This window comes from Amia ocellicauda, chromosome 4 (assembly GCF_036373705.1).
Source record: "Amia ocellicauda isolate fAmiCal2 chromosome 4, fAmiCal2.hap1, whole genome shotgun sequence".
NCBI classification, from domain to species: domain Eukaryota; kingdom Metazoa; phylum Chordata; class Actinopteri; order Amiiformes; family Amiidae; genus Amia; species Amia ocellicauda.
In genome coordinates this window covers 32567458-33144173 of record NC_089853.1, presented here as the reverse complement: position 1 = coordinate 33144173, position 576716 = coordinate 32567458, and the positions used below count along the sequence as shown (strand labels likewise).

Sequence of the window (576716 nt, the reverse complement as noted above, 5' to 3'; positions counted from 1 at the left end):
TTCTCATTATCTATCTCTATTTGCATCTTAGTGACTTTCTCTTTTAATTATTTTATTGTTGCTGTATTTTCCTCATCCATTGCGATTAGTTTCTTCTCTAATTTCGCACTATATTGACAAAGAATTACGGAAGCTTTATTGGTTTTCTCTCTTTTTCCTTATTCCACCATTCTCTATGCTGTTTGGGAACCCAGATAGGATCCCATCCTGCCTTTTCCATCTTAAGTTGAAGTTTCTTAAACTTCTCTTGTAGGTATTCACATATAGACACGTCTTGTAATGCCATAATGCCAACCCTATCTTTGCCAACGATGGGGCTATATCGTTGGACTTTACAGTACCTCCGGTTCCGTCTGGTTATTGACTGCCACTAACTCTGGCCCTGGCGTACAAGGATTTCCTTGCTTAACCTGGGGCTCAGCAGGCCTTGTCGTACCTTTCGGTTCCTTTGGTATCTCTCCCCGCAGATCTGTCTTACTTGGAGTTCACCCTACTGTGAACCTCCGCTGTACAGTCAACCTTTCTATTTGTTTTACCTCTGCCTCTCCACAGGTTCTCTATAAATTACAATCTGATAGCCAAACACAATCCCGAGATCAAATTTAAATATACAGGGTGGTAATTTTTAAAGGTACTCACCCTTGCTTTGGTCCCGGGAGTGGAGGCAAGTTCAGATCCTCGTTTGTGACGCCAAGTTGTAGTACCGTGTGGGAAATAAGTGGAGAAGTCGCGGAGATAAAGCAAATAGAACTTTAATCGAGCCGGCTCAGAAGCTCCACGTCAGAAATAATTCCTTCAGTGAGACTTAATGTTTACAAACATGAGTACAACTTTATAGGAAAAATGACGTAACATCTTATGGCCGTTCATCCAATCAGAAGATACAGGTCCGGGTCCGTTTTACGATCTGTCCTCCCGTGAAGAGGTGATGGATCCAAAGCAGATGTCCGTCTTTGATGTGCACTAGGAAGATGTGATCCCACGGTGGTCATTTACCTAGTGTCAATCGTTCTTTAACAGAAACAATTCCTGCCTATCTGGAGAAACGATTAAGTCATAAACAAATTCTCAGCAGACATCTGTAGGCTATTTCAGCACTGTGTAATCTTTCATTACTGACAGGAGTTTCTAACAAATCGACCTTGTTGACCCTTTACTTGTCCTGCTAAATCGAATCTGCTCAGTCTGTATACAAAACTACTTCTAATTCTAGTATTAATATAAAACATTATATAATAATCACAAAAACACTTTCTTCAACTTCCTATACAGAGTCTTCAGGCTGTTTTTCATGGCTCGGGCTAGGCCACTGAGGGGAACAGCTACAGCCACAGCATACAATGACATTCTAGATGATCCTGCGCTTCAAACATGTGACAACAGTTTGGGAATTGTCCTTTCCCTGGTTCAGCATGACAATGCCCCCATACACAAAGCAAGGTACATACAGAAATGTTTTTTTTGAGATCAGTGTAGAAGAACTGGACTGGCCTGCACAGAGCCCTGACATCAACCCCATCAAACACCTTTGGGATGAATTGGAATGCTGACTGTGAGACAGACCTGATCACCCAACATCAGTGCCCAACATCACTAATGCTCTTGTGGTTGAATGGAAGCAAATCTAGTGGAAAGCCTTCCCAGAAGAGTGTAGTCTGTTATAGCAGTAAAGGGGGAATCAAGTCCATATTAATGCCCATGATTTTGGAATGAGATGTTCACTGAGCTGGTGTCCACATATTTTTAACCATATATGTACTTTGCTATATTCATATCTCAAAAGTGGCGACCCTAGTGGCAATCAAGGTGCAGGTGGCATGACTCCAGCATGTGGCCTTAACCCCCTTTCAACCAACTTTTGGTCAATCTAAAGTCAGGACATTTCAGATAACAGATCGCTGTAAAATTAGATTAATTTAGGCAGATGAAGAATTTGGTTGAAATGAAATAATTTGGAGATACTTAAAAGTATAGAGTTAATCTGGACTTTACGTCTTTTGCAAGTGGTTTATGAGAGTTGTGCACTAAGATTAAAGAATCACTTCTTGAGCTGAATCAGAAAATGAAGGTGGCAAAAAATTACAATTAGTAAAAAAGAATGTAATAAGTGCAAATAGCAGAAGTGAGAACTGATCTTATTTTATGACCCCCAACACACAACTATACCTATGAAGTTATGTATTTCTTTAATTCAAGACAACTGGACTTAATATCTGGGAGAGTTTAATGGAGGGGGGAAAGAGTAGAGCAGCTCCATGATCTCAGCTTTGGCTGCAGGCTCCGGAGCGCTCCGATGAGTCTAGCTCTGTGCTTTACCCTTTAGGTGGCTTTTGACAGCAACTATTTCCATATTTACCATATAAAATGTTTTATTGCACAAATTGCAATATGCCTTGTGAACATTATCCTTCACTTCTTCCAGCCATGAGGCATTTCCTGGGTCATCCTTCCAAAACATTCAAAACTGTCTTTTTGTGGATGCGATGCCTGCTTATCTAAAAGTTTCAGCTAGTCTATGGAAACATATACCTATATACCATATTAGCTTTCACATGCTCTTACATTCAGTTATCCCATTGCATGTCCCCTAGAAACACATTGACCTTTGAGTCCACCTCTTTTTTGCAGTCAAACATTTTCATCAACATTACGATAACACTCTTACATTCTCATAAAAACACTGAATTATTTCTGTACTCCACTGCTCCACTGAACATTTAATCTAATACAGAAGACACACCTCTGTGCTGTGTGTTTCAGAAGTAATCTCATGAAAGGCAAATGAAGAGCTGCTTCCGTTTTCATGGTGTTTCTTGAAGAACAGTCTAATTTACTGCTACCTGTAAAATAAATGTTCAGGTTAAGAGCTAGTTGATGCACTGCAAGACCAAATCTCTAAACCATCATGCCACAATTACCTTTTATATATGGTTGAAAGCAACTTTTAATAGAAATAGTGATTAAAAATTTAACAGACATGGCTACATTATTTATATATGCGACTATAAATTGGAAAGGATAGTAAAAAAAATAAAAAATAAAGCATATATTTCAAGCTGTGCAACTGGCAATCGAGCAATGTAAATAAAATAGAAAATATGTTTTATTTATTTTACATGGGCACAGAAGTCAGGCTAATGTTTAACTGGGACCTGGCGCACGCTGTCACAATCGCTTGCTTGACTTTCTATCAGGGAGGACAAGGAAATTAAAATATGCCTAATGATTTATTTTTCTGGTAATTACTATCATCAGTATAGCAACAACAACAGTTGCCAGTGCAAATGAGAGTGTATAACATTTCCTTACCAACTTTAACTGAAACAAACTATATTCTGTATACAAAAATACATACAAACATCCATTTAAAATAAGCACAGTGAAAGCTTTATTTATTGTTAGATCTTTCTTTCTTGTACATATGCAGATATTGTCTGTTGTCTGTTGCTTATTATGGGGTTGTGTAACGTACCGCAGGGAACGGGAACAGGGGACACAGTAGCAGTGCGTGGTAGAGGTGGTCAGACAGGTGTGGGTCAGATACTGGCAGAACAGGGCAAACAAGAGCAAGGCAAAGACGTGGTCGTGGTCACAGGCAAGGGTCGGGCGATCAGGCAAACAGAGTAAAGAGGAAAGTCCAAAGTCGTGGTCGGGAGGTCAGGCAAGGAATGCAGGGAACAAGGCAATAATCAAGGCACGTGTAGACTGCTCGGAGATGTTGTAAACACTGACAAAACTTTTCAGTGACTGGGAGTGAGTGTAAGTGCTAGATGGTGGATGTGACAGGCTGGTAAATGTTGGTAAATGTCTGTGTAGAGCCCTTGTGGTTTCCACCCTCCATTTGAATAACTAATGTGATAGACTTAGCAGTGGCTTTCTCGCTGCCTGCCTATTTCAGAAGCCACACAGGCAAAGCGTGTCTCCTCCTTGTTCGCAGTTCAAACTATTTTTGATTTTATACAGCCAGAAGTGGCAAAGTGATTCTCATAGCTGCGAATCTCCCACAACATTTGTGTTAGAATGCAAACATTTGATTATTATAATTTTTGCATTTTGCATTTAGAGAGTGGCAAGTTCAAGCTGCATGCTGATACCCATATACTGGGGGTTTCCCAACATTAGTCAAAAGACATACAAAACCAAACTAAAACTCTTCTTTGAGCCTAATTAAAACATTAAAACAGATCTGAATAACTACACTGAAAAAAAAATTGGAGTAGGGTTTACATAAAAATCCTAGGCAACAATTTCCACGTAAAAACTGCTAGTAAATTTAACAGACCATATCTGGCTTTAATTAGAAATCCTTCAGTAAAGGTTACTTTGCTACGCCCTGATTCAAGTATATTTTAATCACTCTGTCTTCGTAGATTTAACTCAAACAGTGTAGCACATTAAGCCATGGCTTTTAAAATGTACAAGCATTTAAATGTTTTTCACATACTAGTCCTAGTTATCTTGTAGCAATGCATTAGTAATGTTTAATTGTAAACAATTTTTTTATTTGAATGTTTTCTCCTATTGATGGAAAAACAGTTTGCTTTGGATAAAAGGATATAATTAAAAGAGTACGGACAAAACAAATGATATACATCTTTCAACTAACTGTCAAACTGTGTTTCTGAATGCTCACTGCACAAAAGAGCAAATATGAAGAGAAAATGTGTAAGTATTAAGTGTCGGACTAGGCGCACAAGTTGCAGACTTTCATAACCAGTATTCTTGGCAAAGATTAACAGCTGGAGAGCATTTTAGAATATATGTCAGAAGAAAATCTTTAATAACATATATCATCTATAGCACTTAAATGTGTTTCTCAATTTTGGAGGATATCTGAGGATATCTGACCTTCAGGAATAAACAAGTCCAATCAACATAAGGTGCACATTAGTGGGATACAAATGAATACAAATTTTAAGTCCAAGTATTCAGTTTCAAACACAGTGCACAACTTTCAGTCTTATGTAAGTACTTTTCTCTGCAAAGAATGAACTTTTGGAGAAAATCTTTAGAGCATCCAGCTCAAGAAAGATCTTCTGAAACACTTCAAATGTGTGTCTCAGCTTTGGGGGATAGCTGAGGTTCAGGGAATAAATTAACCCCATGAGCAGAAGGCACGCATTTGTGAGATTTTTACATCCATCAAGCACCTCAGTTCCATCAATGACAATGATCACGTCGGCTGGGGTGGCACCTTCTTCTGCTGCAGCGCTGCCCAGTACAATGATCTCCATCACAAGCTCAGTGAAGCTATCTTTGATCATGTATTTGCTGACATCCTGCCAAATACACATATCAGTGCAAAGTGGTCAAAATACTGTACAGTATTAAACAGTCCCTACAGACATCGCAACAAAATGCACAACTACTATCTGAAATCACAGAAGAAATGGGAAAAATGCTAAAATGAACCTGGTAGTCTTTAATGAGCTCCTCACATGACTCTCCCAGGAACTGAATGAGGCAGCAGTTCACAGCATCTCACCTACCTTCCTGTCGCTGTGAAAAACGTAAGTGAATTACTCCAGTGAACACTACCTGTGTGCTCCAACATGTATCAACAGAGACAGGAGGCAGCATGATGTCAGACAAGTCTAATGACCTATAACTTAAGTCTACCTTGTGTCACAAATCCACAGTTTTATGTGAAAGTACAGAAACACTTTACCTGACTGAGTGAATACATCACACGTCTTATTTTTTTGTGCCTGCGACTCCACCCTTCATCTTAAAAATGGTCAGGAGTTTTGGAGTGTAGAAATCCAGCTTTGTCAGAAAGATTCACTCTGGTGGATTGTGGTTATCCTCCTGAACTCATCCATCACCTAAGACAAAGACTGAAAAAGAATGTCATGTATTAGAGTAATGATTAAATGTTTTTAGACCTTTGAATGTTGAATGTTGTGTTACAGGCTCAATTTTTATTATGATTACATTTAATTTCTTGCCAATGTAAGCTACACTGATGAAATAAAAATATACTTACAGAAATTACTTTTCAAAAGTCTTGCAGCCACTTACATAATGATCTACACTTTACTATCAAGGCACAACACATAAGGAGAACTGAGGTTTACCTGAGATTCATAGAACAGAGCAGGCCATCTCTCCATGACATCTGGGACAGCAGGGCAGTGGTTAACAACCTCCAACCTTCATTATGAGAATATCTTCTCCATTTCTTCAACAACGGCCTTGTCATTGTCCTTCTTCTTAATTTCACTGAGTAGATCAACTCAACTCTCTCCTCTTCTAATGTTTCTTCAGTTTCTCCAAATGGAAATGGTGGGAAATAATTTACTTCAGCCTTCTTGGGCCTTTTGATGCCTTTGAGTTGAAGCTTGTCATTCATCTTCTTTCTTTTTAAAGAGTTCACCTCTAGCATTTGGACAAACAAGTTGGCAGCCTCTTCATTTTGCCTGAAAATTGCCCATTTTATACTTTATTCTCTGTTGCCATCTGTACATGCCATTAAATGACCCAGGTTCTTTGAGGCATGGGAATTTGTCTACCAAGGCTTCGACTACATTCATAACTTGGATTCCAATTGGGTATGCTGTGTAACGAAATATTGTGTCTGAAAGTTTCTCGAGGATGCTGATTATCACTTTGGGATTGTTCAAGAGGGTTCCATCCTTTTGGTAGGCTTTGTTTCTTGCCTCAAGCACAAGCTCCACATCAAAAGAGAAGGTGGGTATTTCAGACTTTGTTGGCCATGGTTGAGAATGGCATGATGTGGGACTTTTATCGGAGGAAGACAGCAGAACTGTGTCCTGAGATCATAAGGAAGTGCACGACCTGCAATCAGATTCTACTAGTAGAGGTGAATCAATGTAGAACCGTCTCAGAAATAAGTGGAGAAGTCGCGGAGATAAAGCAAATAGAACTTTAATCGAGCCGGCTCGGAAGCCCCACGTCAGAAATAATTCCTTCAGTGAGACTTAATGTTTACAAACATGAGTACAACTTTATAGGAAAAATGATGTAACATCTTATGGCCGTTCATCCAATCGGAAGATACAGGTCCGGGTCCGTTTACGATCTGTCCTCCCGTGAAGAGGTGATGGATACAAAAAGCAGATGTCCGTCTTTGATGTGCACTAGGAAGATGCGATCCCACGGTGGTCATTTACCTAGTGTCAATCGCTCATTAACAGAAACATTCCTGCCTATCTTGAGAAACGATTAAGTCATAAACAAATTCACAGCAGACATCTGTAGGCTATTTCAGCACTGTGTAATCTTTCATTACTGACAGGAGATTCTAACAAACCAACCTTGTTGACCCTTTACTTGTCCTGCTAAATCTAATCTGCTCAGTCTGTATACAAACTACTTCTAATGCTAGTATTAATATAAAACATTATATAATTATCACAAAACACTTTCTTCAACATCCTATACAGAGTCTTCAATCAACATCTGATTCTTCCACTGCAATGAGATTTTGAATGACCGGTTCAGTTTGTACAACTTTCAGAGTACCCTTGTCTTGTACATCTTCTATTGAGCTCAAAGTGAAAAACTCCCCCAATCTCCATGTCTTCGTACATCAGGGTAAAGTCACCTGGAATGTTGAATGTCTCCTGGATAATGACTGTAAGGTCCTGTAAAATACTGGGGATACCTGAAGGCAGAACCAATTTGTGGACTTTATGCTCACCAAAATTGATCCGGAGCTTTGCTGGGGTACACATCTCAACAGGCAGGAAGAAACTGCTTCAAAATGAAAAAAATAATTCAATTAATTTATTTGATATAAATCAAATGTTCCTACTGATACAGTTTTGCATTCACTTCTTTAATTGTATATCTAAAAGGAGAGGCAAATGTGGTGTTTCAAGGTAGCAACTCATCTTCCTGCAATAGTGTAGACAGCCAAGGGATAGAAATCAACCATTTCTCTCTGCTCAAGTAATTGCATGTTGCCCTCTCATAATTCATAGCTCCTGAGGTGCTCATTGTACCATGCGTTTTTGTATTTTGACAAGACAGGCTAGTTCATCAGAGACCAAGATAATCTGTAACACTTCAGCAAAGTCTGGCAAACCTGTATTGCAACCATAACATAGCAACCTTCCTGCTGCATAGCTGGTGCCTAAAAAGCACACATTGTTTGTGACATGTACCACCATGATGTTTGGACACCTCTATTGCACTAAATCTTTTATGCCATCATTAAGTACATCTAACGAGACCTGTGACGTTTTTGTGACAGAGAGTGATTACATTTGATTCATGCAGATGCAATGCAACCATAAGCTGGTGTTTGTTTGTTTTTTACATGGGACAGCAGTATGTTCCTGAAAGAGCCCGTCTGTCTGACTATTTTCTTGTAGAAGCTGTGTTTAGCTTCAAATCTCATGGTCCACAAGTCAGCCAAAGGACCAAATTCCTGAATGAGCTCTGGGTATTGCTCAAGAAAGTGGTGTTTGTGAAGGAGCTTCTCTTGAGGGAAAACATCAAGAAATCTGTGTTGGTGCTCAGAAATCTTACTGCCCAGGTAGCAAATGCTCTTCTCTGTATGAACTGGGGACATCACTAGTTCCACAATGTCTTTTAAGGTCATTAGCATCTGCCATACTGGGTCATCCTCAGGTACTTTTAAACCTATTATGAGAGGCAACAGATGCAACAAGCACCAGTTTCCATGTGCATTCCCTCCCACAGATCTTCTTGTGGCAATATTGGCAGGAATCTGAATCTAAATCACAGTTGTGACTTTTGAAAGTGGACTCAACAACATCTCTCAAAACTGGACCAGATGCAGAGCAGGATATGAACTGAAGCTCATCTACAATTTCATCTATGCACTTGTTTGGCACATTGAAACAACTCTCCAACTTCAGAAAAAGGTGGCCAAGCTTATCCTTCATAAATTCAGACAAATCCTCAGGTGGTTCAACCAAAAGTTCAGTGTCGTCATCAGAGACCACTGGATCATGCTGAAAGACAGTGGGATTTGGATATGTTTTCAAGGCTTTAAAATCTTCAAGTGAGTGTTGACTGTGTTTCCTGTGCCTATGAGTAGCAAAGGTTGAATAAATGTTTGTACTGAAATTGCAGTTTTTGAATACACATGAAACTAACTCAAACCTCCTCAGGCTGTTAATGTGTTCGAAATATATTCTCTGAGGAGAAGGAAACTCAACTGCAGAGCAGTGCAGGATTTCAGTCCTTCACGGCGTAGTGTGTTACCAATTGTTTTCTTGGTGACTATGGTCCCAGCTGCCTTGAGATCATTAACAAGATCCTCCCATGTAGTTCTGGGCTGATTCCTCACCGTTCTCATGATCATTGAAACTCCACGAGGTGAGATCTTGCATGGAGCCCCAGACCGAGGGAGACTGACAGTTATTTTGTGTTTCTTCCATTTGCGAATAATCGCACCAACTGTTGTCACCTTCTCACCAAGCTGCTTGGCGATGGTCTTGTAGCCCATTCCAGCCTTGTGTAGGTCTACAATCTTGTCCCTGACATCCTTGGACAGCTCTTTGGTCTTGGCCATGGTGGAGAGTTTGGAATCTGATTGATTGATTGCTTCTGTGGACAGGTGTCTTTTATACAGGTAACGAGCTGAGATTAGGAGCACTCCCTTTAAGAGAGTGCTCCTAATCTCAGCTCGTTACCTGTATAAAAGACACCTGGGAGCCAGAAATCTTGCAGGCTGATAGGGGATCAAATACTTATTTCCTTCATTAACATGTAAAATCAATTTATAACTTTTTTGAAATGCGTTTTTCTGGATTTTTTTGTTGTTATTCTGTCTCTCACTGTTAAAATACACCTACCATTAAAATTATAGACAGATCATTTCTTTGTCAGTGGGCAAACATACAAAATCAGCAGGGGATCAAATACTTTTTTCCCCCACTGTATGTATAATTTACTTATCAGACGTCCTTAACCAGGACAAGTTACAGTTTCACGATGAATCATCCAGCTACAATATAGCAGGTTTAATTTAACTAAAGTGTGCGCGTCTCAGTCATGGCGTTTATGGATGCATTTATTAAACCAGTCCTTAATGTTTTAGAGGGAAACCCAGATCTGCTGTATTTATTTATTCATTAATTTATCTTGCAAATGGGCACACGTTAACTGAATTGTGTTCACCTTCATACTGACTGTCTCTGCGGATTGTCCTGCACACCATTCACACAACACAGCCTGAAACACCGACCAGCTGTTCATACAATATTAATAACATCGGCTGCTATGATCCGATTATTATCCTTCAGTTTATTTTTAACTAGTCACGGCACTGCACCGGTCCTGTGAAATCCAAGTTTTTAATGCACTTGGATATTAACTGTAAGCAGTCATTGTTTCTGTACGTGGATTTCACTCCATGCTGCTAATAAAACTGTAATTTCTTCATGATCGCACATAGCACTTGAGATTATATCTTCCGACACAATGTCTCTGATCTCCTCCCTGTGTCTCAAGTCAAGCACACACCTCCAATTCTGAAAGTGAATCATGTCCTCAGTGGGGACAGACACATCCAGCACCAGATTGTTAACCGTCCACAAAACACGGACGCGTCCAGATGCTTAGCCAGTGGAAACGGGGCATTAGTCAAATGGTGAATCAATTGTGGAATGTATAATTTGTTGTCCAGCTATTCCTGCTAAAACACAGTATGCACACACAGTATGAATTAATAATGAGCACATCTAGAATAACAAGTTCCATTTAGGACATTTCATGAGTTACAACAGAACTACAAAGCCAATTCATAGACTAGTGTTAGTTGGTTAACACTGCATGCACATCTTTTGCCTCCATTGTGTTGCAATTGGCCTAACCATTCAAGATAACCCAGTTGTACTCACTCACTGTAAAGTACTCATATCTACATTAAACATTTGTCAATATTATGTTGGTATGTGAAAAGAAATATTTACAAGCTAATTGTTTTCAATTTAGCAACCCATTAGAGAGTTGTAGGTGTAGCTAATGAAATGTGTTTTAGCCAGCTCAGTATCTAGACCTACCTATTGAATCATCATCTAATGTTACACATCAGCATTCATAATTTCTCTCTCTTTCACACAGGTGCCCAGGTATGCATATAATGTTACAGAAGGAGAGGGCTAGAGTTGGAGTCTGGCAGCAAGTTAATGTAATGTTAAGCTTGCCATTAACCACGAGGCCAAAGAACTATCTGAGAGTGAACTTAGTTTATTAGTCAATTAGTAACATTACCTACACCAAATTAACGGTCCTACATGCGATGTCTATCAAAACATGTTAACACAGCAAAGGTTTTCAAAGACATGAGGGAATCCTGAGTTCAGATAATTTTATTAAATCCTTCAATTCTCACTTCATGCTATTGCTTGAATGATCATATAATAAAACCAACATTATTTTGTATATTAAATATATCTAACATAGCCTTGCTAGAATATAGTCATTTCATAAATCGCTAATCCAATTAGCTTGCCAACAACTCTGCCACCCAATAACTGTGCTTCAGTTAAGATAATCAGTTGACTCAATAGCATGTTAGCAAAGTTCTATTATGTCTCTGATGTAAGCTCGGCTCAGTTACCTATATTAATAGCCTAATTTAAACTTAACGTTAATGGCAAGGTTAGCCATGTGCATGAAACGGAACCACGTTTGCTACCATTGACATAGCTGGATAACATTAATTCCACAATGCTAGCGACAGCTAACTTAGCACCAAGAGTGCAGAAAGTTAAATAACGCTGCAAAGGTTACTAATTGGCATGATAATCAAATTTTATTTCTGAAATGGTGACCACTTACCGTAGTAATGTTACAATCCCCTTAGGCCAGTGCAAAATCCCTGTCAATTGCTGAATTGGTGAGAAGAGACGTTGCACTCCCTGTTGAACAAGCTTGAGCTTGACTTCCCTCAGTTGCCTCAGTTCTGATGTCATAGCCCATGCACAGGTTGTGTAGGCAACATTTTACTGTCATTTCTCAGTTTTTTATTTAAATTTACATATGTATTTGATAACAAATAATTAAAAAGAAACACCAAGTAGCACACTGAATTACATGTGAGATTCTGTAGTAGTAAGACTGCAATAATATTTTCTTGTAGAAAATACTTTAATAATCTTCACTCTGTTTACAAGTTCAAAAAAACATGTTTTCCAGTGTAATAAAAGACAAATACAATACAAACCGCAATCAAGTCCAGTCCACAATCCATTGTCCAAAACCAAGTTAATGTACAAAGTCCATTACTGTACTCAATCAATACTTCTTCTGGGATCCGTGGGGGTGCAGGGCAGATCGGAGCAGTGCAGATCACCCAACACTTGTTCCAAGTAAATGAATGCCCATGTGGTGGAATAATTTGCATTATTTATACTTTATTTTTTCATGAAATAAATACTTAAAATTGTATGTTGACATGTCAAAGTACCTAAAAGTTTAAAAATGTAGAAAACATATTTCCCTGAGGACCATTTTATTGCAGATTATAATAATGTGACTTACGACTAATTTTGCTTTCCCAGGTCACATAATTGTTTGACATTGACATTTTAGAAATCACTTCAAAACAAAACACTGATGTCAGCCCTGATGCTTTGACAAATATTATTTAATTATTTTGTACTCACATCACCCGAAAACAGGTAATCCATACCTTTAATATGTAATTACCTTAAAAATGTATATGTATTGCTAATTATTGCTGAGACTTAGTAATGGATCTCTTGAACTCAATAGTCTCCTGGAGTAAATAGTATCCAATAGTATTCGAACCTCTTCAAATAAAGCATAATGATTTGCATTGTTTCTTCTTAACAATAAGGTTTGGGGGGTACAAATCCCTATTTCACAATTTCGGTGACTAGCCCATGATACTCTACTTTTTTACAAATAAAATATAAATACGCTTTAAGTAATAACTACACTACTCAGTGAAAAGTAAGCTTGTTTCAGATAAGAGGCCCTTGCATCTTGCATCAAATGTTATCATTAAATGTGATCAATAATTAAAGGATTAATTTCATCCACACAACTCATTTTGCCATACTGGGTTCTTATTTGAGATTGAGCTGCACATATAGCATGAAGTCACATCATGACAAAAGCTGTCAGACAGATGGATATCTAAGTGGAATTCATAAAACTTTCAGAAACTGTGTATTACTGGCTCAAAATTCCTGACGATGATGTAGTGATTTGGGAGATTCAAATGCATTTTTGAATAAACCCTTTTACATCAGTAGGTATGCAGTGATTTTAAAAGCATGTATTGAAATGGCAAAATAATAAAAAAAAGGGAGCAGTAATCTACAGTACCCTTTTGTCATGTTTTATGGATGGTGTTTAAAATGCCTTATCTGTAGTGTACTCCCCAATGAGCAGACTTCACTGATAAGAGTGACAGTCTTAATGCACCCAGCAGCCACTGAACAGCTGCAGAGTCCTGGGTGAAGCGGATCAAATGTTTGTCATTCTGCTCTTATTACCGTCTAGGTACAATTTAGATTGTGGACTCTTTTTACAGGGGTGCTATTGTCAGGGAATTGCTTATTCAAAAATGCAGTTGGCTGAAGTCAATATATATTAATTATTTTGGCTGACTTCCAACAGACCTTGTCTGTCAGCAAGGCAGATTGATAGAATGTTTGAGACTTTCTTTTAAAGACAGGAAGAAATGCTTATTCTTTCTAAAGATGTGATTAAAGCTAGACGTCAGGGCTACTGTATGCAAAGCTATGTAAGTCATAGGACCTTATTTTAGCAAATGTATATGTAGTACCCGGGACCTCAGCTGTCGTAGGATGAGAATGAAGGCAGTGGCGATAGGGAGAAGGCAGATGGTTACATTGAAAATCTGTTTATTATGGTTACAATTAAAATGCACAAAATTCAAATATTTTAAACTTCATACAATCACACAGACACAAATAAACAACTAGTGGACATTGCAGGTGAGATGAGGCAGTTAGGATTTAAAACATTAATTAAAATGTTCAGTACTCGCTGCCTCAGCTCTGTACATTCTCTCACCTGCACTGTTCTAGGAGTGGCCACCCCATCACTGGCGACACAGTCATACTCTATATTGAAATTATCCAATTAAACTGTTTTGCACTGCACAGGGACTGGAGAGGGAGAACACAAATTAAACTAAAATGTGAAAAATGTGCAGTGGTCTGAGACCATTATATACACATACATTTATAGTCCTTTCTAAATGAGAAGTGTAGGTTTGTGGAAAACAAGTTATCTTCACGAAACACAGCTTTTAATCTCTGTGTTTTATGACAGAGGCTTGTGCTCACCAAAGAACGAATCAGACAGCTGTTGTGCGCAGTCTCTAAACAGACTCCATCACTAAACTCCAATTTAAATCAGCAGAGTAAGATTTAGATGAAAGAGCATTGGATAATTCAACCATTGGGCAAGTTGCATTGTACATGCAATAAAAACAAGTTTTTCATTCTAAATTATCCTCCACTAACATGGTCATCAGACCAGGTCCAGCCATTGTCAGAATGAAGCTGCTAGCAGGTGTTCCTAAATTCAGAAAGTCAAATGATTGCCTCTCAACCCATATCTTAAAAACAGGTCAGATAAGTCATACCACCATTTATATTTTAATTTCATAAATTAATATTTTTCCAACACATAAACAAAATAAACAACATAATTTTTGTCTGTCAAAATGGAAAACCTTAGGGTGCAAAAGTAGAAGTAGAAGTATCCAAGGAAATAAGTCTGTAGCATCACAGGAAGAATCATTAAATAACTTCTGAGATCTCCATCAAGAGCATCCTGAAAATGTGGCGACCAGTTGACAAAGCCTGCCAATCCTCCCCACTGTCAAATATCTGCTCCAGTAAACTCCAGTAAACTACACAGGTAGTAAATTCCACATCCTTTTCAATGAATTAGGTAAATCACATTTACACAAATCTAGTGTATATGGGCTCTGAGCTGTAGGAATGGATAATGTTATATTTCTATTTTATTTACATGCTGTGCCTTGAGCCAAAACTCAATTTTTAGATATCTATTTGATATAATCACAAACTTGTGTTAATCCAACCATTTTCTATTTTGTCCTTCTTCAATTGCATATTCTCCATTTAACCTTTTTAATAAATATATTTATTCTATGAAACGAAACAGTCTCAAAGTGAATTCATGCAGATCAACCTCACTGCACGTATTAGTAGGTTACCATGGTAACCTACATATCAACCTGGTTGTGTTTTCAAAGGAAATCACTGCTATGGGTTATATGTATGGGTGTCAGATTGCGGGACATTATTCAGCAATTATTATCTCCACAGATATTAATAACATTAAAAACCTCCAGTTTGAAGTTCTAAGTAATCGAAAATAACTAATTAATAAAAATATTTTTTGTTGTTTGATAGGAAAACTTAACATAATTTGCAGCTATTATTCTTTTTTTGAAATATTGTATGTGATGACGGTTTGTAAAACAGTAAAAATGTTTTAGTTTTTTTTAAATAATGCAATAATATATTTATTATATAAACACAGAATCGATGCTTTCGTTCGTTTATTTAGGATTTTCAAGAAAGAACGTATTGGTGAGCTCAGGAACACCAAAAGGCCTGGAAGACCACGGAAAACAACTGTGGTGGATGACAGAAGAATACTGTCCCTGGTGAAAAAAAAAAACTTCACAACAGTTGGCCAGATCAAGAACACACTCAGGAGGGAGGTGTATCTGTGTCAAAGTCAGCAATCAAGAGAAGACTTCACCAGAGTAAATACAGAGGGTTTACCACAAGATGTAAACCATTGGTAAGCTCCCAAAACAGGAAGATCAGATTAGAGTTTACCAAAAAACATCTAAAGAACCCTGGAACACATCCTATGGACAAATGAGACAAAGATCAACTTGTACCAGAATGAGGGGAAGAGAAGAGTATGGAGAAGGGATGGAACTGCTCATGATCCAAATCATACCACCTCATCTGTGAAGTATGTTATGACATGGGCATGTATGGCTGCCAAGGGAACTGGTTCCCTAGTATTTATGGATGATGTGACTGCTGACAAAAGCAGCAGGATGAATTCTGAAGTGTTTATATAACTGTTGTTGAACGGTTATTCTTCTGTGTTTATGGATGTGCCCACTCGCACCCACCTAATAGAGCACAATATTGAGGTTGGGGATGCGGAGCCCATTCGGCAGCATTTTTATCGGGTGTCTGCGGATAAATGCCATTGTCTGAAGGCAGAGACACAGTATATGTTGAAGAATTATATTGCTGAGCCGTCTTTTTTTAGTTGAGCGTCGCCTTGCTTATTGGTTAGTAAGCCAGATAATAAATCTATATTCTGTACCGATTACCGGAAGGTTAACGCGGTTACTAAACCGGATTCTTTTCCCCTTCCGAGAATGGTAGACTGTGACGATCAGGTTGGTGATGCACAATTTATAAGTAAATTTGATCTGCATACTGGCAAGTCCCTCTGTCTGCGAGAGCAAGAGAAATATCCTCTTTTATTACTCCAGCAGGCCTTTATTCTTATAAGGTCATGATTTTTGGGTTGTGTAACATACCCGCAGCTTTTCAGCATCTCATGAACCATGTTGCTGCTGGTTTGGACAGTTGTGCAGTATACTTGGATGACTTGGTTTATTTATAGTGATACGTGGGAGATACACTTGACTCATATGCGTGCGCTGTTGGATCGTTTAGCTGAAGCATGCCTGACTGTAAATCTGTCAAAGTGTGAGTTTGCCAAAGTGACTGTGACCTATTTGGGAAAAGTGGTTAGGCAGGGAGAGGTGCGTCCTGTATGCGCTAAAGTATTTGCCATTGTTCATTTTCTGCATCCTACCACTAAATAGGAACTCATGTGTTTTCTTGGGATGGTTGGTAACTATAGAAGCTTTTGTAAAAACTTTTCTACTGTAGCTGCACCACTTACAGATCTTCTCAGGCTGGAAGTTGGAAGTTTTATCAGGTCTTCCAATTGTCAGAATGCCTTTGCAAACGTCAAAGCTCTTCTTACCTGTGCTCCTGTGTTGGCTGCTCCTAAATGATTTTAAGTTACAGGTGGATGCCAGTCATGTGGGGGCAGGTGCTGTGCTGCTGCAGGAGGGTGATATGGCTGTGGATATACACAAGATTAATAACCTCCAGTTAAATTATTTGATAATTGAGAAAGAGGCGTTGGCGTTAATATGGGTGCTTCAACATTATGAGGTGTATGTGGTGGCTAGTTTGACTCCTTTGGTAGTCTACACAGACCACTACCCATTGACCTTCTAATGCACTAAACTGTCGCCTAACCAGTGCATTATGCAATGGTGTCTCTTCTTGCAGGCGTTCCGTTTAGATCTCAGGCATATTCGAGGTCCTGATATTATCATTGCAGATGCCCTGTCTCGTGTGCCTTGCTAATATGCCTGCTGACAGTTTCCCTGTGTCAGGTATCATGTCTGTCCCTGTCTTGCTCAGTTCGGTCTAGGGTTTCCAAAACTGGGAGAAAATTCCAAGCCCGGGTTTGGACAGTGGCAGGTTGAAGGGGGTGGCAGTGACAGTCTTTGATGCCTGACAAGTTTTGTTCTGTTTATTGTAATTATGTGTATTTGTTGTTTTTCCCAGGGCCTTTTGGGTCCCTATTTTTATGGGGGGGGGGGGGGGGGCAGGGGGGGTGACGCCTCTCTTGCTCAGTCTGCTGTGTTTGGGGTTTTCACAGATAAGTATTTTAACTAAATCTACATGTCAACTACATGTCAACTTTTTTTGAATGAGTACATGACCTAAATAATTCTGGCAAAATATTCTCTACCCAGCTGTAACAATCCCCACAGCACACCAGGACACAAAGCTGCAAGTATAGGTGAAATCAAGGTAAGTATTTATTTTTATAATCCTTCTTTTCCTTATTGATTATACAGAAACCCAGACAGGGACCAACTGGAGAGGGAAGAACAATATATATATATAAAATAAGATTTTAAAAAAGTCAAAATATTTGAAAACAACTATTAAAAGGATCTGATTGGCAAGCAGCAACAAGGAAGAAAGACAAAACAATACCACAAAATAATTAATAGTGACACAGCACATTACAGACTTGCAACTGCATCAGACCTCTCAGCTCCTTTTCCCCCCTTGCTCAATGCAACAGATTTGAGTTCTCCACACGAACTCGCCCCCCCACCCCATTGTCTCAACTGTTCACCCCTCTCTCACAGCATGCCCCATGGGTATATTAAAGCAACCTTGTACATGAGCATTCATAGTAGATATGAGTGTCAGGTTACTTCAACATATGGAAATGTTCAGCTATCTTCTCCTTCATGACATGCTACGATCCAAGAAGAAAAAAAAATTAAATAGAGATAGAGAGTGCAGACTGGCCAGCTGGTGAGCCATCTAATTTGTCAGTAAAGCAGCAACCTTTTTTTTAAATACTCCTGGGATTAATTGCTCCTTACATGAACTCACAGTAACCTGGATCGATCTAATCAACTCAATGACCCAAGACAATCCCAATTGTCAGACAGCCACCTCTTATATAAAAGATTCCTAGTCCAAATTTTTTAATATTACTATTATTATAAGTCCTTATGCATTTTACAGACAAAACAAGCACACATGGGACTTAAAAAGATCTTAAAAAAACAATAAATGCAAGGTCCGTGTCTCACTCTGCCAAGAACAATTGAAAAAATACAAAAACTAAAATGGTAGAAAACTGTGTGTATGATAATTTTTTTAAAAGCAAGTACCACTGTTCTTTCACAAGACATAGTAGCACATCGGTCTATGCAAAATAAACAGTATAATAACAGGTGAAATGTGTTTCAGTGGGTAGATGGAATGAAGAAGAAGCAGGTGAGCAGTCCAGTGATAGTATGTAACCAAAACACTTGGGTATAATAATATAGTGATTAGTCAACAGTAAAAAATAAATAAACAATTAAAATTTAAATAAAAATTAGTGCAATAAAAAAATGAGACAAGTGACAATTAATTAAGAAATAACAATAGTTGGTGACACTAAAGGTAATTGAGTGCAGTCATGTGTGACATTACCAGTGCTAACTTACGGCTCTGAAACCTGGTCAGTAACAGCAAAAATGTTACAGAAACTGTGGACGTCACCAAAAAACATGGAAAGATGTATGCTTGGAATGAAAATAAGGTATAGTAAAAACATAAATAAGAACAAACATAAATAGGTGAAAGTAAAAATGTTAAAATGGCAATGACCCAGACACATTGCAAGAATACATCAAAGACGGGCAAAGGAAGCTATCAAATGGATCCCAAGAGATATAAAAAGACCTAGAACAAGACCACATAAAAGATGAGAATATTAAATAAGGTTTGCAGATTGGCAGCAAGGTAGAGTAGTGGTTAGTTTGTAGGTTTGTGTGTTCAATCCCAGTTGGGGGACACTGCTGTTGTACCCTTGAGTAAAGAAAAAACAGCTGTATTAATGGATAATTGTATGTTAAATTAGATATATTGTAACAACTTTAAGTCAACGTGGATATGGGTATCTGCTAGGAAATACATAATAATAATGGAAAAGGGAAGCTAGTGGAAATATTTTGGGGAAGCATTCATCCAGCTGTGGATTGATATAGGTTGATGATATAAATATACACTGTATATATAATCTCAGCTTTATTGTATAAGAGCAGAGTTAATGGATACCTACAAAACATACATTTTATAGTTTGTAACCTAACATGAATTCCTTTCATTTTATGAGGAAAAAGGCCACTAATGCTTAATAGGAGATCCTGCGTGATGAAAATTATCAACTGAAAATGTTGAATTCTGCATTCTGACCATACCTCTAATATCGCTGATATCTCTTTAGATCTGAATCCCTCACTGAATTGGAGATAATTACCTTTCCCTTGATTTTAATCCTGCCCTGTGTTTAACTGACTAGATTACTAATAATGTTACAAAGCACCAGTCATAACCGAAAACCAGAAGAACTTAGGAAACTGTCAATACATTTTCTTTGAGTCATTTATTGTCAAAGGTTTACAGTTTGAAAGTAAATGATTTATGCCTTCCCATGACACATTCAAGTTCTATTGAAATCTGGACCACTCTGAGTAGTTTTATTTGTATAACAATGTGAAAGGCAACACTAAATTACAGACTATAATAACAGCCACAAGGGTTTCCATAATAAATACTGATCTGACATGGCTTGTATCTGTGTTCTATGCAGGTTATTGCAGTACAATATATGGTTTATCACTCACTCACATTTATCACCATCCATACTGTCCTGATTACAAAAATGCAAAAATGTGATGTTTTGGTTCTGCAGTGAAGGGAAGCTGTTTTTCTGAACACAAAGTCAGACATCCTATACAACAAGCAACAGGTCAGCTCAGACATCTGTGTTTTAAAACCTTGGTAACAATTGAATTAATCATGTCATCAACCCACCATACATTCACCAAATATGAAATAAAAGTCAATGTGTTGTTAGTTTTAATAAAAGGTAGACTAGTCAAACCCAAATGGCAAAATTTCAGTTTAACAATGTAGTCTGTAGTAGATGTTTAAAAACCATGGTTTCCTATCAATTCCTATACAATATATGTCTCACAGTTGAAATCTAGTTTCCAGTCAATAATAGGTGCCATTCCAATTATATAAACATCCTATTAGTAATTTGAACGTCAAACCAATTAAACAGGTGAACATGGATTCAATTGCTCCTTTGAAAAAGTATTAAGTGGCTCATTAAAATATAAAATCTATTACTCCATGCAATTAATTGTAGGTGAATAACACAAATCCTTTATAATAGATTCAACCAACTACCATTTATCTAATCAGTTTAAATGACAGGTTTAGCTTACCTGCTTGATGCTTGATGTATGCATGGACAGCCCATTTTTATATGGGCTTTTAGGTTTTCAGATACACTAAATGTAGAATATCCAGGTGTATATGAACTTTGCATAGAACTATCTATATGATATCCAATGACGTAACAATGGAAACATGTTTTTGCAATGTTAGCAGTTCACTCTACCACAGTTTTGGTTTATTAATGCATCTGTTTGTGGTAGCCTACATAAAAAAAGAACTGAGTGATAACAACTCTTAATTATACTGCATATTATTTCAATACAATAAGCAATGAAATATGCATTGATTCATACCTGTTAGATTTATGACTCATGCTGCATTGTATATGCAGATTGGATGCGTCAGCAATGTAAACTAACTGCATAACATGGAAGTGTTCCTTTTGATTCCACACTTTTTGTAATACTATAGCAAGATAAGTTGGCAAACCAAAGTAACCTTAATTTGAGTGTGGGGAATTGGAGAACAGTTGGGGATGAAGCTGGGGGTGTCAGCTTATGTGCAGTTTACTACTAAATCATCTTCTGAGGGAGTTTGAATTTGGAATTTGAACTAGAATTGTAAGAAATATATTAGTATATGTTTTATTTCCAGTCCCCTTGCCATGAAACTATATCTTATGTATTGTTTATATATATATATATATATACACACACACACACACACACACACATATATAATACATATATACTGTGGCAATAGGAAGTATTCATCTCCCTTGGAATTAAGTGACTCATACATATATACTGTGACTATAGGAAGTATTCACCTCCCTTGGAATTTTTGCACAACCTGAGATTTTGATGCATGGGATTTTTCCCCCTTTGATTTACACAACCTACTCAAAACTTTGAAGAGGCAAGTTCTTTTTTTTATGGTGATACATGCTAATAAAAAATATAAAAACTGAAATGTCAATACTGTTATATCCACATTTGGCAGCAATTACAGCAGTGAGTCTTTTGGGGTAAGGTTACCAGGTTTACACACCTCGATTGTGCAATATTCGCCCATTCTTTTTTGTAAAATAGTTTTTAGGCCTATGTCATTTTGGCTGTGTGCTTGGGGTCCTGCTGAAAGGTGAATCTCTGTCCAAGTCTTAGGTCTTTTGCAGACTGAAGCAGGTTTTCCTCAAGGATCTGCCTGTATTTAGTTCAATCAATTTTGCCCTTTGCCCTGACAAGCTTTCCAGTCCCTTCAAAGCATCCCCATAGCATGATGGTGCCATCACCATGCTTCACAGTAGGGATGGTGTTCTCAGGGTGATGTGCTGTGTTGGGTTTTCGCTAGACATAATGCTTTGTATTTTGTATTTTTTGGCACATCTTTTTGCAAATTCCAAATGGGATTTTACATATGCTTTTTTACAATACAATTTTACTCTTCCATACAGGCCAGAATTGTGGAGTACCTGAGCTATCGTTGACACATGGACAGTTTCTCCCATCTCATCCATGGAAGGCTGAATGTCTTTCTGAGTTGTCATTGGCCTTTGTGGCTTCTCTGACCAATGCTCTTCTTATCTCCTCAGTTTGTGGGGACAGCCTACTCTGAGCAGATTCTGGGTGGTGCCACATAGCTTCCACTTCTTAAAGATCAACTTGACTGTTCACGGGATATTCAATGCCTTTAATAATTAAGAAAAAGAAAGCCACATAGTGGTGTACAGGTATACTGGATACATACATAAAGTCAGCAGGAGGAGGTGCATCTGCAGTGATTATTTTGTAGCTGATTGTGTTAATCGGTTTGGGGACCATGTACTGTAATACTTTAATTGGCAAAAAATATTGGTGGTTGTAGCATTGCTGTGCATGGTCTCTGAACTGACTGCAGGGTTTTGCCACATGATGAAAATTAGCAATTAGCAATTGTCCAATTTCTTCAACTACATTTGACATTCCTTGTTTTTCTTAATGATCAATTACATTGAGTTCATTAATGTTTAAGAACTTGAATATTTTCTTAAATTTTGGCTGAATTAATTACTATGTACTGCTTTATATACAGTCATCTTCACTTGACAGTTTCCTTTAAATTGATTCCACACATGAATTATTGTAAGCTTATTTAATAAAATTGTGACTAACTGAATTCACCTCCCATGAGGTACATCTGTTGCATGGTCTCAGATTAATTACACCCTGATGTTGGAATGTTGGTTTTTGCTTAATACAATTAATTGTTTTTAAGTTTGGAGTGCTTTAAGAGTGTGAAGCTTTCCTTTTTCTTAATTATTTGAGACTTAGTTCCATTAGCACCTCTACCACTTTTGGGTGTGTATCCTCTTCCAGTTTTTCATATGAAATGCCTTTGAAATCTTTTCATACTCCTCCCCTAATCTGTGCCTCTCCAAAACTCTGAGTTGTTTTAAAACCTCATTGGTCTTCATGATTGTATATATGCTTTGAATGCACAACCCAACTAAGGGACCTTAGAGAGACAGGCAGTAGTTGCTGGTGAATTTAAAAATTGGTGGGGCGATGATCTTAAAAATATACATTTTTTAATAAGGACTGGTTTTGACAGAGTATGTTTTCAATGTTATGCACAGCATACAGTGACTACTGATTATTTTACAGTCACATGAAACAAAAACATATATTTCTTTATTGTTTATATTAACATGCACATTGCATATCCAAATTAACAGTGTACAATCATGGGCTTTAAAAGAGCAAAATATGTAACTGGCAAATATGTGTACCTTTATTATCTTACTGTAGCCTAATTCTTACATGAAACTGTACTCATCTACTTACACAGAAACCTTGCTCAGGGATCCTTGAGGGCAGCACATTTTTCAATGGTTTGAATGTTGAATTCTTGATTCTCGATTGTCCTCGATTCACAGTTTTTCTATTGACAGCATAGCAATGCAATCCTGCAACATTATGTTCTTTAAGACTGTTGTAATTATCTTCAGTGTGGAGAAACATCTTTTGGATTCTGCAGTTGCCACTGGTGTTGTAATGAATATACACAGAACATTTTCTCAGAAAATGTATCCTGCAGGTTGTTTTCCATAAATAAGCGGAGGGCCAAATTCTGATTTCTCATTAATTACTGAAAGTTCTGTTTGCAGCTTTGCTATGTCCAGCATTGTCCAGTGTCTCTGCCAAGTCTTCCACTAGAAAACATTTACTATGCCAAATCAAATAATTCACTTTGCAGCAACTTGGCACTCTTAAGCTGCTTTGTGAAAGAAAACCATTCTGTGGCATTGATGATTATGTCACACACTGCTCAGGCTATTTTTCGTTTCCAGCATCATCAGCACTTCACCGGGACAACTCGGGACAGTGGTACCAGTTTGATTGCTTACCGAGTCTTGCACCTTGGGGACACTGCTGACAAATGTAGTGGTAATATTTTTCACAAAAAGTCAATATTTTTGACTTTATACTGGCTGTACATCAGGTAAATATGTGGCATTATGAAAAAGAAGAAATGTGAAAAATAAAAATAAAACTGTGTCTTCCAGCATTCTTGTAAATCCTCTGGCTTTCTGAAAAGCAATGGACTGAAAATCACCAGAAGTCTTGATCCTTTTAAAACACTCAGCAATGTCTTCTCTGTGCTCATAAATAACATTCACAGTGTGTGTATTGAAATTCCACTGGGTTCTTGTGCCTTTTGGGAGCCTCCTTCCCACTATGGCATCCAGACTTTGAGTTAAAGCCCTGCACGGGCCTCAAATCTAGGCCCTAGCCCGGCCCTGGCCCGAGATGCTCAGGCCACAGCCCAGCCCTTGTCCGACAGCTTATCCCAAATCTCGGCCCGAGTCCCACTGGAGCCTGTTTTTGTTTTTGTTTTTTTTCTCCATTGCACAGCCTATACTACTGTTGCAGCCATTAAAATAGTTCAGTTTTGTTTTTAATGACAAAGTAGTTATATTTATTTTCGTTTCTTTATTAAGTTAATTTAGAAAAATGTTTGGAGCATTTTTTGTTTGTTAAAGTTTTTGTTTTTTAAAGTGACGACCTAGCGGACAGCGGCCGACAGTGAGTTGATCACGTTTGATCAATTTAGCCTCTCAAATCAACACTTGACTTGCCTACAATAAAATCCATAAACACTTCAAGCATATAACACAATATTAGTTTAAATGTTTATTATCACCACCACAGTAAAAAGGCATTTTTGACAAGCTGACCAGGCTGCTCGCAACGGCGTGCAAAAAAACTAGCGAACAGGCTGTACGATCTAAACACATAAATAAACACGCAGGTTATCTTAGCTCAAAAATCAAGGCGTCACCACAGAACATGGCCATTCTTATTTCCAATAGTTTCCAACAATCAAATGAAAAAAAGACAGCCTCCTAGTCTTAACATGGCTACAGCCAGAAGAACAGCATTGTGGAGAAAAAGCACAGCATCCACAGTGGAGGTTTCAGTCAGTCCTGTTTCTTCTGTATCTTCCAGCTGTGCTGAAGACGCTGCTGCTGCTGCCACTGGCGAGGACACTAACACCGTGCGAGCCGGTCTGCGCAGGTGCGGTAGCATGCTCTCGTGTTGTGCATGGGAAACCTGTGTGTGTGTGTGTGTGTGTGTGTGTGTGTGTGTGTGTGTGTGTGCGTGCGTGCGTGAGCAGACTGTGTCATGCGTGTCAGTGTGATAGGTTATGAAACGACTTATGTCAAGTTATCCTGAATCATGTAGCTGCCTGAAACCATAAAACCTTTCTACAACTTTACCTCTTCCATCAAGATCAGTGGTGTCATCAGTCTATCGCAAGAAATTCAGTGCTTCTTACCTGATGTACAATAAACTTCTTGGTTGCGTAAAACATACAGTCCAATGGTTTGTTTTGCACTGTTTTAGAAGTGTCTTTAAACATGGCTCCTCCATTGCATTATCTATATTCAATGCAAAATCTAGCAGGCCACTAAACACTCCAGGGTTCAAAGATGATTTGGTTTAATTATGTGATCACATAGTGCCAGTTCAAAAGCATGAAAACAACATACAATCAATCAGTTTTGACAGGATATATCTGTTTTTATGAACTTTGTGTTGTGTTTTTTATTCCTACATGGTAGCTGTTGTCTAATTCTGTAGCAAATTTACACTCCCTAACATGGCAAGTTTAATTGCACTGTACAGCTGAGATTGATACATTTTGCATTTTTCAGATACATTTTTCAAGTTACTCACTCCTGTTTTAGTACAAGAAATATTCCCTCCAAACAGCAAATGGGAAGCAAAACATCACATTTCTGATAGTGCTGCCACACAGACAGTTATTTTTCTCATACTATGACTTTGAAAATGTCCTAATATACTTCTTACCCCTGTGTTTTGGAGACTGCTGAAGTCTCAGATCAGGCTGAACGGGTCCTAACCTTTTCAGTATGATTTGTTATTTGAAATACTTTTCAAGGAATGGATTCATAAGTAATTTATCAACTGAATTCATTTTAGACATTTTGTTTTTGTTCGCTAACATCTACCATCAACCACAGCTTTCAAAGACTAGATACTAAGTTTCCTGTGTAACGGCTCATACACCTGCAAATTCTAGCACTGGAGCGAGAGATGAATCTCCCCATAAGGCCCAGTACACTTGAGCACTGAAGTTTAATGCAGAGCTCAGAAAGCATTTGCTGCGCATGCACAAGAGGGGTGGCAGTGGTGGCACTCCACAGAGCTCTTAACATTCAGGTACCTTAGGCCGCCCCAATTCTTATACGCAGCAGCAGCAATCCTGTTTTGAAACAGCTTATAAAGGTTGTAACTCTACTGTGTCATCTGCTGCTGGCAGTATGATACATTACTTAAATATTTATTTATTTAATTAAAATTGGTGGAGCTGCACCCCAATGCCCTCAAGGCAACTGGCTGCACATGAGCTGATTTAGGAGTGTCATAGCAAAGGGGGTGAATACTTATTTAATGTAGCCTTTTAAGGTTTTTATTTTTAATTAATTTGCTTTTTCATCCACAGATTATGCCCCACATTAAAAGTGTGGAGAATGTTGTGTAAATCAAGGAGGGTAACATAACAAAATCTTACAAAATGTTTTGAATGTTTAAATATACAGTATTGTGCAAAAGTTTTAGGCAGGTGTGATAAAATGCTGTAAAGTAAGAATGCTTTCAAAAATAGACATGTTAATAGATCAATTAACTAAATGCAAAGTGAGTGAACAGAAGAAAAATCTAAATCAAATCCATATTTGGTGTGACCACCCTTTGCCTTCAAAACAGCATCAATTCTTCTAGGTACACTTGCACAAAGTCAGGGATTTTGTAGGCATATAGTCAGGTGTTTGATTAAACAATTATACCAAACAGGTGCTAATGATCATCAATTCAATATGTAGGTTGAAACACAATCATTAAACAGAAACATAAACAGCTGTGTAAGAGGAATAAAACTGGGTGAGGAACAGCCAAACTCAGCTAACAAGGTGAGGTTGCTGAAGACAGTTTAATGTCAAAAGTCATACACCATGGCAAGACTGAGTACAGCAACAAGACACAAGGTAGTTATACTGCATCAGCAAGGTCTCTCCCAGGCAGACATTTCAAGGCAGACAGGGGTTTCCAGATGTGCTGTCCAAGCTCTTTTGAAGAAGCACAAAGAAACGGGCAACGTTGTGGACCATAGACGCAGTGGTTGGCCTAGGAAACTTACTGCAGCAGATGAAAGACACATCATGCTTACTTCCCTTCTCAATCGGAAGATGTCCAGCAGTGCCATCAGCTCAGAATTGGCAGAAAACAGTGGGACCCTGGTACACCCATCTACTGTCCGGAGAAATCTGGTCAGAAGTGGCCTTCATGGAAGACTTGCGGCCAAAAAGCCATACCTCCGATGTGGAAACAAGGCCAAGCTACTCAACTATGCATGAAAACACAGGAGGTTCCTTTTAAGTTTGGGGCTGCATTTCTGAAAATGGTGTTTGGGATTTGGTCAGAATTAATGGTCTCCTCAATGCTGAGAAGTACAGCCAGATACTTATCCATCATGCAATACCATCAGGGAGGCATCTGATTGGCCCCAAATTTATTGTGCAGCATGACAACGACCCCACACATACAGCAACAGTCATTAAGAACTATCTTCAGTGTAAAGAAGAACACAGAGTCCTGGAAGTGATGGTATGGCCCCCACAGAGCCCTGATCTCAACATCATCAAGTCTGTCTGGGATTACATGAAGAGAGAGAAGCAACTGAGGCTGCCTAAATCCACAGAAGAACTGTGGTTAGTTCTCCAAGATGTCTGGGCCAACCTACCTGCCGAGTTCCTTCAAAAACTGTGTGCAAGTGTACCTAGAAGAATTGATGCTGTATTGAAGGCAAAGTGTGGTCACACCAAATATGGATTTGATGTAGATATTTCTTCTGTTCACTCACTTTGCATTTAGTTAATTGATAAATATAATCTATTAACGTCTATTTTTGAAAGCATTCTTACTTTACAACATTTTTTTACACCTGCCTAAAACTTTTGCACAGAACTGTATATAATTAAAGGGCTGGCATTTCAAAATAGTTTGGGGTGCCTTGCCCTGGGAAAAAGTTACTCTAGCTCCTCTGGTGAAGGTGAAAACAACTCAAACAAAAGACATTCATACAATAATTAGAAGGGAAGAAACACCTTAAAATCAATCAGTAAAAATAATCAAACCAATCACACAAAAAGAAGAAAAATAAATTTAATTAAAGTGAATCAAACAAAATCAGTGAAACAACAACAATAATAAATGATTACTGGGGAAGTCTGTACTGGGGAACTTCATGTGACATTTATGTATTCCTTCACATTTAAAACAAAACAAAAATACATTTATTAGATAGATCCCCATTTCTACCTCTTTTTGAACATGTTAGTTAATTTAAAGTGAAACTATGGTAAATAAAGATAATCTGATCTTGATTTTCATCTAATCTTGGTCATAATTAGTATTTCAAATAAGACCATTCATTATTATTTTTAACTTTCCTCTTGCCATAGATCATTATCAATATTAATTGAGAGAATTAAGTTATGGATGAATACTGCACTGACTTGATAGATTTATCACAGGGTCATAACTGTAACTGCATATGATGACTTTGACACACTGCCTACTTTAATCTGTGCAAGTTGATTCCTTATTATAAAACACTTCTAAATTCTACTTTCTTCAAAATGCTACTAAGAAAAGAAGCTGGCTGATTTAATTCTATAACATTTTGAAGTTGGGGAATCCATGTCTTCAGCACTTTTTCAAGGCTCTTTTTGACTGTGGTAATGGAGCAGTTGTTCTCATATAGCACTTTATGTTTGAACTTCTAAAGCAAAAAGGGTAAAGGACCAAATGAAATAAATATTATAGCTGCCAAAAACGCTGATCAGTTCACTTCATCTCCCTGATGCTCAGAAGCTGGGTGTGTAAATAAAACGGTCAGTCCCTCAGTGCTACATGGCTAGTTTTAAGCATCATGGAAGAGAAACAGACAAGTGCAGGAATGAAACGTAAAGGCCAAAATAAAATAGAAAATAACATTGTATTTTTAAGCTTTTTACTCTAATCAAAAAATTGTACCATTTCTGAGAGTAAATGCAAAAGTTTAACTGAAAATTGTGAAACTTGCTTTTTATACTCTATTAGTTATAGTTAATATAATATTAATAATAATAATAATATTTACTATACAACCCTGTATCCCTTAACATCATATCATTATATTACTATAACAACAGCCTTGTTTATATTTATGAACTCCAGAGCTCTGTAATAAATGATAACTTTTCATTGAAATTCTGATTCTTTAAATCACTGTATCATCATAATCCTTTATCAATTCACTATTGGAGGAAGGCCTCCTGAACATGTTTCCACTTGTGTTGATCAACAGAGTCTCTTTTACAAGTTACGTTAGCAACGTATCTGATCTCATCTTCTATGTGGTCTTTGTCTTGGTCATTTTGCATCTCTTGGGATCCATTATGTAGCTTCTGTAATCCATATTTTATTAGTACTCCTTGCAATGTGTCAATCACATTGCCATTTTCATATATTCACTTTTCCAATGATGTCACACACCTTTGTTTGTTCTCGGTTGTACACAATTATTATTATTATTATTATTATTATTTTTTTATTATTATTTTTTTTTTTTCACACAGGTACATTCTTAACGCTGAAAGCCTATCCTTGAAAAAGAAAGCATTGAGATTTGCCTAATGTGTTGTAATTTAACTTGTTTTAGTAAAATGTCAACATTTTTATCTCTTGCAAATGTAGAAGCGTGACACAGATTTCCTTATTCCAGTATTGGTTTGTCGAGACTCAAGCAGACTACCTTCCATTTAATTTTGGGTAGCTGGTCACAGGGGGCAAGGAGATATATGGGGGTGCCCCAATTCCCGGCAAGAAGGAGTAGTTCAGAGAGAGAATTAATAGTGTTGCTCCTCAACCCTTTTGCACGTGAGTTCTAAATCCCATACCCTGCGACCGTGAGTATTTTTCAGGTGCGTTATTTTTCTCTGCGTATTATTATTAATATTATTATTATTATTATTATTTTTATTTCTTGGCAGATGCCCTTATCCAGGGTGACTTACAACATAAGCGCAATACAAGGTGGAAGAATACAGTTTAGTACAAGGCATCAAACATTATAAATTCAAATTTACATAATACAAAGCATTTCAAAATATAATACATCCAATGTACACAGGTAAGTACAATAAGTGAGGTCATACATCCTGGAAAGTAAAAGCTAAGAGCTGTCAAGATGTAGGGTCACAGTCAAGAGCAACAGGAAAGGAAGCAAGGGGGAAATCAATAATACAAGTATTAGTAACGCAAGAAGCATGGTAAAATGTTGTGAAGTGCTATCTTACAGGAGAGTAAAAGTACTGTCTGAAAAGATGTGTCTTGAGTAAGAGCCGGAAGGAGGTCAAGGACTCTGCTGTTTTGACTTCAGTGGGAAGGTCGTTCCACCATTTAGGGACCAGGGATGAGAAGGAGCGGCTCTGGAGGAAGGAGAGTGGAGAGGAGGCGGAGTTAGTCTTCTGGCACCGGAAGACCGCAGTGGTCTGGAGGGGATGTATGGGGAGATGAGGGTCAGAAGGATGAGTGATCGATAGTGTCAAATGCTGCAGAGAGATCAAGGAAGATGAGGACTGAGGAGAGGGAGGCCGTTCGAGCACAGCTGAGGGAGTCACTGACTGCCAGGAGAGCCGTCTCAGTGGAGTGAGCTGTGCGGAAGCCGGATTGCAGAGGATCAAGGAGTGAGTGATGGGACAGAAAGTCAGAGAGCTGATGGTGGACCGCCCGCTCGAGAGTCTTTGAGAGGAAGAGGAGTAGGGAGACGGGGCGGTAGTTCTGAGGAGAGGTGGGGTCAAGGGTTGGTTTCTTGAGGAGTGGGATGACAGCAGCTTGTTTAAATGCAGAGGGGAAACAGCCAGAGAGGAGGGAGGAGATGAAGGGGAGTAGATCAGGAGTGGTTGCTTGGAGGAGGTGAGAAGGGAGAGGGTCCAGGGCGCACTTTGTAGGTTTGTGACATAGGAGGAGAACGGAAACTTCAGAGTCCGAGAGAGGTGAGAATGAAGAAAAGGAAGCCTGGTCGGTGGGAGGTTTGGGTGTGATGGGAGAGGAGGAGGGACTGTTGAAGAGCTTGCGGATGTCTGCAATCTTGGAGGAGAAGAAGGAGGCAAAATAATCAGCAGTGAGAGATGAGGGAGGAGGAGGGGGGGCAAAGAGGAAGGAGAAGGTGGAGTTAGAGTTTGCGGAGGTTGTTGACAGTGGATTCAAAGAGTGATTGGAAGTAAGATTTCTCGGGTGAGGTGAGTGAGGAGAAGAATGTAGACAGTAGAGAGCGGTAGAGTCCAAGGGCAGCTGGGAGTTTGGTCCTTTTCCACTTCTGTTCGGCAGCACGCAGACTAGTTTGGGTTTAGCGGAGAACGGAAGAGATCCAAGGCTGAGGAGGGGAGGGACGGATAGGACGAGACATGAGAGGACAGAGAGAGTCAAGGGAGGAGTTGAGGGAGGAGAACAAAGAGGAGGTAGCACAGTTGTAAGAGAGTGACGGCAGTGGAAGCAAGGTTGGAGGGGGAGATGGAGCGGAGATTACGGCGGAAGGTGACAGAGGGAGTGGGTGGGGTGGGGAGGGAGGGGAGAGAAAGGGAGAAGGAGATTAAGTGGTGGTCTGAAATGTCCATGGCTGTCACAGAGAGTGTTGAAGGGGAGCAGCCTCTAGAGAAGATGAGGTCTAGCTGGTGGCCTGCCCTGTGAGTGAGGGGGGGGGACGGGGAGAGAGAGTAGTTAAAGGAGTGAAGGAGAGGAAGAAATACGGCACAATGGGAGGGGTTGGAGAGGTGGATGTTGAAGGCTCCCAGGAGGATGGTAGTAGACAGCAAGGGGAGGGAGGAGAGAAGAAAGTCGACTAGGTGGACGGTAGAGAACTAGAAGGAAGAGGTGAGAGGGAGAGGTGATTTCCACTGCATGGAATTCAAAGCTGTGGGTCGTCATAGAGGAGAGAGAGGGGGGGACAGAGAAGAGGAGAGAAGGGGAGAGCAGGAGCCCAGTTCCTCCTCCCCGCACGGACGAGGGGAGTGGGACAGGACAAATAGAGAGGATAGGGCAGTAGGGGTGGTTGAGTTGTCCGGGGAGATCCATGTCTCGGTGAGAGCAAGGAAATCCAGAGAGTGGTAGGAGGCGAAGGCGGAGATGAAGTCTGCCTTGTTGGAAGCTAATTGGCAGTTCCACAAACCTCCAGAGAGTAGAGTAGAGGGGAGGGAGGAGGAGGGGTGAGGCAGAGAGATGAGGTTAGAGGGATTATGGAAGCAATGGCACGCAAGTGCACGCCGAGAAGACGGAGAGAGCAGGACTGGAATTGAAGAGATCATCATGGCTTCTTGCCTTTTGCTGTGTGGCTTCTCCTCGCAGTCTTCTCTTCGCTGGAGTCCTGCAGATAGAGTCCCTGCCCTTTGGAGATGGGGCCCTTGTGAGTCCCGCAGTTAGAGTCCGTGCTTTTTGGAGATGGGGCCCTTGTGAGTCCCACAGGTGAAGTCCCTGCCCTTTGGAGATGGGGCCCTTCGGAAGGGGGGCACTGAAGGTTGCTGGCGCTGACTGCTGGTGAAGAGGTCCAGGGGGCTGTTAAATACTTCACCTGTAACTAATTAGGACAGTGCACACCTGCGTTGCGTTGAATGACACAAGGCTGTCGGGATGGCAATCCCTCCATCGCAGGACTGCTAATAGCACAATTAATGTCCGCTTTATATCTGAATAAAGACAAAAGACCGTGCCGGACACACGCAGTTACACTGAACAACAGCTTGCAGCAATGCTAAATAAAAACAGCTTACAATGTAACCACTTCTGATTTACTAATAACTAGTAAACTAGTTGGTAACTAACTAACAAACAGTCGCTGCCCTTACTACAATACAGGTGTAAGATATATAATTCTTAGCCAAACAAGTAACCACATAAACAAATCAATGTATCTCTTAACCAAAATATCAAACACGAGAGAAAAAAGCGATGCTTAACCGCGGTGAGTTAGGCGACTCTTCAGCTGGCTTGCCTGAGTGTCCAGTGGCAAATGATATTGCAGAAATATTCAGTGCATAGTGTATCTACAAGCATACAGCTCTAAAAAATTAAGACAGCGCTTAACAATGATTTCTTGGAGTGGTCTCTTATTTTTTCCAGAGCTGTATATAAGTGTAGAATCGAATAAGGTACTTGTTGAACATTTTGCATTAGTATCTGCTGCCATCAGATTTTTTTTTAATGCATTTACATATTCAAAGTTCAAGACATACCAGTATGTCAATACCCACTTGGACCCAGGGAGCATTCAATGTACTCCCAAAGGGTTAAAAACTGCCTGAGAAATAAATCTGTTGCAGGAACCCCCAACTCTCTTATTATTATTATTATTATTATTTGTTGTTTTTGCGGTGAATCCAGTAGCAAAAAGCCTGAAACTCTTCAGTATCATTACTTTCATTTAGAAATCCGTATAGCAATATTTTACCATGTGTCATCATGCAGTATTGGATTACTAACATTACTAGTGCAGGATTAAGGGAAAAAATATATGCCCTTCTTCTTAAAGTGACATATACTGTAGAATCAATAAGGTACTGTATCAAACTCTAGTACACAACACACAGGTGTTCTAGAGATCAATCAATACAGATTACTAGAGGTAGATGAAGTTCCCTCTGAAGATAAAATATTGTTGCATTCCATTTGACACTGGTTATATTAACAAGCAGAAGTAAACCTTCAATTTAACTGTCAATAAAGCATGCAACCTCCTCTAACACCATCCCTGTCAGTGTCTGTAACCTTGCTTGTCACAGACCTTGATGTCTTACAATTCTAATAAAGACACTTGTCCTGATTCTAGATTTTGGATTTCTGATTAATTTATAGTACTTCACCCAGTGAACTTCAAGACCGTGCCTATTCATTTTAGGTATAAATCCTAATCCTAATTCTAATTGTATGTGTATGTCACCCAAATGTTGACTTGCAACATTTGTTATTATTTGACATATTTTGATCAATCCAGTAATATTGTGCACTACTAGGTGTGTACTCAGTACTGAATAGTGAAAGCATGCAAAACACTAAAGCTTAATTTACCCCATACCAGCCAATGAATACCATCTGTTGGGACAGGATAGCCAGTACATGTGTGTTTTAGTCATTCATAAGCCTTCATAAGAGTGATCCTTGTACTTTTTGTAATCACTTAAGATTTTAAGCAAAACGAGTGTAAAACGATTACTCAGAGGTGTGTTAAATGGAGCTTCAAAGAATGCAAAACAGGACATTAGCAACAGAGTCTATGCTTAGTCAAAGTTTATGCAATAAGTGTCTGAAATAACTTCTGGTAAGAAGTCACTGTAGTCTATGAAAAGACTACATCCATTATTTTTTTATCTCAAAGACTCAAACCTTTACTTTAGGTTATTACTCATGTATATGTTCCAATATACTGGTAACAGCAGCTTGCTGTTTTCTTATGATAATGTGGCCTATTTGGTTTTTATCTTTTTCTATCTATATTACATCAAATCCCCTTCTTGCCCTTTCATACTGAAATAAAGTACAACTCTCATATTTCATAATGAATCTTATTGCTGAACCTGTTATTAAATGTATTCTGTCTAAAGTGGCTTCTGGGAATATAAATTAAAAAGCATACATTTTTTAAATATTTTTATTTTTTATCTGTTTATTTAATTCCAGTCTCCATACATTTCAAAGCTCCTGCGTATTTGTTTGTTTGAGTGTCATGTGCCCCCACTGTGAACCTTCCCAGAAAAACATCTTCATAATACAAATACACAAGCAATTTGAAAAGATGTGCTATCTATACATACCTATTATTCTCGTTACTAATCCATCCATACAGTTGTTGGGAAATTAATAAATCCAGCATGACAATTTCAAAGAGTTTTATCAGTATTATCAATATAATATTACACACCAGAAAAGTAAGAACTATTGCTTGCAGTTAAACATTAAATATGTAGAAAACATATCTCCATACATACAAATAACACGTGATGTGTTGAAATGCATAGTTCAATTCCACTGTAAATAATTCTGACTTTCTCGTAAACTAATGCAACAGAAAATAAATACAAACATACTAACCCAACCTTCACCAAGAGATCAAGAAAGTCCATGACACCCATGTTAAAGGTAAATAATGAGATTGTGTAGTTAATAAACAGTATTGTTTTTCTAATATAAACACAGGGTACTCAAAAGTTGACCCCTCATTGATGTCAGTATTGAATCCATCTAGACTATCTCATATTTCTTTCCCTTTCACTCTACATTTTATTCAGACACCCCTGATTAAAGAATGTATATACACCGATCAGCCATAACATTATGACCACCTGCCTAATATTGTGTAGGTCCCCCTTTTGCCGCCAAAACAGCCCTGACCCGTTGTGGCATGGACTCTACTAGACCTCTGAAGGTGTGCTGTGGTATCTGGCACCAAGACGTTAGCAGCAGATCCTTTAAGTCCTGTAAGTTGTGAGGTGGGACCTCCATGGATCGGACTTGTTTGTCCAGCACATCCCACAGATGCTCGATTGGATTGAGATCTGGGGAATTTGGAGGCCAAGTCAACACCTTGAACTCGTGATTCATCAGACCAGGCCACCTTCCTCCATTGCCCCGTGATGCAGTTCTGATGCTCATGTGCCCATTGTAGGCGCTTTTGGCAGTGGACAGGGGTCAGCATGGGCACCTTGACTGGTCTGCTGCTATGCAGCCCCATACACAACAAACTGCCATTCACTGTGTGTTCTGACACCTTTCTATCAGAACCAGCATTAACTTTTTTTTAGCAATTTGAGCTACAGTAGCTCGTCTGTTGGATTGGACCAGCCTTCGCTTCCCATGTGCATCAATGAGCCTTGGCTGCCCATGACCCTGTCACCAGTTCACCGCTTTTCCTTCCTTGTACCACTTTTAATAGGTACTGACCACTGCAGACCGTGAACACCCCACAAGAGCTGCAGTTTTGGAGATGCTCTGACCCAGTCGTCTAGCCATCACAATTTGGCCCTTGTCAAAGTCGCTCAGATCCTTACGCTTGCCCATTTTTCCTGATTCTAACACATCAACTTTGAGGACAAAATGTTCACTTGCTGCCTAATATATCCCACCCATTGACAGGTACCATGATAACAAGATTATCAGTGTTATTCACTTCACCTGTCAATGGCCTGATCGGTGTATATATATATATATATATATATATATATATATATATAGATATAGATATAGATATAGATATAGATATACAGTGAGGGAAAAAAGTATTTGATCCCCTGCTGATTTTGTACATTTGCCCACTGACAAAGAAATGATCAGTCTATAATTTTAATGGTAGGTGTATTTTAACAGTGAGAGACAGAATAACAACAAAAAAATCCAGAAAAACGCATTTCAAAAAAGTTATAAATTGATTTGCATGTTAATGAGGGAAATAAGTATTTGATCCCCTATCAATCAGCAAGATTTCTTGCTCCCAGGTGTCTTTTATACAGGTAACGAGCTGAGATTAGGAGCACCTAATCTCAGCTTGTTACCTGTATAAAAGACACCTGTCCACAGAATCAATCAATCAATCAGATTCCAAACTCTCCACCATGGCCAAGACCAAAGAGCTGTCCAAGGATGTCAGGGACAAGATTGTAGACCTACACAAGGCTGGAATGGGCTACAAGACCATCGCCAAGCAGCTTGGTGAGAAGGTGACAACAGTTGGTGCGATTATTCGCAAATGGAAGAAACACAAAATAACTGTCAGTCTCCCTCGGTCTGGGGCTCCATGCAAGATCTCACCTCGTGGAGTTTCAATGATCACGAGAACGGTGAGGAATCAGCCCAGAACTACACGGGAGGATCTTGTTAATGATCTCAAGGCAGCTGGGACCATAGTCACCAAGAAAACAATTGGTAATACACTATGCCGTGAAGGACTGAAATCCTGCAGCGCCCGCAAGGTCCCCCTGCTCAAGAAAGCACATGTACAGGCCCGTCTGAAGTTTGCCAACATCTGAATGATTCAGAGGAGAACTGGGTGAAAGTGTTGTGGTCAGATGAGACCAAAATCGAGCTCTTTGGCATCAACTCAACTCGCCGTGTTTGGAGGAGGAGGAATGACCCCAAGAACACCATCCCCACCGTCAAACATGGAGGTGGAAACATTATGCTTTGGGGGTGTTTTTCTGCTAAGGGGACAGGACAACTGCACCGCATCAAAGGGACGACGGACGGGGCCATGTACCGTCAAATCTTGGGTGAGAATCTCCTTCCCTCAGCCAGGGCATTGACAATGGGTCGTGGATGGGTATTCCAGCATGACATTGACCCAAAACACACAGCCAAGGCAACAAAGGAGTGGCTCAAGAAGAAGCACATTAAGGTCCTGGAGTGGCCTAGCCAGTCTCCAGACCTTAATCCCATAGAAAATCTGTGGAGGGAGCTGAAGGTTCAAGTTGCCAAACGTCAGCCTCGAAACCTTAATGACTTGGAGAGGATCTGCAAAGAGGAGTGGGACAAAATCCCTCCTGAGATGTGTGCAAACCTGGTGGCCAACTAAAAGAAACGTCTGACCTCTGTGATTGCCAACAAGGGTTTTGCCACCAAGTACTAAGTCGAAGGGGTCAAATACTTATTTCCCTCAGTAACATGCAAATCAATTTATAACTTTTTTGAAATGAGTTTTTCTGGATTTTTTTGTTGTTATTCTGTCTCTCACTGTTAAAATACACCTACCATTAAAATTATAGACGGATCATTTCTTTGTCAGTGGGCAAACGTACAAAATTAGCAGGGGATCAAATACTTTTTTCCCTCACTGTAGATACACACACACACACACACACACACACAGGCGTAGGTTTGGTTTCAGGATTTGGGGGGGCATGGATTTCAAGTCCAAGAGCAGGGGAGGGGGCATGGTTTGCCAAGCCCTTGGTGCATTGGTAAGATAGAAACAATAACTAAAGTGAATATAGAAAACAGTGTTTTCAAACTATAAACCCAGATGGCCAATGTTAACACAGAAAGATGTTTAATCATATTGAACTTGATAATTATTTCAGACGAGGTCAATTTGATTTTCAATCAGACTAGCATTGTTTCCAGCTAACTTCATCATCGTAATTCCATGGACCCACCTGATTGTAAAAATAACATATAAGTTATGAACCCTGTTTGATTGAAAATATAACATTCTACATTATGAGCAGTTGCATTTCCTGATTAACAACCTCAAAACTACTTGCTATCCATTTACTAACAGCAACGCCAGCTTATATATCTCTCTCTCTCTGTTCAGGAGTTGATGTGTCTCCAGATGACTGGAAGCACCCCATGTCAGCTGCAGGCTACTGGCTGACACACACTGCTTCTCCAAGGAAACCGGAAACTGTAGTTAACTGCAATATTTAATCATTAATATATGTCCTATTTTAACTGTCTTAAATATTCTGTCTTTTACAGATTACAGTGAAGCACTGCAGCCATTAATGCTTCGACAGAGGAGTTACCACAGTTATGGCAGAATCAAATAAAGTTAAACTCTTCTTACAGTTTGAGCTACCTTTTCTCTCGGCTGTGCTAATATGTAGTCACTATGTATACTTAGATTCTTGTACACTGTGATTCTATATGCATCCTCTGCATCTGTTCGCTCCTAGTCTCAATCTGTGTCTTCCAGTTGCCAGCCTCACACTCACACAGTCATCTACTATAGGCAATATCAGGTTCAATATCTTTGCATCTGTGCAGGAATATGGCCCCCAGTCTCTGAGGCAATTCCCCTCATGCTTTGTTCCCTGTGCACTGGCTTTTTCTTGCTCTTGTGTATTATCTCTTGTAGTCTATAGCTGGTGTTAAAGCCATAAAGCCCCACCTAGTTATGTCCCTGTGCAGGGGTTTAGGGTATTGGGAGCTCCCCTTCTCAGAAAACCAGGGGTGGCATAGTCAGTGTTCCATGCTAGGGCACCTGGGCACTGTACACAGTCACACCCCTTGCTTACTACATGTGTTACTAGCCATTCTAAAGAAATGGGCATGTGAATTTTAACTGAATTCCAGCAAATGGGAAACACAAGCACAATGTGTCTTTCCCTATATTCCACAATATAAATGCACCTGTCTATCTGTCTGCACATCAATGGATCTTACCACTGTTACTGAGGGAGTTATAGAGTGTACCAAGTCACAGAGTTGTACAATCCCATATACTACATATGGTAAACAAAATCTTCCCCCACTAATATCCACAAAAATACAATGCAAAGACAGGAAAACCACGTCATGTTTGTGTAGTCAGTCCCTTTCAGTTTCCACCCTCCATTTTAACTTGTATAATAACTGCTGTGATTGTCTCACAGTGGCTTTCTTGCTGCCTGCCCATTCAATATAAGATAGTAGAAATTTAAGAAATTATTGTATTAATAATTATTTTTAATGATCTAATATATTTCAACATTTTTCATACTTGTGTTATTAGGTTGTATTGAAAAAAAAAAAAATAAAAAAAAAATAATAATAATAAAAAAAAAAAAAAAAAAATATATATATATATATATATATATATATATATATATATATATATATATATATATACATACAGTATCTCTCTCTCTCTCTCTCATATATATATATATATATATATATATATATATATATATATATATATATATATATATATTTATGAGGCAAGTACCAATTATAATGCTAATATTTTTGCAGCAGAATTGCAGACTTATAATAAGCATGAAACTGTTTTATTCCAACAACAGGAAGAAACTTTAGATTCAAGATTAAAGAGTATCTTGCTTTAGTCTGCATTTAGCCTGTTTATCCACTGTACATGGCAGTTGTATATTTAATTCTTAAACTGCTGCCTGAACACTGAACCCATTAGAAGTACTGTGCCTCAACAACACAGGTAAAGACAGTGGTGCATAATCACAGTCCTAGAGAACAATAATCCAACAAGTTATGTAGGTCACTGACAGCTGAAAATGCTTGGACTGGTTAAGTTTAAATGCAATTAAAAGGTCTAGAATAAAAAACATGCTATTGAGGAGCAGAGTATGGTCTATTGAGTGAAGATCTCTAGAGCATCAACAGGGTTAACACATAGAAAGAGGTGTGCAGGGCATGAAGTCTGTACTCTATTGAAATTGCAGAACAAAGGGCGATGCTAACTAATTTAAAAGCCTTCAAAGCAGATAAGAAGCTCCTCTGTGCAGCACTCTCTGGGTTTCTCCTCTCCATCACAGGGCTTCTCCCAACAAATCAACATGCTGTGCCATTTTGTACATGCTTTTTCACCTAAGAGAACATGTTTTTGTTTTGAGTCTTTTTCATGTGTCTGATGATATGGAATATGGCAATGTACATTCCAGCCTCAACACTCTGCTATGCCTTTCCCCTTTCAGGTATCTAGGACAGGACAGGAGCTGACACATTATCTGTAAAGTGCTATTTATAATTAGTCAAAGCAAAAACAAATGTGCATTAACCTTTTTTTCTTATTCTATTTCAGGGCTTTTCCATTGCAGAATAAAACTAAAAGCAGAAAGCAGAAAAATAGTACATTGGCCGCAGTCAAGGTCAACGACAAAATAATGTTCCTTTTAAAATCCTTGTCTCTATCTTCCTTTCTCCATGGCTTCCTATAGGCATCTTTATCAGTGCCACAGACAACTTGGTTACTTTGAACAGTGTATTTATTCAATATTTAGCTTCTATAGCTCCTCTTCATTGCCTGTTATTCAGTCCAGCATGAAACCTCCTCCAGGTTGCAATACTCTTTATTTTCACTTCTACCATATGCGGGGCCGGTCACTTCAAAAATAACAAATGAAATGTATTATGTACCAAAGTGGATATATCAGAATAGCAGAAAATATAAACCATATACAAAAGTGGATATATCATATAGCAGAAAATATAAATTTTACCAAATTATATTTCACAAAAATATAAATCATATATCAAAGTGGATACATCATATAAGCAGGAAATATGTATTAGATACTAAAGTGGATATAACATACTACTAGGTACTACAGTGGATATAACATATACTCCAAATATATCAATAGGAGAAACAAACAATCTGTAGATGCTTCCTGTAATATTTTTTAAACACAACAAATTAACTACAAACAACCTAAAACATCTATCTCGTTTAAGTTTATCTCTGAGGCACTGATCAGAATTAACGAGACATACTGGGATTGAAAAACAGGTTTTGTTCTTCCTGGTCTATAATAATGGTTTGCTGTATTGATGTGTCATGTTTTTCTCGGTTTACATTATAATATTAATAAGAAAAATACTTATCTTTTAGTGTCTGTATAAACACTTTGTGGGGTCTCTCAAGTGCGCATGTACCCGTATCTGTCACAGTAGCTGCATGACATCATCATTTAGGGGAGGCTGCAGCGCACCAAGTGCTTTTTAAGAGTTAAGATTATTCTCAGCATAGAGGCCTTTCTGGACAGAATTATATATATTGTTTTTATATACTCTACACTCATTGTCAATGGTGTTTACTTTGTATGATCTACATAAGCTATGGCTGTACTAGGTGGAGGTCAGTTGCAATTAATCAGTGCTTGAGAGTTATTGCATAGCTAAACCTATCTATTCCTTTGAATAGCTGAGGTCTTCTATTCGTTTGAAGCAATTTTTCAGTTACACTTTAGGTCTCCCAAATTACAGTTTATTAACATAGTAGGTATTCATTAACTACATGCTGGTTACTAATAAGAGCAGTGTAATTAAGCATTTGTTGACATGTTAATGTGTAAAAAGAGGGCCATGCCCATCCGGTATAGCTCCAAATGCATCATTACCAGACAAATGTGTACTTACATATACAGTTGTGATTAAAATTATTCAATCCCCATTGCAAATCAGGTTTATTGTCAAAATGTACAGACTGTCAGCTGTTTGCAATGAACAAGTCAAACAAAAGCAATTGAAATAGCTCAACAGAACGAATGCTTCAAGTGGTTTCCCCAAATTCAACTGAAAATGCAACTTATAATGACTTCTCCAGTCTCAAAATTATTCAACCCCCTGAACAGAATCCCTCACAACAGCACAAATTTGCAAAACATGGTGCTCTCTGCATGTTAGAAATATGGCTAAGTCAAAAGAATGGTCCAAAAAGTTAAGAGAAGAGATCATTGCCCTTCACAAACAAGGAACAGGATACAAAAAGATAGCGACACCATTGAAAGCATAGTTCACAAGTTCAAAGTGAAAGGAACAGTGGTTACACTACCTGGATGGGGCAGAAAAAGGAAGCTGTCAACGGCTGCAACCAGATGGCTGAGGAGGCAGGTTGTGAAAAACCCTCGAGTGACTGCAAAAGACCTGCAGCAAGACTTGGTGGCAACAGGCACTGAGGTTTCAGTGAGCACAGTAAGGCGCGTACTAAACGCAGAAGGTTTCCATGCCAGAACTCCAAGACATACACCACTACTGACCCAAAAGCACAAGAAAAGTCCAATATGCCGGCTCCAATATGCTCAAAATCATATAAATAAGCCACAGAAGTTTGGGGACTCTGTTCTGTGGAGCGATGAAACAAAACTGGAACTTTTCGGCACAATGGATCAGCGGTATGTCTGGAGGAAGAAGAATGAAGCATATGCTGAAATGAACACTCTGCCCACAGTTAAGCATGGTGGTGGCTCGGTGATGCTCTGGGGCTGCTTTGCTTCCTCTGGCACTGGAAACCTGTAGCGTGTGGAAGGCAAGATCGATTCATTGAAGAATCAGGAAATCCTAGGAGAAAATGTCATACCGTCTGTGAGGAAGCTGACGCTTGGGCGCCATTGGACCTTCCAACAGGACAATGATCCCAAGCATACCTCAAATTCCACCAAGGCTTGGTTGCAGAAGAAGTCCTGGAAGATTCTACAGTGGCCATCACAGTCACCTGACTTGAACCCCATAGAAAATCTCTGATGGGATTTGGAGAAGGCGGTTGCAGCACGCAAACCCAAGAATATTACTGAACTGGAGGCCATTGCTCATGAGGAATGCGCTAAGATTCCTCAGGAACGCTGCAAGAAGCTGGTGTCTGGCTATGCATCTCGTTTGCAGCAGGTCATAACAGCAAAAGGGTGCTTTACTAAGTACTAAACATGCTTGCCATGAATAATTTTGAGACTGGAGAAGTCATGATAAGTTGCATTTTCAGCTGAATTTGGGGAAATCACTTGAAGCATTCATTGTGTTGAGCTATTTCAATTGCTTTTGTTTGATTTGTTCATTGCAAACAGGTGACAGTCTGTACATTTTGACAATAAACCTGATTTGCAATAGGGGTTGAATAATTTTGCTCACAATTGTACAGTTTATAATGTTTACACATTAAGTAAACACTATAAACTGTTTACTTTATAAACATGCAGCAGAGGTGTTGCTAGGATTACAATACATTTGGGACTTAGCCCAGAGTCCAAACCCAAAGTAGGAGGGTTGGGGGGCATTCTCCCCTGTAAGACAATAATTGATTTTGAACAGCTAAATGTATTAATCTGGTGCACTTTTTAATTAGTATTAATAAAAAAGATTAACTAAGATTTTGGAAGAAAAAGGAAAGAAAAACTGATCTGAAAAAATCTCCAGCCAGCAGTAACGTTAGCTAGCTAGCTAGCTAGACTTATACATTGTCAATCAGACATCAACTCTTTAGCTGTACTTTTGATATTGTTCTTCAAATATTTTCATTAAATCATAAATATCTAGCTTAGCAATAAGCACTTACATTGTGTTGAAAAAACACCCTAATGTCTACCTTATGTCTCTTTGCTGGTTTCATCTTGATGCTTAGGAACAAATTGGCTATCTATCTGGCTACCTCGCCACATTCAACGTCATTAGCTGGCATAGGCAGTCTCACTACCGCCCGCAGTCAGATGCATAGGCTGGTTTTCACAACAAGAAATTAAAATAAACAAAATGAGTGTTTCAATCGACAAATCAGTTGCAGAGATGCATATGAGTCATACATATGCTTCAGGGGAAACAAATTATGGCTTGAAGACTTATCAGTTGGATTCTACAAAGGCAAAGTAAGGTCATCCCACTTTCTTTCTGTGCTTACATGTTCCACAATATCACAGTGAGTGCAGGCTAGTTAGACCAATAGTTCTGAATCTGTGTGGTGTGCCTCAGGAGCTGGCCAGGTGTGCCTTGAAATTAGTCTTATTTATGATGATTTACATAGCTATAATCATATGCCTTGGAAATACTTGTTTTCACAAATGGTGTGCCTTATGACAAAAACGTTTGAGAACTACTGAGCTAAACTAGCTAGCTAGCTAAAGAGCCCTCTTCACCAACCTGAGCTTGTAACGTTAAATGAGGCAGTGACACGTCCTGACTCATCTGCTGCTACAGCTACAGGAGATAACTCGTCCTCCACCTCCTCTTGCCTTGCCTGCGCCTCTTTGCCTTCGTGATCCTTTTTCTTTATGAAAAAGCTTCTTATATCGATAGCCGCCCTTCAACTCAAGTCTTGCCTTAGTGAATTATCTACCACCAGATGCCAACAATGTCAAACCCTATAATTGGTGCTCTCTCTCTTTCGGCTCACACAAAATGTGCGCGTGCGTGATCTTCTGCTTGAATGACACACAGAGGACCCAAAACATGCTTGCATTTTTGATCAACGATATCATATTATTTTCGAGGGCTTTAATGCATGATCGGAATGACAGATGAATATATATATATATATACATAGCGAAGCACGTGTGCCCTCGCTAACAACAGGAGCAGTTGTCCACGCTCAACTTAATAAGGAGCGGACAAGCTCAACTGTCTATTCTAAAGAACTATATACACTGCGGGGCGCAGGAACCAGTTCATGCACCATACGCAGGACACAGGAGCAAGTTACACCCTGCCGACCAGCAGCTAGCGGCAACAGATGCTCTACTGATGTCAATAAATGAACTATATACACAGTGGGGCACAAGAGTAAACTCGAAGCCTCCCGCTGAATACAGCAGGAGCGGCCCTCAGCTAGTTTAGCTAGGGCGGGGCCACAGGCCTGCTGACAAAGGAACTATGTACAATGGTGGGGTACAGGTGTAAAAACACATGCACTCCCGCCTACAGTATGATCTATATATAAGTCACAGTCCGGTATGAAGGGAAAACGATTCTGCGTTGCTTTTCCAAGGCACGCTCAACAGGAGCAGATAGGGATAGAAAAGCCAGGAGCCAGTGCCTGATAGACTACTGAGGCTCAACTGAATCCAACACCGGATTCCCAATAGAAGGAACCGGACCCATCATGTCCAGCCTGTAGAATTGAACAAAGGTGTGCGGCAAGGCCCAACTCACAGCCGCACAGATGTCCGCCAGTGGGGCGCCTTGAAAAAGGTCTCACGATATGGCTACACCTCGAGTTGAGTGGGCCACCAGGTGTTCAGGCACCATGGTAATGATGTCCAGAATCCAGTGCGAGAGGCGCTGCTTTGAAAGCGCCTGGCCCTGCATCCGTGCTCCGTAGGACACAAATTGGTCTGAGTGCCGAATGTTCTGAGAGACCGCACCGGGCACAACAGGTGTAGCCTACTCTCCTCCACTGAAAAGAAGGGAGGAGGATGGAAAGCCATCAGATCAATAGGCCTGTTTATATGGAAAGGAGACAGCACTTTCGGGAGGAATGCAGGAATATGCCAAAGCGTAACCCTGACACCATCTCCCGTAAAACGGACACATGCAGGGTGAACAGACAGGGCGTGTAACTTGCTCACGCATTTTGCCAAGTGATTGCCAACAAAAACGCAGTGACGCTAATCTGAGGTCAACTGACTGCAAGGGCTCAAACGGGGCCTTGGAAAGCATGTTTAGCACTACATCAAGGCACCACATGGGCAGGGAAGGAGTGCAGGTAGACCTCAGCCTTTCAGAAACTGCACTGCCAAAAAATTTGAGCCCGGAGGCTCGCCATCAATCCTGACATGACATGAGGAGATGGCGGTCAAATAAACCTTGAGCGTGGATGGGGACTTGCCCTATATGGCAATTAACTAGGTCATGAGACTTCTCCTGACAGCAAGTTTGAAAAGTCCGCCAGCAGTAGGAGTACTGTGACCTTGTAGAGGGAGCTACTGCCGACTGAATAGTAGCCAGTCCACTACTGCGTCTGACAGACTCCAAGCCATCAGGCGATCCCACTCAGGGGCCAGGCCCAGAGCTGGAGCAGGCCCGGGATGGGATGCCACAGTGTGCCCTGCACCTGAGACAGCAAGTCCGCCCGCAGGGGAAGCTGCCATGGCTCTCTGACCAAGAAGGAACCAGGTCCGCAAACCACAGTCTGCGGGGCCAGCGTGGTGCTACCAGCAGAACTGTCGCTTGTTCCTGCCTGATCTTCTCCAGAACCACTGGGAGAAGAGGGAATGGTTGGAATGCCTTGAGGAGACAGCGCAGCTACGTGTGGGCTAGTACGTCAATCCTCAGGGTTCCTGACTGATTCCGAACAGAGAACCATTAGGGGACAATGTGTGTACTCCGCCGAAGCGATTAGATCTACCTCTGCCCTGCCATAGCAGCTCTAAAGCTGCTGAATCACCAGAGGGTGGAGGCACCATTCCGACACAGGGGGGCCTCCCTGAGAGAGGAGGTCCACTGCCATGTTGGGGATGCCCGGGAGGTGGGTTGCTCTGATGGCGCGAAGCTGAGGCTGCGTCCACAGAAGCAGACGACGCTCTAGCCAATATGGTGTGTGCGACCAGAGACCTCCCTGCCTGTTGATGTAGGCAACCACCCGAAGGGCCAGCATGAAGTGACGGAGACCGAGATGCACAGCTCGTAATTCCAGGGTGTTGATATGGAGGGCCCTGACGGGTGCCGTCCAACTGCCACAGACTCCCTGACGATTGCAGATAGCTCCCCAACTCTGCTTGGAGGCGTCTGTTGTCAAAACCACTCGGTGGCAGATTGGCCCCAAGGCCCACCGAGGGTTAAATTTGAAGGGCTCTAATCACCAACAGAGCACCTTTCAGCACGCTTGAGTGACTGTCACTCAACATGCTCTGTGGCGGTGAGGATGCCCAGCTGGCTCTGGCAAAGTCTCAGGCAACTCTCTCTGGCACCAGCGTGGACAACATGGCTATGGAATCGAGGTTGGCACAAGACAGCTTTTCTCTCTGTTGACCCGAAGGCCCAACTCGGAGAGGCGGTAAAGGATCAGGCTCGTGTGGCTCTGAACCTGCTCCCTGGAGTTCGAACAGATCAGCCAGTCGTCTAGATAATTGAGGATGCAATGCAAGTGGGCCAACACTCCCACTGCACTTGGAGAAAGTGCGAGGGGCTAGAGACAGGTCAAATGGGAGAACAGTGAACTCAAACGCTCGGCCTTCGAAGGTGAAGTGAAAGTAGGCATCTTTCAAATCCACCAAGGTGAACAAGTCTCCAGGCTTGATAGCCTGAAACATGGCGCGCAGGGTGAGCATTTTGAAACGCAACACCTTGAGGCAGCAATTCAGGTACCTCAGATCCAAGATAGGGCAGAAACCGCCATCTTTCTTGGGCAAAAGGAAATATGGCAAATAGAATCCTTCATGCTGCCCCAGAGGGGGTACTTCGCGGATCACGTGTTTCTCCAAGAGAGCGGTGATTTCGATGCGAAGCGCCACACACTGCAACGAGTCACTCACTCGCGTCCACACCATGCCTCTGAAGGGGGGTGGACGGGTCTGGAACTGTAGGGAGCAGCCAACTGTTATAATTTGGAGCACCCAGGAGTGGGTGCGGAGGTGCCAATTGGAGAGTTGCTGTAGGGTGTATGGGTGGACCAGAGGCTGCTGGAACGCTTCAGGGCCACGTCGCGGAAGATGGGAGATCGGGATCCGCTGCCCATCCTCTTGCCGTGGTTCCTGGCATTAGGTCTGGCTCTACTGCGGCGGTCCTGCAGGTTGTCTGCGGTCCTGGCCCAGAGGTGCTTCTTGGGGGTACACTCGGGCGAGCTGTAGCAACTGCTCTCTGTCCTGGAAGGAGCTTGCCACAATACCCGCCACAGATGGTCCAAACGTGAACCCAGGCGAGATTGGGGCATCCAACAGCCGGGTCCTGTCTGTGTCCAGGACTCGCCTCACCTGGGACAGCCAGAGTTGATGGCGTGCCGCCACAATGGCTGCCAGGGAATGGCCATTCGCACATGAACCATGGCGCATGACCGTCACTAGGAGGTATGCCGTCGCAGACAACTCCTCGCATCCAGGGCCTCCACCAGCTGGGCGATGTAGAAGGCCAGCAGGGACTCCGTATTGCGGTGGTGGGCCGCCTAGGCTCCAGCCTCATATGCTTGGCGGAGCATCGTCACCCTGCACTACCTGTTAGGACAGGACAGGTCCCTTGGCGTTGCAGAGATGGGGGGCAAGGACACCAATGCCGAGATGTGGAGTGCAGCTACGCCAGGAGGTCAGGCAGTAGCGGCAGTAGCCACTGTGACCGCTCCCCTCTCTCAAACCTGAAGGGACTTCAAAGCCCACTGGGCAACTGCCCAGAACTCAGCCTGATGGCCCGCCGAAGCAGGGACAAGATCCTCACCTGTGGGGGGAGGAGGGGGGGAAGCCACATTCTCTCGCAGATCCGCTTCCAGATCAGACCCCCCATGAGGGCTGAGGGAGATGAGCTCGGGCCCCTGCGCCGATGTCTCGGTGGAGATGAAACCGACAGTGAGGAAGAGGAGGAGGAGGGGGCCTGGGGACGCCTCTCCGTGGGCCTCCTTCTCTGTCCCCTAATTGTCACATCCAGCGGTGGGACAGAAGCCCCAGCAGTTACTGGCCTGACAGAGGAGGATAAGGGCTAGGTGGAAAGCAGAATTCCCCGAAGCCCTGCCCTCGCTTGGAGAGGAGGACAGCCTGACGATGCGGTGGCGATGCTGGCCACCAGGATGTGTCTGGGATCCCACCCACACACGCGGGCACACCAGTAGCCGAGGTGCTCTCGCGATAGTGGAGCACCTAGTGGGACTTGCCGCTGTAAGCACGTCTCCACTGGCAACACCACACAACACAGTGGGGGAGTGGCACTACACGCCGACCACATGTTACTGCACTGGGGCATTGGGTTAAAAAAACAGGTAACACTTATACCAAGTTGTGCCTTTTCTTTTGTGGCAACAACACGGGAGGTCCGAGGAGTAACACCAAGCACCGCCGAAGTGTGCCAAACAAAGCAGTGCTTAACACACCAGAACCATTACACGGATGAGTGAGCGCAGCAGAGCTCAATCCAGTAAACTGGAAGAGCAAGACCTCCTACAGCCTCAGGCGCGGGCTGTAGTGTGGGCGCAAGCCGTCGGAGGAGCCCCTCTCACAGGCGAGGTCTCTTACAACAGACCGAGGCTGGCCGCCTATTACTGCCACTGCGTGCGCTCTCGCTATGGACAAAAACCAACACAGTGAACTAACCTGAATAATAATAATAATAATAATAATAATAATAATAATAATAATAATAATAATAAACGACTAATAGTCTTGTGAAAGCCGAGATGAACCAAGGTGATGGACTTCCGCGGTGCGGATGGAACAAAACAGCGTGGCTAATTTAAATAAAATTAAAATAGCACATCAACTAACAACTGTAGCGAATTGGTATAAGGAAAGCACAGTATGTACTGCCAGCCAACTGAAAAACACAGATTTCTGGTTTGGACAAACACTCTTAAATGTTTTGATGAACAAAGGCGAAAGGCAAAAAGAGGAAGTCTTTGTGCAGACGTCACCTTTTATACCAACAGGAAGTGGAAGGGTCCTGTTTGAGTGACGGGCACAAGGGCCAATATGGCAGCTTTGATAGACAAATGTCTTCGATACATTCCAGCGATGCATGCTGAAAACCCCTCCCCCTTGGGCAGTGCTTCTAACTCGAAAGATAACAACATATGCACCAACAGATACCAATGAATCCCTTCAAATGTGAAACTTTACAATGTGGCCTGTAAAACTGATGATATTAGGGAAACAGAGCTAGAGAATGACAAGTAGAGAGTCACCACATGCAAAGCAATGCAATGGCCCATTGTGAGGCACTTCGTTTTCTGCAAAGGTTAACACAAAGAAGACATATCTTTAATCTACTCTTTGACTTGCAATGTATTTCTTATGCACTGCCATCCATTTGCAGAGAGGTTTTTTTTTTTATTTAAATGGGATTCATAATTACCACATTTATCATTTTAGTGTGAAAGGCAATGTTCAATATTCTTTGTGGAAAGAAAACACTCACTATTCCTGGTTATTCATTTGATATTGTATGCTGATCATGAGTTATGTATTATTACAGATTAAATGATCTGTTACTTTCCATCAGTGATCTATGACAGCAAGAGATATAGCAGCTAATGCAACATGGCGATTGAAAGAGATACTACAGAAACCTAGTTATTAAAATGTATCTGCGAACCAGACATGACTATCATTGACGTAAGCTGTATTTCAGTTTTCTAAAAATACCATCTTGGTCCAGATTCCTGTAAAACTTCATTTTTATATATATATTTCCAAGAATAAGATTCTGTTTTCGATTTCCTGTGATCAGTTAGTGTACACTTATCTTTATTTCTGAAACAAGGCTGGTTAATGCTGTCTGCAATTTGTTTTCTGTCAATCTAAACTATTTTCTCCAGAACCAATCATTGTCTCATTCCACCAATGCATTGCCATGTAGTCTATTACTTACCTGAAATAAAAAGCATTTCCCTCCTAAATCACTCAGTTGCACTACCTAAAATGCAATTCTTAGAGGCAGCTTGCAATCTATTGAAAGCTGAGATGTCAACATAATATTTCGTTTTGTACTCAGTGACTGACTAGAGCTCAATAAAAAAAGCATGCAGGTGATTCTACAATGAAGTGCAAAAACACCAAAACACATGTGAAAGAAAATATATCAAAAGATAAAATATAAAAGTAATAAAGAAAATGCTCAATTGGGTTGAGTTTCTGGTGACTGTGGGGGCCAGTTTAGTACAGTGAACTCATTGTCATGTTCAAGAAACCAATTTGAAATGATTCGACCTTTGTGACATGGTGCATTATCCTGCTGGAAGTAGCCATCAGAGGATGGGTACATGGTGGTCATAAAGGGATGGACATGGTCAGAAACAATGCTCAGGTAGGCCGTGGCATTTAAATGATGCCCAATTGGCACTAAGGGGCCTAAAGTGTGCCAAGAAAACATCCCCCACACCATTACACCACCACCACCAGCCTGCACAGTGGTAACAAGGCATGATGGATCCATGTTCTCATTCTGTTTACGCCAAATTCTGACTCTATCATCTGAATGTCTCAACAGAAATCGAGACTCATCAGACCAGGCAACATTTTTCCAGTCTTCAACTGTCCAATTTTGGTGAGCTTGTGCAAATTGTAGCCTCTTTTTCCTATTTGTAGTGGAGATGAGTGGTACCCGGTGGGGTCTTCTGCTGTTGTAGCCCATCCGCCTCAAGGTTGTACGTGTTGTGGCTTCACAAATGCTTTGCTGCATACCTCGGTTGTAACGAGTGGTTATTTCAGTCAAAGTTGCTCTTCTATCAGCTTGAATCAGTCGGCCCATTCTCCTCTGACCTCTAACATCAACAAGGCATTTTCGCCCACAGGACTGCCGCATACTGGATGTTTTTCCCTTTTCACACCATTCTTTGTAAACCCTAGAAATGGTTGTGCGTGAAAATCCCAGTAACTGAGCAGATTGTGAAATACTCAGACCGGCCCGTCTGGCACCAACAACCATGCCACGCTCAAAATTGCTTAAATCACCTTTCTTTCCCATTCAGACATTCAGTTTGGAGTTCAGGAGATTGTCTTGACCAGGACCACACCCCTAAATGCATTGAAGCAACTGCCATGTGATTGGTTGGTTAGATAATTGCATTAATGAGAAATTGAACAGGTGTTCCTAATAATCCTTTAGGTGAGTGTATAAATAAACAGTGCCTTGCAAAAGTATTCAGACCCCTGACCAATACTCTCATATTACTGAATTACAAATCGTACATTTGCATTTTGTTTGATATTTTATTTTAAAACATTGAAAGTCAAAATCAAGCTTTGTATTGTATTTGGAAATATTTGTAAGAAAAATATGTTGTTTGTATTCAAGTACTCAACGCCCACACATTAATATTTGGTAGAGCATCTTTTGTTGCAATAACGTTTTTTTAACAGTTTAACAGTTTGGAGTCCCCCCCAAAAAGAAAGAAAATAGTAAACAATAAAATAAAAATGTAAAAACTGAATGTCATCATTTAACCCATTCTCAACCTTTCGTATTCGAGATTGACCTACAAAATAACAATTCTGATGTGTTTGAGAACCCACTTCTGATTACCGAACCTGGACTGGATAATGACCCAATATCGGACAACAACCCCCTATTTTGAACAATTACTGAGAAACTCAGACTGGTTTTCTTCAAGAAACCGGGTATTGGTCAGGGATAAAGAATTAGTATTAGAAAGCACCTTCACCCTATAAGTAAATTTGTATACTAAAACAAACTACACAGAAAGAATATGCTCTTATACACCCATATGAAGAATGTAGTCAGTCTCATTCCCTTAGGCCTTTCTTAAAATAGTATCTCTCTCTCTCTCACACACACATACACACGCACACACACACTACATACACACACATATATATATATATATATATATATATATGCATGTGCTTGTGTGTGTGTGTGTGTGTGTGTGTGTACACTTCCTAAGAAAATTAATACTGAATAGTAATATATAAAATTGATTTAAACTCACATTCTCTTGAATAAAATAAAGCAATACGGTCTTCTTCTGTGACATTGACAGCTTAATTTTTCTTTTCATAGCAAAAGCAAAGACCTTAATAAATCAATCTCGGCAAATCCAAGACAGTGTAATTACCAGTAGTTGTTTATTTTTTTATTCCAAGACAATGCCTGGTATTTAAGGTACTCTTTAAGCTGTCCCTACGGCTGTTGTAAGAACATTTCAGAGTTAATACAATTTAAAAAGGGATATTGGAAAAGTGATGGGCTATTTGCTGTAACTACTTTTGCTTTACAGCTTCTGGTCCTAAGATATATGCATTTAAAGATGTAAGATAGTCTAAGATGGGTCAGAAAATGGATGGTTCATATGGTAAAAGACACACCACAGTAATTTAATTTCTTGTAGCATGACTGGTTGTGATCTCAAAGCCAAGGGAAAAAGCCTTTTGGGCATAAAATGGGTAGAATTTGTCATTAGATTTCCTTATAGAATTAAAAGATGTCAAATTTTGTATTCACAGCAAAACACCTACATTTCATTATTACTCTCCCTGGTGAAGTAGAACAGCACAACTGGAATATTAAATAGTAACAACCTCTTCAAAAGCACTTGTTGAACTCCCCAGTCCGGACACTGATTGTTTGAATGTGGTCATTATAGCCTACCCAAGATTTCTCAGCGTGTGGTGGTTTCTAGGTTTAGGTGAGCTTGAGTTGGGTTATCATCGAGCAACTCCTGGAGTTTACAGGCATCTGTTAGCCCTAACTGTTATCAGTGAAAACTGGATTATTCCTAATCATGATGATATATTCCTGCTGTAAAGCAGGTTGCTGGGCAGTGACTTTTGTTCTCTTGCACTGGATGGGGAATTGTGACTAAACTGACAATTGGTAACAGGCAATGATCTTAAGCTATTTATTGTTAATTTGTATTCTCAGATCCATGGGTTAAAACATTAAAAGATTAAAATCTCTATTGAATCTGATAGGGGTTTATCATGTTGTAGCTAAAATTGATTGGTCATCAGTGAAGCAGTACTTTACTTTACTTTACTCCACTCACTGGGAAATGTATAGAAACTAATCATGTACATGGCTCAGTTTAAACTGTGGTACAACATTGCAAGTTCTAATATAGAGATCACTGACATTTCCTATAATGCAAGATACCGTCCTATCTGCTATAGTGGAAGAAACAGAATACAATGCATTGGCAATTTCTTGGGCAAACAAAAAGGAGAATAATAAGGAGAGTGTCTGTCACATAATTATCCAGGTATATAATTTTTTGACACACAATTTTTTTTTTTAACTCAGCCCCTCATTTTAACTTGTTCTTCTAATTTGTCTCTTGATGAGCAGTTAGTAGGAATGTTATTTTCGTAATTATTATTATTATTATTATTTTTATTTATTTTTTTAACATAAAACCACTTGTGAAAAAAGTGGAAAGTGAACATCCCCCTACTTTTGAAACAAAGGTTTGGACCCTATATTTTGGGATAATGATAGGGGGCAGGGTTCCCTTTCTGTTTTCATATCCTTGTATGAAGATATTTACACATTGTTTTGTTTTATGTAACACTGGTTTTGTGAACTATTTTCTGTATTAGTATCTTGGGGAATTAAGGGACTCAACTGCTCTACTGTATGTGGTTGCATTCTTAAATTAAACTGGTTTAATAGCTGAAGGATATTATTTGTTTCCTCCTTCCACTTTAACCATATCCTAGTAATGAATTACAACTTCAATTTGTATTATTATCAAGGACTGCTACCTGGCACCCCATAAAAGTACCCATTACAATTATTAATAATATTTCATTTTTTATAAGCACAAATATGTTATTAGTAATATAAGTAGTAGCAGATATCTTTATCAAAAGCAACTAAATGTGTGTGTATATAATTGAAGAACAGCATGTCTTTCCCTGTGCGTCTGTGTAAACAAGGTCACTGTCTCACGATCTTGCTGTGCTATGGTATTGTGTCATAATTCAACCCTAGTACCTAGAAGAATGGGGTCTGATAAGAACCAGTTTTCACCAGCAATTTGGGCTTGATTATATTAAACATTACGTGTGCCTTAATTTTACCTGTTTGACCATATATAGGTCTTCCTGAGCAGTTATCAGGCAGAAACCGATTTTCCATTCATCAGGGGACAGACATGTGGGCCTGTTATCTTTCTTTCCTGTCTGAAATGCATAAAAGTGCCTGTACTTTGTAATTTCTCTAAGACTCTAAGATTCCCTCTCAAACACCTCTTCCGTGTGGCCGCTCATAATACATTTTGATTGACCATGCATCTCTCTCTTCATTATTTGGACTGTTCAATAATCAATGTGTAATTTTGTAATTTATCACAACTGTGGTTATGGGTGTAGATAAGCAGTAGATTTACCAAAAAAAATAAGAATAAAATATTAAAATCTTGTTAAATACTTATATATAAATACTATGATTTTTATGTGGTCACATGTTAAAAAAGGTTTGTATCACCTGCATAGTTATAAGTTTAACTGAGGATTGGCTAACATTTGCATTTTACTCTGCTAAGAGATTAAATAAGCAATGAACAATAATTAAATGGAAAAGATGCTTTTCCAGATGAGGAGAAAATTACAGCCTAAGGGTTATGTAATGTATGCAAACACTCACATACTGCTCTTGTAGCTATGCAGTACAAAGGCAGGTCAAAAGAAACTGCTGTTAAAAAACCAAGCTGCGTTTAACTTGACACCAACACAACAAGAATATATTATTATTATTAGCCAATAATAAAAAGTAAATACAGTTATTGGATCTCCCGCTGCCCACTGTCATTTAGCCTCCGGCTAAAGATGTGACTAAGGGACTGGAGTGTGACTAAGCACATCTTTATTGGGTGCCCCACCCAGTGGTCTGACTGTTCCCTTTTAAAACAAAGGCATCTTAATTAACAGGGAGAGGGCCCAGGTGTGAAAAGGCCAAGTGTTGGTGGCCAGGAATAGATAATAAAAATGTGCAGGTGTTTAATTAGTAATATATTAGTAACTAATACATTCATAATATGCTATTGTATATCTCAGCAACACTTAATCATTTAAATTGCAATATTTCTTGAGTTCATAAATAACAAATATTGAATGTTCAGATACTTAGATAAAAAAATCCCAAATAGATTGGCCACTCTAGGCAGGCTTGATAAGAATGCAGGCAGAAACTTGACCAAGAAGTGTGTCTTTGATTAAATTTTACTAGTAAAAAGTAAAAGTACTGGTTTAAAAAATTACTCAAGTAAAAGTAAAAAGTAGTTCATTTAAAAAGTACTCTTTTAACAAAACATTGTCACATGATCTCTAAGAAAACTTTAACACACATATATATACATACACACACAGGTGGGTGACAAATTAAAGGAGAAGCCTGAATAAATGAGTGGAGGAACATAACGAATGCAGATGCTTCCAAACAGGTGTTCAGCATGATACAATTAAGCAATTAACATCCTATCATGCTCTGTGGCATGTATACAAATGCTGAGCAGGCCCAGCTGACCTTGATTTTGGATCACGATGGCAAGAGGAAAGGATCTAAGTGACTGTGAAAGAGGGGGCATTATTGGGGCATGAATGGAGAGCTTCAGTCACACAGACGCTCAACTCGCTGGTGTTCTCGACAAGTGGGCAAGTGCATGTGTGGCAACACCAAGAGAATGGTACAGGCCTGACTGCTGGACCCCTACAGTGAGGGAGTCCGGAGGCTCTGTTATGTTGTGGGGGGCATTTTCCTGGCATGGTCTTGGTCCACTTGTACCCTTAGAGCAGTGGTTCCCAACCCTGGTCCTGGAGGAGCCCATACCCTGCTGGATTTTGTTCCAACTGAGCTCTCAATTATTTTATTTAACCTTAATTTAAGTAAAAATCTGCGTAGATATGACTTTTAAATTGGGTAACAAAAGGGTTTTTTAAAATAATGAAAAGGCTCTGATTTAGGAAATTATTAGTTCAGTTAAGTAATTGAGAGCTCAGAGATATGCAGAGATATGTATCAATAAAGTAAAGGTTTTATTGATTTAAAAGTTTGTTATTATTATTATTATTATTATTATTATTATTATTATTCTAAATGGCTATAGCTGATATTTAAATAAATAAATACAAATACCTAGAACACAAATCGATGTTGTACTCTGTAACAAATGCCTTTTTAAAAGTAGCAAAGTACAATACTTCACTCAAAACATACTTAAGTAAAAGTAAAATTACCACATTGAAAAAATATTCAAAAAAGTACAAGTACACGAAAAAGTTACTCAATTACAAGAACGAGAGTAGTTGTAATTCGTTACTTTCCACCCCTGTCTGGGACCTCATGGTATGTTCCACATGGTGGATCTCACATGGGATAGTTAGATCACATGCTGATTGGCTGCTCATCAGGTAGCTTTTTTAGGATGTATGTCCTCATGTCCTCTTTGATGGTGAGATGCGGAGGGAGGGAAACAGTCAATGATTTCACATTGCGTGAGAACGTGTCAAGCTGGTGCCAAGCTGGCTGAGGCCCCATCTCTGGAATGATGGGGATATCAAAATGTAGTACCCCCCTTGAACTGTCAACTTAGAGACAAAACAGCACATCTTTGATGCATTTCTGCTAGAACTGACCAGACTCTAGGGTTCAGAGATCTGGAGAGGGAGAAGAATGAAAGAATCATTTTTTTTTGTCATTAAACCAACACAATACGCTGGTCACTACACAAGCTATAGAGAGTTGGTGTCTTTTCTAACAGCTGTGTAGACCTGGTAGATTTTTTATTTTAACATATAATAGCTGGACCTTTACAGATTTTGCAAGTTTCATGAATCAAATGCTTTCTCATAGTTGATAAATCCCAGGCACAGGGGCAATTTGTATTCTTTGAATGACTTCAACAACTCAAATATGATCCATCATACTGTAACACTGTAATCTTGTTTGTTCTCTTGCTTTGGTGAAGTATAGGGTGTCTTGAATTAAAATACTTCTCTAAATACTTTGTAGGTCATGTTAAGTAGATTAAATATCTATGTCTATATTGCCTCTTCACTTGTGAAGGAGGAATAAAGTTGCATTGTTCAATTATTGAGACACTTCGTGAAAAAACATTTTGCAAGAATGTCCCCCATTCTCCTTCAGTTTCTTTAAGGATTCCTACTGTGATTTGATCATCTCCCCCCCCCTCATTTCATCTTTATGTTTTAAGCTACTTCTTCAAATATGGCACTTCACATGTATTAATTGTAAACTTTTCTTCATTTTCATTGCTGTTACTACTATACAGGTTTGTGTAGAATACGGGTAATCACATTGTAGTGTTTTTCTCATGAATTGATTGATTATTGAAAAAATATTACAATTTGAGTTAATCATTATATTTAGTGGGATTGTTCCTTTAAGGCTGCATTGCTTACTTTTTCCCAATGTGGGAACTGATTAGAAGTATACTTCAATCGGGACAGTGCATGCAATTAATTTATGTTTTAGTAATAATAATTTACTTCTTGTGGCCTTGGACACCACTGGTATTTACCACCAAGAATTACATAACGACTGTCTGACCAGCGGCAAGCCACTGGCAGAGCGCAGAATAGCTGCTACTCCCCAACAGGAGACAGAGATTTTATAGAACCAGATTACAGTTGGAATATGCTAGATAACTAGATGTTACGAGTGTCAGCAACTATCTCACTCTGAACACAATAGCCACCAAAGCAGTGAATGTGCTCCTGGGTCAGGTGAATGCAACAATGCCACTTATTGACCCAGAGAGAGCCATAGAACGATCCCTGTTGGTTTCTACAGCACGTTAGCAAGCTCAGTAGCCTAAGAAGTAAGCCTGAGAGGGTTAGTGGCATGCTAGAACAAGCAGGGACTCCCAAAGCTCACAGTATGGGAACCTTGAGGTTCCTGCAAAGCTGTAGAGCACAGCTGTAACCTGCAGCAGAAGAAGTCAAGCATCCTAGAAACTTGATTGCATTGCTTGGAGTGCAATGTTAAGCTGTGGTTGTAGCCATGCTAATTTGTGATCAATGGGCAGAATAGTGTAGAGGTAAAAGATTCCTTCTTTGTAAAAGGTGGATGAGATGAGCAGACAACCAAGTCCTGGTCATGGTCTACAGAGACACTCAGAGTTGTTTTTGATTGGATGTTGATGTACCGAGACATTAATGAATATTGATAAAAAGGAGCATTAGTACAATAATGACACTGAGGGGCCTGTAAGAAAATACAATTATATTTTTTTCATACTCAACTATTTGTCTGTATGTTAATTATTAAGTCCAACAACCCAGAATGCAACTCAGTTAGTTTTCATGGAAGAGCATGTATTAATGCATTAATTAAAAATCTTAAGTTCAAACACAATCAAAACCTCAGTGCAATCATGGTAATGTTACATTTTGTTTCCTTTTTTAGGCATTAAACATTGGCAATATCTCCATCTGAATATTAAGATATATTAACTTAAATACACATCCCTACAATGATTTTATTTCATTTTCCTGTTTGAGTGAGTGAAACACTGGTGAGTTGGGGTACAAATACAAAATAGGAAAGACATTATTTCACAATTATTATTATCATCATCATCATCATCATCATCATCGACACTAAAATAAATTGTTGCCCGAGTTTCCAAGTGGAAGGCAAACTTTATATTAGATTTGTCACTATCCAGGAGATATCAAAAATCCCAAATCATGACTTTTGTAGCCTTTTGGCGGTATTGGGTTAGTTGGTAATATAATGGAATTGAACTGAAACATCACTTTACTTATACATATCAACAAAACATTTTAGAAACTGTGATTGTTTCAATTAAATGGGTGCAATTATCTCCTGCAACAAACATGTAAAATCAACAAATAAAGAAGCTACCACCAGTGAGTGGGGGGATTTCTGCTTCCATGTAATTATTTTCTTCTCCAGTAAGATGAATTGCTGGAAATAAAATACATTGTAGCATTACTCTAAACAAACGCATCTGTGAAAACACATACAACCTCTCTTTTTGTTGGCAGTAAGATAAGAATGAGAAAAACAAACAGTGCTGCTAGCAGCAAAATAAAAGTTATGCATTCTTAATGCACCTTAGATAACAATAATGCGTCTTTAAAAAAAATGAAATTTCCTTTCTAAATTGCATTTTAATAAGCTCTTATCATACCCTCTGCTGACTGTTTGAATTTACTGGCAGGTATTTTGTGTATGAAAAACTGCTGCAGTTTAACCGTATACAAAACAAATAACATAAAATTAACACTAATTAAAGATTTGTTTGCTTTGTTTTGTTTTTTCAACTATAGTTAAAGTGTTCTGCCAAAGATATAGATTACAAAAGGAAATTATGTGAATGATAAAATGGCAAATAATTACAGATTTTAAGAAAAGTAAAAGGGGTTGTGCACTATTAGTATAATTATAACTTAAAGCATATGTAGTGTAATTCCTAAAATCATGACTTTGCATATTTTTGTTGTTTTAATCTATATGTAGATACATACTACTCTTCCAGATCTATTGTATCATATATGCAAATGTTCAGACTTAAAAATGTTAAACTTACCAAATGCTCCATAGTTTTAAGGATGTGTTGAATCATAACTTTCTGGATAGTGGGGAAAACTATACAAGCAGTGGATTTGTCTTTGCTTTATGTTACACTTAGTTTCCACATTATAATAATAATAATAATAATAATAATAATAATACAAAAAAGCAAAAGCATGGCTAATGTGAAAACACTGATGTAAAATATAAACCTGAAAAGAAGCGAAGCAGGAATGCAATACCCATTTGCAATACATTTTTTGGAGACCCCAATCAGCACCAAGCTCTCTGAAATACTCGTGTGACACACATTACTTTTTATGAGAAAAAAAAGAACTGTACAGCTTTAAGCTTTTGTCTGAATGCATATTAGAGAGAGTCTCAAAAAATGTATTTAAGTATACTAACATTACTGGGTTGAGAATAAAATATACTGTTTTTTTCATTGAACACAGAAAAGAACCCCAAGTTTACAACTAATTAAAATATATTTAGAAACTGATCACAAAATAAGTGTTGCGTACAATGCAGAATCTATAGTCAGTGATAAGCTAAACATTCTAAATACATGTATCAGAGTAGTTTATAGAGTAACACTTTACATTAAGTAACTACTATGTATTTACACTGTAATGACTTTGTAACTACCAGTTTAATTATGTCTATTTACACTGTATGTACACTGAAATAGTGCATGGTTATGTTTTTACTGTGCTATGGTAACACTTTACATTTGGTGTCCCAAATTACTGTGTATTTACTTGTTAACTACCACTGTAATTATGCCTATTTACACTGTAACAAGTAATTGCAGTGTAAATACACAGTAATTATAGACACAATGTAGAGTGTTTGCCATACATAGATTTAAAATAAAGAAAGAAAACAATAATTATATGAAACTGATAATTCTGTGGTTTTCCACAGCAGATATCTAGGATATCTTCATTATGACACAACTCCAGAAAAACTGAAAGAGCGTATATGTTTTGACATCAGCCATAATTGTGTATGTTTAAAATTGTTAGGTTTTAAATATGCTTATATGATAGAATCTTATGTATAGCTTACTTATAAAGTATAAAAATACATACAAATGCATAAAATCATGATTTTAGGAATATTGCTACTTATACTTTAGCTTGTGGAAATGCTGTGTTTGTTTTTGCTAAATATTTTGATCTAAAATAAAATAATAATAAAAGCTAAGCAAACCATTTAGAAATGCACATTCACATGGTCTCCAATGCAATGTGTAAGTATTCAGTTATGCTGTGCTACCTGAATCTTTTCATTATTATCTGGCCAAAAATATTTATATTCTATCCATCCATCTGTTGTCTGGTTATCATAATTTACATGCTAATGGCATTAACCTTTTCTTCAAAATGTGTTATTAAAGAGATATTAATATACATCTTGAACTAATTTACATGTTGTACATCAATAAGAAATTAAATACTTCATAATAATACAAATGTTAAATATGTTATAGGTTATATCATAACCAGCACATATCTGCATGATTGCAGGTATGCTTAGTCACTGAAAGATACAAACTAGAAGTAATACAAGTTATCTTGTGCCTTGTACCTAAAGGCTTTAATGCAGTTCATATCAGTCTTTTATGTCTCCTTTTGCCACCTGGACCCATATTCTTAGCACATTTTGTAGGACTTAGCACAAGTTTCTGTCCTTGAACTGAAAATAAATTCAAACATTGCTAAATTGCTACTTTGGAAATTACTATAACACAGTATAAGAATAAATTGTCCTATACAACACACCTTCAGGACTGGTGTCCCATCCTGGGTGTGTTCCTGCCTTGTGCCCTATGCTTACCGGGATCGGCTCCGGCATCCCCCGCGACCCAAATGGATAAGCGGTTTCGAAAATGGATGGATGAATGGCACACACCTTCAGATTTTCAACTGATGGGGAAAAAGGGAAGTTAGGGTATCTGGTCCAGGTTTTTTTTCCAGCCCAGCAGTGACTTGTTATATTAAACCTGTGAAATCTACATTCCACCCATTAAGCTGTTAATTGGGCTGTACATTACCCTTTGATGTGAAATAGCATCTGTTCTCAATAACAGTGGATACACTACCCTGTTTTCATTGTGAAGTAAACCACAATGAAAACAAGCTAAAAGCAGATGACTACAATTCAATTAATTTGTAATTGTCCATTTAAGACTAATACTAAATAAAAATGGAATTGCAACGTGTAAAATACAGGGTAAGATCACCCATTTTCAATGTAAAATAAAAAAATTGTGCACATATTAATATAGATTCCTATTCACCGAGGAGACTTGCATGTTGAATTTCACATGAAGGATATGCAAGATAATGTAGTGTATCACCAATGCAGCTGAGGTATCTTGATCTGTCTCACCTGCTTTTATCAATCTGTAAGCCCTTCTGTTTCACCTGTTCTGTTAAATTATTCTGCATTTATCTAGTGAACCATTTGATGTATCATTTGAAAGTGGGAAGGGGAGGAGAATGTGTGTGTGTGTGTGTGTGTATATATATATATATATATATATATATATATATATATATATATATATATATATATATATATATATACAGTGAGGGAAAAAAGTATTTGATCCCCTGCTGATTTTGTACATTTGCCCACTGACAAAGAAATTATCAGTCTATAATTTTAGTGGTAGGTGTATTTTAACAGTGAGAGACAGAATAACAACAAAGAAATCCAGAAAAACGCATTTCAAAAAAGTTATAAATTGATTTGCATGTTAATGAGTGAAATAAGTATTTGATCCCCTATAAATCAGCAAGATTTCTGGCTCCCAGGTGTCTTTTATACAGGTAACGAGCTGAGATTAGGAGCACTCTCTTAAAGGGAGTGCTCCTAATCTCAGCTCATTACCTGTATAAAAGACACCTGTCCTCAGAAGCAATCAATCAATCAGATTCCAAACTCTCCACCATGGCCAAGACCAAAGAGCTGTCCAAGGATGTCAGAGACAAGATTGTAGACCTACACAAGGTTGGAATGGGCTACAAGACCATTGCCAAGCAGCTTGGTGAGAAGGTGACAACAGCTGGTGCGATTATTCGCAAATGGAAGAAACACAAAATAACTCTGAGTCTCCCTCGGTCTGGGGCTCCATGCAAGATCTCACCTCGTGGAGTTTCAATGATCATGAGAATGGTGAGGAATCAGCTCAGAACTACACGGGAGGATCTTGTTAATGATCTCAAGGCAGCTGGGACCATAGTCACCAAGAAAACAATTGGTAACACACTACGCTGTGAAGGACTGAAATCCTGCAGCGCCCGCAAGGTCCCCCTGCTCAAGAAAGCAAATGTACAGGCCCGTCTGAAGTTTGCCAATGAACATCTGAATGATTCAGAGGAGAACTGGGTGAAAGTGTTGTGGTCAGATGAGACCAAAATCGAGTTCTTTGGCATCAACTCAACTCGCCGTGTTTGGAGGAGGAGGAATGACCCCAAGAACACCATCCCCACCGTCAAACATGGAGGTGGAAACATTATGCTTTGGGGGTGTTTTTCTGCTAAGGGGACAGGACAACTGCACCGCATCAAAGGGACGATGGACGAGGCCATGTACCGTCAAATCTTGGGTGAGAACCTCCTTCCCTCAGCCAGGGCATTGAAAATGGGTCGTGGATGGGTATTCCAGCATGACAATGACCCAAAACACACAGCCAAGGCACCAAAGGAGTGGCTCAAGAAGAAGCACATTAAGGTCCTGGAGTGGCCTAGCCAGTCTCCAGACCTTAATCCCATAGAAAATCTGTGGAGGGAGCTGAAGGTTCGAGTTGCCAAACGTCAGCCTCGAAACCTTAATGAATTGGAGAGGATCTGCAAAGAGGAGTGGGACAAAATCCCTCCTGAGATGTGTGCAAACCTGGTGGCCAACTACAAGAAACGTCTGACCTCTGTGATTGCCAACAAGGGTTTTGCCACCAAGTACTAAGTCGAAGGGGTCAAATACTTATTTCCCTCATTAACATGCAAATCAATTTATAACTTTTTTGAAATGCGTTTTTCTGGATTTTTTTGTTGCTATTCTGTCTCTCACTGTTAAAATACACCTACCATTAAAATTATAGACTGATAATTTCTTTGTCAGTGGGCAAACGTACAAAATCAGCAGGGGATCAAATACTTTTTTCCCTCACTGTATATATATACACAATTACTTCAAATGCATTAATATTGTCTCAATGTTGCATACTATACTTTGAAAACATCACACAATAGAGAACTTAGAAGAGATTAATACTATTTCAGAAGGTAAGTACATATCTTCAAATATTTGTACCTATGCTGTGCATTCATAAAGAACTGAAGGTTAACATATAAAACATTTAAGGTGGGGTGTTTTGAGCAAAATTACATGAAGGCCAAATTCTTTGGTGTCATATGGTAGAGTGCTATACAAATTAAAATATAACTAGTAACGTTTACCAGTTCCCTCACCCCTCTCTACTCCCTTCCACCTTCTCTCATAATTTAGATTACATTCAGGGGGACCTGCCAACTCACAGTTTTTCATATCCAACTTTCAAAGCCCAGTCAATCCATTTGTACTGCATTATTAATCAAAGAATTATCAAACTTGGCTGTTGACTAGCTTGTCCCATCTCATCCTACAGATGCTCAATTGGTGACTGGGCAGGCTACTGCAGTCAGCTGAATTCACTGTCATGTTCGTGGAACTATTCCTGGACAATCCTAACCTTTTGGCATGGGGCATTATCCTGCTGAAAACATTCATTATCAGATGGATAGCAGGAACTGGGATTCATCAGACCAGGCAATGTTTTTCCAATCCTCCAGTGTCCAGTGTTTTCATTGCTTAGCCCACTGCAACATCAGTTTCTTGCGTTTTGCTGAAAGAAGTGTAAGAAGTGAAAAAAGTTGTGCATTCTTTTAGAACTCTTTTTTTTTAGAACCTCCTTTGGCCTCTTTCATCAGTGAGCCATTTTTGACTACTGGCATGCCTTTGCTGGATGTCCCTTGGGTGGTGGACCATCCTTAATACACACAGGAAACTGTTGAGTGTTAGAAACCCAGCAGTGTTGCATACAAAAATATGATGATCAAATACAGATGTGATTATCAAGAGAGTAGAATAATTCTACAGAAATCTATATATAAATAGTACTGACGACAGCAGTAAAGAAGACAAGGATTTCTATGAACACAAGTTTTGATTTAACATGCCTGGCCTGGAAGGCCCCAACATGGGAGCTCTCCACCTGAGCAGAGTCTCTCTGAACAACAAAATTTGACAGCTTTTATAGGAAGCATGACATGGGTTTTTCTGTGGGCAGGGTCAGTCACATGCTTCCAAGAAGTGTTGCCTCGAGGTCAGGTCTCTGGCCTTTGGAATGTTCATGGTTGTCTTCCTGGGCGAAGGTGTAGGATGCAGAAACCAGATGGCTTCCTAATACTGGAAGAGGTCTGACCCACGGTCATCATTAGCAACTGTCAATCAATCATTATTAAAGACAGCTCCTGCCTGTCTGGAGAAACAACAAATCTACAAACAGATACTAAACAAACTGGCAACTGTGGGCTATTTATCTGTTTGGGTGATCCTCTTATCATAATAAACAGAAGTCAAAGTGGAGGGAGGAATGTCTAGAGGGTATGCCCTGAACAACTGCCTTAGTGGCTGTCGCTAGCTCAATAAATCTAATTTGCTCGGTCTGCATGCTATTATTAATATAAAACATTTTACAGTTTATATAAAACATTATACTGGCTCTTCAACCAGCATATTGTGTTGATTACTTAATTAACAAGTATTGATACTGTAGCGTAAGGTACACTTATACATTTCAATTAAAGAAGTGAATTTATAGTATCACCTTATCACGAATCCTGGAATCTTGTAGAACTCAATTTCTGTAATAATTGGACGCAGACACCAATTCCAAAGATATAAATTGTCAAATTTATTCAAAACAAAGACTAAATGTAGCACTACACTAATTATACAAAAGGGAAAAACTAACTCTAGATCAACAAATCAAAGACAAATCACTTCCGTGACCATGGGATCGCATATGATAACACAAATCGTTAAACAAAAAAGGTTATAAACACATTGACTACAATACCGGTTAGTAAGACAAAGGTGAGTCTCTCATTAGTATTGTTAGTCGGACATTAAATAACTACGCAGGTTAGTATTTATGTCAGGTAACTTCTCGTTATATATATATCAGTCTCATTTACGTTTAGGTGCCGAGAGATCCTACCATTACTTGTTACCACAATTTTCCTTAACTGATTATTATTCAATGATTAAGGATAGGCAGGGCCACCAATAATCTAATGTCTATTAACTTGTGTCAATTTCAGACTAAACAGTTAAACAGGAATGAGAAGATATTTCTCGGCGTTGACAGATTTTATTTCTAAAATTATCAACAAAACAGTTTAATGCAACACACATTTATATTTAAGAAAACTAAATGATATTACACATTCTAGAGTTATGAATCACAGATTAACATTTCTAATTGATTTCTCAAATGTCATGAATCATGAACTCCAAACTGTTAAACTTATCTGAACTTCGTCACAGAGAGGCCTCTCTGTCTTCGGGCTCAGATAACAGCACACGGCACGAGGTCCGTGTGGTTTGGAACAAAGGCAGTCCGGTTCGGCTTTGTCCAAGAACTTCCACTCAGTCGATGCACCTGGAAGTTGGGGTTTCGCGAAAGTAGAGTCGTTTCCAAACAGATTTTCCACTGGTTTGAAGGCTCCAAGGTTGTGCACAAAATCTTCTTTGTAAGCAGGGGTTCCACTGTAGTTACTTGAAGATGAAGTCTTTGAGGAAAGCAGGGCCCTGTTTGTTCCAAGGGTCAAGTTTCTTAAGACTCAAATAGCTATTTAAATGACTGAACACTTTCGTATACAGTCAACTTAGTCAATTCTCCAGCTGTAAAACTCCACTGATCAGGTGGGCACAGGCGGGCATTTAATAAAGTCCTTTAAAAGAATTCTTCGTACGGCTCAATCTCCTTCTCCCAGTTTAACTCTTCTGTTGCCGGCAAAGACTTGGTTGGTTTCTGGTTCCGGTTCTGACAACAGAGCTACAGGTTGAGCTGTGGCAGCGAGTTTCTGGTTCAGGTGAGAGAGAGAGAGAGATAGAAAGACCGTCCGCTGTTCCTTATAGTCTGTCAGATCAATAGGTGATTGGTTCCTGAGTTCTTGAGATTGGATTTCGGTTTCAGCCCCCAGTGTCCTATTGGAGGGGGGCTTGATTTATGACTGATGTCAATCCATGCCATCTTTTGGAAATGCCGGTTGGCCTGGGTTCGTAGCTCTATGTCGGGATTTCGGCTCTCATCCACTTCAAATAGTTTTAATCACCTACAGGCCCCTTTCTCCAGACATCTCATAGCAGAATTCCAAACTATTTGGCCTCTTCTCAGTGCCATCCTCCCCAAAACTGTCACTTTGATGCAAACCAGTTCCAAGCTGATGAGCTAAGGAAATCTGATAACTTTGTGGGGGGAGAGGTCTTCTTTAGATCAGTGCTTCAGCTCAGAACCCAACATGCTCTTCTCAAAATACACCCAACATAACGCTACAATACAAAGTGGTAATTCTGTAATTATTCTTCCTCTGCAGTTTTCTGACCCTCCAGAGGCTGACCATGGCTAGCAGGCAATAAAATACATTAAGATATTCTTGTGACAGCCACCTGCTTAAAAGGGTGCTGGAGCAAACCCTCTTTAAAAACAGCTTCAAATTCAAAAACTGTTAGAGGCAAGTAAGAAAACTTAACATAAATCAACCTGCATAAGACCAGTCATGTTCAACAGCTTTGTTAAAACTTAAAAAAGTGAAGTAGATCAAACGATACTTGGAGTAATGTCTAACTTGGACAACAAATCAATGCAGATGGAAATGTCACCCTTGGGACATTTATGAACGAAGAAAATGCGACTATATGGGTATTTGTGTGTTTGTATGTGTTCATTGGGTTTCTTATTTTAATGTCCCAGTGTCCAGTGAACTAACACGGAAAAAAGACCATGCAGGATCATTTCAAGGAACTCAGTCCACCACACATCAGGTAGGTTTATTATCAATGTTCACAAGTTGCGTATGGCAAGAAGTCAGCACAAAATCACCAATCTCTTCAAGATTTGGTGATAAAAAAACGTTAAATTAAACATAGCTACAGATCCCCTATCAATTTATTTTCAATTTTTTTTTAGAGAGTATTGTGATGTCCATTTTAACTTTTTAAATTAAACCCATTTTATTTTGTAAAAATTTGCATAGCAATGTACGTCTTTCTATATGTGCTTATATTAATATAACTGTTTTCCCTTGCCTGCCCCTTGTCTGTACAGTACTATTAGCATAGTCTATAGAGAGAGGAGCTGGAGGTAACATGGCGGAGAGTGGTGTCTTTAAGAAGTATAGAGTTTTCTCACTTCTGTTCTAATATGTCTTTCCGTTTATCTATTACAGTATGTAAGTCTGTTGTAGCGTGTGTGAAAGAAACTAAGTGACAAAGCTCTGTGCTTAAACTTGGATTCCTGCAGAATAATAAACCGCAAACTCCATAGTGGCTAGGGTCAGGTATTGGTGTGTAACCTTTCACCCACAGATCTTATAGAAGAAATCAAAAGTGTAAACATGGGATGTACATCTGAGAAAAATGTATTCTGTTGAATGGAAATAATCAATTTGAAGAGAAAAAGTTCAATGCTTACCACTAGTGCACACTTATGGCTCTAAAACCTGGTAACTGTATGCAACAATAATACAAAATCTGGAAACAACACAAAGAAGCATGTACAAATTTATGCTTGGTAAAACACATACATTGATCAGAGAAAAACAAAAGTATGTGACATTGAAAGAGTGAAAATGTAAAAAAAAGCAATGGGTCGGACACATTGCAAGAAGAACAGACCAAGGATGCAGAAAAAAAGATATGGATTGAATCCAAGGAAATATAAAAAGACCTAGAAGAAGACCACATAAAATATAAGAAGATTAAATAAGAAACTTTGTTGGCATGGCCTGGAAAAGAGATGCTGTACTTTGAAACAAGTCGAAACATCTTGGGGAGGTCTTCATCCAGCAGGGGATCAATAAAGGCTGTTCCTGCTGCTGATATATATATATATATATATATATATATATATATATATATATATATAAAGCTTCATTGTGTGTTATACAAAGTCATTACCAAGGGATTGAAACAGATGAGAATCAAGAGTAAAGCAATAGATACAAAGACATTAGACCTTGTTTACACTTGAGACTGCTAGCCTGCATAGAGTAAATGTCACTAAAACCAAGATATTTATGATAAATATGTTTTAAAATGTAATCATTTTGACGTGTGGCCTACTTTTCTACCATGTGTTTAATATTAGATGTACCCTGGTCCATTACAATTATATTAAAAAGGAGAAAAGAAAGTGCAATTTACCCATGCCTCATATTAAACCCCAGGGCAATAACAGGGACCTACACACCTTAAATGATTAATTTAACTCTTTAGTCGCTCTGATGGGTATTGCAGATTTACAAAGGAAAAGACATTGGGACACAATAGTGGTACTGTGCACATCTTGAACCTGACGTCAGCTCTGTCCTCGGGATCATTTTCAAATCTTTTACTAAGACACAAGAGTATTGCAATTGATAATAAACATTCACTCATGGTCAACACTGTGAAGGAGGATTATGGTAAAGCAGGTCATTTTCAATCATATTTTAACACCATTTAACAATGTTTTAATAGTGTTATATTGTACTTTCAAAGTGCCTCCAGAAGACACTGAACAACACACAAGCAAGGAGGGGATGCTTTTCAGGTACATACAGTATTTCACAGCCCTGTTACACAAACATAATCAACTTAGACATAAGGGATCATGGTCTCTTTTATCACCTTTTGTTTTTTCTTTTTACTTTGTGGATATGAATGTCTTTTTCAGTCACATATAATAGTAAAAGGCTCTTCAATTACTTTGTATGGGGGGCTTTTTAAGCATGGTATCAGACTACCTATTTTTGAATCAATGTGAATTATTAAATTTCTACAAATGTACCTAACAAAACAAATTACATAAGCTGTAGCAAATGCATATTATTTTATATTATTCACTGTGGAGGAAAATAGAAATCATTTTGTGCTTCTGTGCTTTGTGTGCTGTGACCCTGGAGGTTTCTAGCAAGTAACTATTCATTTGCCTGCATTCTTTCCAATGAATTATGAGAACGTTTTCTAACTTCTCAGTTACTCCTTTTTAGTTTATCAGCAACTTACATTCTCTACTTGTTTCTTATTAAAGTTTAATTGTATTCAAACCTATCTTCGTTATCGGCAAATGACCTTCTAAATGTAGCTGGCAATTTAGAGGATAATAATTATTATTCATGAGTAATAATTGTAATAATATTGATGAGATGGGTAGGCTTATTTTAGAATGCCAATTAAATTACTATCATAGTTATTTAGATGACCAATCAGACACTGTTTATAAAATGTCAAACCCCTTGAGGCTATGTCCCAAAATGGGAATAAAAGCTATGTACTTCCTTGAACTCTTTGGGAAAACAGCATTATACTTGTTTAATACTTTCTGTTGCTGTGTTCTGCTGTTTTTTTCCCGTGCACATAATAAATTCTGATTAGAACTGCCGACTCCAAATCTTTCTTCCAGCACACCAGCATGTTAAAATAACGTAGATCAATTATTTTAATAACAGTGAAATACACTATTGCTTTACAGCAAGTGCTTTTGTATTGTTAGGTCAATATTCAGCAAATATATTCAATAGAATTTAAAACTATTTTAAAAGCAATCCTGTCAATAATCAATTACAAATAGAATTGGAACAAGATCTAATCTGGACAGATTCATAGTGCATTAAAAATGAAGCAGGTGAAGGTAACGCACTGTGCTAGTGTCCTTGATATGCATGTTATTGTTATTCAGGTATTTCAAAGTCCTTCACTTGAGCTATTTAGAGTTCTCTCCTGTTACAGCCTTTCTCATCAATTTTGTTTTCCTTTTTGCAATCAGACATAGTTTTTTTCATATTTATTGTGTTCATTTTTCAGTGCAGTCTTGTACTTTTCTTTTATTGTTTTTCTTATCGTTATCTCTCTTTTTTCCAGACTCATCCACTATTAAACTTTGAAATGAGATAAACCTTGAAAAGAAAGACAAAAGTTGATCCAGATGAAAATGTATCACTTTGTGGCTATTCAAAAAATGAAAAATAATTAAAATGTGTCATAATGGAAAAGTTGCATTTCTTTGTTTGGGCAATATCTATGTAGTTCAGCTCATAAGAAATCAGGGAGACATGCAGTGCTGGAGAATGTTTGTAGTCAGACCACAACATGATTGTGTTAATGTGGAAAGGCTTAAGTTATCAATTGTTACAATAAGAAACATAAGAACATTTACAATCGAGAGGAGGCCATTCGACCCATTGTGCTTGTTTGGTGTCCATTAATAACTAAGTGATCTAAGGATCCTATTCAGTCAATTTTTAAATGTTCCCAATTTGTTGGCTTCAACCACATCGCTGGGGAGTTTGTTCCAGATTGTGACAACTCTCTGTGTGAAGAAGTGTCTCCTGTTTTCTGTCTTGAATGCCTTGAAGCCCAATTTCCATTTGTGTTCTCGGGTCCATGTGTCGCTGCAAATCTGGAAAAGCTTCTCTGGTTTGATGTGGTTGATACCTTTCAAGATTTTGAAGACTTGAATCAAATAAATCAGATTGGGAAGTAAAGACAATTTTAAAGGTAAAGATCCAGCTGAGAGGAATCAGAGCTTATTTCAGGGGGAGGCATTTCATTTTTCCAGTAGGTCAATGATAGTTTTGTCTGTTCTCTTGTAGTTCAAGTTTGAATGTATTTAAGCATCTAGATACATCACTCAAAAAACATTTTTTAAGCATCTCAGCTTCATTGTAAGAGCAAGTGTGAAGAAATGTGATGCTCTCCTTTTGAACTCACAGCAGTGCACTACCTCTGCTTAGCAATTGAAAGTTGTTACGCAAAAGCAAATCAGCCAGTTCAGTAGACAGATCAACAAACAGTTGCTGAAACAAGCATTGCTGTACACTGGTTGTAGATCAGATTAAATAGATTACAGCCATCACTGTGTCCTTGGTATCTTTCAGTTCACAGGAAAATTGACCACACAGCACAGTTTGATGCACAGTGCAGTTCAATGACAGCACCTGTGGTACTAAAGCAGACCTTTGGGAGTTAGATCTTCCTGTCTCCCTGTCATGGAGGGGGCATCATGTGTCATCAAAAGGTGTACTACAGGTCAAGTCCATGCTCATTTAAAAAAAACTTGTGAAAAAATTAAAGGTATCACAACTTGACCTCCCAATGCAAGTAAATCTGACATATAGACACAATTCTGCTATGTCACTTTTATACAAACGTTTTTAGTGGACTCATCTAGTGCAACTAACATAAGTTCAGATTTTGTAACTTTGTGCCAGGGCGTTTCATTAATATCCAGTTCCAAAATGTCCACTCTCCTAATGACCCAGGAAAGGAGGTAATAGTGATCACTAGAATAAACACCTAGTTCAATTTAGAGTCAATTTAGTTAGGAAGTCCATACACATACAGTGTAGCATTATGTTGGGTGTATTTTGATACGAGCATTTTAGCTCTGAGCTGAAGCACTGATCTAAAGAAGACCTCTCCCCCCAAAGTTATCAGATTTCCTTAAAGTGTGGAACTGGTTTACATCAAAGTGACAGTTTTGGGATGATGGCACCGAGAATAGGCCAAATAGTTTGGAATCCTGCTGTGAGATGTCTGGGGAAGGGGGCCTGTAGGTAATGAAAACTCTTTGAAATGGACGAGAGCCGAAATCCCGACACAGCTACGAACCTGGGCCAACCGGCATTTCCAAAAGATGGCATAGATTGACATCAGTCATAAATTAAGCCCCCCTCCAATAGGACACTGGGGGCTGAAACCGAAATCCAATCTCAAAAACTCAAGAACCAATCACCTATTGATCTGACAGGCGTATAAAGAACAGTGCACGCTCTCTCTCTCTCTCTCTCACCTGAACCAGAAACTCGCTGCCACAGCTCAACCTGTAGCTCTGTTGCCCGAACCGGAACCAGAAACCAACCAAGTCTTTGCCGGCAACAGAAGAGTTAAACTGGGAGAAGGAGATTGAGCCGTACGAAAGAATTCTTTTAAAGGACTTTATTAAATAAAGAACTTTACAGACTGCGCATGCCCGCCTGTGCCCACCTGATCAGTGGAGTTTCACAGCTGGATAATTGACTAAGTCGACTGTATACGAAAGTGTCAGTCATTTAAATAGCTATTTGAGTCTTAAGAAACCGGCCGAACCGGACTGCCTTTGTTCCAAACCTGAAGCCAGAGAGGCCTCTCTGCGACGAAGTTCAGATAAGTTTAACAGTTTGGAGTTTGTGATTCATAACATTTGAGAAATCAATTAGAAAATGTTAATCTGTGATTCATAACTCTAGAATGTGTAATATCATTTAGTTTTCTTAAATATAAATGTGTGTTGCATTAAACTGTTTTGTTGATAATTTTAGAAATAAAATCTGTCAACGCCGAGAAATATCTTCTCATTCCTGTTTAACTGTTTAGTCTGAAATTGACACAAGTTAATAGACACCAGATTATAGGTGGTCCTGCCTATCCTTAATCATTGAATAATAATCAGTTAAGGGAAATTGTGGTAACAAGTAATGATAGGATCTTTCTCGGCACCTAAACGTAAATGAGACTGATATATATATAACGAGAAGTTACCAGACATAAATACTAACCTGCGTAGTTATTTAATGTCCAACTAACAATACTAATGAGAGACTCACCTTCGTCTTACTAACCGGTATTGTAGTCAATGTGTTTATAACCTTTTTTGTTTAATGATTTGTGTGATATCATACGCAATTCCATGGTCTTTGATTTGGTCACGGAAGTGATTTGTCATTTATTTGTCGATCTAGAGTTGAATTTTAATTTGTTTTTCCCTTTTAATTAGTGTAGTGCTACATTTAGTCTTTGTTTTTGAATAAATTTGACAATTTATATCTTTGGAATTGGTGTCTGCGTCCAATTATTACAGAAATTGAGTTCTACAAGATTCCAGGATTCGTGATAAGGTGATACTATAAATTCATTTCTTACGGTACAACAGCTTTAGAAAAAATATATAATTTTTTTCTTAAATTAGCATCTCAACATGTATGGCAGCCATTCCATTCCATTCATATTTTTATTTGGAATTTGGGAGAAATGTTGTTAGTAGTTTAGAGAATAAAACAGAAATGCTAATTTTACCAGAGTAAAACCAGAGAAACTGATTGTTTTGCAGTGGTCTCTTAATTTTTTCCAGAGCTGTAGATGGATAGCAGTTGTCCAGGATTTTAGGCAGTCCTGGGGCTAGACCAAATAATAATAATAGTGGCAATATTTTGTCAACATGTTAATTATTCATGTTTTGCGTACACCTCATTGATACATGATGTGAAGTAAACTCCTTGAGACATGTATGTCTTGTTTCCACTGGCAGCCAACCGGCAGGCCTGTAAATTAAGTTTCCACTGACAGTTACTTTGGCTGCAGCCAGCCACTGCTATCTGCTATACTAGACGCAGTCAACCAGCTCACAAAGGAATTTTCAGCAGTTGAGCCGTGTGTTTGAAATTGAACACCAGCTGGAAATAAAGACACACATAAGTTAAATCTAAAGATAGAATGTCAGGTTTGTGGCATCATTAACAAATTAAGGTTTTATCAGCACTGTGGAGAGATGTCAAAATACAACAACATCCATAAGTACAATAATAAGAACAACAAATATAATAATAAGTGCACTAAGAATGCACTCATTGTTTTGGAGGCACTGCATTTAAAAATATGCTATGGAATTATTATTATTATTATATGTTTTATCAATTTGTAATTTGTTTGAAGAAGAGAATAGAAACAAGAAAACAGTCAGGAAGACATACTACACAATCCCCCAACAACCCACCCTACCCCACCCAGAAAAGGACTATGGATGCTGCAATCAGTCAATAATAGGTTTAGGTCTGCCAGCAGGGTCTGCCAAGCAGTGGAAAGCTCCATAAGAACAATAACCAGGAAAGAGATGATCCACTGATGCCAGGGAGGGGAGTGGGGGGCCTGCCAATGCAGGGCTATAATCTTTTTTGCAGCTGTGAGGCCGGCCAACCAGATCCACTTTTGTTTCACAGAAAGCCATGTGCAACCACTTCCCTTCCCCAGTGAAAGGGATCATGTGAAACTGCCATGAGATACCAGGATATTTAACATCTTTCTTATTATTATTTGGTACTTGAAAATGTTTTTTTGGAAAATTCAGCAACATGCTAACTTGCTTTCTATTTAAATTGCTGATCTTGCAGAAGAGAAAAAAACATATGGGTTAATAGGATGATAACAGACAAAAGCAAAGTAAAAATACAATAAAAAAATAAGTTGGTTGTGAAAATAACAAAAACTAAAACATTTCAATTGGTCTGAAAATGTAAAGGCAATTGAGGCACAAATACACTGCTCAAAAAAATTAAGGGAACACTCCAAGTTCAGAAATCAGTATTAAGTGTTCCCTTAATTTTTTTTACCAGTATATATAGTACATTGTTGTACACAAAATAAATGTCACATTTGTTCTAAGAAATGATTTATGCTTCACTTCAACACAATTTGGTTTTATATATCCATGCAAGAGAGAAATTAGCAGTAACCGTAAATCAGCAAAGCACTTCCTTCAGCCACATATATCTATGTCTATTTATTATGTATAAAGCAGCCTAATGACAGAGGGGATATACATAGGGTTGCCATGGTTATATAATAACTGGACAATTTGAAACATGACAGGTTATTAAAGTTATCACTATAAATAAATGAATGCATACATGGAGTATCATGTAATCCCATATGTTTTTTTTCAGATACATGTGTTAATGCCCCTTGCCAAATAACCTTACTACGCCACCCCCTTGATTTATGGGGAAGGGACCCTCAACCCTCGCTAGGTACACACAGGTTAGTGAATTTATACTACTATTGGATTACTACTAAAATTTAAATTGCCTTTATTAGATACTGGGCAATTAAAACTCATAAACCTATACTAGACAATAAGGAGACAGACAAAATGACAAAGAAAGTTAACAACAGAATCAATATACACTCACCTAAAGGATTATTAGGAACACCATACTAATACTGTGTTTGACCCCCTTTCGCCTTCAGAACTGCCTTAATTCTACGTGGCATTGATTCAACAAGGTGCTGAAAGCATTCTTTAGAAATGTTGGCCCATATTGATAGGATAGCATCTTGCAGTTGATGGAGATTTGTGGGATGCACATCCAGGGCACGAAGCTCCCGTTCCACCACATCCCAAAGATGCTCTATTGGGTTGAGTGACTGGTGACTGTGGGGGCCAGTTTAGTACAGTGAACTCATTGTCATGTTCAAGAAACCAATTTGAAATGATTCGACCTTTGTGACATGGTGCATTATCCTGCTGGAAGTAGCCATCAGAGGATTGGTACATGGTGGTCATAAAGGGATGGATATGGTCAGAAACAATGCTCAGGTAGGCCGTGGCATTTAAACGATGCCCAATTGGCACTAAGGGGCCTAAAGTGTGCCAAGAAAACATCCCCCACACCATTACACCACCACCACCAGCCTGCACAGTGGTAACAAGGCATGATGGATCCATGTTCTCATTCTGTTTACGCCAAATTCTGACTCTACCATCTGAATGTCTCAACAGAAATCGAGACTCATCAGACCAGGCAACATTTTTCCAGTCTTCAACTGTCCAATTTTGGTGAGCTTGTGCAAATTGTAGCCTCTTTTTCCTATTTGTAGTGGAGATGAGTGGTACCCGGTGGGGTCTTCTGCTGTTGTAGCCCATCTGCCTCAAGGTTGTACGTGTTGTGGCTTCACAAATGCTTTGCTGCATACCTCGGTTGTAACGAGCAGATATTTCAGTCAAAGTTGCTCTTCTATCAGCTTGAATCAGTCGGCCCATTCTCCTCTGACCTCTAGCATCAACAAGGCATTTTCGCCCACAGGACTGCCGCATACTGGATGTTTTTCCCTTTTCACACCATTCTTTGTAAACCCTAGAAATGGTTGTGCGTGAAAATCCCAGTAACTGAGCAGATTGTGAAATACTCAGACCGGCCGTCTGGCACCAACAACCATGCCACGCTCAAAATTGCTTAAATCACCTTTCTTTCCCATTCAGACATTCAGTTTGGAGTTCAGGAGATTGTCTTGACCAGGACCACACCCCTAAATGCATTGAAGCAACTGCCATGTGATTGGTTGGTTAGATAATTGCATTAATGAGAAATTGAACAGGTGTTCCTAATAATCCTTTAGCTGAGTGTACAATAGGTAGTGCAATGAGAAAAAACATTAAATGTAATAGAAATACACTGAAAAATGTGAAATGTTTATACCACCCATTAACCAATAATCACCCCTTGACACATGCATTGACTGTAAGACTCTTTAATCTACTTCTTAAATCTACAGAACACATAGTTAAATTAAATACAATATAAAACAGTTCAAATAATATGTAGACTGGACATATCTTCACAAATCAAAATGTAATTGAAGGTAATGCAAAACTGTAAATGTAAGCAAGTAACATTACTTTACAGAGAGACTGAAAACCAAACCCATTTTTGAGCAAAATCTACATTGATGATTTATCCTTAGCTGTCTTAGAGATGGTAAAATAGAATATAATGTAAAAAATACTGATACTGTTTGCGCCTTTCTGTGAAGTAAGACTAGGATCATATTGTATTATGGGGTTGTACATGAATAGCAAGCAAAATTCAGGAGGGCTCCTAGCCAAGCATTGATTTTTAAAACCAAAATCAGCATCATAGACCACTTGGAGCTTTTACATAGGGCAGTAAGGTCAAATAAATTGTATGAGATCCTCCTCAAAGTAGAAAACCAAGCCAACCAAACCCATGCCAGTAGATGTCTAGGGAATTGCTGATGTAAAAGTGCTTTTAGAAGATCTGACTTCCTCTTTTCTAATCTCTCATACTCCTTCCCCCACCTCTGACCTTTCTGTGTCTATTTCCTTTGACTTAAATCTTTACTCCTCCTCCATCTATGCCAAAAAGCCTGCCAGCACCCTTGACACCTCCCTGTAATATTCAAAGCATAGCTCTTCTTCTATTATTTTGCCTTTTTTAACATCTACACTAATCTGTTCTTTCATCATAGCCTTCTTTAATCAGTTTCTAATCCGTACCTTAGTTCTCTCTACACTGGACTGTTACAGTTCGCTCCTGGCAGGCCTACCTGTGTCTGCAATCAACACACTTCATTCAAACCCACTGCTATTTGTCTTATATTTTCTGTTTGAATCAATGGCTTTATACCTTTCTCTGACTAACCATAGCTGCTTGTATCTAGCTGACTCTACTTTTCCTGGTTTTTGCTTCCCTCACTGAGCTCCCTCCTACCTCCAATCTCTGACCTATCCTTGTATTCCCTCCAACCCTATTTACACCTCCTTGCTGGCTAGTAATTTCCCTTGCTCTCTGATTTCCCACTCTTTTTCTTCTCTTGCTGGCCAGCCTTGGTGGAATCAGCTACCCAAGAATATCAGGGCAGCTTCCTGCTTGTAGTGCACCTATATTTTATTTTAACCAGGATTATTTAACATGAATAATAATATTATTGTCATGAACTAAAGGCAGTCAATAGCAACGTTACACATGACTAAGCCACCCCTGTTCACCTTCTCCAGGTGACCGACCCCATGAGGACTTCAACCTGGGCTGTAAGTAAATACAACTTTATCAATTCAATTATTCAGGACCCTATTTACTTTTATTTTTTCTTCTGTCTTTGTTACAGGTAACCAGAACAGCAATCACTATTACTGGAGTGATAAGAACAGTCCGAACAATAAAGAAATTCAACAGTTACAAAGAGTCTTTGTCACTTTGTCTATACTGCAGTCCTGTCTGCTCCATCTGCCAATCACCAAGTTTCCTTATATTCCAATCACACATCACAGTTCTCCAATGCCAGTGCTGTATAATCCAAAACCTCTGCAATCTCCCCCTCCGGCACTGGTCGCTGGTTGCTGAATAGGAATAGCTGATTTTATGTCCTGTTTCTCAGGGCAGGGATACAGGAGAAGGCAATCAGTTTAGGAATGTGATTAAGTCCAAGTGGGAATGTGCACTAGGGGTGTTCACTGAGCAAAATAAATAAACAAGACACATGTGCAGTCAGTAATCAAATAATTAGTCAATTCCACACAATAAACAGTGCAATATAAAGGAAAAATATGAATAATAATCAAAGTGCAAAAAGGAATTCAGTAAATAATAAATAAAGTGCTGTGAACAATAAGAAAAGAAACCCAAATGTGATTTACATGCTGATCTATAGGCACCATCCGGGATGTTATTAGTAGAAGGGAATTGCTTAATCAAGCATTTGTCAAGTTCTTAAATTAAAACATGTTTCATCTGGATATAATTTTACAAAAAAAGTAAAGGGGAATGGAATCGCTTTTTAAAATACATGCTTTTGATGCCTTTAATCCACCATTGTCTTAATCTAATCCTTTGACGTCACGTGTTGGAAGCTTTCCTAATGCTGCTAATGTCAGCATTGTCAGTAATGGCGAGCAACCTTCAACAAACAAGCATAAAAGCCTGTCTGGCATGCCCGTCTCAACAAATTATTATAAACAGTCCACAGCACATTATCATTGACTACCGACCTCTGATAAAGCCCACATAAAGCAGTGGCAGCATGTATTGATGCAAAAAAAAGTGTCCAATTCAAAGTTTGCGCAGGTGTGCTGAGCCCATTTCACTGATGAAAATTATGAACAGTTCCCCATGTAGGTTCCTAGACACAAGGCATTCTCAGGGCAGTCGTGATGGACATGGGTAAGTTTACATTTTTGTACCTTTATTTAATTTTCTCCACAGCACAGTACTTTGCTCACAGGATAGCCATGGCACGAACTATAGATAAAATAGATAAAATAGACATAAAATAGAATACAGGTATATACACTGATCAGCCATAACATTATGACCACCTGCCTAATATTGTGTAGGTCCCCCATTTGCCGCCAAAACAACCCTGACCCGTTGTGGCATGGACTCTACTAGACCTCTGAAGGTGTGCTGTGGTATCTGGCACCGAGACGTTAGCAGCAGATCCTTTAAGTCCTGTAAGTTGCGAAGTGGGGTCTCCATGGATCGGACTTGTTTGTCCAGCACATCCAACAGATGCTCGATTGGATTGAATTTGGAGGCCAAGTCAACACCTTGAATTCGTGATTCATCAGACCAGGCCACCTTCCTCCATTGCTCTGTGGTCCAGTTCTGATGCTCACGTGCCCATTGTAGGCGCTTTCAGCAGTGGACAGGGGTCAGCATGGGCATCCTGACTGGTCTGCGGCTGACCCAGTCGTCTAGTCATCACAATTTGGCCCTCAGATCAGATCCTTACGCTTGCCCTTCTTTCCTGCTTCTAACACATCAACTTTGAGGACAAAATGTTCACTTGCTGCCTAATATATTCCACCCACTGACAGGTGCCATGATAATGAGATTATCAGTGTTATTCACTTCACCTGCCAGTGGTCATAATGTTATGGCTGATCGGTGTATCTCTCACTACAGACCGGGGCGCCCCCTTACACACAGTATCCTCACTTGACTTCTCGCTTTCAGGTAGATAGGCATACCTGGGAGGCCTGTATCCAATGTAGACCAAGTGCAGGCTAAACAGACAACCTCAGGGGAGAGAAGACAGCATGTCTGCGGATGAGTACAATATGACAAACAGACCCGGTTTATTATGCACTCACCTCTGGCTAATGACAAATGGCTGCTTTTAAACATTAGGAGCTCCAGAAGTGTAGGGAAGCACATGTTTGGGGATCAACACCCCTCCTAGCATCAAGTGGACATTTTCAGTGACTACTCAGGCAATAAACAATAATACTGTAGGGCTATTATGTATTATGTATTTGAAGTCTTATATGTGAGAAATACCTAGGTCAACAAGGTATACTTTCTAGACTTACATTAATCAGCTGTGAAGTAACCTTTTTGACCTAGTGTTGTCACAATACTAGAATTTTGACTTCAATACCAATACCAGTTTAAGTATCATGCTACTCGATACTGAAACAATACTCGATACCAAAATGGTACCATGACAAAAAACTAACATAAAAATATATACATTATACATTATTACATATAATATTTGAATATGAAGTACAACCTTCAACTTGTCCGCATATTTATACATGCTTAGGAATTCCACAGGCTGAAGCATTACTGAAAACTGTCACTCCTTAAGCCCTGTGCCCAATCCAAATTATATTTTGTAGTGGACAGATTGTTTTGTTTGGGTTAAACAAATACCTAATTTAAGCTCAGCTTGTGTGTGTGTGTGTGTGTGTGTGTGTGTGTGTGTGTGTGTGTGTGTGTGTGTGTATGTGTGTGTGTTTTGTTTGTGCTTTTGTTTTGTAAAGCGAGTGCTTAATTACACTCCGCCCCTATGTAGGAATCTGTATATCTTTCTCTCTTGCTTGCGGTTGTTTTACCAGTGTGTTTATTGTGAGTCTGAAAAATACGGTGGCCCTCAGGGGCACAAAACAACAACATTAACAGAAATTAAACATTTATGAAAACGCTGCATTTGAGAAAACAATCAAATACTTACAAAACCGCAACATAAAGTGACAACACCACAGCATGGGCCAACAGTAGCATTGGCCCATAACACAACAGAATTAATAGAAACGAAACATTTGCAAAACCGCTGCATTTCAAAATGCTCACAACGGAAATGCTCTAGACCCTAGGGGGAGTGCAAAGTGGAATTGACTGACTGATTGACAAAGCATAGATCAGGCATCCTAGATAATCATCAGCACTATCGATCTCCATTCTCATCAAACATGGCTGATGACATGGCAGTAGAGGGAGAGTCTAAAATGCTTATTGTTCTTTAAAAATAACCATTACTTTTCAAAGTTTATACATTTACAGTTAGACACATCCTAATACTATGAATAATGATATGTTTATACCGACATAAAAAATATGATTACGACCTTAAACCCTGCATATAATCCACTTAATGTGAATAGCGTTTAATGTAGAAAACACTCAACATGGCTTACTGTACTTAAAACACAGCCATTTACATCCAAACTATAAAATACAAGATGATTAAAACTGTTACACAAGATTGGACATTTAAAGTGATATTACAAGCATAAGTGGCTGGTCTTTTCTAAGCCCAATTGTAGCCATGCATGAATTGTGCTTAGCGTTGAATACACTTAGCGTGGTTTACTGTACTTAAAAACGTAACCATTTATATTCAGACTTTATAATTACAAGACTGGCACCATCCAGGTTGATACACAAAATATGGAATGTTCAAAGATATATTAAAAGCAAATGTATATTGTTAAGCCTTATTGTAGCCCAGCGTGAATTGTGCTTCATGTTGAAAGTACTTAACGTGGCTTATTGTACTTATTAGTTAATCAATTAGATCTTTACTAATGACAAGACCCAACGCTACCACTCCTATATACAAAAGAGCAGGCATTTAACGAACACAATCAATAGCAACTTCACATCAGTCTTGTCATTTATACATTTTGGATATAAATCGTTAAGTTTTAAGTACAGTAAACCACATTAAGCGAAACTCACGCTTTATGACTGCCAGTCAATGAATTATTGACTGCCCTCATGCATGAGAAGGCTCTGAGAAGAAAGCTATGCGAGGCTGGGAAGGTAGAATATTTATTGTCCCATTATTAAAAATAAAAAAGCATTAGTGTGAATTTGATAAGATATTTTATTTGCTTCCTTTGTTTAAAATCTCTTTTTGTTCTGAACAGTTTTACGTTTTAACATTTTACAATACATTGTTATTTGTTTACCACATTCTCCCGAGGCAAGAGCAAGTAATAAGCATTAACTCAGAGGTACTCAAGGACACTGACCTACACAAGGGTGAGATTACAGGCTGTACTATTTTCAATAGTATGTGCGTGGATTATCTGTTAAGCTGACCTACAACATCAGGTAGATCAGCGCACACAGAAACACTTAGTAATCATTGGCACTTAATAATTTATCAATTTAATAATTGATAAACTACACAGTAAATAATAAAACAGGAAAAACTGTGAAAGAGTTAAATTAATTGCATCAGCTGTACCATCTCCACTCTATCACAATTTAAAATCTGTTCACAAATTCAGCCTTTAAACTGCAAAGCATAGAAGAGCTAATCTGTAATTGTTTAAAGAAAGCAATTTGGCTGTGGATTTCAATCCATGACTTTTGCCGCAAAGGACAGACTTATTTCTTCATGTTTTATTTTATTGTATTTATTAGATTTGTTCTTATTGCACTTAGTATAAAGTATAAAACACCACAGTAATCTGGGATCTAACACCCACATATTCAGTACAGATTACAAACATGTATGAGGTGCCAACTTTAAAACAATGCATTTTTTTCCCACAAACTTAAAGCTTATGTTTTTCCAGATTGAGAAATTGATGAAGCCTTTTTCCAATGTATATATATATATATATATATATATATATATATATATATATATATATATATATATATTAATAAATGCTAAATCTCTGTTTTGAAAAATACATATTGATACTTTAAATACATATTTAACTACATGCTAAATCTGGGTTTAAATAAATATTTGCCTTAAATCCTAAACTTGGAAAACATAAAATACATATTTTAAAAATACATATATTAGGTTTAGAATAAATATGTATCTTATATCTTACATCTCTGACTCACAAATTAAACATATCATTTCAAATAATTATGTATCTTAAATCAGTAACTCACAAACTAAGCATTTATCTTAAATCTAAATCTAAATTGTAAATCTTGGTTTTGCAAAATAAAAGTGTATTTTTTTGTTTGATTTATTATTGTTTACATCTCTTCAGTGGCTTGCCCTTTTTAGTATGCATCTCTTCTTCTCTTTGCTGCCTTCACTATACTCAGCAGTCAAATTCTCTGCCCTCTGGCTAAAGACTGCCTTACTGGATTTGCCTGTTTTTGGTATTGTTTGAAAGACCAATGCTAGGGCAAGCCAAATTGAGATATCTCTGAATGACAATTTGGCTTGCCATACAATTCCTGCTCTTTGCAAAGGTACCTATGTAGCTGTCTATTACAATGAAATAATCAACTCTTGGTCTTCTGACAGGACCATTGGGGAGATTGGATTGTGAAAGAATACACTTGCACTAAACTAAGCTAGATACACACAGCACTGTGGCAGGTAGGACCATGTGCGGATTAGCGATAATCCACAGGTGCATTTCAGAAATTAAAATTTAATTTTAAGCATATGAACAGCCTGGCCCATTAGGGAAATAAAAGGTCAAGCAGAAATGTGAAACAAGAAGCAAGATGGTTTATGATTTACTACATGATGCATTGAAACGCAAAAGCAATAATCCAAACAACTGAACTCACATACAGGGTTACAAAATAGGTAATTATCACATTAATATAACATGGTTTAATTGAAAGGGTAGTTAAAGTGAATAAAGGGCTAAAATTGTAATTCATACAATTCCAGTCATCTGTGGTTTTCATTCTCAGTGATTTTAAGGCTCTCTGGATTTAAAAAATAACTCAGGGCAGGGTAGCACAGTCCAGAAAGTTTGGCTTTCCTGTGGGTAGACTTAACATACCTCTGGAAAACTAAATTCATGAAACTCGGATGGGTCAAAATCTAGTTCTGTGTCTTGCTGAGGTGAATAATACCCAGAAGTGAATGGCATTCTATTCAGAGAATCTACTATCTATTCATGTTGCCAATTAATAAGTTATGATACACCTACTTCCAGACCCCAGATTGCTTTACATGCCGCAGTCATTAGTAATTCAAAAAAGGTGAACTAGGGCAGAAATATACTTGATGCCAGCTTATAATGTATAACCTATATCACATCAATTATTTAAAATATACATACCACATGTAATTAACCAATTTACTCCACAGCCACCAAATTGTGCAATGGCAAGAAGATGTTACAGTTCATGTATTTAATAGGCAGACAATTGAGATCCTTGCCTGTAAACAATGTATAGTAAAAGATAAGTAACGAATAAGCTAAGCAAGGAACGCTTTTTAGACATTAATAGACTTTTATGCATGCTTTATTACTTTATTACTATCAAATATTCTCCTAGTTACATTTAGTTAGAACAATACACAATGATAACATGTTATCTTTCGAGTTAGAAGCACTCCCCAAGGGGGAGGAGTTTTCAGCACGCAACACTGGAACACATCGAAGACTTTTATTTATCAAAGCTGCCATTGGCCCTTGTGCCTGTCACTCAAACAGGACCCTTCTGCTTCCTGTTTGTATTAAAGGTGATGTCTCCACAAAGGCTTCCTCTTTTTGCCCTTCGCCTTGGTTCGTCAAGACGTGTAAGAGAGCCTTCTGTGTTTGTACAAACCAGAAATCTGCGTTTTTCGGTTGGCTGGTAGTACATACTGTGCTTTCCTTCTACCGATTCGCTGCAGTTGTATGTTGTCATGCTATTTTAATTTTATTAAATTAGCCACGCTGTTTTGTTCTGCCTGCGCCGCGGAAGTCCATCGGTGCCTCGGTTCATCTCGGCTTTCACACGACTACTAGTCGTTTAATATTAATGTTATTATTATTATAATTCAGGCTAGTTCGCTGTGTTGGTTTTTGTCCACAGGACTTTTCCTCCACAGCGAGAGCATACACAGTGGCAGTAATAGCTGAGGCTGGCTGCCCAGCATAAGCCTCGGTCTGTCGTAAGAGATCTCGCCCGCGAGAGGGGCTCCTCCGCTGGTAGCGCCTCACTGGCCTCGCAGACTGGTTTGCAGACCTGGTCTCCCTCTTGGTCGGAAAGCCTTGGCAGCTTCCCCTGCGGGCGGACTTGTTGTCTCAGGTGCAGGGCACACTGTGGCATCCCAACCTGGGCCTGCTCCAGCTCTGGGCCTGGCCCCTGAGCGGGATCGCCTGATGGCTTGGTGTTTGTCAGACGAGGTAGTGGCTACTATTCAGTCGGCGAGAGCTCCCTCTACGAGGTCACAGTACTTTTCAAACTTGGTGTCAGGAGAAGTCTCATGACCCAGTTAATTGCCATATAGGTGTCATTCTGCAATTCCTGCAGGAGCTGTTGGACCAGGGCAAGTCCCCGTCCACACTCAAGGTTTATTTGGCCGCCATCTCCTCATATCATGTCAGGATTGATGGCGAGCCTCCGGGCTCTCATTTTTTAGCGGCGCAGTTTCTGAAAGGTGCGCGCAGGCTGAGGCCTACCTGCGCTCCTTCTCTGCCTGTGTGGCGCCTTGATGTAGTGCTGGATGCACTTTCCAAGTCCCCATTTGAGCCCTTGCAGTCAGTTGAGTTAAGATTAGTGTCACTGAAGACTGCGTTTTTTGTTGGCAATCACGTTAGCAAAACGCGTGAGCAAGTTACACGCCCTGTCCGGTAACCCTGCATGTGTCCGTTTTGCGGGAGATGGTTCCAGGGTTACGCTTCGGCCTAATCCTGCGTTCCTCCCGAAAGTGCTGTCTCCTTTCCATATTAACAGGCCTATTGAGTTGATGGCTTTCCATCCTCCTCTTCTCTTCTCTCTTCGGAGGAGGAGAGTAGGCTACACCTGTTGTGCCCGGTGTGGGCTCTCAGATGCTATTTGGAGTGCACCAAAGACATTCGGCGCTCAGACCAATTGTTTGTGTCCTACAGAGCATGGACACAGGGCCAGGTGCTTTCAAAGCAGTGCCTCTCGCACTGGATTGTGGACACCATTACCACGGGAACTGGAGCCCCGGTGCCTGAACACCTGATGGCTCACTCAACTCAAGGTGTAGCCACGTCTTGGGCCCTTTTTCAAGGCACCCCACTGGCAGACATCTGTGCGGCTGTGAGTTGGGTCTCACTGCATACCTTTATTCGGTTCTACAGGCTGGATGTGACGGGCATGGTTCCTTCTATTGGGAATCCGGTGTTGGCTTCAGTTGAGCCCTGGCTAGCCCAGTCAGGGACTGGCTCCTGGCTTTTCTATCCCTGTCTGCCCCTCTTGTGCATGCTTGGGAAAAGCAACGCAGAACCGTTATCCCTTCCTACCGAACTGTGACTTGTATATAGTTAATTCTGTAGCCGGGGGTGCATGTGTTTTTTACACCTGTACCCCACCGTTGTACATAGTTCCTTTGTCAGCAGGCCTGTGGCCCCACCCTAGCTATACTAGCTGTGCTGAGGGCCACTGCTGCTGTATTCTGCGGTAGGCTTTGAGTTTACTCTTGTGCCTCACTGTGTATATAGTTCATTTAGCCCGCTGTATGTTGAGCATGGGGTGCGAGACTGCGCCCTGTGCTTATATGGTGTGGTCTTGGTATTGGCCCCGCTCCTAGCCCTGCTAGTAGAGCAGGAGGCCGCTATTACTAGGCTTCACGGTAGCCACAAGGTTCTTGTTGTCGGTGGATACACCATTGCTTATTTCTTCCCAGGTCAGCTTGACTGCGGTCTTCAAGAGTTGGTATGGCTCCTAGGTACGCCTTGGGGCAGGCTCTCTTACCAGCTTGCTGCCTCCTCCCTTGCAACGGTTTGGTTATACAGTAACCCCTACCCCTTGGGCAGTGCTTCTAACTTGAAAGATAATGGTAGGTTGCGTATGCAACCATGGTTATCTGAGAAAAGAAGTGGGAGTTGTAGCTCCCGGGCAAAAAGAGGAAGTCTTTGTGCAGATGTCACCTTTTATACAAACAGGAAGCGGAAGGGTCCTGTTTGAGTGACGGGCACAGGGGCCAATGGCAGCTTTGATAGACAAAAGTCTTCGATGTGTTCCAGCGATGCGCGCTGAAAACCCCTCCCCCTTGGGTAGTGCTTATTTTCTCAGATAACCACAGTTGCATTCACAACCTACCGTTTTATAAACAGGACAAGATCTGACAGGATTATGCAGAATTTTACTTTCAGCACAACAGGGTTGTCTGGTTTCATTATAAATTAGATTGGATATCATATCAAGACATCTTATCTTCTAAATACTCAGTTACAGCTTTCTGCCACACACAAGAATTACCAGACATGACTTTTATATCAAGTTATCAAGCACCGCAAGTGACACAGGAAATAAATGTGCTTATGAGGTAATCCTGTAGGTCTTCCGGGGAATCTGGGGGTCAGTTCTCAGAGCTGCCTTGATCACCCCTCTAAATATTTGACAGGCATAAGTCACTCCTGTGGGTTTCGAAAACCCTCCCTCTAGCAATCCACCAAGTCTGAGATGCTGTGGTATCCATGCAAGGCAAGGCAACAGAAAGCAATTGCACTGGACTTGTCTCATCCATTCTATCAGGCTGTGTTTGAGGTTATCATTTCACTGCAGGTACAAAAGAGGGTAATTTTGTGCAGTTTCTAGCCTGCAGGCCAACCCATTGCTGTAAGGTGATTTCCAGCCCTTTAATATATGGCCACAGTGACAGCAGCACCTATATCATGCCTTAGCCTTTGGTGCGTGCTGGGAGTGAATGATTTTGCTCAAGGTCATGTTGTATGGCAGGCAGTGGGAGATACGATGTTCCTGGGTGTTCCTGGGGCTGCTGCCCCTGCTCTTTGAGAGCAGTATATAGGCTTTATATCACTATTCTAGCTGTCTAATTTAAGAGTGGGTGATTATGTGCAATATTTTTATTCCAGTGTTTTGGAACATCAGGCTACAAAAAAACGAATTAATTCTTTAACTTGAATTGTAAAACCCTAAGAAACGAAAATGCCATAGAAGTCTGGATTGCTGCACAATTAAGTTTTAGATAGAGTGCATAAAATCATATATATATATATACACTCACCTAAAGGATTATTAGGAACACCTGTTCAATTTCTCATTAATGCAATTATCTAACCAACCAATCACATGGCAGTTGCTTCAATGCATTTAGGGGTGTGGTCCTGGTCAAGACAATCTCCTGAACTCCAAACTGAATGTCTGAATGGGAAAGAAAGGTGATTTAAGCAATTTTGAGCGTGGCATGGTTGTTGGTGCCAGACGGGCCGGTCTGAGTATTTCACAATCTGCTCAGTTACTGGGATTTTCACGCACAACCATTTCTAGGGTTTACAAAGAATGGTGTGAAAAGGGAAAAACACCCAGTATGCGGCAGTCCTGTGGGCGAAAATGCCTTGTTGATGCTAGAGGTCAGAGGAGAATGGGCCGACTGATTCAAGCTGATAGAAGAGCAACTTTGACTGAAATAACCACTCATTACAACCGAGGTATGCAGCAAAGCATTTGTGAAGCCACAACACGTACAACCTTGAGGCGAATGGGCTACAACAGCAGAAGGCCCCACCGGGTACCACTCATCTCCACTACAAATAGGAAAAAGAAGCTACAATTTGCACAAGCTCACCAAAATTGGACAGTTGAAGACTGGAAAAATGTTGCCTGGTCTGATGAGTCTCGATTTCTGTTGAGACATTCAGATGGTAGAGTCAGAATTTGGCGTAAACAGAATGAGAACATGGATCCATCATGCCTTGTTACCACTGTGCAGGCTGGTGGTGGTGGTGTAATGGTGTGGGGGATGTTTTCTTGGCACACTTTAGGCCCCTTAGTGCCAATTGGGCATCGTTTAAATGCCACGGCCTACCTGAACATTGTTTCTGACCATGTTCATCCCTTTATGACCACCATGTACCCATCCTCTGATGGCTACTTCCAGCAGGATAATGCACCATGTCACAAAGGGCGAATCATTTCAAATTGGTTTCTTGAACATGACAATGAGTTCACTGTACTAAACTGGCCCCGACAGTCACCAGATCTCAACCCAATAGAGCATCTTTGGGATGTGGTGGAACGGGAGCTTCGTGCCCTGGATGTGCATCCCACAAATCTCCATCAACTACAAGATGCTATCCTATCAATATGGGCCAACATTTCTAAAGAATGCTTTCAGCACCTTGTTGAATCAATGCCACGTAGAATTAAGGCAGTTCTGAAGGCGAAAGGGGGTCAATCACAGTATTAGTATGGTGTTCCTAATAATCCTTTAGGTGAGTGTATATATAGTTTAGTAGTGTAATGTCTGATTTATATATTAAAGGCAACTATGATACATATGGTAGCCTTGAATGAGCCATCTGCATTACACTGGCCCTTGTGAATATAATTGATGTCACCAACATGCTCATTGGACACACTGTACACACATACTTTAGCTTGGGTGTGTTTCTTACCATATAATGTGTAAATATTTCCATATCCTGGTATTATCTTTAGGCAAACTATGATAATGTACACCTTTATTCTTATAACAGTGGTGCACCATGATAGATTAGAAGGCATTCATTCAGGGGATCATTTCATCTCATTCCTTCAACAACAAAAAAAAAGATATCACTTAACAGGAGGTAAGACTTGTCAATGATGTATTAATTGTCAAATAATAAAACATCCCCATTTATTTAAATGCTTGCATTGATTTCAGTAATAGGCTAATTAAATATATTTAATTTGCATTTTAGTTTAATTTACCTTCTCTGTAAATTTGTTACATATTAATACTACATTTTACATGGCAGATATTTGAGGTTATATGGATTTTGCAACATGCTTATGGTAATATGGAAATCCACAGCTTTTTTCTTTCAACTCACATTTTTCTAATCATGGCAAATGCAGTCACTTGATTCAATTCACCAAGGGGGAGACAATGCAAGATAAATACGCCAAGACAAATCAATTAAATGTATCACTTTTGTTTCTGTGAGACATTGCCTCCAACAAGTGATATCTCTTGGTTTATAAAAGTTATGAACAACAATCCCCTGAAGCATGCCCTGTTAATGGTCATGACACTGTCTTAAATTATGATTTGTACAGCCAGGTGCAATACAGTGCACACCTGAAGGGATTTCCCCAATAGCTTCCAACCAGTTACACAATTCAGGGGGAAGTTACAATCAGGAAACGGATGGCGGCTTATACAGTTACGAAGCACAAATTTCAATTTCTGTTTTTTGCTTATAAAAGGAAAATGTGTAAGTTCTCCCATTTGATGTTTTATTCAAATTAAGCAATTTCCACCAGAAATGTTTAATCTAAAACCCACTGGGAGTCTAAGATAAGGATATACTTTGTGCATTTGTATGAATACCTGCACAGCATCCTACACACAACATACAGAAAAAACATGAAAGCTGGAAAGACAATGCACACTATACTAAAGCAGCAGGTCTCCTGGAAAACTCTCTTCATGCAGCTCTTCAGTGAGATTCCTGAATTGTCTGTGATTTTGAGCATTTATGTATGAATTAAGTTGACAGTTTCCACAACAGGTTTCATAACATGATCTAAATTGAATGTTTTTATTTTTAACTTTAAAAGATTTGTAGCAAAAAGGCACTGTCAATTTGAAGATTTTAATTGTGACCGAGATGTCAGGTAAATGAGGCACACTGTTTTTCAATTGTGTTCAACATCAACAACAACAACAACAAAACAAAACATACTATCTCATTTGGGTAAGAAAGTTCTGTTTTCTTCCTCATGTTTTTTGGTTTCACTTACTCTTCCTTTCCATCTTTAAATAAAATCCCTGGGTTTTCAAACTTACAACAAAACATCTGATTTCTCCATGGAATTCCATTATCAGCATAAGGTACATGACAGGTTCTGTGTAAAACTACTCTACCCAACCAATTGCCTACCAGCAGGAGCATAGAAGTAAATATACAAGTATAAATGTAGAAGGTATATGTTCTGCAAATGAAACAAAAAATTGTCATGCAATATTAGTGTCACAGGAGGTGACAAGGGTGTGATTGTTTAATTGGGTTATTAGTGATTATTTATTATTGTGTGTATTATTATTATTATTATTATTATTATTATTATTATTATTATTATTATTATTATTGGTATCATTATATTGGGTTCTTAGTTTAGATATCCAGTATTTTTGTTGTATTGGATATCCTTCTCAAAGCTTTTTTGGTATAATTGTATTATGCTTTGTTGTTTTGTGTAATTGAGCCCTGACTTCCCCCATTGAGTACATCTGGACTTGGAATGAGACTGGTGATGGCATCCATAGCCTCTCCACACCTGTATCCTCTCCATATTAACAAGGTCGAGGGCAAGGGTGGCCAACCCTTTCCTAGAGTGCCACATTCCTGCAGGTTTTCCAGGTCTCTTTAAATTACCAATCAATGGATACCTTGAACACAGGGACATTTTGCCTAATTACGATCCACAATTGGTTCAATTAAGCAGTTAACCTGTAGATCCTAAGGCTGTCCTGGACCAGGGTTAGCCACCCCTGTTGTAGGGCTTGTGGTGCTGCAGTGGGTGGTTGCCCCTAGATCCCTACACTCCCCTGTCACAGCCATGCCACCCTGTGTATCTTGACTAGAGCCACTGCAGGACCCTGGATAGCGACACTGAAGCCAGTGCAGTTCAACACCATTGTGGTGGAATTATTCAGCCTCACCTGAGAAGGATAAGGAGGACCAGCTGCAGCTGCTTACTGCCAATCAGCATCAGTATAAAAAGAGGAGCTTCCAACAGGGTAGGGAGTCATTTCACGCTTAACAAGCCTATTATATAGACTTGGTCCCTGCTTGCACTGCCCTTATTTATCAGGAACCAAGGGGGAAATATGAAGGTTGTAAAACCACTGACTGTCTCACAACCCTGGACCCATACACACACTCCAGGTCTGCCACACCTATCCTAGGCATGATATCTCATCATCCCCTGCCTACTGCACACCAACCTCCACATCACCAAGGTTGTCAGATTGGTACAACCCCCGCCAACCTTCATCTCACAAAATAAACACACCCTGCTGGGTTACACATATCTCTGCCTCTGTGACTCCTTGTACTGCCTTGGTGTCGGGCACATTCACATGGTGCCACAGGCTTTAAAACCAAACCAGGAAGTGTGGAGAACAAAGGGAGACGCACTAGGAGAGAAGGCAGGCACTGCATGGAGGGGAAGCAGAAGATATACAGGTGGCGATTAGGAGTGGCAGCCTTTCACTGTAATAAGCCAAGGGAGACAGTAAAGGCACCTTTAGAGCAGTGGCTGGTATTACTGTAGGGGGATGTAGAACTACACAAATACAAATTAAAAGTAATATTAACAAATATGCACAAACAGAATAAAATAAAGATTTATAAGAACAATGTGCAAGTGACTCAATTTTTAAAAGTATGTAAATGAGTTTAAGTTTGATCTATGTGTGCTTTCAGTCATGTTGTGGTTGAAGGTTCTGTGCCAAACATACCTACATTGTCCGGCTTTAACGGTGATTGCATATCAGAGTTACAATGTTTCGCTATTAATTATAAAAATGATTCTTAAATGGCAGCTTAATACCTGATCACATTATCAAAGTGTTGGATCCCAAAAAAGCATCCCATCTAAAACTAAATATTAAAACAAAACAAAAATAGCACACAATGATAACAATAAGTTGAGTATAATAGGGACAAAATGCCCAAATTTATATTCCTGTTCAATAGGCTAAGAGGAGTTACACTTACTGTTGTTACTCGGCTGTAATTACAGATCTCAATCAGTGTATTTGACAAAGAAAGTTCTAAAGAAAGTTCTACCCATGTAAGTTTTATATATTTTTCAATAGGTTGAATAATAAGATGTAGCCCCACATAGTTTTTTAACTGTCCGCATTCATCAATTGAATCCAGAAGCTTCTTTGCTTCAGAAGAGCAAGGTCAACAAATGGATCATGAACAAATAAAAGCTTTTTGAATTTTGTTCAGAGGAGGAGTAAGTTCTCAAATCTCATTTGAAAGTTTTTGATGAGATTGTTCATGAATTCTTGCATCATTCTGATTGAGGTGTCATCTGCAGCAGTGTAGGAACATTGTTCTTGTTAATTCAGTATTAAAGATTTCAAGGTTCCTCTGAAATGCACACTTTTTCAAACAGAACCCAGACATTGCTTGCACAGGTTTAGGGAATTCAAGTGACCATTGATATCACACAAAAGCTAAATGGGACATTGTATGAGCATCCTTCATACATTCCATTAATTCACCAACCATGTTGCTTTTCTGAGTTGAAAGAAAATCTCTCTAACACACTTAACCAGCAAACATCATTATGCAGCAACAGATTGTTGACTTCAACTGAAACTTCCTTTAAAAGTGCTCTAAAAAGCCAATGTTGCAAGCTAGAAGTTGAGCATATGTAGTTTACTAATCACATCACAAAATGCATAGTTCATTTCAATTCACCTGACAACTTACCACACAGGATAGTTTGGAGAATGATGCAGTGAAGATGTTTAAGGGTGTATCACTCCCAAACGGGAAGCAAAGCCTCTCTCTTTCCCTGTCATAGAGGGGGCTCTGTCTGTAACAAGCAGGTTTACTTTGTTCAGGTCTAATCCATGCTGATCAAGAAAGCCTTTTACTTTTTCAAAAATGATCTCTCCTGTAGTGTAGGTTTCTATTGGAATTAAGCACAACAGTCCTTCCTAGAAATTTTCACCATCATAAAATCGAACAAACAATGATAGCTGGGCAGTATCGGTACAATCACACCATTCATCAACTGTTCCACTCGTCATGTCGCTGTAGAATCAGACAGTGAAACTTGCTTGACGCAGCTGAGAATGTCTTGTTTTTGTCTCCTGCCAACAGCTTGTCCAGCAATTCTAACGTGCACTCCTTTATGCAGAATAACCAAGCGCCAAATCCAGGAATGGCTTTTGTTTTTAGCCGGTGCACCATGTTACCCGTAGAGAAGCAGCCGTTGTTTTTTCCTGCACAGTTGTTGTGACAATCACATTTTATGTTTGTTAGGAAGACTTCAGCCTTGTCATGTCTTAAGACACTGTCAGCAGGATAGGCCCCACTGAAATTACTGTGTTTTGATTCAAAGTGGCGCCTCAAGTTGTTGACCTTGCAGACTGCTACAGTGGTTTGGCAAATTAAACAAAGGTTTTGCATTTGAAAGAGATGACAAAATAAAAAAAGAAAATCTGCCATCCGATTTGGATTACATGCACAGTTTTCACTATCGCTTTCCACTTTTCGACGTTTACTCCTACTTGCACCCATTTTTGACCCATTTTTGATTTCCATCACACTATGAAAAGTGGTGGTGTCCTAGCTGCTGCAACTGATGTAATTGTGCACAACTAATAAGAGCAATTTTTGCACCATCTTACCTTACATCTACAGTGTGGCAGGTTCCTTTTGGGCAAAGCAGTCGGTGGGTCCAGGTTTGGTGCTGCAGTTGCAGAGAGAGAAAAGCTGAGTTGTGTGTTGAGAAAGGAGTGTGGATTGGTCAATGCAATTGAAAGAATGAAAGTGTGGAATGCCAGCCATTTAACCGAGTGGCTTCCTGAGACTGTGCTGTGCTGTACTCTTTCTTTCTTTTTCTCTCAGTTGTTTGAGGCAGTGAGTCTGGGGGTCTGGAGGACGACAATTGACGACAAGGCAGTGAGCAGCACTGCTACCCAGATGGACCCAGGGCAGCTTGGGACAGTGGAATCCCATGTTTGCACCTGTGGAGAGACAACAGATAGACTGATAAGCGAAGACTGATTTTCCCCTTTCACTTCTGTCCTACATTGCTGCTTTTTGGGTTTAACTGTTTTTGTACAGGGGGTTGAATTTACAAATTTGTTTAGGGATTTAGTTATTAGTTGTTGTTTTTTGTGTTATATTTCTTTAGCATTAGGTTAGGGTTTTATAGATTTATCGCCCATCTTTTAAATATGGGCAATATTAACACTTAGTATTTTAGATTAGTTTCCCTCATTATTGTAGTAAGTGTATTTGGTGTGCAGATTTTAAGTGTACTTTGTTTCCTGAATAAGAGTGTGCACCTATAACCCCATGAAGGAAAATTAAATAAAAATGAATCACTTACCTGCATTGTAGGAGCTCCAGTATTTTTCTGATAACTTTGAAGGCGGAAACCAAGAATAGATTTGAGTATTTGGTGTAGCATCACCAATGCCATGAATTCTTGTAACTTTTATCCCTCACACGTATTTCAGTGTTTCCTGTCATTATCAAGTAGGTATGCTTTATGATATTAACAACAAATACATATCAATATGTTTGCTATTACTCTCATTGTGACACAGAAATAAAACTAAATCTATGAAAACATTTAAATATACAGAAAGCAATCACAAAGGCACACAGGCTACAAGTTAATCCAAAACCACTAGATGTGGATGAAACAAACAGCTACAGCTCTGGTGAATTATTGACAGGTTGATGATTGGGTGTACTATTTGCATAATTAAAACATATATTTGACAACAGATTATTAAACACCATAATGCAAATAATAATACATTTTAATTATAATTAGGGTACACAAAAACCATTATTCCTTAACCGTAGGAAAAATAACACTATTGATATTATTATTATTATTATGAATAAGTGATCTGAGATCGCACCAATTGTTTACTAGAAGTTACATTTAAAAAGATGCTCTGGAAACAATGGTCATTTAATTTTATATGTATTGTCTCTCACATGGGAGGATTTCAGGTAATTTAGCTTGATGTCTATACACATTTAGCTAATAAGCAGATACATGATTATTATATTTACCGCTTAGAACGTAATTGCTTGTGTAAAACGTATCACACATACCTTAACACAAATGTAATGGTTCACACAGAAATACGTAAACTGCTAATACCACTAGAAAGAGTGAGGTGGAAGACATTGATATAGTTATCTCCTATGTTGTGATTCACATAGGGCTGGACTAAATTAAAACTTTGACGTACTCACGAATCACAAATATGTGCCCTGTTGTGGTTTAATGAGGCATTTCAGAAAGCATGGCTGGGCCTTTGGGTTGATGAGCAGCAAACTGAAACTCCTGTGATGGTTGCAATAGCACTTCCTCTTTGAATGACATAAAAGCAGCTCAGTTTTGTGGTATTCAGGCTTGTATATTTCTGCATGTACATTTTAGTCAGTAAAAAATTAAAATAAATAAGAAAGCAAAGATGATTGCTAGGTATATGAAACCTGGCTTTCAAACAAAACAAAAAGACAAAAACATTTTTACATAGTTTATAAATTACATTTCTCATAACTCATAGGTTAAATTAAGTGATGTCTAAGAATGGTCGGATTTCATGGCTTTGCATTAAAATATATATCCCTAAAACAATCCTATACATAGTTAGTCTTCACATCAGATTGTAATGAAGACAACACATTGTTTGAAGTTTTCAGTTTATTTATAGAATAAGTCTACATAAATCATCATAGGATACATACATAATTACAGCTGTATTTAGATTATAGATGGATAAGTTAACGTAACACTGTGATGAAAGATGAAGAGTCACAAATAGAGGAACTGTAAGTATTTTTTACACCTTGTTCCTTCAGCACTCTAAAGAGGTTTGCACACACCAATAGGAATACTAGAGAAAATTGCGGAATCAGCAGTTAGCTAGCACTTTTCCGGTGAAAATACACTTCCGTTGATGCCAGAGGGCGCCACAGTTATTTATAACCATACATTGCATAATGGAAATGAAAACACAAAATACCTTCACTTGTCACATACACAGATTTTAAGACATGTTTTAAAGGAAATAAGCCTAAAAGACATTTTCCCAAGGATGGTGCTGTAAAGTCTATACCAAAAGAATAAAAGGCGTTAAACAAATTAACAAAAAAAAATACAAATTAAAATACAACATACACACTAGAATGCATTATACAATGTTCTACATATTGAAATATTGAGACATATTTTGTCTTTAAGAGATACTTAATGGAAGAGAAATATATTAGGATTAAGATTTAGAAGTGTTGTTCTGCACATCATGTGCTTTATATTATATTATTTCAATTTGGTATTATTATTTTTTTAAATGTGACATTGAACAATGTCAAAGTACATTCTTTTTTGGCTTATAAGAAAGCTTTAATTATTTGAAACAAATGTAACAATTATATTTGGCTAATATATTTCTCCCCCACTAACATTTCTCTGATGCCTGTTTATATTCTTGGTTCTCACAAAACTGCCTGGACTGGGTTCCACCAACTGAAATCTCAAGGAAGATGAAAAGCAGTGGCTATGTGATGGTTCTCCATGAGATGTTGTCTGTACATGTACTGCTGTCGCACTCCAACCTATTTATATGTTCTGTCATCAAACCCAGTCAAACCTTTAAGGGCTGCAGTAGAACTGCATTGTGTGTATGAACGCCTATAGAGCTTTAATTGTTTTCAACAAGGGTTGGTGTAAATGCTAGGTGCAGAATATATAAACTGGATTCAGATCCTTCCTGTACTTCACATACAGTGTTAACAAGTAGCTCCTACTGTCTTAGCCTTGGTATCCATTATAGCCTACAAATACACAAAACGTTTAGATTATGAATTGCAATATTTCTTTGCTGAAACATCTAATGAATATGTGTAATATTGCGCAATGTAATACTTATTTAAAGTTTTAAAAAATACTTTCCCTTTAATATTCTTGCATAAAAGAGATCATTCTTGCATTGCTTGGCCTCTATAACCTAATGGCTTTTACTCACATGTATAACATAAAACACATCAATTGTCTTTTTTTCAGATGATGTTTAAAATTGTTAACATTGGCATTGATGTTATGCAGTATTTTTTACGTTACTCCCCTCCACACTCTCTCTCCTCCATTCCTGTTCTGCACATTACTACACGACTGATTAGGGCTATTACAGACGAACTATGTAGTTTTGTGTCTTTGCCAAAAGTATGTCCATGAATAACAACAATTAAGTCATAAATAAAGCTAAAATTTAGGGCAACAAGATGCAGCAGTAAACTACAGAATCTAAAGAAAACTAAGGCCAATACCCACCAATATACCAAAAAATACACACTTAAAAAATACCTTTAAGAATAGTTAGCTGTTTTAATACTAGAGTATGTTCTGGTAAGAGCTCATAATAATAATAATAATAATAATAATAATAATAATAATAATAATAACGACATACAATAGTACTACCATGTAAAAAAATACATAAATCTAAAACAGTTTACCAAAATAGCTTACCACATGTGCACTGTTAATCATAGTTATGTGTTTAACAAGCCTTTAAAATGTGCCCATTAAAGAAACATTATATTAATAATAATAAAAAATAATGAATTTATAAGAATTTTACAGACAACAAAGATCAGTTGTTCAAGCAAATTGTCTGGTTTATAATTATTTCTGAAATATTAGATTCAATTTGAATTATAGCCGTTTATTTTAACAAGGGGGAGCTGGCAGCATGAGTGAGAATTAGCTACCCATATTGAACGTGGTCAAATGACATCTCTTTTTAGGGGACGATTTTTAGGCATTACATATTAGCTTCAACATTTTAAGTGTAATCCTGTTATTCAAGAGTGTTCACCAGCAAAACACCAGTGCTAAAGTAGTGCACTAATAAACTTGGGGCAATTAGAAATTTAACTCATAAAACTGCAAATCTGTATTTGATTCAGTGGAGGGTAAACAGACTGGCACGTTTGGATTCAACAAACAAACATACAGTAATGAATTGTTACAAAAAAACACAAACTATAAATCATGAGCAAATTAATAAAGGTTTATAAATAAACACAAACATAAATAAACAATGCCATCATCTCATCCTGAGTTTGAACTGTATAGACACGTATTAATTTCATGATGTACCTTATCTGTCCACAAGCTGTACTTATGTACTTATGTCTTCTAGTCTTTATCACTGTACTCAGTGCTGCAAAAGGGAGTTGTGATTTGGGAATTAAAATATTAACACCAGGGGAAACCATAAAGAACTTTTAGTAAATCTAAGACCTCTATGCATGCCTTGTCAGCTCTATTTTTAATCAAGGCTTATGTATGTTCAGGTGCCCGACATCACGGTCTTTCTCTCAAGAGGATTAACTCACTGCACAGCTGCTAATGCTAATTAAGAAAATGAGACCATATTATTCACCGATAGTTAAGGTATTAAAGTCTGCTGGAACACTTATTGTCTCCTCTCTGGTTTCTTCTAGTGCGTTAGAGGTGTTAGAGTAACAAAAAACAAGCATACCATAAAACAAAATTTGTTTAAAGGCCAAACCGCACATTGAGCAAGAATATTTGAAAGCTGGGAAAGGAATAACTCCTGTAAGGAATTTACTGCGCCATCACAAGCAATTTCTGGTCATTGAAGTGACACTAGTCTCAAACCTTCAGAATAAGTCCCTGTCTACACTACATAACCAATCTTGAGAACCGTACTTGAATATGATCTAATTAATCCAGCTAATAGCACCCACAGTGAAGAACGATTGTATGTACGATTGCATCCACATGAAGTTCGACTACAGTTTCTCAAAGCACAATGCTTCATGTTACAGTATCCCCTGTGCACTTATGTTAAAGAACACAAAATCATGGAGTCCATAGCTACAAATCACATGCTTCTAATGTATTGTGTCTTCAAAACTGCAAGAAAGCAGACACCAACGGTATATGTGGGTTTTGCATAGGCTCCATGAGTTCACAATGATTCTCAATTGGATGCTACAATTGCGGATTTATTTATTTATTTATTTATTTATTTATTAGCAGGCACCCTTATCCAGGGCGACTTTAAAAATGTAAAGCTTTACTAAAGCAGTCCTAAACATAGCTCATTGCTCCCCTGTCCACCATATTAAAAATACTGTTAAGTACATCTTTTGTTTTTATTTTAATGTATGCATAATTTGCATCCCTGTTTTACAATATTTGTAGTACCTATGACCTAAACATAACTAAGCATTGTGGGATTGTAGAGGACCTTGAGTCTGGTTCTCCAGCATAGTATGTTAAATAATAATAGTGTAGACAGGGCCTAAAAGCATTTAAAATAAACATAGGTAGGTTAAGAGGGGAAAACTATTATAATTTCCAGTGAAGATCCAAATACTTTTTTCCCTTTTACAAACAAGATTTGATTAAGACTGCTATTTCCTGTCAGAAACTAACTAGTTTCCAGTGTGAATAGAATTTGCAAAGTGTGTTAATTTTCAGCCCAATGCTATGATTAAAAACAGAATTAGAAAATTGATGAAAATTGTACAATGTTCCATAATTTTCTTTCGGGGCACTATGTTACTGAAAAAGTGGCATCTTCTGCATATGATAATATACTATTGTTTAATAATATCCCATATCCCTCTAAAATACATTAGCTTTCTCTAGAACCAGGAATGGTAAACCAATTGTAAATGTAATAATAAAAAAAAGGTTTTAACAAAATCCTCTCTATGCAGGCTTAGTCACACCATTCAAGTTTCCCATTCCCTTTGATTTTTCGCCCCAAGGTCACTACTGTGATTTACTGCATATTTAGGTTAATTTCAATCTGGACTAAGTGATGCACCAAACAGAAGCTGTACATCAATAATTCATCTGTTTTGAATAATAAATATATATATATATATATATAGAGAGAGAGAGAGAGAGAGAGAGAGAGAGACAGAGAGACAGACAGACAGACAGACAGACAGACAGACAGACAGCCATGTCTAAAAATATGTAATTTACGAATATTATAATCATAATATCGTCAACACTCTGGGAATGGTCATTACATTACTTTGACACATGCATGGGCTGCTGATTTTTAAATTGAACTAACTACTTCGTACAAGACAACATATTTAGTTATTACAATGGTTTTAGGAATTTAGGTTGTTATGTCTCAGTTTAATTTTTTGTATGTTTGTAAGAAGGCACTGTATCAGATTTCTCAAGAGCAAATCCTGGAAGACTTCAGTTCAGCTTTCGCTTCTTTAATTAACTGGGCAAACCATTTTAGGCCTCACCAATATATGTGTTTGTGTGTGTGTGTATGTGTATGTGTATATATATATATATATATATATATATATATATATATATATATATATATATAGAATGGCATACTTCACATCTCTAGGATGATCCCGTCTCCTTTCAAAATTACTGAAAAAGGTGAAACTTTCAATTTAATAAAGTATTTTGTGTTCTCTGTATTTGTAAAGGGTGGTGATATTAACATTTACATAAAAATGAATTGTACATATTTTCCTTAAAAATAACACCAGTGACTTTTCTTTTCATTACTTCAAATAGCATTAAATCCCTTAGATGATTTTAATTGAATATGTTACACCAATGGTTGAAAACCACACAGGGTTATATATTTTGTAGTATGTCAAATGAAAATTGAATGAAATTGAAGGCAAGGAAATTGATCTCTTTCAGGCAGGGACATATTAAACTTTACCTTTCTTGATATTGTAATGGGAAAATAACTAAATATGTATCTAACTGAGTGTAGATTTGTCAGTCACAGAAGTATGCAGCCTTTTGAATATGAAGCAGACTCCATGTTAAGTGAAGTAAAGAAAATGTATACTATAGTAGCAAACATGCTATATTCTCTGGCGTGATACATCACATGAAAAACCAATACCACAGAATATGTTGCAATTTCTGTATCTTAAAAGGGTGAAAGAATACATAATTTACAAATACAATTTCAGTTAAATAACACAGCTATATTACAAGTTGATCTTTTAAGGTGCCCGAAAATGTAAGTGTATACTGTATTTACTATAGTACATATCAATAGCATATTGATAAAAAATAATTACAAATACAGAGCAGTCAATGTTTGGAATGCATGAAGATTCTAAATCTTGAGGTTTCAAAATGCCTGATACAAACCAATAGCCAACATTTGACCTATAAAAATTGCCTATTTCCAACTGTTCAGTAAGACTCCGCTGCCTGTAGGAGTGCATGAAACACAGCCTGTGATATGTGACTCACACTTCACTTCAGTAAGACCAGCTGTTTCCATTCTGTACAGACCTTCACAGTGTGTGGTGTGTTACATTTGATCGCTATGGAATATTTCATAATTTTGCTTTGATTCTCTTCACAGTGGTAATTCCTTCTATAATAACTTTGGCAAAGGAGAAGCGCCAAGGCTCCCATGATGGTTACCAATGAATATATCTTATATTATATAGCTGTGTATTATGCTGGATTAATTATTTAGGTGTTATTTTAGTCTTTTAAGAGTGTCTGATGAACTTGTTTATGACCGTCCGTACATATTATGGTGAGAAGACGAATGTTTTACTCAAATGTGCAACCAAATTCAAATCCAGGGGAAACAATTGGAGATTTTCAATTACATTTACCATAAACATTGTCTCTATGAATCTGGTTTCCATGGCCTCTCTTCAAGTGACAAAATAAACATAAGAGATATGAATTCAGCACATGAATGGCTTACATGTCAACTGAGGCCCTATTTTGTGGTTGGATTGAAAAAAGTGAACTTTTTGGCGACATACAGAAAGATATTAATTACCTGGAAGAACTGTAAAGACTGTGAAAAGGAGTGAGACAAATCTTTCCTTAGAGCTGCCTAACCTATGACAAGGCTACATCTTCTCAAGATGGTGAAAGACATTATTTTATGAATGAGTCTGAGTGTGCACAAATGAGAAAAAGCAAGCAGTTTTGATGTTCAGCCTACCATCACAAAAGCAATAAGCAACAGTAAATGCCTGTATATGAATAGCAAAAAAGCACAATGTGACTGTAAGTCTTTACCACCATGGGAATATACATTTTATGTATAATCCCCTGTGTATTTTAGAAATATAGTTTACTATTTTATAATATAAGTTTCATTATATCATTGTGATGTGATTCAATAAAATGAAACTTTTATTATACAAAAGTCTGGTCTAAACACAGAATAAGTGAGAGTGCAGCTATAAAATTATTTTTTCTTTATATATTTTTGCCTTATTTGGGCCAGCACCTCATCGGGGTGAAGATGCTGTAGTGCATGGATGCTTTCAACTTACATATATATATAAGAGCACAGGATCTGTGAACAGAAGCCCCTATGATGTATTTACCGTCACTAAGAGAGCAGGGTGGGGATAGGGTGCACACTGTGACAGGAAATTATATCCATCCAAGACTATATGTTTTTATTAAAGAAAAGAAATTGCCTGCAGAATCTTTCATGGCTCAAAAAAGTCACGGAAACAGGGGCTGTATTATGTTACATTCCCTGTTACATAAAATGAGCATCATATTAATTTTCCATCTGCCTAACTGGAATACTATCCTTGCCTTGAACATCAAAAACAAGAAAACAATCTTTAGATCTTCATGACATCATCTGCATACTACGAAACTGGGAATTTTGAGCAGCATAATAAAAACAAAACAAAACAAAAAAAACAATAGGAAATACAGAAGACAAAAGACTCCTTATATTTTATCTGGATCGATTATTAAAATCAAATTTTAAAACACTGACATACAAAAAGTCAGTATATATAGTATATATATATATATATATATATATATATATATATATAAATAATAGATCAATCTGAGAGGCTACATTGTGCAGAAGGGCAGTTGTGGCAACCTGTGAATATCTTCGGTTCAGAAGAGCTGGCTCAAGTGTTGCCTGAGATGAGAAACTGCTTCCTAATTTGGGTTTGTAGAGAGCACCGGGTTCAATTGAGAGGTGTAAGGGTGGGCATATGTACCCCAATATCAAGGGTTTAAGTAAAAAGGAGTGAAAAGCTTCTATCTAACCAATAATTTATCCAACACTGTTACAATTACAGTTGGAAAAACCTAACCTGCCAGAAAGCATAACAGATCTATGCTGCCAAGTTCAGGATTGTGGTTCACTGAAGATGTATAGGAGCAAACCCACTAAACACCATAATGAAGTGCAGTCATTTCAATACATCTGGTGATGAACAAATATACATTGCTATGCTCTGCAATGTTGCATGTGGGTTTAGAGTTACCACCTGACCCCATCATTTCAGAGAACTTGGAGACAATTGGGTAAAATTATATTGCTGCTATTACAAGAGAGTAACAGTACACAATAGTTACAGTATAAAACATTCCATCTAACACTCCAAACAAATAAAACATATCAATAACTTCAATAATAATAAAAAAAAGAAAACATATAAAAAGTAATTTTCTTTAATTAAATTAAAGACTATTGTAATTGTTTCTGGCTTGTTCTACCAAGGTTTCAATACCGATTCTACTTTTAAAACCTGTTCTTAATTTTTAGTTAACTTCTATCGATTGTAGGGCCAGGTGGCAACTCAGTGTGAGCGTAACTTCTTGAATGTCACTGAATGTGTGCATTTCAAATTAAACTGATGAAGCAGGTAAGATAATGAGGACTGAAAAAATGCTACAGGCAACAAATAGCAGCTGAATTGTTGCATTGCTTCGGGGTTCAAAACAAACTATATCACACACACACAGAAAAAAAAAAATCAATAACCAATGGGAGACTGAAATTTATAATAATAAAATAGATTTATAGATGCGTTTAGAATGCAGTTTTTAACTGTGGCAGTTGTATTTCTAAGGTTTGGAACAAGTGTCCTTTGAAGATAAAAAAAGAGAGAGGACTAAATCTTAACTTTTTATTTTACTACAACTACATTTCAAGTAATAGAGATGTAAGCTGAATAATACCAAAAGATCCATACTTACCAAGACAGTATAATGTTTTATGCAGATTACAAGCCTTATACATCATTTCTAGCCTGGGTAAGGGTAAGAAAGAGAGATTAAAACATTAGTATTAGTTTTCCCTTGTATTAGCTGACATGCATTCTTTCTTCTGTTTATTACAAGCAGTCCCTCTTAGTATTCTGCAGAAAACAGTTAGAACCCCTACCAAGAATATCAGCACTACATAACTCTCCTGGTCCCCTCTATTTCAGGCTGTTCCTCAGAGGAAGGGAGGCAGGGAAGTGGGGATCTGGATCACAATTTGCTAGGACTCGCATTCCCAGCTGTCTACCCTCGCACAATCAACATCTTTCAGATCTATTCGAAGCTGACAGGCTGAGAAAGAGGGTCAGAACATAGGAGGGTTAGAGCCCTGCATTGGAGGAAAGATCCCTCTCGCATTCCAATGAGGCTCTCTCCGAAACTTCCAGCACTGAGGTTAATCTAGATGTCAACGTCTGCTGACAGCGCAAGAGATTGCTCCAGGGTGACATTCCATCTGAAGTCTTAATACTGCAGTCGATTTCATCCTGCCTGCAGGAAATGAACCAGATTTTACCTTTTTTGGTGGGTATAGGTATGGATGCACATGGCAGCACTTTTCTCACCCTCCTATATTTTTCCGTACCATTGCTTCCATCCTAAAAAAAACACTACAAACCACACCTATGTTTGCTAAGGCTGGCTTTTATTAGGTAAAAGACGTAGGTTGTTAGTATGATCTTTTGTCTTGCTCACCCACTCCTGTTCACAATTTTTACTTCTCCTCCTCCTCCACAACGAGAAAGTGAATTTGCTAAAATGGCCTGGGGATATCCTCACCAAGTGCAACGGAGTTTTCCTCCGAGATTGCGTTAAGCACAGAGTGAATTTCATTGCAATCTGAACAGTTCTTAAAATAACAGGAACCAACAAATGGGAGAAAAAGCACATCTTAACGCTTAATATTACACTGAAACTGACTACATTTTTATTTCTTGGCATTGTTTCACCCTCACAACCTATAGTTCTTATACAAAAGGGTTGAGCATCAGGCAAAAACTAAAACTTGCTCAGCATTCATTGCTTTGCATCCCTCTTCCAACCCAAACACCACCTTTGCAGCAGCTCATTTAACCTGCTAGGAGGGCAGGTTCCATTGGCCCGATCCTCATAGCCAGGTCGTTATCCCCTTTGTCAAGTGAGTCTAGGCCAAAGTAAACTATTTTTACCTTCTACTAAATGCGTCTATGGGCATTGTCTGAACTCCTGAAATGCTTTAGAAGTCAGTTTCCAAAGTTTAATGCATTATGCAATCCTATTAAGACAATCCTAGTATTTAACTTCTCAGCTGCTTAACAGTATTTAGTTACCTGATTTCCACCACCAAGGCATTACATAAACTGTAACATATATAAGATAAGCTATAATATTTTTACAACACATTACAGTGAAACAAAAAAATACTATCCTGTTAGCATTCTAGGCTGTTTTCATCAAGACTGGAATTCTCAACAACAAATCTGAAAGGTTCAGATACAGCAGAGCTGGTCTTTGGCTTAGTGAGCAGCATGGCCATGGACTATGAAGAGCTCAGAGAGAATTCTTTTCAACTGCAATGTTCCGGTTCCTTGCTTAGCTCTTTGCTACACTTGTGATGATTAAGGTCTTAAACCCTTCATCAATAACTAAGGCAGTGTTGCCTCAACTGAAGAGAAAGACTCCACCGCTCCAACTGGTCATGGTCTCACTTCTTTATATGCCTGCTGACAACCTAAACATTGCCCCATTCCTCTGGGCCATCGGGTAACCTTTGTATAAAGACAAAGACCACTTTGACCTTGAGTCAATTATAGAGGCAGGCCATCGTATTTAAAAGTTATCTGAAGATTGGAAAACTCATTTCATTGGTAATTTCCAGCCATTTCTGCCAGGTGAAATCATTAGACTCGCTATGACCTTTTTCAAGGCACGTTGCCACACTCTTGTCACACTTGATCTCCCTTGATTATGTTACCTGCATCCTGACTGACAAATCTTTTATTTCTTTTCTTTGCCAGTGACCTTAAAGGGCAAGTGGAGTATGCATGAAGATACACTTTTTTTCCTTTCTATTTTTTTAAATCTTTCTTTATTACTTTTGCCGCCAATATTATACTCTTTATGGGTCATTGAACACTGATTAGCTCTAGGGTAAATGGAGTGGAAATGCTGTATTCAGCTGGCCCCTTCAGTTTCAAGCTTTTGAAAACACACACACACACACACACAGTGACATTTCAGATTTCTCAGAACAAGGTAAAAAAAACAACACCACCTTGCTTCATTCGCAAGTGAGCCTGTTAGAGCAAAGCAATGCAACTTCATAAACACACAAATGGCCGTTCAGAGTAATTCTAATTGGAATTACTCCAAGAGTTATTATACGCCTGGGAAGCATGTAGACCACAATCAAATATCAAACTAAACATAAAATCTGAGCTGGGCAAGCATAATTACACATCCAATCTGGGTCACTGCATGAACCCAAGCTCACAACTTTGCCTTTACTGACAATTAATCTCTCTACTCACTCGCATATACAAATGAAACAATGTTGCCAGTAAGTCCTGTTCATCCCTGCCAGTCACTAGGCGGCTTTCCATACGGGTTTTTGAATAGTAAATCGTAATTGACTGCAAAACTGGTCATCCTCCCCAGTTCTGCCTCTTTAAAGGTGGGTTACACAACTTTGCATTTCTGCTGCCAAAAATAGACACAGACAGATCTCTCTGCCCAAGTGATTCCTGTGTTCAAAACTAATTAAGTTAATGCACTCTGTAAAATTAATGTTTCATAGAGAGACACATTTTAAATTGATTCTCTTTAAGTAGATTAATATATTTTTCTTTATTTAATTAGGCATTAGCATTTTTAGTCAACAAAAGCTAGTTGAAAAGATTAATTTGGTTTATCTGGGCTGTTTATATCTGGGCTGAGAATTGGATTTGTGTGTGGTAAGATGAGCTGTTGACTAACGTGCTATTTCAGTGTTGTGCTCTGCAATGAGATAGTGTGACAACTTTCAAATGCAAGAATTTCTAATGAAACATCATTAAATGCTGCTTAACAAACAAATTGAATTGTATTAAATCCTTCGGGACAAAATGCAGAGAGGAACCTCTGCCTCTATTGAGTATTTTTAATTGCACATTAGATAGCCAAAGGTCATTTAAGATAACCCCTGAAACTCTCCTGCTTATTCTACCATATTTAAGAGAGTTTCAGTTGCAAATACATGGCAAAGGCACTGCTCCAACTTAAAACCTGGAATGTAATTAATTTATATTGTTTCATGAAACATATTAAAATGTCCCTTTTCTTACATTCCCCCTTGAGTTATATTCCTGAGAATCCTGGAATCAAAATATCAAATTATGGAAATTAAGGACCAAGTCAAAACATTGACCTATCTGAGACTCACGAATTTCAGAGTTATTATTGTTAAGTAGTAGAAATGCTCTATATTCACCTGAAACTATATCTTATACTTATGAGGAGAAACAGGCTTTTGCTATTGGTTATTTCAATAGGTATGCCATCATGTTCACATTGGTATTCTCTCTCTCCATATATATATATATATATATATATATATATATATATATATATATATATATATATATATATATATATATATATATATATATATACTCACCTAAAGGATTATTAGGAACACCTGTTCAATTTCTCATTAATGCAATTATCTAACCAACCAATCACATGGCAGTTGCTTCAATGCATTTAGGGGTGTGGTCCTGGTCAAGACAATCTCCTGAACTCCAAACTGAATGTTTGAATTGGAAAGAAAGGTGATTTAAGCAATTTTGAGCGTGGCATGGTTGTTGGTGCCAGACGGGCCGGTCTGAGTATTTCACAATCTGCTCAGTTACTGGGATTTTCACGCACAACCATTTCTAGGGTTTACAAAGAATGGTGTGAAAAGGGAAAAACATCTAGTATGCGGCAGTCCTGTGGGCGAAAATGCCTTGTTGATGCTAGAGGTCAGAGGAGAATGGGCCGACTGATTCAAGCTGATAGAAGAGCAACTTTGACTGAAATAACCACTCGTTACAACCGAGGTATGCAGCAAAGCATTTGTGAAGCCACAGCACGTACAACCTTGAGGCGGATGGGCTACAACAGCAGAAGACCCCACCGGGTACCACTCATCTCCACTACAAATGGGAAAAAGAGGCTACAATTTGCACAAGCTCACCAAAATTGGACAGTTGAAGACTGGAAAAATGTTGCCTGGTCTGATGAGTCTCAATTTCTGTTGAGACATTCAGATGGTAGAGTCAGAATTTGGCGTAAACAGAATGAGAACATGGATCCATCATGCCTTGTTACCACTGTGCAGGCTGGTGGTGGTGGTGTAATGGTGTGGGGGATGTTTTCTTGGCACACTTTAGGCCCCTTAGTGCCAATTGGGCATCGTTTAAATGCCACGGCCTACCTGAGCATTGTTTCTGACCATGTCCATCCCTTTATGACCACCATGTACCCATCCTCTGATGGCTACTTCCAGCAGGATAATGCACTGTGTCACAAAGGTCGAATCATTTCAAATTGGTTTCTTGAACATGACAATGAGTTCACTGTACTAAACCGGCCCCTGGAACGGGAGCTTCGTGCCCTGGATGTGCATCCCACAAATCTCCATCAACTGCAAGATGCTATCCTATCAATATGGGCCAACATTTCTAAAGAATGCTTTCAGCACCTTGTTGAATCAATGCCACGTAGAATTAAGGCAGTTCTGAAGGCGAAAGGGGGTCAAACACAGTATTAGTATGGTGTTCCTAATAATCCTTTAGGTGAGTGTATATTTATATATACAGTGAGGGAAAAAAGTATTTGATCCCCTGCTGATTTTGTACGTTTGCCCACTGACAAAGAAATGATCAGTCTATAATTTTAATGGTAGGTGTATTTTAACAGTGAGAGATTAAGGGATTAAGGTCTGGAGACTGGCTAGGCCACTCCAGGACCTTAATGTGCTTCTTCTTGAGCAACTCCTTTGTTGCCTTGGCTGTGTGTTTTGGGTCATTGTCATGCTGGAATACCCATCCACGACCCATTTTCAATGCCCTGGCTGAGGGAAGGAGGTTCTCACCCAAGATTTGACGGTACATGGCCCCATCCATCGTCCCTTTGATGCGGAGCAGTTGTCCTGTCCCCTTAACAGAAAAACACCCCCAAAGCATAATGTTTCCACCTCCATGTTTGACGGTGGGGATGGTGTTCTTGGGGTCATTCCTCCTCCTCCAAACACGGCGAGTTGAGTTGATGCCAAAGAGCTCGATTTTGGTCTCATCTGACCACAACACTTTCACCCAGTTCTCCTCTGAATCATTCAGATGTTCATTGGCAAACTTCAGACGGGCCTGTACATGTGCTTTCTTGAGCAGGGGGACCTTGCGGGCGCTGCAGGATTTCAGTCCTTCTTGGTGTAGTGTGTTATCAATTGTTTTCTTGGTGACTATGGTCCCAGCTGCCTTGAGATTATTAACAAGATCCTCCCGTGTAGTTCTGGGCTGATTCTTCACCATTCTCATGATCATTGAAACTCCACAAGGTGAGATCTTGCATGGAGCCCCAGACCGAGGGAGACTGACAGTTATTTTGTGTTTCTTCATTTTGCGAATAATCGCACCAACTGTTGTCACCTTCTCACCAAGCTGCTTGGCGATGGTCTTGTAGCCCATTCCAGCCTTGTGTAGGTCTACAATCTTGTCCCTGACATCCTTGGACAGCTCTTTGGTCTTGGCCATGGTGGAGAGTTTGGAATCTGATGGATTGATTGCTTCTGTGGACAGGTGTCCCTTTAAGAGAGTGCTCCTAATCTCAGCTCATTACCTGTATAAAAGACTCCTGGGAGCCAGAAATCTTGCTGATTGATAGGGGATCAAATACTTTTCTGGAATTTTTTGTTGTTATTCTGTCTCTCACTGTTAAAATACACCTACCATTACAATTATAGACTGATCATTTCTTTGTCAGTGGGCAAATGTACAAAATCAGCAGGGGATCAAATACTTTTTTCCCTCACTGTATATATATATATATATATATATATATATATTATATATATACACACACACAATTGAGACCACTTAACATTGATTTCTGAACTTGGAGTGGTCTCTTAATTTTGTACAGAGCTATATATATGTTTTAAAACTTTTTATTTTTTTAGGCAAGAATGGTTTGACAGACTTATCACTGTGTGCACATTACCAAAGTGAGATGAAAAAATATTAGAATTTTGAATGGCATGAAAAGCAATGATATCACATCAGCATCACACTGTAAGGCAACATATTTCACCAAGAAATGTAATACGTATGGAATGTAGGCTTGACCTGGGTTTGTTCTGCTTGCTTTGTTTTTGGCTAAACACAAACCTTATTGTGTAGTGGTTCACTGATTAGGGGAATGTGTTACATGAGCAATTGTTTTTAATGCTGGGGCTCAGTCTATAACCCTTGAAACTGGAAGCATGGTTTATAAGATTATAATAAAACTTCAGCTTTTACTCCAATTAGTATGCAATTCAGCATAAAGACTTCCCTGCACTGCTTCGAGTCTGTACAGTTGTCCCAATAAATTACTCAAAGATGGATTGTTTTTAAAATTATTACAAGTTATGGAATTGTGTTTGGTTTAAAAAAGGTTCAGACAAACATAGCCAAGTATACTAGATGTTAGGTTATTGATGGCAGGCTTTGTTCGCTTTGTTTGGTTTGAGTTTGATGGGAAAAGACTACCTAGTACATGATCGCTTGTACTGATGCATTCACTATAAACAATACATAGGTAAATAAATAACTACATGACATCGACTGCGGCCAGGAATATTAAAAGAACACAGCATCTTATCGCATAAGTATTTATGTTCATACCGCCTTGAAAAGGCTTTTTGCAATTTCCCCTTCTATACAGTGAGCATAATCTATAAATGTATATATAAACATAACATGATATGGAGGTATGCTAGTTAATTTTGTTGGCTGGCTTGATGTACCTATAATCCTTCAAAGATGGGAACCTTGAAATTAGTTCTGGTTTAATTTTATTTAAAATTAGATGACTAAGTGGCAGCACAAAATAGCTAAAGAACAAAGTAATTACCTTTTGAGGCACAGGAACAAAAAAGAAAAAAATGCGCACATTTATATATATATATATTCATTCCCTGAAACTCACCAGATTTCTAACAGTTACTATTATTATGAAATAAATTAGTCAATATTAACAAACTGGACATTGATGTGAATCAGTGTGCTCTCACTTCAGCTCTCAGTGAAGAATGGAACAAGAAATGGGTGCTTTAGGGATCTCTGGGAAGATTTATAACAAAGTTAGAAGGGGCAGAGTCTTTAAGAAGATGATTCTCTAGGGTTTTTCTTGAAGTGTTTGAATTACACACATTCCAAAAGCTAGGAATACTGAAAATGAGAAGAGATTCAGAATATATTAATGATTGCAACATCTTTCCCAGATGCTGAAGCCTGGTGAATCTTGCATTTGGGATCTACCACAAATCAAAACCCATGAAGGTCAGCAAGGTTGTAATTACATGACAGAGCTGTTTGAAGGTATAAAATAAAAACACAGAAACCAATTAATCTACCACTTCTGCAAAGTAATGTATATGTAAACTCCTACTGACGGTTTACATTATATGAAAAACTCCATGTATATTTATGATATAAAACATATAAAATGAAAACATTATTTGGGAAATTAATTAGAGTGGCTTTCTGAACTATTAAGAATGCCCTAGGCTAGCCCACCAATATAAAGCCAGTATGGGATAGATTTAGATTTCCAATCTAGTGCATGGGGGATTAGGCATGCAGGGTGACATGTAGATACTTGAGACTTGAGTGCTTTGACCACTTTTAAAAGCAGGCAACATGTATGCTATGCAATAAACTGAAATACTAAAATAAATACTATTTTAGGTGATCTGCATAATAGCATATAAACATACCCTGAAATAGAAGGATCCATAGCATTTACTTGAATAGTGTAAATAATGTGATGAGTCTTTCCTCCTCAATAAAACAGAAACAAAACATGTTGGGAAGCCATTCTTCACATGCTGCTGGGTTCCTCAATGGAAACTTTCAGAGTCTCAATTTGAAAAAGCCCATAAACAATAAAAACACTGCTTTATGTCAAATAAAAGTAACTGCAACTGGTATGTTTTGTCACTGTGACATCGACATTTGTCCTTAAAAAGCCACACGATAAGCCACACATTTTACAGACATTTTGGAGGAAAAATATAGAATTGGTTAATACAGTTTAATCTAGAAATGTGCCAAGTAAACAACTTTTTGTTGTCATCACTATAGAGTAATGCTTAATTCTGTGAAGTGCCATTTACCTCTATGTACAGTATTTTTCAATCCCTATCAGGCTACTTTTCTATCAAATGTGCCAACCCTAAATTGGTTACCAAGGCTTAGAAATGTAGATAACAGCTGGGTGGAGGAGGAATCTCTTTAAGATCACCTAGTTTACATAAGAAGAAATATTTTTAGTTCTCAGTTCTATCAATGCATTATTAATCTGTGTAATAAGCATGGAGTATATAAATGATGCTTTTAATTGATGCTAGAGCCATGCTTTACAAGATGGAAAACAGATAAGTTGTTATAAGAAGAATTATACTGATTATGTGCCACACAATATACCATTGTAAAATTAGGCATTGGTCTCCACTGAGTAATATTTACACTGGTCAACCCATATTTTCACTTCAAGAATTAGTATATTACTACTACATAACAGGATTGTGTTCTAGACTTAGGGCTTAAAAGGTAATAATGTAATATAAATAATGATGTTTTGTCCATTAAGTGATGATACTCCCAATAGAATACTGGATCTAAGTGTACTGTCAGGTTTCTTCAACAAAAATATTTTTTAGGTTTTAAATATCTTGAAAACATATAAAGTGACTCTCTAAATGGATGAGCCAGAGTATGGGAAGGAGCTTATATCATTCACTATGGTACTCTTTCCAGGAAAGTGCAGTGCTATTAACCTGCCAGTGTGACTCAACATCATGAAAAAAAGACATGTTTTCTATGGGCTCTTTCGTCATGTCATCTTGGTTTTGTTATCTCAGTATCTGTCTCTCCATGTATCTTCACCTCTTTCACTTGCTATTTGAGCTTCTCACTTTCTCCTCAGGAATATTAAGGTTTGATTACACATTTTAAATGTAGTTGTGTGACAGAAATGAGGTGCCTAACTGAAAAAACATATTCTGATCATGAAAGGAAGAAAATAAAAGTTGAGAAAAAGTTCTCAAAAATTTATAGAAATAACTCACCATAACGGCACTCCAAGGAACTAAAATAATCTAAGTAGGAAAAGAAATAAGTTAACATAATTTTGTGACACTTATAGAAATTTACATTATGTACATTCAATTATTAAATTAAGTTGCTTGTATTGACCGGTGGATCCCTCTTTGCTAAGGGGTTCTTACTTTCACCAATTTGCTTTTTATATTTTTCTTAGAAACAGAAAGCCATTTTGATGCCTTCTTCAGCATCAAAGATACGATCCAACAAGCCAGAGGGCAGATTGTATTCTTCAGGAAGTCTCTGCCAATTATCTGACTTGGAAACATGAAGTAGTCATCTCCAGTTGATGAAACACCCTTAGCAACAAACATGGCCAACATCCACACCTTGGAAAAATAAAACAAAAGAGAAGAAAACTAAACCAAAATAAATAAAAATATATTATATATAAAATAAAAACCACACGGGAGTTGATTTTTCCATTGAGTTGTCTGGATACCAAAAGGGAACATATTTGTTGTTTTCTGTTTTTTTTTTTTTTTTTTCTTGTTTTTTTTTTTTTAAGGAGGCCATTTTCAAGGAAAAGAAATATCCTCTTCGCGCAGTATAATTCTGTACATTTTATGTGCAGGTAAACAAACTCTAAAAGTGTTTTTTTTTTCTTTTTTCCTTGTAAATACTGTTATCCATTGTATCGAAAGGTGTAGCAGGCACTTAAGTCCATCCCCATCACAAAGGTGTTTGACTGTGGAGTAGTAAGGTACACGTTGTTTGGTTATTCCTGGATTGTGTGTGACTGTCTCGCAGAGACAGGCAGACAGACCCAAGCATAGCTAGCCCAGGATGTCCAGATAGACAGGTGTGGCTTTGCCCAAGGCATAAAGGATCTTCTGGATGTCCTTGATGTTTAGCCGTTGCTGGGGTTCTCTCTGCCAGCAACCCAACATGATGTCATATACTTCCTTAGGACAAACACGGGGCCGCTCCAATACTCGACCTTGCGTGATGCACTCAATGACCTGGGAAGAGGAGAAGTCAAAGGTCAGGATGCCAGGCAGGGGCAGGGGAGTTAAACCAGAGAAAATATGAAGTGAACTATGTTACAGGAAAAAACTATGCAGATATCAGGCAAAACAACATTATATATGGCTCTTCATGATCTAGCTTCTATACATGAATATACCTGAATAAATGGCAGGTTTTGTAATCCCAAAGGTTAATGTTCATGACGTGTGCCCGGATAAGTATTTGGTCATAGAAAGCAATGAACCTGAAAGATAAGCCCTGAAGAGGTGATCAAGGTTTCAACAGTATATTTATTGGATGTACATATACTGTTGGGACCTTTCTACGTAAGAAATCAGTATTCTACCACTCATACTTGGTTAGAATGTCAGTAGCCAGTCTTGTTGACAGACATTCTGAAGTTTAGAGCTCTTATATATTAATAAATGAGAACTTATTTTCCATATGTTCATAAATGTGAGGATGTTTTACTTTACCTACATAAATAGCCCAGGTCAAACAGCATATATGTTTTCAAATGTCCCATATTGCCTGGATTATAAATGCAATACAAGCTCTTCAATGTCAGAAATCTGTTTTCAAATACAGACTAATTTAGATCTTACTGAATACCTACAAGTGGAGATTAGCTGGGAAGGCATTCACCCAAAAAACTATGGAAAGTTCAAAATGTCCCCTCTTATATTATTTTATATTTTTAAATGGGTGCTGACAGTCTTTTCTGCTCATGTTATTGACTTCTTCTCAGATAAGCAAAACTAAAGAAAGCCATTGTTACATCAAAGCCTGGCAGCAGCCTTCAGCTGCTATGAGGGTCTTTTGATATGACCTGTCAAAATACCACATTGATAAGCGTAGGGACATGAAAACCTAATTTCACCATGCCCAGTTTTCCTGTGGGCTAAAGGAGAGGTCTTTCACCCGTCTATAGATTGCCTGGTTTCTGTTCAATAGATAAAAGCACAGCATCTGACCCACAGTGGATAAAAAGACTATCCAAGTTTATGGCCTGCAAGACAAATGTAACCAGGCAAGAATGGTGGAGGGATATCGTTTTGTAACACTGAATTCTTAAATGTTCTTCCTTAGATAATAATAATAATCTGCCTCATGTCTTGTTTTGTTTTGTTTTGTTTTAAAAATGGCTTTTGTATATTGGCTTCTGGTAGAAATATGAAATACTATGATTATTAGGATCCCTGCTTGTTTTCAAAATATACAACTAATAATAAAAACAACATCTGGAGCTAAATTTGAAAAAGATGTTTAAGTGTTGTAAAGGAGTACAAAATATGTGATTTCCTGTTAAGTACTGAAAGCATTTAGAATTTGGAATTAAGCATTTAGAAGACCTTAAATAGAGTAGATTCCAAATGTATGGTTTTGTAAGAGGATGTCCTCTCCTGGAAAGTCTCTTACATATTATTAAATCCAGGGTCTGATTATGTGAATATTGTGTATTTAGAAACACATGTATATATTTTAGACAGATGTGTTGTTGATGCAAACAATAGTGATACTTGTACAATTCTTTAATGTTTACATCATTACCAGTGATTTGTTTGTATCATCAACATTTCTATACTAAATAATTCGATTTACTTAGTTGCATCAAGGTTCTGAATACATTTAGAGGCCCTTTTTATTGTCTTATTCATGTATGCTCTTTCAGTGTTTAAGAATGGGTTGAAAATACATTTTTGGGGCCAATGATAAGCATCTAAGGAGATCTCTCTAATACGCATTCAGATAAAATCTTTCCTGCAAATACAAAGCAATGTGTGTGTCACAACAGCATTAGAAAGAGCTCCTTGGTGTTGATCAGGATCTCCAAAAATGTATTTATAGTATACTATATAATGAATATAGATGTACTCCACTTATATCAGATCCTGTTAGAATTTACCTCTGTTTACAATATACTGAAAATGCAGCTCCAAACTAAACAACATGGGTTTCAATGGGGAATTACTCTGGTTAAAATGGACTCGTTTATAGCGTATGCCAGGGTTATAGGTTTTGTTTAACTGATTATTTAATCTAAGATATACATTTTTTTTGTTTGTTAGAAGGGCTTTACAATGTTTCTAAACTCCTTGTGCATTTTTAAATCTTAATTTCTTTAAATTATTATTATTATTTTTATTTCTTGGCAGACGCCCTTATCCAGGGCGACTTACAAATTGGCTACACAACTAATTGGCATTGAAGTATTATGGTAAAAAGATTATAAATGATGCTTCCATATGCAGTTTTAGATTTATAGATGTAAGCGGAAGACAGTAATGGCTACTGTAATTAAATGTATTTGCCCTTAATCCCCTTGGCTGAGGGAACATCAGAACCCCCCCAAAAGGTGGATGAAGCCAAGGAGGTGGCTATAAACTAGTGTCTGGTGGCTGTAAAGATAGCCCACATGGTGACAGGGGGATGAGGTTATGGTTACCATGGTGATAGTGTTGCTCTGTATTGGGTCACGTGATGATGCTGATTTCATTATAACTGTATTCAATATGGCATCTTTACCAAGACAATTAATAGGACAGACTCAGGAGAGTGTATGTCTGTGGCAACACCTTGGAAAACATTTCTTCTTCAGATCACTAGATTGTGCTTTTCACGTTAATGAGAAGTACAAAGCAATCTAATTGTTATAAATCATTATTGCACTAATCAAGTGCTGCCAAAAAGCATCCTCTGAATGCTTCTTGCAAAACCTTGCTTTCCTCTGATTACATCCATTTCACATATGTATTCACAGGATTGGCTCTGCTACAATTTTTTATTTATAAAATGCTTTGGCTCTGCTTGATCCTCTGGGATAGGCTTCAGTATGTGTGACTGATTTGACTTTGATTTATAATGTTGATTTTGTCCAGCATGTCTGAGTCGGCGCATACATAATAGGTAGAGTTGCCAGAAAGCTGGTCAAATAGAGTTTGGTGGTGACAAAATATACTATTTCCAACACTACACATTTTAATTTAGATGAGTCTGTTACCAGTTTTGCATGGCTACAAAAATAATAATGATAGCAAATGTGAACTTCGATAAGAGCTTATTTTGAAAGCCATATAGAAAAGAATATACAGTGTTTGGAGAAAGCAATCTGAAACAGTAAATTTAACACTCAACTGACTTGACACTCGACTGCTGGGTATCTTGTTGCTGAGTCATAAAGGCAATTGTGTTCATGAATACTTCATTTCCTAATGCCCTTTAAAGGTTCAAGCTACTTTCTTCTGAACTGTTCAAACATTGATTTTCTAATGCCCTAACCAACAAAATCCAGTATATGCTATTTATGAGGTTGAGTTCTCATGCAAATGATTTGTGTAAATATGCTACCATTAATGACAGAGCAACATTAATCAAATACAATTGATCACTTGCACAGAAATGTAGCCAATCGAAAGCATTAAGTTGTGCTGCATCTTCCTTAATGCCACTGTATCAATATTTCATTACAAAAGGTTATGCCTAACACCACTAGAAAGTGAAATGCAGGTAAATCCATCAAGCATTAGCTTGCTGGTCAGTTAAGAACCAAAAAGGTGAAAATAACAATGGCTATGCAGGATAACCTTTCATACAAGGCTAATTTATTATTAACAATCATTCGCTTAAGCCTTGAGCTATTTGATTTAGTCATCTAACTCTTGAGCAAATACATATAAAGCCCCTCACTTTCAAACACAACTTGCATCCCAGCAATTCATTTCAGTGGAAACATGCAATGTGTTGCTTTTTACAGCATTTTTATCACAAGTTTCTCCAGTGATCCATGATATTTTAGAATGGTCAGAAGTTTCCTGCAACAAATTACTTTTTTTTTCCAGTCTTCCATACCACTGCACCACACTTCTCAGTAACAGTTATTACAACTCAGTGCCTTTTGAACTCCAGTGGTATATCAACTATTGTCCATTCAGTACCATAGTCTAAGATGTGCTGCGTGGACAATATAATGTTTCTTATTGACAAACCTCATAATGCCTCTGTGGCAATTCACACACAGCAGCAATTCACACACAGTAGAGACACTACACAGAATACCATCTGCTCCCAGTCTTCAAGAAAAAGCAGAGATTCTCATACAGTTACTCTTCTTTTCTTACCTTACTGTGTTTCTGTGCAGCTGTTTGTACATTTTGACCCATAATCAAAAAGCATTTTCTGCTATACTACTTTGATAGAACTTACAGAAAAAGCAATCAGACTCTTAATTTAACAAAAAAAAAACTAAAACTAAAGAAACTGCTTAAATCAATGCAACACATCAGTGTTTAACTGTTTAATGTAGCATTTATAAAACAAACATTGCACTGTAGTATTCTAATACTATTTACAAATTATAATTATATTTTATTTATAGCTTGTTTTGTATGACTTCAAAAAGAATTGAGAGAATTCCCTGAACTTTGTTGCAGACATTAGGTGAATACAAGTTCTTTGAAATCAATGTGGAGAGATGAAAATGTATATAAGCATGGGAACTGTGAAAAGGGATTAGTATTTCCATCTACCTTCAGTGGCACACTCACTGACTCATTTCCATTGCCCAATCAAGAATCCTGTGAGGGAGTCTCCAATAATTGCCCATCACGTATGGTATTTTCCTTATTGTAACTGATGGCCATAAGGCCAACTCTCCACATAAATTACTATTATCATGATTGTGGAGACTCTGCACTGAGGCCATTTATGATACTACTATCCAAGATGAAGGCAGTGTTAGTGTCTTTAAATTGCCTTTCCCTTTTAGAATAGTCTTTCATCTTAATTGTGTCTGCTCCATGTTAAATATAGCATATAATGGGTGTACTAAAAATAGACTGTTCATCATAGCTTTTCAAAAGTGTGATGCCATTGTGAAATACAGCTTTCAGACAGGGAAACATTTTGCAACTGCACTTGACGTTAGTAAAAGACCTTATTGTGCTTGACAGGGTGCGGTGCAGGTCGACTATGCTTTTAAATCTAAATTATACCACGGTACATTGCAATGTGTAATAGAGCAGAATGAAAGCATGGTAAAGTGAAAGCAAACCTAGTAAATGGACCTAGTAAACAACTGACCTTGGTACAGTAAATGTAGGAGTAGAATAAGACTACAATTCTATTATATTTGATATGGGGAAAGTTTAGTTTGTGAGAATTTGGTAAGGTGGAAGTGGAAAAACAAATATATTGTCAGGCTATACAATTTAAATAAACTATATATATATATATATATATATATATATATATATATATATATATATATATATATATATATATATATATATATATATATATTAGTATCCTCATTCCTCAATAAAATAAATAAATAAAGCTGGTAAAGGTAAAGCATTTAAAGAATATATCAAAAAACAAAAACAATTCTACTACTTTGAAGGTCATATGGCTATGGTTGTTTACATAATCTTACACTCTTGCAACTCTTTGTGTTGTGAAGATATATATTTTTTTACAGCTTTGACATATTTTCCGGAGTAGAGAGAGAGCACAGAGAAATGTAATGTTCCTGTGAATTTATAAATACAGAGCTTCACAATTTGAAAACACATTACATTTAAAAATATAGACACTTAAATATGCCAAGAAATGTGAAACCCAAACCCAAACATCTACATTAACATCTACACCAAAAAAGGAAGTTCAGTGCAAGATTATTTAAGACTTTAAGAATAGGATGAACTTCTTCACACAAGTGTTATAAATATTTCAGTGCAAATTACCTAACCACACTGACAATGAAACTGATTGACTAGGACTCTTCAAAAAGTAGATGGTGTCCTTGGATTTAAGGAATCTACTGTCATATGTTCTTTATCTATTCTCATTCTGATCATTTTGTGTGTTGTTTAATCATTATGAACTAGTGGGGGACCTGGTGTTACAGTTGCTCATATCTCCATTGTTCTCAAGGATTCCCAGTGTTCTCTGATTCTGTCTGCTAGCTGTCTTGCTCAAATTATATTTAATTGGAAATTAAGATAATGAAGATAATAACTGTCATACCTCGTTGTTGGCTAGCTGAAACCATGGCTGTTTTCCATAGGTGAATATCTCCCAGAGAATTACTCCAAAGCTCCATACATCACTTTCTGTGGTGAATTTACGGTACATGATGCTTTCTGGTGGCATCCAGCGAATTGGGAGCATCGTGTGACCTCCAACCTGTCCAAAAGAAAAGCATGTGTTATGGGTTTGGGAGACATCATTTGAGACGCTGACTTACATTGTTCTCAGTCACTCATAAACATTATAGATTTTTTTTTCCAGTGATAATAAGTATGTATAAGATTAAACTAAAAGAAGAAGAAACATGTTTATATCTGATATCATACCATACAATTAATTAGTGTGTTCCTGTTCAGAAATGTGGCTGTAATGGCAAGAATTAGTCAAGTAAACATCTGGTTCCAGAGAGTATAGACCACTATAGAGTCTCCCTAGAGATCTCTGGATTTAGCTATGCTGAGCACTGGGTAAATACAAAGTAAATACGATTGCTGTGCACCCAATAGTAGGCAGAAACCATCTCTTTGAGCTTTAGTGACTGAAAGTTTAAATCAATGAGGCCAGCAGGCTGGCTTTGAAGAGGAATGAGACAGGGCATGGGGAAAAGTTATCTGCTGAAAATGTTTGACAGCTTTAAACCATGCAATGTCTTAAATGGAGTCTCTTTCTTAGCCTTCTGTAGTGAGATATTAATCGATTAAACAGTAATGCATTAATCATCACAGCACTCAGCTTTCATTAGGCTGTATTGTTTGAAATCTATTTCCTATTCATGTCAATTGTACTCCGTTAATCATATCAGTGATGGCATGAACAAGACTGACGCTTCAGAAAGACCAAGGATATTGCTACCTTCAACTCTAAGTGGGAGCTCCATATTAATTACAGAGTTAATTAACGCTATGCATACAGAGGGTCAAGGTATTGATTGAATATGATATTATCAAAAGGCACATATTCCACATCCTCCATTTGGATAGTTTGGCTCTTGTACAAAACTATTTCCCTGCTGTTATATATGTAATCATATTATATTGTAAATCTACTGAAACAGTGACTGGCACTGCATTCTCCTTGGCTGTCATTTTCCATTCCCATTCGAACTGTGAAGCAGTTGTATTTTTCAAGCAGTGAACTGTGGTTTAGGGTGCTTTGGGGTTTAGTGTTTGGATGCAAAATAAATAGTCTATTAAAAGTTCCTTGAATCTGCTCACGGTCACCCATTCCCCATTTCTGAAAGGACACAACTAGCACATATCTAACTACAATGCATTCTCAGAAACCTACCGGAACCCAATATGCCTGCCACATAGTTGATTTACATTCATAGACTTAAAGTATGCCTAAATTGCCACAGACTGTCAACTGCAGCAGCATTCTTCTGCAATAACACTCACTTTCTGTTCCCTGCAATCACTACGAATGTTGCAAGAAACAAAACGGATATTCTGACACATCATCTTACATTTTTACGAATGACTTTAATTTCTGCCAGGTTTGTCATTTGAAGCATCAAAGAAGGATGATTTATATGCTGCACACACCTTGTAGAGTTTATAGATGGTTTTATAGGATTTAGCAAAAAATTATCTTAAGAACAATAATGCTAACCTGCACACTTCTTTGGTTAGGAGAGAAGTATACATCTGAAAAAGAATACTACAGTATGTGGAATTACCCACACCACTTCTGCAGTTTGGTATATTTTGCTTTACTTTGAAAATAAATAATAATAATTTATACTGCTATTAATTTCTGGCAAAGCAAGACAAAGAATAACCTTTGTGGTTTTAATTTAACTGCACTTACAATGATGTACCAATCCTAGGTGTATTTGGATCTAATCTCAAATAAACAATGATTTTATCTCCATTACCATTCTGAACATCTTCACAAATTAAAGTTTAAAGCCTTTATTTAATATAGATGACAAATCACTTTTTTTGTTCACACCTAAATGGATTCAATTGAACAATTCAATACAGATATATCAGGGTCACATAGCTGCCTGTGTAAAGGAACACACTAAACCAGAAGCACACATTTCCACTGTATGTATGTATGTGTCACATGTTGTATTTGAAGAAACGTAATTATTCTTCATGGCAGCATCAAGGCTATCAACATTTGCAAAGAGGGGAAGCTTTTGTAAATTACGGACAATCAATCAATAAAAAATAGCAGTACAACCCAGAAATCCATCCCCAAATATGAAAGAGAGGAACAATTAATCAAGTTCCATTTACACATATTTCAGGTGGACAGCCTCTGTATCCTGAATTGAAAGGTCTCTCAACAAAGCTAATGTTGTGTGAGAATCCATCATTATAGTCTGACATGCTCTCCTGGGCAAATTTACTGCCCTCATATAGCAATAGATCTTCCACCTGTTATGGGCAAAATAAATAAATACAATAATCATAATATCTCCATAGCAGCATTATATAAAACAGACTCCATTCTTTTTTCAAAACATTTAAACATATTGAGCATTATGATGATGATGATTAGTATTGCACTTAAAAAAATGCACTGTTTTCTGTGATTATTAATTGATTTATTCAGGGTTTTATTTCAATTCCAATTTAAGGTATAAGGCTGTGCTTAAAGGGATACTTCGGTATTTTAGCCAGATGTCTTACTCACCCAGAGTCATGAGAATCCATGGAAACCTTTTTCATTTTGTGTGTCCAGTTTGAAAAAAATTAAATCTTTCATTTTGTTAGCTTAGCACACTTGCTAAGTCAATGGTCACAAACCGCTCACTCTCAAAAGCCGGCTAATAGATATTTTGTGCATAGAGAGCTTAGCAGATATTTCTGTCTCTATTTTTCCCCAAAATATTTAAATCTACATATTTTTACAAGAAAAAAAGAAATGTAAGTTTAACAGGTCTGACTATATTAAAATATTGACTACATTATTTGTTAAAAATATGAATAACCTGGGCCTATCTGTTAATTTAATGAAGTGTGTGCAAGTGTCTGCACACAAATCAAGTAGCTTACATACACACAAATGACAAAGATATACCTTGGTCTTTAGTAATCATAACACTCCAAACTAGAAAGCAATAGCAATAAAACAAAACCAATATCTCTTTTTGCAGTTGGTAAAGCACTGAAAATAAACTGGTCTTTTATAACTCAAATACAATAAATAAGCAGCAGCAAAGTGACCTTCTTAACAATAGCTTTTTAATGATAAAAGACCCAATTGGAGGACATGTATCTTAGCAGCTTATTAAGCACTCGACTAAGAAACATTTCTCATGAGTCTTAAACAACTTAAACATGAGTAATTTTAAGTTGGCGTTTGTCGTCTTTCAAATTGTTTAATGTTGCTTTGTTTTAAGATGGGTATTTGGTTTGTCAATTTCACAATCAAACTCTGAAGCTGTACAATATATATATACACTCACCTAAAGGATTATTAGGAACACCATACTAATACTGTGTTTGACCCCCTTTCGCCTTCAGAACTGCCTTAATTCTACGTGGCATTGATTCAACAAGGTGCTGAAAGCATTCTTTAGAAATGTTGGCCCATATTGATAGGATAGCATCTTGCAGTTGATGGAGATTTGTGGGATGCACATCCAGGGCACGAAGCTCCCGTTCCACCACATCCCAAAGATGCTCTATTGGGTTGAGATCTGGTGACTGTGGGGGCCAGTTTAGTACAGTGAACTCATTGTCATGTTCAAGAAACCAATTTGAAATGATTCGACCTTTATGACATGGTGCATTATCCTGCTGGAAGTAGCCATCAGAGGATGGGTACATGGTGGTCATAAAGGGATGGACATGGTCAGAAACAATGCTCAGGTAGGCCGTGGCATTTAAACGATGCCCAATTGGCACTAAGGGGCCTAAAGTGTGCCAAGAAAACATCCCCCACACCATTACACCACCACCACAAGCCTGCACAGTGGTAACAAGGCATGATGGGTCCATGTTCTCATTCTGTTTATGCCAAATTCTGACTCTACCATCTGAATGTCTCAACAGAAATCGAGACTCATCAGACCAGGCAACATTTTTCCAGTCTTCAACTGTCCAATTTTGGTGAGCTTGTGAAATTTGTAGCCTCTTTTCCTATTTGTAGTGGAGATGAGTGGTACCCGGTGGGGTCTTCTGCTGTTGTAGCCCATCCGCCTCAAGGTTGTACGTGTTGTGGCTTCACAAATGCTTTGCTGCATACCTCGGTTGTAACGAGTGGTTATTTCAGTCAAAGTTGCTCTTCTATCAGCTTGAATCAGTCGGCCCATTCTCCTCTGACCTCTAGCATCAACAAGGCATTTTCGCCCACAGGACTGCCGCATACTGGATGTTTTTCCCTTTAAACACCATTCTTTGTAAACCCTAGAAATGGTTGTGCGTGAAAATCCCAGTAACTGAGCAGATTGTGAAATACTCAGACCGGCCCGTCTGGCACCAACAACCATGCCACACTCAAAATTGCTTAAATCACCTTTCTTTCCCATTCAGACATTCAGTTTGGAGTTCAGGAGATTGTCTTGACCAGGACCACACCCCTAAATGCATTGAAGCAACTGCCATGTGATTGGTTGGTTAGATAATTGCATTAATGAGAAATTGAACAGGTGTTCCTAATAATCCTTTAGGTGAGTGTATATATATACAGCTAAAACCCGTTAGAACGCGATTTCTTATAATGTGATTCCTCTTATAACAAGATTGGACAGCGCTGATGAACATGTCTGTTATTAGTTGTCCAAGACAAATACACATCGTAGTACATGACTTTGCCGGTATAGGCGCATGTTTCAAATTCAAGCCTGACTGCCATTTGCGCTATGAGAGAAAGTATTAGAGTAATTTGATGTGGATCACAGCCCCCCTCTCCCCTCTTGTGCATCACTGACAAAAAGAAAGAGAATCTTTACACAGCCTATAGTGGAGAGTTGCATATACGGAAATGCCCATATTTGGTATAATTCGAAAGAAGAAAAAATGTCTGGAAAAAACAGAAGAAGTTTAGTGTTGAAGAAAGACGAGGAACCAGAACCACCCCCTAAGATCTAAAAATAGGCCAGACATTGTTAATGCAATCCTGCTTATATTGTGATGTGATGCTTTGGAAGCTGGGCACCACATTATAAAGGATTTCAGCAGTGTGTGTGTGTATATATATATATATATATATATATATATATATATATATATACAGTGAGGGAAAAAAGTATTTGATTTTGTAGGTTTGCCCACTGACAAAGAAATGATCAGTCTATAATTTTAATGGTAGGTGTATTTTAACAGTGAGAGACAGAATAACAACAAACAAATCCAGAAAAACGCATTTCAAAAAAGTTATAAATTGATTTGCATGTTAATGAGGGAAATAAGTATTTGACCCCTTCGACTTAGTACTTGGTGTCAAAACCCTTGTTGGCAATCACAGAGGTCAGATGTTTCTTGTAGTTGGCCACCAAGTTTGCACACATCTCAGGAGGGATGTGCAGATCCTCTCCAAGTAATTAAGGTTTCGAGGCTGACGTTTAGCAACTCGAACCTTCAGCTCCCTCCACAGATTTTCTATGGGATTAAGGTCTGGAGACTGGATAGGCCACTCCAGGACCTTAATGTGCTTCTTCTTGAGCCACTCCTTTGTTGACTTGGCTGTGAGTTTTGGGTCATTGTCATGCTGGAATACCCATCCATGACCCATTTTCAATGCCCTGGCTGAGGGAAGGAGGTTCTCACCCAAGATTTGACGGTACATGGCCCCGTCCATCGTCCCTTTGATGCGGAGCAGTTGTCCTGTCCCCTTAACAGAAAAACACCCCCAAAGCATAATGTTTCCACCTCCATGTTTGACGGTGGGGATGGTGTTCTTGGGGTCATTCCTCCTCCTCCAAACATGGCGAGTTGAGTTGATGCCAAAGAGCTCGATTTTGGTCTCATCTGACCACAACACTTTCACCCAGTTCTCCTCTGAATCATTCAGATGTTCATTGGCAAACTTCAGACGGGCCTGTACATGTGCTTTCTTGAGCAGGGGGACCTTGCGGGCGCTGCAGGATTTCAGTCCTTCATGGCGTAGTGTGTTACCAATTGTTTTCTTGGTGACTATGGTCCCAGCTGCCTTGAGATCATTAACAAGATCCTCCCGTGTAGTTCTGGGCTGATTCCTCACCGTTCTCATGATCATTGAAACTCCACGAGGCTGAATCTTGCATGGAGCCCCAGACCGAGGGAGACTGACAGTTATTTTGTGTTTCTTCCATTTGCGAATAATCGCACCAACTGTTGTCACCTTCTCACCAAGCTGCTTGGCGATGGTCTTGTAGCCCATTCCAGCCTTGTGTAGGTCTACAATCTTGTCCCTGACATCCTTGGACAGCTCTTTGGTCTTGGCCATGGTGGAGAGTTTGGAATCTGATGGATTGATTGCTTCTGTGGACAGGTGTCTTCTATACAGGTAACGAGCTGAGATTAGGAGCACTCCCTTTAAGAGAGTGCTCCTAATCTCAGCTCGTTACATGTATAAACGACACCTGGGAGCCAGAAATCTTGCTGATTGATAGAGGATCAAATAATTTTTTCCCTCATTAACATGCAAATCAATTTATAACTTTTTTTGAAATGCGTTTTTCTGGATTTTTGTGTTGTTATTCTGTCTCTCACTGTTAAAATACACCTACCATTAAAATTATAGACTGATCATTTATTTGTCAGTGGGCAAACCTACAAAATCAGCAGGGGATCAAATACTTTTTTTCCCTCACTGTATATACTGGGGATAGGTTATATTTATATAAAACCATATTTACTGCAAGAATATACAGTATGAGGCATCATTTTAATTGAATGGATTTATTATTTTTATTGGCTTTCCATGTTCGTATCTTTTAATGGAATTTCTATAACAATTTAAAATGATTCCAATTGATTTCAAGGGCATCTTTACTTTGTAATATTGAATTCTATCAGTTCAATAATTTAACAAACACACCACTGGGTACAAGGGTGAGGAAATCTGCAGTAGAACGTGTAGTAGAGGAAGGTGTAAATATTGCAATAAAGTATCAGTGAAACTATGTGCCTTTTATTCCATTAAAAGCTTTACAAGATTTATGTAACTAATAGAAATCACTGGGGAATTACATTCAGTGTTGCTTTCCACATCTTGGCTTCACTGTGTAATGTCAGAGCATTCTGCTGGCTATACTCCTGCCTGCTCCATGCAGCTCTGTTCTTCAATGCTGACGTCTCCACTGCAGTCCAGTCTAAAGCAGTAGCAATATCTAAATAAACGCATTTCACAAGGGTGGAGGGAAAACCGCTCTGTGTAACAAACTACTGCTGGATATTGCAACTGTATTCATACTGTTTTCTTAAAGAGCTTGAGATAAAATAAAGAGAGCTTAACTTTCCACATCAGCTAAAATGCCACATAGTAGTGAGTCACAAGGATCAAGCCATGATTCCACAAACAGAGTCCAGGAATATGACCTTTCCCACCTGGACCCCTCAGCAGTAACAATATCAAACACAGGGATTAGAATGTGTTATCTATGATGTGCTGGCACATGTTGCATACACAAGTATTTGGTCATAGAAGAACAGGGAACATTTTTTCCAATAATAGAAGATAGAAGATAAGTAACAAGGCCTATAACTGATAGGAAAAAAACACAAAAAACAGCTAGGGAAGAAGTCGTGATAACACAGTTATCTGTTGACTATCTTGATCATACTGATCTCACAGAGTCTAAATTAAAATCATCCTGGTTTTGTGGTGTATTATTGTAGCAGGGGTTCCATTTATATAACAGCAGAGAAGTTCAAATGAGGTTGAGGATGGAAGAAATGAGGAATATGCGTTTTGTGTGCGTGGGTGGGTGGGTGTGCATTTGTGTCTGTGTTTCAACACGTTATTAGACTTCTTAATATTAAAATTATTCTTCAGCATCACACACTGCCCATGTTTTTTTCTTCTTCTCTATGGTAAATTACTGTGACCAGCATTTAAATTAGCTGGGGTCTTCACAAGAGAAAAAAACAAACAAACTAAAATTGGCTGTGTATCAAGGCAAATATAACTAATATCACCTTGAGCTGAATGGCAACACGATCACAATTAACATGCACCAGGAAAACATAATAAAATAACAACACCAATAATTATCCACATAATTCCTCTCTATGTCTTGTCTTCATCACAGCCAGCACTGATAGAAGATGAATTAAATACCTTCTTGTAGAGAATGAACAGGATTACCAAGCTCCATTTCCCTTCATGCTAAGGTAATTATTGGATTAGTTGCTTTGGGGATCAGGCATCACAGGAGATGGATCATGGCCCTAGCATAGGTGTTGTACATGGAACTGGGCGGCTCAGAGTTACCTGCCTTGTCTGTTATTCGGTCTGACTTAACTGAATCTTTTCTCTCTGAGATATGGTTAGGCAGGGAGACTTGACCTTAAATGTTAAATGATGAGCACAACCAAAACATTCCATAATTCATCATATTTCAATGTTAAAGCTAGCACAAATTACATCTTGCAAATACTCCAGGTACAGTGCCATGCCTGTGATTTGTGGATACAAAGCAGATTCTGAACTTCTTGCATACAGATTGGGACTAAGGATTTGGGATTTGCAATTCGGCTGTTTGTTTGTTTTGTTTTGTACTGGCAAGCAGCTTAGCTACCCAATTGTTTGGAAAGGGATTCTCTTAAAAGAGAAGCCATGTTATAATTTGCATTGTTTATTCCATTCACCATTGGTTATAATAAAATACATTATTTCACTTCCACTGCCTTTCAGTGTTTCCAAGACACACAATAACCTAGATGCTGTGTCCACCCCACCTGGTGTCATAGTATTGATAATTTTAATCCAGAAGATTTTTTCAGGCATAACAATTAAAAAATAACAAGTGAAAATTTTGAAGACATGATATTACAATGGAAAATAGGGGTCTTCTCTAAAAGACAAAGTTCCTACCCAGACAAAGTTGATTCCCAGAGAATGTAAACAATAAGCTTAGTAATTACATATTACAGATTTTTTTTTCTCAGTCACAATTCTTGTTTTATGGATGGCAAGATGACACATACACACATGAACATTCTCTTCTTGTCAATTATTGTGACAAGGAGAGTGTGTTATTGTACAATTTAAGGCACTCATGAACACTCTAGGAAGACATGAGACAGAAAGAAAAGGGAGAACAAAGAAACAGTGTTAAAGGGGAAAGAACACAGATCCTAAAATTACATAGTTTTTTTTGCATATTTATATGTTGCAAATAATAATTAAGCCCATTTAAATTAAAACTTTATTAGCTGCTTTACTGCAAATGAATATCACACTTTTGTGCTATCAGCATCTGATATCACAACATTGCAAATTTCTTGCAACAATACTTGGGAGAAAACAACCTGCAAATGTTCCCGCAGCTCCTCTCGTTTTAGACAAATTCAAAGCTTCATGCAGTTAAGCCAAATTGTAAAGAAAGTACGTTCAGCAAACATAAAAGAAATACAAATCTTGCATGGGTATATCAACACACCTCAATGTCTCCTTAAGTGTACAGTGAAAATATAGAATGCGTTCAGTAACTGAAGTAAAGGTGCACTCTACAGGTAACAAATTAGATATTGCACTCAATATCTATAAAACCGAAATGTATTGTAACATCCTGGGGGTATCGGCCATGGTGAGAATTAAACACAAGTCTCCAGTGTCACAGTTCAGCAACGTTTCCGCATCACTAAAAGGCCCAGGCCACTTAACGAGGCTTCAGAGGGCACTTAGGGCTCTGAGGACCAAAGGGGCAGTTGTTTGCATCACCTCTGCCCCACCCCCCTGTAAGTCTCTGTCACTGAGCAATGTGTGTAAGCATACAAGCATACAGTGTATTTATCGTACAACCACATAAAATAATGTACTAATCCACACTCAAGCATTTTATGTTTATTTTCATTTAATGCAGCAATTTACCACTTTGAAATCATAGTTTGACATGTAAGGACACATTTTCAGTAATTGATGAAGGCAACTTTTAAGAGAAGTAGTAATACAGATTTAAAGACATGACTTATGTATGAATATAAAATGTAAATTATAGTAAAAAAAAAAGATACATTACAACCGCAATCGAGCAATGGCAATAAAATACAATATAGAGCACAGTGCTGTCACAATCACACTTAACACTCTAAATTTAACTCACCAAATAATGGCATACGTCAAAAGCATATTTCAGTTTTTCAGGATGTTTTGTGTCATAACTTTGTGGATAGCGTAAACACCACGGAAAAACTAGTACAGAATAACTATTTCCCTTCTCTGTGGAAACTCGATCATTACTCTATATCTAATACACCTAGTGCTAGATATTAGATTAAGAGCTTATCAAATGGCTCAAATAAAAAAAAAAAAACAATTTACAGAACATTAATGCATCTGAGATTTTTCGTAGAGTATAGCCACATTTTGTTATATTTTGGAAAGACAACTGAGTATTTCAGCTCTCCCTTTGATGTTTGTGCATGGGATCGGGCACTCTTTTCATTGTAGTGCATGACTGTTGACCATATATGAAGAATACAAAGTATGATATTCCTGATGTGTATATCCATGGATTCATATTCTTAAAAAAATAGCACATTAGGGTTATGTTTTTCTTTTCTATGCCAATACTGAATGTATTAACATGGCATCAAGGCCTCAGTAAATCTGTCTGTTCTTCTGTCACTGTGATATGAATGAAACTCTTCTCCCAAGGTCCCATAACCAGCAAATGCATTCAGGTTTTTCATTAGCATTTGTTTTTTTTCACTTGAGGTAGCTTGACCTGAGCCAAGGAGCTACTGTAGTGGCAAGAAAATGAAGGGAACTCAACTGCTTCTCATTGCTTGGCAACCTATCTCTCTCAAGCAGCCCCCACTCACAAATGCAAAGATACTATGAAAATATCTGCAGTATTGCTGCCATGCATGATTGTACCAAGAATACAACAGAATAGCATTTGAGATACAATATACATTAGTCTTGAGCTGCCTATACAGTGCCTGGCAGAACCCTTGAATACACACAAAAAAAAATATTAGAGGGTTATGCCAGGAGAACTAACAAGACTAACATATTGTATCTCAACTATTATTGGAAATATTTTTAAGGAGCTCTGTAATATTCATGGTACAATCATGCATGATTTATTTTTAATATCCATACATTATTATACACAGTGTGGAAGCATCCTGCCACTTTAAGAGACTGGCTGCCGCTCACAGCCTGTTGGAGTTGGGAGATTGAATTGACTGACTGGCCAGCATAAGAATACAGAACATTGCTGCCTCATGGTTGGCCAATCAGTCAATTATTCCCTGGGCCAGTATCAAACAATGTTTAAGGAGCTTCAGCTGCCATGGTAGTTTGTAGAGTGGCTAGAGAAACAGCAGGTCAGCTAAGGATGCTAGAAGCCAGTGAAGGTACCACCCGGCCTGGCAACTTGTTAATGTATTTGTATTTGTTGTCTGTTTTAGTCCTTGTGCCATTTGTTTTTGTTAATTTAAAATTAAAATGTTATTTTGCCCTGCAACCTATGTCTGTGCCTCCATCTTTCTCACAACAGTTGCAACAAGTCTTCAATTAAAGGTTTCAACTGGAATTAGAGAAAATAAATAATGAAGATCATGACTGTTCTTTGCAGGCCGTGGAACTAAATTGTATAATCATATGAACTATGAGAAGAGAGAATGAACAAACAAACAAACAAACAAACAAACAAACAAACAAACAAAAAACCTTTGAGGAGAAGCTCTTGTCAGTTAAGTGCTCTTATGAACTTCGATCACTGTGATAACACAACCTACTTGATTGTTTGGTGGGGAAGGCACCAAGATGAGGTTTTTAATCCCCATTTACTTATCCTTTCAGGACAGTTTTGGCCCCTTTAGTACTAGCCAGATTTCCCCTTTAACTCATAATCATTCTAATACAGGGAAAATGTCCAACATAGTTTACAACCTTTTAATCTTTCCACTCTGTCAGTATCCCAGAATGTGAATCTGGTAAAGATACCATCAGCCTCCACAGGCCCATTTGTGGTTAAATTGTCTGGATTACATTACATTTGTAGCATGAATGGTGCAATGGTTTAATTCTGCCTTCCCTTGCTTAAGTAGTGTGTCTTATAGTGCTATAAATGTGGGAAGTCAGTGTGTGCCAAATTAGAAATCAAATAAAATTGTTTCAAAACTGATAAAACAAATATATGCTCCTTTGTTTGTATGTATTCTTAATTAATATTGCATTATGATGAAGCAATGCCAACAGGACATAGTGTTGGGAGTAGGCCAAATGTACAGGGCAGGGGCTTTGGCATTAAAGGAACAATGTATTATACTTAACAATAGATAGATGGATTACATTTACAATTAAGCATGCTTACAAGGTTTAAATAGAAGATACAAGTAGAAGTACATAGTAACTCAATTGGGGACAGGTGCATTGCTCTGTCTCACCTGACTGTAGCTTGAAAAGTATTAATACATTTATGATTCGTTACCAGATCTTTGGAATTTAACTGGGAAAAGGTCATGGATTTATACACCAAATTCAAGAATCAGGTATAATCAAAAATGTATGGCATACATAAGTATATGTATGCATAATAAAATCTATAAAAAAATATCACTAATAAGAAGTGATCTGGACATGATGTTTGTCATAACAACTGACAGATGAAATTAAAATAGCAAAATAAAGAATTTCAGATTAGAATAACCTCCATAAAATAAAATAAAATACACCATATAAATACACTAAAAATTGTGTAGCGTAGTACTTTGGTATGCTCAAGGAAACTGAACAAAATTATTCATCTTCAAGGCAACCCATTTATCTAGCTTAGGCTTAAATGCATGCTTTACATTTGCACATGTCAGATAGTTACCTGTAAATTCGTATTTAACTGAATTATATCATCCCAAGGACTTCCAATCAGAGCCAATGAGATATAAAGGACTTCTATAAAAAACAAAGCTGTTGGGAGCAACACAACTGTGTGAGTGAGTGTAACATAAAAGTCTATTAAAAAAAAAAGTGTATAAAATATGTTTTTCTTTTACATGATTTCTGGGTATATTCAATTCAATGCTCAAGGCTTTGAAAAACACCCTGAAACTTTACAGCTGTGTAGACACTAGAGGGCAACAAAAGTTTCAATTATTTCTGTATTATTACAGAAATTATTATTATAGCAGCTATTCAGAATTGCTTATCATTATTATATTTATACCTAATTGATGTAATTCCTTTTTCAGCTGTATATTACAAGGAGCAATTCACATTTTTCTATGCCATTAAAACATATTGGGCTAGAGAACATTAAACAAGATAAAAGGATAAGAGGTCCTCAGAACTTGTATTTAATTCAATGCCTATATGAGTGTTATATAAATTTAAAATGTTCTGAATAGTATTTACAACATTTTTGACAGGAGGACCATTCTTTCATGTTACAAGCATGTGCTTCAAAGCAATTATCTGGCCTAATGGACTACTTTAAGAAAGAACATGTGTTTTTTATATATATATTGTTTTAAGGTAATTTCACCATTGTTTGCCTATAGGTCCAATGTGTAAAGCTGTCTTTTTTTCTAAACTTGTCTGAACAACAGTGATATCATGTGGTACATATGTGCCTGCTGCCTGGCAATCATACAAATCCTTGCTCAGATATTTGGAGCCAAGTCGGAGGAGTTCAGAGAAAACATATTCCTACAGCTAAATATTGAGTGAGATAAAAAACACAGATTTTCATTTCCAATGAAAGATTTACTGCTTTGCTCAAATTTTTTATTTATTTTGGAAACAAACATCTCTAACTATTATTAACATTTTTGTTTCCAATCCTCAAGAAAGTTTACCGAATTACCAGTATAGTGCATTTAGAGCTCAGAGTGATTTAGATGTAAGCCAGTTCATTATCTGTGGTGAGAGAAAGTTTGTGAACACTTTAGAATTAGCTGTATTCCTGCATTAATGTGACCTAAAATGTCTTAATATCGGACAGTCTACATCTAAACAGAAGGGGGGCTAACGCATTGGAAGAGCATATGTGCAGAGTAATTGAGGATCTTTTAAAGTAGGGACCAGGGGGGCAGGGAGCTCTGACAATGGGATATGTTCTACTAATGAAAGAAAACCAAGGGAAACTGCTAGTAGGAAAGTCCTGAAATGTTTGTACCTCATTTCCAGGAGTATAAGGAACAAAATGTTAGACCTAGAAGCCACAGTGCTGGCATGTGACTATGATGTTGTAGTGACAGAAACATGGCTTACAGAAAATGATGGGGATGAATACAAGTTGAAAGGATACACACAGTTTAGGAGAGACACGCAAAATCGAAGAGGTGGTGGGGTAGCATTATATATCAGAAATGACTGAAGCAGAATAACTCAAATTAGATCCTGCTAATGAAATGTAATCTTTGTGTGTTAAACTTTTGAATAAAAGATCTGGGGGATTAATGGTAAGAGTATGTTACAGACCACCCATCTCAGATATTCAGAAAGATGTTGTATTGTACAGTGTAATCAGGACTGCATGTAGCAAGGATGTGGCTGTTACAATGGGGGATTTCAATTTACCAAACAAAGACTGGGAAATACAAAGCAGAAATAGAACTGGTTGAGATGGTAATTGACTGCTTTCTAACTCAATTTGTCAGGCAACCAATCAGAGGAAGCACATGCATTGATTTGATATTTTCAAATGAACAAGATAGAGTCAGAAGGGCATCAGTTAGAGAACCAATAGCAAACTGCGGTCACAATATGGGTAGCTTTGAGGCATACTTAAAAAAAAAAAGGTCCAAGTCTAAAACAATGGTCTACAATTTAAAAAAAGCAAACTTTGAAGGTATGAGGTAGTGCTTAGAAGAGATAGACTGGGGCACAACGGATACAAAGGTTTTTACAAAAGAAAACACAGATAACATGCCACAGGTTAACAATCAGCACAGTCAAACTTAAGCACCCCCTGAAAAAGGCTGAGCCCCCCCTAAGCACCCCCCCAAACCCCCAGTAATTTTGTGATGAAGAATATTTTTGGAAATAAACATATATGAAGACATCAGACTGACTTATATGTAACAAAACTAAACTATGAAATCGTATTTTTAATTTACTTAAGTAAATGATGATGACCGTTGACCTTTGCTGCTTGTTGTGTGTGATTTGATTGGTTGGTTCATATCATTGCAAGTGTGATTGCATGTGCATGATAACGTTAAGGTAAGTATAGCAGTTTTGGAGTGTCTAATCGATTCGCTGAAAAACAATATGTTCGTAGGTTCTACTGAACGAGGGAGAGTGGATGATGTGGGTGGCAATCTACAGATTCCTAATTCCAGCAATGTGAATGCTAACATGGTGGAGGACATCATGATGCCAAACATGGAGGATAATGAGGACGAGGAGGACAATGAAGAAGAGGAAGAGGGGGTAACGTTAGTGGCTGTGGAGGGTTCATCTTGGAGAGTGATAATGAGAGTTGGGGGGGGTTGTTGAGTTAGCTTCCACTGCCATAGCTGCTGTTACTGGCAAGAAACCTGGTGGTCCTGTGGATTTAAGCCAAGATCCAGCTGAGGGACCGAGGCATCCTTAATTAAAGTCTTACCCGACTCAATCAAGGGGGTTTAACAACTCCTGGTTCAAACAATGCTCATGGCTGGATTACTCGCTCTCTGTTGATGCTGCTTTCTGCTATGCATGTAGACTTTTTTTGCACCATGGGCCGGGTCATATCAAGAAGAGCTTCACCCATGATGGGTTTCGAAACTGAAGAAAAGGAGCAGAGAAACTGGCCCAACACAATGCAAGTGTTTCCCATAAACTAGCCATGGAAGCATGGTGTGAATTTAAGGTGCGATCAAAAAGTGGGTCAAAGATTTTAACACAACTTGACGATGGACATTCCAAGATTGTACAAGAAAACAGGCAGTACATGCAAGCAGTAGTTGAGTCACTATGGTTTACAGCTTGTCAAACGATTGGTCAGCGAGGGCACAGAGAAAATGAGCAATCCACCAGCAGAGGTAATTTCCTTGAACTGTTAAACCTGCTTGCAAAGTTTGACAGTACTGTATCACAAAAGTTAGCTAGTGGGCCTGGCAATGCTAAATATGTGCACCATGATATTCAGAACAAATTGATTGACATTATGGCTTGCATGATAACGGGGCAAGTAAGCGATGAGGTTAAGCTGGGAGAGCACTTTTCTTTAATGGTTGACGAAACCAAAGACATAAGCAAGAAAGAGCAGATATCTGTTGTATTGTGTTACCTAAACAATGACAACATCTGGCAGATGGCTTAGATGCACAGTCTTTACTTGAGTCAGTTAAACAGACGTTGGCTAAGTGTAACATAGACAAAAACGCATGCATTGCCCAGTGCTACGACGGGGCATCAGTTATATCAGCAATCTGGGTGTGCTGGCGATCAGTTCCAGAAGTACCAAAGACTTGGACATTAATGCAGTGATTTGACCACTTCGCTACAAATCACAACAATAGGTGTATTGTTCTCCTGTGATTGGTGAGTACAGTAAACTAGTCTTTGTTGATATGCTGGTTTAAATTACTTTGTTTGCATAGGTTGATCATACCGTCAGCATTTAACCTATGTGTGTGTGAGTTCAGTGCTTTGGCAGGAAGGGTATGGATTATGTTTTGTAAGAGTACAGAAAGAAAACTTATAGGCCAGTAAATCCACAGATAATTTCTGTGGTAAATATGATTTGGATTGCGATTGGATTGTGTTGTTGTCTAATGCTAAACATTTAGTAACGTGCATTTCAATTATGTAGCCTATTAGCCCAGGATCATTGAATCTCTTTTTTCTGTAGTAGTATTATTTGTAATTGTTTGTTTCTTCAAAATTCTTTAGCACCTGATATAAACAATACAGTCCCCCCCCATAGCTCCTCCAATCACAATTCTCTGGCGCCGCTGATGTAAAGGAACTAGTAGAATTAAAAACAAACAAATCACCCGGGCCAGATGGTATATTTCCAACAGAACTTAAAGAAATAAGGGAAATTATTTGTAGGCTGCTAACTAAAATATTCCAATGGACACTTAGAGCAGGGAATGTGCCAACTGATTGGAAAACTGCAAATGATTCTGAAAACCATGTTCTTAGTGATAGTCAACATGGATTTAGACGAGGCAGATCATGTCTTACTAATTTATTTGAGTATTTTGAACATGCAACTGCAGCTGAAAGCATATGGTATGATATACTTAGATTTTCAGAAAGCTTTTGACAAGGTTCCACACCAAAGACTGATTGCTGGCAAATCGTTGCTGTCAATTTTCCAGCAAGGGTCCTAGTCCTAGCCGGCAACGGGTCTGTGTGAATGGAGCAGGAAAATGATTGCCAGGAAGTAATCAATCAGAATAGGGGCGCATTTTTGTGACTGCAACACAACAAGGTTAAGCCACCTTTGAACAAAAACTTGTGACCATAATGAGAAATGGACCAGGTCATTAGAAAGGGCAGAGGTTGAAAATAATATAGTCACAGTAATTCTGAGTGTTATTAATGAACCAACAGGTTGGCATATATAATGCTAACTATTGTCACACGTCAGATGTTATATACCAATACATAATGCAAAATATATCTATACAGGCAAACGTGTTACCCCCTCACACTGGGTTCATTTAAAATGAAATTGGTTTGGTTAGTTTGCTTTGAAACAATGTATCAGTGTGCTTGCTGTTCACACTTGACTTGTGTACAAACGTGCTCGAACTCGGGTTCATTTTCATGGTTCACTTCCGTGTTTTCTCAGGACTCAGATCATATTGCAATAATCAAGTGAGCTTGGTTCATTTTGTATTAATAAAACACTGGATATTTATATTTTACATTGTATTAGTGCATAAGGAATGACAGCATAACGTGTACACAAACAATTACATATGATGGCAATAAAGTAACTACACACAGTAGTCTAAAACATTTGACAGTCTACTTCTGATACAAACAAATTATACATGGGTGCGTTCACATTATGCAGAATGTGCGCAGAACTGACCAGCAAAGCAATTAATTTTCTGAATAGTCTGAATAGTGAACACATCCAACTGTCTACTGTATACAGTTATTGAACACAGCAATAGTCTACTATACGTGCTGCCGAAAGGTGATTGTTTTGCCAATATAAAAATATACAATAACACAGTAGTGTGACATCCCCTAAATATCCATCTAGGAGTATTTTACTACTATTTGTTACAGCAATTATTTGTAACACTTATCTTCTCACACAAACAAAAGTACAAATAAGCCACAAAATTAATGAAAAATGACTCTATGTAATGTAGTGTAGTGATGGAAGGAAACTGGCACAACAGGGAAATTATCAAACTTGTACAAACACATCCAGAATATAGGTCTCTGTCTCCTCTCCGAATCCACAGGCTTCTGTAATGTCTCATTCACATGGCTACAGCATTTTTTCCCGCCAATCTCTTTTCTGTGTGAATGGATCCTTGCCGGCAATTTTCTGGCATTCAAAGCCAGTGTGAATGGGGTGCAATGGGAAAAAAGCAGGCAAACGTTGCCTGCAATTTTTCGGCATTTCAGTTTGAATAGCGCTTAAGTTATTAATGGACACCAAACAAGCACAATGGGTCGAATGGCCTCCCCTCATTTGTAAACTTCATGTTCTTATGTTCTTAAGATATCTAAGGACCTCTGAAAAAAGTTATTGATGATCATGAGGCTGGAAAGGGTTACAAAACCATTGTTAAAGACTTTGGCCTCAATCAGTCCCCAGTCAAATACACTTGTACAAATGGAGAAAATTCAACACAATTGTTTTTTTTTTGCATACTTCAAACGTCATTCAAGGTAGGTTTTCTTGAGTACCATACAGGCCAGATTTGTGGTGTGCTTGGGATATTGTTGTCACATGAACACTTTGACCAGTCATGGTCATCAAAACCTATAGCTTTTTCAAAGTAATCATTGGCCTCTTGGTAGCCTCTCTGATCAGTCTCCTTCTTACTTGGTCATCCAGTTTGTAGGGAAGGCCTGATCTAGGCAGAACTTGGTGATGTCTTACACCTTCCACTTAAGTAATCGTGCTCCAAGGGATATTGAAGGACTTTTATTTGTTTTATTCCCATCTGCTGTGCCTTTTTCATACATCTTTCTATGCTTCTTTGTATCAACTGCAGTTTTTGTACCTTTTTTAGTGTTCAGAGCCGTAAGTGAGCACTGATTGTGTGCATTGATCAAATGCTTTTCTCTTCGGTTGCTTCGAGTGCTATTTCTTCCAAATGTACACCATTCCATTTTCACTTTTCTTTTGATTTCTTCCATTATATCTCTATTTGCACTGATTTGTTGTCCAAGGTAGACATAACCTTTGACTTATCAGTTGATCTACTTCAGTGTTCTTATTTTAACTAAGTTGTTAAACATTAATTTTGTTTAACATTTTAAGCCCTGTTGCTTGCATCTGAGAGTTCTTGAATTTGAAGCTGCAGGTCTGTCATACCAATATCTCTTAGAGCACTAAATATATGCAGTTAATTGTTAGAATTGTTAGAATATTTTAACCTGAAGCAATACTAATAAACTACATATATATTTAACATGAAACAAATAATACTATTAGTAAAAAAGGAAAAAGTGTTCTGCTATGTTTCTGTCGCATCCATATCCTCACCCCCATGGTTGAAGTCAATCAAGTGTGAGAGATTTGGGAAGAAACAGTGGTTAATTTCTGATTAAATGGAAATGAATGGAAGATTGCAGTAAGGCTCCTGCTTCTATGGATGTTAAAGGCATGATGAAAAGCCTCCACAGACTCCAGAAGCATGTTAATGGTGCAATGGTATTGTACGTTGTAACCTATAGTGCTATACATGTGGAAGGTCAGTCAAATCTGCTACCTGTTTGATTCAAAACAGATAACACAAATGCATGTTCCTTCATTTGTAAGTATACATAATTTATACTGTATTATGCTGAATGATGAAAAGCGACAATTTCTACTCCTGTAAGTGCTTCTCGCAATATCAGTGGGCAATTATAATATGAAAATTACAGCTTACAGCAAGCAAAAAAAAAATTGCATGGAAGTTGATTCTCCAAACTCTGATAAGGCTAGTAATATGTTTTTGACTTAGTCCAATTGGCTGATACTACTAACAGTACAATCCATGATAGTGGATTGACTAGGTAGTATTGTTCACAGAATTCTGTTTATTTTGCAGTGGAGAAAGCAACAAATATGTTATGATGAAAATCAGTAGTAGTCACCCTGTTAGATTTGTTTCTAGAAATTGTAGTGTGCCATTGTAGTAAATACCAGCTCAAATTACTTGCAGATGTTGTTAATGAAATAAGTCATCATGAAATCATTCTTTGACAAACTTCATAGCCTGTAGTCAGCCTAAGCAAAAAAAAACACTAGATATCTTCTAGCACCTAGCACGATACAGAATGCTTAAAACATGCTCCTCAGATTGTGTGTTGGAGATGTTCAAACATGAAAATAAAGTAACGAGCCCTTGAAACACATAGAACTGTATTATTAATCTAAATAGCCATGTAATCCACATATTTGTTTGAAGTGTCAATTAAATAGCTTCTTTAAGATTTATGAAGTAAAGCAGTAAATGGATTTCATGAAAAAGTCTATGAGATTGCAGATTAGGACAAAAAAGAACCTGAGAGAATAAAATCGTGCTTGTATGCATTAATAATAATATTCATTGTCAAATGTGAGCAGTTGTTTAGTGCCATGAACAATATTCTGATTAACATCAGAAACATACAAGTAAGTAATGATTTTCTTGCTATTACGCTAATGTAGTTTATATATAATTGTTGTTTGTTTTGTTTTAATGGTTTGTATTCTTTGGGCTACAGGACTAGCTTCATACTAGGACTTATGTATACATAATGCTCAAGGAGAAAAGTATTTGATCAATGCATACTATCAGTGCTCACTTGTGGCTCTGAAATCTGGTCACTAAACACAAAAATGTTACAGAAACTGGACAACACAAAGAAGAATAGAACGATGTATTCTTGGAATAAAAATAAATCAAGCAAGGAGAACAGATCAAAGATAGACAAATGAAGCTATTGAATGAATACCAAGAGATGAAAAAATACCTAGAAGACGGCTACATAAAAAAATGGAAAATGATATGATAAACTTCGCAGGTGTAACATGGAAAAAAGCAAGACTGAAGCAAGTGGAAACATTTTTGATGAGGATCGATATAGGCTGATGGTGATATATGGGTCATTCTCCCAAAACATGTACCACTGAGGGTGATCACCAACTTGGCAATAGTTCCAAAAAACAAAACATTAGTACATATCTTAACATACATTGTTAGATTGCATACAAAAATTTAAAATAAATATGATAGTTCTAACAATTAAATCCTAATTGATTACGAAAAAAAAACTTTTAGATAGTTATTTACTATTTGTTACCCATCGTAGTATTGAGTAGAAACTACAGTGTCATGATATATTATCAGATGCATATAACCACACAAATATGGGGTTGGTTTAGTAAAAAATTGTATAAGAATGCATGCAGTGTTATGCAGTAATTAAAAAATTAGTATGGTTCGAAAATCACGTTTGTTAAAAACTCAAAGGGAACTATTCTTTTGCATTTGCCAGTAATAGCATTTATTCTGCATATATAAATAACCTACTGTTGGTGGAAAAATTAGTTATCTTTCAAGTCAGAAGCACTGCCCAAGGGGGAGGGGCTTCTGCGCACTTCCGCGGGAACCCAAACAAAACGTCACTCTATCAAAGCTGCCATTGGCCCCTGCGCTCGTCACTCAGAACAGGTCCCTTCCCACTTCCTGTTCTATAAAATGTGATGTCAGCACAGGTTTGTCCTCTTTTGCCTCTTCGCTTGACTCAGGAACGTAAGCTCTCTGTGTCTGTGTTTGTAATAAACATTCAAACTGCGTATTTCGGCTGGCTGGCTCACTTCATAGTGTTGTTCACCATCGTCTCTGTCTTGTGTGTGCTTAGTTATTATTGATAGCTAATCCCGATTCTGTCCCGTCAGCGCACCGGAGGTCCGACTGCGCTTTCGGTTTCAGTTTCGTTCACAAGAAGAGCCTTTTAAAAATAATAGTCGTGTGTATATAGTGCTATATATATTCCAACTGCTTGCTGTGTTGTTTTTTTGTCCACAGGGCTTTTTCCTCCACAGCAGGAGCCCTAGCAGCGGCAGTAAAATCCGCATGTCGTAAGAGATCTCGCCCGCGTGAGGTGCTCCTCCGCCGGCTTGCGCCCGCACTACAGCCCGTGGCTGCGGCTGTAGGAGATCTCGCTCTCTCGGTTCGCCGAGAACGAGCACTGCTAGCTCTCCCGATCCTTGAGTGCGTGCCTCGGTTTTAAATCCTGCTACGGCTTTTGGTGTACTACCCTCGGCCCCCGCGGACCCCGGACTCCACGTCACCTGGTGTCCCCGAAAACCCCGGCACACACTGTGTGGTTAAGCCTACGGGCCAACGCGGTGCTTGTATCCAGCACCTGGTGCTTGGTATGCACAGTGTTCAGTCCGACAACAGCAAGGTTGCGTGTGGTTGGTGTCGCAGCGCCCCTGTGTATATAAACGTTGTTGGGTGGAGACGCACTTACAGCGGCAGGCCCGCTAGGCGCTCCACTTGTTGCAGAGGCGTTCCAGTTGTTGTGAGCCCCCGGTGCAAACACTGATCGGCGCCTCTGCTGCACGTTTCCCTGTGCACGCGCGTGTGCACTCGGCGCTCTGCGATTAGCTCCTCTCGCCCCCGCCACTGTGCCGCTTGCGGCCACCGCACCTTGCCTGCCTGGAGTGGGGAAGTCTTATGCCCTGTCTGTCTGGGCGCGATTTGGCCACGACTTCTGGGTCCGCTACGGCGCGCCTGGAGGTCCGCCATCATACCGGGCGCCGCCTCACTCGCCGCCGCGCCTGGCGACTCCCCACTCCGGCGAGTGACGGGGGGGCCTCGGGGGCGCTGGATCTCCGCCTCTCCCCGAGCCCCTCCGTCCCCTCCTCCAGGATGGTAGTGCTGGGGACACCCGTGCCTCCTGCGCCGGCATCCCCACCTACTCCCGCTGCTGAGCCGGCTGTCGCTCCCGCACCTGCCATGGCAGCTGCCCCCCCCGTGACAGCCGCGCCTGCGCGTGCACGTGAACGATGAGGAGGAGCGGTGGAGCAACGCACCCGGGCTCCCTCCCCCTCTTCTGAGTCTTTGCTGGCCTCCTCCCCACCGCACCGTCGGCAAAGGAGGTCAGGCTCAGTAGACAGAGAGCGCAATGAGGCTATCCTTGCTCAGGGAGGACAGGGAGTTCTGGGCAGTCATCCAGAGGGCTGTGGAGTCTCTTAAGCTCCCCTGGCCCTCTGATCCTGCCCCGCCGCGCTCCAGGTTCGAGAGGGGTCAGCATGCGCAGCGGCCCACACGGGCCCTCCCGCTGCTGCCTGACCTCCTCGAAAAGCTGAGGGCTACTTGGGACCATCCGGCAACAGCCCCCGCCCTAGCCAGGAGAGGGGAGGCTTATGCCAGGACCCAAGGCGCGGCAGAAGCGGGCTTGGTGGATTTTTCCCTGTGTAAATTCCACCATAGCCACGTTCGTCTCCCTACCTCCGCTGTCCGCGGAGCCACGCGACCTGGCCTGCCCCAACAGGCAGTGTCGTGTCACGGAGATGCTGCTCCAGAGGGCGTATGATCCTGGAGCCCAAGCAGCTCACCTCCGAAATACGGAAAGCCTGCCGGAGCCCTCGGAGCAACATGGCACATCACCCATCCCGCCCCCTATCTCGGAGATAGCGGCGGCGCCGGATCAGCTGGTCACGGTGATGCGCCGGGGGCAAGGGCGACAGGGCGATCCTTGGCAGCCATTGTGGCGACGCGCCGCCAGCTTTGGCTGTCCCAGCCACGGCAGGTCCCTGAGGCGGACAGGACTCGCCTCATGGACGCCCCTATCTCGCCGGGCTTTTGGCCCCTCTGTGGAGGAGATGCTCTCGCGCACCCTCCAGGAGAGGGAGCAGTCCCTGCAGCTAGCCCGAGTGTACCCGGTGGCACCTCAGGCTCAGCAACGCAGGCCGTCTGGGGCAGCTCGCCGGCGGGGAGGCCCCCCGACCGCGGCTCCCAGGCCACAGCCCAGGCCTCCTAGCGGCTGCATCACAGACCCTCCCCCTCGGCATCCTCCAGGTGAGGCAGTTGCAGTGGTGGTTCAGGTCTCTCAGGATGCACCCTCGCCGCGATCAAGCACGCGCTCCGTTGGTGGCGGAGCCCCCACAATTTGACCCTCGGTGTGCCCCTGGGGCCAGTTTACCATCGAGCAGTCATGACGACAGATGCCTCCAAGCAGGGTTGGGGAGCAGTCTGCGACGGACGTGGAGTCCGAGGCAGGTGGATGGAGCCCGCCCGGGCCCTCCATATCAACATCCTGGAGTTACAAGCAGTACTCCTTGGACTGTCTTGTTTCCTGCCAGTCCTGCGGGACAGACATGTGGGTCCGGACGGACAACACAGCGGTGGTCGCCTACATCAACAGGCAAGGAGGTCTCCGGTCGCACAGACTGTACTGTCTAGCATGCCGTCTGCTTCTGTGGGCGCAACCACGGTTCCGCTCCATCAGAGCAGTTCACCTCCCAGGCCTGTCCAACACGGCGGCGGACCTCCTCTCTCGGGGAGGCCCCACGGTCTCAGAATGGCGCGTCCACCCACTTGTGGTACAACAACTCTGGAGCCAGTTCGGCAGGGCGGACGTGGATCTCTTTGCCTCGGCAGAGTCCACACACTGCCCACTATGGTTCTCCATCCAAGACCGCTCAGGAACCCTAGGGATCGACGCGGTAGCTCACAAGTGGCCGTGCTGTCTCCTTTACGCGTCCCCACCATTCCTCCTTCTCCCGGTGGTCCTGGAGAAGGTCAGGAGAGAACGAGTGACAGTTCTACTGATAGCCCCGCGGTGGCCTCACAGATTCTGGTTCACGGACCTGATCCCCTCCTCCACGGAGAGCCTTGGCAGCTCCCAGTGAGAGCAGACTTGTTGTCCCAGGTGCAGGGCACGCTTTGGCACCCCAATCCGGGCCTCCTCCAGCTCTGGGCCTGGCCCCTGAGCGGGAGCGATTGATTGCCTGGGGTCTGTTGGACGCAGTAGTTGCCACTATTCAGTCGGCGAGAGCTCCCTCTACGAGGTCGCAGTATTCCTACCACTGGCGGACGTTTAGCACCTGGTGCCAAGACGGCGGTCAAGACCTAATTAATTGCCCCATCGGGGTCATATTGCAATTTCTACAAGAGCACGAGCCAGCTCCTGCACCCCGTGATGTGTATATGTGTATATATGTATTATGTGTTAAACAGCAGGACTGTGGCTCCATTCTAAAATTGTAGAATGAAGTTCACTGCCGCTGTTCCCAATTGACGGCCTTGCTCTTGTAAGGGCATAAGAGTAAACTTCTGTAGCCCCGCTTTGTATATGCTGATTGCAGACAGTTCCCGGTAGAGCGTGACTATGGTCCTCGCTCCTGGACGGCTCAGGTGTGGCCCTACGGGGCCCCTGAGGTTACTGTCTGGAGTTGTGTTGCCGAGGTCCCCTAGCGGTGCACCTCGGGGCAGGCTCCTTTATCAGCTCGCTGCCTCCTCCCTTGCAATAGTTTTGTTATACAGTAACCCCTCCCCCTTGGGCAGTGCTTCCGACTTGAAAGATAACGATAGGTTGCGTATGGAACCCCGGTTATCTGAAAAAGGAAGCACTGCCCAAGGGTTGCAAGGTCGCACGGAAGTCCAGGCTCCCGGCAAAAGAGGATGAACCTGCGCTGACATCATGTTTTATAGAACAGGAAGTGGGAAGGGACCTGTTCTGAGTGACGATCACAGGGGCCAATGGCATCTTTGATAGAGTGAAGTTTCGATCGGGTTCCCGCAGAAGTGCGCAGAAACCCCTCCCCCTTGGGCAGTGCTTCCTTTTTCAGATAACCGGGGTTGCATACGCAACCTATCGTTACATTTAGAAGAGTTACTATGTGCAAGGAGTGGAACGAGTGATTTTGTTTGAGGTGTCTCATTTGTAATTCAGATTAGGACAGAGACTTCTGTCAGCAAAAGAGATTGACTTTGAATTTGATTGAATTTAAGGTAATTTAAGTTGGTTTCCAGTGGCCATGAGTCTTGTCATATTGGATACAATTTAATTACAATGAAAAGGTTTTTGTTTGTGTGCTTATATGTGTTTGTTGCAGGTCACGTTCAGTTCTCCACAGATCTTCACAATTCCAAAGATCCCATTGGTGGAGCAGCTACACAAACGCAACCACAGATCTCAAGCACCATATTTTGTTAACAAATTCACTGTTCACTGTTTCACCTTTTTGTGCAAGTCTATAGCAGCAAAATATCAGAAATAAATTCTAAATAACTCAAACAGGTAGCAAAATGTTATGTTGGATGTGCAAGAGAATGAAACACATACCCAAATATGGCTGCAACATGCACCTTTTTTAAAATGTGACATCCACCAATTCAGACTCTAATGAACACCAACAGATGCATGCAGACATTGTTGATATGTTTAAATGAACATATCACATAACCAATAACACAAGATAATATTTGTTTATATACTCTTTGTACACCTGTTTGGTGTCTTTGTGCCAATCAAGACCCTAGCGGTGGTGGTAAAAACATGCCACTAGCACAAAATGTAGCTGGCTTTTTATCTTTTTTCATACAGATGTCTTTAGATGAAGCATTTTAATAATTAAAAAACACAAGAACATAATACATAATAACATGTTAAATGTATGTTCTGGGAGATTGACCCATATACAGTGGATTGCATTCACCCCCCAAGGAATTTTTGAAATTTTGTAGTGTTACAGTCTGTCACTAAAATTGTTTTAATTTTGATTCTGTCACTGATCTACACAAAGTATTATATAATGTCGATATTGGGGATTTTTTTTTTTTTAATTAACACTTAAATAAGCTGTGCTGCAGCCAATTGCCAAGTGACATAATTAGTTGAATAGAAACCACCTGTGTGTAATTAAAGTGTCACATGATCTCAGATTAAACACACCTGTTTCTGGAAGGCCCCAGAGTATGTCAGAGAGCATATACAAAGAACCACACTATGAAGCTTTTAAAACAAGTTTGAGAGAAAGTTCTGGAAAAGCACCAGTCAGGGCTGGGCTATAAAAAAATATCCCAAACTTAGAAAATTCCCTGGAGCACAGTTAAATCCACTATAAAAAATGGAAAGAATATGGCACGACAATGACTGCCTAGAGCAGGCCATCCACAGAAACAACTGGACAAGGACGTTGGTGGTCAAAGAAGCCACCAAGAGGCCAATGGTAATTCTGATGAAGGTAGAGAAACTGGCCATATATCAAATATTACCTGGGTGCTCCAAAGCTGGTAAATATGCAAGAGGGGAATGGAGAAAGCAATTCCTGAAAATCTTTCACATCAAATCCCATTTGGTTTTTGCCATAAGGCATGTGGAAGACATGACAAAGATATGTGCACAAATATGACCAAACTTGAACTTTTTGTCATAAATGCAAAATACTATGTGTGGCACATAGCCAACACTGCTCATCTCCCTGAAAACACGATCCCCACAGTAAAGCATGGTGGTGGTGGCAGTGGCATGTTATGGAGATGCTTTTCAATGACAGGGACTGGGAAAATTATCAGGATTGAGGGCAAGATGGATGTCGCCAAATATAGGAAAATCTGCTACAGGCTGCAAGGCTTGGACTGTGGCAGAGGTTCACCTTTCAGCAAGACAATGATCCTAAACACACAGCCAGGGCTATACTGGAGTGGTTTAAAAACAAGAAGCCGAGTGTCCTAGAATGGCCCCGTCAAAGACCAGACCTCAGTTCAATCATTGGCAAGACTTGAAAGTTGCTGTTAACCAACAGTGCCCATCCAACTTGAGAGCTTGAGCAATTTTGCCAAGAAGAATGGGCAAAAATTATAGAAACCAGATGTGCAAAGCTGGTAGAGACTTACCCAAAAAGATTAGCAATTGTGATTGCTGGAAGAGATGGTTCTAAGTATTGACTCAGGGGTGTATACTTATGCAACATTTAATGTTTTTATGTTTACCTTTTGTTTCACAATAAAACAAAAAAGTGTTTGTAGAATCCTCTCCAGCTTAACTAAACACATAAACATGTCCCTCTCTACAAAAATAACTACTTGTAGAAATAATAGTACTATTAGATATTCAAGTTTATTTAACTGAACTAAGAGTAGGGTAGCCAGTAGCTATGTTTGCAATATGTATATTAGACATTAGATATACCCTGTCTGCATTCAGCTTATTTGGAAACTATACTTCAACTCGAATAAACTTTATTACTAGAATAAAGTAAACTTAAAAAATATGTAACTGATATCTAAGTCAATATTCAGTAATCATAAGAAATGTAAAATACATCATTTCAAGTGAGGGATGCCAAGAGAAGAAGAATTTCCTAAGTTTTCATAACTAACAGCCTTTGATACCTTTAAGTAATTAAGTGATGCATTACTTTTGCAGTGGGTGTGCTATAAAATCAGATCTCAGGTTAAATGGTTACTAAATGTTGTTTATTGGCTTTCTAAGTAACAGACCACAAATTATGACACATGCCTCCCTCAGCCAGACGTGGATTGTACCAGTGTTCAAGTGCCTGAATGTAGGTTATTTTTTCTGAGGTGTACCAGCCTGTATGTAATATAATGTCAAGGTTTCTATAAAATCAAGTACTATAATTGATACAGTTCTTTACTGAGGTGCATTCTATGTACCAAAACAACAATCCACAATGTCACAAAGCTATCAGTGTAACAAAATGGTTCAAGGAGATTAGAACTGAAAAAGTTTCATGACCAGCTCATGCCTAGCCTCAGTCATACAGAACAAACAGCATTAGAAACTGTAGTGCAGGAGGAATGCCACAATATTCCTTCAGCAATCATTCAAAAGGATCGCAGTAGTCATGAAGGCTTGCATTTTATTAAATACATTCTGAGCCGCCATGTTTTGCATCGTCTGCTTTCTCAATACTATTTATGCTGTGGTTAACTTATATCTGTATATACTTATACATTCATATATATTTATATATTTAAAATACAGCCCTGAAGAGGTGCTGTATCTTTTTTTTTCCCCATCTTCAGCAACACATGCAACAATTTGCAGTGCCCGATGCCACATCTATGCCTGTTGTCACTACAGAATAAAAGTAGGATTTATGGAACTGCTCTTAAATGTACAACATATGAAGCACTCCTTCCAGTCTGCTGAACCATGGTGGTTATTACTGTTGTTCTGTTTGCGGTGTTGTGTCAGCAGTCTGCCATCTCTATCCTCCCCAACAAGCCTAACCACAGAGAGGTTAGATGTTGAGGAAATGGAAAGAAGAAAACTAATGAAGAAACCAAACAAGCCAATCGACACCAAGGACCTCAGAAATCATCAAGCTGAGTACTGAACTGAAGAATCGATTTAGTATACAGTGGGTGAAAAAAGTATTTGATCCCCTGCTGATTTTGTACATTTACCCACTGACAAAGAAATGATCAGTCTATAATTTTAATGGTAGGTGTATTTTAACAGTGAGAGACAGAATAACAACAAAAAAATCCAGAAAAACGCATTTCACAAAGTTATAAATTGATTTGCATGTTAATGAGGGAAATAAGTATTTGACCCCTTCGACTTAGTACTTGATGCCAAAACCCTTGTTGGCAATCACAGAGGTCAGACGTTTCTTGTAGTTGGCCACCAGGTTTGCACACATCTCAGGAGGGATTTTGTCCCACTCCTTTTTGCAGAACCTCTCCAAGTCATTAAGGTTTCGAGGCTGACGTTTGGCAACTCGAACCTTCAGCTCCCTCCACAGATTTTCTATGGGATTAAGGTCTGGAGACTGGCTAGGCCACTCCAGGACCTTAATGTGCTTCTTCTTGAGCCACTCCTTTGTTGCCTTGGCTGTGTGTTTTGGGTCATTGTCATGCTGGAATACCCATCCATGACCCATTTTCAATGCCCTGGCTGAGGGAAGGAGGTTCTCACCCAAGATTTGACGGTACATGACCCCGTCCATCGTCCCTTTGATGCGGTGCAGTTATCCTGTCCCCTTAGCAGAAAAACACCCCCAAAGCATAATGTTTCCACCTCCATGTTTGATGGTGGGGATGGTGTTCTTGGGGTCATTCCTCCTCCTACAAACATGGCGAGTTGAGTTGATGCCAAAGAGCTCGATTTTGGTCTCATCTGACCACAACACTTTCACCCAGTTCTCCTCTGAATCATTCAGATGTTCATTGGCAAACTTCAGACGGGCCTGTACATGTGCTTTCTTGAGCAGGGGGACCTTGCGGGCGCTACAGGATTTCAGTCCTTCACGGCGTAGTGTGTTACCAATTGTTTTCTTGGTGACTATGGTCCCAGCTGCCTTGAGATCATTAACAAGATCCTCCCGTGTAGTTCTGGGCTGATTCCTCACCGTTCTCATGATCATTGAAACTCCACGAGGTGAGATCTTGCATGGAGCCCCAGACCGGGGGAGACTGACAGTTATTTTGTGTTTCTTCCATTTGCGAATAATCGCACCAGCTGTTGTCACCTTCTCACCAAGCTGCTAGGCAATGGTCTTGTAGCCCATTCCAGCCTTGTGTAGGTCTAAAATCTTGTCCCTGACATCCTTGGACAGCTCTTTGGTCTTATAGACTGATTATTTCTTTGTCAGTGGGCAAACGTACAAAATCAGCAGGGGATCAAATACTTTTTTCCCTCACTGTACTTCATGACCAACAAAAAGATCTAGATGTATCACAGATGTGTGAAAAAATCATGAGTAACACCATGAAACTGGACTCAACACATCAAACAAGATAATTCATGGAAAAAAAAATAAAGTAAAGACACAAAATAAAATATGAATTGATGTGAATTCCATAAAACAGCAATAAAAAATATTACTGAAAATGTAAGAAAGTTTTGCAATAACTTAATGAAACCATAGAAAATAGTAGGCACATCAAAACTGAAAAACTTCTACTCCTAATAGGAACAAATCCAATCATTGCCCTGAAAAAGTATGATGGCACAATAATCACGAACACAGATGCAATAATCAAGAATTCTACAGAAACTAGGTATGACAGCAGTGAGGCCTCAATGAACACATGTGCTTCTCTTTAATCCCATGTGTACTCTTCACTGTTGTGTTGTTTGCCAAGTGGTTGGTATCCTCAGCTTTCTAATGATGTGAAGCATTCTCTGATGTGAAAATTTAGGTTTTTATACCTAACCCTACATTTATGCTGGGTGGGGGTACAGTGCCTTGCAAAAGTATTCACCCCCCTTGGCGTTTTTCCTATTTTATTGCATTACAACTTGTAATTTAATTGATTTTTTTATTTGGATTTCATGTAATGGACATACACAAAATAGTCAAAATTGGTGAAGTGAATTGAAAAAAATAACTTGTTAAAAAAAAAACGGAAAAGTGGTGCGTGCATATGTGTTCACCCCCTTTGCTATTAAGCCCCTAAATAGATCTGGTGAAGCCAATTACCTTCAGAAGTCACATAATTAGTTAAATAAAGTCCACCTGTGTGCAATCTAAGTGTCACATGATCTCAGTATATATACACCTGTTCTGAAAGGCCCCAGAGTCTGCAACACCACTGAGCACGGGGCACCACCAAGCAAGCAGCACCATGAAGACCAAGGAGCTCTCCAAACAGGTCAGGGACAAAGTTGTGGAGAAGTACAGATCAGGGTTGGGTTATAAAAAAAATCTGAAACTTTGAACATCCCACAGAGCACCATTAAATCCATTATTAAAAAATGGAAAGAATATGGCACCACTACAAACCTGTCAAGAGAGGGATGCCCACCAAAACTCACAGACCAGGCAAGGACGGCAATAATCAGTGAGGCAACAAAGAGACCAAAGATAACCCTGAAGGAGCTGCAAAGCTCCACAGCGGAGATCTGAGTATCTGTCATAGGACCACTTTAAGCTGTACACTTCACTGGGCTGGGCTTTATGGAAGAGTGGCCAGAAAAAAGCCAGTGCTTAAAGAAAAAAATAAGCAAACTCGTTTGCTGTTCGCCAAAAGGCATGTGGGAGACTCTCCAAACATATGGAAGAAGGTACTCTGGTCAGATGAGACTAAAATTGAGCTTTTTGGCCATCAAGGAAAACGCTATGTCTGGTGCAAACCCAACATCTCTCATCACCCCAAGAACACCATGATTTTCATCGGCAGGGACAGGGAAACTGGTCAGAATTGAAGGAATGATGGATGGCGCTAAATACAGGGAAATTCTTCGGGGAAACCTGTTTCAATCTTCCAGAGATTTGAGACTGGGACGGAAGTTCACCTTCCAGCAGGACAATGACCCAAAGCATACTGCTAAAGCAACACTCAAGTGGTTTAAGGGGAAACATTTAAATGTCTTGTAATGGCCTAGTCAAAGCCCAGACCTCAATCCAATTGAGACTCTGTGGTATGACTTAAAGATTGCTGTAATCCAGCAGAACCCATTCAACTTGAAGAAGCTGGAGCAGTTTTGCCTTGAAGAATGGGAAAAAATCCCAGTGGCTAGATGTGCCAAGCTTAGAGACGTACCCCAAGGGACTTGCAGGTGTAATTGCTGCAAAAGGTGGTCGGTAGCCTGTGGTCAGGACAACATTCTCAATGAGATACTCAAATACAGTAACCCAGCAATACAGAATGCCCTTGTCAAACTTTGCAACTTAGTATCAACTACTGGTCACTTTCAAGAGACATGGAATACATGATTAATAACACCAAAATACAAAAAAGGGAAATACATTAGACACCAATAATTACAGAGGAATCTACGTGAATAGTAACCCGGGGAAGCCTTTCTGTAGCATTGAATACTGCCCTTCCTACAAGAACACAGTATCCTCAATAAAAGCCAGATAGGATTCCTTTCTAAACCCCATACTGCAGATCACATCTACACCCTGCACACCCTCATAAATCAACATTTAAATAAGAAACAAAAAGGGAAAATCTTTGTAGATTTTAAAAAGGCATTTCACTCCATCTGGCACCCAGGACTCTACCTTAAAATCCTACAAAGTGGCATAGGTGGCAGGGTGTATAATGCCATCAAATCCATGTACACAGGAAACAAATATAGTGTGAAAATAAATAACAGCAGAACTGAGTTCTTCTCCCATGGTAGGGGAGTAAGACAGGGATGTAAACGTTTTTTTTTTTACAAACACAGCACACTGCAACACACCGCATTTACTACTATCCGGGCCTGTTAATCAGCTCTACTGGGAACTTCAATTTAGGCATCAAAACACTGGCCGAAAAACCATGCAGAGCATATTATGCCATAAAGAAAAATATGTATGACCTGAAAGCATCAGTAAAGATCTAGACTAAACTTTTTGACAGTGTGATTGTGTCCATCCTGTTGTATGGCAGCAAGGTCTGGGGCCTGCCTCTAAACTCTGACTATGAAAAGTAGGAAAAAGGTCCAGCAGAAAGCTTACATTTGGAATTTTGTTTTGGAACTTCCACAGAAACGGTATAATCAATGGATTTTGAGCTGAACTCGGGCGATTCCCACTGTTTCTCACAGTCCAAAAAAGATCCCTCAATTACTGGCTGCACTTGAAGCAGGGCGACCCAGACTCCTACCACCACAGAGCTCTAAAACAGCTGGAGGAAAACCCAGAAAGGGACCCCATTAGCCAGCTGGCTTTGAAGCTCTGTGAGCTGAGTCACACTGACAGCACTGAGCTTTATACCAGCCAGGGCAACACATCCCTTCTCAACTCAGTAGAATACACTCTGTCATGAAATCCATCTACATTTAACATTGGGCACACCACATTAAAACACAACATGTATTAATTGATTTTATATAGGTCAACGTTTTGTGTAAGATGTTCTTGAGTGCCTAGAAAGGCATCCGCAAATAAAATGTATTATTATTACAACACAAGCTGGAGTGTTACAGGGCCCTGGACAGAGTAGACAGAGCCAGAGTATGTGACCAGAGTAGATATGGGGAGATTTAGACAGAGACACACTTTTTTCTGGACTGTGTCAAATACAAACAGGACTGAGACACCTTCTACCCCAAAATTAACATGGTTCCTAATTTTCCCCTGCTAAACAAACAGAACAAATTAAAAATAGTTCTAGGGGAATACAAGAGACAGCTGAAATTGCACCAGAATATATAACACTGCCACAACATGAGGGAAACCGTAGAAACAAACGCATAACCATGTCTCCAAATTATACTCATTATAACTGAGTATTATAACATTCCTCTTCTCCTTCCTTTAAATGTGGTTTATGTAAAATATTATTTATTTTAAAATATATTTTATTTTTATTTTAATGATTATTCTTGTAAATGTACAGTCTGTATCCTGTGTAATCTTTTGTACTTAATCTATGTTACCTTAGTTATTTGCTGTAAATGCTTTAACAATACTTGTCTAACCTTGTCATGCCAATAAAGCTCTTTTGAATTGAATTTAATTTAATTTAATTGAGAACAAGCAGGATTCAGAAGTGAATATAACATGATGGATCATATTCAAGTTGTCCAAGAAGCCTTAGAAAGATACAGAGTGTATCAGCATCCCCTGTGCCAGGGCTTTATTGATTATGAGAGAACATTTGAGTCTATATCATTCAGTCTATACAGGTTCAGTCATAAGTGCTCTAAGAAATACAACATGTCAAGGAAATATACATAGATCTCATTAAATATATCTACAACAGTGCCATATCAGTGATTTGACTGGATCAGGACTATGTCAAGTTCAAGGTCAGCAAAGGAATGAAGGAGACAAAACCTCTCCAAAACTCACTACAGCAACACTTGAAGTTAAAGACTTTGGACTGGGAATATAAAGGAATCTTATTGGAGGAATATACAATTTGCAGGTGACATACTCAACAACAGCTACAGCCTACAGCATCACATTCATAGACTCTCATATGTTAGAAAATGTGACTCAAAAATAAAGCCAATGTCATGCTCCACCACTTTATACAAATTAAGAAGATTATGTAATGAAGGTTATGCTGTGTTGATGTAGACATTTTGTCTACCTTAGCCACAAAATGAATGGAGAACTTAATGGAATAAATCAGAAGATTAAAAATGGGATACATTGTATTTTGAAAAAGACTACTGAATAAGAATGGACTGAATGTCCATTGGCCTCAAGAGAAAATTATTTGACCAGTGCATACTACCAGTGTTCACCTATTGCTTTGAAACCTGGTCAATGAATACAAAAATGGCACAAACTCTAGACAACTCAAAGAAGCATGGAAATATATATCCTTAGAATAAGAAGAGAGAGATAAATGGATTTGAAAACAAACAAACGTATGTGACATGGATCCTTACGCTTGCCCATTTTTCCTGCTTCTAACACATCAATTTTGAAGACAAAATGTTTACTTGCTGCCTAATATAGCCCACCCACTGACAGGTGCCATGATAACGAGATTATCAGTGTTATTCACATCACCTGGTCATAATGTTATGGCTGATCGGTGTGTATATATATATATATACAGTGAAGGAAAAAAGTATTTGATCCCCTGCTGATTTTGTACGTTTGCCCACTGACAAAGAAATGATCCGTCTATAATTTTAATGGTAGGTGTAGTTTAACAGTGAGAGACAGAATAACAACAAAAAAATCCAGAAAAACGCATTTCAAAAAAGTTATAAATTGATTTGCATGTTAATGAGGGAAATAAGTATTTGACCCCTTTGACTTAGTATTTGGTGGCAAAACCCTTGTTGGCAATTACAGAGGTCAGATTTTCTCGTAGTTGGCCACCAGGTTTGCACACATCTCAGGAGGGATTTTGTCCCACTCCTCTTTGCAGATCCTCTCCAAGTCATTAAGGTTTCGAGGCTGACATTTGGCAACTCGAACCTTCAGCTCCCTCCACAGATTTTCTATGGGATTAAGGTCTGGACACTGGCTAGGCCACTCCAGGACCTTAATGTGCTTCTTCTTGAGCCACTCCTTTGGTGCCTTGGCTGTGTGTTTTGGGTCATTGTCATGCTGGAATACCCATCCACGACCCATTTTCAATGCCCCTGGCTGAGGGAAGGAGGTTCTCACCCGAGATTTGATGGTACATGGCCCCGTCCATCGTCCCTTTGATGCGGTGCAGTTGTCCTGTCCCCTTAGCAGAAAAACCCCCCCGAAGCATAATGTTTCCACCTCCATGTTTGACGGTGGCGGTGGTGTTCTTGGGGTCATTCCTCCTTCTCCAAACACGGCGAGTTTAGTTGATGCCAAAGAGCTCGATTTTGGTCTCATCTGACCACAACACTTTCACCAAGTTCTCCTCTGAATCATTCAGATGTTCATTGGCAAACTTCAGACAGGCCTGTATATGTGCTTTCTTGAGCAGGGGGACCTTGTGGGCACTGCAGGATTTCAGTCCTTCATGGCGTAGTGTGTTACCAATTGTTTTCTTGGTGACTATGGTCCCAGCTGCCTTGAGATCATTAACAAGATCCTCCCAAGTAGTTCTGGGCTGATTCCTCACCGTTCTCATGATCATTGAAACTCCACGAGGTGAGATCTTGCATGGAGCCCCAGACCGAGGGAGACTGACAGTTATTTTCTGTTTCTTCCATTTGTGAATAATCACACCAACTGTTGTCACCTTCTCACCAAGCTGCTTGGCGATGGTCTTGTAGCCCATTCCAGCCTTGTGTAGGTCTACAATCTTGTCCCTGACATCCTTGGACAGCTCTTTGGTCTTGGCCATTGTGGAGAGTTTGGAATCTGATTGATTGATTGCTTCTGTGGACAGGTGTCTTTTATACAGGTACCGAGCTGAGATTAGGAGCAGTCCCTTTAAGAGAGTGCTCCTAATCTCAGCTCGTTACCTGTATAAAAGACACCTGGGAGCCAGAAATCTTGCTGATTGATAGGGGATCAAATACTTATTTCCCTCATTAACATGCAAATCAATTTATAACTTTTTTGAAATGCGTTTTTCTGGATTTTTTTGTTGTTATTAACTCTCACTGTTAAAATACACCTACCATTAAAATTATAGACTGATCATTTCTTTGTCAGTGGGCAAACGTACAAAATCAGCAGGGGATCAAATACTTTTTTCCCTCACTGTATATATATATATATATATATATATTATATATGACCACTATGATTCTTCCTTTAAGTTTTTTTCCCCTTTACTCTTAAGATTTGTCTTGGCCTCTGAAGAAGAATTTTGGATGTTTTCCAATATTTTCCCACTCATCTCTCAGCTTGTGTTTTCACGTGTCACTTTTTTACTTGCTCTGCATTTAAGTAATGTGTTGCTGAAAATGTAAAAACACCAATTCTCTTTACATAGCAAAGCATACAAGGAGCCATTTGGAGAAAAACTCCATCAGATATTTGCAAAGTCAAAACCAAACTTATATATATTAAATGTGCAATTTACCTAATTTCATATTTGTTTATTGTACAGTTATATATTAACTGATGCATCAATATTTTATTTTTCTAAATAAAGAACATTTTATAATTTAACGTAAGTTCCTAAAAAAACTTTTTAGTTTTATAACTAAAACCACTGTTCTAATAACAACTCAAATAATGAAACTTTCAATACAACTGAAAATATGCATGAATCCTATCTTCATAACATTGCAATAGTCAATAGCTACATTCACATGGTGGTACGTATGTATGACAATAAAGGTGATTATGGTTGGTAAACAATCTAAATAGGTTTGGTTTATGTTAGAATAAAAATAAATTAAATATAAATAAATGAACAACAAAGCTAAGGTCCAAATTAGTAATTGTTAAACTAATACTGTATTAACCAAAACACTCTGAAATCCAAACCAAAAAGAAGTTATGACAGCAGAGGTAGTGTCATTACTTTTAACCAGTAAGCAAACAAAGCCAATCAGAAACAATACAAAATACCCAAAATATGTGTGTAATATGTAAATATGTATTCATCCTCCCCTTCCTTTGCCCCAGGAATGACCCGTTGAAAAAAAAAAAAAAAAAAACATCAGTACAAAAGGCCTGCTTCTTATTCACATTTGTGCTTTGACCATATTTATCTGCCACTAAAATATGCATTTTTAATGCATACCATTAACTGTAAACTTCATACTGGATGTGATGTATCAATTCCCCAATATGTAATCAAAGCTCAGGAAATGTATGAAGAGATGAACCATATTGATTAAAAGGTGCACTGCTAATATACATTATATATATATATATATATATATATATATATATATATATATATATATATATAATACGAGAAATGAGAAGTGGATGAAAAATATGATGTTTCTCACATGAAAATTGATTTTTAAAAATAAGCAAAACACTGCAATTACAACAGTATAAATATCTACAAACGTCCTCTTGTAGCTTCCCTTCCAATTTGCGGTTTAACTCTAATAGCACATATTATAAATACTGTACAAACGTATTATTGTTTTAAGCTAAAATCATGGGGGTTTAGTATGTAACGTTCATATGTTTTCATAAAAAGAAATTCATAGCTTTGTTTATAATTGAATTACATTTACAATAATAAAAACAATGAAGCATCACGAAGCTAAACTGTGTACTGAATAATTATTTTATTATTTAGTTTAAAGCAGAAATAAAAATAAAAATATCCTTTCACTTCTTGTATAAAATAATTGTCTTGATGTTTCCTGCAGTATGCAGTTAGCTTCAGTTTGTATTCCCATAATCATTGCAATGTAATTGCATTGACTCCTACCATTTTAGCAAGTGATGCAGAGCCATACTTTAAATAAAGAAAATTCCATTGGTGTCAGTATCATTAGACTATAATAGCTATATATGTATTTGAGAAAAATCATATATATATATATAAGGAACAGTGCTATCCTGGACAAATCTTCTACAGGTTAGATGACTGAACAGTATTATCAAGCAAAAATGTAATATTTTAAAATTAATATCAAAGGTTAAAACGCAGTTGTAAATGTGTGAAATTGCTGTGTATTGAAATAATTTAAACCTTGTTAAAACTACCTTCAATAAAATAATAAAATGTTAATGCTCGACAATATACAGTGTTTCAGTCCTGTTTTGTGCTCTTTATTACTGTTAAAATACTGTAAATCAAGCAATATACTACAGCCCACCTTAAAGATATCACTCAACGTTTTCAGCAACAAATGCTCAAATTGTACTGTCAAATATATATATTTGTATATATATATATATATATATAGGTTAAAAACAAATAGCCAACGATGCACACGGAAGTAAGCGACTCACCCGGTAGTAGTCAGTGCTGTAGATGTCTCTGGACATTCCAAAGTCACCGATCTTCACCAGCAGACTGTTCCCAACCAGGCAATTCCGTGTGGCCAGGTCTCGGTGAACAAAGTGCTGGGATGCCAGATACACCATGCCTGAGGCAATCTGCGTGGCAATGTGCAGCATCTGTGACAGACCCAGCTCCCCTTTGGCCTGACGAGGCTGGCCATCAACCAGGATCATGGCATCAGGTCCGTGTGCTCTGAGAGTCAAGAACAAATAGAGTAAATCTGACGAGGACCAAGTGGTCTAAATAGTCATAGTGTCATAGTGTTCTAGTTTAACAAGGGCTACCTTAGAGTTCAGATACCTTCATTTATTGTATTTATTTCTAAAGTTTACATCTTGCCAAGAAAAACTGACAAGTTGGACATTTTGGAGGATAAATGACAGACAGTCAGAGAATTGAATATTTTTAATTATATTGATAAGAAAATGTTCTTCAGTGAGTTTCTCTGCCCACAGAACTGCCCATACTACAATACAGAAAAAATCACTTTGGTAAATCTTACCAGGTAATTTCTGAGGGAAAAAACAACAAGTACAGTGATCTCCGATAGTTAAATCAACATATACAAATATCAACCTGGCTTCACTGGAATACACCTCTGGTTCCTATCCTTCTCATTTTCAGTCTCTCATGAATTACCATTCTGTTTTGCTGGTTGATTTGCTGGTATACAATTCAGTTCCTTTTACTATTACTCTGTTGAAGACAGTTCCCCTATTGGTTCTGGTCTTTAGTCAATTGATTTCTTCTCTCAAGCCCACCTTTCCAATACCAGTAGTTTTGTTTTGTTTATTGAGTTGTACAAGATGGTTTGTTTAAGTGTCCTGATCAGATCCATTGTGTACTCTTGGTTTTGTCTTTAATATACTCTGCATGAGATTAAATCAATGTACCGCATTTGTAAGAAATAATACAAAACAAAATACTATTGGTGTAGTCTAAAGCAGCATGAGATATTCTACATATAAGGAAAGGGGGGAAATGATAAAAACAAGTTAAAATAGTCCAAGGACAAATTTGTTGCTTGGTGCCCATTTTCCTGATAAGCTTTTGCTGCTGTATTCTGTACCATGGAGAAAGCATATGCATAGAGAATACAGAATGCAGAAGTATAGTACAGCTGCAGAAAGCACAGTAAAGATCAGATAAATAAATGACAAACATGGTGAGATTAATCAATGTCTGTCTTCAAAATACAAGGAAAATGTTAAATATTAGAAAAAACCCCGTACATATATTATGGTAGACTATAAAGATGTTATTTTTGTGATTTATAGAGGTAGAGAGTGTACACCATGGCCAATATGTCAAACAAATAGTAAAATATTGAATCTAAAAGGGTGGTAATGTAATAAGAATTTGCTTTCCTATTGTATGGGTAACATCATTTTTTTCCCATCATTTTTGACCTATGCAATTTACCCACATGTTGAAAAAAAGGTTTCTTGCATTTTTGAGGACTGATCTTTTCCCTACCAATAAAGGAACAGGCGTTCTATAATTAAATATCATCCAAAAAATTATCGGTTGCGAATGTAACCCTGGTTATCTGAAAAAGGAAGCACTGCCCAAGGGGGAGGGGTTTCTGCGCACTTCCGTAGGAACCCGATCGAAAACGTCACTCTATCAAAGCTGCCATTGGCCCCTGCGCACATCACTCAGAACAGGTCCCTTCCCACTTCCTGTTCCATAAAATGTGACATCAGCGCAGGTCCGTCCCCTTTTGCCAGGAGCTAGGACTCCTGCGCCACCTTGCAACCCTTTGGCAGTGCTTCCTTTTTCAGGTAAACATGGTTGCATTTGCAACCTATCGTTATCTTTCAAGTCAGAAGCACTGCCCAAGGGGGAGGGGTTACTGTATAACAAAAGAAGGGAGGTGGCAGCAAGCTGATAGGGGAGCCTGCCCAGGGGTGGCCACTAGGAGCGAGGACCACAGTCATATGCTACCAGGAACTGTCTGCAATCAGCATATACAAAGCTGGGCTACAGAGGTAAACTCTTACACCCTCCGCTTACAATAGCAAGGCCGGCTGCTCTACTAGTGCAGCTAGGAACGAGACTGTATATCTACTTGCACAATATATGGTGCAGCAATCAAGCAACTTGTACGCCCTCCGTGCATTAACATGGCAGTGAACCCCTGATCCTTCAGGAGTGGGGCCACAGACCCACTGAATAACACACAGCTGGCTAGTCAACTGAGTAGCCACAGCTGGACATAACAGTATATACTGCATTGTAGCAGGAACATTCACACTGCCTCCGCGCAGCACAGGAAAAATAATCACATTCACTGAATGGTACACAGCGGCCAAATCCATTGTGCTATCATAACAACTATACAGATCGTGGGGTGCAGGAAGCTGATCATGCACCACCATGTAACACGGGAGCAATTATCACCTATTAGTACAGCTAATGCAGGACAACAGCAGGCTCTACCATGACAATCAAACCATAAAAAAGGCGGTGTGCAGGAAAACCGTTCATGCACTCTCCGCATAACATGGAAGCATTGGCCACTTGCTCCATTAGCCCAGCTAGGAGTGAGGCCACACCAGCTCTACAATGTCGTACAAATGAACTATATACACCACAGGGCACAGGAACCAACTCTTGCGCCACCCGCGGAACACAGGAGCAGTTGACGCCTGCTGATTAGACCAGCTGACGCAGGGCAACATTAGCTCTACTGTGCTGACAAATGAACTATGTACACAGCGGAATACGAGAGCCCGCTCAAGTGCTTACCATTGAGGACAGCAGCAACGGTCTCTTGCTTTATGGCACACAGCCAGAGCGGGCGACAGACCTGCTGACCAAGGAACTATATACACAGCAAGGCAGCGAGAACAACTTGAGCACCATCAGCTGGGAACAGCGGCAGTGAGCTCCATTCTACACAAGCTAGAATGGAGCCACAGTCCTGCTGTTTGCACATGTTATATATATATAGCGGGGTACAAGCCAGACACGTGCACCACCACAAGACAATGCAATAATGAACTAACTATATACAGGGTGGCCTCATAAGGCAATGTACCTGTAGGCCGCATGACAGACCCTGGGAACACATCGACAGGCTGTCAGCAAGTCTAGGAGCAGTTCGCATGGGTGCTTGACTGTAAGACATAGTCTGTTGGATAGGAAAGACATGGTTCAAATAGCTCTATCAGAATGCGCTTAACAGGGGCAGACTGGGAGAAGAAATCAGGAGCCAGAGCCCGTAGGCTACTGGGGCTGGACTGCAGCCAACAACAGATTCCCAAAGGAAGGGACCGGTCCCGTCACATCCAACCTGCAGCCACACAAATGTCTGCCAAGGGGGCGCCTTGAAAAAGGGCCCATGATGTGGCAACACCTCGAGTCCAGTGGGCCACCAGGTGTTTAGACACTAGGGTCCCGGTGGACTTGTAGGCCATGGTAATAGTGTCCACAATCCAATGCAAGAGGCGCTGCTTTGAAAGCGCCTGGCCCTGTGTCCACGCTGCATAAGACACAAACAGTTGGTCTGAGTGCCGAATGTCCTTAGTGCGTTCCAAATAGCACTTGAGGGCCCGCACAGGGCAGAGCAGGTGAGGCCGACTCTCTTGCTCCGAAGAGAAGGGAGGAGGATGAAAAGCCATCAACTCAATAGGCCTGTTGACATGGGATAGAGACAGCACTTTTGTGAGGAATGCTGGTTTAGGCTGTAGCGTGACCCTGGAGCCATCTCCCGCAAAACGGACACACATTGGGTGTACGGACAGGGCGTGTAACTCGCTCACGCATTTTGCAGTGGTGATTGTCAGCAAAAATGAAGTCCTGAGTGACACTAGCTTCAGCTCAGCTGAGTTCAGTGGCTCAAATGGGGCTTGGGAAAGTGTGTCCAGCACTACATCAAGGTGCCATGCGGGCAGTGAAGGGGTGCAAGGAGGCCACAGCCGTCCAGCTCCCTTCAGAAACTGCGCAACCAGGAAATGAGACCCAGGAGGCTCGCCATCAATCCGGACATGACATGCAGAGATGGCCACTAGATAAACTTTGAGCGTAGACGGGGACTTACCCTGGTCCGACAGCTCTTGTAAAAATTGTAATATGACCCCAATGGGACAATTAATTGGGTCTTGACCGCCGTCTTGGCACCAGGTGCTAAACATCCACCAGCGGTAGGAATACTGTGACCTCGTAGAGGGAGTTCTCGCCGACTGAATAGTTGCTACAACCGTGTCTGACAGACCCCAGGATTTCAAGCGATCCTGCGCAGGGCCACCGAACCCCTACCGTAACTCGCCGGAGTGGGAGATCGCCAGATGCAGCGGCAATTGTGGTGGCACTTGGTAGGAGGCTGGGGCTCCATAGCGGAGCTCATCACCAAGCGCACATGTGCGTGACCAGGGAAATGTGCACCGGGGGCGCCGGTCAGTGTTTGCACCAGGGGGCACACAACAAATGAAACGCAGCCGTGACAAGTGGAGCACCTAGCAGGCTCGCCGCTGTAAGTGCATCTCCACTCGGCAACGTTTATGGACACGGGGGCGCTGCAACACCAACCAGACACAACATTTTTGTTGCCGGACTGAACACTGTATATTCCAAACACCAGGTGCAGGACAAGTGCCACATAGGCCCGTAGAAACCCCTCCCCCTTGGGCAGTGCTTCCGACTTTCCGACTTTCCGACAGTGGTTACTCATTCTGCATTCTTATCATGCTATTTCTAAGCCACATACATCCTTTTTAGTACCATATATAATTACATGTTTAACAGTTTTAAAGGAACAAGCTATTTTCCTTTTTTTCAGGCGACTATAGCTGATGTGAAAATGCTACTGCACTTTCCCTTTCCCTCAGCACTGGAGTAAATTCCAAAATTCTTATCCAAAAATTGTTATTTTTTATCATGTAAAACTACATTGATGAGGATTGATGAATTACTTAAAGCATTAAAACAATTATATAAAGCTTTCCAAATGGGAGTTTTATCTACTTATCAAAAAACACTTGTTCTTTACTTTGATTTTCTTGGTCTTTTTGTCAGTTATATTCAGTCAGCAAGCCATTGATATATGTATACCTGTTTCAGGTATCTTGCAATCCAATCCCTTTAACTTGGACTTCAGTGCATCCTGACGGCAACAGCAGTGTCCTCTTATGCTGGACATTCTTGTGCCTAAACTAGTATGAGGTAGGTACGGCAAAGGTGAAGTCCAAATCCTATTATTGAGCACCTAATCAGCGGGCATCAGCAGCAGCCGTGCCGTGACAGACAGCAGCCTGTCACACCCCCCTCCTCCAGAAATTTGCTTTAGTATACATTTTTTAAGGGAACTAAAACATATCATGCTGCTACTGTAAGCTGTGTCATGCAGTGGGTTGCTGGCAATGCCCAAATCATGGTTGTGTTTGAATTAGTGAATGTATACTAATGGTCCCACAGTACTGCAGCATAGGAATGTCTTCATTATGTCTGTGCGATAGCTGTGTAAATCAAAGATTGTCTGAGGGGAAAGTACCTTTTTCTGTGGCATGCCAAGTTTGTCTTCTATGAATGGACTCTCAAATTGCATTTAATTTAATGGTGTTGATTTTCAAATCCAAAGCCATTGTCTACTGTTACTAAGAGCTACTTAGTACACTTTATATAGACTACATTGAAGCAATTAAAATATATTACAAATTGAGGATAAAAACATATTCTTATCTACCATTTTCCACTGATTCTGGAAGTTTTCAGGTTTAACCCGAATGCCGAAATAAGCATTCTTGAGGTATACATCTGGCTAAATCGGCTAAAATATTAAAATCAGAATCCTTAGTATTATTATTGTAACACTGAGAATAAAAGAGTAATTAAAAAAGCAATTTTTTAACAGCTAGCCTAATTCAGTTAACGTTTACTGCTTTCATGTCTGTGTAGGTCAAGGGGTATAAAGCAAGGAGTTGCAACAATGGGTGTCAAGGGGGTGGTAAGATAAAAAAAAGACCAGCGCGGCATCCAGAAAAAAGGTTGTTGCATCCCCAAAAAAACAGCAGTGGCATCTCTGAGAAAACGTCTCCCAGAATAAAAGTTTGTGCTTAAAATTATGTAGACAGTGTCATCTTTGTTTGTTGTCGATCAAATCCATGAGAAGAACATAAGAAAGTTTACAAACGAGAGGAGGGATTAAACTCATTGTGCTCATTTGGTGTCCATTAATAACTAAATGGTAAGTGATCCAAGGATCCTAACCAGTCTATTTTTAAATGTTCCCAAATTTTCAGCTTCAACCACATCGCTGGGGAGTTTGTTCCAGATTGTTACTGCGTGAAGAAGTGTCTCCTGTTTTCCATCTTGAATGCCTTGAAGCCCAATTTCAATTTATGTCCCCAGGTCCGTGAGTCCCTGCTGATCTGGAAAAGCTCCTCTGGTTTGATATGGTCGATACCTTTCATGATTTTGAAGACTTGAAACAAGTCCCCACAGTCTTCTCTGTTCCAGGGTGAAAAGGTTCAGTTCCCTCAGTCTCTCAGTAGGACATTCCCTTCAGACCTGGAATAAGTCTGGTTGCTCTCCTCTGAACTGCCTCTAGAGCAGCGATATCTTTCTTGAAGTGTGGAGCCCAGAACTGTACACAGTATCCAGATGAGCTCTAACTAGTGCATTGTACAGTCTGAACATTACTGCCCTTGTTCTCAATTCTACACTTTTGACAATATACCCTAACATTGTGTTTGCCTTTTTTATTACTTCCCCACATTGTTTGGATGGGGAGAGTGAAGAGTCCACGTAGACTCCTAGGTCTGCCCCTCCCATAGTGTAATTATAGTGGACATTTTTGTTACCTGCACGTAATACCACATTGAATTTCATCTGCCAGGTGTCAAGTCCCTTTGAATAACCTGTGCCACCTATTATAGTATCATCTGCAAATTTGACAAGTTTGCTAACTATCCCAAAGTCCAGATCATTAATATAGATTATGAACAGCAAAGGCCCTAGTACTGATCCCTGTGGAACTCCACTAACAACCTCACTCCAGTTAGAAGCAACACCTCTAATCAACACCCCCTGTTTCCTATACATCAACCAGTTCATAATCCATCTACTTACATTACCCTGAATGCCTACAGCTTCCAATTTGAGGATCAGTCTTTGGTGTGGAACCTTATCAAAAGCTTTTTGAAAATCTAAGTATATCATATCATATGCTTTCACATGATCTACAGCTGCAGTTGCATGTTCAAAAAAATTGAATACATTAGTAAAACATAATCTGCCTCGTCTAAAACCATGTTGACTATCTCTTAGAATATGGTTTTCATTAAGATGCTCCTCTATTTTCTGTCTAATAATTTTTTCCTACATTTTACAAGTAATGCAGGTGAGACTGATTGGTCTGTAATTTCCTGGATCAGTTTCGTCCCCTTTCTTGTGGATTGGTATGACATTCGCGTCTTCCAGTCAGTTGGCACATCCCCTGTTCTAAGTGTCTTTTTAGAATATTTGAGTTAGCGGCCTATAAATAATTTCCCTCATTTCTTTAAGTACTGTTGGAAATATACCATCTGGCCCAGGTGATTTGTTTGTTTTTAATTCTGCTAGTCCCTTTAGTACCTCTGGTTGTTACTGGTTGTTAACCTGTGGCATGTCATCCATTTTTTCTTTTGTAAAAACCTCTGTGAAATACCCATTTAGAATTTTTGCCACATCTTGTTCGTTTTCCAACATACTTTTATTTTTGCCCTTTAGCTGTTTCACTTCCTCCTTTATTAACCTCTTGCTGTTGTAGTATTGAAAAAAGCTGTTTGCATTAGTTTTAGCTCCAAGAGCTATGTTTCTTTCCATTTCCCTCTTTGCTTTCCTGATCGCTATCTTAGGATCTCTTTGCAGCTCAACATATTCTATGTATTTTGTTTAATCTCTATCAATGTTGTATAGCACATACAAAAGGTTATTTCTTTTGATATTTTTTGTATACCTCTACTAAACAATTTTGGCCAATTTGTTTTGGTCCTCAATTTGCTAAGCTTTGGTGCAAATTCCTCCTGAGCCTCAAGTAGTATATGAGAAGGTGAATTCACTTGTAATTAAGTGTTATTATTTGGGTAAACTCAGTCTACAATGTCAAAATAACAAACCTATTTGTTGCCAATTTGCCATACAATACTTTTTATCCACTTCAACACTTCCTGGTCCTATAAATAATGAACCCGGTATTGTGTACATAATTTCTGGCACAACCTTGTACTTCTGGCAGATGTTTTCTCGTGGATGTCGCTGCTGTTTTCAGAAAAAGGCTGGCACATTATTTATAAATAAAATATTTGTATATGCTTTGTGCTCCTACATCTTGAGCTGAAAGCCAGTACTTTAAATAGCTGGTGGAAGTGTTTACTTTTCTTCAGTTTGCGCAGTACAGGTCCTTATATCTTATTCATGATCAGCTATAAAAAATATTGTTTTGTCAGTTTCTCATTCATATTGATTTTTAAATTGTATTAAAGTTCATGCTGTAATTACATCATTAGCTTGGCTTCTGCTGTGCTTTACCCATTTGCTTCCAATTCCTTTGCTTGCTTCGCTTATGTGCCCTTTAGAGGAACTATGAGATTCCAATGGACAAAAATAGACTGATCTAGTGAAAATGACAGCCTCACTTCCATTACCTGAGGAACTTATTGAGGTCTCCGTGCTTCATGTACTCAAACACCATGATGAGGGGATCTCCATCCACACACACCCCATAGAACTTGACAATGTGCTCATGCTGCAGGTTGGTCAGCAACTCTGCTTCCCTCTGGAAGTCTTTCCTTGCTGCAAGAGTTGGGTCCTTCAGTGTCTGAAAGGCAAAGAGATTTATTATTTTCATTCTCACTTCCAGTGGACCTCTTCTGAAAAAGAAAAATAACAAGAACTGTTGCATACAAACAAAGACGTGCATGTATTAACCAAAAAAATAAAAATAAGAAAGTGACGTAGATTATGGCACACTAAACAGATACTATTAAATACTGAAAAAAACTAACACAATTTTGGGGTGCATATCTGTCTTAAAAACTATTATAACTATTATAATTATAACTATTATGCTACACTGCACTTTTGGTGTTCTCAGATACACTCATGTATGGCAGAGTGTGACAAACAGCAATATGACATGGTCTCTGATGGAAAAGAGCAAGTAGTCCTAGATTCCAGATTTTCTATAATTTATCAGTACCCTCTTTAAAACAGTGCTTGATATGAAAACTGCAAAAAAAAAAGAAAATCTGATGGAACGTCATCATGAGCTTCACATCAGTAGAGAATCTCTATATTTAAACATAAATTGTTATTATGATGATATTAGAGCTTCCACGCATCCTTATATTTAATGATAGTGTCAATATTGATGTTATCATGTTTAAATAAATATTGTTGCATGTTTTTTTCATAGTTTTACCTTTTTCGTGCACTATAATAAAGTGAGACTGACTGTAATTCAGGTGTTAAAATCTTTCTCTTCTGGGAATGTCTCCTAATAATAGTTCCAAGTGCTTTGCAACATCTGAAGCTGTAACATTTAACATATGTTTACTGTATGTGTATGTGGAGCTATACAACCCCCAACCACTGATTCTGCATTGCTAATGGCTGTGTGCTTTACTTTTCCTAGCAATACCTTGGATATCAAACATTTATATATATATACACTCACCTAAAGGATTATTAGGAACACCATACTAATACTGTGTTTGACCCCCTTTCGCCTTCAGAACTGCCTTAATTCTACGTGGCATTGATTCAACAAGGTGCTGAAAGCATTCTTTAGAAATGTTGGCCCATATTGATAGGATAGCATCTTGCAGTTGATGGAGATTTGTGGGATGCACATCCAGGGCACGAAGCTCCCGTTCCACCACATCCCAAAGATGCTCTATTGGGTTGAGATCTGGTGACTGTGGGGGCCAGTTTAGTACAGTGAACTCATTGTCATGTTCAAGAAACCAATTTGAAATGATTCGACCTTTGTGACATGGTGCATTATCCTGCTGGAAGTAGCCATCAGAGGATGGGTACATGGTGGTCATAAAGGGATGGACATGGTCAGAAACAATGCTCAGGTAGGCCGTGGCATTTAAACGATGCCCAATTGGCACTAAGGGGCCTAAAGTGTGCCAAGAAAACATCCCCCACACCATTACACCACCACCAGCAGCCTGCACAGTGGTAACAAGGCATGATGGATCCATGTTCTCATTCTGTTTACGCCAAATTCTGACTCTACCATCTGAATGTCTCAACAGAAATCGAGACTCATCAGACCAGGCAACATTTTTCCAGTCTTCAACTGTCCAATTTTGGTGAGCTTGTGCAAATTGTAGCCTCTTTTTCCTATTTGTAGTGGAGATGAGTGGTACCCGGTGGGGTCTTCTGCTGTTGTAGCCCATCCGCCTCAAGGCTGTACGTGTTGTGGCTTCACAAATGCTTTGCTGCATACCTCGGTTGTAACGAGTGGTTATTTCAGTCAAAGTTGCTCTTCTATCAGCTTGAATCAGTCGGCCCATTCTCCTCTGACCTCTAGCATCAACAAGGCATTTTCGCCCACAGGACTGCCGCATACTGGATGTTTTTCCCTTTTCACACCATTCTTTGTAAACCCTAGAAATGGTTGTGCGTGAAAATCCCAGTAACTGAGCAGATTGTGAAATACTCAGACCGGCCCGTCTGGCACCAACAACAACAAAAAGTCATACACCATTGCAAGACTGAGCACAGCAACAAGACACAAGGTAGTTATACTGCATCAGCAAGGTCTCTCCCAGGCAGAAATTTCAAGGCAGACAGGGGTTTCCAGATGTGCTGTCCAAGCTCTTTTGAAGAAGCACAAAGAAACAGGCAACGTTGAGGACTGTAGACGCAGTGGTCGGCCAAGGAATCTTACTGCAGCAGATGAGACACATCATGCTTACTTCCCTTCGCAATCGGAAGATGTCCAGCAGTGCCATCAGCTCAGAATTGGCAGAAAAAAATGGGACCCTGTTACACCCATCTACTGTCCAGAGAAGTCTGGTCAGAAGTGGCCTTCATGAAGACAAAAAGCCATATCTCCCATGTGGTAACAAGGTCAAGTGATTCATACTATGCACGAAAACACAGGAACTGGGGTGCAGAAAAATTGCAGCAGGTGCTCTGGACTAATGAGTCAAAATCTGAAATATCTGGCTGTAGTAGAAGGCAGTTTGTTCTCCGAAGGGCTGAGAAGTACAGGTAGATACTTATCCATCATGCAATACCATCAGGGAGGCATCTGATTGGCCCCAAATGTATTCTGCAGCATGACAACGACCCCAAACATACAGCAAAAGTCATTAAGAAGTATCTTCAGCATAAAGAAGAACAAAGAGTCCTGGAAGTGATGGTATGGCCCCCACAGAGCCCTGATCTCAACATCATTGAGTCTGTCTGGGATTACATGAAGAGAGAGAAGCAACTGAGGCTGCCTAAATCCACAGAAGAACTGTGGTTAGTTCTCCATGTTTTGGCCAACCTACCTGCCGAGTTCCTTCAAAAACTGTGTGCAAGTGTACCTAGAAGAATTGATGCTGTTTTGAAGGCAAAGGGTGGTCACACCAAATATGGATTTTATGTAGATTTTTCTTCTGTTCACTCACTTTGCATTTTGTTAATTGATAAATTACTTTACAACATTTTACAACATTATCACACACCTGCCTAAAATATTCACTACTGTTCAAAAGTTTGGGGTCACTTAGAAATTTCCTTGTTTTCCATGAAAACATACATGAAATTAGTTTGAATAGGAAATATAGCAAAATGAATAGGAAATATGATTTTTAATTGAAATAACCGTGTCCTTCAGACTTTGCTTTCGTCAAAGAATCCTCCATTTCCAGCAATTACAGCCTTGCAGACCTTTGGCATTCTAGTTGTCAATTTGTTGAGGTAATCTGAAGAGATTTCACCCCATGCTTCCTGAAGCACCTCCCACAAGTTGGACTGACTTGATGGGCACTTCTTACATACCATACAATCAAGCTGCTCACACAACAGCTCAATAAGGTTGAGATCCGGTGTGCTGGCCACTCTATTATAGACAGAATTCCAGCTGACTGCTTCTTCCCTAAATAGTTCTTGCATAGTTTGGAGCTGTGCTTTGGGTCATTGTCCTGTTGTAGGAGGACTCCCACTCCTCTTTCTATTCTGGTTAAAGCCAGTTTGTGCCTTCATTTCTCAGAACTAGAATAGACTGATGAGTTTCAGAATTAAGTTCTTTGTTTCTGGCCATTTTGAGCCTGTAATTGAACCCACAATTGCTGATGCTCCTGATACTCAACTAGATACTCCTGATGCTGATGCTCCTGATACTCAACTAGAACGCCAGTTTTATTGCTTCTTTAATCAGCACAACAGTTTTCAGCTGTGCTAACATAATTGCAAAAGGGTTTTCTAACGATCAATTAGCCTTTTAAAATTATAAACTTGGATTAGCAAACACAACGTGCCATTGGAACACAGGACTGATGGTTGCTGATAATGGGCCTCTGTACGCCTATGTAGATATTCCATTACAAATCAGCCATTTCCAGCTACGACAGTCATTTACAACATTATATATATATATATATATATATATATATATATATATATATATATATAATTTCAGCTAATAAATAATACAAAGCTGGGAATGTTCCTTAGCAGGATTAATCCAGGGTGAGGTCTAGGAATTGAGACATGAAAGGAGGCTATAATGATACTTTCTACTTCCACAAATGGATATCATCCAAATAATTTAATGAGCCCTGAATTCAAAAGTTCTTAAAAAATAAATATAAATTGATCATCAGACGGAAATTTGTCTGATTACTATAATGGTCCTTATCTTCTAATCTTCTGGCTTCATTGCTGTCTTAATTTAAGGTGAGTGGCACAGCATTTGTACATTTTGCCATGATATGACTACACTTAACCTAGGGTTTATTGAAGAAGAGCAGAGGCAACCACTGTAGGATGTGCCTGCTGCTTTGTGAGAAATGCTTTCTCCAATTACTTTATAATTGAGTTTTAGCAACACATGGTACAATTTTATATTAATTAGAAATCCCTAGCTGACTCTCTATCACGAGTGGAGGGATATTTAGATGGATGGTGGCTACACTGCACAGATGGCAAAGCATCCATCCCTATCTGGGATGGCCTATTACTCCCATGCTGTTGTTTGCTATCCTCAGAACCCACCTGTACAGAATATCAAGCACCCATAACAGCAAATAATCCGCTTTATGCTTCCAACTACAGACTACACTATGGGTCTATGGGATACACTTTCCTGGTTAAATAGAATTAGAACAGAATATAACTGGTTAAAACATTAACTCCATACCCTTTTTTCCTATAAGAGTGGTCACACTCTTAGGTACAAGGTTCTAGACATATTTATTTGATGATAATAACCTAATAAGGTTGTTCGCAAGCAGCACATAAAGTGTCACTCACAGTTTCATGAAAGAAAATTACCCTTGCATAATTTTTTTCCTATTACATTTAAGCACTGTCAGTTGGTTAACCCTGCTTTTTTTCATAGATTGATGTTGTTCTGTAAAACTTTGCCAAGAAAAAGGTACTTCAACATCTACAGAATCGGTAACAACTGACAAATATCTTTTAGCGTTACATATTAAATGGAGTAATAATTCTTCAGGCTTAATCCAAAATTCATTCAAAGTCATTCTACTGCCATTTTCTTTTACATATGATAGATATTTGTCCATTTCTGATTTATGGTCAGCATCAAATCCTGGAATAGAATATAATGGGAGGGCTTCCAGATCCAAAAAACACATTTGTTTTGTGTCGTATATCCTTACTGCCATCGGAGAGTTATGAGCTGGTGAATATAATGCAGTTTCTTTTTGCATTGATCTGAGTTGTAATAATTATTCAGTTTTTCAGAAATGTCATGGAAGATTTTTACATCTTTTGCTATTGCTCAGTATGTATTTATTAATTTTGCAAACTTCATTATATATTTGATGGATGCTCTCTTCACAGCTTTCAAGCCACTGAATCAGTTCCACCAGTCCCATAGGCTGCAGTCAGGGAGCTTGAGATGTTAAACTTTGCACATCTTTAAGCAGTTTCTGGATGTCCTTTGACATGACAGTGTTTGGTGAAATGTGCATTTCCTTTTTCACGAAAGCTGCATAAAAAGGGATGTATGTGGAATGATATTCAGCAGCAGAATTCCAATTGTGTTATATTGTGTTATATGGCTCAGATGGCAACTTTATGGATACATTACAGCCTTCTTGTTGGGTTGCTTCTCTCAGTTGGTCTTTAAAATATAATTTTCTGCTTGGACAATGTTTAAACATGTTTTTAATGGTTGCAACCAGATTGTCTGCTTTCGGAAAATTATTTGCCCAGATATTGCTGGCAAGGCTATTATGTGGGAATTACAAGTCAAATGTACTGATTTTGGCTGTAAACCTCAAAATGTAATTGCATGTCCTGATCATATAACTGGTATTATGATTTCAGTATTTTATATAAATTGAATCTTTTTGAATTTTGAATCTTTTCTTGACACATTTGTACTAGTAAATTATTAATTTACACATTTTAACAAATAATATTGAATAAGACGTGTTAGTAATAAAGGGATGCATGACTGAATACATTTCCGTAGCTGTTGCTGCTTAATCAACGCACCAAAGTGCATTCATGGAATAACTAATTGAGATGAATAAAGGAATCGGGAAATTATTGTAAGTGGCTTAATTTATCAGACTACATGACCACCTTGCGCTGGGAGGAATGAAGAGGAATGAAGGAATGAAGTGCAGCTGAAGAAATCTTACAAACACTGAGGTTTACTGCCAAAGTATTGCATGGTGTATGGCTTAATGGTCACAGGAAAAGTTACTCACAAGGCCAGTCACTTAAAGGCAAAGTGAGGTGTGGATCAAATATTTGCTAATATTAACACTTATCACTTATTTTAATTTTCACGATTAAGATCACATAATGTGTATTTGTTTTCTTGCATTCTGGAGCTTATATTTAAAGACAGAATACATATTTACATGTACGATACTTGAAGATTACTGGCTCTATGTCCCAATCATCTGGCATCACTCTACTTTCCCATCTTTCATTGCTTTGTATTCCTCCATCCTCCTCAAACACTGCATTTTCAACAAAGTCACTAGCTGTTCTACACTGTGGAATGGGGGGTTCTGATGCCTTGACCACATGGCCAGATCATTGTTCCCTAAGCCAAGTGAATTTAAGCCAAATCTAAATACATTATTACACTCCATCCATCAAAATCTCATAAGAGTTGGCCAAAGCACCTGAATATTAAATTACAGACGTTGCTGTCGAGAACAGTTACTATTGATTCCCCAGAAATATTTTTTGTGACACATGGAGCTGCTCAGCTGGGGGAGGACCCTCCTCTACAAATCCAAACAAACAACTAGCATGATTTTACATTGAAGAATGATATCTAAAGAATTACACCAAAATCTCATATTTCTCAATAATTTAAAAGAGATTATTATTGTTAAAAGTGCACCGATAACTAAAAGTTGGTGACAAATATTTGTATAAATATTTTTTGTAACTTTTTTCTTCTTCAACAAAAACAAAATCTTGCAAAACCTAAAAGTATGTATTTGTGGAATTTCTGTACCTGGGTATATGCACATGTAATAACAACTATATATATCAATCATAGTGTTCAGTAAACATAAAACTTTGATGTGTTGGTCCCACCCATAGAACTAGTTTATTTTGAATGTGTTTCTTATTTGAAGTTTAAGTAGCATTGTCCATATGGCTTCATATCACTGACTGAGAGCGAAAGTTAATGGATTTCATCTTCAGTCCCTTTTAATGCCTTGCTGCATGAATTTCTCCCCATCAGTAGAGGACATGGCATTGATGCACTGCACAGAATAAATAGCTTTGAGTGTACAGCGGGAGACAAAGATTGAACCAGGTATTAGAGTAATATCAGCAGCAGACATGATCCGACTGAGCCACCTAGCCCACACAAACTCAACTATAATGCAAATAAATCTATTTCATGAAACAAATGTTCAATGTACTGCCATTATTCTCTATCAAAGGAACCATGATCTGACAACACTTTTCGATATGAAAGATGCTGTGCAGAAAAAAAAGGTCTTGAGATCACAACACAAATGTTACAGGCTACCATTCCATGGAAACACTCCTTATTAAAGAATAATGGTTGCACATCAACCACGTGATGAAAGTGCACCATAGCAAATTTTTCATGCGAGATTTTTGATAGACTGCTCAAATCTGTTTTCCCACAGTCCTTCTACTCCCGTTATAAGACATGCCAGAAATTGTTTTTCTCATCTTCAACATGGAGACTCACTGTTATTCCCTTGTTAATTTAATTTTTATTCATGATTATTTATTTAATACTTATTTGATATCACTATTACCTTAAACAGAATAAATAATTATCACAATGGGGTATCAAGTCAGGACATCAAATCATATTATTTTTCATTGATGCTACAGCTTTCATGCATGCGTTAAGTGATAATTCTGCCCATAATCGATGTAGTGAACGCCAAAGAGCAAATATATATAATTTTAAACTAAATAAATCAATAAATACAACTGATGGTAAGGCACAGTAAGAAAACAGTTTAGGAAAGTACAAGTAGAGCAGCTATAGAATCTGGAAAGCTGAACATTGAAAGTCAAAACTTGAAATATGGTACATATGATGTGCATATGGTACTTCCTAGAATAAACTATACAGAAACTTTAATATTATTATAATTAATAATAACAATAATAATAAAAAAGTAATTGTATGAGAACCATTACAATTATCTTGTTCCATGCGGAACCACAAGAAAAGAAAATTGATTTAAGATTAGCCATAAAACTGTGGATACTAGATTTTCAATTAACTGCTGTATTTTATTTCCATACTTTACACAATTAAGATCATGTTTGATCTCATGTTTAGACAGGACTGTGTTTCTCTCTTCTTCATCTTTATTTCCTTCAGATTACAATATTAGGTCACTTGGTTTTCTCATTGTATATTAATTGAGCTTGTAATTATACAATTGTTTTATTAAGAACATCTGAAAATGATATAAACTGCTTAACCCCAATCTTGTAGTTGGCAAATATGGCATCAAATGGGGTATTTTTCAGTTTGCATTGCATTAGGAAGCACAGCTTATCATTTATGGTTAAAATTACCAGAAGTATCATAGGAAACTTTTACCTTTTGATCTCTATTGCAGACAGAGCAGATGTTTAGATTACAATACCTTGTTAACATTCCACGAACTTCAGTAGAAATTATGATGATGATAATCTAGAATTTATATTTTCATAAAGGGCTGTATAATAAAAATGGTTGCATCTGCATTCAAGAGGTCCTTTAATGTTTTGGTACTTTCAGAAAGAGTTCTAGGGAGGGAGGTAGAGACAGAAAAGAAACAATTCAATTCTCAATTACAGCTTGTGATGTAACTGCTTTCATTGCTAGATAGGCAATCAATAACCTTCAGCTACTTTTCACTCAATGTTTTGGAGAGGGAGCAGGTTTTTTTGTTGTTGTTGTTGTTTTTGTTGTCACTTTTATAAACCCATACTTGACCATATTTATATTTTTAGTATAGAATTTAGGTATAGATTGGAGGTATCCCTCCTTTTATTCATTCTCTGTATCTCTTCTTGTATATTTATGTATTTAAATTCTCTAAATTATTATTATTATTATTAACTAAAGTATTTTAACACACACAATTCAGAACCCATCACAGAAAATAGTGTAGGTTTTTCTGATGTTGAAGGCAATGTTCCCAATAGCAGAATGAAATAAATGATTGGCATAAACAGGGGCAAACATTGACATTGACTGCAGACCAAAATGCAGTTTAAACTGTGCCCAGATGCTCTGAGACTGCCTGGCTATGGGATTGTGTCTATATTGAGTGATTGAAAGAGACAGGGAAGAACATAAAACTGAATAATTGGCACTGCTGCCTGGTTCTCTTCCTACCATTCGGACCACACCTATGTGAGGTGAGGTGGAATGGCTCACCCACTTTCTTGATAGGTGGACCCCAAGGATTTGTCATGTTCTCTCTCTACATCTCTCTCTGGGCCCCCCATCACATCCTATAGCTTTGAATACATTTTTTCTATGCAGATGGTGCTCAGATCTTTTCTTGCTTTTACATCCCCTCTCTTATCTCTACTTGTCTACTCCTGGATGGGCTCACATAATCTCATACTAAGCCTTTTTAAATCTGACCTCCTTTTCATCCCCTCTCCCTCTGCCACATTTCTTTGATCTCTCTATTTCCATTCTTCTACTATGCTCTCTCTTCAGCTAAGAATCATGGAGTACCCCTAGACCCCTGCCTTACTCAACACATCTCCACTGTAACACGCACTAACCATTTATGTTTGAGCAACATATGACAAATCTGACTATTTCTCACCAACTACTCCACACTGCCACCCTTCCTCACCAGCTCATCCAGGACTCTGCTGCTCGCCTGGTGTTCTCCCTTCCTTCATTTTACAATGCTGTACAGCTGCTCTGCACTCACCACTGGCTCCCAATCAAATCGTATTGATCAGAATGCGCCCAGCTACCTGCAGACCAATCTGCTCTATCTGCAAACTGTTGGTATCCATCCTTTGTAGCCCTACCTCTAGAGCCTGCTCCTTTTCCACACTCACCCCTGCATGGTGGAACAACTGCACGGTGTGAAATGTATGTATTTTGTAACAGCTGTTAAAAGGCCAAGAAATTGCTACTACTACTACGAATTGTCTTTTATCTCTTTTATTGTCAAAGGTGGGAGAACTGTTGTGTGTGTATCTTCTTAGATGCAACAATCAGTCTCCTGCAGATGCAATATTCCCAACTAGTATACTGTATATTGGCTACTTGAAAGGAACTAAAATAAAAAATATATAAAATAACCAACCAGCTAAGGAAATTAAAACTCCTAAAATCAACCTAAACATCACATTTAAAAAAAAACAAAAAAAAAACACTGGGGATACAGACACTTAATACATTTTTAAGACACAAGATCAGGGAACAAAAGAGGCTATAGCTTAATGGAACTAACTTAATTCATCTATTGTATAAATTGCCAATTACTTAATTATATTTGCAGCAAACTGAGAATATATACAGGGTTCCATAACTACATGTTGCAAGCATGACATAATAAGTGATGTTTATCAAATAATTAAATGTTAAACTAAAGAGATGTGACCAATCATTTGTATTTCAGCCAATTAATATCTTCAGCTTAAAAATAATGCCCACAATACACTGAATAGTCAAAGTGGAAAGGGTGCTGACAAAAGGAATTTGTATGATTCTAAAGAGGAAACTGTCTTTGAACTTAAAGAGGAAACTCACCATGCAATTTGTGTTGCAAAAATGAATGTATGGACATGAAACCTGGATCCCAAAGAATATTATATATATATATATATATACACACACACACACACACACAACCTAAACACATGAAAAATGTATGCTCGAAATAACAAGAAAAGACAGCAGAAAAAAAGAATAGGTCAGAGAAGAGTATGTAGTATGTGACTAAATTGCAAGAGTGAAGAGACTGAAATTACAGTGGACTGGATGTAGCAACCAGAATGGATTGTCATTGGACCAAGGAAATAATGCACTGGATCCAAAGAAAAATAAAAAAGGCAACATTTCATCATGACATTAGTAAGGAAAAGCTGGATTAAAAACAAAGATTGTGGAAGAGTTTTGAGGAGTTCTGCATCCAGTAGTAGATCAAATAATGCTGAACATAATGATGTGGACATACAGTACATCTTTTACAGACGCATACAGTTAAGTCACCTCTTAATTAAATGAATGATGTAACTAGATACAACAGTATAGAAGTTGCAGCAACATTTACAGCAACAGCAACAATAATAATAAATGAAAAAATATCAATACTGGACCACAGGGGCCACAATCATACACACAGATTATGTGTTTTGCAGAAGATCCATATGAAAACAATGACATAGTTCAGTAACTTAAGGGTGCTTTAGGATGAAATTTAGGACTAGCCATGGCCTCTCTAGATCCAGGCCACTAACTGCTTATTAACAGACAAATACATAATATATACAGCTCTGGAAAAAAATTAAGAGACCACTGCAATTTTTTCTTAAATCAGCATCTCTACATGGATGGCAGCCATTCCATTCCATTCATATTTTTATTTGGAATTTGGGAGAAATGTTGTCATTAGTTTATAGAATAAAACAAAAATGTAAATTTTACCCAAAAACATACCTATAAATAGTAAAACCAGGGAACTGATAATTTTGCAGTGGTCTCTTATTTTATTCCAGAGCTGTATATGTATATATATTAATAGAAAATGGGAAACTGATGAAAGCTAATGAGACATAAATGGGGGAAGAAATAAAGTGTTAGTAAAAGAAGAGTAAATAAAAACAATAATAAGGGAAAACAATAGTATTAATAATAGTTCAATTAAATAGAACCTACTGTTAATTGAAGGTATGTTATCCAAATGACAGAACATTTCAGCTTCTGTAGATCAATTGATGATGAATTCAGCCTTCTAATGTCAATACAATCTAAACTTGACCTCTTAATTTCTTCAAAGGTGGAACAGTGATGGATTAAATTAGTTCTGAGATTCAGCAAGATTTTTATTTTTATTTTTTGACCTCTGAATGTGATTTGCTATTTTGGCTTATATTTTATTGTACTCCATGCATAGTATTAGAATGTGGAAGATATTTTCTTGACCTTTAGAGTAACTGAAAGTGTCCTACTTAGAATGCACCCAAAAAAAAAAACTATGGGAGTTGTCTTGCACATCTTATCATGTGATATCAAATCAACCCCAGGTTGCAAAAAAGGGATGTATAAAAAGAAGGGAAAAAAAAGGTAAAGTGGATTGCCTGCTCTGGATTTGCTCAGGAAAATCAGGAGTGTCTTCTGTCTAGAATCCAGACAGATTGATGTGGAAATAAATAACATACACCAGCTTTTCTAAAATAAAGGGTAAATTAAGATTTAAAGGTTAAAAGTGGAAACACATGCAATACCAACACTGACAACTACTTAGTTTGAATGTTGTTCAATTGTCAACATTCTTATAATAAAAATAAAATTAAAATTAAAGCAGGATTGTCTTAGGCGTCACTGGATTCCAAAAATATTTCATTTTAGGGACAGCTAACATGCATTTGAGACACACTGAGTGATCTCAACTTGAAAACATAAAGGCAGTTATTCCTTACTGCCTGTACTCAAGGACAGGGGTCTACATAGACCACAGCTGTAGCTTAGGGAAATCATTAATAACTACCTTAAAATCGTTGGGTCCCATCTGAATTACAGGCACATTGTAGGCAGATCCAGGCACCTGAAAAAGTGGGCAGTGTGTGGTATTATCTTGTTAGATTTGACAGGCTGTAGGTATGGGACCCACAGAACTTTGGGGAAAAACCCAAATGAGGTCTGCCAGATTAACACAGGGTTAGAGTCTGGGGCTGTGATTAAAAAAAATAAAAATAAATGGAAGAGGTGTTTCTGCAAGATTGAACTGGTACAACAACACAACACAAATCTGGCCTTTTATCAATTAATTGTATGAGAATGTGCTGATGTGTTTAAATGCTGTTTGTTTGATGTGGTGAACAGCAGCTGTGCCCTTAATTCTGCATATTATGTGCTGGGGCCAGGTTATGATTTAAAATTCTTGTCATTTTTCTTCTTCCCTATGACCTCTTCTCAGTTAATATGAGTTATGCGATCAGTCTTTAACGAAGTCCCCAGGACGAAATCCTCACTCCTTGTAGGAAATCCATTCATGCATCTCATTACTGGCGTCATGTGATGTAAGGTATCAAATTGATTCTGTTTGACAATCAGTAAAAGGCTGACCTGTGTCTAAGGGTTTCTGTAATTAGAAACCAGTTTGTTTAAACTGATGGATCATCTCTTACCTTCACTGCTACAAGCATCTTGTCCTTAGTGGGGCTGAGATTATAACACTCAGCCAGGAAGACCTTCCCAAAGGCTCCCTCTCCCAGCTCTCTCTTCAGAACAATGTCTCTGCGCTTTATGTGTTGCACATCTGGAACAGAGAGACAGAGGATTGTTAATGTGAAATAAAAAAATATAAATAGTTTGCCGAAAACAAGACTTACGATGGCTTGAAAGTTTCCCTGTTTCAGGTCAGTGATAACAACAACTGGAAATGACATATCTCCACATGAAGCAGTGTGGAAAAACATACAGGGGCAATTTGTATCAATTTAATATATATTTTTAACTTAATGGACAACTATTACAGTTTAAAAAAAAAAAGGTTTATATGTCCTTGTTTGCTGGAAAGAGTGTTTAAGTAAAGCAGCTGTGATATTTATGTTCAATTATACTATATTAAGGACTTGCTTATGAGTTTAACCCCCACCATATAATTGCAGCTGTCAACCAGCTCAAGGAGTGTGGGTTTGGAATGTCATTTGATAGTCTTGGAGAGCAAAACAGAGAGGAAAAAACCCACAAGAACAAGAGATTTGTCTTTCCTGCGGCAATTCAGGAGTCAGGTTATCAGATCAACCGAGCGTTAACATTACATGTTCTTCCACCTTAGTAATAATTACAACTTCCTTACTTGTTTCCATTTCTACAAAAAATAGTGAAGGGTTATTATTTTTTGCTAATAACAGATAAGGTTAGTCTGCAATGGAGATTGTTTCTGCAAGTAAACCCTTTTCCACCCCCAGCTGGTGAATGTCATATAGAAGCTCTCCCCTTTTGGTAATTCATCCTTAATAGTTTTGCCCGAATTTTATGATTTCTCTTTTCATTAAATTATGAAAATATGAAAAAAAAAATTACATTATTGTATGTAAACAGATCATTCATCCAGATATTGTGCTCATTCTGATGACCTATGCAGTTGCACAGAGCAGCAATTTTCTTGGAGACAGACAGAGGGAATTGTTCATGAATACACTATCCTTGTGTATGAATCCATGGGTAACTAAATTGTTATTCTAAGAATATGGCTGACAGATATGCATTACAAACTGAAATAGTGATGAACTCCACAAACAGCTAAGGGAGAGCTAAAATACATGACTGTCTATCTGAAAAGGGTGAACTTATTTTGTGATGGTATGTTTTTCTCTTCTAAATTTAAATTATTTGATGAGCTGTATATATATATACAGTACTGTGCAAAAGTTTTAGGCAGGTGTAAAAAAATGCTGTAAAGTAAGAATGCTTTCAAAAATAGACATGCTAATAGATTATATTTATCAATTACCTAAATGCAAATTAACTATCTATATCAAATCCATATTTGGTGTGACCACCCTTTGACTTCAAAACAGCATCAATTCTTCTAGGTACACTTGCACAGTTTTTGAAGGAACTCGGCAGGTAGGTTGGCCCAAACATGGAGAACTAACCACAGTTCTTCTGTGGATTTAGGCAGCCTCAGTTGCTTCTCTCTCTTCATGTAATCCCAGACAGACTCGATGATGTTGAGATCAGGGCTCTGTGGGAGCCATACCATCACTTCCAGGACTCCTTGTTCTTCTTTACGCTGAAGATAGTTCTTAATGACTTTCACTGTATGTGTGGGGTCATTTTCATGCTGCACAATAAATTTGGGGCTAATCAGATGCCTCCCTGATGGTATTGCATGATGGATAAGTATCTGCCTGTACTTCTCAGCATTGAGGAGACCATTTATTCTGACCAAATCCCCAACTCCATTTGCAGAAATGCAGCCCCAAACTTGCAACGAACCTCCACCATGCTTCACTGTTGCCTGCAGACATTAATTCGTGTACCGCTCTCCAGCCCTTCGGTGAACAAACTGCCTTCTGCTATAGCCAAATATTTCAAATTTTGACTCATCAGTCCAGAGCACCTGCTGCCATTTTTCTGCACCCCAGTTCCTGTGTTTTCATGTATAGTTGAGTAGCTTGGCCTTGTTGCTACATCAGAGGTATGGCTTTTTGGCTGCAAGTCTTCCATTAAGGCCACTTCTGACCAGACTTCTCCGGACAGTAGATGGGTGTACCAGGGTCCCACTGTTTTCTACAAATTTTGACCTGATGGCACTGCTGGACGTCTTCCGATTGCAAAGTGAAGTAAGCATGATGTGTCTTTCATCTGCTGCAGTAAGTTTCCTTGGCCGACCACTGCGTCTACAGTCCTCAACGTTGCCCGTTTCTTTGTGCTTCTTCAAAAGAGCTTGGACAGCACATCTGGAAACCCCTGTCTGCCTTGAAATGTATACCTGGGAGAGACCTTGCTGATGCAGTATAACTACCTTGTGTCTTGTTGCTGTGCTCAGTCTTGCCATGGTGTATGTCTTTTGACATTAAACTGTCTTCAGCAACCTCACCTTGTTAGCTGAGTTTGGCTGTTCCTCACCCAGTTTTCTTGGTGTACGTCACACATGCACTTGCCCACTTGTTGAGAATATGGTGACGGATGACTCATCTGACCAGATCACTCTTTTCCACATCTCTGTAGAACATAGCCTATGGTTTTTGCACCACGGAACTCTCAAATGTGCATTTGTCTTTGTAATGAGGGATGGATGGATGGAATGGATTTTGCTTAACCAAAAGAACAAGCAGGATGCAGAAGTGCATATAACACAAAATACAAGTATTGGAAAGATGCAGAGAATATGAGCTTCCTCTGTGCCTGGGCTTTGTTAACTACATGAAATCATTGTATACAATGTATACAAACTCAGTCATCAGAGTTATAAAAATCAAAACATTGAGGAAACCTATATAACTCTTATTAAATATATCTACAACAATCTGACTCCAACAACACACTGACAAGATCAAGATCTGCAAAAGGGTACTTCACGGAAACACGTCTCCAAAACTCTTCATTGCAACTCTCGATGAAGTGTTCAAGACTTTGGACAGGGAAGAATAAGTAATGGAATTTAAATGAGCTCATCTGAACTTATGATTTTTGTTTTGTGCGGTATACTGTAATGACACACAGTATAAAAATGTTGTAAGAAATAAAAAACTCTCTCTAATCCATTCAAAGTTAGAAATTCAAGTTGTATGTAAAACAAGGTGAGGTGTATGAAGTGACAATAATTAATCAGTAAAAAATAACTGAAAATGTATTTTGAATAAAAAGCATGAAAATATATGCAACAGAATGTGATTGTGTTATTTAAGGAAGGAAACACAGTCTAAGTGTTCAAGGAGCTGTATGTAACTGTATTTAAAGTGCTGGACCTTTCACTCTTGACAGTAAACCTTTGCACTAGTTTAGGCAGACCGGTATAATAGGAAGCAGTGATAAAGAAAACAACCACATGTCAGTATGTATAATGGCCAGGGACTTGGCAATTTCTAAGTTGTTTCAAATTATGTTTTGTGGAAACACTATGAGTAAATCTACAATCATGTGAATTATAGATTACAGAAAAAGCATTTAAAATTTTAAATGATTATTATTTTATATAAAAAACAAAATATCACCATCCTCAATGGGTAGGCATTAACACTAAGGTACCCATGAATGTAATTAGCCTATTACCCATGTTCTTGTAGTTATTAAGTCACATATCCTGAAACACCAAAGCAGACACTCTTTCTAGGGTGACCCATATACAAGATTAAACTTTCTTCTAATCAGAAATGTAACTGCTATTATGTACAGCTCTGCAGTTTGCTATTAGTGGGTGGATCAATGTTTGGATTTAATATGGCCCTATGAACTGACCAAAGGACTGAGATTTTAGTGCAATATTAACAACAGGTTTCTCTTACAGCATAAGCTAGTTACTGAAGTCATTGCACTACCACTTTGAAGGGGCAGAACTATGCTACCTATGTTCCCATTCCTTTAATGTTTTTGAGAACAAACACCTGGGGCTGTCTGTACTCAAACAGAGAAGCAGAGTCGATATAAATAAGATTAGCGACTTTAAGATATTTTCCCTATAGCTATAGATACAATGGTGTGTAATGCAATTTTGCACCTCTGGCAGGGCATGGAAATTTTAAATTCAATTTTTCAGTATAAGGGAACCAATTTCAGTCATCTTTCAAAGTGTAAACATTTAATATTTTCCTACATGGTTTCCTGACTGTTGCAAAATGTCCACTTGCATGTCACAATTGATTGTATTGAGAAATACATGCTTATAGCAGAACAACACAAGGATGGATGAACTATAACCTTAAACATAGCACAAGCATGACAACCGTGTCTTAATTGAAAGTTTGTCATTTAAAACATATTTCAAATCAAATTCAATTATTCATCTCTGTGGCTCCCCATGCCATATTTGGCTGTGCATATTAGAAAGTGGAAATATAAATTTCATGTCTCTCTCATCAGGTAGGAAGAGGGAAAAAATAACAGCTTTTGGCAAGACACCCATAATCAGAAATAGTGCTTCAAATTCAGAACATCAACTTCAACTTCCTCAATTCTAACTAATTGAAACCTATCATGATTTAGAAGCAGCTAAACTAGTCAATAATCTCTGTATTTTCCACCTGTTCAAAAATCCTGAAACTGGTCTTCTGCGAAGTTGTCAGTTCCATATGGTGAGTCACTAGGACATCTGGTATTTACTCAAACATTTATAATACTGCCTTGGGTAAATTGTTGTCCAACATCAACAATGAAGTGAATCTCAGATGTTGGGAATCAAATTATGGCCTTCCTGATTCTGCTACAGGACTATGAAGAAAGCAAATGTTGACCCTAGAGGGACATAAGAACAAATTAGTCCTCATTTGTGATCAGTTGGCCCTACCATAAAACCTTCTGATCAGTCTGCTAATCACCATAACATATTAACTCTCATTACAGTCAAACCTGTTTACCCCAACTGTTGACAGGATTGTTGGGTAAGAACGCAGATGTTGTCAGGGGGACACACTATGCAGCAATATACAAAGTTTGTATTGACAGTAAAAACAGCAATATTTGCACAACTAATGTTATTTATTTAATCGGGAAACAAGGAAGGCATATCCATACCTTTCACTCTCTTTCTGTCTTTCATTCACACACACACACACACACACACACACACACACACACACACACTAACAGAATGAGCAATAGGTTTACAATTAACAGGCTGTGGGCATGCTTGGAGGTATGCAAGGTCTCCCTTCACATGGCAATTACGAAAATTAGAAATTGTGTAGGCTAATTGTGTAATTACAGCAACAGTTACTGGTCCATTCACTCCCCCTTTTATATACAGAGAAAATTAATTCAACAATCTAGGTAACCACAATAAGCGGCTTCTGAGCTTCAGCCCACATACAGCTGCAAACAAAATGCATGAACTTTATGGTAATTACATTACTTTGCTCTGTTTGTGAGGGATTGTATCAATACAAATGACAGTAATCAAGAATAATACTTGTGCAACAGGGCTTGTTCTGTATCTGAGCCTGTCCCAGTGACATCACTATCCTACACTTACACAAACTCTGGGTCTGATTTTGAGGAGTAGTGCAGTGTTATTTTCAAGGGCACCATGACCTCCAGCACATATTGTAATGTTGTTACATTTTATGTTAATGTTTCAATAAATATATAATTGTAATAAAACCATATATGAATAAAATTAAATAAAAAGCTGGAAGTATATCATAAAGGGTAAAGCAGAATAGAATTGAAAACCATCATTGCAATGAACTGAAATGGTAAATGAGGAAGAGACTACAAAGAGAGTCTTCTCTAGGACAAAACTGAGCTGCAGGAGGAATGACACTGTATTCTTCCAGACATCTAGGATCTAGTTATTAAAGCCTAGGTTGGGCATACACCCTATTAAATACAGTGTGAATATCTGTCTTTTGATATCCGTCTGTTGTCCCAGAACTTTTGATAAGAGTATATTTATAAGTAATCATACTGTATTTCATGGAACACACAAATGGAGAAGACAAACCACAAACAACCCTTCCTCACACATACAAACACAGATTTATGTTTCTGTCCACTTGACAGGTTTACAGCTTTATAGTATCATCTATTATACACTACCATATACTAATTAGAGATGAGCTGTAACCAGATATGTAGTTTTACCCACTATTTGCCAACTCAGCTCTGTACTTTCATGCTTTGGTTTCCCAGGAGCTTGTAAAATATAAAATAGTCACACTTTGAATTAATTCAACATAAGCAATTCTGTATAGAAGCTTGGCAATATATGATTCCTAATTGTAAAAAAATAAAATTGTGTATTTATCCATATATATATAAGTACAAATAATGTTATTGCTACTGCCCCCACCTTTTATAAGTAGTAATGGCAAAGCACCAAAAACAACCAGAGAGAAATCAACAAGTAAAACAAGGAACAGACAAGCTTCTTCATATAGCACAATAGAGATATCCATCATCATGGTCCACCACTTCTGTAATGATGAATACACATTATATATTTATAAATCTCATTCTTCATTGTCATGCAATACCCCCAGGAGAATTCACAGGGTTTGTTTTGCAACATGATAATGACTCAAAGAATATAGATAGTCTAAGACTAAATTTCCTTAAATCTGAAAGAAAAATAATAGGTTTTGTAACTTATGTACTGGTCTTGCCAGTCTTAGGTGGTGTTGCTGTCAGCACTTTATACCTATTATTTGAAATGCAAGGTATACACACAACCTTGATAAACAAGGAATAGAGTGTGCAATCAGTTTAACAAACTGTAACTATTTGTTATCTGTTAGAGTAACACACTTTGTTTTGGTAAAGCTATGGGGTCTCTTGCGATTGAGGCCTCAGTATGTCATCATCTGGCCCTATTTGTTCCCTACCTGGACATTGCAAACATCACTTTATACATTTGCAGAATTATACATTTTGTGACACAGCTGAGGGTTGTGTGTGTTTCCATATTGATGTCCATCTCAGTGTGTGTTGTAGATGCGGTGCACCCACAAGTAATTTCTAACACTGGCTACAGCACATAACAAAACAAGAAGCCTTAACAAAGACTGTAGATTTACACTGTAGATTCCCTCCTGCACTTGCCCTCAAATACAATGCAAAGCAGTGGTGCGCACTTGCTCCTTTTATGCAGCGCTTAGACGTGCTGCAGGTATGCTGAGTTACCTGTGCTGATGGGTATCTCCTCAATAGTGTACCATACAAGTATGGCCATGCAAATGGAGGGATACGTTCCTTCCATACATACCACCCTTCACATACTACACCCTGTGCTCTGTCAGAATTTACAGCACGTGACTACATGGGAACAATGTTAAATTAGTTAATGTTAATTACCTTGTTAATAACACTATTCATAATTAATATGTTCCAAATTGTATAGCATTTGTACAAGTAATCTGTAGCCCTGGATACACAGTCGTTATCAAAGACTTAATTTATAATTTATAAGATATAGAGAGCACAGACTTGAAATGTGTTGACAACGCTTATCAGTTGAAACAAGTGAGAAAAATATTTTTGTTGTGTGGATCTGGATAAAAAATATTTGCTAGCTCTAATGGTGTTACACAGAAAATTTTGCTAATTAAAAAGGTGAGAATGTATACCAAAATAGTTGGTGTGAGGGGTTTTAATCTAGTTTTTAAAATATAAAAGGCAGAAGTATTTGTTTTTGGTTTTGTGTATCTAGTTTCATTATATCCAAAATTAGGGCAGAGGGCAGATGGCACTGCAGAGAGATGATTCATTATGCTCCAGCCCAGACCTGGACTACCTGTCTCTGTCACACGGCAAACATCAAAACACATAATACACCGCAAAACAACTTTGTCACGTTCAATGATCGAGGAAGAAAAATAAACAGTGTACAGAGTACATTACATTGCTTTTTCTGTTATTGTTTTCTCCATATCAATAATACTAATATGTAATAATAATAATAATAATAATAATAATAATAATAATAAAATCAAAGGCTCTGTATTGTCTTTCTTCCTGTGAGCCATCTGTGCTCAATTCACCTGGGGCGGGAGTCACCTTGTCTAACGGCTTCATCTTTATTTCATTTTTATGCAGATAACCAGAATGAATCTAAATCAGGGCCATTTTTTCTTTTTTCCTTAGAGCCACTGATAAATAATAGATAGGATACTTTCAGAACAGAAAACTTCAGGTTGTGTGGGTGAGGGGAAGGGTGAGGAACACAGACAGAGAGAGAATAGGAAAAAAAGGAACTCCGTGAGAATATTATGTGTGTGTGTGTGTGTGTGTGTGTGTGTGTGTATGCATCCTAATGACAGTTTATAACAATACATCGGAACTGCAATTTGCTATTTTTTTTCTGGTTTTACTATGCATGTACTTTGCTTTGCTATATTGTCCTGTGGATTGAGGAATTATTTACTAAACCTCTCAATACTAAGACCCTACTCAATACTTTATAAAGTTATATACTACTTATGGCTCCTGCTTTTAAACAGTGTGGAGACTAAAATAAATATTTTTTATTTTAATTCGGCTTAAGCAACTATGGTAAACCAATTGCTAGTGGCATTATTGTGCATGCCCTGCAAGAGACTGGTGTCCAGTCCAGGGTGTACCCCACCTTTAACTTTTTGCAGGTTGGGCTCTGGCTCACCGTGACCCTGTACTGGATGAAAGAGTTGTTGAAAATTGATGGATGGATGGATTATTGTGCATTGAAGAATAAATAAAAACAGAATTGAAAATTGTCAGAAAAATCATGTAATTTTTCTATTGATATATTTTTTTAATATTTTTGTCTTGTTTTTCTGTTTTCATTAATCAAAATAAAAACTTTATAAGACATAGGTTAAACATTTTAATATATATATTATGATAAATAATTAAGTTAAATTAATTGTGTATATGTCCCATGTTCTTAATATGGGTTCTGTAAAAAATATATATATCCACACCCTTCTTTTCAAAGTGATTTATTCAATTCTTTATCTTTTCAACAGTTGTTGAACTATAATTTAGCCAAGAGGAAGCTGTAAAGATTCCACTTGACTCAACTCAGACTGTGCAAACTGCCACCCTATTCATTTCTAAGAAGTGGCAATCAAAACTCTACAGACACAGTTTCAAAATGTAATCTAAGGGTTGTTCAAGTAGGTATCCATCCTGTACAACAAGTAAATTCTGATGGAGATTTGATAGTCATCCATGTCTTTTATATAGAAAAACACATACCATGGAAATTAGTGCACCTCCCACCCCCCTACTCCCACAGTCAGAACATTTGACCCATGTAGAAAAACTGAATCTCAAATCTAATAGGAAAGTAAAGCTGCTGTGATGTTCTCTTTGTTGTCCATAATTCTGGGAGTAGAAGTGACAGAAACGTACATGACACACTGTTCAATCATTAATTTTCAAAAAAACTAAACAAACATTCTCATGGGGGAAAAGGGGGGGGGGGGGGGTAGGGGGATGCTACACCAATAAACTAAGGCACGCAAACATGACAATCACACAATGATAAATAAGTAATGAGGTTTAAACAAGGTGTATTGGTGTGTAAAAAAAGGCTTTTAATGTGTCTTAAAAGGCTTAAAAGGAAATAGCATGTCTCACTTCAGGGGATAGAAGCTGTGAGGCTGTGAGGCAAAGGTTCTTTGAGCATAATGTATTTCAATCATGCACAGGGAATTTAAAAGTGCACAACCTTTTAACTAGAGGTGAATTATTCCAGTGGTGGATGTGTTTAGCTTGCTCTGGATACACGCCGACAAGGTTTCTGACCACACTTGGAGAGTTACTGTTTTCCAGTCAGTTGATATTTTGATGGTCTGATGTATTGGCAAAAAACTAAGCATACATAGGAAACTCAGCAATCAAAAACTCAGCAAAACAAAAACAGCAAATAGCTGAACCAACAATGGTCTCCAAGTATTGCTTTCTGCATTAGAATCAGAATTCAAACCATCCATGTTCTTTGTGCCCTTTGTGAGGCAATTATATAATAATTTCAAATTAGCCAATAAAATGTCATATAATATAGTGTCTTGTCTGTGTATGGTAGGGAGAACAAAAAATTTAAAGGTGTTGGCATTCTCAAGAGAATTCACTTTTCAGTGAAAAGTTACTTTTGGTACACTTTACTAGAATTTGAAATTGAATGACCTTAGGTGCAGGTGTGCAGATGATTGATTTGAACAATATAACCTGAGTCGACTCAGTTGTATAGCTGTAACCACCTCACTATTAAGTATTGCAACAGTTTACCTCCCTGATATGTCACATGTGATTGAACAGTTTGCCTTCCCTTTCCCTTTCATGCACAAACAGCCAGCATTCATTTTCTTGTTTGACATGTGACACATGGCACAGCTTCAATGTAGCAGTGAAATAGGCTGCTAGCTACCCCCTAAGACTCAGGTAAACAGCAGATTAGAATTACTGTCACAGTTCCACAGACAATCGTACCCTGCTATGATATTTCAGAAGTATAAAGTGTTCAGAAATACAGAACAAATGATGAAACAGCTATTTTTAGTTGTTTTCTTTGCCCTTTTCTGATACTTCTTAATTTTAACCTTTTGTACCATCACAAAGTAACTGAATACCAATGCACTAGGACATATACTTGCTGCTATTTATTTAGTATAGAAGGCAAAAATAAATAAAAAATAGACAATATATGGATGTCCTGCATTAGTTTGTCTGTGAGGCAAAGGCCACAGCCATACTGTGATATTATTTAAATATGTGCAGGTTGGCATTCAAATCATTTTCAAAGCCTTACTAAATTGTGAATTAGGAATAAAACATAAAGGGCTGGATTAAATACAAAAAATGCTCATGCTGTGAATCATTTGCAGAATAAATACTTTGCTTTCATGGTATGGAGAGGTCACATTCTAACTGTATTAAAACTAGAAAGAACCTGAAACAACTTGCTAATGCTCTCACGATTCCTCAACCTCAGAACTTAATCCATATTGTGGTTTCACCAAAAGGTAAACCAACCACCAGCAAATATAAAAAATAAAAAATAATTATCTAAATTGGGTAGTAACCTGCTATAGGTATACATCCAAACATATTTGCTTTGTATAATGTAAATCTGAATTTGTAATGTTTGATGTTTTATACATAACTGTATTCTTGCACTTTGTATCGCACTTATGTTGTAAGTCACCCTGGATAAGGGTATCTGCAAAGATAATAATAATAATAATAATAATAATAATAATAATAATAATAATAATAATAATAATAATATTCCCCAGCTAACACAATAACATTGTGGCAGAATTGTAATACAGTGACCAAAAAACAATATGACATTGAGACACTTAATTTACTTTCTTTTAGAAGTATTTTTAAAATTAATATACAGAGTTGTAATTTTAAAAAGCAAAATTCAGGAAGCACTTGAACAATGCAATCAGTAATCCTATGCTAACCAGATAAGCTTCTGGCAGTACTGGAAACACAAAACTAACACTGGCATGTTTGGATCAGAAAAAACTAAAACATTGATGCTATTTGCAATACTATATTTTATATTACTTGTGAAAAATGATGTGGGTTTGAAATAACATTTCGTAAATTGGATTGGAAATATAGCACTCATATTACACAGAGCACATCAATGGGGTTCCTTTTTGGTCTAGGTACCTCTTCTCAAAATCTTTTTATAGATTTGTTTTTTAGGAATAGACTGACCCCAAATTTAGATTTCTGATTAGAATTTAGCAAATGCTCCAACAATTAACATATGCGTAAATAATTTTTAAAGCAATGCTTAAAATCTAACAATCTGTCTCTTAAAGTAACACCATCAAAAAAAAGAAACCACTGCTTTGTTTTGTAGTATGCAGTAAAGGGCAGAAGGTTCTGTGCATTACCTTTGGCAAGGTGGCACACACATGGTTAGAATCAGTTTTGCATTTTGATTTTCTAGCAGCTGATCTTTGGATTTCATGACAAATTAGTGATTCGTCTATAAGTAAACTGAGTGTCTATCTATGTATTCATTTGATAGGATTTACAAGAAAGATAGTTGTTCATTCACCTGCATTAAAAGAGTTTCTCTTCTTTAACAGAGCTTTTGCATTTTAGGCTTTTTTCTCAGATCTTAACACAATGCAGGAACCACAGGGCTGCAAAATAAACACTAATGCACATGGTGTGGGACTCAGGAAATGAAGGAAAAATGGGTCAAAGGAACAATGCCATCTGAAATTCATGTTATAGCCGTAATAAGGTGTTTAAAGATATCATCATTACTATCATCATCAACCTTTGTCAATCCACTGCTGGATGAAGGCCTCAAGATGTTTCCACTTATTTCGATTAACAGCCTCTCTTTTCCAAGTTACACCAGCAAAGTTTCTGATCTCCCATCTTCTATGTGGTCTTCTATGTGCATCTTTTGGGATCCATTCAATAGTTTCTTTAGTCCATTTCTAATCTGTTATTTATTTCTGCAATCTATCTAGTGCATTGTCATTGTAACATCACTTCACTTCAGTAATGTCACATACATTAGTTTGTTCTCATAACATTCCAGGCATACATCATTCAATGCTTCTTTATACTTTTTGGATGTTTTGTGTCATTGTTGCATGCAGCAATTAGGTTAAGGGGCCATAGATGAGCACTGGTAGTAAGCATCAATCACATATATTTTGCTTGAAGCAAATGGGCTGAGTTTCTTTCAACAGTGTTCTGTATTTTTCCAAATGTGCTCCATCCCATTTTTTAGTATTTTTAAATTTCGTTCTGTAAAATCTGCTCTGATTTGTTGGCCAGAGTGGACATGAACTGACAACTTAAAGTATCTTTTGATCTACTTCAAATTTCATTCATACAATGGTGTTGAAAATGAATTCTTATTTAATTTTGAGTCTAGTTTTCTTACTTGTATCCAAGAGTTCCTGATTTCTAAGATGTAGGTCTTTAGGTGTTTTGGCAAAGAAGACGATTTATTTGCAAATCAAGTTGCTCAAATAAGCTACATTTGTCTTCATACTTTTTCTTACCAGTCCAAAGCCTTACAATCAAGAGTTGTGGGGAGATTGTGTCTTCTCCTTTGCAGATCTTGATTTTTTCAGTATCTAATGTATTTTAATAACATAACAGTTAAAGCAGACTTTAAAATGATCAAACTGGTAGATGATTTTGCCTTTAAAACCTTGCAAAACGTTTAACTATGTGCTGACAGTTTGAATATTTTATGGTTAACCTACAGTTAAGCTTACCAAAAGTGTTCAATTTAAATCAGATTTATACAACCGTACCTTTATCTTGTATCTCTTTATTCCATATACTCAGCTATTGGCTCGTACTTCAAAGGTTTGACCTTTACTGGTGGCCCAAAGGACTGTACGGAAAGTGTTACAAAGGAATGCGAATTATATTTGATGTATAGGCTGCTCAGACACCTATATCATAAAGATAATTTAAAAGGACATTTATAATATGTGGCTCATGATGATTAATTAGGGTTAGTAATAGGATTTTAATCAAGTAGTAATACACCATGTAACAAGCATTACTGATAGGTAACGGACTGCAGTTGTGGTTGTGCATTGGGAGTGAAAGAAAACACTTAATGAAGGACAAGGTTAGCTACCAAGGTGTAACAGAGGGCACTGTAATTAGAATGTCCCTTTTCATATCATGAAAGGATTTCAGATTTGTTGCACACATTTTAATAGCAGCTGAGCAGCAGTTATTTTGGTAGATACCCAACACCACGACAGGTTGAACAAAACTCAAACTGTAAAAACTGTTATTAAATCTCTAATCTCTATGCTAAATATGTTGTTTTGTTTCATATTCTTTCTTTTTAAAGAAGCTCATAAACACCCAGAGGGTTTAATCAAACCCCCCACCAATTCACATTTTCTGGATAATAAAACAATTGCAAACTTTATTGAAAAAATAAAGTGCAAATGTGTCAATGTGCCCATGCTTAAGATACATTCATGTAAAACAAGACCTTTTGAAACCCTTATAACTAAGTGAAATGTCAATTTCTTATACTGCCCTGCTGGATTTTTATTTAATTATTTAGAAACAAACTTGTATGTCTATGTTTTAAATGCTCTTTCCGGGTCTCTGTCACACACATGATATAATGGCAATGGACATGGCTGTGTGACATGGATGAGCAAGTGAGATTACAGTCAAGATTTTGGTATTGATTGCATATGGACAAAATTCATTTTAAGATCATGATCTTTGCATTGGGACAGTGTGCCCAATTCCCATCACCCTGCTGTGATCACTCAACAGTATCCAAAGGCACTTGTTGTGAAGCAGGCCTCATAATGATTTGCGAGATCAGCCCTGAGACAGCAATGTGGGGATTTAATAACCATATCTCCCTTTGACAATTTAACATCCCGCTTCAAACATTATTATTATCATTATTCAACTTTGCACATTAGTTATGGGCCTGGCAAAAAGAGGTTATGACCTTCCATCAGAGACATGTCGAGCTGCAGCATACAGCAGAGCTTGCCTTTAAATATCTCATTTATATTCACTTATTCTATCATTAAGTGGTTTGCTGGTCCATCCCTGTCCTATCTCCACCCTCAGAGCAAACTATTACCCATGCACCTGCTGTCTTGAAAGCTGGATGTGTTTCCTTAACCTTCAGCTTTGCCTCACATTAGAAGTCTTGCATTCTGCATCCTATTTACAGCAATATTTCTTCTGAAGCCTGTGGATTAAAAATGCAGGGACCCAGGGACTCAGACTCATATGTTTCACCCTCAGTTCTCCTAGCCATCTAAAGCCACCTTGTTGTCCAGGACAGGATGAAAGGCAACTTTGTGTTTCAGAGCTGTTAACTACAGATCCATGATTCCCAAACTTATTCACACTGCAGCCCAGTTATTTCTGGCATTTAAAGTATCACACACCAATATACCTTGTGTAACACATAAAACATACATGCATGCATTCCTACAAAGGATTTTTTTGTAATAATCCATAAAAAATGCAATGCCAATACAAAATACTAGAAGCATTTTGAATGATAATATTATTACTTATTTAGAATAAGTAATGCATTCTGTTCATATTTAACTATGTACCTAGTCATATGAGATATTTCTTGTTCATTTCCAGAACCTTATTTTTATGTTTTTCTTTTTTAAGGAATGTTACATTTAAATAGTGTTTTTTTTTTGTTTGTTTGTTTTTGTTTTCTCTCAAGCCCTATATGTCTCCTTAGGTGGAATTTTCAGTAATTTATATTTTTTGCATTTGTAAAGTCAAATCTAACTGATAAATAGAATATTTTATTTATGCAATGCATACACAACCATTGATAAACATTACAGTCTACGTGTGATAAATACAAGGACATTCCACTGTGCTTCTGAGACATTTCCTCTAAACAGCACAGCCTTTGTTATCACAGGGCTCCAGGCTTTGCCTACAGTTCAGAATTGAACTCTGGTTAGGCTCAACACTGTCTGATGCCTTTGTAACTTTCTAAATATTACCTCTGAATTTTCTTAATTAAAAAAAAGAAGTGTGGACAAAGGGAGGTCTATCCTGGCTGTGTCACTATTTCATCGTTCTAGCTATTAATATGCTTATTATGAAAAGGCTACATTTTAAACAGAGGGAAAAATTTCAAAAGGTATTGTCTAATTCAGGCTGGTGGATCGTGACAAATCTTTAATTAAAACAGCAGGCTGAGTGATTAAACAAAGAGCTCGCTTGAAGAAATAATAGAGTCAGCTAGATATGTATCTGTCATTAGGCCAGGGAACTATCCTTTGTCATTCTCCTTTATCATACTAATAAGGGCTCATTTCCCGTGGATTTTGCATTTTGTTCATAATGGACAAATGTCTGATCACACAGTGTGTTTTAATCAATCTTACTTTTGTTTACAGGATTTCACTGTACTTCAGTTAAGAAACCATGCAGCTATGCATGATCTGTGGAATTTGTCAATTTCTAGCAACCTAGGAAATACTGAAATTTCACTACACAAATCAACATTTGGTCCCCTAAAATCAGTAACACGTGGAGCTTGTTATTAACATGTCACGTAGCATACCACTAAGATACCATACCACCTTATACTTTGATTAATTATTAACTACATTTTAAATATGATCGTGCCAGTTGTACCACTTTTTTATAAAGTGTAGGAAGTCCTCATTCTTGTACTGAAATATTTATTTCACCAGTTTGTATAGCAGAAAATAATTTAAATATATATATTTTTGCAAACAAAACACACGCACACACAAAGAAAAAATATACAAATCGAGTGAAAATGGACCTGTAGTCTAATTAAATAAATCACTGCATGAGCTAATACCCTTGCCAAAACAAGAAGGACATGACAATTCAAGGACAAGGACATTTGTTTTGCTGAGAGACACTATGATTCCTATAGAGAAGTCCAGCTCTACGCTTCAGGAAATGAGCTCGTTTGCTTATAGGATCCCTCTGGTTCAGATACCTGTGAGTTGTTAACATAATGAAGGCTAACTTATGTGTTGCATGCCTCCTGAGATAGGATATACCCTTTTGCAATTCCTGTAACTCAATGCCTTGGGAATGTAGCAAACAAACAATTAGTAATAAACAATTCCTTGGTCAACATTAGAAATTAGCAAAGGGTAATATCCTCCAGGAGGGAAATTAAAAATGCTGTTTACATGAATTATTGGTGAGGCAGGTCATTGTGGGTCATGAGGGCAACTGGCAAAAGCAGAGAGATGGCTTTAGGAAACGTCTATAGTGTCAAACAGAGGTCATCTGTGGCGTGCTCTGGGGTACACAATCCAGTTATTATATGAGCACAAACATGCTTTTGGGTTCATTTAGCATGATTAGGAAAATACAATTGATATGTTCATTTGTTTTATAAAAACTCAATCCAGTATTAGTATTATTATAAAAAAAAAAAAAAAATGTTTATATTAAGTTAGATTGTATGAACATAGAAACACAGGAATATGTAGTATGCTTCAATCTGTAACCTGGGTAAAGCAATACATTAGAAAGGGTCCTGTGTGAAGAAATTTCAAAGCAACAACAAATATAAAAACGATGTAAAATAAAAAATTATGTAAAATAGTTTGACATTGTATATGACATGGTCAGTGTTGTTATTTAAATGCTTCGGTGATATTTACTTCATTGGATTAGCTTACTTAAAACCAGCTTTGTGTGCAACCACTGATGTTAATTATAAATTAATTTACATGAATTTACTTCTTTCTGCTTTTATCCTAATTTTATTAACTAAAACTTTGATATATAAAAGGTCAATATTGGGTCTTTTTTATTACAAGTTGCCATTTTTTACAACTTTGGTGAGTTAATTTGCATTGGCAATTATTTCTCTTTGGGATTAAGTTTATTTACAGCTCAATGCTTTCAATGTAGTACAATGAAAGAAAAAAGGAAAAGAAAAAACTGCCGCTTAAAAAATTAAATGGTGAAACCAAGAAGCTGTCAAATAGCAGGAAATTAAAGAAAAACCCCTGCTGATTTCAAACAATTTAGCCTTATTATTATTAGATAATTGTTTATTGTCTGATACCCCCAAGAGTGCCTTTTCACTTAATGTATATAGACACACCATAATAACAGTAAAACACTGTTAACAAGTATACAACCTCTGTATATTTAGTTTTAATGATATTTATGTTGCCACTCTGCAGAATGAATTTCAATGTTTGTTTTTTCTTTCTATTTTTCTGTAAACACTTGAATCCGTATGTCCATGAAATGATTGAAAGGACTTGAAAAGTTGTATCAGTTGCTCTTAATTTCAATCTTAATTGGTTGTTAAAATAATGGAATTATAATAAATGTAATGGTATTTCATTGATGCTTTCAAATATTGATGTTTGGCTCAGATATTTATATTTAACGGAAACAGAAAAATGTATGGTGTACTTTAAGAGCCTTAATAGGGCAATGCAAAATCTGATTTTAAACGTTTTGCAATCATTTTGTATCATTGTATCTTGCATTGCAGAGGGATTGATGAATTTAATTTCTCCTTTAACCCAAATTCATGGTATCTAGGAATTACAATGAAGAACATCTGTTTAACTGACGTATTGTCTAGTTGCTTTCCACAATAATGTGGTAAAAAGAAAAAAAACATTAAAAGAAAAAGAAAAAACATACTTTGATTTAAAGAATCAAAAAGTCAGTGATCCATCAATAAAGACACCTAGGCTAGGTGGAGATTGGTTTGGTTTAAGGCACTGTTCTTTGATTGACACAATGCCCTCATACAAACCTCTTGAAGCCGATGACAAGCTCTAGAGATAACCACCAGAAATCCGAGTCGCCTCAGACAATATACAACCTTTCAGGAAAACTAAACACAAAGCAAAACTCAAGGAATAATATATTTTTATGTTCTTTTTCATACATAAATTAACCACACATGCAAAAATAAAAACATAGCAATTTGTAAAAACATTTTTTCCCCATTTTGTACATTATTACCAAACTTATTTTTTACGATGTAGACTATCAAAAATCCAATCGACTATCATCATTCTGTAATATGTGTGTTTGGAGGGTTACTTTGAAAAAGTATTACATTAAACAATACTAATTAATAATAATTAGTTTAGAAAATTATCTTTAATGTAATTTGATGTATTACTTCAAATCTTTAACATTTTCAGATTACTTTATAAAACAAACACTCACAACAACAAAAGTTGAGTTCAGAAACTAAAACCAAATGTAAATATCTTCTATATGTAGTGCATTGATTTAATTTGATTTCAATTGTACAAGTTAATCTAATCACAGGAGCCTTTGTGGCAAGATTCATATACAAATCGTGCAGAGCGGTATTAATGTACGATGATTGGCACACATTTTCATTCAAGCTTATCAATATGACTAGAACAAGAAATAATGCTGAGAGAAACTCACACCCAGTTAACAGCCTATCTGACCAGACTCTTAGGTTTACTGCTTAATGAATTAATCCAGCAAAACAAAAGGTTCCGTGATCAATTTTCATGATCTGAAACAAAGCACCTGTTTAAAGTACACATTGCAATTAGATACCTACTTAATGTAAAACAAATACAAAACTTTCAACTGTGTTATGTCTGATTCTCTTCTTTTAAAATAAACAAGTCCTCTGTGCCTGCATTTGATTAAAACAGAGTCCATGGCAGCCTCCATTAAGTCTGATTACAGAATCCTGTTGAATCAAGAGGTATTTAGCAAGGCTGCATTGAAATAAAAACATTTTTACTTTAGGATACCACACAGAAAATAGTAAGATGAGATCAGACTTTTGGGGCGTAACCTGCAAAAGATATGCTGCAGTAGCAGTATCAAAAAGGCTGATGATGATAATGATATATCCCTTAGTTGTGTGTTTGATTGTTTATATCCTAAAGTGACTAGTATGTCGCATGTTTGTTCACACTGGATGCTTAGCTTTATTAATTACTGTACTGGTTATTAGTTTGTCAGAAAAGATTACATGATAAGGATTAGACTGGACTGGAATATATGAAGGAGTATTAACAATAATAAGAAGAATAGTTCTAATGGAATAACAGGACTTTAAAATGCAGGCTGCATTGTTATTTAGTTTGAATTGAAATGATGCTTTCTGGTTTATATTTTTATAAAGCACTCCATGTACAGTATTGAAATATTTCAGAATGTGGAATTTTTTATTTCATACAAATAAAATACAGAGAGCATGGATATATTCTAATAATTTTGAAGACTGACATAAGTGCAATGTTTTTATTTATTTATTTATTTTACTTTTTTATACCTTAACATTTGACATTCGTGTGCTTCTCCACTGGCCACTGTAACTTTAAGAATACGTGTTTATTTTGTGGGAAAAAAGTTGAAACTATGATACAGTGGGGGTTTCATAGCTACTGTGAACTGAACTTCACCTTTTTCATATATTTCCCAATAAATCCCTTAATCTGGTGAACTGTACTTTAATAGTCATTAAATAATGCATACTGCTTTATATTACATGTTATTGTGTATGCTGTGGTCTGCCTTTGCATTTAAAATGTGCCACCTGTGAATGAATGCATTTACTGCAGGGATGGATTTTCATTCCATTTGTATAGAAATTCTAAAATAATAAAAGTGTAATTCGCATAGCGATACAGGATTTGTATATTAATTTCTGAACATTCTTTTATTTTTTCTAATTATTTTCTATATTGGAAAATGCCAGAAATTAATCAATTTAAAATATTATAAGTTTTGAATTTTTGTTTTGATTAATGTATCACATGCTTTTATAACACGTTAAATTAAAGTAGTTTAAGAACAAATTAACTAATACAAAAAACTTTTTTTTTTCACTTTCATAATGTCAATAGCCTACTACTGATATTACTGATAATTAAATACATTTCTGATTATGTAAAATATTGTGTGTGCCATTAAAGTTGCCAGAAGGTTCACTGTACATTTACATGTAGGGTGCTTCTGTTTTTAAAAATCTGAAGTACACAGAATGGAACGTGTTATTGGCCTATGAAATAATATGCATATTCAATGATAAAGGATTGAAATCATTTCAAACAAACTACTACTTTACCTTAAATCATTTATTTTCAGACTATAGTGTGCCTTCTATTTCATGTGCCCCAATATCACATTATGTTTTGGAGTGCTTCACAAGATTATTCTTTATAAAGCAGGAGTTCTTTATCAATCTTCAAAATTCCTCATGTCTCATTGGTAAATTGTCCTGCTTATCAAACTTGGGATTGGTTGTTGCACAAATCAATTACATATCAAATATCAAATAAGTATTATATGATGAGGGAATAATTCAGTTATATAACTTTGTACTCACTATTTAAATGTACATGTTTTCAGAAAAATATACAATTTAATCTTTTTTTTTTATGAAGCATAAAGACATATGCATTACATGTACAGAACTTTCTGTCTAATAAAGCATATATTTCCATCCCCATTACTGTTAAGAACAGAACAATATTAGGTAATCTCATTTGAACTACACATTTTAAGACCCACTTATACTCGTTGGTCTTCACCACCTGGATGAGTCAGGAGAATTGAATAATTTATTTAATTGTGGAAAAAGTGGTGGACATTAAACTTCAGTGAACAGGTAAAAAACTTCAAATTCTTTTCTTTTTTTAAGAGATTTAGGTATCTGTTTAGGGATATATTAGGTACACATTCTTACACATACATATATGTGACTAGAAGAATTTCAATTTCAAGCATTCACCTTGGTTCATTCTTGCAGAAATGTGCTGATATTAAGATGGTTTTTGGAGTTCAGAATTGGAGAAAAAAGTTATTTCACAGTAAATTTCACTGTAGAAAATAGTCAATTGACTGTAGAATCTTACTGTCTTTCACAGATACATTTTTAATGGGGAAAAACATATTCATCAATTGTATTTTGTCCTTCGAAGAGAGACAGTCAAAATGGATTAAAAAATGCCCTCTGTTTTCTCTCAGCTCATTGATTAGTTCAGCATGAGAAAAGTAGAATTGTTGGTTAATGATATACATTACATAATGATTTGCAGAATAATCTACATCAATGATGATGGAGAAAGCTGGAATATGCTTGAATATTAAAGGAGTCATAACCATTTAAAACTATCGCACTAGACATTTTACCATATAAACCACACAAATCATAGAATGGTATATGATATTGTTAATTAATAATTGAATTACTGATATTATGTTCTTCTCAACAAGTGCATATTTTTTTCTTGTACAGTAATGTTCCTAGACAGAGTTTTTCAGAGCACAAAGAATTGGACAAATACAGAGCCCGTGATTTTGAGAATCGTTTGAGTGCCTTCTGAGGCTACCTAAATTATCAATGCATTTGTCCGGCCCTATGAAATCCACATTGTGGAGACCACGGACTAATTAACTGCCTGCCCATTTCGGAAACCACGTCAGCAAAACATGTCTCCTCCCCTTTCACAGATCCTAATAATTTAGATTTAATTCACCAAGAAGTTACACAGCGAGATATCCTCCTGTGACTCTTCCGCACCTTTTCACATTCACATCTTGCAAATTGTTTTTATTCAATCCTGCCCTTTATGCTTGGATGAGTAGTCAAATATTCCTCACCCTATTTAAAGACAACAGGAAGCTTCTCTTCCATGTTACCAAAACCAAAGTGTATTTACAGAGACTTTGAATATTGTTTATTTGGAATATATGTAATTTTGTTTACAGATATGCTATTGATGCACAAAATATTGCTAGCCATACAATTCTTTAGTTTTCCACAAATAGTGAACACCTGCATTTTGTTCATAAAATAACTTCTAGTTAAAATACATAGACTATTAATACATCTTGATCTTACATGAATAATAACTTAATGTTCTTGAAACATGTGTGTTAATGTGGGGGAACACTGGGCTGAACTTTAAGGAATACAGTATAAATCTCTCTCTCCCTGTGTATATGTTTAAATAGTATTTATATTTAGTATAGTATAGATATTTAAATGTGATTTCATAAAAATGTCCATACTTAAAATATTGAACAGAGCGACATCATGTTTTAGAAAAATGAAAATGTATTAAATAAATGTGAACACTACTGAATCTATAGCTAAATACAGTAGATAGACAGACAGATAGATAGAGATACATATATAAATAATAACAGATATGACTAGATATATAGAAGAGTAATTTTCACTACAGATTTGGGGTAAAATGCACTGTGATACCCAAAAGTCAGTTACAGGAGGCATAACCAGGACATTTTTTTTTTGACAGAGGATAAACTCTGGATATCAAATGTAAGGAGAGTCAGAGATTATCTTGCTCAGATTTTTTGACAAGCAGCAGACAATTGTACTTTATAAGTATTTTTAGCCCTTTTGGGTTTTGTACTTTTAAAAGAACAAGGAACCTCCCCAAAAATTGAATCTCTAAATTAAATCCAACCCAATTTTTCTTTTTTCTATGTTAAACTGTGGATTCCACCTCATTTGAATTCAAGGTGCATGAAAATGAAGGATATGTTTAATACGCAGCCCCTGTCATTATTAGCTCCCGATCGGATCTGCAGTGCACATGCATGATGGATTATAAATCAACCATTTGGCATAAAAAAAATTATGTAATTCATTATGTATAACTGTGGTAATTTATTTATTAGTGGTAAATGTGATTTTATTTTTTTCTCATTGGGTACACTTTCAAGATCTCAGGTCTGTCTGTGGATGTGCTTCACAGTAAGTGTAGGTGACCCTGTTGAAGCAGGTAGCTGGAATCAGGAAAGAGGACCAACTGCCAAGGGGACTGTTTACTACCCATCATCCCACACATTAGAGCTGCAGCAGAGGGGAAACTCTCTGACAGGGTATTGACAGCTCCAACTTCTCATGCAATTATTGATGATTTTTAAAACAAAACAAAACAACCCTTTTTTTCCTATTCAAATATATATTATATTCTCATTACCAATTATAGTCTACCGTTATTCACTTTTTCCCTGGGTAGTCAGTAGACCATACTATATGACGAAGTATCCAGTGTATGTGATAGATTCTGTGCTCCCAGAGCCATCAGGCTTTAATTGTGGGTATTGCTTTGGTATATCTATGGAAATTGATTTTGCCTGCCTGCTGCCACGTTATTTTTTTGTGAACCCTCCATGGAAATGTGAAAAACTAGGCCCTTAGCTGATCCTTTCTTTACCAGACCTCAAAGATTCTAGAACCTGTCCATGTCAGAGTGAATGAATGACTGATGTAGGCATCCAAGGATGAAAACAAGCACTTATGTTTTCAAGAGATCAGACTAGATGTTACACTTATATAGTTGGTGTCACCTGATGATAAAACCATCGTGAGTTATTAAACTAAGGCCTAAGGCCTAAAGTACAGACTGATATCTATCCCCCCCTATGGGTGAAGCTCTCAGACTACATCTCTGCTTTTCCAATACAGTCTTGATTACACCCTCTGAACAGATAAATACACACATTTTTAAGAACTGTAAACAAAAAGTATAGTCCTGTATAGATTATAATTAGACTGCTGAATGTTTGATGTTTTTTTTGTTTTTTAATAGTCTGTTTAACTTATCAAAAGAGTAGGGCTGTAAAAGCCTTTGGTAGTTTTAGAAGTAGTACTTTCCAATCTAGAGATTAATAATTTCACATATTCCAAACAAATTCAACTAAAAAAAAGACTGATGAATAGTACATCTGACCATCAATGATTCAAAACATAATGCAAATGACTGTTTTTCACTTTTGCTGTGTTTATTTGAATCTTATAGGTAATCCATATCAACAGAATAAAAATCCAGGTCATTCAAAATAATATATACAGAACACCAATCATGTCCTTATAATTAAAATGTTGTTACTATATAATTAGATGCATGCAGTGTAGCTTACCATACTCAATATCAATAACTGATGTAATACTATACAAGGGTGTTGCAGAAGTAAAAGTATGGTGCAATGAGAAATAACTGCTGGTAATTTAAGTCAAACAAACTGAAGTTGCTATTTCATGCAGGCTATATATATATATATATATATATATATATATATATATATATATATATATATATATATATATATATTGTCATTTTGCCTACAGTACATTAAATATTTTAGATATGTGAGATACTCCACAAAAACAAATGCTGGTGTTCTGTACACTGATGGCTATAACTTATTTTGCACAACTTGCAATTCATCTCTGGACCATACTCGACAGTCAACAATAGACAAATTTATCATCAGAAAAATACAGAAAACAAAATGCTGAGATTGACAGCTACGAGATAGTGTCCTCCAGTAAAAAGCGTAAGGGGAAAGAAAGTTATGAATGTCAACGAGATGTATCTGTAGTTACTGATGAGTCTACATTTTGTTTTGCACATTGTGTTTGTTCTCCAAGGACTGTTGAATATCTCAGAACTGAAAATAATATTAGCCGATCAGTTAATCTGCACCCTGTGAATTACTCCTGCGTGGTACAGGGCATTGTGAAATGTTGAAATGCATTTTAAATTAATTTTAATAATGTGCCTGGATTTGTCTCTGATAATGCCAGTTACATGATGAAGGCACAGAATAATATTATTCAGGGTTTAGTGACAAATTCAGTATTATTTGACTTGTAATACCAATAATAGCCCTTTGCAGCAAAATATCTGGGCAAATAATTTTCCAAAAGCAGACAAACTGGTTGCAACACTAATATATATATATATATATATATATATATATATATATATATATATATATTGCTTAAGAAAAAAACTATGTTTTAAAGACCACCTGGGGCACAGTATCACATATGTATTTTGATAATTCAGAAACAAACCCTTTTCTTTCACCTAATACCAGAAAATATTAAATTCTCTAGGGAAATGTATTTTATTACTATGCGATGCAAATTATATATTTATATTCTTCTTCTTTAACAAATGCAATTGGCATCAGTCCAATAATTAGATCTATATAAGGAATTCTGTATTTAAAATCAGTGCAGTAAGATCAAAGAGAAAACAGAATCAATACAAAAGTCCTGAACCATAGAACCAATACAATTCAAGAAAATAATTCAGAACCAGAGATGTAAGGGAGCCAAAAAGACAATGCATGAGACTCTAAAATAAGTCATTACAATCCCAGAGCCAAGGTCCTAACCACTGCATTACTACAGCCAAAAGCTTAAATATGGAGAACGCAGGATCCAATAGTGAAAAACATCAATATGGAGACATGATTCTTACAGCCAACAAAACTAAAATCACCAGATTCCAGGTCTATCACAAAAAAAGGAGCTAATTTAATTATTTAACTGCATTTTTGTGGTACAGTAAATGCAATTCAAAGATTGTACTGCATATGAAAAGTCAAGAGTATAAATGCTTAAATTAACAGGGCAACACAAAGGTTTTGCGAGCCATAAATTTGCCATGGCAAATAAAAAACCTATAAGAAGATATTAAATAAAAAGCTACTGAGACTTTTCCAGGACACATAAAATACATTAAATTAAACTATACAAACAGTCTACATAAGTCCATTCACACCCTTAATTTAAAACAATTTTATTATGGGATTTATAAAGATTGTTAATTAAATGTAACTAGTCTGTGTATTAAACTCTTGCATTGCATAGACAACAGTTATAACAAGTACAATAAAGTAAGAACTACTGTAAACACACCTATACACTACATTGACTGTTTATACAGAGGTGAACTAAAATATGTTAGAACTGATGTTACAACTTCCACAACACTGCTACTGTAAGCTGATATATCATTATTATTCTTCCTGGGTTTATCCACCTAAAACAATCCAGTGCAAAGGTTTGCCATGTGTATTATCAGAGATGCGATGTTATCAGATATGGTGCAAGCTGCATCAAGAGGTGCCAGACAGTACTCACAGGTGGTAGGCTTGTTGCAATTATGTCCATGTCTGAAGTACTGAGGGTTCTCGATAACTGGGATGCGGGTCATTCCAATGACCACGGCGTCTGGTCCAGCATCCATTGAGCAGGGGGTGATGATGCCATGATTGACATGATGAAGCGGACTGTCTTCTTCTCCACTGATCACCGCTACAGGTCCTGTTCATAGACAGACAGGCAGTGTGGTTAGACATTGAAAAGAGATGGCCCATTACAAAAGTTGGGTCTGTTACTGTTTGCATCATATACAAAGTTACCCATATTAGATTTAGATGTTAGGTTTATTACTCTCTCCTCTGTGAGAGCTCTTAGCTCGATGTATTATTCAGCTCCGCATTTATCCTATTTTTTTTTTTTTTAATTCAAGTTAAATCAAAAGATGGGAGATATAACTGAGAAAGACCGTCAGATAATTAGTGCTCATGCAGACAGGCACTACAGTTTGTATAATTGTTCTAGCTCACAATGTATTTTTTTAATTATGTAGTGAAACCCCAGAGCTGTGTGGCCCTGAGAAAAGACAGGAAGTATCTAAAGATATTCCAATAGCATCCCACATCGAGGGGATGAATGATACCGACTGTTTTTTTGAGTGACAACTATAAGTTGCCCTGAATAAGGACATTTGCAAATAAATAAATACATTGGCTTTCATCACACACAGAATGCCTAACCCATTATTGAAGTGCATCAAAAAAAGCAATGTATAATATAAGATGGCACAAGTGACAATCCTCTAGCTTGGGAGACAGACAGATCTAAGCAGCAGAGCATCAAGAGGGAGGTTCATTGCAAAAGCAACATTGAAGGACAGCAGATACTCTGTTCACCTTATTGTAAGCTGTGTTTTATGTATTTTTTCCTGTCATAAAGCATGAATAAAACAGACAAAATAAAAATAACAGGATCAGGGTTCAAAAACAATCCGATACAGGGCAGTTCTATATAAGTTCATACTGTTCCCTGGCAGCTACAAGAGAGGTATTACAAAACAAGGACAGGCAGAGTGATTTCAACATATACAGCCCCCCAACCCATGACAATTAGCTAGGGCAAGATCATCTGTGTTTGCAGGAGGAAATACGTGAAGAAGAGAAGTCATGCCTGAATTGTAGCCTTCCTTCAACACCTTAGGATTCAATTTGTCTAGTACAATGCAGACTGCTTTAAGAAAAAGGAAAGCTTTACATGGGAGTCCCAAGGGATATAGTGCAATAAAACAAAAATAATTCATCTTTCTGGAAGAGCAGCGGAGTAGAAAACAGGCCAAATAGAGCTATATTAAAATAATTGTATATAAATTAAAGATTCTTTCACTTTTTTCATATTGAAATATTTAAATAATATTCTGCAAGGTAGGGAGGTCTTTGTACAAAATAAAAAGGGTACAGTTTTATTGTAATATAATACATTGTGGGAGACTACAGTGAAAAGCAGGATCACAGGCTTTGTACTGCATTCAATCTTAGAACTGGTGGTGGCGTTTGAAAAATACATATGCTGTATGGAGGATGAGCCCTTCTAATCCCTCTATTCTCCAGTCCTCTTGTAATGTATATATATGTGTTTGGCTCTCTAGATATAACTGTAGGTTCACAGCATAAGAACTGCAATGCAGAGGAAGAATATCCTGGTTACATTTAGGCCTTATGTAATATAATTACGCCATTTTCTTTTATGATTATTTAGAATTATTTCCACCAATACTAAAGGTAGACTGACTAAACATGATCACATTATATAAATGGCATGCACATTGTTCTACAAGACCAACTATTGTCAATAAAGGTCATATTTAATAGCATCCATGGAGCTGAGAGGTAGATGTTCTGTGACAAGAAAAAAACTCTTAATGTCACGGGACAAAAATGTATAAAATGTAATGTCTGTCTACCACAATGGTAAATGATTGTTAATAAGGCCCCAAGTGCAATGCACAACCTGATGTCAGAAACAGGCACTCCCTTAAGAGAAACATAATTCTGTCGCAAAATATATAACCTGTATATATAACTCTTCCACAACTTAAAACAGAGGCATGAATACAACTGGATAACACAGTCTGGTAAACATGGGGAACCTTCTTCTCTGAGAACCTTTGTTCATGCTTGTATTGGTCTTGACATGGTAATTGAGTTATACTCTCGCTGACTTGCTGATCCTGATTTGTACGTTTTAGGGCAGTCTGATAATGGTCAGATTACTTCATTTTATTTTTTCTTGACAGGAGTCCTTCAATTCTCTGCTATTTCCAGGTCTCTACACCTCCTGTGAAGGACCCACTGAGGTGTCTCCCAATAGCCATTTAACTATCACTGTGACTGAGATCTGGAGTGACCTGCCAGCTTAATGAGCCCTCACAACTCCCTCAAGTAAGGGCCGTCAATCAGCTGAAACAAAAAGCCAGGAAAAATCAATGAGAGGAATCGATGTTGTAGGCTGCTGGGTGAAATAAGATGATAATAAAGTCTCCCAGAGGAGGAATCTCCTAAAGAGAGATGGACAGACAGAGACAGACAAGCCAAGGAAAGCCTTGAACTCACAGAAAGAGACTAAGCAAGTTAGATAAGTGAACATGTTTAGTGTGTGTTGCACAGACTACTCAACAGATGTGAAAGTAACAGGAAAACAAAAGTAAACCCTTTTAGTGGAACCCATAAATGGTTGCAAGAATGAGTAGCCTCAAACATCAATAAGACTATTGATATGATTATATCCTACTTTAAAAACATCCCCCTCAAATGCATTGGTTATAAGAACTATCAATATTTTGGTTCACAAAAGACAGAAGTGCCCCAGGGTTCCACATAAGATAATCATATCCTCTATGTTTCTAGATTTGCAATCGGGCAGCCAATATATATTTTTGGATAAATGGGAACACAAACTGAAATTTGAAATTCAGTTGGAACAAACACTTTTTAAAAAGCAACCATATTTCCTATATAATTATATTTAAAAGGAACAGCAAATGCTTTCAATTTAAATATAAGACTAACACAGGATCTATTTTAAAAATACTTTATTACATTTTGTTCTTTTTGCCCAATTTATCTGTGACTTAGAACTACTGTAATATGATTGTTGTTAATAAACATATTTCATTTTGAATCTCTGCACTATTGATGCATTATGAATTTGGCCCTGGTGCAAACTCTGGGAGCGCTCAAATGATGGTATCAAAATGGAAATAATCTGAGCTATTTTTAGTTTGCTAAGCCACATAACCAGTTCTACCAATATGTGTTGATGTCAGAACACAATATGGGTTTAAAAAGAAAACTTTATTGCAGTTGTTAATGAAATGTTTGCAAAGAAAAGATGTTCTGTTCCAACAACTATTCAGTGATGTAAGATAGTGTGTTCTGTTGGAAAACAATAGCTATAGGTTTTACTATGCAACTGGAATGAGAGCAGTTGGTTTTTTAAACACAGAAGTCAAACGGTAAGAACATCCCTCTTCTGTGTGCTGGGCAAATGTTTTTCTTGTTTAATGATTTAGCAGCCTCTGGCTTACCTACTCTGTCTCACCACACTGGTGCAACAGCTGGTTTCCAGCCAAAACTTAATGAAATACATCAAACACCTAGCAATGGAGCAAAGAAAATGGTACTAATATGTATTGAAAGACTAGCAGCCAGGAGATTTGGACTTCTTCCATTCCACCCATGAGTACGATTGAATAAGGTTTAAACCAGGGGGTTACTTTATCTGACTTTCTAAAAGTAAAATATGGATCTCATGGAATTTCATAAATTAAAAACTTCTACCTTCAAAAGAAAACTCAGTAGCTGATTTTTTTTTTTTTTTTTTTTACTTAGCACACAATTTCATCATGCAGATAAATGCAGCAATTTACTGCAATTTCCAGCTTTCTCCACACATCTGTTCTCCAACAGGTTGAGCATTCACTGTGTTTTTTCTTTCATTGCTCTCGCTCTAAGATGGCATATATACTGTTAGGGTCCTGCTAAGGGTGAAGCAAGGAACCAGTAAAAGGGAGATGTGTCCAATTTGTATTCCCTGTGCATACAGCTGACTTCCTCTTCAGTTCCCTTTACGCCTACTGTCTGGATTCATTGTTTTTAATTGGTTTGTTTAAGGTAGAGAAATGAGAGCCTGCATCTGAAATGCAAGCCTGGCAGTGTGCAGAAGCAGGAGAGGACTGACTAATGTGGTAAAAGACCCATCAAAGATTGAGAAACTGAGGAGTGAGTCTCTCTGGTGCAGCAGGGGAGTAGTCAGAGGCCTATGCGCCACAATAAGCAGGGACAGCGTGAAGACGACTTGTAAAGAAACTGTCATCCCACATCACAATCTTTCCACTGTAGCTATAACAAGGAGGCACAGTAATTGAATGGAGTACGTTTCTAATTCTGTGGCCTTTGAGGAACCATGCTTGTTAACAAAGTAAGTCATGCTCCCCTTATCCAACACACACACATACACACTCAGATTAAACATCTTTACTGCTATAGTATTCTTTGATGGTATATAGGGATGTAGACCTCAACACTTTAGCATGCAAATTCACATTTTGCACACAAGGACCAGAAAATAAAGCACTGCTCTGCATCATAACCCCCTTGATGAAACTTCTGGTATTTAGACATTTAAAGAGGTTTGTAATAATGGTTGCTGTTTCTCACCAGAAATCATTAGTGATTTGATCAATTGATTGATATGTACATAAAAATATAAAAATAATCTGAATCATGTAGGATGTGATAAATTGGGAATGTGTACAAATGTACTACCCAGAGATTTATATATATATATATATATATATATATATATATAGATTTTCTTTAAATGTATTCACATGTATTCTCTAACCTATATAACTCAACTTTATATTATGTACATTTTATCTTTGTAATTACTTCTATCATGTAAATGTTTGCATGTGATTTGTATTTTTTATTCACATTACTTTAGAGATTTAAGTGTCATCACACATCACACTCTTACTAAATGTAAACACAATTGCTAAGCATACATGTCCTGCCACATGTTTTTGTTATATTCAGTCACCAATTGTTTCTTTCCCATGATGATTTTAACAACATTCATCAGTGGATCAGCATGTGAAACAATAGGTTGTTTGAGAAAGAGAATACTACCCAAAGGAACATGGGATTCTGTCATTATCATTGAAGCTCATTAATTAATTGTCTAACAAAGCTGCCTATAAGCTGTTGTGTGTCATCACTCAGGCAGACCTCTCCTCTGCCTACTTTAACTAGTATAATGCAAAGCAATCCTCTTGTTGCTGGAGACTAAAGGCTCATGCGTGACCTCAGTCATTGGGTCATAATTTCTTTCTCTAGTTATCTTTTGAGTCCAAAATACTACCCAAAGAGGGATGGGGTGCAGTATACACACAAGGGAGGCCAGCAGCGGACAGACAAGAAAGCCAGCTCTGAGGCCACAGCCTGCTAGGAAATTAGGTCTTAACAGTATTATACAAAAGGGAGGGCAGGAAACAACAGACCCTCCACCACAATATAAAGCCAGGAGTGGGACAAAAGTCACGCTCTACTGGAATGAAAAACAATCATGTAAGTGCTACACAGCACCAGTCAATAACATCAGGAGCAGGGCTGCCAGGCCAGGCTCTACAAAAAACACAGTTAACAAAATGAAAAGAGGGGTGGCAGGGAACAATAGATGCCTGCACACCTACCCGGGGCTATTTCTAGCCTTTTGGGGGTCCTAAGCAAGCTTGTTTAGTGTTTTACAATTTTTCCCCCCTGGCTGAGTCATAGTCAGCAGCCCCCCAATCATGTGGTCTGAAGTCTGTCAGTCAACAAAGGTCATGACTGATACTTATTACACACTTTGCAGGCTTAAATATGTCTATCTAGACCAGGGGTTCTCAAACTGACAAAATGACATTTAGCAATGACAAGAAATGACTGCACCTCCTCATAGTTTACTAGAACAATACAACAATATGTTGCAAAATCATGAATAAGAAAGTAGGTATTTGATCAACACAGAGATCAGTATGAGTTGCAGAAGTATACACTTCGAGAACAAAATCAGTAGAAATGGAAACCACTAAAATACAACTTTACAACCATTTAAGAAACATGACATAAACCAATTACAGATTAATTCAGTATAATATGTATTATTCCTACATTACCAGTGGGAGGGGTGTGTTTTTTTCTTCAATGCACAAAGTAGTGGATTCAGGGTTGCAATTTAGACTGGAAGAGACATCAGTCATGCTCCAAATAAAGCCGGGGGCAATATTTTGTTCTAATTGCAGTTAATGCTGAGAAGCCGCTCCATGTAAAGCCCAGTTTTATATAAGCTTCGTCATATTTTTGGCTTTTGCGTTTTGCTGGAAACTCTGCTGCTGCCCTCACTGCGGCTTGTATTGGACGCTTGTCTCCCTTTCTCACAAAACGATAACTTTTTCACAACGTATAATACAATTTTACAATATAATGTGTTTATTATATTAAAGTAATGAGAAAAAAAAAACATACAGCCAGACAGCTAGCTACACATTTAATGTCATCGTCATTAATTTACTTTAGCCAGTATGCAACCAAGCTACTGAGCTACTGTACAGCAATACAAACGAAACATAACAAAATAATATTACAATACCTTTTTCCTGTGCTTGTTTTTCTTTATTTTTTTAAGGGTTTTTTTTTTGCCCAGAGTGGCATGTTGGTCTTTTTTCCGGCATGCGTCACAATCCTAAAAGATACTTTTTTCTTATTTTCTGCCACACCCAAACCATTAGCACGCAGATGCTATGCAGCCGCAGCTCGATGGCAGGTTTGATTCCATGATGCCCCTCCTGGGCATGACTCGTTCATAAACAAAGACTGTAAATTATTTGAAAACTGATCACTGTGATCATTCATGAAAATCAATTATAGATTATGGAGGGTGATCAGTGCCAAAATTAAGATGAACGTGATTATGAACAATATTATGTCCATTGGATTAGCCAATAAACATACTGTATCCCGCCCACTAGCTGTGATTGACAGAGTCACATTGAAAAAGAAATACAAGAGACGCTACGAAATATAAAAGCTCAATGAGAAATGTAAATAGGAAAGAGGCAAACAGGAAATAAATATACACATGTTGAAATACATAAATTAATAAATAGGCAAAAAAATAAATGTTGGAGTAAATAAATACATGGACATTTAGGCCTATCTATTAATTAATTAATTAAATAATGTATTAATGTATCTGTGTATTTAATTTAAATCTTAGTATGGATAGTCCTCCATACTCTGAATACATTTAACTCCAGGATATATATATATATATATATATATATATATCCTTATAAGATTATAGCTCAGCTAGCATAGTGGTTAAGGCATGGGACTGTGAGTCTGGCATTGTGGGTTTGAATCCTGATGTATGGATGATATATATATATATACACTCACCTAAAGGATTATTAGGAACATCATACTAATACTGTGTTGACCCCCTTTCGCCTTCAGAACTGCCTTAATTCTACGTGGCATTGATTCAACAAGGTGCTGAAAGCATTCTTTAGAAATGTTGGCCCATATTGATAGGATAGCATCTTGCAGTTGATGGAGATTTGTGGGATGCACATCCAGGGCACGAAGCTCCCGTTCCACCACATCCCAAAGATGCTCTATTGGGTTGAGATCTGGTGACTGTGGGGGCCAGTTTAGTACAGTGAACTCATTGTCATGTTCAAGAAACCAATTTGAAATGATTCGACCTTTGTGACATGGTGCATTATCCTGCTGAAGTAGCCATCAGAGGATGGGTACATGGTGGTCAAAAAGGGATGGACATGGTCAGAAACAATGCTCAGGTAGGCCGTGGCATTTAAACGATGCCCAATTGGCACTAAGGGGCCTAAAGTGTGCCAAGAAAACATCCCCCACACCATTACACCACCACCACCAGCCTGCACAGTGGTAACAAGGCATGATGGATCCATGTTCTCATTCTGTTTATGCCAAATTCTGACTCTACCATCTGAATGTCTCAACAGAAATCGAGACTCATCAGACCAGGCAACATTTTTCCAGTCTTCAACTGTCCAATTTTGGTGAGCTTGTGCAATTTGTAGCCTCTTTTTCCTATTTGTAGTGGAGATGAGTGGTACCCGGTGGGGTCTTCTGCTGTTGTAGCCCATCCGCCTCAAGGTTGTACGTGTTGTGGCTTCACAAATGCTTTGCTGCATACCTCGGTTGTAACGAGTGGTTATTTCAGTCAAAGTTGCTCTTCTATCAGCTTGAATCAGTCGGCCCATTCTCCTCTGACCTCTAGCATCAACAAGGCATTTTCGCCCACAGGACTGCCGCATACTGGATGTTTTTCCCTTTTCACACCATTCTTTGTAAACCCTAGAAATGGTTGTGCGTGAAAATCCCAGTAACTGAGCAGATTGTGAAATACTCAGACCGGCCCGTCTGGCACCAACAACCATGCCACGCTCAAAATTGCTTAAATCACCTTTCTTTCCCATTCAGACATTCAGTTTGGAGTTCAGGAGATTGTCTTGACCAGGACCACACCCCTAAATGCATTGAAGCAACTGCCATGTGATTGGTTGGTTAGATAATTGCATTAATGAGAAATTGAACAGGTGTTCCTAATAATCCTTTAGGTGAGTGTATATATATATATATATATATATATATATATATATATAAACATCATCCATACATTAAAATGTAAGACTTAATTTAACACCTCCCTTTATCTATAAGGACTGTGTGAGTGAGTACATCCTTGTACATTGTCCCAAATAAGAACAAACAAAATACAATATGGAAATTTACGTTTTAACTTACATTGAAACACGTCTGTCCAACATTGCTCTGCGTGGACGTCCGACCAGTTTCTAAAGGAAACATTGTAAAAGCAGACAGTCTGCATCTACATGTTCATAATCATGTTCATCTTCATGTTCATAATCATCTTCATGTTCATAATCACGTTCATCTTCATGTTCATAATCATCTTCATGTTCATAATCACGTTCATCTTCATGTTCATAATCACGTTCATCTTAATTTTGGAACTGATCACCCTCCATAATAGATCATCATTGAAAATATCTTTGATTAATTTTTTTTGCTACGGGGCCCTAAGCAGCCACTTATGTCGCTTATGCCTAGAAACAGCTTTGCACCTACTCAATGTAGGAACGCAGTAGCAGCGACAACAGCCAAGATCCACTGGGAACAAAAATATTACACATGGATCGAGGTGTAGGGGACCACAGGCACCCAAGCATACCCAAACAGACAAAAGCAAGAGCCAGGGCTACAAGCTATGCTCCACTGCTCATTGTATAGCAGTCAGTAAAAAGAAAAACATCATTTTATTTTTTATTATTTTTTGGAGGGGACCGGTGATGACAGCAACACCCGAGGACAACAGCCTAACAGAATGCCCAGACAGAGCCTGGCAGACAGTTACAAGTGTATAACAGAGGTGAGAGACAGGAAACCCACTTCTGAATCGCACACACAACAACAGAGGCCAGGAGCATGTGTGCCACAGAGGCTACTGAAGCTCAGCTGAAGCCAGCACCAGATCCCCTATAGAGGGAGCATCCAACCTGCAGAACCAAATGAAAGTATGCAGCAAATCCCAGCTTACAGTTGCAGAAATGTCAGTCAAGGAGGCACCTTGAAAAAATGCCCAAAACAAAGCCACACCACGAGTAGTGTGCACCACCAGGTGCTCAGGAACAAGGATGTGTACAGACTTGTAGCACATCTGATAAGGTGATCTTATCAACAATCCAATGGGACAGGTGCTGTTTAGACAGGGTAGATACCCCTAGTACAGTTCATGTAGCACCGCAAAGCAAGTGCAAACAGCTCTCCTTCCACAAAGAGAAGGGAGGAGAATGGAATGCCACCGGCCTGTTAATATGGAAGGGGTGAGAGAAGCTCAAGGTCAAAGCGTAACTCTGGACCGATCACCAGCAAATTGAGCACAAGAAAGAAAAGGTGGGTCACAGATTGCTGGAACTCTTCAGTGCTGGGGCACAGGTGGCAGCAGGCCTGGATGGCCACGTCCCCGGGTGGAAGACTGGCCATGGCTATTCTGATGTGACTGGGGCTGCTCTGGTTGGGGGGCAGAGCGCAGAGGCCTATAGGCAATTGTTGGACAATGCGTTAATGAGTTCCCATTGTAACAACAACAATATCCCATCCCACTTTGGGTAGTATTCTCGACTCGAAAAATAACACTGTCTTGCCTTACCTCTTGAACAAAGAGGGAGAAAATATAAATATTCTAACAACTATAATTCTCTGACAGACATTAGAAAAGTATTGCTTTGACTACACGAGTGAAAAATGACTAATTATTTAAAAAAAATCACAGATAACACATTTTGTTCTCAATATGCTACCTGATGCAGGAAACTTTTCATGTCAGTCTTTGCTAGTCTAGTTTTGTGTATAACCCTTTCACCATGTAGTTTAAATGTACTTAGATTAAGGTTGGTGTACATTGTATGTATTTTTGTACCAGTGCTCTGTTCTGAAAATACCTATCTGGAAATACTACGGTCATGTGACTGGCTATAATATTCAATTTGGCAGTGCTGAGACTTTCTAGCATGATATTTTGTTGCTTTATTTGGAAAGAAATATAAGAAAGAAGAACATTTTGAAAGAACAGGTTGTGCTGTATGTTTTTAGTTTGTTTATAATCTCATCTCCTATTTTCTGCACATTTTCCTCTTCTCTTGTCAGTTTTAATTATATTTGAGTGACCTCATCTTAAATTTTGTCGCCATCTTTCACCTCTTTAATTCCACAGAATTCCAACACAAATATAACTAATGTGATAAGAACATGTATGTTAAGTAGAATGACACAATCACATATACTGCATTGCTTATGATCTTTTTTGTTTTGCTTATATTTAACTTTACCTTTGCACTACATTCCGATCTACCTGCATATGCTTTAGATAGGTGAGCAAAACCTAATAAAACCTTTTTTTCAATTAAAAAAAAATGTTTTTGTTTCATTACATTGTTTGCAGTGCTCTTTTAGCATACTGAGTTATATATTTCTTACAATCACACATTTCACTTATTTTTCACTTTTATAAAGTGGTTCCCCAGTGCACACAGGTTTATACATTCATAACACAACACTATAGCTAATATATTTCCCACAAAGTTAAGGTTGTGTACATTCATTTAAAATATACAAACCCATAAAAGCCATAGCATTTACAACAAATATAAGGATGTATACTATATTCACCAGATTAGTTAGCTATATAAAGCAATTTGATATTTGCAGAAGCAATGTGTGTTTTTATTAAATATAGAAATAATTTTTCATGTATATAAACAAATCTTCATAGATGTTCTATTTTTGTAATAAAATAATATACATGTAAATACAGAAGTCAAAAGCATAAACATTAAATCAAGTAAAGACAATTATGGTTTAAAAGTATATATAATTAAGTGCAGCTTAAATAATTGTCAAAAGAATACATACAAAATATTATCTAAAGTAAGAAATCCATAAAATAGCAATTATGCAGGAGTACAATATGCCACATTATTTTATTGCATATAGTATTGCAAAATTACAATTCTAAAATTAATTCACAGCTCATAATTTTATATATTTTGTATCCTCTTGTATATTGCTAATTATAAACAGGTTGAACTTTATTTAAAAATGTAGTGCCACATATCAACATGCTATTTGTGTATCTATATGTTTTGCTGTTGTTGTTGTTGCATCAGTACTAAAAAGTTCTTATACTATGTATAGAGAGAACGTGTGAGCCACTGATACACTGTACCATGCAATCAATGTAGGAAAACACATTTTAGATGGCAATCAGTTTACATCAAAAATTAAATGAGGAACAAATAAAAACTGTTTGCTAGATAGTAGGCTGTTTTTAAACTTGCATGCCTCCAATCATCAAAGCCCCTTCATGCAGGATTTGCAAATTGTTGTGAAGTCCAAGCATGCCACTCAAACAAATAGGAATGTGTGCAGCATTTGAGTTAATCAGATATGCTATTTAAACACTGGCACAGCATAATCTGTTTAACTTCAAGGAGAAATAAGTTAATCAGTTTGGAAGTAAAGAAAGGCCAAGATATATGTTAACGTGTTCATCATCATTTAGCTAAAAAGTTTTTGAGATCAGACCTGTGGCCAGTTTCATAAACATAGATTAAACATAGTTCTCAATTCTCATGCAATGGGCATGAGTCTTATGCAGTGAGACCTCATCTCATGCTTTCACGCATTGTCGCAAAAATCTAACGCATTTGCCCAAAAATGTTCTGTCCGCACCTCCCCCCTCCCCACTCAACAACCACGCGCACACCCCCTCAGCTCCTGCTTTTGCCAGTGGGAGCAGTATCTGTCACAGAATTTTTATAATGTGACAAATCTCATGGATTGGTGTTTTGGTGTATAGTCATACTAATAATAGATACTCAGCTAAAACTGTTGCATAAAACAGTCTTTCCTTAGACTGGTCTAACTTAGTCAATCATGCAACGCATTCTGGGAATTCTGGGACACAAAAAATACATGGTAGACACTTCTCTAAAACAGCCACAATCACAGTTCACAGTAACTGAAAATCTAAATTAGGTAATTAAATATAATTCAGAATAATATTGTAACAGGATAGCTTATGTGAGTAAGCACATAGAAATAGAAAGGAATAAGGGGGGATTACTCTGGCACGAATAGACACACAGAGGGAAACGGACAGATAAACTTACAACAGAACACAAATACAGGTGAGCTCAGTAAAAGATTTTAACAATAAAAGAACAAGTATTTACAGTTCAGGGGTCCATTTCCCATCAGGCCCTGCAGGGCTTCTGTATATTGATGAGCCTTGGTGGCTTTGACTTTCCATGACTGTCACAATATATCCTTTAAGGTTTTTTTATTTTAAACGGACCACAGGATTGGTTATTGAACTCTTTGGGGAGAAGTCTCAATGTTTGCGGACATTGCCCATGTACGGGACAGCAGGGTGTGTGGACATCTGGACATCAGTTTCAATAGAAAAGAAAGACTAAAATTCTGGGTGTGAGGAGGCTAACATTTCAGGCTAAGTCTTAGTCTTACTTTTTATGCAACTGACTACCTTGCATTAGACTAATCTGTAAAATTAAGACTAGTCTATTATAGTTGAGAGTGAGAGACAGAATAACAACAAAAAAATCAAGAAAAACGCATTTCAAAAAAGTTATAAATTGATTTGCATGTTAATGAGTGAAATAAGTATTTGACCCCTTCGAGTTGGTGGCAAAACCCTTGTTGGCAATCACAGAGGTCAGACGTTTCTTGTAGTTGGCCACCAGGTTTGCACACATCTCAGGAGGGATTTTGTCCAACTCCTCTTTCCAGATCCTCTCCAAGTCATTAAGGTTTCGAGGCTGGCATTTGGCAACTCGAACGTTCAGCTCCCTCCACAGATTTTCTATGGGATTAAGGTCTGGAGACTGGCTAGGCCACTCCAGGACCTTAATGTGCTTCTTCTTGAGCCACTCCTTTGTTGCCTTGGCTGTGTGTTTTGGGTCATTGTCATGCTGGAATACCCATCCACGACCCATTTTCAATGGCCTGGCTGAGGGAAGGAGGTTCTCACCCAAGATTTGATGGTACATGGCCACGTCCATCGTCCCTTTGATGCGCTGCAGTTGTCCTGTCCCCTTAGCAGAAAAACACCCCAAAAGCATGATTCCACCTCCATGTTTGACGGTGGGGATGGTGTTCTTGGGGTCATAGGCAGCATTCCTCCTCCTCCAAACACGGCGAGTTGAGTTGATGCCAAAGAGCTCGATTTTGGTCTCATCTGACCACAACACTTTCACCCAGTTCTCCGCTGAATCATTCAGATGTTCATTGGCAAACTTCAGACGGGCCTGTACATGTGCTTTCTTGAGCAGGGGGACCTTGCGGGCGCTGCAGGATTTCAGTCTTTCACGGCAAAGTGTGTTACCAATTGTTTTCTTGGTGACTATGGTCCCAGCTGCCTTGAGATCATTAACAAGATCCTCCCGTGTAGTTCTGGGCTGATTCCTCACCGTTCTCATGATCATTGAAACTCAACGAGGTGAGATCTTGCATGGAGCCCCAGACCGAGGGAGACTGACAGTTATTTTGTGTTTCTTCCATTTGCAAATAATCGACCAACTGTTGTCACCTTCTCACCAAGCTGCTTGGCGATGGTCTTGTAGCCCATTCCAGCCTTGTGTAGGTCTACAATCTTGTCCCTGACATCCTTGGACAGCTCTTTGGTCTTGGCCATGGTGGAGAGTTTGGAATCTGATTGATTGATTGCTTCTGTGGACAGGTGTCTTTTATACAGGTAACGAGCTGAGATTAGGAGCACTGCTCCGAATCTCAGCTCGTTACCTGTATAAAAGACACCTGGGAGCCAGAAATCTTGCTGATTGATAGGGGATAAAATACTTATTTCACTCATTAACATTAAAATCAATTTATAACTTTTTTGAAATGCGTTTTTCTTGATTTTTTTGTTGTTATTCTGTCTCTCACTGTTAAAATACACCTACCATTAAAATTATAGACCGATCATTTCTTTGTCAGTGGGAAAACGTACAAAATCAGCAGGGGATCAAATACCTTTTTCCCTCACTGTGTATATATATATATATATATATATATATATATGTATAATTTTTTTTTATGTAAATATTTCACCTTGGAATGGCAAGAAATATGTATCAAATGCACACTTACATTTTATTTGCATATTTAATACTATCAATAATGGGAAATGGATGAAGGAATAAGGAAGTATTTTTCTTCTGTAGTCTAAAAATGCTGTCACAAATAATTAATTTACAGTGCATAGAAAATAACTTTAACATCTGTCTGCCCCTTTTTCTCCCTTCTTTTTTAGAAGCACATGTCAGTAAAAGTTCCAAAATCAATTCCTCTAAGTGGATAAATGGGGGACAGGGCTTTTTCCTGACCTATCAATATGAATTTGCATTAAGATAATACATTTCCTCCTCTCTCAATCCTACCCTTCTATGACACTCACAAGCCAATAGAATGCAGGGACAGAATGCTGAAAATGCAGGAAGTGCATTATGAATCCAAATAACTGAATCTGTTTTTTTGTTTGTTTTTTAGGAAAAATAGTCTTGCTTCTGGACATGGTGAAGGTGATTTGCAAAACCTGTAATTTATTTTAGAAGCACATGTAGAAATAAACTTTAAATATATTTAATAATAATAAGCAGAATCATCATCATCATAATTCACATTGATTTATTCAATTAGAATGAAAAAAACGAAGTGGTGTATTGAATCTGAAACATATACACATTAAAATAAATGATTGTTAATAATTAACATTGAAGCCCCCCAAGCATAAATACACTGAGTCACTCTGCATTTGCTTTAAGGCCTAGCAGGAATAAATACAGTTCTATTTAAATGTCCAGAAAATGTCTTTGAAATGGAGATTTCTAAGGTCAGTGCTAGCTTTAGGTTTAGTTCAGCTTCAACAATGCAATATGGGAAATGTTTTATAGTCAACGTGACCTTCTGGCCATTTTCGGTCAGATAGCCCGATACTGAAACAAATAGAAATACAATATAAACTGTAAAAAGAAAAAACAACAACAGTAGAACAGATTCTATTAGTGTAGGTTTTTTTAAACAGTAGGTAGGTATGTTATACTTTGTTTAAAATGCAGGTAGGATAGCACAAAGTAAAACTCTATGTTATCCAAAGATGTGAAAATAATAAAATGTACAATAGTAAGTGAAGTAACAGTATCCAAAGGATTACATTTAATTGAAAGTAGCTTTAATGTTTATCCACAGCATCAACATTACCATTTTATTCCACAAAACATCACAGAACACTAACTGTCACCAGTAAGAATGTTTGCATTAAATTGATCAACACTGGAAAAGTGCAAGCTAGTAAAAATATAGATTTGAATGATCAACTGAATGATATGTATCTAAGAGATGCAAACTACAAGAAAAAATTAGGAGTATACATTGAGTATAAATACATCATTGAGCAGATGAAATCCAAACAGCCAAGACATTTCTTGAATAAATATTAAGAAGTGTACAATTTTAATTTAAAAAGACATGTTAAATCTATATAATGGATTAGACCTAATTTGAAATACTGTTTTCATAGATGGATATTGCAGCTATAGAAAGAGGTTTGGAACTCATTGAAAAGCAATGACATAGTTTTATAATCAGACAAAATAATTATTTCTGGAACAGAGAAGATTACTTGAGGACTTAACTGAAGTAGTGAATAACCTGAAAGGTTATGACAAAGTTATTTCAGGTGACATCTTCAACATCAGCAATTATACACTGACTAAGAAGACACATGGAAATCATGTTTAGCAGTATGCAGGATAGAAAACAGGAGTCCTTGGGGTCTGGGATAAACTCCCCAGCCAAATAATGGAAGAAGACTCTCAGCTTCCTCTATGAAAGTGCTTGATGTGATTCTTGGATCAATCCAATGGTCTCTTGTTTGTAACCATTATGATATTTTATGCACGTGATTAAAAAGAGGTAATACAAATGTAAATGAAAGTGAAATTATTGAGATTAGCAACCCATTTTCTTTAATTATTTTAATTACATTGAATGTGTATGCACAGCATGTAAAACAATAATAAAATATATATTCTTGAATCTGTCATGGTTTTCACAATCACTACATTAAATAAGATGTTATGGTTCTGATTTTTGAAGGTAATCATAATAAGCACTCTATCTATATGGTTTCTGTAGCATAACAAATAACAAAAAAGAGCTGCAAAATTTGTGTTGTGTTTTTTGTTTTTTCATTGATGTTGTTTAAAATTACTTATCAAAACTAAGAAGCAAGCAAAGGATTTAAGTATGATGTTAAGGATGGTCAATTGCTCAAATGAAAGATAATGGACAAATGTTGAATGTGCCTATTTTTAAATGCTTTGATTCTATCACTTCTGAATTTGATATTTATGTAAACTTCTTACCAGCTGTCGTTTTCAATTACACTAAGAAGTATTATATATAATATATTTTTTAACATACTTAAGCTACAAAGATTTTTTTTTCTGAATTGTATTGTTCAAAAACAAAATTATAACATTTCCATTCATATTTCAATGAACATGCTTAAAACATTTAAATACCAATGTCCCCTCGCTCTAAAGCCATCTGAACTACAAAGCCAATTTAATAAGCTCTGAGAAGCATTTTCCTATTCCTGTTTATTCAGTTTTATTAACAATTCCCCTTCATTACAGGAAAAAGAACAAAACATGTCTAAATGTTGAACCTTGTAGTAAGGAACAAATAAGTTCTACAAAAAGGAAGCTAACTATAGTATTATTAATTTATTATAGTACATATACTCCCCAGCTGCCCATAGTTCCTTGTAAAAGGAGGAGATATTGTTATAATCCTAAGACACCTTGTTCAGCACTGCCTATAGTGTATTTTTAAAGAAGAGTCAGTTATCTGTTTGTAGACAAGAACATATGAGCACTTCAGAGAGTCGAATAAAAGAATACAAAAAACAATTCAATATGTAACAATTCTCTGCGAGTCAGCATGTACAGTTGATTCACCCCCCAAGGACTTCTTCACTTTTTGTTATGTTACAATCTGGAATAAAAAATGATTTAATTGGGATTCTCTCCCTTTGATTAACACCACATGCACAACACCTTGAAGTTGCAAAATATATTTTTTTAATTGTGAAACAAAAGTTAATTAAACATAGAAAACGGAAATGTGTTAGCTGCATAAGTATTCACCCCCTGAGTCAATACTTGGTGAAACCAGCTTTGGCAGCAATTACAGCAGAGAGCAATTTTGGTTAAGTCTCTACCAGCTTTACACATCTGGTTTGCATAATTTTTGCCCATTCTTCTTGTCAAAATTGCTCAAGCTCTCTCAAGTTGGATGGGTACCTTAGGTTAACAGCAAGTTTTAAGTCTTGTCACAGATTTTCAATTGAATGAGGTCTGGGCTTTGAGTGGGCCATTCTAGGACACTTAGCATCTTGTTTTTAAACCACTCCAGTGTCGTCTTGGCTGTCTGTTTAGGATCATTGTCTTGCTGAAAGGTGAACTTCCATGGTCTCTTGCAAACAGAAGCAGGTTTTCTGATAGGATTTTCTAATTTTTTGCTCAATTCATCTTGCCCTCAATTCTGACAAGTGAAAAGCATCCCCATAACATGATGCTGCTGCCACCATGCTTTACCGTGGGGATGGTGTTCTCGGGAAGATGAATAATGCTGGCTCATAGCATTTGGAATTAAGCTAAAACATTCAAGTTTGGTCACATTTTTGCCACATCTTTGCTGTGTCTTCCACATGCCTTATGGTGAAATCCAAATGGGATTTGATGTGACAATTGCTTTCTCTACACAACTCTTCCATATAGCCCAGCTTTTTGGAGCACCCAGGTAATAGTTGGCATATGGAAAGTTTCTCCTCCTTCAGAGTTACCATTGGTCTCTTGGTGGCTTCTCAACCAGAGAAAGATACAGGACTCACATGTCTGTCCCGTGATGAGTGCCTGACAACTCTTTAGGAAAACCTATATATCGTTAAACTGGGGGAAATGTAATGTAATGTTTAATATAAGGGGGGCTTATTGAATATACCAAGCCCAAATGTCTGGAGAAAACTGTTTTTTATCAGACTCTGTTCCTCTGGGTATCAGGGTTGCACTATGGCACAGTAGCGTAGCACAGAAAGGCACACAGACACACAGGGAAGGAAATAAAGTATTTGAAGATAATTGGCTGCACCACAGCTCATTTAAGTGTATCATAGCAAAAGGGGTGAATACATATGCAATCAAGACTTTTCAGTTTTTTTATTTGTAGTTCATAAAAAAATAGATATGTTTTTTCCAAAATGTAATATGTGGTGTAGATCAGTGACCAGCAGATTGTAACACTACAAAATGTCCAGAATTCCTTGGGGGGTGAATACTTATGCAATCCACTGTACATACTTTTTTGTTTTTTATCAATGTAGTAGTGAATCAGCAGGTGAGGTCAGCTGACTAAATTAGTTTCAAGGTCAACTGACTTGCCTATAAAAACAACAATAACCTCAGTCCATTGTCTGAATCACCATAAATGCAGAGGATGTCTGAAATAAACTGATTTGAAGGATAACAAAATATGGTTTGGAGAAGAACATGACTATGCAGGATTAAATCAAAAATATTCGAAAGGTGCAAACGTGAAAAATTGCGGAAGAGTCGCAGGAGGGAATCTTGCAGCTCAGCTCCTCTCTAAATTAAATTAAAGCTGCAAACAGGGAGGAGACATGTTTTGCTGGCGTGGCTTCCGAGATGGGTGGGCAGCGTGAGAGGCACCGTGAGCCAATCACAATGTCTGAAATTGAAGTGAAATCGGAGGCGGAAGAGCAAGATGGCCTGCGAGAAGCAGCGATTTGTCAATAAAACAGAGAAACACAGCGATCTGGCGCTCTGTGCTGTAAATCCACAGCATTAATCTCCCCGCTGACACAAAACTACAAGCCTATACTTCATAGCAGTTACAGGGTTTCGAGGCATTCAAAACGGAAAACAGGAGACACTTCTTCACACAGAGAGTTGTCACAATCTGGAACAAACTCCCCAGCAATGTGATTGAAGCTGAAAATGTATGAACATTTAAAAATAGACTGGATAGGATCCTTGTATCACTTAGTTATTAATGGACACCAAACGAGCACGATGGGTCGAATGGCCTCCTCTCGTTTGTAAACTTTCTTATGTTCTTAAATGAGCCTAACACTTTCATCACTTTTTCAAACACTTTTTTGACCAATCAGCTTTTCTTGACTATCTATAAATGTATGGAAATATGCTTTGTGTACCAACTTTCACAATAGAACTAAATAATGATTGAAAAATCCAATGTAGCATCAACTCCCATAATCCAGCATATCAATTCACAGAATTCCACTTAAGGTGTATGAGCTTGATATGTTGTGGTTATCCCTCTGAACTTGGAAGAGCGTTCAAAGAGTTCCACATCAGGGGCCCGATATTTCAAGGATTGTCTCTCTGCTGGTGGTGGCTCAGGTGCTCAAAGATGACAGATCGAATTGGAGCGGGATGTCTGAGCACACAAATGCTACAATGGTACAGTGACCTATATCAATGAGACTCTTGGCATTTACAGGAGGAGTTTAGATGGGGAGAGTGCAATGGGGCTAATAATGTGTAATCTTGTTAAGATGATGTTATCCCTCAGAATTCGGAAAATAGTTTAAACTCCCTGTGTTAGTGGACCAGTCTGCTAATCCAGTGGTGGTGCTAGGAGGTGTGTATTAAATGGTGCTTCAAATGCAAGCAGGGGATCTGAATCCACACTCTACAAACACACCACAGCTGATCATGTGACATTGCTTGCATTAAAGCAGGAGACTGACACAGTTCTGTGATTTCTGTGATTTCGTACTAGCACAGAAAGCAGACAAGGAGAGCATTTTTTGGGTGAATGAGAGGTAGTGAAAGAGTGAGAGAGTGTATTGGGTTGGCTTTGCAGCTTTTTGAACTAGGACTTGAAATGGAAAAAAACTTGGCTTATGGACACAATGGTGTTTAACCACAATCCTGATAAACCCCTGCCATAACAAATGTATGACTGAAAAATGGACTGTGATTTCTTATTGTATGTTTTCCAGTGGAAAGCAACTTAGCTGCACAATAGGGAAGGGAGGGAACCCGAAGACCAGTATAGTTAGCCTCAAACAAAAGCTAGGAATTTCTTTAGTTTTGATTGCTTTCATTTCCCAAAGGATATCTTTGCAATTTCTGCTTAATTTTACTAAATAAAACTATAGCACAGCATTATTATTTTAATACTCTTCTCTGTGTTATCTAAATACACAGTCCACAACAAATTCAAGGGCTGCAAACCACCACCCCCCCACCCCCGGCACACACACACACACACACGCATGCACACATACACTCCTCTCCTCCAGGGTTTTACAGTTTCAATGATGATGATGAGGAAGTTACAAATTATGATATTATTCATTATTAATAATCTTCTATATTTTACACTAATTTGAACCTTCAGTCAGCAATATTTTTATCAAATAGAATAGAATGTCAGACAAAAGCCACAATGAAAGTATTGGAATTGGAATGTGCAACTGGCAAGTGGATAAAAGCTTAGATTTGGGCTGTCCTTCATACAGCACAGTTTTACTGCCCTTCAAATCCATTGACTTCAATGGCTCTGTACACAGGACTGTATCTCTGTTTAATAGTTTTGTGATCTACCTTGAGAAAACTATAAAAAGCCAAACCCAAATGCTGACTATGTGTGAGCTCCAGATTCTTCTATTATTGAAAGTAATAATACAATGGAAACCATAGAGGAAATAACTAAAAACAATCTAGAACATGCTATTACTGAGAGAATAAGTCTGTAGAATATCCAAGGCTTTCATGTATCACAAAATAATGTAATTCGTCTAATTTCAAAACATCCCAACATCGAACACCTCCAAAATACAGCACAATATGTTTTTCTAAAATGATGTCCTTACATATATAAACATTTTTCTGAAAGATTTTGAGAGGAGCATGTCAGACAGGGGAGATACAAAATGATGGTCATGATAGTGTGACACACTTTAAGGTCTGCAGATCACAAAAGGATCAGCTTAATGGTTCGTCTTAAAGGAGATTATGAAAAATGTCTTGTACAACTAATACATTCATTTGTATTTTTAAGGCTACATAAAGTCCCTTTGAAATCCAGGGAAGGACAAAGGATGTTCCTTCTAGAGCACATATACAAAGATAGGAATAAGGGGAATGTTATGTACATGCTTTCCTACTGTCCTACTCCCACATGGTGCTGCTAAAGACATTTTCTAAAACCTTGTATGCCACTAAAGCCAGGTAAAACCTGATTGCTTAAAGCTAGAAATTATAGAGAAATTATAAGAACAGTGCTTAATTTATAAATCAGAAGGTGCATGGGGGGTGATGGTCAAGAACTGTGAGAGCCGGGGGCATAGGGGTGACGGGCAAAAAACCGTGAAAGCACACGGGGGGTGGCGATGGTCAAAAGCTGTGATGGGGTGGGGGATGGACAAAAAACTGAGAGCGTGGGGGGCGGGGGAGGGGGGGGTTGGTGTGACGGTCAATAACAGTGAGGGTAATGGGGCTTCACGGTCAAAAACTTAAGAGCAGGTTTTTTTTCCACGTTAGGTACCGGATCAGCGCAAATATGTACCGGAACACATACACTAAAATCCCGAGAGGTCCTGGATCCTGTTCCAGCAGGATCCGGCACAAATTAAGCCCTGGATAATAAGTTATTTTTTTTTACCAATAAATGGACACCTCTAAATTATGTTATTTATTAATAGCAATCAGTAGGGTATATAACAGTCTCCACAATTATCCCAGTCAAGTATATTGTGATTTGTGCAAGAGTTTCAGCTTTGGGTGTTCCTGGACCTTTATACAAACCATTAGAAATTCAGAGGGATTTTTCACCCCCTTAACCCCACCCTGCTCTCTTTAAGATTTCCTACAGAAGTTCTTTATCTTGCTTTGGGGTTTTCAAAACAATCATCTGCCTGCTCAGAAAAATAAACCTAGCGTATAATAGAGCCAAAGCTCCACAGTGCTGTCTTTCTAAGGTGACCTTCCTGTCAGTCTATATTACAAAAGAAATGTTTCTTTTGCTAAAGGACTCATTATTTCTATAATAATATTAGGCATTGCTCTTTTCTTTCAAACAAATCAAAAAAGGTGTTTTTTACTGGTTACTTGTTTTAAATAAGGACAGGAAGGGAAATAAGTAAGAGATTCCACATATGTGTGTGTCTGTATAGTAAGAAAGTGTGAAGGTGGATTGTGTGTCTAAAAATCCAGCTTGCCATTCAAGCAACAAGCTATGTACATGATGATGATTATTATTATCAACCATTCATTTTTGGTTGTTGTTTTGTTATTGTTTCTTTGGGGGGGACAACACATTCTTTATATCATATAAATATAGCTTTAATAAGCAGCTTAGCCCTAAAATGTTAACCCTAACGTTTAATAATAATATTAGAACATCGATTTATGTTGTTTGTTTTAATACAATAATAGTCTTTAAACAAGTACTACCAGCAGTAGACCTGAAAGAGATGTCTGGTTTTGGAAGGAATGAGTAATTATACAGCAATACTGTCGGTATGCTTTGGCTGGCTGGAGGGGAGCCAGATCTGTTTGCCTGGTGCACCCTTTGAGGCCACCTGCACTGAGAGGTCATGAGCATATTTTCAGATCACTGCCATCACCCCCACTCAAGCCTACACACTCACATACAAACAGACACATACACACACACTCACACATAAGCGTACATACTCACAGTGAAACTCAAACAAACACATACCCACACGGACACGCACACACACACGCACACACAAATATCTATTATTTTAGGGCTTGCCACCCTGCATCCCAATGAGCACTTTCACTGTGCTTCACTCAGCAGAATAACAAGCCACCACAGCAGGCTGAGAAAGTGCATTGACTTTTAATAAGTTGCTACCAACATCAGCGTGGCTAGACTGCAATGTAACGGTGGATTAGCTGGGTGCTACAAGTGCATTTACTTGGTTATCTTTAATTAAAACCTTCACAGAGACCCCATAGCCAATCAGGTTCAAGTTAAAGGGGACCAATGGCCCACAGCAATTGTACTGAAAGTTTTTAGAGCACTGGGAAAATACATATTTTTTAAAAAATACAAATAAAGTTGTGATTTGGCTTATTATTAGTATTTAAAGGCACTGCTAATATAAACTCCCACAATACTATTCAAAACAAACATAAATAACATAAACGGTATATCAAAGCTAGGAAAATTCAGATTGATTGTGTTTAAACTGAACCTTGTCAGGATTCAGGAATATATAACTCACATTTATCACATTTACACAGATTTCCCTCACTTAATACCACTGTTTAAACAAACACAATTCAAAACTTTGACCTACCTAAGAATCACAAAGTGCAAACTTGTACTCTTTTGAACTGTAATTTATTGTCAGAAGCCACTTTCAATTCCTAATGAATAAATAAATAACTTAATAGAGTACAAATCTATGTGATATGCAAGTAGGTTACAATTTTAATTTTGTCTAGCACTTCTTCTTTCAGTACTAACATTTTTGTTAGTTTTTTGTTTCTCTGATTGCAATCAAGTATAATTTTCAATAATTTTATGTCCAACATTACAAAAAGGGGATTAAGGCATTCATTTTTTTTTTTATGAAAATACTATGAAACCAAAGATCTAAATAACCAAAATACGAAAATGACCACTGTTGCATTATTTATTGACCAATCTTTCATCTATGTAATGTCATACTGTTGGAACATGGAGTGAACAAAAATCTATTACTACAAAGTGAAATGTAATTGGAAAATGAGTATAAATTAGAAACAGGAGCAGTAATTCCAGTATCTATTTTGGCAATAAAATGTTTTTGTTTTTCTTATAGTGAATGTTCCAGCAGAGCAATGGTTAAGACCACTGAAGGGAAACAAGCAGGGCCCATCCGTTATGTTCAGTAGCTGGTAAAGCAGGGGAGATAAAAATTGATAATGTTGCATCATCCCAGGTGGGTCGCCGCATGCGGTTATTGAATGCAGACCATTAAACATACACCTTTATTACCGGCGCGAGAGAGAGAGTGGAAAATGAAAGCATCCAACAGGCGGCTGCGGGACGGCAATCAATCAGGTGTCAGCAATCCTCTATCACTTTCTCTCTCCCTCATTCTTTCTCTCTCTCCTCCCCTCTCCTGAGGCACCCTTTTCATTCCATTCCATGAGTCACATTTCATACCTCCCTCCCCAACATCCTCTCCCAACTCACCCCCCATTCCTGTGACAAGCACAGGCCAAATGAATACAAATCTGCTTGCTCTCCACACCCTCTCTGCTTGGCTTGGCCTAATCACTGGGAGTCACAGGAAATTCACAGGAAGAGAAATAAGAAAAATCCCACTATAGGTTTCCCTGTTTGTAATCAGTATCTGTCTGTGTGTCTTTCTGGGCATTTTCACTTCAGTTTATATACTTTAAACCTTTTATATGAGAAATAATATGTAATTCTGTCATATGTATGTATCCAAAATCTTAAAAAGCAAAACAATCAAAAATGTTAAAGAAGATGGTGTCTAAGATACCATTCACAAGTACTGCACTTCTAGCATAATTATGAAGGGTGATTATATGCTTAGACAAGGAGGTGGGGGTGCTTGTAGCTTTGTGGAGCATGTGTAAGATAACACTGACTGACATTAGGTTTGAGTATTCAAATACTGGATTTTATGAAACCCTTAAAAGGCACCCATTTGTATCATATGAACTCGACTGCAGTGTATTATAATCATTATGATTTATATAATAAACATTGTCTTTCCAAATAAATAAGGACATAAATAACACAAACAATACATGTCTATTTGTTCTTGATATTCTGTCAGCTTGTGTTTTGTGATGTATCTGTAACTGTTATCACTAGGCAGAGTAATCACAGCAGACACTGAACTGTTCAGTCAGTTCAAAGTTTTTCATTTCAAAGCCATCAACATTTCAGACTGACATGACTCACTGCTTTCTCAGTATTCGGTCTCCTGGCTTTTTTTTCTTGTACAATTAGCTTACTCATAAAGAAAATAAACCACAGTAGAAAAATACCCCCATAAAAGTACAACAGGAGGTGAAGGTGGTGGTGGTGGTGATAGGTTTGGGGTTGTAGTTGGGTGTGTGTTGCTGAACAATTTTGAATGAATTACTTGTGTCCAAGTTGCTCCAATATAGGACAAGCTGATAATGGAATACTCCCAAGGTTAGCTGTAGTGCAGACAGCATCAATACACCTTAATTTGTACCTTAGTAAATCATTCACTGGTGCCTGAGAGGGCTGTCTGACTCAGCACACAACATAGCCTGTCTGCCAGCTCTCCACCAATTAGTGCCAAGTGCACCAGGGACAGAGAGACACCGCAACTAATCTCTTTGTCATTACTAGCAAAAAAAACATCAAGGAGAACTCTGGAAATATGCAAACAATCCACACTGAATTTCTTCTGTATAGTGAAAGCATGAATTAAAAATGCACCGTCTGGGCACAGTTTTACAAAGATAAACATGCCAACATGGCATATCACATCCTCCTGGAGGTGCACAATAAGGTGAAAATGCTAAGCACAGAAACAGGTGATTGTCATTGTTCAAGTAACCTAACTCTCTTAAAAATAACTTAATAAATCAAAATGTTCTTCTGCAGCTGATAATCCACCCACAGTAGTCCAGTATATGTGCTGATATTCTAATGCATAGCATTAACAGGCTTCTGTAAGCTCTGTCTAGAAACTTTACAAAGCTCTAGGATGGAGTGAGATCAATGTCCGGGAATGGAGATAAAAGCATGGAGGCAAGGCAAGCTTTAGACCGGGGACCTAGTGGCTCCAGCCAATTTTTAAGCTTCCCCTAAGTGTTACTATGAACATATTGCTTCTGTGGGAGGGGAAGACAGGGACATTACAAGCCGTGCTGCTGTCAAGGTTTGGCAGGCTCTGAGTCCACTAAGTTGGGCCACTGTGTATATCACAACAACTGGCAGCACACCAGCATATTGGCCTGGAGTATAGTGGTAGAATAACCTGGACCCTGTGGGCATGAGAGAGAAAAACCAGCAATGCACCAAGATTTAACCCTTACAGCAAAGAAACATTTTAGATTTTCCTATAATAAAAAATATAGAGGAAAATATTATGATTTTGATGTACCACTAATAGTATTCACCAAATAGAATCAAATCCTGCTGTTCACACTACTGCTAAGATCCAATGGTGGGAACAAAACACCTAAATGCATTTTGTATGAGGCAGATTATTTATTTATTTATTTATTTATTTATTTATTTATGCATTATTATCTTTGCAGTTTGTTTTGCCCTCTCCTGATATCTGAGGTTGGAATCTGAGGTTTAGTTTCATAGGCTTCATCTAGTTGATTTACAAGCCTTTGTAAGTGAATACAAAAAAGAAAACATCCTAATTATGATATTTCAGGAATGCAAGCAGCACAGTAAATAACCCTACACAGTAGGGTTCTACATAAAGAATCCTTTTACCTTCTGTAAACGTCTATAAAAATAGATGCATTCTCTCCATTGAACCATGAGCCTCTGTATTGTTCATGAGTTTCAGGGCTGTAAAAGCGTCACCACCACTCCTTACATCCCATTCATCTCCTTTTTTCATTGCTTTTCATCCCAGTGAATGAATGAGTATCACACATTGCAGGATTAGAGAACCACAGGTCAATGCAGATTACAGTACTAGTGTTTAAACTTGTTGTCTTGGTTTTACATTGTTTTGCTGATGAGATAATTTGCACAAGAACTCCTAAACTCCTACCCTTTCCAAAATAGAAATGGCTTTAATTTACAGGCTTGAATATGGTTACAAAACACTGATAAAGACCTGACAGATTTTTCTGTACAGCAACATTAAAACACTGTGCTTGTGATTTTAAACAAAATCACCTCTGGAAGAGACACTTGTGCATGGCAAATTGTTACAGCCAGAAGCAATTTTTTTCAGTTATTAAACTAACACACAGAAAATATTAATTTGCCACATAATTTATTAGGTTTTCAAGCTGAATGGCTGGAGGCCTAGTATTATTTGAAGGATTTTAATTATTAGATACATTTCTTTTCACTTTTCTCCTCTTTTTTTTGTCCAGCATATTTTTATGATTTGATTCACTGATTACTTTATAGACTGGATCTGTAAACAACGCATGTATTAAATAAAACTTTTCTTCTCCAGAACCATAATCAGCAAAATTCTGAAACTAGTAAATCTAATCTACAGGTTAATCCTTTCAAGTTTGAAAAGGTAAAGTTCCTACATCACCCAACATGGCTTCTGTGGGCCAATCAAAATCATACATTTGGTGGTACTTCAAAGTTAATCATTTATTTCAAAAATAATATATAATGTATTGTATAACACAAAGGCCAATAAAGAGCTCAAGATCTAGATGAACAACCACAAGTTACAGTACCACCCTACACCAATATAACTGGGGGTGACCCTGGACAGGTCACTTTCCTCCTGGGAGCACCTGATTCTTCAAAACCAAGAATAACCTCATTTCCAAACTAGCTGGCTCATCATGGGATGCTGCTACCTCCACCCTCATAGTCCACACAGCTAAACAACACCATGTGCATTATCACTGGTATAATGCAATCCACTGCACTTCCCTGACTTCCTGTCCATGCAAATATTACCCCCCTCACATATCCAGAGACTCGCAATAACTCACAAAGCGACTGAAAAGGTCTACAATGCCCCACACCTTCCACTTCACAAGGAACTTTTCAACACACCAAAGATTTGCCTCCCCTCAAGAAAGACGATTTGTAAAGACCCACCCACTCAGAAGTCAAATTCCACTTGGGCACAAGAATGGGAGTCACTGGATCTGGTAAATAAGTACCTTATTACTACCCCCACACAACAGCCCCTAGTTTCAACCTTCCCAGGAACAAGTGGTCTACACCAAATAGGTTAAGAACTGGTCACAGCCCATGCCTCGCCAATCTCTATCAATGGACATAAGAGCAAGCCCCCTATGTGCCTGTGTGGTGGAGCAAACCTTGTACCACATCCTAGAAGTCTACCCCATCTCAATGGAGGTCTACTCACCCTCAACACAGTATGACCAGAAGCAACCACTTGACTTAGGTACTTTGCATTTGCTAAATAAAAATAAAATATATAAAAATGTTGTTCCTCCAGTTAATACCAAGCATTGTAGGAATCATTATAGAGATATGTATGGAGTACAATTCAAATTTGCTCCTTTATCATTCAAGATGGTGGTCTGATGTGTTTTTGGAGAACCTTAGAAAACCTTCTTGAGAAACAATGAAGTGATTGTTTTGAAACATGGTAAACCTATCAACTGCCTGCCAATCCCACTAAATGCTTGCAAAGCATACATTGCTGCAATACATTTTGTATTAAAAATGCCAGCAGAAAATCTGTCAAAACACCACCCAAACTTCAAACTGCTCTGTTCAAAATCTGTTTAGTTAAATTACTCCAAACATGGTAGCAATTTATTTGAAATACTGTAATACACTGTTCTCTGTAAGCTAAGGTGGCTGCCTCGAAATGTGACTAACATTATAAATAGCTTATTTTTGAAAGCTGTTTAGCCAACTAATTTCAACCTAGGTAAACATAATTCCATGGTATCACAATTAGTGTTTGGAGGAAAAAAAGTTCCCTGAATATGAACAATCAAACATAGTTCAAAGCAAAGCATGAATTGCTGTGATTTTTTATACGAAATGGCTGCAATTTTACAGCGACCGTCCTTGCACAATGCCTTACTGTGTTATTTTATGACAATAATACTAATCTGGAAGTTGTTTGACAGTTCTGTAATAATGCAACTGTTTGTTACATTATTATTATTATTATTATTTGCACGTTTACTTATTTTGTGATATTGAATACACAATTTGCTGATTTGTAATTCCATCTATTTTGTGAAAATGAACTACACCAAGCTTCAAGAAATTCAAAAGCATTTGACCAATTCTGACTATGTGTGCTTCTTATCTTAAAGGTTGCATCAATAATCTCTGTTTTCAAAAATTCTGTTACTGTTTACATATAGAAATCAAAGCAAAACTATAGATGGAATAGGCTGTTTTAATAACTATGCACAGTACTGTGGAGTAATTTGCAAAACAGAGATGAAAATCACAATTATAATGGCACAAGAAACCTAAAATTATAAACCGATACCAACACCCACAGTGATGTAAGGTTAATACATTTTATTTATTTATTTATTTATTTATTTATTTATTTATTTATGTATTTATTTTTCAAAAATGGCTCAACTAAATTAAATGTGATGTATACAGATATATTGGAGTCAATCACCAAACATAGAGTGAATCCATGTATTATTTTTTTTAACACCTGAAATCATAATTTGAGGACAAACATTTAGTTAGTCACTTATTTTTAACTTAAATATATATATATATATATATATATATATATATATATATATATATATATATATTCTTCTTTATTATCTAATAACAAATAAGAAAAGATAAAAGCTAACGTATTCTTGCCCAAAAGACTGGAATTGACATTTAACTTGAGGTCTATTTCACCAATGATTTGATAGAATGTGAAGGCCTTTTAAACAGTTTTTTGGGTTGTTTTGCTAGCCTTCGGATGATTTGCCTGTCTTTCTTATGCAACCAAGATTTCCTCTCTTTCTTAAAACTTACAAAACTATTATCTAAGTGTGTTAAAATGCCTTTAGACAGGATGTTGTACAGAACCATACAGTCGTGTTACATTTCGTGAGTCATAGAAAAGCTTACAATACACTGCTGCTAAATTGAAGTAAAGGGTTTTTGATATGCATTTTTGAAATGCAAATAGAACATAAAAAAATCACATTTAAAGGCATACACATGTAGGCATAAACACATATAACAAAGATAATAGATGTACAGAAAGTCACAGAGCTATATAACAAGTTCATTACCTACATAATGCAATTTAAATTTCACTAAATAAATAATTCTATCCCTGGAATATTTGCTGATGGAGGTAAACTCACAGAGCACATTATCAAACATAACAGATCCAGTTGGCTTGTAGAAATTGCATATATTGCTCTTTATTCTTGCATCCCCAGACTCTGTATCAGACTTTGTCTAAACCCACTGAGAGCAATCTCTATACTACAATCTATTTTGTTTTCTGAATTTCCAATGCAATTATAGCAATAATATAAAGACAAAAAAAAACATGGACAATGTGCATGTAAGTAATTTATTAGATATTAAATACCATCTTCAAAGGTTAAAGCACACATGGTTCCTGCAGTAATAAATAACGGGATGTTTCTTGACAAAGAGGAACAGGGGGGCAGGAGAAAAGAACAAGTCTGGTCAACAACTCTGCTCTAGGGAAGTAAGGCATCTAAAGGGATTACGGCTCAGTCAGAGTCACTGTCCAGTACAAAAGATTGGGAATGTTTCCAGTATTAACACCACAATTCCAATGTCCAGATTGGCTGTAGTTTCAAAGGTATGCATCACTTGTTTTCAGTTGTAAAAATAATGTAAATAGTTTAATGAAATTGAAGGATGCTGATCTGATAAGATATAGCCAAAATGTTGCAGTGGACAAATTGTTTTAATTTATCATTACAGTTATTGTTTTATTAGTAAGTACTTTCGATTGGCCTAGGACTTTAAACTGGAGTTTTCGTTTTTTTTTTCTGATATCAAATATCACAATAAATAATAATTGCTGAATAAAGTCCTATTATCTAGTGACCCCCACACATAAAACCCCACAGCAGTCAAGTTCTCTGAAAACAAGACCGGCTTGATACGCAAGATACCACAATACACTACGTAATACGAATTCAGACTAGCGGTGAGATTGATGCGCATGAATTAACCTTGAGGCTGTTTCATTTTATACAAGATATAGGTGTATTAAAAATGTAAATAGACAACATATATTTGCAAAGATAGGATAGAGACAAGCAGGGTGGATAATATTAAAAGTAAGAGTGAGAGGAGATCTATCCAATACTCGAGTTTTGACTCGAGGCACAAAACATGTAAAATAACAAACAAGTAGAATTATGCTACCCGTTCCTACAAATTAGATCTCATACACAACTAGGATTTATGTAATTGTCGTTTGTCTAATTCTTGACTAGTACACGAAATATACGACCTGTGTGGTTTACTGAGATTCAGTTATGCAGACGTTCGATAGTGGGGAGAGCTGGCAGACTGTGTCGACCTGAGGACGGTTGCAAAGCTTTCAGGTTTTTGGTGGAGGAGTTCTGGTTCCATTCAGTCTTCCTGGATTTCGTCTCCTTGGTTTCTTCTCCCAGGTTGTTCAACTCCAAATTGTACCACTCCCAAATTGCTAGTTTTAACCTTCTCTTTTTGTACGTTTTAGACAAAGAGATTCTAATCCCTTTCCTTCCAAACTTCTGATTGGTCAGGTTTGGGGTATTAAATTGAAATTTGAATCGAAGCAGTCTTTGCCATTACCTACACTTTCTAACTCTCTATATTGTCAAGTTTTAGTTCTATCAATTACATTTTAAGTTCCTCAAAGCATGACCTTACAGAGGATCAATTAGGATGTGTAAATAATTATCTTACCAAATGTTAATGTTGCATTGTATGTGAAATATAAATGGTCCAATGGTTGTTTTAGCTAATAGTCTTTCTTTTAAGACCACATGGTTTATTCATGTATTGGTTCTGAGGTAGAATTACTAAAGTGTCATAAAATTATTATTATTATTATTATTATTATTATTATTATTATTATTATTAATAATAATAATAATAATAATAATAATAATAATAATAATAATAAATAAAAATGAATTTCTGTATATATTTGCCAAAATAAGGTTGTATGATTTACAATAAGTTATAATTGCATAGCTCCTCTGACAATTGTGTGTACTACTTTTGATGTAACATTTAAAAGTGTCAAAGAGCTCAAGGCTCAATAGAAATAAGATGTTTAAGTACATTCTGAGTAAGTATCTATCTGTCTAGTTTGTGCATAAAAAAAAAGGTCTCTGAGCTCAAAGTATTGATCCTGCAAAGCTTGTTTTGGTGCTAAAAGTTGGGATTGATTGTGTATGCTTTGTTCAGCTCTGAGTAAGTAAGCTCATTCTTGTTGAGAATTATTTAATTGAAATATATTTGAATGTAAGAATTAATTTATATTTTTACTTTCTTAATGGCTGACTACATAACTCAAATACAAATATAATGATATGATAAATGGGTCACACTTTAAAATAATTGTTAGGGTTAGGGCTCATATGCTCAACATCAAAACTCATGATGTTCAAGAGGTATTGATGTTTTAATCCTGTGGTATTCATATATTAATTAATCAGGAATCACACCACCAAATTATAAAGTGTTACCGATAAATGTATGTGTTTATATTGGTAGTATTTTAGTAACAGACTAATAATACATATTGAATTACAGGGTTAATGCAGCATATCAGTGCATTAATAATAACTTTTTCTTGACAATAGCATTATTCTAATTTACAAGTATAGATAGAGTGCAGAGAAGTAAAACATGAAACAGGCCATCTTTGGAGCAGAAGTTAATCACAGCCAAGTCAGCTGCCAGATCTTCCCAAAGTATTCATAGCACGCACTTTGCAATGATGGGTATTGCTTTTGGTACACTAGTACTTTCTTGTTTTGTGCCCCCTTCCCCCCCAACCCAAGACAAGGGTTGTTGAGTAGAGATGAAAAACTGTGTGCTCTGAGCAAAGGAAAGAAGAAGGATCTATAATGTGCATTATATCCAGGGGAATATGTTGCTTACAATTCATTTTTAATAACTTCCTGGCAGCACAAAGAAATTGTGCATGTTTGACTGAGAGAGCTGGTTGGAGTTGGAGACCAGAATAACTGATGTGAACAACACTCTCTGATACCTCCAGTTAAAACTCAGACTATTATTAACGTGGCATAAACGTTGTGCATTCAAATTTCAAAATCTCAGTTTAAGTCACAAGATCACATCAAACACATCTGGCACAGAAGTGAATTCTAATATAATGATTTGCTGGTCCCAAGTATGCCCACCGAAATCTCTGTAGCACCCCACTCTCTCTTCCCCCAAACCTCCATAGAAAATAAGCAACGCAGACATTTTTGTGCAATGTAATATGAAGCACCATTGAGATGGTTTTCAAATGGTTTTCAAATTTTGACTGGGGTTTATCTGCTTTTTTAAAAACAAACTGTTCTCCATTTCGACTTTTTCTTATTAACACCTTCAATCCGTAAGTCATTTCAATATCACACATTGCGCACAACAAATTCCCTGAGGCAACCAATTGCACAATGCTGTCTAGCACCAGGGACAAGGTGAACTTTAAGTGGCACAATGGGTGTGAAAGACCATATAAGAACCCTGGTCACAAAACAACATATTTAACCAGTCTCATTTTAAGTATTCCTGACAGAACTAGGAAATAGTTCTGCATATTTCAGAGAATGTTAAAATCCAGCCTTATTATGATTTCCTGTCTACTGTTTCACAATGTAGGCTAATTATATATGAGGTCTCAATGAACACAAATTAAGTATCAGATGTGATTCCACAAGAAGTAGCTAATGCCATAAAGAAAATGAAAAATAGGAAAACACCTGGAGTTGATGGAATTACAGTGGAGATGCTGAAAGAAGCTGGTGAAGAAATTGAGAATATTCTTGCAAAACTATCAAAAAAATGTCAAAATGAGGTCCAAGATAAATTCTTCTTCACAAGAAAGGAGACAAAGAAAATCTGAAGATCTATAGTACAATAAATGTACTTCCCATCATTTTGTATTCTCATATTCAAACTCGGACATTAGGGCTCTAAGATATCCAAAAATTGAGGAAACATACATAAATGTCATTAAAAATATATTCAACAATGCCACATCAACAATATGACTGTACCAAGAACACTGACAAGATCAAGGTCTGCAAAGGAGTACTTCAAGGAGATACAATCTCTCCAAAACACCTCATCGCTCAGAAGCAAGTAAGGAAACTGCAAGACTCAAAATGTACTTGTGTATGAGCAAAGTCATTTTCAATAGCTTTGTTCAAGAAAATTGAACTATTTCAAAAGATACTTGAAGAAGTCAAAGGTTATATTATTTCCTGGACAACATTTCAAAGCAGATGGAAATCTTATGGAAGATATTAAAAAAGAGAGAAAATGGGATGTAGTACATTTGGAAGAAACGGCACATTATTGAATAGAAATGTATGCATTTGCCTGAAGAGAAAAGTATTTGATCAATGCATACTATCTACATACATACATACATACATACTAGTGGTCACTTACAGTTCTGACACCTGGTCACTAAAAACACAAACATAATACAGAAACTGGAAACAACACAAAGAAGCAAGGACAGATGTTTACTTTGATTAACTAGACGAGATGGAAAAACAAATAAATGGATCTGAGGATCATTGAAAAGAGTATGACATAATTGAAAGAGTGAATATATATATATACTAATTTTTTAAAATGTATTGTGTGAATGTACATTTGTTTTGCTATTTTTTGTGTTTGTATCACACACATATATGTATATATCAGGGGTGTTTATGTACAGTGGGGGAAAAAAGTATTTGATCCCCTGTTGATTTTGTACGTTTGCCCACTGACAAAGAAATGATCAGTCTATAATTTTAATGTTAGATGTATTTTAGCAGTGAGAGACAGAATAACAACAAAAAAATCCAGAAAAACGCATTTCAAAAATGTTATAAATTGATTTGCATGTTAATGAGGGAAATAAGTATTTGACCCCTTCGACTTAGTACTTGGTGGCAAAACCCTTGTTGGCAATCACAGTGGTCAGATGTTTCTTGTAGTTGGCCACCAGGTTTGCACACATCTCAGGAGGGATTTTGTCCCACTCCTCTTTGCAGAGCCTCTCAAAGTCATTAAGGTTTCGAGGCTGACGTTTGGCAACTCGAACCTTCAGCTCCCTCCACAGATTTTCTATGGGATTAAGGTCTGGAGACTGGCTAGGCCACTCCAGGACCTTAATGTGCTTCTTCTTGAGCCACTCCTTTGTTGCCTTGGCTGTGTGTTTTGGGTCATTGTCATGCTGGAATACCCATCCACGACCCATTTTCAATGCCCTGGCTAAGGGAAGGAGGTTCTCACCCAAGATTTGACGGTACATGGCCCCGTCCATCGTCCCTTTGATGCGGTGCAGTTGTCCTGTCCCCTTAGCAGAAAAACACCCCCCAAGCATAATGTCTCCACCTCCATGTTTGACGGTGGGGATGGTGTTCTTGGGGTCATTCCTCCTTCTCCAATCACGGCTAGTTGAGTTGATGCCAAAGAGCTTGATTTTGGTCTCATCTGACCACAACACTTTCACCCAGTTCTCCTCTGAATCATTCAGATGTTCATTGGCAAACTTCAGACGGGCCTGTACATGTGCTTTCTTGAGCAGGGTGACCTTGCGGGTGCTGCAGGATTTCAGTCCTTCATGGCATAGTGTGTTACCAATTGTTTTCTTGGTGACTATGGTCCCAGCTGCCTTGAGATCATTAACAAGATCCTCCCGTGTAGTTCTGGGCTGATTCCTCACCGTTCTCATGATCATTGAAACTCCACGAGGTGAGATCTTGCATGGAGCCCCAGACCGGGGGAGACTGACAGTTATTTTGTGTTTCTTCCATTTGCGAATAATCGCACCAACTGTTGTCACCTTCTCACCAAGCTGCTTGGCAATGGTCTTGTAGCCCATTCCAGCCTTGTGTAGGTCTACAATCTTGTCCCTGACATCCTTGGACAGCTCTTTGGTCTTGGCCATGGTGGAGAGTTTGGAATCTGATTGATTGATTGCTTCTGTGGACAGGTGTCTTTTATACAGGTAACGAGCTGAGATTAGGAGCACTCCCTTTAAGAGAGAGCTCCTAATATCAGCTCGTTACCTGTATAAAAGACACCTGGGAGTAAGAAATCTTGCTGATTGATAGGGGATCAAATACTTATTTCCCTCATTAACATGCAAATCAATTTATAACTTTTTTGAAATGCGTTTTTCTGGATTTTTGTGTTGTTATTCTGTCTCTCACTGTTAAAATACACCTACCATTAAAATTATAGACTGATCATTTCTTTGTCAGTGGGCAAACCTACAAAATCAGCAGGGGATCAAATACTTTTTTCCCTCACTGTATATATTTTTTTAATACCTAGAACATGAACACATAAAAGGGTGGAGATTAAATAAGAATCTTTGTGGGTGAGACCAGGAAAGGAGATACTTGGGAAGGCGTTCATCCAGCAGTGGATCAATAAAGCCTGATGATGAGATGCAAAATAATTTAACAGAAAATATGCAAATGTGCAATCATTATATATATATATATATATATATATATATATATATATATATATATATATATAATATGAATATAATAATTGTGTCATTTATTTGGCATTCTAAATTCAGTGGAGCAACTTTCAGTATAAATAGTTCTTCCAGTTCCTGTTTTTTTTTTTTTTTTAACTACAGCTGTGTTCATCAACAGGGGAGTGATGCAAGTGAAACAGAAAGCCTAGTTAAAAAGGGAATCAATAACTCATCAAAAGCAATGACTGTCCCCAGCTTCCTCACCAGGTGCCTGGTGTAAAGATGGTTTGCAGGTATTTTCTTCTACATGAGAGAAAGACTAGGAAGTGGTTGAAAAGGGGGTAGTGACGATGGTGTGGTGGAGGGGGATTAGGTTGTAATGCATGATTGATTTTAACCTGCAGAGGTGCTGGCTGCCCTGATTAAATGCAGGAGTAAGATTCCACACTCAGCAAACTTCTAAAAATCCATCTCTGCCCAGGTGACACAACCTAAAGATAGCTGGGATGCTCAGGGAGGCCTGCAAATATCTGTACCTACATTTGGTTTTTGTGCTTGATCTAATAGGTGGTACTGTCCTTACAAAAGGCAGACAGACTAGTCAGAATATTTGTTTTTTGTACAAAGAGATTTTACTGTGAATAACTATGAAATTGTTTTTTTGTTTGTTCTCTAAGAGCATATCAATCTGAAATAATAGGATGGACAATAGTGGATGTGTTGTCACACAGCATAAAAAAAAGCAATGGTTACTTTACTGATACTGTGAGTAGATCACAGTGTGTTTGGCATGATGATTCAATCTGCAACCATTACTCGAGTAAATATCAAAAACCTGCTGGGACAGCCAAAGTCTCTCATAGGATAATGCATTTGCCCTTATTGTTCACACTAAATTAGCAATTCAAACATAATTTCACAGAGTTTGGCAGAAGATGATAATCAGAGATCTAGCTTACAAGGTGCTTAATAATAATACATCCAAGGCCTGTTCTTGATTCCCCCATTTTGTATAGATCCACTGGGTAGGTTTGGTTTGGTGTTTTCAATCATAGAGAAATTGATGGGTCCAATGAAGAACTTAAACTTTGTCAAAAGCCCTGGGTCTTCTTGAAGTGATTTAAAAGTAGCACCAAATAAATTGAAAGCAGTAAAAGATCCTACCGTGAAGAAAATATCAAATTATTGTTGGTCTGTTTCCATAATAAATAAGTTCACATGTATTATTGTTAGTATAGAAATACATCGTTTTTGCTTGTGTACAAATTATTTGTTCCTGTAGCTTAATTGCTTTGTAATTATATATACACTCACCTAAAGGATTATTAGGAACACCTGTTCAATTTCTCATTAATGCAATTACCTAACCAACCAATCACATGGCAGTTGCTTCAATGCATTTAGGGGTGTGGTCCTGGTCAAGACAATCTCCTGAACTCCAAACTGAATGTCTGAATGGGAAAGAAAGGTGATTTAAGCAATTTTGAGCGTGGCATGGTTGTTGGTGCCAGACGGGCCGGTCTGAGTATTTCACAATCTGCTCAGTTACTGGGATTTTCACGCACAACCATTTCTAGGGTTTACAAAGAATGGTGTGAAAAGGGAAAAACATCCAGTATGCAGCAGTCCTGTGGGCGAAAATGCCTTGTTGATGCTAGAGGTCAGAGGAGAATGGGCCGACTGATTCAAGCTGATAGAAGAGCAACTTTGACTGAAATAGCCACTCGTTACAACCGAGGTATGCATCAAAGCATTTGTGAAGCCACAACACGTACAACCTTGAGGCGGATGGGCTACAACAGCAGAAGACCCCACCGGGTACCACTCATCTCCACTACAAATAGGAAAAAGAGGCTACAATTTGCACAAGCTCACCAAAATTGGACAGTTGAAGACTGGAAAAATGTTGCCTGGTCTGATGAGTCTCGATTTCTGTTGAGACATTCAGATGGTAGAGTCAGAATTTGGCGTAAACAGAATGAGAACATGGATCCATCATGCCTTGTTACCACTGTGCAGGCTGGTGGTGGTGGTGTAATGGTGTGGGGGATGTTTTCTTGGCACACTTTAGGCCCCTTAGTGCCAATTGGACATCGTTTAAATGCCACGGCCTACCTGAGCATTGTTTCTGACCATGTCCATCCCTTTATGACCACCATGTATCCATCCTCTGATGGCTACTTCCAGCAGGATAATGCACCATGTCACAAAGGTCGAATCATTTCAAATTGGTTTCTTGAACATGACAATGAATTCACTGTACTAAACTGGCCCCCACAGTCACCAGATCTCAACCCAATAGAGCATCTTTGGGATGTGGTGGAACGGGAGCTTCGTGCCCTGGATGTGCATCCCACAAATCTCCATCAACTGCAAGATGCTATCCTATCAATATGGGCCAACATTTCTAAAGAATGCTTTCAGCACCTTGTTGAATCAATGCCACGTAGAATTAAGGCAGTTCTGAAGGCGAAAGGGGGTCAAACACAGTATTAGTATGGTGTTCCTAATAATCCTTTAGGTGAGTGTACAGCCAATACCTTGCTTTAACGAACACCTTTAATTATACATGTAAAAGTGTGGTGTGGGAGGGGAAATCCACTTTCTCAGTAGATTTGGGAATCTTTAAATGCAATTTGGTTACTTCAAATGCACAGAACTTTAGAAAAAAATCCCACATGTAGAAAAACAAAAATATCACATCTTCAGTCAGATGCTTAACATTTCACACATGACATGAGTATTTTTTTTCTGCAATTTATTCAGTGCAGAACATCAAGTACAATAAATATTTGACAAAATGAGATGATTATAACACTAACAAGATTATAACAAAGAAGAGTTGGCAATCAGAATGTTGTGAAAGCGTCACAAATTTATATATTTCAACTAATTTAACAAAATAAACAGTTTGAATGAAGGACCAGTAGATAACTGCGTCTGTCTCTGCTATATAATGTCAGGTACCAGTTGATGGAACTCAGCTACTTCCAACAAGCTCACAACCATTTATACACTTAAGGAAATGATTGATAATGTGCAGATCTCCAGGCTAGCACACATGTAAATCTTGAGAAAAATGTTGTCATAGAGTCAAAAATGTTAACTGCGAATCACTTGTAGAAGAGTCAAAGGCAGTTTTACTAATGTATTTCACTCTGCTAAACTTTCATGGTATCAAATTCACCCCACACCAATTGGTCCCCATGACAATTCACCCTCATGAGAATAAGTCCCTGTGTCAATTCGCCCCTATGACAATTCACCCCCACAACAATTTGTTCAAATCACACATGATCATGTATAGATATACAGTGAGGGAAAAAGTATTTGATCCCCTGCTGATTTTGTACATTTGCCCACTGACAAAGAAATGATCAGTCTATAATTTTAATGGTAGGTGTATTTTAACAGTGAGAGACAGAATAACAACACAAAAATCCAGAAAAACGCATTTCAAAAAAGTTATAAATTGATTTGCATGTTAATGAGGGAAATAAGTATTTGATCCCCTATCAATCAGCAAGATTTCTGGCTCCCAGGTATCTTTTATACAGGTAACGAGCTGAGATTAGGAGCACTCTCTTAGAGGGACTGCTCCTAATCTCAGCTCTTTACCTGTATAAAAGACACCTGTTCACAGAAGCAATCAATCAATCAGATTCCAAACTCTCCACCATGGCCAAGACCAAAGAGCTGTCCAAGGATGTCAGGGACAAGATTGTAGACCTACACAAGGCTGGAATGGGCTACAAGACCATCGCCAAGCAGCTTGGTGAGAAGGTGACAACAGTTGGGGCGATTATTCGCAAATGGAAGAAACACAAAATAACTGTCAGTCTCCCTCGGTCTGGGGCTCCATGCAAGATCTCACCATGTGGAGTTTCAATGATCATGAGAACAGTGAGGAATCAGCCCAGAACTACACGGGAGGATCTTGTTAATGATCTCAAGGCAGCCGGGACCATAGTCACCAAGAAAACAATTGGTAACACACTACGCCGTGAAGGACTGAAATCCTGCAGCGCCCGCAAGGTCCCCCTGCTCAAGAAAGCACATGTACAGGCCCGTCTGAAGTTTGCCAATATCTGAATGATTCAGAGGAGAACTGGGTGAAAGTGTTGTGGTCAGATGAGACCAAAATCGAGCTCTTTGGCATCAACTCACCGTGTTTGGAGGAGGAGGAATGACCCCAAGAACACCATCCCCACCGTCAAACATAGAGGTGAAAACATTATGCTTTGGGGGTGTTTTTCTGCTAAGGGGACAGGACAACTGCACCGCATCAATGGGACGATGGACGGGGCCATGTACCGTCAAATCTTGGGTGAGAACCTCCTTCCCTCAGCAAGGGCATTGAAAATGGGTCGTGGATGGGTATTCCAGCATGACAATGACCCAAAACACACAGCCAAGGCAACAAAGGAGTGGCTCAAGAAGAGGCACATTAAGGTCCTGGAGTGGCCTAGCCAGTCTCCAGACCTTAATCCCATAGAAAATCTGTGGAAGGAGCTGAAGGTTTGAGTTGCCAAACGTCAGCCTCGAAACCTTAATGACTTGGAGAGGATCTGCAAAGAGGAGTGGGACAAAATCCCTCCTGAGATGTGTGCAAATCTGGTGGCCAACTACAAGAAACGTCTGACCTCTGTACTTGCCAACAAGGGTTTTGCCACCAAGTACTAAGTCAAAGGGGTCAAATACTTATTTCACTCATTAACATGAAAATCAATTTATAACTTTTTTGAAATGCGTTTTTCTGGATTTTTTTGTTGTTATTCTGTCTCTCACTGTTAAAATACACCTACCATTAAAATTATAGACTGATCATTTCTTTGTCAGTGGGCAAACGTACAAAATCAGCAGGGTATCAAATACTTTTTTCCCCCACTGTATTTATTCTTACAGTGCCTTCCAAAAGTATTCACATTTTGATTAATTAGAAATAATGTAAACCAATTTTTTAAATGAACTTTTTTATTCAAAACTGCAATGCTCAAACATAACACTGCTATATGAGGAAGAGGCTGAATGTCACCAAAACCAATGTCACCAATGGCAGCAATTTTTGGATATGTTTCTACCAGCCTTGCACAGTGGGATGGGGGTAATTTTCCTCAGAAATTGCCCCAGTTCTGACAAGTTCACTGGGGATCTTTGATGGAATGCAATCTGTAAGAATCACAATAAATATCTACTGGATTCATCTTTGGACTTTGGCCACTTAAGGACATTATATAATTTTAAACCATTCCAGTGTGGCCATGTAATTCGGGTTATTTTCTGATGAAATGTGATATTTTCTTCTGTATTGATTCTTGGCTGACTCAAGCAGATATTCCACTAGGATTTGCCTGTACTTTGTACCATCTATTTCCCCCTCAATCGTGACAAGCTGATGAGAAGTATCCCCATAGCATGATGTTGCCATCACCAATAGGACAGTTGGGATGGTGTTGACTGGGTGATGTGCTGAGCTGGGCTTGTGCCAAATGTAATGCTTTGAATTTGTCTCATCTGACCACAAAACCTTCTGCCACATGTCTGCAGTATAATTTACTTGCTTTGTCACAAACCCCATACAAGAAGATGGGTCTTTTTCACTAATGGCTGCTTTCTTACCTCTCGCTCACACAGGACAGCTTTGTGTTAGGACTGGGTATTGTTGATGTATGAACACTAACTCCCATTTTTCAAAATCATTGTTGACATCCCTAACCAGTTTTCTGCTTTCCCAGCTACTCAGCTTGGAAAGACGTCCTGATCTGGGTAGTGACTGGGTAGTATGAAGCACATTCCACTTTGTAAAAAGATGGTCTTCACCGTGTTCAGTGACTAACATTTTATTGAAACCTTCTCCTGATTCATGCTTTTCTACCACTTTTTCCCTGACTTTTTTGACGACACCTTGGTCATTATGCTTGGTTTGTGTTATCACTATGTGTGGTATGGCTTCAAATTCAATATTTAACTGATTAATCTAGTCTCAAGTCAAGTTAAACCACTTTAATTACACAGAAACAGAGCACATAACACTCATTTTCGAAGCTTCAAATTGTATATTTTTTACCTAAAGCAAAGTGTTGAACTCCAACTCATTTACATAATATCAGCATGTTTAAGCTTTATCAGTTTGGAGTAGATTCTGTAGATTCTAAATATAAAATCGTATTTGAAAGTTTCATGATTGCATGCTCAGACAATAAATTGTGGAAACTTTGAAGGAGGGAGAATACATTTGCAAGGCACTATGTTTTTTTTGTTCATATTTTCTCTGTAATTTACCATCTGACTTTAAATCCAAAACAATAAACATTTTAAACATTGTATCAAGCGGTTCTGTTAAGCAGTTATGAAAGCTGCACTGAAATATGTCTCAGAAATAGATGCATCGATTAGTGAGCAGTCATACATGAAAAGTATGACCATTACGTTTAATTTTGTTTATTATGGAACAGTTAAATGGTCTGTTTGACACTAAAGTTCATATTTTTTTCTTGCATTTTTAGCTTAGGAGAACTGTATTATAAATATATGTAAAGGGGATAATAAAGAGATAGTCCACAGCATTTATTTAAAGACATCCTGCAAACATGGATACATAACAACATATTATTTTCGCCTCTCAGTTAATTAATTGCTTTGCTAAACATTTTGAATCATTATTGAAATTCAAAGCACAAGATCAAAGCGAAACCTCACAAAAGCTTTAACAAATAAATAGGGCTTGATGTATGCATATTCTCCTCTGCCTGTTTGCAGATATCACTAATCAAGACAGACAGGAAGACAAATGCTTTAATTAAGTTTGACAAAAAACATATCTGAGTAATTCAATTTTTCTAAGTTTAATTCTATGGCAAATGTATAAAGGCAAAATAAAACTGTTTGTTAAATTGTAAGTTCAGTGACGTTTGTCCCCCTTTTGTTTTGACAAATTCAAGATGTACCATTTAATAAGTAAACCCCTCCTACATTGGGGATTACCAAGATTACAGTCTATTTACAGAAGAGCTGCATTTAATTGCCAGAACAGACCACAATTCCTGAAACTGAAAATCATGGTGTGGGAGGTTATTTCTGGGATTATATGTCAACAAACATAAAATAAAATGTTTTATTTTTACATCAGGTTTATACATTTTTGTATTGCTTTCAGTAAGTTAGAAAATGCTTTATTTATATATTTATTTAGTATTATTCTGTATTTGTATATTCTATTTAGTATTATCTGGTGATTAAAACATTGAGTTGCTTTAATGCACTTCAAAAATAATGGTACATAATTAAAAAATAACTTCTGTAAATGTATGTCTATAAACAAATGCTGTTTACATTTACTGCTCTATTGAACCTTTGGCTTGGTGTCTTCCTAATGATGGGAAACTATCAGATTTTAAAGTAGAAAATTCTCCACCAGTGAGAAGAAAACCAGTATCCGTCTCCAATTAATTTTGGAGCCTTGAACTGCCTGACAGGAAACCCTCTTCTTGTTCAGTCAGCCGAGACATGACTTGGGGTTCAAATGATAATGTCCTGGCACAGTTCTGTTCCCCCCCCCAAACACAAACAAACAGTCAAGTCTTTACTTTCAGACTCATCCTTAACACCCACAAGCCCAAAGAAGCAACCAATCACAACCATAGTAACATATCTGCCACACTGAGCCAGAGCCTTTGTATAAATTGTGGCTTCCTCAGTGGCTGAATACTGTACTGTATGTTTAACAAAATGCTTGAATCCTGCTGCACCTTTAAAAACCTGCAATACAAAGTAATTTTAATTTTCTAAAGCATCTTTCTTGAACATAACAACTATGGGGGCTACAAAACAGGCAGCTAACAAAATCTGGTGAAAGCTACCAACCGACCATACAGGGTTTAGCCTTGAATAAAACCTGTTATTGAAACGTGTGCATTCATGTGGAGGAACACCGCATTGAACTATTAGCTGGAGATACACAGTTTATATTGCAGACATGTAAGGTTTAATCTGTGTGTGTGTGTGTGTGTGTGTGTGTGTGTGTGTGTATACAGAAAAAAATATTTATATAATATTTAATTATGTGCATTTCTGGGGTGGAGAGTGTGCAAATGAAGTGTACCATTTATTATAATTAGATGTACCAAAGTTGTCAGCATTAACAAAACATACAGTTGAACTAGCTGTGGAACTCATTTTTGAACCAGTCACGATCAGCAGTCCTTTAAAAGCCAATGTGTGGAAAACACTGTAACCTTACCGAAATCTAAATAACAAATTATGAACAGATGATTGCATAAGGACTCGCCAGTAATACAATTTATGAGCTACTGGATGGTCTAACACAGATTACTTGGAGCCTGCCACTCAGAGAAGCCATGCTATCCCTTGGGGGGTGAAACTATTGCCCACCCTACATGTTCTTCCCTTGAGGTTACTGCAAGGGATGTGGCAGCAGTTACCAGCATCTCCCAGTTCTCATTCTCCCATGCATTACCAGTTTTGCGTCATGCTTTTCTTGAGATGAATGCATAAATGCTGAAGCTACAAGCCTTAAACATAAAATAATTCAGAATTTCAGTAGTCATGGGAGCAATAGACTGTACATATGTGCCTCATGATTACTGTAAGTATATTTAAAGAAAACAAACCAATTCTATGGAAGGTCCAGGTGATTTATACTTCAAATTTAATAATCATAAATGTTCATCCAAGGTCAGTCTACAACTCCTAAATATGAAAATGGCAGGCTATTAGGTAAGTATACCTGTTTTAAATGTGCAAGTGATAGGACACCCAAACCCCAAACATACAAAGCTATGCATGTCAGGCTAAGCACAATTCAATTTATTTCTTAAAATGTCGTACAATTATACAATGCAAATATTTAAATTTAAACTATTTATCTGCTGTCTTAATAATAATATTTTCTCTTATTACATAGACAAAAAATGCAACTCAACAACACACATGCTACTTCCATTATGCACTTAGCCCTATGTGTTTGTTCTTAGGTGTTCTTAAAAAAAAAACATGCTACATGTATAACAGGTTACAGATTCAATAACTTTTTAGCAATATTCTGATATTTTCAGAAATGTGCTGACTACATTAAATTGTAGATGCTTGTAAGGTAATTCCTTTTGAGGTATCATTTTGATGCTTATGTTAACCAACACGTTTATTACCAACACTGATGGAAAATCAATGTGTTTAAATACATTGATTTCTAGTTTGGATTCCATACCAACATAGATATGATGTCTGGAATTAGATATGTTTTTTTGTTTGACTATCTATGTTATTGCTCATCCTTTGAATACTTTTCATTGTAAGCCTATTTGTAAAGTTAATCTTTGATTGCAGTTCCAAAATCTGCTGACATTGTGAATGTAGACACTCATAATAACCAAGGAGGACTTTGATTTCATGCAGTTACATTTATTCCTGTATTATAGATTGTAGGAAAGATTACTTGCATCTGAACATCTGCCTAAGAATTAATTTACAAACAGTAATTGTATCTGATAATTTGAAGAAACACATAGGACAAAACAAAATGTTCTGGTCAGTTAAAGTCAAGCCTTTGATAACTACATTTGTAATGTACCCAGCAAGCTTAAAGTGAAAAGGAAGAGAAAATAGTAAACTGCAATCTGTTTTAGTATGATGGCACTAACACTATGGAACTTTTTTTTAAAGTGTCTGATTCATATAACATTCATCACTTCAAATGGAACAACTACCAAAACCATCCACCTGCATGTACTTCCCTGCTAACACCCAGTTGTGTGTTAGCTGGGTTCTCATCTCTACATAAACAAAATTAATTTTATTTTGATGTTGAACAAACTGATTGACAGTCAGTGAAATAGTATGAACGTATGATACAATCATTACATTAATGAGGGGAACTTGAAATTACTCAGGAATCGTCCATAAAGGCTAAAGTAGTCCACTTCCCATCATCTGCAACATATGTATTTAAGTATTAAACAACTACCTTCAAGACACCCTTTCAGCATTTAATATATTTTAGCCTGTTGTGGTAAATTCGTTTTTTTGGGGGTGAATAGTAGGTATTTGTCCATTTCTTATTTACAGTCAGCATAACGCCCTGGAATAGAATATAATGGGAGTGCTTTCAGATCCAAACTACACACAGATACGGTCCGATTGAATAAAACATGGTTAATTTTTGCATCTGGGTTGTAGTAATTAGTCAGTTGTACAGAAATGTCATGGAAGGTTTTTGCATCTAGTTTGTCTATAGCGGCACCTGTGCTGTGTACCTCTTGTGCCATTGTTCAGTATTTGTTTATTCAATCTGCAATTGTATGTTTGATGGAGTCTTATTTCTCAGCTTTCAAACCACTGAATCAAATCCACCAATCCTTTGCCATGTGTCGGTATCAGGGAGTGTTGAGATTTTAATCTTTGCACATCTTTAATATTTTCTGTATACCCTTTAAAACTATAGTCTTTGGTGAAAAGTTAATTTCATTTTCCATAAAGCCTGCATAAAAAGGGATTTAATTGGAATAATAATCATCAGCATAATACCACGTGACCCATCATGTTATGCATGGCTCAGGTGGCAAATTTATGGGTAAACTACAGACTTCTTGTTGGATTGCTTCTGTCAGGTGTCTGCTTGGAAAAAACAAAACAAAAAACAGTTGCAATCAGCTTGTCTACATTCAGAAAATGTTCTCAGATTTTGCTTGCAAGGGCTATTATGTAGGCATTATAAGTCAAATGTATTGCATTTGGCAGTAAACCTTGAAGAATGTAATGGTATGCCTTGATCATGTAACTGGTGTTATTAGACAAATTAACTGCAAATGCTTTTAAACATATCACAATGTCCTGAACCAGCTATCAGTAATTCACAGAGTTCAGTTTACTGTGTTGACTAATTTTACTTTCAGTTCAGATGTATTTAATAGTCTTCGGAGAACAAAAGAAATGGACAAAACATACAGATGTTTTGCATCTGTAGACTCATCAGTATCTACAGATAACCTGTCAGACATCTTTACAAATTGTACAATTTACATCTTGTACAAATCAGCAATTTGGGGTAGATACAGTTAGGTCTATGAATATGACAGTGACACAATTGTCATAATTTTGGCTCTGTATACCGCCACAATGGAATTGAAAGGAAACAATCAAGATATACTTTAAGTGTATACTTTAATCTTTAATATGAGGGTAGTTACATTCAAATTGGGTGAACGGTGTAGGAATTACACCCATTTTTAGATGTGGTCCCCCCAATGTAAGGGGCTCAGAAGTAACTGGACATTTAATAAATTGTAAGTTTCAATACCTGCAGTCAATGACTGCCTGAAGTCTGGAACCCATAGACATCACCAGATGCTGTGTTTCTTCTCTGGTGATGCTCTGCCAGGCCTGTACTGCAACTGTGTTTAGTTCCTGCTTGTTCTTGGGGCGTTTTGCCTTCAGTGGAATGCTGCTCAATTTGATTCAGGTCAGGTGACTGACTTGGCCATTGCAGAACATTCCACTTGTTTGCCTTACAAAAGTCTTGGGTTGCTTTCGCAGTGTGCTTCGGGTCATTATCCATCTGCACTGTGAAGCGCCGTCTAATGAGTTTTGAAGCATTTGGCTGAATCTGAGGAGATAATATAGCCCTAAACACTTCAGAATTCATCCTGCTGCTTTTGTCAGCAGTCATATCATCAATAAATACAAGGGAACCAGTTCCCTTGGCAGCCATACATGCCCATGTCATAACATGCTTCACAGATGAGGTGGTATGCTTTGGATCATGAGCAGTTCCATCCCTTCTCCATACTCATCTCTTCCCATCATTCTGTTGATCTTTGTCTCATCTGTCCATAGGATGTTGTTCCAGAACTGTACAGGGTTTGTTAGATGCTTTCTAGCAAACTCTAATCTGGTCTACCTGTTTTGGGGGCTTACCAATGGTTTACATCTTGTGTGTATTTACTCTGGTGAAGTCTTCTCTTGATTGTTGACTTTGACACAGATACACCTACCTCCTGGAGGATGTTCTTGATCTGGCCAACTGTTGTGAAGCGTTTTTTCTTCACCAGAGAAATAATTCTTCTCTCATCCACCAGTTGTTTTCCTTGTTAAAAAATTCCATATAAAAATGGGTGTAATTCCTATATCATTCACCCAATTTGGATGTAACTACACTCAAATTAAAGATGAAAGTCTACACTTAAAGTACATATTGATTGTTTCCTTTCAAATCCATTGTGGTGGCATACAGGGCCAAACGTATGACAATTGTGTTACTATCCAAATATTTATGGACCTAACTGTAATCCCTTTTCATTTGACCTGCTATGTTATGTTAAGTTTGTTCAGAAATACATGTAATTTGGGATTTTCATTTTTTTCCAAGAAATATTAGAACAAGTGAATGCCTTGAAATTAACATATCGTCCAAGATATCATTTGATTTGGTCTAAACTATTTCAGTCATCAGTCCTCTAAGAAATCAAAATACTGAGTAAAAATACATAAATCTAAGATAATTTAACATCTATTTTACTATCCCCCCTCCTCAATACATGAGTACAGTTGCAAGCAATTGTAGTAATTTATGTCACAGGAATTATCTTTTGCCTCAGTAGCATGCTATAATGATTGGATATGCACATTGTAGGTTCATTTATCACCAATAATGTATTTATCACACCTTATGTCCTAAAACACAATATTAAAGAAAATATTTTTAAAACTTTACCTGCTGAACAGTTCCCACTTTGTTCTGGAAAACAACATTTGGTGATTGCCCCACATGCAGCATGACAAGAATAAGTTTACTCCATTCCAGGAAACTAGGAGTTTTACCTAATCAAAGAAAGCAGTATGCTTTAAAAAAGTCAATACCTGAGCCAAGCACCTTCTAATAATATGAGCTCCTTAGTAATGGATGCTGGCTGGATCTTTATGCATCTCTGAGCACATTTGCATCTCAGTGTAATTGGCACCATTATCTCAATGAGATTCCTTGATTTTGTAAATGATTTGTACAATTGTCACTAATTAAGGAGCTCAATGGGAGAAATCAGAACAATTTGTTACCGCTGAAGCAGGAAGATAAACATAGAAAGGAGGACAAGGTCACAGGCGAGGTGACTAAGGAAGGAGGAAACAAGTGTACATGTTGACATGAATCAATATGCAAGCTGAAAATGACAGGAAGACCAAGAGCTTAGTAAACAAACCATAATGAGTGGAAGTAGTGTTTAATGCACAGGTGTGAGCAGCTGTAATGTCTGGTCGAAAAAAAAAAAAAAAGGACCATAGAAAAGGACCTGCTTTCTAACAGGCTATAGTACACATATCCAGGTTTACAGTTTTGATTAAAACAGATCTGTCCTCTTAAGTATTAAAGGTGTCGATGACAAGGGACCCTGTACATCTGCTTATTGTCACACAGCACTGCACACATCTGCTTGGAATTGGAAGTTTTTATTTATATTCTTTTGTTTCTCAAAGAAGCCTAACAGGTAGGTTTTGTAAGCCATGGAAGAGAAATACAAATATTTGAGAAACAAAAAAATAGCTGGGAAGTAGAAGGAGGAAGACCAGCAAAAGCAAAAAGTATAAAGAAAGGAAGGATGTTGGAAGAGGAAGTCTGGTATGGAGCTAAAACAGAAGCATTTGAAATAATGTCTTGGGCATCATTTGGGATTGTACATACCTAACAACTAGCAGTAGTACCAGCAATATTCACTGTAATGGAACAGACGTCAAATCCTTAATAGGGTTTCCAGTGTTTTATCGATATTGCATGGATTCAAAGTCAAATGGCAAGGCGAAATTAATTACTGATGGTTATGTCTTCTTATTTTACCCCTTGTCACTGCATGTCTCTGAATACACAAAAGACATGTTATATAATATCAGTTATATCAAACTCTTGCGCACAGAATATCCACTGGCAACTGTAGGAGCAAATATATATATATATATATATATATATACACACACACACACACATACACACAGTACTATGCAAAAATTCTAGGCAAGTGTGAAAAAAGTAAGAATGCTTTCAAAAATAGACATGTTAATAGATTATATTTATCAATTAACTAAATGCAAAGTGAGTGAACAGATGAAAAATCTACATCAAATAAATTTTTCGTGTGACCACCCTTTGCCTTCAAAACAGCATTGGTTCTTCTAGGTACACTTGCACACATTTGTTGAAGGAACTCGGCAAGATAGGTTGGCCCAAACATCTTGAAGAACTAACCACAGTTCTTCTGTGGATTTAGGCCGCCTCAGTTGCTTCTCTCTCTTCATGTAATCCTTCGGGTTGTTGTCATGCTGCACAAAACAATTGGGGCCAATCAGATGCCTCCCTGATGGTATTGCATGATGGATAAGTATCTGCCTGTACTTCTCAGCATTGAGGAGACCATTCATTCTGACCAAATTCCCAACTCCATTTGCAGAAATGCAGCCCCAAACTTGCAAGGAACCTCCACCATGCTTCACTGTTGCCTACAGACACTCATTCGTGTACCGCTCTCCAGCCCTTCGGCGAACAAACTGCCTTCTGCTACAGCCAAATATTTCAAATTTTGACTCATCAGTCCAGAGCACCTGCTGCCATTTTTCTGCACCCCAGTTCCTATGTTTTCGTGCATAGTTGAGTAGCTTGGCCTTGTTTCCATGTCAGAGGTATGGCTTTTTGGCCATAAGTCTTCCATGAAGGCTACTTCTGACCAGACTTCTCCTGACAGTAGATGGGTGTACCAGGGTCCCACTGTTTTCTGTCAATTCTGAGCTGATGGCACTGCTGGACATTTTCCGATTGGTAAGGGAAGTAAGCATGATGTGTCTTTCATCTGCTGCAGTAAGTTTTCTTGGCCGATCACTGCATCTATGGTCCTCAATGTTGCCCGTTTCCTTGTGCTTCTTCAAAAGAGTTTGGACAGCACATCTGGAAACCCCTGTCTGCCTTGAAATTCTGCCTGGGAGAGACCTTTCTGATGCAGTATAACTACCTTGCCATGGTGTATGATTTTTGACAGTAAACTGTCTTCAGCAACCTCACCTTGTTAGCTGAGTTTGGCTATTCCTCACCCAGTTTTATTCCTCCTACACAGCTGTTTCTGTTTCAGTTAATGATTGTGTTTCAACCTACATATTGAATTGATGATTATTAGCACCTGTCTGGTATAATTGTTTATTCATACACCTGACTCTATGCCTACAAAATCCCTGACTTTGTGCAAGTGTACCTAGAAGAATTGATGCTGTTTTGAGGGCAAAGGGTGGTCACACCAACTATGGATTTGATATAGATTTTTCGGTTACACTTTAGATTAAGGTGCTGCTTATTAATGTGTTATTTGTGATTTATAAATATTATTAAATGATTAAAAGATACTTTATAAAGTGTGAATAATGCACTATAAATTAGTTAAACTGCAGTTTAACAGGTAACTAAAAAGTGACCATTTTAACTACTGCTTTGACACATTCCTAATAAATATTTGTTCAGTTTTGGATCATTATTGTTTATAGGAGAGACACTTTTTAGCTACCTGTTTGACTGTGGCCATAACATGTATTACTATAACTGAGTTATAACTAATTTATAATGTATTATCAATGCTTTATAAAGTATATATCACTCATATATTAGGCATTTATAAATCATTAATAACACATTAATAAGCAGCACCTTATTATAAAGTGTTACCGATTTTTCTTCTGTTCACTCACGTTGAATTTAATTAATTGATAAATATATTAACATGTCTATTTTTAAAAGCATTCTTACTTTACAGCATTTTTTCACATCTGCCTAAAACTTTTGCACAGTACTGTATATATGTATATATACAAGCACATTTGTTTTATTAATTTCTTCAGAATGGTGCAACTGAAGCTGAATTATTAATTATATGTATTTTTTCAATTATAAAAATTATAAATCCATTCTGAGCATGTGTTCAGCAGAATATGAATTGGGATTAATTAACAGAAAGGTTCCTGCAAAATGTCTATTGATTGCTAAGGCTTTCAATTTTGCAAAAACATATTTTTCCACCACGCTGAAAGGAAATTGGATTGGATCCTTAATCCGATGACTAGATTTGAATAAAAATTCATGCGTTAAAGGTCAGTAGCTTACATTATAATTCATTCTACCACTTGATCTAGGCTGCAAGGAAACATTTGTACATTTATTCAACCCTAGTAGGATGGAAAAATGATTTTGTTTTGTACAGGGAAAGACAGCTTTTTTAGACATACACTGCCAAATCTAACTGTTGTAGGTCTATGTATAGAATTTGATTGCCTGAATGACTGATGTGATTGTTTTGTCTGTTTACAGTAGTGTAGGAGAAATGTATTTTCAATATATATATATAAGTAAACATATTTCAAAGGAAGAGTTATTGAATGCAATTTTTTCTTAACTCCATACAATTGTATATGAATAATCGCTTAGGTAATCGATAGGTTTGTAATTATATTTACAATTATTTGTGGTTTTCATGTGTATAATCTAAAGGCTATAAGTAACATGATATGAAAACAAAACTTGGATAATGTATTTTAAAGCATGCTATAAATGAATAACTTGTTTCAGTTTGCTTCATAATTACTTAAACAGTTGATATTATTGGGTAGGTCACAGTCATTTGAGTGAAACAAAATACAGGTTACTATTTATGATATTAAAGAAAAAAGATCATTGACTTTAAACTTTTAAAAAATATATATGCTTTTGCATATTTTTAACAAAATTGTTTTAAAATCTTTTAATTGTCATGTTGTAACTTCATACATTCCATGCTATCCTGAACATAAATATTTGCATTTACTATATGCAGGCTTACTTGAACCTGTTTTTGCTCATGCCAAGCATTTTTTTTTAATACATACTGTAACACAACTTTAAATTAAACACTGAATTATATTAAAAAAACAAGCCACAGATATGTAATTTCATAGTTCATGATCACATCTTATATTTGCTGCAGTGGCGTATCATGGTTCTCCAGTGCCAGTGGGCAAAGGCTTGCTTTTTTTGCCCCACCCCCTTCCTTATCATAGCAATACATAGCCAGAACTTCCCCTGAAGATTGCACTAGCTGAAGAAGTAGGTCACTGGCTGAAGGCAGGGGATTGGGCTCACATTTATTCTGCCACTACTTTGTACAATATTATGATTACAGAGATCACAGGAAGCACTGCCCAAGGGGGAGGGGTTTTCAGGGTGCTTTAACTGGAACGTGTCGAAGACATTTGTCTATCAAAGCTGCCATTGGCCCTTGTGCCCATCACTCAAACAGGACCCTTCCACTTCCTGTTTGTATAAAAGGTGACGTCTGCACAGAGACTTCCTCTTTTCCTCTTGAACTCCCACATGACCTTGCAACCCTTGGGCAGTGCTTCTTTTCTCAGATAACCACGGTTGCATTCACAACCTATCATTATCTTTCGAGTTAGAAGCACTCCCCAAGGGGGAGGGGTTACAGTATAACCAAACCGTCACAAGGGAGGAGGCAGCGAGCTGGTAAGACAGCCTGCCCCGAGGTGTATCGACTAGGAACTGTACCAACTCTATGATAGAAGCCACAGGGGCCCCTTGGGGCCACATCCAGGCTGCCCAGATGTGAAGACTGCACTCACGCTAAACTGGGAAGAAATAAAGACTGGTGTATCCATGGGGCAACAAGAATCGTTGTGCCTTCCGCGAAGCCTAGTAATAGCGGCCTCCTGCTCTCCTAGCAGGGCTTGGAGCGGGGCCCAATACCAAGACCACACCATATAAGCACGGCGCAGTCTCGCACCCTGTGTTCAACATATAGCAGGCTAACCAGACTGGATAGCCACTGCTGGATAATTCAATTAATAGTAATGGAACTACATACAAAGCGGGGCAACAAGAGCCAACTCAAGTGCCTTCTGCTGGACACAGCAGCAGTGGCCTCCAGCATATCTAGCATAGCTAGGGCAGGCCACAAAACTGCTGGCAAAGGAACTATATACATAGCGGGGCACAACGTGCCTTCACTCACAACAGGAGCAGGTGTCCACGCTCAACTTAATAAGTAGCAGACAAGCTCAACTGTCTATTCCAATTAACTATATACACTGCGGGATGTAGGAGCCAGTTCATGCACTACACGCAGGACACAGGAGCAAATTACACCCTGCCGACCAGCAGCTAGCGGCAAATGACACTCTACTGATATCAATAATAAAATAACTATATACACAGCGGGGCACAAGAGTAAACTGAACACAGCAGCAGCGGCTCTCAGCACAGCTAGTATAGCTATGGTGGGGCCACAGACCTGCTGACAAAGGAACTATGTACAATGACGGGGTACAGGTGTAAAAAACACATGCACTCCCGCCTACAGAATGAACTATATACAAGCCACAGTCCAGTAGGAAGGGAAAATGGTTCTGCGTCACTTCTCCAAGCACGCTCTGCAGGGGCAGACAGGGATAGAAAAGCCAGGAGCCAGTGCCTGATAGGCTACTGAGGCTCAACTGAAGCCAACACCGGATTCCCAATAGAAAGAACCGGGCCCATCACGTCCAGCCCATAGAACCGAACAAAGGTGTGCAGCGAGACCCAACTCACAGCCGCACAGATGTTTGCCAGTGGGGTGCCTTGAAAAAGTGCCCACAGCGTGGCTTCACCTCGACTCCTAGGCCATGGTAATGGTGTCCACAATCCAGTGTGAGAGACGCTGATTTGAAAGCGCCTGGCCCTGCATCCGTGCTCCGTAGGACACAGATAATTGGTCCGAGACAATGTCCTTGGTGCACTCCAAATAGCACCTGAGAGCCCGAGCCAGGCACAACCTATGTAGCCTACTCTCCTCCTGCGAAAAGAATGGGGGAGGATGGAAAACCCATCAGCTCAATAGGCCTGTTGATATGGAAAGGAGAAGGCACTTTCTGGAGAAACACAGGATTTGGCCGAAGTGTAACCCTGGAACCATCTCCCGCAAAACGGACACACGAAGGTTGAACGGACAGGGAGTGTAACTTGCTCACGCATTTTGCAGACATGATTGCCAACAAAAACGACGTCTTCAGTGACGCTAATCTGAGATCAACTGATTGCAAGGGCTCATCAAGGCACCACATGGGCAGGGAAGGGGCATAGGTAGGCTGCAGCCTGCGCACACCTTTCAGAAACTGCGCTGCCAAAAAAAGAGAGCCCGGAGGCTCCCCTTCAATCCTGAAATGACATGAAGAGATGGCGGCCAAATAAACCTTGAGCATGGATGGGGACTTGCCCTGGTCCAACAGCTCCTATATGGCAATTCACTGGGTCATGAGACTTCTGCTGACACCAAGTTTGAAAAGTCTGCCAGCGGTAGGAGTACTGCGAGCTCGTAGAGGGAGATCTTGCTGACAGTAGCCACTACCACGTCCAGCAGACCCCAAGCAATCAGGCGATCTCACTCAGGGGCCAAGCCCAGAGCTGGAGCCAAGCCCAGAGCTGGAGCAGGCCAGGGTGGGGATGCCACAGTGTGCCCTGCACTTGAGACAGCAAGTCCACCTGCAGGGGAAGCTGCCAAGGCTCTCCGACCAAGAGGGAAACCAGGTCCGTAAACCACAGTCTGCGGGGCCAATGAGGAACTACCAGCAGAACTGTCACTCGTTCCTGCCTGATCTTCTCCAGAACCACTGGAAGAAGAGGGAACAGTGGGAATGCGTAGAGGAGACCACGTGTGAGCTAGCGCGTCCATACCCAGAGTCCCTGACTGGTCACGGACGGGTGCTGTCCAACTGACCCGGACTCCCTGTGCATTGCAGACAGCTCCCCAACCCTGCTTGAAGGCGTCTGTTGTCAAAATCAGGAGATCAGGCAGTAGTGGGAGGGCCCGTGTGGACCGCTGTGACTGCTCCCCTCTCTCAAACCTGGAGGCCAGGGGGCCGGGTCCACTGGCTAGGGGATCTGGAGGGATTGCCCAGAACTCAGCCTGGTGTCCCGCCAAAGCGGGAATGAGATCCTCACCTGTGGGGAGAGGAGGGGGGGAAGCAATATCCTCCCTCCGATCCGCCTTCAAATCAGACCCTCCTCCGCAGAGTGGATAGACAGGCTCACCTCTGACTCCATGGACACTGCAGATGTAATGGCAGGCGGAGTAGGGGTGGGCACTTGGGCTGCATGCGCAGCAAGTAGGGCACTGATCTGATCCATCCTGGTGTTGAGAGCCAGGATGGCAGCATCTTGCCCCTTGTCCGCGGAGTTTGGACCCCTTCGCCGGTGTCTCAGTGGAGATGGGAGCGATGATGGTGAGGAAGGGGGGGGAGGGGGCCCGGGGATGCCTCTCTCCAGGACTCCCTCTCTGTACCCTAATTGGAAGGAAGGATCCACCGAAGCCCCGACCCCGCTTGGAGAGGAGGACAGCCTGACAATGCAGAGGCGACGTCAGCATTCAGGACATGACTGGGACTCCTTGCACACCTGTGTGGGGGCGGGGCCCACAGTTGCTCCGCCCCCCTGGTCCAGTCCCGAACAGAAGGGGCAGACCACGTCACTGCTCCAAGTGGGTAACGTGTGGTAGCCACAAACGGTACAGCGGTGCGGGCGGGAGGAGGAGTAATGGGGTTTCTCCATCCCATCAGTACCGCACACACACACTGCAACGTGAGCGCAGCGGGTTACAAAGGCACACCAACAGCCGAGATGCTCGTTTCAACTGGCAACGCAACATAACACAGTTGGGGAAGGGCACTACATGCTGACCACACGTTACTGCACTGGGGCACTGGGTTGAAAAACCAGGAAACACTACAACCAAGTTTTCATTTGTGGCAACAACACAGGTGGTCCCGAAAAACAGAAAACTGGAAGAGCGAGACCTCATACAGCCACAGCTGCACGGGCGAGGTCTCTTACGACAGACCGAGGGTTAGGCCAGGCAGCTGGCATTGGCTATTACTGCCGCTGCATGCACTCTCGCTGTGGAGGAAAAAGTCCTGTGGACAAAAACCAACACAGTGAACTAGTCTGAAAAATAATATTAAACGACTAGTAGTGGTATGTAAAAAGCTGAATTGAGCCTAGGCGCCACCTAACTTGGTTTAATCATATAAATCTGCCCACCCCTACCCAACATCCTGGAAACTGGAACTTTACTCCATGTAGAAAATGCAGACACCTGATCTTCAAGTGGAAAATCAATGCAACTCTGTGATGTCATCCTTGAGTATAAATGCAATACATGCATCACATTTGTAATAACATGCCACATATATTTATGCCAAGGAGATACAAAGGACGTCCATTAAAAATATCTACCAGCTACAGAATGGGTATCAAAACTAAATATCATTAGTTATTTTGCTATTTCTAAATAATGGTAATGGTAGAACAGCATTCAGTGAGACAATGTTCAAAACTTAGAGAAGGGTTTTCACACACTTTTAAATTCCATTTAAGTCAGCTTCAGTTAAGTAAAATTCATTCCAGGGGCTAGTACTAGATGTAAACCATTCAGTCTAAGCTGTTCCTCCTAAATAGATATCTAAACTAATTAGGCTGCTGTCGTTTCCACAGCAGTGCTCAGCAGTAGGCTGAAGCCCAACAGCCTCTACCTGTAATTCCACCGACTCCATGCTGTCACATTACTCCAGATGTGTCAGCAGCAGGACCGGTAAAGCAAACTTTCTTTACTCAGGTCCCGTGGGCAAGTAAGGATAACAGGTTTCTTTAAATATTTTAATCCTCTCCAATTAAGACATTAATTTATTAAATTAAATAAATTGCCTATGTAACAGAGTCCAGCAGTCCAGGAGGAATACATGGGCAATAACCCCAGGTTCAGACTAGTGAGATCAGCATGCAAGTAAATACAAGAAGCATTTGAAATCTCATGTTACACCATATTCAATAACAAGGTAAATTCACATTTCTTTAAGGAACTACTAGTGTTTTCAAAAGCACTATCATAATTTCTCCCCTCAAAGGTATGTTCTACAAACACGGGTTCAAATAACTGTATTTATTACATTAACAGTGCAGAAGTAGTCCAAATCCTTATGGTAAAACAAGGACTGGATGATATGAGTTCAAATTAAGAAAGAGTGTACTGAAGAGAGAAAATAGGAGGCACTTATTCACAAAATTACATGTTGATGTCTTGAACCAGCTATTCACCCATGTTGTTGAAGTTGATTCCTTGGGATCTTTCAAGACACACTAAAAATCCAATGAGCAATATGTTGGGCTACCTTTATTACCTTTCAAATGTTCCTATATTCTTATTAAGAGCATGCCTTGTGCTAAAATGTCACTGAAAAATGCAAGGCCACTCATCAAGACCAAAAGGCAACATTTTATGATTATAGAATATAAGAAAACTGTAAATAGCAAGTGAAGGAAAAATATTGTGTGTGTGTGTGTGTGTGTGTGTTTGTATTCAGGATCAGCTGTGGCTGGCAAAGATACCAGTTGTTGCACAGTTTTTGTCAAACAGCTGGCTGCCCAGAACAGACCCTCTCATTATGCCCCACCAAAGCTCTTCAGCTGGACACTCAAACTGATACTCCAGCAGCTATTCCCAAGAGGAAGTGCCTTTGGGGAAACAAAAATCCTTCTCTGCCAGCTTAAAATACAGCAAGGGATGGTGTCAGACAGCACAGGTGTCTAATAGCTGACAAGAGGCTTTCCTGCCTATAGGAATGTGCCAGCCTGCCCATTAAATACTGCAGGTGGTGCCATGACAGCTCCAGCTTTATGACAGAATCCAAACCCTCCGCCACTGTTTCCTAGCATTCCCCCTCTAAATGTGAACATCCTGGACACAATCTGGAACTAAACAGAGCCAACTGATGCATTTTGTTGACAGACTGTTGGTGTGTTTGTTTCTCTTTCTGCGGCAGTGCTCCCCTGGGCAAGTTGTAAGCAGAGGAATGCTTACTTCCCATGTGAATTATTAGGAGAAAAAAACAAAACAAACAAACAAACAAATAGACAAACAATACAGCATATTACACTGCCAACAACATGTAAAGCTTTATTGATACTAGATATCCCAACAACAATGGCCATTTGCTTTTCAAAATTTCACAAACTTCTATAACTATGAAGTAATCTTGAATTGATTCCAAAAACATTGCCAGTTAACTTAAAAATACAATAAATAAGAGATAAATGTGTTGACTCTTTTGCTTTTGATATCACGCTAATCTTAAATATCACTGTTAATAGAAAAGGTTTCTTACAAGCCAAGTCTTCAATAGAAAACATATGTGAACACTTTCATAGTTTCTTTGTAAACATCACTTAAGACCAAGACCCATATTATAATATTGTGGCAGGTGCTCCTGCTGGCAAACATTAAAGGCATAATTAGTGAGTGATGTCTGCCAGGATGAAGTCAACTGATTGATTAATCAGCATGAGAATGTATCTCTTATACTTTCTGTCATTGCACAGTCAATCAATCAATAGCTACTAGTACCCAGTATTTCATGAGAAGAACATTCTTAATTTCACATGAATTCATTTTCAATTAAGATTTATCTTTACTGCATCCTCAGCACCTACCTTGACCACAAATTAAAATCAGAATCCTTCCATAGATTCTAAGTAGATAACACATCAACTTGAATGAGGTTTTCTTTTTTCAACTTTACTCCATCACCCCCAAGACCTTCCTCTTATGCTGTCTAATCCACACTGAATGACTACCATACTCTGTCCCTTCACAGAAAGTCATTGAAATTAGACAATTTATTAGTGTTTAAAGATTAAAGTCTCCCATAAAGTTTGCGATGACACCTTTGACAATCTGTAGTGTCAAGAGCCAATTAGAAATCCATTAATAGCAATGGTAATTTGTATTCACCATTGTTTCCTGAAGGTAGTGTCCATTCCTCACATTGCCAGCTATTCATTAACTGCCCATCAGGCTGGCTGAGAGAGCTAGAGAGCTAGCTGCTGACATGGGCTGGGCAGAGGCCTTGAAAAGGGAGAGTTTATAATAGTGTTGATTGGTTAGAACACTTCCCAGGAAGTCATTTATTTTCTTGGAACATGAGATTCTGCCCAATGATCTTCCTTGCAGATGGACTAAATAAAAAGTCTTATGCTGATTCCATGAATCCTTTTTATGTTGCAAATATGAAATATACAAAACTTATACGAACAATATACAAAATTATATGTATTTTTTAATTGTAGCTATGTATTCCTGTTTTCGTACTCCTAAAGATGCAAGAAAATCAAGTCTGCAAATTGCCTGTTGACAGTTATATTGTTCCTATATGCAACACATCAAAGCTACAAAAGCAGTTCATATTCACTGAAACAATTTACAATGTGCAATACTTTATTCTGCCATCTCAAGAGACATCTCGGGATGCAATGGGTCTCTCCAATGACCTATCTGGATTAATAATTAAGGTTGTTGTGGGATTACAAAACAATTACTTTCAGCTTCTGAAAAATTAAACAACTCTTATAAAAAACTGGGAAGCATTGCCCCCTGAGGCTGGCGTTAAGACATATGCATTGGTCAGCAGAAGTTAATGGTATTTAAGAAGGAGTTAGGCATAAAGGAATAGTTGTCTTTGCCTGTGACACAATAAAATGAATACGATCAGAACAACAGGCATGTGAATAACCTTTCTATGACAAGACCTCAGTGCTAAAGCACCACTGAACATGATTATTACTGAGCTGCCGCAGGGAAGACACATTCTGTGCTCTTGTAGTTTTTATCCTCTCTGTTTTGCTATCCAGGAAGCAATTGAATGACACATCCAAAATCCACAAACAGCACCTCATTGAGCCTCCTGACAACTGCTATTTTTCGGTTTGGTTTTAATCCTCTAAAAGCACTGACATCTGCAAACTCTTCACCGCCCCCCCCCCCATTCTCCTATCTCTCGTACTAACTGACCTTCTTTTACTTTGTTTCCATAAACCCACCACACGTTCCGACACAACTGCTCCAGGCGACTGCTCCTGATCTAGGCTACTCTGCTTCATCTATTCCCTCCTCAACTCTTCACTCCTCTTTGGCTGCTTTCCCTCTGCTCTGTGTCCCTTCTCCCCTTTCTCTCAAAAACCCTAGAGCAGGCTGGTCACCATCAGCTCTCTGCATTTCAATCCTGTCATGATCCTCTACAATCTGGCTACTGCACTGCTCACTCCTCTCCTCTTCTCTGCTCGGGCGATCTCCCTCTCCTTTGTCCTGATCGATTTTTCTGCAGACTTCAACACCATAGATCACTCCATCCTCCTCTCCTACCTTGCTGACCTTGGAATCTATGGAACTGCTCTCATCTGGTTCTCCTACTGCCTCAACGACAGCACCTACCAAGTGACATGGCACCGATTTTCATCCATGCTGCAACCTCTCCTTACAGGTGTGCCCCAAGGCTCTCTCCTGGGCCCCCTCCTGTTCTCTCTACACACTCTCTCTGGGCCCCCTCATCGTACTCCATGATTTACCTTTCAATTTATATGCAGATGATGACGATTATTCAATGTATATCTGTTCAGACTGTACTTGTAATATAGAAGCTTATTCTCATGAGCTGTTCAGTACTGTAATATTTCACTTTATATAACTATGCTTCATTATGCTCCTGCTTACTTCTAAATTGTTTGAGCTCCTATTTAGTGTGATTTCATATATACTTTACTGCCACACTCCTATCAACACATGAGGACATCTTATCAATATTTTTAGACACTGTCTTTTAACTAACCAGAATGTCTTTTACATTAGGTACAAGGTTATAATTTGCTTGAAGCATGTAGTACTAAGAAAAGTGATAGAGGAGAGTACAGACACATGTAGAGCACAGGATTAAGACAACAGGATAAACTGGAGTGTAATTTAGAACCAATTCAACTTCATGCCATGTTACTTATTTCAAATAGTCAAGCTTCTTCTCTTTCATAAGTGCTCCAAGGAGAATTGTACAGCTTATTTTGACCTACCGCCTCATCCTGATTTTCTTCTTGATGCCTTCTGTTTAATAAGTGATAGTCTCCCTCAAGATAAAAAAAGTGGTTCTCATAATAAAGAGGGAAAAAAAGAAAAAGGCTGACAGTCTGAAAACCAGACTTAAAATTACCTAGAGATTATTGCACTCCTAAGACAAAAATGCAATAAAGACCTTAATAAACAGTTATAACCCACTGATGAAAATGACATGAACTGAAAGCACACACACTGCACTTAACTATTAAACTTCTGCAAACACCATGCTGCCCCAAGAAATTATGTATTTGATTGTAATTTATCTATTTATTTACTACTTTTTTATTACACACTGTTTAAGATATCTGCTTGGACATTCCCAGTTTGGTGAGACAATTCATACAGAAAATAGCAAATATGAGATTTAAAACATGTTTTGAATTGAAACCGGAAAGCGTAATACATATGAATTATAAACATTAATACAAATTACAACAACAAAAAGTGCTATGCAAGGTGGTTGATACAGGTTAACTAGATACTTCAGACTAGGGATTCAATACCCACATTTTCCTGTGTGTGGAGAAGAAAAGATAAGATTGTCATAGCTTCAATTTAAAAAGTAAGCAAAGCAATCAAGAAACTGAAAATTACACTGTACAGTCTACAAGTTACAAAACCATAAAATTATACCCTGAGTCCATCTTTATCGATCTGCCACTTTTAATTTGCAGACTATCTAAAGCTCTTTCTCAATTATGTCCCATTCTCTATTGAAACCCTTTAAGTCTATCCCTCTGGTGGCTAGAAAAAAGGGATCACTCTATAATTTATATTTTTGTTCTATTTTCAGTTGCTAAGATACAGAGGCTTGAGTATAACATAATAGATGATGGGCATTGGACTACGTATGACAGTAGAAATAGCTTCCCTTTATTCCATCTGAAAGTATGACTTAAGTCTGATCAGTATGCTTTATCATATTCTATTTCAGGAATATTAATTGGCTACAAATACAGTTTTATACATTAAAATCATTTTTTTTGCACTTTATTTTGTGATTAAGTTTGATAAATTCTGATACTAACTAGCACATATCTCATTAATATGAAACACAAGGCTTAGAGATGTAGTCCCCTATGTACAGCCAACTCCCCTTTCAATTCCAAATATAATAATGAGAAAAAAAAAAAACATTTCATTTTGTAATTTCAATTACACTAACAGGGAAAGAGCAGGGCATTTTGCAAAGCATTAAACACCATTAGTAAATGTAATAAGCATTTACTACTAAGAATACTTCTGAGAAGACAAAATGTTGCCAAACTAAATAACAAAGTTGTCTTGCTTGATCTTAATTTGCCCCACTACTTCAGATCAAACCCAGTTATGTTGCTGTAGAAATTCTCTGGAGAATTATTTACTTGAACCTTTTGAAACCTACACTCTGTATTTTCTGTTGTCAAGTGAGTTTGACATTCACAGTACAGGACCAAAAACAGCAATTCCACACACAGTTACAAATACACAACACAGTTCTCCCCAGGAATGTAAAGTGATACTGTGCTAAATCAAGTGGAACATGAGCCATAGCTGGGGGTTTAGTCCAGCCAGAAAGTTCAAACATTTTGGGAATGTATTGAACAACACTGAATAATTTTGTATACCTCAATAAGTTGAGCAAATCTGTCTAAACATGTCTACTCAGATCAACTTCTTTCTATAAATGAGAGAAAAAATGAGAAAATATATCTTGAAACTCAGAGAAAATAGTAACACTTTATGTTAGAGTAAACAAATTGCTTTTGTTAATTCTTTAGTCACCAAAAAATATGTATTAATATTATTTAGTTTCATAACTTCCTAGTAACTGGCCTTTCCTTTTGATTAAATGTGTGCTACTAACAAGAAGTATATTATTCTAACAAACTGTATAAACCCTTTGTACTTGAATATATTAAGTTAGTTATGTTGTAGCTTTTACTTGTATTGCCAAAATCGAAAAGCTTTGTAGCACAGTTTCCTATCATCTGGCACTCACCTTAGATATGTTTCCAGCTTAGAGATAGCACGTTGTATAAATAAGTCAAAATATATTGTATCAGATAGTACTACTTCTGCTGTTATAAGTAGGTACAGTTGGCGTACAGTGGGGGTACTTTAACTGTATCACAAGTATAATGTTGTATTGGGTGCTATGACATGGGACAGTTTATAAATGTAGTTACATAGTGTGAACACTACAGGGAGGTGGCACTGTCCTGGTCAGAGACCTGACCCTGGCAATCTATACACTGGGATAACTGCTCTGTGGCTGTTGCCCTCTGACCCGGAACAGGAAGGTGGCCATCTATAAAAGGCCAGTGGTTGGGGGAGCATCAGGAGGAAGTTTTGAGTTTAAGGGGGTTTTGTTTGGGTTTAAATGTTTTGGAGTTTGTGTGAAAGTTGTTGAAAAAGCAACCACCATGGTCATCCTGTATGCATCACTACATTATATACAGTTAGCTGTATTGGTCCAGTATACATCATCGGTTAGAAAAGTTGATTGCTGGTAATGTAAATAACCCTTATACCAATCCGAATTACCAACCAGTGTATTGTAGCAGTACTAGTTGAATAAATTAAGCAAAGGCAGGTTAGATCATCAAAGGTCAAAAGACACCTGAAAACCCACAAATGCATGACTGTAGTGAAGCTAGCCTACATCTAAGATGGTTTCAATTGTGTACTAATCACTACTAACTTGTGTACTAATCTGGTGAGCTATTCCAAAAAACAAAAAAAAAACAAAAAAAAAACAATTATGCACATATACTTCCCTCTGACTTGATTAAAAGTTATCACCAACATACCAAGCACACCAAGTGAAATAACCGATGATAAAGCAAAGTGAATTTGGAAACAACTTAGAACACATACAAATGCTTAATTATGTGCTTCCATGAACAAGTTGATGTGACAAATTCCATATTTCTAAAAAAGGCCAAGGAAAATGTAAAGATAGCAAAATGTAAAGATTGAATTGGACATCTGAACAAAGATATTTATTAAATTTAAATGTGTATTTATTTGAGTAATTTAATTATAATAATGATAATGTATTAATTGATTTTAATGTATTTCATTATTTATTTTCAATGAAAGGTACTATCTGGATTAATACAGACATGCATCTGCCCTAAACTGAAAAGCATACATTGTCATGCATGTTTTGTTTTTCTACAGATACACTGAACAAATACAGAATATTAATGAGAACTCTGTTGCCAGTCATGACAGGCTAGGCAACCAAGTTTACAATCAGGGTTTTGAAATTTGAGACTTCTGTTTAATTCTCTGAATAATTTTAAAGCCTACAGATATCACTTATCATGGAGAGTAAAAATGAAAAATTGCAAGATTTAAAATAATCACTTTCCTTTGTTTGTATACAACGCATTTATTACTACTACTACTACTACTACTACTACTACTACTACTACTACTACTACTAATAATAATAATAATAATAATAATAATGGCCAATTTATGATATTGAGATGTGTCTTGCTAGCTAAGTTTAGGCTAAATAATCAGTATGAGAGTCTAGGATTTTGTATTAATCTATCTTCTTAATAGGAGGCAGAATTTGCAAAAGTTGCACATCAGTTACACAGCTTACAATAAAGGATAAACAGCTTTCAGTTTTCATTTTTACATCTGCACCAGTATAATGTCCAGATTCTTACTGTTAAGTTTTCTATGAGTAAAAAAATGTTTTGCAATATTTTATATAAACAGTAGAAGAGTACACATTTGTCTTCCATAGTATAACAATTATAATATCTCAGCTAAAACTGTGAAACACAAACGTAAATGCACACTTCTCACTTGCACATACAGTGAGGGAAAAAAGTATTTGATCTCCTGCTGATTTTGTACGTTTGCCCACTGACAAAGAAATGATCAGTCTATAATTTTAATGGTAGGTGTATTTTAACAGTGAGAGACAGAATAACAACAAAAAAATCCAGAAAAACGCATTTCAAAAAAGTTATAAATTGATTTGCTATTTAAGTCATGCAAATGTCCTATTATCAAATAAGCTGTTATATATACTGCCCACGACTTAAATCTTTGATATGACAGATGAGAGAATGCCCCCGCGTGGCTTACGTGACCTCCTGTCACTGAACTTGTTTCTGATGTTGTGATTACTGAACCCAGTCTGATATTTCTGTTCTGTTTCTAAAGCAAAGATAAGGAAGAGAATCAGTATCTCCATGATTTTCCTTATGTATCTTTATAGAATAAGTATAAATAAAGAAGTCTTATAGATTAATGTTTTCATAAACTCATAAAGAATAAATTAAACCCATACATAATAACATATGGTGTTGTAATACTGAACATTGTCAGGCATTTTTCTATGCAATCCCGAGTAAAACCAAGAGATCAAGCTCTTGTGTTGTAGTGTAATCTATTTACCAGTACAAATTCTGAAGTTTCATTTAAGACAAACACAACAAAAGTTATACTGTTATTTTATTTGTTAAATAACAAAATATGTTAGGTTAAAATATTTCCCAACCACTCCATTCTTCCTGTACCACAGCTACAGAGCACACTCCTTCACACCCCTAACCCCCAAGTCATGGAACAACCAACCCAGCAATATTGGGACATCTTCCATTCCACCTTCAATAATAATAATAATAATAATAATAATAATAATAATAATAATAATAATAATAATAATAATAATAAAATACTTAGACAATATACCTTGCAACTCTAACAAGCTAGTTTGCAAATGGACTTTCAAAATAAACATCCAAGTCTATGATCAAATGGTTAAGGAAAATGTATAGAAAATGTGTGGTATGAACTGAAAAAGCAGTCAACAAGTGCAAGTCATGCAAGCTACAGTAGCTGGAGAGGTTCTACAAGGAGGAGTAGTTGAATATCCCTATTTTTTTATCTCTTGGGATGAATTACAAGTTGTAAATGTAATGTGCTCAGTCAACTGTTATTTTAAGATTTTGACAGTTTAAATGATGTTGTTCATATTGTGATCTGGTTATTTGTTTATTGGTACATTTCATGTTACTCCAACCATATACATAGCAATGCTTTCTTGTGTTGTTTAGAGTTTTGGGGTCATTTTGTAATTTAAGCCATAGGTGAACCCTGTTCAAATGTTTATGTCATTGACAAATGGGCATGTCTCCTTTCAATATTGTTCTCTTTCTTCCGGTTGTAAACCATCCAATTTTGACCCTTTGCTTCAGTCTGTGCTGATTTGTTGGGCAAGATTGACATAACAGTTGACTTCAGTTTCTTTTGATCTACTTAGTATTTTAAAGGCTGTTGAACATTACTTTTATCTTATTTGCATCAAATAATTTCTGAACTTTAAGCTGCAGGTCTACAGGCTTTTTTGAAAGATGACAAATCTCAAGTGGTTCAAATATACTTCCTTTATCTTAATTCCCTTGTTACGAGTCCAAATTTGTGTTCAGGTGTGGCCGTGAAGCGTTTTGGAGAGACTCTGACTCACTGACTCACTCCTCTGCAGATCTTCATGTTTTTATGTTTCCATTATAATTTAAATTCTTAGAGCTGACAGCCAGCCAAAAATGCTTCTACATAGTTTATAAAGCTCAGACACTTGCATCTTGTGTATGCTTTTGAAACCTGCCCGACCTCTCGGATGGGCAAATCCAATGTGTCTTGAAGGAGATGTACTAGTTACTTTGATAAATATGTTTATGATGATGGGAAGTAGAATAATGGGTTCTTTAGATTTTCTTTGTCTCCTTTTTATCAAAGGTGAATCACAGTTGCATTGTTCTGTTAGTGTGTGTGTATATATATAAACACATACACAGAGTGTACAAAACATTAGGAACACCTTTCTATTATTGAATTGCATCATCAGTTGACCTCAGAACAGTCTCAGTTCATCAGGGCATGGACTTACAAGGTGTTGAAAGTGTTCCACAGTGATGCTGGCCAATGCTGACTTCCTACAGTTGTGTCAAGTTGGCTGGTTGTGGATATCTACTCCGAATAGCTTGTCCAAATCTCATGCCACAGATGTTCCATTTGATTGAGATCTGGTGACTGGGCAGGCCATTGCAGTCAGCTGAAGTCACTGCCATGTCCATGGAACCATTCCTGGACAATCCTATCCTTCTGGCAGGGTTCATTATCCTGCTGAAAACATCCATTAGCAGATGGAAACCAGGAACCAGGATTCAACAGACCAGACATTATTTTTCCAATCCTTCAGTGTTCAGTGTTTTCATTCCTAAGCCCAATGCAACCACAGTTTCTTGTGTTTTGCTGAAAGAAGTGGAACTCTGGTAGTCAGCAGTCATTTATATCATAGCATTCTTTTATGGGTCTTTCAGCACCAATTCTGTACTGGACTAACTGTTGTCCATCTGTTGCACTGCACAATTTGTGTCAGTCTCCTTTTTCCTCTTTCATCAATTAGCTGTTTTTAACCACAGGCCTGCCGTTGGCTGGATGTCGTTTGAGTAGTGGACCTTCCTTGATACACATGGGAAACTGCTGAAAGTGAAAAACCCAGCTGCATCACAGTTCTTGATGCACTAAAACTGGCATGTCTACTACCATACTCCAATCAAAGGTACTTAAATCATTGGTCTTGCCCATTTACCCTGTCAACCGCACACATACACAATCCATTTCTCAGTTGTGGCAAGGCTTAAATATCCTTCTTTAACCTGTCTCCTCCCCTTCATCTACACTGATTGAAGCGGATTTAACAGGTTAAATCAATAAGGGATCATAGTTGTCATCTGGATTCAATTCGTCAGTCTATTTGATGGAAAGAGCAGGTGTTTCTAATGTTTTGTACACTCAGTGTATATTTTTCATATATCATTTGAGAAAGTTAAACCATTAAATAAAAAATAAAAACATTATTAAGATTAAACATTCCAATGAAAATAATTATGGAACAACAATCAAAAAACAAAATGTGATTATCAAGAGAGCTGAAGAATTCTGCAAAAACCTGTATGCAGGGAATTAGAAGAATAATCCACAATGAACACCATATGTGATTCCAGAGGAAAAGGTAAATTCCATATACAAATGCATAACAACTCACTGAACAGAGGAAAGTAGGTCATAGCATAAGTAAAGCGCAAAAGGTAACTTTGCCATACTTCACTTCCTGTTTTTGCTGTGGGGCACAGATACTGTTTGCGTCACTGCTTGTGTTCATCACAGCATCCCAAGGTGTGTTCTTAAACACACTCCCAAGAGTGTCATGGCTTATTCTTGCACATAAACTTACTAATTACTTTGAGGATCCAGGCACTGCTCTGAGTTTTTATAATTGCAGGTGTTCAAAGCCTTTTCAAGTACTATAGTAATCCAATTAATATTTAAATACATTCATTAAATAAAATGTTTTAGACATGCTTTCAAAAAACAGAAATGCTGAATACCTAATAAATAAAAACAGCATTCTAAAACATAAAAAATATATATATTCGTAATTATTCTGTGAACATGATAATGATTATCATAATATGAAAGGCCTAAACACTAGAAAGTAGAATGGCATTTTAATGTTGGCTGAGTAATTAAATATTAAAACTAATGGCATTTTTCAGTGCTGGATTAAAATACATTAACTGACTTTCAAACTTACTGGCAAGTACATTTGAAGATGTAACACTTTAGTATGTTAAATCCTTGCTCTCAGTTGTAAAAACAATTACTAGATTCAATTCTGAGCTGCAAGTCAAATGTTAAAAAAATTATGCTTCAGCTGAAACAATGTACCTCCTATGCTCTGTTCCTTAAATCAGAGACATTTCCCTGTCCAGTGAATTTTAGGTACATATTACCTAACATCAAAACAGTGGTAAATTTCCTACTCTGAAGGTCAAATGTATCGCCTTTTCTGAATTAAAAGTGGTTTTCATTACCATTCTGTTTCATCATAAGCATTCACTTCATGCTTAAATTTATGTCAGATTCTCGACAATACAGAAATATCCATCAAATTATCAAAACAGGTTACATTGGAAAAAATGTGTGAATGACCGATAACAAGAATTATGTTCAGTCATCTGTGGTGCCCACTTTGAATGCAGTGTGTATGAGCTTATGTTCCTTTAGAATGTAATATATTTATCAATCTACACTGTTTGGCCTCTTTATTATGAAATAGACTGTGCAGTTCGTGACAGCATCATGTGTTCAGACTATGCTATTTAAAGCAGGTAGGCAGGTACCTAGAGATGTGTGTGTGCAATTCACAGGGAGAATGGTTTAAGTGGACAAATGATTTAAGTGACTTTGAACAGGACATGGTAGTTGGCGCCAAATGTGCCAGAATGTCAGAAACAGCAACATTGCTGGGGTTTTCACACACGACAGTGTCACATGTATTTAGAATGGTCCACCAGCCAACAGCAGAGCCCATATTTTCTGGATTGCTGATATATTTTTAACATTCAGTCCCTGTTTTTGGTATATTTACTATATCTATGTCTACTATGTCCACAGTATTATATAAATTGTTAATCCCCAAAACGTTAAATTACTTACTATAGAAAAATATATCTTGCTGTCTTTAAATAACATTACAAGTGCTACAACTGCTAAATTACAATAAAAATGGATTAGAGTGCTAGAGTGATTCTGATGTGTTCACAGTACTACTACAATTCTATCTTATGTAATTCACAATTTGAAAATACATATTTAAACATTCAAAACCCCTAATGTATTTAATAATAAAAAATAAAAAAATGTAAATCTTCTTAATAAATCATTAAATCAGTAATCTGTTACTAAAGTAAATCTGGTGAAGGCACTACTGCACACTGTGATCAATACAGATCCAATCATTTTCTGCAAAGCCATCATATGTTGAATGACTGTCAATAACACCAATGAGCATTCCCATTCCAAACCATTCCAGTTTGAATTCCATGAACATCAACCAGTTAAGCCTTCTTCAGATCCAAGAGCTGTCAGGTTATTCAGGGTAAACACGGACCTCCATTGAGCAAGGAATGGAAGAGCTGTCTAAGAATAACTGCCCTTGCGTGAAAAATATGATATAACGACACCCAAAGGAAATTGGTCACAATCATCTAATAAAACAGCACTCCAAACAGCACATCATGGTCCTGGGTTCATGGGCTTGGCTTCTGCACAGCTCTCTGCATCGAATGCTGATATGGTGCATGTAATTATATGTTACAGCCTAAATACTTTGCAGTGTGTTTTAATCTGACATGGCAGAGGTGGTGGTGGTGGTTGGTGGAGGTAGAGTAGTGTGGCAGCAACTTCAGACAGGAGTTAATAGTAGACTCTTGAGCATTGAAGCCTGAATACCCCATTAGTCACACAGGGACAAGGCTTAATCCTTCCTCACCATTATGCCTTGCATTCAATTGTTTGCAGCCCTGTGCTCTGCTGCTTTGCAGGAGCGTCTATGAGGACTTCTCCAGTGTGTTGGATTACTTAAGCAAGATCCAGTTAGGAGCCTTATGGGCATTACATGGAGAAACTGAATGAGGAACAGATATTGAAATCTCACTAATATTTTATTATCTAAATCTTTACAGGGTGGATTATTTTTTAATGCTACTTGTTTAATGAAAACAACAAATACTGGCTTAATCTGATGAAAAAAGACCAAAGTGTTACAAAACAATTCAAGAATTGTAGAGAGAATTGAAGACGGGGAAAAACACAGAACACATACAGTATCAGAGACCTTTTGCCAGAACATGTTAATTTATTCTTTCCAAGGTCAACACAAAAACATTAAAGGACTCCACAGTTGTGCTTTGATCTAGGTTATTTTTGAAAGATTGCAATAGGATTGCAATCTTTGTAATTTTCTCAATTTAAGATTTAACATTTCTCAAAGCCTCCAGTACAAACTCTTATTTTTTTATTGTTGTGTTACATATGTAAGCTCAACAGAACCACAGTAGTAAATTAATCAATAAAAATGGTATGGGCTGAAGTGCATGTTTCCTTTAAAGATAAACCAGGGAAGTAACAAGGAAAAGTATTAACAATTCCATAGAGTATTGACATTATCTGGAACAGTTCAATACCTTTAATACACAGTAAATTATTTATTTATACTCCAGGCGTTCTCAGGACTAATTAATTAATATAATTAGTTTTAGTAGAAGAATGTGTATTAAATTATTAAACTTAATATGACTGGTGGTAGACATTGTATATATCCCTTTTGATCTTTTGTATTCATAAAACATTTTGGAAAGGTTTAAATAAAAATCCAGGTCAAAAATCAAAACAAAACAATGCAATAAAATAAGTAGGCAAATTTAGTAGAACTGTTTTTTTTTTTTTTGGCCTCCATATTTTTTCCACATATTTTGTCCTTACCTCTGACATCTGGTTGATGTAGAAACACATTAAACTAAATGCCCAGTGCATGCCTTGCACAGTCAAATCAATATGACAGAAGAGAGAAAAGAACAACAGCTGGCAAAGCCCATAAAACTAATTTGTCAGAAAGTTTAATATTGTGTGATCTCACCCAAACACTGTAAAAATTGTATGTTTATTTATGTATTTATCTAAAATACTATTTTGCATATATACATTCGGTTGGAAAGCAGAACATATAGAACTACATTTCTTTTTAAAAGTATATATAAACAAGAAGAAAGGACAACCCCGATGACTTCTAAGCATTCAGGAATAGTACAATATCGACAGTACATGATGCCAAAAGGATTAAAAATCAGGTTCACTTGGTAGGACTTTTACAGATAAAAACAGAAATCCAACCTACTGGGAAATTAAACAGGACAGTTTGATTAAAATTTTAAATGTAATAATTTGAATGGGTTTTGAATGTCTGAGAAAACACTGCCATCCTCATATTATTATATTTCTTACCAGACTTATCCATGGCAACTTACAGTTGTTACAATATATTGCATTATTTTTTACTTAGAATTACAGCTGGGCTTTTACTGGAGAAATCAAGGTACAGTATCTTGCTCAAGGGGACAACAGCTGTGTCCCCTACCTGGGATTGAGCAGTCCAGAGTCCTAACCACTACTCCACACAGCTGTCTATACTGCCAAACAATGGCTGCATCTGAGCCTGGTATGATGATGAAGGTGCAGTGATACGCCTCCTCCATCTCTACTGATTGATTACAGACATATGAAATACATATGAAAAAAAAGGAAAGTTTCTATTTAATGTCCCCTTTTTGATGTACACTATTGACAATAGGCCACACTTGGTCATACTGCACCAAACAAAACTTTTTACTTTTTGTAATAATTCTATAATGATAATAGTATTACATTTGGGTTAAAAGTCAGACATGACTTCAAACCCCCTGGACACAAAATTAGATTTTATCTAGATAAAAGGCTATTGCTTAAGACAAAAACACAACTTTATTAAATTTGGCTTTTGGCAGGGAATCTATTGCAGAAAAGGAGACTTGCAGATGTCTAATGGAATCATATGTTTTCCTTTTCTATTTTTTAAAAGGTTTGTCTGTCGTCAGCTTCACCTCTCCATACCCACTGGGTAGATTCAGAATCACACAAAAAAAAAACAACATCAAAAAAACAGCACAGGCCAGACAAAGCCTAGCAAATTGCCAAAGCTATTGCTGTGGAAGCGTATAGTACAGGTGATGGGAATGAATTAAAGACAGATTGTATATTCCTAATAATATTTCACGTATAGCCCCTTAGTTTCTGAAATTGAGTAGCAGGCTTGGTTTCTATGACAATGTTTTACTGTAAATAGATGTAAATTTATCTTATGAAAGGGCTTAACATCCATAGACAACAATCCTTTGAGCTTTGTATAATGTGCTGTGAAACACGGTGGGACTGAGAGAATCTATGAATATGATTTCAATAGGAAATAACACATTTGTTCTCATGTTTCCATGAGATTTCTTTAACTGTAGAATCAAGAGACATACAAAAAAACACAACAAACAAAACACATAATGTAAATACATACTGGTATCAGCAGCAGTAGTAATATTAACAGCAGTACTGATGTTCCCTTTGTTATAAATGGCAGTGGATGATGAACAAAAAAGGAAAAAAGTCAGGAAAGTTCTTCCATTAACAAAAAGATTTGTAATCAAACAGTACATTTCAATGCTATACAAGTTAATCATGAAATAAAATGACAACCTTTTGTGTCAATATTTTGTCTACTGTGTGTGGGTATTGTGTACCCAACTTACACAAAACACAGGGATTTGGACTCTACGGTTTTTTTATAAAGTGTCTGAACCCAAGAGATTTGCAGTAAGTTGGTCCTTTTCGACTGGCTGTAACAAACCTAGAAGAAAACAAGGTTTTAATTCTGAGAAACATTAGTTTACATCTCAGTTGTCAAGGTCATAGTTATTAACTCCTTCCTAACAAACAAATTCATATGTTTTAATAACCCGATTCTGCCTTTCCTCAAATTAATAACAGAACCAATTTAAAAATCATCGCAAATTGTATGAACAAAAAAACATGAAATACCGGGAAAAGCCACATGTGTTGCTAAAGGTTTGTACCAAAGGTCATGTACTATGTAGAAGGTGTAATTTTCAATTTGCAGGTAGATTTAATGACCGCTTAATGGTAATCTGGCTACATGGTGTGTATAACTGGAGAATGGCTGGTTCTCAAATCCACTGAGGGGATACTGTGCAGAAGTGGAAGATCTGGAAAAACCAGACTGGAACACAGACTAAATGGGCCAAAGCATATGCTGGTCTGGGCATGGCAAACAGTGACATGTGTAGTGAAGAAGAAACAGATGAGTGGCCTTAATTTCTTAACCCAAGAGATATACTGCCACACAGGTGTTTCCACAAATGTGTCAAATGTTTAAGGGGAGCCCTATGCACAAGGATGTTATGTCATAGCTTCCAACAAGCCAGCGATTACATATATGAAAGCCCAGCTACATTTGTAAAATGTGTAAATTTTTGGACACAACAGTGCATTTATTGCATTTTATAATCAACAGCCATCTATCTAATTACCATGTTAACATGCCATGAATATGGTACCATGTCATATGTGTAACACAGTGATTCAAGGGAAATAATAAGTAAACATCCAGAACACATTGAATTGAAATATGTGTTCCTGATGTGATGGACACAAATTTAAATTATAATATTTAAATTATATGATCCTTCATTATGTGCTTATATCAGTAAAGATATTGCTAAGGAAACTTTTGTTGTATTATTTTATTAAGAAGTGTTTATTTTTTCATGTTGTGCAGTTTGATTGACTATGCTTTCTCTTAGTAAGATTCTAGTTGTTTTTTGGTGAAATTTGAATACGATTCTAAGACATGGGGTTCTGGATACAGTTGGCAATATTCTGGATAGCAGTATTTGAGGTACTTGATATTAAATTCAAGTACTCTGAAGTATCATGCTACATGTTCTCAAACATACAACTACTATGGAACCACATTGCATTATAAAATATGAAAAGGCTTATACAAGATACAATCATATAAAGATGTGATAAATATCACATAATGATGTGTTAATGTATTTATTTAATAATTTTAATGTAATTATGTGATATTAACTTGTACAAACAATTGTTTTTTGCTGGGTGATTTCATAATTTGTTGATTAATATCCAGCTTCACATTTTCAAACACTACAAGCATATTTTATTAATAAGGGAATATTGCCTAATATTATGTGTATTATGCTTTGAATTGCACTGTATTATGTAAATTGGAATTTGTAATGTTTTTGCCTTTATGTTTATACTGCACTGTATTTTTTCACTTTGTATTGCGCTTATATTTTGTAAGTTGGCCTGGATAAGGGCTAATAAATAAATAAATAAATAATAATATGACAAGGATTGAATGCATATAATTTAGCCCAACTAGTTTAGTATGCAGGCTGCGAAAGCATGCTTCTAATTTCTGTTTTCATAATTTTACCTCCAATTTGCCTATTTGAGGTCTGCGATACATTTTTGACGCCAGATTGGAGCCAAATCGGTGCTCGCTCCCATCATCAATGATTGTTAAGTGTGAGCAGCTCAGAGTCGCGACTGACCCAGTCTTTGAGCTGTCCCAGACGCCCTGATATTTTCAAGCATGTTTGTATGGACCAGCCAGAGTACTGACATCTATATCTCTGAGGTGCTGGTGGCTTGTCATTTGCGCGGTGAAACAGGCCTTTTGGGAGGGACGGAACATCTGTCTTTTCAACAAGTAGGAGTTGGACCTGAAAGTCAGCGCACGGAGGGGCATGGTCCTAGTGAGAGATCATGTCAATGTGGAAATCCATCAGAGGGGCAAGGAGGAGGCCTTAAAGAACTGGAAAATCCAAGCTCAGAATCCCATGATGGGATACCACCTCTGGGGACGGATACTCCCCCTGCTGGAGCCCGAGTCCAGGGGGACTCTTTCATCTTTGTCCATTGTAATGCCTCTTGCAGATTATTCATTATTTGAATGATATCATCTGTCACATATTTAAGAATAATAAGTTGAGAATACTACCCAAAGGAGGAAATGTTACCGTATAACCAAGCCATCGCAAAGGGAGGCCAGCAGCAGATTGGTAAGGAAACCTACCCTGAGGCCATAGCCTGTTAAGCAGAAGGCCTCAACTTAACCAGAAAAACATAAGGATAATAATGAAAAATCCTTAGGCAGGCAGTGTGTAGTGGGCACTATGTGCCAGCACTCTAATCACTGAGACAGTTTGCTATTCAGTCTGGTGTGGTTAGCGGGTGGTGATCTGCACCATAAGCTCAGGCTTGGACCGCGAATGCACTGTGTGACTCTTGATTAAGTGCAACTGAATTTTCAGTACAACTTTATAAATTAAGTACCAAACGCATTGTACCTTGACTCAGACATTTTGGCAAAATATTATATTTAATCCTTTAATAATTGTGGCATACAATATAATAATGCAGTAACACATTTTCATTCATCCTATCAGAATTAGTAAATTACAGCTTGGCATTTTCAGACATTGTGACCTTTCCCTGCTGATGATGAAGATGTAAGAAATATGTTTAGGGGGATATATTTCTAGAAGTATTTACTGTAATATATAGAGCTATGGAAAAAATTCCAAGTTCAGAAATCAATTATTTTTTTCCAGAGCTGTATATTACATATTGTATTATACTATGAGGTGGATGGAAGGATTGGCAGTACTTCCAAATTATTGACAACCATAACAAAGTAAATACTACTAGAAATATTATATACAAATCAACAATAGAAAGGTAAATAACTGGGTCATTAGAAAAGAAAAACCTTCTCAGTTACATGTAAATGTTATATCATAGATGGATGCAGTCTGTGCGATTTATTCAGAGAACTTCTCTCAGAACACGTAAAAATTCTGAAAATCAGCTGGTCACTTATTCTGATGCTTCATGGGCAGTTCCAGGTAGTGCTAATAAGATCTTACATTCAGTCCCTAGAGGTAGATTAAAACAATGCACCGTCTATGACTGAAGCGGAAACAGTGGGAAGCAGCTTGATTAAAAATGACCTGCTTGTGTAAGTGATCTTAGGGGAGGAACAATTAAAACAAATGAGAAGTTACTGACAGGAAAATATATATTTAGTTAACATCAATATCAAAAGAGTCAAAATCAAATCAATCTTATTTAATTAATGCTGTTATTTTTTGAGTTTCTATATTCTATATTCTGCAACTGGGAAAAAAGTATATTTTGTGCCAGTGCCAGTGCCCCCCCCTCACCCCCAAAAATGTCCTTACAGTTCTTCTCAGAATTATGAAAAACAGTCTTGAATTGAATCTGTGCCAACAAATTATCAAACAAATTAATCCAAAGCGCCAACAGTCCCCAACGTTCAAAGATGATTGCTTAAGTAATGATTAGAAAAGGTAAACAAGATTTGAAGCATATTGTTGTTTCCTGTACAAAAACTTATGTTAGTTACACAGTTTGCAAAAAGACATCCAGCTGCTATTTCTGAAATTCTCCCAATTCTCCTTTGTAGTAAATTTAGCTAATATATATTTTGTTTCATATTAGCAACACAACAACTGGAATGGCAAAATACAATACAACCTAATTAATTCACCCAGACAGAATTTGGAGGCACTTAGCCAAAAATGATTCAGACAGAAGGGAGTTAAGTATTTTTAGTTAGATTTGAGTACTTCTTAATGAAGTTGATCTTGAGAGTATCCTACTTTCATTAATTAACAAGCAAACAATCCCAATAATACTTATTCACAATATAACAGAGATTCTTACTCTGATAAAACCTCCCAAAAATAAGAAAATAAAATGTTCATTATAAATCCATGCACAATTCTTAACTTCTTGTTTTCTCTTGTGCCTCTGATAACAAGCTGAAATCAAAAACTCTGATGTGAAAAAAACAATATCTGTCTCAGCATATCTTGAAGATGCTGTTGTATTCTCTTTCAAGCAGACTGTCACATATCAGTCAGCCTGGCTGCCATGGTGACAACGGATAGATGGTTGGGGATAAGAGGGCACGAGAAGTGTCAATCAGAGAAAGAACTGCATACATCTTGAGCCAAGCCCTGCTGGGAGCCGACTCATGTCTTGATACAGGCAGGGACAGCCGGAGAATCACAATTAGAAAAATAATTAAAATGTAAATTACACAACACCTAAAACTTGATTCCCTTCTGCACTTCTACAGTCAAACATGACTGACAAACACTCAGAGCTTTATCTCCCCATTTGAAATATACACAAAAATAAATAATTTAAAAAATCTATACACACAGGTTGAGTCTTGCATGTACACATGTTAACAGCTGGAGGTTAAACGAGCCATATCGCAGGCCAGCAGTAACAGATTTCACTCCAAAAATTATGAAATGTTCTCCTTCTCCCTCCCCTTTACTTTTTAATTCTACATCTGGTGATGGTATCGACTTAATTAAAAGCAGATTAACTTTGTTAACAGGATTGAGGGCCTTCGCTGTTGTTATCAGATGGGGCATTTCCACACGGAAGGGCAGAGGAAAGAAGGGGGGAGGGGGAGCCAGAGAAAAGAGTGTCCCTGTGGGAACTGCAGTGAAATGGAGAAAGTCAATGAAGATGGCAAAGAGCCAAGCCAAACATAGACAGCCAGCGTTGAACGCATTCATTTAGCAGACAACAGGCAACACAAGAGGCCTCAGGGTATTCTAATGTAGTTAACATCAGATACAGCAGGCTATTACTATGCTATTGATGCTTAAAGACAAATAAATTGCAGGCTCTGAAACTGAATTTAAAGAAAAAGGCAATATGATGTAGTGTTTAAAAAAGGGACACCCCAATATGATTTCTGAATTATTTTAAATGTGTTCATTGTTTTAAAATAAATGTATTATTATAATAGTAGTAATACATACATTGTAAAAGGTTCTACAGATTAATTTACTGCTCAGCTGAACAGTATGTATTATCAATATTGTACAAAACTTATTCACAAAACATTCGTATTAGTATTTTCTTATAGATATTAACATTGTGCACTGTTTATGTACTTAATTAATAAAACAATGTTTGGCTGTCAGAATTGCGTTTGATTGTGTATTTTGTATCTGCCTGGTTTGCAAGTTCAGAAACAGGGGCCTGATTGCATAGTGAAAACATAGCATAACTTTCTTTCCTTATGCACAATATAGAAACATGTAAGTGTGCGACCTAATTCCCATGCTCCAGAATATGATAAAACAAACAAATTGTACATATCTTAATAACAAGAAAAATATATATTTGTGTTAATACTGAAAAAAAAATGAAAATGACTGAATTCAACAAAGATTATAGTGAGAGAGTTTTCAGAGAGGACAGCTTATGTAGTATTTCTTTTGAGCTCTGTACACTACTCCAACTGCTAAATCATACTGCAAATCAACCAGTGAAAAAGCCACAGATTGACACCCATACTGATAATTCAGATTACTGCAAGGAAGCATGTCACCATGTCAATGCCAACCACCTGACCTGGAAGTCGGGGCCCACAGCAAACATTCCTATTCATGTAAAAATACAGATACAATACAATTATATACACTGAATATTTCAGGTGCCAGTAAACACTTGATAAGCAGTACTTGGAGATGACCCAAAATAAAACCTTTAGCTTCACCAAACTATAATAATCTTCTTTTGAATTCCTCAGCATGATTGACACTCCGGCAACTCATTCATTCTACATTCCAGTACATAATTGCCCTTTGATGTTATAAATATAGATCTGAATGAACAATTACTTTTTCCATCAGTGCCTTTATAATTATTTAAACTAAAATACTAATTTAGTCCAACTGAAGCTACGGCTTATGCACTTCCTTGGGCATACTTTATGAAGTATGTAATGAGAAGAAAAAAAATGTATTGTCAAACTTAAAATAGTAAATGTTGATTACAAGTGTATTCTATTTTTATTCTGTTCCTTTGTCAAACGTGCAGGAAAAGGTGAATGCTACATTTAAATAATACATTCTTAAATGAGCAATCCATAGGCCCAAATACAAGTTCTTGTGTTTTCACATAAATGCAACTGAAACTTTGGTATCAATCCAATGATTTGTTTGTTTTTACATCTGATAATCTCTCTGGGATACCCATGGTATTCAGGTTACTTTCTAGTTAGATTTTATCCCAAAACATGCTGTGCATTTACATAACATTGTTTAAAAACAGCATTTCAACTAGGGCATCCGGTCCTGGCCACATGTTTTAAATCTCTGGAGTTCAAGATTGTTTGTATTTTTAAATCATGGGATCCCAGTGATTGAAAGGGGAGCCTAATTTATAATGTGATATTTAATAAAATAGAAACAATATAATAAGTATAATAATCCAAACAACAATACTTGTGAAAGCACACATAACAAAACACTTGTATATATAAAAGTGATGTTTAAAATGTGTGTTAATCAAAGGCATAAATAAGCAGGTAAAGAAACAAGTAAACATACACTACCGGTCAAACGTTTTAGAACACCCCCATTTTTCCAGTTTTTATTGAAATGTAAGCAGTTCATGTCCAGTGAATAACCTGAGATGATACAAAGGCAAGTGGTAAACTGCCAGAGGTTAAAAAAAAAGTTTACATTATCAAAACCTGAAAAGCATTATTTGGCAGTTACGTTCAGCTCCTGTGCATAGAAGTTAGACTATTCCTACAATGCTCACATCGTTTGAAAGCTTATTCTCTTGGCTACCAGCACATTTCATTCTCAAACAAATCTGACTTAATGTTTCTGTGTTGCCTGCCGTCATTCAGAACCCAGGGGGTAATGTTGAGATGTTCTATTAAACACAGAGAAGTTCAGATCCAATTATGTAAAATTGTTGTGTATTAGTACACTGTAAACATTCCATCTTGACATTGTGAGCTCTCTACGGGTGTGTGTTGCTTCTACCAAAACGTGGATGGTCTTGTTTTGATCAGTAGACTGTCTGGTACCAGAATATGTCATAATTGTCAATATTTTCTGAGATTTTGTATTCCTACTCAGACCAAGTATCCCCCCACCCCCCATTTCAGAATGCAGGGGGGGGGGCATAATGTGTGTGTGGGGTCGGGGGGGGTATAAAAAACAAATATTTCACATCAGAGAATGCTTCACCGTCTCAGCTTTCATGGGAAACCAAACACTTGGAAAACTACACCACAGTGAAGAGAAGCACATGGATTTGGTGGCCTTTTAAGGATTTATCTAATCATGTCATTGAAGTACTTGACATGGACTAGTAGGAACATTGCGTTGCAGGTGTTGAAAGCCAAGTACATTCCACAGTAATTTTATTAATAAAAAGCATTCAAAAGGCTAAGATGCAAAACCTGGGACCCGAAACATGGAAGAATTTTATTCACATACCTTTCATTCCAAACTTGGAACGTCTGCCATATTTGTTGATGAGAACAAATAGAACAACCAGAAGAACACAGGCAAACCCAGCAAGACCTACAGCAATGGACACCTAGTGGGAGGAGAGGATAGGAATTACATATATATATATGTATATATATATATATATATATATGTATATATATATATATACATATATATATATGTATATATATATATATATATATATGTATATATATATATATATATATATATATATATATTTTTTTTTTTTAAGAAGGCAAATCAAACATGATAAAGATGGTCATCTATCAATAAATTGAATGTGGAAACAATACCCAGAAAATCTCAACATGCTTTGGGTTTAATGATGAAATGCCCTAGTATTTGGGATTATTCCAGTTCCACAATAGATAACTACATTTTTTTCATTTACACACCAGTGATGCACTTTCCGGACTTGCATATGCAATTCTCCATGGCATCGTTTCATCTATTTTAATTACATTAGTTATTGCTTCTAATTTTCATCAAATGTGTCCATTCTCCTGGTTTATATCATGAGTTCTGAATAGTGCTGATACGGTTTCACGAAAGATTGGTTTTGGGGTAAAAAAAATCAATGTCGGTATTACAGGAATTATTTTGTATGAAAAGATCTTGAGGGTCAGAAATGAGAAACTACAGAGTCAGGCTATGGGGGTGGGATAGAGGAAATGAAGGAGCAGTTGAAACTGCCTGCAGACTGTAAACTAACCTGCATTTTAAGCATCAAAAGAGACTCCTGAAGACTGATGTAAGTTTTAATATGGGTTTAATACAGTTTTTTTCCTCAAACAAAAATAAATGTGTTTTTAAATTGAACATGATTGTGCAACACTGCAGTTTTAAAGTAGACAGAGTCTGTAATATGTCTACTTAATTGACACTTGCCTGCAGTACATTTTATTAACCCCTTCCAACATGCACCACAGAGTTTCAGACTCTGGTGAATGGTAAAGTAATTTATCTTCTGGAAATGCTATTTATCAACAAGGCTAACTGCTGAAGGAGAATTCATTTTAGATACTTTTCACACGAGACTCCATTACACATGCAAACCTTTTTGTATTTGTTTTAGAAGTATTCTTTGTGTTTAGAGAGCACTAGAATTTAACGTAAATCTGATACTTAATCTTATGTATTAACAATCCAATGATATCAAACAATCAAACTCCATTTATAGAGCCACCCCAAAAATCCAAATCTAATTTTCTCAATAAAACAGCAAAATAAATATATTTTATTTCACTATGCCAACATTTTCTCAACTACATTTTACTATGAAAATAAGTAATGACTAAAAGGTTTATTTATGTCCTCACCTCTTATGTAATTAAGCTAAGATGGTGGATTAATTAGAAGTGATTTTGTTCTCTTTAACAATGCTTGCTTCCCTACTATCGGATATTAAAACTTTAGGGAGCATACAATTATCTTTATTGACTCAAATACAGCTCAAAGCTTACATTTTTAAGAAGCAGGAAAAAGGAAGGGAACGAGGGAACTACCACCATGCTGGTAAGGGGCAATGGATAATTAGGGATTTTTTAAAATTATTTTGTTTGTTTTAGCACTGCACATCAAACTATTCTCTTACCAGGCAGACATAATCATATTTTGTCAAGGTGGCTTTTCCATTAGTTTCACACTCACCCCGAATGTGTCCTCCTCAGGTCTATGAGTAACACTGATAGAAGGTGTTGGGGTCACAACTACAGTGAAGAGAGACAGAATGTTACTATGTAGATCCATCAGTCTGCAGATTGTCAACCTTTACTGCCAACTGATGTATCCTCAGGTAATACTGAGATATCAAGACAGTCAATGATGTCAAATCCTATATGTTTCACAATTTGACATCATTGACTGAATTGATAGCTGCCATTTTATCAGTTATCATGTTCGTTTTTAAGACGGTTGAACTTATCATAAAGGCATACTATACATATTTTTAAAAATACAAAAAAAAAAAACCAAACCATCTTTTTGCATCCTTAGTGTGATGTGATGAATATAATTATATTTACAGGTTTAATTAGCAGAATAAAAACTATAACCACCACACCAAAAATACTTGTTGTCCCCCCAACCCCTAAAACATTTCTAATTGTTTTGTAAAGAAAGATTACATTTTCAATTTGTGGTATGAAATATGAAGTGTGAAGGCTTCAATCCTTTCCTTGTGGAACCGCCATCTTTGCCATTCATTTTTAGGGTTTGTGTGCCTAATATCAAGACCTCCTGAATCATTTGATCCCCTGCAATCTTTCTTTGGGCAATGCCCCAGGACTGCCTCGACTGGGCATCTCTCATTATACTTTGATAATGTGACTACAGGAATGTGAAAAGGAAACCATGTGGGCATTTCTTGAGGGACTGTCTGTCCTGCATGCCTTCCTTTCCACAATGAAGCAGGCTCATCCAACTTCATTTCAGTTCTGACAGTAACAATCTGTCACTCTCCCTGTGTAGTCACGCTTCATAATGCGTGTAAAATTATAATGAAGCTCTGAGAATGTACATCTGAGGAGCTTATGATGAAGGTCACACACAGTTCTGCCTTTATATTTAACTTACGAATTGTAACAGTTGTTAAAGTGTGTGCCAAAGGCATTTTTGGTGGATAAGGTCTGCTGCCAAAGTACACTACGGCCTGAAAATATATGCCACATTTGAAGACCTTGATTAACATTAAATTAGTGCAGTCACCCATGGCAGTTTTTGAAAAAACAAGTATATTGAATAGTGATGTCTGCTTGCAACTGGTGAAATCCTTTTGTTGTTTTGCTAATTAGCTAAGTATACTCCATGTGCTGTTTTTTTATATATATCTTTAGCTTCTCTTTTCCATGTCACAGCTGCTTTATTATTTAATCTTCCCATCTTTTATGTGATGTTCTGCTGGGTATTTTTCATCTCTTGGGATCCATGCGATCTCTAATTCTTGCAATGTGTCCGGCACACTGCCATTTAACATATTCACTCAATGATGTCACATATTTTTGTTTGTTCTTGGAAATATTCAATTATTTTTCCGTCTCTCTTCCATCTCTTCTTGTTATTCAAAGATCGTTCCATACTTCTTTGTTTTGAAATCAAATGAAGAGTGAAAGTTTTTGGAAGAAATGGCATGATATTAAAAGTAAGTCTACCCATTTGCCAAAAGAGAAAAGTATTTGATCAATGCATCTTATGACTGTAAATGCAAAAATAATACAGAAACTGCAATCAACACAAAGAATCATGAAAATGTATATTTGAAAGAACAAGAATAGACAGAAAAACAAATGGATCTGAAAACAAAAAAGAATGTCACAATATCAGCACAGAAAGATATATGCTTGGAATAACAAGACATAGAAAAAAATGCATGGATCTGTGAACAAACTAACACCTTTGAAAAAGTGAAAATATTAAAATGGCAATGGGCTGGACACATTGCAAGAAGAAAAGACTAAAGATGGACAAAATGTGCTATAGAATTGATCCCAAAAGATTAATAGAAACATCTAAAATATCTCACATAAAAGATGAAAAGATTAAATAAGATGTTTTGCTGGTGTGACCTGGAAAAGAGATGTTGCTAATCTAAACAAGTGGAAAGATTTTGGGGAGCCATTCATCCAGCAGTTGATCAATAAAGGATGAAGATAATATGTCACTCTAAATATATTTATAACCTGAAAACCTGTTTCATAAAATAGTAGTTAAAAGTAATTAAAATAGTGGGAGAAAACACTTACTGAAAAGGGCGTCATCTGTTAAAAAGGAAAAGAAAGAAATAATTAGACATGATTTATAATTTTAAATGATATTTCAGGAGTTCGGACAACCCCAATAGACTTATATAGTAGAAGGTAAATAGAGTTTATTTTGGCCTTGATTCACTTAACCAAGAGAAAGAAATCTGGCCTGGAACTCTCACCCAATAAACAGAAAACTTTACAGGGAGCCAATGCAAAGATTTTGGTATTTGAATTATATGGTCTCTTGAGCAAGACCTGGACAAAATTCTGGCTGCATAATTTGGGATGTACTGTTGTTTTCCGTTTTTGGTACTTTTAAGAGCCAGGCGTTATCAATTATCAAGACATGAAAAAGCATATGTTAGCAAAAACATCAAATAAAAAACAGGATTAAAGTGATAAATGATGACTAGTACGACCACCAATTCAAATAATAATAATAATAATACAGACAGACAGCTATGGAGAAAATGTATCAAGGTACATACCATCATAGGCCACCTCATTGCTGAATGGGGGGTGCAGGAAGTGGGCATAGACAGTCTTAGAGACTGTGCCGAAGGAGTTGATGGCCTCCAGTGTGTAGTTGCCATTGTTAAAGTGTGTGGGGTCCTTGAAATTCAAACAGCCCTCCTGGAGGTCCTGGTAGTAGACCATTTCAGTGCGGACAAACTCATTTTGTTTGATCTCTACACCTTTGTGCAGCCAACGAAGGGTGGGCTGTGGGTTGCCATGCACTGTGAACTCAATGCAGGTATCATGGCGTCTCTCAGGCTCCATCAGCTTCAGAATACGGGGGGGAACTGTAATACATGGAAATTGGGATTATCACAGACAGAAGAAGGATAGCTGCACCTTAATGGACTCTCAAGAAAACCTTTTAAGGCCTTCTCAATAACCATTTTCTGAAATGTTTAGCTTTTTCCCTCTTAATATGTATATTCAGGTACACTAACAGCTGTGGACTAAAAGACGACTAAGAAAGGAAGAGCCAGCATAAACTATTGATCTACATGAAAACAGTCACCTCCCAAAAAGATAATTCAAAATTGGAAAGTGTTCCCAGTCCCAAATAAATCCCATACAAAATAATCACAAATTGGAAAAAACAAACAAAAAAAAAAAACAGCAGCTTAGGAGCAATCTTCAGGTGGAAGTAAAACCACTCTGGGAAAAGGTATTGAGATCTTTTTAAGCCTAAAAGGCCTGACTCCAGGCATGCCTTACCGAGCAAGCTACTGATTTGTAAGGAAATAAAGAGAAATTGTGTGCTTTGCTTAATGCTGCCTGTTAGTGTACCTTGATGGAAGAGTCCCTATAAAAGCACGTTCAAAATCCTTGTATGGAGGACACATTTGTTCTGGCTGATGAACAGAGGATGTACCCATCTCTTCACTACAGGGAGAACTTTGGACTTAGTGGCATAATTTTTGAGAGATTCACAGTACTCTCTTTTATTTTAGGTTTGGATTTCATAAGAACATAAGAAACTTTACAAATGAGAGGAGGCCATTTGACCCATCGTGCTCGTTTGGTGTCCATTAATAACTAAGTGATACAAGGATCCTATCCAGTCTATTTTTAAATGTTCATACATTTTCAGCTTCAATCACATCGCTGGGGAGTTTGTTCCAGATTGTAATGACTCTCTGTGTGAAGAAGTGTCTCCTGTTTTCCGTCTTGAATGCCTTGAAGCCCAATTTCCATTTGTGTCCCCGGGTCCGTGTGTCCCTGCTGATCTGGAAAAGCTCCTCTGGTCAGTGGTCAATGCTTTTCAAGATTTTGTCCTCACATAGTCTCCTCTGTTCCAGGGTGAAAAGGTTCAGGTCCCTCAGTCTCTCAGTAGGACATTCCCTTCAGACCTGGATTAAGTTTGTTTGATCTCCTCTGAACTGCCTCTAGAGCAGCAATATCTTTTTGAAGTGTGGAGCCCAGAACTGTACACAGTATCCAGATGCTGTCTTCCAGGCAGTTGGCACATCCCCTGTTCTAAGTGACATTTGGAATATTTGAGTTAGCGGCCTATAAATAATTTCCCTAATTTCTTTAAGTACAGTTGGAAATATACCATCTGGTTTGTTTTTAATTCTGCCACTCCCTTTAGTACCTCCTCCTCATTTATCCTGATCTCTCTTAGGGTTTGACTGGACTGGTTGTTAACCTGTGGCATGTTATCCATTTATTATTTTGTAAAAACCTCTGTGAAATACTAATTTAGAACATTTGCCACATCTTGTTCGTGTTCCAAGATACTTCTGAAGAGTCTGTATAGGATGTTGAAGAAAGTGTTTTGTGATAATTATATAATGTTTTATATTAATACTAGCATTAGAAGTAGTTTGTATACAGACTGAGCAGATTAGATTTAGCAGGACAAGTAAAGGGTCAACAAGGTTGATTTGTTAGAAACTCCTGTCAGTTTTAAAAGATTATACAGTGCCGAAATAGCCTACAGATGTCTGCTGAGAATTTGTTTATGACTTAATCGTTTCTCAAGATAGGCAGAAATTGTTTCTGTTAATGAGTGATTGACACTAGGTAAATGACCACCGTGGGATCGCATCTTCCTAGTGCACATCAAAGACAGACATCTGCTTTTTGTATCCATCACCTCTTCACGGGAGGACAGATCATAAATGGACCCGGACCTGTATCTTCTGATTGGATGAACGGTCATAAGATGTTACATAATTTTCCTATAAAGCTGCACTCATGTTTGTAAACATTAAGTTCTCACTGAAGGAATTATTCCTGACGTGGGGCTTCCGAGCCGGCATGATTAAAGTTCTATTTGCTTTATCTCCGCGACTTCTCCACTAATTTCTGAGACGGTTCTACACTTCCATTTTTGCCCTTTATCTGTTTCACTTCCTCCTATATTGACCTCTTGCTGTTGTAGTATTGAAAAAAGCTCTTAGCATTAGTTTTAGCTCCAAGAGCTATGTTTCCTGAAGAAAACTGGCACAACTTCTGATTTCAAAACAAGTATAAAATATAACCAGGTGCTTTGATTCTATCCTTTTTTACAGTCTTTGTGGGATGACAAAAACAGGAACATGAGACCTTGTCAACTTCATGTGCGTATGCAGGCCACAATGCATACTCTTGTTGAAAAAGCTGAAATATCTGTGTCAGGAAAACAGCAACTATGTTCCCTGTTGCTGCATCAATGGTCTAGGATATGTAGTAACAAATTGCCAGCATAGTGAATCCCAAAATCATTACCAATGATAAATGTTCCTGTACGGAAGAAGGCTCAGCGGATCTTTCTCTCTAATATGATTTCATGGATAAAGAGGTCCAAGACATGCTGAAAAGAGGAATCATCCGGCCTATCCAGTCTCCGGGAGGTTCAGTAGTTTTCATTAGGAAAATGATGGCAGGTTACTAGAAAGCAGTTAATTGAGAAAAACAAGTTTGATCCATATTCCATGCCTGAGTTTCAAGAGATCATTGAGTATCTGAATGCAGCACTAATATTCAGCTCGCTTGATCTGAAAAGTGCAAATTGACAAGTTGACATGGATGCTTTCAGTGAACAGAGAACCTTATTTGTAACATTCTCTGGGTTGTATGTATTCAAAGTCATGGCATTAGGTCTCAAAAGTCCTGCAGAAACATTTCTCATGGCTCATGGAAGAGGTATTGGCTGACTTAAAAATAAAGATTTGCTTTGTCGACATAGATGACACCATTGTATACTCAAAGATTCCACAACAATAGGTTCAGGGTCTTGTAACTGTTTTAGAATCTCCATAATGTGAAAATGACATTGAATATAGGGAAAGAGGTATTGACAACAAAACACAATCTAATTCTTTGGGCATGTCATTGACAGTGAGGAAACTTAAACAGACAACCAGATGTTGGAAGAGATTATATCTTTTCCTACACCTTGATCTATAAAGAAGGTGCAGTGATTTTTGGACTTGGCAGGCTAATACCATTGATTTGTTCTTGGGTTCCTGGAAAGATCTGCATGCCTGAATGCTCTCACAAAGAAAGGATAAAAAAATGACAGAATGGACTGTCAAACTGCCTTTGAAAGATTTAACATGGTCTCTCTTCTTTCCCAGTTCTATAGCATCCTGCCTACTTCCATCCTTTCAGGATTCATACTGATGCCAGTCATCTTGGCCTGGTAGCAGTTATGATCCAGCAGAGGGATGAAGAAGAACAGGTGTTGGCATGCACATCTAGATTGTTAAATCCAGATGAGATTAACAATACAGTTTCAGAAAAGCAATACACAGTGATTGTTTGGGCTGTAGAGAAATGGTATTCTGTGCAGGAAAGAACACGATTTGATGTGGTCACAAATCATTCTGCTCTTGTTTGGGCTTTAAACAATCCTATCCTACTTCTTGTCTGTCATTGGACTATCCAGTTTCAAGACTTTGTCCTAAAGTTACAGTTGTATACAGAAAAGGGAAATTCAACACTGTTCTCTATTGCACTGCAACATGCTCCACTTAAACTAGATGAATTAGCGGTTGCCTATATTAAAAGGCAGCCTTCAGGAATAGTTCCTTAAGTATTTCCATGACATGCCTCTAGAAGGTCAATTCTGCACTCCAAGATGTTTTTTCCTGACTGTAGGTGCAGGAGGTTGTTTAGCAAATCATTCAAATCTGCACTACCTATTAAAATGCATGCTAATCAGCATGAAGCCTGCAGGAATGCTTTAGTCAGCATCTGTTAAACTGGACAGATGATCCAGGTTGATTTAATGGGTCCTTTTCCCCATAACAAACAATATAATTTTGTGGTGAAAGACAATTGCAACAAGTGGGTGAAGTGTTTATGAAATCATAACTCCAAAACTCCATAACTAGTCTTTATTCTCATGCAAGAGATATTTACCAGTTAGGCTGACAGAATTTAGGTTTGCCATCAACTGTACCATGCATGAGGGAATAGGGCTCTCACCTGCTGAAATCACTCTGGGACATAAATGTAAGGGACCATTAGAAAGACTTATAGGAAGAATACCAGAGCCAGGAATCCTACACACTAATAGAATGTCAGCAAAGGTTGATGGAGCAAGTAAAAGAAAATGTACACCATGCATAGTCAAAAAAAGTGACATACAATAATGTAAGATAATTTATAATGATATTAGATGATTTACACAACTGCGTCTTGAACTGTATTTTGTATTCTATATATATATATATATATATTTTACATTGAATACGAGAAATGCAAGAATGTTCAATACCGTATTTCAAGATGACAAAAGATGAGAAAACAAATAATTTTTAGAAGATTAATGCACCTGCCTTCACAGTGTAATTCTGATGTATTAGAGACAGCCTAGTGTTATCTCAATCAAACTGCACCCAGCAACCTCCAGATTTTCAACACTCACTACACCCTCTCCAGACCATTGCAGTGTTTCCAGACCACCCTCCTACACACACACCTGTAGAGCTTACTCATTCTCCACCCAGAAGTTCAGGACCATACATACCATACACCTTCCTGCACACTGTATTGCTTACAACTATTCCTTGTTATTTTAACTGCACTTATTTTTGCACTTTAAATTGCCTTAATTGTAACTGGTTTCATACTTAATTTTTCCTTATATGACCTCACTGCATATATCAATGTAGTACTGTCTGCACTTGAATGACCACTTAAGAGAATCTTGCTTTGTTATTGCACTTGACTTTAATTTAATTTATTTCATTTAGGTCTTGTATTATGTAAAGTACTGGTTGCTTTTTGTTAAATGTTTTGTGAAGTCTAATCTAACCCCCTGTATACTTTAGTAAAAATGTTTTGTGAAATGTGTATATTTTGTGAACACTGTAAATTGCTTTGGGTAGGGGTTTCATCTAACAAATGAAGAATTATTATAATAACCTAATTTAAGTAAAAGGTCTTCTTCAATGGGAACGCAAAATTAAATAAAAACCTACCCACTGGTATGTATCCAGATTATACTTACATTGTTCTCCTCTATAAATAAAACAATCCTGACAACAATCAAATAATCCATGACACCATCTATTTTTTCGAGTCAGAAACCCAGAAACCAGTCAACTGGAAAAAAACTGCTTGTGTATGAACGTATTTATCTTCCACAGTACAACAGCCATTTAATGTATAGTGCAGAAAATGTCAGCACTAGTAACAAGCATCACAATGATTTTGTTATACATAATAAACAATAAATAGATGCCAAAACAGCAGAGAATAACTGTAGCTGGTAGATTATAGAATAATTACAGTCCATTAACTATAAAAAAAAGTTTTATAACAGAATAATTTAACAATATAAATAATGGCCATTACACAATTAAATTATAAGATCTGTCATGTTACATTAAATATATAATATTTTTTTAAAACTTTCTGAAGCCTTTTGTTTACAAAAAAGCTGGCCCTGCCTTGAATGCATTGACAAACCTTCAAAAGCGTCAGACAAGTCTTTGAAGACCTGACTAACCAACAAACCATCAAAACTTTGAGAATAAATGTACCATTTCAGTTACAATTATTTTAGTGTGTGTACATTTATAGTACAAATAGCATGAATATGTTAGATCTGCATGTATGTCCGTTAATACAATAGTACATATTTTCTTATTATGATACAAATAGTAATAGGCTCATGGAGGTTTTAGCATTGTTACTACTCTCTAATGTGTTTCTGAATGATTAGCCATTAGGGCTCTATATTGCCTTTAAACACTATAAGCATTTTCAGGATTATAAGGAAGTCTCCAAAATAAAACCGCAAGTAGGTAAATAATTAAACAGCAGCATACATTTAAATAAAAAATAAAAAAATACATCAACACTGAGAGTTGTCTCACATTGTTATTGTAACAAATGGGCCTGTCTTTGGGAGCACACTGGGTTTGATGCTTGAAACAGCAACCCGAAGATCATTTTCCACTTGCAATCATGATTGTTGTTTGTTTTATGTAAACAATAGCTGAAAACGCTGTTTTGCACAGATAGGTAGGTGTCAAAGGAATCGACACATTCATTACAGGTTTTGATAATTCCCCTATGACTGAGGCAGAATTCAGAAGGTAGGGTCAATGCGAATACTGTCTGGAGAGATTGGTTACTTGATAAATCCAAAAGGGAGTCTTTTGTCTTCAAGTCAGTTCTTCAAAATAATTCCTGAAGTGGACACAGACGAGCGATTATGTGTTTCACGGTTTCCACTTTAAGCTCATTATCCTCTAAAAACTCTTCCGACACAAGGATAATTTCCAAATTACACACTTCCAGTTAGCCATCTAGAGACTGTAATAAGCAGCCAATAACAACAATAATTAAAAGTGCCAGAATTTAAAAGGGCCTAAACTTTTGACACACCTGTGATTAATTTTTTGAAACATAACTCATTGCGGCTTGTGAGATAGTTATAAGAACATTTTGTTACACAAAATCACTGTCATCAGTGTCATAGTTGCATGTTTTTTAAGTTAATAGTGTACATTGTGTGACGTGTGTCTCTTATTGTACAAGAGATCTCATCTTGTGCAGTTTGGCCGCACAAACTGGACTAAATTACATCTATACAATAAGAGGCACCCTTCACACAACCTATTAACTTACTATAAATCACACACAAAAGGATTAGACTCTAGACTCTTTCTAGTGATAAAAATGTTTTTTTTTTTGTCTTAAATACAACAATCAACCCCACTTCTACCCATCTAAAGCAATAGACAGATCAACCCAGGGGGATCTCAGATAAAAATTCAAGTGCTTCCACATTGTCATTTTCAAAGTCGCCCTGGCAAGAGACCAGGATTTTGATTTCCAACCCGGGATGAACACTCAATTGATGAGCAGAGCCCTATGTTTTATGCAACCTTTTCTTTTTAATTGTAATTCGGCTGCTATGCTCTAGATGCAGCCTCTTCAGTTATAGTAATGCAATTAACAATCAAAGTAACTCATTAAAATTAGAATTACTCAGAGACCTAAACATAGAGTCAAAGACATTTTTAATCATGTAAACAATAGGCATTTCATTGAGGGAACACATGCAACAATATACACCTGATGTTGGGTATATTGATGGGTATAATTTGTTTTGCACGCCTTTCAATTTATCTTTGGACCACACACTAAAGTAAAGAGAGACCGACATCTATCATCAGAAAAACACAGAAAATGAAAGGCTGAGATGTACAGCTATAAGGGGAACAAAGTAATGAACACCAACTAGAAGGTATGTGAGATTTGACAGATGCATGTATTTGTGCTAAGGTTCCCCTGGAAAACAATGATAATCCCAAACTACTTGCGACCATTAAAAAAGTAGAAAACTAAATTTTAAAGAAACCCTGACAGAAGCAATCCAAAAAGTCCAAAAGTCTGTTCTTTACCCATAATGTTGACACCTGAACCATGCATAACACAAAGGGGTACTTGGTATTCTGTTGATAAATATCATTCCAAATACACTTTTTAAGCAGGCTTCATGGAAAAGGAAATGCACATTTCCCCAAACAATGTAGTGTTAATGGACATACAGAAATTGCTAAATTTTAAATTAGTCTGGATTTAAGATGACACATTTCCCAATTAAAACAAAAGGCTTAGTTATATTTTCAGTGGTTACCAATTCTGTAGATGCAGATTTCTTCTTATGGCCAAGTTTTTAAATAACAATGTCAATCTATGAAAGAAGGCAGAGTTAACCAACTCGGTTTAAATTAAATCAAGATAGTGTAAGTGATACTTAATGTGCTGCTTGCAAACAACCTTGAAGTATAATTATAATGTTACCATTGTAATACATATGTAACTGTAATTATGTTATGATTTCAGTATTTTATATATATTGTTCAGGGAATCAGTAATGGTTTTTCTTACTCTTCTGTTGACACATTGTGTTCCTACTAGTATACTGGAACATTTAAATTATGTATTAACACATTCCAATAAATAATATTGGATAAGACAAATTAGTAATAAAGTGATGCATGTCCCTTTAAATAAATGTCCACAGATGTTGCCGCTTAATTAACACGCCAATGCATCTTAATAGAATAACTAATTGAGACGATTTATGGAATCAGGAGATTATTAATCAATAAGTGGTTTAATTAAATAGATTACATGACCACATTGTGCTGAGAGGAATGAAGTGCAGCCTTAAGCTGAGGAGACACAGTATTCTCTTGCAGTATTTAAAAGGCTTTAGAGGATACAATAGTAACACATTAAGTACATGTTAACAAATGCTTAATTACACTGTTCTTATGAGTAACTAACATGTAGTTAATGAATACATACTATGATAATAAACAGTAATTTGGGAGACCTATTGTAAAGTGTTTACCGATACGATTATTCTAAATATTTACACTCAGGTTTATTTGTATAACCCTTTTATGCTATTTACAGTATAACTATATATACCTCCAAGCTCATATTGTGGATAAAAATGAAAATGCAAATTGGTTAAATCCTCTGCATCTTTCACTTTCTTGCTATGTTACAGACATGATAGGAGTGAAAATTAATGTTCGTTTTATAGAAGCAGAAATTTACAACATACACAATTAATTAATGAATTAATAAAAACACAGCTTGCACAACATCACCATTTTGACAGGTTCCTAAGATATTAAGTGTGGAACTGGGAGTTTTACAATCACCTTATATTGTCTGCCTTGTATGTAAAATGAGGGCATACTGACCCTTGTGATTATGAATAACAGGAAAAGTTACAAATAAGAGGAGACCTCTTGCCCAATCTTGACAAACCGAGGATTTCATCAATTTATTTATTGAAGGATCCTATTGCATATGCTTTTACTGCTTGGATGGCTAACTTGTTCTAGACTCCTCTGTGTCAAGAAATGTCTCCTGTTTTCAGTCTTAAAAAGTTTCTCATGATGTCAGTTGAGAGATGTTCTCAAAAATGTGACTGCCTCCCAGAAAACCTGCAATCCATCAGACAAAAACTTCCACATTTTCAAATGTGAGCAGTAGTGAATTTAACAGAGATTGCTTTCTGTAAAGAATCTCAATCCATAGCATCTTATTTTCCCCCGGATAACTGATTGTCTGGCAATAAAACCTACACAGTAATAAAAGAGACAGAAATCATCATTTCATTACACTCTATTTTCCCATTAATTTCAGTATTACCCAAAGAAGACTTTTATATATAGGTAATACTCAACAGAAAATCTGTCATTGTTAAAGTGGATTAAAACCATGCACCATATCAGGATAATAAGTAGTTAATACAAAGTGTGTTATAAACACTGAAGCAGAATAAAGCAGCATGTTAACGATACTGGAAGTAACTTTCTAACAGCATGTAATCACCCCCTCGTTTTACTGTCAGTTAGTCTAACTAAACGCTGCAGCTGTTATCACCATTTTATGGCATTTTCACAGAAAGTGATCCACTGCTAGGATGAGTCCTAATTATTAGGAAGGTTAGGGACCTGGAGAGTGCATGGAGGAACTAAACAAATGGTTGCACTGCATCACTAGGCTAAATAAATAAGAGGATCTCACAGACATTTTCCCCTAAACTCTGAGCCATAGTCACTCTTCGTGTTCTAACGAATTGCAATCGTGTGTATACAAAAAGCATTAGATAAATCTGAGTAAACTTTTCACAGCAGTTGTTTTTTCAAAAATATTGGCATTGCAGTAAAACGCCCTCTCTCTGTTCAAATCAATAATTGTCAGAATTAGCTGACTTACAGTCATTTCGGGTTTGGGGGAGTTTTATTCCAATATAACCAGACATCATGTGATGTGATCACACAGTACTAACCATTTAAAATATAAACAGTATTATGGAATAAAAACACATACAAAAATTGTTTTTACTAAAGTAAAATCCTAGCTATGACTTTTTGTAAGCCTATTAATAGAAGGTGTATGTTTTCACACTTAAAGGTGCACCCCTGTTAATTTCAGAAGTCAGTTCCAATTATCACTTTTTAAAAGTGACAGCCTGAACATCTTGGAAACCCTGGCCTAGATTTTGAAGTCCTTTAATTTAAATCAAGCATTATGTTTTTATTTCTTATTATATAATTACTTTTGTAAAGCTTTACATCCAGAAATATTTCACTTGGTTATACACATAAATACATACATACATAAATAAGACATATATAATAATTTATTAGCAAAATCAATTCCTTTCCATTATTAGATCTTTCTACAAGTTAAGTTAATATAAATTATCAATAGCCACAATATCAACTCCAGCTGAAATGGCTGGTCAGACTTTGACTGACAGGTGACAAAGAACAATCCTAACACACAACAATGCTGAAAGAGAAAGTGGGGCAGGGAAGGAACTCACAGAGGACTGAAAGCTGGATTGAAGCATTGGTCATCCCCACCACATTCGCTGCTATGCAGTTTAACATGAAGCTGTTGTCCTCCCTGCTCACATTGACCAGTGTCAAATTGATAGAGTGGACATTCGGCCAGTTCACATTGGTCTGCAGGAACATGAAATAACATTGGATAACATAATAATCTGACTGGGCCATTAAAATGTGTGTTCACCAATTACATTTTCTCCCTGCTAGATATTTTTGTTTACGCATCAGGACATATAAGACATTGTAAACATCGTATTGTACTACTTGTTTTTAATGTTCCCTTTCAATTGTGAGAAGTTCCATTACACTGTATGGGTATAATGGCTTTGATTGACCAGAAGAAGGTGAAGCTTGTGTAGCAGTCACCAAAGGTCGTCTTTTTAGAACCCTTTCCTCCTCCATCACAGTGTGTAAAGAAGCACCATCCATCATTTTTTACTTCACTCCCTGCTGAATATTTCTGAGAAACAGATACATGTCAGTTTCAGTTTTATATGTAGTATTGTATATATTACTTAAATTACTATTGCCTTGTGCTTGTCACATAATTTTCTTGGTAGTATCTTTCAGTCTTTTGGTTTTATTTTGAAAGTTGGATTTCCTTGGAACCGAAAACTAGTACTAATCCATTAGTCACTGCTTTTTATGGCCACTTGTTGTTTTCTTCCTTCATAGCCTGAGATCACACTGCATTTTCACAAGTGATTCAACTGTGTGCTCTTTTTCTGTACTGTGGCAGCAGCAGAGTAGCTAAGCCAGGTGTCTGGTGTCTCCCAGTGAGACTGTTCTCTCAAGTATTGTATTGTACACATTAATCTCAGTGTTCTACCCCTTCACACGCTTCTGTACCTGTGCTGTGTTATGTGCCCCCTCAGCTCCTCTATATGACTCTGCTGCTCAGTTCCACAACTCGGTGGTGGCCTCAGAGTGACCCCATGTCCTAGGGCTGTAACCTGTAATGCCACTGTAGTGGCATTTAAAGCACTCCTTTCTTCCCTTGTATTAAAAAATTGTATCATACACTTCCAGCTCATTGTGCTTTAGCCTGTACATGAGCATGGACAAGCACAGCATGGTAGGAACTTCAGATTTCAAGGAGCTCACTTTTCTCCTGTATGAGAAGTTCTCACTGTACGAGCCCTCAGAGCATTCATGGCAGGGACTTGAAGCACTCTCTGCTGTCTTCCATGCCTTTAGGACAGGAACCCATGGAGAGGCACTTGAAAGAGTCCTCAATGCTCCTGCTGTAGTCTCCACACCGTTCCCTGGGGTGGGAGCCAGTGGCGCCATCAGACTAGAAGCACTTGCTCCTCCTCCTGCAACTCCTCCAAGGAGGGGAGCAAATTGCCATTCACTTTATCATTATTGACATAGATAGTATAAGAGTCACAGTACAAGGGATGGACGTTTTGGGGCCCTGCCTGATATTAATGCCACCCTCTCCTGGATTTGTGATCTAGTGGCACATGGGATGGAATCCTTATGGACCCAACAAGCTTCTCAGCCTTCAGTCCAGTGGACCATAGATGTTTTGTATGTGATGCATAATGCAGAGACCTTGGGGTTTGATGCTTTACTGCCTGTTGAGGCATCTTTGAGTCTGGGAGCTTTTGCCACCTGCCTCAGCTGTTTTTTGGCAACTTTCTGGCTTACCAGACCCAGCTTCTCCAGTCTTTGGTGGTGAGCCGAGAGCTCTCTCAGACTGCCTTACAGACCACCTCTTGCATCTCTGCAAGTTTAATGACCAAGCCCTAGGCATGGCAATAGCTTAATTGACTGCCGCTTATAGACAGCTTTGAGGTGCTCCAGTTTGGTCTCTCCCACCCATCTCCTTCAAGTCTCCTCAGTGTCTCAGCCTCCTTTTGTGCGTGCCTCTTGTGACAGCTCTGGTATACCTACCCATACTACATAATGGAAAATCTCACAATTGAAAGGGAACATTAGGATAAGAACATAACCCTGGTTCCCTGAAGAAGAGATGTTCCATTACCATTCTGGGTCACTGTATTTTACTTCCAGCACCCAGTCGAAAATGGTGGACATGTATGGACTGTGATATGCTGGAGGAAGGGGTCCCGGCATGCAGCGCGTGTGATGACATTTGGTGACTTTGCTACACAAGATTCAGCTCCGTGTCAATCAATGCTATTATACTCATTGAGTGTAATGGGGCATCTCTATTTCAGGGAAACAGGGTTATGTTCATAACCTAACCTTTTTTAATTACAAAAACATTTAGTAAGGTCTTTAGTACTGAATTTGGATTTTGAAAAATAAACAACTCAACCTTAAAAAATAAAACTGAAATTAATACACACATTTCCATGATTATACTGATCAGCATATTTAAATACATTGTATTTATTTTATTCTCAAGGTATGTGAACAAAAAGTTAATATGAGTTTTTAGTAATGCTATCAAACAATGTCCCCACCAAAAAAAATGTCAACCCTTTACTGCAAAATCATCATGTACTAATAAGACATTTTAGGTTACTTATTAGGTTACCGGGCTTTTAAAAAAATCTATTAAAAAAGATAATTCAAATTCAACATACATATAACAGGCTGTTTTAACCTATTTGTTGTTATTTTTTAAGATCCAAAGCTCTTTTATGCTACATTTTGTGGATAAAATGTAATAAAAGAGTACAGGGAAATTGCAAGAAAAATAAATGCAGTGATGATACTTTGTTCAACTTCCAAAAATCTAACAATCTGAATAATGTTGTTTTCACTTGTGTACCTGGTGTGTGTTGATAGAGTGTAGCTCTTTGACAGTCCAGTCCACATCTGGCAAGGGAGACCCTGACCCATTACAGGTAACAGTGGCATTGTCTCCCTCCATCACTGTCAGGTTGCTGTGACTCACACTGATCTCTGGCAAATCTGAAGAACAAAACGAGACATGTCATTGAAGAGGCTTAACACAGCTTGTATCTGTACTTCACCAGGGTTATTTGTATGCCAGTTAAAAGAGCAATGTCATATTTTAGTGCACCAAATGAAGTTACAGGTGAAAAACTGATTCCTTAAATAATAGGAAGAAAGAGGTTCCTCATTTGACAGCTTTTTGGTTGTTCTGATGAATACATTTTCCATGCCTTTGTTCTACAATGTTGCATTTAACTGTGTACCCTTGTAAATCATTGACTAAATTAACAATATGAATGTTTCAATTAACCTATTAACATTAACAATTTTCGGAGCAGGAAAATAAAATAAAAATAATTGTATGAGGCACATGCCTAATTAAGAATTAGTGGTAGAACACAATACACAACTAAACCAACAAACAATTTTAAAAAGCGTCAAAGGCAGCTGTGTTGAGTCAGCAAGAAAACAATACAGATTTTGTACATCCTAATGACACATTAAAGTGTGGATAATTGATCAAGATTCCACAGTTTGTGTTGGCTTATTTCAATATATATATGCATGCATTTTTATGAATATGTTCTCAGGTTCCAGCAGAGCTCATTTTAGGGAGTTGAGGATACTGTGATATTAACAGATCAACCCAGCATTCAAACCCTACATATTTTTTCAATAGTTAAGGTAGCAAAAGTTAGCAATTCAAGGCACTCCATGATAAAGTTTCCTACCACAGTGAGTGATATTCATATTGTATAAGGGGATCTTCTGTGAATCGCTGTTGATGCAGAATAGCTGCTGGGTGTGGAGCCCTGCCTCTCCTCTCTGCTGCCACAGCTGGATCCAGCGGATGTCACAGCTACAGTTGAACAAAACGTCATCCAGCCTCCTGTAAAACATTGGCATTGTTTTGAGAAGTGTGCAGGGCAAAAGTAGGTGAAGGACAATGTTAACATCCAAAGTAGCAGGATTCGGAATTGGAATTTTAATTGGAATGAAATTAAATATAATTTAATTCCATGAAATCCATCTTTTTTAGGGCTTTCCTTACTTAGCTCAAATAGCCTACAGATACTTTGCAATACCTGCCTCATCTGCCCTATGCATTTTTTGCATGGCAGGCAAGATATTCGGGTCAGAGAGATATAATTTAAATTATACAAAATTTTAGGAACTTATGATGATCAGAGTTATTTTTCTTATTTACCTCTTTGATGTCAAATGTTTGTACTACTTGTTCAATTCAACCTTTTGAATTGTATAATGCTGTGGAAAGTAATGGCCATAGGCAATTTCAAAACAAGACAGGCAGCATACCCAAAATATGTGTCAACTGCATTACTTAGTCACTCCAAATCACAACAGCATCTCTTATATTATCAGCCGACTGCCATTTCTTACTTATGCAAGCTCTATAAAACTACGGTGCCAGGTGCAAGACAGAGCTAATGTGATCTTCGTCTGAGATATCTTGCCTTTTTTACCCTGTACACAAAATTCAAATATCACAATTAATGACATTATAATCTTTGTCCAATACTGCTTAGGCTGTACAAATCCATATATAGTATTGTTTTTCATTAAACCTGCTTAAACTGTGTGTATAAATATTTGTCAAAGCATTGTCTCAACTCAGAATTAGTTTGGCATACTTGAGGCCTGCCCTTGGTGTGCTATCATGGCTCTCCAAAGGTCTTGGAAATAAAGCCTGTTGAATCCTCACTCTTGACTGCATTTGTGAAAGAAAATAATTATACATATGTAACACTTTTGAATGCAAAATACTGGTTTAAAATAGGATAAAATCATATAAAAAATAAGAGTTGTAATTGCTTGTGGGATTTTAATATTTTTAAGGTATAGCAGTATTTATAGGAATATCGTGTGTATGTTTTAAATATTAGTAATTCATAAATAAAGAAAAACAAATAATTAGGGCCTACTTTACTAACAAATAACAACCAGGCATTACAAACAAGTAAAAGGTATATATTGTCAGTAAGTTAACTATAAACATTTGTAATAATGAATAACATTTCATTTATCAACCAAAGTAAATACCTAAGCTTTATATTGTATGATTAATATTTATCGTATTGACTGCACACATATTACAGCGTACCATCCATTCTTAAGTTCAAAAGCACGTTCCCCTTCTAAAGGGCATAATGTCGAGTCTGACGCGCATCCATACTTGAAGAGCGGGATGGACTAGCTTGGTTTGCATGTGATCTCTCTCAATCACACAAGTAAGTATATCATGTCTTTAAAGTAACTGTTATGACTTCTTAATAAACAGAGTTATAACATTCAGAACATGAGAGCACCCATTCATTCAAATAGCAAATGATCGTTATTTTATTTTAAGAGACCAATCCGGTAAGTTAGAAAAATATATCTTTCACTGATTTTCAATTATATTTGCGCATATGCAATGTTAAACAGTACAATAATTATAATGAGTCTTATAAATATATAAGTCGGCATCATAAGCAATGGCCCTTTGTAGTGAAGGGGGAATGTGTTTCTCCTTTACAGATGTATAAAATATATTTTTTAAATGAGTGGAATTAGTTAATTAAATTATATTATCTTTCTTCCAATTCAAATTCCAATTCTTGAATTGAATTGGAATTTACCAATACATTACCCCAACCCTGCAAAGCAGCACCAAATATCTATCACATCTTACCTATAGAACAATATATTACATCTTTAGCATACAGATCTATGACTCAAATTTTCTGACTGATTAGAGGTTCTCAAACACTAACTCTCTGCAACACAAACTGAGTGCTGAAAGATCTCTTCTCACTACCATTTGATACTGATAATGCCACATAAAGGACAGACATTCTCCTTGTGTGCTTAAGGTCATTAAATCTAGGCCAAAACAAAGATCAGATTTCACTTTCAATAAAACATTCACTTTTTTGTAATAATGTACAGAAGTAGATACAATAACAATTGTTTCCATTGAACACAAATTGGAAGAGATTGATTGGATCAGCTGATATATTTCCTCCAGGATTTAGTTGCTAAGCAAGAGGTGGGAGGCTGTAGAAGATGGTGTATGAAGCAGTGTTGACCTGTACCTGTGAAACTGCTGCAGAAACGCCTTCTTAACATGCAAGCCTGCTGGAAATTGGCACACTGCCATAGTTCCCACCATATCCCAAGAAATATTTAAAACCATTAATGATCTTGGACAGCAGACACAGGTTGACAGTATTTTAACACATTGCTGCCTTCAAAACCAAATTATTCAAGATCCAGATTAATTGCATTTTATAAGGCTGATCTCGCTGAACCTTTTAAAGGATCTGTGCCCACAAGGGAAATTAAAGAACAAAAAAGAAACAGAAAAAGAACAGCATTGCAGCTAGTGTTTTGCTTTTTCTACAATTGTCAAATTTTGATGGTAGAACTGGTTGGTTGTTTGTTTTTAAAAAGTTGGAATTGCAAACTCTTGCTTCAAGGTTTAATTTCACATATGAAAAATATAATAAATTCTTGCCTTCAGTTTAGACTGCTGAAATCAGTTCATGTCTGACCTTACTTATCTGCATACTGTAGATTTAGACCATAATTTTCTCTCACGCTTCATTTTACTTCATTGTACATTGCACAATGTGAACTTGTATTGAATTTGTTTGTGAGTTGTCTTACTGCATTACTGTATTACTTACTGTGTGTACACAAAATACATTGCATTTTGATAAATACAAACTTACTGGTCAGTATTACTGTATTTTATTGTGAATAGTTTATGGAAATGAGGGATATGTATTAAGAATAATGGTACATTAAAATAATACATGGAAATATGAAATAATTAAATACTATGCCTTGCAAAAGTATTCAGACAATGGTGTCCCATTTTATGAAATTACAAAATTATTCACCTTATTTTTTAAGCCACTCTAGTTTAGCTTTGGCCTTGTGCTTTTGATCATTGTCCTGCTGAAAGGTGCATTTTCACCCCCGTTGGAGTTTTTAGCTCTTATTTGCATTACTTTGCTCCATCCTGTTTTTCTTCAGTCTTAACAACCTTTCCAGTGCCTTCTGAGGAGAAGAATCCCCACAGCATGATGCTGCCACCACTAGCACAAGCGCCACATGTTTGACTATAGGGATGGTGTCGATTGAGAGATGTGCTGTGTTAAGTCTGCGTCAAATGTAACGCTTTGCATTTAGCCGAAAATGGTCCAATTTGGTCTTGTCTGACCACAACACCTTTTCCACATGTTTGCAGGATCACTCAGGTGCTTTGAGACGGCTTATTTTTAGTAATGGCTTCCATGTTGCCACACTATCATACAGGGTAGTTTTATGAAGTGTTCTGGATATTGTTTACACATTTTATCCAATATCAGCCATTGAACTCTGTAGCTCTTTCAAAGATGCCTCACAGTGTCATCCCTCACCAGTTTCCTCCTTGCCTGTCTGCTCAGTTTGCAGGGATGGCCTGATCTAGACAGTGTCTGGGTGATACATTGCATCACCCATTTCTTGATGATTGAGTAGACTGTTGATTGTGCTCACAGAGATATTCAGAGATCCTTCTCCTGATCTGTTCTTTACAATGACTTTATCCCTGACTTACTTTGAAAGCTTCTTGGCCTTCATGGTTGAGTCTTTGCTTGAAATGTATTACCTGACCAAGGAACTGTACAATGATGGGTGTTTTTATTCTGATATCTACTATTATCCACTATTATTGCACACAGACAGAGGCCATTCAACTAATTGTGTGGCTGACATAGGTTATGATCATAATCAATTTAGGTTTGCCACACCACAGGTTTTGAATACTTGTGCAATCATGACTTTTCAATTTTGATTTCATATTAATGATCTATTTACTTGTTTCTTTTTGTTTCTGCTTTGAATGTGTGGATTCAGTCGTGCATATAACACATATGAATTCCTACTTCAAAGTGTCATGACTGTAAGCTTTAAAGCAACAAAATGTGAAAACTGTGAGAGGATATAAAATATTTTCCAAGGCACTGTACATATTTCTATATATATTAGGTTGTAATTTTGGTTCTGATGAAGATGATGTGAGAAACACATTTTGCAGAAACATATTACCTTGGCCACACAGTCGTTAATGTTTTCTCTGTTGCACAATAACATTGTATACACATTGCATAGATCTTTTTCTATAACAGAACATATCGAGTGGTACTGTATAATTTTGCATACATATATACAGTATATTGTGTTCATTTGACTGTTTATTGTTTGTATTTAGCTGGGTTATGATCAATGTAATATATGCTTAATGCTCAATAGATGCATCAATTTCTTCCAATATATAAATGGTCACTGAATGCAAAAAGACAGAAAGAAGACACAGAAGCTGCAAACAGCAGAAAGAAGCATGGAAACATATGCTTAATAAAATAATAAGAAGAATAAAAATGAGAAACAAATAAATGGATCTGAGAACAAATTACACCCTTGAAAGAGTGAAGATATTAATGGCAATGTGCTGTGGCAATGTCTTGGGGAGGCTTTTATGCAGCAGTGAATGGACAAAAGGATGATTTAACAGAAGAAATGTAAGAACACAATTGTATTATCTCAAATAAATTGTGTAATAAAGTATGTAAAACATTGCACAGAGCAATATAATAGGTAAGTATCAGTAAAATCTTACAGAAATTATCCTGCATCAACTTGCTATTCTTTGGAAGGTAATAGAAAGCATCTGGAAATGGTACAAATAACTAACTACCCATTTATAAAGCTGTGTTCTTAGGGGAGCAATTGAGGTAAAGCACCTTGGTCAAGGGTACAACAGCAGTGTCCCCCTACCTGGGGTTGAACCCATAACTCTCTGCTTAGGAGTCCAGAGCCCTAACTGCTACTCCACACTGCTGCTGTTATAGAGGATTCAAAAGCTCACCAGTTTCCAAGGGGTATAACAAGGGGTTGCACAACATAAGCAAACCATTAGTAGTATGCATTCAATGTCATGGTCAAGGTCAGAGAGCTGTCTGGAAATTGACCTCCACAAATTGGGTGATGATTATATAATAAAAATCACAAAAAACCTACCAGTTTCCAATAAAGCAGGCCTTGTTAATGGTCATATGATTGAGCTTTGCAGAATACTTATCTGTGTTGTGTTTGGCACCAAAAGGGTAATGCTCAAGTTGAGAAGAACATCATCTCTGTGAAATATAGACATAAATCTGTTTTGCTTTGGGATTGTTTAACATATTCTGGTCCTGGTGACCTTGTTAGAGTTATGGGAAAGATGGAGAAGAAAATGTACCAGAACATTTTGGACAATTACCTGGTTCCCTCTACTAAGAAGCTTAAGCCTGGTTGAAAATTGTCATTCTATCATGATAATCATCAAAAGTATGCATCCAATTCTACAAAGAAATGGTTAAATAAACACAAAAGAACCTTTCTTGAATAGCAATTGCAATCCCCAGACCTAAATCCAATAAAGCATTTGAGGATTGAACTCAAAAAAGCATTTCACAAGCAAAATCAAAGAAATGTAAGGGAGCTGGAGAAATTCTGTAAGGAGATCAAAATTCCCTCCTGAGAAGTGCCAGAGCCTTTTAAAAGACTGCAGGAAGTATTTTTTCATTGTCATGAAAGTCAAAGAAAGATTCAGAAAATAGTAATTGTGATGTGATTACATGCAATGTTTGTGTAAATAAGCCATTTGTAAAATATATTATGTTGTGCTGCTCAATCTTGTTAATATGTTAATATTTAAACTGCATATTTCCATCTATCTAAGACTGTAGACTTGCATTAATTCTGTTTAATAATATTTGTGTCACAATTTATCAAGGGTACAAATATACGTGAAGGTCACTGTATGTGTGTGTGTATACAAATATATATATATATATATATATATATATATATATATACACTGACACTGTGGGATGTAGTGTATGATGGCATACGGCAGACACACCTCCCACATTTACCCGTCTACAGACTCACTGACGTGGAATATTACCGGCAACAGCCATGGCAACCAGAAGAGGTGCAAGCACCTGCTGATCACCAAAGTGGCTCTATATAAAGCACCACAACCAAAATATTCAGGGCGTTGTACCTGAGGGGAAGTGCAGGAGGGCGAAAGGAGTGCTTTAGTGCCCCATTGATCACCAACCTTTTTCTGAATATCGACTTTGCTTTTGCTTAACGTGTGGCTTTATCCACTCTGGAGTTAATCAGGAAACCGACTAGTGGCCCAAGGCTAGTCAGGGAACCGACGAGATGTATAGTAAGCACTTTTACTTGGGCAAAGTTTTGGTTCTGTGTTAAGTGACTTTATGTTTATATATACATACACACATACGGGGGATGAATCAGTGTTGTGGGGATTGTTTTAGCAGTGGGGAGGAGAGGAAGAGATTAGAAGAGGAGTAGAGGAGGAGAGTTGGACAGAGAGTGAGTCTCTTTGTCCTTCTGCTCCTCAAACCACCAATTGACAACATGTACCCTGTGGACCGAAGGATTATCATCCTGGATGACACCCCTCCTAGCAGCGTAGAAATGCTGCAGATGATTACTCAGGGTGGTAACATATTAGGCTGCCAAGCCAAGAAAATGCATATCATACCATTATGGAACCACCATAAACTTTTACTGTTGGAACCAGGCAGGTGTTATTAACAGATTGTGCACAGCAACCTGGCTATGCAATCCAGCCAGGGGAAGCCATTCAGATTCTGATGATACAGAATGTTCACTACCCACGTTGAACTCTTTACATAGTTTTTGTGCCTCTTGTATTTCACCTTGGACTAATGTCTATGCATCATAGTTTTGGCGTATTTGCTGCCACCCACTGTTGCTCTTCGGTGATGATGTCTTTACCACAGGCTGACATCACCATGGTGATGGTTCCTGCTGACATGTTAGCAATTTCCACAGCCTTTGGTACAGAAGGGACTGATAAACATGCACCAACAATTACACCCCATTCAAATACACTGAGGTCTCCTTTTGAAGTAATTCTGGGTCATAATACTGGACTTGAGGTGCAGTCTGCTTATATATACACAATTACAGGACTGCTAAGGAGAGATGTTCATATTTCACACAACCAGTCACATATGTGTGGCAGCAACCTACTTTGCATACATGTATTGCACTTTGTATCGCACTTATGTTGTAAGTCGCCCTGGATAAGGGCATCTGCCAAGAAAGAAAAATAATAAAAATAAAAATGTTGTATGGCCCTTGTACCCTGGTGTTTTTGTCCACAACCTGTATATATAGCCAGGGCCCAGCAATGTACAGGTTAATTCTTTATCTGCTTTTTCATTAAAAATAAATAAGTGTGCAGAACAAACGGAACAAAAAGAAAGAAACGGAAGTTAGTCTTAATTCCTTCTTTAAATGGACTGTTATCCGCCGGGGGTGCGCCTGAGCCTGGCAGTGTAGTGTGTGCTGTGATGTGGTGAAACCAGGACCATCTGAGACTACAGTTGGTGTGGGTTTCCTCCGATCTTAAAAATAAGCCATTTCCCATTATGTAACACAGCATCTCGCAGAGCAGCTGGTAGACAAGTCTGGGATTCAGTTCAAGAGCTACACTGGTCCCTTTTGGGTGGCTTTCATATATAATAATAATATTAATGGCCTAAATATTATCTAGTCAAACAGAAGGATTTACAAGTTGCCATAGACAGACACAGGACAGTACAGATGAGAGGCAGCCATCTTGTTGTGTCCCTAGTTTCAGTTTCCTGATTTTGTTTTAACTGCCTCAACTGAAGTTAATCTTGTCTGTAGTTTGCCTTAGTTTAAGTCAATTCAGTACAGCTGCTGAGTAGGTGAAAGTAAATAGGTTGAAGGAAAGGTGATTTAGTCTAGGACTAGCAGAATTTCAGTTAAGTGAGTTGTGCCAGGTGGATCCAGTTCAAGCCAGTTAGGTGTGAATTGGGGGCAGGTAGACAAAAGGGTACTTAAAGCTGCTGTTGAGGAAGAGCTGCACTGTTAATCGGTGACAAAAAGTCAAGCAGTTGACCAGGGGACAGAAACCAAGAGCCCCCCAAAAAATAAAACATATAATGAAAAACTTGCAAAATTTTAAAGCATGTGGCCACTACAGTGTCATGTTTGCAGAATGATTGCCTTCCTGGATGAACTCATCTAAGAATATTTAATTTGTGAACGTTGTCAGCATGTTGAAATCCTAGAGATCAAGGTGATCTGTCAGAAATTACATTGAGGCAGAAAAACTCAAATTAGATCCTAGTAACGAAACAGAATCTTTGTGGGTTTAACTTTTGAATAAAAGATCCAGAGGATTAGTGGTAGGAATGTGTTACAGACCACCCAATTCAGATATTCAGAAAGATGCTGCATTGTACAATGTAATCAGGGATATTATAATGGGGGATTTCAATTTCCCAAACATAGACTGGGAAAGCCCAGTTGGGACTACAGAAGCAGAAATAGAAATGGTTGAGATGGTAAATGACTGCTTTCTAACTCAATTTGTCAGAGAACCAACCAGAGAGAGTGCATTGACTTGACTTGATCTTTTCAAATGACCAAGTCAGAAGGGCATTAGTTAGAGAACCAATGACAAACTGTGATCACAATATGGTTAGCTTTGAGGCATACTTTCAAAAAAGAAGGACCAAGTCTAAAACAATGATTTACAATTTTATAAAAGCAAACCTTGAAGGTATGAGGCAGCACTTAGAAGCGTTAGACTGGAGCACACTGGATACAGATTCAGTTGAAAATGGATGGTTATATTTTAAGAATATACTACTTGAGGCTCAGGAGAAATGTGTACCAAAACTTTGGCCAAAATGGTTTAATAGAAGTATGCAAAAAAATATAAAGAGAAAGAAAATGTTGTATACCGCATACAAAGGGATAGAGATTAAACAAAATACAAAGAATATGTTGAACTGCAAAGAGATCTTAAGAAAGAGATCAGGAAAGTAAAGAGGGGAATAGAAAGAAACATAGCTCTTAGAGCTAAAACTAATGGAAACAGGAGGAAGGAGGACGTGAAACAGATAAAGGGCAAAAATAAAAGTATATTGGAAAACGAACAACATGTGGCAAGTGTTCTAAATGAGTATTTCACAGTATTTCAAATTTTACAAAAGGAAAAACATGCCACAGGTTAACAATCAGTCCAGTCAAACTCTAAGAGAGATCAAAATAAATGAGGAGGTGGTACTAAAGGGACTAGCAGAATTAAAAACAAACAAATCACCTGAGCCAGATGGTATATTTCCAACAGTACTTAAAGAAATTAGGGAAATGATTTATAGGATGCTAACTAAAATATTCCAAATGACACTCAGAACAGGGGATGTGCCAACTGACTGGAAGACGCAAATGTCATACCAATCCACAAGAAAGGGGACAAAACTGAGCCAGGAAATTACAGACCAATCAGTCTCACCTGCATTACTTGTAAAATGTTGGAAAAAATTATTAGACAGCAAATAGAGGAGCATCTTAATGAAAACCATATTCTTGGAGATAGTCAACACGGGTTTAGACGAGGCAGATCATGTCTTACTAATTTATTAGAATTTTTTGAACATACAACTGCAGCTGTAGATCACATGAAAGCATATGATATGATATACTTAGATTTTCAAAAAGCTTTTGATAAGGTTCCACACCAAAGACTGATCCTCAAATTGGAAGCTGTAGGCATTCAGGGTAATGTAAGTAGATGGATTATGAACTGGTTGATAGGAAACAGAGGGTGTCGATTAGAGGAGTTGCTTCTAACTGGAGTGAGGTTGTTAGTGGAGTTCCACAGGGATCAGTACTAGGGACTTTGCTTTTTCTAATCTATATTAATGATCTGGACTCTGGGATAGTTAGCAGACTTGTCAAATTTGCAGATGATACTAAAATAGGTGGCTCAGGAGATACAATCTTGGCAGCACAGGCTATTCAAAGTGACAAAGGGATAATATTCAGTTGTGGGCTGACACTTGGTGGATGATATTCAATGTGGACAAGTGCAAGGCAATACATGCAGGTAACAAAAATGTCCACTATAATTACACTATGGGAGGAATAGAACTAGATGAAGTATCGCATGAGAAAGACCTAGGAGTCTATGTGGACTCCTCACTTTCTACACACAAGGGCAGTAATGTTAAGACTGTACAATGCGCTAGTTAGACCTCATCTGGATACTGTGTACAGTTCTGGGCTCCGCACTTCAAGAAAGATATCGCTGCTCTAGAGGCAGTTCAGAGGAGAGCAACCAGACTTATTCCAGGTCTGAAGGGAATGTCCTACTGAGAGACTGAGGGAACTGAACCTTTTCACCCTGGAACAGAGGAGACTACATGAGGATTTGATTCAAGTCTTCAAAATCATGAAAGGCAACGACCACTTCAAACCAGAGGAGCTTTTCCAGATCAGCAGGGACACACGCACCCGGGGACACAAATGGAAATTGGGCTTCAAAGCATTCAAGACGGAAAACAGGAGACACTTCTTCACACAGAGAGTTGTCACAATCTGGAACAAACTCCCCAGCGATGTGTTTGAGCAGAACATTTGGGAACATTTAAAAATAGAATGGATAGTATCCTTGGATCACTTAGTTATTAATGGACACCAAATGAGCACGATGGGTCGAATGGCCTCTTCTCGTTTGTAAACTTTCTTATGTCCTTAATCAATTACTATTGATTACCTTCAGAAAAATGCTGGAAGGTAGTTTTCCCAGGTGGATTTATATCACCATTTATATCACCATTCTAAAAGAAAGCAAATGCCACTGTACTTCCCTGAAGAAAAACAAAAGTTAGAAAGTAAATCAGTCTAGAAAAAGTGTATCACTTAAGCAATGCTTAGTGGAGTTTCTGTCATGGCTTTGGATTTATTTATTTTTAGTGGTTTGTTAGTATATTATACAGCGGGTTAAAAAATGTCATGGCACAGTTTTGTATAATTACTTAGAAGTATTTATCCAGAGTGAACCAGAAGGGCAAAATTAGTGATCCCAACAATCAAACTGTGTGGCAGATTCTCATTTGCTTTCAGTCACTGCTTCTGCCTGCCTTTCACATTTCACTTTAATGTGATTTGCCTCTTCTCCCACTGGCTTAAATAACTAAATCCATTAGAATACTTTGATTGTTTTGTTTTTCTCTTATAAGACACATGTAGATCAGGCTATTTTATTCAAAAACAGTAGAATAATAAAAAAAAAAATTCTGGAGCCAACAGATTCTTTCAGTTTCATTTTAGTTCACACAAGTTAGATTTAGATTCAATATATTATTGTATTCAAATCATAACAAAAATATGAATGTACAAATGTAGACATTGTAGAGGAAATATTTTCCTCCCAAAATATTCAAAAGTCATCCTTTAAATATTTAAATGTGCAGTAGTGTAAAATATATTAGAACACCATTCACTCATGTTAATTTGCCTTGCCCCACACACACTACATTTAAATAACATTTCATTGTTAAGAAAGGGGCACAAAAAATAAAAACATATTAAAGCATATTAAAAGCTCCAAAAACAATCAAATTACACCAGAGACTGTATGCACAGAGGAACACAGTGCAAAAACTATACCAATCTGTTACTTAGGTGGCCAAACTAAACCATACAATGAAAGATACTTTCAGATCAAACTTTGGATTAGCGTTTCCATAGATGACCTTTTAGATATTAAGATGTTAAATAACTGTACATAATAGAACATAATATGTAGATAATATATGGAAATAGATATGTGTTTTCATTATTAATTATTATTTAAAAAAAAAACTAAACTGAACAACACACAAAGGAAACTGCTAGCCATCTCACTACGTAAGGTGGCTTGAGCTCTAATCTCCTCCATTTAAAACAGACATCTTAATATCTTAACCACTGTGCTAATGAGGCCCTTATTCTTTGAAGTACATTGTCTGTAGGGGAATTTAGAGGAGGAAAAAAAAGATCTCAATGGGTGGTACTGAAATGACTCAAGAGGTTGCATTTTGCATTGGAAAACGGAAAGCACGGCTACAGAGAATCATAATCCGAGACATTGCATGCTTATTTATTGCCTCATTTACCAAAAAAAGAAGATAACCCTTCTCAATTACAAGATCGGTATGCAAGATAGGAGCAACAAAGCATGTACAAAAACAGCTATATCATGCAATGCAATCAGGGGCAGGGTAAAATTACAACTGGAGAAAATGCAGCTCAGAAATGGGGTTGAAGGTGAAGGTGCATTACAGATGGAGAATTGGAAATCATTCTGTTTGCATTCATATTCCACATAACTTGTAAGGCAATATTATTATTATTATTATTATTATTATTATTATTATTATTATTATTATTATTATTATTATACAAATAATTTGACTAATTCCCCAATTCAAAATATTCTGTATGTATTATATGTATTAAGCGTGTGTAGTATGGGGTATTGAGACAAAATCAAATGCTTAGTGCAGGACTTTCCCTTAGCATATTAGCACATATTATTCCCAGAAATATATGAATTTTGAATATAAGTGTATACTGCAGAGATCACAGATATTCAATCATGCTCCTTACTCTTTCCAAAACTAGAACATTATTTGTAAACTAAGTGGTATGATATGTAGGTGTGTCTAAACACTGAAAAATAAAGAATACATAATTACAATCAAAATTCTACTAGGTGCCAGACAGTACATTAATGATAAATGTTTGAACACTTGTTTTAAATGCTTCACAAATATTTTATTTAATCATCATAATAGGAGTGAATGATCAATATGATGACTACTACAATAATATAGCCCAATTTAAATTTGGTAACTTGACTCAATTCCTGACAAAATGCTTTTTTGTTTTACAATAAGTGACACCAGATTTTTTACATTTAATTTTGTTTGTCATCTTACAATGCTTCACAATACTTCAAAATGTCACATAATTGCATAGGTAAAGAATGGTGCAAGGTTTGTGAGCTCTATAAAAAGGAAAATTACTATTTAGAACTTTTTGACATTAAGCCAGAAGGTTAAAGATGTGTGTAAAAATAAAACTAGAAAATACATTTATAGTATACACACACTATAAAGCCATACAATTGTATTTTGTCCAAAAAGCCATTGCTAGTGTTCATTTTATCTAGATGTTTTTGCTATGCAGTGTGCACTTCCTTTGGTTTCCTTGAATAAACCATCTCATTACCCTTTCAAAAAGTCAATGTGGCATGCCACTGGAAAAGCATAAGCATGCATGGTTATAACGATGTAGCTGAGATTTGCAAATCCCAGATAGCCCAATGTAAAAGAGACCTTTACTATTTTCATGCATTATACATACATGTGTGTACTGTGAGTGTTGATGCATTTGGAATGGGAGTGTTAATGGGCAAAGGATTGAACTGAGTAATTGAAAAAACGATAAGTGAAATGAGAAAATAATCAAACTGAAGGATTGAAAATAGACCTTGAGCGCTAAATACAATCATATGGGTTCATGTTCAGTTCAGACTAGACATCTCTCACATATGGCATTGTTTATGGTGTAGGGACTTAGATATTATTATTATTATTATTATTATTATTATTATTATTATTATTATATAATTTAGTAGCTGCAGTGTCCTTTTAACTATTCCTAGGGTAATTATGCAAATTAACATGTAATTGAACAATTTCCACTGTGAAAAGTTTAACAAACAGAAATAAATCAGCCACTTTCTTAATTTTCTGTTCATAAAGAATTCCCTAAAATTAACTTCAGCATATTTAGCAGGATTGTATTAGATAAACTTACTACAAGAGTAATAAACACCCGGCAAAAAAGACAACTGCATGTTGATGTTTTAACAAAATAATTAGCTATTTTGACCCCTTTAATTATCCATCCATGCAGTTTGTTCCTTGGTTTATTACAACAATGGTTTCATTTGCAGCAGTAGTCTATTTTAATTAACATGAACAGCCCAAGAACTCTATAGTTATAAGAAGATTAACAGTTGGTCTTGTTTATGACCAGAACTGAATAGGAAAGTTCAAAAGTATGTTAGCTTATTATATAATTGAGACTGAACAAAAAAAAAAAAAGCTAAACACTGGTGGTTTACTCAGTTGGATTATTCAATGCAATATGTAACATCTGAATTATTTTTAACAATTATGTTCACATTTGCAAAAAATAAGATGTTGTGTCCGTTTATTTGGTGATTGTTTCAAGATATTCACACTGATAACTAAACTTTTCCAGTTGACCATTATTATATAATTAACCTTAATTATCTTGAATTGATTCACCTCTGGATACCTCATAAAAGTAAATTTCATGAGAACTTTAATTTGTATTTGACTGTTGAAATGTGTTGAAATATTACTAATACATACATACTAATACTTATACTTATAATACATACTATAATAACAAGTAGAGACTGAAATAATTTGGTTTTGTACATAGGGAGTTTGGATCATAGTTTTAATCAAAACACTGGATTTTAATTATTTCAGTCTGGTTTTGGTTATTATCATGCTTGACAGACAAGCTCTATTTGCAAGCCCTATTTGAATTTCAATCTACTATTATCACCTGTCAAATTTAGATTATTGATAGCTAAAAGCAGAAGAGTATCTCCTTGAGACAATGGTAATTAATAAAATAAAAAAAAACATTTAAATAAAATGCACCATAATTCACATTAAACTCAAACAGGATTAAAAAGGGAATTTAGATTGGATCACTTATACACTTAAGTTCAATTAGAGTGTGATTAAATATAAATTTTTTGCATGCCACTAAGAAGCTGCAACAAAAGTCGTGAAAGGTCTTGGAAAGAGACTGACTACACCGAAGTGTACAGGTTGTTGTGTGTTTGTATTGTATTTTGGTGTATTTTAGTGTGTTAAATTAATACACAGTGTCCTACATTTTGTTTCAGTTAAGTTTGTAGTGAAATGTTATACCTATTATAATGATTTACTTATATATGTACTTATTATTCATATTATTTTCATTATTATTATGAATTATAATAATAATATATTCAACATTAAAAAATCCACATCAAAAAGGATCAATAATAAGGAATAGCTGTATAATACAAATTCCAGAAAAGACTAGTATGTATTAGACTATCCTCAGTGTCTAATAAAATGTTTCAAGCAGGTTGACTAGTAAATATCATCTATACTTCTCCATAATGCTGTACGTACATTAAGTATGTGAAGCGGTTCATATAAAGTAAGTACATTATTCAAAACTATATAACTATATGCTAGAAACTCAATAGCTATCCACAACTAATAGCTGCAAATATACTGTATATGATTATGGCTTTGAAAAGGGGTCTAGTAAAACGGTTGACCCTGTCTGTCATGATTGTGATGGCATGTACCAGGTCCCAGTTAGACATGGGGAACTGCAGTGCTCATTGAAAAAATATGCTTGATATATTGCTCTATTGCAATAAATTGCGAATATTAACGTGATGCATTACTATCATATCAAGTTTATGAATAATAGTGTAAACCCATGTCTGTTGAAGTCTTTATTTACCATTTCTCTTAAAAATTGCTTTCCCTCAAAACAATATATGTTTTAATAATTAAGCAATGCAAAATAATTGATAAATCTAATTTCCAAGCTTCTACAAATTGGTGAATTGATGCATCAAATTAGAATAGTTTGATGCCTGCGGTGCTGGTTTCCATTAACATTTGGACAGTGGATGAGTGCTTTACTTTAAGTGGAGTCGATAAACAAGGTGAGCACGTATATGCTTATTTGAATTGCTTGGATGTATCCAATATGTACAGAAGATAGTCAACTGCCTCTTTTCTTCGGTCCATGACAAAGAATGGCATTGTGGGATTTCAAAGAGTTCTGATGTTTTTTTGTTTTTTTTGGACAATGTAAAACCAGCCTTATATCAATATTCATATTCCAAGATTTCCCTTTATAAAATGATACAATTTTTAACACGATGCACCCAGATTTTATATGGGACACCCCTCCCTACGATAGTCAGGTAACTATTTCAACAAACAATGTTTTCACCTGGTCTGACGAGCTCTGTATCACAAAAGTGCCGTCACAAATTGCTGCATTCATGAATAATCATGAGCACTCCACTAGAATGAGGCCTGGTTTGGTTGTGATAGACTGTGACAGGAATTGGTGTCAATTCAGAAAAGAAGAGAGAGAGTGTAGATTACTATTATTATTAATATTATTATTCAGCGTACAAAAACTAGGTCTCGGTTGGGATTAAATCAAAAGTTCTGTGTAACTTCTCACAGAGGCTTCTTGCAGCTTCCATCCTCCTTGACAACAGATATGATTGGCTCACAGTAGCTTTCTCACTGCCTTACCATTTTGGAAGTCACACCGGCAAAGCATGACTCCTGCCTGTTCACAGCTCAAAATATTTTTAATTGGGCAAGAATTGGCAATATGATATTCAGAGTTGTTGATTTTCTCACAGCTTTTCACTTTAGCAGCATGCAAACATTTTTTTAATTTAATTGGGCCCCTAATCTCCTTTGTGTTCAGGACCTTGACTACCTTGATTAAAGAAACTGGGAAAGAGTTAGTCTGATGGGTTTATCACCTAGCTTGGAAGACACTCCATAGAGAAGAGAAAGGCAGGGATATTGATATAACAGAAATGGGATTACACAAACAGCATAAGGCTACAAATGGTCATAGTATAGTGATTTGGTTCTAGGCTGTACAACTATCCAACTGTCCTCAGCTTCTAGTTGGTAGTACACAACTGTAGTGTGTTAGGGTTGGGTTGACTAAAGGTGACCAGGGTGAGTGCCAAGACCTCATGTTGTTATCATTGCAACAGTTTGTAGTGTGAAAATAAATGGATGGGTTGACAATTTAGCATTTCACTGTTTGTGTGTACTTTGTCAACCTCTCTCTCTGGGTGCTGCGGGGATCTGTAGAAGAGAGAAAACTAAACGGCTATTGTCAATTCCAAATTGGTTGTTATCAAAGGGGGAAAATAGACATTCTAAAAAACATTAAACACTTTTGATGTATTGTAAATCAAGTGAATGACAAACAACTAAACATTTTCTTTATCAGTTACTCTTTAATTAGGGCTGGGATGCTGTATGAAAATAAGACCAGACTGCAAGTCTCCTGAGTAATAATCAGTAAGCGTGTGGTTATTGTTTTATCTGGCAGTGTTAAACAGCTGTTGATGTCAAATTAAAAACAACTACTTAAACACAATAGGTAATATCATGTAAGGATGAGAAGAGACAAAAAAGCATGTATTCTTCCCTCAGTTCCCATTTATGAAAGATATGTCATTACATTAGATTTTGACCCAACTGAAAAACAAAAGCTAATTCAGACTTTTGCTTAGGTTGTAGCAGAAGACACTAAATCCCAGGCTCCATACAATGCAAGCAGCACGAAAATGACATTTCACTGCTGCCTGTACAGACTCATTACCTTCTGGTGATGTTTTAAATCATTCTTGGTAGGATTAAATTGCTTTCCCTGCATTGTTAATCTGCTCCCATATGTAACGGCTTTTGTTTAATCATACTGTAATTACAGCTTAATTTGTCCTGTTCTAAGAATCTTATTAGCAATCTAAAATACTATTATGTGTCTATGACCAGACAGGAGATCCACTCAAAACCAACCTCAGATCAGACTGAGAATTTCTCATCCCTAGTGAGTCATCTGAGTGAGTGTATACAATTTCATGTATATAGGTCAATTTTCAAATACACTTACAAAAATAGATAAGAATGAAAAAAATGCATGTTCCACACATAGTACAGCGTTTAAGTCCTTCATTGTAATCAACAGTGCTGTATGTTGATTTTGGTCAGGGATTACTATTCTCCAGTTTGATCATATAATTCTCAGTCCAAAGTGAACCTTGATATCTATAACATGCAAGACAGAAATATGGTATTTACTTTTCATTAACGAATTCCAATCAGAGCCTACACAACTTCAGTAATTTTGTAAAAAGTGATGTTTTTCTACTGTCTTTGTTCATAGCCAGTACACAACAATCAAAGGGGTGTCTTTTCTGCTTTGTGGGCTACTCTTATTTAATGCATTGTGTTTATCCTGTGAAATGACTGTGTTAACATGCTTTGGGAATAGCCAGTGGGAAAGAGTTTCCAACTGCCATATAAATGTCAATGTCAATGTCAATACCAATACTGCATGGCTGAAAAGTGCAGTAAGGGACTGTCAAGATTTTAACATTTTGTACAATATGCCACATTAATGGTATAACCTGTGAGGGCACAATGGTTGAACGAGATCATTGCTGAAGTGTGTTTGTGAGTGCCATGGGTCTCTGTTTTGCATATTGTATCGGTTCCTCATAAACGAAATTGAATTCTGGGTTGGTTTTGACATCCCTGAGCAGACGGCATTCCTAAACAGGACAGTGGTGTACTGCTTTGGCTGGCCAAGCAACTATCCTACATTCTGTGTATGGCATTTGGGGTAGTTAAATTAAGCAAAAAAAAAACTAAATCCAATTAAAATTAAGTTTACATTTTGTCAATCGTTTATTCCATGTGAACAATTGCTACTGACATGCAATTAAAATAAGTCATGATATCCCTTGGCCTTTATAGTAGTAAAGTATAATTCATATTACAGGATAGTTAAGTTAATTTACCACAAGTTCTTTAATTTCTAGGGTACTATACCCAAAGATATTCTCCATAAATGGCTGCCCACAAAGATTTTCAAGGTGGAATGTGGAGGTGATGTGTGGAAATATTTAACATTATGAGCTAATTGCTCTTTTAAAAATATTTTAATTGATATATATATTTCCATTACCAGTACACTAAGATAATTACATTCAGACAGCACACTAGTCAGTGTAGCGTGAATATGTCTAGCACAATGCTATTTTCCAATAGCAGATCTTCACAATACGTACATTAATGGCTTTAAAAGGTAGTCAAAGTCTCAAATTTGCTAATGAAACAAAAATTAATCACAAATAAGGGTTGAATTATTTCACATTAGCGTAAGATGTTAACACTTAAGCACAACTGGACATAATTATACCCAGGTTGCCACAGGGAAGACAAATCCGGTTATTTTGTATCTTGTAGTCATTATCACTATCTGTTAAGTAATGAAGCAGCAGAACAGTGATACAGAGTATCATTGTTACATGCAAAATATTATTGAGAGGACACATACAACTCTGAATGTCTCAATAGGTTTAGTACAGCCTTGAAAAAGCTTTGTATATTAGTTATGGTATAGTACCTAGTGAAGTCACAAAAACAAGTCTATAATTGGGGTTCAAAACACACATCAAACCAGACCCAAATAAAACCTTAATTGCTTTAAAAAAAGCAGATAATTTATTGCATTTTACTATTTTGCAATGTTTAATTTGTCCTAGAAAAATAAAACCTCTCTGTTCTGCAAAAGCAACAAATAAAGGTGTCACTAAAAATAGGACGTGGATCAGTAAAACAAAAGACCAGCTGACTAATCCACATCTGAAAAGTTCAGCCTTTTAAAGTGGGTGGAATCCAATGAAAAAAATAGCAAAACACAGAAAGGCAGAAAGAGAGATACCAAATATGTTGGCATGCTGTCACCTTCCCTGAATTCCAACTCTGTTTAATTTCCCACATCCACTATAATTGTATTGCTATTCAGACTATTTACTCTCAGTTAGCAATATGAAATAAACTTGCTTAAAAATAAACTATATGGCTATTTTTATACATTTTATTTTGGTGGTTTGTTTTTTCTAGGCATGGGTTTGGCTTATTTGTTTATTTGTTTGTATTTTGGGATTATCCATATGTACATATGCAAGGACGTCACCAATATGTTTAAAAAAAAAATAAGTATACATAAGCATAACAATCTAGATGAATATTATAATATTACACTGTTGAGTTGTTACTGACCAAGTTACTCTGTATAACAGCATTTATTACTGGTATTAGATTTTCACTGTATTGTAATGATTTATTTAATAATCTTAAATTCATGTATGTTGTTAGTATGCTTTTGCTATTGATTTCATGTATCTATTTTTAAACATCAAGAACAAAATGATATGAATATGTCATTTTTATTTATTTATTAATTATAATAATTATTATTATTATTATTACTATTATTGGCAAAGTTCTTTATACTGTTAAAATATTTTGTGTGCATGCCAGCGATATATGTTAATCAAATGCATTGAGAAAGTTATATTTGTAATAACTTTATCCTCAATTTCGGAACAGTTTTCGACAGCTTCAAATTTGACTATATCAAGTGGACCTAGTGTAAGAACTCTCCTTTCCCTCACAGCAAAAGGGAGAGACTGTAATTGTTTTGTTTTTTGACACAACAAACCCACACACAAAAAAATATCACTGAATATCTTGCTAAGCAAGTTTTATTGTAGTACCAGCAGCCACTTTTGATTAACATTTTTCACTGGCTAATGCTCATAATTCTGAATGCTGCTGAGCCACCATATATTATAAAACCATTCTGAGTTGCATATCAAAGCTCTTATTTTGGTAATAATTATTATTGTTAGTGCCGCATTAATTATTCGGTTATCAAGATGTTGTTTTTGAGAGAGGAATATAATAACCTTGATTGAGGAGATTTACAATTAAAATCATCACAAATTTGAATTGATTCATCAGCGCTGTGGGAAGACTATGGGAAACTAAGATTCAGCTGACAAGAAAGCAATCTAAACTCTAAAAAGTGGTCAGGTGAAGAGTTCCAGGTCGGCCAGTTTCCCTCATTTCTTCCCACAGTGTTGATTTAATCAATACAAACACTTTGCAGATGATCTTTTTTCAATCATTTTTAAAATCAATGTAATTCTGAAAATTCCATTAAAAACTCTGTTAAATACAATTACAATTAAAAGTCTCTAGCTAAACAATGAATATGATCTATTCGGAGGTGGTTGTATTATTTTTGTAAAGGTAGGAAGTGTGCCAAACTCCAAAGACCATATTTAAAAATGTGAATTGTGACATTAGCCTGCAGAGCAATACAGACCTCATAAGCTGGTTAATATTATACATGTTGCCCATAGAAATTGAAAATACACCATTAATACATTATTGAAATATGACTCTTCAGACACTTTGAATAAATATCATCACACATTTTATAAAAGTTGGCTGAACATAATATTCTTCTAGCAGAGATAACAGATAAGGAAAAAAGGGGGGGCACTATAAGATCAGGAAGTTTGACTTTCTAATGACATTCAGAATGTTACAGTAAAGTAATATTATTAATAGAAACAATAGTGATTATGATAAAGGTTCTATATTATAGGCAACTATGAAACATCACATATTTACAGCACTAATGTGTTTTAATGTCTTGATACAAGTTATTTATTACTACCATTTTAAAAATAGCAAAAGTGCATGCCAGACTTAAAATCATAACACTATAGGAGCTATTCCCAAAGATAGAGTATCCTGTTGGAAAGCACTGTCAGTGTATGCAGATTTAAAAAACAAAAAACAATAACAATGTAACAACATTTTTTCTCTGCAGACTCGTGTTTTCTCTTGCACCAAGTACAAAGTCAATACAACAGTACATTCAATTATTTTGTTAAAGTAGATGTTACGGATGAGCCTAAGTCAATAGTGTAGTTTTTGTTTAGAGTGCTTGCTGCTGGGTAATGGAGACTGGTATGATGGACAACTTATATGTTTGTTAGAAATGAGTGCACTGGAAACTGAACCATGCTTGAAAGAAAAACTACATTAAAAAAGTGCTTAACAGTAAATGAGGTGTGGTATACTTCTGAAGTTATAAAAAGTTGAAATGGTGGTAAACTGACTGAATCATATTGTAGTTAATGAAATATCAGTCCTGAGATGAAAAGTCCTGAAACTTTTGCATGCTCTGAGGCCCTAAAAACATTCTCTGTAGGGTCCACAGTTAAAGAGTAATGTGTTTTTTTATGGAAGATCTAAAATCACAACTAAGTTCTCCCTATTTTTCAGCAGCACTTCGAAATGTTTTCAGTTTATAGCTCTCGCAGCTTAGTTGTTTTCTTCTGTTTAGTTTCGAGTACCCCATGTCATCTTTGTTCCACTATCATACATTTACAGAGGATATACCTACCTGTAACTGTGTTATGCTTGTATTTTATTTCCATGCCTAGACCTTGCCTTTTCCTGCACTTTTATTGTATCAGTTTACTTACTGAAAGAAATATGATTGCTAAAGTTTGACAAAGAACAACTTACTTCTTCAGAGTTGGACACAGCAGAAATTCCTGTCGGCTGTGGCCATTAAATGTATGCCATATATGACCAACAGGGGTCACTCAACACAATGTGACTCAATAGAAAAATCAATAGGACTTGCTCTAATACTACTAGACTCTGGATGTTAGTGTTATAGGGTCATTAAATGCCACTTCATTGCAGCCAGGAAATTGAGGGTCAGGGAACACTGGCCTGTTGCCTTTTTCCAGGCTGTGACACAAAATACAAATTTAATTTTCTCTGCTTAACCATGTCTGGCAAATAAAGGAGTTTTGAACTCAAACAGTCAAAGATTCTCTCAAAGCTCTTCACTCTGCATAAAAATAGCCTCAGCATGGTCAGGCACAGATATTCATTCTTGCTAATAATGGTAATGTGTATTACCCTGGGAAGCTGTCCCAAACACTTTGTTTTACTGAAGCAACTCATTACACATCTATAAATAATGATTTTTCATTACACTATAGTGGGCAAGAGGAGGATTGTTATCCGAAGATTCACAGCTGAACAGGTTAAACTGGCTGTGGCATTCCTCTCAGAAGATCTCGTGTGATGAATAAATGTAATTTAATACTGATATGGATGCACATTCAATTTGTCTTGGGTTTTAATTTAGCAGTCTATCATTTAGGATTTGTATTCTATCACTAATCATACCAGGCATTTTGGCTTCATTATCTCATTGTTCATCTCATTAAAATGGAATGCAATTGCTGCCTTATTAACTGTTCCCCTTTCTTTCCTTAATTTTCTGTCTTTCTCATTTTTGTATTTTTTTTTTTTTTTTTTGCCTGACACACCTAGCCAATAATACATCCACTGTGAAATAACATTAAAATTAATTATACCACCATTTGGTTGGGCAGAACAATTCCCTTGGCTAATGGATAGCACTTGCAGTATAATGGTTTTAAACTGTAATATACTTCAATTAAACTCAAAACAGTGTTGTATTTTTTTTTTTTTATCCTTATTTGTATTTTATTAAAATCACACAGATATGTTGGTCATTTTAACCAACAGTGACTGGGATGAGGAAGGATTTTAATGAATCTTCTTTATAATTACATACTTAAATGTATTTTGTGTTTTGGCAATGTGTTTTGGCAAGTGATATTAAAAGGTCAGCTTTTTGGTCTTTGAGTCAAAATCAAAATCCATCATAAATAAATGAAAGCATGAATGTTGTGGTCTTAGGAGCTTTCTGCTTTATATAGAACTATGGATTAAAGAAAAGTTGGCAGAATAAAAGGATTGCAGGATGCACATAGCCCCAGGCAGACAGCCTCTGCAGCAATGGAAAGAAAATATTTGTGGATTCTAGTGAATCTGCCTTTGTACTGCTACTCCAAATAATCATCTATCAAATCATCCTTCCAGCATCCACAGCAGGTTTGTCATTTAATATCCTTCTCCATGATACTATTCAGAAATTGTTGATGGGGTATGTTGTACATTACTAACTCTGCACCTAGGACTAAATGCTCTTATGTTTTGTAAGTCATAAGGGCATCTGCCAATAAATAAATAATAATATAAAAACTCAAAAAACTAAATGGTGAGATTGTTTCCTTCAGCACTGAAAACACCACACTTCACCAGAAATGTTATTTTTAATGTTGAATTAACTAGTGTTGCAATAGATCCATACAGAAGGCATGGAGGACACAAACACACTCTCTCTCTCTCTGTTTCTCTCTCCAAATATATATATATATATATATATATATAATATACACTCACCTAAAGGATTATTAGGAACACCTGTTCAATTTCTCATTAATGCAATTATCTAACCAACCAATCACATGGCAGTTGCTTCAATGCATTTAGGGGTGTGGTCCTGGTCAAGACAATCTCCTGAACTCCAAACTGAATGTCTGAATGGGAAAGAAAGGTGATTTAAGCAATTTTGAGCGTGGCATGGTTGTTGGTGCCAGACGGGCCGGTCTGAGTATTTCACAATCTGTTCAGTTACTGGGATATTCACGCACAACCATTTCTAGGGTTTACAAAGAATGGTGTGACAAGGGAAAAACATCCAGTATGCGGCAGTCCTGTGGGCGAAAATGCCTTGTTGATGCTAGAGGTCAGAGGAGAATGGGCCGACTGATTCAAGCTGATAGAAGAGCAACTTTGACTGAAATAACCACTCGTTACAACCGAGGTATGCAGCAAAGCATTTGTGAAGCCACAACACGTACAACCTTGAGGTGGATGGGCTACAACAGCAGAAGACCCCACCGGGTACCACTCATCTCCACTACAAATAGGAAAAAGAGGCTACAATTTGCACAAGCTCACCAAAATTGGACAGTTGAAGACTGGAAAAATGTTGCCTGGTCTGATGAGTCTCGATTTCTGTTGAGACATTCAGATGGTAGAGTCAGAATTTGGCGTAAACAGAATGAGAACATGGATCCATCATGCCTTGTTACCACTGTGCAGGCTGGTGGTGGTGGTGTAATGGTGTGGGGGATGTTTTCTTGGCACACTTTAGGCCCCTTAGTGCCAATTTGGCATCGTTTAAATGCCACGGCCTACCTGAGCATTGTTTCTGACCATGTCCATCCCTTTATGACCACCATGTACCCATCCTCTGATGGCTACTTCCAGCAGGATAATGCACCATGTCACAAAAATCGAATCATTTCAAATTGGTTTCTTGAACATGACAATGAGTTCACTGTACTAAACTGGCCCCCACAGTCACCAGATCTCAACCCAATAGAGCATCTTTGGGATGTGGTGGAACGGGAGCTTCGTGCCCTGGATGTGCATCCCACAAATCTCCATCAACTGCAAGATGCTATCCTATCAATATGGGCCAACATTTCTAAAGAATGCTTTCAGCACCTTGTTGAATCAATGCCACGTAGAATTAAGGCAGTTCTGAAGGCGAAAGGGGGTCAAACACAGTATTAGTATGGTGTTCCTAATAATCCTTTAGGTGAGTGTATATACACACATATACACACACTGTAATACTGCTCGGCGGCGAGGATCCACCATAAGCTGTGCTTCCCCAGACCCCAAGGGAGGGAAGATACTGGCAGAACAGCTGACCTGCTGTTCCCACCTGACTGGCACCCTGCCTCTATAAAACAGTAAAACAGACAGTGCAGGACTTTCTGTTGTTGGGTAGGCAGGTGGTGAACCTGGGAGGAGAGTTTGCTGGAGAGTAGTGGAAGAGCGAGAGAGAACAAGGAAGAGATCAACAGTAACAGGAATACATTTGTTTATGACTTATGACTACAGCTTATACTGTAGTTTTGTATGACTTTTTGCTTGCATGCACAAGCGCACTATATAATAAGTCTGTACTTCCCACAATCCTGCCTTGTGTCCCCTTAAACATGCCTCAGGGCCCCGTCAGTGCTGGACTATATATATATATATATATATATATATATATATATATATAGTATTGTAACAATGACTGTAAAATAGCATTTTGCTGGCTAGTTTCTGTGAACATTTGTAGGAAGGTCAAACTTAAAGGATAATAAGGATGTGAAGTTTACAGACAATTGTATAATAAACTATATATCTGTAACCATCTTATATACCTTTTTTCTAGGAGAGCATCACTTTAGGTATCCATGTTTGTGTTGTCTAATGAAGGCAGTGCAAATACCCCGAGTCGCTGATGATCATGACAATTTGCTTAATGAAAGCAGTAGTCTCCTCGACCACTTTTATTATGAAATGGAAATTAAGGAATGTATGGAAGTTGTCTGGGAAAGGAGGTAAATTAAAGATGTCTTTGGGATATTTGTATTCTCTACTTTATGGCTTGCCCCATTTATAAACTTTTTTTTTTTTGAGGGCCTCAGAAAGCCTTTGAAAATGAGAGATTTCACAGTATTCTTTCACAAATGAAGCGCTAAATTGGAAAATACAAGCCAAACCACATTTTAAATATCTTGCATCATGCAGATGTGTTCTTTTCACAGGATAACTGGATTTATTTAAAGCATTACAAGCAAACAATATAAGCACAGAAATCTCAGTCCGACTGAAATACCAGTTTTTTGTACGTCCCATTTTTCTTTTTCTTCCAAGAAATCTACACACATAGTTGTCAAAATGCATTTTATTTATTCAGTTTATTATTATGTTCTTAAATAACATTTACATAAAATTAAGATCTCTCTCTGCTTTAAGGAGCACATTTTATCAAGTTCCCAGCTGTATAAATGGGTAAATGTAATTAAAGTCGCTCTGGATAAGGGTGTCTGCTAAGAAATACAATAATAATAACAATAATAATAATAATAATAATAATAATAATAATAATAATAAAATGTCTTCATTTTTATAATTGTATAACTTAAAATAAGAATGATTTTATATTTGTTACCCTTCAGCAGAATATTATTTGTATATGCTTGTCAAGTTTCCTTTGGTTGTTATAGGTGTGATTATGACATTACATGACCTTCTGAATTATATTCAAAAATATATAACTCTCCCAATCTCTCTCAATCAAGTTAATTTTGTATTTGATTTACTGTTTGCTCCTTCCCCAACTTTCCAGTTTAATTTCAACAGTACTCACTCCATCATCTCTGTCTCTAATTCCTAACCTTAACTCCTCCTCCCTCTCTCTTGGTGATTCTCTCACTCTCACCCTGGACCTGGCTTTGCCTTGGCCCTTGCCCCACCTCTCTCTCTCCCTGTGTCTCAGCTCAGTAAAGCAGCTAATTTGCAGTGCTATGCTTGGTGGGGGAGCCTATTTTGGGAGAAAGAGATTGGCAGTTCTACTCTGTGCCAGGTCTTTTGATAAGGGGAGTGAATTCTTGGAACACTGACTAAACCATACAGGTCATTACCCAGTCTGTGATTTAACTTTTATCTATGGGGATTGCAGGAATGAAAATATATCCCTTCTACTCAATGTTGCTTTTAAATTTGGTCCAGATTGCTCCTATGTATTTAATTAATTATGGAACTGATTTTGATGGCATGAGAAATCTTGGTTTAAATTAATTTGAATTTGTATTTGTGTTTTTATATCATTAATCACTGCCTCTTGGTTCTGTTTTGTTAGTCGTTAAAGTTTCTGGGTTTGTTTGGTTTTTGCTCCACGTAGCATTAGAAAGTAAGGTATGCATGGAATAGCCTGCAGCCCCACTAGGCACACTATTTTCAAGTTACCTCTATGTCACAATGTATTTAAATACAACCCCCTTCTCCCACATCTCATGATTTTATGAAGGAAATGGAGGTATTGGGATGCATGCCGTCACTAGTGCAACACATAAAGAAGGGAATGTTTGGACTCACTTTTTTCCATTAGTTAAGATCTGTTCTATTAAATCCATACATTTGACAATATTGTGTATTGTTTGTGTAATTGTTCGTACTGTATTACCTAAAGCCACTAAAAACAGAAAAATGTATGTATGTAGACCAAATAAAATGATGAACCACAAAATGTTTAATGGGATCTTAACTAAGAACATTATATCACTTAATGGTGACAATTAAATACTGTTTAGACTATGACAATGGATTAAATGGCCCCTAAGAGGTGGGTGCTGCCTAAATCACGGCCTAATCAACTGTGGTATACTCAAGACTTAGCACAGCAAAAAAGGTAGCTGCGAAAAATAGAAAACTTATGGAGGAAAAGTAAAGACCGTGAACTAAAAGAAGCCTTAACTTCACTACATTAAGTCCAAAATAAAACAGTAGTAGAAGCAAAATGTGTATATTTGTCAGAGAAGATTAATTATTCCCTGACTAATAAACCTAAAACCTTATTATGAAGCCTAAAACCTTATTTTAGATTTTCACTAATACTGACTTTTATATTTCGGAAGGTTCTCCAGAATTATGTGAATCTATACAAAATGTATTTATTGAGAAGGTGGTTGTGATTTGTGATAGTATATCAACAGATAGGGTGCGCCTATGGCAAGCCAAATTATCATTTAGAGATATCTCTAAATGCATTTAAAGATATCTTCAAATATTTAAAGATATCTCTAAATCATTTAAAGATATCTGCAAATCATTTAGAGATATCTGCAAATCATTTAGAGATATCTGCAAATGACTTCCTGTTCATTTAGAGATATCTGCAAATCATTTCAAGATATCTTCAAATGACTTCCTGTATTTTGGCTGAGATTATCACTTCCTGTTTCCTTATTCAGTTACATAAAAATGAATGAACAAGTTAACAGGAAGTGATAATCTTGGGCTACATACAGGAAGTTATTTGAAGATATCGCTAAATGATTTGCAGATATCTCTAAATGAACAGGAAGTTATTTGAAGATATCTCTAAATGATTTGCAGATATTTCTAAATTAACATGAAGTTATTTGAAGATATCTCTAAATGATTTGCAGATATCGCTAAATGATTTGCAGATATCTCTAAATGATTTAGAGATATCTTTAAATATTTGAAAATATCTGGAATTATTTGAAGATATCTTGAAATATTTGCAGATATCTTTAAATGATTTAGAGATATCTTTAAATATTTGAAGATATCTTTAAATGATTTAGAAATATCTCTAAATGATCATTTGGCTTGCCATAGTGGGCCTGACATATAAGAGAACTTAAAAGCAAAGAATGACCTGTTACATTGGTCTCTGTTGCTCACTGGAACCTTTCTTTAGTTGCTACCACACCTTCACACTGTGATTTAGACCCTTGTCCCGCCTTTTTAATATAAGAGGCTAAATCTGTTTTGCACTCTATTTTGACAGATTCAATTAACAAATCCATATTGGAAGGCATTTTTCCCACAGCTTTCAAGAATACCTTGATATCACCTTTATATCAAAAATCCAGGTCTTAATAAATTGGGATTCACTAATCTCCGCACTTTCACACCTCCATTTCATGGCTATAGTTTTCGAGCGTGTTATAGGATCTCAGCTTCAATACTATCTGTCATCATTTAATGGGCTAGGACGTTTTCAGTCTGGGTTCCATCCTTTTCATGGGACTGAGACAACCTTACTGTGTGTTGTTAGCAACCTCTTGAAGATTATGGACGATGCTGCTGCTGTTCTCATGCTTTTGGATCGATCAGCAGCTTTTGACACTGTTGATCATGGGATCGTATTTGATTTCCTAGAAAACCACTTTGGTATCTCCGGGCTTGCATTATCTTTACTTCAATCCTTTCTCACAAACTGCAGCAGCCAGCTATCAGTGAGGTCTGATGTTTCTTCAGTGACTTCTGTGAAATACAGAGTTCCTCAGGTTTCTACCATGTCCCCATTTTATTAAATTTATATATAGAGCCCTTAGGAGAGATAATTGAGGCATGTGGTCTGCAGCACCACCAGTATGCTGATGACACACAGCTGTATGTACATCTCTCAGGAGATGTGGGAGAGATGAATAACAAATTAGAGTTCTGCCTCAAAGAGGTGGACAGGTGGCTTAATAACAACTGGCTTAAACTAAATCCTTCAGAGACCAAGGTTTTGGTGGTAGGCTGGTCAACTACTCTTAAGAAGCTTGGTAACAGTTCTATTCCCCCTACTATTAACCTACTAACAGATATGTACCAATTGCAGTGAATAAAGCTAGAAATGTGGGTTTTATTATAGATACTAATCTTTCTTTTATCCCCCACATTAATACAGTAGTAAGCTTGAGTACCTTTCTTTTACACAATTTTAAAACTATTAAATCATTTTCTGTCAGAAACACTTTTCCGGACAGTAGTACAAACTCTTGTGAACCCTAAATTGGATTATTGTAATTCTCTTTACTTAGGCCTTCCAGCTTGTCAGCTGAATAGACTGCAGAGAATACAAAATATGCCAGCCCTCCTTGTAATTGGGATGTGGTCCAATATCCTATATTATTTTAAAATATCTATTTTGGCTTCCGGTTTGAGATAATAGATTTTAAAATCCTTTCTGATATATAAAGCCTTAAATGGAATAGGTCCTGTATATCTTAAAGCTATGCTTAATGTTAGAACCACTACTATGGTGCTGCGCTCTAACAGGTTACCCGTATTCCCCTCCTAGATTCTCTAGAACGGGTTTTGGAGGCCGTACTTTCGAAGATATAGTGGAACTTTTATGGAATTTGCTGTCTGTAGATATCAGGGTCACCTCTAGCCTCTGAAGGTTTAGGAAACAATTGAAACCTTGGTTATTTAGAAGAGCAATTATGTAATTCAGATTTGGTGATGTAGCAGACTATCAACAGGATAAATCTTGGTACAATGAGAGGTATTTTATTTGTTATGTTCTTATTTGTTGTTTTATTATGTTGTCTTTATGTGAGGTTGTTGTACAGTGCTCTGATGCCTGGTAACAAGTGGCACTATAGAAACTGAATAAATGAAATACAGATTTATTTAAAATGTATAACTCAAGTATGGGAAATGTAGGAGGTTCTGAGACGTCATGTCAAAGCTGCTAATAGGTTCTTCTTTAGGGTGATGGAGAAGCACAACCTCTTGCTTCTTCCCCGAAACCCACTGAGGTAACTTCCTCTTTTTGAGACCATCTAAATATCAGGGTCTGCAAACCACCTCCAAAGAGCCAATGGTCAAGGTGGAATGCCCAAGATGTCCAACCTAAAGAACTTCAGCAGATCAGCAGATTCTTGCAGACTTTTTTTTTTTACAATATATTTCAGCTAGGTACGAATAGGCCGATGACCAGTACCATGTATGCCCATGCATAGTAGCGCCAGGATCATCAGATTGAGAGACAAGAGTTGGAACTTCACTGAACTGTCCTGAGCACATAGACATCTTGGATACAGAGTTGCCAGTGTGTGTGTTTATGCTCTGATCCAGACTGTGTCCTAACCAGAGTAGGGGTCGGCTAAAGTAAATAAGTCTCCCCTAAGGTTGCTGTCACCTAGGCAGTGTAAAGGAACAGGGGGTAAGTACAGTTAGGCCCATAAATATTTGGACAGTGACACAATTGTCATGATTTTGGCTCTGTACACCACCACAATGTATTTGAAAGGACAATCAAGATGTGCTTTAAGTGTAGACTTTCATCTTTAATTTGAGGGTAGTTACATCCAAATTGGGTGAACTGAAGGCAAAACGCCCCAAGAACAAGCAGGAACTAAAGATAGCTGTAGTTCAGGCCTGGCAGAGCATCACCAGGGAAGAAACCCAGCATCTGGTGATGTCTATGGGTTACAGACTTCAGGCAGTCATTGACTACAAAGGATTTGCAACCAAGTATTGAAACTCACAATTTAATTCACGATTATGTTAGTTTGTCCAAATACTTTTGAGCCCTAAAACTGGGTGGACCACATATACAATGGGTGTAATACCAACACCATGTACCCAATTTGGATGCAACTACCCTCAAATTAAAGATGAAAATCTACACATCTTGATTTAATCCATTGTGGTGGACTACAGAGCCAAAATTATGACAATTGTATCACTGTCCAAATATTTATGGACCTAACTGTATATGTATCATTGAACCATTTACATGTACAGGGCCTGAAAGTCTTTTAGACCTCCCAGGGTGTGGCAGTGTCCAAGTGCAGCTGATGGTCACAGAGAGGTCAGGTCAAGTGCAGCTGAGAGGTCAGGTCACAGACACTCAGTTAAATCAATATACAGAGCCCAAATTGTGTGTGCACTCAGCAGCCTAGTCTAGTACTAAATAGAAACTTCATTTGAACACATCTAACTCAAGGTTTTCAGTTAGAAGTTCTCAAACAACAACCCAGCCCGGAGTTATACAAAATGGCAAATAGAATAACAACCAACAGTATAGTTATAGTTAGTACCAGAACTCTGGGACGGGGCGAAAGCCAGCTTCCACTATAGCCATTGCAGTAGGGCATATACAGTACTTGAAGCTCTTAAGCCACATACAAAAAGAAGGCAAGAGGTTACATCTGGTCTGGCGAAGAAGCAGGATCGAGGAGTGGTTTTAACAAAAAATCTCAAAATTGTCCACGTGTGACCCATATCCTATACTTGGTGAAAGTTTTCAACTTCAAAGAGAACTATACATGAAGGTCAGTTTAATTGTTTATTATCAATTTTTCATAGAAGCCATCCGAGTTCTTCCGTGTAACTCTTTTCTCCGTTGATGTTTATTTTCTGTGGTCTTTGCTTAATTAATATTCAGTTTCAGTACAAAGAATCAAAACCAAGGAGGCATTTAAAAACATAATCTTTGATCCAAAGATTTTTTTCATTCATAACATAAACATAAAGTATTTCTTTCAGTTGATCCTTTTTTTTTAATGACAAAGTCCTGGTGGCTGCTTATCATTGCTGACTGCAAGCTGAAGTTTCTTTGCAATAATTACCGATTAAAAGCAATAACTGCCTGGTAAATATGCTAGATTCAGCATGACTGACTTCACCTTGCAGCATTTCTACCCTTCATAAGAAGAAAATGAATAATGCAATGAATAATAATCATTTTAGAAATGCAGGTATCTCCATAGTTATTCCAATTGCCTGGCATATAATAAACTACTCCCTTACTTTTATAAGATTGTGTGAAGTGTCAATGTGATTCATTACCTATCAGTGAGTCATGATACTTCATTTCTTTATTACATATTATGGATGGACCCTAGTACAGAAGATGATGCGTCATGATTTACCAACATTCCCACAGTCGTGTGTAATGCAGCAGCTTACTTACGATGAGTAAATCTCAGCTGTTACACCTCTCTAAAGGTAATTTCAAATCAAATGCCATGAATAAAAGCATGACTTGTGTTGCATAATGCTCTGAATATAGTGCCTGATAGAGATGGGACGGTATACAATTTCTACAGTACGATAACCGTAAACACAAATTCCACAGTAACCCTAATACCATGGTATAATTCAGGCAACTTCATTCTCTATAGGTCTAATATATTTTAGAGAATAAATTAATATGCTCAACTTGTTTAATATACTATGGAGCTATGCAGGTAGTGACAGCAGAAATAAATGTCAAAAGTAGGCAGCCCTAATTATTAGTAATATTTACCCTTTGCTGAAAAGAATGCTGTGCTGCAAGCATTGTCTTTTTATTGAAGACCTGAGTTTGTAAACATTGTTTGTTACACTGCAGATAAATCCAACATTCAAGCAAAAATGCATAAACAAAGTGAAGCTTATTTGCTGGTCAACACAATTAGAAATATAACTGGAAAACCCTCCACCATATATACTAAAGGACTATAAAGCAAAACCCTCCACCACAGCGAACACTGACGCCTCTTGTGTTAACGAACTGAACTTGTTCAATGCGCACCTGCATGCTAATGCATCTGAAGCACAGGTCCCTGCTACAGGGGAGTGCACTCTCAGGTTTACTGAACACGACGTTAGGAGGTCCATCAGGGGGTTGAACACCAGGAAAGCAGCAAGACCGGACAGCATCCCCGAGCATGTCCATAAAGCCTGTGCTGACCAGCTAGCACACCAATGTTCACGGTGACATTTAATCTATCCCTGAGCCAGTCTGTGGCAACCATTGTCCATGTGCCCAAGAAAATTAAGACAGCCTGCCTGAATGACTACCACCCTGTAGCACTCACCTCTTTGGCCATTAAGTGCTTAGAGAGGCTAGTCAAGGACTTTATCTGCTCCTTGTATCTGCTCCTGTTCTATTCATTGACCGCAAGGCTGTGCAGTTGTGCGGTCGGCTGAGTACACCACCAGGGGTGCACATTCCAACCTGCAGGATATCTACACCAGGAGGAGCAGAACTAAGGCCAGGGAAATCATTAAGGATCCAAGCCACCCAAACAATGTATATATATATACACTCACCTAAAGGATTATTAGGAACACCATACTAATATTGTGTTTGACCCCCTTTCGCCTTCAGAACTGCCTTAATTCTACGTGGCATTTGATGGAGATTTGTGGGAAGCACATCCAGGGCACGAAGCTCCCGTTCCACCACATCCCAAAGATGCTCTATTGGGTTGAGATCTGGTGACTGTGGGGGCCAGTTTAGTACAGTGAACTCATTGTCATGTTCAAGAAACCAATTTGAAATGATTTGACCTTTGTGACATGGTGCATTATCCTGCTGGAAGTAGCCATCAGAGGATGGGTACATGGTGGTCATAAAGGGATGGACATGGTCAGAAACAATGCTCAGGTAGGCCGTGGCATTTAAACGATGCCCAATTGGCACTAAGGGGCCTAAAGTGTGCCAAGAAAACATCCCCCACACCATTACACCACCACCACCAGCCTGCACAGTGGTAACAAGGCATGATGGATCCATGTTCTCATTCTGTTTACGCCAAATTCTGACTCTACCATCTGAATGTCTCAACAGAAATCGAGACTCATCAGACCAGGCAACATTTTTCCAGTCTTCAACTGTCCAATTTTGGCGAGCTTGTGCAAATTGTAGCCTCTTTTTCCTATTTGTAGTGGAGATGAGTGGTACCCGGTGGGGTCTTCTGCTGTTGTAGCCCATCCGCCTCAAGGTTATACGTGTTGTGGCTTCACAAATGCTTTGCTGCATACCTCGGTTGTAACGAGTGGTTATTTCAGTCAAAGTTGCTCTTCTATCAGCTTGAATCAGTCGGCCCATTCTCCTCTGACCTCTAGCATCAACAAGGCATTTTCGCCCACAGGACTGCCGCATACTGGATGTTTTTCCCTTTTCACACCATTCTTTGTAAACCCTAGAAATGGTTGTGCGTGAAAATCCCAGTAACTGAGCAGATTGTGAAATACTCAGACCGGCCCGTCTGGCACCAACAACCATGCCATGCTCAAAATTGCTTAAATCACCTTTCTTTCCCATTCAGACATTCAGTTTGGAGATTGTCTTGACCAGGACCACACCCCTAAATGCATTGAAGCAACTGCAATGTGATTGGTTGGTTAGATAATTGCATTAATGAGAAATTGAACAGGTGTTCCTAATAATCCTTTAGGTGAGTGTATATATATATATATATATATATATATATATATATATATATATATATATATATATATATATGTACAGTACTGTTCAAAAGTTGTAGGCAGGTGTGAAGAAATGCTGTAAAGTAAGAATGCTTTCAAAAATAGACTAATAGACAAAGGTTAATAGATTATATTTATCAAATCTCCTGATCTTAGCAGGGAGGTTGGGCCAAACATCTTGGAGAACTAACCACAGTTCTTCTGTGGATTTAGGCAGCCTCAGTTGCTTCTCTCTCTTCAAGAAATCCCAGATAGACTCGATGATGTTGAGATCAGAGCTCTGTGGGAGCCATACCATCACTTCCAGGACTCCTTGTTCTTCTTTACGCTGAAGATAGTTCTTAATGACGTTCGCTGTATGTGTGGGGTTATTGTCATGCTGCAGAATACATTTGGGGGCAATCAGATGCCTCCCTGATGGTATTGCATGATGGATAAGTATCTGCCTGTACTTCTTAGCATTGAGGAGACCATTTATTCTAACCAAATCCCCAACTCCATTTGCAGAAATGCAGCCCCAAACTTGCAACGAACCTCCACCATGCTTCACTGTTGCCTGCAGACACTCATTTGTGTACTGCTCTCCAACGAACAAACTGCCTTCTGCTACAGCCAAATATTTCAAATTTTGACTCATCAGTCCAGAGCACCTGCTGCCATTTTTATGCACCCCAGTTCCTGTGTTTTCGTGCATAGTTGAGTCACTTGGCCTTGTTGCCACATCAGAGGTATGGCTTTTTGGCCGCAAGTCTTCCATGAAGGCCACTTCTGACCAGACTTCTCCGAACAGTAGATGGGTGTACCAGGGTCCCACTATTTTCTGCCAATTTTCTGAGCTGATGGCACTGCTGGACATCTTCTGATTGTGAAGAGAAGTAAGCATGATGTGTCTTTCATCTGCTGCAGTAAGTTTCCTTGGCCGACCACTGCGTCTATGGTCCTCAATGTTGCCCGTTTCTTTGTGCTTCTTCAAAAGAGCTTGGACAGCACATCTGGAAACCCCTGTCTGCCTTGAAATGTCTGCCTGGGAGAGACCTTGCTGATGCAGTATAACTACCTTGTGTCTTGTTGCTGTACTCAGTCTTGCCATGGTGTATGTCTTTTGACATTAAACTGTCTTCAGCAACCTCACCTTGTTAGCTGAGTTTGGCTGTTCCTCACCCAGTTTTATTCCTCCTACACAGCTGTTTCTGTTTCAGTTAATGATTGTGTTTCAATTGAATTGAATTGATGATCATTAGCACCTGTTTGGTATAATTGTTTAATCAAACACCTGACTATATGCCTACAAAATCCCTGACTTTGTGCAAGTGTACCTAGAAGACTTGATGCTGTTTTGAAGGGAAAGGGTGATCACACCAAATATGGATTTGATTTAGATTTTTCTTCTGTTCACTCACTTTGCATTTAGTTAATAGACATGTTATATTCATCAATTTTTGAAAACATTCTTACTTTACAGCATTTTTTCACACCTGCCTAAAACTTTTGCACAGTACTGTATATAGACATTATAGTGTTCACTTGCTCATTTGCACATCTGTGTATTTGCACTATCCATTTGCAATACCCCATATTAATTAATTATCCTTTTGATCTTGTTTGTCTCCTTCCTTTTATATATGTATTATTGTATATTGAGTTTTATACTATTGTTATACACACAGTTAAGGAGGCTCACAGAAAAAGCATTTCACTGCCATTGTACATGATGTGTTTGTGAAAAATACATTAAACTTTGAACTTTGAACTTTAAAAGCACTAGTAGAAAAGACAGGTGCAGGTAACCTTACTTAGCATGAAAGACTCCAGACTCATGCTGATAGAGAGAAATGTACTCCCTCGACAGATAGGCGCACAAGGAACACTCAGGACCCCGACCTAATTCGAATAATTTCAAAGTCATTTATTCAACTATTTCGATGCGCTCTGGAGACGGCCAGTCGGGAAGACTCATCTAAAGTGTTTCTGAAGAACAGACTATCATATAGAAGATTACTGCCTTGGTTGCTGAGCAACTATATGAGAACAATGAGGTGACCCAAACTTTATTACAGTGTCTCCTGTACTCTGTATGGCCTTGGATAAAAATGTTTATCTAAAATCAGATACACAGGAACTGTACTTAACCTGGACAACCAGGAGCAATATACAGAGCTGAAATGCACATGATTTACACAGTTTTGCTGCAATAATAATACAAAGAGAATCTAGACAGGGCAGCTTCCTGCATTAGTGCTAAACGAAATGTATTGCTAAACAGGGTCATAAGCATACATTAATAAGATTATGTAATGCTTTGTTTGCTTTGTAATGTCGAGCTTTGGATCATTATTATCCTGGAATGTCCATTTTTGACCAAGCCTGAGCTTCTTAGTCAAGTGAATACATGCTCAAACCCATTTTTCCCTCAATTTGAACAAGGAGACTTTTAACCAAAAGTTGTAAAAAAAACCCAAAGCAAAGAAGATTCACCTCCATATTTTAAAGAGATGATGTTCTTACCGTGATGTTCTTTCCAGAGTCCAAGTAAACTTTTTGTATCATCAGTCCCAAGTGTCATAGATATGCAACTTGGCAAATTTGTACTGCTACATTTTGTTATGCTGTCAAGAAAGGTATTTTTCATTCCAACTCATTAAAAACCAGAATCATTCAGCCAACTTCAAATAGTACCTTTTGAGACATTGTATCCTGATGATACCCCTCTTTTGATGGTTGCACTTCAGTTTGAGCTCACCTCCTGAACCATATGTTCTCACTACATAGTGGTAATATTGTCTTGCATGTAGTGACTTTTCAGTAGCCTTGCACTTCTTGACGATGGATTCCACAGTGAAACTGGTATGTTCTGCTTTGTGTGATTTATTTTAAAAGCTATCATCCAAATTTTGGAGGTCAATGACCCTTTGCCTGCAGTTTTCAGACTGCTCTCTTACTTTGACCATGATGATGAATACTATTTATTGATTTCTTTTGTGTGCAACAATTTATTTTTACCCTGAAACAGGTGACATTTGGAAGTTCCAGAATATTTCTATTAACTTTCAGACAAGAGAGAGATGATGCAGGATTATTTTTGCATGATCTTGAGATACTTAGTGTGAATACATGTTCTTATGGTGTCTGTTCTTTTTTTTTAAATGGCATTGTTTATAAATATATTCTTGCTCTGTGATACTATAGTTGATAGTATTATAGTTTTACAATTTAATGTATTGCAGAAACAAAAACGATTGCACACATATTTCTTCAGTAAATATTTTGGTTTTTAAAATATAATTATATATCTATATATATATATATATATATTAGTACATTCAGACATTCAAAACCTGCTAACAATTGCTATGTGTTGTTAAGAATCATTAAGTTTGTCTAATTATTGTAATGTATATATATTAGGTAATACATGAACTGGGGAATAAAGACAAAATTCTGTTTTTAACTTGGAAAACAGTATAAAAAGTGTAAGAATCGTACCAGAATTCCATGGTGTGTATCATAAAAAGCACTCACTTACTACCAGAATTGTAAATGCTCTCTAAATGTCACTGTTGTTCTGGTCTATATTGTGTGCTTGAAAGCCAGGGCAGGAATGACATTTAGGGAGCTCTAATATTCAGATTCTGTCTTAGGAATGTTGAATGTACATGGAAAACACAAACACATTTGCATATTTAACCTTTTAAATTGCACTCTAGAACATATCCTCTGAGAAACTGACATGAAATTAAAAAATAATCAAGGGAAAATTTGAAATGTGTCACTTGTATTTGTAGTTTAGTTGTTTATTCCCCTGTGTGGCTCAGCTCTCCTGTAAAAACGCACTTTATATAACGTTTTCATCATACAACTTGCTTTTACATTGCAACTACTCATGTTGTTTATTTTGATTTCCCCTATGCCCCCTTCCCCTTAGCTCTTAACTATAACTTCACTTCACTGTTAACTATCTTGTCTACACTAATTAGCTATTACAATCTAGGATGTATTTTGTATTAACTGTATATTTTCCTATGTTTTGATCTGTACTGTATTATTGCACTTTTGTAATGCTGTTATATTTTGTAAATCACTCTGGATAATGGTGTCTGCTAAGAAATAAATAATATTATTAATAATACTGATCATTTTTTAGATTATATCTATAAAATATTTTTAATGGCACATTATGACTGCAATACTAATTATAGATTTTTTTTTGTTTTTGTTATTTTTTACTACAAATGCATGTGTAGCACAGGTTTGATGAAGTAGAGAAGGCTTTTTATTTGTACTCACAGTTCAGACAGTTGAAGATTCTTGAAGAGCTCCCAAGAAAGAGTTGTCAGAGGGTTCTTGGACAAATTTCTGCAAATAAGGAACAAAAAAGGTACAATAATTAGTGAAGAAAACATCACCACTAAAAGTAAAGAAAGAACACATTGCAAACTGCAGTCAATTCAGTGAGAACTTGGCCATTTTTTTAGATAACAAAAGTCAATAGATACAGAAGGCCTAAGGTCTCCAAAGCATGTAAATCCAATACAAAGTTGGAACAAGTGATACCGATAAGAAATATTAAGAACAGTCTACTTTCGAAATTGTTTCCTATTTTACACTATGACACAAAGATAATCAGTAGGGATATATATACAATTTCCATGTTACACTAAATCAATGTAATTCTCTATAGGCCTATTATATTGTAGAGAATAAAATAATATTGCTCAACTAATTTAATAATATATTATGGAGCTTATTTTGTTTTAACAGCTTTAAAGATAGGTAGTGACAGCAGAAATAAATGTCGAAAGTAGGCAGCCTTAATATTTATTAACATTTATCCTGAATGCTGTGCTGCAGGCCTTGTTGTTTAATAGATTTTTTTTAAATAACAGATTAATTTATTACCATGCAGATAAATCCAATGTCCAATGCAGATAAATCCAATGTCCAAACAATGCATAAATAAATAAAACAACATTTATTTGCTGGTTAACACAATTTGGAAATGATTGGTCATACTGCTTAAAACACAAACTTTAACAAATATTGATAATTTAAAAGCGCTAATATAAAAGATGCAGGAATACCACAGAGACAGGTTCCAAAACCATTTGTACTAAATTATATTTGTGCTAATCAGGATCATAAATACTCTGAATTTAATAACAAACATGAAAATGTGTTAAATACTATTATAAATGTGCGTGTTATTAAAAAAATGGGTTTGATAAATTAACAATAATACAAATAATAATTAAGCTATAAAGCCCACATCAAGAGGATAAGGACATCTGCATGAAATTAATAATACAACAATTCCCAATCATCTTAGAACAAATTAAGACTTTAACATGTATTTCCTATGCGATTAAAGATAATTTCAATTAACAATGGATTTCATGGAACCAATTAATATTGTTTTCCATGGGATCACTGTAATGTTGTTTTCAATTTTTTTAAACCGCTAGGCCATCTATCTATGCAAGGTGAGTGTTGTTCAGTTTTGCCAGCCTTTGATATTTTAATGATTTTAATATTTGTATTTATTTAAAGTATTGCATTATAAAATGCAGTACCAGTAGGGTTCATGTCAGAGAAAACCATTATACCGTATAACACGAACAGCATAATGCAGCGCAACAGGAACAGTATCTATACCGTAATGTATATAAATCACAGTAAACCTTAAAACCGGTATGCTATAATGTACGCGCAATATTATTTTCCAGTGCTGTTCTGTACTGCAATTAACATAATGCGATGAAACACATAGCTCTATATGAATTTATGGTTATCAGCATCATTCAAGTACGGGCTAACTGAACCTTAAAACCGGTATACCGACTCATCCCTAATAATAAGCATTGGTAGAATGAAATGTTTGCTATATGAACAAGCTTTATTCACAGAGTTTGTTCTCCATAAAAGGCAGATTAATAGTATTTAATATAATATACAATATGTAAAGCACTGAATTGGCCAAAACACGCCTTGTCCTCAATACTGCATCACTTTGAATGTAAGGTAACAAACCAGAGAAGCCACTAACCAGAGCATATGCTGGGAGCAACAAACCACACAGAGGGTGAAATAAATACCTTCCGCCCTGACAAACAGCTTTTGTTATCAATATTTATTGAATACTTAAAATCACTTAATACCCTGACACTGCCCTTGTTAGATCGTATCAGGCCCGACTGACACATTATTAATGTATTCCATTACCTTTTATTACATTTCATTACCCTCATGGGACAGTATTATTTTTGGAGGAAGGCTGTGCCAAGGGGGATCTATGTGTTCCCGACAGGTCAATGTAAGCTCACCCCACCTGTTTGTCCCAACAGCCCTTGGGAATTCATACAATGGTCAGATACTGTACATAATGATGTAAAATTATATACATTTGTATTCTGCCTAAACATAACCCAGAATCCATATTATTATAGCAAACTCACCATGTGATAATATACATTAAATAGAATGTAAATGACAATAACCTATTTCTAATGAATTAATTAATTATATTTGAGTGGATGCCCTTATTTAAAACAAAAATGGAAGGCTCCTAGCTTGAATAACCCACTTGTGAATATTAAACTCAAGAAAAATAATCTGATTCAGGTTTTCACAGTTGCCAGTTTTAAACAGCCCTTTTGAGCAAATTGTTTTACCAGACTGCTATTCTTTAATTTGTTGAATATATGTATTTGTTTAAGCTTTAAACACATATGAAAGATATACAGATCCTGTTTAAGGTTCATTATGTAAGAAAAGCTTCTTTATATATTTTTTAATAGACCATAAAAGACCATTTAAGTTAGGATCTCAGTTTGCTATCCTTACAGCTCCAGTCATGTTTTCTTCAGCCTCAGAACAAACCAGTGTCACTAATTCGTCTTAATGATACAAGAGTCAATTACCCAGCACATACTAGGGCTAAGAATGTCCTCCTTCACATAACCTCATTATCATAGCAGAGACAGGCCTAACATACCATAATGTGGCTTAACCTCCTACACAGACAAATACATAATTTCTAATATATTTTTTAATCTCTTCCCAATATGCTTTCCTCCAGCCTCATCTTTTCCCTGAATATCCCAGAGCATTGCAAGCTGGATTAATCATTAATATACATGCACATTTATTATGACACCTCAAATGTTCTCATTAATCAATCTTTGAAGATTTGCCTTTCTCACTACCTAAACGGTGTTCACATTACATCACATGCAGGTCACAGAGCATCACATTTTAACCCCTCATACGGAACCAACTCTAATCCTCTTTCTCTCACCACCAACCAATGCACAAAATATAAAGTAGATCATTGACTCACAGAAGGGTGAGAAAGACAGAATATTGTTTCAGGGTTGCAGGGTTAAAATGTGACGTAACATGAGTCCAGGCAATGAGAAAAGGAAGTCTTCCACAGGGTTAGATATTTATTAGTTATTAAATGTAGAGCTCCAGGTCCTTTTTAAGTAAACACACACTATGTAATCTAAATACAAAAATGATTCAATAAATACTCTCCAATTGTGTTTCAGTTAATATATAATTCCATCATTTTAAATATTTAATTAAAATATAGATTGATAAAAATGTAATAATAACTCAAGGCTTAACAAAATGCTGAGAAAAACATGTCAATGTATTGTAATTTACAGGCAAACCTAAAAAGATTAACACAGAAAAAAACAGCAGACAAAAGGTTTTGTACTTGTCAAATTTAAAAATAAGAAGCTGCAGAATGCTTCCTGTCAGCGGAACAGTAAAGAATGACAAACAGGCTGTTGCTATGCACTTGACGGTTTCCTGGGTTACCACAGACATAGACATAGACATAGTTTGTTGTTTTTTGAAGGGATATTAGACTTGTTTATTATATATATATATATATATATATATATATATACACACATTAAAATAGTCCGACAGGTCATGTCACAGGGTATTAAGATTTCTACTTTAAACCAACTTGTCTATCTAAGTCACTTATTTCTCTGCAGTGTATTTCTGCTTGTTGGAAATACTTAAGCCTCATAAAAGATTCATAAGAATGAATAGAATAATAATGAATAACATTTAATGGTACTCTTTTAACTTCACATTTGCTTTTTGTCAATTCTTTATCAAGTGTAATAGTAACTCATATGGCAAGAAGAGACAGTCCTAATATTATAAGGAACAAAGGTCGACAAAACGTTTGAGGACCCTTCAATGTTTTAATTTTCAGAGGAGGAGGAGAAAAACACCAAGTTCAGTTACCCTTTATAAAAAATGTATCTCTGGAACTGCATTTTCACAGGAGAAGAAATAATGGAAGAACTCAGTGTGGGGTGACCACATGCCAAATGTCATCAGTTAGATGTGCAGATCAGGACTCTTCAGAATGTTGCTGTCCACAGACTTCTCTTTAAATTGATAATAAGATTGTTTGAATAGTATCCATTGGAGAAAAAAACTTTTTTCTCCCATGTTTGCAAAAGGGTCACTGCAAATTACTTAATCATAGAAAATAATATAGTGCTAATACTTTCAATTTATACATACGCAAATTAAACAAAAAAAATTGAACATCAAAAACCAGGGAGCATAAATGTGATGAAAAACTAAAATGGCACGACTGGTAACTGAGCTGACCTATTTTTTAAGGGCTTTGTGCAGCAAACATGTAGTCTTGACATTGGCAGGGCTAAGAGGGCACATCTAATTCATCTGGAAGTTTAGTCAAAAAGCATACATATAACAAACAAAAAGCAGCACACCTGAGGTAACATATGTGTCCTCAATGCATGTTTTACCATTGCAGTGAGGCCAATAACCTGCTCTTAATTGCCCTTTGCAGTCAAATTGTACCTCTAAATATTATCATAAAGCCGCAAGCCAGGGGATGTAGGAAGGCCTCTGGTATAGCATGTATAAATTAATAGGTGAATCATTAACCAGTCTTTAAAGGGTAGGTACAATACAATGCAATGCAATACAATTCAACTTTATTAGGTAGGGTGGGGGTACAATATTATTGCTATGGGCCTGGTAATTGCAGAGTCAATTTGTAACGATTATAAATTATAAAATTTACCTGAGGCCCTATAATGAGATACACAATTCACCACCAGAACAAAATGTTATTGACTGCCTTGAACTAAGCTACATTCCCAAAAGAACTGGGACAAGCTTTGCTTTGCTGGTAATAGATTGTAACAGAGGTTGTGTGGTATACAGACTGCATGTGTAGTAGTTCAAAGGCACATAGGCAATCTGCAATCAGCTAGATCCTACTAGTATAGATTCAAGCTGACAGCATTGCATTGTGGAAGATTACACAGAGTGTACAAAACATTAGGAACACCTTTCTAACAGTGAGTTGCACCCGCTTTTGCCCTCAGAACTTCAGTCTCAATTCATAGGGGTCTGGACTCTAAAGTGTAAAAAGCGTTCCATATGGATGCTGGCCCATGTTGACTCCAATGCTTCTGACAGTTGTGTCAATTTGGCTGGTAGTGGATCTCCACTCTGAATAGCTCTACCCATCTCATGCCACAGATGCTCAATTTGATTGACATCTGGTGACTGGGCAGGCCACTGCAGTCAGCTGAATTCACTGTCATGTTTGTGGAACCATTCCTGGACAATCCTAGCCTTTTGGCGTGGGACATTATCCTGCTGAAAACATCCATTAGCAGGTAGATAGCAGGAACAGGGATTCATCAGACCAGGCAATGTTTTTCCAATCCTCCAGTGTCTCCGTTCCTTAGCCCACACAGTTGCTTGTGTTTTGCTGAAAGAAGTGGAACTCTGTTAGGTCATTGGCAGCCATACTCCATTTGTGGCAACGTACGAGGAGTTGTGCATTATTTGTATAGCCCCAATGTTAGCTGGATGTCCTTTAGGTGGTGGACCATCCTTGATACATCCGGGAAAGTTTTGAGCGTGAAAAATGCAGAAGCATTGCAGTTCTTGACACTCAAACCGGCACACCTGGCACCTACTACCATACCCTGTTCAAAGGCCCATTTACCCTCTGAATGACACACATAAACAATCCATGTCTCAGTTGTGTCAAGGCTTAATAGTCCTTCTTTAACCTGTCTCCTGTACTTCATCTACACTGATTGAAGTGGGTTTAACAGGTTAAATCAATAAGGGGTCATAGCTTTCACCTGGATTCACCTTGTCAGTCTATTTCATGGAAAGAGCAGGTGATCGTAAAGTTTTGTACACTGAGTATATTTGGTTGCAAAATATGTAACACTTGAGAAAATCAATAAGATTGCAAAGACTTTATAGTTCCTGAAGTGCACTGCAGTGTATAATTAGTGTAGTGCTACATTTAGTCTTTGTTTTTGAATAAATTTGACAATTTATATCTTTGGAATTGGTGTCTGTGTCCAATTATTACAGAAATTGAGTTCTACAAGATTCCAGGATTCGTGATAAGGTGATACTATAAATTCACTTCTTAAATTGAAATTTATAAGTGTACCTTACGCTACATAATTATACAAAAGGGAAAAACTAATTAAAATTCAACTCTAGATCAACAAATCAAAAACAAATCACTTCCGTGACCAAATCAAAGACCATGGGATCGCATATGATAACACACAAATCGTTAAACAAAAAAGGTTATAAACACATTGACTATAATACCGGTTAGTAAGACGAAGGTGAGTCTCTCATTAGTATTGTTAGTCAGACATTAAATAACTACGCAGGTTAGTATTTATGTCAGGTAACTTCTCGTTATATATATATCAGTCTCATTTACGTTTAAGTGCCGAGAAAGATCCTATCATTACTTGTTACCACAATTTCCCTTAACTGATTATTATTCAATGATTAAGGATAGGCAGGGCCACCAATAATCTAATGTCTATTAACTTGTGTCAATTTCAGACTAAACAGTTACACAGGAATGAGAAGATATTTCTCGGCATTGACAGATTTTATTTCTAAAATTATCAACAAAACAGTTTAATGCAACACACATTTATATTTAAGAAAACTAAATGATATTACACATTCTAGAGTTATGAATCACAGATTAACATTTCTAATTGATTTCTCAAATGTCATGAATCATGAACTCCAAACTGTTAAACTTATCTGAACTTCGTCACAGAGAGGCCTCTCTGTCTTCGGGCTCAGATAACAGCACACGGCACGAGGTCCGTGATTGGTTTGGAACAAAGGCAGTCCAGTTCGGCTTTGTCCAAGAACTTCCACTCAGTCGATGCACCTGGAAGTTGGGGTTTCGCACTGGTTTGAAGGCTCCAAGGTTGTGCACAAAATCTTCTTTGTAAGCAGGGGTTCCACCGTAGTTACTTGAAGACAAAGTCTTTGAGGAAAGCAGGGACATGTTTGTTCCAAGGGTCGAGTTTCTTAAGACTCAAATAGCTATTTAAATGACTGACACTTTCGTATACAGTCGACTTAGTCAATTGTCCAGCTGTAAAACTCCACTGATCAGGTGGGCACAGGCGGGCATGCGCAGTCTGTAAAGTTCTTTATTTAATAAAGTCCTTTAAAATAATTCTTCGTACGGCTCAATCTCCTTCTCCCAGTTTAACTCTTCTGTTGCCGGCAAAGACTTGGTTGGTTTCTGGTTCCGGTTCTGACAACAGAGCTACAGGTTGAGCTGTGGCAGCGAGTTTCTGGTTCAGGTGAGAGAGAGAGAGAGAGAGAGAGAGAGAGAGAGTTCCTTATAGTCTGTCAGATCAATAGATGATTGGTTGTTGAATTTTTGAGATTGGATTTCGGTTTCAGCCCCCAGTGTCCTATTGGAGGGGGGCTTGATTTATGACTGATGTCAATCCATGCCATCTTTTGGAAATGCCGGTTGGCCCGGGTTCGTAGCTCTATGTCGGGATTTCGGCTCTCGTCCACTTCAAAGAGTTTTTATCACCTACAGGCCCCTTTCTCCAGACATCTCATAGCAGAATTCCAAACTATTTGGCCTCTTCTCGGTGCCATCCTGATGAGCTAAGGAAATCTGATAACTTTGGGGGGGAGAGGTCTTGTTTAGATCAGTGCTTCAGCTCAGAGCCCAAATGCTCTTATCAAAATACACCCAACATAATGCTACAACACCAACTCTTTTGCTAACTTGACTTTTGTCCCAGCATTCCTGGTAATACAATTACACAATTCATTATTAAAGTATCAGAGAAAATGAACTTTTTATACAAACTTCTATGTAAAGAGTGTGTGCGACAGTGGGTGCAGAAAGTGTGTTGGTAAGTGTGTAGGTGGGGGTCATAATGGATCTGATTAACATAAACAGGGAAATTATGTACCCCTTTTGAAACTTTCATTACCACTCATTTAGAAATTACACTAGGAACACATGGGGATTCTTTTTCTTTTTTTGTATAATTGAATCAGTGTATTGTGTGCAGATCATTGAATCAGTGTATTGATCAAGAACAGATCAAGGATGGAGAAGTCAGAGCTCTAATAACAGAAGGGAATAGAAATATGAAATGCTTCAAGTGACTTGAGATGAGTAGGATATTAGGGAGCCTTGCGGGAACAGTTACATCACACTACTCTCCCAGTATGAAAGGCTGAAATGGCAACAGTTAAACAAGTAAAAGAAATAAACATTGCAGTTTTAAAGGGAGCTCAAGTCTGCTTTCACCCTAGCTGTGGGAAGTGTCCTTTTAAAAGGTCACCCATCACAACACAGGAGAAATGGCAGCTAAAATTGGATTTGGGGGAAAAAAATCAGCTTTCAAAACGAGATGCACGTCCTGAAGACTGAGAGCTTGTGATTATTAAAACTGAAAAATTAGCTACACAGAGAATAAATCAACACACAAACAGGCCAGAAGGGCTTCAGGGCTCAAACACAGCAGTTTTTTTTTTTTTTTATCAGCATACTACAGAAAAGAGGGCAGCCTTCGATTTTCAAATACTCAAGCAAACATCAAATTCCCTGTATTTAAAAAAATATACATTGTAAATATCCATCAGTAAATGGATGTTTAAGCAAGTGTTGTATATCTCATTGTTGAACTGATGTTAAAGTGTGACTATAATGTAGAAAAATACAAAATGTACATATATAGCATGCTCTTAGTCTCATAACATAAAAGACCAGTGATTGTCCCTCTGTGAAAAAAATATTAATTATTTCACTTTTTTTTAGTTTTTTTGCAAAGTGTTATTTCTTTCTGTTGACAGCATACATTATTTTCTTTGTTTCCTGATGCACTTTAGTGTAGCAATGCAGATTTGTATTGCTGGTTGCTGATGTTTGAAGCCACTGCCCATTTCCTTGTGCTCAGCTTGCTTCATATTTCATAGCTTGCTAAAAGGATTTTGACACTCCTACTTCACAACTGGTGGTGTGCAAAAAAGTAAAAGAGAGACTTTCTGATAACATTACTCTTACTTAATTATTTACAATGATTACAGCTGTAACATTACCTTGTGTTGCAGACCTTCTACTTTAAAACAACTGTTAGCTGTCTTATACATTAACAAATATGGCAAATAAATGCTTCAGAATAGGTTTTACAGTACTAATAGTCAGTGAAAGGGTTAGACCGCATAACATTTAACGGATCTGCTTTTGTTTGCTTGCTAAATAAAACACACTAAATTAATCTAATTGGTTTCCTAAACCCTTTACTGTCTCTGTTTGTTCTTAGGGACTTCAGTTAGATAATATTGTTAACTAAACACACCAGTAGGAAACAATACAAAAGTATCAAACTGTGCTTACTACAAAATCGAATTTCACAGGCATTCTCTTAAAAAAATGGTACCTCAATTGTTTAAATATATATAATATATATATATATATATATATATATATATATATAAACAATCTCTGATTGTGTTCAATAAATAAAGAAAATTAATTTTCCACATTTATACACTACCAAAAGAAAGATTTTTACTTTTAGGTATGGATCTCATCAATAATGACATAGAATAATAAAGGTAAATGGAAAGTAGCAGGACAACTTCTAATTGGATACTAATTTGAGCTGCAGCTTAATTTTATTCACTTTTCTATTTTCCCCATGAGTGAAAAATAAATTTTATTTTATTTTATTTTAAATAAAGCAGAGACTGCAACACACATTCAGAAATTGTATTAAGACATCCTACAAGCATAGCCCTCCCCCCAACACCCTAACCCCCCAAACCCAGCACAAGCTGGCACAAATATGCTTGAGGGCAGTTGGAACATAGTACGAGATAACATCTTTAATATTAGGGCACCGGTGTTAGAGTGATTCATATTGGCACAGTGTTTTGCAAGCTGCTGTCTGTACAAATCAACAGTGCCATGTTATTGCAAAGAAGGCTGACCCCTGCAGATGAAATAAAGTAATGGTATTTCAGATCTAAAGCTGATCACCAAGAATGGCTTGACCATTTCAGACAGAAGCCCCAAGCTTCCATCTGTGAGTGACAGATTTCATTTAGCTACAAAGAGAACAATAAGCCAGCTCTAGTATCCATATGTTGTATCATAAAATCTTCAGTCAGTTTTGTAGCGTTCACAAATAGGCTGTAATACCAATTTCCTTTGCTCTTCCTTTAAAAATATGCCTTCTAGCTAGGAATTGCCTGTAATAAGTTCAAAGTAAATATTGAAATTATGAAAATAAGTCAAAGGAAATACATTAAACTGAACAGAATCATTATTGATTTATGCAATGACTACTATGACCTGTTCTTTCTATGTTCATTTTGTCTTTTTATTCTCCCAAATGACTTAGAAAATGAATACCTTCTTGTTTAATACAAGTGAGTATACAATACATCAGCTTCTGTCCCTTGAGAGATTCATTTAAAATACAAGTATAACAAGTAATATATAAACCCCAAGAGTTGGCCTATCACAGTCTTTCTCCCAGCTCCTTTTCCATTTCATTAGAAGTAGAATTTGAATACAATGTATAGAAAGTTCTGCTGGACACAGTACAAGCAACAGTCCGATGCTTGCATCTCCTTGCAGAGTTAAATAAATGCACACATACAGTGAGGGAGAAAAGTATTTGATCCCCTGCTGATTTTGTACGTTTGCCCACTGACAAAGACATGATCAGTCTATAATTTTAATGGTAGGTGTATTTTAACAGTGAGAGACAGAATAACAACAAAGAAATCCAGAAAAAACGCATTTCAAAAAAGTTATACATTGATTTGCATGTTAATGAGGGAAATAAGTATTTGATCAGCAAGATTTCTGGCTCCCAGGTGTCGTTTATACAGGTAACGAGCTGAGATTAGGCGCACTATCTTAAAGGGAGTGCTCCTAATCTCAGCTCGTTACCTGTATAAAAGACACGTCCACAGAAGCAATCAATCAGATTCCAAACTCTCCACCATGGCCAAGACCAAAGAGCTGTCCAAGGATGTCAGGGACAAGACTGTAGACCTACACAAGGCTGGAATGGGCTACAAGACCATCGCCAAGCAGCTTGGTGAGAAGGTGACAACAGTTGTTGCGATTATTCGCAAATGGAAGAAACACAAAATAACTGTCAGTCTCCCCCGGTCTGGGGCTCCATGCAAGATCTCACCTCGTGGAGTTTCAATGATCATGAGAACGGTGAGGAATCAGCCCAGAACTACACGGGAGGATCTTGTTAATGATCTCAAGGCAGCTGGGACCATAGTCACCAAGAAAACAATTGGTAACACACTACGCCGTGAAGGACTGAAATCCTGCAGCACCCGCAAGGTCCCCCTGCTCAAGAAAGCACATGTACAGGCCCGTCTGAAGTTTGCCAATGAACATCTGAATGATTCAGAGGAGAACTGGGTGAAAGTGTTGTGGTCAGATGAGACCAAAATCGAGCTTTTTGGCATCAACTCAACTCGCCGTGTTTGGAGGAGGAGGAATGCTGCCTATGACCCCAAGAACACCATCCCCACCGTCAAACATGGAAGTAGAAACATTATGCTTTGGGGGTGTTTTTCTGCTAAGGGGACAGGACAACTGCACCGCATCAAAGGGACGATGGACGGGGCCATGTACCGTCAAATCTTGGGTGAGAACCTCCTTCCCTCAGCCAGGGCATTGAAAATGGGTCGTGGATGGGTATTCCAGCATGACAATGACCCAAAACACACAGCCAAGGCAACAAAGGAGTGGCTCAAGAAGAAGCACATTAAGGTCCTGGAGTGGCCTAGCCAGTCTCCAGACCTTAATCCCATAGAAAATCTGTGCAGGGAGCTGAAGGTTCGAGTTGCCAAACGTCAGCCTCGAAACCTTAATGACTTGGAGAGGATTTGCAAAGAGGAGTGGGACAAAATCCCTCCTGAGATGTGTGCAAACCTGGTGGCCAATTACAAGAAACGTCTGACCTCTGTGCTTGCCAACAAGGGTTTTGCCACCAAGTACTAAGTCAAAGGGGTCAAATACTTATTTCACTCATTAACATGCAAATCAATTTATAACGTTTTTGAAATGCGTTTTTCTGGATTTTTTTGTTGTTATTCTGTCTCTCACTGTTAAAATACACCTAACATTAAAATTATAGACTGATCATTTCTTTGTCAGTGGGCAAAAGTACAAAATCAGCAGGGGATCAAATACTTTTTTCCCTCACTGTAAATGTATTAAACCTCTACACACAGTATTATTAACTAATTCAAGGCTAAACATAGCTATGTCAGAAATAATGTTTCGTATGGCTGCTTTTGACATTAAACTGTTTGGCACAATTTTGGCATGGTGTCTGTGTATTGTCACAAATCTCTGGTTTCACTTAATCCTTCCTGGATGTTTCAGTTAAACCACTTCTTAAAAACTGTGATGCAGTTTTCCCTTTGCATATTGCTGTTTAAAAACATTGTATGTGTAATCCATGCAGTCAACACAAATTGTGATTTCACACCTACCAAATAAAGTATCTATGGAACCAATACGGTGAGGTTTATTCATGTTACTCACTATAAAAGGCTGTTCATAAATGTAATGGACATGCAGGGGAGATCTTGAAGGGAACACCAAATAATAAAGATTGCACCTCTTGTGTCATCAGCCCCTATATATCTGTTACCTTTTAATATACCAATGGAAGGTTGCAACTAAAACAGCAGAGCAGAAAGCACTCAGTCAGGGGAGCACAGTCCCCACACTAATGCACATATACTGAGGAGCAGAATTGGGCAAACTGTTGAAATTATTTCACTGTAAAAATAGCTCAATTTCTCAAGAGGTCCATCAAGAAGGCAGCCAGAAATTTACTTTAGTAAGGTTATTAATCAGTTATTAACATCATTAACTTTCTTTCTTCAATTTTGTCTGCCACCACAAACCACCCTTACAATTTATTTTGCCAATTTCTCTCAAACACATGCCATCATGCGCTCTAACCCCTCCAAATTTGTCTCTCATTTGCCTGAAAGTCAACATAGAAATAATCAAACAAAATTAATAAACCAAAAATACATTAACAGGTAAATGGCTTCAGGAAATACCAGGACTTTTAAAAATTATCTGAATTCCGAACAAAGGATCAATATCACAAATAATAACAAACCGCTTGTGAAATACAGGCTTTTCTGGTTTTGTTGTCAGGCACAAGAGAATGGAGTAAGGAAAGGGATTATGTTAATATGCAAGTCCTTTAATAGACACACATAGAATAGAATAACGGTTTGCACACTGGTGCACATATCTTTTATTACACTGATGCACATATCTTTCAAATTTCTTTGATACTTGGTTGTATCCATTCCTCTAAAAGCAATACAATTTTGAACAGAATTAGGTTCTGCTACATCTAGGTTAAAGACTATGGTACAATTGCTGTACTTTACCAATGCACCATACCACATTTTGGATTTTTTGTTTAAGAGTACTTATTTTTGCCTGTCTGATGATACACCTGTCAATTATTCATGGATTTCACACTCTCAAAGATACCTCCCAACTATTTTAAATGTAAATTGAGTTTCAAAATGCATTTCTTCAGTCCAATTTTAAAATAGCATTCCATTCGGATGATTTTGTGATATGAGGGACTATTCCATATAAGCGCATATTTTTTCCCTTTGTTTTTTATACTGGTTTATCTGCATAAGAGAATTCATTGAAAATTATGTAACATATATCATAAAATATATGCATATTGTATATTTTGGAAGATTAAAATGTATGTATAATTAGAAAAATTATATTTGATGGAAGGTGAAATAAGACACTTTGCAGGGGTGAGAATGAGGAGCTATACATTGAATCAAGTGCCAGTACAGCTTATTTGTTGTGGAGGAGTTGGAGCCAGATAGCAAAGAAGGTGTGCAACAAAGGAGCAAACTTTATGGAAATTGGATTATAAACTTGGACTTGATTTGGCAGTGTTTGTCTGGTACTGTTTGGTGTTTACAGAAGGACCTCAACAAGTGAGGTAGGTTCAACTAAGAGATAGAGATTTGTTTTGTTTTTCTTTTGTTTTCCTTCACCCAGGCAGTTAAATATCTCACATCTGCATGATAATCCCCTGTTTCCTGCATCTGTTTCCTTAGACCCTGCCTATTCAAAGAGCCCAGCACTGTGGCAACCCCCTAACCATGATGCTAGGAGGAGTACAAAATGGCCGGCCAACATTACACCTTTCAGGAGCCCTAGAAGGGTGAATCTTCGTGTTGGAGCACCTGGCCTGCAGGACTCCCATGAAAGAGAAAGAGAAGAATTGTTAACTTGACAATATTGCTTATGGACTTTTACTGCTTTAGGATACTGATTTGGACTGTTGGTTTTACTATCTGTTTGTTTGTGTTTTGAGTAGAGAGAGACCTGTGGGAGAAATGTAGAGAGAAATGTAGAGCTTTTCTTTTGATTTTCTTTAGCTTTTCACTCCTGCACTTTAAATAACTACACACCCTTTGCACCATATCCCATGTCATCTGTATCTGTTTTCCTATATCCTGCCAACCCCCTACAGTGTCACAGTATATATATATATATATATATATATATATATATATATATATATATATATATATATATATATATATATAATATCTGTATGTATATGTGTGTGTGTGTGTGTGTGTGTGTGTATGTATATATATATACAGCTCTGGAAAATAGAGACCACTGCAAAATGATCAGTTTCTCTGGTTTTACTATTTATAGTTTTTGGGTAAAATGAACATTTTTGTTTTATTCTATAAAATACTGACAACATTTCTCCCAAATTTCAAATACAAATATTGTCATTTAGAGCATTTATTTGCAGAAAATGACAACAAAATACTAATGTTTTAACTTAGGAAGAGTTCAGAAATCAATATTTGGTGGAATAACCCTGATTTTCAATCACAGCTTTCATGTGTCTTTGCATGCTCTCCACCAGTTTTTCACATTGATGTTGGGTGACTGTATGCCACTCCTGGCACACAAATTCAAGCAGCTCGGCTTTGTTTGATGGTGATCCATCTTCCTCTTGATTACATTCCAGAGGTTTTCAATGGGGTTCAAGTCTGGAGATTGGGCTGGCCATGACAGGGTCTTGATCTGGTGGTCCTCCATCCATACCTTGATTGACCTGGCTGTGTGGCATGGAGCATTGTCTTGCTGGAAAAAGCAATCCTCAGAGTTGGGGGACATTGTCAGAGCAGAAGGAAGCAAGTTTTCTTCCAGGACAACCTTGTACGTGGCTTGATTCATGCGTCCTTCACAAAGACAAATCTGCCCAATTCCAGCCTTGCTGAAGCACCCCCAGATCATCACCGATCCTCCACCAAATGTCATAGTGGGTGCGAGATACTGTGGCTTGTAGGCCTCTCCAGGTCTCCATCTAACCATTAGACAACCAGGTGTTGAGCAAAGCTGAAAATTGGACTCATCAGAGAAGATTACCTTACTCCAGTCCTCTATAATCCAATCCTTATGGTCTTTTGCAAACCTCAGCCTGGCTCTTCTTTGCTTCTCATTGATGAAGGGCGTTTTTCTAGCTTTGCATGACTTCAGCCCTGCCCCTAGGAGCCTGTTTCAAACCGTCCTCGCCATACACTTCACCCCAGCTGCCATTTGCCAGTCTTTTTGTAGGTTACTTTATGTCATCCTACGGTTGTTGAGTGACATTCGAATGAGTTGGCGGTCATCTCGGTCAGTGGAGAGTCATTTTCGCCCTCTGCCGGTCTGAAGCTTTGTTGTCCTCAATGTCTTCTGCTTGACCTTTTTCTTATGAACTGCCGTCTTTGAAATTTGAATTATGGAAGCAACTCGACGCTCACTGTATCCCTCTGCCAGTAAAGCCAGAATTGAATCCTTCTTTTCCTCACTCAAAACTTTCCTTTTCAACTTGTTTGGCAGGGTCAATAGTTATTTTTTTATTCCAATTACTTTTGAGGTACTACTAGCACTGTTCTTGCCATCCAGCTGGTCCTATTGCAAGAGGATAGTGATGACCACAGTAGTGGTTTTTATACTTTTTCTCGTTAAATAAGATTTGGTTCAGGTGATCACCTAACCAGTACCTCATTGGAATTGGAATTCAACAGACACTGGAATGGAATGGCTGCCATACATGTAAAGATGCTGATTTAAGAAGAAATTGTAGTGGTCTCTTAATTTTTTCCAGAGCTGTATATATATATATATATATATATATATATATATATATATATATATAATACATATAAGTATAGTTACACAGAAACAAAGCATGACATTCTCAGTGTCCAAGAAATACATTGAAATCACAATGTATTTCCCTTTTCTTATATAACCTATTCCTATATCATATAAGACCTTGTATTGGATATTGAAAAGTGAATAGATGGCCAGTTTTCATATTTTTAGAATGATTAGAATGAATCCAGTGAAATAATTTTTTTAGAGATGTGGTAGATGCTGAAAATTTGGGAACATTTAAAAATAGACTGGATAGGATCCTTGGATCACTTAGATATTAATGGACACCAAACGAGCACGATGGGTCGAATGGCCTCCTCTCGATTGTAAACTTTCTTATGTTCTTATGTTCTTATGATTATTTTACTTTATCTAAAGCTTGATATTGACCTTAATTATTAAATCGATTTCACTATTTAATTTTCTTTAACTTATCCTCCTATGTCCAATATTTATTTTATAATCTACACTGTTCTAAACCGTATATAAAATATATGCACACTACATTTGAAAGGAATTGGGTTGGGTTGGCTGAAACACAAAAATCTGGAGAAATATTGGGAAATACCAAGGTATTTAAGTGACAAATACATTTCTCAGAAAATTACGACACTATATCATTAGGAACCACATTCCACACTTATTTAATTAATTATATCACAAATGAATATCGATGTTCCTTATTTTATTTACATTGGACTTAGAAAATATATATTTTAGCTGTGTTAAAGAAAGAAAAACCTTGTCAGGTTCTGTACATTTAAAACCCAGTGAAAGGAATACAATAGGGATGCTCTTAATTACTGTATATTAGAACAAATGTAAGAACTGTAAAGGGTTGCTAATCTCTCGCAGCATGGACAACACAGATCCTTAATTAAAATTGTTTTTTTCTGAACACAGCTTGTGTGCAGGTACAGTGACTCACTGGGGACAAAAATAGTGAACACTTAGAATTATCTAAACATTTCACCTTTACAGTTGCGTTATCTTGTGATAACTATATAAATATCCATCTATCTATATTTTTATCACACCCAGCCCCCTCCCCCTCCTACCCTTTATGTCCTCAGTGTGTCAGCAAAGCATAGTGGTGGAAGAGATGGAGAACCAAAAAAAAAAATGTATTGGATGGGGCCTCCCTCTTCCCTTCCCATATGAGCTGATCTTTCTTTTAATAAAGAGCTCTTCTGCAGAAGGGCATTGGTAATGAGCAAATCTCTCGGGTGCGCAGGGCTGACAGTCCTCTCTAGTTGTTGGCGAGACCCATACTGAGTCCATCATCTTGACTGTTTTATTATTTACTTGCTGCAGCTCTGATGGCACATTCCCTTGAGGGCTCCATTTATACAGAGCCCCCTTATACTCACAGGTCAGGCCAGGTGAAGGTAGATTAATAGGTGACTTTCTGAGAAAACACAATGTTTTCCATGCTCTGTATCTGTATACATATATTTAGATGCATCACAGTTATGTGTCTGAAATCTAGATGAAATTCTATTTAAGGAGATGCCAAAAACACAAACCCAGTTCTGTTGATTACCAAATATGTGCAGAAAATATAGGCATACTCAGGGGTTAAATTGGGATTCGTTATGTGTGGGATCTCTGTGGTTTCAGGCTTTCGAGGGGTGCACATGTGTATGCAAAGCCTACAAAATCTTATCAATTGACAAACTGTAAAATTTAACAAGTTGAGAGAGCCCTCTGCTATGAACACTAAAATGCTGATCAAAATCATTCTAGATGCTGGCAGTGTGCAAAGCTGATGACAATCTGATGACAATAAAATATTTCTGTAGGCCTGTGCCCTCTCCTTCGTGTAAGTATCAAATATAGGAATGATGTAACCATTAAAGGAGAGAATATAAATACAAAATATTAAGAGTAGAACAGTCTTTTTATTAGGAAATTTCAACTGGAATTGATAAAACCGTTTGAATACACCATACAGGGGCGGACTGGGACTAAAAAGTGGTCCTGGACTTTCTAGCACAGAGCAGCCCACGGTACCCAGTCCGCAACACACCAAACAGTCCACCCGACACCATATGATATGAAACGGAATCCAACAGCAGGCATGTAGGCGCTAGAACATGCTAGTAAGCTGGCGTACCTGAGAAAAAATGTAAAGTGTTCAGAAGACCTAGGGGTCAAGTTCCATATTTTGTGATTTATTTTCACGAATAAAAATGTTTCAAAAGCATAGGCTTTTGCTTCACAAATCTCACCCTGTGGCAACAAACAGGTAGCCTACTGTACATGTTAAGTAGTGACTCAGTAGTGACTAACGCAGACCTAGCCTACCTTTTGAAGTAGTCTGTAAGCTTCCTCCTCTTTGCCTCATTCATATCCTTTACCTCTGAAACTTTGAGATCGGATCATTGGTAGGAAACGAACTTGCGACTTACAGTCTTGTATAATATGAGTGCAAAGAAACATAAATTAAACGAAGCCTTATGTACACTTCACGCCAAAGTGGAGGGAGCATAAACCATCACTCCATTTGCCCTGTGAATGATGCTGTCGAAGATTATTTGAAGCTCTTATGTAATCTTGTAAACTTTAAGGGCAGACCTCATTGATTATGTGCTACAAAGGCAACGATTTTGAATCATTGCTTGAATTAGTAGGAACGAGAAAGGTGTAATTGTGTATTTATATATATACATATATATATATATATATATATATATATATATATATATATATATATATATATATATATATATATATATAGCCTATATTGTTGAAAATGTATGAGGAAAGTTGTAAGCCTATATGCCGAGGCTCAGCCTTGGACGGCCCCGGCCCAATAACCCTGGGCATAATCACTAAGCACTGGCACATTTTACATTCAGATCCCACAATCCCTAAGTAATTTTTTGACCCACCCTGTCTAACTTTTAGGTGAGGGCGTAATTTAAGAGATATCCTCGTTAGGTTTTTTTTTTTAGATTTACCCCCTGCACCAAAACAGAGACTTCAGGCCCCCATACCAGATGGCAATTACAAATGTGGCTCCTATGCTCAATGCAACAGCACATTTAAAAAATAGATGTTTAAACCACTCACTGGTAAAATAATTTCTATAAAAGGAGAAATATCATGTATAATTGGTGTAATCTACAAATATGCTGCCTGGGCGCTAAAGCATACATTGGATGCATACACGATCTCTGAAATCCCGAATTGCTGAACATCATAGCTTCTAACTTCATTGATGCTCATTCCTCTCTTCATTATTGAGAAATTAAAAAGGTTAATTTGCCCAGAAAGGTAAGGGAAAGGGAGGGAACCTAAAAGTGTAGGTTTATTCACAGACGAGTGCTCCAAAGCAAAACATTAAAAAACAAAACCCTAGCTCCTCTCGGGCCTAAACTAACACATAAATGGGTCCCCCTCTAAACATGTAACTAAATATAAACATTAACTCAACAATCAATATATATACACAGCTCTGGAAAAAATTAAGAGACCAATTTCTCTGGTTTTACTATTTATAGGTATGTTTTTGGGTAAAATTAACATTTGTGTTTTATTCTATAAACTACTGACAACATTTCTCCCAAATTCCAAATAAAAATATGGCATACATGTAGAGATGCTGATTTAAGAATAAATTGCTGTGGTCTCTTAATTTTTTCCCGAGCTGTATATAGTCTGTAATGGCTGCCTGTGTTGTACAATATGTAGGGTAATTCTTTAAAGTAGGGCTTCCCAACCTTTTCCATTCCAAGGCCCACTTGATCAACATCATAAATCTTTGAGGCCCACTACCCACAAAATCCATTAAAAAACTAATTTATAAATACATTTAAATACATTAAATACATTTGCATAATTTGTCAATGACATCACATTAGCTAGTAAGTGTATAGAATCTTTTTTTTTTCAATTAATCCTTATAAACAAAATAAAACATCCCCTTGTAGTTTAAAATGTGTTATGTCGAACAGTAATCATGTTTTAATTTATTTTTACAAGTACACGGTTTATATATAGGTAGGCTATTGATTTAACTTGCATGAAACATGTTGAAGACTCTGTATATGTTTTATATTGATGTTAGCATTAGAAATTGTTTGTATACAGACTCAGCAAATTAGCTTTATCTAGCCTAGCAAAACCAACAAGGTGGTTGTTAAAGATACATCCTATTGAAATTATTCTCTTTGCTTCCACTTCTGTTTAATCTATGGTAAGGGAAATGGTCCGAATGTATCGCCCATGTATCGTCTGTGTGTGGATTTCCTGTTTCTCCTCTCAAAGCCAAAGATGTTACCTCGTTGTTAAGAAAAATACAAGATCGTACCATTTGTATGCTGTAACAGGACCAGACATCTGCCTCTATGATGACCTCCTCCCTTGGGAAGGGCAGCCTACAAACTTTCCAGAGCTTGCATCTTTTGAAGCCTTTGATTGGATGAACGGCCACAAGATTCTACATCATTTTCCTATAAAGCTTCACTCATGTTTGTAAACATTAAGTCCTCACTGAAGGAGTTTTCCTGACGTGGGGCTTCTGACCCGGCTTGATTAAAGTTCTATTTGCTTTATCTCGACAACTTCTCCACTTATTTCCGAGATGGGTTCTACACGTTAACCTTCCAGTAAAAGCAATTTACTCTTAATAAACTGTATGTGTGGTGACGTATGCATGTTATGCATGTTAAATTATGCATACTAATTTAAATTTACATTGATTAAATTATCCCGGAGATTGGTAGTTCCTCCGTGGTATACCACTTTTCAGTTGTACAGCTTACATTCAACTTTTTGGGTGTCTTCTGTGCATTTAGCAAAAAATCCCAAACAGCAGATGTTTTTCGAAACATTTGTTTCGTTTTTTTATGTTTGCATTATATTGCACAACACTTAGCACGATGGCAGATAAAGAAACAATAATGCAGAATAACACAGAGTGGTCCACATGCATGCTGATAGATGGGGGATAGTACTCTTTCAGAAGAAAAAAATAGTTAAATTATCAGTGTAATTGTACATTTTCAAAATACATTGTTTAAATTTAATCTGGTCCAATACCTGCTGACACAATGGTTTTAACTTTGTTATATTCCACAACTTTTATTTAAGTAATGGGCATTATTCAAATCAAATGCTTTAATGTAGATAGACTACAAGTGACATCTGAAGTCAATGGCTGTATTTGAAACTGCATACTACCCATACTATACGTACTACATACCAACATTTCAGTAAAAATCCTATTTTAAAAGCATTTAAAAAGACATGTTTGTGGCCCACCTGCAGTACCTCTACTGCTTTAATCACTGCTTTAAAGAATATCCTTGATGTAAAAAAAACTATATAGACATAAATAGTGGATAAAACTGTTTGTAAAGTTCATAATATTTTAATGTTACTTTTAAAGTACAAGAAAATTATATGAAAGGGAGAGGTTGTCAAAAGCAGCTGTTATTAATATGTAATTACACTTTTGTTTGTCTGCCGAGAAACCCTAGCTTATGGTTAATTAAATATGCACACAATTCTTTCTGTAGTCTTAATGAATTAATTTGTGTTTCTGAGCTATTAATGGCTTTTTGGCATTGCATTGTCTCTTTGATATAATTATACATAAACTACCACGTTAAATGTGTCTTTACTGAAAGCAAAGGTATTTTGTTAATTAAATGTAATTTTTGATCCTGGGCAGAATGTATCTATATATCTTTATTTATCATACAGTTAATTATTTAATTTGAGCTGGAGCATGGAGCAGAGCTGGAGCAGGCACCAACTGGTTCAAAAATGTTGCTGCTCCAAATCCCTCCCTTCAGCAATTATTTTGTCTGCCATGCCACCACAATTCTTCTTCTTCTTCTTCCTTCTTCTTCTTCTTCTTCTTCTTATTATTATTATTATTATTTATTATTGGCAAACACCCTTATCCAGGGGGACTTACAAAATATAAGCGCAATACAAAGTGCAAAAATACAGTTCAGTACAAGGCATCAAACGTTACAAATTCAGATTTACATAATACAGTGCAATGTACAATGACAAATCCACCCTGAATCGTTTTATTTTAAACACAACAGACATACACTTCCCCCTACTAGGGTTGGGTTTGCCTGAGTTGGTCAGGGTTTTCTCTGCTTGTCACACAGCAACCTGTGCCTTATTGGGAGCCTGTGACTGTACACTTCTATGGATGAGACCTGCATTACCCTACCTCACATTACAGTAGCTCTGCTATCACTCTCTGGATTTGCAGTCTGAATAGAAGCAGATGGGTTGGCAGTGGAAGACATGTTAGCTGCCTGTGTCCTTCCTAATCAATCCCTCCAAAAAATGTTAGAGTGTGAAAGAAAATATTTGCTGATAATAAATTATATATATATATATATATATATATATATATATATATATAATCAATCAGCAAGATTTCTGGCTCCCAGGTGTCTTTTATACAGGTAACGAGCTGAGATTAGGAGCACTCTCTTAAATGGAGTGCTCCTAATCTCAGCTCGTTACCTGTATAAAAGACACCTGTCCACAGAAGCAATCAATCAATCAGATTCCAAACTCTCCACCATGGCCAAGACCAAAGAGCTGTCCAAGGATGTCAGGGACAAGATTGTAGACCTACACAAGGCTGGAATGGGCTACAAGACCATCGCCAAGCAGCTTGGTGAGAAGGTGACAACAGTTGGGGCGATTATTCGCAAATGGAAGAAACATAAAATAACTGTCAATCTCCCTCAGTCTGGGGCTCCATGCAAGATCTCACCTCGTGGAGTTTCAATGATCATGAGAACGGTGAGGAATCAGCCCAGAACTACATGGGAGGATCTTGTTAATGATCTCAAGGCAGCTGGGACCATAGTCACCAAGAAAACAATTGGTAACACACTATGCCGTGAAGGACTGAAATCCTGCAACGCCTGCAAGGTCCCCCTGCTCAAGAAAGCACATGTACAGGCCCGTCTGAAGTTTGCCAATGAACATCTGAATGATTCAGAGGAGAACTGGGTGAAAGTGTTGTGGTCAGATGATACCAAAATCGAGCTCTTTGGCATCAACTCAACTCGCCGTGTTTGGAGGAGGAGGAATGACCCCAAGAACACCGTCAAACATGGAGGTGGAAACATTATGCTTTGGGGGTGTTTTTCTGCTAAGGGGACAGGACAACTGCACCGCATCAAAGGGATGATGGACGGGGCCATGTACCGTCAAATCTTGGGTGAGAACTTCCTTCCCTCAGCCAGGGCATTGAAAATGGGTCGTGGATGGGTATTCCAGCATGACAATGACCCAAAACACACAGCCAAGGCAACAAAGGAGTGGCTCAAGAAGAAGCACATTAAGGTCCTGGAGTGGCCTAGCTGGTCTCCAGACCTTAATCCCATAGAAAATCTGTGGAGGGAGCTGAAGGTTCGAGTTGCCAAACGTCAGCCTCGAAACCTTAATGACTTGGAGAGGATCTGCAAAGAGGAGTGGGACAAAATCCCTCCTGAGATGTGTGCAAACCTGGTGGCCAACTACAAGAAACGTCTGACCTCTGTGATTGCCAACAAGGGTTTTGCCACCAAGTACTAAGTGGAAGGGGTCAAATACTTATTTCCCTCATTAACATGGAAATCAATTTATAACTTTTTTGAAATGCGTTTTTCTGGATTTTTTTGTTGTTATTCTGTCTCTCACTGTTAAAATACACCTACCATTAAAATTATAGACTGATCATTTCTTTGTCAGTGGGCAAACGTACAAAATCAGCAGGGGATCAAATACTTTTTCCCCCCACTGTATATATATACCCTAAAAACATGCTTTGTTTTCTATTCTTAAATACTCCCTCAACATTATAACAGTAACCCCCCCTCCACCTCATATAGTAAGGATCTGGTTTTACTGTTTAATACAGTAAAATGGTATCTAAGACAATGCCATTACATTTATAGGGATTATTCTGTAGAGGTACAGTATGTTTTGCAATGCCCAATACTCTGGTTTGAAAATAAATTTTAAAAATAAAATAAATGCATACACAATAAATAATAAATATATATGACATACTTGTGATACATGTGATATAACTGACTGTGACTGGTGTAAACCTCTAGTCATGTTGAAGAGAAAATGACTATGCTGATTATGAATAATTTCATTTTGTTCCCCAGTATACTACTAATTTAGGATTTAAAAATGACAAACACTTGTTTAAATCACTCCTGCTACTTCTGTGCGGCTCTGCTCTTAATTGCCTTGTCTGTTTGTGAGTGGTTAAATTTAGGCTTCTGGGTGCTGCCAGCTTATCTTGGGCATATAATAAATATAATATCAAGTAAGAAAAAGGCTTGAGAGCAGCTGGCAAAAGCACTGTGCTCCAGTGAGAAAAAATTGCCAAGCTATTATGAAAAAGTGGAGGCCACCAAGATTTAAAAGTTAAACGGGGGGTAAAGAAAATAAATAAATAAATAAATAAGCAAGCAGGTCATGGGGACAGTGTGAAAAAGCAAGGAGTTAGCAAAACAGATAGGAGATGGAAATTGACAATAAGCATTTGGCACCCTGCCATTTTGCAACAGCCGCTCAACACCCTTTTTCCGGAATTTCATTGACATCAGCACTGCCAACCAAACCACTCATTTAAAATAACGATAATGGAGAGTCAGGGAATTTGGAGAAGGGGAGATTACAGTATCCACATCCTGTGCCAGCCTGGGAGGCACTGTGCTGAAAGAAGTCTATTTGTAGTGTGGATAGCTTGTTCAGAACAAATGTGTGAGTTGTATGCATGCACCCACATCAATTACATGCAGTAAAAGGGCATCCATACACATCAAGAGGCATAACTTTGCTGTAATTCACTTACACAAAAAGGCTTTTGTTTTAGTGTGTAAAATCACGACTTCAGAAACGGACTTGCAATGTTGTGGGGAAGATTTAAAACGAAACAGCCTGGCACAATTTTGTATGATGATCCATTTTTGAAAAACAACCAATAAAATCTGAGAAAATCTCCATTTGAACAACATGGGTGCATACTTCATATTTTGTTGTTGGTTAACTAAAGTGCAGTTGAGGGAGACACGTGGTCTGTCTTTATTTCTCATTGAGACAGTAACCTTTCTTTTCTTGCTAAAACACAGTCAAAAACGTACTTCAAATAGAATGTTTTATACTGTAGCCTTGGAAAAGGAAAAGAAAAGAAAGCTTTGGGAATATAACCCTGTGTGCTATTGTTGCTTCCCTACTGTTGCAGAGCAGCTGCATACTGCTTCAAAACACAGCAAATAGGAAAGCTAGATTTCAAATGAACACAGTGGTAGTACAGTGTACATATTCAGTACAAGTACAAGCTCAAACATGGATGCCTTGCCTTGGATCTAGTAGTCTTTTCTTGTTCCTCAACTGTGTGCACATCACAGTTTGCTGAAACACTAATATGTAATGACAGAAAGCTTTGTATATAAAGAAGATAGATAGAAAGACAGGCAGAGCAATATAGTGATGGTAAAAATAGAGTTGACTTCACAGTTTTTCTGCCATCAAATCATAACATAATGTTTCATTCATAACACAGGTATGATGACAATAGCAAGAGCAAATCGTGAAATGAACTGCGATTGCACTTAGATCTCATTACTGTCCTCGAGTGGAAAACTGAAGAAACTATCAACAGAATCTTTTTGAAGCCATTGAAAACTGAGGTAGTTTGTTTACTAAGCATATTTTAAATGCATAATGTTCTATTTTTCTTGGGTTTCTGTAGTTTGCTCTATACAATTATTTGTAATTTCCAAGCAAACACCTCATTTATTACAGTCTGATGAGCCTACTTCAGCTCACAAGGTGGAGATTCAATGTCAGTCCTGACAATTAATCAATCTCTACTGACAGCTATAAAAAAGTAACTGAAGGAAAATAAATGTATATGCCCACCTGCTATAACATAACATAGCAATCAGATATAATAAAGCTTAACAAATCCTGTGTAATTAAAGCACCTAACACTCATTAACAAGATTATACAGACTTTAAATGGTTGCATTGCATAGGGATTCTGTGTTAAGAAAAAAGATACACTGGTACAAGAAATACATCAAATATGAGTGTACTGTAAAAGTATAGGCACATTTTTTTTTGCCATTGCATATTAAAATTGCACAACAGCTGTTCTTTCAAGGTCTTCTGTCAGCGTTGTAAGAACATAAAATTAATGTATATATAGCACTTAAAATACATTGTATTTTTAAGGCACCAAGGATTGTTTTCAAAGTACATTGTATGAAACAACCACACACCATGTACTTCAGATCATACATGTATATGTCTGCATAAATAAACAGAACTGTGCCTGACAAATAGGTTGTTTTCTATACACAGACTGGCACAATTACTACTTTTGACTATATATCTACACTAGGGGAATGCTATCTAAAAGACACAGTCCATTACCCAAGAGCATACCAGCCCTATTAGCCTGATATTCCAGCTTGGTATTAGACAAGATAAAAAAAATATATATACACTGCAAATTTATATGAAAAAGGTAATTCTTTGAGCAGCAGCCCCAGACCTGAATTTTAAGTAGCAATCCTTGTTGTCTGCACTACACTTTATTTTTTCCTCTCACCCTTCTTCCCACTCATAATTTTTCTCCCTCACTCACTTATCTCTTCTATTTCCCTCTACAGTCCTCCTTTCTCTCTACCTGCCCTCTCTCATCTCCCTTTACATGTCGTTTTTTTCACTGATTCTATCTTTTTCTCTCTTTGTCCAAACACTCCCAGTTCCTGGTATTCTATGACAGCTGGAGAGCAGATCGATTCTTCTCACCATTGGCCTGACAACACAGGTAGCACAGAGGAAAAAGATGACAGGGGAAATAGTTAAAACATATTAGTAAGGCTGGAACACTGTGTAAAGCAGCCTACACTTACCTGACATTGTTCGTCAACCTTTTACCTCAAACATTTTATTTTTTTCAAATTTGTATATAAAAAGAGAATAGACTTCATAATTCTGTCAGTGAAGACTGATTGTTTCATGGATGAGAAGAAAAGGTATGATACAGACCCTTTTTTAGCACACTAGGTAACTTTTTTTTTGGCATATTAAATAAGGGGGAGACCACATCACAACCTTGACTAGCTTCAAACGGACTGCACAATACCTGGTGATGGTACACTTTAGGTAGAAAGAAGTATCCTTTGTCAAATAAACATGATTGTAATTGTAATTTGAGATAGTTGTGTGCTATTCGATTTGATTTAGTCTGTGCCTAAGCCAAAATTATTCTGTTACGATTTCACATGAATGTGCTATTTTAATTCACTAAGTGAAGGCTATAATTAAGAAAGAACACATGGTGGGGTATACTTTTAAACTGATTTCTGAAGTACTGTTACATTTCTAATGCATGTCTAGGGGGCATAGAAAGGTTAGTGGCTACATTGTATTTTTATAGATTGTATTTGTATAATACATTTAAAAAAGGATTTATGATGGAAGAGTTAGGTAGGGAAGGGATGGAAAATGTGCAGAAAACATACAAGTTCTGTCACTCCCCGTTATACCACCTGGTAAGAACCATGGGCAAAACTGGCAATATAGCAGCGGTGGCATTATAGCAAGGGTAAACCTCAACAAGATGTTTGCAATAAATTGAAGGGTTTTATTTTAAGTATGACAATTGTTTTTTTGTTTTTTTTAATCGACAGTGGTCTGCTGCTTTTAAGTTACTATGCTTAAGTTAAGCAGAACCTCCAAATAACAAACACTTATTTTAGACTGCGTCAAGCCTTTCATATTAAACTAATTAACCCGAGACTTTAGATGGGTTAAATGTCTTAAGGAACACAGCCGTCATTCTTGTCAAAAAAGCTAAAATGCGTATGCAGGGATGTTGGTTCAGTATTTAATTTGCGTTACAACGAGGTAAGCTACAATGTCCTTGTCTTTGGCTTCAGAAGTTGGCGTTGGCAGACAGCAGGTGTGGCGGTATAACGGGAAACAATAACATTATTTTCATATCAGCATTTGTTCAGAGAGAATAGCAGGTGGTAAACAAGATTGGCGGTATGGCAGGGGGTGTTGTAGCATGGGAGCACTGTAATTAAAAGTACTGTACAAGGTACATGTGTATATTTTTTACATTAATTTAAGAAATTAATTGGTGGCAGTATATTAAGACTGAAAGTTGACAAAATATGTTACAGTTGAATGTAATATAAATAGTTAGAAAACAATAAAAGTACTTATTATAACTGGTAAATATTTAAATCCAAATGTATAAATGGGTCTGACATATTTTGATTCGTCTTGAAATGTAGCACTTCAAATGTAAGATACATGAAACATTCCTGCAGTGCAAAAAGCATCTCGTTTGTATTTATGTAATTCTTTTTTTCCCCATTAAGAAGAGCATAGTGTGACATGATTCCTCACAGGGCTTTAGAGAATATTATTCTGTGACACTTATCCTGCTGTTTTGTTTAGGTAATGTGAACCATGCATTTCCCTACAGAAAGCTGTAATGACAGAAATGCCTCCAGCAACAGTGACAGGAAAGCCAGGCAGAGACCCAGCCCTGGGCAACCCTGTGGCAGGGCTTCACTCTGTTAGACTGCCGGTTGCATCTCCCCGCCCACAACTCAACTTTGGAAGACACCCTACACATCAACAGTCATTCTTCATGGTGTCAGCCCTTATAAAAGTTGACCACAGTAATCTGCACTGTGAATTCTTTCCATGACCATTCTTGCATTCAACTAGAGTTTGCAACAATGTGTGGGAAGTGCCTAGAAATGTCTCCACTCCATACCATACCACCAGGAACTGTTAAATTCCTCTACAGCCAATATGACTGTTAGTAAAATAATATGCTTAAGACATATAATATGTTTGGTTGTGATTTTATATTGCAAACATCCAGTGAGTATAGGCATATCCAGAGCACACATTGTGCTTTGTCCTGAATCCATTCCATTCCATAGTTACATTATAGTGTGCTTTTAGTAGTAAACTAGTAAATGTTTATAAAGGACAGCAACACCACCCCCCAAAAAAACAACGACGCATACTTCCCACAGAAATAAAAATAAACACAACTTGATCCTTGCGTTCAGAATGCAAAACACACTGAAACAAGTTTGTTCCATTCCAAAATCTCACCCCCTATGCCCTAAATAACATAACATTATTATGATGTTATTAAACCTTTATGTTAAATGATAGCTAATACTATCTACTAACTTTTCTTTGTAAGATAAAGCTCAATTTCTTTATTTTCGTTTTTTAAAAGTAATGGGATTAGTACAATGCTTTGTGGGATATATATATATATATATATACAAATCTGCAGAATTATACATCACTTGTACATTTCAGGAACACCCACTTGAATGGTCCTTCGAGGGGAACATCTCATGTTCATTTCAAATTGGACCACCCCTTAACATAGCCACCGCCTACACAAGTTCATTTTGTAGGGAACATTTTCATGAATTGGAACACAGCCAAGGTGTTCCTGTGCAGATATCAAGGTACCATTTCATTTTAATACTGATATCACACAAATGATTTTCCTGAACACTTTCCTCTCAAGTATTGTTCTTTACAGAAAATGTCTACAACAGAAGAAGAATGTTCACACATTGCTCTAAAATGAACAGAGGCCCAATGTGAAAGTTTCGATGCCAAGAGATAGCATTTAAAAACCTTCCCTTAAGTTTCAATGTATTCCAGCTAAATCTGAGCTAAATGAAGATTAAAAAAATCTGAATAGTGCATAGCCTACTGTTCATTCCCACACAAAATAAGCAGAATATGAATGGTGAAATAATAACAGTAATACCAAAAGTCTATTAAATAAAATAATTGTAACAGCACAAAAAGAAGCTCCTTCATCAACCCGAAAACAACTAAGAATAGCCTAATAGTATTCAAATTCAAGAATTAAACATTAACACAAACATGTATTATACTGTTACATACTCCTTAATAAAAAAAATGAGTCTGTGGTATTTATTCAAGCTTATTTTGTGCTGTGTTTTAGCTGATGCAGCACTGTTCAATATTATTTAATTTTCCCTATCTCAGAGGAGGAAATTATATACAAATATTATTTATTTATTGTAAAAAATCCATCATTTCTCTATGTTTTATGCAATTCATGTCATGTGAATATTATATTTTCAAAAATCAATAATGTTTGTATTATTATGTGCAACTCTCTTCCTTTTAAAATAATTAAATAAATAAAGGTTTGATTATATAATGAACAGTATATACTGTATAGACCTACACTTTTTCCACCTGAAAGCTGTGCGTTTTGCTGTAATCTGTAGTCTTTAAGGCCTAAACCACATCAAAACACATTGCAAAAGGCAGCACATTTTCCACTTGTTTCTAATTTGCATCTTCCATTCCAGGCTACCAAAACCAAAACCTTTTCAAAGAAAGGGGATGAAGTAATGTGATGCTTAATGTGGACAGGAAAGAGGAGGCAGAAACCAGTGAAAAAGGCAAAGAGATATCAAATACTTATATAGTATTTGTTTTAATTACTTGCACAAAAAATATCTCATAAAAAACAGTAATATGTAAAACATTTTTTCAAAACTTAACGTTATAAAATGTGTAGCGACATTGGCAAAGCAATGATCACTTGCACTCCAGTGCATCTTTTCATTTATCACCATCCACACCGACACACACAATCACAAAGTAGATACATCTACTGTAAAATGTTGTGTACATATTTTTGTCAATGGAAACTTGCATGCCACATAGAAAAGTAAAATATGTATCATATAGGCTAAACAAAATAATACTTATTTTAATTGTGAATGCCTTTAACTCCATCAAATTATGAATGTGCTGGAGGTAATGTTCATTGTCCTGTTCATTTTCAAAGGATAACACTCAGCCCCACTCTACACTGCCATACATTGAGCTATGTTATGATAAAAAACTTTTTTTTTTTATCTTACTATCAAATTGTTGCCCAAAACAGTGGCATGTTTTTATTTGTCTTTTATTTTTATATATAAGTCAGTAATTGAAGGATGTGTTTATTGTATGTTATTAGTGTCTGTGACTGATTTGTTTTAAGTTATGGAAATACTTATTTTCATAAAACTTTGTTGTATTGTTAAACTGAAACTGCCTAGAGGTCAGTCGGAAAACTAAACTCAATTTCTATATGTGGAATTCCATTGGACAGCAAAAGCTGTGAAGATTGGTGATTTATCCATTGAAAACGAACATGCCAGATAATTGAACATCATCGCATTCAAATGAGTGAGTAGAATAATTTTTTGTAAGATTTTACATATTACATATTGACATATTGCATTTAATGGTCAATATTGATTGTCTGTTCTTTTCTGATGGGTTAATATGGATTATGTTTGTTTTTTACTGTCTTTTCTATTTGAGTATGGATCTGCAGAAGCATACTTCATTACTGTATGTGTCATTTTTGCATTTTGCAACTGGCAAACTTTATAGTGGAGAAACAAGGAAAATATTGTGAGGTTCTCCTGGAAAAAAATAAGGAATTGAGTTATGAATCAGACATATTTTTCCATTATATTTTATTATCAAATAATAATTACATATTATATAAATATAATTATATTTATAATTAAATATAGAAATGAGAGGAGGGTTTTGTTCCTTGCTAATAACTAAATTAACTAAGGATTTTTTGCAGCCATGAAGGATCCAGACTCCCACAACCCTTTGTGAAAAGGAATGCTTCCTGTTTTATCTGTTAAAATAATTATCGTAGTGTGATTAGCCTTTAGCATACAGTACACGTGACTTTTACCAAATACAATGAATATATTAAAAAAAGAAATACAGGTCAGTTTGCCCTTCACAAGATTTGAAGGTCATGGAAACAGAAAATAAAGCAAGAATCAATGGCAAGAAGTTGGTCTGCTGTTGAATACATGGCACCCTTTCATTTTGAAAAATAACATTGCAATTTTCATCTGATATCATCACAAAACAAAATAGCTCTGCAGGGTATCACTGTGGAAAATGATACCTGATTTCACCCTTCAGGATTCTTAAAAGCCTTCCTTTCTGAAAGACAATATTACAGCTTACCTAAAGCAGGCATATCTGCTGTTTCAAATCACTCCCTGATTACTTCTCAAATGTCTTTTTCCCTGATCGGCTGGCTGTAATGTGCCTCTAACAAGTAAGCATTGCAAGATGATGGATGCAAGTGACTAAATCCATGCTTTATAAACATATCTTGACAGGTCCGCCAAAAAAACTACTTTTCTCGCTATCACCAAAAACCCCCAGCAAATTTCAAAAAAATGCAAATGAGGAAAAACATTCCTCTGATATCATAACTACTTTAGATTTTCCATTTCATCCTTTACCTTTCTCAGCTCTATTTGAAACTATAAACAAGATTAGTCCTTTTCATGAACTATTGTTGCTGAACCAGTGAGAGTATTTGGTTGTGCCGTATATCTCTCATCTGTTTTTCACAGACACAGTTTAAGCACTAATCGCAGACTCTCTAATGTTAAAAGGCACAGATCGTGTAAATAGGGCTTCTGTGTTTGATGGTCTTCTTTAACAATTGAATGCAAAGTGTAATGAGTAAAGAGCTCCTGTCATCTATGTGACTGGCTGATTGCCATAATCACGCAGCAGATACCAACAGCTATCCACTGAGCTGCCTTGCCCTGTCACCTGGGGCTGCCATCTTGAGTTGTTTTGATGAGATTTCCTGAACAGCAGGAACAGGACAGATGGCGCTGTAAACTGACGTGGGTGATGGGGTTGGCACAAAGCCGGGTATTCCTACAAAGCTCCATCAGCATGCAGCAACCTTGACCTGGCAGGTATTGGCACTTCTTAATTCACTCGCCCCATTTGAAAAACAACTGTTGTCCAACTACAATAAAGCAAACATGCCAGGACAGTAGTGAGATCACTGAGAAAAAACATCTCACACTTCACACTTCACTCTACTAAAAACAAATTGAGTGAAATGCCTTATTAAAACAAATATATTCTCACCTTGTTCCCAGACATTGAAACTAAACTCATAAACACATTAATGTGCCCTTATATGCATTTATCACTTCATGAGTGAAGGAGAGAGATTTCAGAAAGAAAGGATAAGGTTTAAACATTAAACATTTTTGAATGACCTTACTCGATCCACACACCCATCAGTTAATGATCATTACCTACACCTAAGTTTCCTCTTGTATTTAATCTCTTATCCCATAATATATTAAATTAGTTCATTTGTGATTAGGGGTGTTATTAAATTATACAAATAAAAAATTCTATAAAATATTGAAGATTATATGTTATGTATATAATATAAACAATTTTACTGCAAATAGGAGTAAATTACAAAGGCATAAAAGAGGACAGTAGAAGTATGGATAGTAGAAGTAGTACTTTACTATTAGGATAGGTTTTTATACAAGAAGAAAACCAGACATCACCAAAAATCTAGATATGAGGAAAGTGTCATTTGGCACTACTGTGACTTGAAAGATCCTGAGGTCTTGTCAGAAATTTAAATACAATAAAAGACATATCAGCTCTGGATATATATATATATATATATATATATATATATATATATATATATATATGTAACTTAAGAACATCCATGCACTACAGCGTCTTCACTTCTATGAGGTGCTGGCCCAAATAAGGCAAAAATATATAAAGAAAATTAAATTTTGTAGCCGCGCTCTCACTTATTAGTTATTTAGACCAGACTTTCATAATGTTAGTTTCATTTTATTGAATAACTCACACTCACAACGCTTTTCGACACTGCTGTGTCTTCATCAGGTAGCGTTTGCAGAGTACGGCTACACAATTACATTTTCTTATATATATAACCCTATTCTCCAAAGCAGGAAGAGGAAGTAGAGAAGCGAGGACCGAGCCAATCCACATGCACATCCAGGACACTGCCCTCTGCTGATTGGACATTATGCACCTTTTATTTAGAACTGTGTAAAAATGAAAACCCAGAAGAGAACTGTAAGAAAACTGTTTGAAGCTGAGACTGCCTTGCTCTGTTGTTCGTCTAGGCCGGCCTGCAATAAAGACTTCTTTTCCATTTGCACTACAACTCCTGCGCTGCCCTTTTCATCCTTTTAAGAGGGTTTCTTCAGTGACTGTTTCTTTGCAGTAACAAATCTATCAGTTGCATTCATTTTTTCAAAAAAAATGTGCATTTGACAGATATAATTAATATTTTTTTCACATATTTTTTTTTATACATAAAATACATAAATAGAGTTTCAGCAAATTCAAATTTATTGAATGTTCTACTCGATCTAGATTCAAATTCTAATACCTACATTTTGATTCTATTAATACATTTAACATTTGATCTAAGCCTAAACCTAAACCATCATTAACATGATCTGTAATAATGAAAATATAATTAGTGTAACAATAGATACAGCTATGAGTGTAACTGATCAATTGTGTGTAAGAGACCTACCTCACACTCCATAGTTTAGCAAATTGGTACACCACTCTCAAATTTCTTAACTGATGTTGATTATTTTTTATGCAGTAAACAATTTTAATGTGATTTGCCTTGCCTCTGATGTTTGGTAAATTACATTACAATTCTTTGTTTAAATAAGACCAGCGCAATTTATTTTTAATAGCTGAATCTATTATTTGTATTAGTAAAGCTTCACAACCATCAATGATTGACACATTTGATCTATATTACAATGTGACAAATCAGCAGTTACAACACAATGCACTTGCAACACTCTCTCGCATCAGTCGGGACTGAACACCCCCCTTCCACCCTCATATATATTAGTTCATCATATTTGGACTTCTCAAAAATGGCTACTAGGATGGCTTAAAAAAATTATGTATGTTCAGATAATGATAATGTTGTTTTAGTCCAGCTTTTTTCTGTTCCTCATCTTTCTGTTCCATACCTATCTTTAAGTAGTCATTGTATTCAGGGACATAGCACATCTTGAGGTAATGTATTCAGTTTATTGTGTTAAAATGTTTACTGTTTCTGCCACCATGCAAAATAGTTGTAGCACATAGTTTGCAAACAACTATTCTGATGTTGGCCGGGATTAAATCAAAACTTTGACCCATCCGCTGATAGAAAACTACAGAACTGTAGTTGCGGCTTAATTTTTAGTAAGATGCCACTTTCTTCTAATCAGAAATGTAACCGTTATGATGTACAGGTTTGTAGTTTGCCATTAGCAGGTGGGTCAAAGTTTTGATTTAATCCGGCCCATTATTTTCGGACACATCAAAATAAAATTCAACAGCACTCCTTTGAGACATATGTATAGCTGGAGATCCCATGTTGCACACCACATCAAATATATTATTGTCTCACGGTTTAAGTGTAATAGCATTATATGCGACAACCGGCATAAATATTGGTAAGCATTATCAGTTACAATTACCGAAAAAAGCCAATAGCCTATAATGTAATTTATCGCTTTATCAGTGCTGATTGCAAAACCAACCAATGTATTGGTGCACCCCTAATAAAAAGTGTAGTATGTATGTACATTAATGCATTTCAGTATATCTATCCTGCTATGTGTGTATAAGGTCATGTAATGAAAGAACCAATATGTGGGAATGCTTTAAGTTTTCTATTTAGTTATACAGTTGAAAAAGTACATGTCAGAGTAAAACAAAACAAAGTGAGTAACACTACCTCTGTCTTCTTGCTAAATTGGCCCCAACAATGATACCCTAGAGCCTCTATTTATTTGTTGGGGGCAGTGAATGAATAGTGATAAAAACTAAACCAGTACAGGTCTACTGCATTAATAAAGCAGTTCCCATAGTTCATTAAAATAAGCTATACAGACAGTGCCAAACCAAACATACTCCATTAACAAATGTATTGTTTTTCTTTAGTGAAGGAAGGGTAAGTGGGAACACAATGCTTAGTTATTACAGGTAAAACACCTGTCTCACAATCTATCACTTATATAAAGCATAGTGTAATTGGGGAACAGAAAACATAGCCTAGGGTGTTTAAATCTCAGTTAATTTCATACATCATAAAGACATTTGTCTCTTAAAGCGGGAGGCACATCAAAATGACCCAATGCTCTAATTTCACTTTTTTTTTGCTTCCAATACGTTTTGTAAGATAAGCCTCCTTATCCACAGCAGATTTACTGTGGTTTTGTCTGGTGTAAAAAAAGGAGGAAATTCAAAGAGGATTACAATTTTTGGCATCTACAGGATTAGAGGTACCATGGAAAAAGGACTAGTGTAAAAAGTCACAAAAAAGAAGAAAAAGACAGGAGGACAGGTTCTTATACCCGTGCAGAGCAGCATTAAAGATTTGATCCACTGTATAACTGTTATCTCTAATGTCTCTTCCACTAATGTACTAACAAAGAGGCTTTCTAAGTCCAGAAGTTAGCAGGCTTCACACGGCAAAAGAATCATTAAATGTGCCAACATTTAACTCACTTGCCATTACTTAATGAAAGTGCAGCACCCTTTCTTTAACTTCCTAGGGTTTTAATTAGATCATTAGCAAAACAGATTTAATTATATCATGATCGGAACGGTTTGCATTAAATCTGCACCTGGCAAACTTGGGAGATTATCAAAATCTCCACACAGAGGAACCAGTTTTCCAAGGGCACACAACACATTAAAATCACCCCTCTGCAATGACTACATCCTCTTAAAGTGGTACTAGCCCTCACACTAAGACTTGCATAACTGTTGTGATTAGAAGGATAATATTCGCATGTTTTATTTTATTTCTTTATTATTATTTTATTGCAATATGTCTCATTGCCAACAAGCAATGGAAAATGATATGCAACATATCTCCTTGTATGGATTAACTTTCATTAGCTGTTTTTTTATAATTTTGTGGCTGTTAAACCATATTTTTGTTGGGTCTCTTTTGTTCACAACAATGAAAATAATGGCTAACTGATGACCTGCTGAAGGTAAAATGGCCCAGCAGTAACATCAAAGTGATTTGTATGCTCTTACAACTGCAGCTGTGAACCTATGCAATTTACTTGTTTTTTAGTTTTTTTATCTTTTCACCAGGCACAGTCTGAATAAGGAAACATCACATTAAATAGGGAGCGAACCAAAACACTAAGGAGTCACAATGTTTTAATTGCATATTTTCCCCCACAGATCCTTCCCATTACTACTGCTACATACACTCGCCTAAAGGATTATTAGGAACACCATACTAATACTGTGTTTGACCCCCTTTCGCCTTCAGAACTGCCTTAATTCTACGTGGCATTGATTCAACAAGGTGCTGAAAGCATTCTTTAGAAATGTTGGCCCATATTGATAGGATAGCATCTTGCAGTTGATGGAGATTTGTGGGATGCACATCCAGGGCACGAAGCTCCCGTTCCACCACATCCCAAAGATGCTCTATTGGGTTGAGATCTGGTGACTGTGGGGGCCAGTTTAGTACAGTGAACTCATTGTCATGTTCAAGAAACCAATTTGAAATGATTCGACCTTTGTGACATGGTGCATTATCCTGCTGGAAGTAGCCATCAGAGGATGGGTACATGGTGGTCATAAAGGGATGGACATGGTCAGAAACAATGCTCAGGTAGGCCGTGGCATTTAAACGATGCCCAATTGGCACTAAGGGGCCTAAAGTGTGCCAAGAAAACATCCCCCACACCATTACACCATCACCACCAGCCTGCACAGTGGTAACAAGGCATGATGGATCCATGTTCTCATTCTGTTTACGCCAAATTCTGACTCTACCATCTGAATGTCTCAACAGAAATCAAGACTCATTAGACCAGGCAACATTTTTCCAGTCTTCAACTGTCCAATTTTGGTGAGCTTGTGCAAATTGTAGCCTCTTTTTCCTATTTGTAGTGGAGATGAGTGGTACCCGGTAGGGTCTTCTGCTGTTGTAGCCCATCCGCCTCAAGGTTGTACGTGTTGTGGCTTCACAAATGCTTTGCTGCATACCTCGGTTGTAACGAGTGGTTATTTCAGTCAAAGTTGCTCTTCTATCAGCTTGAATCAGTCAGCCCATTCTCCTCTGACCTCTAGCATCAACAAGGCATTTTCGCCCACAGGACTGCCGCATACTGGATGTTTTTCCCTTTTCACACCATTCTTTGTAAACCCTAGAAATGGTTGTGCGTGAAAATCCCAGTAACTGAGCAGATTGTGAAATACTCAGTCCGGCCCGTCTGGCACCAACAACCATGCCACGCTCAAAATTGCTTAAATCACCTTTCTTTCCCATTCAGACATTCAGTTTGGAGTTCAGGAGATTGTCTTGACCAGGACCACACCCCTAAATGCATTGAAGCAACTGCCATGTGATTGGTTGGTTAGATAATTGCATTAATGAGAAATTGAACAGGTGTTCCTAATAATCCTTTAGGTGAGTGTATAATAACATGAATAAGAAGGCTTCTCTCCCACAGTGTAAGAATCACAATATTCCAACAAACACCAGTGCTAGCCGAGTATAACCTGGCTGAGATGTCACTTCTCATTTCCACTTTACAAGACAAAAGGAAAAAGGCAGACAGAGAGAGACTTAAATAAGCAGGAGAGAAAGAGGAGACTTTGGGAGAAGTCAGTTTTCTCAACAGATTCCTAGTTTAAACTGATTGACAGCACAGCAAGTTCACTCCCCAGGACTGTGTACACAGTGTCAGTCCTGGCCAGGCAGCTGTCTGTCGACTTGATGTGTGCTGATCAAAGAGAGAGAAAGAGGGCGAGAGAGATAGTTTGAGCACTGATCTGGGGAGCTGATTACAACCAAACTTGTCTGCTATGGAGTGTTGAAAGAGGAAAAAAGCTATTAAAGTATTTATTGTTTGTTACTATTTTTATTTCTGTGGATTGATTATTTTGGCATGCACATGTTTGCTTGAGCAGCAAACCAGACAGGTCCATTGCAGTAGTCAGTAGAAGGTTATGGAGTTCACACCAAAAAAGGCTGCTAGTATCTCAGCACATAGAACTGAGCAGGATGTATGCTCAGTGTTGAAAGGATGTAAACTACACTGGTAGGTCTCCTTTGGGCTGATATCTTAACCTGCCATTGCATTGAATATGAAAAATGCAATTGTTGTTAAATATTTTACCTTTTAATCCTGAAAAATAAAACAAATGTAAATGTATAATTATCCATATAAAATCTATTAGCTTTTTATGTGAGGGGCATTCCAAACATTTAGAGGGGAGTGAGAAAAAAGTATCTGGCAGAGAAATAACAAAGCTGTAACAGTTAACAATGTGAAAATGTTAGAACTGTTCACCAAAATCCCTGCATTTATCTTTAGCTCTGTATTTTGTTATTTTTTAAATAGATCACACCTATTTAATAAAGACCAATACTGTTAAATACTACAGACAGGTGACACATTAAGGAAAAACCAACATAAAGTGTCTCAGTAAGGTGTTGGGCCACCACAAGCTGCCAGAACAGCTTCAATGCTCTTGGCACAGATTGTATGAGTCTCTGGACTCTACTGGAGGGATGAACACCATTCTTCCAAAAGATATTCCCTAATTTGGTTCTTTGATGATTGTGGTGAAGAGCGCAGTTTAACACGTTGGTCCAAAATCTCCCATATGTGTTCAATTGGGTTGACTGCGAAGGCCATAGCATATGTTTCACATGATTTTCATACTCATCAAACCATTCAGTGAGCTATCATGCCCTGTGGATGGGGGCATTGTCATCCTGGAAGAGACCACTCCCATCAGGATAGAAATGTTTCACCATAGGATAAAGGTGATCACTCAGAATAGCTTTGTAATGATTTGCAGTGACCCTTCCCTCTAAGGGGACAAGTGGACCCAAACCATGGCAGAGCCTCCAGACCCCCTCACTCTAGGGGTCAAGCCCGTTCTCTTGGTGTCGCCACACATGTACTTGCCCACTTGTCGAGAATGTGATGAAGGATGACTCATCTGACCATATCACTCTTTTCCACATCTCTGGAGACCAGTGCCTATGATATTTGTACCACTGAACTCTCAAATGTGGATTTGTCTTTGAATTGAGGGGTTTATGCAACCCTACTATAATATCCCTCTCTGTGTAGTTCTCAACGGACTGTTCTTACTGACACAGTCTGAGCACGTCCTGCATTGACATTCTCAGTCACCTGGGAAAGAGTTGCTCTTCTGTTTTTCCTTACATATCGCAGTAATGCACAAGCATCACGGTCATCAAATGTGCACTATTGACCACAATTTCCAACCCTATTTACTGATGTCTTTCCCATAGATCTAAATGCAGATGTAACTTTAGTCACTGTTCCAATTGAAACAGCAGTCTTTGTGACTGAAGCTCCTGCCATTCATGCCCCAATAATGATCCCTCTTTCAAAGTCACTTAGATCCTTTACTCTTTAATTGTATCCTGCGGTACACCTGTTTGGAGGCATCTGCATTTGTTATGTTCCTCCACTCATTTATTCAGGTTTTTCCTTTAATTTGTCAACCATCTGTATATTTCTAACCATATAAACCATAGCAGCTATGAGCAGCAAACACATCTAGCGCAGAGATACAGGAACATAACCAAATATATTCACTTTTTACTGTCTTCAAATATCTGTGTGATTTTTCCCCACTAGACTTTGCAGTAATGTGGGAGGAAAACAGAGAGCGTGCACTGAAAATCAGGCCCTGATAAGTGTTAAAATTAACTAACCATCATATACAGTAGAATTACTTGAAATTCTGGAACTCCCAGATTAGACTTTTTCAATCTGCATTCAAATTTAGAAAGTGTTATTTCTGAACATCTTATACAAAGTAGACAAGTTCTGTATGTAAATATAAGATGCTGTTTCAAATATGTCTTTAAAATGATTCATATTTATATTCAAAGAAAAGACACAGGGTTATTGTCTCTTTATTATTTCAATTTCTATGACTAACATAAAGGTATCTGTTAAATCAAGCACAAGGAATTCGATGAACACATCCAACAATTAGCCCTTGATTGCTGAAACACTGTTTACCTTAGTATGCCTCAGCACAGTCACAGTTAGAACTCTGAACAAGAAATATTCAGAGTTTCAACTACATAAGCCAGCCAGTGCTGCAGGCAATACTCCCTATAGACAGAATCTGTATTATTATAAGATGGAGTGGTGGGTGCTGTTGTATTGAACAATTGTCTTTATAAAATTAACAGGAGGATGCTCAGGATTTCAAAGCTAACATGATACAAATTACACAATGGTGATACAGCCTGACTAGGAGGACCTGTGATGAGTAGTCCTCACACTTCACTCTGAATATAGATCAAATTATGAATACAGAGGGTTATACCACACTAAAATTGCTACAGGAGAAGAGAACCAAAGGTGAACCCCTGCACATCCAATACATGTTCACCTCAAGGGTATAGCACAAGCTTAGTTTAAGAAAGGATATTGATTCATACACAGTGTCACACTAGCTGACATGGCCTCCCCAGAGAGGACCGCTACTGCATCCAGAAAAACCGAGATACAGAAGCCATTACCCTGCAACCCTGTGCTGGTCTAGAATTGACTGCTCTCACAAGGGATTAGGATCCATGGGAGGCTCACGTAAATATGAGATTGAACATCTTGTCCTGCGTTCAAAAGTCTGTTAACGTTCCTCGAATACAGTTTGTGTCTGCAATGGGAAACTTAAACTTAAAGTAAAGCATAAAAAACCTACTACCTTACTGATGTAATAAAAATCTACTCAGAGAAGCATTATGTTTATTTATAATACATTTAAAAATCAATAAGGTAAATATGTATGCAGTGCAGGCTTACCTGGTAAATATAAGTAGGATGTCAAAAAGGATATGCTTTATGCAGATTAGAAAATAGTAAATAACCTATTATCCTTTCTTATCTTATTAAAACAACAAATTAAAATTAAGAAAATAAGCTACTTTGTCACAGTTACAAAGAGGTGTGCTTTATTTGTTAAAACAATAAGGACAGCTTTAACAAGCAACAGTTAAAATAAGTACTTGTCAGTGCCTGAAATAATCAGTGAACTCCTTCCTTCCATTTTGTGCTTTTCTCAATTTTCACTTCAACAAATAGTTCAACACATTAGTATTACAAAGCATCCTCCCTGCAGAGGAATATAGCACATAATTTACATTGTCTTCCCTCTGCTAAACTCATACTTAAATAATGAATGCCTGCCTACCCACTAGAGCTTCAAGAAAACAGCTTTACATTGTTCTAAACCGAACTTGATTAACACTGTTTTTATACGAGATGGACTAGAGATTAAAAATAAACATATGGGGGGGGATTTCCATTATGCAAGTTAGAACACAGACTGAAAAACATATACTACATTACCTACATTATACATAGGTATGGCCCTGCGTTTCATGTGACTTGTTTTTTTCAATTGTAATTCAACTGCTATGCCTTAGATGTCCCTGTAGCTACTCCAGTTATATTAATCCAATTCACAATTTAGAAATGAACACATTACGCTTTGTCTAATTAGAAAAACAAAAACAAATTATGATGAGTATAAATGGTAATTTATAAATTGATGTGTTGAGCAAAATCAAGAGACCTAAACATGGAGTCACAGACATCGCAATCAATAAACAGTTAATTGAGCATTCAACAATTCAACAATAGACCATAATTTATCATGATAAAAACACAGAAAACAAAAGCCTGAGATTGACAGCTATCAGACGGCATCCTACAGTAAAGAATATAAGGGGAAAGAAAATTATGAATGCCATTCATAACACAATGTCATTCCAAATACATCCCTTTTTTATGCAGGCTCCATGTAAAAGTAAATGCACAATTCACCAAAAACTGTAGTGTTAAATGACCTCCAGAGATTTATTAGAGATGTTCAAGATTTAAAATTTCAACTCATCTGATTGCGATGCATGGCAAAGGACTGGTGGATCTAATTCAGTTTGAAAGCCATAAAGTGAGAGTCCATAAAAATCTTCCATGATATACCTCAAAAACGTACTAATTAAAAATGGTATAACTTTGCATCATTATTATGATATCTGTAAGATAAGACGTTTTTTCACTCTTGTTGACAAATGATGTGTTCCTACTAGTAATCTGGAACATTTCATTTATTTATTTACATATTCTAAGAAATAATAATTTAAAATACTTATTAGTAATAAAGGGATGCATGTCCCATGAAATAAATGTCCATAGGTGCTGCTGCTTAATCAACATACCATGCACCTTAGCAGAATGGCTAATTGAGACTGAGGAATCCGGAGATGGAAGTGGTTTAAGCTGAATACCTTGCAATGGTAGGAAGGAAGTGGAGCCTTAGAATGCAGGTCACATAAAATACATACCTATAAGTAGGACAAGAAACAAATACCGAAAGACTGTGAAAGTAGTGTTCTTCAAATTCAGTCCTGGAGGGTTGCAATCCAGCAGTTTTTATACCTCTTTTAAAACCAACACCTGCATTATACCAAGGAAATAAGTCAAAAATGCTAAATTAATTAATGAAGAGCTCAATTAAATAGTCTCAGCCCTCAAGGACTGGATATGAGAAACAGTGGTTCAAAGTACTTTTTAGAGTGTATGCCCAACCTTGGCCTGAAATTGTATATTTAAGGTTGGTAATCACTACTGTGATATTTAAACGAGTCCATCATGATTTTTGTTATGTCAAACTCTGTGGAAAACATAAAAACAAGTATTAAAAAAATCACTTAAAGATATTCTGAAAAACATCTGCAACTGGTGCAGTACATGTGTGTTTCTTATTTGTGTTTCTATATATTTTGCAACAAAACTGCTCTGTGACAATAGTCCCAGTTCACTGTTGGTGTATCAGGGATTCTATGAAAAGAAAAGAAACGAAGATGAAGGAAAGTCAGGTTGCATTGGAAAGTATAGGATGTAGATACAAACATGTTCCATCATTTTGTTACTGGAAGCAGTCTATGGTCTGTAAAACATCAAATCTGTCTCTCTATCCAAGTTATATCAGCTGCTAAATGACTATCATCCATTTAAATTAATTGATTATCAAATCACTACTAAGTGTTTATCATCATTTCATGAAAATTGAGACAACTGCAATAAACGTCCATCTCCAAAATAGATTACAGATCCATACTGAGTATAATTCCTTACCTTGATACACTAAAACATACATGTCTACATTGAATATGACTGTGTGGTAATGCAAATTAATGTATGATTGTATTAGATTTTACAGGGTACAAGTTCAGTCATTCAATCAATCAATTTTAATTTGTATAGTGCCCATTTATGCACTTGAGTGTCTCAAGGCTATATATGTAAAAATAAAGCAAACAACATTAAAAACAGAGGAAAGAAGAAAGTACATAGGTATAATACATTAAAAGCCTTATTAAATAGATGAGTATTTAAACATGATTTAAAATGGTAAATTGTAGAAATGCCTCTAATGCAAGGAATTTCAGGGGTGGAACACATGAAAAAAAAAAGCTCTAATTGCAGCTGTCTGAGACAAAGGACTGTCACTAGATAACAATGCTTGAGTTGGGAAGTAATGTCTCATAAGATCAGAGAAATAGGAAGTCATGTAATGAGTTAAAAGTAAGCAATAGGACCTTATATTTTATAAAAAAAAATTAACACAGGCAACCAATGAAGACAACCCAGAACAGGGATTGTGTTCACATAATGTAGTGTGTGTGATTGTTTATAAACAAGAATAATTGTAATCTTAATATGTACAATTTCTCTCATGTTTTAGCTTTCGTAGATTCCAAAATCCCTGTAGATTTTGCAATACAATTTAAAATACTGCTGCTCACATCAAGGCCTTATCTCCCTATGTGCCTACCCATCAGTTGTGCTCCTTGGCCTTCTTACACTTCCCAAAACCAAGCATCGTACCCTGGGAGACTGCTTTGTGTACTGTTGCTCAAAGGCTGTGAAATGAGCTCCCAGCACATATTAGATCATGCAAGGCTGTCAGCACTTTTAAATCCTAGCTTTTTATTTTTTGTGTTTTTCTTCCCCTTATATTTAGAATCGTCAATTGTGTTAATGCATCTCGGCTCATCGCTTTGAATCCCACCACCTTCACGTGGGGAGGGTGAGGAAGCTGAGCTGAGAGAATCCTCTGCCAATTTAACCCGCTGAGCCAATTGTGCACTGCCCCTGAGCTCTTCCAGTCACAATCGGATAATGACATGAGCTGGTAGTGAACTGGTGAACCTCAGCTCATAGAGCCAATTTTATCCCTTTTAATTTATTGTATTAATTAATGCGTATTTATGTTGTAATGTCCTGGCTTTTACTCTGTTTAATTGTAAAGCACCCTGAGATATTTTGGCATGACAAGTGCTATATAAAATAAAGAGTAGTATTATATACTAAAAGACAAAGGGCAGATTAGAAATCACATGTTCTAGACAAGATTGCTTATTTTTTATAGAGCTGCAATGGTAGATACTTTAAAAGAATCAGGGACTGTTCCTAAATTGAAAGACATTTAAAATATGCACACTAACAAGGGCAATGATATGTAGCTGGCTTTTAAACAGAAGGGTAGTCTGTACAGAAGAGAATATTTCACAACACATCATAATCAAATTCTGAGAAACTAGGGACTGAATTTAGTAAAAGTTGTAAAGCATCAAGGGTTTCCATGGCAACACAGAACTCCTGTTGTTACATGAGCAACACTACAACTCAACAAGGCATTCAAAGTGCAGACAAATGCCAACAAACTAACAGCAAGTATTTTGACTCTGTAGCAACATAATACAGTGATGGTTAAAGGATATAAGAAAAATCATATTCTCTTTGGCAGATTTCCAATGTTGAGGCCTTCCACTGTGTCATAAATTTTGAACCACAACTAAACCATTTCTCATACAAAGGAAACTTTGTATAGTCATAATTATAAACACATAGACGGCAGGTCATAGATATACTTTGCTAATACTATAGTGTATCGTGAAGCAGGATATGGCTTGCAGCACTGCATTGTAATGAAAATAGAGGAAGGGCACAGGCACAAACCTCTTCAAAAATACCCCAATAGAGAATACACCTTCTGAAATTAATAAATGGAGGGCATTCTGTAATGTTGGATTGCTGTAAGGATGATATTTGTTAAATTAATAAGTAACATTATGAATGCACGATGGGGATTTCTGCATATTGTTGGTGGGTAAATTACAATCATGTAATTGCTGGGATTATTATCAACACAAATACTCTACACTGCTTTTATTGCAACTATAAGATTACAAACAAAAATATATTATGTCAATGATCTATTTGGGGAGTTATGAGGAATTAGGATGAGGAATGTTGTATTCAGATTAGGGGCAGGCAATATGGCTCAAATTTGTTTTCATTACATCTAGATGTAACAGGCGATATATAGTACATATCACCATATATATCAAATTTGATGTGTTGCTTTCTTTTGCTGCCATGGCTTTAAAACATTGATTCCAAATAATGGTACTTTGCTCTTTATCTGTTGTTTTGAAACCCAAAACCCCAACACTACTAAAGATGCTCCTTTAATAGCAATCAGGTCACATGCACTAGAAATAGATTAAGTTTCCAACTCTCTCCACTTTCACACATAGCCACCTATCAGTACTAGCACCTTTTGATTGAGAAACTAAGGCCCTGTCTACACTCCATAACTGATCTCGAAAAATGTACTTGAATACGATCAAATTCATCCAGCATCTACACAGAAATACAATGATATGTTTAGTTGGGACTACTACATCCACACATAGTTTGTTTACAGTTCCCCACAGCACAATGCTTCATGGTATCCCACTGTGGTGACCAGCATATTGTGTTGGATTAATGAGTAAGAATTGATGTAAAGGGTAATACTTTAACTCTTCTCCTTTTCCAGATCTCTGACCCTTTAGAGTTGGGTCAGTTCTAGTAGGCCATAAAATGCAAAGATGTGCTTTGTTGTCTGTGATGGAGTGATCCCATCACTATTACAACTACACTACTCATCGCTGGTTAGTGTGATGCAGTGTGTTGTAGTTAAACTGTTTTTTAAAAGTTATTAATGGTGGTAATTTATTGTATTTAAAAAAAGGAAAAAATATTTTTTTTAAAAGAAGGGCATGGTTGGTATTAACAACTCTTATGAACTTACCTGCAGTGAAGGGAAAGGGGAAGTGCAATATATGCTTGGCCATTACCATATTTATTGTAGTAAGGTAGCCACTCTTAATTCTCTGGCCATAAGGGAAGGGTTCAGGGGGTTATAGGAAAGGGGTGTTTGCAATAATGTTTTGTTTTATTTTTATTTGTACTAATGTTGGTTTGTTTTTTTCATGGTATTAGATATAATTAGTTTTGTTTATTGATATCATGAGAATGGGTAATTTACAGTATTTGGGTCTATACTTTTAGATATTGAGATATTTATATTTTATTAGTGGTATGTTCTTGGGGGAGAAGTTCTAGACCTTGGGGTATAAAGAGGGAGTGTGAGAACTGCTAGAGGTCAGTTGGAAGGTTGGGTTCCTCTAAGGAGGTGGCTAGAGTACAGGGTAGCTCTTGTTTTCCCTACGCTCAGGAGTTTTTCCTGTTCTCATGTGAAGGGATAGATTTTCTACCATTATTCTGTCCAGCTATTTGTTTTTTGTTTTTCCATTTAAAAAAAACTTAATTAAATTACTTTCTTCTGGAGAACTGTCTATCTGGTCCTATGTGTTCCCTACTTGATGAAGCCTGACCCTATTTTTGCATAATCTAGTTCTGTTAAATATTTGAATGTTTGTTATACATATATGAGTGACTATCTAGCATATATATATATATATATATATATATATATATATATATATGTGTGTGTGTATATTTAGACAAATCTTCACCATTCTTCCATTAGCATGTATCATACAAAATGTAATAACTGTAATGATACATATAATAATAATAATCATCCATCCATCCATCCATCTTATCTATATCCAACTGCTTATCCTGGTGAGGGTCACGGGGAAGCCGGAGCCGATCCCGGCAGGCATAGGGCGCAAGGCAGGAATACACCCAGGACAGGATGCCAGTCCATTGCTGGGCTAATCATAATCATAGAAATTATAATAATAATAGAAGCCTAATAATTGTGCATTGTTGTTACTGAAGATCCATTTCCCTTGCATTTCTTTTAGCAGTGGTAAACTTCAAGGCAATGAGTACTAGTCTTGTAAGCATCTACCATTCCAGAACACAAATGCTACTGAAAAACAATAGTGCAGACTAACATCCAGTATTTGAGATTGGCATGTGAAGATGTCACAAATTAGTATATTATTTGAAATTTGTGTGTAAGAGGAAAACATTCAGAATGTAAACATCTTTTCAGTCAAATTACCCCTTTAATGACTGCTGCAATCCTTTAGAGAGATGAAGAAAGTTTCTCTCCATGGTCTCCTGATTTCCTGTTCCAGTTTAACCCACATTTGTTCTATTTGATTGAAGGTTTCTGAGCAGGTCACAACATGTTTTCAAGACTATTCTCATTGAATAACTGTGTCACATTGCCAGTTTTGTGACAAAGTTATCACATTAGTAGATGTACTGTAAAATCCCATCAATATTGTCAATATACTATTGCAGGCAATATCAGAATACATTTTGTTGGTTATGGTGATGTTTACATAAAACAACTACTATATGCACACAACCTCTGAAAGAGTGTAAACGTTTAAAAGATAAGCTTTTTCTATTAATTTAGGAAATATAGTGTAATTAAGACAAAAGCACCAGGACATACAATGCAGTTGAGAAAGTGAAATGTCCTATGATAAAGAATAGGAAGGTTTTGGACATTATTGATACTGTGAAAGAAGTAAAATATGCATTGTAGGGACTATAATTTTTGCTGAACGAGATTGTATGTTAAAATGGAATACAGAATGCAGATTTTTTAATTTTGTGGGATTAATATTAAAATGGAATTATACTAGAATACTCAGCATTGTCCACACTGTATTGTATTTGTGGCCCTCTAGTGGCAGCTAGAGAAATATTAACATACTATGCATATACGCCTGCTTGATTGCTACAGCCGAATCGTTAGGAAAAGGAATACAAATTATATTTGCCTGACTTATTCTTCTGTTAAAACATATTTTTATTTTGCATAACTTTTGGGAAACTTTTAGCTTCTTTATTGTATTGTAGCACATGGATCACCAGGACATGGAGCAAACAAAATAATTATAGTCTAGACCGGTGGAGTTCAAACCTGGTCCTGGAAAGCCCCAATCCACTTGATTCAGGTCACCCTAAATCAGCAATTTCTAAATACTGGGAACACATGTGAGTTATTAATCAATTAAGCAAGTCAACCAAAGGAATTCTTCCCTCGGGAGGCTGCAGGTATTTAGATAATTGCTCCAATAGTTTCTAAAGGACTGAATTTACCAAACCACTGGCTTCATTAATCAGCATGAAATACTTCCAGGTTTTTATAAATTTGTAATACGACAGTGACCTCTGAAACCTGCTGGAGGTTTGGGGCTCTCCAGGACCAGGATTGAACACCCCTGTTCTATACTATATCTAGTCATTGTAGCATACCTGAGGTTAAATTGTATTTAATCTGATTTAATAGGTATACTAATCAGTATTTCATAAAATACATTTTAAATGTTGTTTTCTTCATTAGTATTAGCCCTATGCACCATGTGTTTAGTTTATTGTGTTCTAAGGTGAGAAACAGATTACAATAAATTTAAAATGTCAGACTCTCACATGAGTGCAATAGTAAGTTGCACATCTAAGTACAAGATGTCTGAGCTTATTATGTCACAGTCAAGTAGGAGTGCAGAGCATTTATTTTTTCAGTTGACATCATATAGAAATAAATGCATAATTGAGATTTTCAGAGATAGAAGCACAGAAGTCTGCCCATAATTTGTAAGGGTAATCATTGCCTTTTTTTTTGTGCTTTTACTTTTAGTAATTTGTTAGTGAACACCATTAATTACTGTTTGTTGCAAGTTAGCAAACATGTATTATTATTAAAATTAACTGTATACCCTCCATCTTTGCATTTATGAAAGATATTTTAGACTTGCTGCCCAGTAATCAAAGAGGCCAACAACAATTTGCAACGTCTGACAGTTTTTAAAATTGAAATAAATAAGAATAATGTTTGACATTCATTATTCACTGCAAATATAGGTTAATATAAAGAAACTGCACAGGAATTATACATTTTTCATTCATCTTACAGTTTATTGTAATCTTTATTCATGTTAGAAGGATAGTAGGAAATGTGTGAATTTTTGTTAAACCTTTCAGTACAGCCCTTTGTCACTTATTTATCCCTGGTCACAGAACAATAGAGGAGATAGTTTCACCTGGTCTGCTAGAGAGGTAAAGAACGACTATAGAAACAGCAAGTGCGAACCATTTTCACAAAATAATTGCTAACATTTGACTAATGCTTGGTTTCCTAGGATTTTATATTCAATGCAATATATACGTCACAGTGATGCAACCACAGAAATCACAGTAGGCAAGTTCAGAATGCCTCAAGCGGACCCTTTCCCAAAGGTACATTTTGTATTTCTTTTATCATTAAATATTGATTTGAATGTTAAAATGCTAATACATTGCATTGGATCTGATATTAATAAGGAAATGTAGTAGTTAGTATTTATATATTATTTTTTTCAGATACAGTTTAGATTACCTTTAAGCAACCTTAAATAAAAATTAAATATCAATGGATGTGTGTAATAAAAAACAGTAAAATAGAGAAAAGAAAATTGCTGACCCTAGAACTGGCAGAACAAGTTTTTATAGAATGTATGAACAAAAAGGAAGTACGTTATGATTGTAGTAATATATCTGTTCAATCAAGTAAATAAAATACTTCAAGAACTACAGATCAATTAGTTTACTGCCTGTAATCTCTAAGATTTTCACCTAGCTATTCACAAATAAGCTAAAAGAGAAACTGGAAACCATCCAGCCACAAGAACAAACAGGAACAAACAGGATGTGGATGTGTATTCCGTGCCATTTAATATATAACAAGGAGCAAGACAAGTTATTCAAATTTCAGGTTCAATATGCTGAAATGCATAGCATTAACCATTTATCAGAAAGCATTTGAATTTGCATATGTAGCTTTTAAATAACAAAAATAAAATTGTTAGCACATATGTATAGGATATAAACTGGTCAAGACTGAATGGAAAAAAACTGGAGACAAATGAACAAAGGGCTAGACCAAATGAAAGTTATAACACATTGAAAGTTGATGTGAGAGCTTTTCAGTTATCAAAATAAATAATTACATACAAATTATCCCGGTTATAAAATAAGCTTATTTCACATTGTAAAGGGACATTTTGAAGGTTCCATTTTGCCTGGAGGGGAATGGGAGTAGTTTCACATCACTTTACCAAATCAAACAAACTTAAAATAAATACATGAATAACAAATCTTTCACAGGTCCACTTTTTATAGACAATTTAAATTATAAATTGATTGAAAAGGGACATTTAGGGTGATATCTTTGCTAAAATGACTAGTAAGTCATCCAGCTCCCTCAGATAAGGAGCAAAATGTGCAAGTGATGGGACAATTAGTGTGACCTTACATACAGTGCATTACCATTATTTTCCTGTGTCAGATAATGTACTGCAGATAGCACAATACATCAAAAACAAAGCTCTTAATATGAAATTATGCTTTTCAACACAATTGGCCTATATCACATGTGAATTGTATAACCAGAAATAATAACACATTCATTATTATTATTTATACATCAATGTAACATTTACATTTTCAGTCAGCCAGGGCACCCTTGAAGGCATGGGTCCCAGTGCAGCTGCACCACCTGCACAGATGATAACTCTGCCACTGGTGGTTAGCAACAACATATTAGTGTTCTATTATAAATGTGCAGTATTATAATTAATATCACACTCAGGTGGGCTACATTCGGAATTGGAAGTTGCTGCCTTTCGCTATAGCCAGGTTAATAAGAGTTTTGATATTGTCTACCCATACATCTCAATACTTAATAACCACATGAAGGCACTAGCTTGAGAAGAAAAGGGATATTAATGAAACCTCTCTAACTCTTGTATGGTTAGGTTTTATGGTTTTATGCATGTATTGTCCTCATTATTACTTGATTTTATACTTGAATAAGTGTCAATAAGACACGTTTATTAATTACAAAAAACTTTAATTTTGTGTTCAAGAACAATGCACAATGACAAGCCTGACAATGGAAGCAAAATCAGGCAAAGAGTAACATTAAATGTCAGTTAAAATAATATCAGGAGGAGTTAGTTTGAATGATGAATGTGTTTAGTTGACTCTTATGGTTGAATGGTACACAGTGAAATACAATTAACAGTCCATCAAGACATGAAGTTAAAAAAAAAGTCTTAAATATGACTTAAATAGTCATTATACTTTTTTAAAATTTAAATAAGAAAGTGAACTGCTCAAATACAGTTAAAGAGATAGCATGTGATCATAAATAAATGCAGAAAACTGAACATATAATATTATATTTGAACCAAAGCCAGAAGTCAACTTCTACTTATTAGCCTGAGGAATTATGTTTACAACAAAGTAATTCTGAAAATGAATTTAAAGAAATACAAAGTCAAGTTCAACTTTGTTGGATCAAGGAAATACTTGACAGGATCTAGATGTGTTCAGGTGTTCAGGGTATATTTATATATACACCTCTACTTACTGCATTATAGGTGAAACCACATTATATTGAACTTGCTTTGGCCTTGAACATTTCTGTTATTAATGGTCAGCAAATTATTTTCGTTAGATTTAACACAGTGTATGCAGTACATAAATCTGTTCTACAATGGATCAATTGCATCACCTTTCTTTAATTACAACACTTCATTTATAAGCTTACCTACAACATACATACAGTGTATTAACAACACCAGTACTAAACACTGCTAAATGCAACCATGTGAGATTTAATCAAATATCATACATTTGGAGTGTGTGAAATGCTTAGGAAAATGCAAAATTCACATACAATATCAGAAAACACTTTTAATTACACATCCTTATAAATGGCTGTTAAAAGGATTTTGGTATTTTAGCAAATATGAGCATGGACCACTTTGTCTATGTTATAACAATATAACTAATTAAGATTTACAGACAAGACCATTTTATATGCAATGAATTCGGAGTGAAAGTTTAAAAATGCTGTAAATGTGCTTGGCTTTGTGTTTCGACTTTCAGAACCATTTGTGCTTTATTGCATTATATTAGATTGTGTTATATCGGAGTAGAGGTGTACATATTTTATATAGGAAGAGCAATGACTGACAGCTGGAAATGTAGAACTGGCAACAGTAGAAACACAAAGAATGACAGCTCTAATTGCCAGAATGACACTTCTAATTTTGTAATTTTAGGGGGTGAAAATAGTATGTTGCATCCTTAGTGCTATTTTTGATATACAACAGATAAATAAGTAATATTCCATTAATAAATCAGCAAAATACATAGAAAGTAGCATTTGAGAGTGGTGGCAGTGATATATGTTGGACTGACAGCTGTGGATACAGTGTGGTCTTGGTTTGTTTGAAGCAGCAGGTTTAGCACACAAAGTGATAGCCTCGTATATACTTTAACCTCAGGCAAAGAGCCTCTAACCTGCCCTGGAGGAAACACTTCCTGCCATAGAAGACTATTTGCTTCTACCCCCTCATATAAACCTTACTCTGCCGACAGAAGGCTGATGAAGGAACCTATTAGTATCCATTGTGATGGTAAGTTACTGTTGTGTGTTTTGTGTGTGATAAGAGACTTGTAGTGCCTGTAAAATTGAATCCTTTTTCCAAAGTACAGAAAAAAGGTTTGTTAACCACAACTAATGGCTGTAACTCAGTAGTCATTTTAATTTTCATTAATTCTTCAGTTGACAAGATCATATTTTAAAGCACTCTCACAAAAACCCACATGGATATTCCTTACCATCATGTCCAGTTGCCCAGAAGGAGCTACTGACAAACAGGCATACATTCATGATATTATAAATGTTGCATTTCTTGCAAAAGATCAAATGTGCTTTAAAAAAAGCACTCTTCTTTATTAATCCCATTGCATAGATAGATGTTCAATACCTGAAGAAAACAACATAACATGAACTCAAAATGTATTAGTTTAATGAGTATTGTAAAGGAATGTATCTGTACTGATGTAAACCTGTGACAATATGTAGGCAACTTGGAATTACTGTGTAAAATGATAGTGTAATGAAAGTGTAATTAATGCCATATAATACAGAAATTGTTGTTCAAGAAATTCATGCCATGGGTGGAAGTGCCAGTAAGAAAAGCTGGAAATAGGACAATGCCAGGCAGCCTGCCACAGTGCCACAGGTAGGATGCATGCTGGAGCATGGGCCAAGTGTGGCTGCCAGGGGCAAGAGCTGGAGCAGAAGCTGGGGCCAGTGGCAGGAAAGAAAAGTGCCACAGGGGCCAAAACTGGCCTGTTGGAAGCCAGCAGAGAAGCAGTGAGAGACAGCATATTGGCAACTCAGGCCACAGGTCTTGGGCTCTGAGGCCAGTAGAGTCAGTAAGAAAAGCCAAGACCTACGGCAGAGGGTAACATGTAATGCCAACAGGGCCAGAGGAGAAGTAAGAAAATGTGTTAAAGAGTAATGGAAACAAGCATAAAAGGGTGAAAAGAGGACAGTGAGGAGGATGATGGTGCCTGAGGCACGGTAGGTAGGATGCCTGGGCAGAAGGTGTTGTAGGGACAGAGGACTGCTGTTGGGTAATAAATGCACTATATATACACATCACATCAACATTAGTTTGACTGCAGCAGTCTTTTCAGTTTGCGTTAAGTGGTGGTTCTCAACAGCTACTGTCAGGCTTCAAACAGCCATAAGCAGGACACCTATCGGCTGGGACCAGGGTGCGGTAGTGCAGTGGGATATGATGAAATTATTGCTGCCCTGCTGATTAATGTGATGGCTCTGCCTTTTGTTTTGGAATGGAAGTAGAAAAACAACCGATTCTGGGATGCAATTCTGTGAAAAGTAATGTCATGCTCCGTCATGATCCTTTGTAAACAGAAAACAGTCTTTAATATTTAGAGGCACGGATTTAGAAATTGAGGGTGAATGTTGTTATGGATAAATGTTTTTTGGGTATACAGAAAGATCGACTGAAGGAAAGTACAGATGACTAGTAAATAGATTTAAATATTGTTTTTACACTTCACATCCTGTAGTCCCAAGATCCCAAACCCCACACCTTAGCAGGTTCTGTTAAAGAAGCACACAGCACAACATACAAATAATACTTTCCGTGGGAGTACAGTGTAAAATAGCCATAGGGACCATACAACCTTTTCCCACTAAACAACACCAACTAACAATGTGATTGGTTCTAAAAGGTAGTCAAGCATTAACAAACACCCACATGTGAATAAAGTGGTTTCTCAACATTTACTGACACTTAACAGGGAGGGGGTGAGTGCTAGTGTCACTCACACCTCTTCATACATAAGGCTGAAGGTTACATGCAATCAAACTCTAGTGCTGGAGGAATCAAACCCACCACAAGTCCTCCCCCAACTTTCTCATCCTATCCTTGAAAATCACCACAATCAGTTCTGGAAAACTCCCTGTAGTTAAACTGAAAAGAAACAGTTGACGGTAGAACAATCTGAAGCAACAGAGCTTCTGTTATATTAAAAGCTATTATAAATTGAATATTCCATCAAATGTCAATAATACAGTGTATGTGGATAAGCCTTTGCTTCCAAATTAGATAATACAACACAATGTACATGCTGCAGAATCTGAGAAATGCTATTTATTTAATAACTGCCTTCTATAAAGGTAGGCTTGTTGAGACAGATGGAGCTTCTCTGTGGCTTTTTTTCACATGAATCATGATCTTTTACTCAAAAAATGCACACAGAACTTTTATTCAATTAAATATTTAACAGTTTTTAAATATCATATTACCTTAATATCTTATTTCTTAAACCCCAATACAAAGGAAGTACATAATATGTTGGATAAATCTGTATTTAGTTCTATGAACATTAACTGACAGTAACATTCATCATTTTGAACATTTAAATTATTTCACAATTGATTTAACTACAAAATACTTTTTGGTATTGTTCTTAATTGAACCTTAACTTAAAACCACTATTACTTTCAATGTTGTAAATTTTTTAAACAAAAAAAAGGTGAAATCTAAAATGTTAACATCTAGACACAGAACAGTACAGTTTAGTACTAATCAAATGTAAAGCTATCGAACCTTACACTGTAATTGTCATTTTTGCATTGTTGGCTGATTGTGCACCACTGAGGAGGGAAATATTCTTTCTGCATGTATTACAGCAGTATTGCTATCAGTAGTCACAAAGCCACTCACAGACATGGAGCTGCTGACTGTTTGGGTACACTGCTGGTATGGTGTCTCTTTTCTTGGTTCCAGTGGGTCAAGGAATGGTAAAGACCACTGTGTTTCATTGAAAGTCAGTCCAGCAGTATTTTCAGAAGACTTTTTAAGGAAATCATTTTTAGTTTAGTGTATTTTGACCATTATTTTTGCAGTGATTCTTGGGTTCTTCTGGGAGGAGGGGGATCAACAGACATGTTTTCATTTCATTTACAAAAAAAAAAAACACTTGTCTATGTGTCACTTTCTGAAGAACCCCTATTGGCTACTATGTGTGCCAGCCATGTTTTTAAAGAAAACAAAATCCCATACTACTTACTTATACAATAGCTATGTAATGCTAGGGTTGCACTACCCGATTTTGAGAATGGTGGGCAGCTCACATTTAACGATCATCTTTCACTGAATGTATGTATTTTGTGTTGTGAAGGAGTGCACACACTACACGGTCACTTAAGTACATGGACGCACACACGACTGATCTGAAATCCTGTGTTGTGGGGATCTCCGACACAGCCTCTGAATCTCATGGAAGCATGCGTGATCCATTCAGTGCAAAAGTAAACAAACATGGACCTGAACATTTACAGGTCACATTCGTGTAGCGCAGATGTCCACAGATCTGTGCAGCTCTGCGCTGCTCGACCAATGGGATCAGTGGAATTGCGCAACAAGAAATCTGCGCAACAAGAACACGACCACTAGCTCGCCACTGTTGCTGTTTGCGTTCATCTGTGCGGACAAACACAAAAAGCGTATCGAAAATAGGATGTGGGTGAAGACATGGCTGGGGAGGCGAGGGCAACAGCCTGTATACTCTGCTGTGAGAGATGGAGATGAGTAACAGTCACAGGCTATATCCATCCCACAGTATGAGCATCACATTTTAAGTTTCGATATTTTGAGTCAGTTACAGATACTAATTGGTATTTGTATTTGAAAATATTATTTCCCCTGTATTACAGTATTTTAACTGCCCCAAAACAACCATTGTTATTAGAACAATCAAATTCTCTTGTCATGTTTATTCTTCCTGTTTTTTTTTGTTTTGTTAGTCTTTTTCTTCAAACAGCTCAACTCTCATTGGCTGCTGCCGGCCTCTGTTTGATGATGATCACTTCACCCTACACGATCCCTGCCAATCGAGTCGTAAATATTAAACATTGTTTTTCAACATTGTTTCTAAAGAATACCATGACAAGAAAAATTAACATAATAAATAAATAAATAAATACATAAATACATAAATAAATAACAGTTGTATTGTGGAAGGGTGCTTTTTTGAAAACAAAAGAGATATTATCAGCCACAATTCCTTGTAATTGCCATGTTTTGTGTAATAAACCAGGTTTTATTTTATCTAAGACATGTTAGATGTGTATCCAATGCGGTAAACACAGTTCACCTGCACAATAATCTAGGGTTAGAGCACAACAGAGCTCTCCCTTCCAAGAAACAGACCTTAATGTCCCTTAATAAAATAGAATACGATACAAAGCACAAAAACAACAACACAGCTCCATGTATGTCAGGCTTAAAAAAACATTGACATTGTTTACATTTAATGTGATTCAGCCATGCCATCATGAATGCATGAAAATGGACAGGTAAATGTGTTTTTCTTTCAATTAATACTTCCAATAGCTCCCCTTTCTTTTAATTGGATTTTGTCTTGTTTCTCATACATGCTAAGTCTGGGAATAAAACTCAGAACAGATAATAATGAAAACATATTTCTGGTAAATAAAACCTGACTCAAGCACTTAAATGAACATCACATACAGCACTGTAATGGTTGCACTCTAAAGATTTGTTTTTATACAGTCTGTTAAATTGAGTTTAGTTTAACATACACACTCACAAGTTACACAGTGTTCTTATGTAGTGTTATGAAACCTAAATGTAAGTATGTGTATAGACATACATCAGATTTCCAGATTTTTGCACTGCATCTACTTGTGTCAATGCTCATATAGAGACATTGTTCACAGAAAAAGATCTAACTGTTTTACTCTGTACAATGCGTAATGGTTGAATGTTTTTTTGTGCTTGGTATTTCAAATTGACTATAAGCAGTAAATAGAAAGCAAGTTCGAAAATTCACATTCTTATGATTATGAGCCAGTGTCTTTCACCAACGCACCAACAACAGAGTCCACCTGGCAAGATTGCTTAACTTCACCAACTTCAAAACCTCTATTGCATATTATGTAAGTTAATAGTTAGTGTTAAGTGTGTCTTTTATTGTATAAGACATTTCATCCTGCAGTTTAGGCTGAATTGTGGCTGTGCAAACTGTGCAAAATGAACTATTAACACGGCCTATCAACTTATTATAAATCACACACGTACGGATTAGAAACATATCTTTACAGGAAAAAAAAAAACATATGTTCGCTTATTTTAACAATCAACCACCTTTCTCTATTCTAAAATGTTTTGGTTACAGTAGCCAATCTGTATCGTGTGTTCATGGTAGTTGAAAAAATTTAAGCAAAATAAATGATTTTTTAAGAACTGATAATTGTAACGAACAGCATGACATTTATACATTAGATAAGAGGTATAGGTTTTTTTATAAATGCTGCTCGGCTGTGATTGGCTGGTTTCTCACATGTAATTTATTATTGTTTTCCCCCTAACTAGATTAAAGTTCACTCACTGTCAAGATGTCAGCTTGCATTCATACAGCAAGGGTACCAGTATGTGCTTGAGTATACTCTCTGTCTAGTGTATTGCCAATGCTAGAAAAACAACCTTCTCCAAAACATAATGCACCTGACGCCTAAGTTAACAATTACTGTAATTAAAACATATCTGAATTGTTGGATGCTTGTGTTGCAAAGCAAAGCAAGTTTCAATATAAAGGGAAGGCCAGGTCAGGGAAGGGAACATCTTGCATTGGAGATTCAAGAACTGCTGATGGCTGAAAGTGAACTTAACAATATGTCTCTCTCTTCCTTCCTACACACAATATAGAAGTACATAAGTGCATGATATATTTTCAAATAAAAAATCTACCTATTCCCTTTTCTTTGAGAGAGAGAGAGATCACATATCACTATGCCGTGAGTGATTCTTCCCTGCATGTGACATAACACAAACAGATTTCAGACAGCTGATAGAGGCAAGTCTTTCAGTGGCACTACAACGGAGTGGAGTCAGCAGTAGTTATTTATTCATTTTAAGTACAGCTCCACAATGTCAAAAAGCAAACCAACTTTAAATAATGTTAATACTAGTGATGAAATAGATTTTTCTATTATTAATATTTGTATTCAATAAAAACCATTCAGTTGAAAAGCTAAAACTATTATATATACAAAAATGTGACCATGTCATATGATCAATATTCAACCAGTCTTCTCCAAGACAAAAGACATTTCAAGAGAAACTCCAACATGGTTATATTACTTGCATAACTGGTTTAAGGCAGTGTTTCCCCAACACTGATAAGGTTGAAATGACCCTGTTCACACTTGAGATTTAGGCCGGCCTAAATTTGAGCCTGCCCAGGGCCGGCCTAATAAGTGTGAACAGGGTCTAAGACTAGCAATTGTTCAAATAAATGTTTAATTAAAAGCTCAGTTGGAACAAAAAACTATAGAAACTGTTGTCCTTTAAGACCATTGTTGTGAACCTCTATTGTATCTCCTTCAGAGATATATAAGGAAGATCGGGTTGGTAAAGCTGTTGGAGAAATAGGTGCCACTCTTCCCTCTTGACCAGAAATTCCATAGCATTACTGAGTGTGATGACATTGGACATTTTCTGAGCTGTTAAACTGTAGTATTGTCTATTTCCGGTTATATTATCAAATAACTTTCTTCAAGATAATAGGAGTGCTAACCAAGCTAAATTCAGTATACATTTCTCCATATCAGTGGTTCTCAGCCCTGGTCCTGGGCACCCACTTTTCTGCTGGTTTCTGTTTCAACTGAACTCCCAATTACTTAATTTAACTCATAATTTGCCTAATCCGAGTGTTTAAATTATTTTAAACAGTTGGAGATTAAGTTAATGAAGGCATTTGTCTTCTGCAACATTTTGTAAACAAAACACTTAAAAAAGTTCAAATTAAGCAAATCCTAAGTTCAATTAAAGTTTAATTAAGTAATTGAGTGCTCTGTTGGAAACCAGCAACAACAACATAAAAAAAGAAAAAAGAGCAGGATAGTGGGGCCCCAGGATCAGGGTTCAGAACCACTGCTCCATCTAGTTTAACTTGCTAAGGTGTTCCCCATTTTTCCATCTAATCTGCTGCATTGTGAGCTGGTACAAATAACTGGTCCATTCCACCCCAGCCCCCTCTTCATTGTAAAGTAATTTAGGATCCTTTAGGGTAAAAAAACTGCATAATGTTAATGTATTTATGGTTAATAATGTTAATAATAAAAAAACAAGGTGCTCTGTGCCATTACAAACCCAATGGACAATTGTGCCAAACTGCTTTTAGTTTGAGAAGCTGAGAGTACATTGAGATGATGCATTTATTAAGACAGCAAAAATAAAAATACAAAACATGTATGATCATTTAGGAGGACAGTGGCTGTGAATGAAACATGTAAAAACAAAATAAAATAATAAAATAACAGAGGCCAAAAGAGAATCTCAACAAAGTCAGGGATTCTTCAATGAGAAATCCTCTTTAGAAGTCAGTGTGAAAATTACATTCTAGACTGGAAAGACATTACACACGTTGGGATCTTTAATGAGAATGACTTTTAGTTTCCTCTTGAGGCAATGGCCTTTACTACTCCCTTGTGTCTACAGCCCCTCAAGATTTATTGGGTCTCTCCTCATACAAAGAAGAAAGAAACCTGTCCTGCAGCAATTCAGACACTAACCTTTATTTACAACACAAGGCAGGGCAGACTTTAAAGAGATATCATCCACTGCACACCAGACACACAACATCAAAAACAGGACAGTTGAAAGCAAGGTTTGTTATTATTATTGATTAATTTTTCTTTTATCCAAAGCAGTTACGAAAAATCTGAATCAGAAAACCTTTACTTTAAGGATAAGACCACCCTTGATCTGAGCGTTTTCCTATCAAAAATAGACTTACATTATAAATCGACACCTTCAATATAGAACTTCAATTTTAACTAGAATGGAAGAATTTATCGTTATAAAACGTCCCTACACTGTTTAAAAGCATAGCTGGTGAATGCAAACAGTGTAATAGGATAGATTACAGATAGTTTAAAAACTTAAATAGCTAAGTGTGAAAATAATAATAATAATAATAATAATAATAATAATAATAATAATAATAATAATAATAATAAGGTAACACTTTAAAATAAGTCTCCATAGTTACATTGTATTTACATAGCAGGTATTCAGTAACTACTACATTTGTAGTTACTCATAAGTGCAGTGTAATTATTACAATGTACTTAATGTGTAAAAAGTTGGCCATGCCTGGTATAGTTCCAAAGGTAGCCTCCCGTGTTGGGCATCCTTACCAGACAATTGCTTACTTACATATACCATTAATCACTTTTACACATTAAGTACATTGTAATAATGCATAATTACACTGTTCTTATGAATAACTGTGAATGTAGTTACTGAGTACCTACTATGTAAATACAAGTAACAAGGGAGATTTATTGTAAAGTGTTACCAATAATAATAATAATAATAATAATAATAATAATAATAATAATAAAGACATTGATAGATAACAATATCTGAGTTTTACAACATATACAAGAAAGAACCCGAGAGACAACAATGTCTGTGTTCAATTATAACAACCTTTTTCTTGACACATAACATATGTCATAGATGCTGGTGCAAAATGTCCCAGAGCTTTCTAGGTAGATTTAAATTGTCTTTCTGATTGGATCAAATTAATTGATTAATACCACTATGGGAACCCAGTGGGACACAGTGACAAAAAATATTCATTAAAAATAAGCTTAGGTAAGCAAATCTAAATTTAATGTGATAATCACAATAAAAACACAAAACATTGTTTATCTATTTATTGCCTGTAATTAGACAATGTATCCAAAAAAGCTATTGGGTCTTTGTGGCTCTGTTTCAATCTTTGTAATGCCACAGTTTCTTATTTTTCCAGTTAAAAAAATATAATAATGTATTTTTATATAACCATGATTTTGAAAAAAGTAGGCATTAAAAAAAAAGAATTTCCTGTCCATTATGACATGCTTCAAATAATGCCTCAAGGACAATCCTGCAGCACTGTGTGATAATTTCTATGCAAACGAGCCGACTTCGTGTTATTTTTTTTTCAGACTTCATACTGCATGTTTATTTTGTGAAAAGATTTTAAATGTCAATATAGTACACCTATGACAGCTCTTTGAACTGAATTCAACACTATGATATATATGCAGTTAAATCCCTCACTAAGCCAAGTTGTAATTAATGTATTAAATGATGCTATTGCTTTCTTACCTTTGAATGTCAAGCTTTCCAACTGTAATTCTGCTGTCAAATATTAACAATAATATTGTAATACTGCCTGTAATTTGCCCACAATGCCCTGTACTGACATTTAACTCAACCCCTGAGCGATTTGCTCTGCAGAATCCAATAACTTACTTAAATGAAGAACGTATGGAGATGTAGAGATCTGGTTAAAGTTATTTGTTAATTTTAAATGTGTAGATGTAGAGTTTAACAAATGACAAACAGCAGGAATGCTTCTTGCGTCTACAGGCTTGGAAACTGTTATTCACTCCTGTCTTCTCTGGCAGGTATACAAAACAAATCCACAGCATGAACAATATTATCCAGTCTATAGTTGGGGATAGTATTATATTATTATTATTTGTATTCTTTTCCAACAGGATGGACCAGGATTGATGTTCTTTTGCTGTTTATGGATGGTACTCTGTTGCAACCCTTTAAAGAAACCTTTCTTCTACCCTGTACACCCCCCTATCACAAATAAATTCTTCACTTTCACCCCCAACTTCATTGAGTCCCTATCAGCATTTCTAATGAGTCTACAATTAGCATGCCCATCTGCTCCATTTGTGACTAAAGTGAAAGCGGGCCTTTAATTATTTTTTTTCGTCTATTCATTAAATGTTGATGAGGTGCTCCAGTTCGGCTCGTCCGCTTTGTTATAATTGAGTGCATTTCCAACCCCCTCCCTCCACACGGTCACACAACCCCAGTCCTTCAGCTAACTTTAGTTATGGATATGATGAAAGAAATGGCAGTATTTTCCATTCTACATGTCTGCTAAAGACAGGCAGAGCCACGGTATTGATGGACATTTGAAAATGTGAATCACTGCTCCCAGGTTGAAGTTGGTAATTCATTTTCTCTTTATTTATGCTGTTTATTCTTTGAAAATTGGTGAATAACAGTGTGTCATTTTGAGAGATATCAGCCTTTGTTAAGGAAATTACCTTTCCTCTTTCAATTTTTCTCTGCTAGTCCTGATTCTCTCTCCTTCAAGCATGCTTTCTTTAGAAGAAAAAGCACAAATTGATCCTCCATTCTTTAGTTCTCTCATATACACAGTATAGAACTGGAAAGTCAGAAATAATTTATTAAAGGCAGATAACTCAGTTTTAGTGAGGAACATCCGCTACAGCTAGCTGGAGATTATGTACATTATGGTGCTAGGATGTACAAATTAAATATCATCAAACAAACTACATAAGATCTAGAAATCAGCCCAATTATGTTAGCATCAGTTCCAAGAGCTAAAAATAAGTAATTCTAAGAGAGAATGTTGTAGACTTTATAACTTCTTTGTTTAAAGCACATTGAAAATGTAGAATTAAAAAGTAGACCTTTAAATGTATTGTTTAGGTCATATGAATTAATAACACTACTGGCATCTTGGAAACCACTTCATTTTCAGCATGATGAAATGCCTCCCACAAATCCCCATAGCCAATGGCTTTTATGGCAGTTTATCAGTATTAATGGTGTATATTACAATAACAATAGGGGAACAATCTGACTTCAGAACAGCAGCATTTAGCCTTCACATGTATCTGTATATGAACAATTTTGGGAATTCTCTGAAGCATTTCATTGCACCGTGTTCTCCACATACATTTAATTTAGATCATATTGACAGGAATAGGAATACACCCTTTTACTCACATGTAGCGCAGGTAGGGGTTATTGCCAAATGCTTGTTTTTGAATAACCCGTAGGCTGCAGTTCATGACGGTTCTGAAAAAGATCAAAATAGATACACTGACATCATGTTTTGTGTTTTCTCCTTTTGATAATCTTATAATGCAAACACCAGAAGTTGAAAACCATGCCTGATTAGTGCATAGCTCTGTTATATTAAAATGACCGCCACATAATATAGTTTATATTAGTCTTCTGTTTGCCTTTATGTGTGTAAAGACAATATAAACGCACAATACAGTTGCTATTCCTGCTTTAACTGGATTTGACAACTTAGTTGTACAGGTCAGATAATAGATTTGTGATGAGCAATCAGGAGTGTTGAGGGTCTAAAATGAGTTTAAAGCTTCTAATATCCTCTCTAAACCTCTCTAAACCTGCCTGAAAATCCTAAAAATATAATGTAAGGTATTGTTTTTATCAAAAACTGATTATTTTATACAACTTTGTTTGCTCAAGGGTGATAATTTTGCCATTTTGGAGGTGACATTATATATATATATATATATATAGGGGTTGTCAGCGTTAGCATGCCATAAATTTAAAACTAATAACCCATTCATATTTTAAAAATGTAGTTAATCGCGTTCCTCTATTTTGAGCATTCTGTGCACCTATAGTTGAACCACAGATGCAATCATGATGGAGAAGAAAGGTGGATTAATTAATATATTTTCTTTTTTAAAGCACTTGCAGATGGTTTTCAATGAACAAAAACAAGAGATTGTTCTCACTCTCAGATCATGTTGTAGAGAAGAAAGCAGCATTATCTTCTGAAAATTTTAACAGACTAGTTTGTCTAAGCACCTGGCTCAGTGAGAAGAAATAGGTGACCTACAGTACTATGTTTTTAGTTCCTATATTGAGCATATGCCTTTAAAAGTCTGTAGGATGCAGTACAGATTTCCGTTGAACTTCAGATGATATAACTACCTTTTTCAGTACTGGATTGCTGGAACTTTTAATAAAATAATATTTGATTGAAGGTCTTCCTTGGGATTATTTTAAATCCATTCTGCTAGAATTACACTTATGTATAAGGTAAATGTTTTATGTAATTTTAACGTCATTAAATATGTGATTAATTGATTGACAGATCTTTCTCATATGGTTCTGAGTTGAAAATTCCTTCAGCTGTACGAGTTTTAATTGTGATATCCTGACTTGTAGAATTCAAATATTATGGAGATGTGTAGGGGACAGTTCAAGATACTAGCCTTTCATGGCCCCATCTCTTGAAACAAATTCAGGAAATGGGAGTGAAATAAAAATATCTGAGTCTGAATTGTCAGGGAGGAAAGCACTAATGGGAAAACTGCAAATGTACAACACCGCCACACTTGTCTCTCTGATAAGGGATTATGTAGATGAGAGAAGATGGGCCATGTGCCCAAAAACAAGAGCAGCAATCACAAATCAAGTGCTTTTTCTGAAACAGGAAAGACTCAAGGATCTTCACAGGCAAGATGAGAAGTGGGGGAGTACAGGGGGAAATTTGTGATTGCGTAAAAAAAGGGGGTGCATTGGCAGGACGTGATTCATATGCAAGCTCTTTTCAAGGCTGGCCAGAGGGAGCGGCTGCTTGTGCCCAAAGATTAATTCAACTCTGAGAAATGTCAACAAAACCAAGATCTTTGACCAGACTAACAACTTCATCCTTACATCTGAGCACACCTGGGGAATTATTTATGACATAATATTACTGTAGTGATAATATGTGATGTGTTGCTGTAGTATGACTTAGGCAAACATCTGGTATTGTTGCTAAATACCACGCCCCCTATGAAATAGTAGCAGACTTCTGTAACCTGATCTTGGTACGGCAAACCATTTTAACATTTAATCATCAAATTAGTGATATCAACAATTTAATTTGTGATATAGAAAATTTAATTGTTATAAAAAATGCAATTGTCAATATCAATAATTAATTTTATGATATCAACAATTCTATTTTTTATATTGGCAATTCTATTTTGATATCAACAATATTTTTTTTATATCAACACTTGTATTTTTCATGGCAACAATTCTATTTCTGATATAAACAACGTGACAATTATTTATATCAACAATTGAACTGTTGATCTCACTAATAAGATAATTACATGCTAAAACAAGGCACACCACTGACCAGTGCAAAAGTAATAGATATAACAGTTATGAATGTGATGCAATGTAGTGTTGAATGCTGTCATTACAGTAAATACTCACAGCCTCTGCAGTCCTGAGTACAGCTCCATCTCTACAGGTTTGAGCGTCTGTAGTCCTGTCCAATTCTCAATATGTCTGCAAAAAAATAAAATGAAATAAGAACATAAAAACATAAGAAAGTTTATAAACGAGAGGAGGCCATGTCAAAAAGTCAAAACACAAACAAAAACAGGTGATTTTCCACATTTATACCTTTGTATAGTGTTGTCTTCTAATAAGCATTATCATTCCTCTCAACTAGTAACACCTCTAATGTAATAAAATATATGGATATACTGAATATTGGAAAAAGAGTTTGAGGCTCATTTACTAAGCAGAAAAAAAGACAAGCTTAGAAAGAAGTGTGAGTCAAAAATGTTGTCAAGGATAATATATTGTTTTGATGTGAAAGACTTTCCACAATTTAAAACCCAAATGAAGGTGAGGATACCTTCTATCCTATTGCTACACAAAGACTTCTATTATTCTGTAAGTCTGATGTCCCAAGATTCTCAGAGCATTCTCTGTTCACTTCAGATAGATTTAATTACTAAAGTAGAATGATGGTTATGGTTATGCTAATCAGGCTTACATAAAGAGAAACTGGTTCTAGTGTTTATCATAGGTCTCCAGGATTGAGTGGTCTTTAGAAATAAACAAGTTGCATAAACATTCATCCCATTCATCCCCTGTAAGAATACAGAAACTTAAAAACATATGAGCCATGAAGTACACAGACAAAACAATGTGCTTCAATGCAAATCACTAAATGCAAAAATGTAACAGAAACTGCGGATGACACAAAGAAGCATGGCAAGATGTATGATGTATGGTTGGATCTGAGAATAAAAAAAAAAATGTATGACATTACTGAAAGAGTGAAATTGTTAAAATTACAATAGGCTGGACACAATGCAAGAAAACCAGCTCAAAGATGGACCGAGGATAATGAAAAAAGGCCTAGAAAACGACACAAAAGATGCAAAGATAAAATAAAGAACTTTGCAGACATGACATGGAAAAGAGAAGCTATAGATCAAAGCAAGTGGAAGCATCTTTGGAAGAGCATCATCCAGCAGTGGATCTACAGACTGATTGTATGTATATATATAAAATGTGATATAAACCAACTGAAAAAATATAGATATTTTGATATATACAAAGACATAGTATAGTCTTTTCAGGCTTCCAAGTTATGTTTTCCATCCTCCAAAGAGCCAAGTCTTGATGACTTTCCCATTTCTTGTGTTTCAACTTGATTTACGACACTCTTTAAATTATCTATTACAATGCAATTACGTGCTACTTAATCGGAGAACGTTTAATGAAAGAGAAAGGCTAAAGAAGTCCCCCTACTATTCTCATGGCAATTACAATAAAGAAGTCTCTTCAAGAATCAGGAAGTTGGGGAGGAAGCATTATTAAAATTCAGGAAAGTGTATTCCAGCAGGAATTACCACATTGAAGCTGTTGGCTACAGCACCTATGTTCAAGGATAATTCAGTGATAGATATCCTTATTATTTATTTAGTTTTGCCATTTAACTGCCAGTGGCTTCTAATGCTTTTGAGATCCATCAAAATACACTGCATAGGCCATGGGGATATATGTAGAATGTAATCCTAATCACACCCACTCACACACTAACACACACACACACACACTCATACACAGAAATATACATTTGAAATGCAACATTTTTGTTAAAAATGCAAACTGCTTTGTTTGTAAAGTATAATTTGGTTGAATGGAAGAGGAGGATAATCTCCATTCATGCTTTAGCATGCTCCTAACGCAACCAACACACACTATCATAACATAGCAAGTTTCTCTCCCCAATGTCAGTAGCTGGGCTTCCATAGCAACACATTCCCTGTAGCTTAAACTCAAGAACAACATTATCATTTCTTAGCAGAAACCCTTATCCAGTGCAATTTACGATTGTTACAATTTTACATATATACACCTGTTCTTTTTTTTTTTTTTACTGGAGCAATCTAGGTAATGTGTCAGTGTTCGTTTCGATTATGTTTTTTAAATATTTCTTCATGACTTCAACTGCTGTTGCTTTGTTTGTTGTGAAAACTATATGATATCTTAAAAAATGTTTCCTTCTTAACACATATTTAGTGGGAGTAGTGCCTACTATCGAGTAAATATTAATCCTCACTCGTTACACTACAACAACGTTATGTATATTCAGCCTATATCCTATATAAGGGGGGTGTTTCCATGCATGATACATTTGGCATTAAAGGTTTACACGTAACAGAAAGGTGGGCTGTGTTCATTTCAGTTTTAAAATGAGAAAATGCACTCACCCGTGAGAAACAGCTTATTCCAGACCGGTAAATCCCACAGAAGGGCAAATGTAATGCCGGCCACTATCCGTTTATATTAGGTTAGCAGACATATTCTTGTTAAAATATATCAGCATTACAGCAGTTCACGAGTTGAGCATTCACTGTCACTCACATCCAGATACCGTCTCCTTTCTTACACTGTATCTGTTCCCCAGAAGCCCGTGCAGTAACGCACTCACCGCAGACTGAATGTGTATCTAGTTCATGCATTGTGCAATCACAGGTCGGACATATCAGGTTTTCAATAAGTCATGAATCTCTCTCTATATGGACTGAACGTAACTTTTAAGAGACGAACACTGCATCGAGTGACACTGCTGTCAAAGCATAAACATACAGTATAATTGCAATTATTAATATTTACACGAATGGGTGATATTTATGGAATATGTACAGGCACATATGGTTGCGTAACTTGCAAGCCAGTACACATCCAGTGTATGACGTTTGTGCTCTGCACATTGGGTGGATGAAATAAATAATCCGTTAAACGCAAACTTGCACAATGTAGTGGATACATTTAGGAATGGAAACAAATATAATAATTACAAATATAATAATAACTATTTGAACAGATAATCTTGTAGGGGGTGGTCAACGTTTTGCCTTCATCCCAGGCACATTATACGAAGTGGAAGTGATAACTATACATGTTACATTGACACACACACAGTACACGAAGCAGGCTCGGTGCGGTCAGATCGTGCGTGCACACAGACACACACACACAAAGCCGGACATATTACAAGAACATAAGAAGAACATACAAAAGTTTACAAACGAGAGGAGGCCATTCGACCCATCGTGCTTGTTTTTGAGTCCATTAGTAACTAAGTGATTCAAGGATCCTATCGAGTCTATTTTCAAATGTTCACAAATTGTGAGCTTCAATCACATCGCTGGGGAGTTTGTTCCAGATTGTGACGACTCTCTGTGTGAAGAAGTGTCTCCTGTTTTCCGTTTTGAATGCCTTGAAGCCCAATTTCCATTTGTCCCCGGGTGCGTGTGTCCCTGCTGATCTGGAAAAGCTCCTCTGATTTGATGTGGTCGATGCCTTTAATGATTTTGAAGACTTGAATCAAGTCCCCACATAGTCTCCTCTGTTCCAGGGTGAAAAGGTTCAGTTCCCTCAGTCTCTCAGTAGGACGTTCCCTTCAGACCTGGAATAAGTCTGGTTGCTCTCCTCTGAACTGCCTCTAGAGCAGCGATATCTTTCATGAAGTGTGGAGCCCAGAACTGTACACAGTATCCAGATGAGGTCTAACTAGCGCATTGTACAGTCTTAACATTACTGCCCTTGTGTGTAGAAAGTGAGGAGTCCATGTAGACTGCTAGAACTTTCTCATGCGTTACTTCATCTAGTTCTATTCCTCCCATAGTGTAGTTATAGTGGACATTTTTGTTACCTGCATGTATTACCTTGCACTTGTCCACATTGAATTTCATCTGCCAGGTGTCGGCCCACAACTGAATATTATCTAAGTCCCTTTGAATAGCCTGTGCTGCCAAGATTGTATCTCCTGAGCCACCTATTTTAGTATCATCTGCAAATTTGACAAGTTTGCTAACTATCCCAGAGTCCAGATCACTAATATAGATTTGAAAAAGCAAAGTCCCTAGTACTGATCCCTGTGGAACTCCACTAACAACCTCACTCCAGTTAGAAGCAACTCCTCTAATCAACACCCTCTGTTTCCTATACATAAACCAGTTCATAATCCATCTACTTACATTACCCTGAATGCCTACACCTTCCAAGGATCAGTCTTTGGTGTGGAACCTTGTCAAAAGCTTTTTGAAAATCTAAGTATATCATATCATATGCTTTCACATGATCTACAGCTGCAGTTGCATGTTCAAAAAATTCTAATAAATTCTAATAAATTAGTAAGACACGATCTGCCTCGTCTAAACCCATGTTGACTATCTCCAAGACTATGGTTTTCATTAAGATGCTCTTCAATTTTCTGTCTAATCGTTTTTCCCAACGTAATGCAGGTGAGACTGATTGGTCTGTAATTTCCTAACTCAGTTTTGTCCCCTTTCTTGTGGATTGGTATGACATTTGCGTCTTCCAGTCAGTCGGCAAATCCCCTGTTTTAGTTAGCGGCCTATAAATAATTTCCCTCATTTCTTTAAGTACTGTTGGAAATATACCATCTGGCCCAGGTGATTTGTTTGTTTTTAATTCTGCTAGTCCCTTTAGTACCTCCTCCTCATTTATCCTGATCTCTCTTAGGGTTTGACTGGACTGGTTGTTAACCTGTGGCATGTTATCTGTTTTTTCTTTTGTAAAAACCTCTGAGAAATACTCGTTTAGAACATTTGCCACATATTGTTAGTTTCCCAAGATACTTCCATTTTTGTCCTTTATTTGTTTCACTTCCTCCTTTATTGATCTCTTGCTGTTGTACTATTGAAAAAAAAAACTCATTAGTTTCAGCTCCAAGAGCTGTGTTTCTTTGTATTGCCTTCTTTGCTTTCCTGATCCCTTTCTTAACATCTCTTTGCAGTTCAACATATTCTTTTTTATTTTGTTTTGTCTCTATCCTTTTTGTATGCGCTATTCAACATTTTCTTTCTCTTGATATTTTTTTGCATACTTTGCATACTTAAACCATATTGGCCAATGTTTTTTGGTCCTCAATTTGCTAAGTTTTGGTACAAATTTCTCCTGAGCCTCAAGTAGTATATTCTTAAAATATAACCATTCATTTTCGACTGAATCTGTAGCCAGTGTGCTCCAGTCTATCTCTTCAAAGTGCTGCCTCATACTTTCATGGTTTGCTTTTCTAAAATTGTAGATAATTGTATTAGACTTGAGGCCGGATAATCAAAATTTAACCCACCCGCTAATAGCAAACTAAAAACCTGTACATCATAGCGGTTACATTTATGATTAGAAGAAAGTGACATCTTACTACAAATGAAGCCACAACTGTGTACAGTTCTGTAGTATTGTATTAGCGTGTGGTTCAAAGTTTTGATTTAATCCCAGCCTTGTTCCTTGTTTTCTGAAAGTATGCCTCAAAGCTAACCATATTATGATTAGTTTGCCATTGCTTCTTTAACTAGTGTCTCTCTGACTCTATCTTGGTCATTCGAAAAAAAAAAAAAATCAATGCATGCATTCTCTCTGGTTGCTTCCTTGACAGATTGAGTTAGAAAGCAGTCATTTACGATCTCAGCCATTTATATTTCTGCTTCTGTAGTCCCAAATGGGCTTTCCCAGTCTATGTTTGGGGAATTGAAATCCCCCATTGTAACAGCCACATCCTGGCTACATGCAGTCCTGATTAAATTGAACAATGCAACATCTTTCTGAATATCTGAATTGGGTGGTCTGTAAAACACTTCTACCACTAATCCTCCAGATCTTTTATTCAAAAGTTTAACCCACAAAGTCTGCCAATAATAATAATAATAATAATAATAATAATAATAATAATAATAATAATAATAATAATAATAACTACACAGGTTTCATCAATGGCGGCTTTGGTTTTTATTGTGTTATTATTTCTTCTACTCATATTTGTAATCACTACAAAGTATAGGCTTGTAGTTTTGTGTCAGCGGGGAGATTAATGCTATGGATTTACAGCATGGAGCGCCAGATCGATGATGCTTTACCCATCGCTGCTTCTCGCAGGACCGTCTTGCTCTTCCACCTTCCAGTTTCTCTTCAATTTCAGACACTTTGATGCCTCTCGCACTGCCCGCCCATCTCAGAAGCCACGCCAGCAAAGTATGTCTCCTCCCCGCTCGCAGGTCCTCATATTTTAGTTTTAATTCAGCGAGGAGCTGAGCTGCATGATTCCCTCCTGCGACTCTTCCGCAACTTTTCGTGCTCGCACTTTGTGAACATTTTTGATTTAACCCTGCCCCAGATCCCTAACTGCTACTCTATACTGCTATACATCCCTCTGCTTCCCCAGTCTCCACCTTTGCAGCAGCTCTTTGGCTAAATCACCCATGTGGGGAGGGTTTGATTGCCTCATCCCCCATGGCCAGGCCGCCGTTCCCTTAGCGAAGCGGGTTAATATCAAAATAAGTCTTTCCCTATAATCACTAATTTTTTCTACTTACTAGAAGGAGGGTCGTCTGAATTACTGCATTTGTGTAAATATAGACATCATTTTCAATTTTTCTTTCATTCAAAAATACAAAGGTTATTGAATTCTAACAAGCTATTGTAGGGCTCTGAGTAGATAGTAGGGTTTTTTGGGCGCGGCCTATTTTGTTATGACGTATGCCCTAAGCTTATTAATATTCCTACGTCATAATTGGGGGGCGTGATTTTAGGTAGATTTATTTCCTTAATTATTCCTACGTCATATCCGTCAGAAAGTGTACACCCATAAAACCCTGAACAACAAGGCCGCCCATAACCGGTTGTTCTTGTTGTTCTTGTTGGTCAACTGTAGAGTGTGAATGGGTCGGCTCTTCCTGTAGTGGTTGGGGGTCTTTTTTAAATATGCATGTAATGGTCCCAGGTCTTAACAAGGCCTGTTTTGAATTAACAATACCATTTTGAATAGTGCGTTTATCATATTCACACTGTCTCTGTCTCTGTCTGTCTCTCTCTCTCTCTCTGTCTCTCTCTCGCCCAAGCATTTTATAAGATCAACAAGTTCTGTTGTCTGTAATGGTCCCAGGTCTTAACAATGCCATTTTGAATAGTGCGTTTATCATATTCACACTGTCTCTGTCTCTGTCTGTCTCTGTCTCTGTCTGTCTCTCTCTCTCTCTCTGTCTCTCTCGCCCAAGCATTTTATAAGATCAACAAGCTCTGTTGTCTGTAATGGTCACAGGTCTTAACAATAACATTTTGAATAGTGCGTTTATCATATTCACACTGCCTCTGTCTCTGTCTGTCTCTCTCTCTCTCTGTCTCTCTCGCCCAAGCATTTTATAAGTTCAACAAGTTCTGTTGTCTGTAATGGTCCCAGGTCCTAACAATGCCTGTTTTGCATAGGGTACTTATGTTAACCCCAAGGTATATGGCTCTGTCTCTCCCCTCAAATTTAATTAAAAATAAAATTAAAAAAAGAGGGTGGGTGGGTGTGTGGGGGTGTTGGTGTGTATAGGTTAATTGTTTTTGTAAAAAAAAAAAAAAAAAAAAAAAAAAAAAAAAAAAAAAAAAAGCTGTGGTTATATTTTATCTCACACATATTGTGTTCATTCGTTTTACTTAAATACATTCTAGGGTCTTAAAGCTCATAAGAGTTAGACTTAAGATAAGGATATGTTTTTAAGGTATTTTAGCAGTCTCAATCCCTAAAGGTAAGGAATCATTTAAAAAATAAAAACAACTGATCACTCAATGCTAAATAGATCACAACACTCAAGGCTAAATCACTAACACCCGGGGGGCGGGGGTGGGCTCAGACAAACGTCGGTATGGCGTGTGTTATCAAAACATTCAGAATACTTTTAAACTATATAATTTATAAGCTTTGTAAAATAAACCCAAATATCTCTTTTGCGGGGATAAACGCTGTTCTGAGTAGTTTGTGACTTGTTTAATACCAAACAAAGCATCGCTATTAAAAAAAAAAAAAAAAAAAAAAAAAAAAGCTGTGGTTATATTTTATCTCACACATAATGTGTTCATTCGTTTTACTTAAATACATTCTAGGTTCTTAAAGCTCATAAGAGTTAGACTTAAGATAAGGATATGTTTTTAAGGTATTTTAGCAGTCTCAATCCCTGATGATAAGGAATCATTTAAAAAATAAAAACAACTGATCACTCAATGCTAAATAGATCACAACACTCAAGGCTAAATCACTCACACCATGGGGGGGGGGGGTTGGGGGTGGGCTCAGACAAACGTCGGTATGGCGTGTGTTATCAAAACATTCAGAATACTTTTAAACTATATAATTTATAAGCTTTGTAAAATAAACCCAAATATCTCTTTTGCTGGGGATAAACGCTGTTCTGAGTAGTTTGTGACTTGTTTAATACCAAACAAAGCATTGCTATTAAAAAAAAAAAAAAAAAAAAAAAAAAAACGCTGTAAAAGCGCTACTTATTTTAGATCTTTATAGTTATTTTCTTGGCTCAGGTTGTTTTTTAGCGCGTATAAAGGTCTGAAATATTCTTAGTGTTTATTGACTATAGGTCTTGATGCTTAAAAATGTTTTTTGAGAGACCAAAAGGTTCTAATAAAAGTTTAGAGTAGAGAGGAGAGAGATCGTCGCCATCTTGGTGTCTATTTGAAATTTGATGCAGGGTCATTTTATTGGTTGTTTTTGATATGTTAATTGGTAACAGGATGGCACAAAGGACAGCCCAGAACAATGCCTTACAAGCAGATCCGGCAGCTGGCCGTCAGTATAAGTATGAAGGTCTGGTCTTCAGCTCGACAGACTCGTACTGACCTTTCGATTTAAGCCTAAAGATCAACAATGTCCGGAAACAACATCAACGACTTCGATTTAAACGAGTTTTTAGGTAAGTCTTTAAATTATTTTCATTGACTCAGAGCGTGTTGTGGTCATGTATTGTAAATAAGGTTATACCATCTGTTTTAAGTTCTGTAAAATTATTTTTCAGCCAGTCAACAGGAGTTAATTCCCAACGCTGAGGAGATCATCTGGAACAACGACGGTAAGATTTTTGTGTTTGCGCTCAAGGGTTCTTATGTATGGTTGTGTGTGTGTGGTTTTGAAGCGGCTCATTAGAGTTATGAAAACGTTTTAATATATATTAAAGCCAGTCTCTTTAATTACACAGAAACTATCGAAAGGCCTGTGATTAATGTCTCCGAGGAGCAAACAAGAGAAGTGGTTGTCCCTAGACAGGCGGTCTGCCGTCCGGGTAAGAACTAAACCCCTGTTTGTTTGTATAACGTTTCTGTAAGATGTTTGAGGCCCGTTTTGTTAATTTTAAAAAATTATCCTTTCTAACAGTATTAAGAAACGTGGTTCGAGACAACGAAAGGCCTTCCACATCGAGGTCTTGTTTCGTTTTACATTCGAGAACCGTAACCTTTCAAGAATCTGAAAGGCCGTCAGCCCCGGTATCTGATAGCGGTGAGTATATATCTGCCGTTTGTAAGAGGTTAAAGCTTTTTATAAAGCGGGAGTGGTTAAAGGTTAAACATGTCTCTTACCTCCACAGAAGTGCAAAAAGCTAAACCAGCTGAAAAACATAAGAAACGATTATTCTTTGGAGGTAAGTAAGATCTTTCAAACTTTAATGTTTTTAAAAGGGGGTTTGTTTGCCCGTTGAGGGCTGATATTTAAGCGACGGGTGCCCATTTCCTGTAGGGCGGGGGGTTCTGGGAAAGATCTTTAGAAGTCCGGACAGGTCTAGGCTTGTTTCTGGGGCATGTGTTTAGAAATGACCGATTGTCCTACCGTCTGGTTAGGAAGTAAAGCTGGCCGAAAGGTTTTAGTAAGTTGTTTGGCTTATCTTCCGCAATTATACTTCTGTTTTAAAGTGGCTGTAGGAAAAGGCTTGAAGGTGTTCATTGTATTTAATATTTAAACAGATCGTGAAAACGTTTGTGAAACAGGAAGTCCCGGGATCAGGAAGCGTTTACACTTGGAAGGTTCGTTTAAAAATGAAATGTGGTGTGGGTGTGTGTGTATAAAAAGTTTTATTAACAATATTACAGTTTTTAAAGAAACATTTAAGAAACCGTTTATTTACAGAGGCTTCTCTGTTTTACATTTATTATCAAGTCCTAATAAATATATTGTCTGTAAATAATAAGGCGTTGTAGTGAATGTCTAAGACTATTTTCAAAGGTCTAAAAAAAGCTAAAGGTTTTGAAGGTCCTGGATATGTTGTTTTAAGTTTGATTTCTGTCGCCGTTTAAAGATGTAAATGTAATGTATATTTTTATTCTACCCAAGACTCTTGGGATAGTCATTCTGTGGATGAGCTATTGAGGACAATCACCCCGTCTAAGTGGGATCAAACATCTTCCCCGGAGAGATCACCGAGAGGATCCCCCACGGTGGTCTTGGAGACCCCCCAACATCTACTCAGGCCACAGCCTTCTGGGGGTAATTCAACAACCCAGATTCAGCCCGACGCATTGTCGGTCGGAACAAATACAGGCAACCAACAACCTCAGGGGTCGCCGTCAGTCAGGGTTGACACACCACCCAACGTCGGACTGGTTTCAACATCGCCCCCCCATCCCCGTTTCTTGGCTACAGAAACGCTGAACAGTACACCGCGATTGGCCAGGGTGTCACCGCAAAGGCCTTCTTGGTCTCCGTCCGTGAGTATACGCTCGCACCCTGCCTCCTTCGACCGAGATTTACCGGAGCGACCATCCTTTGAAGCTGTGCCAGGACACCATTCCCCGGAGCTACTTCCTGAAGGTCGGCATGAGTTGCTACGTACTTTGTTACTAAATCAAAGACTTGTGTTAGTGGGACAAAACCTTGTGATAGAGAGCCAAAACACCCTTATTAATACCCTTACTAACGAATTGTACCGTATTTAATGTTTTAATAGATACAGAACGCCTTACTATTGTGATTTGTTGGAAAAATAAGAAATAAATAAAAAAATGTCCGGACTTGGTAAAAGAACTCACAAACTAAAGGATTATGATCAAGTTAGGGCCCCAAAAAGACCTTCCCGAGAGAACATCCCCGGCCCTGTTGTGAACTCCTCTGATGTCCCAATGAACCAGGAACTATTACAAATGATAAATGATTTAAATAACCCCCAATCACCCCCGATAGAATGTGAATTAACAGACTTACCGGTGAACCCCGACCTGTTACAGATGGTCAATGATCTAAATAACCACCTCCCAACGGTAGAGCTTATAGAGGTTCAACCCCTAGTTCACCCCGATTTGTTTGAAATGGTGGAGGCTTTGGAGACGCTACCCCGACCAAATTCTGCCCCTGTTATAAATGATTTGAGACAATTAGAACACAGTACGGCGGCAGAAGCAGCCGTCACTATAGAGGAGGGTCTTGACATTAACCGGTTGGATATCTTTGAAGGACTTTTACGGGCTTTAAATGAGCCTCCTCAAAAAGGGGGTTTTGTAGATGTCAGCAGTGGGGGTGTTCGGAATGTGGAGGGTTCTGAGACTGATAAGGTTGTGGAGGACATGCTCTGTGAGAATGTAGGGGTTGAAGGCTTTGTTCAAAATGATGATGTGGCCAAGAGTAACAGTGATCCCGTGATTATAGATAGACCGGCCTATAACAATTTTGAAATGATTCAGCGTTTTAATTTTGCAGAACTTTTAAATTGTGACAATTATGCAGAAATATTTGTCAACATACACGAGGCCTTGCAAAACATGCTTGAACAGGTTGCTGAAAGGGTCAGACCTCGAGATGTTGTACAGTTAGAACTCAGAGGGGATGATTTGTTTAGCAACCTATCTGTAATGATGAGTGGAGATAATTTAGATGTTGATGAATTTCTGGCTAAAATCGAAGCGTTATTGCAAAGTAACGCATCCATCTTAGCGGATGAAAGTCTGTCTCTGGTAATGAATGTGGTTCGTAACCCTGAGGGTGGGGCACTTAGAAGACTGTCGAAATGCTTGAAGAACGACATAATTAGGAACAAGCTCAGGCAATTAGTGGTGAGTTCCAATGGGGACAATAAGCTCTGTTTTGCTTACAGTTTAATAAAACTACTTACCCCCGACATGCCTGAACCCCAAGCTATGCAAGAGGCTTTAATGCTTCATCAGAGGGCCGGCTTAAACTCTCAACAGATGGTTGCCTTTTCAGACATTACCAGGTTTGAGGAGTTGTTGTCTTTAAAAATTGTTGTGTGGTACCGTTGTGAGGTAAAGGAAGTATTTGTGAAATTTCAGACACATCCTGAAACCCATACACAGACACTGTTTCTCTTCCTAAGTGATAGTCATTACTTTGGAATAAAGAGTTTGACGGCTTTTTTGGGTTGTTCGTATGTTTGTCATTGGTGTTATAAGGCCTTCAATGATAAGCTTAAGCACCGCTGTGACGGTTACTGTAACGTCTGTTTCAATCCGCAATGTCGTAAGGGTTTGGCCCCTACCATCCGATGTAAAGATTGCTTAAGGATTTGTCTCTCCGCGTTCTGTTTTTCCGAACATAAGGTACAGAGGGCCGCTGCTGAGGGGGTTAAAAAACGGAGTTATTGTGATCAAACTAAATATTGCCCGCAATGTTGCCTCCAGTACCGTTTTTATGAGGCTAAACCACACAAATGTCTGGAGCCGAGATGTAGGATCTGTAATGCTGATTTAACCCCGGGGTCTGAACACCAGTGCTTTATTCAGCCGGTTAAAAAGGAGCCGCCGCACAACCGGTATGTCTTTTTTGATTTTGAATGCCGGCAAGAAAACGGTGTCCATGTTGCTAATTATATACACTGTATTGACATGTTGGATTGTGAGTGGTCAGCTAGCGGTGAGAGTTGTGTCAGGGCTTTCTTTACGCGGTATCGCGGTCCAAAATACATCAATTACACATTTATTGCCCACAATGCTAAGGGTTATGATTCTTACATTTTGATGAAGTATCTGGTGGAAAATGGGGTGACCCCAAAAATAATAGCTCAGGGTAGCAAGATCATGTGTTTCACCGACGAAGCTTTCAACCAACGTTACATAGACTCGTTAAATTTCCTCCCCATGAAATTGAGCGCTTTGCCTAAAGCTCTGGGTTTTGAGGCTCAGAAGAAAGGCTGGTTCTGCCATTTTTTTAATACTAAGGACACTCAAAATTATCGAGGGTCCTACCCGCCCGCCTCTTATTATGGGGTTGATACTATGATGTCTCATGAGAGGGAGGAATTCTTTAAATGGTACAATACGGTTAAGGGAGGTGTTTTTGATTTCCGCGAAGAGATGGCCGCTTATTGTAAAAATGATGTGGTGATCCTTAAAGAAGCCTGTTTGCGTTTCCGCGCCGAGGTTATCAACACATCGGGCCTCGACCCTTTGCAAAGTGTGACCATAGCGTCTCTCTGCATGAAAATGTATCGATCCAATTTCTTGCAGAAAAACACTATAGCGGTCACCACTTCTGACAACTATCGTGCTAGACAAAAGAACTTTTCGACTGTCTCCATACAGTGGCTGGAATATCTGAGTGCCCGGGATAACATCTTCATCAGACATGCTTTAAATCAAGGGGAAGTCAAAATGGGTCCTTACTACTTAGACGGTTTTAGCGACGTGTCCGGGCGGCGTACCGCTTATGAGTTTGCTGGTTGTATTTACCATGGCTGTCCTCAGTGCTTCGACCCAAACACCTTTAACCCCGTAACACAAAAACTCTGCGGTGACATGTACTATGATTTCCAGGAACGAATTGAAACTTTAAAAAACACCTATGGTTTGAATGTGCTGGTGATTTGGGAACACGCGTGGACGACCCTGAAGCAACAGGATGTGGGGGTACAACGGTTTATGGAAACCTTGGACTTTCCTGAACGTCTAGAGCCCAGGGATGCGTTATTTGGGGGTCGTACCAACGCCCTCTGTTTACATTATGAGGTAAAGGATGGTGAGAGAGTAGATTACTATGATTTCACCAGTCTGTACCCTTATGTCAACAAGACCAAAATGTACCCGGTGGGGCATCCAACCATTGTTTATCGTGACTTTCTCGAAATCGGACAGTACTTTGGTTTGATCAAAGTCACCATGTACCCTCCTCGCGAGCTGTTCTTACCCGTGTTGCCTTACAGGTGTTCGGGAAAATTGATGTTCCCTCTGTGTAGAACGTGTGTGGAAACTGAAAATCAAAATACCTCGTGTCTGCACAGTGATGACGAGAGAGCGCTGACGGGTGTCTGGTGTAGCATTGAGCTTGACAAGGCGGTGGAGAAAGGTTACAGAGTCGGTAAGGTGTATGAGGTTTGGCATTTTTCTGAAAAATCTGATACTCTTTTTGCTGAGTACATTATGACCCATCTGAAAGGGAAACAGGAGGCATCGGGCTATCCCTCATGGTGTGTTGACTCCGCGGCCAAAGAGCGGTACGTTCAGCAATATTTTGAAAAGGAAGGGATCCGTCTAGAGCCGGGGAACATAACTGTAAACCCCGCCAAGAGACAAATGTCCAAACTGATTTTAAACAGTTTGTGGGGTAAGTTTGGGGAAAGAAATAACCGTCTAAACACAACCTTGATTAAAACCCCTGAACAGTTTATAGAATTTATGTTTTCCAAACAACATGCAGTATCACACTTTCAATTCTTAAATGACCACGTGGCACAGGTCCAGTGGAGGGCCCCTAAAGATTTCCCCACCAAACAGGGAAACGTTAATGTTTTCATAGCGGTTTTTACCACGGCTTACGCCCGGCTTGAACTGTACAACTTAATGGATCAGCTGCAGGAACGCACGCTCTATCATGATACTGACTCTGTAATCTTTGTCACCAGGCCAGGGGATTGGGTCCCTCCCCTCGGGGACTACCTTGGGGAGTTAACGAGCGAGCTAGATCCTCAGGACCACATAGTGGAGTTTGTTTCAGGGGGTCCTAAGACTTACGCATACAGAACGGCTGCGGGTAAGACCTGTATGAAAGTTAAGGGTTTCACTCTGAACCATTGTAACAACAAGCTCATTAACATCAAGTCTCTGACGATCCTGGTACAAAGTTTTGTAACCGAGAAAGACGCGCCTCCTCGCGAGATTATTACAGCCGGAAATCAGATCTATCGCAATAAAAAGGGGTACACATTGGAAAATAGATCACTAAACAAACGGTTCAGGGTGGTGTACAATAAAAGAGTGTTGAAGACTGATTATACCACTCTGCCTTATGGATATTAGCAGTGGTTTTGATAACCGCCTTCAACACCCTTTCTCCTGTATTATAGCCGGTCCCTCCAATTCGGGTAAGAGCTATCTTATAAAGAACATCATAGAAGATGTGGACGCAACCGTGTCCCAAGCTCTTGACAACATAGTGTGGTGTTACTCTTGCTGGCAGCCTCTCTACGATGATTTGGCATCAAAAAAAAATAATCTGAAATTTGTGCAAGGTCTCCCCGCCTCGTTGTGTGACGATGACCTGTTCCCGCCCGGACAAACTAATCTAGTGATCCTTGATGACCTGATGGAGCAGGCCGGTGACAACAGTGAAGTGGAAAAAGCTTTCACAAAGTACACTCATCATAGGAATTTAAGTATTATTTATTTAGTTCAAAATCTATTTTTTCAAGGTAAAAAAAGCCGCACTATTAATTTAAATGCCAATTATATAATTCTTTTTAAAAACCCCAGAGATAAACTACAGGTCACCGTCTTGGCTCGTCAAATGTACCCTAACCAGACCAAGTTCTTTTTGGAGGCATTTGAGGATGCCACCAAAAAACCCTACGGGTACTTGATTGTGGACTTAAAAGCACAAACCCCAGAAGACTTTCGCCTCAGAACAGGTTTGTGCCCGCCCGATTGGCCGGCAGTGTATGCGCTAAAGAAAAGGAAATAAATAAGAATGTCTGTTCGGATTAAAAGAAATCTGCCGCTTTTACAAATGTTATTTGAGGGGAGCCCGCGCCATAGGAAAGCTGTGCTGGCAGGGGCCCCCTCGGATTTGATCGAGACCCTGTGTGAAATAGCTTTTAACATCTTACGCGGTAATATACCCCTAACCCCTTCTCAACATTCTAAACTCAAAAAACAAAAAGCGGTTATCAAGATCATCGCTAATAAGAAGTATTCTATTAAAAGAAAAAGAAAGAAGATTAATCAAACCGGAGGTTTTATAGGACCGCTGTTGAGCATAGCCGTGCCTTTCCTAACCAGTCTTCTAGCTTCCAGAGTGAGTTAATAATGGAATATGCTCAGAAAATGTTTTTGATCCCTCAGGAGCAGCTTGAGAAACTGAGAAAAAATGTTGTCGGGCCAGAGCCCATTAGACAAACGGCCGAAAACAACCTGGACTCTGAAATGAAAGCTATACTGGCCAGGGACGATTTAAATCAGTATTCCAAAGCCCAGATGTATAGCAACACGTTACAGCGCTACCTCCGTCTGGTTAGACAGGGTGAAAAAGATCAAAACATTTTAACTTTAACCATGGCCTCTCAAGAAAATGGTTCTGGGGCTGATGCGGGGGGTACGGTTGATAAAGATGTTGCGGTGCCCGAACCTGTTGAGAGTTCAGAGGGAGATGTTGTAACGGATGTTTTGAGAAACATGCCGGCCAGAAGCAAAAGACATGCAGAATATATTCTGCACAAAATGGTTCAGAAACCGCGGGTAACGACTTGGAATGAACAGGGTGAATTTGTTTTTAAAGGACAACTGATCAAAGGTTCACACATGTTTGATTTGTTGAAGAGTGTCACTAGCACTAATAAGGTCCCCGATAGTCGCCGACCTGTAGGCTGGAATGCTTTCCTACAGGCGATGGCCTGTCTGAACATGCCCCAATCAACAGTCCCTAACCAGGAAACGCGACAAAAAATCCGTCTGTGTAAAGAGGTGGCGACTGATCTGACGCCGATATCTCATTACTCTGACCGTGCTGAGCAAACATCCTCAGGATCTATCCATCGTTGGGAAGCTTATTAATCTCATGTTTTTATTTGTCTCCCCTGTAAATAAGGAACCGACAAACAATTTTTTTATTTTTTATTTTTATTTTCAAATGTTGTACATTTATTTATAACATAACCCTGCTTTGTATAAGAATTGTGTTGAATAAAAACAAAACTAATGATTCAAAGGCTGTTTTCATTATTTTTCACTTTAACACGCATGACATCTTTTAAAATCCTCACAAGAACACCCCATCTGTATACATGGCTGGCTAGGGTCGTAAGTAATTGTGTTATAAGGAGGGGTCCACAGTGTCCTGACAAACTCTGCCACTTTTTTATCATTTTGGCCTAAATCCTCACTGTACAAGGACATAATATCGGGGTATGACCTTCCTTTAGATCTATGATATAAGAAAAACACACAGTGTTGACCACAAGTGAAGGTCTGAAGACTTTGTACTTGACGACCGCTGTAAATGGTTTCTTGACAGTTGTTGAGCAGAAAGTTATTGATCTTCCGAGGGAAAGGTCTGAAATCCGGGGGGTTTCCATAGGAATCAAAAAATTCCCCACAGCGGTCCTCCCTTAGATAAATAGCCAGCCAATGTTCTCCGGGCATATTTTTAGGGTGTGTGTTGATTATGTACATTGCAGGTAAATTCTTGATCTTAAATTTAGGCAGCTGGTCGCAGGCGTAGACTCCTTGAAACACTTTCCGTGAGCCGGCCAGGGCATTCATGATGTGGTTGAGCTCTCTGGTGTTCATTTTAATAATAATCATACAGAACGTTTCTCCTCTGATTCACCTCAATAATGTTGTCAAACACAGCATACACGACCATATTTACAGTGCGTGGTAGAGGCTGCTTGAAACGCATCTCCAAACGCATATTGCCCGTCTTCATCAGTGAAAAATGTTGTCCACACTCTTCGTCAGGGGTCAGGTTGAAACCGTACAGGGTGTAACCGCTGCAGTATTCCCGGCGATCGATCAGCAGAGGTTGATCCTTGAGATGGCGACCCGTCGCCAGTACTAGACTGTAATATTCACGAACCGCGTTGCCGTTTTCAAAGTCAGGTTGAAAAGGTCTGGATGGAACCTGCACACCATCGACGTACAGTGCTATAAATTCCGCGTTATAATGTTTAAAGTTAAAGGGGTTCTTGTTGTAAACCCCGGTAAATGCATCATTATCCACGAGACCTATAATAACCTGTTTTGGGAGCTGTCCTAGAAACAGATTTTCCTGGTTCATCACCCGTGTCCCTGCGGGGATACTGTGGACTTTCATATAGACTCTTTCGATCGGGTACTTGGCGTTTGCCGTCATTAAAGCCTGTGCATGTCCTAGTTTAACCGCCGGGGAGACGGATACTTTTTTCACAAACAGCGAGGCCGATAATATGGTCAGTTTATATTTTTCAGTATCAGGGGTCATCAGACAAAAAGCACTTTTACTACGGATCATTTTAATTTTAATGTCTACCCCGTTGAGCATGAGTTTTTCTTGGAAAAATATGTCTGCATGGATATGTCCCATTAGCTCAAAGGTCCTCCCTTCTGTTGAAAAGGCCGTTCTTTTTTGCAAACCCTTATTGAGTCCCTCTGGATCCTGGTCGTCCATAGCTTCCGGGGTGTCTTTGAAGAAAAGGCCGGGGCTGAACTGTTTGCTTAGGGTCTCCTCACTATAATTAAGGATACACTCCATCATGGCCCTATAGGGGTAAGTATTGCTGCTTTGACTAATGAGCCGATCTCCCAGGGTCACATCCACCTGTGAAAACATGGTGGCCACCGGGTAATTGATGACCCCCGCGTTGGCCGTCTTCTCGATTGCATCGCCATCCTCATCAGTCACTTTACAGTTCATTAAAATAAATGTGTTATTCAAATCAATATAATCCTCGCCATTGCCAGCTATAAAAAACTCCAGAGGGGCCGTATCTGAAATTGCGGAAAGAGGGGGTATCTCTACATATATGCTCTTATCTATACTCGTTTGAGTGTATGGAACTGTAAACAGATCCAGTTCTGATTTGACGCATTCTTCCGATAGACTGTGGACAAAAGACATTTTTAAAAGATGTATCCTGAGGCTCTATTTGTCTTTCTTTGCGACTTTCTTTTTGCCGGTTTTTTCTTGTGCTGCTTCCTTCTCCGAGTGTTTCCACGATATGTTGGAGAATGAGAGATTCTTCGTTTTTTGTTAGCCACGGATCTTCGTCGCCCTGGTGGACACATACTGTTTCTTCTTTTACCCCCCCTCCTCGCCATTACCATGAGACCCGAACCCTCCTGCTGCTCATGGCTAGCTGCCCGGTTCATAACATTGGTGAACACGTCACTAACAATATTTTTAGCCGCTGATTTCAAGTGGGGTCTGGCTATAGCAAAGCCTCTCTTAAGCAGGGGTACGGCCATTCTAAAGAGACCACGAAAGAGTCCTCCTAGACCGGCTCCATACATTGTAGGGGCTCCTACAAAACCGGGCAAGCCGTTCCCGGCTTGCATCTTGTAATAATCCACATAGGCGCTAGGATCTACATAACCCCTCGAGGTAGCCATTTTAATAATGTACACACTGTTTCAGGGGTCGAAAATGTAGTTTGACAATAACTTTACCGAAGCGGAAGGGCACGTTGATATTCTGATCCGATTTTACTTCGATCGTGATGTTGTCAAAGTGGGTCTTTGAGACTGGTACGTAGTGTGGCTTGTCATAAGTAATTGTGACCATGTCATTGCTTTTACCTTTAATAAGTACATTTCTCAAAAGGGGGACATAGCTATCCCCGACCCTCTGGTGTGTTATGATATCCGTATACACATAAAGAGTGTAAAAGCCGCCCCTGATGTCGGCCGGGAAGGGGGCCACCACTTCTGAGAACCTGCTCTCTGTGTCAGAATAGAACCCTAATATACGACCCAGTTGTCCGTTGGTTTGAATGCTAATACAAGGTTTTGACACCTTGTACACTCTGTTTTTAATAGGGTTGTAATATAGCTTGATGTTGGGGGTGCCTTCTGAGAACTGTTTATGCATCTCATCTAATATTGTATCCACATTGTCATAATAACCTCCTTGTATCGTGAATGTCCATTGACTCTTTTTAACATCATCAAAAATGGCGAAGGTGGCATCCTTATCTTGTAAAACAGCCCAAGTGTAAGGATACTGTATTTCCGCCAACCCCACTTCCCACGAACCCCTTAGATCTATAGATTTTCCAAATTGTACCGTGTAACTGGATATTTCATTTTTAGGGTATATATCGAGAGAGGCGTTACTGGGTAGAGTCACGTAGAAGCCTCCTGATTCCATCTTGAGTATCGAAAGTAATGACCCCAACACCCCCGCGGACACGTTGTTATAAGGCTTGAATATCACAAACCTGTTGTTCCGGGACCCAACTATTGAACTTTTCAGGCCATCCAAGCCATTTCACCAACACATATTTTTTCCGGTTCTGGGTTTTCTCAGCTAATATCTTTTCAACTCTGTATACAATGTCTTTACCCACAATAATTTTTTGTAACTCGGCTTCGTAAAACGTTCCTTCTATATCCTCCCCGTCATAGTCTTTTAACCGGTACACGGGGGGGTCTCTAGCCACCTGTTCGGTAACTGTAAAATATTCGTCAGAAAATGTTTGTTCATAACCTTTGGCAAAAGTACTCCTTAGCTTTGAAACGCGAACCACATCGCCGATGTTGAACTTATAAGTAGTTTTCCCCTTCTTAATAAATGGGCCGTATAATTTTTTATAGACCTTAAAAGAATTACTTTGATCAACATCTATAGGCTTCATTTTAATACTGGCGTGATACCCTTGGTTGTAAGCATCGATAAAATCCTGAACTTTATCAAAATACTTGAACGTGTTGACCGCTGTAAAATATCTCCACATTTTGGTCTTTATGGTGCGGTTAAACCTCTCCACCACCGATGCCTTAAGCTCATTACCGGTGGTGAAATGATGTATTTTGTGTCTCTTCAGTAGATTCTGAAATTCTCTGTTGAGAAACTCTTTTCCTTTATCAGTCTGCAGTTTTTTAGGACATCGGCCCTGGGACAATATATCCTCAAAGGCTCTTGTCACCGCCCGACCTGTTTTATTATGTAGAATGCGAGCCCAGGCATATTTTGATAACACATCGATACACATCAACATAAATTTGTGACCATTGTTATGTTTTGATAAATTTGACATATCGACTAGATCCATTTGCCATTGTGAGTCTATGTCAGTTGCATATACGCGGTTTCTTTTAAAGTTAATCCTGAGAGGTTTATGTAAGGTATAGGCGTCTTGTTCCCGTAACCATTCTGAAACAACCACATCATTAACCTTCACACCGGCCTCAGCGAGTCCTCTTTGAAAACCCTTCTTACCCGCCAAACCCCCAATCTTTGCTGGGTTGTAGTATAGTTCATGCATTTGGGGAGCTTGCCGAGTCATTCTGGCAAATAAACACACAGACCCACACTATGCGCCAAAGTTTTTATACAAGGTTTTTTATTCAACTTCAGGAGAGCAGATACCCCTTTTTAGACATTTGAGAAAAGTATAACATACACAACAATTTTTTCTACGGTCCAGACAAAAAGAAATCATATGATTGGTTACTTGATCTATATCAACAAATACCTGTTTCTTTATCTTGTAGGCACACACCTCAGTTACATATGTAAATAAAACAACAATATGACCTATTTTAAAAGTAAACAGAGGGGTATTAAACATGTTCAGTAAAAGGTCATACAGATGTTGATGAAATGGCCTAATATCATTCTTGGCCCCCTTGAGCGCTTCATCCCAGTGTTCGTACCCCCCGGTCTTTGTTACAGCAACCATTAACTTTTCCAGGTTTGAAAGTTGATCCTCATCGATGGTTAAATCTGTAGAGAAAAGGCTCGCATTGGCTACTTTTCTGTCAAGCACATGGTGTAATAGCGCTCTCAGGTTAGCTGCAGAGTGTTGATGACAGAACCAGTTGCAGCAGCAGTCCAGAACATTCCCCATGTTCAAAGTCCCTTAGTTCAGGTCAGAGTCTGAATCAGTGGCGTAGATGTCGAATTCTTCGTCGCTGCCCCCAGCTTTAACTTCTTTACGGAAGAAATAAGCTTTTAGCTTGCCAGCGGTTTTTCTACTTGGCTCATCCAGGTCATTGAGCAGCTGCCCAAGTTTCTCTATTATAAACGGCTCCTTTTTCAGCTCCAGCAAAATCTCATCTATGATTTTCTGGACTTGTCCCGCAGTGACATGTATGTGGGAGTAAGACAGAGCCTTGATTAGTGCCGGTTTCAGCCACGGTTTGTTCAGTCTTCTGTAAAACACGTTGAAATAGAACAGGAAATAGTAACGGTCTGGTTCAAACAAACAACTGTGTCTCAACTGACTGGGGTGATTCACTTCACACCCTCGACAGACTTCTTTCAGAGCTCTGTCGATGAGAGCACTCAGAATATACACCAGGGTGCTTTTAACCACTCTGCTTACTTGGTCACATACCCCGGGCATAAATCCTGCGTCTTCATCACGCCCCCGAGACAGTCCGATGCTCATTGGGTCGCCTGGTGGTTTGTGGGGTGTTTCTACATCCATTGGACTGACCCCCTCCTGAGACGCACAGACGGTAGACAGTTCGGCAAAATCGAGGCCCTCCAGGAGCTCCAGAGGCTGGGGATCCACGAGACTCATTTGGACATCCATCGCCCCGCATGTTGTTTCGTCCTGAGGGACCGGGGTCTGAGGTCTTGGAGGGTAACCGCAGTCAGAGGGTTCCGGTGTGTATACAAAATCTGGGGAATAGAACCAGGGTTGATCCCGGGTTTGAAGAGGCCTGTAGAGCCTGTCGACGTCCGCAGCTTTCGGGTAAGACATTCTCTTTAATTTTAAACCATGAATGAATTGTTGCGCCTTTTATCCTATCTCTTCACTACGTCACGACACACCGCCCTCTTAGAAGAGAGTAGACCCTGAGCCGTCAGACCCCCCTCCAAACCCCCACAGGTCGTCTGTTTTATCATCGTCGTCGTCATTCAAGGGGGCTATATAATCCATAATCCAGCATATTCTCCTTCTAACAGAATCCAGTTGTGAACATTTGGTCAAGATGTCAAAACCATCATTTATACAGTTTATGACCTCTTTCAAGAACGGCCAGTCCACGGCGTCAAACATAATTTCAGTAACCTGTTTTTCTGGATCCTCCACAACCCCTTCAATAGGGTTTGTAACCAGGGTACTGCTAAACAAAACCTTACGATCAGTAGTTAGAGATAGACTCTTCACCACTGTACCATAGTTCTGCAAGCTTTCCCATTCACACCTTTCAAAACTCTGCGTCGGAGACTCCGTTTCGCCTTCTCTTGGAACCTCATGCAAGCCTTCTAGAGTCTTATCCACAAGCCCCTGGTCTCTCCATGCCATCACCTTCAACCAGTCCTCATAAGAGTATTCAATCACCGTCTCAAAAGGTTCCAACGTACCCTCCTTCTCTCCCAAAGCATAAAGCTCCACTCCAACATAGCTGGGATCCCTTTTAAAGCGGTAACCCCGTCGACCCCCCCAGAACAACACCCAGGAGTGTTCAATCTTCAAATTGGTGAGTACAGGAACCCTTGCCCGGGATTGTTTCTTGCGGGGTTTCATGTTGATGTCGCTGGCCATGTTGAAGAAGCGGGATGTTTCAGATGCTGAGAATTAAAGAGGTATTGCCTAAAAGCAGCGCGGGTTCTTAAATAGAGAGGAGAGTTTCGGGGCGTTGCCTTCAGAGGGGTGGGGGTCTTTATGGGCGGCCTTGTTGTTCAGGGTTTTATGGGTGTACACTTTCTGACGGATATGACGTAGGAATAATTAAGGAAATAAATCTACCTAAAATCACGCCCCCCAATTATGACGTAGGAATATTAATAAGCTTAGGGCATACGTCATAACAAAATAGGCCGCGCCCAAAAAACCCTACTATCTACTACTGCTCTGCGATATGACGATATATATCGTATGACGATAGAAAACGTCTATCGTTTCATATTATGCTCTATCGTTTATATCGTGGTGTCACAAATCACACTCTTTACGGCAGTATTTTTCGTCATTAGGACGCTTTGCGTTCTTCCCGGTTCTTCCACATGTGTCAGATGCGGCAAGAGATGTGCATCAGAAACACAAACAGACCTGGAGGAGAGTGAACTGACACAGAATAACCAAAATAGACAAAATAAACTTTAATGCGCAAGCGCAAACGTTCCGCCCCGCTCTCGTTGCCGGGCTAAATTCGATCTGCAGGCACCCACGACAATACGTGATAAAGAATAATAGTTTGTTTGCATTTTAATAAATTGCAAAGCAATGCAAACAGAAAGTTTCATTAGATGGTGAAGTGGTACAACAGCTTTTATTATTATTATTATTATTATTATTATTATTAACTATTTTGCATTAACACGTGCTGTACTTGTAAGTAGAATCGAGACGTGACAGTCAGAGGAGAAATGTCCCTGTCTAGCAGATGTTAAATGCGCCACTGTAAACCCGGATGTGGTAAATCTGCCTGAATCTATAGCATTTTACAGCGCATGTCTTGCAGGATTACTATTACTTATGTTATTGTTGTTATGTGACAGTAAATCATGTGTATATGTATGTATGTATGTGTGTATATATATGTGTGTATATATGTATCCCATAACATAACACACAATAGTAATCACACACCACTTGCGCTGTAATATGTTGCATTCTGCATATATTTACTAAGACAGCCTGCATGTAGTATTTGTTATTTTTGTATATTTAATGATTAACTAAATACTTGTAGTTTGAATGTCTTTGGTCTTATTTTGTAGCTTGATTGGATAAAAACAAGAAATAGAGATATATATCGTGTACCGCCCAAACTTCTAAAAATATCGAGATATTACTTTTAAGTCATATTGGCCAGCCCTAAGCTATTGTAAACCTTCTCAGATTTAATTCTCATTCATTAAAAAAATCATTAACCATCTTATGAATACTTTCGATTTTATTAAACCCAACTGGATGGAGAAAACGATGCCACATGACATAAGACCATATGACCAGCTGTGATTCTGACTATGGAAAGATCTTCAAAATGTTGATGTACAGAAAACCAATCAGTTTGCAGAACATACTAGTAAGATACATTAAACCTATTCAGTTGAGAACAACAGTTTAAAATGTTCTATCAATATTCGTCTTTGTTCTTTTAATTAACAATATGAAAATATTCATAAGCAATGTACTTCTTCAAGCAATAATACCCTTAATTATATTATTTTATTATTATATATTTTTTGTATTTCAAGGTTTCCTATTCAGTTCTTTAGGCTTCTTTACAGTGGCACCCGTGGGTAATTTTGAACCTGATGTAAAACCATATGTGGGTGCCACAGAACATCAATAAATTACTCAGTTGTTCCAGTGTTCAATTTTCCAAAAACAAAAGTAATATTTTATTTCCATCTGCTACTGAACAAGAAATAATAAAAAAACACCCAATTTCTGTTTCTGTATAGCCAAGAATAACATAAAAGCCCTTTGTACAAGTGAGTCTGACACGCCAATTTGAGTTCTGTGGTGAATGAAATTCCTGTGGTGCAGTCCTAATTGGGGGGAAAAACTCACCCAACACAAAATAAGGTTCAGTAACAATCGTTTACATCTTGGCTAGGGAACATATTTATTTTCTCATAAGTGTAGAATCCTGTTAAAAATACAATTTAATTCTAATAAGAAAAGAATTGCCTCTGTTGAAATAATCCAGTACCAGTTAAATTCCCTTTTGTAGAACATGGACAAATTCCCTTGCAATACAACATTATTAACACTAGAAGCGCCAAGCTGGTCAATTTGACCAATTTGGTTATTACATTTTGAATTACTCTGTATTCTTGAATACACCACACATACCTGTTTGTGACTTTCCCTAAATATATGTATTAAATATGCTGAAGGCATTTGAGCTGCAAAAACACAACAATAAATACATTGTAACATGTTTACACCACTATAACTGCTTATTTATATACATATAGATCAAAAATAACGTATAATCTTGATGTTGAGGTCATGGAAGAGGCTCTAGAACAAGTTCTGTGCCAGCTGAGCAAGTTGCCTGCTGTGCATGCTGACGTGCCACCTTCAACACCACCATCACTGACAACGACAAGTGGATTGCAGGTGATCGGAAAAGACGGTAGTCTGCGACTGTCTGGGAGAGGAGTGTGGGAAGATGCACTTCTCAAAACATTGTGAGTAAAACACCAGGTCCAATTGAAACAGTACTGAATGCTTTTACTCTACTGATCAATATGCAATCGCTACTGCACATAGTACAATGTACAATAGCGCAGGCACATCAAACCCAAAATAATGATTCATGGAGCATTTATTGAAAAGCTAAGTATTCGTGGTGCATAAGTTGGGAAAAAGGCAGTGTGTGGTACATGCTCAGGAAAAGTGGAAAAGCATGCTCAAAGTGTTGTGTGTGGACTGTACCGAGGGGAAAGCTGTCAGGTATGCAGGTAACATTTACATGGTATGTAAATAGTTTATTGTAATACAAAGCTACAATGAATACAAGCCTTGTATGTTGAAAAAGACTTTAGTGTACTCGCATTATTAAATATACAAGTTCACACTTGCTTCTTTTACTCATTGTATTTAGCTTTTTTACTAATTGTATATAGTTATTTATGTAACTTTTTAATGGTTATTTATGTTTGGCATTGTACATTCTATGCATTGTGCAAAAAAAAGGCCCCTTGATATTATTTATGCCAAAAATGTTAATGTTTTATGTTTATATTTCCATTTAAATACTCTGTGCAATGTAAATGTTGGATTTGATTTGAATAAAATAATAATAATGAATAAAAAACAGCTGTTAAAGAGCTATTGGTTAAAATGACTGGTTTTGGCTATTGTAGGTAATTTTAAATGTCAGTGCTTCTAGTGTTAAATTTAATAAAATTAAAAATTAAAACAGTTTCCAAGAAATTACAACCTAGAGGGTTTTATACATTATTTTATGATTTTCTACATTTTATACCTCTTCCGGTGTTATTTCATATAAAATGTATTTGCATTGTACATAAAACACTTTAATGTTTAAGTAAACATAACATAATACTTGTTTTTAATCTTTAATATATTGAATAAGTCACCTTTTTAAGAGAGAGAGATGAAAAAAATAAGCTGTCTTACTGGGAAATGCAATCATCTATGAGGAATATCAGCTCAACAGAGCCAACAAAAAAGGAAAAAACTAGTGAGACTATGGATTCACAATTTAAGATGGTGCTCAAATCCACCAGAAAATGAAGCTGACAAAGTGGAACAAGACGGAAATAAAAGAAACGCCACAGCATGGAAACTGTAATAAATCAATACCCCAAGAGATAAAAAATGAAAGTGAATAAAATTTCAATTGATTGTGCAGCTCATTTCAGACTCCGCAGAGGCCTCTCCTCTGGGGACTAATTGACCGATTGACTAATTGACCGACTGATCAATTGACCAATTGACCGGCTAAATGGCCTGTAATGAGTCGGCAAGGCTCCAGAGAGCAGCAAGTGGTACTAAGACAGGCTCTTCTTCACTTCTCCGTACTCCACAGCCGACTAGCAAACACACGCCAATCCCCCAATTCCAGCGTGCCATGTCACATCAAACTCCACCCTTGTGAATTGTGATATCTGAAGATTTTCATTAGGGAGACGGGGGGATTAACAGCTTTGAGAATTAAAAAGCATTACAGCTGTACTCCCTAAAGGCATTTTTCTTAATGCTCTTTTTAGTGCTGTATTTAATTATTATTAAAATTGAGATGTTCCTTCATATTTTTAAAGATGCAAAGTAAAATAAAAAGCTGCAGGTGGCAATATAAAGTAACAGATTTTGCCTATTAGGGAGACATGTTAAATTAAACTTTCTCTTATTTATGGATTTAAAAGGTAGATCTATGCTTGGCTCCTCAAGTATGTACAGTATCTTTCTTCATTTTCTCAATGATAGTGTAACCATAAATGTCCATACTACCACTATATCTAAATGTTACCACAACACAAAGGCAAGGAAATAATATTATCAGAACTAACACAAAATTAATACAAACTTTTGCCTTACAACTTGAAATACATTAAGTATGATACCGCATTCATCCTAATAGATGTGCAATGAGTACAAGATAAGACCTTTTCATGCCCCACAACATCATGATTTTGGCACATTTGTGTATATTTTGTCGTTTGAATGTTATTACAATATTCTGTTTTACTGATTACAAAAAGACAACACGTGCATTCATCTTTGACTTTATACCAGAATATCTATCAATGGCAACCACATTTGAGTTTATTTCTTGCATACAAGAATATCACATTTACAAAACAGCCTGGGAACTAGAAATTGTAGTACTATTTTAGTACTATTTTATGTTAAATACATTATTGTTACTCAAAGTTCATTTTTTTGTCCATTTAATGTGCTGATATAAGTAGTTCATGAATTGATAGTCCTGATGGAGTGGGTGACATAGTCAGTGATTAAATATTCCTGTTTATTTAATGTTCTTACTTTAAATACAAGTTTAAGTCAAACTTATTTGAGCAAATACATGTGTTTTTTCATTAATTGAATCTGTTCACTTTACATGAGCAACAATAACCTTGGTCATGCTCCCACAAAATAGAAAATCACAAAGAAAATTTAAAACAAATTTTGATATCGCAGGGTGAAAGAAATCTGAAATAGGGGTGCATGTCTATTAGGGTATGTGCGACTATTAGGATGAATATGGTACATATTCTATTTATTTGTAATATATTGCAAGACTTCATATAAATAGTACAGTATTTATTGAAATGTATAATAATTTTTCGGGAGTAGACAACCCTGATTACAATCACTCACTTCTGTAACACACACCGCTAGCTTTCTCTGCTTCACATTCCACCTCCCCCATAATGGTCTGTCCCTGGCTGCCCATCATTCCCTGATTCAAGTGAGTAAAGCCAAACATCAAAACAAGTAACTACTCACACCAGTTCACAATCAGGGTTGTAAACAACTGAAATATTACAATACTGAATTTCTAGCTTCTCAATTACCTCTCAATTATATAGTTAAAGGTCAGTGTTAAAACTGATTTATAAGAAGTTACAGGATTTCGTTGTTTATGAAAGGAACTGTTACAATGTCAAGTTAAAACTCTGTCAATCTTCCAGTTCATAGCAAACTCTACCATTTACGTGAAAGCTTTGGTTGGGTGTGACCCCAGGCTAATGTAAGGGATGTAATCTTAAAATCAGGTAGAGTAGCAATTGACTTTTACAAATGAGAGGGTATAAAGGGGGGAATTACCTTGCTCTAAACCCATTAAAAATATAACTTTTCTAAAGTAGATTCCATTGCCAATATGAGCTTTTGCTAACGATCCATTCTACATAAGGATATTTGGTGTAGAACCGTCTCAGAAATAAGTGGAGAAGTCGCGGAGATAAAGCAAATAGAACTTTAATCGAGCCGCTCGGAAGCCCCACGTCAGAAATAATTCCTTCAGTGAGACTTAATGTTTACAAACATGAGTACAACTTTATAGGAAAAATTACGTAACATCTTATGGCCGTTCATCCAATCGGAAGATACAGGTCCGGGTCCGTTTACAATCTGTCCTCCCGTGAAGAGGTGATGGATACAAAAAGCAGATGTCTGTCTTTGATGTGCACTAGGAAGATGCGATCCCACGGTCGTCATTTACCTAGTGTCAATCGCTCATTAACAGAAACAATTTCTGCCTATCTTGAGAAACGATTAAGTCATAAATTCACAGCAGACATCTGTAGGCTATTTCAGCACTGTGTAATCTTTAATTACTGACAGGAGTTTCTAACAAATCGACCTTGTTGACCCTTTACTTGTCCTGCTAAATCGAATCTGCTCAGTCTGTATACAAAACTACTTCTAATGCTAGTATTAATATAAAACATTATATAATTATCACAAAACACTTTCTTCAACTTCCTATACAGAGTCTTCATTTGGCTAGTGCTTTGTGTTACTCATATCACTTCACTCAAAAAATGAACTAAGAACACTACAGACAATATTTCATACAAACCTTTTGGAGGATGTGAACAACAACAGGAACTGAAGATTTCTGACTTATCAGGATGATGCAGGCATTGAATCCCCACACAGAAATTATAATGTACCTGCTGTCAGACTCTCAGACTGGACAAATCAGCATTACTTTGTTAGTCCAGCTGCTTAGACATCTTGCAATTAATATATACTAGACAGGTTTATTGATGCATCAGTTCTGTTAATGTATTATTTGTCTTACTTTGCACCGTAAAACTGGTGGAGAATGTGGGCAGGTGTGTATGGTTTAGGAGATGAAACACACATGAATATTGAGTTCCTGGAGGAACTGCAGCAGCGCTTCAAGGTCGCAACAAAGGCGCACCAGACAGTGCGGCAGGAGACACTGGCTGCGCTGAGGGCAACCACTGAAGCCTTCTGCTCCACCCTACTAACTCTCCCCACATCAGAGAGGGAATCATCATTGACGCTCCTAGCATCAGAAAGGGGAAACTACGGTGACACTCCACACATAAGAGAGGGAGGTTCTGGTGACGTCCTCTGTGCCAGAGGAAGAGATGACTGTGATGTGCACCGAACAGAAGGTGGAAGAGTATGAAATGTAAAGGCCACTATAGTCCCCTGAACTGGAGAGGGGAGGGACGCAAGAAGTTCCTGTGCTGGAGAGAAGGGAGCTGCTATTCTTCCACTCAACTGAGGGAGTAGAGTCACAGACATCCTCTGAGTCTGAAGAAGAGATCCAGATGATGGTTTCGGTACCTGAGACTGAAGAAGAACTGGTAGCTGTACCAGAGCTCAAATAGGAGGAAGAGTTACTCCTCCCTGATCTCAGTGGTGAAGAGGAAGACGAGTGGCCAGCAGCACCAGATTGGTGGCACCGCAAATGCAGGAGTGGGAGGAACAGTTATTCCTCCAAGAGACTGTTGGCAATAAAGAAGTCAACACAGTTGACACAAACTGACAGTTTTCTTTTATGCACTAGAAAATGTACATATAGTAAATATTAATGAAGTTGTAAAAATGCTTTTAATAAGTAACGCAGTTATGAAAAAATAGAATATTAAATATAAAACAAATAAAAAAGCGCTTAATAAATAAAGAATAGATAACAGAAGAGAAAAGGTTGTTACAACAGCTAATGAAAAATCGTATCTTAATCCTAAAGTAACAACACTCGCCGAAAAAGTCTTGTCTGCAAAGTTGTTGTGATAATTTGTGACAAATGCCTTGTGCACACTCAATTCGATTGGCCGCTTTGCAAGCTCACTTCTTGTGAGAGCATAAATATGCTAGTTTAATGGAAAAACAGGTATTCATTTCTATGTCTCTTATAATTGAAATCTCATATATCGGTAGCTTATATAGCAAGGGATTACTGTACATTACTTTAACTTAATTCCTTTCTTCTAATTTAACCAATATAGGTGCTCCTCAAATTAAGGTTGATACTGTTTATGGTTTAACATGGTTATTTTAATAAAAATTGTAATACACTTTTTGTTCTGATATAAATTACTGGTAATGTTGGTAAAGCTCATACATCCTCGTGAGAAATCTCTTCTCTTATAACAACAATCATTATGTCTGAGGGGAGAGTAGATAAAATAAGAAACTAAAACAACAGTAATATCGAATTAAATAAAAATGGACAATTCACACATTCGAAACAGATGTACTATTTTTCAACCTTTGAGAAGAAATTCTAATTTCACAAATTATTGTTATAATTAATTATAACACATCATACCAAATATATACGTTTTTAGGCTAGTCCATGTTGGTGTAATCAGCCCTTTGTGTTTTGACTTCCATTGCCCTATTTTAACAGGTAAGATGTTCATATTGTGAGTGTTGTGTTTTTCAGAAACATAGTTCGGGAGATGTGAGCATTTAAGAACCCATCTAGGGGGCTCAGAGCAATATCTGCTTTAATAATTTGTAGAGTGCTGCAGAAAGATAAGATAAAATGGGAATTTTAATCCCAAAAGGCACCTCAAGTTTCAGCCATATTATAATTAATCAAACTCAATCAGCATCTATGTCCCAAATCCTTTTCTGATAAATTCATAGTAGGTTCTGCAGGCATAAGAAGATTTATTTATTTATTTTACATCAGTTACATCAGTACACAAATTGTAAACATCTTAAGATATATGTTGTATATATACAGTGAGGGAAAAAAGTATTTGATCCCCTGCTGATTTTGTACGTTTGCCCACTGACAAAGAAATGATCAGTCTATAATTTTAATGGTAGGTGTATTTTAACAGTGAGAGACAGAATAACAACAAAAAAATCCAGAAAAACGCATTTCAAAAAAGTTATAAATTGATTTGCATGTGAAAGAGGGAAATAAGTATTTGACCCCTTCGACTTAGTACTTGGTGGCAAAACCCTTGTTGGCAATCACAGAGGTCAGACGTTTCTTGTAGTTGGCCACCAGGTTTGCACACATCTCAGGAGGGATTTTGTTCCACTCCTCTTTGCAGATCCTCTCCAAGTCATTAAGGTTTCGAGGCTGACGTTTAGCAACTCCCTCCACAGATTTTCTATGGGATTAAGGTCTGGAGACTGGCTAGGCCACTCCAGGACCTTAATGTGCTTCTTCTTGAGCCACTCCTTTGTTGCCTTGGCTGTGTGTTTTGGGTCATTGTCATGCTGGAATACCCATCCACGACCCATTTTCAATGCCCTGGCTGAGGGAAGGAGGTTCTCACCCAAGATTTGACGGTACATGGCCCCGTCCATCGTCCCTTTGATGCGGTGCAGTTGTCCTGTCCCCTTAGCAGAAAAACACCCCCAAAGCATAATGTTTCCACCTCCATGTTTGACGGTGGGGATGGTGTTCTTGGGGTCATTCCTCCTCCTCCAAACACGGCGAGTTGAGTTGAAGCCAAAGAGCTCGATTTTGGTCTCATCTGACCACAACACTTTCACCCAGTTCTCCTCTGAATCATTCAGATGTTCATTGGCAAACTTCAGACGGGCCTGTACATGTGCTTTCTTGAGCAGGGGGACCTTGCAGGCGCTGCAGGATTTCAGTCCTTCACGGCGTAGTGTGTTACCAATTGTTTTCTTGGTGACTATGGTCCCGGCTGCCTTGAGATCATTAACAAGATCCTCCCGTGTAGTTCTGGGCTGATCCCTCACCGTTCTCATTATCATTGAAACTCCACGAGGTGAGATCTTGCATGGAGCCCCAGACCGAGGGAGACTGACAGTTATTTTGTGTTTCTTCCATTTGCGAATAATCGCCCCAACTGTTGTCACCTTCTCACCAAGCTGCTTGGCGATGGTCTTGTAGCCCATTCCAGCCTTGTGTAGGTCTACAATCTTGTCCCTGACATCCTTGGACAGCTCTTTGGTCTTGGCCATGGTGGAGAGTTTGGAATCTGATTGATTGATTGCTTCTGTGAACAGGTGTCTTTTATACAGGTAAAGAGCTGAGATTAGGAGCAGTCCCTTTAAGAGAGTGCTCCTAATCTCAGCTCGTTACCTGTATAAAAGATACCTGGGAGCCAGAAATCTTGCTGATTGATAGGGGATCAAATACTTATTTCCCTCATTAACATGCAAATCAATTTATAACTTTTTTGAAATGCGTTTTTCTGGATTTTTTTGTTGTTATTCTGTCTCTCACTGTTAAAATACACCTACCATTAAAATTATAGACTGATCATTTCTTTGTCAGTGGGCAAACGTACAAAATCAGCAGGGGATCAAATACTTTTTTCCCTCACTGTATGATTTTATATATGTTTCCTCAATGTTTTGATTTCAGTGCATTGATAACTGAACCTGCAAAGACTGAATCAAAATATGCTTTTTCATAGTTGATAAGGCCCAGGCACAGCAGAAATTCATATCCTCGAAAACTTTCTAACAGTTCTCGGATTACTTAAATTTGATCCATCATGTTAAATCCACTTCTGAATCCTACTTGTTCTCTTGGCTGGGTGAAGTTTTGGGTCTCTTGAAGGTCATGTGTTTTGTACTTTTGCAAATACATTGCTACTCTGAGTGGAAGTAGACAAATGGGACTATAGTTCTTCAGATCTTCTTTGTCTCCTTTCTTGTAAAGAAGGATGACAGTTAATTTGTTCCATTTATCAGGGATTTGGCTAATACTGATACATTTTGTGAAGAGATTTGTATTCCAGCTTTCTGCACCTTCACTTTAATTCTATCATCTCCAGTTGTTTTCTCAGTTTCAATGTCTTAATAGCATAAGCTACGTATTCTGTAATTACATAAATACACGTTTCTGTTAAGAGATATCAGGAAGAGCTAAACGTGTAGACAACATTATATTCAGACAAGCATGTTTACATAAGACTACGTTTCCATGTGCAATAATAATACTAAATAGCAAATATGTATTGTTATTATTATCGTCATCAGTGCTAGTATATATGTATTTTAAATGGCACAGCATGACTCCCTTAACTTATTACTCTTACTACAGATTTGTAACTGCAAACGATACTATTTGCCGTATTATTTATAATTTACTTATCAGACGTCCTTAACCAGGGCAAGTTACAGTTGAAACAAAATACACACGTTTCACGATTAATTATCCAGCTACAATATAGCAGGTAATAATGTAACTAAAATGTGCACGTTTCAGTCCTGACACATATGGACACATTTATTAAACCAGTCCTTATGTTTTAGAGGGAAACCCAGATCTGCTGTATTAATTAATTAATTAATTTATCTAGTAAATGGACACGTTAACTGAATCGTGTTGGCCTTCACACTGACTGTCTCTATGGATTTTCCTGCACACATTCACACAACACAGCCTGAACACGGCAAGCTGTTCATACATATTAATACCATCGCCTGCTGATGCGATTATTATCTAGTTTATTTTAACTAGTCACGGCACTGCACCGGTCCTGTGAAATCCAAGTTTTTAATGCACTCGGATATTAACAGTAAGCAGCCATTGTTTCTGTACGTGATTTCACTCCATGCTGCTAATAAAACGTCCTTTCCTCCCTCTCTACGCGCTTCAGTCTTCCCTCTGCCTTGTGCCGGTATTGTACAGTCAGTATTTGTTAGCAACACAAACTATCTGCGACATTAGGCACTTCAACACATGACTTCCGCGGATATTCCGTATCACAGCAATGAAACAGCGCTGCGCCTCCAAAGCACTGTGAAGCCTCGCAGCCGGGCGCTTTCAGCTGCGGAAAACGCTTTGGTGGACACACGGCCTTAGCCAGTGGAAACACCCGTTTAAGCGTCCGGGGCCGGACTCGTCCGCCAGTGGAAACGGGACATTGGTGTCGCCACACATGCACTCGCCCACTTGTTGAGAATATGGTGAAGTATCTGACCATATCACTTTTTTCCACATCTCTGTAGATCAGTGCCTATGGTTTTTGCACCACTGAACTCTCAAATGTGCATTTGTCTTAGTAATGAGGGGTTTATGCACTGCAACCCTACTATAATATCCCTCTCTGTGTAGTTCTTGATGGACTGTTCTTACTGATACAGTCTGATGACGTCCTGCATTGACATTCTGTCACCTGGGAAAGAGTTGCTCTTCTGTTTTTCCTTACATATCACTGTAATGCACAAGCATAACGGTCATCGAATGTGCGCTTTCGACCACAATTTCCAACCCTATTTACTGATGTCTCTCCCATAGATCTAAATGCAGATGTAACTTTAGTCACTGTTCCAATTGAAACACCAGCCAGTTGAGCGTCTTTGTGACTGAAGCTCCTGCCATTCGTGCACCAATAATGACCCCTCTTTCAAAGTCACTTAGATCCTTTCCTCTTGCCACCTTGATCCAAAATCGAGGTCAACTGGGCCTGCTCAGCATTTTTATACATGCCACACAGCATGATAGGATGTTCATTTCTTAATTGTAACATGCAGTACACTTGTTTGGAGGCATCTGCATTCGTTATGTTCCTCCACTCATTTATTCAGGTTTTTCCTTTAATGTGTCACCCGTCTGTATATGTAATTTATTAGTCTCATAGCTTTGATATTATTTGGAGTTCTGAACACAAATCTATAATTTTCTCATTTCAGGGATCCTTTCAGAACCAATTGAACATCATGTGCTCTTTGGCTAAAACTGATTTTGTCTTTCTTCACAAAAGTGCATAGGGATCCTGGAGGATTTTGAAGGTCAGCTGTGCCTTTTTCAATTGATAATTATACCTATCCAGAGATAATTCATATAATTAGTTTGAAAATGTAGTCTTACAATTCATTCAAACAGCACTGACTATAGTTGATATCATCATGAAGAACAATATTCATAATAATATATTCATAACTATATTACAATGTTGGGTTATATAAATGTTTCCTTTGGTTAAATTGTATTTTATTTTTTTTACTCGAAGAACCCGGTTCATAACCTTGTTTTGCTTCTTCTTGCACAATAAACAAATAATGTTTTAATTAACCATTACACATGTTATATCTTGGACAAGCAAGTCATGTTCATTGTGATATTTACATTATTACTTGTATCCAAGTTTTTTTTTTTTTTTACTGCCAGCAGCAATGGATAAATATGCATATTCACTATGTTCAAAGTGATAGCTATCCTACAAATGAATTAACACGATTTTATCTGATTTGATATGTGGATCTGTCACTTGCACAAATGATCTTCAATGAAACGTGTATTCCTAATTTAATGGAATTTAAAAAAGAATCACTTTGTGAAAGTAACTAGATGGATGAGCAAGGTGAAATACAGCTTTGTTCAAGAGCTGTAAAACACCTGAATAACAAATCTGTCTAAAGAGGTACTCACCATCCCATCTGGCTAACATGGTGAGTTATGGCTTACAACACATCATGATATGTACATTTGGAAGAAACAGCACAATGTTGAAAGGAAATCTACCCATTTACCTGATGAAAAAAATATTTGATCGATGCATACTACCAGTGTTCACTTATAGCTCTGAAACCTGGTCACTAAAAACAAAAATGTTACAGACACTGCGGTCAATACAAAGATAGATAGAATTTCATCCAGCTTGCGAAGATCCCTTTTACAAATGGAGTGTTTTCAAACATAGTTTGAAAGACCTGACATCTGGAAGGATTGGTACACATGTTTGTGGAACAGCCTTAGGACTCTACCAGTTCTACCAGGTTTAAACAATAACAACAAATGTATGCAGGTCTGTTTGATTTTGTTTGAAGTGGCTGGTGCATTGTTTTATATATTTTATTATCCATCCTCAGGAAATTTCAGCAATTTGTACACATTGGTTAAAATTATTACTTTTGGATATGCAGTACAACAACAACAAAAACATGTCTCTTATTTTACTATAACAGTGTTAACTGCACAGCAGAGATGACAATTGTGTTGGTGTTTGCATTTACCAAAATGTGATTCCAAAACTGTGACACTTTAAGCAGTTCAGAGAAAGGCCCCACACAATACTTCCTTGGGTCAAACTTAATACAAAAATAAATGTATACAGTATATTATATTTTACTTTAAAAGCACCTGAGGCAATCAAGTGTCAACAATAGTGTCAGTTCTTCGTATTATATTTTATTTGTTTATTGTTTGTTTTAAATTGTTTAATTGTTGATCAATTTCCTAAAATAGCACTGTTGCTTTAAAGCAGAATAAAACAGCTTATAGCCAGGCTGTATGCCTATGTTATGAGTTTCTGTAATGTAGTTTATGACTGGCTGAACTGAAGCTGTGAGAGGATTTTTTTAACACACGCTAAGTTAACTTTATAGCATGGAACCCAGTCAGGCATTTACATATTTTTATATTATTATTATGGGTGAGACACTCTAGTACTTCATATTGGAGCCCTGAGTTGAAAGCCCTTCTTTCAGCAAGGTTAGCAGATTTTTTATTTTATTTCTGAAGGACCGTTACATAATAAATCCCACACATTTGCAAAAGTGATTTTGTTTTTATACAAAAATGCAAATGAAAACACTGTTTTCAATTAGTGAAAATTTTGAATAATTTCATTTTAAAACTTGTTAATTTGACAGAAATTGTAGTGACAACATTGTACAGTCTAGTTAAACCAGTATAGCACAGACTAAACCTTAACAACCCCTAACAGTTATGTATTTGAAGCCATCAAGGACGATAATGCCTACAATGTGAGCTATGACCTCAAAAATGCATTCTGAGTGGTCATCAACAGTGACCTTGGTGAAATTCAGAGGCTCTTTGTCTGAGTCCACTAGCATGCACAGTGCTCCACATACCTATTCAGACCTTGACATGGCACATATGTATCCCCTTATCAAACTAGCTTGTGACATTATTAAATAAATCATAAAGTGTCACATGAATCTAATGGTGGGGCTAAGGTGAGGTAAGACTTGTAACCTGGGGCTCCAAAATGTAATATTTGTTGCAGGACCTACATCAACTGAACAGCTCTTTGTATGTGGCTAGTTAACTTTTCCCCCACACAAATAATTATTTCCCACTTATAAAAAGCAAACCTGCACAGTTAGTGAGTTATCAAGGGGGAGGAATCAGAAACTATGATCTCACAAAAACAGGACAGCTGCTTTTAATGGTCCAAGGAATATAATTTACAATGTTAACAAGCAATCATTTTGTTACCATGATATCCAGGGGGAAAATGATAATAGGTAATTCCATGGCAAATCATTCAGGGATTCCAAGCAGTGCATCTCAGATTCATAAATTATAAAAAAAAAACTTTAGAACACAAACACAAACTTGAGATTCATAAATTTACAAATAGCAAAAATGTATATTGATCTACTTCTCATTGGCCTGAACATTGCCTCATTGGCATCAGTCTCATTCTGTTTCAAAATCTTAAAATCTTCCCAGATGACCATCTCAGATTTGTATTACATTTCTCTCAGGTGTACATCTATGTATCTCTTTATCTGTCTATCTTTCTGTATACCTCTATATCTGTTGTGATATAGAAAACTTATTTGGTGTTGAATCAAGGACATACCCCACTAGACCAACTCATATATTTAACATTGCTGATCATAAAGCTTAATATATTTAATGTTACTAGTTGCCCTAGCTAGTTGCTAGTGAATCTATTTATTGAAGGTATTCTTAAATTGTGGGAAACCCATATATTGGAAGAAAGAAGGTGTGTTTAAGATATTGTTCCACCTGAGCTCTCAACTGCTTAAATGAACAATTACTTAGCTACATTGAAACAAATAAGAAATAATGAAAGCAGGTGGGGTTCCTCCTTAACGTCTCTTTGAATACGCTGCTGTACGCCTTGCATGTGATTTAAGCATAGCATTTGGCACTTGATTTGTTTCTGAATACCTACAAAACTTGAAGAAAAGCACTAAGGCTGTTAAACACTGGTGTTAAATAAATGCCATGCTATCTTCCAACACAGAAAAGTATGCAAAGGATTGAGTACAAATTGGATGGCCTTTAATGCTTTGAACAGTATTACAGAATTGCTTCTGTTTCCAAATAAAATTAACAATAAATATACAAATATAAAAATAGTCCTCTTTCCCACACCTATTTTAACTTTTCTTAGATTTGCATCTTTAAACTTTTACCATGCTGTAAATTGATTAAAAAACTAGAAAATCAACTTTGGGTCAAAGTACCAGTAGATCACAGTGTTCTTTAATACTCCCAGTGGTACTAGTGTCTTTCAAGTCTCTTCAACCCCCTATTTGGTGTTGCTTCAGTCCATGGGGAGTCATCCCTAATAGTGTCAGTGTATTTGCAGTCTGATCTGGGTTACAGTAGAGAGAGATGTCGTCAGTCATGCCAAAATGTAGTTCTGATGAGATATCCTTGTTAAGCTAAAGGTATAATCAATCATGTGAAAATGTCCTTACCCTGTCACAATGCCTTCAATCACAGCAATGGGTTACCAAACAGGCCATGGGCATTCTGAACTGGATTCATTAGTGAATTATGCTTGCTGGGTTTCAGATCTCCTGTCAAGGTACTTTTCGTCACCAAATGGATCTGTGTTCATAAAAAGGAGATTTTACACATGCCTTGTTTTCCACTGTAACACATATTTTCATAACTCCATGATAATCCATTGTTCATGTCAACTTATGTTGTCATTTTTTTTAAATGTGTACCTGATGGAAGGTGTACATTTAAAGCAAGATTTTGAAAGCTGGGTGCTGAGTGCCAGTATGTTCTAAATTTTTCTACTCCATTTTTTAAGACCTTTGAAAAATGTTTGTCTTGTGATGAAAAATCAAGCTGTCAGGCACTGTCAAGCTTTCTACCATCTTGTGAGAAGTGACTAATCTTAAGTGATGTCACTGTTTCCAATGCATTTCAAAACAACTGCAGTTTTTTTTTCTACAATTGTATGTTACATTAAATAAACCTTTTACATCAAATTCTTGCCAGTGTGCTATGGTAATCCATAGTAACCTTTGAAAAGAACTGATGCCATCAAATCTGATTGCATGTTTTTTTTTTCTGTATAAGGGAAGGGTTGCCTAACAACTGCATATTATAGAGCACTTTGTAGGAAGCAATCTGGCATTGTGTACTTTTAATCGTTTTCAGGGTTCACAAGTCAACCAGGGGCTGGGTTTTTGGAAGCTGTTACCTTCATAAAATGACTGGCACAGATAAACATGCATAAATAAAATAATACAAAATATATTGCTTTTCTGCTTCACCGGTAGAATGAGAAAACTCACGCCTTGTAAAATGTGAAATGGATCAAACTGCTATACAACAGGTGTCTCACATCTTCAGGTTTGTAAATTCTCAGATAGGACGAATGCTATAAGATGCAGTATATTTTTTATGTTGACCTGATTAGCCAATGTGGATTACTATGATCTTAGCCAATATCAAGTGCTAGGATTCCAAAGGCTATACCCAGTGATAAACACTGCTAATGTCACTGAGTTAAGTTTGCGAATGATGTTAATTAACAGAAGGCAGACTCTAAATCTAAAAGATGGGTTAATGCAAAAACAGTAAAAAGTACAAATGATTTTCATTAGTGTCCATAGTGTGAATTACCTGACATAGATGTCTCTTTCTTAAGTGATGTACATTGTACTATAATGAATGTCCATTGACCTTAAAAACAAATGTCAATCTCATCAAATATCACTATCATTATAAATTGTGAAGTAAGTGACTGATGAAAAAAGCAGTTAAATAAATAAAAACAGCATTCCAAAGGCTTAATGAAGTTTGTAATATTTGCTAACTGCAATAATCACTGCCATAAAGCTGCAGATAACGCAAGGGAAAGTATAGGCTACATTAGAACTCCAATATTGTTTCGAAAGGCAGAAAAGAGCAAAGTGTTTTGTACAAGATATATGTGCTTGCTGCCATGTGTTTCAGATGCTAATCTGATCCACTATTAGATAGCATTAAGTAAATGAATTACTGAATTACAATTGCCATTGTGTCTGCAAAATGTGTGAGTGAGCTACACACATTTAGACATATGTGTGTCAGGACTATATCAGGGGAAACAAAAAAGCACCTGTCCCATTAGATTGTCAACACTTATGCCATGGCCTACAAGTATGCTGGCATCCCAGTGCCCGAATAACATGGTGGCACACTCTACTCTTGGTATGGCTTCATCCTGGGCCCTTTTTCCAGGTGCCCCCTGACTGACACCTCTGCTGCTGTGAGCTGGGTCTCACTGCACACCTTTATTTGGTTTTACAGACTGTATGTGACATTGCTGCCTTCCTCTATTGGGAATCCAGCATGGGCTTTAGTCAAGCCTCAGTAGCCTGTGTTGCACACATTTCTGGCCTTGTTCTGTTATTGTTTTTTTCTGTGTTCTTTCCAGCTCCCACCTTTTTGTTCTACCATTCTGCCAGCCTCTGTCTGCCCATCCTGGTAGGCCCTTAGTCTAGCAACCCCTTCCCTACTATCTGCTGTTTCATGGGCAGTGCACATGACCTTTTGTCCTGGCTCGTGCTCTAGGTTGACCGGTTGAGTGTGACCCTTTTTCCCTGCTCCAAGCTTTGTTATGGGTAGAGTGTGGAATGCTGTTGGTTCCTGCCCTTTTTTGTGAATGTATTATTTTTGATGCTATCCAATTCCCTTTGGCCATTCTACTGATTTTTTTATTATCCTTGTTAAACAGACATTGTGTCCTACTCCTGTTGCTGATGCTCTTGTTTATTTTGTATCCAGTAAAGCTAGGTCTGTTGGCCCCTGCTCCTAGTCTGTATAGGTTGGTGTACGGATCCCTGTTGGTTCCCTGCACGCCTTTTTCATAATTACCATTATCATTATTGGTAGAGTTGAGGCTTTTTTAGTAGGCTATTGCCTCAGGGCACACTTCCTTACCAGTCATCTGCTGGTCTCCCTTGGGGCAGCTTGGGTATGCGGTAACCCCTCTCCCTTTGGGTAGAATCCTCAATTCGAAAGATAAAGATGTGAATGCAACCCTGGTTATCTGAGAGGCAGTGAGGTTGCGCATGAGCCTTTTTGGGTTCCAGCAAAAAGTTAGTATACGTCACAGTGTAAATAGCAAGCAGAGGAGGGTGGCTTGAGTAACAGCAAACAATATCCTATTGGCAGCATACAATATCCTATAGGCAGATTTGTTAGACTTAGACTTTGTTAACTTCCCTTCACAGTTCCCTTGGTAATGATACAGAAACATTAAGTTAATTAAATTGCTTTGATTTTAGATGGCAACCATAGTACTCTTGTAGCATTTTTTTGTATACAGTAAGTATTTGTATATGTTGCCATAGAGACTGAAGCTTATCAGACCATCTTAAGAGGTTGTTGTGCCCTGTCAAGAGCAATAACACTTCAAGCCTATTTTATAAATCTGTGGTACTACAGTTTCACTGTTCCAGCCCCAAACACTAATCATCTTTTGCTTGTTTGCTGGGAAGTACTTGGTGTTTAATCACAATTTAATAACAGTGATGTGATCTTCACAGTCTTCAGTATCTCATAAAATCAGACTGAGTAGCTGAATCACATACAATATATTCAGGGGTTCCCCAAAGAGTAAAGATATCCTGTGGTCTCATCCATGGCTTTTCTCAAAGGAAACGGATCTATCCATCCATCCATTTTCAAAACTGCTTATTCTGGTGAGGGTCGTGGGGACGAAACCCACACGGACACAGGGAGAACATGCAAACATGCAAACACACATGTACACATGGACACACACATACCTACAGGGCAATTTAGAGAAGCCAATTAACCCAACCAGCATGTCGTTGGACGGTGGGAGGAAACTGGAGTGCTCGGAGGAAACCCACGTGGACACGGGGAGAACATGCAAACTCCACACAGACAGGCACCCTGGAGCTGTGAGGCAGCAGCACAAACCACCGTGCCGCCCATTATAATCAACAACTGAATGTTATTGTTTAAACCTCTTGGCAAATGACACATCATATCTATGCCTATCATCTACCAGGATCTACTGGTAGGTTGTATCTTAGCTGTAGGGTAAATATTTTCAGTCAAATATTCTTGACAAACTTTACGGTGATGAACAAACTTACTCACAGGCCATGTTAAGAATTCTGTTGCAAGATTCCCAAATGTCCACCTAATGGATTGTCATGAAATACCTGAAGTACATCATGTCACAAACTATATGGAGTAAACAGACTCTTTCTCAATTGGACAGTTTCACTTTGCAGTACAGTTGATCCTCTGTGATAGTGTGATCCTCAGGAATCACTACAACCTCCTCTGAATTTTCTTTAGCAGTCAGTATATTTTAATTAATTTTCATAATTTCCAAATTGTCCTCTGTGCCTTCCATGTATCATCATTGCTCAAAGGAAGAGGCTGGAAAGAAGAATCGAAAGCAGGACCACACATAAAGATACTGCATATCCAATAGGAGCTCTATAAGGTGTGTGGAACATTATATAAGTTCCCCTTCCAATATTCCAAAAATATTGCAACTGAATAGAATAAGATGTGTACTGTACTGGGATTACAAGTGTTAAACACCCACCTCAAAGCTGAATATTTTAAAAGTAAAATACATCCTACAAGGTAATATTACAATTTTCCAACACATTAAATAACAGCTAAACAGAATAATAATTTTCTGAAGAATTTAATGCCTGACTAGCATAAGCCAATGCTTCTTCTAAAACCTCTGGAGAATGTAAGACTTCATCCAATTCTTGTATATTGGCATTTTTATACATGGAAAACGTGAATTCCATATTGTGACACCCTCACGCCAGTTGGCATTGCATAATTCAGTATCATATTTCTCTCTTCTGCAAAGCATTCAGCAACACTGAAAAAAGCAACACAGAAAAATGTGTCAAATATCTATGGTATAAACTGTCCTAGAAATCACTATGACTCAATGATTCCAGATATTGGCAAATAGCAACAGTTTTGTCTGGAATCACTTGAATACCAATATCAGAAATTATTACACCAATTAAACTCAATTGCATTCAAGGTAAGTTGAGCTTCAATAGCAATACTTGAATGCCTTGGATATGTTGTTGATCATGAAGTAGATCATGAACAAGCAATAGATTACAGGTGCATCTCTTTTCTTCCATAAGTCCAAAGGAAGGTATGGCAATGGGTACAATTAACTGTTGTAAAAACAGTTGTTGCCTTGATGATTGTACATTATTTTTTCTAAGACGAGCCCACTGTTATTGTTGTTCTAGGAATAGCAGTCAATGTTTTCTTACTAAAAACAGCAGGCATTTATCAAAAGAAAATGTGCTCTGGGAAAGGTTAGAAGTATTACTACCACTGCTCTGAATTAATAGACATCCATGAGGTGAGTGATCTTGATAAAATTTCTAGCACATGGTAGCCTTAAGTAGAGTATTTGTTTACAAATATAAGGGACAGTTCATCCAGTTCAAATGGACAGTGTACAAATCCCAACTCAGTACTTCTACAACAAAGGCAAGTCAAGAGTTCAAAACAACAAAAAATCTAAGAAAAATATATTTATAACCAAAAATAATAAATAAAATCATTACAAATTGTTAATCAACATGGCCGCATCTGCCTTCACAACACAACTGTCTTCAAGGGTCAGAGAGCTATGCTTTATTCTTAACTGCTATTTATATCTGACATCCCATAGTATTACAACAGTACTAAATCCCTATCTTTAAATTGTACTGTAAAGGTGATACGAGTGTCACAGTCTCTTTTAATGCCCTTGCCTTCAAATTATACAATGATCAGAGAAACTGTTAGACACACATACAATCCATGTTTCTGCTGTATCTGTAGATTTAATATTTTTTTAAAGAACCATGAGATATATTAATATGATGATGTACCATATATAAGGATAACTTGCTGCTGTTATTAGGTCCTAACATGTATCACATTGTTTGAACAGCTGATCTTAAGGTGACATGTTAATTACCCTCCTGTGAAGGAAGCGCTTAAAGATAATAAAATGGTAAAAATAATAACCTAGTTACACTGCCAGTCACAGTTTTTTTATCTTGATTCCTCCAATCTTGGTTAATTATCCCGAGCTCCACTGATGCTTACTGAATTACTGAAGTTCTTCCCCAAAAATTTGCACATCATGTGAAAAGATGAAAAAACTAAAAAGTTACCAAAACAATGCCAAAATGATAAAACGGTAAATAAATAATCTCTGATTCTTAAATGAAGGAAGAAATAGTCAGTTTACCCAGCTTTTTGTTCCAATGTGTAAATTCCAAATATATATCCCCTTTCCAATACGAAATCATTCAGATAAATATAATAATATAATAATTCAGTTTTGTATTTATATACACTACTGGTCAAAAGTTTTAGAACACCCCCATTTTTGTAGTTTTTATTGAAATGTAAGCAGTTCAAGTCCAGTGAATAACCTGAAATGGTACAAAGGTAAGTGGTAAACTGCCAGAAGTTAAAACAATGTGCATAGAAGTTACATTGTATTCCTATAATGCGTACATCGTTTGAAAGCTTATTCTCTTGACTACCAACGTGTTTCATTCTCAAACACATCTGATTTAAAGTTTCCATGTTGCCACCGTCATTCAGAGCTAGGGGGGTAAATGCGCAGTCTGCTCTGTGGGGGGTCTCATTCAGTCACAGATCAGATGTACTTTCACATGTTTCGATCGGATGTCTTTGCAAATTGGCTTGTTTTGTTCAGTACAACCTAATGATTAATCCAGTATATATAACAGAGAAGTTCATATAATTATGATGTATAATGTATAATTTACAAGAGTCTCAGCTTTCATGGAATACCAAACACTTGGCAACACAACAGTGAAGAGTACACATGGGATTAAATTGGATTTGGTGCCCTTTTAAGGTTATCAGAGGGGTTTGTCAGCTTAAGGGGTTACATTTTGTTAAACAAAACAATTACATGTTTTATTGTTTATCTCCAATTGATTATTTGTTCAATGCATTAATTTCAGTACATTGAGACATTAAACTGTGTAAATTTCAATACAAACTGGAAAAATGTAGGTGTTCTAAAACTTTTGTAGGGTATGTTACTACTAGACCTGAATTTGTAAGCATTAAGGGACATATTTTGTAAAAATAATATTTTTTACAGCTCTAAAATTTTACCTAAATGAAATAAAACTAATGGAACAGTAACAGCTAAGGTTAAGCCTGAAACACTGATACATGTAGTACAAACTCAAGGATTGTTGCCTGTAGCAGTGAGTTTCCGTTCATGTTCAGGCAAGCCTCAACTGCATTGTGTTCTATGTAGAAGGAAGGGGGTGTTCTTATGTTGGTTACTTGTATGAGCATTTTATGCGTTTTATTTTCTTTTTTCGCCTCAATGCAATCTGCCGGTGTTCACATGCTCTAAAAGAGAATTAAAACAACGTAGCACGGAAACAACAAGATGTAGACGAACAAATGAATGTGTCCTCATTGAAAGAGTGATTATGTTAAAATTGCAAAGGGGCAGACACTGCTGTACATCAAAAAAGTGGACACATTTTGGGGAGGTCTTCATCCAGCAGTTGATCTATCTACAGTTATATATGTATATACTAAAATGTATAGATTATTTCTATTTGATGGTTTAGTCTGTGTGCTGGACAGGAAAACATCTTCAGCTTTATGAATATGAATGTAATATTTTCAGTAGTTCTGATTTATAATGCTATACTTTCTTTTTATAATGCATTCTCTGTCTTTCCTTTCTGTGATGCATTTTTCAACAATAGACTGGAGATGTTCAGAAGGCAGATTTTCTGAAATTAAAATGCTATTATATATAGTTCTGACATACAAACATGTTTGCATGACCTTTAACATAATAACATAATTTTCCTGTGAATACAACCACAATAACATTTTGATTCAATACATAAATGTTTCACCAAACACAATGATGATGTTTACAAATGTCAAATACATTTTTCAGGACATTTTACTGTCACTATGAGGCAGCTTAACCATTTCGTTTTGATGTGGTGTTTCTGCTTTTACCAAAAAAAATGGCAAATGTACATACGTAGAACATAAATGTATAATGAACTCTAATAAAATGATATGGACTTTTTGTTTGTTTAAAAGAAAAAGCAACACATTTCTCGCTCAAACACAGGTCTATCTTTCTATCGTTCCAACTTGCAATCCTTATAACCAGAGAAAACAATACTGAAATAGTTTATTTGATTCTACTAGATTTTTTAACAGATCCAAATTGTGGAATCTTTATTCTGCTGGACCATTATGGCCTTCATTCCAACAGATCTATCTTGTATTCTTTAATACATGATTTTAAGTGAACATTGCCTTTGTTCTTCTGCTTTACAGAACTCACATTGTTCCCCATAAATTGGCATCCTTGAGTGAGGTCTTTTTCTCTTCAAAGGGATTAAGAAATACTGAAAGGTTCTCACAAGACTTGAAAAGGGGAGGGCATCTCTGAAAGTGAGACAATGAATCTTTGTGAGTGATCTTCCAAGAATTCAGAAAACAACAGAGGAGCCATGTACAAACATTTCAACACCAGAATTCTTAAAAATTCACATCCATGCAAATAAATAACATTAATTATTCTCATTTGTTCTTATATCTTGAGCTCTTTTTGATACATATTGTGTGCCCAATTTGAAAAGTCAAGTCAAGAACTACATTTAAAGCAGTGTCTCTACAGAGAGACATCAGTTAAACTCTTTTAATGTTAGTTCTGCTCTTGCCTGCCCAGTGTGTTCTTTTGCAAAAATAAGATGAGATATATAAATAAAATAAGAGAAAGAAGGAACAATATTTAAATAGCATTGCCTCACACTAGGTAACATATTTATAAGTTGTAATAACTAGGACCCTGGGTTTTATGTGACCTGCTTTTGAAGGCTGTACTTCATTCCTCCCTATGCAAGGTTCCCTTTAAGTGCTTAATTAAACCACTTAATAATTAATAATCTCATGATACCTTTAATCATGCTAATTAGTATTTCTATTAAGGCACTTTGTTGCATTGATTAAACAGCAGCAGCTACAGACATTTATTTAAAAGGACATACATTGCTTTTATTATTAATATGTCTAATTCAATATTGTTTGTTCGAATATGTAAATTAAGTTAAATATTTAAATATGTTCTATTAATAGGAACACATAATTTGTCAGCAAAAGATTTAAAATTGCTCCATTGTGTAATTCATGAGTCAGGTGGCAGATTTGAAACATTTTATTGTATTTAGAGCCTTCTTGTTGGATTGCTTCTGTCAGGTTGTCTTTAAAATTTAGGTAATGTATACATTTTTTAACCAACCTAGATATTGTTTGCAAGGGTTATTATTATGTGGGAAAGTTAAATGTATTGAATGTGTCAGTAAACCTTGAAGGATGTCATTGTATGCATTATCAGAGACAAATCCAGTCATATTATTAAAATTAACTACAAATGTACAATGCCCTGTGCCACCAATGAGAAATTCACAAGGTGCAGATTAACTCTGTCGGCTAATATTGTTTTCAAGTCAGAGGTATTCAATTGTCCCTGAAGAACAAAGAAAATGTGTAAATCATACTGATCTTTTGCATCAGTAGACATGTCATTAGATACAGGTACACTGTCAGACATCTTTACCAGTTTTTATAATGTTGGGTTAATACATTTCTCAAACATTTATTACATGTTTGTTCCGAAATTCATGTAGTTTGAGATTATATTTTTTTTACCGGGGAATATTAATACAGACAAATTCCTCTGTCAAAACAAAAATAGCATGTTGTCAGCAATCATAACTTTCTTTTCCCTTTTGTTTTTAGTGGAGTTGTTTTTGTTGTTGTTGTTGTTGTTGTTGTTGTTGTTGTTTAAAGCTGTCAATCTTAGCCACTCATTTTCAGTTTAGTTTTTTCTTATTTTCTTTCTGGTGATAAATGTCAGATTATTGTTAACTTTAGAGTGTGGTCTAAAGATAAATTACAAATTGTGAATAATAAATTATACTCAGTAGTATACAGAATACCAGATGTATGTTGTTGTGTGCATTAGTTCTTAGCAATTAAAGGTTTTTTGATTGCAGTGTTTTTGATTACATGTGTAGGTCTCTCAATATGTATTTATTACACATTTATTTATTAAATTTATACTAATCATAATTTTAGTTTTTTTTTATTATATAAAGCTCAGTTTGTTGATTTCTTAATTGTGAATTAAATTACTATAACTGAGGAAGTTGAAGGGACATCTAGGGCATAACAGATTTACAGTTGAAATCAAGTCACTAAACACATGTCCCAAGTAATAATATGGAAGAATGCTTTATCTTACTTTCTAGCACTGTATGAAATAAACAACATCTGAATAAATATGGACAGCTAAAACTATTCCAGACAAAATAATGAATTAATGAATATATCCATAAAGAATATACTCTCCTGGTACTCATTTGGTTCTGAAATAGCTGTGGTAGCTGAGACCCCTGTAGACAGGCACCCCTAACAAACAGAGGATTGCCAATGGCTGGCACTGACATGACCACATTCATCTGTAATTCATTAGTAAGCTGAGAATCCTGCTGACTACACCCATATCTCAGGAGAACCCAGGAAGCTGTGTGAACTCAGCTCCGTGTCTAGCCCAGGCCCTTAATCGCTTCTTGTGTTGACAAATTTTGAATGGTAATTTTAAATGTTATCCTTCTTACCATTGTTTTTTTTTATTTCACACATATGTACCCTGCTTTCTCTTTAACTTTTTCCCCCAAAAATACAGGGAAAGGTGGGCATTTACAAATGTAAAAAGTGAATGGAAAATGTGTGTAAAATACCCCCCCACCCCCTAAAAAAAAGGTGCTCAATTATCCAACTGTACCATCTTTGTCTGAATTGAGTGTTACATTTTCATTGAGTTGTTGACTATATGCACCATCAGTCATAAAACAATTGTTCAGGTTTGTCTGTTACATGGCATGCAATTAGGTCCATATTTAATACATTGAGGATTGATCACTACAATGAAAAATCCAGGTAAAATCCACATTCCAGACTATGATTGTTACCCAAATATGTCCACTTATGTTAATGTAATACAAACATAAAAAAATAGGACTAGAAAACATCACATCTCAAAGAAAACCTTATATGACTGTATGAAGCTTTCATGGTATACTCTATATATGGTTTCCTTTCCTACCTAGATGGAGGGACACCATCTATAGATATGTTTTTGATGTATCTGTGATGATAAACAGTAATTGCCAAGATCCCAAGGTCTCTGAATAAAAGCGGCATGGGAAATAATAGTTTTAATGCAAAAATAATTCAGTGTCACTGAATTGATTAGTAGCAACCCACATATACAGACAGATGGGGTGTTATTTCACATCCACAAAAATGCACACTTAATGTAATCCAGTGACTCTGAACTGCATATACTTGATTAGATTGCAGCTGCAGTTATTAGGTCTGTTTTATTCTCACTATATCACTCTTCTGCAGCATTACACAAAGTTTCACATTTCAAATCTCATGTCTCTCTATGCTTTCACCCTGGAACACTGATTGAGCTAATTGAATCGTGGGAATGTTATTTTGTATAAAGTCAGTGGGATTTAATGAGACTGATCTTGATGCCAGTTGAGCTGGCTGGGTTGGTATGAATCCTCAATGCTTAGCCAAGTTGAGATGACCTTTAAATCATTCATGAACTTTTCTCCCCTGCTAAAGAAGAAAATCTATCAATGCATCTATTCACAACAGTAATATAAAAAAAATGATAAAAAGTAACATTTAAGATTTTCTCCAAATACATATTTTTGTTTGTCACTTCTTATAACCCTTCCAATGAAAAACATTACGTACTGAAGAACCATTATTTTTAGTTTGCAAATGTTCAAAAGCAATTTAACTGAAAATCCAATTATCAACTTCAAAATTCTATCCCACAGACGGACACAGTTGTAATTACTGGGTTAACAGGAATACTATTGAGCACCACCATTTCAAATGCAATTATAAATTAATTAACACATGATATCCTATAGAATATATTAATTAATTAATTAATTAATGCAAAAACCCATTTCTGACGCACTGCATCCATATCCACTTGAAATCTTTTATAAACATGAAGTGGAGACAAATTACCGACCTTTCCATTTTAAAACTTAATTATGAGTGAACCTATATATAATGTATATAAGTATTACTATAATTAATTATTTCATATAACCTTTTATGCAACATAGTTACAAATACAAAAGTCAAGGTATTGAACAGTATGAAAGTGTTTTGAATATCACTGTTTGAGTATCCCATCACTTACACATTTGATTATTACTTTAAGCGTATTGTAGTGATCTGGGATTGGGGGACATATGAGGCTGTATTTGTGTCTCTATCTCTGTGTGTGCGTTGGGGGGTGGGGGGTTTATATTGTGTTTGTACCATAGTCAATGGGAATGCTAGTTCTGGGGTGAGGGGTTAGCCCTGTGCGGGAACAAGGGGGGCGCTGTGATTGGGGGAGCCATTCACGGGGTACAAGGACATAAATACGGGTGCCCTGGTTCCCATGCAGTATTTCGGGCAGAGTTCAGAGTAAAGCAAGAGCAAGAACAGGAGCTAGAGTTGCGAGTTAGGAGTGTTGCTCCAGCTATCTGTTAAATAAAGTTGGTTGCATTAAAACCCTGCTTCCCTTCGATAATTGCTGACATTGCTGGTGAACTCCAAAGTAGCACAAATACCTGAAAACGCTACAGTATGCTTACGTAATAGTCAGTCATTTGCATTTTTATTTCAGCAGAGTCATGGGCTGCATCCCAAATCACACACTTGCTCCCTCGTTCCCTTCCCTTGCGGGTGGAAGTTCCGCACTTACCGCACAGACGATCATTCCATATCATTCGTTTGTGCCGGTTTGTGCCGTTGAAATAAACGCTTGTGCTGCTTTGGTTTTGAAGATATTAACATTATTTATTTTCGGCGAGTGACGTCACTCAGCCCCCCCACAAAACAGATGCTTCCCGCAAAGCTTTTTCACGATCCGGATCTAGTGAGCCCGGATCCGATCCTGTTTTTGGATCCCGTTTTTTGGATCCTATTAGTACTAGGACTGTAGCCTACTGTGTTTGTTATTCATATGCAATAGGGGGTTCAGCAAAAATAATGTAATTATAATTGAATTTCGTTATATCTTTAATATTAGAATAGCTGAAACATAAGTTTAAACGGCACAAACCGGCACAAACGAAAGAGATATGTTTGGTTTCATTCTGTTGTTGTGGGGGGGGCTGAGTGACGTCACTCGCCGAAAATAAATAATGTTAATGCCATGCACTGACCCGGGATACTTTGCTACAGCATTTGTGATTATTACGTTTGCATCACAAATCACCAGGACAGTCACACAATAAGTTTGTTTTCTATTTCTATAAATATGCTCAGAATAAACAGAAGGTTTTAAAGGCATATATACAGTCTATTGCTCATAACACGTCTGGGAACCCTAAATTTGACAGAATTTGTCATTCTCAAGCATGATTTTGAGGGGGAAAAACAAATGTATTCTTAAAAATGCATTAAGCACAACTAGTAAACATATTAAGCACATTTCATTTGAAAGGATTGCTGATTGCGAAAGTTTAAAACCAAAATTCTTAACTAATTGACGCAATTGTAAGTGTTGCAGCTTTAGTACATCTCATTTTATTAAATGGTACACATATTGTATCTCCACTGTATTTTTGCAGAAATGCCCAGAACCAAATATTCATCAACGATGTAATCACAAAGACAAATTATTTACGGAAACAGTTCTTTAAACCAGTGCAAAAGTAATTGCTCTTGTTTAGAACATGTCACCTGAGATTTCAGACTCTTAAACACAATCCTTTAGTTAGTACATCTACCCCTTAATGGTGAATTGATTAAGAACTGCTACTTCCAAATTAGAAGGGTATGATAAAAATCACTGACCCTCCCCCCAAAAAAACCCCAAAAATAAAACAAGCAATAATGCCAACAATAAATTGGCATATGTAGATTAAAAAAAGGGTGGATGTGCATTACTAGCATTTTTTTGCACATATATTCCTATAAATTATAAGTATCAGTATAAAACCACCCTAAGGCCTAACAGTTATACATTCTTCAATTACACAATCTCAATTGCAGTAGAAAAATACAATGGTTTAGTTGATCAGAATGGTAGTCAGCACTGCTGTAAAGGGAAGAGGAGTCTCAAATATGATTGGATGCCTGTGTGCATGGGCCAGGTGTGGAGTGTTTTGTTCTTTACAGTCAGTTTCAATTGAAATCCTAGCTGCTGCACATAGAACCAACTGGAATGAGTCAGGTGGGAGTCTATTACAGTAAGTAGAGCATTGCAGTAGTCAAGGCTGAGGGAAACTAATTGCATGACAGTGTCAGCTTTTGCAAGAGAGAGTCAGTGGTATATTGTATCTTTAGTAATTCCTTGTCTGAAAGGAATGACATTCTCTGTGAAAGTAAAACTCAAATCAAATCTCTTTAGTTTGGAAAATAAGAGCACTATGTGCGCACTTGATTCAGGTATTCAAAATCCAGGTTTTCAATCAACCCAGGATACCTAGGATACAAGAATCCAGGGACACAAGTAGAAATTAAGATTAGGAGCATTCATGACACAGAATACGAAACATTCCCCAGCCATGCCGATGAAGCTGACACATTTGAATCTTTTAGAAATTACTTGATGATGAGCAAAAAGCAAAATCTTCTCATCTCATTTCATAATCTTTTCTATGTTATATTCTTTATAAGACTACAAGGAAATGTTCAGAATTCACCTGATTATTTTCCACTCCTTTAAATGTTATTGCCATCATTTTAGTAATCAAATATATCTCAATGTAAATTATAGAATGTCATTTAATATATCGCTTATGTAATTAAAGTGAAGGGTTGAAAGAAAAAAAATCGAATGTATCAGTGCAACCACCTGACAGCACATTGTCCTAATTAAATGCAGTAATGTAATTAGCATATTACTGTCATCTGCAGGATATGACAGAAAACAATTTGCACATGCTTAAAGAAGCAACTTGCAACTTTGTGGGATTTAAAAAAATATATATATAAGGTTTCCAGGACTGATTAACACTCCAGCTTTCCTTGTATTTTCTTGTTTTTTCAGTGTGTGGAGGTGTGGGCGGGGGGTGGAGGAAAGGGAAATGTTTTAAATGCGCAAAGACTGTACTGGCTTTTCAGGTCTAATTAAAAACCTTTTCACGTTCAGTTTCATCATCCTCCCTGTGACCTTTACTCTGTGTCCCAACCACTGCTAAGAAGAGCATGCCAACCAATCCAAATCTGTTTAGATCACATGCATTGCTCAGATGAAGTGCATTGAGTGCATGGGCAATGATGCTGATGCACTCTGACTAAAAAGAAATTGGACTCCCCAGCCAAAGTGTACAAAAAGTGGCACAGTAGTAAAGTCTTAATGTAACTCTTATGTAGTTACTGTGGGTCTGGGGTTTAACTAATCCAAGATGTATCACAAAATTACTTTAGTTTAATGACTCCATCATGCATTTTTAAAAATCTGAAAATAGCTAAAAACCAGGCTGGCTGAACCCTCAAGTCTAGGATACAATTTGACACAAATGTTATGCTCGGTAATAAGGCTGGACACTCATTCAGCAAGGTACAACTTTTCATTAATTAGTTTATTAGGAACACAGCATTACCACAACCGTGTCCTAGAACTTGTAATGAAATCACCATAACATGATGCCTGCTTATAGTGCTGACATACAAACATGCTCAAATTTGTTGGTACCCCTCCACAAAAAACGAAGAATGCACAGTTTCCTCTGAAATAACTTGAAACTGACAAAAGTAATTGGTATCAACCATTGGTTATTCCATATGTAATAGAAATCAGACTTTGCTATTGATTTTGTTTTTCAACATAATATTGTAAATAAAAAAACAAATGAAAATGGCATAGACAAAAATGATGGGACCCTCAACCTAATATTTTGTTTACCTTTAGAGGCAATCACTGCAATCAAACATTTTCTGTAGCTCTCAATGAGACTGCTGCACCTGTTAACAGGTAGTTTGGCCCACTCTTCCTGAGCAAACTGCTCCAGCTGTCTCAGGTTTGATGGGTGCCTTCTCCAGACTGCAAGTTTCAGCTCTTTGCATAGATGTTCAATAGATTGAGATCAGGACTCATAGAAGGCCACTTCAGAACAGTCCAATGTTTTGTTCTTATCCATTCTTGGGTACTTTTAGCTGTGTGTTTTGGGCCATTATCCTGTTGGAGGACACATGACACAGCCCAAAAAACATAACCGAGCCTCCTCCATGTTTCACTGTAGGTATGGTGTTCTTTTCTTTGAAAGCTTCATTTTTTCGTCTGCGAACATAGAGCTGATATGACTTGCCAAAAAGCTCCAGTTTTAACTCATCTGTCCAAAGGACATAATCCCAGAAGGATTATGGCTTTCTTTTTCTTTCAAAAGTGGAGTCCTCCTGGGTCTTCTTCCATGGAGGCCACTTTCGCTCAAAAAGCAATGGATGGTGCGATCAGAAACTGACGTACCTTCACCTTGGAGTTCAGCTTGTACCTCTTTGTCAGTTATCCTTGGTTCTTTTTCTGGTATTCGCACTATCCTTCTGTTCAATCTGGGGTCGATTTTCCTCTTGCGGCCGCGCCAGGGGGGTTGGCTACAGTTCCATGGACCTTGAACTTCTTAATAATATTTGCATCTGTTGTCACAGGAACATGAAGCTGCTTGGAGATGGTCTTTTAGCCTTTACCTTTACCATGCATGTATATTAATTTCTTTCTAATCTCCTCTGACAACTCTCTCCTTTGCTTTCTCTGGTCCATGTTCAGTGTGGTGCACACAATGATACCAAACGGCACAGTGCCTACTTTCCTCCATTTAAATAGGCTGAATGACAGATTACAAGATTGGAGACATGTGTGATACTAATTAAAGAAACTAATTAGTTTGGAATATCACTGTAATCCAATTATTTATTATCTTTTCTAAGGGGTACCAACAAATGTGTCCAGGCCATTTTAGAATATCTTTGTAGAATGAGCAATAACTAATCTCTTTTCAAAGCTTCTTTGCTTTATTCTATGACATACCAAAGGCATGCAAGTATACATGATCCAAAAGCCTGTAAGGGTACCAACAAATTTGAGCACGTCTGTATATAGTTACATATATAAACTCACCTAAAGGATTATTAGGAACACCTGTTCAATTTCTCATTAATGCAATTGTCTAACCAACCAATCACATGGCAGTTGCTTCAATGCATTTAGGGGTGTGGTTCTGGTCAAGACAATCTCCTGAACTCCAAACTGAATGTCTGAATGGGAAAGAAAGGTGATTTAAGCAATTTTGAGCATGGCATGGTTGTTGGTGCCAGACGGGCCGGTCTGAGTATTTCACAATCTGCTCAGTTACTGGGATTTTCACGCACAACCATTTCTAGGGTTTACAAAGAATGGTGTGAAAAGGGAAAAACATCCAGTATGCGGCAGTCCTGTGGGCAAAAATGCCTTGTTGATGCTAGAGGTCAGAGGAGAATGGGCCGACTGATTCAAGCTGATAGAAGAGCAACTTTGACTGAAATAAGCACTCGTTACAACCGAGGTATGCAGCAAAGCATTTGTGAAGCCACAACACGTACAACCTTGAGGCGGATGGGCTACAACAGCAGAAGACCCCACCGGGTACCACTCATCTCCACTACAAATAGGAAAAAGAGGCTACAATTTGCACAAGCTTGTTTCTGACCATGTCCATCCCTTTATGACCACCATGTACCCATCCTCTGATGGCTACTTCCAGCAGGATAATGCACCATGTCACAAAAATCGAATCATTTCAAATTGGTTTCTTGAACATGACAATGAGTTCACTGTACTAAACTGGCCCCCACAGTCACCAGATCTCAACCCAATAGAGCATCTTTGGGATGTGGTGGAACGGGAGCTTCGTGCCCTGGATGTGCATCCCACAAATCTCCATCAACTGCAAGATGCTATCCTATCAATATGGGCCAACATTTCTAAAGAATGCTTTCAGCACCTTGTTGAATCAATGCCACGTAGAATTAAGGCAGTTCTGAAGGCGAAAGGGGGTCAAACACAGTATTAGTATGGTGTTCCTAATAATCCTTTAGGTGAGTGTATAATGAAATAAGTTGCAAAAAAATAGCAACAACAACAACATTCATGTTATTTCTACATAATGCAACACAGCTCTAAGCTCATATTTGAAAGACTTGTGATTACTCTCCAAAAATGTTACCATTTTAGAAATGTATAGTATAGGAATATACAAGTAAGATCACTGTTGAACAATATTGTTGGAGTACAAGGGATGCATACAAGGTGAACATCAGCTTCAAAATACCACTGGCACTGATAGTACAGCAGTAGCTCCCTATTACTGAATACAATGTTATCACCATACTTAAGAGATTAGCATTAGTAAGTGCTATAGTATTTTCACATGCACACCTGCAGCCAGCCTTAGGATTAACACATATATTTATTGATTTCTCTCCCTGGCAATATAATCCTCTTTCTCCCTATCTCCCCTGAATACTTTCACATTGCAATACATATGCACAATAACCCCAGACACTGAAGACAGAGAACAGGCAAATAGTATCAGACTGTCAAGTGAAAGCAGAGGCAGACAGGTCAGGCTGGAACCTTTAGGGACATTCGTATTCCTTTAGGACACGTTACATTGCAGTAACTGTAGAATACAAATGTGAGCCACGGAGCTGGGTAGCCCTAAATGACTGGGTTTGTGAAAAGTTAAATCAGATCTGATGAGATGAGAGCTTATATAGGCAAATTTACAACTGGATAAACACAACCTTTGGTGTAACAATTGTGTATCTGTGCCCATGTTCAGATCCTATCTAGGACGTAGAACAGGAGTTCATCATCATTACACCTTTATTAAGAATTGTTACATTTTTATGACCCAGTATTGATTCAAACATCTCAGTCCCGGCTAATGAAAAGCATCCCCATAACATTATGCTGCCACCACCATGCTTGGCAGTTGGGATAATATCAGAAGAATGGAGGAAAAGACTGAAAACAAAGCAATAGTTGAAGAAACTGAAATTTTAAAAAATAATAAAAATGATGGTCAGCTCTGCAATTACTCAGAAAAGATTGGTGTTAAATGTTGCCAAATAATAATAATTTTAGCTTCAATAATTAGATTCTTAATTAAAACTATTTTATTAAGTTATTTCATGCCTGTTAAGGGAATTCAATAACCTAAAGTCATGACATCAGGGGTAATAAAAACCTAGCAAGAGTTATATTCACAAAAACCTGTAGTGTTCAATATATAAAAATACTTCTTAATATATGTTCTTATGGACAGAAAATATATAAACAATACAACATAGAAGACAATTATAAGCAATTCCACAAACATGTTCTATATTCTTGAGTGGTAAATGTTTATTTTTGACTTAATTGGATGTAAGTAGCATTCTTTTATTTTTAAATGTTTAGGGTCCAAGCCTATTATTGTCAGACCCTAGGTGGACCACAATAAAGGCAATGACATATTGAAATGTTTAATACAGATTTGGACATGGGCGATAGGGTTGAGATCAGTGTTGAGGTCGTTACTCACAAAAAGTAATATATTACATTGTACTCTTTACCCATATAACAAGTAACTAAATACTTTACTTATTACTTCCTGGGGAAAGGAATTGGTTACTTTACTTTTAGATTATTTTGCATTTCACCCCAAACATTGTGTGACCTCACTAAACAATTACAAAGTTACACCAACACAAGCAGTCGAATAATAACAGAAACATACTGTTATCTTTTTTTGTTTTAAAAAGCGCCACAGGAAAGTTGTATTGCCACTTATCTCTTTAAACAATAGCATCAAGGCCCAGAACAAGTCCAACTACACATCTCCTTTCTAAAATAAGGGATTTAACAAATAGTGTCACAAAACAAGTGCTTCAGTTAATATCATTAACAAAAATAAATATTTTTTTCCAAAAGGCAGCTTTGGAGTTTGAAATAAAATAAATAGGAGCTTGAAATAAATAGGACAAACAAGTGGTGACTAAGACAGAAACTAGGCCATATTGTTACAAAACTGTAATATTATGATTCCATTTGGAACCATAGCACGTTACATTACTTGTTAATTACTAATTACTATAATGTAATGTAATAATGTAATGTAATTACTATAATGTGTTACTTAGTAATGTGTTACCCTCAACACTGGTTGGGATTCACATTAATATCTTAAATCACTACATTAAATTATAGAAAAACAAATTGAGATTTTTTTTCATTTCCTTTGTGATTACGAGAAAATATATATTTCTTTAAAATCTGCTAAAATCTAATATCACTGTTTTCCTATTGGTAGTTCACAATTGCTTTACAGTTATTAATTCAATCATTTGTGAGTAAAGCCACTGATATCCTATTTCCCACTGGAAATCACCACCTCCTCTCTCTGGATAAAGAAATGATGAAAAGAACAATAAAAAACAAGTTAATATAGGAGAGTTCAGCCAGTCAAACATCATAGTGCTAATAACATAATACCAAAACTAAAAGTGCCACATACAGAATAATACATTGCTTTGCAGCAAACAACTATATTTAAAGATACAACATAAAGTGTGTCCAGTCACAACTTTTGGAAATTAATATCTATCAAAGCAACAGATATGTGCACACCTGGATTCCTGACAAATCCTATGTAGCCTGCCTATCAGCTCAGCAGGACGCTCGCATATAAATTACTTCACAATGTATTTGTTATCTTCCAATACACACACACACACACACACAATCACACATCCACACACATTTGCAATCACATACACCCATCCACACATGAACAGCACTATTACCAAATAAACAAAATACTATTGAGTATTTCTAACTGATTGTTAAATTAACAGGTTCTGACAGATCAAAGCTTGGTTAGTAATAAGAACAGAAGTAGAAAGAAGATACCTTACTCACACCATGGTGACATTACAGGCACCCATTAGTATTATTAACAATAGGTAGGAAGATTATGATTACAATTATGCTTAACATTAAGTAGAAAAGAGTACACAGGGGAACCACTCTATAGAACAACACATATCTAATCACAAACCCCACTACATTTCTCCATAGGTGTTACTGATTATTTGTCTTTTATAAATGCAGAGGCAGTATAATGTAACATATATCAAATATAACATTTCAAATATATAGCATTGATTGAGTTGAAATAAGGATGTAACTATCCAAGACTGATACAATGAAAACTAACTAAAACTACTATTCATGGAGGAGTGTCAACAAGTGTCTCCACTGTGCTTAAGGAATTACACGCACACAGATTTTTACATGGCCGGGAAGCCGCTTACACTCACAAGCAAATCACATGTGTAGTGTGGTACAGAACAATTGAAAGATTCTGTGTTGTAATCTACACCGAAGTCCATCTATATACTTCCACTGGGAGACTATCAATATGGAGACTCTTCAGACTCAAAATGTTGTTGTGATTTGAGCATGTTTATCATGGTTTGTGCAGGAGCCATTAGTTTTGTATGATGGACATCATGACAGACAATTAATATTGTGTCATTTTGTACATCTTTCATTTATGGAATTTAATTAAAAGGCATCTACTAACATGATAATGCACCATGTGGCAAAGCTGGGTCTGGAACACAGCAGTTCATATTTAAGTGCTTCAATGAGTCTGTGTAATGTTTACCATATGATTATGTTCAGTGGTAAAGTAAAAAAAGACAAACTGGCTTTCCTTGTAATTTATCTAGACAAATCTAGTGATATTATTATTATTATTATTATTATTATTATTATTATTATTATTATTATTAAATCTAATTTAAAGTCAAATTCATCAGGATTTTATTTTTAATTATGATTAAATTATTGTTTATAAACAATGATACCTATCTGGAGAAAATAACCAATAACAGAGTTCTTAACACCATCTATCTGTTTCATGAGTTTGACAGGAAGCCATACAATCTGAAAATAGTGCTCTTCTATGACAGTATCTACCCTGCATTGTACATATTATGTTTCCTGAAAAGCTCAATAGGTGGCAGCACTAGGAACAATTTTTGGAAATCCAGCAGCACACCTAATACAAGGCATATCATTTAATGATAGGGGCAGTAATTTCACAGGCAGGCAAACACTGCTTTACAATGAACAAACAATAAAATGAATGTAAGATATAAATAGAGAATTGCTCCCAACAATATAGCCTACATAAATTTGACACTTGTAGTCTCTCAGTATTCCATACTGTTGTTTACCTTGGGAGCTGTGTACCTGTGCCCTTTTCATGTTTTCATTAAAGGGTAAAGTATCAGGCCATATCCTGGATGCTGACAGTGTACACACAATAATAATAATAATAATAATAATAATAATAATAATAATAATACATTGTATTAAAACATGAATGAGTAAGACTCAATCAGAGTTACAGCAACACTTTTGTGTGATTTCACTATTGGTCCCAGCTGATTGTATAGAGAATAATCCAATAGGATTGCTTCAGAATGTCTATATTTCCTTTCGGTATGCGGCTTTTGAGTGTGATCAGACCTGATGATACACAGCTTAGGAGTTTGTTTCTGTTTATGGCTATTTACTATTCATTATGCAAACATCATCTTGCAGAGCCTGCTATGCACACCCTTTCATAACAAAGTTGAATTCTAGCATATTTTGTTTCAAAATCTTTTTCAGTTTCAGTCAGACTCTGTCATAATGTTCTGGTGCAAAAAGCAATCATTAATGCAGCAGGGACAACATCATATTTATTTAAGCCAAGAAATATATTAAATATTATGTATTATATATACTAGGTTAGGTTATAATATGTACAGTCTACTTGTACAATCTACTTATATGTTGCACTAGTTATATGGACGTCTAAGATTTAATTAATTATTAGTAATTTTTTTTTTTATCTGCTCATGTAATTGTCTGTTTGGATTGTAACATCATTTTTCTGTACTTAATATGGAGTCTGGGTTGCCAAGGATACCCCTGACATAGTATTGCTCCAGCTTGCACCATACATAATTATCATTTTTAATAATCTTATTTGCGTATCATATCCAGGGCAATCAACAGTTAAGATTATTGCTGAATTGATGTTTTTAATCAGAGGTCGAGTTGCCATCAAAGCTGCTTTCAGTTTCCTAGTTTTGACTGCCAGCGACAATAGATAAATATTCATATTCATTACATTAAAAGTGATTGCTACAAATGAATGAACACAATTTTATCTGAAAGCCTGTATCTGTCATTTGCATGATAGATTTTCATTGAAACATGTTTCACCTATCTATTGGAGTTTTGAAAATATTCACTAGTTTGTTTTTTACTAGAACTGACACAACACTGGTGAACCATTTTTGCATCTGGACTACGATGTCAACAATCACTTATCTCAGTAGGGACATTAGAGCTTTGGGAACACATGGTTTTGAATGAAGGCCGTTTAGTGTAATGCACTATTTAATATCAATATTACAATTTTGAAGAGGATATGAAATACACAAAAATAATATCTTGGACTTTTATTGTTCATAGATCACGTAATGGTATCATGAGCTTATTGAAAGTTATGCAAAGTTGACCTTCAGAATAGATAGGCCTATACCCTTTTAAATGCACTGTGTACAGTTGTGTTCTGCAATGTCTGTTTTGTGTATATGTTTAGTACCATACTACATGTATGTATATTACCGGCATATAGACAGAGCTCAAATTAACTGATCATTTTAGTCAAATACTGAAATATTAATTAAAGCTTATTTGGTCTGGTCATATCCAGATATTCCCTTTGCTTCTGATAGTATATTTGCACTTGCTACTCTTCTTTCAGTCACCTTTATCCTTAATAAAAGGTGGTTTTACAAACAGTAAAATTATATATATATATATATATATATATATATATATATATATATACACACATATATACACTCACCTAAAGGATTATTAGGAACACCATACTAATACTGTGTTTGACCCCCTTTTGCCTTCAGAACTGCCTTAATTCTACGTGGCATTGATTCAACAAGGTGCTGAAAGCATTCTTTAGAAATGTTGGCCCATATTGATAGGATAGCATCTTGCAGTTGATGGAGATTTGTGGGATGCACATCCAGGGCATGAAGCTCCCGTTCCACCACATCCCAAAGATGCTCTATTGGGTTGAGATCTGGTGACTGTGGGGGCCAGTTAAGTACAGTGAACTCAATGTCATGTTCAAGAAACCAATTTGAAATGATTCGACCTTTGTGACATGGTGCATTATCCTGCTGGAAGTAGCCATCAGAGGATGGGTACATGGTGGTCATAAAGGGATGGACATGGTCAGAAACAATGCTCAGGTAGGCCGTGGCATTTAAACAATGTCCAATTGGCACTAAGGGGCCTAAAGTGTGCCAAGAAAACATCCCCCACACCATTACACCACCACCACCAGCCTGCACAGTGGTAACAAGGCATGATGGATCCATGTTCTCATTCTGTTTACGCCAAATTCTGACTCAACCATCTGAATGTCTCAATAGAAATCGAGACTCATCAGAGCAGGCAACATTTTTCCAGTCTTCAACTGTCCAATTTTGGTGAGCTTGTGCAAATTGTAGCCTCTTTTTCCTATTTGTAGTGGAGATGAGTGGTACCCGGTGGGGTCTTCTGCTGTTGTAGCCCATCCGCCTCAAGGTTGTACGTGTTGTGGCTTCACAAATGCTTTGCTGCATACCTCGGTTATAACGAGTGGTTATTTCAGTCAAAGTTGCTCTTCTATCAGCTTGAATCAGTCGGCCCATTCTCCTCTGACCTCTAGCATCAACAAGGCATTTTCGCCCACAGGACTGCCGCATACTGGATGTTTTTCCCTTTTCACACCATTCTTTATAAACCCTAGAAATGGTTGTGCGTGAAAATCCCAGTAACTGAGCAGATTGTGAAATACTCAGACCGGCCCGTCTGGCACCAACAACCATGCCACGCTCAAAATTGCTTAAATCACCTTTCTTTCCCATTCAGACATTCAGTTTGGAGTTCAGGAGATTGTCTTGACCAGGACCACACCCCTAAATGCATTGAAGCAACTGCCATGTGATTGGTTGGTTAGATAATTGCATTAATGAGAAATTGAACAGGTGTTCCTAATAATCCTTTAGGTAAGTGTATATATATATAATGTTCTACATAAACATAAAACCAAAGACACAAATGATATTTACTTATAAAAGATTTTAAAGTTTTACAGGTGTTATGTGAATAGATATTGCCCTAAAGAGGTGCTGAAAGGTATGCAGTACTAATGCTCAGGGGCAGCTCATTCTAGCACTGTGGGGTTAGATAGGAGAAAGAGTCTGGATGGTTATGTTGAGAGAATGTTAAAATCCCCATAGGCCTAATGCAGAGGTTCCCAAAGGGAACAAGGGGTCCGCGAGGGGGTGCTAGGGCGTCCATGGCAAAATAGTCCCCACCCAAACAACCCCCTCCCCAGCTCTCGTAAGTTTTTACCATCAGCATCCCCCCCCTCCACCGTCATACTTTGGTAGGTGTGGGTCCTCAGCCAAAATCTGGTCGGCAAAGGGGTCCCTGGGTCAAAAAAGTTTGGGAACCCCTGGCCTCATGGACGGTGGGATGCGAGCCCCTCAATATTGAGAGACCATCAATTTGTCCCCCTCAATAATTTGCACATAGGCATAAGTTACAGGTGGTTTATCCCCCCCAAGGGTTCATGCATAGTAATTATTCACAAGATGTACACACGCCCCCCAACAACTCCACAGCACCCCACCCCCCCCACTTGCCAACTCCAAACCAAAAAATAAACACAGTGTTTTATTTATTTCTTAGCAGACGCTCTTATCCAGGGTGCATATAGAGATATATTACATGTTATGAGATTTCTTAGAACTAGTCCAGATTGTTAGCAGTTTTTAGAATTCTTAGATCAAAGTGAATATCAGTTGTCAATATTTAACAGTACTAAATTCTGCAGCACATAAGAAATAACAAGGATTTTTTTTAATTAGTGCAGAGCACACAAATCATCTCAACCCATGCTTCAGCTTCTGTCTGGAATGCAATCCTGCTCATTTAGTACTATTAATATAGTCAATACTTATATTATATATATAGTAATCGTGGAAGCATGCATTTGTTTTAGTGGCACTGCAAACATGTATTATCAAGACAAAGATAATACAGTAATAGAGTAATATAGTATGAAATAATTGTGGTGTGCTGCATTTAAGAAGCGTTAATAATTATTTGCCTCTACGCATAATGTTAAAAATAAAAAGCCTTAAAATTGCAAACTTGTCCTCAATGTCATTGGTAGTATTGATATTTAATTCAGCTATAGCCATATGCACTACACTGCTTATGCCATTAGTCCATCATCCTCTATCATTGACCTCTTTGTTATTAGGTATTTTAAAAACAATAATCAATTGTAGAGTGCATGCGAGCTTGCATGAGAAATGGCAGCTGTTTGACCCCAGTGAGGGGAATAAAAAAGCAGGATCTCTGTCTTGCTCTCACTCTCTCCCTAGAGCTAAGGGCACAGGGCAGAGATATCAGAGCTCTTAGACAACAAATCCATATTTTATATGCTAGTGGAAAGCTACAATATCAATCTAGCTGGAGGTTATTAAAAAAGGGGACACATTCATAATGTGATTGGGCATAATACATAATACACAGATGCAAATCATCTATGTGGCTGTTTAGACACACTGATAAACAAAGCACCCATTGCTGTCAAGGTCACTGGAATGAAAGACAGAGGTGTGTGGGGATTAATCACTCGTTACAGACAAGGATTCATTTGTAGCAGGTGTTTAGGACCCCGGGGTCTTTTAATTTTCATTCCACCTGAGCTCCAGTTTACATAATTAAACCTTTAATTAGACTAATACTTACTTGCTTTGAAATCAGAGTGCATGTAAGGTAAACAGATATCTTCAGACGCTTCAAACTAATCCAAAAGGTTTTTACTTTAAAAAGTTCCCCCTGTGTCTGTGTGGGTTTTCTCTAGGTGCTCTGGTTTCCTGACGGACCCAAAAACATGTTGTTCAGATTGATTTACTGCTCTATATTACCCTGTAGTTGGGTGAGTATGCATGTGTGTGCTGCCCTGTGATGGGCTGTCATGTGCCCTGTATTGGATGAAGCAGTCAGTGTTAATTAATTATTTAACTTTTATTTTTATTATTATCCTATAAATATAAATATAAAAATGAAGAAAATGCTCAGAATCATTAGGTTTGTAAATATTAGAAATAACATCTTGTTAATACTTTGCTAGGGCAATATCTCCACCATTGTATAGAATATAAAAAGATTTGACACCTCCATATTAATGCTTTTGTGCTGACATTTGTTACCATGGTCACTGTGAAATGTAATCTTTTCTGTTATCTACACAGAAAACATACATTTTGTGCGGTCAACCTTAATTGATGTGCAGTTTATGTACCATGTCAGCATGGCTTGGACAGAAAATATGTGGGAACAATTTTCCACAGACAGTTTGGATAATTTGCAGGGTCTTCAGTTACTGCCAGTCCTACCCTAACAGGAGTCAAAAATCAAGTTCCTTTTTCCTCAGATGTTTTATAAAAAAAAAAAATTCAAATAGCCTTTATCAATATAAGAAATATTGAAACAAGTCAGGAAAGTCAGTGCTGGATTCAGTTCCAGATTTTAAGATCCCATCAAATAGAGATACTGAGGTGCAAATTCATTAAACAGAATTGTATAAAGACAAACTGATATAAAAACTATATGATTTACTAACTATTACCTGCCTGTGCCACTAAAAAAGGAAAAGGAAAAATAACAAATAACAGTCTTAATCACTTGTAAGAAAAGACATATCAGCATGCAGTATTTCCAGTCAAGAGATATTACCACAAATTAAAATTTTGAAAAATATTAATGACCTTTAGTTTGCAAAAGATACATAATCTCTTACATGGAAGACTGTAGTTCTTGGCACAGCAACCATCACATTATATAAGTTAGCTCCTACATTATATTTTATTGTAACTCTTCACATACAGGAACAACTAAAGAAACTCTAGTTTTGAAGAGTGAAGAAACTTCCTGTACCAGCTGCCATATATATATATATATATATATATATATATATATATATATATATATATATATATATAATAAATCATTTATATTAGGTTACGACTGTTGGGCCATTCTGCTTTGTAATAACCCTCTAGACTGTATTTAGTTTTCTTTTGTGTGAATATTCAGGAACTTACTTACATAACAACTAAAAGCAGGAACCATCCTGGAACCATAAGTGTGATTCTTTCAAACCATTATTTGCATGAAGTCGTCCAAAGTAATTCAAGGGTTGTGCAGAACAATTTTAGCAAGTTGGCCATGTAGCCCTGCCAAATGAGCCCTCCCAGCAATAGTGGCATTGTCCACAGTACAGCTAATCCCTGGTATGAATATATGAATATGTTTTTTCTGTATTACCTTCTGCATCTGAATATACACAATTCATATGGTTATCTTTGTGACAGCTTTGTCTTAGGGTTGGTGTCTGTGTTTCAAGGATACTGAATGTAACACTCCACAGATAAGAACCGAAGCAAGTTTTCAAAGGTAATGCCATACACTGGCCTGCAATCAACTATTTAAATGCAATTCAGTATTCATTTCTATCTTCTTAAAAACAAAAACAAACAAACAAAAAAACATCATTTACATGGATTCCTCAGTACTCTTCAGCTTTTCTGGCAACAAACAGGTAATAAATGTATAGATACATAAAAATGTTGTTAAATGCCTATTGAATTAAACTGCAGGCTAATTACTCTGAGATTAAGCTGTCTACCTATCTCTTGATCTATTCATACAACAGCCGGATTTATGTCTTGATTGTCTCGCTTTAACAGAAGGCGTTTCATTTATATTCTGCTTTAAAGCAGAACTCTGCAGATGCGAAGAGGCGGCGTGGGAGAAACAAGGTCAGTGAGCTGGGTGGCCCTTTCATCACAGTTCTCTATACAGTGACTACACGTGTACACATCCTAATTCTCGAATGGCAGTTTTGACCTTTCCCCCCCCCCAATGACAGTTTCATATTAACTAGATAGAATCCAATTAGGGAAAACAGGAGTAATTTCAAGTATTAATGATCATGATGATAAGTGTTAGTAGTGGTAGTAGCAGTAGTATTAATATTCATCATCATCATAACAAATCAAACATAACAATAAAACAAAGTTGTGGTGTTTGCACTCACTGATTCATCATTTTACACTTAGAAGCAAATCCCAAATGTGCTTGTGGGATAAGCTGGTAAGCAATTGTAGGGCATGTGCCAATCAGTAGTATTGTATTCCCCTCCAGGGTGTCATTGAACACACTTCTAATGGCATTGTAATTAGCATTGAAATATGTCAATTAACAATACAATGGGTTATTAATTGATAGGTAAACAATTAAAAGTCTGCAGCTAACGGGGATAGGAATAGTGCTTGCTAGGCATAGGAGTGCACAAAGATGTAAGATTTTTATTTTTTAATCACTGGTTAAAGTCTACATTTCTATCAGTAGAACAGTAAAGTCATACTAAAAAAAAAGAAACAGATTACAAAATTTTTTGGGACTGGAACACAAGAATAAAACGATTTTAATACTGTAGATGACATTATATTGAAACCCCCCACAAGGAACTAGACAATGAGAAGCAGCTTCTGCCCTTATGTGTTCAAAAATCAAAGACGTGTCAAACTGAGACAGACTTGAAATATTATCTATATACAGTAGCACACCACAACTTGAAAATACACACTGATGTTTAATAGAACAGAAAGATCTAAGTCTGGGATTGTATCTCCCTTGAAATGTGAATGCTGATAACAAAATATTTGTTTCTAAAATGAGTTTCTTGTATAGTCTTGACCCCAAATAAAGTATTTCCAATCAAACTGAATAAAAGAACATGTATTAATAGCAGAAATATGTATATTGTTCTGAATAACTGAATACATTATTTTAACCACGCATACAATGAAACCAGATGAGACACCAGTTTTAGCACTTCAGGACACTATATTCAACAGTCCAAGTCTCAAAAGAAAAAAAAAAAAACATTGATCCCATAGATTGTGACAGCTAGCCCATTAGGAATTAAAAAATGCACTGTTTAATACAGAAACTGCCCCCTCCTAAGTACAGATAAAGCAATTAGCTTAATGGATATCTTTGATGAAAACAGATGACCTACATTTGAGGTACTTAACTAGTCAGACAAAAGCAAAAATAGATAAATAAAAGACATATTGGTTGTTTGACATAATGGCAGAACTACACAACAAATACTTGAGATTCCTGCTTTAATATAATTTGCACTACTCTCAACAAGCAAGAGGTTTCTAACTCATGCTCAGTCTGATTTCTTTCATGTGCTTTGCTGTTTAAAACTGACTTTATGAAATCAACTCAGATCAGCAAATAAGATGTACCATAACAGACAGCTCTTTGTCCAGATTCTTGCTAATCCACCACCAGTGACGTTCAAAATTACAAGGTTTGCATTTCAAAAATAAAACAAAAGCTGACCATGACAAGAATTATTCTTCAAGGGCAAACTATAGATTTAATCAATATATTGTATATTGCCCATTATTCCAATCAGTATTACAATTATATACATTACTAGTGTTATGGGTGTGCTTAATTCCCAAAGAGATGCATATATTTAAACTCATGGCAAGTCTCCTGGTTGATTAGAAAATGAAGACCTGAGTCTCTCTTCAGCAATTCCTTTCAGGAAACAGATGAGAAAAAACCCAAGGAAGCTGACTGAATTCATACAGCACACCCATCTGCCTTATAAAAGGCTGAGTGCCTTGTCTGGTTGTCCAACATTTTAACTATTTTAACATTTTAACCAATGATAACAGTTGCCTCTAATTTCTAATTTCCTTACATTATTGTCAACAAAAACCCAGTATAATCCACTTCAGATACACTCAGCCTTACAAACAGACATACTAATCAGGATAAGCCCCAAAACTATTATTCTCTATAGGAGAAATTAAAACATATTGTACATATATATATATATATATATATATATATATATATATATATATATATATATATATATATATATATATACACTCACCTAAAGGATTATTAGGAACACCATACTAATACTGTGTTTGACCCCCTTTTGCCTTCAGAACTGCCTTAATTCTACGTGGCATTGATTCAACAAGGTGCTGAAAGCATTCTTTAGAAATGTTGGCCCATATTGATAGGATAGCATCTTGCAGTTGATGGAGATTTGTGGGATGCACATCCAGGGCACGAAGCTCCCATTCCACCACATCCCAAAGATGCTCTATTGGGTTGAGATCTGGTGACTGTGGGGGCCAGTTTAGTACAGTGAACTCATTGTCATGTTCAAGAAACCAATTTGAAATGATTCGACCTTTGTGACATGGTGCATTATCCTGCTGGAAGTAGCCATCAGAGGATGGGTACATGGTGGTCATAAAGGGATGGACATGGTCAAAAACAATGCTCAGGTAGGCCATGGCATTTAAACGATGCCCAATTTGCACTAAGGGGCCTAAAGTGTGCCAAGAAAACATCCCCCACACCATTACACCACCACCACCAGCCTGCACAGTGGTAACAAGGCATGATGGATCCATGTTCTCATTCTGTTTACGCCAAATTCTGACTCTACCATCTGAATGTCTCAACAGAAATCGAGACTCATCAGACCAGGCAACATTTTTCCTGTTGTAGCCCATCCGCCTCAAGGTTGTACGTGTTGTGGCTTCACAAATGCTTTGCTGCATACCTCGGTTGTAACGAGTGCTTATTTCAGTCAAAGTTGCTCTTCTATCAGCTTGAATCAGTCGGCCCATTCTCCTCTGACCTCTAGCATCAACAAGGCATTTTCGCCCACAGAACTGCCGCATACTGGATGTTTTTCCCTTTTCACACCATTCTTTGTAAACCCTAGAAATGGTTGTGCATGAAAATCCCAGTAACAGCAGATTGTGAAATACTCAGACCGGCCCGTCTGGCACCAACAACCATGCCACGCTCAAAATTGCTTAAATCACCTTTCTTTCCCATTCAGACATTCAGTTTGGAGATTGTCTTGACCAGGACCACACCCCTAAATGCATTGAAGCAACTGCCATGTGATTGGTTGGTTAGATAATTGCATTAATGAGAAATTGAACAGGTGTTCCTAATAATCCTTTAGGTGAGTGTATGTATATCCATGAGAGGAAAGACACATTACATTTGAAAGGATTTAAATCAGTAGTGAAAATCAAAAAGGTGGTGGTAGTTGGGGGATGTAAGAGGGAGAGAATGCTATACCTGTATCTAATAACTATACAATTACATTTTAATTAAGAGCCTTTTGTAGTGAGCCTTATGTTTTAAGAGCTCTGCCAGGACATTTCTATTAATTAAATATGTTGTCAAGTTTCATGTGTACACACAACAGGAATTACAATTAGAGCTTCATGAAATGATCTGCCCATTGCAGTTATGCTATATGAAGATGTGTTACAAATGTGTAATTATGACTGGGGGTGGGCAAAACAGGCAGAGAAGAGTTTTGTTTGCAAATGTTTACTTTCCCCATCTGCCAGTGATAGTCAGTCTTAATGCCTGGGCTCTGTGTAAATGACATTCCTAGGCAGGGGGAGAAATGACTAGCCACAAAATCATTAATTCCTAAACTGGGATCCTCAGGGACAGCCAAGGGGCTGCAAAGTAGAGACTGGAGACATTTCACCCCAAGTAAAGCACATCAAAACTGCACACTGCCAATATTCCTTTTTAGTTTGATTAATAGAAATGCTTTGATTATGCTAATTGTTAAGGATATTTTGTTCTTACTTTATAAACAACACTAAAAACAACAAAAAGAGTATTCCTTATGTAAGCATTATGGGGGGGCAATGTAACATTCTCTAAACATTGGGGGGATGCACCCCCTCTGTCCGCCACTAAACCTATGCAAGTTATTTAGTGTGAATTAAGGTAAATATTCACAGATACACAAAATAGGCTGAATGAGGCCTTATATGAACAACCACTCAAAATCTACAATTGCAGAGCAGTACTGTTTATGGTTGTTGGTTTTGTCACCAACTGATGGGGAAGAAAATATATATTTTACATATGTAGGCCAAATTCTTTTCTCTCCAGTCAGATTTGTCCAGACATGTACAGTTAGGTCCATAAATATTTGGACAGAGACACAATTGTCATCATTTTGGCTGTCTGCCACCACAATGGATTTGAAAGGAAACAATCAAGATGTGCTTTAAGTACAGACTTCCATCTTTAATTTGTGGGTAGTTACATCCAAATTGAGTGAATGGTGTAGGAATTACACCCATTTTTATATGTGGTCTCACCAAATTTAGGGGCTCAAACGTATTTGGACAAACTAACATAATCATGAATTAAATTGTGAATTTAAATTATTGGTTGCAAATCCTTTGCAGCTAATGACTCCATGAAGTCTGGAACCCATAGACATCACCAGATGCTGGGTTTCTTCTCTGGTGATGCTCTGCCACGCCTGCACTACAGCTGTCTTTAGTTCCTGCTTGCTCCTGGGGCATTTTGGCTTCAGTTTTGCCTTAGAAATCAAAACAAACCAATCAGATAGATAGCAAAAACATTAGGTGTGGCCAAATCAACTATTTGGTACACTCTTAAAAAGAAAGAACATAATGGTGACCTCAGGAACACCAAAAGGCCCAGAAGACCACGGAAAACAACTGTGGTGGATGACAGAATAATTATTTCCTTAGTGAAGAAAAACCCCTTCACAACAGTTGGCCAGATCAAGAACACCCTCCAGGAGGTAGGTGTATCTGTGTCAGAGTCAACAATCAAGAGAAGATGTCACCAGAGTAAATACAGAGGGTTTACTACAAAATGTAAACAGGAAACCGGAAGACCAGATTACAGTTTGCAAAAAAACATTCTAAAGAACCCTGTACAGTTCTGGAACAACATCCTTGCACAGATGAAACAAAGATCAACTTGTATCAGAATGATGGGAAGAGAAGAGTTTGGAAAAGGGAAGGAACTGCTCATGATTCGAAGCATACCACCTCATCTGTGAAGCATGTTATGGCATGGGCATGTATAGCTGCCAAGGGAACTAGTTCCCTTGTATTTATTGATGATGTGACTGCTGCCAAAATATTAGGATGAATTCTGAAGTGTTTAGGGCATTATTATCTGCTCAGGTTCAGCCAAATGCTTCAAAACTCATTGGACGGCGCTTCACAGTGCAGATGGATAATGACCCGAAGCATACTGCGAAAGCAACCCAAGACCTTTTTAAGGTGAAGAAGTGAAATGTTCTGCAATGGCCAAGTCAGTCACCTGACCTGAATCCAAATGAGCAGCATTTCACTTGCTGAAGGCAAAACTGAAGGCAAAACACCAAGAACAAGCAGGAACTAAAGACAGCTGCAGTGCAGGCCTGGCAGAGCATCACCAGGGAAGAAACCCAGCATCTGGTGATGACTATGGGTTCCAGACTTCAGGCAGTCATTGACTGCAAAGGATTTTCAACCAAGTATTGAAGCTCACAATTTAATTCATGATTATGTTAGTTTGTCCAAATACTTTTGAGCCCCTAAAATTAGAGGGACCACATATACAAATGGGTGTAATTCCAACACCATTCACCCAGTGTGGATGTAACTACACTCAAATTAAAGATGAAAGTCTACACTTAAAGAACATATTAATTGTTTCCTTTCAAATCCATTGTGGTGGTGTACAGAGCCACAATTATGACAATTGTGTCACTGTCCAAATATTTATGGACTTAACTGTATATGCTTATGAATCGGATATTAGAAAGAAGTATGATTATTACAATGTTAAACACAAACTAATCTTTTTAACATATACATTCAATTTCTTGTTGATATTTTTGTAGGACTTCTTATACTCCAAATATGTTATGTTATTGAACATACTGCTTCTTAATGAGGCTCCTGGGAACAAGCGTCTCAGAATTGGTTAGATTTAGAAATGTTTTCTCAGACACAGTAAAACTGATTCATGTTAATGATCAATCAAGACATATTTGAATTAATTTCAGAAATTGTTGTACTTCAAACGGTGACTGTGAACTGTCAAATGTGAACTGTATACATGCATCCATACATACACACACATATATATATGTACAGAGAACTGTGTGAGCCAGAACACTGCAGGCTGTATTGACTGCAGAACTATGACCATGTGGAATACTGCACTGAATAGGGCAATCCTATTTTACAGGTCACAGAGCTAGCCATTATTCACATTACTTTCAAGGTCATATATTTAACAAGTGGAACAAAACATGTCGCGGGCGCTTAACATTTTTTCTAATATATATATATATATATATATAGCTCTTGCATTTTAATTAGATAAACAAAGATGAACACATACAGAGATATACATATTTTTTGAATAAAACCTCTTCCGTTCTGCGTGACTTACGAGTTGTCCTCGATGCAACAATTTTATCTTTACATTTTAGATCCTTGTATTTCATTTTCTCTAAATTATGTATGTATGCATGGATATGTCAATTCTACCGTCTTTTTAACCCCCGATTCACTCCTGCTTGGTGGGAGCTGTCCAATAAACTAGGTGCTGACCAGCGGAAGGGTTCACTGCAGGTGTATCAAAACGACACAACAACCATCGCTCTCGAAGACAACTCTGTTTACACAGTGGAGAGTGTTTAATAGATGTTTTACAATCTCTTTTGTTGGCAATTGTGAATAATGTTGATCAGATGGTCTGCGTTGTAGCCGGGGACTAAACAAGATATTATATACACCAACGGATGTCCTTTTGTGGGCTAATTCAAGAGTTCCCTGCACATGTTTTCGTATTAAGCTACCATTCTCCCCTCTAGTGGCCTAAACGAGTGAGGGAGAGGGGAATACAGAAACAGAGAGCGCACAGAAATGGATTTAGTTGCCACATTCATGTTAAACTGTTTGTTGTTTCATGTCAGAAAATGTATCAGTGCAGATGTGGTGTATTTTGATTTAAACACATTACTATTACATAAAATATATACAGAATGCATTTAGCGTGGTAATTCAGTCTATAAAACCTCACGACTTTAAGCCTATGGAAATTATGTGAATTCAGTACAAAACAGGGAGGTTGTCATGGCATCCTCGTTCTTGGCTATTCTAAGCAAAGAATCAATAATGAATGTTTCTTTTTTTCCCACCAAAATGGCTTTGCTTCCTGTAGTACCACTGGATCGACAAATACCCCTTGAATAAGAAAAATTGTATAAAATTAAGTGCTTTGGAAGTATATCCTGTATGTTATCTGGCCTAATCTTAATCTCTGAATAATTCAGATTGCAATTTTAAAACCCACAACGTAATTGTCATGCAACTGAGAACGGATTAAATCTACATCTAAATACACGGTCATTTTACTATACTAATAGAGATAGTGTGGGTGCCTCTTGCAGTCTGTTATAATCCCCTTTCACATCAGTCTTATAAACTAAGTATTATATAATTCCCGTGAACTTTATTTAATTAGTAATAATTGTATGTTTGTCTAAATGGACAAGTATATAATATATGCAACTACATAATAAAATTAAAGTTGGAGAGGATTATTATGTTATTTTTCTTTTAAAATATAATATATAAATGCAAAGTTTGTTTTTATGCGGACATTTTAATAAATATGAATCATATTATCATATCATAAACGGGGGTATTAACCTGAGAGAGGTGAACCAGAAATAAAGGTTATTAGATGCAAAAGCCTTCAAAAAAATGCCTTCAAAAAAATGTCATCGATGCCCTAGTTCTATTTAAAAGAAGTCACTATTTATAGATCCCAAACTACCCTCCTTATGGAAATCAAAGTAGTGGAACCGCTTGCGCTTCCTCACTTTTTTGTTATTTTGATTTTAACTATAGGCCTCGGTTTACCATAAATGTATTTTTCCAAACCATGTACTTTATGTGACCTGGAAGAATCCAACAAGACTCTCTGCCACAAACAAAATATGTATGTGCTCCTTGAGGGAACTACTTAATAACGCGAATGAACATACACATGTTAGTGTACCGCATTTCTGTCAAACTCGCATTGACAAAATTCGCTTTTTTTTTAACATATTAGTGTACAGATTCATAGACATCCCCACCCCCCACCCCTTGGAATGAATCAGAGCACGGCGTTCCACACGTTTGCCTAACAACCACGCCAAAAATATTGCTCAAATATTAAAACTGGCATGGCTTTTTAGATAAGGGCTTTGAGTGATACGTTTCCTCACAAATTGAATAAGGTGCATTTGCAATACAAGTGCCTGTGTCATCATCAGCGCTCCCCGAAGACGCTTCTTTTATCCAGTACACGGCACCTTTCACATACTACAGATGGCAAACGTTGTGACTAAATTCCTTTAAAGTTGCTGCCAGGAATACAAAGTAATCCCTCTCAAGACGCTTCTCCGCCAAGCAATCAGAGGTAGTTGATATACCGCTCCTAAGATGTGGCAAATGGATTTTAAATCATATCCATTTGAATCTCTCAATGATGCTATTTTTACTATTGCCGAAATAATTACTCTAATAATATTTCATACTTAAATGTATGTAACCATATTTTTTCAATGGAAAAAATATGTTTTATGAACATATTTATTGACATTTGAATGCGTACACGGTCAAGAAATAAAACAGATTGCAGAGCGTTATTCAACTATTTCAACAACAGGTTTATGCATTCATCCAAGGCAGCATAGGACTCATATGGAGGTTGATATGTACAAAAGTAATAATACAAAAACACAAATAAAAACATTGTGGCTTCACTGTGCTTATGGAGAATATTACGACAGAATATATGATAATCTTCAAGTTGCTAACATGAGATCTAAACCAAACAACAAACATAATTCATATCAGAAAGCAAGGGTTAGCAAGACTAAAGTGAAATAACAGAATGGGTAACTGGGATTAAATGGAAGAGACTTATTAATACAAGTAAATCACACATACCGACTCAACATGTGACATTTACTTTCTGTTGACTTACATGGAGGTGATGTTCTTGAGCATATCTTGAAGGCTGTTGCTGCTATTGCCATTGTTTCCCGTATCTTGCAATTCGAGCAAAGGGAAGAAATGCCCATTGTCAGACTTATTGCAATAGATCTCAGTAAGCGAGCAGCTGCAGGTTGGCGGGCAGTCCAGCATTGAACTCAGATAGTCTTGGAAGATGCTTAACAGAAATAAAACCCTCCACCAGCAAATTCGGAGCGGAAAGAACGATAGATCCATGTTTCCAGATCCAATGCAGGATTAGTGTTTCTGTGCGAATGTTTAGAACTGTATGTGTGTCTCTCTGAATGTATTTCCAGGGTATGTGTGTGTGATATATCTATGTATCCTTGTATGTGTGAATTAATGGGTGCTCATGAATGTGTCTGTATGTCACAGCATTGAAAATGCCGTAGTGTCCCAGTATTTCACAAACATGAAAGGAAAAAAAAAAGAAAAATACTCCGTTACAGGCAAAGGGAACGAAAATTCAGTACTCCCGGTCTGTGTTCTTCATTAGACTGCATGATATAGGCGACTGTATCTGCTGCTTGCCGTTAAGCTGCTTGGTTCCAGGTTGTTCTTACACAGCTCTGGGACTTACAGGGATAGCATGAGAAAGAATGAGGGGGAAAGAAGAAGTCTGTGCTCCGAGCATCAAGTCCCACCTACTGGGCAGAATTAAAACTGACACACCTGCAAAGCAGAAAAGAGATCGAATCAGATAGCAGGCGTCGCAAAGCATTAAAAATAACCGGTTGCAATCATAAAGGGATAATAGGTAAATACATAAATACACAAACAAATACACAGATAAATAAATAATGTATATCTAATTACTTAAATAGCCTGACACCAATATTTTTCACATGTATTGCATTTAAGCTCCTACTGCAGCGTCCCCAGGAAATTATTCCATTATCGATCAAGTGCACGTGTAGACTTACCAATTAAAGTTGTCAAAAAACAGAAACAAAACAACACTTCCAGGGTGTGGCTTCCCGATGGTGTGCATTTCACAAGAGCTGTTTAATGCCTTTTACAAAATATTGTGAAAAAGCTGGGATCTATAACCTTCCAACAGAAACAGAGGATGATGATTTCTTCTCCTTCTACAACTACTACCACACAGTTCATTCGCGTTGGTTAATGTAGCTGCATCGTGCAAGGTTGCTTAGAGAAAATAATAATTAAAACAATGTAATATTCATAGCCTAATAAACACTTGTATCAGTCTTAAAGTTCGTAAGATTAACCACTACCCACATGCCCTTATTTGGTAAGGGAAATGTTGGAAAGGGTCAAGCAAAAATTTGCAAAAATAACATATCAATATACAAAGTCACTGAACGACTGAAACGTCAGAGCACTCATCCACTCTACAGAAAGACCTCATTGTAGCTATTAGCCTTTGGATCTCTTATCCCTTTTATCACTCTACCAGGCAGAGTTTTAGTATACAATCACCCAGTTAGGGAACGGTGGAATTAATTCAGACTCAGACTATCTTACAATAATTAGTGCTTTATGTAATAATACATATAATCAGGCAGAGTTCTTAAACGTCGCCTTTATTTTTCATTTAAAAGCTTCCAATAACTGGATAAAAGAGTAATATTTGATTAAAACATAATTCTGTGTTTCTTCAAATATAAAACGTATGATGATACACTTGTACACATTCATGTATTATTATTATTATTATTATTATTATTATTATTATTATTATTACAAAAAATGCTTGCTCAAATTACAAATTACAAAATAATCAATGTTTATCACCAAGGCTTCTGTGGTTATTAAACCATTGATATTGTTTCACTAAATTGATCAAAAATAACTTTCACTTTGCATGCAATGTAATGTTCAAGAATAAACTGTTTGATTTCAATGTGTTGTCAGCTGCATTTCACATCAAGAAATTAGAATGGTGAAGTAGTTATTTACCAAGAGGGCAGTTGTAAAGCAAACACTCTACTTGTGTTTGCATAAATGATTACCCTTTTTATCTCAAGTGGTCAGTAATTGAAGTTTCTCAGTCCTGAAAAGGCACTGAATTGACAATTATATGGTGTAAGAGTTGCGGGGGCATTTTAAGACTAAACATTCACTCCGCAACACTGAATTTAACAAACTACTTGGTATGCTATTTTGCATAACTAGCTGCAAATAACTAATAACTAATACCGTAATAGCTGTAAATAATTAAACATATATGTAAATAATATTATATTCCATATTGTATGATGTTATTAGGGACAACTAATATAATTATCATCAATATAATCATTAAAGCGATTTTAACTACATGATCAACAACACTGATACATACAATAAAAATAATCAAAGAAACAGGAAGTGGAATAAAGTAAGGTATTTTTAGGACAATACAAATATTCTTAGCATTGAGGTTAAACCAAGCCCATAAACAGACAAATGCAGGATGGATGTGTGGCAATAAATAAATACAACTGAAAAATGTAGAAAGGAGCAAATATCCTTATAGCTAGATAACAAGTCCTTAAGAAATATTTGAGAACTTTGTGGAGATATGGCTTATTTCACTGCTTGTTCTTCATGCTGACACAGCAGGCCTGAATCTTATTTAGAGTTTGTATTTTTCAAATTATAAGGTGCCCTTTAAGTAAGATTGCAGGGCTGGAGCCCAGCTTATGAAATTTCGTCAAACACATGTGGATATGAGGACCATTTAAATTATGAAAGGGAGCAAGACACATTTTACTGTCCTTGTGTATCTGAGTTTTGCTACTAATTTACATTAGCACTGTTCTTGTCTTCAAGGTTTGGGGAATAAAATGAATATTTCAGTAATTCTCAGTCTGTACATCATTCTGTTTCTCTCACAGAGATGCAGGGAAACGGCAATAAGATCAGATGATGAGCTTCCCAGTTAAGGGGAGTAAAAAGCTTCTTGAAGGTCCATATCCCCTTTTTGTCAGTTATTACTGTCAATAAACAACTTGCTCTAAGGGAAGATGATGATCAGGGATGCCTTTGGCCAATATTGTATTTCAGAATCTTTTAAGACCTCGTCCGGCCAAACCTCAGGAGCTGTGTGGGTGAGGCTGGTATGTTCATTTATTCCCTAAAGACACCCCCCCACCCCCCATCAAAACAACAAAATTGGTTGTGTAAGTGGAAGAAATCTTTTTTGTTCTTTTCAGATGAGAACATTATGGAATTAGACCACAGACTCCACAGACTCACAAGAGAAGCAGTAATGCATCCTTAATTGCTGTTAGCATATAATTTGTTCCTGTACCTCACCTATAGAGAGAAATAAATAAACAACTATAACTCTAATTTCTCACTGCCTGTTACTATTATCTGTGGCAGGCAATACAAAAGTAAGAACTGTGTCCACACATTTTGAGGAAAATAAATAGAATAGGTTAATTAAATAACGTTGACATCATTTAAAAAATAATACAGTAATGTGTTTCTTTCATTTTCTTTTAAAAGCCTTTTAGAATAAACTTACTTCTACTACAAAATATGAAAACATAATTATTAGTACATGACAGTAGCATATGTCTTTGAAAATAATCAGTTAAACAATTACCATGAAATTAGTTTTATTAAGAAAGGCTCACTGATTAACATAAGAATATTCTCTCTGGATAAATGAGAATTATAACTCTGAGCCCTACCACCTCACACAGTTCTAACCTTTGTATTTACTCCAGCATACATTTGTTTTCAATAAAAGCATAGAACAATATTATCGTTCATCTAAAACATCCCAAGACTTAAAGTTGATATATGGAATATTTACAACCTTCCGATCTTTTTAAAGTCCATAAGAATTCTTCAAAAAATCTCCACATAAAATTTAATTTAATTTCACATTCTCAGTATCCCACTACAGAATACAGAGTTTAAGTAACCTTTCTGGATTATTCTTACAATTTTACTAGTCTAAATAAACGTTTTTCAAAAATGTTTAAACTGAATATAAGGGAAGATGCAAAACAGATTAAGAAGAAAGAGACTGTACTCTCACGATAAAACACCAATAGTTACTGAGTTAAATTTCTCAGATCTACGTTTCATAAATGCCACCTGATATGCACTTCAAACATAAGTGCTGCAGCCAATACGTAATATAATAAAGTATATAATAAATATAATGAAGTAATATAGGCCTAAACATCAAATCCAATGTGTATTTACTAAGCCTAAGGGACAAACAAACAAACATATAAACAAATTAAATGTATATCACACAGGGAAAAAAGTAATTGTGGAAATGTAATGTAAAATGCCCGATATATATGACTGTTCAATCCTTTGAGGAATTCCTCTTTTCAGGAATAAAAAGCCACCAGTACATGGTCTGCTGTCTCTGTTCCTCATCTTTGTCCTCCTGGCTACAGGGAATTATCCTGCTAATCTACTGTTAAACATTTAATAAATGGCAGAAATGTACAGAAAAGAAACAGACACCCACACACAGAGACACACAGGCAGCGAGGCAACCCAGACCTTGACTGCTGGCATTCTGCAGCTCCAGAGAGAGAAAGAAGAGGGCAGACTACACGAAAGAGGTTCATTCTTGGGGGCTCCTGAGACAAAATGGAAGGAAGAAAAAAAAATGAAAAAAGCTCAAGATCGACAGAGTGGGGGCGATAAATGATGAATAAGCTTTTCTTGCAAATGCCTGGACCCATGGGAAAAATAAAAGATTGTGTAGAAAAGGAAAAAGAAAAAATCTTATTCTACATGTTGAATGACATGTCAGAATCTAGACTAGGCAATGGCAATTTGAAAGACTCATTTTTAAATACATTGCTTCATAAAACTGAATAAAAAATATGTTTGTTGATGACCTTAATAAGTATTTCATTACATATTCTTTTATAATTGCCAACTCCCAGTCAAATGTCATGACAATCATGAAGAAATGTGTCCTGTGTTGTATATTTGTGTTAACAAAAATGGATATGACAAGAGTCATGACAGTGCTTGAAGGTAAAGCCTTAAAGCTGCATGGTAATTAAATGTGCATTTGATTTGAATGTCATATGACAAATGATTGTCTCCTTATAATGCAGGGAAAGGCAAGTCCATTTATCACTTATCGCTCAAGAAAAAAATAAAAGATGATTCTCTGTTCAATGTGTCTCCTTGTGCTGGGCACCATTAATAGGAAATAACAGATAATTTCAGAAGTTTACTTTAGTCACTTCCTTGAACATTAATAACTTACTCCCTCCCCAAGTAAATAACACTGCCGGTCAAGATATGCTTCTACTTTGTTGATTGCTTAATGCTCTAACATTTTATGTACTTAAACTGCTTCTAATACCAATCTAAAAATAATAGATTGTGTAGAAAAGGAAAAAGAAAAAATCATATTCTACATGTTGAATGATGAATTTCAAAGACTATATAATTTGTTTAATACATTGCTTCATAAAATAGAATAAAAACATACTGTTAAAAATCAGTGTCACTGTTTTTATTCATAAGTGCATTAGAATAAAAAAGTACATATTGAAACAATAAGTAAACTAAATAAAGGTGTAATTAAATTGTAACTTAAAATGTGAATTATATGACCAAAATGCTATTAGAATTACTGTTACAAATACAAGGTTGTAACATGACCAAATGTATGTAGGGTAATTGTATTCAGTTAAAAACTAGGGAACTGCAACTGGAATGTCTGGTCTAGTCTCCAGGAATCACCATTTTGAAGCAAGGCATACACACAGACACACACACTCAAAAAACAAACAAACACAAAAGAACAATTATTAAAATGTGTTTGGGATGTATGCATCTCCTTAAACACTTGAGCCAAGAGACATTTACTACACTTATCCTAATCATAAGTCTCACATATGAAGATACAAAATAGCAAAGGAATGAAAGGAAATAGAAAAGTCTAAATGTATTTCAGGCACCATGGTACCACTTCATTTATTATTGTACTTAAATTAAATGACTCATGATAAACTAGAGATCTTCTTTGTCTGCAACTGAACTGATTGTTTGGCCAAACAACCTGTTTTGGCTTGGCCTGTTCATGTTCTTTTTCGTATGCATTGCACAGATTACAACTTGAGTTAAATTATCTGGTCAGTCTTATGTGGAGCTTTTCTTTCTTCAAAGAACAAAAACACCTTGGAGTAAAGGAGCTAGTGCACTCTAACTAGTGCTCATTCTGCGATTGATTGATTGAGTGATTGATTGATGTCTCAGTCGTTACTGTAGGCATGCAATCCAATAGTCAAATAAGATCACCACCTTTGGACAGTACTGAGATGAAAGATGTTACTGCATAACTCCAATCTGTCAGTAATTGTTTCCAATTAAATAATAATAATAAAACATCCTAAACGAGATGAATGGGATGAATTAGCAATTCAAAACAGACATTTCGTACCGAATGAAAACATTAAAACACTACTTCAGGATAAAGCTTCAGCTCCGGTGTATGAAACAAGAGCAGGTCGCCTGGAAATCACCATTAATAATGTACAATTTCCTCTATAACCGTTGTCACTGTGATGTCAATCAATCTCAAGACATAAAGATTACATCAACAGAATACTAATAGTTCGCTAACCTACCGATTTAAAATACATCACTTAATGCACCAATGCTACGTTTGAGCCTGTATGAAATCAATATTCACTGCTTGGCATGAGGTAACAATGTATTTAAGTGGTGACATCATGTCATAAAAGGACAAAGGTATACTATCCGTTATCGGTATCTGTAATTCTATCTCAGTCACATCACTTTGATCTTCTTAAATAAGTATTTATATAACTGCAATATTTTACTTAAAGCTGTATCTGAGAGACTAAAATGCAGTGTGTATTGGTAACATTCAGGTTATTATTATAAAGCAACATTTTTCGTAGTGCATGAGCGCTGTCAGATGTGTTTATACTTAAATACAATATAAATTCACTACACTGAATGCGTTCTTTTTTCCCCTTTCTTTTCCAAATTGTTGAAAAAGTCAACGCCGCCACCTACAGGTGTAAAAGAAACGTTTGGGGAAAGACATATGTGGCAGTTCTGGCACTGGAAAAGTATGAATACATAGATTCCTATTCGAGTTATGGTACATTTTAGATTTAAACATCGTGTCCTAATATGACAGACATGATCAGTAGTTGTCATGTTGTTGAAAGGCTATAAATGTGGACAAACTGGGTAATCAGACTTTAGACACTCGGCGACACTTTGTTTACATTCTTACTATGATCACTATGTATTCATTTGACAGAGCCCTTATCCAAGACGAAGGCATTGTGGCAGTAAAGAAAACATCGTTCTATATATTATTTGTATTCTTATTCTTATAACAGTAGTTGTTGCAGCAGCAGCATCTTCCATTTGAAGCCAGGCAAACACACACAAACAAGAAAGAATACGTATTAGATTTGGTTGTGGTTCTGTGTATGGATCTCCTTAGACACTTGAGCCCGAAGATGTTCCATATACCTAACCATGAGCCTTGAAGAAAACACGGTAAATATGTGAAAGTAAATAGAAAAATCAAAATGTATTTCAGCCACCATGCCAGCTAACACAACGTTGCCACAGCATTGTGTTAGCAGGGGTGAGAACATTAGTGTGCACTATGCATTAGCGCAACATTAAGTGGCGCATACAAATTCATTATATAAGTATGTTAATGCCTATTTAACATAAATACATAAAATAGAAAAAAGAAAACGTGTTTGTTAACAAGATCATGATCATGCACGTCATTGCTCTTTGTTAACAGAAACGTTGATTTGTTACGGTTTTCCCACAAATATTGTTAAATGCTTTAGTTCTTCCTATTTATAGTTTTTAATGTGTATCTGGTTTGAAATGCTCTCGTAAATGTACCTATATGCTATACATATATTAGTATTCTCTTACACAATACTTGCGAAATTATTACATGCTGTTTTATATAAGAATAAGCTTGGTGTTCCCCAGCTGGCTGTGCGGTGCAATTTTAAAATAAAACGAGCCATAGAGATTCTTGTGCTATTTCCCCCGTGTTGCTGTGAGCGCCTCGCTGTAGCTCTTGATATCAAACACGCTCCACTTGACGAAAAGCAAACGCGGTGTCACGGGGTTACTCATGCAGTTATTTGGCATGTGTTTCGGGTTTAACCTTTACTTATGTTCTTGGCAGCACATTACCAACGATCACTGGTGAGGAAATAAACTACCAGCACCCTCCCTGCCTGCATTACAGCAGGTGTTTCTTGTAACCCCCTATGCAAGACTGACCAGCCCTGCCATGCCTTATCGACAGAGTTCAATACATCAGCCTCCAATGTGGAATGGGCACAATCCGGCTTAGCACTGAACTGAATCAGAACCATCTGTCAGCTGCATTCTACAAACAGAGTTCTGTTATTAGCAAAATACATTTTAAAATGTTCACTTACTTTGTTAAAGCGTTGTATACTACTTTAATTCTATAATTAAATTCTATATTTAAACGAAACAAATGATAATCCTTTCCATAATGATAAAGTGAAGAAGGAAAAGAAACATACAAAGGCAGTCATCTTCCACCACTGATAGATTACATTACTCAATTTGAATCTATGACAGTTAAAGATTTCAAATTATAGAAGGTGTCTGGTAAGTGCTAAGTAAGAAGGGTACTATTATATTTAAAGTATGCACATGTTGGGTCTTTTTATAAAGTTTAATTCAGATTAATAAAATATAAATATATGCTTCATTGTTAAAGCACTCAGGAGTTTAATTACTATAATAACTAATACATCTTTGTAAAAATAATTATAATTGAATTCTTTTTTGGAGATGATTTATTCTATTATACTATTAAACCTAAATTAAAATAATTCCACTATCGATACAATTGATGTTATTGATGTTTTTTAAGGAAATGGGTAGGAATAATTTCAGTTAAAAAATGTATATAATAATATGAAAAATACTTGTCATATGTTGACTTAATGTTTATGAATGAACATATGGGAAAATATTGATGTGCACTTAACATAACATAATTGTCTTTCTAATGTCACATTGACTCACACAAAAGTTATATGAAAGATAGGTCACGGGCAATGATGATTGCTCAGATATCAAAGTGTAGTAACCTTAAAAATCTGGAGTGGGTGCAAATTACTTTTAATATAAGATGACCTGCCCAATATCAACATGCTGTTTTTATGCAACATCTAAAATGGAAAATGTGCTGCCAAATCTGGTGTGGAACTGCACATTCCCTGTTTAACTTTGATTTAAAATATATGTTTTTGGGGTGGAAGGGTTGGGTTTGCTTTTTTTAAATTATATATATATATATATATTGTGAATTTAATTTTAAATTATAGAATCAGTTTAGTATTAAATTAATCCTAAAGACAAAATTTGCCTAAACTAAATTAGTACAGCTCCAAGCAGGAAGAAAATTAATAAGAAACATTAGGAAAAGCAGTACAATACAATAAATAATAATAATAATAATAATAATAATAATAATAATAATAATAATAATAATAATAAAAAGCTAAATATAGCTTTGCTGACAGTTCATTACCTGAGCAAATTACAGCAAATATATCCACTCCTTATATTTGGCATCAGACCAAGGTAGAATTACCTGGTCAGATTGATCTGTTTGTAAGGCTTAATAAATACAAGTAAATAAATAAATAAGATACCCAATGCAGTTACTAAGATAAATTACCACTATGTGTAGCAAATGTGTACATTGTAAGGCTCTTAGGTAATTGGCAATTAAAATAATGTACTAATATACTTATAGTGAATACAAAATTAATTTGAACAAGATGAACATTCATACATGACAATAGCAATGAGATAATTCATTACCATTGTATCATCAATTTGTATAGTATACCTGAATTTATGTAAATAGATATTAAGCCAGGCTGAATAATTAACAACATTAAGCTTATGTAGTCCATGTGCTGTATTATAAAATATTTAATCATGAATTGCAATTATTATTACCAAATGTGTATGATAAAATAATTTTATAATAAGACTTTGAGTAATATAACTACAGATATAGCTTTTGAAACATGCAGTAACAAATTACCTTTTTGAAAATGATTAATTTTAAATCCATTTCAATACATCTTGAAGCAGACTTGAGAAGAAATATTAACTTTAAAAAAAATATGGAGGTCATTTTATGCAGCATGACTTTTGTTGCACAGAAATCCATCACATATTGTATCTAGTTTATAGTCACATCATTGTTACTCCTACGAATCTCACACTACGATCCACTTCCACTTTTACACTATTGTATTCACACAACATGTACTTCAGCAACTAATTCTAAATATGATTCTGCAGGCAACAATGTAGAGTGTGGCAGGAAACATAATGTGTGCAAGCCCTAGGTTGGGGACCACTGCTGTAAGAAATAAAAAATGCATTGTTAATACAGGTGTATTAAATCTCCTATCTCAACTTCCTTGCTCTCACGGTAACATCTATCTCATCTTCTCCAGAGGCTGCTCCCCTTCTGCCCACCTTGTGCCCCCTCTGGACATCCCTAGTACTCGTATAATTCTTACCAGCAGTTCTTTAGATCTATGTATCAAATATGTGTTGGTGTGTCATCTATTGTACACGTAGACACCAAATGTCTACTGTTTTATTTTTACAACTTGTCAATTGCATAATACATTTGAGCCCTGAGAGGACATTGATCTAGCAAGTGTAGCATGTCAGACCACACCCTGCTAATTATTGTTTGATTAGTTAATTTAATCTGTTTAAGCAACGAGAGGGGTGTTGAGTATATAATCAACCCTTCCAGCATTCATTGAGACAATTAACTGTTGTTCATGTCGGTCTCTTTGCTGCTAAGGAGTGTTGCGTTCTCCTGCTGTGTGTGTGTGTTGATCTCCCCTTTGAGTTTGTTTATTCTTTTTGTTACAGGTATTTGTAGGGTGAACAGGTTGGAGTGAAGGCAGATTTATTTTGTTATGTTTCACCCATGGTAGTGTATGTTTTATTTTGTTTTATGGTTTTGGTATTGTTTGAATTATGTTGGTGGTCACAATTGTTTTTCTTTCTTTTTTTCTTTTTTGTTGGTTTATTTTTAAGTTTTTTAATTGACTAGATATTGCATTGTGAATTGGAATAATATCTACACTTGTGTATAACATTTGCATTTTTGTGATATGAATGTAATTTAACCTATAAACCAGATTCTTGGAGATAGTCAACATGGGTTTAGACGAGGTAGATCGTGTCTTACTAATTTATTAGAATTTTTTGAACATGCAACTGCAGCTGTAGATCAAGTGAAATCATATGATATAATATACTTAGATTTTCAGAAAGCTTTTGATAAGGTCCCACACCAATGACTGATCCTCAAATTGGAGGCTTTAGGCATTCAGGGTAATGTAAGTAGATGGATTATGAACTGGTTTATGTATAGGAAACAGAGGGTGTCGATTAGAGGAGTCGCTTCTAACTGGAGTGAGGTTGTTAGTGGAGTTCCACAGGGATCGGTACTAGGGCCTTTGCATTTTCTAATCTATATTAATGATCTGGACTCTGGGATAGTTAGCAAACTTGTTAAATTTGCAGATGATACTGTAGAACCCGTCTCTGAAATAACTGGAAAAGTCATTGAGATAAAGCAAATAGAACTTTAATCAAGCCGGCTTGGAAGCACCACGTCAGGAAATTCCTTCAGTGAGAGCTTTATAGGAAAATGACGTAGAATCTTGTGGCCATTCATCCAATCAAAGGCTTCAAAAGATGCAAGCTCTGGAAAGTCTGTAGGCTGCCCTTCCCAAGGGAGGAGGTCATCATGGAGGCAGATGTCTGGTCCTGTTACAGCATACAAACGGTATGATCTTGTGGTTTTCTTAACAACGAGGTAACATCTTTAGCTTTGAGAGGAGAAACAGGAAATCCACACGCAGACAACCCATGGGTGGATACATTCAGAAAAACCCTTGGTCTATACATTCGGACAAACCCATTTCTCTTATCATACAAAATCAGAATTCAAAGTGGAAAGGAGAATAACTTAAATAGGATGCATCTTTAACAACCACTCTATTGGTTATGCTAGGCTAGATAAAGCTAATTTGCTCAGTCTGTAAACAAGCCATTTCTAATGCTAACATCAATATAAAACATTATATAATTATCACAAAACACTTTCTTCAATACTAAAATAGGTGGCTCAGCAGATAAAATCTTGGCAGCACAGGCTATTCAAAGGGACTTAGATAATATTCAGTTGTGCGCCGACACCTGGCAGATTAAATTCAATGTGGACAAGTGCAAGGTATGACATGCAGGTAACAAAAATGTCCACTATAATTACACTATGGGAGGAATAGAACTAGATGAAGTAACGCATGAGAAAGACCTAGGTGTCTATGAGGACTCCTCAATTTCTCCAAACAGTGTGGGGAAGCAATAAAAAGGCAAACACAATGTAAGGGTATATTAAAACAAGGGCAGTAATGTTCAGACTGTACAATGCACTAGTTAGAGCTCATCTGGATACTGTGTGCAATTCTGGGCTCCACACTTCAAGAAAGATATCGCTGCTCTAGAGGCAGTTCAGAGGAGAGCAACCAGACTTATTCCAGGTCTGAAGGGAATGTCCTACTGAGAGACTGAGGAACTGAACCTTTTCACCCTGGAACAGAGGAGACTACGTGGGGACTTGATTCAAGTCTTCAAAATCATGAAGGGCATCGACCACTTCAAACCAGAGGAGCTTATCCAGATCAGCAGGGACACACACACCTGGGGACACAAATGGAAATTGGGCTTCAAGGCATTCAAAACAGAAAACAGGAGACACTTCCTCACACAGAGAGTCGTCACAATTTGGAACAAACTCCCCAGTAATGTGGTAGATGCTGAAAGTTTGGGAATATTTAAATATAGACTGGATAGGATCCTTGGATCACTCAATTATTAATGGACACCAAACGAGCATGATGGGTCGACTGGCCTCCTCTCATTTGTAAACTTTCTTATGTTCTTATGTTCTTATAACAAAAGTGTTAGAATATATTCTCTGGTGTCACTGCCCGTTTTTGGTGTTTTATTTTTGATTTATATTTATTATCAAGTTTCTACACTTTATCTATTTTCTGTGAAATACTTTAAATGTATTTGTATTTTGGTTTCTTTTGAACACAAGAAAGAAAGAAGAAAGTAGAACCCTGAACTATTCCAAGCACCAGAGTCAAGCCTCATTCATTACAGACGATGTTTAAATTAGAGGTCCATCGTTATACTTAGTACTACAAAGTGCAGGTTTTCACTACCATTTTATTACAATTCATATAATTCTGGTTGATGCTCTTCTCATTTTTCATTTTCTCCTTATAATAATTATTAATATTATTATGGATGTGTCCAGTGGGTTGCATAATTCCATTGCCAATTTTAAATTATCCCAAAAGTATTACCTATGCCTTGTAATTGCCTTTTTGAAATAATCCATTAATTTAGTCATTGATAACAATAGCTAATTTGTCCATCAATCAAAGAACATGAATATAAAGTTTTTCAGTATATGAAACTGCGTAATGTATGGTGTTTGATTTCCTATGAAGGCTGTCAGAACACAATCGTTTTTTGTCAGGTAATGCACTTAACTCAGCTAGTTACTCTGCAACAATATTACAGTTGAAGAGGGATTCCAATTATGTTATGTCATGTGAAATAACATAATTTGTTTTATCGATTTGCAAGATGTAATATAAGACATCCATATAAACTAAATGACCAGGAGCAAAATTATAACTATTGTTAGACAGGGAATGCCTGACCCTTTAAGAAATGGCCGCCAAAGCAAGACAATACATATCCTAGAAGGCTCTGCACCACCCTGAATCAGTGGGCGGGGCTTATTCCTATATAAAGAAGCAGCGCAAAGCATTCCAGGTCTTTTGTTTGGGAGTGAAATCTCCTGACTGTTCTGTAGACTGCTAGGTGGAAGAAAAGGAGTTGGTGTTCACCCTGTGAGTAGGGGCTGAACACCATTTAAGGCATTTCAGAGAAGCTTTTGTTAGAAGAGTAATTATTTGCTTGTGTAATTGTATTTTTTGATTATTTTGTTTGTGCTGCCAATGTAGATGTTTTGTTACATTACAAATCCCAGCAACAAGGCAAGCACTTAGCATTTGGGATAAACTTTGTGCTGCTCTATGGGACAGCACAAGGCCTGCAAACCAAGACAGAGCTGTTCCATTCCAGTGTTCTTGGGAGGGCAAGCTTCATCAGAGGGAACCACTGTCCTCCAACCACCTGTGTTCTGGGTGAGCTCCACCAAAGGACTGACCTTTACCCACCGTCATCCTGGCCATATGCCAGTTTTCCTTCAGCTAAAATAAGGAGTAAGAAGTGAGGTAGTTAGTAGCTCATGTGGGGCAGGTTCACAAAAGCCTAACTGTAAATAAAACTACATATCTTTGACAACTGTCTAAGACTGTTCGGTTCTTGGGGGAACAATATGTCACAAGCAGCACTACTAGAGGGATGTAAAATAAGAAATCAATTTGGATTTATTTTTAAGTAACTTACATTATTTAAATTGATTATTTTGGTTTTCAATATTAACTTTCAAAGTTAATTATAATATGATATAGCAAGGTACTACAATTCATACATTTATTTTAAAAAGAAAACCTAAGACCCACCCAAACCCCAATCAGTCTCCCAAACAAACAACAAATGTATGATTATATAATATATTATACTGTTGTCATTCATTTATACTGCATTTTACATTAAAACTATGCTTTAACTATGCCTTGCTTGTACCAGAATAAAGATCAAAGACTGAAAATGCTAAAATCTGAAATATTACAAACTGTTCAAATAAATTCCAGTACAAGGGAGTAGCTTGGGAGAGTATGTTCACATACACATCAGAGATGGCTCATTCTTTCTTTAAGAAAATAAATAGCCGGTTTTTAATGTCCCTTCGAAATATCTGCACCTTCAGAACTGGGGGAGGTTGCTAAATCGATCTACTTAAGCCAATAATGATACATTAGGTAGTAACAGCTCAGGTGGAATGAAAACCTCAAGACACTGTGCTCCTCCTGGACTACAGCTGTGCACCGCTGACCTAGGTCCATCTTGTTCTTTGAATCCTGCACAATACCCTGACAAGTTTCCCAGTCCCTGCCAATGAAAAGCAACCTCATGTCATAACTACCAAGACCATGCTTCACAGTAGGGATGGTGTTATCAGGGTTATGTGCTTTATTTGGTTTGCACTAGACGTAACGCTTTGTATTTAGGGCAGATAACTCTTTTTTTTTTTTTCATCGGACCACATAATCTTTTGCCACATCTTTTTGCAAATTCCAAGTGGGATTTTGCATATGCTTTATTCAGAAATGGCTTCTCTCTTGCCAATCTTCCATACAGGCCAGATTTGGGGAGTACCTGAGCTATTGTTGAAACATGCACAGCTTCTCCCATCTTAGCCATGGAACACTATAAGTCTGTCAGAGTTGTCGTTGGCCTCTTGGTGGCTTCTCTGACCAATTTTTGGGCTGGGAATATGACTGTTGCTTCTGGTCATCAAACAGATGTTCCATTGTCTCCAGTACACATCCAGCCTTAGGTGGAAAAACAGGAACCCCACAAACAGACATTGAGAGAATGTCAGCAGAACCTTATCTCATCCTATTTTGTCTTCTTTAACCCTTAACATTCCAGTATTACTTTAATGCTAGTGATAATATAGATCATTAAACTTCACTAGCTTGATGGTAGTATCTTTTCTTTCAATGCACTACTTAGTTATGGGACCTTACAGAAACAGATGTGAAGACTCTGTATAGGATGTTGAAGAAAGTGTTTTGTGATAATTATATAATGTTTTATATTAATACTAGCATTAGAAGATTTAGCAGGACAAGTAAAGGGACAACAAGGTTGGTTTGTTAGAATCTCCTGTCAGTAATGAAATATTACACAGTGCTGAAATAGCCTACAGATGTCTGCTGTGAATTTGTTTATGACTTAATCGTTTCTCAAGATAGGCAGAAATTGTTTCTGTTAATGGGCGATTGACACTAGATAAATGACGATCGTAGGATCGCATCTTCGTAGTGCACATCAAAGACAGACATCTGCTTTTTGTATCCATCACCTCTTCAAGGGAGGACAGATCGTAAATGGACCCGGACCTGTATCTTCTGATTGGATGAACGGCCATAAGATGTGTAGCGTTGTGTTGGGTGTATTTTGATGAGAGCATTTGGGCTCTGAGCTGAAGCACTGATCTAAAGAAGACCTCTCCCCCCCAAAGTTATCAGATTTCCTTAGCTCATCAGCTTGGAACTGGTTTGCATCAAAGTGACAGTTTTGGGGAGGATGGCACCGAGAAGAGGCCAAATAGTTTGGAATTCTGCTATGAGATGTCTGGAGAAAGGGGCCTGTAGGTGATAAAAACTCTTTGAAGTGGACGAGAGCCGAAATCCCGACATAGAGCTACGAACCCGGGCCAACCGGCATTTCCAAAAGATGGCATGGATTGACATCAGTCATAAATCAAGCCCCCCTCCAATAGGACACTGGGGGCTGAAACCGAAATCCAATCTCAAGAACTCAGGAACCAATCACCTATTGATCTGACAGACTATAAGGAACAGCGGACAGTCTTTCTCTCTCTCTCTCTCTCTCTCTCACCTGAACCAGAAACTTGCTGCCACAGCTCAACCTGTAGCTCTGTTGCCAGAACCAGAACCAGAAACCAACTAAGTCTTTGCCGGCAACAGAAGAGTTTAACTGGGAGAAGGAGATTGAGCTGTACGAAGAATTCTTTTAAAGGACTTTATTAAATAAAGAACTTTACAGACTGCGCATGCCCGCCTGTGCCCACCTGATCAGTGGAGTTTTACAGCTGGACAATTGACTAAGTCGACTGAATACGAAAGTGTCAGTCATTTAAATAGCTATTTGAGTCTTAAGAAACTTGACCCTTGGAACGAACAGGGCCCTGCTTTCCTCAAAGACTTTGTCTTCAAGTAACTACGGTGGAACCCTGCTTACAAAGAAGATTTTGTGCACAACCTTGGAGCCTTCAAAACCAGTGGAAAATCTGTTTGGAAAAGACTCTACTTTCGCGAAACCCCAACTTCCAGGTGTATCGACTGAGTGGAAGTTCTTGGACAAAGCCGAACCGCACTGCCTTTGTTCCAAACCACACGGACCTCGTGCCGTGTGCTGTTATCTGAGCCCGAAGACAGAGAGGCCTCTCTGCGACGAAGTTCAGATAAGTTTAACAGTTTGGAGTTCATGATTCATGACATTTGAGAAATCAATTAGAAATGTTAATCTGTGATTCATAACTCTAGAATGTGTAATATCATTTAGTTTTCTTAAATATAAATGTGTGTTGCATTAAACTGTTTTGTTGATAATTTTAGAACTAAAATCTGTCAACGCCGAGAAATATCTTCTCATTCCTGTGTAACTGTTTAGTCTGAAATTGACACAAGTTAATAGACATTAGATTATTGGTGGCCCTGCCTATCCTTAATCATTGAATAATAATCAGTTAAGGGAAATTGTGGTAACAAGTAATGATAGGATCTTTCTCGGCACCTAAACGTAAATGAGACTGATATATATATAACGAGAAGTTACCTGACATAAATACTAACCTGTGTAGTTATTTAATGTCTGACTAACAATACTAATGAGAGACTCACCTTCGTCTTACTAACCGGTATTGTAGTCAATGTCTTTATAACCTTTTTTGTTGAACGATTTGTGTGATATCATATGCGATCCCATGGTCTTTGATTTGGTCACGAAAGTGATTTGTCTTTGATTTGTTGATCTAGAGTGAATTTTAATTCGTTTTTCCCTTTTGTATAATTAGTGTAGTGCTACATTTAGTCTTTGTTTTGAATAAATTTGACAATTTATATCTTTGGAATTGGTGTCTGCGTCCAATTATTACAGAAATTGAGTTCTACAAGATTCCAGGATTCGTGATAAGGTGATACTATAAATTCACTTCTTTAATTGAAATTTATAAGTGTACCTTACGCTACAGATGTTACGTCATTTTTCCTATAAAGTTGTACTCATGTTTGTAAACATTAAGTCTCACTGAAGGAATTATTCCTGACGTGGGGCTTCCGAGCGGCTCGATTAAAGTTCTATTTGCTTTATCTCCGCGACTTCTCCACTTATTTCCGAGACGGTTCTACAACTTGGCGTCACGAACAGGATCTGAACTTGCCTCCACTCCCGGGACTAAATATGGGTGAGTAGCTTTAAAAATGACCACCCTGTATATTTAGATTTGATCTCGGGATTGTGTGAGGCTCTCAGATTGTAATTTAAGGAGAACCTGTGGAGAGGCAGAGGTAAAACAAATAGAAAGGTTGACTGTACAGCGGAGGTTCACAGTAGGGTGAACTCCAGGTAAGACAGATCTGTGGGGAGAGATGCCAAGGGAACCGAAAGGTTCGACAAGGCCTACTGAGCTCCAAGTTAAGCAAGGAAACCCTTGTACGCTGAGACAGTCAGTGGCAGTCAAAGCCAGACGAAACCTGAGGTACATAAAGTCCAGCGATATAGCCCCATCGTTGGCAAAGATAGGATTGGCATAATGGCATTAAAATACGTGTCTGTATGTGAATTCCTACAAGTTTAAAATGTTAAACTTAAAATGGTAAAGGCAAGATAAAAAACCGACAAAGTTTCTATAATTCTTTGTCTGAATAATAAGAATTTAGAGAAGAAATTGATCATAATAGATCAAAATAACCCCAAAGTAGTGTAATTCAAAGATTATTTTACATCTGATTTTTAATAATAATAATATAATAAATAAATAAATGCTAAGGGCTGTTTGAGACACTGCAGGGTCAACAAAACATGCCACTAATCTAATATCTGAATTATCTTTGGATTTCAATCTGTATGTGCTTTGTGTGTTTATATATATATATATACACTCACCTAAAGGATTATTAGGAACACCATACTAATACTGTGTTTGACCCCCTTCCGCCTTCAGAACTGCCTTAATTCTACGTGGCATTGATTCAACAAGGTGCTGAAAGCATTCTTTAGAAATGTTGGCCCATATTGATAGGATAGCATCTTGCAGTTGATGGAGATTTGTGGGATGCACATCCAGGGCACGAAGCTCCCGTTCCACCACATCCCAAAGATGCTCTATTGGGTTGAGATCTGGTGACTGTGGGGGCCAGTTTAGTACAGTGAACTCATTGTCATGTTCAAGAAACCAATTTGAAATGATTCGATTTTTGTGACATGGTGCATTATCCTGCTGGAAGTAGCCATCAGAGGATGGGTACATGGTGGTCATAAAGGGATGGACATGGTCAGAAACAAGCTTGTGCAAATTGTAGCCTCTTTTTCCTATTTGTAGTGGAGATGAGTGGTACCCGGTGGGGTCTTCTGCTGTTGTAGCCCATCCGCCTCAAGGTTGTACGTGTTGTGGCTTCACAAATGCTTTGCTGCATACCTCGGTTGTAACGAGTGGTTATTTCAGTCAAAGTTGCTCTTCTATCAGCTTCTATCAGCTTGAATCAGTCGGCCCATTCACCTCTGACCTTACAAGGGTAAGAATTTTAAGGATACTATAGAAATATAAATTATGATCATTGAATAAGTGAGCTAAAATTAGTATTGCATAATTTTGAAGGAGAAAATAAAACATAAAAATACTATTAGAATGAGTTTTACGAACCAGAAATAAAAAAATTAAATGTTGAAAATTGAATTAGAGCTAATTTTTGAAATGGGAATCTGAGGAAACAGTGAAATTTGGTGAAGATATGAATACATAGATAACTAGGAAATTAAAGGTGTGGTCATTTGGTAGCTGTGAGTTCCACATTGAAGAGTTTTTGAAATCCCCAGATATAAGATCCCTAAATACAAAGGTGTAGGTAAGAAATTAACTATTGATCAGTTCAATCTGGCTTGGGAACAGTTCTTCTGAACCTGTACCGGTGTAGATTGGACTTCAATAGGAGGAAGTGACACAATAAAGACATATATGAGCCACGCAGGCGGACAGTCTTAGTGCCCACGCAAAATATGTGTATAAATAGTAATAATACATGTCAATAAATATAACTTGAATTGTCTAGTAAGAAATTAGGAAAAGGAGAAAGAAAAGCTGTTAGGATACAGAGTGATGTTTTCAGAGGGTCTGAGCGATGTTGATGAAGGTTTGAGGAAGTTGACAAGGGGTTTAAAAGTTGATGAGGCTTGGGAAGCTGTAAAAAGGGAGTTTGGTATGTGTGAAAGAAATGTGCTGCCACTTTCAGCACAAGAGTTTTGATGGCGATTGAATGGAATATGAGGGAAAATAAGGAAGTTACTTAAGGTATAACTTAATCTAAAGTCTTGAAACTGTATGGAAATACTGCTTTCCCAAACAGAAATACCCTAGTAATCAGGAAGGGATTCACCCCCCCCCCCAAACAAACAAAAAAAAAAAAAAAAGGGGGGGGGTGGGGTTGGGGCAGTGAAAGTGTCTGTGAGGTCAGCTCCCCACTGAGAAAGATAAGAGAGCTGCCTTGTAACTAAATACAGATGTACTACAACGAACCAAGCAACATTGTCAACCGACAGTAATGTCCTGGGAAATCAAGAATAGTTACATTACTAATGCTAATAATACTGATGTTGATACAGATGAATAGAAAAATAACTACTATTATCTGTCTTCACAGGAACCAGCAACAATGAATTTCCCTCACATTTAGTCCACAGGTTCCCTACTCACATGCCATGACATGACATGCCATGTCTCCCTGCTCTAAGTGCTGCGGCCCATAATCCGTCCTCATGGCCTCATGGACAGGAGGGAGGGGGGATGGTGGAAACATACGATGCTTACCATACTCTGTTAAAAGTAATAAACTAACTAACTCTGCTGATTCCAATTGACAACAGGAGGGTGGCGATGTCCAGGAATAGGTGGACAGATTATTAACAATTCATTTCTGATTGTTTTCAGGTGCTGAAAATAACATAATTTTATCTTTCAGGAAAAGTTAGAGAAAGGCCTGAAGAAACAATATGGAAATAGATTGAAAAGAAACATGAATAGTCATACAACTCCAACCTCTTTTAAATCTAAGCGCAATTGAAGGATACAGACTCTGGTGGGACTATGGGCATTTCATGAACTATCCTTTCCATAGTTAAATAGAGTGACTACTGGATTGAAAGAATTGTGCTGTTTGGATGTGTGACTGAAGTGTGAAATGATATGTGATGTTTCAATGTGATTTAAGTGGATACACACTGAATAATGCTACTATGGTGTATTGTATTATTGTATATGGGAATTGAGTGAAAAACTAGTTCTAAAAATTGTATGTGATCACAAAGCCAATGCTTTGAAATGAACGAATAATACATATTTGCTCTAGTTAAAAAAAAAAAAAAAAAAAAAAAAAGGTTTTATTGCATAAGTCTATTGGGCGATAGAATTGGCTTTAGAGCAGTGCCAATTTGGTTCTAACTTTTGGGAAATATAATGATAATGTTTATGCAAAGATGTGTACAGCAGTCATTACAAGGTTTAGTAGAATAAGGATGGAATTATACAAGGAATTGTATAATCTATTCTTAAAGATGAAGGTTTATTCGAAGTAAATTTATATATGGAGACAATGAATGTCCATTAATGGGTAAAATACAAATCAAGACACTGGCATTGTTGGAAGGAAATATTAGAGAAATGAATAATAATGAAAATAGGAATAATAGGAGTTGTTCCTAATGAAACTATGGAAATAATTTCAAATGATGGTTCATTTATAAAGAATGAATTGAGAAAAAGATTAATAACTGCCATTATTTACCTAACAACTATTAACTATGTTGTTGAAAGAGCTGCTGTAATAATTGTTAAAATAGTCTCAGATATTTAAATTAGATAAAAAGGAAAGAGATAAGCACATCGTTTTGAAAGTTTGACAGCTCCACACAAAAGAGTATTTACACTAGGAAGTAAAGTTGATTCAGTAACACAGGAAATATGATGCTGCTGACGACAGCTGAGTGCTGTACTGAAATAATCTGTGATAAATTGGGATCAAGATTATTATTATGAATTGTCCCTTTACTGGAAACCTTATAGATTGTGTGAATGTCAACTACTGTCCATGTGATAGAGATGCCTTTTATAAGGAGGATCTCTGATGTTGTGCGAACCACACATTATGTCTTCAGATGACTGATCTATTCCACATGGCCGTTATGCACATTATGAATCGTGTCCTGAAGGAACCGATGTCTGACCTGTAGTGGCAGAGGTGCATATGGAGAAGACGCTGGTGTTCTCGTTGAGACACAGTAGGCCGAGGGTGCGGCTTTAAAGATAGCCTCACGGCATCTTGAACAGACCGATGTTGAGGTCCACAACGCTGAAGTGATGCTTGACTTAATGGAGAAATAAGTTAAAATACTGAAATTAAAGGTTGTCCAGATTATAGGAATCTGCAATACATTGTGAAAACAGCTCAAATGACATCCGCAGTAGCATATATTCTTGTATTGATAATTAATTTATAATGTACTTTTGGTGGAGATGTCAAATTACTCAAATGAATAGAATAAGAGTCATGAAGTAAGAATAAGTCCATTGCCCTTCTCTTGAGATGTATGGAATGTACAATGTTTATAAATTAAAATGCAACAGAAATACACTCACCTAAAGGATTATTAGGAACACCTGTTCAATTTCTCATTAATGCAATTATCTAACCAACCAATCACATGGCAGTTGCTTCAATGCATTTAGGGGTGTGGTCCTGGTCAAGACAATCTCCTGAACTCAAAACTGAATGTCTGAATGGGAAAGAAATGTGATTTAAGCAATTTTGAGCGTGGCATGGTTGTTGGTGTCAGACAGGCCGGTCTTAGTATTTCACAATCTGCTCAGTTACTGGGATTTTCACGCACAACCATTTCTAGGGTTTACAAAGAATGGTGTGAAAAGGGAAAAACATCCAGCATGCGGCAGTCCTGTGGGCGAAAATGCCTTGTTGATGCTAGAGGTCAGAGGAGAATGGGCCGACTGATTCAAGCTGATAGAAGAGCAACTTTGACTGAAATAACCACTTGTTACAACCGAGGTATGCAGCAAAGCATTTGTGAAGCCACAACACGTACAACCTTGAGGCGGATGGGCTACAACAGCAGAAAACCCCACCGGGTACCACTCATCTCCACTACAAATAGGAAAAAGAGGCTACAATTTGCACAAGCTTGTTTCTGACCATGTCCATCCCTTTATGACCACCATGTACCCATCCTCTGATGGCTACTTCCAGCAGGATAATGCACCATGTCACAAAAATCGAATCATTTCAAATTGGTTTCTTGAACATGACAATGAGTTCACTGTACTAAACTGGCCCCCACAGTCACCAGATCTCAACCCAATACAGCATCTTTGGGATGTGGTGGAACGGGAGCTTCGTGCCCTGGATGTGCATCCCACAAATCTCCATCAACTGCAAGATGCTATCCTATCAATATGGGCCAACATTTCTAAAGAATGCTTTCAGCACCTTGTTGAATCAATGCCATGTAGAATTAAGGCAGTTCTGAAGGCGAAAGGGGGTCAAACACAGTATTAGTATGGTGTTCCTAATAATCCTTTAGGTGAGTGTATATGTGAATAACTGAATTTGTAAAAATAACATTTTTGCTGACTTTTGTATTCCTTTAGAAGCAAAACAATGTATGTATTATGTAACTGGGGATTGACCTTTATGACCTGGGGCAGGATGAAATATAATTTGAGATACACAGTAAAGCTCCAGGAAATTGTAGGTGGCCACTGCAATTTCCATAAGAGAGCTCAATATTCATTAAGGTATAGTTATGATATAATTGTATGCCTGACCAGGCAAAGAAAAAAACATTCCTATCCCCTGATTTTTTGAATACCTCGCCGTACATACATACACACCTCGTAGGTGGCAGGTTGGGATGGATGGAAGCTGAAAACGCAGCACTATACCACCTGCCCCTCAGGAGGAAGAAATTATTGTAACTGACAAACACGATTATTTTGGCTTCTATTCCCTTCGCTCTATTGCCAAAAAGGAGGGAATGAAGACTCTGTATAGGATGTTGAAGAAAGTGTTTTGTGATAATTATATAATGTTTTATATTAATACTAGCATTAGAAGTAGTTTATATATAGACTGAGCAGATTAGATTTAGCAGTTCAAGTAAAGGGTCAACAAGGTCGATTTGTTAGAAACTCCTGTCAGTAATGAAAGATTACACAGTGCTGAAATAGCCTACAGATGTCTGCTGTGAATTTGTTTATGACTTAATAGTTTCTCAAGATACAGCAATTGTTTCTGTTAATGAGCGATTGACACTAGGTAAATGACGACCGTGGGATCGCATCTTCGTAGTGCACATCAAAGACAGACATCTGCTTTTTGTATCCATCACCTCTTCACGGGAGGACAGATCGTAAACGGACCCGGACCTGTATCTTCTGATTGGATGAACGGCCATAAGATGTTACGTCATTTTTCCTATAAAGTTGTACTCATGTTTGTAAACATTAAGTCTCACTGAAGGAATTATTCCTGACGTGGCGCTTCCGAGCGGCTCGATTAAAGTTCTATTTGCTTTATCTCCGCGACTTCTCCACTTATTTCCGAGACGGTTCTACAAGGTGTAATTAATCTGAAATAATGTGAAGCATGTTTATTGCACACAGTTGGACTCCATTCAACCTATTGTATGAATTCTTAAAAAAATCTGTTTAAATGCAACAAGATTGCAGGTTGTAACACAAGACAATGTGAAAATGTTCAAGGGGTGTGAATACTTCCTATAGCCACTGTAAAGCTGCTAATAGGCCCCTGTATGTATGCTGTGTTATAGTAAAGCCCACCCATTGCTCTGTATTGTGTACAGAAATGTTTGTATTATTCCGTATTAAATACATCCTCTTTTTCCTCTGAAACATAAAGGCCTTTGGTGTAATGCTGGAAATTATGGTGTGGTATACTGTCTATCCAAGGGCAGACTGATGCAACAGAACTCCCAAGCCTTGCACACAGAGCAGCACACATCACTATGTCCAGGCTGACTATACATTTCAGTCAATCTCAATGTTAAGGTTACAAGTCAGACAATGGCACTGAAATACATCACACACAGTGTTAACATTTATCACAGGGTGAAATAACCACATAGAATTCAAAGTCTCAGGATAGACCTCAGGGCACAGTAGAATAGGGGTCCACAGTTACTTTATCATTTAAAAGAATGACATTTAGCCAAGGGCCAGAACAAAATATTTACAAGGCAACCCACCTCCTTCCCACTGCAGTAGCATTCAAGTTACAATAATACACCATAATGTTTAGAACCACAACACATATATCTATAGCTAATGCTAGTGGTAAGCATTATAACTCTAGTTATTAGTTTTGTATCTGAAATAAATACATTTTCCATAGTCAAACACCAGTAAAAACACTGCAAAAACTTTGGCAAACATTAATTTAGATTCAGGAATGGGTAATTCCAGAAGGGGTAATGTCTCTGTGTTTGGCTGAGTTTGGCACTTCTGTGTTTAAAAGTTCAAGATGAAGAAATCCCCCAATCAGTGAAGGAAACAGCCTCTTTGCCTCAGCAGCCCACTTGTCCATAGAAAAAGGTTGGTAGAGAAATAAAAGGAGCTTGCTGGAGTTTAAGTTTTTAACGTCATGCCAGCATATACAACTGATTACTCCTCTCATTGTGCTAGCAAAGATAATGTATGTGCAGCATCCTTCCACTCAAGCCTTCTATGCATCTTCTATGCACCCTTCTGTTGTGTTTTACTGGATGGATGCCATTTTATAGATCGCGCAGACATAATTTGTGAAGAAATTAAGCTTTCTATTTTAACTTTGTCCATGTTTGACTTAGAAAGGAATGTTGTTGTTAAAGCTACCATGCTTTGTTTCAAAATACTGATTAATATTTGCAGCTTTGCAGACTGCTAGTGTTTGTGTTTTGCATTATCTTGGTTGAGCAGGACAATGCAAAAATGATCTGTCCAGTCCAACTTGAACAGCCAGTTTTTGTATACAAATGTAAGCTACACCTTTACTGTATATACATCTGTTTTTCTTGATCACTTGACACCTGAAAGAAATTCAAATGTGAAGAATGACTGTGTTATGTCATGTGAAATAACATGACTGAATACAGGAATTCCAGAAATTGTTTTGAAACGGACTAAATTGCATTTCCAGCTCCATGGGCAAATTCTTCATCAGCAGTCTGGTCAATGAATCCTCTCCCAGTATGCCTCCACCTATACCAAACCTCTATAAAATGCAAGCTTTGACACATTCTTATATTAAAGTGCCTTTAAGGTCCATGTCTACATTGTCAATTTGTGCTTTGGCAGTCAGAATATAAATTACACAGCATACAAGTACACTGGGTACAGCAAAGGCAAAACTGATACAAAGATATGATGGACAAGTCAGCTTATATGAGTAGAACCCCTGTCCAACTCCACCTTCCAGAGTGACCACCCCACCCACCAGAGTATCCAATAGCAGCTATTACCATCCAATGTGACAATGGAGCCCCCACCCCACTCTCCCACATTCCTGGATAGCGACTGATTCCTCTCACCCATACCTCTCTTGGAGGTGATTAACTCACCCCTCCGAACAGCATGCTAGATAGGCTCCTTACTCATCTTTATCAATAGGTTTTGAAATGCTATTGATACCAGAGAACCCCTGCCATCAGCCAACTGTCTCCACTTTCTGTGAATCAGCACACCATTCTAGAACATTTAGGCAGAAGTTACTTGTAATACCAGGGTGGATTCCCTACACTGTCAAAGGCTGTGAGGTAATGTTCAATGTCCTTTTCTTCATAAAAAGGAAACATTTTTGATCGCTTCCTAACACTTTGAGAAAATGTGTCCTATAGAGCTGGTGCAGGCATTAGAGCACATTGGTCAGCTGCTGCTTATGCTGTGGTTGCTGTTCCTCCTTGCTCCTTTCACTTCCTTCTGGAAAATATATCATGGTGTAGATGCATTGCTGTAATCTCCATCCATAGTATTTCAGGCAGTGTCATTTTATATTGTGGTTTATTTATCCAATATGGTGGTTTACTTAACCAACCTGGTATAGGAGCTCCCTAGCATCACAGGAAGAGAGGCAGGAGGTACACTTCTCTGTTCATATGCTTGTGGTATCCTCGTGCCGTTCAGCACTTGGGTTATGGTACATTCATTTGAAGCTCTGGTGCTGGATAGGTGCTAAATGTGTCTCTCCCAAGTGAGAAGGAAGGACAAAACCTAATTCCTTGATTCCCCTATCACTCTTAATTTTACATTTGACCAAGTGGTTGAGGCCTGCAAGACCAAGGAGCAATTGAAGCAGATGGTATAGTTCATCCTATGACAGGTACTACCATCGTCTCCTCACTCCTCCCAGCCAAGGTATCTCACTCCTCCCAGGGAGGGATGAGGGATCCTCCTCTGATGAGGCTACCCTGCAAATGTCCATTCCCCCCAGACCTCTGGTATTACATAGAGCCAGCTGCACCAGAGGCCAGAGGTGCTTCAGAAGGGAATGGGTAAAACTTGTTGACTAAAGTGAAGGACCCACTCCAGTACTCAGCTTTACTAGAAAACACTCTAAGATCACAGGTTCTCCATTCCACCATCAAAGAATACTTTACAAATAGTATTACAAATAGTTCCTGATGCCCTAAAGGGACAGCAAGCTCCATCCTATGTTGGATCTGAGGTTCCTGAAAGTTCAAGATGCTCACGGACTATTACATCATCCAACCCATCTGGTCAGTCAACTGTTTCACCAGTGTGGACTTGAAAAATACTTAGTTCATCCTCAGTCCTCTTCTGTGACATATTTACACTTCACATTCTAGAGCAAGTCCTTTAACAACTTTAGGGCATAAATGCTGAATTATCTTGACATCTGACTTAATTACACACAGTCACAAGAGCAGGAAGCAACTCATATGGTGTTGGGCCTTGACCACCTTTGATGAACCTCAGTGCAAGAGTTGGCTCAGTGTGAGAGCAGACAGTCCAAATTCCTGGGGCCGGTTGCACTAAAAAGGTCTTACTTTAAGTCTTAGCCTTTGTCTAAGTCCTGTTAAATTGGACTTGCGTAAGACCTCGCTATAAGACCGTTGCACGAAACAAAACCTTGCAGGTCCTACGTTAGCCCTGACTTACCTGATGTTGCTAAGCAGCAAAGTCTGGTCTTATTATTTTTGTTAAGAACAGAAAAAAAAAATGACTGCTTGCAAAGTAAAAAATATAAAATTTACTGAAGATGAAAAACGTGCTATAGAAGAGTAACTAATCATAAGAAAACGGGTACATTTGGGGGGAAATGCTAACAAAAATAAAGCCTGGAATTAAATGCAAATGCAAATGCCATCCCCCGCCATAGTGTGCACTGCAAATGTATTTTTAAATTTGTTTTTAAATGTACTTAGTTTTACTTCACTGTTTATTTTATGTTTAAATACAGTACAATCAATAATAGAAAGTGTATACTACGTTTTTACAAGTTCAGCGAGTGGTTTTTATACATACAACTCGCTGACATCTACCTTTAATAAGCACGCTGAGGGGCCGAACACTTCCTGCTTTTGCTCATTACATTTCTAACCCTCTAGTTACCATGGCAGCTTCTGCAAACCTACACAGAGAGACAAACCTCACTGTGCATCATCTAATATAATAGTTGAAACACTTTTTCTACATCACATAATATGATTATTGATTTGGGGTGGTGTTTAATACAAATACTAATTTTAACGTATGCCTATTTGTATAGTTACAATTATTAAAATATATTGCTTATATTACAGCTGTTTTACCAACTACATAACAACAGGACATTTACTTATTTAATTGCAGATTTTGAAGATGTTAGCCCCATTCAAATTAAAAAAAAGAAAAACTAGGTTCAAAGAGAGGACCTTTACATTGAAGTGTTAGAACTTTTGTTGTAAAGGTAAAAACTTGATCTAGAAATCAAAATGTTAAAGTTAAAAATGGCAAGATTCAAGTTAAAAGATGAAGGAGAAAAGTATTACTGTAATTTATTAAGAGTTGTTGGTTGTTAATACAGTTGTCATTCTTTATAATAGATACTAAATAATAGATTTGAATTTATATTGTAATAGCTCACCTAAAGTATTAATACAGTTTTTATAAATTAAAATAAACATTTCAGTGTCAAATTAGTTTCAACTATTATTAGTTAAACTTCCATTACTTTGTATGTATGCCCTTTCATATAAAAACATCTAAATTACTTGACATATGTGCTGCCATGTTGGTTTCATGTCAGTTTCTATAGCAAGAAAAAGCCTGGTGTAGGGTAGGCTTAAAAAATGAATACCAAATTGTTTTTTTTGTTTGTTTTTTTGTGTGCAACAGGCCTATTTATTTTGGGCTTAAATTTAAGTCTAAGACCTAAAATATGGTCTTAAAAGCATTTAAGACCTTTTTTGCAACTGGCCCCTGGACTCTATGTGGGCTCTATGTCCTGGGGGTATTCTTGACCCCAGAATGAGATGCTTCACGAATATCCTGTCCTTCCCTGTTAAGGTTGATAGTCAGTATGAGTATAGTCTTTTGCTAGAGGCTGCTTGGTATTTTGTTAGCTGTCACAGGCCCCGCCTCAGGGCCTGCTTCACTTAGTACCTCTGCAGGTGTGATTCAACATTCTAGCACTCCATCCATGATGGGACAGACACTGCAGGGTGCTGGCCTCCCAGACATACTAGAGAAGCCTTTGTTGGTGGAAGAAGCCCTCCAACCTCACTATGAGTGGACAGCCTGACTCAAAGTAGTCACACTAGTTTCCCTATGCATTCCTGTGTTTTCTATTCCTTCCTGTCTGCCTAAAGAAGGTCTAGAAAAAACAAATGACTCCTCCTCTGGTTGCTCCTTTATGGCCTCAAAAGACCTGTTGGACAGCCAGCTTTGGCAAATTCCACTGCAGGCAGATCTGTTGTCTTAGGTAAAGGGCAAGAGGTGGAAACAGAACCAGAAACAGTATTAACCACAGAATTGTGGAGACTTTGCCTTGACTGCTAATCTGCTGGCCTTCCTCCATCTTAGTGACCAAAGGATGTAGAAAAATCTTGGCCCTCCACCGTCAGGTATACTTACTATACTTAGTGAGTATTATATTTTCCAGATAACTGGGGTTGCATTTGCAACATTCACTCTCCTCACAATCACAATAACACTTCATAAGAATATAATTAGAAAAAAGTGACTTCAAAAACAAAATGTGTTCCCAAGAGTTAGAAATTGGTTCTTTATGGTGAAAACTAACAGGAATTGGGATTGCCTGGGCCAAGATAAAAGTTGCACTATGGTTCTCTAGGACCAGTACTGTCAACTTTCTCACTTTGCCCATAAATAATTAGTTTAGTTTCTATTTTTCTTCCCCCATTTTTGTCATAAGGATGGCAAAGCCACATAACAACATTGGAAACTTCAATATCATTCCTAGAAATAGAAACAAAACTATGGGACAGCAGGCTTAATTTGTAATTATAAAATATTAAACAAATAAATTGCACCCACAATGTGCATCTTCTTTTGTTGAGCTACCAGATCTGAAAATACCTCTCAGACGGTATTCACAGTGCTACAATGTAGGTTCTGCAGCTAATATGACTCTGTTAGAACAGAGAGAGCACAACTGCTGACTCTATTATCTATGAACAAAATTATATGCGGATGTATACAAATTTCCATAATTCTAAGACTGTAGGGGAGAGTGAGTGTTGGTAAAGACAATTACAATAAATGTTGGATCTTAACACTAAAGCATGGTATCATACAATATTAGAAAGAAGGCTAAAGTCATCAAAAGGAGGAGAAAGGAGGAGATCTGCATTCATAAAAAATAATCACACACATATCTGTCCATTGGTATAGCATGCTCTTGTTATCCAAATCTATGCATGTGATTTTTAATAGCTTCTCTGGGAGGTATTTCAATCAAAAAAGCTGAAAGACAGTAGGTGATGGTAAAAATGAAAATACAGGTCTACAGATCCTTGATGTTTACATTAATGTATTTTGTCCATTCTGTAATGAATGTTATGGATTTCTTTTTCTCAGCTCATATACAATGTTACCTAGCAAATTTCCCCGAAAGAAGCCTCCTGTGGGACCAGTTGCTCTGCTGACAGCTGCAGACAGGAAAATCACTGTTAGTGTGTCAATCAAACCTACTACCCCCTCGCGCATGCAGCTCAGCTGTCTGTCACAATGTAGAGGTCAGCAAACAGACACACCAGGGGAGGCTCAGCTAGTGCCTGCAGCCACCACTCCCAGCCACACAGCCCACACAGGGATAGAAACACAGTTTCATACATATAGTTAGTGAGATCATATATGTTGTGAGTTAAGTATGGAAAATTAGATAGATACAGAGATAGCTATAATTAGACACCACCACCATGACAATTGCCTATTTGGAAGTGTTGCCTGAAAAAGCTGTTATTGTGAGCAACCAACAAATGTAAGCTCCTGGAGTTTGCTAAACGGCATTGGCAACTGGATTAAAATCAGGTGTTATGGTCAGATAGAAAAGTTCTTGGCCATGCACACCAAAGAAGGAAGGAAGGATGCATATGCAGAAAATAAACTCATACCTACTGTAATATATGGTGGTGGATCTTTGATGTTATTGGTCTGTTTTGCTTCCATTGGTGATGGATCCCTTGTTAAGGTCAACACTCAATGGCATCATGAACACTACCAAAGTACCAAGATATTTTAGCCATTTTATTTGGTTGCTGCTACCAGAAGACTGAAACTATCTACAAGTGGATTTTCTAGCAAGACAATGACCACAATCACACATTAAAATTCACAAACAAATTAATAATTTACAAAATCTCAGTCTCTGGATTTGAATTCCATTGCAAAGTGTTGAAAGGATGGATGAGGGCATACACAATAATTTAAATTCCCAGATGACAATGTAGTCTAAGCCATGCTATATGTTATGATTACAGTTGCTGGGTCTGTGTCAAACAAGTGCCTAAAGGATACATTAATAGATTTATAATATGCCTGTGGTACTGGTGACCCCAGTAATGTATATCATAGATTTTTTTTTTTTTGGGGGGGGATAGTGACAGATAGTGACATTGATGTTTATTTAACTGATGGTACACATGTGTTTGTATTAATTGTATTTATTGATTTATTTATCATCTTTTGTTTAATTGTTGTATTATTCATTCACACCAAATGTTCTATTCATGGGTCTATGTTATTCACTTAATTGATTAGTTCTGTCTAATTTATACCATGGCCACTAAATGAGGTACACCTGCTAGTGTTATCGGGTCCAAATTGAACACACAAAACAGCAGTGTGTTATTTGCAGTGATTGCCTTTGAAAAGAAGGGTGGGAAGGGAGCTGAACCATGGCTGAAACAGACTTTACTAACAGCCTACAGCAAGACAGAGACTTTGTGCAGTTGGAAAAAAGAGAATATACTGCAAGGAACACTGTGTGAGACTACAAAGTAGAAAAGTCTTAGTGTTTACAACCTGTAATGCTCCTTTCCAAGACTTCCAAAACAGAATATTAAATGCACTGTTAAAATAGCTTTCAGAGGATGATTTACTAAATATGCATACAAGTAAGCTTTGGGACCGCGCTTGGGCTGGCCTGAGGATCCCGAAGATGGGGCCAGAGGATAATCCGGAGGCTTTTCTTACCATCTTCGAGCGCACCGCCCAGTGTTGCGGCTGGCCGGAGTCGGAGTGGGCGGTACGCCTGGCTCCCCTGTTGACAGGGGAGGTGCAGTCTGCCGCCCGAACACTCCGTCCAGAGGATGCCCCGGATTACAAGAAACTGAAGGACAGTGTCCTGGACCGGGTCGGCTTGACAATGGACGGCCAGCAGCAAAAGCTCCGAAGCCTCCGGTTCAAACCCAGCTCCCAGCCCCGGTTCAGCAAAAGACTTCACGGTACAGGTAAGAATCGGGGGACGTGAAGTCAAGGTTGTAGCAAGACACTGGTCCAGGATGGCCTGGCTCCCCGGGGCACCTGCAGGTGAGGCACTAAAGTCACTATAAGGTGTAATCACGGGGACATACACTGGTACCCCACGGCCCAGGTGACTATGATGATTGGTGGGGAAACCTATAAGATGAACGTGGGCTCGCCCCTCGTTTGCCATTCCCGGTAGACCTAGGGTGGGATTGGTCTGAATTTCTGTCCAATATTAAAGATCCTAGGCTCTCGTTGTCTGATTTGGCTGGGGCACAGTTGGGACATGGCTCTGGGGGCCGATCACCCTTAGTGACTGCCGGCGATGAGAGGAGCGGGGACAGCTTTCCTTCCGACCCCAGTTGTGCAGCAGCCGACAGTACTCTGTCGGACCCAGGGGAGGGAACGAGTTCTGGGACTCGCCAGCTCTCTCCTTCCTCCACCAGGAGGGTCGACACCTCTGGCGCAGCCCCGGATCCCGTATTCTCCCAGGTTTCCGATTTCGCTCTGGACCAGTCCTGGGATGATGCCCTGGGTTGGTTATATGACCAGGTCGCAGTTGTGGACAGTTGCATAGTGAATGCACAGAAGGCGCGCTCATATCACCAGTTCCATATGAAAAAGACTTGTTTAGGGTAACCAAAAACCGAGGGCGGGACCCGGTTACAAGACAATTGCTGGTACCACGTTTGCACAGGTGCTTTGTGTTTCTCTCTGCACACAAAGTACCTATGGTGGGTCATCCGGGTTGTGACAAGACCTTAAACCGAATAATGGACCGATTCTTCTGGCCAGGCATCAAAAAAGAAGTAGAAGGTGGTGTGCTGCCTGTCCAGAGTGCCAAAAGACCAATGCCAGTGCGGTACCACGGGCTCTGCTGGTGCCACTGCCTCTCATGGAAATACCATTTGAGCGCATTGGGATGGATTTGATCGGTCCATTAGAGAAAAGCGCCGCGGGGTATCGATTTGTGCTGGTAATAGTGGATTATGCCACTCGGTACCTGGAGGTGATTCCTCTACGGACAATGTCAGCAACTAGGATCGCTGAGGAGCTGTTTAAGGTCTTCACTTGGGTGGGGATCCCAAAGGAAATCCTGACAGATCAGGGCACTCCCTTCATGTCACGCGTGATGCGAAGCCTCTGTAGGCTGCTGGGGATAAAGTCCATCAGGAACTCAATCTATCATCCCCAGACAGACTACCTAGTGGAGCGCTTTAATTAAACACCCTGCTGTTCGCTGTACACGAGGTGCCCGAGGCATCCACCGGCTTCTCTCCCTTCGAGTTGCTAAACGGGAGGCGGCCGAGGGGCATCCTCAATTTAATAAAGGAGAACTGGGAGGCTACCGCCCCCTCCCGGACCTCTATGGTACAGCATGTCCTGGACCCGAGAGATCGGCTATCGGCACTGGGGAAACTTGCACAGTCGAATCTCTTACAGGCCCAGGAGCGACAACAGTGCTTGTACAACAGGGGAGCCCGGTTACGATTGTTCACACCGGGGGACAAGGTACTGGTGTTACTCCCAACTTCAACATCTAAGCTGAAGTAGGGGAGGTTGATTATGAGGTGTGTCGCCTGGACCGTCGGAGAGAAAAGCTACTATCTACCATCTCAACATGCTGAAGAAGTTGCAAGAGGAGGAAGAGGAGGAAGCATTATATGCTCCTAGTTCCTCCCACAATAAAGAGTCTGAACCCGCTGTTTCTGAGGTTCGCATTGATCGCAATTTAACAAACACCCAGAAACAGCAGGTTCGCTCTTTATTATGCTGTCTTTTCTCACCGACCTGGGTTCACACCTCCCATTGAACACCACATCCACATGGCACCGGACACCTGCATGCGTGTCAAACCTTATGGCACTCCCTATTACAAAAAGCAGGCCGTCAATACAGAAGTGCAAAAGATGTTGGAGCTGGGAGTCATTGAGAAGTCACAATCGGAGTGGTGAAGCCCTATAATTTTGGTGCCAAAGCCTGATGGCAGCACTAGATTCTGCGTTGATTATAGGGAGCTCAATGCAGTGTCTAGGTTCGATGCCTATCCGATGCCCCGTGTGGACGAGTTGCTGGACCGGCTGGGTGCTGCTCACTTTTTCACGACACTGGACTTAACAAAGGGATACTGGCAGATCCCCCTCAGTCCAGTGTCCCGAGAGAAAAACACTTTCTCCACTCCTCGGGGTTTATACCAGTTTCGCACTATGCCTTTCGGGCTGCATGGAGCCACTTTCCAAAGGCTGATGGACTGTGTGCTCCGGCCCCACCAACCATGTGCCTCTGCGTACTTGGACAATGTGGTGATTTTCAGTAAAGACTGGAATAGCCACCTCATCCACGTCGCAGCTGTGCTCCGGTCCCTTCAGCAGGTGGGGCTCATGGCGAACCCGGGCAAGTGCGCAGCTGGGAGGAGGGAGACCAAGTATCTGGGGTACCTCTTAGGGGGGGCAGGTATGGCCAGTCATTGACAAGGTAACCGCTATTGCCTCCTGTCCGCCTCCTAAGTAAAAAAGGAAGTTCGGCAGTTCTTGGGGTTTGCTGGGTATTATTGCCGGTTTCTACCGTACTTTGCCACCCTGGCTTACCCCCTGACCGAACTGACACGAAAAGGTGCTCCAGATACAGTCCAATGGACGGAGCAGTGCCAGGTGACTTTCCAGGCGATTAAGGACCGCCTCTGCCAACAACCTGTGTTAAAATGTCCTGATTTCTCTCGCCCTTTTATTTTACAGACCTACGCCTTGGAAGTTGGAGTGGGTGCGGTCCTTTCCCAGGATGTTGGAGGTCAGGAACATCCTGTTGTCTATCTCAGTAAACAACTATCGCCCCAGGAGCGTAAGTATAGCACGATCGAGAAGGAGTGTCTCGCCATTAAATGGGCTGTGGAGACGCTCCGCTACTACCTGGGGCGTCCCTTCACCCTGGAGACGGACCACGCCCCCCTGCAGTGGGTGCATCGCATGAAGGACTCCAACCACTGCATCAGTCGCTGGTATCTCGCCCTGCAGGACTTCAACTTCCAAGTGCGTCACTGCCCTGGCCCTCAGCGCCTCAATGCAGACTTCCTCTCCCGTCCCTTTCCCTCCCCTTCCCCTGTCCCTTCCTCTTCTCCCTTTTCTAGGGGGGAGGGTGTGTGACAGGACACTGTCTGTCACGGCACGGCTGCTGCTACTGATGCCCGCTGATTAGGTGCTCATGTGCCGCAGCTGTGTTGTCCGCTCCCTCGTAAACAGGCTGCGGACTCACGGCTGCAGGCAATGAGCACCGAGGCGACTGTGACGTCAGCGGCAGCTGTGCCTTCTCTATTTAATCCCTCTCCTTCCCTGATAGAGACAGCTAACCACCAAGAAGGAGGACTGACACTACAACCCCTGACTGCCTGGAGCCCCCTGTTTGTGTAGACATTTGTATGCTTGTTTTGCTTTGTTTTTCCCCTCCTTGTGTTCCCCTACTGGTTCAATCCAACCCCCAATAAACCCGAGACTCTCTCTCTCCCCGTGTATTGTGTCCGGCGTTTACATAGGCCTATAGGATCGTTTATTGGGCAGCTACAAGAATGTTTGGATTGTGTACCAACCAAGAAAATGTATTTTTCTTTTTTTTTTCTTTACTAGAATCAACAATATTTACACAACTATGAAATATGTTTAAAAGGGGACCAATAACATTACAAAATGTACTCATACAGATATTTAAAAAATAATAAAATTAATAAATAAATACTATTTCTGGCCTATGACAAATTCAATACCAGAATGCTCTTTTTTTTTTTTGTAGGAGATAATTGAAACCAATTAATGTTTTTAAAACATCAAAATTTTAAATGTAAACAATTAGCTAATTGAAAAGGAAACAAAATGCTTAACATTGGTCAAACAGGCTATGAATCTATAAAAAACAAAACTGCCAACAATTTTGCCCAAAGGAAAAGCTTAATCAGTTATGAGCATGCATGATTTACTTATGAATTAAAACATTGAGTACATGTGAAATATTAAGTTGAGAACACTAACTTCAATAAGTTTTAATGTTTGAGATTTTTGTCATTGGAATTGTGACAAGTTAAGTTAGTAGAACAAATTAAACCTTTTCAGTTGATGATTTAAATTACTTTAAAGTTGTAATGACTAACATTTGATTGAACTAATAGTGTTCAATCAGAGTTCAATCAAACATGCACACTTACATTAAGTTAGTATAGGTACTGGACAGTAATGTACCTTGTTATGGACAAAAATAAAAAATAAAAATGGTGTTAAATTGAATTTCCCTTGAGGTGTTGCAAAACATATTTAATACATTTATACACAAAAAACAACCAAACAACCAAAACATTTCTTCATTTTGTTAATAAAATGCATTTTGTCATCAGTACACGTCACAAACTACCAGTAAACAGGGTTTTTAGCACTTAATTATAAGCATCTTCTATTTGGCACATATTAAAAATATAATTATTGACTGCACTCAATACATACAAACCATATAAGGCTATTACAAATACAGAAGTTGTTGCATTACATTAATTGTAACAGGATTTATATATATATTTATATATGCATTTATTTTTCACAGTCTGGCAGTTATTCATGTATGAAAAATAATTTATAATTATAATTAATAAATAATAAAAGCATGCAAGCCTTAAAGTGGATGTTTAAACAAAGCATTACTGATAAATAATCTAATAATATACCCCAGGTTATAAACTATTTATAAACATTTAATGTATATATAAAATACCAACATTATAGGTATGAGATTATTGTTATTATTTTGTTCTCATGTGTAAATTAATCTGTAACTTAACCTTACACTAGTATGTCAAACAAGTGTTTCATGATTGGTGTTAAAGTTGCTATAGGCATTTAAAGTTGAAGTATTGTTCATTCACTCTTCTTGCTCAAAGCAGAGTATTATCTTAGACCAGAGCATAGTCTGCTCTGAGTGGGAGAAAAAACGATAGCTAATTTATTCAGCAGGATCACATTTTTGCTCTCCAAACAATATAATCTTTTGGCTACATTTAGATTCATCACCCACTCTGCTTTCCAGAAGCCTCTGAAATACAAAGCTGTCAATAAGGCAGCTTCCTGCTGGGGAAATTAACTGTCTCCAATTTCTGATAGTTTCATTTTATAAGTAAGGCTACAAATGATCAATTAGTCCTGCAAGACCATTTTGTTGGCAATAACAAAATTAGTTATAAATAATTCATTTTCTGTCTTCCCTTGCTGTGTCATTGCAGTTTTCTTTTTAATACGTAAGATGGATGTCTTGCAAGTATTTGAAAAGCCAGCATTCCTTTTAATTTAAAATGTACCAACATCATCCTATAAAGGAAATCAATTAATATCACTGCTTAGTTACACAGTGGTTAAAAAGCAGTTATTGGCATTATTTATCCATGTTTGAACTTGAACTACTGCATATTGTGGGGTGATTGTCAATATTACATATTCTGACTCTAACCTTTAGTCTAACTTTACCATACCATTGTACCTGATTGTGCAGAAGATGTTTGAATGTGAAATCAATAAATAACCTCTAGAGATGCAAAAATGTATGGTTGTGACTATTTACTTGCAAATCCTGTACAACATTTCACAGATTAAGTGAAATAACTGCAACTGAAAATCCTGGCAAATTGTTGGTCAGATTTTGCTGATGACTTTAATATGCCACACATGCAGTACATTTGAAAATACTAAAATGAAAAGGTGACAGTAATAATAAAATGCATAGGACTTTTTAGTGTGCTGCTGATCATCCTCACAAAATGAATGAAAACATAGATCAGCATAAGTTCTACAATACTGCACACTATTATGCTTTTCCATCAAGGAAGATGATGACTGGACAGATTTTTATATTTCAGCAAGATAATGACCCATAAAAAACCTGCAAGACATATCAAACGGTGTTTGTACTTGTTGGATGAGCTTGTACAAATGAATTGCTAATTTCTAAAGAATCACTAAAAGCAGAAGAGAGAGAGTTCTGCCTTATCCGTGCTTGCTTCTCCACAGATACAGACACTGTTTTCAGTGTAATTCCACTCGCTTGTTCCTTCTTACAGGTCTACTTTATCGTGACCAATACTACTTTTTCCTCCCCTCTCAAGCTGAACTCTGCAGCATGCTGATAGTAATGCTGGAAGGATACAGACTCAGCACCGAGCAAAAGACATACAGATAACCTTGGAGAGAAATGTGTATGATTTGGTCAATAGTGTGAATACTAGCAATCCAAACTCCTACTCCAACATGAATAAGATTGTGATGTTGTCTTGTACACTTCCATTAATCAGTGTTTTTTGTGAGTGGCAGTTCTCACTTGTCAATATCTGATAAAATGGGTGCAGGTCAAGCCTATCAGCCTCACACCTATCTGCTCTCATGCACAGTCATATGTGTAAGATGACAACAGAAATAAGAAAATTAAACTCAAAGCCTGCAATTGAATGAAGGATGCAGAGAGCAAACCCAGGCTCAATCAGAGCTCTTAGAAAGCACACCAGAGCACAGCAAGCTCCACCTCCTAAACCAACAGGTGGAGCTAGATAGTGAGTTGGATGAATATAACTAATTTCCATGAGTACTAAACCATTTCTGTTACTCATTTGAGGAAGTGATATGGAAAAATGTTAAACCCTGCCACTAAAAGTGCATTAAGCATGGAATGCATTTAAAAAAGTAAAATAGATATCCATAACAATATAAATGTTAAAAAGTGCAGCGATTTAATAAAGCAAACAATAATTCAATGTTGGTGATCAAAAGAGAGTAATTAACCTTCATCACCTCCTGTGACATCCCCAACATATCACACATTGGACAGCAGGTAAGTACATGCCACAATAATGTATCATTTTCTTCACAGCTACAGACAAGCAAGTTAATATACACAATGTAGGGCACAAAGTCTATATGCATACAAAACAGGCTTTTTGCAAATACTAATATAATATAAAAATGCCTAAATCAACTTTAATATACAGGGTGATAAAACATACTCCAGAATAATGTAAACAAAAAAGAACAAAATAAGAAGAAAATTTAAAACAAAAAGAATTGGTTAAAATTCCTAAAACCAGTACAAAAGCTAATAGCAATAACTTAAATTATGATCTTTGGCTTCACTCACAGGACCAGAGGTTCACAAGGAGATGAAGAAAAGAGAACATAAAAAGGCAAAAGTGGAAACAGAGACAAATAACATCATATCACTTCTTGTCCAGTCTCTCTTTTGCTGCATGTAGTATTTCTGAAGTTCTCAACATTCTCAAATTCAACATAGCGAAGTATTTAATCCATGGCCATCATTCATGCAGCACTCGTACCTCCACTGTCTTTAAGCATAGTCTCCGTCTTGTGTGTGTCTGTGCCCCTTCCCTCTGCAGCAAACAAGCTGCTCTTCTTAGAATCTAAATTGGAGAGAAGAGCACAGCTGCACGTAATTAGGGGACAGGCTCACTCAGAAGTGCTCATTCAGCAATCAGAGTGTATTAAACAATGAACACGAGAGACCTTAAACAGATATAAAAGAAGACCTAAAACTCAATACACACATCATAAGTGTTTTCTGATAACCCATGCAGGAGAAAATAATTTAACAATCACAAAATAATAGTAATCATAATAAAGTGCAATAAATAAGAAGCTACTATTTATTCATATTAGATGTTATTACTTTATTTCACATTATTCTTAGACTATTATTTGTGATTAATTTGTATTGGGAATATTTTACGATTTGAATTTTTTTTTTGATTATGCAAGAACCTCTACATACACTTGTGGTACCTACTGTGATTCATTTCATCCCGACCCAACTGTCACATACATCTTTACTCCTAATAGACTACCTGTCTTGAAAACCATACAGCAGCTCTACCATACTTTGAGAGATCAGGGAGAGGTTTTATTTGTAGGACACAGCACAGACCAAGTGACAAAGACTGGAGATTTGAAGACCTGATTTTTTTGGAAATATTTGTAACCTACTTAGCTAGCACACATGAACTAATAGGCCAGTAGGGCTTAACCACCTGCCCACCACTAGCATTGGCATGTAGGCTTGGATCAATTTGTAATTGTAATTGAAGCTGAATATAATTTTGAGTGTCGTCCAGTTAAACACATTTTTTTATATGTTTTTGTTTAGCTTTAGCCATTCAATTCTGAAGTGCTGATCCAAGAGTATCCTAAAAAATAATAAACCTTACACATTAGGTGTGTGTAGTATAACACAAGTAGTATGTTATTTGAAAAGAAAGTTAAGAATATCTGTAATAAAGAACTTTTACTTACCTCCCACCCATGTTTTTGTCTTGAGGATCGAGAAGCTTGCCAGTGGTCTATACTCTAGAAGTCCTTGCTCTGTTAAAATTCAAGGCAGCATTGCTGATGAAGAAACATGATAATATCAGTGCCACCAGTACATCCAGACTCTGTCCCCTGCCTATGCAATGAATTCAATTAATAGTGACACCGACAACTCCTTTTTTATAAGGGGAGGAAAACGTTGTACTGGCAATCTTTATAATTCTCCCCCACAAGGCAACACCCTGGACAGACAAGTCCAGGTAAAACCATTTCAAATACAAATAAATATAATCAAAAGTTTTCTCACTATCATCTTTTCACTTGCCTGCCATAGAAAGAGGGACCTCAACACAGCACTTATCAAAAGAGAGTATTTCTGCTACTGATCACACTCCCATTAGCTATATTCAGCTTTTACTTCCATCTTCACACAATTTATCTTTGCCTTTCATTACAACTGGCACGTCTGGACTAGGAACAGCAGGACGCAGCCAATGACCATACCAGGACACCAGGATGTCAGGTAAGGCTGTAATCCACTAATCCATTCTTTCCCTGCAGATCAGCAACACCACAGGCTTCTCCAGGATTGAGAGATCAAGCAGAATAGACAAGAATAGAAAGAAAAAGACCTCCTGCCGGGAAAGCAGATGACAGGTACATACAGTAATGTCATGTTACTTCAGTTACAAAATAAATAAATAAAGTGAACCCCTTTTCTCTTCTTTCAAGTTTGAAATGTCAATGTATCTTTAATCAATCAAAAGAGAGAATTACTATTGAATTACTTTAAGTCTGATCCCAGTCTCCTCTCCCTGCAGCACTGTTCTTAGTCATGCCTGTTGGAGCTGCAAGTTGACCTTTTGAGCCCAGTCTACGCCAATGGGGATAATAAACAAAGTTGCAGGTGTGTAGGTAGAGGCAATGCCCACCTGGGGACAGGTGTGCCCAAACATTGAACAAACATCATAATTAAAAGAAAGCGTGCTGTGCAAAATTCAACAATTAGTGAATAATAGTAAGTGCAGTCAAACAGAGAAAACGACCAATAACAGTAAAAAGTAATAAATGTAATAAATGAAAATACAAATTTGTGAAAACAAAAACAAGTAATTTAGATAAATAGTGAAACAACAAAATTGGTCACCCTCTGTGACACTAGCACAGAGCTCCATCTATGATAAGGTAGCCCACTTTATTAATTAAAGCTAAGATTAAAGTGAGCATTCTGAGTTGCACAAGCACAATGTTTAGTGGCCTTCATTTGACATCTTTTACTTACGGCTGAGCATCATCACATACCTTACAAAACAGTTGTAGAGGTGCAGGTCTATCTGAGGCAGAGACTAAATGATACATCAAGACTCCTCTGCTGTCATCATTGATTAGAAATTGATTAATCAGAACTTGATTACAGGCAGAACGAGGGAGAGATTTAATTTATCTTGCAAGTTCATTTAAAATTTAATTAAGTAACAGTAGATTCATAGATTTTAACAATGAAGACAAAGGGGCTTTGGATGGCTTAAATTAACATGGTCTAAAAATAACTATTAACATATTTTTGTACTGATCTTTTTCTTTCTTTCTCACTTGTGATCATGACCTCTCAACATGCTCATTTGCCCATAGGGGTAATGTAATTAATTCCGGCTAAGAGAACAGACAATCTAGAACAATATACTTGCTCAACATATTCACTACCCTTTTTCTTTCTAAGCATTAGCTAGGTAATGGTAGATTCTACCATGATATATTCATATGATATATTCCTGAGAATACAAAGGCGAAATACAACACTACTCTTCTTAAAATATTTTTTTAGCACAAGAGGCATCTATTTTATTAGAAAAATGCCAAGCTGTGACTACAAGTATGTTGACAAATTATCTTTAATGTATTTTTTATTTCTTTATGTGGTCTGTTTTACTTAAACTATCATTGGTGTTCATGGTTGTATATTTGCTTTGAAATGTACTACCACACAGAGGGAACCTACAGGAATTGCTGAATTTCTTTAATTTCTTTATCCTGAAATCATGTTAATCACTACAATTTAACACAGGTGGAGGTCACTTAACTTGTTTGATTTTGAAAGCGATTGTTTACACCTGAGATAGTTTAGGATTGCTATTACAGGTGGGGTGGACACTTATCCAACCAGACTTGTAGTTTTTATTTTTAATCAATTTTCTAAACATTTATATAATATTTTTCCAATTTATTCCCACAGTTCAGTACTTTGAGCATACACCAGCACAGACACAGGTAAGTAAAAAATCATTTGTATTATTTACAGGGCAATACAAGTTCTTAAGAAGCAGAGCATGAAGGTGCCTCTAATAGCACCACAATATCAAGCTTATCAAATGAGGAAAACCTATAATAAAATAATAAAGTCTAATAAAGTCTTTAATTTAACTGTGCTATAAAATACTGTGAAAGTTAGCTAACACTGATCCAAATTAACAGAGCAACACAAAGAAAACAAAATATCCCTAAGGCTAAAATACTAATCTAACCTTAGAAAAATAGTTCCCCTTAGTTATTATTGCACACACACCCACAAAACAAACAAAAAACTATTAAGAGAATAGATCAGTAAAAAATAAGTGATTAAGTAAAACAAGTGAAATCAATAAACACACAAAGTAAATAATAATAATAATAACAATTTAACAGTGACAGCTACTGTCACCTCCTGTGACATGTACATGTGTGTATGTGAATTATGTCAATGTGAGCATCAATGAAACATAAGTTGTTGATTTTTAAACTGTCAATCAATGGACAATAATCAATGTATTAATGTGACTACCTATGGAAATACTTATAAAATGCTAGATATTATAATGCAAAAGTCAGGCTTTATTTGCTCTTCTTTTCAATGGCAGTAGCCCAAGGTACATTACAAAAAAAAGGTTCCCTGGCCCATAAATAAAAACAAGCAGAATTTGTTTATTTTATAATGTCTATTACCAGCTTTATATATGTATTTATTTATTCTCATCATTGTGGACAATGGTTATAGCTTTCTGTTACTTCTATGTATTTAAGAGGTTGGTGAAATGTATTGTAAAACTGAGATTGGAGTCCTAGTGCACATCATGAAAGCATGCAGTGCAGTGTCCTATATATAGTGTATTATGTAGATTCATTGCCAATATTTTTCAACAATGGAATTGTTAAAGTTATCCTGTTTAAGTGAAGAAAATAATACTACATAATAATAATAATCAAATTAATAAAACATGATAGGGCAATGTAGCAGTATAACTTTGCAGACTAGAGGGGGGAACATTAAGAATTTGTTTCTTAGAACAGATAATCCACAGCAAGACACTCCGGGGTCTCTTCCAGCTACCAGAAACCTGGTATAGCATGAGCAGATGCCTTTAATCATTACCAAGGTTGTTTTTAAAAGCCATTTTCCAGCAGCTGTTTATGGATAATGTGTAAATGAATCTGCTTTACTGTAAGGAGTCCACTAGCTTCATAATGTGCCAAATACAGAATGGGATGCAAATTTGTAGCATTTCAGAACTGCAGGAAGCAGACAGAGGGTTAGCTAATGTTGAAAGTGTGTGCCCTGTCAGAAAAAAAAAAAAAAAAAAAAAAGTTATTCATAATTCTTTATCTAGCTTCTATCTATGTTACTGATGACAATTCAGAAAGATTTGAAAAACAACAGACCGCAAACTCTCAGTACAATATGTTCCATTATATTTGAGATGCATTTCTAATAAGTACATGTGTTTGTGTAATGCACTGATTATAATATCAGGCGTGATCATTGTTACTGTGTAGGAAATGATGATTACAATTGTATCCGTGACTGATTTTAAGCTTCTTCCTTGTTCCCCAGGTCTCCTCTGATAATAAAAGACAGATTGTATCAATGACTTTTCAGGGAGGTGTACTATAATAAATACATTTTAAATGGAGCCGCTTGACACATGTTCCATCTGTTTGGCCTTGGGTTTAGCCAGTCAATACAGAGAGAGGAAATTTGTCAAGAAGATGTAAGTCTGCTCACAGGGCCGTTGTATCATGGCTGTGAGATTAATCTTCCCAAAATCTCACCTCTGAGACTTCCTTTCCTGAAACCTGTTGCTGAGGAGCTGGAGCAAATAATGGGGAGGCAAAAATATATAATCATCTTCCACCAAGACCTATCTAGCTTTGTAGAAAATGAACTAGTCACTAGTCACTAGTGGTGACACTATAGGCTTTTGAATGTACAGCAATGCAATCAGATGCTAAAGATGGCTAATCTGTCTGACAAAATTACTCTTTGTGGCCTGAGATCAAAATCCCTTAAAATCAGCTCCTGCATGTTCTGCACATTAGGAATGTATCTCATGTACAATAGATTTAGTGAAGATACAATAGTATAGTTATTTGAAAGTGTGATAGATTAAAATAAAATGCAGTGCAGATGAAGTTGGGCCAATATCAAAAGTCATCTTTTCTGTTAAAAAATGTTTTGCTGTCTTAAGACTGATGAAATGAGGTCTCAGTATGTGGTAAATTCAGTGGTCTCAAAAAGTGAGTAGACCATTCAGAGAGGAAAACATGTGCTTTATACAGGATACCTTCAGGAAACAAAAAACAATCACATTTGCAAGTATCATTACAAAGTATAAAATGCGCTATTGGCTGTTTAATGCTGCAGTGCCTGTTCAAGAAGAGTGCTTGTTCAGCAACAATAGGTGGAAAATATTTTGAGAGGGAGAGAAGCTGTGGACAGAACCGACCTGGCATAAACACACATGACTGATGGGGGAATGGAGCAGCACATACAGTTTGGTCTATAAATATTTGGACAGTGACACAATTGTCATCATTTTGGCTCTGTACACCACCACAATGGATTTGAAAGGAAACAATTAGTTCTTTAAGTGTAGACTTTCATCTTTAATTTGAGGGTAGTTGGGTTCCAAATTGGGTGAATAGTGTAGGAATTACACCAATTTTTATATGTGCTCCCCCAATTTTAGGGTCTCAAAAGTATTTGGACAAACTAACATAATCATGAAATACATTGTGAGATTCAATTATAAATTGAAGATTTGTTGAGATTGGTTATAAATCCATTGCAGTCAATGACTGTCTGAAGTCTGGAACCCATAGACATCACCAGATGCTGGGTTTCTTCCCTGGTGATGCTCTGCGAGGCCTGCACTGCAGCTGTCTTTAGTTCCTGCTTGGTCTTGGTGCATTTTGCCTTAGAAATCATAACAAACCAATCAGAGAGATAGCAAAAATATTTGGTATGGCCAAATCAACTATTTGGTACATTCTTAAAAAGATAGAACGCACTGGTGAGCTCAGGAACACCAAAAGGCCCGGAAGACCACGGAAAACAACTGTGGTGGATGACAGAAGAATTCTGTCCCTAGTGAAGAAAAAACCCTTCATAACAGTTGGCCAGATCAAGAACACACTCAACAATCAAGAGAAGACTTCACCAGAGTAAATACAGAGGGTTTACCAAAAGATGGAAACAGGAAACAGGAAGACCAGATTAGAGTTTGCCAAAAAATATCTAAAGAACCCTGTACAGTTCTGGAACAACATCCTATGGACAGATGAGACAAAGATCAACTTGTACCAGAATGATGGGAAGAGAAGAGTATGGAGAAGGGAAGGAACTGCTCATGATCCAAAGCATACCACCTCATCTGTGAAGCATGTTATGGCATGGGCATGTATGGCTGCCAAGGGAACTGGTTCACTTGTATTTATTGATGATGTGCATGCTGACAAAAGCAGCAGGATAAATTCTGAAGTGTTTAGGGCTATAGTATCTCCTCAGATTCAGCAAAATCCTTCAAAACTCATTGGACGGTGCTTCACATTGCAGATGGATAATGACCCGAAGCACACTGCGAAAGCAAGTGAAGAAGTGGAATGTTCTGCAATGGCCAAGTCAATCACCTGACCTGAATCCCATTGAGCAGCATTTAACTTGCTGAAGGCAAAACTGAAGGCAAAACACCAAGAACAAGCAGGAACTAAAGACCGCTGCAGTACAGGCCTGGCAGAGCATCACCAGGGAAGAAACCCAGCATCTGGTGGGCAGTCTCGGAATGCAAAGGATTTGCAACCAAGTATTGAAATTCACAATTTAATTAATAATTATGTTAGTTTGTCCAAATACTTTTGAGCCCCTAAAATTGGGGGACAGCATCTAAAAATGGGTGTAATTCCTACACCATTTGACAAATTTGGATGTAACTACCCTCAAATTAAAGATGAAAGTCTACACTTAAAGCACATATTGATTGTTTCCTTTCAAATCCATTCAATATTTCATGTGTGGAAAGTAATTATGCAGGTACAGAATTCTAGGATCATTCGCATGAACACCATTGATTCTATTCCTGCACTGCAGCTCTATGGTCCATGTGATCTCCTCTGTCATGTCAAAACCTTAACAGCAGGAACAGATTAAATCAGGGGAATGCCTGCCTTTATATGGTCAGACACTCAGGTAAGTAACATTTCAGTCTGAGCAGGAATCCCTCTTTCCCTATTGAATGTTCTCTGTTTCCTCAGTAGGTGATGACTGGCAACACAGATCCAGGAACCCCATCTGCCTCATGCTCCACCATCTGGTAACTTCAGAATAAGGACAGACTACCAGCTTTTCCTTACACCAGATTAACTGTTCTCTTGGTCTCGCTCTGTGTACTGAATTGCTGATCCCACAATGACTCCAACAATGCTGTCATAAAAAAAAGCAAGAAGAAACACAACAAATACAATAAAACAGTATTTTTTCCCAATGTGGTGTGCCTTTTCCTGATTTATATTTGTGACTCTGTCAGGCTCTCTAGGCAAAAATAATACAAAATAAAATAATAAAAGATAAATCCAGACAAAAGAAAACTGACAGCACTACCCTGCCTTGCTGTAGCAGTCTCCTTACAGCAGTAACAACTGCACACTGCAAGATTATGTATATGCATCTTAGTGCATTCTCCTTCCACATGCATGGAACCAGTGGCTCCCCTCTTCTGTCTCAATTCAGCCTAGAGACACTACCTTCCCTAATCCTGCACTGCCTGTTGTATCTCTGCCTTCCTGCAGCTGTGGTGCAATTAAAATCTAGCTAACCAGTAGGGATCAAGGATTTATGCAGAATGTGTAGATGAAATAACCTACTAATTAGCAGGCAGTGAACACAGTGTCTAATTTGCTTAGTAAAAGGAAAAGATGTGTAAACACAAATAAATCAAAAACATTAAAGAAAACAAATAAAAAACATTTTTCCAACATAACAACTAAGTTAAATAAATAAATAAGTCAATGATTTTAGTGATTAACAAGTAATACTACACACAGTTACCATATGTCTTGATGGCTTCTCAGACCCTTTCGCCCAGTGGCTCAGTTTTGGTGGATGTTGTGGTTGTACCATGATATTTCCATTTTGTTACAATGGAATTAACTGTGCTCTAGGGAATGTTCAAAGTTTGGGATATTTTTTTATAACCCGACCTTTACTGGTGCTTTTCCAAAACTTTCTCTCAGATTTGTTTTGAAAGCTCCTTGGTCTTCACGTTGTGGTTGTTTAGATATGGTCTCTGGGGCCTTCTAGTGTATTTAATCTGAGATCATATGACAATAATTGCACAAAGGTGAACTCTGTGTGACTTCTAAAGAAAATAGTGTGTCATAGCAAAGGGGGTGAACACTTATACAATCAAGACTTCCAGTTTTTATATGTAGTTAATTAAAAAAATATAATTGTTTTCCAACATCAACATTATGTAATACTTTGTGTAGATCATTGACAGAAAAACATTTTTTTTTGTAACACTACAGAATATCCAAAAGTCTTTGTGGGGTGAATACTTATACTTATCCACTGTATATACAGTAAGTTACAAAACTTAATGAACACCTTACTAATACTTGCCTCAGAATATAGAGGCATGGACTCCACAAGGTGTTGAAAGCATAGGGATGCTGGCTCATGTTGACTCCAATGCTTCACACAGTTGTGTTAAATTGGTTGGTAGTGGATCTCTACTCTGAATAGCTTGTCTCATCACATCCCACAGATGCTCAATTAGATTGAGATCTGTTGACTGGGTAGGCCACTACAATCAGATGAATTCACTGTCACGTCCATGGAACCATTCTTGGACAATCCAAGCATTGTAGCAAGGTGAATTATCCTGCGGAATTATCCTGTGGAAAACATCCATTAGCAGATGAATAGCAGGAACTGGGATCCATCAGATGTGAAGGAGTATAATGTTTGCATTATAATTTTGTGAAACTTTGTTCTTCTCTTCTGCTTAATTAAAGAAGCAGGTGCTGTGTGGGCCCTGATACATGCTGGGTTTAACTTAAAGACTCCGATAAAGACCGGAAACGCACAAGAAGGGAGACCTCTTCCATAGTTGCATGTATGTTAAAATTCCCAGATTTAGATCTAAGCTCTACTTAAAGAAGTCCAAAAAAGGTGTAATTATCTATAGATTTGGAAAAGAGATGCAGTCGTGTATGGTAGATGGTGGTTAGGCCCCCACCAAGACCTGATGTAGGGGCCTTCTTATAATAGGAGACGCTTCCTGAGATGGCTTCCACTAGTGAAATAGCCTCATCTGGTTTAAGACAGGTTTCAGTTAGTGAGAATATCTGTGTGTGTGTCTGTTAGAGTATCATTTATTTAAACTGTTTTGCTAGGCAGCCAGTGGATATTTAACACTGCAAGCAAAATACTCGTGGGTGAATTTTGAGGAGGTAGTCATTTATGTTGTGTAGTTAATTTTTAATAATTTATTACAGTGAAGGCCCTTAAATGAAAGGATATGTCCAAGCCTAAGAAGAATTATTGTTTTTAAGGATAATTTATATTTTTGTTTGTAGCAATTATAATTCCAGATCTATATAATTTATTGGATGACCCCGGGCAAGAATCTAGCATCATGGTATGACTATAGTGAGGGAAAAAAGTATTTGATCCCCTGCTGATTTTGTATGTTTGCCCACTGACAAAGAAATGATCAGTCTATAAATTTAATGGTAGGTGTATTTCAACAGTGAGAGACAGAATAACAACAAAAAAATCCAGAAAAACGCATTTCAAAAAAGTTATAAATTGATTTGCATGTTAATGAGGGAAATAAGTATTTGACCCCTTCGACTTAGTACTTGGTGGCAAAACCCTTGTTGGCAATCACAGAGGTCAGACGTTTCTTGTAGTTGGCCATCAGCAAGATTTCTGGCTCCCAGGTGTCTTTTATACAGGTAACGAGCTGAGATTAGGGGCACTCTCTTAAAGGGAGTGCTCCTAATCTCAGCTCGTTACCTGTATAAAAAACACCTGTCCACAGAAGCAATCAATAAATCAGATTCCAAACTCTCCACCATGGCCAAGACCAAAGAGCTGTCCAAAGATGTCAGGGACAAGATTGTAGACCTACACAAGGCTGGAATGGGCTACAAGACCATCGCCAAGCAGCTTGGTGAGAAGGTGACAACAGTTGGTGCGATTATTCAGAAATGGAAGAAACACAAAATAACTGTCAGTCTCCCTCGGTCTGGGGCTCATGCTAAAGCTCACCTCGTGAAGTTTCAATGATCATGAGAACGGTGAGGAATCAGCCCAGAACTACACGGGAGGATCTTGTTAATGATCTCAAGGCAGCTGGGACCATAGTCACCAAGAAAACAATTGGTAACACACTACGCCGTGAAGGACTGAAATCCTGCAGCGCCCGCAAGGTCCCCCTGCTCAAGAAAGCACATGTACAGGCCCGTCTGAAATTTGCCAATGAACATCTGAATGATTCAGAGGAGAACTGGATGAAAGTGTTGTGGTCAGATGAGACCAAAATCGAGCTCTTTGGCATCAACTCAACTCGCCGTGTTTGAAGGAGGAGGAATGACCCCAAGAACACCATCCCCACCGTCAAACATGGAGGTGGAAACATTATGCTTTGGGGGTGTTTTTCTGCTAAGGGGACAGGACAACTGCACCGCATCAAAGGGATGATGGACGGGGCTATGTACCGTCAAATCTTGGGTGAGAACCTCCTTCCCTCAGCCAGGGCATTGAAAATGGGTCATGGATGGGTATTCCAGCATGACAATGACCCAAAACACACAGCCAAGGCAACAAAGGAGTGGCTCAAGAAGAAGCACATTAAGGTCCTGGAGTGGCCTAGCTGGTCTCCAGACCTTAATCCCATAGAAAATCTGTGGAGGGAGCTGAAGGTTCGAGTTTCCAAACGTCAGCCTCGAAACCTTAATGACATGGAGAGGATCTGCAAAGAGGAGTGGGACAAAATCCCTCCTGAGATGTGTGCAAACCTGGTGGCCAACTACAAGAAACGTCTGACCTCTGTGATTGCCAACAAGGGTTTTGCCACCAAGTACTAAATCGAAGGGGTCAAATACCTATTTCCCTCATCAACATGCAAATCAATTTATAACTTTTTTGAAATGCGTTTGTCTGGATTTTTTTGTTGTTATTCTGTCTTTGACTGTTAAAATACACCTACCATTAAAATTATAGACTGATCATTTCTTTGTCAGTGGGCAAACGTACAAAATCAGCAGGGGATCAAATACTTTTTTCCCTCACTGTATATTGGGAGTTACAGGCTGACTGCAGTGATGGACTGCTAGGCTGCAGCCTTGCTGGTGTATATTAAAGTTTTTGTATCAAGGAGTAAGAATATGCAATAATAAACACTAACACTGAGATTAATTAATGATATAATAGCTCAAGTTCCAGCGGGAAAGACAAATCCGGTGATTTTGAAGTTTTTCTGCTATCCAGGAAGTTATGGCTCAACACATGCTGAAATATTAAAGGAACATACAAACAGGGTTTTGACAGCCACCATTATTTGGTATTGAAAGTTGGTTCTATTATCCTAGGATCTCGAAGAGTGGTATAAATCATACTTATACATTATAACAAGACATCAGTCCATACTGTTTTGTTAGTGTGGATGATTCCATTTTTGACTTTTTTTCTTACATAGCATGGTTTATACAAGAGAACCATATCTTTGGTGTTGACTGTGCTTATACATTGTGGTTGATAGAACTTCACTTTGGTCCTCTGTGGATTATGTCATTGTCTGTGCTATTTCAACCTGTAAAATATTGGGATGCTCTCAAAAAGAAACTTCTGCATCTCAATGAGCTCTTTTTCAAGTCTATAATTATAATCAATATAACTGAATACCCAAAGCAAGTGGTGAAGACTCAGTGAGCACTATGAAGCACAGTGCATTAATAACTCATCAGAGGGCTTATGGATTCAGACTGGTTTATAAAATAGCCATGGGCAGCACAGCCCATCTTACAATATTATAATTAGATGTCTGTCCATTACAGGTTTGCTTCTGGGAGAACGCACAAATAACATGTGGCACTGTAGTAAAACCATATTCAGCAAGAGTACTTACAGATAAATGGAATGAATAAAAGAACAGCTAAAGATGATCTAGCTACACTGAACCTGATTTAACTAAAATGAGTCTTTACTTTCTTACTAAATAAAAACAGTTGTTACAGTTAATGTCTTTCTTCCCTGTTTATTTTGTTTCTTTATTGTTTGAAGACACAGATGACATGCCTAAGAATATGTATTTATTATAAAGCACTCAATCTAATTATAGTATTGGAGATTTGTCCTAGTCAGAGTCAAAGTGAAATGAATAACTGAAAAACAACAGTAGCGGAGTTGGAGTAGCTCATCGCTGACTTTACATGTGAGAGTGATGAAATGTCATTGCATAAAAACAGTCCAACAGTATCCTCTATCTTTATGAAGCTCATATTCAAAACATCTCAGATATTGAAATTCCCACCTTCAGCCCTATTCAGATTTACATTTTTTTTTCCTGAAAAGAAAACACAAAGTTATAATATAATTTTGTTAAGTTAATTTAAGAGTGCCTGCAAGCAGTTTATTGCTTTATTTTGGTTTTGTAGAAATTATGAGCTTCTTTTCACTTTGGCCCATACAGATTTTTACTTATTTGTTGGTTGATTTAGCAGAAACGATAGTGATTAATGTAATTATTTTTTCCTCCAGAAACCCAAAGGAAATGTTAACACAGTTTGTAATGATTAATCAACTTAATCAACTCCCTTTTTAGAGATCCATTCATTTTAAACTGTACCACAGAGTAAATTAATATCTGTGGCAAATGTCTGGTCATGTTGATATCTGTAGATCTTACTATTCACATCCATCCATCCATCCATTTTCGAAACCACTTATCCAGTGGGTCACGGGAGACGTCGGAGCCGATCCCGTCAGGCATAGGGCGCAAGGCAGGAATACACCCAGGACGGGACGCCGGTCCATCGCTGGGCACACACACGCACGCACACACGCACACACACACACACAGGGCAATTTAGCATTGCCAATTAGCCTAACCTGCATGTCTTTGGATGGTGGGAGGAAACCGGAGTACCCAGTGGAAACCCACACGTCTTACTATTCACACTTTAATGAAATTTGCCCTTTATGCAGGGACCTGGGCTATGAGATTGAATGCATGCATTCATAGGCATCAACTCATGTGATTCCAAGAATCAATGACATGAGGCTAAGATAATAATGAGCTGAAGTAAACTAGAGGCAAACAGAGGAGCACATCTTAGTTCAATAAAGCCCTGTGCTGCTCAGGATGTAGTGATGGCATACTCTCTTATGGGACTGTCAAGGCTCCGCAATCCCTGCTTGCCTCATTTGAAGATATTTGAAAGCAGCAGTAATTAGGAGTCATTGTAACATTTAGACACATGGGAAATCAGTTCTCAGATAAAAATATGTTTTTTCTCTCATTTCAAGAAAAAATAAATACTATATAATCTACTGTCCAGAGCATTCTAACACCAGAAAGATTCACCCTTTCAATAAAGTATTTGGAATGGATTGTTTTATAAATGTCGTCCACATCAAAGGGCTAATATAAATCACTCAAGCTTACACAAAATATCATGACCTACCATCAAGATCCCCACTGGTTCCAATATTCCCATTTTTAAATAAAAAAACAACATTTTTAATGATAAATATTTCTGGGATTGTTTTTTTTTTTTGAGAATGTCCAATCTTTCTACTACCGGTTATTGTTACACTACTGCTGAAGCAGAACTACATTTCAGAAGTTCCCAGAAAATCTTTATTGAGGATAAAGTTATTAATTTTATTATTCAGAAAACTAATTAAGAATTACAAATATTTCATATTTTTCTCTAAATAGCATAGACTTGCCACTTAATAGTTGACCGCTAAAATAGGCTATTCAAGACCATATTTATATTGTAATGTTTATAACCTTGGAACATGTCCAAGAAATGCACTAAAGACAATTACTGAGATATTGCAAAATCTGGGTCTACTGGATAAACTGAAATGAGCTAGGTTGATGCCCAGGCAATCCAGGTTTAATCCCAGGTTATGATTGTCCTTTATCTCATTAAAATTATTTGTGTCACATGTGGTGGCACATATGAGCTTGAAAGATTATGCCACTTTGAAATAAAGGTTGAGGACCTTTGCAATATCCATATTAACCAAGACTTAGAAAGCAGAGTTTCCAGAAAATTCAATATGAGAATTAAGTGAACAAAAATATCTATTTATATTTTTTCAACAATGGAATATTAACATAAACAGGGCACAGGGTCAATTTAAAGCCAATACAAACTCTAAAACTATACTAAAAATAATGGGGGAAATTACTTGTATTAGTGGGGCGAATAAGAAGACTAATGCTAAAATCCAAAGGTGGGAAAACATTTTACTTAACTAAACTCCCTAAAACGAACTGGCTAGAAAAACTAGAGACTGGTGAAACAGGAAGCGGCAGTCTTCCTGTTGTGGAGAGGCAGGGAGGAGAACCTGAGTGTGCAAGACAGAGAGTGTGATTGAGAGACAGAGAGGAGCAAAGAGGATTTTTTTGGATAACAGTAATGGACTTTTGGATTTGGACTATGATTTTGGAATACAGATTTTGCAAGAATGTTTTGTCGTGTGTGTTAAATTAGTAATGTGTAGTTAGGGATTTGTTTATGTGGTAGTTTACGCTTGAGAAGATCTAACTGTTTATTTGCTGTTTTGTATATCTGTTTATTTTGATCACCACGCAGTGTGTGTTTGCCAGGTAAATAGTAACTTTCTTATTCCAGTACAATCTGCACAAAGTAGAGACCACACAGCATGGTACGTACATTTTCCAGTTGCATTCTGAAGCTAACAGATCTCAGCCTGTTCAGTACTTGGATGAAAGGCCTACAGGGACATGCACCTGTTGCATTCTAATTCCTGATTTCTGGCAGTTCATGCATTAATCCATGTTTTATGGAATGCGGAAAGAGAAATTTAGCTATTCCTCCTGGTTGGGGCAGTCAATATAGGGGTTTGATACCCCCCCCCCCCTCTCTACCACCACTATCCACTATCAAGTGGGACAGTCTGCTTTCTGAACATGTTGCAATATCAGCAACCAACCCAACCCATCTTAAAATTCAGACCAGGGATTCTGAGGGCCCTGGAAACCCTGAGTCATAATATACACTCACCTAAAGGATTATTAGGAACACCTGTTCAATTTCTCATTAATGCAATTATCTAACTAACCAATCACATGGCAGTTGCTTCAATGCATTTAGGGGTGTGGTCCTGGTCAAGACAATCTCCTGAACTCCAAACTGAATGTCTGAATGGGAAAGAAAGGTGATTTAAGCAATTTTGAGCGTGGCATGGTTGTTGGTGCCAGACGGGCCGGTCTGAGTATTTCACAATCTGCTCAGTTACTGGGATTTTCACGCACAACCATTTATATTGTTTACAAAGAATGGTGTGAAAAGGGAAAAACATCCAGTATGCGGCAGTCCTGTGGGCGAAAATGCCTTGTTGATGCTAGAGGTTAGAGGAGAATGGGTCGACTGATTCAAGCTGATAGAAGAGCAACTTTGACTGAAATAACCACTCGTTACAACCGAGGTATGCAGCAAAGCATTTGTGAAGCCACAACACGTACAACCTTGAGGCGGATGGGCTACAACAGCAGAAGACCCCACCGGGTACCACTCATCTCCACTACAAATAGGAAAAAGAGGCTACAATTTGCACAAGCTCACCAAAATTGGACAGTTGAAGACTGGAAAAATGTTGCCTGGTCTGATGAGTCTCGATTTCTGTTGAGACATTCAGATGGTAGAGTCAGAATTTGGCGTAAACAGAATGAGAACATGGATCCATCATGCCTTGTTACCACTGTGCAGGCTGGTGGTGGTGGTGTAATGGTGTGGGGGATGTTTTCTTGGCACACTTTAGGCCCCTTAGTGCCAATTGGGCATCGTTTAAATGCCACGGCCTACCTGAGCATTGTTTCTGACCATGTCCATCCCTTTATGACCACCATGTACCCATCCTCTGATGGCTACTTCCAGCAGGATAATGCACCATGTCACAAAGGTCGAATCATTTCAAATTGGTTTCTTGAACATGACAATGAGTTCACTGTACTAAACTGGCCCCCACAGTCACCAGATCTCAACCCAATAGAGCATCTTTGGGATGTGGTGGAACGGGAGCTTCGTGCCCTGGATGTGCATCCCACAAATCTCCATCAACTGCAAGATGCTATCCTATCAAAATGGGCCAACATTTCTAAAGAATGCTTTCAGCACCTTGTTGAATCAATGCCACGTAGAATTAAGGCAGTTCTGAAGGCGAAAGGGGGTCAAACACAGTATTAGTATGGTGTTCCTAATAATCCTTTAGGTGAGTGTAAGTGAGGTTTGTTTAATGGGCTTTTATGTGTAGCAGCTCGGTTCAGAAATTATTAGAGAATTGGTATATGTGTTAATTTTAAAAAATATGTTTTTTTTTTAACAGAAAATGTGTAAATGTATGCATTATAATTGGTTTGGCAATTGAACAGTTTTTTCCTAAACAGAATACAAGAACTGAGTTTTCAAAATGTTTGTGGAAAAAAGATTTTTATTTCTGCAACATAGTTTGAATAAAATATCTAAGAAAACATTTTTTCCATTGTGCTTTCATATTGTGTGCAATATAATTTTATAGTGAAACACTATTGTCTCTGTAGGGCAGTTGGTCACACAGGCTGAATACTCCACAGGCCCAATTAGCTTAATCTTTGAAACAGCAGAAGTTGTATGGAGTTTTAGAAACCTGATTATTATAAGCTTTTCTTTTTTTTCCCCCTCTCTCTGAGATTTCCAGACTGCTCAGAGGAACACACAATGAAGAAAAAAGGGCTGGCATTTAAATTTCATGCTTGTGTCTGTGTGAAATATCATTCCTTGTTATCTAGATGTATTATTACACGTCAAAATAGCCATTGACTAGTAGTACTTCCGTTTCAGGACAATACTTCAACCTATGCTTTCTGCATCAATTGAAACACACTTCTCAGTACAAGTCTGCAAGCGCTGTGTAGAGAAGATCCTACCATCAATGGAATAAAAATGTGAATGATCATTGTTCTGTGAAACCTATTTGTCTAGGACTATTTGTACGACAATAGAAGTTGTTGGTTGTGGATTTACATGATCATTAAACTCTTTTGAGTAACCATTTAATCTGCATTAGCTCCATAATGAACCATTGGTCCAATTTCACTGAGCCAGTCTCTGATTAAGGCCACAAGAATGTTCAAACATTCAGTGTCTTTAATCAAGGCAGTAAAATGCACATTCTAGGACAGGAATTCAGAGGACAAGGACTCCACTGAGAACAGTAGAGCAGGCCCCTGACAACACTCCTGGCCTTGTGTTGTTGTCAGTAGGCATCTGCCTCCTCCTGTTGTCCAGCAGTTGGGGTATAGGTACTGTTGCCCTATCTACTCTGTATTGTATATAGTTCTTTTGTATAATCAGTAGAACAGACATTGTGTCTCACTGGAGTGTGGCTTGTTTGCCTTGTTATTAATATCAGAGGAAATAATAATTGCTGAATAAAGTCCTGCTATGTAGTGACACCATACATATGACCTCTAGTAATCATGTCCTCTGAAAACAAAAGTATTCGTGGATTGCATCTTTGTAATGTTCAACAAAATTAATTTTAGCAGAGTATTTGGTTTATTTGTCCTCGTTAGGACAGACTGCAAATGTATATTCTATTAACCTTCAAGCTTGATGTAGTTCATGCACCAGATCTGCACTGATAGAACTGAAAGCTTCAGCAAATGGCCCCACTGCATCCACTTGGAAGACCAGACTCCCTAGATTTAATGCCTCTATGATACTTATTATGGTGCAGCTATCATTTGAAAATCTTCAATCTAGTTCTGTGATTTCATCAAGGATGGGATAATAGACATTACGTCTTATTAGATCTCTTGTAGTTTTTGTGTGTTGTTCTACAATTTGTTCTGTAACTAGAAAATTCTATAAACTGGCAGGTATAATCCTTTTCCAAACAGGTTTTGTGCCTTCAAACTCCATAGGGTACAGAGTCTTATACATAAAGTCTAATAAACTCTCACTGTCCTATTTTCAATATTGATGATTGTGTTTCTCTTTCATAGGACTAGGGTTGCATTCCAATGTTTTCATATCAAAATAAATTACTTAGCAAGTATACTTTTTACACAAGGAGGAATGAATAATTTTCCACAAATGTTCTCTTTTCGGTGAAGCAGATAAATAAGCAGTATTTTCCACCTTAATCTCCATGCATATTCATAGATTTATTGGTCTGGCTTAACCAAAAGGGAGTTATATAATTGTGTGATTCATAGGAAGCAGAGGAATTGGAAGGGAACTCCAGAAGATTCCAGGAAAAGGATCTATAAAAAAGATGTTGCATCTCCAATGAGTGAAATTATTCCCACATCATTCAAAAACTGGGGGAGGGGACATCAGCAGTGGGATGTACAGGTGGAAGTGCTTAAACTGAACCTTTGCAATTGTGAACCTCTTGCATACAATGGCAATTCATCATACAAGTGGTTACCTAAATGTTGAATGCTTTGTTATGAATTCCATTAATCTATTCACCCTTGTCTGTGCATGCCTTATTTAATGAGTATTAACTGCACTGTTGTGCACTGTTGTTGTCATGGTTCCAAGCCCTTACCCTCTTTCCCCACTAGTGGCCGCCAATGTTCCCTTGCCATTTCCTTCTCCCTTCACTGCTTTCCTTTGTCACTCTTTCAATTAACATTCCTCTACACCCTTGTGCACTTCTGTTCCTTTCCTTTGCTCTCATTGGTCCTGCTCCTGCCTTCCTAGTTTCTGCTTCCCTTTATAAACCCCTCACTGCCCTCACTCAGGGCAAAGTATTGTCAGTTTTACCTGTGTCACCAAGCCTGGTTCCTTGTGCTCCTGGGCACTCCCCAGTCCCAGTCCCAGTCCCAGTCCCAGTCCCTACCTCCTTGATCTAGACCATAGCCTGTGACCTCGACCACGTCCTTGATTAGTCCTTGAGTCCTGTCTGGCAACTCTACGAGCACTGCACCTGGGTTCTTACTCCTGTGCCCTGAGACCGTGACAGTTGTGGTACAGGAGTACAGTTGTACATTGCAAAGACAACAGAGTTTGGTATTACAAGAACTGAAATAAGCGTGATATACAGTGACTTTATATCAGTACATTATTTATTGCTCTCGCTGCGGCTGTCTCCGTGCAGTCTGGCTGCAGATTATACCTGAAATGGAAACCAAAGAAGGGTTAGAATCTGTCTACATTTATACAAATAACACTTACCTGCTGATACTTGGTGACAGCTTTGGTCCAGTAGCGAAAGTCTTGTTTGGAGTATTCTTGAATGGCTACTTCTGGGGACAAATGCTGATGAGGTGGTGAGGAAAGGGACGCACATACAGATCCATGATGAATGCAGTGTTGTTCTTGTTACATGTTTTTGATTTAGTCTTAGTCTTATTCTTTAGACTAAATTACATATATACAATTTAGTCACATTTTAGTCATACTGTTTGAAATAATTTGTCAAAACCAAAATAACTAAAACCAAATTTGTTAGTTGACAAAAATGACCTTATGTTTTAGTCACAACTGTACTTATTTTATTTTATGTTTTTAAATGTGTTTAATCAATTGGAGATCAAAAGAGTACATTTGGTGAAGCAATAGACAAAACATTTCCCAGGTGGGGGGACTAGTATTGTTCTCTTGAGTAAGGCACTTAAAGCATAATTTTATGTTAAAAGTAAAAATTCAGTGTTCAGTAAAGCATCATTTTATGTTAAAAAGTAAAAATTCAGTGTTTCCTATAGCCTGACTTAAAAATCCATTGGCACCACCTAAACTTCCTTTTTTAGTTGGTTCCATTGGATGCAATGCACTGTGAAGTCAGGCCCTGGAACAACAGGTTTGCAGAATGATTGCCTTCCTGGATGAACTCACCCAAGAAGTTTTAATTTGTGAACGTTGTCGGTTGAAGACCTAGAGATCAAAGTCCATGATCTTGAGGCCCAGCCTGTTGATCTGTGCTGTATTAGTGATATAGAAGAATTAGTCAATCATCCCATGAGAGAGATGGTGTGCATGCCAAAACCTAGGAGAGTTGAGACCTTAGAGCAGGAAAGTGTAGAGAACTGCTGGGTTACAGTAGGCCATAACCGCAGATAAGGGTGTGCACAACCCTTAGATCCCAAGAGCTAGAAATGCCCAACTGCTGGACACCGAGTTGGACAGTGACATCTCAGAGGGTATTGGGATGGCAGTTGAGCACCAGAGCACCAGGGCGCCCACTCCCCCCCAGAACAGGGAGGTAGTTATACTAGGAGACTCAATTCTTAGAGGTGTAGATCACACAGTGTGCTCTAGTGATAAGGAGACCCGCATGGTACCTTGCCTGCCTGGTGCTCAGGTTACAGATCTCCCTAAACTAGCAGACGGGCTACTGGCCAAAGCCTAGGGGAATCCACTGGTCATGGTCCACATTGGAACCAATGACATAGGAAAAGGTAGGGCAGAGGTTCTGCAAAGACAAATTTAAAGAGTCAGGAAAGAAATTGGGGGGGACAATGTAACATTGTCTCAACATTGGGTCATGTCCCCCCATCCCCCCTTAAACCTATGCCTATGTGGGGAAGCAATAAAAAAGGCAAATAAAATGCTAGGGTATACTGTCAAAAGTGTAGAATTTAAAACAAGGGCAGTAATGTTAAGACTGTACAATGCACTAGTTAGACCTCATCTGGAATACTGTGTACAGTTCTGGGCTCCACACTTCAAGAAAGATATTGCTGTTCTAGAGGCAGTTCAGGGGAGAGCAACCAGACTTATTCCAGGTCTGAAGGAAATGTCCTACTGAGAGACTGAGGGAACTGAACCTTTTCACCCTGGAACAGAGGAGACTACATGGGGACTTGATTCAAGTCTTCAAAATCATGAAAGGCATCGACCACATCAAACCAGAGGAGCTTTTCCAGATCAGCAGGGACAAACGGACTCGGGGACACAAATGGAAATTGGGCTTCAAGGCATTCAAGATGGAAAACAGGAGACACTTCTTCACACAGAGAGTGGTCACAATCTGGAACAAACTCCCCAGCAATGTGGTTGAAGCTGAAAATTTGGGAAAATTAAAAAATAGACTGGATAGGATCCTTGGATCACTTTGTTATTAATGGACACCAAACGAGCATGATGGGTCGAATGGCCTCCTCTCGTTTGTAAACTTTCTTATGTTCTTAACACAAGCTGTAAATTTAATTTATAGTCCACAGACATATTATAAGATCAAAAGTAAAGATATTGAAATTTGGTAATTAGGGATGAAAATGTGTTTTTTAACCCTGATAGCTGTGTGAATAAAATAAAGTCACTTACATTTACTAATTTAATTACATTTATGCAACAAGTAGAATATCATAAAGATATATTTATGTTTTTGAGGGCAATTTTCTAAATATTTTCACAAAACTACATTAACATGTATGTAAGGCTCAGAAGGTAGTAGCCTAATAATAAGCTTTAGAAATGAAGTGATGGTTTCTCTTAATATGCTCTTAACCATCGCCAATCAGCTTGGTGAGAAGGTGACAACAGTTGGTGCGATTATTCGCAAATGGAAGAAACACAAAATAACTGTCAGTCTCCCTCGGTCTGTGGCTCCATGCAAGATCTCGCCTCGTGGAGTTTCAATGATCATGAGAACGGTGAGGAATCAGCCCAGAACTACACGGGAGGATCTTGTTAATGATGTTAATGAGGCAGCTGGGACCATAGTCACCAAGAAAACAATTGGTAACACACTACGCCGTGAAGGACTGAAATCCTGCAGTGCCCGCAAGGTCCCCCTGCTCAAGAAAGTACATGTACAGGCCCGTCTGAAGTTTGCCAATGAACATCTGAATGATTCAGAAGAGAACTGGGTGAAAGTGTTGTGGTCAGATGAGCTCTTTGGCATCAACTCAACTCGCCATGTTTGGAGGAGGAGGAATGACCCCAAGAACACCATCCCCACCGTCAAACATGGAGGTGGAAACATTATGCTTTGGGGGTGTTTTTCTGCTAAGGGGACAGGACAACTGCACCGCATCAATGGGACGATGGACGGGGCCATGTACCGTCAAATCTTGGGTGAGAACCTCCTTCCCTCAGCCAGGGCATTGAAAATGGGTCGTGGATGGGTATTCCAGCATGACAATGAGTCAAAACACACAGCCAAGGCAACAAAGGATTGGCTCAAGAAGAAGCACATTTAGGTCCTGGAGTGGCCTAGCCAGTCTCCAGACCTTAATCCCATAGAATATCTGTGGAGGGAGCTGAAGGTTCGAGTTTCCAAACGTCAGCCTTGAAACCTTAATGACTTGGAGAGGATCTGCAAAGAGGAGTGGAACAAAATCCCTCCAGAGATGTGTGCAAACCTGGTGGCCAACTACAAGAAACGTCTGACCTCTGTGATTGCCAACAAGGGTTTTGCCACCAAGTACTAAGTCGAAGGGGTCAAATACTTATTTCCCTCATTAACATGCAAATCAATTTATAACTTTTTTGAAATGCGTTTTTCTGGATTTTGTTGTTGTTATTCTGTCTCTCACTGTTAAAATACACCTACCATTAAAATTATAGACTGATCATTTCTTTGTCAGTGGGCAAACGTACAAAATCAGCAGGGATCAAATACTTTTTTCCCCCACTGTATATGCTAAAAAAATTCAGCTACCGTTTGTAAGCCTATATACACGGTTTAATTGCTGGCCGTGTTGCCTTTCAGTAAATGTCTGGGTGGCGATTCCATATGTGCCTCTTCAGAGCTGTTGTGTTTTTCTCACACTGTGTAGGTGCGCACTCATCTCCCGGCATGGGGGCTTTGCAGGCAGTTCATATTAGATTTGTCATATTTTTTAAAAGTATGCACTTAACTTTTTTTTTTCTAACTGCACAGGACAACATAATTAGTGCTGTGTTAAATGAAATGTTTGTTTGTTTGTTTGTTTGTTTTATGACAAGAATCGGGGGGCGGGATGTGCTAGGAAGCCATAAAAAATATACCAATCAGCCATAACATTATGACCACCTACCTAATATTGTGTAGGTCCCCCTTCTGCCGTCAAAAGAGCCCTGACCCATCGAGGCATGGACTCCACTAGACCTCTGAAGGTGAGCTGTGGTATCAGGCACCAAAATGTTAGCAGCAGATCCTGTAAGTCCTGTAAGTTGCGAGGTGGGGCCTCCATGGATCGGACTTGTTTGTCCAGCACATCCCACAGATGCTCCATTGGATTGAGATCTGGGGAATTTGGAGAGTCAACACCTTGAACTCGTGATTCATCAGACCAGGCCACCTTCTTCCATTGCTCCGTGTTCCAGTTCTGATGCTCACGTGCCCATTGTAGGCGCTTTCAGCAGTGGACAGGGGTCAGCATGGGTACCCTGACTGGTCTGTTGCTACACAGCCCCATACGCAACAAACTGTGATGCACTGTGTGTTCTGACACCTTTCTATCAGAACCAGCATTAACTTTTTCAGCAATTTAAGCTACAGTAGCTCGTCTGTTGGATCGGACCATACGGGCCAGCCTTTGCTCCCCACGTGCATCAGTGAGCCTTGGCCGCCCATGACCCTGTCGATGGTTCACTGTTTTTCCTTCCTTGGACCACTTTTGATAGGTACTGACCACTGCAGACCGGGAACAACCCACAAGAGCTGCAGTTTTGGAGATGCTCTGACCAAGTCGTCTAGCCATCACAATTTGGCCCTTGTCAAAGTCGCTCAGATCCTTACGCTTGCCCATTTTTCCTGCTTCTAACACATCAACTTTGAGGACAAAATGTTCACTTGCTGCCTAATATATCCCACCCAATGACAGGTGCCATGATAACGAGATTATCAGTATTATTCACTTCACCTGTCAGTGGTCATAATGTTATGGCTGATCGGTGGATATCAGAGATAATAGATTATAAGACTCACTGAATAGTTTTTTTTATATGATATATGTAGGGGGTGTGACAATAGCAAAGAATCATGGTCAATTAAGCAGTGGTATGGCAGTGCATCCATTGATGGCTTCAGAATTTAATGTCCAAAAAAACTACAATTATGGGTCTTGTCAAGCAGTCATACAAAACACGCACCACCCCTATTATCCAATCAAAATAAATCAAAATGTGCACATTTCCAAAGGTCAGCAGAGTGATCTGACTGCACAAATTTGTCTTGTTTATGCTCAGTTTATAGATGTATATGCATATTTGTTTATTATTACTTATATTCACTAATTAGAACATATTATTTACCTTATTTGTTGATGGGATGTTTTGTTTTATTTTTTCATGTGTGGCATTGTTTATTTAATTGTTTGATTGCACTTATTTTTTCTTATACTGAGGTTGCTTAATGAGGCACGTCTGCAGCTGGGCTTGGGCATCTCCTACATTTTCATGATACAGAGATGCTTTTCACTTGTGCTTTCCTCCTCTAGAATCAAGCAGCCTGTTTGAATATGTTCAGGAAGACACAAACTACAGAGGAGCGGAGAAGAAGCAGTAGCAAGCCATATTTTACATCATAGAGCTGGGGATTGAGGTTGAAGTAAGGAGGAATTCTCATCGGGATGAGAAGTATTGGAGAGGAGGAAGGGTTCCATTCTGGAATTGAGATGCTGCAAGCAACAGCAACCCACTAAGCAAAGTATTGAGACATTGACAATTCGTATGCAGCTGACTGCTCCCCTTACTGTGTGGTAAATTATTGATGAGAAAGAAGATCGAGACATTGCTGAATAGCGAAAGAGTTTATTAATTGCTTGTTTCTTTCGTTTTGTGACTGGAATTGAGTGAAGAAGCTTGGTCCTTGCTGAGGCACCTGAAACAGAAAAGAGAGTGGAGATTATCGAGTTTTGGTAAAGGATTTACATGCAACTGTACGGTACCTGCAGCTCCTGGGCTGAGGTTCTCCTGCCCATGACATTGGCTCCAGCAAGTGTGGAGAGTACCTGTGGAGAGAAAGGGAGGTGTGAAACTCAATAATAAGAGCGTGAATGAGAAACTGATCTAAAAAGAAATAGACTTACCCGTATTTCTCCTGAGACTGCCTGTTTTGTTATCTCTCCTTGAGATTTGTCCAGTCTGCTACCGTGAAGGGATAGCTGGAAAGACTACAGAGAGCAAGGGTGAAGTTTGCATTCTGGAGGTCCCTCCCAACCGAACGTTTTGTCCTGATTGGGACAATTGTGGATTGTGCTGTTAGGAAAAAAATTTAAATGGAATGGATTGGATAAGCAAAATAATATTTGTATTTTGAGTCATTAGTTGGATTGGTAAAGGGAGTAAACATAGTTCTGGAAATAGATTTTAAGATTTTACATATTAGGTACTCTTCTTTTAATTTATCTTGGCTAGCTATATGTATGTACCATCCATTGAATCCATTACATTTAATAGGGCCCTACACAAGGTATGGCTACTTCATGGGTGCTTTTACAGGGTACCCCTCTGTCTGAGACTTGGTGCTGAGGCAAGCTGGGCTATGCCACTATGTTTATGTGTTGCTACAGGCTGGATGTGTTGAGTGCTACTACATCCCTGAAAGGGGCCTGTTTTGAGTTCTGCTGGATCATCAGAGAAGGTTTGAGTTTCTTTATTGCTGGCTGGATGATCTGAACATTACTCCAGCCATTGCAATGTTTGCTTTGTCTTTCTAATGTGTCATAATGGGTTGAGTTCCCCCAACTCTTTTGCAGGCTGGACATAATGAGCACTTCTCCATCCCTTTCAAATGCCAGGATTGACTTTTTCTAGAACATCAGAGCAGGTTGAGTCTCTCCCTGCTCTTTATGTCATGACACTTGCTTGAAAGTAGGAAATAGTTCCTTGAGTATGGAGTTGAGCAAAGAGTTTCTCCTGTGGGGTCTATCATTCCCAACACCCTTTGAGGGGACTTTTTCTGCATTTCAGCTAACCAATGTTACATGCACAGCCCAGCATTATATTACTGTAACACTTAGAAGAATCAGAGTAAGTAGTAGTCATGTTTTTTACAACTACCCTAATTCCATTTATAGTTAACAGTGTCACGTCTCCTTTGCACACGAATCACCTATAAGTGTATATTGACATATTCTAAAATTCGGGGGGTTTTCAGGTTGAACCCAAATCCCCAAAATAGTGGGGGTAAACCTCTAATTAAATCAGTTGAAACACTAAGACGGGTATATAATCCAATAATGAGTGCTGCTAGAGTATTGTAGTGTGTCAGAGGGTTATACATCCCGACTAGTGGTATGTGCGGTATTATAGGGTTAGCCAACGTGATTAGAATTGTTGGGGACTAATTCCTCTTGGCGTTGGAACATGTCATAACAGGAGTGCTAGGTCTCATAGAGTTATAACTGTGGGAGAGTCCCTGCTAAATTAAGTCCCCATCATGTTTACCTGTTTGTTATTGGTTTATGTAATTTGTCACTTAGGGTTAATATATGGGGATAGGTTGTTGCCAAGAAACAGCTGAAGGGGGTGAGGAACAGAAGGAGATAGTGGAAGGGTATCTGTGTGTAGGGGGGTTCTTTTGCTGCATAGTTAATAACCTTTTAGTAGCAAACATAATGGCCTTAATGTCAGCCTATTCATCAGTGTCAAAAGTTCATTTTAGGGCTCCCAAATGGACATATATATTTAAGTATGCGGTTTTAAACTAACCATGAAAGCTTTTTCAAAAACAGTCATCATCTTTTATGGGTGACAGATTATACCAGGGGGGAATGGATGTGTGTGTTAATGGAGCGGTCTTGCCCCTCCAAATAATTGTGTCAGGGAAACTAGTAGCCTTTATGCAGTGATAGAAAGAGCGAGTGAGGGCTCAGGTGTTCTCTGTGCCCCAATTTGCACATACTACTCCACTATTCTGCTTCTTTGACTGGCTCCTATTCAGTTCAAGACTTTGACTCTTACCTACCATTGTCTCAACCAGACTGCACTGAGCTACCTTCAGATCCTCATCTCTCCATACACTCCCTCCAGACTTCTCCACTCCCCTTTCTCCAGATTCCACTCCTTTCCTTGTTTTAGGCCGGTTATACAGGTGGCAGAGACACCGGCTCCCATTTACTACGCCACTCCTATTGGTTTAATGAGGAAAGGGAAACACCAACTCCACTAAAACCTTGCAACACCCAACCCAGTCACAGAGTTTAAAAGCAAATGTTTTATTTTAGTTTGATACCTTAGTTTTACACACTTTAACACAAAGCTCAGGATCTATATCGACTCTCACAAAACGGGTTACAATTACATCACAAAAACATATTGCGCTAGACATTCCAAAAACGAAACACAGCAGGAACAATAGTCCAGTTAAAAAAAGTGCAGACAGCATACCTGTTATTCTCCTCCTATGGACCGGACAGCAGCCAGGGGTGCTCAGCCCCATCACTCCCATTCCTGGGCACTCAGTAGGGATCAGGGGCACTGAATCCATCATGTCTCCACTCTTCCACCTACCATGCCTCAGGTGGGGAGCCATGCCTTCCTCCATTTGCCGACCGTCCCGGTGCTGCCATGTCCGCCACTGTCGGCTCACTCGTTCTGCTCCCCACACTGATCTCTGCCTGCTCCTTGTGTTCCTGCATTCTCTCCATTAACCAAACCACTGAAATCAACAAAAGCCATAAAAACAAACAAACATATAACCAAGATACAGTGAGGGAAAAAAGTATTTGATCCCCTGCTGATTTTGTACGTTTGCCCACTGACAAAGAAATGATCAGTCTATAATTTTAATGGTAGGTGTATTTTAACAGTGAGAGACAGAATAACAGCAAAAAAATCCATAAAAACACATTTCAAAAAAGTTATAAATTGATTTGCATGTTAATGAGGGAAATAAGTATTTGACCCCTTCGACTTAGTACTTGGTGGCAAAACCCTTGTTGGCAATCACAGAGGTCAGACGTTTCTTGTAGTTGGCCACCAGGTTTGCACACATCTCAGGAGAGATTTTGTCCCACTCCTCTTTGCAGATCCTCTCCAAGTCATTAAGGTTTCGAGGCTGACGTTTGGCAACTTGAACCTTCAGCTCCCTCCACAGATTTTCTATGGGATTAAGGTCTGGAGACTGGCTAGGCCACTCCAGGACCTTAATGTGCTTCTTCTTGAGCCACTCCTTTGTTGCCTTGGCTGTGTGTTTTGGGTCATTGTCATGCTGGAATACCCATCCACGACCCATTTTCAATGCCCTGGCTGAGGGAAGGAGGTTCTCATCCAAGATTTGATGGTACATGGCCCCGTCCATCATTCCTTTGATGCAGTGCAGTTGTCCTGTCCCCTTGGCAGAAAAACACGGAGATAAAGCAAATAGAACTTTAATCGAGCCGGCTTGGAAGCTCCACGTCAGAAATAATTCCTTCAGTGAGACTTAATGTTTACATACATGAGTACAACTTTATAGGAAAAATGACGTAACATCTTATGGCCGTTCATCCAATCAGAAGATACAGGTCCAGGTCCGTTTTACCATCTGTCCTCCCGTGAAGAGGTGATGGATCCAAAGCAGATGTCCGTCTTTGATGTGCACTAGGAAGATGCGATCCCGTCATTTACCTAGTGTCAATCGTTCTTTAACAGAAACAATTCCTGCCTATCTGGAGAAACGATTAGGTCATAAACAAATTCTCAGCAGACATCTGTAGACTATTTCGGCACTGTGTAATCTTTCATAACTGACAGGAGTTTCTAACAAATCGACCTTATTGACCCTTTACTTGTCCTGCTAAATCGAATCTGCTCAGTCTGTATACAAAACTACTTCTAATGCTAGTATTAATATAAAACATTATATAATAATCACAAAAACACTTTCTTCAACTTCCTATACAGAGTCTTCACTTCGATTTGCAAATAATCGCACCAACTGTTGTCACCTTCTCACCAAGTTGCTTGGCGATGGTCTTGTAGCCCATTCCAGCCTTGTGTAGGTCTACAATCTTGTCCCTGACATCCTTGGACAGCTCTTTGGTCTTGGCCATGGTGGAGAGTTTGGAATCTGATTGATTGATTGATTCTGTGGACAGGTGTCTTTTATACAGGTAACGAGCTGAGATTAGGAGCACTCCCTTTAAGAGAGTGCTCCTAATCTCAGCTCGTTACCTGTATAAAAGATAACTGGGAGCCAGAAATCTTGCTGATTGATAGGGGATCAAATACTTATTCACTCATTAACATGCAAATCAATGTATAACTTTTTGAAATGCATTTTTCTGGATTTTTGTGTTGTTATTCTGTCTCTCACTGTTAAAATACACCTACCATTAAAATTATAGACTGATCATTTCTTTGTCAGTGGGCAAACGTACAAAATCAGCAGGGGGTCAAATACTTTTTTCCCTCACTGTAAAGAAAAACACATACAAATAAACAAAACCCAAATCAGCAATTTAACCCAATATTTAAAATGAAGCCCCTTTGTCACCATCCCTGACACTTGTAATATAGCATCTTATTCTCCTGAGCTGTTCAGAACTCTTTTAATTTTGCACTTTATATTATTAAACTTCATTATGCTCCTGTTTATATATACACATCATTAGATATCCTGTTATTTAATGTGATTCCCCCATTCCCCTTCCCTTTAGTTATCTAGAACTTCACATTATTTGTCATTTAGCAGATGCTCTTATCCAGGGCAACTTACATTTGTACCCATTTATACAGCTGGGCATTTTACTGGAGCAATCTAAGTGAAGTACCTTGATCAAGGATACAACAGCACTGAACCCACAACCTTCAAATCATAAGTCTAGAGCCCTAACCACTACTCCACAGCACATCTTCACTTTACCTATTTGAACACCATGTATGCTTTATATTTTGTATTAATTGTACATTTGCACTTTTGTAAGTCTTAAATTGTACTTTGTATAAATGCTTAATTTGTATTACTGCACTTTTGTTATGCTTGTGTAATCTGTAAGCTGCCCTAGATAAGGGTGCCTGCCAATAAATAAATAAATAAATAATACAGTACTTGTTTAATAAGATTAAAATTTAAATATTTATTTTCATATAATGAAAACATAAAGTATTTGTTTCACATTGTGCACATTCAAAAATCTAAATGCAAAATGTAACATGAAAAAAGAAGAGACCTTTTAAACTAAAAACCACAAGTACAGAATGCAAAAGCTCTTTTAGAGCTATGCTTCCAAAGTACTTTAGTGAGCTCTTCCAAATGCATAAGTGCGTGAATTTGTAATGCATTCATTAGACATCACAAAAAATGGTTATCAGGGTCTCAGAGGGGCCCTCATCCTAGAGAATAAGTGTCTCTTATTTATTGAATTCAGCTTTAAATATCACTCCCCTTGTTGCATAATAAATGCTTGAAAGTAGGAAAGATTCTTATCATGGATGCTAAAAACATTTAGAACATTTTAACTTGTATTTGTTACACCAGACTGGTATGTAAGAAAAACTAGGAAAAGTAGTTTAGTATTATGTACAGTTGGGTGACAAATTTCAGAAAAACCTGAATAAATTAGTGGAGGAACATAACAAATGCTGATGCCTCCAAAGAGGTGTATAGCATGATACAATTAAGCAATTAACAACCTATCATGCTGTGTGGCATTTATAAAAATGCTGAGTAGGCCCAGTTAACCTTGATTTTGGATCTAGATGACAAGAGGAAAGGATCTAAGTGACTTTGAAAGAGGGGGCATTATTGGGGCACGAATGGCAGGAGCTTCAGTCACAAAGACTGCTCAACTGGATAGTGTTCTCGATAAGTGGGAGAGTGCATATGTGGCGACACCAAGAGAACGGTACAAGCCTGACTGCTTGACTCCTACAGTGAGGGGCTCCGGAGGCTCTGTTATGCTGTGGGGGAGATTTTCCTGGAATGGTTTGGGTCCGCTTGTCCCCTTAGAGGGAAGGGTCACTGCAAATCATTACAAAGTTATTCTGAGTGATCACCTTTATCCTATGGTGAAACATTTCTATCCTGATGGGAGTGGTCTCTTTCAGGATGACAATGCCCCCATCCACAGGGTATAGGGGGTCACTGAATGGTTTGATGAGTATGAAAATGATGTGAATCATATGCTATGGCCTAAGCAGTCACCAGATGTCAACCCAGTTGAACACCTATGGGAGATTTTGGACCAACATGTTAGACAGCGCTCTCCACCACCATCATCAAAACACCAAATTCTTTTGGAAGAATGGTGTTCCATCCCTCCAGTAGAGTTCCAGAGACTCAGACAATCTATGCTAAGGCACATTGAAGCTGTTCTGGCGGCTCGTGGTGCCCAACACCTTATTGAGACACTTTATATTGGTTTTTCCTTTAATGTGTCACCCGTCTGTATTTAACAATGCTATTAAGGTTTAAACCTAGAAAAAAGTATATTCAAGTTAAAGTGGACATGAAAATATTTGTATTTGTTTTCCCTAATATTCGTATCCATGATTTCCACATATAACCTGTAAATACCCTGTCACAATAACAGAAAAAAGTAACACAAATTTAAATATGCATTTTTTTAAATATATTCAGCATAATTGGATATTTAAATCCTTTTCTGCCAACAACATTTTGTTTGTTCTTGATACCTTGTGTGGGCCTTTGTCATACTCATTTACACATACTCTTCAGGCCCAACACAGCTCAAGCGTGGGAAGCAGAGAGGAATTATTTCACTCATACATAATTCAACCCAGGACTTGAAAACTGCCTGTTAAAATAAGGGAATACATGTTAGGTTTTGTCATTTTACAGAAATAAGAGACAGAAAGATATAAAAGCTTTTTTTTTATACAAAGTTATAAAAGAAGTATATCCCCCATTTAGCTTTTGAAAAACAAAACATGGCAGCTGGGATGAGTTTCCTGTAAACTGAAATCACTGATGAGTCATTTAAAATAATTTAAAATAACTTGAGGTATTTACTTTTAAATGCATCCTCATAATACATGAATTTTGACAAAATGAAAAGTGATCATCATGCCAGAGGGAATATGTAGAAGTGGAATTTGGATGAAAACCTGCAGAATACAGCCAGGAATGTAATATCCTGCATAATTAAAATATTTCAAAATATGTGATCTGCTATTGTCACATTACAAGTGCAACAAAAGTACTAGCAACACAACCCACAAAGAACATTAGGCATATATACTATCAGTATGTCTGAACATTTAATTTGCATCCTCTTATATTGCTAGTTTGTTTGTTGCTTTAAGAAAATCTGTAATTTAGTATTTAATTGAACTTGCCACTCTGTAGATTTGCTCTATTAAGCCACTCCCTATTTGTATATATAGTTAGTTAGTTTCATAGTTTAGTCTAGTCAAGTTGGTCTTTCAAGTGTTTAGACACTGTCATAACCAGAAACATAAGCACTGAAATCTAGACAGGCTCCAACAGCACATGGACCCCGGCTACAATAAGGGATGTTCTGCACAAGCTCATCTACTATTAGTAGAGCACAGCTTTCATTAAATTACTAATGATACATTTAATGTATATGGATCTTATCATAAAGAAAAATCACAACGCACTTTACAAATCAAATAATACAGAATATGTGCATAAACTGTATACCATATTCATCCTAATAGATGAGCATACCCTAATAGAAGCGCACCCCCCGCATTTCAGATTTCTTTCCCCCCGTGATAGCCAATTTGTTTAAAATTTTCATTGTGATTTTCTATTTTTTGGGTGCATGACCCAAGGTTATTGTTGCTCATGTAATGAGAACAGATTCAAGTAATGAATAAACACAATATAGCCTATGTTCCCAAATTGTCAGTTTCAACCACATCGCTGGGTATTTTGTTCTAGGTTGTAACAACTCTGTGTGAAAAAGTTTCTCCTGTTTTCTGTCTTGAATGCCTGGAAGCCCAATTTACATTTGTGTCCCCGGGTGCGTGTGTCCCTGCTGATCTGGAAAAGCTCCTCTGGTTTGTCGTGGTCAATGCCTTTCATGATTTTGATGACTTGAATCAAGTCCCCATGTACTCTGTTCCAGGGTGAAAAGGTTCAGTTCCTCAGTCTCTCAGTAGGACATTCCCTTCAGACCTGGAATAAGTCTGGTTGCTCTCCTCTGAACTGCCTCTAGAGCAGCGATATCTTTCTGTGTGGAGCCCAGAACTGTACACAGTATCCAGATGAGCTCTAACTAGTGCATTGTCTTAACATTACTGCCATTGTTATAAATTCTACACTTTTAATGCTTCCCCACATAGGCGTAGGTTTAAGGGGGGATGGGGGGACACGACACAATGTTGAGAGAATGTTACATTGTCCCCCCCAATAACATATACCTGACTCCATAGCCATAGGGGACACGTCCCCCCCAATTCTAAAACCAAACCTACACCACTGCTTCCCCACATTGTTATGTGGAGCTCCTAATTACTCGTCATGCTGTTGGTGCTGAAGGTCAGTACTTTGGCCAAAACTCATTTCCGTTTTCACCTGCCAATGACTGAAATTAGTTACAATGTAGACTGAAAATGGACATCCTCATTTCAATCAATATGATTAAGCATAAATTGAAGGCTCTGTTTATTGATATCTATGCTTGCTTAAATGGTAGTTTTATTTGTGTGTTATTTTATTTGGCCTTTTGGTCAGGTTGTCATTGTAAATGAGAATTGGTTCTCAATTGACTAACCTGCCTAAATAAAATTTAAATAAATAAAATATTTGTAATAAGCAGCAGAAGGATATCAAAACAACAACAAGCCTTTTATCTCGCCAAGTTAAAGCAGGAGAAGAAAATACAAATTTATTTGTGATTTGTGCTGTGATTAACCCAGCTTTGCTTATGCCATCTGCGGCACAAAGAGAAGAGAAAGACAGCCCCAGGTTCCAGCTTGTTGCCTATTTTAACTATTTTATGTTTTAGATATTCCTTTGCTTTAAAGTATTGCTTTTATTCCTAAATGCCCTGTTTATTAAAGGTGTAATATAAAGCTGTAATATAATTTGTATGATTCATAGTGTTTATTGTTGGTCAGTGTAATTGGCTCCTTTACTGTGCAGTCTTCATGCTTTGCATAATTTTATATATTGTTTTTGCTGTTGCTATATTTGCCCTGTGGAAAGGAAATAAGTGTGAAATTAATTGCTCTTATCGGAGTCGGTTTGGTGTCTTTGGGATCTAAACCAGAGAGAAGCCAGGTGTGAAATAGGTGTTCTGTTTAAATACAAGGTGTTGTCATTTCTGTTAAATTCAGAACCTTGGTGGGGTAGATTCAATACACCTGTGACACATCTTGTCAATTAAATAAAGTTGAATTCAGTCTGCTTGGTCTTTGCTTCGAAGAATATGCACGCTCAAAAAGGACAGTCCAGATTTAGTAAAAACAGGCTGTATAAATACAAAATCATCCAGTGCTAGCACAGCTCCTACACACCACTCTCTGTCCAGGGAAAATAGCCTTAGTTGGTTCTACTATATGATGAATAGTGGAAAAGGGTAGCCTGGAGTTTCCACAGCTATCTGCAATGAGATCAGAATATAATGACTTTGCAGAATTGAAAACAGCACAATGCTCTAATGTTGCTTACATAATTGTGAATGTTCACATACATGCTCATACCTATGCCCTGTGGGTTTCATTGCATGTAACTTTTCAGTGTAGCACGGAGATGAACATCAAGATACAATATGTGTTTTTCAGAAGCAAAATAATAAAAAGTATTACTTAGAGTGTATTTGTGCACCAAATCCGTAAAAGATTAATCAGTATATTCAGAAGGAAGTGCAAGGTTGATGGCATTGGAAAACAAAACTGTATTAATAGATTTTACATTATGGAATTTCAAGACACACTTAGTATGAGGTTGGGGTACAGGAATAGGCAGATCAAAGACTAAAGCCATGTGATCAGAAATACCAAGCTCCAACGTGTAAATACTGGAAATAGATACACTTCCAGTAATAAAAAGGTCTAGTGTGTGCCAACAATTATGTTTATGACCACCTGATATTTTGGGATAGGTCAGAACATTCTAGATAGTTCTGGAAATCTGCAGCAAAGAGTCAATAGAGTCTACATTAATATTTTTTAAATCACATAAAATTTGAATTCTAGATAGTTTGTCATTAGTGGATTAAGTTGAATGTCACTGTGATAGAAAGCAGCTAAACCTTCACCACAGCCTGTGCCCTGAGTCTTTCCCAGGCAACTATAGCCTGGGAGCAGTACTTCACTCAGTACAAAATGATCACTATCATGAAGCCAGGTTTCCGTTACATACATAATATCAAGTTTATTTTTGGCAATGCAGTCATTATGACATAGAGACATATTTGCCAGGGACTGAGAAGAGTCCCGAAGTGCAAATGCATAGGTTGAAGTGTATCTTGCCTGTGGATATTACACAGGAAAGTCAAAGCAGTGTGGTTTGTTTAGGATCCCAATTAACAAGTCCAGTTTTGTAAATAAAGATCCAGCTGGACCCCCAGTGCAAATATTTATCTATTTAAAATCCCTAGTCCATGACGGGTCATAGGAACAAATTGTCTTTGAATAAGAAGCATGTACCATATATTGCAACCTCCTGCTGTCTTGCGGTAAGAAGTCAAAGTCGGGGCTCACACATCACAGCTCTTATAGCAGAATACCTGAAATTGGCTAGTAGCCACTTCAAAGAGCAAGGGGTGAACAGCAGCAAGATCAAACCCCCAAAAAATTATGGGGGAAAGCAGCAGAGACCAAACACAGGAGCGTTCGCAGCCAGCATGGAGCAGATGGAGAAACGTGTGTATTGGATTAGGTAGCAGCAGTGGAATCCAAGCAGGCGAAGCACAGGCAGGTAGGCAGGCAGCAGCAGGCAAAGGCAATGGCAACACCATAGGTCTTGCAAGGGGTGGGAGAAAAAATGATACACTGGTGAGTATATGAGCACAGAGCCAAACAGATGGTTGGCGGTAGGCAGAAAATTCAGCAGGCAGTAGAAGTTAGGAATGTGAGTAAAAAACTGGTCAAGTAGCTACTTAAGGTTAAAAACAGAGCTGTGTGCTACATAATCAAACAAAATATTCCCTAAAAGGATTTAAAATAGGACATTTACAGTACATAACAATAAAAAGGTAAAAGATTAAAGATAAAAACATTAAGTAGTCAAGCTCAATGTGTTGGCCAAAACACACCAGTATCCCTCTGAACCGGAAACTGCAAATTGTTTTCATAGAGGTATTCCTGTGGGCACTCCAGTTAAACTAATTATATTGAAGAAATCAAGTCTGAAAAATAAAGGAAGAGGAAAACTACTGGAGTGGCTTAGTCATTTAAGGTAACAGTGCCATTCTATTAAATTAGGAATATATGTTTCAATGAAAATCGAGTGAGAGATCCACATATTCTGAATCTGATACAATTGTGTTAATTAATTTGTAGGCTATCTGTCACTTTGAATGTAGTGAATCTATACTTAACAAAAATATAAACGCAACATGTTAAGTGTTAGTCCCATGTTTCATGAGCTGAAATAAAAGATCCCAGAATGTTTCCATATGTAGCTTATTTTTCTCAAATTCTTGGCACAAATGTATTTATATCTCTGCTATTAAGCATTTCTCCTTTGATAAAATCAGCCATCCACCTGACAGGTGTGGCGAATCAAGAAGCTGGCACTGCAAGATCAATACACAGGTGCACCTTGTGCTGGGGACAATAAAAGGCAACTCTAATGTGGAGTTTTGTCACACAACACAATGCCACAGATGTCTCAAGTTTTGAGGGAGTGTGCAATTGGCTGCTGACTGCAGGAATGTCCAACAGAGCTGTTGCCAGCTAATTTAATGTTCATTTATGTACCATAAAGCCTCTTCCGTTTTAGTGAATTTGGCAGTATGTCCAACTGGCCTCACAACCACAAACCATTTGTAACCATACCAGTTCAGGACCTCCACATCCACCAATATCCAGCAGCTTCGCACAGCTATTGAAGAGGAGTGGGACAACATTCCATAGGCCACAATCAACAGCCTGATCAACTGTATGTGAAGGAGATGTGTTGTGTTGTCACACCAGATACTGACTGGTATCCAAGCCCCTACCTTTTTTTTTAAGGTGTCTGTGACCAACAGATGCATATCTGTATTCCCAGTCATGTGAAATCCATAGATTAGGGCCAAATGAATGTATTTCAGCTGGCTTGTTTCCTTATATTAACTGTAACTCAGTAAACTCTTTGAAATGTTTGTATGTTGCATTTATATTCTTGTTCAGTGTAGATATTTAACCGTCGCCACCAGGCAGTAAAAAAGTTGGAGATGATTGAAGAACCCTGTAATAACATAAATTTCACAATTACTGTTACTTTCTTGCCTTAGGTATAACACATGATTGTATATTATGGGGTGTATGTGGTGTTAACATTTAATGGTTACATAAAACATTATATTCTTTTTTAGGGTGCACGTGGGAGCAATACTGGGGTATCTGTGCCAACCACATCAGTTTTGAGTACACAAAAAGTATAATAAAACACAAGTAGACATATATATATATATATATATATATATATATATATATATATATATATATAATATAAATGTACAACCCGAAATAAACTCTAATTGGTTGACTGTAACCGAATATAACATATTAGAAGTACAAAGCAACAGTAAATACTGTAGTAAATAGTATAGAATCAATTTGGTATATACTTCCTGGCCAAAATAAAGGTGCTGTAGTTCATGCTGCTTTATTGTGTTGATCACACAGCATGACTCAGGTTCTGAAACTGAAAAAGATACATAATATGCATCAGTGTCTATAGGGTATGTAAAATGATGTGTTTAATATGAAAGGTAATTGGCCATAAACAGAAATGAACACCTGTGCTATGTAAGTTCAGGTCTGACCATCCTCAAAATCAAACATAACCTACTGAATGGAAATATATAGTTATAATTATTGTTATTATTATTAGCTTATTATTTGTAAAGTTGATATCAACTATACCCAATGGTGTTAGGATGTTTATTTAACAATTGAAAAAGTCACAGCTGACCCTCCAACTCCTCCAGCTCCCCTGTGTCCCTCTTTCATGAAAATAGGCATAATCCATTTAGTCAAACAGCATGTTCCAGGGTTTGTTTTATGAGTTGTAAGACCAGTAGCAATGATGTTCAATTGTTTTTGAAAGCATCATCACAATGAGAAAATTACAGGAAGCATTCAAATCTCCAAATAATGTTAAAGCTTTGTGTCAAGTATACCTACATTGATGACAGCACATTTTTGGATATTTAACTTTTATCACAGTCATATAAGTGTTTTATTTAGATTTTTTTATTCATAATGCAGGGTTTGCTTGTCTCCTAAATTATTGCTCGTATCATTATATATGTATTATAGGTGAACATGTGATTTTCCCATTCTTATTGCATTTCTTCATAGTACTGTCACCTACAGTGTTTTTGTGAAAGCATTATTCATTACTCTACCTGGATTTGATCAGACAATTCCTTTAATCCCCCAAGATAGAAAAAAACACAATGAAAGAAGAGTTGGGTTCTTGAAAGTGTCTTTTTAATATTGAATATTACACTGAATAGAATTAAAAAAACAAATCTCTCGAAAAAGGTCACAAAAGTAATTGCAAACAGAGGCTGTTTTCCAGAAAGTGTTGAAAAATCTACAGTCAACATTAACCACATTGCAAAATGTTTAATCATATCAAAGTGTGAACCAATATGAAAGAATAAAGATTTTTGTATGCT

General features: G+C 37.6%; 2 protein-coding genes and 1 long non-coding RNA gene across 4 annotated transcripts; 1 reads left to right on the top strand and 2 right to left on the bottom strand.

Annotated features, from left to right (window-relative positions):
* Positions 1 to 113860: 113860 nt before the first annotated feature.
* LOC136748303 (NT-3 growth factor receptor-like) lies at positions 113861 to 497832 on the bottom strand. The gene is made up of 18 exons (XM_066701924.1): positions 497105 to 497832; positions 419470 to 419544; positions 417220 to 417291; positions 352322 to 352390; positions 312578 to 312735; positions 311719 to 311861; positions 308948 to 309089; positions 298116 to 298430; positions 297625 to 297639; positions 295535 to 295593; positions 293849 to 293951; positions 210880 to 211062; positions 184442 to 184572; positions 183802 to 183858; positions 171046 to 171218; positions 162367 to 162610; positions 122952 to 123110; positions 113861 to 116920 (listed from the first exon to the last, which is right to left on the bottom strand). The coding sequence occupies exons 1-18, from the start codon at positions 497347 to 497349 to the stop codon at positions 116735 to 116737; spliced, it is 2529 nt and encodes an 842-aa protein (XP_066558021.1). The 5' UTR covers positions 497350 to 497832; the 3' UTR covers positions 113861 to 116734.
* On the top strand, positions 427632 to 430284 carry LOC136748302 (uncharacterized). The gene is made up of 4 exons (XM_066701923.1): positions 427632 to 428854; positions 428943 to 428996; positions 429316 to 429375; positions 429683 to 430284. The coding sequence occupies exons 1-4, from the start codon at positions 428683 to 428685 to the stop codon at positions 430282 to 430284; spliced, it is 888 nt and encodes a 295-aa protein (XP_066558020.1). The 5' UTR covers positions 427632 to 428682.
* A 39091-nt stretch (positions 497833 to 536923) lies between the features above and the next one.
* On the bottom strand, positions 536924 to 539900 carry LOC136748888 (uncharacterized). Of its 2 annotated transcripts, none has more exons than XR_010816648.1 (4): positions 539830 to 539900; positions 539032 to 539162; positions 538513 to 538605; positions 536924 to 537626 (listed from the first exon to the last, which is right to left on the bottom strand). It is a non-coding gene; the product is annotated as an uncharacterized LOC136748888 (long non-coding RNA). The 2 variants fall into 2 exon arrangements; XR_010816647.1 differs by lacking the exon at positions 539830 to 539900 and adding an exon at positions 539316 to 539420.
* Between the last annotated feature and the right edge of the window lie 36816 nt (positions 539901 to 576716).

Coding starts and splice junctions, on each gene's coding strand:
- LOC136748303 (XM_066701924.1), bottom strand. CDS start 497,349: ATGGATCTATCGTTCTTTCCGCTCCGAATTTGCTGGTGGAGGGTTTTA. Junction 211,063..293,848: donor TTCCAAGTTTGGAATGAAAG/GTATGTGAATAA, acceptor GTCTATGAACAG/GACCTGTAGCGGTGATCAGT. Junction 162,611..171,045: donor GACCTCAATAAGTTCCTCAG/GTAATGGAAGTG, acceptor CTTGACTCTCAG/AGCACACGGACCTGATGCCA.
- LOC136748302 (XM_066701923.1), top strand. CDS start 428,683: ATGTTTGAGGCCCGTTTTGTTAATTTTAAAAAATTATCCTTTCTAACA. Junction 428,855..428,942: donor AGCCCCGGTATCTGATAGCG/GTGAGTATATAT, acceptor TTACCTCCACAG/AAGTGCAAAAAGCTAAACCA. Junction 428,997..429,315: donor GAAACGATTATTCTTTGGAG/GTAAGTAAGATC, acceptor ATATTTAAACAG/ATCGTGAAAACGTTTGTGAA.